Here is a 510,277-nt window from a genome sequence, read left to right as displayed (position 1 = left end):
CACAGGAAAATCTGTTTATAACTTTTGACTCCCCCAGAACCTAATTACTAAAAGCCTACTGTTGACTGGAAGGTTTACCAATAACATAAACAGTTAACACATATCTCGCACTTGTGTTCTGTACTACTCATACAATAAAGTAAGCTAGAGAAAAGAAAATGTTAGAATCATAAGGAAAATACATTTCAAGTACTATACTGTATTGTTACCATAAGTTTATGTTCTGTGTAAGATGAAATTGTCTGTCAGAACCTGTATCAGTATTGTCTTACATGATTCAAAAAACTGTAGATGTGATACATATTACTAACACTAGATGAAAAATGAAAAGATAATGTGGAAAAGAAATTAATGTTTCTTTATAGGAATAATGATTTCATGTGTTGATAACAAGCAGCAATATGATTGCGTTATGGTAACCTAATGTGATCAGTACAGTTATTTCACAGTGGCTTGGTGTAATCAATATGATTGTTGCAAGATAGCCTAACATTACAGAAATGAATGAACTGTTATAAAATTTTTATGGCATATTGCATTAGAGTCATATTCATAATACAGTATTAGAAACATTAACATTTGATGTATCTCGGCAACACAGTCCATTTGTGAGTTTTTTCAAATTGTTGCAAATCTCCAAAAAATATTTGTAATATATTTTGAAGAATATCCACTAATACGTGGATCCACACAGTTCAAACCTGTGTTGTTCAAGAGTCACCTGTGTATGCCACATTTTCTTTATCCATTCATCTGTTGATGGACTATTGGGTTGTTTCCACATCTTGACTGTCATGAATAGTGAGTGCTGCAGTGAACATGGGAGGGCTAATATTTCCTCAAAACCTTGATTTCAGTTCTTTTGGATAGATACCCAGGAGTGGGATTGCTGGATCACATGGTAGTTGGATTTTTAATTTTTGAAGGAACCTCCATTCTCCATAGCAGCTGCACCATTTTGCATTCTCACTGTCAGAGCACAGGGGTTCTAATTTCTCCACATTTTCAACACATTTTGTCTTGTTTTTGATAATACCATTCTGACAGGTATAAGGTGATATCGTGTGTGTGTGTGTATGTTTGCATTTCCCTGATGATTAGTGGAGTTGAGCATGTTTTCTTACACCTGTGGGTCATGCATATGTCTTCTGTGGAGAAATGTCTATTCTTTGCCTTTCAACTGGTTTGTTAGTTTTTTCTGATATTGTAGGCGTTCCTTATATATTTTGGAGACTACCCTTTATCAGGTACATGGTTTGCAAATATTTTCTCTCATTTAGTAGGTTGTCTTTTCATTCTGTTTCTCTTCTGACTCTAGGACTCCATCTTTGGGCCTTGGATTTTAATTTTAACACACTTAACCTTGAATGATCTCATCTTTGCCCAAGTCTTTATCTGATTCCTCTGTGCTGATTATATGCAACTTCTTCCACTCCTGCTCCAATGTCAGCTCTGAGTTATAAACCATGTACCCAATTCCATAAATGGTAATGGCATAAATTTCTTAAACTCCAATACTGAATGCTACCTTCCTCCTGTATTTTCTAGTTCATTTGGTGCCACCCACCAGAAACTGGAGATTCATTGTAAGTTCCTCTACTTAGGCTCTACATCCAGTCGGTCACAAAGTTCTGTTAATTTTTCTTTAAACTTTCATTACAGATGGGGAACACAGCAGTAGACTCTCGTGCCTCCTGTGGCATGCCTGTTTGTGCCAATCCAGTCTGCACAGCCTCCTCGAGTGACTTAAAGATCTGAGTGTCACCCTTCTTAAGATGATCTAATGGCACCTTAGAAAAATTTGCCTTCATTTTAAATCCCAAGGCCCCAGCATGCTGTGTACACCACTTCATCTTTTGGCTGTTTCCTGACTATCCTCCTTTTTTTGTTGTTTTTTGTTTTTCCCCAGTTTTACTGAAAAATAATTGACACGCATCACTCTGTAAGTGTAAGGTGTACCGCATGATGGTTTGATTTGCATATATTGTGAAATGATCCCTAAGTAGGTTTAGTTAATATCCACCTTCTCATATAGATACAATAAACAAATTTTCCTTGTGCTGAAAACTCAGGATCTACTCTCTCAACAACTTTCATACGTATCACACAACAGTGTTAAGTCTAGTCATCATGTTGTACATTACATCCCTAATACATGTGACTGGAAATTTGTACCTTTTCTCACTTCTCCCTCCCCACACCATCCACCTCTAGTAACCACAAGTTGGGTCTCTTTTTCTCTGAGTTTGCTGTTTGGTTTACACGTATAAGTGGACTCCACATATTAAGTGACATTGTACAGTATTTGGGTTTTCTCTACTTCTCTCACTTAGCAAAATGCCTTCAAGGTCCATCCATGCCACGAATGGTAGGATTTCCTGTTACTGTTTTTTTTGTTTTGTTTTTATGAATGAATAATATTCCACACATATCACATCATTCTTATCCATTCTTCCATTGGTGAACACTTAGGTTTCCATGTTTTAGTTATTGTAAATAATGCTGCTATGAATATGGGAGTGCAGATGCCTTTTTGAGTTAGTGTTTATTTTTGGATATATCCCCCCAGCAGTGAAATTGCTAGATGACAAGTAGTTCTATTGTTAATTTTTTGAGGAGCCTCCATAATGTTTTCCATAGTGGCTGCACCAATTTACATTCCCACCAAGAGTGCACCAGGGTTCCCTTTCTCCACGTCCATCCTCTTGTCTCTTTGGTCAAGGCCATTCTAACAAGCATGAGGTGATATCGCAGTGGTTTTAATTTGCATTTCCTTAGTGACTGGCGATGAGTATCTTCATGTACCTGTTGGTCATTTGTATATCTTCTTTGGAAAAATGTTCAGGTCCTTTGTCCATTTTTTAATTGGATTATTTGGATTCTTTTGCTGTTGAGGTGTGTGAGTTCTTTATATAGTTTGGATATTAACCCTTTATCAGATATATAGTTTGCAAATCTTTTTCCCACTTTGTAGATGGTCTTTTCAGTTGGCTGATGATTTCTTTTGCTGTGCAGAAGCTTTTTAGTTTGATGCAGTCCCACCTGTTTATTTTTGCTTTTGTTGCTTATGCTTTAGGCGTGCCTGCCTGTTCTTAATGGGCACCCTAAGCAGGTGCTATGCCAAACTATTTGGAATTAGTGGAATATTCCTTGCTCATTCATTTGTTGAATGAATATTTATTGAACGCTTATGTGGTAAGCACTGTACTAGGGCTTTCGTATTCAGTGATCGGGGGAGAACATGGTTGTGGTCGACTACAGTCTTGTGGGAGAGCTAAACAGTAAGCATGTAAATAAGCAAATATGCAGTTAAAACTAGTGTTAAAGTGCCATGATGAACAGAGAGGTACCTACTTAGATGTGGAGAAGAGGGCTTTTCAGACTTGGGAAATCAGAAGCAGAGTTGTTATTCAGGGATGCTGGCACATTCTGTTACTCTCCTTGGATAAGGATAGGGCCTCACAAGAAGTCTGGCTCAAGAACAGGAGAGACCAATTTGTGATGGAATTAGGTTAAAGAAAAGTGCTTAGATTGCTCCTGTCTGTTCTTTGGAATGGCAGTAGAAGCCCCCAGTTTGGAAAGAGCAGTGGCAAGGCAACAATCAAAGCTGTCAGACCTGATGAGACACTGCCCTGTGGTCTTTGAGACTCACAGGCACATAACTCCTGAGGGTTCTGGCGTTTAAGGGAAGCTCCTCTAAAATAAACTATATCTGCCACTGCCCTGTGGTGATCACCTTACTTTTGATAAAAGTTTATCTTAATTGAATCGGAAATTTAATGTAACCTGCTGGGTCTTTGGATGGGTCTCTGCCCATCAGTTCTTAACCCACTTGAAATGCTGCAGCTACTGTCAAAATGAGATTGATGTGAAAACCCCACCACCACGATTGTACTTTGGATGGCATTTTCAGAAACCCAAGAAGTGAGCAGTGACTTGACTCTTCCCAGGTGGAGACCTGATGGTATGTGGCATGAGACATGTGGGTGGTTGAGGGACTCATTAAGAGCAAACCATACAGGAAAATTCACCCACTGATCAGTACTTCAGATTGCCTGGCCCAGTGAACAGCTTAAGGAAACCGAGATAACAGCAAGGCAGCCCAGCGCATAGCACAATTCCAAGCTTCTCGTGATCGAGGCTGTAGGAATACTTAAGGTCCCCCCGCCAAAAGTTGATCAGTCAGTGGGATCAGAGAGGTCCCAGGGACACCCCCTCTTACTGCCATGCAGTGGCATTCCAAGCAGAAATTGAATAACTACCATTTTAGGTGTGGAGGAGAGAATGAAGCTGAGAAATGTGGTAACTTTTCATGTCTTGTGGGGAGAAATGTGCCGTGGGGTACAGAAGGAAATTGCAAGGAGGGGAAAAGAAATCAGATTCCTTTAGTAATTACATTGACCTGTGTGAATCAGTCTTGCTGTTGTTACAGGTAAGATTGGAAAGATCTGTCCTAAGCTCTGTAAGTTGTGCATGTTAAAAGAGCGAGCCAAAAAAAAAAAAAAAAAAAGTTGATATTAAAACAAGGAATAAAAACTAATATTATGCCTGAAAAATAACAGCTTCTAAGTAGAAAACTAAAAATTCTTTAAAAAAATTTTTTTTAATGTTTATTTTTGAGAGAGAGAGAGAGAGTGCACAAGCAAGGGAGGGGCAGAGAGAGAGAGGGGAACAGAGGATCCAAAGTGGCTGAGCTCTGACAACAGTGAGCTGGATCCGGGGCTTGAACTCATTAACCATGAGATTAGGACCTGAGCTGAAGTCAGACGCTTAACTGACTGAGCCATCCATGAGTCCCTGAAAATTAAATATTCTTAATTCAAATGACTGTAAGATGATTCCATTTAAGTGTTAAATCTGATTTCAGTCTAGTTCTATGTAGAACTTATGGCAGGGATGGGGACCTTTACTCCTTACCAAACATTCTGTTTACTCTTCGAATTTCCGTTCCCCGGCCCCACCCCTGCAGCTGCATTGGGCATGTGACTAGTTCTGACTGTGAGATGTGAAAAAGAAGCGAGGTGGGGAAAGCCCACGCGCAATTCTCCCAGCCCTTCCCCTGCCCAGGCAACTGAGGCCAGGTGTTCTGATAGTTTAGTTAAAAGATGGCAGAAACTGCAAGCCTGAGTCCCTAAAAGTGATAATATCAAACGGAATTCCTTGCCTTCAGGGGACGTGTAATGAGAGTGAGAAATGAACTGTAATGTTAAGCCACTGATACTTTGAGATTGCTTTTTATCCATAACATAGACAAGTTAGATAGAAAAGGATGGTAATAAACTAGAAGTGTTGGGGTTGGAAAGCAAGGTGCATATTTTGCGTTTTATGGAAACTTTGCTTGAGTCCAGGGCTTTTAATCTGAGGAAGAGATGAATAAAACATTGTTGTAATGCAGTCCAGAGATTCTACTTTAACTTAGATTTTAGTTAACATACTGTGCAACATTTGTTTCAGAAATAGAATTCAGTGATTCATCACTACAACACCCAGTGCTCATCACAGCAAGTGCCCTCTTTAGTACCCATCACCCATCTACCCCATCACCCACCCACCTCCCTCTGTCAACCCTCAGTTTGTTCTCTGTCATTAAGAGTCTCTTGTGGTTTGCTTCCCTCTCCCCTTTCCCCCCGCCCAATTCTACTACTTTCTACCAAACTTTTATATTGATCTATTCAAACTGAGTGAATTCTACAATTAAGTTTTTATCTGTCACCTAGATTTAAAATGCAGCGCTGGACTTCTTTCTACAGAGAGATAGAAATTTTAAAAGATATATTAAGTGTGGCTATATACAGACTATTACAGATATGGAAGAATGTTATGGACCCTGTGGAGCAAAGAGGAAATCATTTGTCTTGGAGGAGGACAAATTATTGGTGTTCATTGGTAAGAATGTGTAAAGTTTGGGTAAAGGAAAAACGAGTAACTGGTGAAGGGAACAAACCAAAGCACTGGAGGAAATGGAACTAGAGGGGCCATGGCACCTCTTAGAGGTTAGGAGAGAGGAGCAGGTGCAGAGAGAGCCCTTGTGACCAGGGAGGCTCACTGAGCCTTGGGAGACCATCATCCCGGAGCACCCAGCCAAGCCATGCTGCCATTTCTAGCCTTGGAAGCAGCTTACAGTGCCTGTCTAGGCACTGACAGTGGGCTGAAAGAGCCATGACAGCAGGAAGTAAAATGAGATGTGGGGGGATAATGCAATCCCCTGCTGCCAAGTGAGGAGAAATGGAATCAGGTTTGGATGTGTTACTTCTCAGAATAATGAGCTTCCAGATGGAGTTGTCAGCTGCTCCCTGAGAGGAGACCAAATTCTCATAACCTTCTCACCCCTTCTCACCCCAAATGGCCAGTGGCCATTTGTGGAGGTGACAGTAGAATGGATTTGGCCTGTCCCATTATCCATAACAGCCCCAATGCAGTTAGTTCACCTGGAACATGGAAATCCCTCAGGGTCACAAAGTATACCAGTTAAGAAATATTGTGGCTAGTATGCACAGATTGGATAAAAGAATGGCCTTTATAGGATAGAAATTCAGGCTCATGTAGTTCAGGACTGGTTGGGCAACTCAGGGAGCCACATGCTATCTGTTTCTCTACTCCACCATGCATGGGTCTTATTCTCAATGTTATCTGAAGTCCAAGATAGCTGCTGGAACTCCAGTTATCACATTCACATTCCAGGAGAGCAATAGCCCCCCTGACTCAGCTTCCGTTAAGCAGGCTCTCCTGAAGTTGGCATTCCACTCTCACCTCCTTTGCCAAAATTTGTCCACATGCACGCACTTAGTTGCAAGGAAGTCTAAATATTTCAGCTGGGTATATTGCTGCTCTGTATAAATGGGAGTTCAGCCACCCACACACAACCTAGTATAGGCATTAAAAATAAATCCATTGCCCTTTTCTGCTGACATCCAAGCAGGAAGCTGAATGCCTGGTAAATGTGTTTGGTTTGGGGAACAATCACTCAGTGCGTTTCTGGGTCCATGTAGCACAGGACACAGTGTCTTTACATTTCACCTGTGGTGCTCAAGTAATAATTCTAGAATGCAACATTGGAAGAATGGACATGGCACCATTTTGTCCATGTAAGGCTTCATGTTTCTGTATTGAGTTTTCTATGACCTGTACTTTCTCTAATAGAAACTTCAAGGATACCACTACTCCAGCCAGGATTGGGTGCAGGGTATGGTATGTATGGAAGAATGGATGATAAACATAACAATGCAATATTATTATCAAAATGTGCCAGTGTCTTTTATGAATTGGTACTTGTAGGACCCAGACATCATTTTTGTAAGCTATATGAGTCAAAAGAAATTATTCCCACTGAATTTTTTTATGTTACTAAAGTATCTTGAGCAATTCTTAATATTAATTTGCTTGTGTTTGGGATATTCACTTCCACACTCACAACTTTGTGGATGTTTCTGTCCTTGGCAACCTCCAAACTGGAGCTGTACAGAGAGGGAGATTCTAGGAAATGTTGTTCTTTGTCTGATGCAGTAGACCTGCCATATGGCCCCATTCCAATTGTCTGCATCCTTTCTAGTCAGTTAACTCGTGTTAACACAAGAGACCCTGGCAATTCAATCCATGTTGTAATTCAGCCATGCTTAGGTTAGACTTGGGTGTGCTTTTCAGAAATCTTAGCCTTCCCTAGGGGACCTGGGTGGCTCATTTTGTTAAGTGTCTGACTCTCGATATCGGCTCAAGTCATGATCTCACAGTTCATGATATCGAGCACCACATCTGCTCTATCAGCGCAAGAGCCTTCTTGGGATTCATTCTCTCTCTCTCTCTCTCTCTCTCTCTCTCTCTCTCTCTCTCTCTCTCTCTCTCAAATAAGTAAGCATTAAAAAAGTAGAAGAAGAAAAGAAAAAGAAACCTTAGCCTTCCCTGTGGTTAGGGTTTTGTTTTGAGCAGCCATAGAAATGTTCAGATTCCTTGTGTGGACTTTGAGCTGGGAATTTAAAGCCTTAAGATTCTTATTCTCTTTCTTCCCAAGTTCTCCAGCACACTTAGAAACAAACCAATAGCTTTATTATAGTCTTTATTTTTACTAATGTCATCTGTGGCAGCAAGTGCTTGGTCATCTAGAGCCTTGCCTTTTCTAGGTATCTATCTGAATTCGTGTATCTACAAATGATAATTTGAGTAAACTGTTTTGCCAGAGCATGCCACAGACTGTCAGTGTCCCTGTTACCACTGGAAATAGAGTCATTAATATCCTTAAATCTAATTAGACCAGACAACCAAATTCAGAAAGCCCAGAATCAATTGAGAGAATTCAGTTTTAAGATTCCATTCTTTGGGGCACCTGGGTGACTCAGTCGGTTAAGCAACTGACTGGCTCAGGTCATGATCTCAGTTTGTGAGTCGAGCCTGGCGTCAGGCTCTGTGCTGACAGCTCGGAGCCTGGAGCCTGCTTCAGATTCTGTGTCTCCCTTTCTCTCTGCCCCTCCCCTGCTCACACCCTGTCTCTCTCTCTCAAAAGTAAATAAACATTTAAAAAAATTTTAAAAACAAGATTCTATTCCTCTGGAAGCACCCCACTTCCAGTACCAGATTCTGTTATCAGTCAGGGATCAATTCGAGAAGCAGAACCACTGGGAGGTATGGGTATATGTAGGCATAAATGAAACTATCAAGGGAGGGGCGCCTGGGTGGCGCAGTCGGTTAAGCGGCCGACTTCAGCCAGGTCACGATCTCACGGTCCGTGAGTTCGAGCCCCGCGTCAGGCTCCGGGCTGACGGCTCGGAGCCTGGAGCCTGTTTCCGATTCTGTGTCTCCCTCTCTCTCTGCCCCTCCCCCGTTCATGCTCTGTCTCTCTCTGTCCCAAAAATTAAAAAAAAAAAAAAAAAGAAAGAAACTATCAAGGGATTTGGCCTCTTGTACCTTGGGGAAGCCAGTTAAACAGGCTCTTTAAAGCTGTTGTCTCAGCACCTGCAGCTAAAACCTGAGGTTCACGGGTAGGCCATGGTTATAAAATGTTATAAAGTGTGGAAAGCAAGGACAAGTGGGAACTCAGAAGCACAAGCTGGACCCGTGAAGGTGGGCTGGAAGCTGTGACAGCTCTGTCAGCCTCTAGTGGTATGGGTGTCCTGCAGGAGAAGCTTGTGCCATTTGTCACAAAGCTGACATCCAACCATGACCCAGAGCTTGGTTCAGGGAAGGTGAACAGTGCAGCCCACTGCTTTCCCATACCCGCAAGTTGAGCCCACTAGTAGGTGGCAATGTGTACAAGCCACATAATGCCTACTGCTTCAAGTCTACCCTCCAAATCTCCCGTAAGTCTCTTATGGCCACCTTAACTGGAAATGTACAGGGAGGTGAATTCTGGGAAATGTAGTTCAGCCTAGCAAAATTGGACATATTCCAAAGCCACCACATTGCTAATATTTGTATACTAGGATTAGATATCACAAAAGATTTCTGGAACCAGATCAGCAAAACTGCTGAAATAGACCACTCTCTAGAGAGAATGGAAAGAACTTATTCTGAATCCTTCCTTGCAATGGTATTTACCATCAAGTGCTTCCCCAAACTGCTAACACTGGCATTATGAATTTGCAAGTCGTGCTGCCTTCAATTAAAGCTAATCCAATTCTGGGGGGAAGGAATAGTATTCTGGTGTGCGGTACAGTTTGTCTTAGTGACTCTCCTGTTAAATAGTCCTTGCCCTAATGGTCCTGGAATCTGCAGGGAAAGAAGATATTCAGCTTTTAATGGTCTAGTAACTGGCCCCTATCTTGGGTTTCCCAGAAACCAAATCTAAAAGACTTGTAAACTAGAAAAACTGCAGATAGGTAGGTCAGGGATATATAAAGGTGTATGCGCACACACACACACACACACACACACACACGCACATATACATGCATAAACCACATCCACATAATTGGTTTTGTTGTTAGGACACATTTCACAGGTCACAACTTAGGTTTAGAGAACTGTTAATATTTTCCTGTAACTGAACCTAATTTTTCCTTGAGTGTTCGATCTGCTTGATAAGCAGAAGAGCAAAGTACTCTCTTTCAGGTAAATGTGGTCAGTGGAGGCAGGTGAAGGTGCAAACCCGAGGTTCTATCCCTCCTTCTCTCTGCAGAGGCATCCAAGTTCTCACCTGCATCTTGGCACAGAGGGTGGGGAAGGGTGGGACTGTGGTCCTGGCACATCTCCTGCATGGGCTTCGGTTTGTGCAGCCTGGGGCGCATTGTCTGGAACCACAGTCCTGAGGCCCCTGCAGCCCTCTTTCAGCCTTTCAGGAAGCTTGAGGATGGGGAGGGAGGCTCAGGGGGCCACCTCCTACTGCTGCCTGTTACATCTGCTCTGCTGCCATGTCCTGTGATACCAGGGACATCTGGGGGGCTGGCGGTCCCCCAGGCTGTACCCTGAAAAGAGGGCCCAGGCCTCTTATCTCTCAGACTCTCTCTGGGGTTTCTATTGTCCCTTGCCCATAGTATTGCAAAACAAGCCACAGATGGTTGGCAGAAAAGCCAACAGACATTTATTTTCTCGCAGTTTTGGAGGATAGAAGCTCATGATCAAGGTGCCCACAAATTCACTTTCTGGCTAGAGCTCTCTTGGTGACTTGGAGACTTCTGCCTTCTATTTGTGTCCTCACATGACCTTTTCTTGGGCGCCCGTGCATCGATAGAGCAAGCTGTCCGGAATCTCCCTCTTTTTGCAAAGACACCAGCCCTGTTGGATTAGGGCCCCACTCTAATGACCTCATCTAACCTTAAGTACCTCCTTAAAGGCCCTGTATCCAAAAACAGTCACATTGGAGTTAGGGCTTCAACATGTGAATTTGGGGAGGGGGGCACAATTCAGTCCGCAACACCCCATTCTTGGCTCTAATGGGATGCAGGGTGTCTCCTGGGAGACAAATGTTTTGTCCTAGAACATTTTATCTCTTTTTGAAGACATTTGAATGTATAAACTCTGCTTTAATCCCTTTGGGTTCTTAGCATTTTGGCACTCAAACCTCTATTCCTTTCTCAAAAGCCTGACTCCTTTCTAGATATCTGGGAATATTTCCTATCTTAACTTTGGAGAAGGTTACACAGAAGTTGACATATTTAAAAATTAACCAAACTGTAAAGTTCAGATTTGTGTACTTCACTATCGGTAGGTTACTACTCAATTTTATTTTATTTTTTTAAAGAAGCCCAACTCTTATTAGCAAAACATTTGCTTTCATGATGACTCTGTGGGTTTCAGGAACCTACATAACCTAGATTTTAAGTCCAACATTAAGCACGGGCCCTCTCTTGTTGTATTCCTCTCAGGACAATCCTTCCTGAGACTGAAGTTGGGTTTGGATATGTCTGACTGAAAGGGGAGAAGGTCACCTTGTGACTTGCAGAAGGATGGGAAGGGCGGGAGGGGGGGCGTCAGTTCATATCTACATAGCAGTAGCAGTGTCTTTGGTTGGATCCACCAAGAAAAAAAACTCAAATAGCACGACGGAAGAACTAGCAGCCTGAGAAGGTAGGGGTGAAATACAGCTTTTGGTACTGTTACACATATATATTTTAAGCATATTAATATTTATATTTTAAATATATACTTATATTTCTATTTTACCATGGCCATCTATTGCATAAAAATAACATCTGCACCATTAAATAATACTTCAAAAGATCTGCTAAAAATGACATGGAAGATGTCCATGACATATTGTGAATTCAAAAGAGAAAATTCAATAACAGTGGGTGTAGTAAGAGTATCACGTTGCTTGCTCGCACACACACAGCTGGAAAGAATCACTCCAAAATGTAAGCCTGGGGACTAAGAATTGGGCTTTATCCCTTTTGTTTCTACACATCTTTTCCGTTTGAAATTTTTGCAGCTAGCCTGTGTTACTTTTGTAATGACAACTTCTTCCTGACCAAAATATTTTGCTGGTGGGAGTAATTCTGGGTTTGACCTTTTTCTATTAAATATGTGAAATTTCATGAAGAATTTTAAGCTACATTTTAGTGGCTGATTCAGACCCTTTACACTGAGGGGAACTCCAGTTGGGAAGTAACGCATGGGAGGTGATACCAAAAAGCTAAAGCATGCATTCACAGAGAACATGCCTTGTGGTCACTCAGGTTGCAACTGGAGCCAAACTGGGAATTCAGTTCAGATTTCCCTTCTTTAAGGAAGTCTGTAGGGTCCTTCCCCCTGACCCCACCCATTTTCAAGAAATTTGAAGCAGTAGAAGTTTTAGACCGGATTATTTTAAAGACTTGGCTAGGGTGTAAAGATAATGAGAGGAAAGGGACAGCAGTGGTAACTCTGATAAAATACCATTTCACAGAAATATTTTTATACCAGATATACGCTGTGGTGGCAGACACAGGCATTTAAAAGGAAAAGTAATAAAATCTTTGTAGGATGTCAAGCAGATTTTTCAAAGGAAAGATATTATCTATCCTGATGCCTTGCCTCAGAATTATTGACACTGAGGCTGTTTCTTAACATTTCATGGTGTTTTATTTTTTCATTATTCTTTCTCATTGCTATCAATCTATATTTGTGCATTTGGAGGCCTGGTCTTTCTATACTGCACTAATAGGTTTCTGATATCTTTTATTGTTTTGGTGATGTGACATTGGGCTAGAGATTTATATGCTGCAACCAAGGTGATGCTTCTTTCCATCTTCAGGGAGAGCACAGAGGACAGAGAAGGGCAGCCACATGCTATTACCAGCTGCATCTGCACAGGGTGGTTCTGGGGGGACACAAAAGGACAATGTGCAATTCGTTTTACCAACACGCATTCTTGAGTACAGTGCTATCAGAAAGAAGAATGATCTGGTATCTTCTGTTCTTTTGTAATTTAATATAATTTTTGTAGCTTGTTAAAAAGACCAATAATAACATCTCTAGCTCCATCTAAATTTGAGGAGGAAATTAGCATACCCCCCCAAAAAAGAGCTATAAACTATTTTTTAGCTTAGATGAAGTTGCGAGACAGTTTTACAGAGCTTCCAAGCACAGAAGAAAAGGTTTTCCTTGATGGAAAGACGACAGTCCTAATCTTCTATGAATATCAACTGCATATCATCTCCTGACTTCTCCTGACTTCAAATACCATTTTCATTAAAAAAATGTTTTTTAATGTTTATTTATTTTTGAGAGAGAGAGAGAGCATGCAAGCAGTGGGGGAGAAGAGAGAGAGGAAGACCTAGAATCTGAAGCAGGCTTCAGGCTCCGAGCTGTCTGCACAGAGCCTGACATGGGGCTTGAACCCACAAATCATAAGTGAGATCATGACCTGAACCAAAGTCTGACGCTTAACCGACTGAGCCACCCAGAAGCCCCTCATTTCTTTTTCTTAACTAATTGCTCTGGCTAGAACGTCCACTACTTTATTAAATAGAAGTGGTGAAAGTTAATGTGCTTGCCTTGTGCCTGCTCTTAGAGAAAAAGATTTTAGTCTTTCATTATTGAGTATGATGTTTGCTGTGGGTTTTTCATATATGGCTTTTATTAATTGAGGTATTTTCCTTCTATTCTTAGTTTGTTGAGTATTTTAGTCATGAGAGGGTGTTGAATTTTGTTAAATGCTTTTACTGCATCAATTGAGATGATCGTGTGGTTTTTGTTCTTTGTTCTGCTAATATGATGTATTACATCGATTGATTTTCTTATGTTGAACCATCCTTACATTCCAAGAAAGAAAATCCTATTTTTCATGGTATATAATCCTTTTAATATGTTGCTGAATTCTGTTTGCTATTTTGTATTTTGTTGAGGATTTTCATAACATTTTCATCAATGTTCATAAGGGATATTGGTCTTTAGGGTTTTTTGGAGTGTGTTTTCTGGCTTCAGTGCAGGATAATGCTTACTTCATAGAATGAATTAGGAAGTTGTTCCCTTCTGTTTAATTTTTTGTAAAAGTTAGAGAAAGACTGAAGTTAGTTCTTCTTTAATGTTTGGTAAAATTCACCAGTGAAGCCATTAAATCCAGGGTTTGTTTTTGTTTGTTTGTTTGTTTGTTTCGTGTGTTTTTTTCTAATTAGGAGATTCGTAATTACTGATTCTATCTCCATACTAGTTACACATCTATTTCTATTAAGATTTTCTATCTCCTCGGATTTAGTCTGACAGGTTTTGTCATTTCACCTAGGTTAAACAATTTGACGACATACAATTGTTCATAGTACTCTCTTATAATCCCTTTTATTTTTTAGAATTGGCATTAATGTCCCCACTTTCTTTTCTTACTTTAGTGATTTGAGTCTTCTTTTCTTAGTCCATCTAGCTAAAGGTTTGTCAATTTTGTTGATCTTTTAGAAGAACCAATGTGCAGTTTCACTGATTTTCTCAGTTGTTTTTATTCTCAACTTTGTTTATCTCTGCTCGAATCTTTATTATTTCCTTCTTTCTTCTGGTAGCTTTTGGTTTAATTTTCTTTGTCTATTACCTGAATACATTTGCTCATTTGAGATCTTTCTTCTTTTTTAATGCAAGCATTCAGAGCAATAAATTTCCCCCTTGGCACTGCTTTCATTGTGTCCCATTAGTTGTGACATGTTATGTTATGTTTTCATTTATTTCTATTTACTTTCTAAATTCTCTTGTGATGTATTCTTTGATCTATTGGTTGTTTAAAATGTGTTGTTTAAATGCCACAATTTGTGAACTTTCCAATTTCCTTCCTGTAATTGATTTCTAACTTTATCCCACTGTGATCAGACAAGATACTATGTATATTATCTGTCTTTTTAAATCCATTGAGACTTAATTTGTGACACAACAAATGATCTATCCTGGAAAATGTCTGATGTGCCCTTGAGATGAATATGTATTCTGTTGTTCTTGTTGGATAGAGTGTTCTGCATATGTCTGTTAGACCTAGTTGTTTTACTGTGTTAAGTCCTCTGTTTTCTTATTTCATGTCTGGTTGTTCTATCCATTGAGAATGGAATATTGAAGTTTACAACAATTATTTTAGAACTGTGTATTTTTCCTTCAAATATTAATTTTTGTTTCACCTATTTTGATGGTCTGTCATTAAGTCTGTAATTGTTTATAATTGTTTTATCTTCTTGCTGTATTGAAGCTTTAATCAATGTATAATGTCCTTTGTCTCTTGTAAGCTTTTAAAATTTAAAGTCTATGCTGTCTGATATTAGTATAGCCACCCCTGCTGTCTTTTAATTATTACTTACTTGGAATATCTTTTTCCGTTCTTTCACCTACAACTTATTTGTATTTTTGGATCTAAAGTATCTCTTGTAGGGGCACCTGGGTGGCTCAGTCAGTTAAGCATCTGACTTTGCCTCAGGTCATGATTTGATTGTGAGTTTGAGTCCCACATCAGGTGAGCTCAAGCTCTGCTTTGGGTGAGCACAAGCCCCACTTCGGGTAAACACGAGCCCTGCTTCAGGTGAACCCCACTTCTCTTTCTCTGTCTCTCTGTCTCTCTGTCTCTGTCTCTGTCTCTCTCTCTCTCTCTCTGACTCTTGTAGGATTCTCTCTCCTCTCTCTGCCCTTTGCTCACTTGCACCTTCTCTCTCTCACTCAAGAAAAAATTAAAATAAAGTATATCTTGTAGACAGCCTATATTTAGATCATTCTGCCAATCTGTGTCTTTTGATTGGAGCATTTAACCCATTTATATTTAAAATATTTTTTTAAGTTTATTTATTTATTGAGAGAGAGAGAGAGAGAGAGCAGGGGAGGGACAGAGAGAGAAGGAGAGAGAGAGTCCTAAACAGGCTCCATGCTCTCAGCACAGAGTCTGATGCAGGGTTCAATCTCATGACTGCAAGATCACAACCTGAGTTGAAATCAAGAGTCCAATGCTCAACTGACTAAGCCACCCAGGCACCCCTAAATTAATTCTTGTGAAGAAGGTACTTACTTCTGTCATCGTGTCATTTGTTTTCTATATGTCATATAGGTTTTCATTGCTCATTTTCTGCATGACTGTCTTCTTTCATGTTTATTGATTTTTTAGTAGTAGAATGTTTTAATTTCCTTCTCGTGTGTGTGTGTGTGTGTGTGTGTGTGTGTGTGTGTGTGTGTTCTGTAGCTTTTTTTGTGGTCAACATTTCTTCCAAGGAATATCTGGTGGTAATGAATTCCCTCAGCTTGGTTTATCTAGGAATGTCTTCATTTCTCCCTCACTTTTGAAGGATAGTTTTACAAGACTATTTACAAGGATAGTATTACAAGACTTTGTTGACTTGTTGACTTTTTTTTTTCTTTTTAGTGCCTTATATATATCAGTCCACTGTCTTCTGGCATCCAAAGTTTCTGATAAAAAAATCTACTGAAAATCTTATTAAGGGGGCCCTTTGTATGTGACAATTTTCTTCTCTCTTGCCACTTTCAAATTTGTTTTTTGCCTTCCAATGCTTTAATTAAATGTGTCTTGTGCATCTCTTTGAGTTCATCTTACTTGGAGTTTGTTGTGCTTCATGGATGTTTATATTCATGTCTTTCATCCAATTTAGGAAATTTTTGACAATTATTTCTTCAAATATTCCCACTGCCCTTTTCTCTCTCTTCTTCTGAGACTCCTGTAATGTGTGTGCTGTCCCACTTGATGGCATCCCACAAGTCCTTTAGGCTGTAGTCATTTTTCATCAATTTTTTCTTTCTGTTACTCAGACCCAATAATTTTAATTTTCCAATCTTCAAATTCACTGATTGTTTCTTCTGCCTGCTCAAATATGCCTTTGAATCCTTCTAGTGAGTTCTCATTTCAGTAACTGTGCTTTTCAGCTCCAGAATTTTTTTTTGTTTATTTTCTAGGCTTTCTATTTCTTCATTGATTATTTCCATTTTGTCCATATGTCATTTCCTTGATTTTCTCCACAACTTCCTCTAGTTTATTGGCTTCTTTAGGATAATTTTTTTAAGTTTATTTTTTTAAGTAATATCTACCCCAATGTGGGGCTTGAACCCACAACCCTGAGATCAAGAATTCCACACTTTTCTGACTGAACCAACCAGATGCTCCTAAGATAATTGTTTTAAAGTCTTTGTATAGTAGATCTGCCATCAGCTCTTTCTAAGGGACAGTTTTTTCTGTTTATTTGTGTGTTTGTTTGTTTGTTTGTTTGTTTTGGCCATACTTTCTATATGCCTTGTCATTTTTTGTTGAACACTTGGACATTTGAGTCTAGTAATGATAATTCTGGATATCAGATTTTCCCCCTTTCCCCAGGGTTTTAATTTTCTTTCCATTATTTTCCTTTCCTCTTCCCCCTCTTCCTCCTCTTTCTTTTTTTCTCTCACTTTCTCCTTCCTCTTCTTCCTCCTCCTCCCCTTCTTCTTCTTCTTCTTCTTCTCCTCCTCCCCCTCTTCCCCCCTCCTCCTCCTTCTCTTCCTCCTTCTTCTTCCTCTTTGTTTATTATTATCAGCTCTCTATATATCAAGGACAAGACTGAAGTGTAAATTAGTGTCTTTTCAGGTCTTTTCTGAGCCTGCATTTTCTCTTGGCACATAGTGACTTTCCAACTCCCCCCAAATATGAAGCTGCTTCTGATTGTCCTAGTCTTTAATGTCTGGCTCCCAAAAGTGAGAAAAGAATAAAACTGAAGCAGGGAAAATCCACTGGCCTATTAAATCACCTGAGTTTCACTTACAACAATAATGTTGTTGAGTGTGCATCAGAAAAAGCAATCATAGGGGCACCTGGGTGGCTCAGTCGATTAAGCATCTAACTTTGGTTCAGGTCATGATTTCATCGTTTGTGAGTTCAAGCCCCTCATAGGGCTCTCTGAGCACTCATAAATCAGAGCACAGATCATTGATATTTGGATTTTTTTTCACCACCTTGGTTCCCACACACTCTGCAAGTTGCTCCTGGAACATGTGCATGGCTGCCTGCTACATGTCGGGGCATGAGTAGCTGTTATTGTGCTAAGAGCTGAAATTGACTGAAATTAAACACAATTTACCATTCAAGTCTTCCAGTGGAAGTTTCAAGCCTTCAATACAATCTAGAGTTCCAGAACAGTTACATCAGACATGTTTTACCAGTGCAATTGCTGTCTGCATAGGGAGAAAGATTCCTGGTGCTTCCTACTCCACCATCTTTCCAGAATCCTTTTCCCCTTCACTTAAAAAATGTTTATTTAGAGAGAGAGAGAGAGAGAGCACGCAAAGGAGGGGCAGAGAGAGAGGGAGAGAATCCCAAGCAGGCTGCTTGCTATCAGTGCAGAGCCTGATGCAGGGCTCAATCTGATGAATTGTGAGATCATGACCCAAGCCAAAATCAAGAATTGGACACTTAACCTACTGAGCCACCCAGGAACCCCTCCCCTTCACTTTTGAAGGATAGTTTAACAGGTCACAGAATTCTAATAGGTAGATTTTTTTCTCTCAATACTTTAAATATTTCATTCCACCCTCTTCATGTTTGTGTGCTTTCTAAGGCGACATCATATGTAATTCTTATACTTGCTTCTTTATAAGTAAGGTGTTTTCCCTCCTCTGGGTTCTTTAAGGATTTTCTTTTTCTTTTTAAAGTTTATTTATTTATTTTGAAAGAGAGAGAGAGAGAGAAGAAGAAGAGAGAGAGAAAGAGAGTGAGTGGGGGGGGGCAGAGAGAGAGGAAGAGAGAGAATCCCAAGCAGGCTCTGCACTGACAGTGTGCAGCCGGATGTGGGGCTTGATCCCACAAACTGTGAGATCATGACCTGAGCCATAATCAAGAGTAGGACACTTAACTGACTGAGCCAACCAGGTGCCCCAGGGATCTTCTCTTTATCTTTGATTTTCTCTAGTTTAAAAATGATATGCCTAGGTATAGTGGGGGGTTTTGTTCTTTTTTTTTATTTGTTTGGGCATTTGTCATACTTGGTGTTTTCTGAGATTCCTGGATCTATAGTTTGGTATCTAACATTAATTTGGGGGAAATTATTGCTTAAATTGTATTTTTCTGGTCCATTCTCTATTTTTTTCCTTCTGGTATTCCCATTATGCCTATGTTACACCTTTTCTAGTCATCCCACAGTTATTGGAAATTCTGTTCTGTTTTGTTGGGCTTTTTTTTTCCAGTCATTTTTTCTCTTTGCTTTTCAGTTTGGGAGGTTTCTATTGACATATTCATGAGCTTGGAGATTCTTCCCTCAGCAGTTTCTAGTCTACTAATGAGCTCATGAAAAGAATTCTTCATTTTGCTTACAGTGTTGTTGGTCTTTAGTTTCTTTTGGGGTTTTTCTTAGAATTTTCAACACTACTTATATTGCCCATCTGTTCTTGGATGCATTCTACTTTTTCCATTAGGGCCCTTATTATATTAATTAGAGTTGGGTTTTTTTTATTATTATTATTTTAGAGAGTGTGGAAGAAGGGGCAGAGGGAGAGTGAGAGTGAGAGAATCTTAAGAATGGAGCCCAACACAGGACTCCATCCTACGATCCTTCATGACCTGAGCCAAAATCAAGAGCCAGACGCTCAACCAACCGGGCTACTCAGGCACCCCTAGAGTTGTTTTAAATTCCTAGTCTGATAATTCAAATATACTTGCCATATCTGCTTCTAATGCTTTCTTTGTCTCTTCAAATTGTTGTTTTAAATAATTTATTAAAAAGTTAGCTAACATACAGTGTATACAGTGTAGTCCTGGCTTTGGGAGTAGATTCCCATGATTCATCACTTTATATACAGCACCCAGTGCTCATCCCAACAAGTGCCCTCCTCAGTGCTTATTACACCTTTTCCCTGCCTCCCCACCCCCATCAACCCTCTTTGTTCTCTGCATTTAAGAGTCTCTTATGATTTGCCTCTCTCTGTTTGTAACTTATTTTTCCTTCCCTTCCGCTATAGTCTTCTGTTAGGTTTCTCAAATTCCACATATGAGTGAAAACATAGGATATCTGTATTTTTCTGACTGACTTATTTCATTTAGCCTAATACCCTCCAGTTCCATCCACATTGTTGCAAATGGCAACATTTCATCCTTTTTCATCACTGAGTAGTATTCCACATCTTCTTTATCCAGTCATCAGTCAATAGACCTTTGGGCTCTTTCCATAATTTGATTATTGTTGATAATGCTGCTATAAACTTCAAATTGTGTTTTTTGCCATCAATATGTCTTCTAATTTTTTCTTTATAGTAATATATGTGTACCAAGTAAAAATAACTGCTACCAGTAGGTCTTTAGTAATGTGGTGGTAAGGTGTGGGGAGAGGGAAAGCATTCTGTAGACTTATAATTGTTTCTCAGTCTTTTTTTTTTTAATGTTTAGTTTTGAAGGAGAAAGAGAGCATGAGTGGGGAGGGGCAGGGAGAGACGGAGACACAAAATCAGAAGCAGGCTCCAGGCTCTGAGCTGTTAGCACAGAGCCTGACGTGGGGCTCGAACTCACGAGATCATGCATGACTTGAGCCGACATGTGATGCTTAACAGACTGAGCCACGCAGGCGCCCCTGTGTCTCAGTCTTTAAATGGACTTATGTCCCTGGACTGATCTTCCCAAGTACTTCTTATTCCTCCACCTCCACCTCTACCACTTTACCCTGGGTGGCTACAGTGGACTGAAATTGGATATTTCCTTTCTCCCAGGTAGTTTAAGCTCTGATAAAACCCCAGCAGCTTTGGCTCTGGCAAATAGTTTCTCCTGAGAACAGATTTTGTTAAGAAGAATGGAGTGCTCTGGTGAATTAAAAAATGATTACTTTTCCCTTCCCTCTGTTAGAAACAAGAAGATACTGGTAGAACTTCTGGAGGTAAAGCTAACAAAAGGCCCCTCCCTATGACTCCCCCTGAAGTGTTTAACTCTCAGACTAGCCCACAGTGAGCCTCCAGCAGGTTTTCAGTTATAATTGAGGTTTTCCTACCTTGGCATTTGTTCCGCCAGGGGTTTCTGCACTTGGGATTCTGTTTTGTTAACTTGTGATTCTCTTTATCTGCCTATTTTTGAGAGTAGAGGTTTGCAGTGTGACCCTACTTCTACGATGGATCTAAGAAGAGTTACTTTTTCAGTTTGTTCAACTTTTTACTTATTAGAACACAGTGACAACTTTCAAGCTCCTTACATGCTGGGCCAGAAATCATAAGTCCCTCTTGCTTTTTCCTCTTGAATATTTTGTTAATTTTAGTGTCAATGATAAAATTGAGGAGGGAAAAACAAAGTTTTAAATGTTCCTTTACCTAAGTCCTTGACTGCTCCATGCCAATCTTATTTTTCCAGATTCCTTTAAAGAGATTGAACTACAGCTACTGCTAATGAAAGGTCATTGTCAGCTGAGAACTCTCGACTAAAAGGAGGCTTTCCAAAATTGGAGACAACTTAAGTGTGCATCAAAAGGGGCTTGGATTAAATAAACTGTTATATACGAATAATGGAATACTATATATTGACAAGGGACAGTGTTCATGACATATTGCTTAGTTATGAAGAATAACAAATTGTTCCAAAATTCATATGATATAATTCAATTTTTGTATAAACAAATAAGAAGCACACACATTCACTCATACTGAGAAACATAGAAGTCATTTTATATATTCCTGTTAAAGGTTTTCAAGAACAGACCTCAAAATGTTAGCAATGGTTTCCTGTATTGAGAGGAACTCATCAGAAGGGTGAGGTGAGGAAAGGTGGGAACATTGCTAATAAATATATACACTTCTGATAGTGTATCCATGTTATTATTCAATTTTGTTTGACTTAAATGGAACCAGAGATAATCCTTTGCATTAAGTAGGATTCCTGGACCTTATAAATCTGCTATAAAATAAATAACTGAGAAACTCAGTGACAAACACAAATTCCAGGGAAAGAATCTTCTAATTATAATGACCTAAGAATAGACTCATGCAGTCTTATTTCACGGAGTACATTTGTGTATTTGAGAACAAACCATTTCATATTTAGTTCACAACTGGACACATTTTTCCTCATCCTAAAACCAAATATCTGTGTAATTTGTACTCTCTCTTACCAGGTTCCGGGGGTGACACGATATTAACTTCTTTCTAAGCAGTTAAGCAAATAAATTGTAAAACCAAAATACTTTATATTTTAAAAGTTATAAAAATCTCTAAACTTTCTTGTTTTTTTTTTTTTTAATGTTAATTCATTTTTGAGAGACAGAGGGAGAAAGCAAGAAAGCATGAATGGGGGAGGGGCAGAGAGAGAAGGACAGAGGATCCATAGCAGACTCTGTGCTGACAGTAGAGAGCTTGATGTGGGGCTCCAAGTCATGAACCCTGAGATTATGACCTGAGCTGAAGTCAGACGTTTCACCAACTGAGCCACCCAGGCTCCCAGAACTTTCTTGTTTTAAAACACTGATGTGGTGCCTGGGTGGCTTAGTCAGTTAAGTGTGTGACTTGGGCTCAGGTCATGATCTCACGGCTCATGAGTTTGAGCCCCATATCAGGCTCTCTGGTGTCAGCACAGAGCCTGCTTTGGATCCTCTGAACCTGCCCACCCCCCGTGCCCCTCCCCCACTCATGCTTGCTCTTTTTTCTCTCTCTCTCAAAAAAAAATAAACGTTAAAAACATTGTTAAAAAATAAAACACTGAGAACCCAGAAATGGACCCACAAACGTATGGCCAACTAATCTTTGACAAAGTAGCAAAGAATATCCAATGGAATAAAGACAGTCTCTTCAGTAAGTGGTGCTGGGAAAACTGGACAGCGACATGCAGAAGAATGAACCTGGACCACTTTCTTACACCATACACAAAAATAAACTCAAAATGGATGAAAGACCTAAATGTAAGACAGGAAGCCATCAAAATCCTTGAGGAGAAAGCAGGCAAAAACCTCTTTGATCTTGGCCGCAGCAACTTCTTACTCAACACGTCTCTGGAGGCAAGGGAAACAAGCAAAAATGAACTACTGGGACCTCATCAAAATAAAAAGCCTCTGCACAGTGAAGGAAACAATCAGCAAAACTAAAAGGCAACCGACACAATGATATTTGCAAATGACATATCAGATAAATGGTTAGTATCCAAAATCTATAAAGAACTTAAAACTCAACATCCAAAAAACAAATAATCCAGTGAATAAATGGGCAAAAGACATGAATAGACACTTCTCCAAAGAAGATATCCAGATAGATGGCCAAGTGACACATGAAAAAATGCTCAACATCCCTCATCATCAGGGAAATACAAATCAAAACCACAATGAGATACCACCTTACACCTGTCAGAATGGCTAACATTATAAACAACTCAGGCAACAACAGATGCTGGCGAGGATGCAGAGAAAGAGGATCTCTTTTGCATTGTTGGTGGAAATGCAAGCTGGTGCAGCCACTCTGGAAAACAGCATGGAGCTTCCTCAAAAAACTAAAAATAGAACTACCCTACAACCCAGTAATTGCACTACTAGGCATTTATCCACAGGATGCAGGTGTGCTGTTTTGAAGGGACACATACACCCCCATGTTTATAGCAGCTCTATCAACAATAGCCAAAGTATGGAAAGAGCCCAAATGTTCATCGATGGATGAATGGATAAAGAAGATGTGGTGTATATATACATCCATATATATGTATATATACATACACACAATGGAATATTACTCGGAATCAAAAAGAATGAAATCTTGCCATTTGCAATTACGTGGACGGAACTGGAGAGTATTATGCTAAGTGAAATTAGTCAGTCAGAGAAAGACAAAAATCATATGACTTCACTCATAGGAGGACTTTAAGAGAAAAAACAGATGAACATAAGGGAAGGGAAACAAAAATAATATAAAAACAGGGAGGGGGACAAAACAGAAGAGATTCATAAATATGGAGAACAAACTGAGGGTTATGGAAGGGGTTGTGGGAGGGGGGATGGGCTAAATGGGTAAGGGGCACTAAAGGAATCTACTCCTGAAATCATTGTTGCACTATATGCTAACTAATTTGGATGCAAATTTAAAAAAATAAAAAAATAAAATTAAATAAATAAATAAAAACAAAGGGAAACAAAAAAAATTAAATACAAATCAAAATAAAATACTGACATGAAGAGGTAAAGAAGGGTATTCAGAGATTATCCTCATGGTACCCCTGATGCAAATCGGGAACCTATTATCTCTGGTCCTATATTAAGCCATCAGTTTACATCTTATTTCAATACTTCTGGGGAGCAACTTTAAAGTTCCTTCAGGAACTTTAAATACATCCAGGAATAGCCTACTGGGATAACCTGGCCAAATATGTCCAGATGGATCTGCAGAGCCTCTGAGGTAATGAGTACTGGGGGTTGAATAGTGTCCACCCAAAATCATGTTCTTGCCAGAACCTTAATTAGACGTAGGGTCACTGGGGGTGTTATTAGTTAAGTGAGAGGAAGTCATACTGGAATAGGTGGGCCCTTAATCCAGTATGACTGGTGTCCTTATAAAAAAGAGGAGAAAAGACAGAGACACAGACACACAGGGTAAGGGCCATGTGATGACAGAGACAGAGATTGGAATGATGACGCTATACACTGAGGAACACCAAGGACTGCAGGCCACAACCACAGACTGGAAAAGGCAGGGGAAGAGCCTTCTCTAGAGCCTTAAGAGAGAGCATGACCTCACTCACACCTTCATTTTGAACTTCTGCCCCCAGAGCTATGAGGGAATACATTTCAGTTATTTTAAGTCCTCTAGTTTGCGGTAATGTGTTTCAGCAGCTCTAGAAAACAAATGTGTAATGTCTGTTTTTTAATTGTAAAAGTATTAATAGAACTATATAAGGCACCTTTTAATTTTAGCAGAATTTCATATAGAAATGATACAGTAGCATTTTATAAGGACATTATTTTTGAAAATAATTGTATTTTTTTAACTTATAAAAATTTTGAATACAGAGAAAATAGAATTATATAAATATATGCCCATCAACTAGATTTAAGAATAATGTTTCCTGGGGCACCTCGGTGACTCAGTTGATTGAGTGTCCTACTCGATTTTGGGTCAGGTCATGATCCCAGGGTCCCAGGGTCGTGGGATTGAGTCCCTCACCAGACTCCATGCTGGGTGTGGAGCCTGCTTAAGATTCTCTTTTTCTCCCTCTGCGCCTTTCCTCTGCTTGCACGTGCTCTCTCTCTCCAAAAAAAAAAAAAAAAAAAAAAAAAAAAAAAAATTAAATGTTTTAAAAATAAAAAAAATATTTTTCCCATATTTGCTGTGTCTGTTGTTTGTAAAGTATTGTGAAATAAATTACATAAATCATGCATGTCCTTTTAAATGCTTTATTATACAATTCTGAAAAAATGCAGAAAACATCCTACATAACCACACACGATTATAATATCTAACAAGATTAAGAATTCCTTAATGCTATCTAACATCCCATCCATATTAAAATTTCTTCAACTTTAGTGGAGGCACCTAGGTGGCTTAGTCTGTTAAGTGTCAGACTTCGGCTCAGGTCAGGTCATGATCTCAACATTTCGTGAGTTCAAGCTCTGCATTGGGCTCTCCACTGACAGTGCAGAGCCTGCTTGGGATTCTTGCTCTCTTGTCTCTCCCTGTCCCCTCCCCAACTCATGCTTTTAGTCTCTCCCTCAAATAAACAAACTTAAAAATTAAAAAAAAAAATTAAAAATTTAAATTTCTTCTATTTTGTCCCCAAAGTATCTTTTATAACTGATTTGTTTAATCTAGGATCCAATCAAGGACCACACATTGCATTTGGCTGTTATATCTCTAGGTGTTTTTCCTAGGTAAGGCCCCCTTACCTTTTTTGTTTGTTAATGTTGTTGACTTGTTGGAGAGACTGAACAACGAATGTTGAATGGACTGAATTGTGTCTCCCCCAAAGTCATATGTTGAATCCCTAGTTATATCTGGAGGTAGGTAGGGGCTTTAGGGGCTAATTAAGGTAAAATGAAGTCATGAATGTGGGGCCCTGATTTGATAGGACTGGTGTTCTTATAAGAAGAGGAAGAAGCATGAAACCTCTCTCTTTCTCTCCCCTCACACACACACACACACACACACAGGAAAGGCCATATGAGGGCACAGCAAGAAGGTACCTGTCTTTGAGTCAGGAAGAGAGGCCTCACCAGAAATCTACACTGCTGGCACTTTGACCTTGGACCTCCAGCCTCCAAAGCTGGGAGAAAATAAATGTCTGTTAAGGCCCTCAGTCTGTGGTATCTTGTTATGGCACCCGAACTAATACAACTATTGTCCTGTAAAATATCCCACCTTTTAGATTCATCTATTTCCTCATGGTGGTGTTTAACTTACTCCTCTATCGCCTATGTTTCCCATATATTAGATTTCATATTAGATCTAAAAGGTTACTTAAATTCAGGTTAAATACTTTTGACAAGTCTTCATGAGTGATGATGTATACTTCATATTGCATTCTAATTACTACACACGATACCTGTTTTTTCCACAGTTGATGATGCTAAATTGTTCATTTCAGGTGTATGAGCTGATCTCCCAATTGAAAAAATGTCCATATGGCTTTTGACTTTTAACATTTATGTATTTTTGAGAGAGAGAGAGAGCACAAGGGTGGGGTGGGGCAGAGAGAGAGGAAGACATAGAATCCAAAGCAGGCTCCAGGCTTAAGGCTATCAGCTCAGGCCTGACGTGGGACTCGAACTCACGGATTGCTAGATCATGACCTGAGCCAAAGTCATATGCTTAACCGACTGAGCCACCCAGGCGCCCCAATATGGCTTTTAACTTTTGATTGAATTATTTCAGATATTCATAAAGTTGTTTTCAGAGTCCCAGATTGCTCTAAATGCTTTCCGTTAATGAGCTGAGGTAAAGCAGGAGAATTTACAAAGTATACCAAAATGAACTGTCATGTAGGAGACACAGCTCAGTATTCAGGTTCATAAAACTTGTGATATAACAAAGATATCACTTCTTAATTTCTTTTTCTTCTTCTTTTTTTAATTAAGTTTATTTACTTATTTTGAGAGAGAGAGAGAAACAGAGCACATAAGCTGGGGAGGGGCAGAGAGAGAGGGAGAGAGAAAGAATCCCAAGCAGGCGCTGCACTTCCAGCGCAGAGCCCAACATGGGGCTTGAACTCACAAATCGTGAAATCATGACCTGAGCTGAAGTCAAGAGCCAGATGTTTAACTGGGTCAAAAGATATCGTTTTTTAAAAATCATTGTGCCTTTTGTCTTTCATCTTTCAGATTATAAATCTATTGGTTAGGATGTTTTTGACTGTGAGCAACAAACTTGACACAGACTTGCTTAAATAATAAGAGAACTATATCTCACAGAGGGGTCCAGAAGTAGGGCAGGATCCAAGTTAATTATAACCGTGTCTTAATACATGGCGCCCTACTTGCCCCAGTGTTCTCCGTTGATGGGGGGGTGGGGTTGGAGGGAGGGAAGAGTGGGTGATGGGCATTGAGGAGGGAACCTGTTGGGATGGGCACTGGGTGTTGTATGGAAACCAATTTGAAATTAAATTTCATATTAAAAAAAAAAAAAAGGAATGAGAGAACCAGATTGCAGAGCCACAGATTAGAGGTTGGTTAATTCTAGATTTATATTTATTTTCAAAATCTAGGAAATACAAAGGGCAGTAGAATACATTTCTAGAAATTAAATAAGACAAAACTTAAGAGTGAAGACTGAACACATGCTATTGAATTTACCTGCTATGATCCATCATGAACTTTTACTTCCCAATTTTTAATGTATCTTCTGTGGCATCATGAGAAATCCTAGAAGACTAATAAAGGCATCAAGAAACTAAGCAAAAAAAAAAAAATACCTGGGGCCCTAGATTGGTCCTGTGTCCCTGTCCGCAGCTTTGACTCACCCTGAGGCCAAGGCCCGCTGAGGTTACCAGGTGGCCAATGCTGCATGTGTCCTCATCCAGGAGAGGCAGAAATCCCAGGAACGGATCTAGAATGCCTCTTAGTGGGGCCCTGCTATCTTTGCCGATTCAGCATCTTACCACTTCTCTCTGGTATGACTCCTTTATCTTCCTCATGCACACTCAGTGCATGCATTTTGGTGGGGTTGATTGCCACCACTTCCTATCACTCAAGTGGACTTCCTGGCCTATCCCAGATGTGGTCACTGGTGCAGGATATGGCCTGAATTCCCAGGTTGAGCAAGCCCCTTGGAGAAGAGAAGCATGTGCCCTGGTCCTAAGACTGGAGGGTGTAAGCCTGGAGTTGCTGGGACGTTCCCCAGAGAGGATCTGACCAAGAGTGAGTCCAACACAGCAGGGTTAAGAAATGGACAGGCACCAAGCCCAGGTGACAGTGTGTTTGAAGCAACAGACTCTGCTTCTCTCTACTATTACTAAGTTTTAAAAAATGCTCCTTTTATGCTCTTTACGCCATTTTGAGGCTTTGTCATTCACAAGCAAAAAGTCACATTTATACTACACTCTACCTTATTGTACTATACAATACTACACTACACACACACACACACACACACGTTCTAAAATGAAGATACAGGAAACTACATGCAATGTCGTTCTTGAATTTTGAGTCAACCATTCTTAACAAATCTCCTTGTTCTATGTATTCATTCCCAAGTTAAAGAATCCCTCTGTGTGGATTTGACATGTGGTCTCTATTTTCCTGTGGTTCTGGAACACAAGGTGGGTGAGCAAAACTAGGCAATTGTTCCTCTTACAGAGCTCCATCTTGGACTTGTTTTAGTCTGGGAATACCACATGTCCCTAGCAGTGGGCCAAATACATTTTTTTTTTAAGTGAAACTCAGGGCAGAATTATGGGGCTTCACTTTTTTAAAATGTAAGCTATTACATGGTTGGCTAACCATTTTCAAATATTTGTCTTAATTCGCAATTGATGGTCAATTCCATTAGGCTCTTGTTCTTCCAAACACCTATACGTGAGTATGGGCTCTGGTTCTCTGTTCTGTCAGACCCCACTGTGACTGGGAGCACCCCACTGGAAGGAAGCATTTGGAAGATTTCAGACAGTGAGACAAATCTCTTATGGCTGGAGGCCCAAATCCAGTGCTCTGAGGGTAAAGGGGAAGAAAAACCCAAAGCCCAATCAGGGAAGCACTCGCTGACACAGTGCAGCTGTACAGTTCACCTTCCACCCATGAAGTGTGAGGCCATTCTCATGAGGCCTTTCCCTGAGCTCCCAAGGTCAAGGTTTCATGTTTTACCCCAAAGACCTGTCTCCAACTTCTCTTGCAAAAACCAATAACTCTATGTAAAACCATAGTCTATATCTTGCATTTTCCTGAGAGCTAGAAGGTGAAGAAGTTAAGAGGTTCCAGGAAAAAAGGATGACAGATCAGACATGGAAATAGGGGCCTCCGAGGACAGCTCTGTCTCTTCATGATTTCACTGGACATGGCCTTGTTTGCAGGTTTTATCCAAAGTCTCAAAGATTCCATGCATCATTTGCAACAGCCCTGAGTTTGTCTGTACTTAGAGTATTGAGCTGACCACTGTACTCCTCTTTGACATTTGACACCATTTGTCCCAGGGGCTTCCAAATGATCGTTTTTAACCATTTTTTTTAAAAGCTCATCAATTGGTGCTTTAATTATTTTCAGCCTGTGTGTTTAAATTCACAGCAGTTTCAAGAGGGTACTGTTAATAAAACCTATGGTGTGGCTGGGTTTTTCTCATGCAAACCCCACATCTCCCGGAGCAGGCTGCTGACCTTGCCAAGACACGGACCACCTTTTGTGGTCTCGCCTCTTCATCCTTTGCGTGCACAGTCACTGAAAACAATTCCTGGAAGAAATGTCCTCAAAGATGTTGACATTTACTGCCTCTTGAAAAAAGGCTTCTCAAGTTCTGAACTGTAATGACAGCATTCAGAGTTTCTTTTTTTTTTAATTTTGTTAATGTTTATTTATTATTCTTGAGAGAGACAGAGCATGAGTCGGGAAGGGGCAGAGACACACACACAGAATCCAAAGCAGGCTCCAAGCTCCAAGCTCTAAGCTGTCAGCACAGAGCCCGACAGGGGGCTTGAACCCATGAACAGGGAGATCATGACCTTAGCAGAAGTCAAATGCTCAACCGACTGAGCCACCCCGGTACCCCCAGAGTTTTTTATTATGGCACTGGGTATGGCTGTGCAAGGTGAACTGAATTCAGTGAGACTTGTTTGCAGCCAAGACAGGGACTTGACTGAATGAGACTCTAATTACTTAACAACCAAGCAGGCCATACGTTAGCTGGAATTTTAGAAGCAAGCAACCAAAAATCCTTTACAGAATACTTTCAGAGAGTAATCCTAGAAAATATAAGTGGCTTGGAAATACCATGTCTTGTGTCAAATCAGTTTAAGCAATTGCACAAAGACTGAAAACTGGTGTTTGGCAGACAGAATGACAAAATCAGCACTTGTTTTTCCTTGTTTTCATCCTCGGGGAGTAAGGAAGGAGGTCTGGTCCATCAACTCAGAAGTTGTATACAAATGTCTCCACTTACATGGTTTATCCTTCATTTATTCACCAACAGGAATTTTTCTAAGGACCTATTATATATATAGAAAGCAGTTGAGTTAAATCCTAAGGATGATTCCTGCCCCCCAAGAGTGGATAATCTACACAGGGAGATAATCTGTACACACGGTTCAGTAATCATTAAGTAGCAATTCAAGGAAGCACTTGATTAGGGGCATGAATGTCAGGGACAGACAATAAACACCAGGAAGTTCAAAGGTCAATGGGCTAAGCATGTGTGCTGCAGCGGTCCCAAACACTTTAGGGAGTGGACCACCATTTTTTATAGACCACATCCATACACATTCCAAGACTCAAGAGACAATCCAAACAAATGCTTGGAGTTGGGAGGGCAGTGGGAGACAGTGAGGACCCAAGCCTGAGTTTTTATAGATGGCCCAGGACCAAATGAGGTGGGAGAGTAGGCTGGGAACAGACAGAAAGGCTTGGGTGACACACTGAAGGAAGCATTAGATATTTCTGAGACAGGAACATAAAAAAATGATCTGGCAATGGTGACTGTTTCCCAGACGAATGTACTTTTTTTCATAGCACTTAACCACCTTTCAACATGTTACGCAGGGTACATTTTTCCTATGCTTCTTACTTATGGCCGATCTAGAATGTTAGTTTCCCAAGGGGGCCTAGAACAGTGCCTGGCACATAGTGGGTGCTCAATAAATATTTACTGAGTAATTACTATTTTCAAATTTGTCTCAAGACCAAAAATGTTCAAAATGTCAAATACTGAAAAGTGAGATATTAAAAAGTAAGAATGAATTTCTCTCTATGAAACTCAACTGTCTGACTTAAAAAAAAAAAAAAAAAAAAGCCGTGACAGAGAAAACAGTGGTTTGGTTGGGAAAATGCTGGTCACAGCAATGTTGGGAGGAATCATTTTACACTGGAAGGGAAGTGGGAAACCATGCTGTGGGTGGGAAGGAGTAGGAGTTGGAAGAGATCACAGTGTTGGCTTCTATTCAGAAGCCACTAATTATCTTCCTCCAAATAAATATTCAGTGAATTGTCACTCAGCATGTTGAATTTAGTTGGGAAAACTGATCATTCAGCACTGTATAAAAAAGCCTTAAAACATGCCTAAATGCTAGGGGCACTTGGGTGGCTCAGTTAATTAAGTGCCTAACTATTCATCTCAGCTCAGACCATGATCTCACGGTTGCTGCCCCACATCGGGCTCTGCACTGATAGCACGGACGGAGCCTGCTTGGGATTCTCTCTCTCTCCTTCTCTCTCTGCCCCTCACCTGTGCTCTCTGTCTCTGTCTCTCTTAAAGAAATTTTTTAAAATGCTTAAATGCTAAATTCCGAGAAACATATGACCTACCAAAACTGAAGAAAGAAGAAATAGAAAATTTGAACAGACCAATTGCCAACAATGAAATTTAATCAGAAAAACAAAACAAAACAAAAAAAACTCCCAACATGGAGCACCTGGGTGGCTCAGATGGTTGAGTGTCTGACTCTTGGTTTCAGCTCAGGTCATGATTTCACACTTTGTGCAATTGAGCCCTGCAACCAACCCTGTGCTATCAGCACAGAGCCCACTTGGAATTCTCTCTCTCCCTTTCTCTCCGAAACCCGCCCCCACCCAATAAATAAATAAATAAATAAATAAACATTAAAAAAAAAACCAAAACTCCCAACAAACAAAAGTCCAGAACCAGTAGTCTTCTCAGGAAAATTCTGTCAAATATTTAAAGAAGAGTTAACCTATTCCAAAAAATAGAAGAGGAAAGAAAACTTGCAAATTAATTCTATGAGGCCAGCATTACTCTGTACCAAAACCAGATAAAGACACCACAAAAAAGGAGAGCTACAGGCCAATATCTCTGATAAACACAGATGCAAAAATCCTCAACAAAACACTAACAAACAGAATCCAACAATATATTAAAAAATCATTCACCATGATCCAGTGGGATTTATCCCTGGGATGCAAGTGTAGTGCAATATTCACAAATCAGTCGACATGATACATCACATCAACAAGAAAAAAAAATTAAAACCACATGATCATTTCAATAGATGCAGAAAAAACATTTGACAAAGTACAACATCCATTCATGATAAAAAAAAAAATCCTCAACAAAGTAGGTTTAGAGGGGACATAACTCAACACAATAAAAGCCATATATGAAAAACCCACAGTGAACATCACACTCAGTGGGGAAAAACTCAGAGCTTTTCCCCTAAGGTCAAGAACAAGGCAAGGATGTCCACTCTCATTACTTTTATTCAACATAGTTCTGGAAGTCCCAGCCACAGCAGTCAGACAACAAAAAGAAACAAAACGCATCCACATTGGTAAAGAAGAAGTAAAACTTCCACTATATGCAGATGACAAGATATTATATAAAGAAAACCCTAAAAATTCCACCAAAAAAACTACTAGAATTGATACATGAATTCAGTAAAGTGGCAGGATATAAAATCAACATACAGAAATCTGTTGCATTTTTCTCTTTCTCTTTTAATGTTTATTTATCTTTGAGAGAGAGACACAGAGTGTGAACAGGGGAGGGGCAGAGAGGGAGGGAGACACAGAATGTGAAGCAGGCTCCAGGCTCTGAGCTGTCAGCAGAGCCCAACATGGAGCTCGAACTCGTGAACGGTTGAGATCATGACCTGAGCTGAAATCATACGTTTAACTGACTGAGCCACCCAGGTGTTCCAAATCTGTTGCATTTCTATACACTAATAGTGGAGCAGCAGAAAAGGAATTAAGAAAACAATCCCATTCACAATTGCACAACAAATAATAAAATACCTAGGAATAAACCTAACCAAAGAGGTAAAAGACTGTACTCTGAACATTATAAAACACTGATGAAGGAAATTGAGGAAGACACAAATAAATGGAAAGACATTCCATGCTTATGGATTGGAAGAATAAATATTGTTAAAATGTCTATACTCCCCAAAGCAATCTACTGATTTAATACAGCCCTATCAAAATACCAACAGCATTTTTCACAGAATTGGAACAAACAATCCTAAAATGTGTATGGAATCCCAAAAGATCCCAAATAGTCAAAACAATCTTGGAAACAAACAAACAAACAAACAAACCTCAAAGTTGGAGTTCTCACAATTCCAGACTTCAAGTTATACTAGAAAGTTATTGTGATCAAACAGTATGGTACTGGCACAAAAATAGACACAAAGATCAATGAACCAGAATAGAAAACCCAGAAATAAACCCATGATTATATGGTCAATTAATCTTTGACAGGGTGCCTGAGTGACTCAGTTGGTTGAGCGTCCAACTTTGGCTCAGGTCATAATCTCATGGTTTGTGAGCTTGAGCCATCAGGTTTGCTGGCTCACTGCTATCAGCACAGAGCCTGCTTTGGATCCTCTGTGCCCCTCTCTCTCTGCCCCTCTCCTGCTCATGCTGTCTCCCCCCTCTCAAAAATAAGTAAACATTTAAAAAGCTTTTGACAAAGGAGGAAAGAATATACAATGGGAAAAAGACAATCTCTTCAACAAATGGTGTTGGAAAAACTGGTCAGCTACATGCAAAAGGATGAAACTGGACCATTTCTTTCACCATACACAAAAATAAATTCAAAATGGATTAAAGACCTAAATGTGAAACCTGAAGCCATAAAAATCCTAGAAGAGGCAGTACACAGGCAGTAATTTTTCTGACATCAGCTATAACAACATTTATATGTCTCCTGAGACAAGAGAAATAAAAACAAAACTAAACTATTGGGACTACATCAAAGTTAAAATTTTCTGTACAACAAAAGAAACAGTCATAAAAACTAAAAAACAACCTACCAAATGGGAGAAGAGATTTGCAAATGACATATCCTTAATAAAGGGTGACTACCCAAAATATATAAAGAACTGATACAAGTCAACACCTCCAAAACAAATAATCCAATTTAAAAAATGAGAAGAAGACATGTTGAACAGACATTTCTCCAAAGAAGGCATCCAGATGGCTAACAGACACGTGGAAAGATGCTCAACATCATTCATCATCAGGGAAATGCAAATCAAAACTACAATTAGATATCACTTCATACCTGTCAGAATGGCTAAAATCAAAACCACAAGAAACAACAGGTGTTAACAAGGATGTGGAGAAATAGGAATCCTTGTGCACTGTTGGTGGGAATGCAAACTGTGCAGCTACTGTGGAAAACAACATGGAGGTTTCTCAAAAAGTTAGAAACAGAACTACCCTCCCACCTAGTAATTGCACTACTGGGCATTTAACAAAAAATACAAAAATACTAATTCAAAGTGATATATGCATACTTATGTTTATAGCAGCATTATATGCAATAGTCAGATTATGGAAGAAGCCCCAACTATCCATCAATAGATGAATGGATAAAGAAGATGTGGTATATATATATATATATATATATATATATATATATATATATATGATAGAATGTTATTCATTCCTAAAAAGGAATGAAATCTTGCCATTTGCAATGACATGGATGGAGCTAGAGAGTATTATGCTAAGCTAAATAAGTCAGAGAAAGAAAAATACCATATGATTTTAGTTTTATTTGGAATTTAAGAAACAAAACAAATGAGCAGAGGGAAAGAGAGAGAGAGAGAGAGAGAAACCAAGAAACAGACTCTTAGCTATAGAGAACAAACTGATGGTTACCAAAAGGAAGGGAGGGGGTTGGGTGAAATAGGTGATGGGGATTAAGGACTTTGTCATGATGAGCACTGGGTGATGTGTGGAAGTGTTGAATCATTATATTGTACACCTGAAACTAACATAACACTGTATGTTAAAATACATGACTGAAATTAAAACAAAAACTTTAAAAAAAAGAAAATAAAACATGACTGAATACTAAGCGTTAAGTGTATCATCTTAAGTGTGTGCACACACATGCTCACATGAAAGCATACATGACTTTATTTATTTATTTATTTATTTATTTATTTAGAGAGTGAGTAGGAGAGGAGCAGAGGAGAATCTTAAGCAGGCTTCACACTCAGCACAGAGCCCAATGTGAGGCTTGATCTCACAACAATCCTGGGATCAAGACATGGGCCAAAATCAAGAGTCAGATGCTCAACCAACTGAGCCACTCAGGTGCCAAGACATCACTTATTTTAACTTAAAAAAATGTTTATTTTTGAGAGAGAGAGAGAGAGAGAGAGAGAGAGAGAGAGAGACAGCGTTGAGCGGGGAAGGAGCAGAGAGAAAGGGAGACACAGAATCTGAAACAGCTCCAGGCTCTGAGCTGTCAGCACAGAGCCTGATGCAGGGCTCAAACTCTGGAACTGTGAGATCATGACCTGAGCTGAAGTTGGACACTCAACGAACTGAGCCAGCCAGGTGCCTAGATATGACTTATTTTAAATAAGAACAATCTGCCTACACACAGATGCAGTCTGCTCATTGCCATCCATGGGATGTACATTTGTTTTTCCAGTCCTGGAAATGGAAGTCATGAATGTGAACCATGTTTCCTTCCTTGGCAGGTCCCTTTGCCACCCTGGTATGAATTTGTAAGAAAGCTGCCTCCACTCATTCCCTTATCATCACTGGGTACTGAGCCCACCTCTCTCCACCAACTTCTCTCCCCTTTCCCTGGTGCCACAGTATATTTAAATGCCTCAAATGTGACCAGTAATGTTACTAGCTACCCAACATAATTTTAAATGGAAAATTATGTTGTACCCCTCAAATGTATAGCACTGTTTAAGTTTTAGAAATAACTAATGTGATAAGAGATTGACCAACAATGATACTGTACAGGTTCAGAATGTCACTTCAAAATATTGGCATATGGTATATGTAACTTTGGCAAATGGATTATTTTGAAATAAACAAACTTAAGAAACAGCTGGTGCACAAAGGATACTCTGATCCTCCTTTGCCCCCCTGAAAGCAGAAGATAAATCTTTTTTGTGAAAGATAATCTTCCTGTACCAGGAGGGTAGAATCCCTCCTTATCACCAGAGACAGAGAGTTTAAGGCAAAGAAGACTGTATACAGAGAACTTGTGACATCGTCATCATATTAATACTCCTAGCCCAAACCCTTTTGGATTGTCAATTCTTCACAAATTTATTGTTTCTTTGTCTTAAAGGTATACAAGGTGGTGCTCTTGTATGCACATATGTTCATACAGAATTTAAATTGTTTATTTTTGTCTTGTTAATCCATATTTTATTATTGGGAGGAGCATTCCTCAGCCAAGAACCTAGAAGGGCAGAGGGAAAATTGTTTTTCCTCTCCTACACTACTTTGTAAGTTGAAAATTCCACACGATGGGTCAAGTTATCCTCTTCAAGTATGAAGTCACCAGCCCCCTGTGTCTGTTAGTGCCTGGGGTCCTCTGTCCACCCTTCTCTGTCCTGTCTCCCTCCCGTAGGACCACTCTGACAGGACCACATCTGCAGGCTCCATTGCCCACTCCTTTCCAGGGGTTTAGCCTTTGGGGATCCCCAAAAAGAGTTTGCAGGACAGACTGGTGAGGTGAGACAAAGAGACAATTCTTCTAGAGATGATGGTGGCTCTCAGCAGGTGATGGTGAAGATGGTGAAACATGGTCAGTTGTAGATATGGTGAAAGGGGAGCCTACAGGGATTGCTGACAGATTGTGCATTTGTGAAATGCAACAGACAGGAAGGGTCCCTGGGATTTTTGCCTGAGCAACTGAAGGAAGTGAAAAACCTTAGTGGGGGTAGGAAAGAATGATAAGGAATTGACTTGACCAGGACAGCAGCAGTTTGGTTTTAAACATAGTGAAGTCCAGATATCTCCTACATGCCCATGAATTTGGCATGCTAAGTAGGCAGTTAGATGTTTACATCTTGAGTTCAGGGGAGAAGCTGAGCTGGAAATATAAATTTAAGAACCAGCAGCATGATGGAATTTTAAGCCATGGTACTGAAGATATTAAATATTGAAGTTTAAAAAAATCTCTATCATTTCAAATATATATTGATAAACATCAGCTGTTCTAAACCCTATTCACAATGCAAATTATCTGACATGATTTATTCATAAGTAAAGACACGCACAAAGCATGTTCTAGTTACTGTACCTCTGGCTTTATACTCTCTTCTTGGAGTCATTTTACCAAAGATAGTAAGTAAATTTATGATTACATCACAACCTGTTTCCTGGGCAACCTCATTAACTCCAGATTTTTCTCCTAAATTATTATCACTTTAATTGAAATTGGCCTGTTTTGTTCCCATGAAATATCAATTCCTTTAGACTAAATTTGGAAAATGTTGCCTTCTTCTGAATATGAGGACACTATAGTCTGGCTCAAAAGCAAGTATGGAAAGCACAAGTAACTCCTGCCATTTAGTGGCAATATTGAAAGGAGAATATCAAGTTGATTTCAGCAACCTGCTACCTTTAAGAACCTGGTTCCTTTGTGGGTAGTGGTTGGACTTGTGTGTCTGCTGTTGAGGGCGCCCCCTATGGCTCAGGCACTAAAGTTCTCCAAAGCAAAGTATTCTGGGATGTAACATTTCTTCCCTTTACTTCAAAAAACAGTATATTAACCCTAGAAAGTTTAAGTTTTGTGGGTAAACAAATAGAAAAATATGAAACATCAGCCTTAAATAACTGCTGCTAACATTTTGGTTAATAGCTACCCCAACTTTTTGCCATAGTGTACATATTTTTCCTCCCCCTAAATTGAGATTATATGATAAGGAGTGTTTTATAATCCATTTGATTTAACCATATGGTTAAGTGAACATTTTTTTCAAGTCATTATTCTTCCATAACATGTTTTTGTGGTTAAAGAAATATATATGGATGCATCAAAATTCAAGGTAAATGAGGGGCACCTGGGTGGTTCAGTGGGTTAAGCAGCCGCCTTCGGCTCAGGTCATGATTTTGCAGTTGATGGGTTTGAGTCCTGTATTGGGCTCTGTGCTGACAGCTCAGAGCCTGCTTCAGATTCTCTGTCTCCATCTCTCTCTCTCTCTGCCTCTCCCTGCTTACACTTTGTCTCTCTCTCTGCCTCTCAAAAACTGAATAAAAATGTTAAACGAAATTTTAAAAATTCAAGATAAATGAGGGTCTGGGTAGCTCAGTCTGTTAAGTGTTTGACTTCAGCCCAGTTCATGATCTCATGGTTAGTGGGTTGGAGCCCCATGTTGGGTTCTGTGCTAACAGCTCAGAGCTTGGAGCCTGTTTTGGATTCTGTGTCTCCTTCTCTCTCTGCCCCTCCCTCACTCATGCTCTGTCTCTCTCTCTCAAAAATAAACATTGAATTTTTTTTAATTTCAAGGTAAATGATAAAATAGACACTCATTTCATACATACATCATTTCCAACAGATTTCCATTGATTTCTACATGTTGGTCACTGTGAATTATTGTCTAAGACCATTTTTAAGGATGTTATAAATGTCCCAACTTTACGTTTAACAAATCTCCAATTTCATTTATTTTTAAGTTTTCATTGTTCCAAAGACATCTTGTTTATAACACGTCTGTAGATAAATTACATATGGATTTCACAAAATGCTTCAGTCTTGGGCCACCTATTTCAGAAGGATGAATCAGTGTTTTAGAGAGGGTAGTGGCTGACACACAGCTCCAAAGCCAGGTTCCTCAGGCTTTCATTCTGAGCTCCACTGGCTGTTAATTCACTGTTATGTATTACAGTTTTAAGAAATAGGCTTGCCTATTTTATTTTTGTACACAGCAGATTAGATGTGCAAGGGTCAGGGAGGGGTGAAAGAATCATGGTAGGGGACACAGTATGAGTGGCTGAGGCAGGGAGTGTTAATTACACACAAAATGACAGTAGAAGGACACTCCCATCATTCTTTTTTTCTTTCCATCAAACATTTATTAATCATATGATATGTACCAGCACTAGGAAGATACGCCTAGCTGGCTAGGAGAGAAAAACGAATCAAGGTTCACAGAGACAATTGCACAGGGATTAAAAATATAACATAGTCAACAATAACAACACTTAGGTTCACTATCCTCTATTTAGAAAGCTGGGTGAACCATAGAATACTCATTGGAAACGTTTCCTTCCAATGGTTAAACATGAAAAGTGTTGGCATTTGAAGGAGAGTCCATTACTTGGAGAGTTCTCATAACTAGGACACCTCATTGCCTAACCACCATTTTCAGGGTATTTTAGTTAAAATGCAAATCAACAAAGGCTATCAGAACAAAACCACCACAGCATCAGCACAATAGACCGAATATACTCACAGGTTTTATCTGGTTCTCTTGAGAAGTGCTGTGGAATTAAAAATATGAATATTATTTACATAAAGTATTACTGAAATACATACACAGAATTTATCATTTTGGAATAAACCATTTTCAGATATCTAAATGAAGAGACTATTCAATTATTCTAATCTATTTAGGATTTTGAATGGAATTACTTACTGTCACATTAAGTTTCATCTTCACCTATTTTTTTTTATTGTATCTGACTTATCTTCTTCTCAGAGGGGAAAAAAAAAGACAACTACAGTTCTACAAACAGCAAGGATTTTTTTCCCTCATAAATTTACCCAGTAGAAGTATCCTCAAAAAACCACATAATTTCAAGGTCCAAGGAAGCAAAAACAAACCAACAAGATAGTTGAAGGGAGAAAATAAGATTTAAATTTTTTATTTAAGTTAGAAACTAGTCAGTAGAAATAACATACTTTTAAATCGATGTACCATTCTGCATTGTTTAAATGACATCCAAGATGCTTAGGTTTTTGTAAATCGAAAGGAGGTATAATTTACATGTCAAAGGAGAAAACAGTCTAACGGTTCCCTCTACTGGATGTTTTAATAGAAAGCTAGACCTACTGAATTCCTGCATAATGGGAATACACAGGAAGTCTGAGAGGATACAGGACAAACCTACATGGTGGTCTTTCTGGAGAGGAGGGGGCTTGACAGGAAGATTGAACTGAGGAAGCATTTTCCTTCCATCTGTATTCTTTATATTTTTTATAGTGAGAGTGTATTCATCACTTATATAATTAGAGAATTGTTTTTAAAAGATACAAAATTCTGTATACAATACAATCTCAATTTAAAAACGTATTTTATTTTGAGAGAGGGAGAAAGAGCAGAGGGGGAGGGGGCAGAGAGAGGGAGAGAGAGAGAGAGAGAGAGAGAGAGAGAGAGAGAATATCTCAAGCAGACTCCACGTCCAGTGCAGAACCCGACATGGGGCTTGATCTCACACCCTGGGATCATGACCAGAGCCGAAATCAAGAGTTAGATGCTCATCACTTCTCAGCCTTTTGGCTAATATCAAGTGAAGAGTCAGATGCTCAATTGACTGAGCTACCCAGGCGCCCTCCCATTTTAAAATTTCATACATTTATGTATATACATATATGGGTAGAATTACATCAGAAGGTCAACAGCTTTTCATTTTGGCTATAAGGATTATAGATGATACCTATTTTATTCTTTATGCTCTTGTATTTTCTAAAAGTTAGGAAAATATTCTATTTATCAGTAGGAAGTTTTAAAAGCTGGTAAATATTAAGTACATAAAAATGTCTTCTTTCAATGAAAAAGATCTTGTTTCAACAATTTTTGCCAAGTTATTCAATCTCTGCTTTTAGGTAAGAGTTTATTCCCTAAGAATAAATACATATTGCAAGAGATGGAAATTTAGTACTCAAAATCTACCAAGTTGTAAGACTGAAATAAGTCATGAAATCATATGCAGGTAGTTCCCAACTTGTTTGTGGATTGTGTGTTTCTACCATGTGGTTGTTTAGAACTCAAAAAAACACTTCACCATAGATAGTGCTGTAAATATAGTCTCAAGTTGAACCACAAAAGTCTATTTTACCCAAAGTATTGCTAACCTAGTGTGTTACTTGCAATAAAAGTAGTAACCAATATTGCAATAAAGCATAGTAACCAAGATGTCCTTAATAGTGGTATAACCCAAATGAGAGCTGGGGCCCTTGGTCCATAAGCTGATTTAAACTTCCTCCAACTCCAGTACTGTGGTGTGGGGAAGCCCAAGCCTCTAGATTTCTGTGAATTCAAAGAGACTTATTTTCTTATGGTGTAAAGATAAAAAAAAATGTACTCATATTAATGCAATGTGGATATGACTCAAGATTCTGTAGGGGAGAGGAGGAGGGAGCTTATATTGCTCAATTTAAAGATCCATTTTATTTATTTATGTATTTATGTATTTATTTATTTATTTATTTATTTTTACATTTATTCATTTTTGAGAGACAGAGAGAAACAGAGCACAAGCAGAGGAGAGGCAGAGACAGAGAGGGAGACAGTCCGAAGCAGACTCCAGGCTCCGAGCTAGAGCCCGACGCGAGGCTTGAACTCACAAACCACAAGATCATGACCTGAGCCGAAGTCAGATGCTCAATCGAATGAGCCACCCAGGCACCCCTTAAAGATCCATTTTAGATTAAAAACTTTAGTGCATCAAAGGACTCTATCAAGAAAGTAAAAAAGACAACCCATAGAATAGGAGAAAATACTTGCAAATCAAATATCTGATAAAAGTCTATTACCCAGAATTTTAAAGTTTACTAATATAAAGATAAATACCTGAATTAAAAAATGGGCATAGGATCTGAATAGACATTTCTCCAAAGATATACTAATGGCTAATAAGCACATGCATAGATGCTCAACATTATTGGTCATTAACGAAGTGCAAATGAACCACAATGACGTACCAATTCACATCCACCAGGGTGGCCATGGAAAGGATGTGAAGAAAGTGGAACCCTCATACCTTGCTGGAGATCACGTAAAACGGTGCAGCCACTATGGAAAACAGTTTGACAGTTTTTCAAAAAAGTTCAAAGAGTTACCCTCCGACCCTGTGATGGAGCAATCCCAATCCTAAGGTGTATATCTGTGATGGTTAATTTTATGTGTCAATTTCACTGGGCCATGAGGTGCCCAGATACTAGCTTCAACAGTATTTTTGGTGTGTCTGCGAAGGAGTATCTGGATGAAATTTATATTCAAATTGGTAGTCTGAATAAAGCAAATCGCCCTTCCCAATGTGGATGGGCCTCCATCCAGTCAGTTGAAGGCCTGAATAGAAGAGAAAAACTTAGTAAGGGAGACTTCACTCTGCCAGACTGTCTTTGAGCTGGAACATCAATCTTCATCTATCTTCTCCTGCCTTCAGACCTGACTATCTTGGGCTTCTTAGAGACTCTCTATGTGAGTCAATTGCCAATTCCTTATAGTATATCAGATATACATATATACTTATGTATGTATCAGATTAATACATATATATTTACATATCAAACTAATACATATATATTTACATATGTATTCTGTTTTTCTAGAGAAATCAGACAAATACAGTATGTAAAACAAATGAAAGCATATGTCCATGTAAGATTTTGTACACAGATGTTCATAGCAGCATTATTTGTAATTGTCAAAAAGTAGAACAACTTGAATGTCCATCAACTAATGAATGGATAAAGAAATCATGGTATAATCCATATATAGAATATTATTTGGCAGTAAAAAGGAATGATGTACTAATATGTGCTAAAACATGGATGAACCTTGAAGACATTATGCTAAGTGAAAGAAACCAGACACAAAAGGCCACATATTCTATGAATCCATTTATATGAAATGTTCAGAAGAGGCAAATCCATGGAAACAGAGAGTAGATTAGTTGTTGCCAGGGGTTGGGGAAGGGGAGAGATCTTTTCTAACTGCTAAAAAAAATTCATTAACATGAGTAAGGAGATTCTTTGGGGGATAAAAAAAAAAGGTCGTGAAATTGAGGGCTGAACAACTCTTTAAATATACTGAAAGAATGGCTAACATTAACCACTCAGGCAGCAACAGATGTTGGCGAGGATGCGGAGAAAGAGTATCACTTTTGTACTGCTGGTGGGAATGCAAACTGGTGCATCCACTCTGGAAAACAGTATGGAGGTTCCTCAAAAACCTAAAAATAGAACTACCCCACAACCCAGCAATTGCACTACTAGGTATTTATCCAAGGGATACAGGTATGCTGTTTCGAAGGGGCACATGCACCCCAATGTTTATAGCAGCACTATCACAACAGCCAAAGTATGAAAAGAGCCCAAATGTCCATCGATGGATGAATGGATAAAGAAGATGTGATTTATATATACAATGGAATACTACATGGCAATGAGAAAGAATGAAATCATGCCATTTGCAGCAACATGGATGGAACTAGAGTGTATTATGCGAAGCGAAATTAGTGAGAGAAAGACAAATATCATATGACTTCACTCCTATGAGGACTTTAAGATACAAAAGAGTTGAACATAAGGGAAGGGAAGCAAAAATAATATAAAAACAGGAGGGGGACAAAACATAAAAGACTCTTAAGTATGGAGAACAAACAGAGGGTTACTGGAGGGGTTGTGGGAGGGAGGATGGGCCAAATGGGTAAGGGGCATTAAGGAATCTACTCCTGAAATCATTGTTGCACTAAATGCTAACTAACTTGGATGTAAATTTAAAAAATAAACTAAATTAAAAAAAAATTATGCCAGGACAAAAAATAAATAAAAATTAAAAATGTTCTCTAATAAAAGAAATTTGAAAATTTGAAAAAAATAAGTCAATAAATATACTGAAAAACACTGAATTATATATTTTAAATGGTAATTTTATGACATGTAAATTATAAAATTAAAGAGACAGACTAGATAGTTTAGAGCCCCTGATGATCCCTTTCTCTTTCGGGGGTGGGGGGTGGGTAGGAGGAAATTGATGGAGGAATTGATGGTGCAATAAAAGGCCAAATAGATGATCTATTTGATGAATAAGCTATTTTGGTTAGTGTTTTTATTCCTAAGTCTTATTCCTGAGATTGCTCTGGTTTTTAAGAAATTTCTAAAACCTTTCTTGTGTAATTAAATAGAATATACTGAATGTAATGAGATTTTGTTTGTAAGAATGCAGTCCTCTCCTAGGAGAGAGCCATCTGTGCAATCTTCAGTTCTCTTCACAGGGAAACTGAGCAAATGTGGAAGGTCTGGACCTTGAGCCATTCCTATACAAACTCCAGGACAGATCCTGGGAGTTTTTGTTTAACTAAATCTCTGATAGCTGTTTCTTTTGTCTTTCTCCTAAAATTGAAGTGTAGATATTCTGGTTATTTGAATCCAGGTTTAGAAAACTGAAGTTTCATGTGATAGTGATATCTAAGAAACTGTGTCCTCTTTAACCTAATCCTTGTGTCTATTGGACAGCTAGGTGCTTTTATTCTCTAGGTTATACACTCAGGACAACTGAAATTAGTGTATATTTTTATTTTTATTATTTTTTCAAGGTTTATCTATTTTTGAGCGAGAGAGAGAGAGAGAGATGGAGTGTGAGAGGAGGAGGGGCAGAGAGAGAGGGAGACACAGAAACTGAAGCAGGCTCCAGGCTCTGAGCTGTCAGCACAGAGCCTGATGCGGGGCTTGAAGTCACAAACTATGAGATCATGAGCTGAACTGAAGTCGGACGCTTAACTGACTGAGCCACCCAGGAGCCCCAAAATGAATGTATTTTTAGTAAGCCTGGACCAAGGACGTAAATTTAGTTCTCCTTACTTTGCTTCTGTCACGTCTGTTTTGGTGTGTGCACAGGACTTCTCTCTTGAGGTGGAGAGGCTCAGAATGGATTTTTCCTCTGTTGTGTTTCCATTGTGTGCATCTGGCACCAGTGGCCTGGCACAGGTGGAATTTCATCATGGCCAGAAAGCATCGCCTACCGCGCTTTCCAGGCAAGCAGGGCAAATCCCTCCGGCACTGGGGCTGTCACTACATGACCAGCAGTGACCCCAGAATAGAAGTGGGGTGGGGGGTATTGCTGGGGCCCCAATTCATTTCTAATAGCATCATCTCCACACATCTACTCTTTACTTTCAAAATCTTGGGAGCATCAGTAGCATCAGTACCAAATCTAGACGTTTCAGAAGTATTTGGATTGTTTGACAACGAAAGGTCTGTGTCAAGTGAAGCTACAATTTGGAACTGGAAAACCAAAGACTACTAAAGTTTGTTAGCACAGCCACACAGCGGCCAGGGGAGAGAAGAGTTAATGAATGTACCTGTGTCCAAGGTACTAAGCCTGGAAAAAAAGGTCTAATTCAGATATTTCTGTTGTACCCACTGTCTCAGCCTGATCTCTGCTGCAGTACCACAAAGCTTTTCATCTGTCCCTCCCAAAATCCTCTCCTCATCCTTCACCACCAGGTTCTTGTTTCTCCTTTAACATACAGAGCAATTTAGCTGCTTTGGTTTCTAATCCGATTACTACAGTATTGAAAGAGAACACATGTGTGATGACAATGAGTCCCCAATACACCCAGTACATTCTGCTTAGTGTGAATTTTCACTGAGCTCTCCCAGATAAAAAATCCTGCATATACAATTGTTTATTCACTCAACAAACATTGGCTGAGTGGCCACTAGGTGTTAGGCGCTGGCACACAAAGATAAAGCACAGAGTGGAGAGTAGGTGGTGAGAGACTCAGGCCACTGACACTACCCGCTGCCCGGATGTCTGTTTCCTGCCTCACTGCCTTTGTGTGAGCTCTTCTCTCTGGGGGTGTGGCCTCCCCTTCCCTCTGTCTGTAGGATTAACTTCCACTCAACTTGGACATCACTTCCTCAGCGCAGCCCAACCAGGCTGTTTTCAGGTCATCTCCTCCCTGTTTCTATAATATATGCATATTTTTACCTTTACACCTGCCACAGGGAACTGAAAATAACTCCCCAAAAAGGGGAGGAGGGGAGAAAGCTCAATGTCCACCACATTATTTTCAGTATAGTTTCAGGATTTTATTTCTCCTGATTTACCTTCTGAAAAGGAATAAAGATGAATTTTGGCATAAGCACAGAGAATTGCCCTAGGAGCTGAAGGCCCCATGGGCCTGCCAGTATCCTGCCTCCCTGGTCACCATTTGTACACTTGTCACTACACAGCTGATGGCCTGTGAGGTGGCACCTGGGCCAAAGGCCTGGGAGAGGCTTCCAGGCTTGTGCCGGACTGGACAGGAGGGCCCTGGTCACCGTTGCTTCTCTTGGGGAGCCAGCATGTGGGTCACCGGAATTGGAGGCGTGTGAAGCAGAAACAGGGCCCACAGCAAGGCAGGTAGTCAGCTGGAGGAGCGGAGGCCAGCGGGCTGAGCTCTGCCAGGCTGAGTTTGCATGCAGTGGGCTCTCCACGGTGAACACCAGAGGGTTGCTTCAGGCTGTCACTGGGTCTAAGGGGACAGTGCAGATCTCAGCTTGCGGTCCCCATCTAAATATCTCTCTGATACAGGTGAGAAGAAAGATAAGAAAATTAATACACTAGAAATGGAAAACCTTAGGTTAAAAAGAAGCATTTTTGGGGCGCCTGGGTGGCTCAGTCGGTTAACCGCCCGACTTCGGCTCAGGTCATGATCTCACAGTTTGTGAGTTCGAGCCCCGCATCGGGCTCTGTGCTGACAGCTCAGAGCCTGGAGCCTGCTTCTGATTCTGTGTCTCATTCTCTCTCTGCTCTTCCCCCACTTGTGCTCTGTCTCTCAAAAATAAAATAAAAATGTAAAAAAAAAAATTATTAAAAAAAAAGAAGCATTTTTAATTAGAGTTGCAAAGCTTCTGTGGCTCTCCACCTTTTTTTGGGGGGGGTTAGTCTTAATATTTTATTTTAAAAAGTTGGGTGTGTATGTACACTTGTTATACTCTGTAATTGTGGCAAAAAACACATAACACAAATTTACCTTGTTAACAATATCTAAGTAGACAGTATAGGCTTGTTACCTATATGACCATTGTTGTACAGCAGATCTTTAAACTTTTTCATCTGGCAGGACTGCAACTCTATACCGAGTGAACAACTCCTTGATTTTCCCTTTCCCCAGGCCCTGGAAACCCCCATTCTGCTTTCTGTTTGTATGAGTTTGGTTACTTTAGATACCTCATATAAGTGGAATCATGCAGTATTTGTCTTCGTGTGATTAGCTTATTTCACTTAGCATCATGTGCTCAAGATTCATCCATGTTGTAGTGTATGATGGAAGTCCCTTCTTTTTAAAGGTTGAGTAATATTCCATTGTATGTGTAGACCACATTTTCTTCATCCATTCTTCCATCCATGGACATTTAGGTTGCTTCCACATCTTGGATATTGTGACTATTGCTGCAGTGAACATGCGTAAGCAAATATCTCTTCGAGATCCTGTTTTCAACTTTTTTTTAGATATGTACCCAGAAGTGAAATTAATGAATCATATAGTAATTCTATTTTTAATATTTTTAGGAACTTCCATACTGTTTTCCATAGTGGCTGCACCATTTAGAATCCCACCAATAGTGCACACCCTCACCAAAACATGTTATTTTCTGGTGTGTAGGATTTTTTTTTTTTTTAATGTGGCCATCCTAATGGATGTGAGGTAATATCTCATTGTGTTTTTGATATGCATTTCCCTGATATTTAGAGACATTGAGTATCTTTTCATAAACTTGTTAGCTATTTGTATATCTTCTTTGGAAACATGCCTATTGAAGTCCTTTGGTCACAAACCTTGATCTCACAATGACCTGAGCTGAAATCAAGAGTCACTTAACTGAGCCACACAGGCACCTCTGTTGCACAGTAGTTTTTAAGCTTGATATAGTCACATTTGTCTATTTTTGCTTTTGCTGCTTGTGTTTTTGAGTCATATCCAAGAAATCATTTCCCATTACAATGTCATAAACGTTTTCCCCAACGTTTTTTTTTTCTAAGAATGTTATAGTTTCAGGTCTTAGGTTTAGTTCTTTCATCCATTTTAAGTTAATTTTTGCATATGGTACTAGGTAAGGGTCCATCCTTGTCCTTTTGCATGTGGATAGCCAGTTTTTCCAACACCATTTGTTGGAGAGACTATTGTTTCCCCAGTATGTAGTCCTGGCACCCTCACTGACAAGGTCATAAATGTGTGTCTTTATTTCTGGGCTCTTTGTGACAGTACCATTCTGTTTTGATTATCGTAGCTTTGTAAGATGGTTTGAAATCATGAAGTGTGAGATTGCCTACTTTGTTCTTCTTTCTCAAGATTGTTTTGGTTATTTGAGGTCCCTTGAGATCCAATATAAATTTTGGGATTTTTCCCCCCAAGAAATCCACTGGGATTTTTATACAGATTTCACTGAATCTGAAGATTGGTTTGGATATTATGGACATTTTGATAGTTGAGTGTCTGACTCTTGATCTCAGCTCAGGTATTGATCTCAAGGTTGTGAGTTCAAGACCTATGTTGGGCTGCATGCTGGGCATGGAACCTACTTTAAAAAAAGTTTATTAGGGGCACCTGGGTGGCTCAGTTGATTAAAGCCCAACTCAGTTCAGCTTGGGTCATCATCTCATGGTTTGTGAGTTTGAGCCCCACATTACGCTCTGTGCTGACAGTGCAGAGCTTGTTTGGGATTCTCTTCCTCCCCCATTCCCACACTCTCTTTCTAACAACAACAACAACAAAAGTTTATTAGTAAGTATTTTATTCTTTTTGATACTATTGTAAATAGGATTGTTTTCCTAATTTCCTTTTCAGATTGTTCATTGTTAGTGTATAGAAGTGCAGCTGATTTTTGAGAGTTGGTTTTATAATCTGCAAATTTGCTGAATTCATTGAACAGTTTTTGTGTGTAATCTTTTGGGTTTTCTACATGTAAAATCATGTCATCTGCTAACAAATATCTTTACTTCCCTCTTTACAATTGGATATCTTTTCCTTTCTTTCCCTTGGATTGATGCTCAACCCACTGAGCCACCCGGGCCCCCCTAATGTTACATTTATTTTGTTATGTTGAATTGTTCTTGCATTCCAGGGATAAATCTTACTTGTTCGTGGTGTATAGTCCTTTTTAAAGTGCTGTTGATTTGTTTTACTAGCATTCTGTTGAAGAGTTTTGCATTGATATTCATCAGGAATATTGATCTGCATTTTGTTGGATCTTTGGTTTTGGTAGCCAAGTAAATGTTGGACTCATAAAATGTGTTAGAAAGTTTTCCCTCCTCTTCAATTTTTGGGTGGGGTTTGAGAAGGATTGGTGTTAATTCTTTAAATATTTGGTAAAATACTCTAATGAAGCCATCTGGTCCTGGACTTTTCTTTGTTGGGTAGGGGGGGAGGTGGTTTGAGTGAATTGGTAATTGATTATTGATTAGTAACTGATCATTAATTAAACCTTACTAGTTATAGGTCTGTTTGGATTTCTCTTTCTTCATGATTGAGTCTTACTAGATTGTTTCTAGGAATTTATCCATTTCTTTTAGGTTATCCAATCTGTTGGCATATAATTGTTCATAGTAGTCTTTTATAACATATTTTCTGTGGCATCAGTTGTAATTTCTCTTTCATCTCTGATTTTAGTTGAGTCTTCTCTTTTTTTCTTTGTCTAGCTAAAGGTCTGTAATTTTGTTGGTCTTTTCAAAAAACCCAATTCTTTAAGCAGCTAGCTAGCTGAGTAGGTAGAGCATGTGACGCTTTATCTCAGGGTCATGAGTTTGAACCCCATGTTGGGTGCAGAGTTTACTTTAAAAAAGTAACCAATTCAGGGCACCTGGGTGGCTCAGTCAGTTAAGTGTCTGACTTCAGCTCCGGTCACGATCTCATAGTTTGTGAGTTCGAGCCGAGTCAGGCTTTACGCTGACAGCTCAGAGCCTAGAGCCTGCTTCGGATTCTGTGTCCCTTCTCTCTCTGCCTCTCCCCCATTCATGCTCTCTCTCTCAAAAATAAACAGTAAATAAGTTTTAAAAAGTGACCAATTCTTAGTTTCACTGATTTTTTTTCCTATTTTTTCTACTTTACTTATTTCTTCTCTAATATATATATATATATATTTTTTTTTTTTTTTTTTTTTTTTTTTTGCTAACTTTGGATTTAAATTGTTCTTCTTTTCCTAGTTCCTTAATGTATGAAGTTAGGTTGTTGATTTGAAAAGTTTCTTCTATTTTAATGTATTTACTGCTATAAACCTCTCTTAGTACTGCTTTTGCTGCATCCCATAAGTTTTCGGTATGTTGTGCTTTCATTTTCATTTGTCTTAAGATATTTTCTAGCTTCACTTGTGAGTTATTCTTTGACCCATTGGTTGTTCAAGAGGGTGTTAATTTCCACTTATTTATAAATTTTCTGGTTTTCCTACAGTTACTGATTTCTAGTTTCATTCCGTATTAGTCAGAAAAAATACTTAATATGATTTCAATATTCTTAAATTTGTTGACTTTTTGTGGCCTAACATGTGCTCTGTCCTGGAGAATGTTCTATGTTGGCTTGAGAAGAATGTGTATTCTGCTGCTGTTGGGTGGAGTGTTCAGTCTTTTCGGTCCAACTGGTCTATAGTGTGTTCCTGTTTCCTTAGTTATCTTCTATCTGGTTGTCTGGTTGTTCTATTCATTATTGAAAGTGAAGGTTTGAAATCACCTATTGTTGGGGCCCCTTGGTGGCTCAGTCAGTTAAGCATCTGACTGTTGGTTTTGGCTCAGGTCATGATCTCACAGTTCGTGAATTCGAGCCCTGTCTTCTTTGCTGCCAGCGCAGAGCCTGTTTGGGATTCTCTTTCTGCACCTCCCTGCTCATATGCTCTCTCAAAATAAATGAACATTAAAAAAAAAAAAAAAGAAATCGCCTATTGTATCCTTGTTTATTTCTCTCTTCAATTCTGTCAATGCTTCGTATATTTGGATGCTTTAACGTTAGGTGCATATATAATTGTATCTTCCTGGTGTATCAACCCTTTTATCTTAGTCTTTATCTCTAGTGACAGTTTTGACTTAAAGTCTATTTCGTCTGGTATTAGTATAGCCACGCTACTCTCTTTTGGTTACCCTTTGCACTGAACACCTTTTTCCATCTTTGTATTTTTAGCCTACATGTGTCTCTACATCTAAGGTGTCTTATAGACAGCACGTAAATGCATGTTGGGGTTTTTGCTTTTTCTATCCATTCAGCCAGTCTAACTGAAAGGATAGAAACAAAACAAAAGCTGGGGACTTAAATCTGTTTAATTACTAATAGGAGAGGACTTAGTTTAGGCTGCTATACAACACCATAAACTAAGTGGCTTGTAAACAATATTTATTTCTCATACATAGTTCTAGAAAGTGGGAACTCCAAGATCATGGCATTGGCAGATTTGGTGTCTGGTGAGATTCAGCTTCCTCATTGTGCCTTCTCACTGTGTCTTCACATGGTGTAAGGGGCTAGCTAGTTTTCTGCGGTCTCTTTTATAAGGGCACTAATCCCATTCATGAGGGCTCTACTCTATCACCTAAGTACCCCCCAAAGGCCACCTATTTAATGACCCGCATTTGGCCATTAGAATTTCAACATATGAATTTTGGGGGACACAAACATTTGGAAGATCCATAGCACTTACTATTGCCATTTTGGTTTTTCTTCTTGTCCCTCTTTTCCTCTTAACTTTGTGTTTCATTTGTTTTTGTGTTGACATGCTTTGATTCCTCCCGCCCCTCCCTGTTTTCTTTTGTGTATCTTCTATGGGTGTTCTTGTAAGAGTAGTCCAGCCAGTCTTAAGGGTTAACTTGCTTCAAGTTAACACACTCCTTACTTGCTAGCCTAAGGCCCTTGATCTGTAACAGAACTAATTTACTTTGAGATTTGCAGACCACTGGCCTTGGGGAGTGAAGAACAAGTATGTTTCCAGGCCACAGAGGCCAGCAAGTCTATTTGAAGCCATCTCAGCTTTCTAATTAGCCTACCATTTTTTTTTAAATTTTTTTTTTAACATTTATTTTTTTGAGACAGAGAGAGACAGAGCATGAACAGGGGAGGGGCAGAGAGAGGGAGACACAGAATCTGAAACAAGCTCCAGGCTCTGAGCTGTCAGCACAGAGCCCGACACGGGGCTCGAACTCATACGAGATCATGACCTGAGCCGAAGTCGGCCACCCAACCGACTGAGCCACCCAGGCGCCCCCCATTTTTTTTTTTAGACAGATGTTTTTCTTTTAGGTCACACAAATGATTTTACTGACTTCCCTTTGTGTATCTGTAGACTTTGCCCTCCTTTGCAAAAAGAACAGAGCACTCTCACACATCACAAAACAACATCCCCTCGCACAACCCCCTTGCACTGAGATGTTTGTAGTTGGCACTGAGTCTGCATACAATCAAGACATGTTGCAGGATGCTGAGGTCTCTGCTGATTAACTACCCTAAACCCCTTTTAATCTCCCTGGGCCAGGCAGAAACTCCAGAGTTGGCTTTTGAATAAGAGTCCACCTTCTCCCCAGGTTGCCAGCCTCCTGAATAAAGCTCAAATCCTTTCTAATAAAAACTCCTCTGTTGGGTGATCTTTCAGGCAACAGGCAGCTGAAATTGGGTTTGGTAACATTTTCTTTGTGGTTACTGCAGGACTTACATAAGACATTTTACAGTTGTAACAATCCATTTTATGCGGGTAACCTAACCTTAATCATATACAAAAACTGTATTCTTTTACATCTTTCCACCCCCTTTTTGATTCACGTTATATCTTTATATATTTATCTATTAATATAGTTTTAGATATAGTAATTTTTTTAAATTTGTTATTTTTTTAATGTTTATTTTTGAGAGAGACAAAGACAGAATGCGAGTGGGTTAGGGGCAGAGAGGGAGACACAGAATCCAAAGCAGGCTCCAGGCTCTAAGCTGTCAGCACAGAGCCCGACGTGGGGCTCGAACTCACAAACCATGGAGATTGTGACCTGAGCTAAAGTTGGACACTCAACCAACTGAGCCACCCAGGCACCCCTTTTAAAAATTTTTTTTAACATTTAGACAGAAAGAGACAGAGTGCAAGCAGGGGAGGGGCAGAGAAGAGAGAGGGAGACACAGAATCCAAAGCAAGCTCCAGGCTCCGAGCTGTCAACACAGAGCCCAACGCAGGGCTCGAACTCACAAACCATGGAGGTTGTGACCTGAGCCAAAGTTGGACACTCAGCTGAGCCACCCAGGTGCCCCTATAGTAATTTTTAATGTTTTTGTCTTCTAAAGTCTATACCAGAGCTAAAAGTACTTTACAGACCACCATCACAGCAATATAGGATTCTGTATTTGGCCATTTACTTTTACCAGTTTTATATTTCTGTATGTTTTCATGTTGCTAACATCTCTCAGCCACTCCCTTCTGGTGTCTAAGTTTTCTGCTGAGATACCCACTCATTATCTTGTGGGGGCTCGCATGTGATGAGTCATTTTTCTCCTGCAACTTTCAAGACTCTTTTGTCTTTGACTTTTGACAGTTTTATTTTTCCCTATAAAGTGTCTTGGGAGTGGGGCTATTTAGGTTCATTCTATCTGGAGTTCTTTGAGCTTTTCAAATGTGGATGTCCATTTCCTTCCTCAGATCAGGGCAGTTTTCAGTCTTTACTTCTTCTTTTTGTCCCTTTCTCTTTTCTTATTTTGGAACTCTCATAATGCATATATTTGTCCATTTTATGCTATTTTATAGGTCCCTTAGGCTTGCTCCACTTTTGTTTTTATTCTTCTGATCTGATAATTTCAATGGTCAGAATTGCTGATTCTTTTCTCTGATCAAATCTGCTGTTGAACTCCCGTGAAAAATTTTTTAGAACTCCATATGGTTGTTTTCAGTTTCTCTTTGATATTCTTTTTGTTCACGCATTGTTGTCTTGATTTCAATTAGTTGTCTGTGCTCTTTTGTAGATCATTGTGCTTCCTTAAGACAATTAATTTCAATTCTTTGTCATGTAATTAATAGATTCCTATTTTCTTGGTATTGGTTCCTGGAGATTTGATTTTAGCCCAGTGAGGACTAATTTTGGATTCCTCTGACTTCTAGAATTACCAGATAATAAATTGTACTGTTTTAAGCCACTAGGTTTGTGGTAATTTATTATAGCAGAAATGGGAAACTAATACAGAAGTCTGAGTTAATAAAAAACAAAAGAGGGGCCCCTAGGTGGCTCAGTTGGTTAAGTGTCCAGCTCCAGATTTTGGCTTAGGTCGAGATCTCATGGGTTCATGAGTTCAAGCCCCACATCAGGTTCTGTGCTGGCAGGAGAGCCTGCTTGGGATTCTCTTTCTCCTTCTCTCTCTGCCCCTCCCTATTCATGCTTGCTTGCTTTCTCGCTCTCAAAATAAACTTAAAAAAATAAAAGGACACATTTCAAATAAAGTTACTTAGGAAATACTTTATTGTACAAAATTTACATTTGTTGTAAATACTGAAATGCATGGCAAAACAACTTTTTATTAATCCATTTTTTTTTTGAGATTTTCTGTGAAAAGATTTATTTCCTAATACATTCTCAGATAATATTTGTTTAACAGCTGTGTTGGTAATAAGTACCTTGAGACATAAGTTATAAAACTGAAAACAGATCAAAAAAGCGCAGGAGGAAGACCACTGCCAAAGAGTAATCTCCATGAACTTGGCATTTTCCACTGCAAGGCAGATGCTGTGGGGTCATCACACTGTAAATGAAAAAAAAAAAAAAGTTTAATCCTTCAACTTTACCACCAAATCCCCTTTTCACATTTAAGTAGCATAAGACCCCTTCTCTACTTTCTTTTGTTTCTGCTCTTTTTGACTTTGACACTTTTAGTTGTGTTTCACTGTAAGTAAAAACAAAGGAATAAATTTCCATGTCTCTATATTAACTGAAGATAGATTTCCTTAAGTTCCAAATCATAAAGATATGCCAGAAAGGCTATGGGTGAAGTCCACCCAGTAAAATCAAATTTGAAGGGAACTGAGGTAAAAAAATAAAAAAAAAATCAGTGCTGTGTGATTTGTATCAATTTGTTCCTAGCAAAAGCATGAATTAAAAAACAGTACCTATCATATAAAGCAGCCTTATGGTGCTTCTATTATGCCTAAAGGCTAACTGATATCCCTGGGCGTAATGCTCTTATAACAGAGAAAAGTATTTTAATTATAATATGTATTTAATAGTTACAGTATTGCTTACATAAATATCTTTTGCTTTCCTGAAAAAAAAAAAATCCTGAATTTGAAAGAAATTTGTTTATTCTTGTAAAAATATGTCTGGTATGATTAATGCAATGTGACCAATTAATACCATGAAGTACTTAAAAGTTTTCCTTTTTTGGAAAAGCAGCTTTAATGAAACAACTGTAGATAACTGGTTGGTTAAATGCTCTCTTATCTTTTCAAAAGCTGAGCTAAACTAAATTTTACATAAAGATGTATCAAATTTTCACTTATTTGGCCTACTTATATAGAATATAAAATACAAGTTTACAAATACATAACTGGAGAAATCAGAGGCTTAAATGTAGTAAAACTTACACATGGTTTGATTATCTGAAGCCATTCATTAAGATATTCAACAAGACCTAGAGCATCTGGGATATTGTCTCCTTCTGACACAAATTTCAGCAGAACCACCATTGGAATTTCTTTAGAACAGCTATAATAAATACAGAGAAAAATTAAGTATTCTTCTACTGATATAAGACCCGGATTCCAGTGTGTCTGTTTTTATAGCTAAGACGATCTGCCAGGTTTTAGGCAAGGAGAAGACGCCACCTAATAAGATCACTTATTTATCCCCCTTGCCCCAGATGTATGGTATTTGTGGGGATAGAACTAGAAGCCATGTAATTAATGCCCACCATGGGCATATGTAAATTTGTGTATCACACAGGGCTGCATGAAAAAATATCCCCACTGAAAAATGTTCTGATCTACTCTCCAGATCTGCTGTAGAAGACAGTGATTTTCAGAAGCACCATAGCAAAGAGACTGAAAGAAAATAATACCCTTGTTATTAATAATCTAAAGCAGTGAAGGAAAAGTGTGGAACAGAATAAAGGGAAAAAAACTTATTGCTATTTCTTACAGATTCTATCTACTGTGTGATTTATAATGTGCTAAGGACTGTCTGCATATTTTATAATTCAATCCCTCAGCAATCCTTGAGGAAGTTATAATTATCTCCATTTTATAAATGAATCAGTTTGGAATAATGGGAACACAGACAGAATGCCTGGATTCAAATTCTAGCTCTGCTACTTACCAGACATGTCAGGCAAGTTACTTATTCAGAGCTTCAGTGTGTCTCATATGTAAAAGAGGGAACACAGCAGAACTTACCTCACAGGTTGTTGGGACATGTAAAGGAGGCAGTAGAGGAAAGTGGTTAACACAATGCTCAATACATAGTCAATACTATGTATGTGTTAGCCAGTATGATGAAGTAACTGAAGTTTAAAGGGCTTGAAGCATATTTAACACGCTCAATGTTCTGTATCTGGGAAGTGGCAGACGTGGGACTTGAACCTGAGTCTTTCTGACTCCAAAACAATCTCCTATTTGTTATAAATGTCTCAAGCTAGTAATGAGATGGAGGTAAATCAATGCAAAAAGCTTCCTGTTTGCCAACAAAAGCAAAAATATTTTCTAATACACTAAAATCAAAAACTATGAGAAAAATACGATGCTAAAACTTGAGAGCACATGACTGACAGAGAGGTTCAGAAATAAAGTGAGTTGAGTTCCTAAGCAGGGGATATCAGATGTGGAGAAGACTCTGATAGGGAGGTTCAGAAGTCTCAGATGTACTAGGAGAGGCTAACATAGCATCTCAGTCTCTAAATATTAGAAATTGGAAGTTGTTAGCAAATTACATCATCTCCGTATGTAGTTCTCAAATATCACAGAGGCTCTCAAGCTTTGTATGGAAGCACTGTGAGCTGTGATGACTCAGAAGATTCCAGATCCTACACATTCCTTAGAAATGGATCCTGCCTAGAGGAGGCTAGCTAGCCTCCCTGGCTGTGCCTTTATTTTCAAAGCTCGACCTTAAAAAATGAAGAAGTATGGTCTTGAATTTACAGTGCCTCCACTACTAGTTTGAAACACAAAGAGTAACATAATAGTTTTAATACCATCCTCTGGACTTCTCTAAAAATGAAAAGTGAAGAATGACTAATTTTATTACTTTGTGACATTAAAAACCTAGACACATCCATTATTAAATTATAAATGCACTTCTATTCCCATTAAATATATGGGATTTCAGGTCAGCCACACCACTGCCACCCCTTATTATTAGAGTAACTAATATTATTTTTTCCAGAGATCAGAATATATATTTGTTCTCATAATGGGAAGGCAAAATATATATGTTACAAAAAATTTAGCAAATATTCATGATGTGCACTGAGGAAGAAAAAAAGGATTCAAAATTATATAAGCTCTATGATGAGTTTTTTTTCAATTTCAAAAATTCTTTATTGCAGTGAATGTATAATTACACTGAACATTGAACAAGGGTTTGATTATAAGAGAATAAAAGATGTGTGTTAGAAAATTAAAAGAAAATTGATTTTGTGAGAAACATTTTTAAACAGGATGAACTCTAAAGTTATAAAGGTAGACATGGTATATCTTGCAGATATGTACATTTAATTCAGATATATTTTTAAAGGAGTTGGGAAGAGAACAAATGAAAAATTAGTAATGGTAGTTACTTCTGATACGTTATATACACACACACACATATATATGTATATATACGTGTATATATATATACATATATATGGGGGGGTGGGGAGAGACAGGGAGAGAAAGAGCATGTGCGCATGCAAGGGGGGAGGGGCGGGGGGGTGTGGAGAAAGAGAGAGAAAGAGAGAAAGAAAGAGAGAAAGAGAGAGAGAAAGAGAATCTTAAGCAGGCTCCATGCCCAGCACGAAGACTGATGCAGGGTTCAATCTCATCACAACTGTGAGATTATGACCTGAGCCTGAAATCAAGAGTTGGACACTTAACCAACTGAGCCACCCAGGCACCCCAGAACTGAGTATTATAAATATTGTTTCTTTGGACTATTCTATATTTTCCAAATGTTCTATGATGACTTGTCTAACTTTTATAATATTTTGCTATCGTTGCTAACTGTGTGGGCAAGTTTACAACTACCCAGAAGTTATTCTTTGGTCTCACAGAATTTTACCCTACACATGTGTGGCTTAGACTTCAAAGACTCAGAGAGACCCCTACAGCTCTTCTGAATAGTCCTTCTATGGTTCTCTGCCTTGTACTTTCCGAGTGTCCTAGCATTCCCCAATGCTGATATCTGTCTCCTCAACTCAGCAAGACTGGTCTGCTCAGGTTCCCTCCCCCTCCCTGTGTTGTAGTCCAGAAAATATCTCCAAGCAGAAAGTTGGGGGCAATTGTAGGACTTTATTTGCCTTCTCTCAGGGATCACAACTATGTGCTGCCTGGTGTCCAAGTCTGAAAAACAGTTGTTTCATTAATTCTGTCCAATTTCCAGTTGCTTATGGCAAGATGGCAAGTCTGAGATCATTACTCTAACACTGAGTAGAGCAAAAGGAGGAGGCTAATTTGTAAAGAACTAAGCAGTCAGGGTGAAGGCGCAGAGAGCTGTGGGAATACAAAGAGAGTAGTAAATTCCTTGTGCAGAAGGGAGAAGCATGTAAGGACACAGAGAAGTGCTGTACGAGGTGACTCTTAGAAACTGGGTTGGTTTTTGCAAGGGAGACAATAGGAGAAAGTACATGGGACAAGGCAAGGAAGAATGAGACAGCTTTTAGGAAACTGTGACTGCTAGTAGTTTAGCTGGAGTCCAGGGCACCAAGGAATGAGCCAGGCAAGGAGATCCTGCAGGGCCTTATATGACACATTAAGAAATATGAACCAGATTCTGCACAAAGCAAGTAAAACTGCTGATGGATTTAAAAAAAAAAAAAAATTTAATGTTTATTTTTGAGACAGAGAAAGAGCATGAAATGGGGGAGGGTCAGAGAGAGGGAGACACAGAACCTGAAGCAGGCTCCAGGCTCCGAACTGTCAGCACAGAGCCCAACACGAGGCCTGAACTCACAAACTGTGAGATTATGACCTGAGCTGAAGTCAGATGCTTAACCGACTAAACCACCCAGGCGCCCCACTGCTGATGGATTTTACTCTGGGAATGTTGTGATCAGTTCTGAATTTAATTTTATTTTTCAATTTTTTTTTAATGTTTATTTTTGAGAGAGAGACAGAGTGTGAACCCGGGGGGGTCAGAGAGAGAGGGAGATACAGAATCTGAAGCAGTCTCCAGGCTCTGAGCTGTCAGCACAGAGCCTGACGCAAGGCTCGAACTCACGAACTGTGTTATCATCACCTGAGCCAAAGCTGGAGACTTAACTGACTGAACCACCCAGGTGCCCCAGTTCTGAATTTCAGAAGGTTGATTTTACCAATACTGAAGATGGATTAAACAGAGTCATAATGAAGGAGGCGGGGGAATCAATCAAGAGATCTTGATGGCAGCAGCTACAGACTAAACTCACACCCCTCCAAAACTCATATGCTGAAGCCCTAACCCCCAATGCAATTCTATCTGGAGATGGGACCTGCACAGGTAATTGAGAGTAAACCAAGTCATAAGGGTAGGGCCCTAATCTGACAGCACTGTGGCTCTGTAAGGAGAGAAGGAATCAGAGGTCTCTGCTATCTGAAGATACAGCCAGAAGGCAGCCATTTGCAAGCTAGGAAGAGGGCCTTCACCAGAACTCAACCATGCTGGCTCCCCAATCTCAGACTTCTAGCCTTTAGAACTGTGAGCAAATTAATTTTTGTGGTTTAAGCCACCCTGCTGATTTTATTTTGCTATGACACCCCAATCAGACTAACAGCAGTCTAGGCTACAAATGATATGGCCTGAATGAAGCAAAAGAAGGACTGAAAGCTGGTGGTTTGCAGGGCAGGCCAGAGAATGATTACGTAGCCATGGCTTCCAGGCTGTGGTAAAAGAATAGTTGAAGTGATATTTTATATGATGAGCAATAAGCTAGACAGGAAAAGAAGTAAAAACACGAATGGGTGACAGACTGGAAAAAAAGAAAAGTGAAAAGAAATGAGCAGGTTTTAAGGGAAAAAGAGAAAGCTGGAATGGTACACAAGTATGGCCAGAGATGGACAAAACAAGGTGTATTAGGAAAACAAGCTGAAATGCCTGTATCTTTTCTGACAGAAGTCTTAGGTATTTCAGAAAGAAGCAGGGGCATAAATAATTACAAATAACAAGAATAGGTTCAACTTTTAGACAAAGAATAAAGCTCACTATGATCCTGGACCATGAGTGCTAGCTCTAGAGTGAAGTGGTTAAAAGTGCAGAATTTGGGGCCGGATGCCTACGTTTGAATCTTGGCTCTGCCACATGTTACTCATATGGCTTTTAGCAGTTATTTAACCTTGCAGCCCTTCAATTTTTTTGTTTATAACATGTAGTTAATAGCACATATCTATAAGGTCAGTAGGAGAATTAAATAATTTAATACATGTAAGGTGCACAGAAAGTACCACGCACATAATTTGCTAACACCATGACTACTACTTACGTTACTATTATGACTTCTTCAGGTCATATAGAAATCACAATGCAGATTTCAGAGCAAGCAAACCAGTCATTCTACTTTGCAAGGCTAGGATTATACTCTTGAAATTTATTATGTTAAGTAAGGAGGCAGATTTTTGGTGGACTTTCAGCAATGGTAACGGGGACATAATTTTTTTCTAAGGTTAGCTCTGCCCACTTCTCTAAAGCCACCACTGACAGCACAAGTGGTGCTCCTTATTCATGTCTCCTCATGGGAGAGCAGAGAGTAGACTAGCAGTAGAAGCCACCTTCTAAACACCGTTGGCTCTGTTTTCCATGAACCCACCAGGCACATCAACTCCTAGCAAGGAGGAAAAGTCAGAGGGAGTTGAAGCATACAGCAAGGCCTACTGGTTAGCCCTAAATTTAGCCTTAGGTCATATGAAACAGGAAGCTAAGGGATAAGGCAAGCAAAAATGGGGATAGTGTAAGTGTCTACAAATCTGATGGCAGACTGGGCCATCATATAAGTCATAAAAGTCAATTTACAAAAAGGGGCTTAAAGAAAAAAAGATCTCTTTCTAGTTTCCTCCTTTACTTTTCACTTGCCTGCTAACTGTTAGTGATTCTCAAAGATCAATCAAGAGTGACTGCAGAGAATTTAAAAGAAAAATGCACAAAAATAACTATAAATCTGTTATTGGGCATATAATATATAAAGATGTAATTTGTGACAATATTATAATGGGTTGGGGGGAGATAGTGTGACCAGTAGTAGTTTTTACATGCAACTGAAGTTAGTATCAACTCAGACTGTTATAACTTAAGAATGTTACATGCACTCACCATGGAAACCATAAAGCAAGTATCTCTAGAATATACACAAAAGGAAATGTGAAGAGAATCAAAAGATGTCCCTATAAAAAAAGGTGGCAGTAAAGCAGTAAATGAAGAACAAAAAAGGTATAAGACATACAGAAAACAAATAGCAGAATAACAAGTCCTTCATTAGTAATTACTTTTAATGCAAATGGTTTAACTTTCTAATCAAACGACACAGACTAGCAGAATGGATTAAAAAAATGATCTATTTACCGTCTATAAGAGACTCACTTTGAATATAAGGACACACATAGTTTGAAAATGAAAAGATGGAAAAAGATATTCCACACAAATAGTAACCAAAAGAGAGCAGGGTGGCTGTAAAAATATCAGACAAGGGGCGCCTGGGTGGCGCAGTCGGTTAAGCGTCCGACTTCAGCCAGGTCACGATCTCGCGGTCCGTGAGTTCGAGCCCCGCGTCAGGCTCTGGGCTGATGGCTCGGAGCCTGGAGCCTGTTTCCGATTCTGTGTCTCCCTCTCTCTCTCTGCCCCTCCCCCGTTCATGCTCTGTCTCTCTCTGTCCCAAAAATAAAAAAAATTAAAAAAAAAAAAAAATCAGACAAAATATCAAAAACTGTTATAAGAGATGAAGAAAGCCATTATGTATTGAATAAAAGGGCCAATTCACCAAGAAGATGTGATAAATACAAAGATATACTCACAAAACAAGAGCCCCCAAATATATAAGCAGACATAGAATTGAAGGGAGAATTAGACACAGGGCTACAATAACAGTTGGGAGACTTCAACACCCCACACTCAATAATGGAACAAACGGACTGATTCATAATGAAATAGAGGGACTTACACAACACCATACACACATTAAACCTAACAGATGTATACAGAACATCCCACTCAACACAAGCAGAATACACATTTTTCTTGGGTGCACATGAAACATTCTCCAGGACAGACCTTTGGTAGGGCACAAAATAAGACTTGATAAATTAAAAAGATGAAAATCATACAAAGTGTCTTTTTCAATCATAGTAGAATGACACTAGGACTCAACAACAGAAGGAAAACCAGAAAATTCACAAATATATGGAAATTAATACAGTCAAAGAAGAAATCACATGGGAAATCAGAAAAATACAGGAGAAAGAAAATGAAAACAACGTGCTGAATTTAAGAGTTGCAGCTAAAGTAGAGTATGAGGAAAAGTTTCAGCTGTAAACGCATATATTTAAAAAGAAGAAATTTCTCAGATTGATGACCTAAGTTTACATCTTAGGAACTATAATAAGAAAGGGAAACTAAACCTGGAGTTACCAGAAGAAAGGGAATAATGAAGATTAGACTGGAGATAAATAGAAAACAGAAAAACAATAGAGAAAATCAATAAAACCAAAAGTAGTTATTTGAAAAGATCAACAAAATTGACTAAGAATAAAAGAAAACTCAAATTACTAAAATGAGAAATGAAAGTGAGGATATTAGTATGGGCTTTGCAGAAATAAGTAGGAGTTATTATTTAATGAGTACAGATTCTCTGTTTAGAACGATGACAAAGTTCTGAAAGTGGATAGATGGTGATGGATATACAACACCGTAAATGCATTAATGCCACTTAATTGTACACTTAAAAATGGTTAAATTTAATGTTACATATATTTTACCACACTTAAATTATGTGATGTGTAAATATACAAACATATTCTCAAAGTTCTGATAAGTAATCCAACACACTCTCCCACTTATCTTACTTTCATTATTTTTAAGTAGGCTCCACACCCAATGTGAGCCTTGAACTGGTAACCCCAGAGATCAAAGAATCACACATTCTACGGCCTGAGCCAGCCCTTCCTACTTTCATTTTTAAATAAGGTGGGGGAACAAATGAACAAACAGACAAACTCACCCTTCATCATAGAGTGTTTTTGTGATACCTCCTCCAGGAATACGGATACAAAACTCAGAATCATCTATTTCAGGAATGCATGGGCTTTTTTCCATTTCTTCCCAGTTCAGGCTCTTTATTTTATTTTGAACAGTTTTTTGCAAGAAAGGTGTAAGCAGGTATCTGAAGGGAGTACTAGAAGCAATAATATAATTCAGTTTTTAAAAACATAACAACTTTGAGGGGCGCCTGGGTGGCTCAGTCGGTTGAGCGCCGACTTCGGCTCAGGTCACGATCTCGCGGTCCGTGAGTTCGAGCCCCGCATCGGGCCCCTGTGCTGACAGCTCAGAGCCCGGAGCCTGTTTCGGATTCTGTGTCTCCCTCTCTCTGACCCTCCCCCATTCATGCTCTGTCTCTCTCTGTCTCAAAAATAAATAAACGTTAAAAAAAAAAATTAAAAAAAAAAAAAAAAAAAACATAACAACTTTGAACATTAAGGCAAGTATCAGTTCTTTTAGCAAATACTATTTGTTCCATGTGTATTTTGTTGCAAAAGCAAAGCACAAGTTTCAGCAGTCTACAGAAGAATAGCATATAAAAATATTGCTCTGGCTTGCTATTTACACACTTAGAAGAGAGCATAAGGACCCAGGCCAACTTAAACTAAGGCAAGGTCAGCATGAAGATAATCAATTTCCCACAAGCTATGCTCCCTTCTGGCCAAGAGGACTTTTGTGAGATTCCTAGAATTGTATGTTTATTGTGAGATTCCTAGAAATTAGCTCCAGTTTTGAAAGGTTAGTCTTGGCTAATGCTTTTCATCATGATTTTATAGGTGCGGAAATGATAATGAAATAGTTTATATTTCTATCTCTTGGATACTTTGCCTTATATTTAGGAATTCAGTGTGACATACCTGATTTATACTTAGAGGCAACTGGATTTCTGCAATGACTGAATAACTAGAAATACGAATCCAATTTTCCAAAAATCATCCAATGAATCTCTCCTCTTTCTCTTTATCAGCTCAGCTCTGTAATGTCACCACACACCATACCAAACAACCGAAGCACAGTTCCAGAACAATCTATATCTTTACACCAAAGCCTTCCTTCTGCCTCAACCATAACACTACTAACCATACTCCCTCCTATCTCCTGACTTTATCATCTTTCTAAATTCCAGAGAGGGGAGATAAAAATATACATAACTTTTAAAACTTATTTTAGCTTTTTAATAGAGACACCATCATAATATTGCATAAATCAAAACAAAACTTTTCAAAGGCAAAAACATACCTGCGAAGCTGTAGGTCATTACGGTGATATGAATGACTGCTTGAAAGAACAATAACTTTGGCACAGTTACTACTTTTCACCCAGGAAAGCAGTTTTTCACAGAATGGCTTTGATTTATACTTCGTATACCGTTGAAAGAATAAAAAGAAAGTCTAAAAGTTAGATCTTAGCATATAATAAGAGTATTATATAAAATATTTTATTAGCTTTATGTGATAATTCATGTATTAAAATTATAATTATTTTTACTTCCACTTTCTGTCCTTAAACTGAAGGTGAGAGACGAAGAGCAATGAATTGCTTATTGTAGCTTTACAATTAAGAAATAAATCACAAGAAATCTAGTTTCAAAAAAATTCTATGCTGATGGACAAAGGAAAATTTCCCAGTTCTCTACTTAATCTATCGTTACTTAAAAACTATCACATGGTCATCTATAAAAACTATCACATGGTCATCTATGAGATCTTCTTGCTAGAAATTTCTGACCTGAATCTGATCAGGAAATGATTAGGTGAATCTAGGATGCTGAACATCTGGCATGAATCCTCGAAGAGTGAATACTATGAAGAGCAGAAAGAGGAGGCCACTTCTACGTCAAAGGCTAACAACTAAAAAGATGTTATAGCCAAATGTAACATGTGAACCTTGATTGAAGGTTCCAAAACTGAAGAATATTTTGGGGACAATTGGGGAAATTTGAATATGTCTTATGATACTACTGAATAATTCATTAAGAGCTGATTTTCTTAGGTGTGATAATGCTGCTGTGGTTGTGAAGGAGAATGTCATGAAGGAGAGATACATGCTGAACTATTTATGGGTAAAATATCATAACATCACCAGCCTACTTTTGGATTATTTGGCAGAAGGAAACTGCATGCACATGCAGAGAGAGAGAATCAAGCAGGTATGGCAAGATATTAACAGTTGGTTAATCTGGGAAGTGGGTTATACAATTTTGGGGGGAAAATTACTTTATGGAAATTCTTCTCACAGACCGCTATTAAATAATTATTCAATAAAATTTAAAATGCAGATAAGAAATAGCTAGCTCTTCAACTAGGGAGATGGTACAGCCTGATTAAATTAAAAAACTGTGTTTCAGTTTTCTGAAATCTCATTTTACAAATGAGGATAATGTTAATACCTGCTTTGTCACACTGTCGAGATGCTTATGTAGAGTAATATATATATATAAAGTACTCACAGCCATATTGGTGTGAAGAATCAATGCTCAATAAATGTTAGCTATTTTGAAATCACTATTCCCGTCTACCAAAAATTTCATTTAGACATGTTTGTCTTTCTTAATTCTTGAACTTACACTGGTAATAGGAAGAGAACAGAAAAAGCCACATAGCATAACGGAAAAATATTAGCAACTCTCACTGCAAAACTTTGGGTATGGTATTGTTAACTAAAGAAAGTAAAGAGTGAATCTAATATGAATATTAAAATAATCATAGCACTATTCACAGTTGTCTCAAACTAGAAAAAAATCTAACATTCCATTAACAGTACAATGGATAAATTATGGTTTATTTATACAACAGAATCCCACATAGAGGTGAGAATGAACAAACTACCTCTCCTTCGAACTACATGGATGGACCTCACTAACAGAATGTTGAATAAAGGAAGCTAGACATAAAGTACATGCCATGAGATTCCATTTACATAATAATATAACTAAGATGGAGTATGTGGGAGAGGCAACAGAAAGCTGATAATTTTCTGACCTTCTTAACAGATGGTACCTTAATCGGACTCAACCAACATTTACTAAGAGCTCCTCTACATGCTACATACTTTTCTAGAAGCTGGGGATATGAGAGTGAGTGATACACTGTCACTTCTCTCAGAATACTTACTTTATATTAGAGGTAGATAATAAACAAATATATGATACTCTAAGTAGTGATGAATTGTGAAGAAAACCACCCCAGGATAAGACAATAGGGTAGTCAGGGGAGGCCTTTCTGATGAGGTAGCATTTAAGCAAGGACTGAAGGAAGTAAACCATTTAGGTATCTAGAAGAAAAGTATTCCAGGCAGAGAAAATAATGTAAAGACTCTGAGATGGGAGTGAGCTTAATCTGTCTGAACAACACAGGGAGACCAGTGTGGCTAAAGCAGGGTTAATGAAAGAGGGAAACCAGTAATGAGCAAACAGGAATGGCTCTAAGTTCGATTAAGTAAAGCAGCTGTCCAAGAGAACTCTCTGTGATAATGGAAGTGCTCTTTATGGCAGCTGCTTGCCACACATGGCTATGGAGAACTTCAAATGTGGCTAGTGTGAAGGAGGAACTGAATTTTTAATTTTATTTTAGTTTATGAATCAAAATTTAAATAGCTACATGTGGATAGTGGCTACCATACCAGCACAGAGGTAGAGCCTAATAAGTCACAGTAAGGGCTGGGAATTCACTGGGATGAAAACAGGAAGCCACCAGAGGGTCTGAAAAGAGAAGTGATGGATTTGATTTAGGTTTAAAGGATAACTGGTGGTGCTATCTGCAGACAATTAGGTATTTATGGATGTGGGCAGAGCAAGAATAGAATTAGGGGTAGGAGAGAAGGCAGTGATTTGGACAAGAGTGGTAGTGGTGGAAGAGGAAAGAAGTTAGATTCAGAATTTATTTTGACATGTACATAATTTATATGTAGATGTCACTGGTTGAAATGTAATACAAATGGACTAAATCCAAAATATTCATTTGTTTAAATGTTTTCACCCATGTTACCTAAATTGAGAATATATAAGATCCAAACAGTATGCCTCATTTCCTTTCAATATAATCAATCAGTAAATGATGGTAACACCTATTCTAAGATTGGTTCTCTATAGAATCAGACTTTTCTTAACTGTACATACAGTAAAAAGAGCAGAACTGAGTTTTGAATCTTAATTCTTAATACTTAGTATTTTCTCATTATATTTCACTTCAGTCAACTTAAAAAGACAAATATACTAACCTTAATAAAAATGGATCTTAACTGAAGAGCCACTAGCTTCTTTGAAGGCAATGAATATACTACAAAGACAAAAAGAAAATGAAATCATGAGAGTTAAAATGATGGAGTTATACAAGTGAAATTACTAACATAAAAACTAAAATTGAATTGTAAGAACTTTTATACCTAATATTTTCAATAATTAAATATAAAACATATGAACTATATTATTCAGTTAAAATAGAACATTTTAGAAGTACCTTAAAATGCACCTGTGGGCTTTATTCTATATAACAGATTCATTTCTGAAAGGTTAACTGTTAAGAAAATATAAAATTATATTTCTTCTGACTGTGATTGTAGAATCAGGGAAGAATTCCCCGGAAACTTCTGGTGTTATGACACATCAAATAATTCTTAAGAATGTTTTTATTTAAGGGGTGCCTGGGTGGCTCAGTTGGTTGAGTGTCTTACTTTGGCTCAGGTCACGATCTCACAGTTTGTGTTCGAGCCCCACATCGGGCTCTCTGCTGTCAGCCTGTCAGTGCAGAGCCTGCTTCGGATCCTCTATCCTTCTCTCTCTCTCTGCCCCCCCCCCCCCCCCGCACAATCTCTCAAAAAAATAAATAAAACATAAAAAAAAAAAAAAGAATGTTCTTAGCTAAAAACAAACAAACATAAAACAAAAAGGGGCACTTGGGTGGCTTAGTTGGTTGAGTATCCAACTCTTGATTTTGGCTCTGGTCATGATCCCAGGGTTGTAAGATCGAACCCCATGTCAGGCTCTGTGATGAGTGGGAGCCTGCTTAGGATTCTCTCTCTCCCTCTGCCCCTATCCCTCACACATGCTTTTTTTTTTTTAATGTTTATTTATTTTTGAGAAAAAGAAAGAGAGAGAGACAGATTGAGAACAGGGGAAAGGCAAAGAGAAAGGGAGACAAAGAATCTGAAGCAGGCTCCAGGCTCTCAGCTATGAGCAGAGCCTGACACAGGGCTCAAACTCACGGACCGTAAGACCACGACCTGAGCCTAAGTCGGACGCTTAACCGACTGAGCCACCCAGGCGCCCCTGCTCTCTCTCTCTCTTTAAAAAAAAAAAAGTTATTCTCCCCTCTTCTCTCTGGAGAAGAGCAACACTCATTGGGATTTAGAGAAGGAATAAAATGCAAGAGAATGTTAGCTATATAATAAAATCCCTGGAATAGGTACATTTGTGTTCTTTAGAAGTTTTTGAAAGATAACATGCAAGATAATATGTAAAATTGAGTCAAGGTGTGTGCTCTTCTTCAAGGAAAAGGATCCATAACCTTCACTCACATTCTACAAGGGGGCCTACTGTACCGACGCTTAACATGTCCCTGCCCAACCTCACCTCTGAGAATGAGAACCAAGGACAAAATATGGCGTATCTTAGAGGCATGATTAGGCCACTGTGCTAAAGAGTAAAATTTTAGCTACTGTAAAATAATTTACAAATAACCCAGACTCCAGTAAATCCTTTGGCAGATCATGTCTCTCCAGCTATAGCTCTTTTGGGGAGTGTCTCCTTGGACCGGGGTAGTGACTAGGGGCTATGCTGCAGCAGCAAGCCTAATGACCTCCAGGTATTTTCAGGACAAAGGAGGTAAGAGCAGAAATTTAGGAATTAGGGAAAAGAGCACAAATTTAGGGGAAAGGGACTAAAACATGGGCCACTTAGGCCTGTAATCTATCTCTGATGTGCACATTTAGTGCAATTCAACAGACTTAATGGGAAGAGGATACATCTGTAGGGAGTGAGCAAAATGTTATACCACCTCCTACAATATTAGCACTCATATTCATCATCAGTGTATCAGGAAAATCTTTTTTAAGATCCTGCTTCCCATTACTTTTCTCTTCTGAGGTGATACAATACAAAAGCAACATCACGTTTCATGTTTTCTGGTATAAAATATGTAGCTTTTATCTAATCAAGGCTTTAGATCTACGAAGTTACAGAAAATACAGACACTAGGGGACCAAGATAAATGACACTACAAGGAAGTTATAAGACATATGCAGAAGATAGGACATTCAATAGGACAATGGATCTAGTTGTTTCCTCAATAAATTAGTTTCATGAAGGGATAAAAAAAAAAAGAGACTGCTCTACAGTAAAAAATTTCGGAGGCATAACAATCAGAAGTACTATGGTGGGTCTTAGTTTATTTTTTTATTATTATTTTTAATGTTTATTTATTTTTGAAAGAGAGAAAGAGAGTGTGTGAGTGGGGGGCAGTAGGGAGACACAGAATTCAAAACAGGCTCCAGGCTCTGTGCTTAACCAACAGAGCCACCCAGGTGCCCCTAGTGGGTCTTGGTTTAGACAAACTAACTTTGAAGGACATTTTGGGGTAAACTGGAACAGTCTGAATATGGATAGGGTATAGTTAAGATATTAAGAAATTACTAATTTTGTTAAATGTGATAGTATTTTAGCTATAAAGAAAAGTTCTTTAAAAAGACAAATACTTACATATTTAGAGGTGGAATGTCATGATATCTATAATTTATTTCAAAATACCTCATCTTAAAAATAGATAAAGTAGATTAAAGGACATAGCCAATTGACTTGTTGTGAGTTTGTGTCAGAGAAAAGCCAGTGGGTCTTCCACTAGTGTGAAGGTCCATCAGGGTGGTGTGGTGCTTAAGAAACAGGTCTCAGGGGCCAGAGCCTTGATTAGAAACTCAGGTACACCAATTATTAGTCATGTGACCTTAACTTCTTTGTACAATGGTTTCCTCATCTATAAGACTACCTATAGAGTAGTTGTGAGGATTAAATGGATTAATACATGTAAATGCACACAGTGCTCAGCTCATATAAAATGATAGTTGTTATCATTAGTGGAAGTATATCAATTCTAGTTCTACTATTTCTAGTACTTTATCCTTTAAGGCAATAGCTGAATTCAGTCTTATGGTAAACAGAACACTGAGAAGCCAAGAGAGCACCCTGTCATCAAATGAAGCAAGTGGGTGCTCCCGTGCCTCATGATCAATAGCTTTCCCCCACTCACTCAGAGCAGTTCTGTATTATAAACACAGTGGTCACAGCAATGTCAACTGTGTTCCCCAATTAAAACAAACATGACAGTGCAATGAGGAATTATGGAGATTTATGGCATGGTAAAAGCCTATGCCTACTAGTAGTATTAGGCAACTCAATTCTCTGAGCCTTATCAATATTATATTATTATGGATTCTATAATAACATGAGAGGATAACTATCAGGCCTACGTAAGGTAGCACATGTTAAACATACAGGACTGAGCTCGGTGGAATTCTCTTTACCCCTTTCTCTAGTATTAGTGGTGCTTATACTTGCCAGAAAGATCAGAAATTAAAACTGAGGATAAAAGAAGGACAAAAAACCTTTATGTTAAAAAAAAAAGGAAATCTCAAATTCTAGTAAAAAATATAAGTACAGTCATCTTAGGAGCTGCCATTTAGAAAAGACTAAGAACTAAAACCGTGATGTACAATAGGACAATAGGACAATATGACCAGGTCATAAATACTGCACAAAACTGGCACTAAATAAATATATGCTATAAAACAATATCCATTGAATCTATTTCTGATTTAAAACAATTCTTCCTTGTAAGAGAATAAAACATGGAAAACCTTACATACCTTCAGCATTTATACTGAGTTCTGTTGAATTTTCTTCTGCAGTTGCATATGGATTGTTTCCAACCATTGGCACAAGACAATCAGTATAGAAGTAACCAATCTTACACATATTCAGTGTAGAAATAATCAAATCTATTGCAAGCTGGCCAACATTTCCAACAGACACTGCTGGCTGAAATAAAAAATGTTCATTAAGAAATCAAAATTAGCAGCACTTTTAAAAGCTTAGACAGAAGACAATAATCACAGGACTACATCTGAATGGTTATGCTCAGGTGCATCAGAACCAAACATGGACTCTGCATTAGCTTCAACAAGGTGTCAGCAGGGGCTTCCTCTACTTTGGAGACTATTGGTTTAACACCTTATTGAAAACCGACTATGTGCCAATCATTGCTCTAAGCACTAGGAATGCAGGAAGACAAACGGATAAAAATTCCTGCCTCGTGGAACTCTCATTCTAGTAAGGGAGTAGTTAAATATAATAAAATAATGAAATACAGGCGTACTTTATTTTATGGCACTTGAATGTCTGTGGCAACCCAGCCTCAAGCAGGTCTTTCGGCACCATTTTTCCAACAGCATTTGTTCACTTTGTGTTTGTCACATTTTGGTAATTCTCTCAATATTTCAAACTTTTTCATTATTATTATATTTGTTATCATTTGATCTATGGTGATTATGACTCACCAAAAGCTCAGATGATGGCCAGCATTCTTTAGCAATAACATATTTTAAAATTAAGGTATGTACGTTGTCTTTTTAGACATAATGCAAACTTAATACATTATAATATAAACATAATTTTCACATCCACTGGGAAACCAAAAAATTCATCTGACTGGCTTTATTGTGATATTCACTTTATTGCTGTGATCTGAAACCAAACCCACAATATCTTTGAGATATGCCTATATACAGAGGTAAGTGCTATGGAGAAAAATTAAGTGAGAGCGTATATGTGTTTGGTTGCAATTTTAAACAGGTGATCAAGGAAAGACTTTAGGTGACCATTCAACTATAGACCTGGGAGACTTAAGGAAGACAGCCATACGAAGACCAGGGAAAAAAAAAACTTCACGCAGTGGGAAAGCAAGTATAAAGGCTTCTTGGGTCATCTTTCCCTTTGCTTTGTTAGTGCATAAAGGTTAGAGTCAGCTTCTTTTTACGTTGAACACACACACATATTTACCCCCATGACTTCAAACAGTACAACTGCCAAACCTCTACCTATCGCCCAGAACATTTATCTCAACTCCAGAGACTAATGGATATCTCCCCATGATTCTCTCATAGGCAATGCACATTCAACATGTACAAAACTAAACTGTTGCCCAAACTTGTCCTCATGTTTTGTATTTCAAAAGACAAACAATTACTCAATTACCTAAACTAAAAAACTTCTTCCTTTTCTCCTACCAACTACTTATAATACATGGCTAATTTTTATTGATTCTACTTATCTCTTTAATATAGCCCTTCCTTTGCATTCTTCTAGCAGTTGCTTCCCCCATCTCCATTTCCTCTTATTTTTCTGGGTCCCTCAGAGTGGTCTCCCACTTCTCATTGCTCTCATCTACTAATCTCCTGGTTATCTTCTGTAATTCCCTTACCCTTCCCAAGGATTCTGCTATTTAGTTTAGACCCTTTCTCTCCTGTATCATCTACACTTTCCTCACTATAGTATTCTTCTCATCAGTATGTGTATATATACATATATATGCATATATATATATATATATATATATATATATATACACACTATAATCTTTCCTTCTAAAATACCCTCCCTTGATCCTACATACTCCCCTAGCTACCACCTCACTTCTTGGTGTCTCTCCATAACCAAAATTCCCAACAGCTGTCCACTAAAGCACAAGCATTCAGGCACTTTATCTCTGAATTAATGAACAAATACATACATATATTCTCTATCTCTTCTTCCACTTATTCAGCCCACTCCAATATGGCTTCCCTCCCTTTGCCACTTTACTGATTACGGTCAAGGTTACCGCCAATAATCTCTTAGACATTACTTCCCCCACGAATCTTTTTTTTTTCTTCTGCCAGATATCTCCTGGAAGGATGCTTTTCTCTTTTGTGATTAACAAATATTTTTCAGGGGCGCCTGGGTGGCGCAGTCGGTTAAGCGTCCGACTTCAGCCAGGTCACGATCTCGCGGTCCGTGAGTTCGAGCCCCGCATCAGGCTCTGGGCCGATGGCTCGGAGCCTGGAGCCTGTTTCCAATTCTGTGTCTCCCTCTCTCTCTGCCCCTCCCCCGTTCATGCTCTGTCTCTCTCTGTCCCAAAAATAAATAAAAAATGTTGAAAAAAAAAAAAAAAAAAAAAAAAAAAAAAACCAAATATTTTTCAGAGAGATACTATGAAATACTGCAAAATTTCCTTCAACAGTACATCATCACACACAAATTTTAGCATTCACTGATATTTCTTGCATGCGTTAAGGTGAGAATTGCCCAAAAGTGATTATCATCATTTAAAAAATTAAGATATAACTGACATATAACAGTGTATCAGTTTCAGGTATAAACATATATCAGCTGATATATATATATATATATATATATATATATGTGTGTGTGTGTGTGTATATATATATATATATATATAGACATATTGTGAAATGATTACCACAATGTTTACTTAACATCAATTAGTTACAAATTTTTCTTGTAATGAGAACTTTTTAAAAGAATGTTTTAATGTTTTATTTATTTTTAAGACAGAGAGAGACACACACAGAATCCAAAGCAGGCTCCAGGCTCTGAGCTGTCAGCACAGAGCCAGATGTGGGGCTTGAACTCAAACTGTGAGATCATGACCTAAGCCGAAGTCAGAGTTAACTGAGCTGCCCAGGCACCCCTTGTAATGAGAACTTTTAAGATCTACTCTCTTAGCAAATTTCAAATATACACTACAGTACTATTAATTACAGTCACCATGCTGTACATTACATCCCCAGGACTTATTTATAACTGTAGAGTTGTACCTTTTGACTACCTTCATCTATTTCATCCAAGCAGCTCTCATTCTCATCTGCCTCTAGCAACCACCAACCTGTTCTCTTTATCTATAAAGTTGGGTTTTTTTTCCAGATTCCACATATGAAGCTTTTTTTTTTTAAACGGGTCCCTGTGTCCCTCCCCCTCCCAACAAATCCTAGGGTTCTTCTGTGCCCTTTACAAAGTGCTATCCTAGCATTTATTGCCCTTATTGATTTACGTGTGTTTCCAACTAAACTGGACACTCCTTGAGGACAAGGACCTAGTCTTATTCTAATAGACTGTTTATTGAAACAGTGACTGAATATGGGCAATTTTAGGAGCAATAAAACCGTGTGTTAGGTACTGGCAAGGTTCCATTTTCTGTAGTTATCTGGTTAATGACAAAGCCCTGCCAGCTTAAGAAAGCCTCTGTTACTAGCTGGAAAAAAAGATTTTCTAGGATACAACGAAAAGAAGATGGCCCGCACAACCTATGTACAACGTTACCAATAATAATCAGACACATTACGTTTTACAGTTAAGACTACAAACTCTAGTCTCAGAAACGTTTGGTGATAGCGCCAACAAAGATTCTTTCTGCAGCCCGGACTCCAGCGACAACCTCCCCGTTTTAAGCAAGCACCGTCTTCTGTCCCAGGGCGAGTGAACGACCTCGAGGCGCCTCCGCAGACGCCTCCCGACAAACAGCACCCCAAGCCAAGCAGGCAGAGCTCGAGAAAGCGGGGACTCACCATTAGGAAGGTGAAGCCAGCGAGGTCGGGGACAGAATCTCCGCAGGGAACAAACATGGTCGCACCGAAATGGAAGGACTGGGCGAGCACTGACCTAGAGGAAACGCAGGCGACGCGAGCGCGAAACCGCGAGCGCCGCGCGGCGTCCGCGCGCTGGAGTCCCCAGAGCCCCTAGCGACGGGGGGCGGGGCGGGGCGGGGCCGTCGAGTCGCTCGGCGTGGGGTCCTGAAGGGCCCGTCCAGCTACCTGCCGGTCCGCAGTGCGGAAGGGGCCCGCGAGTGGGGAAGAGATGGGGGTCGGCGGCGCCTGCAGAGACCCCGGCAGGGCAGGGCGGTGGGGAGCGCTGAGGTTGCTGGGTGGCGACCCCGAGGGAGGGGAGCGGCAGGTGGAGGTGGTCAGGCAGGGCTGGGGGCAGCCCGAGGCTTGGTAGTCCGCGCCGTTTGAAAGCAACAGTTGAGAGCCGCAGCCGCCGCCTCGGCTCCCTCCCAGCCCGGCCTGACGCGGCGTCGCGCCCCCCGGGAGCTGCGCGAGGCCGGCGGTCACGCCGGCTCTGCTCAGCCGCGTCTGGCACTCCGGGGCTGGCCGGGGAGCGCCCGAGGCGGGGAGAAGCGCGGTGAGGCGCTGGCCCCAGCATGTCGCTGCCTCCGGAGAAAGCCTCGGAGCTGAAGCAGCTCATCCACCAGCAGCTGAGCAAGGTGAGGGCCGCGGGCGCCGGGCGAGACCGGGCCTCTCCGCCCGCCTTTGGTCCTCAGCGCCCGACCTGGCATCCCGAGGCCCGACCGACGGCGGCGCCTGTTTGCCGGGGACACGAGCGCAGGCTCTGGGGCGCAGAGCACGGCTGGGCCGTCTCCGGGTGTCCAGCCGGGGCCGCTCTCTAGCCTCGCCGAAAGACAACAATGCCGGCAAGTGCTAGTGAGTTTGAGGTGACGGAACGTGGGAGAGTGATAGCACAGCTGTGAGAACGAAGCATTCATCCCGCGGTTTCTGGAGATCAGATCGAGTACAAGTTGTGTTTGGAGCAGGTGTATATTCAGAGGTCTGGAATTGGAATTACTTTAAGGGTGAAACTTGTTTCTTTCAAGTTGAACCAAATTAGCAATTCTTAAAGAAGTCATGAAAGGGAAGTTACTGAAGGACTTGCAACGAAAAGCGTTTGTGATGTTTCGAAGCTCAAGGAGAACATTGTTGAGCTGCTCAACTGAATGCAGTAATCTGAAATAATAAAAGCTACGGTTTATTGTACACTTGCCAGGCTTTCTGCTCAGTGTTCAGCATTTTTTGGCTAAGCCTCACAATATGGTCTTGGCAGGGCATTATTTTTTTCCAGATTCATAAAGGGTGAGTAAGTTAACTCAGGGTCACGTCTAATAAGCAGACTTTGAGCTTCTCCAGGTTTGTATTCTTTTTATTATACAACAATTCTCTTTCAAAAGGTCTGCTTTGGTTGAGTGTTATTTGTGGGGAACTGATAACAAAGGTAGCAGATAACCAGCAGAAATTATTCCTAGAATTTGTACTAAAAAAAAAAAAATCATCCTAAATTTTTTTTTTGGTTTTCTTCCTTTTAAAAATCTTAACCTTTATTCTTATTGAATTCTGGTAACAATTTTACATTTACTATTATCTTGAGAAGCCTTCCTGAATTTTATCTATCTACTCTCCCATCATTTTTTTTTTTCCTTTGGGTGTTTTAGAAAGAAATTAGCTGATTGGCAATGTTTGATGACTTTGTAATGTAAATGGTAATTCAAGTTTTCTACGTAGATGGATGTCCATGGGAGAATAAGAGAAATCCTTGCTGAGACAATACGGGAAGAATTGGCACCTGATCAACAACAGTTATCAACTGAAGATTTGATCAAAGCCCTTAGACGTCGGGGAATCATTGATGATGTGATGAAAGAACTTAATTTTGTTACTGTGAGTAATCTTTTAGGGAAAAGATTTTGAGAGTATGTTCTCATGCTTAATGCCACTTATAGGGTCCATATTTGGGGCCTCTTTTTAGGAAAACCACTTTAAAATGAGACAATTTGGGAGTGGCTGGCTGGCTCAGTCGGTAGAGCATGCAACTCTTGTGGTTTGGAGTCTCACATTGGGTATAGAGATTTCTTAAAAAGTAAAATCTTTAAATAAACTTTAAAACATTAAATAAATGAAATAAAATGTTAAAAAAATGAATAAGATCATTTTACCTAATACTATCTTTACTTCAAATATAAGCTAACTCTACCCTTGAAAAGTAGCAAGTAGGATTATGTATCAGTGAGATTGGAGTTACATACCATATTGCTCTCTCTACAGAATTTTCTGTTGTTATTCTCTAGTTCTGTAACTTTAAGTATACATATTTTAGTTAAATTAGGTCACCATAACCTAGTTCTTTTTCACTAGTATTGTTCTATAACGTTTTTGATTAGGCATATTTTTTTAATACATTCTTTTGGAACTCCATTGTGATTAACAAATTATCGATTTCTTTAAAAAAATGATTGCATAAGAACCTTCAAATCTCTTCATACAAATAGGTCAGTAATGGGATGATAGTCTCTCAGTGCACAAATTAGTAAGTAGGCCTTTTGAAAATGAGGCAATAATGAGAAACTGTGACCTCAATATCTGGGTATTATAATGTAAAAATTGGATAGACTGCATAATACATCAGGGAATAATTTTTTAATACAGCCTCTTTTTTTGGTTTTTGAGGTTTATTAACCCATTTGTTTAAAAATTGACCCAGTAACAGCTTCTGCTATGTGAATGTCATTTCCTTGTTAAAATTAGTTCATGGTGGAATCATAAGGCAAATGTTAGGTTTAGAAAAAGTTTACCCTTGTTTAAGAATTTGTTTTTAGCATTCTGTGGACATTGGTTGAAGGCTGTTTAATTACTTATCAAACTTTAGGAGTGACCAGTAACACCACCTTTTTTGCAGACTTTTCATTATTTTAATTATGTGATTATTTAATTAGGCTGGGAAAAGTTTCCTTGAGGGGGCTTTATACTATTTACTTAGTTCCATTGTTGCCATTCCCTTGCTTAGTTATATTTTTTGTTTTCTAATTTGTTTTCATTTTTTTCTGCCTTTCTAGGACAGTGTTGATCAAGAACTCCCTTCCTCTCCAAAACAACCTGTTTGTTTCACTGATAGACAATCAACCTTGTTAAAAAAAAGTATGTGTATTTCTTTTTAACATTGATTTCATTTTGGATAGTACTACATATTGATGTGCTGTAGTGTTTGGTATTTGATAGAAAACATTTTTTCTTTCTGGAATGAAATACTAATATTTTTATGATTAATCATCCAAAAAAACTTAGATTCTGTTTTGCATGAAGTGTGTATTATGTCAGTAGAGATTTAACATGTAGCAGAGTGGAAGCAAAAACAGGATCACCTGTTGCTCATGTTTTAATGTATTTTATAAACACTGTACAGTCTTTTAATGGTAATTACTTAACAAGTATACTTGCTGAGCTGATATTTGTCTGAGTTTGTGGAGGTGAAGGAGTGTTGGATAAGCAACTAAAAAGTAGATTTCTTAAGCATTGGCTCTGACTCCTTTCTAGCTGGGAGAGAGTAGCCAGCATATAAACTCAGATAAAAATATTTTATTATGTATCTATTCTTCCCTGGTTGCAAATGGTCCTGGTATACAGTAAATGTGTTACTTTTTTTTATTTAGTCTTTGATTTTATTTCTGTCAAGTTATTATTTCCTATTGTCTTGATCACATTCCTTAAGTTATTTGGCAGTTTCCTCATATATATTGCTACACTTTACAGCTAATATTGATCCAACACGGAGGTATCTTTACCTTCAGGTTTTGGGTGGAAAAGCTTTCTTGGAACATCTACAAGAACCTGAGCCTTTACCGGGACAAGTTTGTTCAACCTTTACTTTATGTTTACATTTTCGAAACCAACGTTTTCGTTCTAAACCTGTTCCATGTGCCTGTGAACCAGATTTTCATGATGGCTTTTTACTTGAAGTACACAGAGAAAGCTTGGGTAAGAAGCAATAATAACTTGTCATTTAATTGAGTAAATCTTTGTTAGGTTTTATTGCAGAACAACCATAAGACTTTTGCTGTAATGAGAGATTTAAAATGAGTAAATCTCCCTAGGTGTTTTTTTCTCCCCTTTTTTTTATAAAATCTACTTCCACCTGCCTTCTTACTTTATTTTCTACTTAGTTTTCCTTGAAGATTATTTTTTTACTGCTTTAATGGTTGCTTCTTTTGTAATAAACACTTAAATGCCTATTCGGTGCATTATACAATACTAGGCAAGTGCTGAGGATATATTGGAGGATGAGTCATGATTCTACTCATTTATAAAAGATGGCTAGATTTATGATGTTACATAACTTTCAAAAATAAAAAAAGTTTAGATGGGAATCTATAATTCTCATAATTTTAAAGTTGTGATAGTTGATTCTTATAATTATTTTACATAGCTTCTGTAAATGTATTTTATGTTTTGGTTAGCAAACTTAGCAAAGTTACAGAATTATACCTTTAGAATTTTAGATTACCTAAGATGGTTAATACACTACGAAAAAAATTTTTTTCCCCTCGTGAAAAATGTTGCCTTAATTAGGCTGTTAATGGCTTCACGTGCTGGCTCCAAGGTGCCAATCTTTCAGTTTTGTGTAGATAATACAGTGATTATTTCTGGAGGTTTAGGGATAAAGGTAGTTTAGGGGTTAATGTTGACATATTTGAAGGCTTTTTATTATGGTAGATTTTAGTTAAGTGCTTTTTATTTTTTTTTAAGTTTATCTTATTTATTTTTGAGAGAGAGAGTGTGTGTGTGCACACAGGAGTGGGGCAGAGAGAAAGGCAGACAGAATCCCAAGCAGGCTCTGTGCTGTGAATGCAGAGCTTGATGTGGGCCGCAAATTCATGAACTGAGAGATCATGACCCAAACTGATATCAAGAGTTGGACGCTCAACTAACTGAGCCACCCAGGCGTCCCTAGTTAAGTACTTTTAAAGAACAGACTTATCTCTTAGGGATGAAAAACCCTGATATGCATTGAGTAACTAGATGACTCATCACAATTATTCTAGTTTTCTCAAAAGTTAGTGACAAATTTGGGATAGTACTTTTTTTATAATTTGTTGCATACTTTCTGAGGCATTACTGAATTATTTCATTTGGTTATATGTAAGCTTATTATTAGTATTCTTTGCAATAGAACTGTTCTACGTTGACCATAATGGAATATGTAATGTGGTGCATTTGTTTGGTTTATGTTGCCAGGTGATGGAACTAGAATGGCTGATTCAACAACAATGTTATCAATAAGCGATCCAGTTCATATGGTGCTAATCAAAACAGACATATTTGGTGAGACTACTTTAGTAGCATCCTATTTTCTTGAATGGCGATCAGTTTTGGGCTCAGAAAATGGAGTGACCAGTCTTACTGTGGAACTTATGGGTGTAGGTATGATAACTAATCACTGTTACCTTTTTGTAACCAGTTTGTTTGTAAATACATTTTATGTTTTCTGAATGCCTTTATAACCCAAGAAGGAAACATGTAAAAATTTCATTAGAATTACAGTTGGACTCCAGTATTATAGTCTTAGGAAATGTCTTGAAGTGTGCTATGACTATAGAACTTCACAGTCAATCTGACCTTGTCTTAAGGAAAAAAATTTTTATGGGAAATGAATAGAGAAATTTTGATAGCTTTTTTCTCCTCTCCATATCGATCTGATAATATGTAAGGCTGTAAAGAAAATTAAGATTTTTCACACACATGCATGTATGCATACGCAAAAATCTTATAGTTCAGCACACTCCAATGTTCAGTGCATCCCCATTAGTACTAGTGTCTTCCTACAGCAGTAATTCAGATGTGGAGTTGATATTCTTCCATCCGATTACATGTGGGAATGTGGGACTCAAAGAGGTGTTAACTTGCTCATTGACAGGATCAGTGAGTGAATAGTACTCTTTGAGGACAGAGGTGGTACCTGTCTTACCATTGTCTCCTTGGACTCTTTCATACTTCTTGATGTGTAATACATACTGTATTTGCTAATAACAGTGAAAAACAAAATGAAACTGCCAGTATTTTATGCATAACCTGTAAGGGAATTAGTTTGGTATTGAAACTAAGTCACAGAATCAAACCTGGCTTGTGGACAGTATAGCTTTAGTACTTTAGATTTTGGTAAGTCAGACCCAGAATGTGTTTTTCCTTAAATAGAAAGTAGGGGAAAAAAAATTATGTGGGATATTTATTTTCAAAAGAGATACCCATTATTTGTCTTCAAATATAGGCCTAACATGATTATCATAATAATGACCAAGAAACAAGTGATTCACCAGTGAAATAGTAAATAGTTCTGGTATAAAGTGTATTTGTTTTCTGATTCCTTAAATCCAAGCAAGGATTGAAAATTTGTACTCACATGTGATGTGAAAAATGGGAAGAAATAAATGGGAATTACTTTGGATGACAAAGAGTATAAATATTTTCTGAGAGAGATTTTAACAGTTGTTTTGACTTTGTTTTTAATGTAAATGTGGTTGACATACATTTAATGAGATTAAAAATTAAGAATCCCAAATCAATTAGATCCCAAAAGTCCCTTAAAATGTGATTAGGAAGGTCAGAAAATAGGTAATCTTATAATTAGATAAAGGCCTTTGTGAAAAATAAAAACTAATTTGATCTGGCTTAAATAATATGAATATTAAAGGTGATGTTGAATATTACCTATTTCATGTAAGTGGAAACACAAAATTCTTAAAATTATTTTGGTTGGACTTTGGTTGACTAAGTATACATAGTCTTGAAACCTCTGAAGTTCTAAATATTTATATTTATAGGCACAGAATCAAAAGTTTCTGTGGGAATTTTAAATATAAAACTTGAGATGTACCCACCACTCAATCAAACATTATCTCAAGAAGTAGTGAACACACAGGTAAATAATTCTGAATTTCTTTTCTTTGTGTATTTGTTTTCGTAGTTGTATATTTACCTGTTGATCCTAGACAGTGCTTTCTTAGAAAATTATCATTTATTAGTTTTAAGCAAGAGAATGACAATATGATTATTAAAAAAATTTTGTCTTGGGAGAAAAAAGATCACTGACTAATATATGTAGACCAGATTGTAGAGAGGATATGCAGAAACAGGGAAGTCAGGGGCTTCTGGGTGGCTCAGTTGAGTGCCAACTCTTGGTTTTGGCTCAGGTCATCTCATACTTGAGATGGAGCCCCGCGTCGGGCTCTACACTGACTTGGAATTCTCTCTCCTTCTCTCTCTACCCCTCCCAGCTGTACACACACGTGTGTGTATGTGCACATGCACATGCTCTCTCTCAAAGAAAAATTAAACTGGGAAGTCAGGGGCTCTTACAAATGATGACGATGATGGTGGTTTAGATTAGGGTAGTGGTAGAGATGGGGAGCAGTATGTAGAATTGTTACAGTATTTAATTAAGGAGAAGAAATAGAAATTGAAAAAATATATTTTTTAAATTTCAAGCTTGCTTTGGAACGTCAGAAAACTGCAGAGAAAGAACGATTATTTCTTGTATATGCTAAGCAGTGGTGGAGAGAATATTTGCAGATTCGACCCTCACACAACTCCCGGCTGGTTAAGATTTTTGCACAGGTTTGTAAATTGCACTGGGAAAGGTTCACATCTGTATTTGAGATTTACTGTTGTATATGTAAATTTCATATATATGTAAATTTCATGTATGTAAATTTCATATATGTTATAAAGTTGAATTTGTAAAATGTATTTATTCCAGACAAATGGAAGTTTATTTGTAAAAATAGAATGCTGATTTTGTGATACTCTCTTTTACTAAGTAGGTGAATAACATAATCTTTGTTTTAATTTGGTTTTCATTTTCAATTCCTTTTTAAAACCTTTTTTAATGTATTTGATTTAAAACAGATGAAAACCCATTTTGTTTAACTTGGAGTGTGTCCCTGACTGATACTTAGTACTAAATGATTAACTACTAGGATACTTTGTGGTATTAGTTTTCATGTGCAGAATTGGGGCTTTGGGCATATATGCTTAGACATATATGTTGTTAGGGTATTTTTTTAAAGACAGTGTTACATGTAATAATTCTATTTAGCCAATACATCTGAGCCAGTGACTAGTCATATTTAACTGCATCATTTCAATTATATATCTCTGCCTCTTTTTTCTTGTATCCCATGCCCATTTTCTCTCATTAACAAATCAGCATAAAATTTATGATCAGATCCTTAATTTGTGTAATTCTGAGGAACCATTCAAATGTTTTATATGTATTCAGTGTTTTATAGATGCTTTTATATGAGTATAGTATGGTGTTATTTTGAGTAACATATCTCAAATCCTGTGCATTTGTCTAGCTTTACCCTGGGATGGGCTAAGAGTGGTTCAATTTCTAGATGAGGAGCTTAGGAATGGGAGAGCCTAGTTGATGAGAGTGGTGGAAATGAGGGAAAAGGTTTCTCACTTTCTGATCGCATTGTCTGTACATTGTTTGGGCAGGTGAGGTGGCAGTGACGTCAGGATGGGGTGGAGAGAAACCAGTCAAAATATAACTGGCTCTTTACTGTCTATTTAGTCCGAGGTGAGATTCATTGCCGTGTGGAATCTGGGACCAGAAGAAGACTGGGTGGGTGAGGAAGTGGATCAAAGAAATGACAAATGAAAGAGGAGGAGGAAGAGGTTGAGATATGCAGTTAAGCAAATCAGGGAATGGGGATTTTCATGCAGAAAATATTACTTAAACAAGTTCTCATCTCTTAAAATTCATTGTAAGAATATTTGAACCACGTAGGTCATTAGTTTCATGGTAACCATATGAGACTGTCAATTTGTCAGGCATTGCCACTTTTGTAAAAATAAGCAGTATAAGGGATAAAGGAGTGAAGAATCTTTCCTAAGATCAAACAGCAACTCAGTCTTGGAGACTTTATTAAGTTGCACTTTTGCCTAGTGCTTTTTTAGTTTGATGGGACCACCTCTCTCTATATAGAGAGAGTAAATAAACTGTTTATCTTACTGCTATTCCCCAGAAGTGTTTTTTGCTGCTGCTTTCTATATTTGATTAGATAGGAAATTAAGGAGCACCAGTTATTTAAGGCAGTCAATCCAATCACAAAAACTATAGTTTTAAACAAAAGAATATTATTATATAATATAATTAAATTATATTTATATATAACATAATATATAATATTAAATTATGCATGGTCTGAAAATGAATTTCCATTGCTTTCAGACACAAGAAGAAATAGTTTATAACAGTACTATCCTTCTGGAGTGATGGAAATGTTCTCTGCTGTCCAGTATGGTAGCCATTGTGCTATTGAGCATGCAGAATGTGGTCGATGCAATAAAGAACTGAATTTTTTTTTTTTTTTTTTTTTTTTTTTTTTTTTTAATGTTTTTGTTTATTTTTGAGACAGAGAGAGACAGAGCATGAACGGGGGAGGGTCAGAGAGAGGGAGACAGAGAATCCGAAACAGGCTCCAGGCTCTGAGCTCAGAGCCCGACGTGGGGCTCGAACTCACAGACCGCGAGATCACGACCTGAGCCAAAGTCGGACGCCTAACCGACTGAACCACCCAGGCGCCCCAAGAACTGAATTTTAAATCTTACTTAATTTTAATTAAAATTTAAATAGCCACATAGGGTTGGTGGCATTCTTAGTGGAAATTCTTAATTCTTAGTGGACAGTGCAGGTTTAGAAGCTGAAATATTGAAATTTTCAAGACATTTAGTTTATGGGGACATTTATAGGAAATATTGCTGTAATGAAACATAGGATATATTTGTATTCTAAGCTGCTACTATTGATGATTGATTTAGGGCAAATGCATCCACTTTTTAGGTGCTCATGCCTTCCCTATTAGTGGAGTTGTAAGAATAGGACTAAATGGCTTACTCAGTTAATTACCTTTATCCTAACCAAACATCTATGGAATCCTCAGAGTCATTACATTTAATAATCATTGTACTTTTTCTCCCTCCCTTGCTTGTTTTGCTACAGTACAATAGTAATTCACTTAATCATAGCTTTTAAATTTTCTAGTGCAAGAAATTTTTAAAAAGTTATAGAAGTTGATCTTTGAGGCCATTAAATTTTAGGAAAATGTTATAAATCACTTGAGGATTGAGATTATCTTTTTAATGTTGAGATTGTGATTTCAGGACTTAATATTCTCATACTACACTAGATTAACAATAATACTGAGTTAATGAGTTAACGTAAAAGAAATCCAAGTAGTTTTCTACTTGTCTCTAAAATTAGAATCATGATTTTCTGTTTTAAAAATGAGTACCTTGTGGGGTGCCTGGGTGGCTCATTTAGTTGAGAGTCAGACTCTTAGTTTTGGCTCAGGTCATGATCTCAGGGTTTGTGGGATTGAGTCCCATGTGGGGCTCTGTGCTGACAGTACAGAGCCTGCTTAGGATTCTCTGTCTCTCTGTCTCCACTCTCTGTGCCCCCCCCCACCCCCACGTGCACGCTTGTTCTCTCTCTCAAAATAAATAAACATTAAAAAAAAATGAGTACCTTGAAATACCCTATGCTTAAATCTCCTTCCTTTTCCTGTCTCTCTTCCTTATTTTCCTTATCTGTCTTTGGTTCTTCATTCTATTTGAGGTTTTGTTTTGTTTCAACTGATCCCTTCATTCTGTCTCTTTCTGATTCCTAAGATAGCATGGGGGAGATGGAGACTTAGAGACTACCATGGATGTGTTTGAGCCAGGCGGTACAGTGGGGTGGGAGAGGACAGGGAAAAAAATCAGTGCCTTTTAGAGTTGAGGACCATACTTGTGAGTGAAATCATAACATTTTGCTCTGCATCATATAAGAATTCATGGACTTTCTCATTATAATTAAATGAAAATGATAGGATTTTTTTTTTATTGCTAAAGTATGAGATTATATTGGAGAAGTGATGTTTTTGTGGTGTAGAAAAGACATCTATAGTTCTGATAATTCAAACAGATGATGTTTCTGTTGGCTGAGTTAGGTCTTATTTCTGAGGAGCCTTGCCATAATAGAGAGTGTTGTCTTTGAATTTTGAATAGAAAGTAGACCTTTGACTTTGTCATCTCAGTAATCAAGAAGTAAGGGAAATGTGGGCTTTTATAATATTAACTCTAAAAGCATAGTGGTAGACAGTCATCAGAGACTTTTGTATGCACTCTAGCTCTTTAGCTCAACTCCTAGGATATATTCTGTATTTGAAATGTAAGATGTTTTTCTAAAACGATTTTCAAAACTCTGCTTTGTTGACTTGGTTAACAAATCATTGTTTCCTGTGGATCTCCAAGTGTAATGGAAACAAACAAAATGAGCTATGATAATTTGTTGTTGTGTCAGTAAATCAGAAAAGCTATTGTTTGAATACATAGTATTAAATCCTGTATGATAATATGAAAGGATAGTTTGGCTTAGAGCCCCTCTCCATCCCCTGCCCACTTGCCTATTCTGTTTTCAGAGGAGTTCTTTTTTTTTTTCTTTTTTTTTAGTTTTATTGAAGGATACTTGACGCATATAATTGTATATATTTAAAGTGCATGACATAATGACTTGATATACATATATGTTGTGGAATTACTACCAAAATTAAGATAATGAACATATCCATCACCTCACATAGTTAACTCTTCTTTTGTGCAGTGAGGATGCATAAGGTCTATTCTCAGCAACGTTCAAGTTTACTGTATTAACTACTCATCATGCTGTACATTAGATCGTCAGAACTTACTCTTCTTGTAACTAAAAATTTGTACCCTTTAGCCTACATCTCCCCTACCCCTCCCTCTTCCCAACCATTCTATTCTCTATTTCTTGAAATGAACCTTTGATTTGTTTTGTTTTGTTTTAAGGTTCTACATGTAAGTGACAATCACCATACAAGATTTGTCTTTCTCTGTTTGGCTTATTTCATTTGGCATAATACTCTTCAGATATGTCCATGTTGTCATAAATGGCAGGATCTCCTTTTTTATAGCTGAATGATACTCTGTTGTATATGTAATATCACATTTTCTTTACTAATTCATCCATTAAAGGAAATTTCAGTTGTTTCCATACCTTGGATATTGTGAGTGATGCTGCAATGAACATGGATGTGCAGATATCTCTTTGAGATACTGATTTCAGTTGCTTCAGATATATATCCATTAGTGAGATTGCTGAATCACGAGAGTTCAAGTTCTTATTGTCACAAGCTTTGGAGTCAGACAGCTTAGGGTTTAAATCCCAGCTCTATTCCATAACACCTGTAGCTTCAGTTTCTTCATTTATAAAATGAAAACAGTAAGAGATGTTAAGAGGACTAAAAGAAAAATTACATGCACAGCATTCAATAAGTGGTGGTATCCAGAATTCTTTTATCCCACATTAATATGTTCTAAGAAAGTGTTAAAATTGGGGATGATTAATCTGTCATTACAGTGTTTTCCTCTCTTCCCCCAGGATGAAAATGGGATAAATAGACCAGTCTGTTCCTATATTAAACCACTTCGAGCTGGGAGGCTTTTGGATACTCCAAGGCAAGCAGCAAGATTTGTTAATGTCCTTGGTTATGAAAGAGCCCCGGTTATTGGAGGAGGAGGTAAACAGGAACAGTGGTGCACTCTGCTGGCCTTTCTCTGTAGAAACAAGGTATCCTACATATGTAATAGAATTGAAAACCAGTACATCTTCGTTATGTGAATTTATTGCATTTGAAAATAATTAACTTAGAAAAATGGATATATTGTCCGTTTGAACTAGTCAGAATCTTTTGTTTTCAATACATAAAGAAAAACCTTGGCATCTTTATTTTCTTGTATAGCTTCTTATTTAGTGTAATATGATTTTTGTGAGGTAGAGACAAGTAGTATAGTGTCAGAAATTAAGATATAGAGGTAAATTAAACAGTGAATTAGAGATGGCGCTGGGACCAGAACAGCGGTCTTTCTAGTACTATTCATGTGTTAAAATCTACTTAGATGATACATTTTTTTAAAAGAGAAAATGGCAGTACAAAGTGAATATGGAAAAAAGTCTTGGATTGCATGGTATTGTGTTTAGTTTCAAATATAAGTATATATTTAAGAATTTGTGGGGGCGCCTGGGTGGCGCAGTCGGTTAAGCGTCCGACTTCAGCCAGGTCACGATCTCACGGTCCGTGAGTTCGAGCCCCGCGTCAGGCTCTGGGCTGATGGCTCAGAGCCTGGAGCCTGTTTCCGATTCTGTGTCTCCCTCTCTCTCTGCCCCTCCCCCGTTCATGCTCTGTCTCTCTCTGTCCCAAAAATAAATAAACGTTGAAAAAAAAAAAAATTAAAAAAAAAAAAAAAGAATTTGTGTAGGGGTTTCTGTGTGGCTTAGTCAGTTGAGCGTCTGAGTTCATCTCAGGTCATGATCTCGCAGTTCATGGGTTCAAATCTGACGTTGGGCTCTGTTCTGACAGCATGGAGCCTGGAGCTTGCTTCTGATTCTGTGTCTTCCTCTCTCTCTGCCCCTCCCCCACTCATGCTGTGTGTGTCTCTCTCTTTCTCAAAAGTAAACATTACAATTTTTTTTTTAAAAAGACACATTGTTGATTTTTATTTTAAAAAATTATGTAAGTTTGTTGATGTTAAATGAATTGATTTCAGTAAACTAATTTTATAGATTGTGTGTGATATTTCCTAATCTGTGTTCTAAAAATTTTGATAATATAAAAATAAGAGCATCTTTAGCATTCCAGTTCTACCAAAACAGAAGAAAAGAAATTTCTTTATTGTTTTGAAATAATTTTGTTTAGTTTGAGGTTGTATAAATAGTATGAGTATTCATTCACAAGGCAAAGCTTATCCAGTAGAACCTATTTAGAATAGAGATTGATTTGTCAGAAGAATTTTACCTTAAAAACAATTGAAAACTTAAACATTATAAAAAAATTTATTTTGATTTATTCTCAAGCTGTGGTTTCCAAAAGTTGTGTTTATGGATTTTAGCTTTTTAACTTCAAATATAGTAGGAATGGTACATATTTAAAATTATTATGTAAAAAATGCTTTTGCAAAGTAAATAATCATCCCTTTGATTCACTATTATGTTCACCTTAGTTTGTTTAAAGAGAAAGAATATCTTAAAATTAGAATCTTGAAAATTATTGAAAAAGTTATTCTTGCACAAATAGCATTACAAGAGTAAAGGTGCAATTTCACATATAATTCTATTGCCGGTTTTTCATTTCTTCTTGTATTTTTATATTTTTCTCCTGTGTATTTATCATTCTTTCTATAATTATAATTGAGATATAAATAAAATTTTGTGCCCTACTTTATAATTTAACATTATGCTATGAACATTTTTCCATGTGTTGCTATAATTTTTATGATCTCCATTTTAAAATGGTTGTTCGTATAAGGTTTTCTTTAGTTGACATACAAAATCTACTTAACTATTTTGCCATTGTAGGAATTGTTTCTCTTGGCTACAGTAGGCTTGCTTCCAATTTTTTGATGTTCTTGTGAGTAAATTTTTCATTGAATACCTTTGGGAGTATTATTTTTCCTTTGAAATTTTTAAACTATAAAATCTCAGTATAGAAATTGGGTGTAAAAGGTTGGATATTATATTTTTCAAAAGTCAATTAATGATTTTAAAATGCTATTGGTTTTAGTATAGTTAATTAAAAAAACAGCAGTGCACGGGCACCTGGGTGGCTCAGTTGGTTGAGCCGCTGACTTCGGCTCAGGTCATGATCTCACAGCTTGTGAGTTCAAGCCCCACGTTAGGCTCTGTGCTGACACTCGGAGCCTGGAGCCTGCTTTGGATTCTGTGTCTCCCTCTCTCTCTCTCTCTCTGCCCCTCCCCCACTCACACTCTGTCTCTCTCTCTCTCTGTCTCTCTCTCTCTCTCTCTCTCTCTTTTTCAAAAAATAAATAAACATTAAAAAAAAATCAGTGCAGAGCCACTAATACAAAATTTGGGGGGAAAGAAATCATCCCCCATGCTAACCCTGAACTTGTTATTTTTGCTTTTGTATATTAATTACCCACAGTCCTACACTTAAATACATATCTTAATATAATTGCATCCTTACTGTTTAATATTTTGATTTTTTTATAGAATATAAGATATATTCTATTTTTGTGGTTTTCATAACATTTTTAAGATTTGAAAGTAATAAAACATTGTCAAAGAAAATTTAGAAAATAGAAGGGAAAATTATATATAATCTACCATAATTATTGCCACTGTTGGCATTTTGTTCTCTCATTTTTCCTAGTATTTATTGCCTTAAGATGATTACATATGGATACTGTAACTCATTGTTTTGAGTATTTTCCCATGTATTTACATTTCTCAGTGTATCATTTGTCATCTTGTCTGTTCATGTCCTTTAGCTAATCATCTTTAAAATCTTGCTGCATTTCTATCTATGTTTTATGAGTTTTTATAAACTTTTGATATGAATGCTCTCTTTTTAAAAAAAAATTTTTTTTTAGTGTTTATTTATTTTAGAGAGACAGAGGGCGAGCAGGGGAGGGACAAAGAGAGAGGGAGACACAGAATCCAAAGTGGGCTTCAGGCTCTGAACTGTCAGCACAGAGCCCAATGTGGGGCTCAGACTTCTGAACCATGAACCATGAACCATGAGATCATGACCTGAGCTGAAGTCAGACGCTTAACCTGCTGAGCCACCCAGGCAGGCACCCTGAAAGCCCTCTCTTAAAGTATACATGTTATGACTATCAGGTTTGTGAGCACTGACTGTGTAAAATAATTTAGGATCTTCTAAAATTAGTGTATTTTGTCCCCCCCACCATTGTTTCAGCTTAACACTAGACTTATGATTAAAAGTGAAAAAATTAATATTCCCTTTTATTATAATTTCGTATTTGAATATTTGATGAGGAAACAATGTGAAGGAATAAATACTTAAATTCATTTCATTTTCTAGGGTGACTGTGAAGATCATGCTAATCTTCTGTGCAGTCTTCTTCTTGGATATGGATTAGAAGCCTTTGTGTGTGTTGGGACTAAGGCAAAAGGAATACCTCATGCATGGGTTATGACCTGTGGAACTGATGGAACTGTCACTTTTTGGGAGAGTTTAACGGGACACAGGTTTGTCAACTCAGCTTACAAGGATATTAAAATGAAGATGCATATGTTTTAAATTATAAGTTCTTTGTTGATATTGGTGGTACCCAAAGGCCTATACCGATAATTTTTATTATTGGATCCTTTTTGATGACTATGTAAAAAATTACTATAGTTAAAAAGCTGTTAAATTTGAAGAAAATTCATATACCTAGAATATTCTTTACCAACATGATTTTGGTAAAAAAAAAAAAAAAAAAAAATTACATTTTACTTTCAATTGTGTAATTGGGATACTCTTTTTCTGATGTTTTTCCCCAAGCCTAAAAATAAGCTCAGGTTGTAAATCATGATTTCTTTTGAAAATTTGATGTCACCAACTCCACATTGGTAAATCCACTGTACACTTTTTTTTTAGTTTTTCTGTCATCATATTTTTTAGAGTTCAGTGCTTCCTCCTTGCTAGGATCATTTCTTTCCTTAACTTCCCCATAGCACTTTCAGTTTTCATTATTCCTGTCTGGCTATTCTCAATTTTCCTTTATCTTGTCTTTAAATGTTGGAGTTCTTAAAGGCTCAGCCCTGGGCCATCTTCTTCTTTTTCTGAATTTTTCCCTGGTTGATAATCATTTTGGTTAGTTATGCCTAATAATATGTAGCTAAATTATTTTAATTGTATTATCTGAGATGAATGTTTTTGATCTTAATGATTATACATAGAATATATTCTCATGTTAAAGTAGAGTTGATTAAAAAAAATTTTTTTAATGTTTATTATTTATTTTTGAGAGAGAGAGACAGAGCAGGAGTGGGGAAGGGGCAGAGAGAGAGGGACACACAGAATCTGAAGCAAGCTCCAGGCTCTGAGCTGTCAGCACAGAGCCTGATGCGAGGCTGGAACTTACGAACCGTGAAATCATGACCTGAGCCAAAGTCAAATGCTTAGCCAACTGAGCCACCAAGTGCCCCCCGAGTGGAGTTGATTTTTATATCATACTGTGTGCCATACAATTACTGTAGATAGAGTAAATGTAGAAATATAAGAAGGAAAAACAAATATTAAACTCTAGTCTTGGGAAATAGTTATGGCCTTAAGTGTTCAAATAATTTTCTTTCTCAATAAGATGCTGCCTTCTTAATTTTTAAGTTCTTATTATATAAAATTATGATTTACTTCTTTTAGGTATATCCACAAACCTGTCAATCCTGATGAATCTCCAGTTGCTGAACAGCCCAAGCCATTGTACCCATATCGAACAATTGGTTGTGTTTTCAATCATCAGATGTTCCTGGGAAATTGTCAGCCCTCTGACTCAGTAGAAATATGTGTGTTTGATTTGAATGATGAATCCAAATGGAAACCCATGAGTGAAGAAGCAATCAAATCTGTGTGTGCCCCAGGAGCTACAACATCCCTTCCTCCCTTTCCCCCTCTATGTGCATCTACAATTGATGCTTCAGTAACAAGTAATGAAATAGAAATGCAGCTAAGGCTACTAGTGTCAGAACACAGAAAGGTAATTAATACTGAACTTAGTAGTTTCATGCATTTTTTGTCAGTTGTTTATGTATTTAACAATTTTGGGAGGGGTGCAGATGGGATAGTACAGTCACTTTTATACCTGAACAAAGCAAATTTACAAAGCAAAGGGCAGCAGAGTTCCTGCCCTTAAGAAGCTTATAGTTTTGAGAGTCAAGAGAGTTAAGTTCTGAGACTCAGAAATTTCCAAACATACCAATACTTGTACTGTTTTTTCTTTTTAAGTTTATTTTGAGAGAGATGGAATCCCAAGCAGGCTCCATGCTGTCAGTGCACAGCCCTGATGCTGGACTTTATCTCAGGAACCGTGAGACCGAGAGTTCTTGACCTGAGCTGAAATCAAGTCACTTAACCGACTGAGCCACCTAGCACTCCACCAATACTTTTAAATTTTATTATTTCCTTCTAGAAATAAAGAGTGGTGAACTAGTTCAGATTTTGTTAAATACTACTGTTTTTATTTCTTTTTTGTGAAGTACTTATTCGTATTATTCTCTATTGAAAATATTGGGTTATAATTTTTTATATTCATTTTTTGCAGGTTAGTTTTGTTTGTTTTTTTTCTTCCTATTACACTAACTTAGGTAGATGTAAAATTACATCCTTCTAGCTTTAATTTGCATTTTCCTGATTACTTATGAGGTCAAACCTCTTTATTAGCCATTTTGATTTCTTTTGTAAAGTACATTAAAGAAGACATAAAAAACATTAATCATAAAAGATTAGTGTATTTTAAGAATTTTTGTTCATTAAAATAAACCAGTCAGAGGCTGAAAAGAGCAGTACTGGAATGGGAAAAGTTATTTGCAACACATATAACCGATAAAGGACTAGAATCTCAGAAAATTTATTTCTAATTCACCTTTTGATGAATCCTGTTTTCTGTGTTTCTTGAGGCCATCAAAGACAAACTGATAGATATGTGTTCTGGGCTCCAGTTACTATTAGCTTTGGCCTCTAAAATCTGCCATACTTACTTGCTAATTCATCAAAGCATTTAAAAGTATTTTGGAAAATATTTAGTCTGGCATTTGTAGTTCTCAGCAATAGGTTGCTCAAGGATCTAGTTCACTATACTGCTGGGAATGAGAGCCCCTCATTACTGCCCCTTTCCCTCCATCACTCATACTGCCTTTTAATTTTCTTAGGTTTTGTTTACAAACAAAACCAGTATTTTATTACATTATAAGAATTTGAATAGAGAAAGAAAACGGGTGCCTGAGTGGCTTGGTTGGTTAAGCGTCTGACTCTTGAACTCAGCTCAGGTCACGATCTCACAGTTCACCACCCACCTCAGGCTCTGTACTGACAGTGCAGAGCCTGCTTGGGATTCTGTCTGTTCCTCTCTCAGTCCCTTCCCTGCTTGCATGGTCTCTGTCTCAAAATAAGTAAGCTTAAAAAAATTATTCTTTGTTATTATTTTCTTTAAGTTTATTTGATTTATTTTGAGAGAGAGCGCATGCACGTGAGCAGGGGAGAGGCAGAGAGAGGTAAAGAGAGAATCCCAAGCAGTCTCTGCACAGACAGCCCTGACCCAGGGCTCGATCCCACAACTTTGGGATCACGACCTGAGCCAAAACCAAGAATCAGACACTTAGCCAACTGAGCCATCCAGGCACCCCCTCCAAAAAGTTTAAAAAATTAAAAAACAAAAAACAAAACTGAGCTAGATACCAGTGTTGATCACTAAGTTAGTAGTGCCTGTAAATCAGCAAGTGAGATTTGCTTTTGCTGCTGGAAATAGATGGATGATACTGGACCTTTGAAGTCACTTGGAACGAGTAAAAACCTTGAATGCAAAATCAAGAAATGCTAGAGATTTATTATATCAAAATATTTAGAATTTTGAGAAGTTTTTTATGTTTATAACAGTGTTTTTAAAATGTCATGTGTCTGAATATCTGTAGTTTCTCTGATGTATATAAATGAAATCATAATTGCCTTCAACATTCCATAGAAACATGTTTTAAACTCCCTGAGGGCCTATAGCATGTCTTTTTCATCTTTTTATCTCTTTACAGTATAAAAGTTAGTGTTTTTTTTAAGAGTTAATGCTCAATAAATACTTGAATTTATACGTGCAATTCATTTGTTGATTTTTCTCCCCTACTACAGTTAAATTTATGTTGGAGCTCTCAAATTAAGCAGATTCAATCGTATTATTTAAAGTCAAATAAAATGTGATCTCAAAATTCAGTGATACCATGTTTTTCATAGTAGGACTATTCCACATGGTCTTTTCTAGTGGATATTAAGGAAGTATAGGATTTTGGAGCCTTTACTAAGACTATTGTATTGAAAATTTTTTGTTGGGGGTACCTGGGGAGCTCAGTCAGTTAAGCGTATCTGACTCTTGATTTCACCTCAGGTCATGATCTCGTGGTTGTGAGATTGAGCCCCTTGTCAGGCTCTGCGCTGACAGCATGGATCCTGCTTGAGATTCTCTCTCTGCCCTCTCTCTCTGTCTCTCTCTCTCTGTCTCTCTCTCTCTCTCTCTCTCAAAATAAATAAATAAACTTAAAAAAAAAGAAAAAACATTTTTTTCCTCTAAGAAGTAAAACCAGATGCCTATAGTTCCTTTTATTTTTTATTTGCATGTGTCTTTATAATAGTTACTAGAAAGTTTAAAAAATTATGACAGGTTTTAAGAATTTTCTCTTGGCATATGTTAAAATAGTCAACAATTAACAATTGGTTTCTAAAATAGTGTATTTCACCTTTTCTTTTTTTCTTTTGTCTTTTGATTGCTATAGGATCTTGGTCTCACCACTGTTTGGGAAGACCAGCTTTCCTATCTCTTATCACCAGCTTTGGCTTCTTATGAATTTGAGCGTACAACAAGTATATCTGCAGGCAATGAAGAATTTCAAGATGCCATAAGGAGGGCTGTACCTGATGGTCACACATTTAAAGGGTTCCCAATACATTTTGTATATAGAAATGCAAGGCGTGCATTTGCCACATGTCTTCGGTGAATGAATTTTCGAATTCATAAATGTTATTATTGGCTTAGCAGTTTCAGCAATCTGTTAGTCTGGTTTTTTAGGAATGATTTTAGAATCACATAATGAAATTCTATAATGATTTATTTTCCTTGCCACAGATTGTGAGTCTGAAATGTAGCTCTAGGTAGTTGGATAATTTTCCCATTGATTTTGGTGCAATATTAGTTGAAGATTTCTGATCTTTTCTAGTGTAATTTTTTAAATTTATACACTGTGAGGAAATGTTCTATAATTCGGATAGCTTAACCAAAATTACAGGGCTGTTGGTAGCAGAGACAGGATTTTTAAAAATTATTTTAAATGCTGACTTACTTGGAAAAAAGTAAAACCTATGTTCACTTCTTAATTGAATAAATCTTCTTTCTTCTGTAGGTCTCCTTTCTGTGAAGAAATAATCTGTTGCCGTGGAGACCAGGTGCGACTGGCAGTTCGTGTCCGAGTGTTTACTTACCCTGAATCTGCATGTGCTGTTTGGATCATGTTTGCTTGTAAATATCGCTCAGTATTATAGGACTAACATTTCTGTGAGAATATACCTGTGTTTTATTGGAATTTTACACATTGTACATTGCTAGCTGTTTAGAGGTTCATTATTTTAAAAATCACATTCTGGCTTGGATGTCATATTTTACTATTGTATATACCTGACTGAAAATGTTTGAAAAAAATCATGTGTGTATTTAAAAATTAAGAATGAAAAACTTGTATAAATCTGAGTGGAATTTAGTATAAATTAAGTGTTTATTTTATTTTAATAAATGCTACTTTGTTTACAGGTATTCAGTAGTTTAAATATGAATATAAAATTTACCCAGTTTTCTTTGCATTAACAGGCAGTCAGAGAGATACTTATTTGTCTGAGGGTTTGAGCCATAGTAAAGTCAATATGGAACATTATTTTTCATAGCTTAAATGGGATTATTTTATATAAATAGAAATTAACCTCACAACAGATTTATTTATTAGGTGAAAATACATCTTGATGAATTATCACTTTAGTGGTTTACCCATGGCTATAGGGATGGGATATTTATGACTTTCCAGGGATTTATGGGAGGACTTTGATGCAAGAGCAGGAAAAACTAATACCCGAAAACATAAATATTAATAATAAAAAAAACTCACAGAAAAGTACATGAATAATTTATAAGTATTTGATTGAATCATCATAAAAATGAATTGAGTATTTTAGAAAAAATTTATCATACTCTTTTTTTATGATACTGATAAAGTATTTTCTATAATTAATTTTTTTTAATTTATTTTTTTAAGAGACAGAGTGCAAATAGGGGAGGGGCAGAGAGAGGGAGGGCAGAGAACAAGCAGGCTCCAGGCTCTGAGTTGTTAGCACAGAGCCCGACGCAGGGCTCAAACTCATGATCTCTGAGATCATGACCTGAGCCAAAGTTGGACACTTAACCAACTGAGCCACCCAGGTGCCCTTGTTTTCTATAATTAATATCTGCAGTCTGTTGCTGATTTTCTGTAGTCAAAGGATCCATTATTAGCCTCTTCATGGATTCCATCTTATGAACCCACATTTGTTTTTCTTTCTTCCCTTTTTTCATTGTGATAAAAACATCAGTGTATATGTAACTACTCTAAATGGGAGAATCATTATGTGAGGCCACTGAAAATTAAGCATATGTAAGGGACTTCCTTCTGATACTTGTTTTAAAATCGAGCAAGCCTTTTTTTATATATAAATTTTTTTTAATGTTTATTTATTTTTGAGAGATAGAGACAGTGCAAGCAGGGGAGTGGCAGAGAGAGAGGGAGACACAGAATCCAAAGCAGGCTCTAGGCTCTGAGCTGTCAGCACAGAGCCCAACGTGGGGCTTGAACTCATCAACTGCAAGATCATGATCTGAACCGAAGTTAGATGCTTAACTGAGCCACCCAGGTGCCCCTAAAATTGAGCAAGGTTTTAAGAGAGCAACAGTGAACATTAAAAAAGCTATAGCAGTTTCACTTTTTGTAATAAACTGCATGATGTGGTAGCTATGACTGTCCATTCAGCACCTCTGTGCACAGTTCTTGATTCAGTTGCTTTATCCATTGGTCTTCTTAAGAAAGCACCTGTGCAAGTTTTTCTTTTCATCACTTTACCTCACCATTGCAAATAAAATGATTTAATGTTTTTTAAAAAAATTAAAATCTAGAGATAGCCTAAAATTTACCTTTTATTTTTATATATGGTATTTATGATTTAGCTTGCTTAAAAAGTCTGAAAATATCCCTCTTCTCAATTTTCTTTGAAAACAATAATCAGATATTTCTTGTGAGACTGACATGACTTTAGAGAATTAGAAAAATAAGAATTAAGACTTTTTTATTCTGTTGTCAAAATTACTCATAAAGCTATCAATAGAGAAAATCGCTTGTAATTTTCACCTTTTGGAACAAACTATTTATGAGGCACATACTAAGAGGCAGACTATGTTAGGATGAAGGCTATATTATCATTGAGGCTGGGCTTCCTGCCTTACTGTACCAGAGTAACACATGTATCCATAATGCACCTTTGGTATAAATTCTGAAATAAATTTCCTTTTTATGCACTTTAATAGAGGCTGGCATTAATAATTTTCTGTAAAGGTGGTTTATTTCAAAAGATTATTTCAGTGCATTTATCACTAGAATTCTACTCTTATTACTAACAATTTTTCTTTTTAAAAATTAAATATATCTTGTCTATTTAGCTGTCATAAAGGTTGTTTTCCTATTAAAAATGTAACATTTTTTATATAATGTCTTTAATATGTTCTTTTAGACAATATGTACGCTAGTACAGTTCCCTATACATATATGCGTGTGTGTGTGTATAATACATAGGTGTATTTATTTAGTAGAAGATTATCAGAAACCTAGAAAGTTCATTACTCTATCATGAACCTGTTGAATAAAAGTTATTAAATTTAGTTCCAACCAAGTGAACACTCCAAGTGCTGTTAAATTTTTTTCTTGTATTGAGGTATACATTTTTTGATATCTGCAAAAACACATTGACAACCTGGCAGTTCTGGAAAGTACACGTATTTGAAACCCAGTTTTCTGCTTTTTAACAAAGACAAGGTTTGAACCAAAAAAAGTAGCCTTTATATTTGAAAAGACTGTTGCTATTAAAGTACTATTCTATACCATATAGCTGACCATCAGAATACATTAGTTACAAACCATCGATTGTTTAAACTAACCCATTTATATTTCTGATTTCATGCTGTACTAAACAGGAACATAGTTAAGGTTAGACTACAGTTCAGATAATAATTTCATACTTTCTATTTAATGGAGATAAGTACAGGAATTAGATGATCTGGTTTTTTAACATGCTTTTTTTTTTTTTTTAATATTTATTTTTTGAGGGACACAGAGTGTGAGTGGGGGAGGGGCAGAGAGAGAGAGAGAGGGAGCCACAGAATCTGAAGCAGGCTCCAGGCTCCGAGCTGTCAGCACAGAGCCTGATGCAGGGCTCGAACTCACAAGCAGTGAGATCATGGCCTGAGCTGAAGTCAGACACTTAACTGACTGAGCCACCCAGGCGCCCCTTTTTTAACGTGCTCTTAACTTTTAAGCCAATGAAAAAGTAGCATTGTTTTCAAGCTGTTGGCAGTTGAAAAATAATTTGAGATTAGCCAAAGCCTTTATAAAATATTAAAAACAAAATAGTCAAACATATAAACTGGAAGCCATCTAATTTTGAAGAACCTATTGTTTATTGTTTATAGCATATTCTATATTGTTTATAGCATATTCTACATTTAAAACACAAGTTCACTTACAGTCATCAATGAATTTAAGTGTGGGTATTAAATGTTTAATATTTTCTTCTGAGATTTGGTTGGCATAGTCCTTGTAATTACATTGGACCTTTATTTGGTTTGTGAATTCACTACATGACACCAGTGTTGAAATAGTCATGGATACTAGAAGGGAAGGTAGAGGAGGTTATTAGCTGGTTGTTAGTTCACATATACTCTCAGGAAAGATTTCTTTCTCTGATTCTATGGAATTTAGACTTGTACTAATACTCCAAAAACAGATGTTTCCTAGTGTTTTTGAAGGTAGCTATTTTTTTTTTTTTTTTGGTTTTGCGTCTATACAGTTTTAACTACCATTATACTTATGCTATTTTTACATGTGATTTAATATTTCACGGTTTTGAATTAACAGGATTTTGGACTTGAACAGAATCTTAGGTCTTCTAGTCCACTTAATTTATATAGTAATGAAATGGAGATCTAGAGAAGTGAAGTTCCCTGTCTAAAGATAATATTTCTAATAGATCAGTTCTAGAGCCAAGTTCTGACTTTGAGTTTGCTTCTTTTTGCTATATCTCTGTACAATGTGAGTTTTTTTTTTTCCTCTGGGGATGGCATTTCTGGATATGACCAAGTAACCCACATAGTATGGAAAATTTTCATTTTAGTGGTTCTACCCAAGACAGGGACATGGAAGGCACCAGTCTTTATGATATTTACCACATAACCTATAAAAAATTGCGGTGATATTTGGGGTATCAGGTCAATGACAGATGAGGCCAGAATTACCCTTCAGGGGGTCTGGCCTAGGGAAGCTGAAGCCCTTAGAGGGGCAGTGAGCTGCTTGAGATTCCTTGTGGTGTAGAATTCAACTATTTGTATACTTAAGAGATTCAGTAAACTGACATATAAGAGTAGTGCCCACTAACATGCATCTAGAAAATATTTCAGTCCTGTTCAGTCTGTTTTAATTCTGAAATCCATTTATTTACAAATTAGTTGTTTAACTGGCTACTTGTTACTGAACTTTTACAAAATCTTTTCCTTGTACAAAGTGTCCAGTGAGGGAACGGGAGCAATGGTAGTACAAAACTGTAAGATGATTGTCAGAAGTTAAACCTATTTGATTTGAACATAAGCAAACAGATTTTATCACTAATTTTTAACAGCTTTATTAATATAATTTGCCTACTATACAATTAACCATTTTAAAGTATGTAATTCAAAAAAAGTATATAGTTCAGGGTTTGCATACAGTCAGAGAGATGTGCAACCATCATCAATCAATTTTAGAACATTTTACCACCTCAAAAAGAAACACTGTACCCTTTAACTATTACTCTATCTCCCCTCTTTGCCTCCTAGCCGTAAACAACCAGTAATCTACTTTCTATGTAGATTTCCCTATTCTGGATTTTCTTATGAATGGAATCATATATGGTCTTTTGTGACTGGCTTCTTTCACTTAGCATAATGTATAAGATTTATCCATGTTGTAGCATGTATCATTATGTCATTCCTTTTTTGGGCAAATTTTCCCTTGCGTAGTTACATCATATTTGTGTATCTATTTGTCAATCAATAGACATTTTGGTTGTTTCCATCTTTTGGCTAAATAATGCTGCTATAAACATTCATGTCCAGGGTTTTGTGTGGTCATGTGTCTTCATTTCTTTTGAGTATATATATACCTATGAGAGGAATTGCTGGGTTAATATAATAATTAACATTTTAGTGAAATGCCAAATAGATTTCCAAAGCAACTGCACCACTTTCCAATCCCACCAGCAGTGGATGAAGGTTCTGATTTCTTCACATTCTTGCCAACACCTTGTTATTACCTGACTTTCTGATTCTAGTCATCCTAGGGTGTGTGAAGTGGTATCTCCCTGTGGTTTTTATTTACATTTCCCTGATCTCTAATGATGCTGAGCATTTTTTTTTTCACGTGTTTGTTGGCCATTTGTATATCTTCCCTGAAGAAATGTCTATTTAGATCCATTGCCCATTTTTAAGTAGGGTTGTCTTTTTATTATTGAGTTGTAAGAGTCTTTTATATATTTTAAATACAAGTCTCCTATCAGATAGTATGATTTGTCTATGTTTTCTTCCATTCTATGGGTTGTCTTCTTGATTGTATCTTTGAAGTACTAAAGTTATTAATTTGACAAAGGCCAATTTATCTGTTTTGTTGTTGTTGCTCTTGCTTTTATTGTCATATCTAAGAATCCATTGCCAAATCTAAGATGATGAAGATTTACCCGTTTTCTTCTAAGAGTTTTATGGTGTTAGCTCTTAGGTCTTTGATCCCTTTTCAGTGAAGTTTTGTGTATGTTGTCAGGTAACATTCTTCATTCTTTTGCATATAAATATTGAGGTATTTCATCACCATTTGTTGAAAAGACTATTGTATCCCCATTGAATGATCTTGACAACCTTGTTAGTTGACAAAAGATGTAGGAATAGAGAGTCATGATTCTCTATTGTTATTGTGCCACTCTTTTTATTGTTCCTCTAACACATTTTGATCATCTATCATGGCTTTGTTGTAAGTTTTGAAATTGGGAAGTATGAGGGGTGCCTGGCTGGCTCAGTTGGTGGAGCATGTGACTCTTGATCTTGGGGTTGTGACTTCAAGCCCCATGTTGGGTGTAGCGCTTAATTCAAAAGAAAATGAGTGCATGGGTGGCTTAGTCGGTTAAGCGTCCGACTTCGGCTCAGGGCATGATCTGACGGTTCATGTGTTTGAGCCCTGTGTCGAGCTCTGTGTTGACAGCTCAGAGCCTGGATCCTGCTTCAGATTCTGTGTCTCCCTCTCTCTCTCTTGCCCCTCTCCCACTCACAGTCTGTCTCTCTCAAAAATAAAAACATAAAAAAAATTCTTTTTTAAAGAAAATGAATTTGGAAAGTGTGAGAGTCCTCCACTTTGTTCTTTTTCAAGATTGTTTTGGCTATTCTGAGTCCTTTGCAATTCCATATGAATTTTGGAATCAGCTTGTCAGTTTCTATAAAACAACCAGAAGTTTGTTTGTTTCAGGAGTAGAATTCAGTGATTCATCCATCACTTACATACAACACCCAATGCTTATCATAAGTGCCCTCCTTAGTGCTCATCACTCATCTAGCCCATCTCCCTACCTCCCTCCCTCTGTCAACCCCTTAGTTTGTTCTGTCATTAAGTCTTTTGTGGCTTGTTTCCCTCTCTTCTCTTCCCACCCTCTTCCCATATGTTAATTTGTTTTGATTCTTAAATTCCACATATGAATGAAATCATGGTATTTGTCTTTCTCTGATTGACTTATTTCACTTAGCATAATATATTCTAGCTCCATCTACATCATTGAAAATGGCAAGATCAGACACCAGAATTATAAGAGGGATTGCCTTGAATTTGTGGATCGCTTTGGGCAGTATTGGTATTTTTTTCTCCCTAAAAGCCCCAACATGGGACTTTAACTCACAATCCTGAGATCAAGAGTTGCATGTTTTACGAAGTGAGCCAGCCAGGTGCCCCTTGAGGAGTATAGCCATCTTAACAATGTTAAGTCTTTTGATTTATGAGCATGGCTTGTTTTCCCATTTATTTTAAATCTTTAATTTTTCTCAACAATGTTTTGTAGTTTTCAGAGTATAAGTTTTGTACTTTTGTTAAATTTATTCCCATTTTATCTTTTTGATGGCTATTGTAAATGTTTTCTTAGTTTCATGTTTGATTGTTCATTGCAAGTGATTAAAAATATAATTGATTTTTGTAGATTCATCTTGTATCATGCAAGCTTGCTGACCTCATTTAGTAATTCCAGTAGTTTTTTAGTGGATTCCCTAGGATTTTCTTTATACACGATTATGACACCTGCAAATAGAAGTAGTTTTACTTCTACATTTCCAACCTAGATGACATTTATTCATTGATTCGTTCATTCATTCATTTACCTAATTGCTCTGGCTAGTACTTCCAACACAGTGTTGAAGAGACGTGATGAGAGGAGATATTCTTGTCTCGTTCATGATGTTAGGGAGAAATAACTCACCATTAACTATGATGTTATTAACTTTTCATAGATACCCTTCATCAGGTTGAGGAAGTTCCCATCTAACTCCTAGTTGTTTTTATTTTTATTATGAAAGGGTGTTGGATTTTTGTCAGATGCTCTTTCTACATCTAATGAGATGATCATGTGATTTTTGTTTCTTATTTATTGGTATAATGTAGTACATGACTTGATTTTCAAATGTTAAACCAACTTTGAAATTCTAGGATAAATTGTACTTGGTCATGGTGTATAATTCTTTTTAAATGCTGCTATGTGTTCAGTTTGCTAGTATTTTGATGAGGATTTTTTTGATCTGTATTCATAAGAGATACTGGTTTGTAATTTACTTTTCTTGTAATATCTTTTGTCTGATTTTGATATCAGGATAATCCTGGTCTCATAAAATGAATTGGGAAGTGTTCCTCACTTCTGTTTTTTGGAAGAGTTTGTGCAAAGTTGATTCAGTTTTCACTTTAATTGGTAGAATTCAGAAACCATCTGGTCCTGGGCTTTGTGAGTAGTTTTTTGATTGCAAACTCAATTGCTTCACTTGTTATAGGTCTATCCAGATTGTCTGTTTCTTCTTGAGGCAGTTTTGATAGTTTGTGTGTCTTTATAGGAACTTATCCATTTCATCTAAGTTATCTAATTTTGGTGTACAGTTCATGGTATTTCTTCATAATCCTTTTTATATTTATAAGGCTAGTGGTGATGATTCTCTTTCATTTCTTTAAAAAAAAATTTTTTTTAATGTTTATTTATTTTTGAGAGAGACAGAGACAGAGCTTGAGCAGGGGAGGGGCAGAGAGAGAGGGAGACCCAGAATCCGAAGCAGGCTCCAGGCTCCGAGCTGTCAGCACAGAGTCTGATGCGAGGCTTGAACCTATGGACAGTGAGATCATGACCTGAGCTGAAGTCGGATGCCCAACCTACTGAGACACCCAGGCGGCCCCCTCTTTCATTTCTGATCCTACTAATGGGAGTCTTCTCTCTTTTTTTTCCCAATTTTGTTGATCATAACAAAGAACTAGGGTTTGGTGTCACTGATTTTTCTTTGTTGTTTTTCTATTCCTTTTTCATTCATTTCTACCCTGATCTTTATTATTTCTGTCCTTCTTGCTTTAGGTTTAGTTGTACTTCTTTTTCTGGTATCTTAATGTAGAAGGTTAGGTTATTGATTTGAGATCTTTCTTCTTAATATAGTCATTTACAGCTATAAATTTTCCTGTAAGCACTCCTTCATATGCATCTCATTAATTTTGGTATGTTTTTTTTTTTTTCCATTTTCATCCATATCAAAGTATTTTCTGATATCTCTTTCGATTTCTTCTTTGACCCATTGGCTGTTTAGGAGTGTGTTAATTTCCATATGTTTGTGAGTTAACCAATTTTTTTCTCCTGCTATTGATTTCTAATTTCATTCTATTGTGGCCAGGGGACATACTTTGTATTATTTCTATCCTCTTACATTTATTGAGGTTTGTTTTGTGGCTTAACATATTTATCCTGGAGAAAGTTCACATGTGCATTAAGAAAAAAAGTATATTCTGTTGCTGGGTGGAGTGTTCTAGAGATGTCTGTTAGGTCTGGTTGTTTATAGTGTTCAAATATATCCTTGTTTATGTATCCATTAATGGTTTATTCTAGTTGTTCAGTCATTAATGAAAGAAGAGTACTGAAATCTTCAAACTATTTTTTTTTTAATTTATTTATTTTGAGAGAGAGGGAGAGAGAGAATCCCAAGCAGGCTCAGCACTAACAGTTTGATGTGGCGCTCAAACTCACAAACCATGAGATCATGACTTGTGGTGAAATTAAGAGTTGGATGCTTAACCAACTGAGCCACCCAAGTGTCCCTAAAGTCCTCCAACTATTGCTGCTGAGTTGTTTATTTCTCCCTACATTCCTTTCAGGTTTTGTTTGATATATTTTGGTGCTTTGATATATATGATTGTAATTGTCATGTGCATATGTCCTTTTTAAAATGTCCCTTTTTGTCTCTAATGATATTTTTGTTTTAAAGTCTACTTTTTCTGATATTAGTATAACTTTCTTGTGGTTGCTGTTTACATGATTATATCTTCTTCTATCCTTTAACTTTTAATCAATTCATATCTTGCAGTTTAAAGTATATCCCTTGTATATGGTGTATAGTCAAATCTTATTTTTTCCCCCAATCTGACAGTCTCTGCCTTTTGTCTAGATTGTTAAATCCATTCACATTTAATGTTCTTATTGGTATAGCTGGGTTTAATGTCTGCCATTTAACTTTTTGTTTTGTGTTTCATGCCTTTTTTATTCCTTTATTTCCCCTTTACTGCTTGCTTTTGCATTAAGTGAATATTTTCTAATGCAGCATTTAAATGTCTTTAACCGTTTTGTCATTATATTTTTATTTATTTTTTGATAGTTGCTCTAGGGTTTCTCATATACATCTTAACTTATGAGAATCAACTTTAGTTTTATACTACCTTAATTCCAGTGATATATGGAATTTTTTAAACTAAAGTTATAAATAATGTTTTGAATGAAACTTGATTAATTTTTTCTGGAAATATATTACTAAAACTAGTGTCTTTGGATTAGTTCAAAGATGTTAGGTTGGAATCTTCAGTTCTTAATAAACCTGATAGTAAGAATCGGTTAAATAGCTTATACATTACCAGTAGCAGTTGTTTTAAATATAGTAGAAGAAATTAATTCAAAGGTTACTTCTTTGCAAATTTCCATGGCAATATTAGGTTCTTTTTCAAAGACATTTTCAGAATTACCCGAAGTCTTTTTGAAATATGTCTTTATATAGTATATTTTTTCTTAAATATATGTAAAAGAGGTTCTTGTCATTTGGTCAATCACTGAAAAATGCTACTTTTTGTGTCATAAACTGCACAGGTAAACTTAATGGCAAGGTTACTTACGGCTTTGCATTAGATAATCTCTTGTGATCTTTTAATAGACTTCTATATGTTACTTCATAAACTCTTAGTTATTTTACACATTTTTAGGTGCTTTGAAAGAGTTTTAAGTATTAATGTATTAATTTACTTTACAAGACAAATTCAAGGGGTTAACGCTACACCATTGGGCTTTTAATGATGTCATGTTCATTTTCGCATAATGATAAGCTTTCCTCTGTGGGAGAGAAATAAGTGGAGGTATATAGATAGGTGGCTGAGAATGTGAAATATCCCTGGATATGCTTGTAGAAATGTTGTATAAACGAATGTCCTCTATCTTATGTGTTAGGTCAGAATAAAAGTTGTGAACAGTTGGCCTAAATTATCTTGGTGCTTGCTCTAGTGCTCTGTTTTAGCTGAGGAAAGTTGGCCCAATATTTATAATCCTACAACATAAAAATTGCTTCTGCTACAAAGAAAAAAATGAATACTATATAATTTAGTTAAAACTGAAAATGTCAAATGGCATTATGACAGTATTGCACTTGAAAAATGATAATTACTTAGCAAAGTGTTAGGAAGTTTGTTTAAAATATTGTCATAGTTTTAGGTTGAGATCTAGGAGTCATGTCTTTATGAATTTTAATGTCAATGATGTTTTTCTAACATCTCTTAGAAAGGATTATGATTACTAGACAAAAAGTAGGAACCAGGTTTATACTTCCAGTTCTCATGAGGAATGAACATGCATAGCAAATAAGAGAAAGAAAGACATTGTACTTCATTAATGGCTATTAAGAAAGGATCAAGAGGACACAAGAGTTCAGGTTAAGAAAATAGTTTGGGGAAAAACCTGAGGGAAAAGCACTGCTAAAATATAAGGAGTCCTGCCCTACCTATACCTGTCCACAAAAATTACCAAAGCAAGACTTAATTCATTGCTTATTTAATTGAATTAAAGGTAAGCCATATTTTGTGCTAGTTACATATTAAGCTTGGAAGAGAAATGAGCCTTTCACAGAGTCATATAGAATATGCTAGGGCCAAGAGCAGCTCCAGACTTCTACCTGCACACTAGGGAAAAAAGACAATCTTTTGAACAATAAGAAAGGGACTTTTTTTTTTTTTGTATAAAGTTCAGCAAAAATTAAATATAGAGGTTTGAAAAAATATTTTAGCTTTACCTCTTCAGTATGACTTCATTTTCACAATGAAAAAAACAACAACAGAGTATGACTTCAGTCTGAAAATGGATTCTCTTTAACTTAACCTAAAACTCTGGTTTCTTAAAAGTTTTATTGAGAACTCTACTATTTTCAAGCAAGTGTTGTCGAACATCAAAATTTTGCTATCAAATAAAGATATTTTTGTGCCTTGTGTTCTTTTCAATTTTCCATTGGAATTGAGAAATAAGCTACTGCTTATCCTAACTTGAAATCTGATGAGAGGTAAGGTAATATGGGTAAAAAACAGGATCTAAAAACCTTATGTTAAAGGAAGTATATTTGAAGTATATTTACTTTTGGCAACTGTCAGTAATTTGCGGGTAAGTCACTTAACCTCTGCAGACTCAAATTTTTATAAGTAAAATAATGGGTTGTGCTAAGATTTAGATCTATGAGGTCTTTTCCAAATCAAATCTTCTTTACTAATTGAAGCTAATGATTCCACTTAACTATCAGAATCAGAAGACCATCTTTCCTTGTTGGTTTAAAAGTAATTGTTTCAAAGGAGAATCACATTAATAAGGTGAAACATGACTATTGTTTGACCGAGTATTTCCCCAAATCCTTCATGAACATACTGATATGCTACTGTTGAGATATTTTACCTCATTCCTCTACTTCTCCTCAGTTTTTATCAGTGGGTATGTAACTTGATCTCATCAAAGTAGGATAGGTAAATTTATGAATAAATTAGATGCTATGGAATGAATATGTTGTGGCAAACAACTGGTTTAGAATACAACTTAGGAAAAGGGTATTCATGGGAATTTTCTAAATGTTTCTCAATGAACATTTATCTTTGGCATTGGGGAAAAAAGTTAATTCTTTTACAAGTACAGACCAGAAGAAACCAATTTTGTTGTATTCTTATCTGGTCTATATACTTTTGGTTCTCTGTATAAGGTCACATGCTAGTTTTCATGACTAATTTTAAAGATTTTGGGTTGATATTCAGTTTAATTACCAAAATTACAAGACGCACATTTCAAACTGCACTTAGGATTGTTGATGGAATTAGCCTCCTTAGAGGAGTGATAATCTGCTATTCTCTGATGGGGATGGAGTCATTATAGATCACCTTGAAGATAATTACTATCGGGAGATGACCGCTATGGTGAAACTTAATGCCAGGACAAATGGAGGGAGATGGGGTATCACATTATTCTTTGAAAGTGTTTGAAATAGCAAAAGTTTAGTTGATCATAGTGGGATGTACAAATTCAAAACATCTGCTTTTTATTTACTACTCATGCTTGGTGGAGTGAGGAATGAAGTGTGAGGACTTTTTTCTTGCTCTGTGCCAATGTAGAGAGGCAATGTAAGTAGCAGAAAGAGCTGAGCTGGTCAGGAGGCCTGGATTCCAGTCCCATCTCTTTCATTTACTAGTCCTATATTTTATCTTCTGTGAGATAGGGATAATAATATCTGACCTTCAAGTTGTGTAACTGAAGAAAGCACTTTGAAAGTATAAAATGTTCACTTTTAAGATTATAAAGTAGTATAATTGTGGGCAATGAAAATTTAGGTTATAAACACTGAAAAAAATATGCTGTTCTATTTTTTCCTTTTTGGTGCACTTTTCCAGGTGAATGTGCCTCTTAGGAGCAGTTGTCTGGGAGTGACTGGATTAAGCTTGGGCTGCACAGGCAGATTGTGCTCCCTGAAAGACTCATAGCAGCTCACCCAGCATGTCCAGAGTGTGAAGCATGAAGTACATTTATCCTGCAAAAATGATAAGTAAATATAAGATTAAAAATTTCAAGAATTCCATTTTTAGTAAATGCAGCAACAAAATCAATGAAAACTAAAATCATATTCAGAGTAATACATGCCACTATTTTTCACAGATCTCATAGCACTTTGAAAGAGACATTTATGTGTTGATTTGAATTGTTCAGACATTTTAACTACATAGAGCAATTTTTTTAAAGTGGTGAAGCCAAGAATAAAAAAAATAAAATCAGTGACAGAAATTGGAACAAAATATACTCTACAAGAAGGTACCTGAATCTTTGAATTTGAATTGAAAATGAGAAAATGGGAAGGTGCCAAATCATTCCACAGTACTGCCTCAGCCCTGAGAATATATGGACCTCTGATAGTCTTTGAGTTGTCAGCTGTCACCTTCTCAGAATGTGATGATGGACGTGGGGCTTATCAAAATTTCAAAGGGTTCTGAAAATCATATAAAAAGTAGAAGTATACTGTCTTTGTATAAAAATGTGTCAAGTGTTCAGGTTATATAATGAAGAGATTTATAATAGAAGATGGCTAAGATTTTGGAGATTTATCCTTTTTTCCTGCATACATCAAACAACATTTCTACTTGTCATCTTGCCTCAACTTAATTCCATATAAACTCACAAAGGCCAGAAAGTTACTTGAAATACAGTATATCAGTCATGATTTTGTATCTGGAAAAAGAAAACACACACACAACACCTATTTTATGTAATCTTCCTGTGACCAAAATGTATTTGTATGCTTAAAAATTATCACTTAGGAAAGGATAAAAAATCCTGTTGTGGAGTCATTTTAAAGAACACATCTTTTAATATTAACATTTGAGGTAAAATTTGGATTTTTCTCTCACTTCCAGTCCCTTCTTCCCTTCACTGTTAACCTTTACTTGGAGATTTATTTATTGCCCTATGCCAGGAGTAGCAAGTGACTGGCTCATGGATTCATCAATTCATTAATTCACTTAAATTGTCTCTTGTGGGGGGAGTAAAGATAAGAACAAAAATGTAATTGATCTTGGTTGGCTGTAGCTATCAGAGTGAAACAGGACAGCAATATCTTATACAGCCAGGAGATGGTGGTGGTGTCCATAAAAGTAGACCATTTAGTTTTCTGCATTGTCGGGACTGTTTTAAAGCCCTCTATTTTCAAAATTCACACAGGATCTAAACATTTTAAATGTCAAATTTGGGGAATGTTCTCCCATTTTTAAATCAAGGGGTTTTGTTTCCACATCTATATAAGGAATTAGAGCTTTCTTCTCAGGGCATTGGCACACATAGCACATTTTTGCAAATGGAATTATGAACCTATGATTAAGTGATGTTACTTAAGGGGGGTTTTGTTATCTGTTGTAGTGAAATTATAATAAGGTGACTAGGGTGAAGCTTTTTTCTCCCCTCTCTTTTATTTTTTTTTTATTTTTTTTATTTTTTAAATTTTTTTTTTTTCAACATTTTTTATTTATTTTTGGGACAGAGAGAGACAGAGCATGAACGGGGGAGGGGCAGAGAGAGAGGGAGACACAGAATCGGAAACAGGCTCCAGGCTCCGAGCCATCAGCCCAGAGCCTGACGCGGGGCTCGAACTCACGGACCGCGAGATCGTGACCTGGCTGAAGTCGGACGCTTAACCGACTGCGCCACCCAGGCGCCCCTCTCCCCTCTCTTTTAATTCCTTACTCTTTTTTAAAATATCCTTTTGATTTTCTCTCTTCTCCCCACTACTACTCTGTGTGGTATCTTAAGCATAAATAATAGACCTCTGCAATTTCTACTGCAAGATGCAGTTGTTAAGAGTGTGAGATCTAATATCACAAACTGCCTTAAAAGTTTTATTGGTAGTTAGTATACATTTCTTACTTGGTTGATGCTTTCAACTCTGTCAAGTTCTGACACAGGACTAGCCTCAGAGTGGAATGTTACCAAGTAAACTCATTTACCAATGAGTGATTGTTTTATCTAAGACTTATGTTTTATTTCATAACTTAATGAATTCAGCAAGGCCCTCAGGAGTACAGTATTTCTTTCAATTCTATGGCTAATTGCCCTCAGTTCAATTTTGCCACTGTGATATCAATTCCACATCGTCTGAATCTACTGGGTTAATTGCACTATGATGGGTGTGATCATTGGAGACTTAGTGAGGAGTTTTAGAAATGTTACAAAATGAATCCGGAAGGATGCCGAAATTAATGTCTACAAATTATTTACAAAATGTTTATATCCCAGGCCCTGATCTACGCGCTTGGGGGAAGTCAGTGAGCAAAACCCATAAAAGGCCTCCATCCTCATGGGACTTAACAATGAACATGGGAGGACCTAGTCAATAAACAATACATCTAAATAAATTATACGGTATATTGATGGCGACAGCTACTCCAGAAAGGGCAAGGGCGGGTCCGGGACATGACGAAGGGGCGAGGCCGGGCGCAGTACGAAGTCGGCTGGTCAAGAGAAACCGCGTGCAGGCTTGAAGGAGGCGCGGGATCAGCGCCCTGCGGGAGGGGTCCTGCGGTGGATGGGGGCAGGCGGGGCGGCCTGGGAGCCGGTGCCGCAGCAGTTCAACAGACCTTTATTAGGAATTCGCTCCAGTCTGGGTTCGAGTTCCTAATTAGACTTCCGGCGAGCCAATTTCAGGGGGATCCAGCGCCAGCGGCCTCTCCGCTTGGCGGGGCTGGCTGCGGTCGGAATGATCAGCGCGGCGGCGGAGCGCGCGCCGGAGCTCCCAGTCGTGCGGACCCCTAGAGGGGCGGCTCCGCAGCCCGGGCACTGAGCGCGCGACGGGCGCGGGGCGGGGCCGGCGGACGCCATCGCGTCGCTACGGGCTGCCGGCGGCGGCGGCGGCCTGGTCAGGACGGCCGCGGCGTCCTCGCCGCGCTCCGCTCGCCCACGGCCGCCGGGCCCTAGCCCCGTTCCCTGCCTGGTCCCCCGCGGCGGCGCGCGCGGCCAGGTTGGGCGGGGCGGTTCCGGGGATGAGGAGGCGGCGGCGCGCCGAGACGATGCTCCGGACCTGAAGAGACGCCGGCACAAGGCGCGGCGGCCAAGCGCAGCGCCGACCCGCGGGATGGCTCAGCCGGCGGGCCCGGCGGGCGGCGGGGAGCCCCGGGCGGAGCCGGCGGGTGGCGAGGGGCCGCCGGACCCCGAGGCGGCGGGCGGCCCGCCAGACGCGCTGAGCTTGGAGGAGATACTGAGGCTCTACAACCAGCCCATCAACGAGGAGCAGGCGTGGGCCGTGTGCTACCAGTGCTGCGGCTCCCTGCGTGCCGCGGACGCCGGCCGCCGCCAGCCCCGCCACCGCGTGCGCTCAGCCGCGCAGATCCGTGTCTGGAGGGACGGCGCCGTCACCCTGGCGCCCGGCGATGCGGGAGAGCCGCCCCCCGCTGCGGGTGAGGCCGCCGACCTGCGCCCCCGCGGAGAATCCCCGCCGCTACCCTCTTTCCCTCGCAGTCCCCGGCCTGGTCCTTCCGCCCCGCGACCCCCCCTTCCCCCCTCCCCCCCCCGCAACGAGAGGACCCCTCCTGGGCCCCTCTTTTCCCTCGCAGTCCCTGGGCCCTGCCCCCTCTCCGCGACCCTTACCTCCCACAGGAGGATCCCCGCTGTGCCCCCCCCCCCTTTTCCCTCGCAGTTCCTGGGCCCGGCTCTTCCGCCCCGCGACCCCCCACCTCCCAAGGGAGACCGGGAGGAGCCGGGCCTGGGGCCGGCGGGGGAGGGTGGTGCTGGCGCTGTGGTGGAGCGGCGCCCCACGTAGGTCAGAGCAGGGGGTGGGGGGCGGGTAGCGGCACAAAGAGGGGCTGTGAAGAGGGTGTCTGGGCGGGCCTGCGCCGCCCTCCTCACTCCGGCTGGGCCATCCGACCTGCCCAGGGTGCTGGTAATTGTACACACTGTCATAGGACAGCTGCCCGCGTCTTGTTTGGGAAATGGAATGGGTTGGGTCCTTTTCGTGATAAGCTATGTATACATACTTACATGCCAGGGCTATTTACTGGGGTTGCATTTATGATGTGATAGGTGCTATGAAAGGTTCACGTGAGATCTCACCAAGGATACTTAATTCTGCTGTCAGGAAAATTACACCTTTCAGAATGAATAGTCAGCTAATAGTATTTTTTTAATTTGGCAACAAATTCCTTTGGCTAGGAAATATAAAAAGCCCCGAGGAGAATTTTGTTATATTGGGAGAGATGGAAGGAGATTAAATAATGATTTCTATCTAGCTCCTGAAAATTATAAAACAACTGCTATTTACCTGCGTATTAGAATTTCTTGTGATGAAAAAACAGGTTTGTCGAGTCAAACGTTGACAGGATTTCAGATAAACAGAAAATGGATTTTGGTTAGGTCATTGTCTGGTGTAAATTCTTCAAGATTATCACCTACACGTTAATATGTAGCTAGGGCTTACTCAGATTTGGTGATGGTGATGAAGGGATTGATAATAGGTTTTTCATGTCAGTTTTAATGTAATTCAGTCTTTTGAGAGGCAAGTATGTTAAGAACATAGAGAAATAATCTGCCCTCACTTTTAGAAAGTTGATGAAAGTATCAAAATGCTAACGGTGAAAGATGTAATTCATAAGTAGTTAGTAAAATGACATTTAATGCAAATCCTTATTTAAAATAAAAAACGTTCAAGGTTACAGATAACAATTCTTTCAATTACACCAGAACATTAATACATTAATTTGTGTGTGTGTGTGTGTGTGTGTGTGTGTGTGTGTGGTAAACACATTTTAGAACTTTTATTTATTTAAATTGAGTCTTTATAATTCTTTAGAAATTATTTTATTTCAAATAGTTTTTAGTTTATTTGATGTATTGTTTTTAAGTTTTGACTTAACATTAGTGGAAAATACTCGGGATTATAATTTATTTACAGTGTATTAATATATTAAAAGATAAATTTATTATAAAATACAGCAAAGCCATGCCTTGGAATCTGGCATTTCTAAGGAAAATAATGTTGGGTGTGACCCCGTTTTATTTTATTATTATTTTTTTAATGTTTATTTATTTTTGAGAGAGAGCGCAAGCAGGGAAGGGGCAGAGAGAGAGGGAGACAGAATCTGAAGCAGGCTCCAGGCTCTGAGCTGTCACCACAGAGCCTGACAAGGAGCTCGAACCCATAAGCCACTAGATCATGACCTTTGAGCTGGAGTCAGACATCACACCCTTAACTGAGCCACCCAGGTGCCCTGCAACCCCCTTTTAGAAGTAGCATTTGGTACTGGTGTCTTCTGGAAGGAGCAAACAGCAGTTTACATTATCTTTCTCTTGAACTTGATCCCAGAAGAGTGTGGTTTATGTTATGTTTATGGACCTACAGTAGTTTACTTGTCAAAGACAAGGGTGTATTCTGGTGGTAGTTAAAATGAATTATCGTTATTATTTTGCATCATTCCTATGAGTGATAACATCTTGACCTCAATGTAATACTCTTTTCACGGAGAGAATAGTAGTTTCCCTGCAGTAGCGGCAATGGATTTATAAACATTTTGTGTTGTTCCTTAGTTCTTTTTTTTTTTTTTAATTTTTAAAGTTTATTTTGAGAGAGAGAGAGGGAATGAGGTGGGGAGGGACATGGAGAGAGAGAGAGAGAGAGAGAGAGAGAGAGAGAGAGAGAGAGAGAGAATCCCAAGCAGGCTCCAAGCCATCAGCGCAGAACCTGATGCAGGGCTTGAACCCACAAACAGCAAATCATGACTTGAACTGAGATCAGTCAATAGTCAGATGCTTAACTGCACTACACAGGCACCCCATCTTCTTCCTTAGTTCTGCTCATGATTTCTGCTACCAGTTGTGGAGAGAGCCCAACCAAAGTTGTTGATACAATCTTGAGCATTTTAGGGTTGACTGATTAAAAATCTTTAGGAAGTTCATACCAAAATGTTGTTTATATTAATTTATTTACTCCTAGGATTTAAGAGTAGTTGCATGGCTACAGAAGGTACAACTGAGCACTTAATCTTAATTCTTAAAAATTAATGATAACTTATACTGTGCACATGTATAAATTGTTTTTAAGGAAAAATGGTAATCATGACACTTCAATCCTAAGAAGTACTTTTTCATTGTAGGGCATTTACCATGTATGTTGTTGGCAATCAACAGCATTTATATTTTCATACATTTACCCATTGATTTATTTCCAAATGGAGGTTTAGGGAAATTAAGGGACTTGCTTAAATTCATACTGGTAACTTTGAATAAAATCCAGGTCTTTCAACCTCTAGGCTTAGAAACAGATTTGGTTTGAATTTGGGTCATGATTCCTCCCCTTCCTAGCTGAGTAACCTTGAGTAACTTCCTTAACCTCCCTTAATTAATGAGTTAAAGACACTCAAGTTCTGCATATATAGTCACCCTGAGTCCAGCCTTGTCATCTGTAAAATGAGAATAGATGACTTTTTCACGAGAGAGTGTTTAAGTGAGATGACGCGTGTAAAATGACAACAGCAAGGCTTAGTATGTAGCAGATACTCAGTAAGTTTTAGTTTCCTTTTTCCCCTAATTCTGTGTCCTTTCACACCACCATGGTGCCTCTGGTCCTGCAATTCTGCATTTTTACTCAGAATTGGGACAAATGTTTGGGTCAGGGTTTCTCAGTCTCAGCACCATTGACATTTTTGGATGAATAGTTCGGTATGGGGCTTCCCTGTGCCTGTACAGCAGCATCCGTGATCTCTACCCACTGGATGTCACTAACTACCCATCCCCTCCCCCAAGTCATAACAATGAAAAATGTCTCTGGACATGTCTAAATGTCCCCTGGGAGGGCAAAGTGATCTGTTGAGAACTATTGGTCTAGCAGATGATGAGTGGTACACAGGGTTGTGTTCAGAGTGGAGAATCGGATCCTCGCGGTTATCCTCCAGTGAGTGAGTCTTTCAGCTGGCCACTGTTCCCTCTGCTGTTGAATGAATGAACAAGTGGTATTGGTTCCCTATCAGTAGTATTGCTCCTCTTAATCCCATAGATGCGTGGGATGCATGTTGCTCACATGCTTTCTGAACTTGTTTTGGGGTTGAATATAGTAGTAATTGATTTTAGTTCTTGTTTACTTTTAACAGTGTTGATACATCCAGAATGTTCACAATCAGTTTGAATTAAATTAGAAATACTTTATAAAAGAAATAGGAAAATGATGAAAGATGTGGGAGACACGGAAATGAGACCAATACGGAAAAAAAAAAAAGGAATAGGCAATTTTATTTAGCATTCAGATATAATCTAGTGCCATATACTAACATGGCCATGAAAGCAGTGTGATAAAGGACTGAAGGAGATAAATTAAAGAAGAAGAAAATATTAGTTCTTTATAAAGGATGTCTTAAGCGTGAAAATGATTAAATCATGAATTAGTATATTTTATGAAGTTATTTCTGTGATGATAGAAGGAAACTTGCTTAGAATCAAGAGGGCTTATGATTCTTCTTAGGTGGATAACTTAACATTTTTATTTTACCCAATGTTTATGTACTTGTAGCCATAGTAAGACCTTATTGTCTGGTAACAGTTTGATGAAGTTTTTGCTTTCACACCTCTGTCAAATGAGTTAAAGACACTTAGGGTCTACATATAGAGCCTGCTCTTTGTCACCAGTGTACCTAACTGGCATTTCGAATACATTTTACTATACACATTATTTAGTAAGAGTCATTGATGGAATTTAGGTTATATTCCAGATCTTTGAAAGATTGAAACTTTTTTTTTTCCTGGGATGCCACAAAGAATTATTAATAACAGCAGTATTAGAGCTTAGATCCATTGCATGGTCTCTCAGCAGCCTCTTAGTCCTTAAATACTCATCTGACAAAAAAAAAAAAACATTTCAGATTTTGGTTTCAAAATCTTTGATGTATCTATAATGGTAGATGTATAAAGAACATTTAAAATGACCACATCTTGATTTAAAATAATCTTAGATTGGTAATAGGTTTTCCTTTGAGGAACAATGAAAACCTGCGTGCATACTAATAACGGCATCCCTTGGTATAGGAAACATTCAGGCTTTGTTTGGACTTTGAAAAGAGGACATGATCCGTCAACTTCTCAGCAAGTTTCATGCTAATTTGGTGGGAGAATTGGTCTTGGAATAATATACTATTTGATTTTAAAGAGAGACCGAATAGTTGTGGAGAAGGTTAAAATAGTGAAAACATATTTTAAAAGATTAATTCTTGTTCATTCTTGGTATAATTCTTGAGTGTTCACATCCTGATCATTAAATGGAAGGAACTTTTGAGATTTATGTGCATGTGTCCAGGGTAGAGTTTGGGGGTGAATGATGGTATTAGGGGTTGGTGAAATGTCTTATCAGGCACAGTAATAGGTAAGGATTATTCCATTTGAACAGTATGTCCAAATATGTTGGGTAATTAAATTTTAAAAACATGAATTGAGTTCCTGCTATTGTGTAAGCAGTGAGCGATATAAAAATAAATTGTTTTAGACATTGAAGAAGAGAAGATAAAACATAAACACAGTGGAAAGTTTACCACGAAGCTAGTGCAGCTTCAACCCTGAGCCCACTTATTTACACAAGCCTCTTCTAGGCCCCTGGGTGGGGCTTCAGTGATATGTTCAGGTAGTCATTTACAAAATTAAGATATTTTAGCCATAATCAGTAACATTGCTGTCACTTTGACTCCAGTTTACCCTCCAACATACTTCTAGTTGTGTTGCATTATGTGAGAGTAGCCACGGACATTTTTGGCAGAAATTGTGCAATAGTGCGTTTGTGGTTTGTATCTGTGTTTCTGCCTTCTGCAGAGGAAAACAGTGGAAAGAGTTTGGTTATATACAGATATGGGTACTTAAGTAAGTTAGGGTTCTTTTGGAAAGCCATTAGCCTCACCAAGAATTATGACTCATCTTTAGAAGAAAACAACCATTGATCTACCAAGGACTATATGTTGGTGAGAGATGACGAGTCACGCTCTGCCTGTTTTATTTCTAAGGTCAGAATCACTTTCCCACATCACAAATTCTGTAAAATGGCAACAGTTCCCATCCTGCTTTCATGATAGTGTCTGTCATCTGAGCCATATTATGTTTCCCGCTTGCTTCCTGTTGGCTAAGTAGAAAAAAGAGAAACAATCTTCTAGATATTTGTTTAAAACTCTGAGGAAAACATTGCCTATTACCAAAAATAGTGGGTTTTTTATAAACATTTTTTAAAATGTTTATTTATTTTTGAGAGAGAGAGAGGGGCAGAGAGAGAAGGAGACACAGAATCTGAAGCAGGCTCTAGGCTCTGAGCTGTCAGCACTGAGCCCGACGCGGGGCTTGAACTTGTAAACTGCAAGATCATGACCCGAGCCGAAGTCGGAGGCTTAACCGACTGAGCCACCCAGGTGTCCCAATAAGCTTTTTATTTTGAGATAATTTTAGATACACAGAAAAGTTTGAAAGATAGCACAGAGAATTCCTGTGTACTTCTTACCCAGTTCTCTTAATGTTACCATCTTCTACTGTGCTGTTTGTCAAAACTAAGAAGCCAGCGCTGGCACATTGCTTTAATTAAACTCCATACTTCACTTGGATTTCCCTAGTTTTTCTGTTAATGGCCTTTTTCCTGTATAATATGGAATACTGTATTATTCTATAATACAGTATGGAATACTTCTGGTCTGTTGTGGTTTCTTAGACTTTCCTGGTTTCCCCTGAGTTGACAGTCTTGAGGAGTACTGGTCAGGGGTTTTGCAGGCTATCCTTCCATTTACGTTTGCCTAATGTTTTCCTGACTAGACTGGGGTTATGTGTTTGGGCAAAGAATTATTACCACATAGGGAAAGGGGCTCTTCTCATCACGTAGGATGGAGGCATACGATATTGACACGACACCACTGGGGATATGCACTTACTTGCTGGGTTTCTCCACTAAAGAGTTACCTTTTCTACAATCTGTTCTTTGGAAAGGAGTCACTAAGTCTAGCCTGCATTCGAGAAGGGGGCCTCTTCCTGGAGGGGTGAATTAATATTGTTATTACTACTTAATTTTATATTACTTAATTTTAATATAATTTTATATTTTGTTACTACTTAATATTATTTGGACTTCTTCTGTAAGGAAGATTTGTCCCTTTCCCCCCCATTTATGTATTTATATCATTCTGGAATCATGTATATTTTATACTTCGTTATTCATTACCATGTTATTTTGTTGCTCAGATTGTTCCAGCTGTAGCCATTGGAAGCTCCTTCATGTTGGCTCCTGTGTCCCTTTGACATGCAGCCATCCTTTTGTGTTTTTGAGCACATCTTTACTTTCTGGTGCTACAAGATACTTTAAGGTTTATGATGTGTATGTATTTTGTCCTGGCCCTACAATCAGACATACCTCTAAGGAGCTCAGCACGGGGTATGATTGCTGATGCTGATGTTGTTTTGTTTTAATTTTTTTTTTTTTTAATGTTTTTATTTATTTTTGAGACAGAGAGAGACAGAGCATGAACGGGGGAGGGGCAGAGAGAGAGGGAGACACAGAATTGGAAACAGGCTCCAGGCTCCGAGCCATCAGCCCAGAGCCCGACGCGGGGCTCGAACTCACGGACCGCGAGATCGTGACCTGGCTGAAGTCGGACGCTTAACCGACTGCGCCACCCAGGCGCCCCTGTTTTGTTTTAAATATAGAAGAATTCAAATAGCATAAGGCATAGTTCTTTTTGGTGTTCAAACTTTGTTAGATTTGTGAGGTATCTCTTTCTGGTATCTCGCTTTTACTGGCATGCCTACCACATCTTTTCCGCAGTTATGTAATGAATACCATAGAGCCAAGTTGAATACAGAGGTTGAGAGAGAGCAGTCTGTACACGCTGTTTACCCGAAGGGAGAGATACCTGGGGACTAAAGCCAGGGGAGCCTGATTGGGATATCAACTTGGATATACTGGAGCTGAGGGGAGGTCAGTGAAATGTGGCCTGGGGTCCAGTATGGAGTGACTGGAGTATGTGGGTGGTCAAGAACTGGTTTGGGACAAATCTTGTCATCATTGGCCTTCCTGTTATAAGTAGTTATGGATACTCAGGGCTAGCTGTCCCTGAGGCTGCAGTAGAACCATGCAGAATGTTGGTGATTGATCACATTTGAAATAGTTGTCAATTTTGTAAACATGCATTTGCATTACTGCTCTGGAGTATAGGGTGTGGATAAAATATATTCTTGTGATATGCTCATAAAATATCTTAACCAAACATGCATTATTGAATTTTTATTAAAATGTCATATAAACTACTTGCTGTATTATTCTCCGGACAGTGCAGAGATCTTAGAACATCCTAACTTCGTTGATCTCTTTTTGTTGTTTTATGATTGTTGACATGTATTTTAGTTTATCATAGATTTAAAATATGACATCATTTTTGTGCAATTTAATATTCATTTAGATTTTTTCACGTATTTGCCATTCCCATGCTCTGTAGTTCTTCCTGCATTACTATACTTTCTTCTGGGATCATTTCCCTTCTGTTTGAAGAATTCCTTTAGTATTTACTTTAGTGCAAGTCTGTTACTATTAAATTCACTCAGTTTTTGCTATTTGTAAATATCTCTATTTTGTCTTTATTTTAAAAGCGAATTTTCATTAAGGTATAACTCACAGAAAAGTGCATAAATTATAAATGATGAATTTTCACAATGTGAATACACTGTGTAATCAGAATACAGGTCAAGGAATAGGACGTTATTAACATCCCAGCAGACCTGTCTGTATACCCTTTGAGTCAGCAACCACCCCAAGAGTCACCACTGTCATGAATTATAACACCATAAGTTTTGCATATATTTGAACCTATGTGTACAGAATCAACTAGTATTATACAGCCTAATGCGTGAGTTTTTTTCTCTGAGCTTTCTGAGATTGATTTATATTGTTGCATATAGTTGTAGTTCATTCACATTTTAGTATCATACCCCCTTGTATTAATATACTATAATTTATCCATGGTTGTTTGATTTTTTGGATCCTACATTTGGATATTGAGCTATTGGAAATTATGGAAAATGCTGTTGTGAACATTATTAAGCAGATCTTTGGGTGAACGAATATAGCATTTGTGTTGAGTATATACCTAAAGGTAGAATTGCTAGTTCATAGTAGTTGGGTATTTTCAGTGTTAATAGGTACTGCCAAAAGTTTTTTTCCAAAATGATTGCATCTTACAAACATTTTGTTTTTTAATTTTATTAAAAGATTGTTTTAATGTTCTTATTTATTTTTGAGAGAGAGAGAGAGAGAGAAAGAGAGAGCACAAGTAGGGTAGGGGCAGAGAGAGAGGGGGACAGAGGATCTGAAGCGGGCTCTGTGCTGACTTCAGAGAACCCGATGCGGGGCTTGAGCTCATGAATTGTGAGATCATGACCTGAGAGCCAAAGTTGGACACTTAATCGACCAAGCCGCCCACGTGCACCTTTAATTTTAATTTTTTATTTAAAAAATGTTTAATGTTTACTTATTTTTGAGAAAGAGAGACAGAACACAAATGGGAGAGGGTCAGATAGAGGGAGACACAGAATCTGAAGCAGGCTCCAGGCTCTGAGCTGTCAGCACAGAGCCCAACACGGGGCTCGAACCCATGAACCATGAGATCATGACCTGAGCAACCAAAGTTGGATGCTTAACTGACTGAGCCACCCAGGCATCCCTAATTTTAATTTTTTAAAAAGTTCTTGTTTTAATTCCAGTTAGTTAACATACAGTGTTATATTAGTTTCAGGTGTACAATATAGTGATTCAGCAATTCCATATATTACCCAGTGCTCATCACAAGTGTACTCCTTAATTCCTATCACCTATTTAATGCATACCCCCAAGCACCTGCCCTCTGGAACTATCCATTTGTTCTCTGTAATTAAGTTTGTTTCTTTGTTTATGTGTCTCTGTTTCTCTCTCTTTTTTCCCCACTTTCCTCATTTGCTTTGTTTCTTAAGTTCCACACATGAGTAAAGTCATATGGTATTTGTTTTTCTCTGATTGGCTTATTTCACTTAGCATAATACTCTCTCTCCATCCATGTCATTGCAGATGGCAAGATTTCATTCTTTTTTATGGCTGAATAATATTTCGTTGGTTGTTTGTAACACTTTTTCCTTATTCATCAATTGATGGGACACTGGGCTGCTTCCATATCTTGTCTATCATAAATAATGCTGCTATAAACATAGGGGGTACGTGTATCCTTTTCAATTAGTGTTTTTGTAGTAGTAGGGTAGTTCTATATGTACCTTTTTGAGGTGTTTTCCATAGTGGCTGTACCAGTTTGCATTCCCACCAACAGTGCACAATTGTCCCTTTTTCTCTACATCTTCACCAACACTTGTTGTTTCTTGTGTTGTTGGTTTTAACCATTTTCTATGAGGTGACACCTCATTGTAGTTTTGATTTACATTTCCCTGATGCCACTCCCAAATTTTAAGAATTAAAACCAATCTGGGACATTAGTATGAATTTCATCAGGATTTGATGAGTGTCATGTATACGGAAAGGCTATATCACTAATAATAGCAGGATTTGCTGGTCCATATGTAACTTCTGAAAACTGACTCTCAGATCTTTTTATGCTACTTGGGCTAATGTATTTTTAAAAATTTGGGTCTGTTGTCTTTTTTCCTCATATTTCCCATTCATGGCCCAGTCTAATTGGAAGCCAAGTTTCTACCCAGTATACTTCTCTCATATCTTATATTTTTCAGAGATAAAGATATATAGAGAGATAGGTGATGAATAGTGGTAGAATGCCACTGTCAGTCACCACAGGTTGTCTGGTTCTGGGCTTGGCCATATCTTCCTGAATTTTAGCGATAATATCATGTTAGAAGAATCGCCCATCCCACGATTTCATTTATTCATTTCACCAGTGTTTGAGTGCCTTCTAAGTGTACTGTACCAGGTTTAAAGATACAAAGAAGAATGAAGTGCACCCATACCTTCAAGAAGATCACAGGTGCATAAACTAACACTTAGAGTACAGTTACAGTAATTCTAAAGTGATAGAGACATGTACAGAAAACTGTGTGAGCTTAAGGGAGAGGGTGACTGTGCTGGTGTGATGTAAGGCAGACTTCATAGAGGAGACCAGTTTTCTGGAGGCCTTGAAGGATGAGCAGTGGGATAAAGGGAGGACACTTAGGCAGAAGCAACAGCAAGTACAAGGTTTAGAAATGTGGAAGAACTATTCAAAGAACAGTAGTACGTAAATTGTAGAATGGCATTTGTGCTGACACCCACTTCCCCATACCAAAAGCAGACACTGTTTAATCAGTCATTGCATTTTTGCTGCTAAATTTATAAGCAGCTTCAGAGTTCTCAGCTTTGCTTCAGGCAGCCACTACCACTTATTTGGAGTTGGCACGTGAAGTTGAACCTGTTTGTCTTCCTTGCAGTGGGCGTCCACTGTGCCTGGAGCATGGGATGTGTGGGGGTGTGGTGGAGAATGAGACAGACTAGAAAGGTATGTTGGCTGGGATCAGGTTATGAAGGACGTTTTTGTGCTGCACTGTTGAGTTTGTATGTTAGCCTGTATAGGCAATAGAGAGCCATATAAGGATTTTAAGCAGGAAAATGATGTAAGCAGATTACTCTTTTTGGATAGGTAACGATGGGAGTTTTGTAGAAGATGGATTGAATTGGCTAAAAACAAGGGCAGAGACACCAGCAGGCATTTCATACTATCATTAGATCTTAGTAACCTTTAAGTTGCCTAACCAGTTGGGAGTATTTATGGTATGATGGAGGTCTGAACAAGGGCAGACCTCGGGGAGAAAGAGTCTGATTGAGAGCAATCTAGGAAATAGTACAGGATGTGGCCCTTTAGTATTTTTTGTTTTTGTTTTTGTTTTTTTTAAGTTTATTTATTTTTGAGAGAGTGTACAAGCAGGGGAGGGCCAGAGAGAGAGGGAGACCAAGAATCCCAAGCAGACTCCATGCAGTCAACGCAGAGCCCCATGTGGGACTCACCAACTGAGAGATCATGACCTGAGCCCAAATCAAGAGTGGGAGGCTTAACCAACTGAGCTACCCAGGCATCCCGGCAGGCCCTTTAGTGTTTGATGTGGGGGTGAGAAAGAGGAAGGAATCTTGGAATGCTCTCAGACTTCCCACCTGGGTACTTGGCTGCTGGGAAGGCAGGAGAGGCAGCATAGGGTGGGAAGATAATGACTTGTTAGAAACTAAATTGGCCTGGAAAAAATATTTTTCCTGTGGAGTCATATTTATTCCTACGAAGTTCCTCTGCAGATCAACTCTTTAATGTTGCATGGTAACACGGAAGATACAGGAGTAGGCAGTAGAAGGTGTGGTTTTAATTCGCAGCTCTGAAGCTTATATCATAACATGTTTGGGTAAGTGAACATGGGTGGTAGTTATGGCAGTATAACTACAGGAGCTTGCGTTTGCGAATAGAAGTACTTGAGATACCTCATTGACAAGGTTTCTGTTGGCTAGTATGGTCTCATACATGATGCCAGGGTGGGAGAGGAGATTCTAAGTGGAATGCACTTATGAAATGCTTATGAAATGCATGAAAACCAGAATTCTTCAGTTGACAGGAAATACAGGAATGTTTGGAACTGGCACTTGGTAGTAGTCCTTTTTTTATAATTTAGCTTGGGGAGGTTCCCCTCCAAGTCTTCTTTATTCTTGAATAAGGTGATAGTATGCTGTGATCTCAGTGGATTTCTTCCGAAGCCTCATGAAATTTAAGCAATTAACTTTTTTTTTAAAACATGCTTTATTTTTTTAAAAGTTTATTTTGAGAGAGAGAGAGAGGGCACGCACTTGAGTTGGGGATGGGCAGAGGGAAAGGGAGAGAGGAAGAGAATTCCAAGCAGGTCCCACCTTGTCAGTGAACCATGAGATCATGACCTGACCTGAGATCGAGAGTCGGACACTTAACCAACTGAGTGAGCCACTCACGCACCCCTAATGCTTGAATTAATATCGGCAGGGAAAATTTTAATCCAAATCCACACTGTTTACAAAAAGAAACACAACTTCCATCATCCCGTCCTCTAACACAGGAGTGTCAGGAATGTGGCTTCTGTATTGTCACTCCTGTCTGTTCCCATGGCAAACCTTGCTAATGGCTATGGACACCTTCCACCCTGTACTTGCCCTCACAACTCTTCTGAAGATGGTAAGACTGTCATTACCATCCAGTTTGAATTGGCACAAAAGATTAAACCTTTTTGCTATATAAATTTTGTATATGTAAAATACACAAAGATAATACTTGAGTTTTGGTGGAAACATGCTGAAATTATTTTTTAGTGGAAAATACTTGACCTTTAATGATTTTTGTTCAATGAGATGAAATAAAGTTTAGTTAATTAAGGTTGCTGAATAGAAAGAAAAATCACACTCTAATAATTAAAACATTTTTAAAACTTTCTTTTTAGAACAAGATCAATTTTGGTCACTCTAGAACAGGTTGGGAGGGTGTGGGGTCTGGACCAAACTTACTCCTAGATTGGAGGGTGGCCATGATGATGGTGAGGCCTACCTTCATGGATGGACGACAATCAGGGGTGTTCGTTCCACCAGCCAGGCCCCACGAAATCCATTTGCAGGACTTGCTCATCTCATGAGCAAGCAGAGCCAGAAAAGGTAGACAGTGATACAGATAAGAGCCAGTAAGTGGCCTATGCTGAGAAAGTCTGGTAGTTGGTTTTAGTCACTGATGTGAGGTCCAAGGGCTAGACTATAATCCCTAGGAAAGTGACTGGCAATAATAAGCCAAGGTTTTTTGTTTTTGTTTTTGTTTTGTTTTTTTAAAGATAAGGGGTTTTATTATGGGATCTAGGATACAAAGTAAAGAGTGGGCCTCAAAAATAAAGCAGAAGCCCATATTTCAGAGTTAAGATAAAGTTGAGATTTATGGCAAAGATGACTGACATGAAAGGTCACAGAGCCTGGCTTAGGGCAGAGTCTACAGATAGGAGTTAGAAGTTCTCAAGAAAGGAGAGTCAGGTTCTGGAAGGGCCTGTCACATAGACGCTGTCTGTGAATGAAGAGATGGGTGACATTTTTTCCATAAGTGGTATTAAGATCAGCGGTTTTATTCCTGACCAGGATCAAAGTCAGTTATCTCTAAGAGCAACATCGTGTTACAGAAGCAAACATGTGATGCCTTTATGCTTCTACACTTCTTTAAAATAGTAAGATTATGCTTTAAGTTCTACAAAGTGTGATTAAATGTATTGTTCATATTGATTAGTCAAGGGATTCTTTGTCCTATTAAGAGGACATAAGGCTCACATTAACAGCTCACATTAACAGCATATTTTTTTCTCTATCTGCGTTTATTAGTCATGATCAGTGAACAAATAAACCAAAGTGATACTTAGAAAGTTTGTTTTTAGTATTCTCCACTAGTGTGGACTCTGTGCTTCACCTTTAGGCATCCATTGCTTCCCAGGCTCTCCCTTACTGAGCCAGGGGAGACTGTAGGACGACTAGTGTAGACGACTAACTGGTCACAGTTCCTTGACCTTCAATGAATCATTTATCTCTAGAGCTTGAGCCTCCTCAGCTGTAAAAATGAAGGTTTTACACTGGCATTTACAATGTGTTTCAACTACATAAAGCGAATGCTTTGGATTAATTTTAAGTATTAATGAGATATTTCATTAACAATAATTTATTTTCTTAGAGTTTAAAAGAGCATTGCAGGGGTTGGTTTGAATGGCATGTATTTCTAGAAATGTTCCAGGTAGTTTGGATGGATGCCTTTGGCTTTAATGCATTTCTGGCAGAGGTGTTCAGAGTAGTTCCACTGGTCATAGCATTTCCCTTGAGGTTGATGTCTTATAAAAGTAGAATATCTAAGTGAAGTTTTCAACCAGAGATGTTCAGTGTAGGGGGATGAAAAATTATAGTAACTAGAATCATTCATAGAGTGCTGCCAGTCTTGGAAGGAGCACTTGAGAGGCAAGATAAGACTGCCAAGGGCATGCACTGGCAGTAAAAGGCAACCGCTTATGCTACCCTGAGGAGACAGGGAGGAGAGAGTTGGTGAGAGGGCGAGGACTGAACTCCTTCCTGTAAGTCACATTTCAGAAAAGTTTAATACATTTATGAAAGCTCAGCTGCGTTCTCTTTGGGCCAACACAGTGTGTAGACACACGGGAGACCCCTCGAACTTACAGGCCAAGGCACAGGAGAGGGCCCGTTAAATTATACCTAGGGATCTGAGGGACCCAGTGGTCTGTTGACTTACAGTTTTTTGGGTTTGGAAGACAAGAGTCTTTCAGCTTATTTCCTCCTTGGAGAGAAGGTCAAAGACTTAAATGGCTCATATTAAGCTCATATTAAGTGTTTACTATGAGACCTTCAGTCGGCTAAGCAGTTTAGTTGGATTATTACTTTTGATCTTGACAACAACTCCAGGAGATAGGTACTCGTCTTAGCCTCTGCCTTCTAAATGGGAGACTAAAGTATAGAGGCCTTAAACTTAGCCAGCAGCCCACCTGGGATTCAAGCCCCAAGAGTCTGGCCTGGAGCCCTTGCTCTTAACCACTGTACTCCATTACCTTGTGCTCAGTGGGCGAGTTCTGACTCTGGAACATTCTGCATGGGATTCTCCTGTACACAGGGTAGCTTGGGATCGGGTTTGAGATGGTGAGAGCATGTAATATTGCTTTGACTTTTTCATGGTCTGTGTATTCATTTCCTGTAAGAAGTCATCGCTAATTTCGTAGCTTAAAACAACACAAAATTAGCTTACAGTTCTGGAGGTCAGAAGTCTGAAAATGGTCTTGTGTGCTAAAATCAAGGTATTTTCAGGGCTATATTTCTTCTGGAGGCTGCAACGGAGAATCTGGTCCTTGCCTCTTCCAACTTCTAAAGACTTTCCATATTCCTTTGCCTGTGTCCCCCTTCCTGCATTCATTCACATGGCTTCAGTCTTTGCTTCTGTCATCACAGCTCCTTCTTGGACTCTCCTGTCTCTCATAAAGCTCTTTGTTACATTGGTCCTGCCTGGATGGTCCAGCATAATCTCGCCATCTCTAGAGCCTTAACTTAGTCATAGCTTCAGAATCACCTTGCCATGTAAAGTAGTAAGTTCTGGGGACTTTACAGTATTTTTATTCATGGGTTGATTATAGAGATTGCCATTTTAGGCTTTCTTATTTTCAGGTTTTTTTTTTTTTTTTAATGTTTATTTATTTTTGAAAGAGAGAGAGAGGGAGACAGAGCGTGACCGGGGGAGGGTCAGAGAGAGAGGGAGACACAGAATCTGAAGCAGGCTCCAGGCTCTGAGCTGTCAGCACAGAGCTTGACATGGGGCTTGAACCCACAGACCGTGAGATCATGACCTGAGCCGAAATCAGATGCTTAACCAACTGAGCCACCCAGGCGCCCCCAGTTTTGAGTAATACCTAATGACAATTCACTCCCCACCACCTCCTCCTGAGCCATTGCTGAGCTCCAGCTATTGTTGACCATTTGAGTGTCATCATCCTGGACACCACCACATAAGGAATTGGGGGGAAGCTATGTGTTAGGAACCTCTGCGGAGAGGTATGGAGTGAAAGGTAGTAGCTTTTAAAGATCTATACAAGAAGTATAAAAATGAGTTGAATTTTATAGTATTTTTTCATGTGATTTAGCTACTTTTTTATTTCAAAATCGATAACCTCTTTTACATGGTTGTAATCCTAGTAAGCATTTTGCTCTGTTTTTCTTAGGACTCTATTTTAATGTATTTACATTTCTCATCTTTCCACAGGGTTAATAGTAGTAAGCTTAGCTACCAGTTGCTGAGCTCCTGCAGTAGGCATTGTGCAGAGCCCCTCAAAACATTTTTTTTCCATTTAATTTTCATGTAAGCCCGTGAGGTAGATACTATTCCTTTTTTTTTTTTTTTTTTTAATAGATGAGAAGGTGGAAAACCCTAGAAATATTTTACTTTAAAGTTACATCACAGGGGCACCTGGGTAGCTCAGTTGGTTAAGCATCCAACTCTTGATTTTGGGTCAGGTCATGAACTCAAGGTTTATGGGTCTGAGCCCTGTGTCAGGCTCTACGTTGACAGTGTGAAGCCTGCTTGGGCTTCTTTTTGTCTCCTTCTCTCTCTGTCCTTCCCCCATGCATTCCCTCTCTCTCTTTCAAAAATAAATACACAAACATTTTAAAATTACATCACACTATTAGTAAGTATGGAAGTGAGATTTGAACCTAGGACTGTCCAAGTGTAAAGGCTTGCTCTTGTTATTCTGCCACACTGCCTTCCCAAGGCAGCTAAGAGAAAGGGTAATTATCAACAGGTGTGAAGAAGAAAAGGCTGTAGCACAGGGCTTTTGTGGTAGTGGAACATCAGATTTTATTTCATTCTTCCTGACAGCCAGGCCAAGAAGAGGAGCTTGATGAACACACAATCTTTGTTTGGTTAGCAAGTATACCAATTTTTTCCCATATCTAAATTCTAAATTCCTGTTAATCTTTCAGTAGCTATACTAGTGAGATTGTATGGCATAGTGGATAATGATTTGATCATTTAACAAATAAAAGATCCTTTATATGACTGTTTCTTGTGTCAAGTGTATAGATCTTTTTTCACTATAAATGTTACTTGGCAAAAAATTTTTGTTGGGGGACATAGGTATAAGCTAATGATTGTACAGTTTCAGTGTCATAACTTTTTTTTTTTTTAATTTTTTTTTTCAACGTTTTTTATTTATTTTTGGGACAGAGAGAGACATAGCATGAACGGGGGAGGGGCAGAGAGAGAGGGAGACACAGAATCGGAAACAGGCTCCAGGCTCCGAGCCATCAGCCCAGAGCCTGACGCGGGGCTCGAACTCACAGACCACGAGGTCGTGACCTGGCTGAAGTCGGACGCTTAACCGACTGCGCCACCCAGGCGCCCCATCAGTGTCATAACTTTTGACACTGAAACATCTGGTCGTGGATTCTGAGCCTTTAACGGCCATGATGTTTAAAAAACTCAGGTGTGGTTAGGCTGTAGGGATTATTTTATTATTAAATTTTGGTCTAACTGTTCAAAGTTGTACTTTTTCTCTAGTTTTCATATAAAAATTGTCCCAAAAGTGTACCTAATATACTTGTCTCTTACAGAGTATGAGTTCTGGTTTTTTTTTTATTTTTATTTATTGAAGTAATTTCTACACCCAACATGGGGCTGAAACTCATGACTCCGAGATCAAAAGTTGCATGCTCTTCTGACTGAACCAGCCAGGTGCCCTCAGGGTATTTGAGTCTTGAACTTAAGCTTGATGTTGATTGGTTTTTTTTTTTTTTTTTTCAACATTTTTTATTTATTTTTGGGACAGAGAGAGACAGAGCATGAACGGGGGAGGGGCAGAGAGAGAGGGAGACACAGAATCGGAAACAGGCTCCAGGCTCCGAGCCATCAGCCCAGAGCCTGACGCGGGGCTCGAACTCACGGACCGCGAGATCGTGACCTGGCTGAAGTCGGACACTTAACCGACTGCGCCACCCAGGCGCCCCCGATGTTGATTGGTTTGAATCAAGTCTTTGAGAATGCTGTTCCTGAAAATATGGCTTGTCCAGGGTATCATTCTTCCCTTCTCACCCTGCTCCATTCCCAGTACAATCCATTAGCAAATCCTGTTAATTCTGCTTCTAAATTATATCTTAATTCTCTGCTTCCTGGTCACTGCCACCACCTGGGCTCATTGCTTTCCCCCAACTCCACCCCTGTTTGCCACCCCCCCTCCTTCATGCTTTCACCTTGACCCTCCACAGAGCAGGACCAACCGGGAAACCCACCTTGAATCAGCTCATGCCCTTGCTTAATCTCCTCCAGTAGCTTCCCATTGTCCTTAAAATCAAATCTAAACTCCTTACACTGTCCCGAAAGGCCTGTGTGATCTACTGTCTACCGCTGCCTGTCTTTCTAAATGCATTTTATGCTCCCCGCCCCCCCCCCCCCCCGCCCCCCGCCAAACACTTCCAGGGCTGTACCACAGGCTGGCTCTTGGATCTAGAACAGGTTTTTCTGTCAACCCTGTAGTTAGACGCTACCCAACATCATGATCTCTATTTAAATATCTTGTCTGACCACTGTAAATTGGATCATTTCTGTTATTTTCTCTCTCTCCCTTTTCTGTCCTTAATAGCATTTATTACCAGTTGTAGTTATTTTGTTTGTTTCTTTGGGTCTGTGTTCACTGAACGTAAGCCCTATCCCTTCCTCATGCATTCCCTCTCTTTCAAAAAGGGAGCAAGGACTATGTGTGGCTTGTTTGCTGCTATATCATCAGTATTTTAGTACTTAGTAGGTGTTAGCAAATATTTATTCAATGAATGAGGGGGCAGAGGCAAGCTGACAGGAGGACAGTGTTTATCTATTGATACTGATGCTCGGTTTCAGCATGAAAAAAAGAACATACTTTCACAGATGGACCCAAACATTGCCCACATTTGGTCCCATGGGAAAATTTGGAGAATAATTCTGAGAGCTGTTTATTTATCATAAAGATTATAGGGGCCCTGTGTCTTTTTGGTGGGCATTGTGTGCCTTCTTCTTATTCAGCTAATTTGAATCATATTCATAACGTGGCTGTGTGACAGACAATTCAGCTGCACACTGAGGTTTCTACTAGCTTACAAGTATTATTCATCTACATGAACATCTTGAATTTTTTCTGAAACTGTACCTTAATTTCCACCGTGTAGTTGTGTGGTTCATCAAATTTTGTGATTCCACTGAGGTGAGGACATTTCAGAGAGTGTGCTATGTTAGGCCTAAATCTGAACAGCCAAGACTATGAGTGGTCTTTTTTTTTTTTTCTAATGTTTAGTTATTTATTTTGATAGGGTATGCATGTGTGTGGGGGCAGGGGACAGGCAGAGAGAGAGAGAGGAAGAGAAAGAATCCCAAGCAGGCTCCAAGCTGTCAGCACAGGGCCCGATGCTGGGCTTGATCTCCCAAACCATGAAATAGTGACCTGAGCTGAAATTAAGAGTAGGATGCTTAACCAACTGAGCCACCCAGGCGTGGTCTTCTAAGACCAGAGTGGTCTTCTAAGGTTTGTTCACCAAAATGCTCTTTCTGGTAACATTGAGTAGACTTGTTGAATGGAAGCGTCTGATTACTAACATTTAGGATTTAAAATGTTTGCATTGTATTAGTTGAGGATTTCTTTATGACAGGCATTTTACATTAGGGCTCGTTTGTTTCTTAAAGCCATTTTATGTCAGTTTATAGGAAGATTGATTTTTCCATTTCCTAGGACATGAAGGAACTTGTCTAGTAAATCTTAAGAGCAGATCGGATATTTCAGAATCAGTTAAAAAGAAGGACCTAAAAAAATTCAGCCTTGATTCTTCCAGCATTATTAAAATGCTCATTCCTTTTGGGAAACAGTGAGCTGAAGTTTTGGCTTGCTATGCATATCATCCCTCTTCTTAGAGTATAAGTACGATGATAATGTTGGAATATTTTGAAACTTAATGTTTAAGTATCATTTCAGATATTTCCTTTTATTTTACATCATCAGATAGTTAATCTAGCCTTTTAATTAACCTAATAATAATAAAGTTGTTAGAACTTTAATTGTTGAAAGAAAGAATTCACTGCATTTAATAATCTGAAACCTTGGTTAGGCCTACCATCAGCTTAGTTTACTGTACTTGTAGAAAGTGAAGTTATATGATTCTAGGTTTTAGAGGGATTCCTTAGGTTTAGTTTTGGAAAACAGGTGGTTGACCTTTGACAGAGGACTCAAAAGTTGTCAAATGAAAATTTCTTAGTTGCTACTCTAGCAGTTTCCAACTGTTAAATTGAGGAATACATTTTCCCATTTCCCCAGATACAGTATTATAATTGGTAGGTAGCTGGGATAGCAGCTCTGCAATCCCCTATCCTAACCCCAGTGGCCACTGCAAGTGGGAATGGAGGACAGGTCATGACAAAGTTCAGGAGCCTTAGAGTCTACTCTTAGCTCTGTCATTTTGTGCAAGTCATTTGACTCCTCAGGCTCAGATTACTCATTGGTAAAATGAATGGATTGGGCAAGATCATTTCCAAGGTTCCTTTTAGCTCTGCTGTCATGTAATTAGGATTTTTCTGATTCCTGGGTCAGAGTCTGGACAGGGATTTGGATGGCAGAATAGTGTAGGTGGTCAAGCATTTCGTAGTTAACCACATTTCTGTAGTTGCATGATTTAGTTACTGGGTCATATTGAATAAACAGAAGTGGTTGTGCACTCTCACAAAAATAGGAAATAATTTTCAGTTTTATAATAGAGGTCATTGAAAAAAATCTTATTTCATAGGACTCACAAGTCCTTTTGACATCACTCTGTCATTCTGTGAGTACTTCATTACTTTCTGGTGCAAAAAGATGTTCCAGCTTATCTTGTAATTTCTCTGTCCCATCTGTGGAGTCAGCCAATCCCAAGTCCTGGTTCCTTTGAGGGAGAATGGGCTAGGTGTGCTCTTGCAAAATGGGGTGCTATTGCTTCTCCCTCTTTTGGAAGAGAAGCTAAGGAGTATGTTTTTTTTGAAGTTAGATAATACCTCTAATGCCAGTTTACCACCACAGGCTCTTCCTCTCCTTCCCACACGTTAGGATTGTATGCTCCCTCTCCCTCAGTTCATAATTCCCAGCAGTATCACTGTATTTATTTGCTCAGTGCTACAACACATACAAAATAGTTTCAAAAATTTTTACCAACTATACTACCAACAACAAACCTTCTACGTAAAATTGTAGATTTCTTTGCAATTCTCTTTACCTTAAGAATCTGTCATACTGAAGATGTACTTCCATGTACTTTCAAAGAGTTTGTTCTCTGTTATAGTTGTCTTAACACTGTATTTCCCCCTCCTTCCCTCCCCTCCCCTCCCCTCCCCTCCCCCCCTCCCTTCCCCTCCCCCCCTCCCCTCCCCTCCCCTCCCCTATTCCTTCTATGGAATAGACACTCTAAATGTTTGTTGAGAGGTAGTCTGTGCCTTTCTTTGAGCTGCTCCTGTTCACAATACTTTGCTAGGTTAAGTTAATCACCCTTTCTGTAGGAGTCAAGGATAATTAATCTACCAAAAGCACCGATGTTCTGAGCAGTCATATACACATACATAAAACTGTATAATATATGTAAAATTCTATATTATACAGTTTCATGTAACAATATATGAATATATAAATAAGTTATGTATTTATCAAACCATAGTATATAAAACCTTTATATATATATGTATATTTTTTCAATATATGAAGTTTATTGTCAAATTGGTAAAACCTTTATATATTAAACCCATTTGATCTGTATGTTCATGTAATCTTTATTTATTGCTCGTAAATCATTTTTAATTCACAGAACCTGTGGTCACTTATCTTCTGGTCTCAATTTCAGCCAATATTTCACATTAGGATTATTAGGTCATCAGAAATTGTGGGTTTCAGTTTTTTCATTTTAAGAGTCAGGAGGCACATAAAAAACATTATGTTGTGTGTGTGTTTGTGTGTGTGTGTGTGTGTGTGTGTGATATCATAAACTCTAAGGTGTATAAATTCTCATTAAGCATTGAAGAAAAAACACAGACTGAAGGAACAACCACTGTGGGTTAGGGCTAGGTGTGGGGGTCATAGCCTGGAGAGAGGAAGCAGTTAGGGGGAAGGATAATGTTATTGGAGGAAAGGAGGTAGAGATTAATGTATGTTTGAAGTGAGGACAATGAAATTTAAGATGTGTGGACTGGGGAAATTACATTTTTTAGTACCCAATATAAATGTGTAACCTGTTCTTTTTGTTAAAACTACTTAATAAGTGATCTTTAAGATAGGTGTTTTTTATTGAAAAAGTATGTTTTATTCATCCGAATTGAAATAAATATACAATTTTACATGTTTCTTGGTGTTCAGTCTCAGTGATGAAGAGAAAATGTTGCTGCAGCCAAATATTGTTCAATTCTAGTTATTGATTAGGTGATCCTCTATTGGAAAAATTACTAAGTTAATTATGTGGTTTTGTCTAATCATTAATCAAAGAAAAACAACCATCATGTATTAAAGAAACTATTAGTTTAAGACATTTATGCTTTTATTGAAATGATCACTGTACCTGTAAACTGGAATATATGTTTGGAAAGAAGAGTCTTTAAAGATTTTTTGAAGGTATTTTAGAGGATTTTAAAAGGTACCTTTTAAATACCTTTAATGTATTTTAAGATATCTTTAAAATAAATTAAGATTTTGATAAAAATATTTTTATTTTACTTTCATTAACTTGTATATATGCATATTAAATATGTGTGTGTGTTTTAGATCTTATTATAATTGAATATATTCTTCCCATCTTTCTATTATTTTGTTTTGGTCCTATTTAAACAAATCCCTAAGCAGGACTTTCTACAATGTTTGGTCATTCTAGCATCTTTTATTTGCATAGCTTTTCATAGATATAATGAAGCCATGCCAGAGTAACTGAGATATTTTTATCAGTATGAAAAAGCTAAAATCCTTTGAAAGTAACTTTTTGTATTTTTATTACAGGTAAATTGGGATACTCACATTGTACAGAGACAGAGGTAAGAGAAATGCTCAAAAATTTGTTAGTAAAGCAGGTTTGCAGTTCTTTAGACTAACTTAAGTATTGAACTATCATTATGGATTTTTGGCCTTCTGACAAGGATATGTTGACAGCAGGTGTATATCTTTTACATTTAAGAAGAGTAAAATGTGGAGAAAAATCAGTTATATTGTTTATTTATATATTTTTAAAAGATTTTATTTTTAAGTAATCTCCACACTCAATGTGGGGCTAAAACTCACAACCCCAAGATCAAGAGTTGCATGCTCCACTGACTAAGCCAGCCAGGCGCCCCCTCCTTGCCCATATTTTTAAAAGTCTAGGGTGTGTTAAAAAGATTAGCTTAATCATGGTTTTAAAATTTTCCCATGTTATTATTTGCAAAATTGAGATACTAAGATTCAGAGCCCTTAATAAGAAATAGTTTAAGTTCACTTTTTTTCATAGTCCAATCTGATGTGTCATAATCATTTAAATGTGTTGGAATCCTCTGGACCTGTCTTGGTGTAGGAAAAAAACAGGGGCTTGGAAACAGTATTCTAGTAAGATTAATAATGAATTAAATGCTTTGTTATTTGTATAAACAGATTTAGTACTTTTTAATAATTTAGTTCAAAATTCTGACTGTGACTTTTAAGGAATTTCCATGTGATTCCCTGTGTTCCTTGCAGGAATTTCAAGGGTAACACTGAAATATAAGGGTAGCATCCATGAAGTATGTATATGTGGTGTTCTTTTTAGGAACTGTACATCTTTACATTAGGAATCTTGGGTATTTATTAATGGCAATGACTAAATAAAGGATTTAGGAAGTTATTTTTTTTAATTTGATAACCTGTCTACTGTTCTAGGTTTTAGTAAATTTCAACTGTTATTTTAAGTAAAATGCAAGCTTTCTAAGGGATTGTATTGTATAATAAAGAAGCAAAAATAATTTTTTTTTTGCATTCAGAAGTTACTATTTTTTAAAATGTTTATTTTGAGAGAAAGTGTGAGCGGAGGAGGGGCAGAGAAAGAGGGAGAGACAGAATCCCAAGCAGGCTCTGTGCCATGAGTAGAGAGCCCAATTCGGGGCTCAAACTCACCAACTGTGAGATCATGACCTGAGCTTAAATCAAGAGTCAGATGCTTAACTGACTGACTCAGATGCCCGTATGGTTTATTTTTGTGTCTTCAGCTTTGGGAGTAGAGATCATTTTTTTCCAAATCAGCTCAAAAAATAGGCAAGAATGTAATAAAAAAAATTTTTATTGTGAGAATTTTTGAGTAATATGAAGAAGTGGGGCTTGATTGGAGTCAGAAGATAAAATTTCTCTCTGTGGTTTCTGGTGTGCGTCTTTCTAGGTATGTAATTTTGAGCAGTAATTTTTTTCTCCCAGAACTTTGGCTATCTTATCTGTAAAATGTTAATCATAATTCCTATTAACTTCATGGGTTGTGAAATTTTAAAGAGCAAATATATGTGAAAATGTTATATAAACCCTGAAGACACTATATATGTCAAGATGTCAAAGTCTCATTCTGTCTTATTATGTTGTATTGCCATAAAATCTGAATGGTTGTAGCATTTTGTTTAGTACTCGTTTTGTATAGGAACATCACTCATTTTATCTCCGTTGTCTCCTAATTAGTAGCACTTATTCTTTGACCTACACCTTGGGTAACCAGAAACACTGGAATCTAAACAGAACTCTCATTCAGGATTTTTAATAATCATTTAAAGAGGGAAAAATCACAAGAAAATAAGATCAATCTGATTAATTTAGTTTACAAAATAGACTTGGGGTATTTTCTAGGGGTAACAGTGGTTGCTTCCTCTGGCAAAGAGACTGGAATTGTGGGTGGGGATTTATCTATATTGTTTGAATTTTTTTTTTTTTTAATTTTTTTTTTTTCAATGTTTTATTTATTTTTGGGACAGAGAGAGACAGAGCATGAACGGGGGAGGGGCAGAGAGAGAGGGAGACACAGAATCGGAAACAGGCTCCAGGCTCCGAGCCATCAGCCCAGAGCCTGACGCGGGGCTCGAACTCAGGGACCGCGAGATCGTGACCTGGCTGAAGTCGGACGCTCAACCGACTGCGCCACCCAGGCGCCCCGAGTTTGAATTTTTTAAAATGAGAATGTCTTAACGTATTACTTTATTTATTAAAATAATAAAATGAAGGAACAGTAGAGGCAATGGGAACTGTTTCAAGAAGTTTGGTGGCTTGAAAGAAAGAGGGTACAGCTTAAGTAGGAAGTTTTGTTTTTTAGGAATGATGGTATTTGGGGAGGTGGGGGGTCGTGGTAAGGAAGCAGGAGGGAATAGGCTGGAATCCAAGTTAGAGAGTGGATATATGCTGTAACTAGATGTAGGACTACATTTGGCTTGACTAGACTGATGGTTCTCCAAGTGTGGTGGGAGGACTTGGGGGTGGGGGTGTGTGTTCCTGACACCCTTTCAAGATCCAGCTATTTTTGAAGTAATACTAAGACATTACCAGCCCTTTTATTTACTTTGATTCTCTCGAGGATACAGTGGTATTTTCCTTGGCCACCTATGACATACCACACCTCAGAAGCAGAGGCAAGATCTAGCCAGCTTTTATTAAGCATGACCTTCAATAGTTTTATAAAAATGTAAAACAGTATCTCATTATTTTTTTTTGAAAATAGAGTTTTTCCCCCATAAAAATGTTACTTATATTAACATATTTAATATTTTTCAGTGATTTAAGTGATTAAAAAATTTCTCAGTTTTAATTTCTGATACAGGAGATATTGGTAGATTATGGCTCACATACACAAAAGCTCCTTGGATTCCTCAGTAGTTTTTAGAGTGTAAAAGGGTCACAGTCTGAGAGCTGCCGGGCTCTGCGGTGTGGTTATAGTGGGTATTTTTTCCTGAGAAACAGAATTGAAGGCTGAGAGCAGTAAAACCACAGTCTTGAGGAAGACCATGGGAAATTGAGGGAATCCTTGATAATAAGGATTTAAGCCAGTCTTTTCTGTCCGTGAGATGACAGGGTCATTTCTGAGAATGAGGTTATCCTGGATCAGAACGGTGATTGCTAGAGCCTCTTTTGCCCTTTCATTGGTCTTCTGTTGAGAGGAAATGCTCATCACGCTCTGGCATTAAGTGCAGACCAAAGTAAGGGCTGCTAACAAGTTGTAGGCGAGTGGAACTGTGAAGGGCCCTGGATAAGGTGGAGTAGCACGTTGCTTGCTCCACATTGCAGTGCAGGTTCACACCCCAGGAGCCCATATGTTGGGTGTTTGTGCTTGGGCCCAGCTCTGGCTCTACCCTTTCCCTTCACTTCTCGGCCTCAAGATTCCTCATCTGAGAGATGGGTGAATACAGAGTTTAGCATAAAGCCTGGCTTAATGAATGTAGCTTGGGAGGTGTATAGTTTCCTGGGACAGAGAAAGTCATCTTCCTGAGCAAGGCTCATGGACTACTAGGACCCTCAGGTGACTGCTAGGGAAAGCAGAATCCCTTTACATCATCAGGACATATAACTCGAAGTGTTCAATTATATTATTTTAATAGGTTTTGTAGTATATGGAAATCATATTATGAATTGTTTTCTAGTTTTACTTACAATTCTCCTTTTAATACTTTTCCTGTATTCAGAAAAACCAAACAAAAGTATGAGTTTAGAGAAAGCAAGGAGGCCATAAGTAGGCGTTCAGTCAACTTTCATGTGATCTTGTACCTCAGTATAGCTTAATGTTTCTAAAAGACCAAGTATTGTACCTTATTTCTCACTGTTTGGAAAATTTCTTGAGTGTACTTGATTATACTAGTGTTTTCCAGTATTTGAACTCATTAAGGGAAATCTTTCATATAGTTTGTTTTATTTTTTTTAACGTTTTATTTATTTTTGAGAGAGAGAGAGTGTGTGCATGAGTGGGGGAGGGGGCAGAGAGAAGGGGACAAGGGATCTGAAACAGGCTCTGTACTGACAGCAGAGAGCCCAATGTGAGGCTCAAACTTACAAACCATGAGATCATGATCTGAGCTGAAGTCAGACACTTAACCAACTGAGCCACCCAAATGCCTTCATATAGTTTGTTTTAAAAGACATTGCAAAGTTTTTTACTTTAATAGGCAATTTAATTTTTTCCTGTATCTCTTTTCCATTTTTTGAAGGTATAATTTGCATACAGTAAAACTTACCCTTTTCAGTTATAGTTCTTTGAGTTTTGAGAAACATTAAGTTGTGCTAACCAACTCCATGATCAAGTTCTGTCATTCCCCAAACTCCTCCAGTGGCTCTTGGTGGTCATTCCCTCACCTCCCCCACTCCCTGCCTCTGTCAACCACTGATCTGTATTTTGTCCTTTCATTTTGAGAAGGGCATATAATTTCAACAGTACATTACCCCTGCTTCTCCCTCTCTAGAAGTGCTCACAGCTCAGCCTGGTCATTTATAAACTCTTGATGACTGACCTGTTCCTGTGGGTACTAAGAGGCAGTTATGTTCCACAGTTTGAGGGAGCTTTTACCCATTTTACAAGTTTTTCCTACTGCCATTATTTAAATAATTTTGTGGGTTGTACTTTTATATTTGAAGAAAATTGCTAAGCACTTAATGCTAAAACATAAAGGATTTGAATTTTTCAAGTATTTTAATTGAGGCATTTTTATTGTTGTTTTCAGCTTTCCAAACTTTATCACATCCCTGTTTGCTATTAACCACCACTAACTATGAAGCACTGAGGCCCTTTCCCTTTAGCAGGGAAGAAGGTTAAATGAATAACTAGAACAATCCTCTTGTTCCCTTGGTAGATTAGCTGCTTTAAGTGGAATAGGTTAAAACATTATATAAAGTTTTGCCAGTACTTTAATCTTGATAAAGCTAGTTTATAAAAATCGTAGTGTAGCAGGAAAATGTAATCTTTACTGTGGGAAACTATAAAAGATTCATGTTCACATGTTAGGAATAGAGTTGATGTATACTGTACATAAATACTTATTCTGTCTCATTCCCACATTGAATCTTAAAAAAAAAATACTTTAGAGCTAACTGTATGCTAAGTACTGCTGTAGACATTAATTTTATCCTCTTAACTAACTTAAAAACAAATTTTAGAAATGAGAGCTGAGGTACAAAGAGGTTAAGTAACTTGCCCAAGGCCGTAGAGCCAGTGTGTTGCAGAACCACTTCCCTTCGCCTTAAATTTGTTTGTCTTTATCCAGCCTTTATTTATCTGCAGTGTAAGGCATCTACATAATGCTGGCAATTAGTTTAGTGCCCCATTCGGGACAGTGAAATGGCTGTGTCTCCTTATTCTGTATGTGTCTTTTACCTGTGACTACAATTCCTGGTGTTGTGTAGCCAGGGACTGTGTTCCTGCCCCACGTAAACTGGGACTGTGTTCTTGCTCGATGTAAACTGGGCAAAGGAATGGTTGCAGTCCCTGAACCTTCAATCCTGTTGGTTAGACGAACATAGAGTTCTGTAGTGTAGTAATTTGTGAAGTAGTCTGATTCTAACTTACTCAGAATGACTCAAGAATTGTTCTCTATATTTGAACCTCCTGGGAAATCAGACTAACTAGAATTAGTCTGCTTTGTGGGGGAGCCCAAATATATCAGAGTTAGTGCCTTGGACTTACTCCATTTTGATTACATACAGTTTTTGACACAAACAGGATTATATGAAAATTTTTTATGTTTCCTGAGCAGCCTAAAATAAACTGCCAAAGGTAGTATGTGGGAGTTTGCTGCTTTAACACAGAGTATAACATTTAAAAGTTGCCCATTTTGTTGGGGCGCCTGGGTGGCTCAGTCGGTTAAGCGTCCAACTTCAGCTCAGGTCACGATCTCGCAGTCCGTGGGTTCGAGCCCCGCATTGGGCTCTGTGCTGACAGCTCAGAGCCTGGAGCCTGTTTCTGATTCTGTGTCTCCCTCTCTCTGACCCTCCCTCGTTCATGCTCTGTCTCTCTCTGTCTCAAAAATAAATAAACGTTAAAAAAAAAATTTTTTAAAAAAATAAAAGTTGCCCATTTTGTGTTTAGCTAAATCAGCCCACTGCCCTTTGATTTCATCTCTGGTTCATGCAGACCCATGGTGACCGTGGGATGAGTAATACCTCTTTTAATTGACATTTGATAGCCCTTAGTTAACTTCAAAAGTAACTTAAAAATGTCAGTTGAAGAAGTATGTTCAGTTAACCCTTGAGCAACTTTGACTCCCCAAAAAGTTAACTACTAATAACCTTACCAACAGATCCTTTTTACGTTGTATGCTCTTATTACAATAAAGTAAGTTACATAAAATGTTATTAAGAAAATCATAAGGAGGAGAAATACATTTACAGTATTGTACTGTATTTAACTGAAAAATCACAGTATAAGTGGACCCATGCAGTTCAAACCCATGTTATTCAAGGATCAGCTGTAATATTTTTATGAAAATATTTGCATTTGTGCATAACTACAGCTGCATAATGAGCTTGTTTAAATGATTGTGAGGTTAGTATTTGATACCAAACTAATTAAATCTTAAAGCAGAAACAAAAAGACAATTACTGTCAGATCTGTTCTTTCAGTGGATTTTAAACCTTACTTTAAGGTTTTATAAATGGAATTGCATGACAAGAAGTTAAAATAATGATATATGTTCTATAAAAGGATTGGAAGAATAAGCTCCATTAACTGCAGGTAACAATAGCATTTTCTCCTTGGTCAGTAGACCAAAAGAAATGGGAAGGCTGCTCACACTCTACTTGCTGTGCTTTTGGATTAAAAACCCCAAACATGCCTGAATTTACATGGCCTTTTGGCTGACTTCAACTTAAATGGTTTGGAAATTGGCTTGTGTGTCTGCAGAGTAAATTGTGTCTACCTTTGAGTTGTTGCTTCTGAGTATGAATATTAGTAGAGGTTAGTAGTGAGGTTTAATGGTGTGATAAATAGATAATCTCATTTGGATTACATGTGTCATCAGATAGAGGCTGGCATATTATGTTAGTTACTTGTTATATTTGAAATTCATTTCACCCACCTTCCTTGCCTTTCTTGCTTCCTGCCTCTCTTTCCCCTCTACCCTCCCTCTTCTCATAACATTTATTACCAAAATGTCTTTCTGTGTTGTAGTCATAGATATCTTAAATACGTGGTTTGCCATAGGATACAAAATTTATACAGGTAGTATTCCTTTGTATAGTTTTTACTATATTTGAAGACCAATAACAATTATATATGTATGTCTGGCAGAGGATTTCAGAATAGCTCAGATTATCGAGAGTAAACATAGTATTCTTGACTGAGTAGAAAGTTTACACTATAGGAATCTGAAGCACCTGTAAGTACTTTGATAATAGAGTAGAAGGTTTTCATTATAATTTGCCTTATCAGGGAGCCATATCAATCTGCCTTAATGAAAAGTTTAAATTTTTAATAAAATAAAACAGTATTTGTCAGCACAGAGACTACAATGCTGATAGATCAAGGTGGGAAGGGGCTAGATTTTTTTATTGCTTTTTTTTTTCTTTTATTTAATGTTTGCTTTTTTGAGAGAGAGAGAGAGAGAGAGAGAGTAAAAGAGTGAGAGAGAGAATATGAATGAGCAGGGGAGGGGCAGAGAGAGAAGGAGACAGAGTCCAAAGCAGGCTCTAGGCTCTGAGCTGTTAGCACAGAGCCTGATGCAGGGCTCGAACCCATGAACTGCGAGATCATGACCTAAGCCAAAGTCAGATGCTCAACTGACTGAGCCACACAGGCTCCCCTTTATTGCCTTTTTCAAAGTACCTTTATTCTTTGTAGAAATGTTATATATTCACTTTAAAAATTAGAACATTGCAGAAAGATATGAAGACGAAAGTAACAAACACTTCATACCCTACCATCTACTGGTAATGGCTGTTTATTCTTTTAGACATCTTCCCATATTTATATAACAAAGTTGACTTAATCATTGAGCATCTATTGTGTACTGCTTTCAGAGATACATGTATCTTTGCATAAAAGACAAACTTGGCTTTAAGGAGTTAGCCAGACAGAGGGAAAGTTTTAGATATGTGGGTAGAACTTTCCACGCGGAAGGGAATCACAGTGAGAACTCTTAAGAGATCAAACTGTTTTTAAAACTGACAGAACACCAGGCTGTCTGAAGCATAGAGAATGTTAGGGAGAGTTGTAGGAAATGTAGGGAAGACAATGTGGTGTTGGGTCTTATAGACCATATTTGAAGATTAGACATAGGTTCAGTTTCAAGAGAAGAAACATTTTTGTCTGAAATTTTCTTCTAATTTTTAGGGTTATTCTTTTGATGTGTATTCTTTATTTGCTGTTTGCTTATATTTTTTGCATATTTATATATTCATATTTCATCGGTTTATGTATCATTTCATTAAATTGTTACTGTAATCACATAAGAGCTGTTGCATACATGGGTTTGGGAACAAACCTTGCAGACAAAATTTAAGCATAAGCATGTTTAAGGTAAACATATGGCTCACCTGGTAGGGGGCAAAAATGCACTGATGACCTAAAGAGTAGCTTGTCCATTCATGGCTAGTAGTAGTCATGGAGCCCAGTCAGTGTAATCTAGAATGACTGGGGAATGTGAGATGGATAGTCAGAGAGAGGCTGACTAGTAGAGCTTCCATTGTTCAAGATGGTGTCTCTTGACATCATCCCTCCATTTGGTAGAGATTTTTACTGTATTTGGCAGATACTGTAAAACACAGTGTAAAGGGGTGCCTGGGTGGCTCAGTCGGTTAAACTTCCGACTTCAGCTCAGGTCATGATCTCGCGGTCTGTGGGTTCGAGCCCCGCGTCGGGCTCTGTGCTGACAGCTCAGAGCCTGAGGCCTGTTTCAGATTCTGTGTCTCCCTCTTTCTCTGACCCTCCCCTGTTCATGCTCTCTCTGTCTCAAAAATAAATAAAAATGTTAGAAAAAAACCAGTGTAAAAAAACCCATTATCAGTAAAATTAGGCACTTTACTTGGTGTTGTGACAGTTCCCTAATGTCTTTTGATGATGGGCTTTATCAAGTGAGAGCTTTATCAAGATATCATTCACAGATATAAGTCACCCGTTTATAGTGTGTATTCATTGGTTTTTGGTATATTCACGGAGGTATGCAACCATCACAACACTCACTTTTAAAACATTTGTGTCACCTCTGAAAATCCAGTACCTTTAGCTATCATCCACCATTCCCTAGTACCCTTACACTACCCCAAACAACCACTAATTTACTTCCCATCTCTATGGATTTGCCTATTCTGGATATTCCATATAAGTGAATTATATGATATGTGGTCTTTTGTGCCTGAATTTCACTTAGCACAATGTTTTCAAGATTTATCTGTGTTATAGCATGTATCAGTACTTCATTCCTTTTTACTGCTAAATATTCAACTATATGGATATGCCATATTTTGTTTACCCATTCATTAGTGGATGGACATTTGAATCACTTCCACCTTTTGGCCATTATGAATAATGCTCCTATAAAGGTTCCTGTGTAAGGTTTTGTGTGGATGTAAGTTTTTATTTCTCTTGGTTGTATACCTACGGGTAGAATTGTTGGGTCAACTGGTAGCTCCATGTTTTAAACCTTTGAGGAATTGCCAAACTGTTTACCAAAGTAGCTCCATCATTTGACATTCCTACCAGCAGTATCTGAGGGTTTGGGTTTCTCCACATCCTCACTGGTACCTGTTGTTATCTGCCTTTTTGATTCTAGCCATCCTGGTAGGTGTAAAATGGCATCTGTTTTGGTTCTGATTTGCGTGTTTCCCTGATGATTAATGATGTTGAGCATGTTTTCATGGTTATTGGCTATTTGTACATTTTTCTGTTCATCTTTGCCTTTTTAAATTGGGCTCTTTATTGTTGAGTTGTGGTAGTTCTTATATATTCTACATACAAGTCCCTTATCAGATACATGATTTACAAATATTTTCCCCCATTCTTTGGGCTTTCTTTTCATTTCTTGATGGTATACTTTTAAGCACAAAAGTTTTTAATTTTGATGCAGTTTTAATGTGTCTGTTTTTTCTTTTGTTGCTTGTTGTTTTGGTATCTTAGGAGTCTGTTGCCAAAAGCAAGATCATGAGCATTTACCTCTATGTTTTCTTCTAAGAGTTTCATAGTTTTGCCTCTTATACTTTGATGGTCTTTGATCCATTTTCCAATTGTTTTTTTAATATGAAGTGAATAAGGGACCAACATCATTCTTTTACGTGTCGATATGCAGTTGTCCTGACACCATTTCTTGAAGAGACTATTCTTTTCCTCATTGAATAGTCTTGGCACCCTTGTCAAAAATCAGTTGACCATAGATCTGTGGGTTTATTTCTGGATTCTCAGTTCTATATTGTCCTGCCAGCACCATGCTGTCTTAATCGATTTCCACTTCTTGGTAGTAAGATTTGAGATCCAGAAGTGTGAGTCCCCCAGACTTGTTCTTTTTCAAGATTATTTTGATTCTTCTGGGTGCCTTGCATTTTTATATGAGCTTTAGAATCAGCTTGTAAATTCTACAAGGAAGCTAGCTGGGATTCTCATATGGATAGTGTTGTATCTTTAGATGGCTTTGGGTAGTACTGCCTCTTAATGGTGCTAAACCTTCCAATCCATGAATACAGGGTGTCTTCCCATTTATTTAGATGTTCTTCAGTTTTTTTCAATGATATTTTGTAGTTTTCAGAGCATAAGTTTTACGTTTACACTGTTAAATATATTCATAAGTATTTTATTCTTTTTGATGCTAATATAAATGGAATTGTTATCTTAATTCCATTTTTGGATTGTTCATTGCAAGTATTTAGAAGTAAAGTAGAGGGGTGCCTGGGTGGCTCAGTCAGTTGAGCATCTGGCTTTTGGTTTCAGCTCAGGTCATGATCTCATGGTTCACAAGTTTGAGCCCCGTATTGGAGCTCTGTGCTGACAAAGTGGAGCCTGCTTGGGATTCTCTCTCTCTTTCCCCCTCTCTCTCTCTGTTCCTCCCCTGTCCTCCCTCCCTCTCTCTCTCTCAATATAAATGAATAAACTTTAAAAATAAAAGTACAGGGGCGCCTGGGTGGCGCAGTCGGTTAAGCATCCGACTTCAGCCAGGTCACGATCTCGCGGTCCGGTCCGTGAGTTCGAGCCCCGCGTCAGGCTCTGGGCTGATGGCTCGGAGCCTGGAGCCTGTTTCCGATTCTGTGTCTCCCTCTCTCTCTGCCCCTCCCCCGTTCATGCTCTGTCTCTCTCTGTCCCCAAAAAAAAAAAAAAAAGTACAGTTGATTTTTGTATAATGAGCTTGTGTCTACAACCTTGCTGAACTCATTCATTTGTTTTAGTAGTTTTTTAGTATATGCCCTTGGATTTTCTATGTGTAAGATCATGTCATCTTGTGACTAGAGATCGCTTTTTTTCTTCATTTCTAATTTGGATACCTTTCACTTCATCTTTTTTGCTCTTTCCTTTTTAAAAATTGTTTTTATGGAACTCAGTGTTGGAGGGTATTTAAAAATTTATTTCAAATCAATTTTATGAGAGAATACTTAAATGTTTGAATGTTAAATCAGAGACTTTTGGGACAATATTTATATAATTTATATTTCAAGTAGATATGTAAATTTTATGTGTGTTGAAACAGACTTCAGTTTGGTCCATTGTAACTGAAATTGGGCCTGCGTTTGGTTTCCCCTGAGGATCATTTTATATGTAGAATATCAACTTTATTGCAAGAGTACTTTCTAGAATATAAAGTTAAAAGGCATAGATAGCTTTCAAACTAGGAGTTGTGACTGACTTGACTTGTTGAATGCTCATGTTTTTAATCATAGAGGTTTTATCTGACATGACTGCTTATTTTTCTTCAACAGAAAAGTTCTTTGACAGTTTTGCAGATTGTGGCTGTTGCACTTGTGGGTAATTAATAAGCCCCTTGCTCTTTCATTTGAATTTATTATCTGGGGGGAAATTCTCATGGATAAATAGAGATCTTAGGTAAATGAAAAGAGTTGTGAAAGGGAGGAGGAATTATGGGTACAAATAGTAAAACTTGACTTAATTCGGACATCATATGTCAAGCACTTACCATTTACAGACTCCGTGCTAAGCGTAGGGAATGCAGTGCTGTCCTCAAGAATTGATATGTTGCTAGAGTACTGCTTTTATAAAATATTTTTTTAAAAAGAATTGTTGATTTATTAGTAATCTTAACAAAAAGTAGCACATGATACAACATAACAGAATAAGAGATCAGAACGTGAGCTTGTTTGATCAAGCCATAGTTTCACTCGCTTCTTGCCAGTTTCACTCGCTTCTTCCCATAGTTTTTGAATTCAAACATTTGCCCACTAACTACAACAGAGTAGCAAAGAAACACAGTTGTAGCAATCAGAAGTATTTAAAACGTATCTCTCAAAGGATATTGTAGTGGATTTATCTTATAGGTTACAACACCACAAAATTATCAAAATTTCCTTAAATTTCTTTTTTTTTTTTTTTTTCCAGGGGGCCTGGGTGGCTCAGTCAGTGAAGTGTCCAACTCTTGATTTTGGTTCAGGTCATGATCTCACTATACATGAGATCAAGCCCCATGTCGTGCTCTGCACTGACAGTGTTGAGCCTCCTTGGGATTCTCTCTCTGCCCTTTCCCACTTGCATGCATGTGCTCTCTCCCTCTTAAAATAAATAAACATTAAAAAATTTTTTTGTTTTAATTTCCTCATCCCATGTAGCTACTTTGGAACTCTCCTCTTACTCCTACCCTCAAACAAAGCCACCCAACCCACCCCACTTTTCCTGGAGTTCTGTCATTTTCTCTTCTCTCTGCCTTTTGTTCTTTCCACATCAGCTAATACCAAGATTCTCCACTCCAAATGAAGAGTCCAGAATCACAGAGGGGATGTCCTTTTCCTTGCCCCATTCCTGTCTTCTTTTCCTTGACATTGATCTTGTGTCTTCTTGCTAGTCTCCATTCTATACTGTGGACAGCTTAGAATCTGGGCTGGCAAAAGTAAAACTCTCCTTGGGTAGTGAGTGGGTATGGGACAGAAGCTGGTAGTGGGTGAGAGTAGATGATTGAGAATAGGATAATGTGTCTCCTTTCATTATATCTTATAAGTAATTGAAGTCATATTAGAAAGATCATGATGTACAGCCTCTTCATTTTGCATTGGTGATCATGTTGATTATATGAATGTGAATCTCAATTCTTTTTTTTTTTTTTTTTTTTTTTTGATGTGAGATGAGCTCCTTCCTTTTACTTCCATGGCTGCCTCCGTTTTTCACTGTCTATCCCAGGAAGAAGAGATAGGAGAAAAAGATACCTTTTTGAGTAGGGCATAAAACGAAAGACTCTGGGCACTGGCTCTAATTTGGCATATGTTTTGGACACAAATATTCCCTTTTTACTCTAGAGGCAATAATACCAATTTCCTTAAACTGTTATTTATATACATTTTGGTTTATTAAACTTGGAATTTTATTTTTTCCTTATGCATAGGTAATAAAAGTAGGTGATAATACCAAGCTAATAAAAAAAGAGCAAGATTAAAAAAAAAAAAAAAAGAGCAAGATAATCATTTATATGATTTGATGCTTTTCTTACTATTTTCAAATATACTGATCTATTACTGCTCTGTAGCTTACACAAGAAAGAAATTGAAGGGATACCTGAGTGGCTGAGTTGGTTGAGCATCCGACCTTGATTTTGGCTCAGGTCGTGATTCCAGGGTCATTGGGCTGTGCACTAAGTGTGAAGCCTACTTAAGATTTTCTGTCTCTTACTTTGTCCCTCTCCCCTGCTCACACAATCTCTCTCTAAAATTAAAAGAAAAGTGGGGCACCTGGGTGGCTCAGTCGGTTAAGCGTCCGACTTCAGCTCAGGTCACGATCTCGCGGTCCGTGAGTTCGAGCCCTGCATCGGGCTCTGGGCTGACGGCTCAGAGCCTGGAGCCTGCTTCTGATTCTGTGTCTCCCTCTCTCTCTGCCCCTCCCCCGTTCATCCTCTGTCTCTCTCTGTCTCAAAAATAAATAAATGTTAAAAAAAAATTTTTTTAAATTAAAAGAAAAGTTAAAGAATGAAATGGAATAATTAAAAACAGATCAACAATCTGTATTTGTGACATGGGCTTGGGATTTCATGGTTTGGGCCAGTATGTATGGCCTTGAATAAGCACTACCAGGTAGCATTAGAGGAGAGGCCATCTTACCAGACTTGACTTGACTTTGGGCAGGGAAGGGATGGGAGGAGAACAGAATGCTTAGGGAGAAGGAGCTGGCAAAAGAATTGAAGGAGATTGCGAAACTTTAAAATATCTACTCAAAGAGCTAGTTATGTTTCCTGTTTTAAATTTCTTTGTTCTGGAAGGGAGACAGGTCTGGTTAAGAATGGGAGATGGAGGGGAAAAAAAAAAAAAAGAATGGGAGATGGAGAGAGTTCTGTAACCCATGACAAGCTGTAAAATGTTGCTAAGGAGATTCCTTTGGGAAGGAGCAGTATTTAAATGATCTGTTACTGAACTCTGACTTCTTAAGCAGGAGATGAAAGGAAGAGGGTACTTTATTTCACTCCGTTAACATTTTAGGAAGCAAACAAAGCAAGATTACTTAAACATATATCATTTGGTGTGCATATGTTAACATTATGGGTGTAAATACTTTATTGAAGTATAGGGCACTGAGAAAAGGCACGAATCATTAAGTTACAGCTTGCTGAACTTTTACAGATTGTGGTAAAGTTGTATTTTTTTTAAGTTTATTTATTTTGAGAGAATGAGAGAGAATGCCCACTCAGGAAGGGCAGAGAGAGAGGGAGAGACAGAATCCCAAGCTGAGAGCACAGAGCCCAACACAGAGCTTGAACTCATGAACTGTGAGATCATGACCTGAGCCGAAATCAAGAGTCAGACACTTAACCAACTGAACCACCCAAGTGCCCTGATAATGTTGTGTTTTAATGCCACTTAAGTGTATTTTATTATTATATATATGTCTTTGAAAAATGTCATCTTAAAAATTTCAATTTCATGTGCAGATCAAAATAGTAATTTCAAAGCATTACAGAAATTTTGTTTAGTTTCTGCTTTTATTTATTTATTTTTTTTTAATTTTTTTTTTCAACGTTTTTTATTTATTTTTGGGACAGAGAGAGACAGAGCATGAACGGGGGAGGGGCAGAGAGAGAGGGAGACACAGAATCGGAAACAGGCTCCAGGCTCCGAGCCATCAGCCCAGAGCCTGACGCGGGGCTCGAACTCACGGACCGCGAGATCGTGACCTGGCTGAAGTCGGACGCTTAACCGACTGCGCCACCCAGGCGCCCCTAGTTTCTGCTTTTAATTGCATGTAGTATCCCCCCATCTTCTTTCCCAGCCTCCTGTTATTAAAACAAAAACCAAGGAAAGAAATTCTTTCAGGGAGAAAGGAATTAATTTTGACAATATATTTTATTTAAACTAGTATATCTAAAACATTATATCAACATGTGATCAGTGTATAAATTATTGGGGCGCCTGGGTCGCTCTGTTGGTTGAGCATCAGACTTTTGATTTCGGCTCAGGTCATGATCCTGGGATCATGGTCATGGGATCCAGCCCTGTGATGGGCTCTGTGCTGACAGCATGGAGCCTGCTTAGGATTCTCTCCCTCTGTCTGTCTCTGCCCCTCCCCTGCACTCTATCTCTCTCAAAATAAATAAACTTAAAAAAAATGAAAATTCTTAATGAACTTTTTTATTTTAGTTCATGCTGAAGTCTTTCTGGTGTGTATTTTACTTCACTTCTCTGTTTGGGCTAGTCACTCTTGAAGTGCTCCCAGTCACACTTAAGTAAAAGGAGTAGGGAGAAGAAGGAAAAGACATGTTTGAAAAATGAGAAACTTGAAGGGATCAAAGAAGTGTTGGTCTTGAATTATCTTTAACAAAAATCCAGGAGGCTTAGTGGGGAGTAAGGACATCATGGTGAGGGTCTTAGCTAGCTGACAGTAAAGAATAGATGTATATTCTCAAGTATACTGCATAGATTCTAGGAAGGCAAGGAACAGAAAGATTTATCATTATAATGATGGACCTTGGAATTTAACCTTCTTAAGGAGAAGTTGGAATATGAGGGTAATGGTGAGGGAGAGTAGAAAGAACATAGGATCAATGGATTGTAGGTCCTGGTGGGGTTGAAAGAGTATTAGAGTCAGATACTAGAAGGATTGAGCCAGAAAGCTAGGGGAGGTTGTCAAAGAGAGGGACCCTTGAAATTGAAGTGATGGAAACGTTTCGGTTACTGCTGGTGAGGGAGTGTGGGATATTACTGTGATAGGGAGCGCCTAAGGTCAGGTGGAGGAAACATTACAGGAGTGGAGTTCACAGAAGTGAGAGGCTCTGGTGTCGGGAGGGTCATTTAACATCACCCAAGAATTAAGAGAAGAGACTGACAGGAAACTGGAAGCTAAAATCGAGCTATGATGGGATAACTGGAGGCTTTATAAATGACAGCAACAGGGAGGGAGAGTAGGTATATGTATATGGACTGGTGATATAAGCGGCAAACCTGGAGAGCTTTGAGGAGGAGGGAGGGAGAGAGGGAGAATGTGTGAGGAAACATCTGGGGGAAGCAAGAACATCTTCCCCAATTTCAGTCCCAGGGTTGAGAATTATCAAAGAAAGAACAGCCAGGACCAATGTTGCCCTCTGGGGAGACTTAGATTTAGGTGAGAGCAAGAAGGTGAAGGGATCATTCAGAGAAGATGAAGATACAGGGGACCATATTTGGAGGGCACAATGGAATGGATTCAGGAGGTACCAAATGCTCCAATATTTATTAAAAAATACGCACAGGACAAATACAGTAAACTGTTAACAGTGACTGTCCCTGGGATTTATGTTCTTTTACATTGCTTGTATTTTCTAGGATTTATAATGAGTATGTTTTGCTTTTGTAATATGAAAACAATAAAAGAGACATCATGGGCGTATTTGTCGGGGGGTGGGGGGTGGAGGGTGCAGTGAGGTGAAAAACTCTAAAACGGGAAACACACATTTTGCTTTGTTACTGGTCACGAGTGACTCTGTAGCAGTCTGTTCCATTCGGCCATCCAGACCCAAGTCCAGTCTCATGACTGAGCTAGATGAGGGGTGGGGGAGTCAGAGCTGTGCTCATTGCCTTAGGGCCTGGCCACAATTCAAGAACCACAGGTAGCTGATTCTCATAACATTTAGTCTCTTTAGGGATCTCAGTTTTCAGCTAGGAGAGAAAAGTGAAATCAGGTTGAGCTGGGAAACATCTATTGAAGGTGACTTGAAAGAAATATAGGATGTAAGGGCAAGTTAGCTGTTACAGCCTGTTCTAAAAAGATGAACTGCTATTGCTTTTAAAGCCTTTCCATGAATATTGTTGAATTAGCACAATCCATTTTCAAGAAACAGGACCTTGTGATTGTCACAAGTTACTCAGGCAATTAGAAACTCGGAAATTTACTCTTGTGGAAGCCACTTCATGAGTCACAGTTACAGTATGGTAGTGGAGCTGTCAGATCCAGTGCTGTTCTTATATCAGGTGACTGCTAAGATAATTGAAATAGTTTCTGAAATTTGTTTACCTTGAGCTAAGTAAAAAGCAAGTTGCATGTCCTAACAAAATCATGTTTTATTCCATTCAGCAGGTGTGAGGGGTAAGTCAGCCTTTTAATTATGTATATAGTACTAATAAAAGGGAACATTAGATTGTTAATTATAAAAATCAGGTAATTAAAGGGAGAAAATAATTTTCTTGTTTTAGTAAGGCGAGCAGCCCTGGAAACAAGCTAGACCAGGAGAGTAGCCCTGAGCTAGGTAGGCATATAAATGCCCCTTTCTTTTCCCCTACCCCCTCCCTAAACATAAAATTTATCATCTTAACCATTTTCAAGTGTACAGCTCAGTAGTGTTAAATACTACTATTCATGTTGTTGTACAGCAGATCTCTAGAATCTTTTCATCTTGCAAAACTGAGCTCTATTCCCGTTAAACAACTCCCCACCCACCCTCCCCCAGCTCCTGGCATCCACCATTCTGTTTTCTGTCTCTGTGAATTTGACTACTCTAGGTCCCCCATATAAGTGGGATCCTATTTATCTTTTTGTGACTGGCTTGTTCCACTTAGCATAATGACCTTCAGACTAATTTACAGTGTGTGTCAGAATTTCCTTCCTTGTTAAGGTTGAATAATATTACACTGCGCGTGTATACTATATTTTGTTTATCCATTCATGTGTTAGTAGTCACAATGAGTTACTTCCCCCCTTTGGCTCTTGTGCATAGTACTGCTATGAACATGGGTGTGCAGCTATGGGAGACTTGAGCAGTGACGTGATCTGCTCTGGCTTTGTTCAGAAAATACTTTACTCTGGCTCAGCCCTTTCCCCGCTGATAGGTGAGCAGAGACTTAGTTTCTACTGTGTTCCTAAATGCTCACAAACTGTTTGACAGTCAAACATTTGAAGAAGTAACTGACGGAACTAAACATACTATCCTGCAGACTCTGGAGGCTGTCATGTGGTTTACAATGTGTTACCTCACACGTGTACTGCGCAGTGGTCCTTTACTGTATAGGGGTCTATGATGAAAAACAAAAACAGAAAAAGAAAATCTGATGAAGAGTATGGAATATTCCCTAAAAGAAAACACGCAAATATAGTAACATGTTTACCTACAATGTCAATGGGTTTTTGAACTCCCGATGCCCATGGAAAGACTTTATGCATAACTAGGGCATTGATGTTCTTCTATTCCTGGCTTATACTGGTGGCTTGGAGCGCTTATCCTACAGTGATGTTTGAGATATCATAGATTCAGTCGCTGAGCAGTGCCCTTACTACAAATTGTAGGCTACATGGTACTTGCCGTTTTCATCAGCCTTATTTCATGGCAGGACAGATTTCCCCCAGCCTTACCTGATTCTGTGTCTCCAGCTGTGCACAAGTCCCTAACTCCTGGCTGCTTCTGGATACAGAAATCAGGAGACCATAGATGCAGACCTTTATTGTTTTCTGTTCTGTTCCAGGTCCATGGAAATGCTCAGCTTCTTTTGAGCATGGCTGTATCTCAAAAATACTTTAAAATTTTCCATTTACTTGGAGTGTATTTGTGGAATGACAGTCTCAAAGAGTGAAGTCACAGTAAAACATGACTGAGAAGTTACCCTTTACTAACTATTCACTAAGAATGAATTGATAGGGATTATATGAATTGATAGGAGTTAGGGTGGGATATGGGGTATCTTAATAGAAACAGTTTTGTACCTAGTATGCAAAATTCTAGAGAGAGAAGTAAAAAAATAAAAATTTAACATCAAGCATTTGGGATCATTGCTTGGAAAAGATTTCTCTGCCAAAAGGCTCAAGAAAGCCTTTTCAGGGATATGTATCAAGAGTTATGAAACAGAATGAAACTAAACGTCTAATCTGTTTTTCACTGCTGTTTCCTTCCTAACCAGAGAAAGGAAGGGATTATTATCTCATCTTTGATGTTGCTGTCTGTATCATTTAGGATGTTTTCAACTGCAAGCAGCAAAAAGTAGCTCAACTTTTCTTGTCTATATGTATGTATATCCGTGTGTGTGTTTATAGAAACATACGTACACGTTGCTCAAGGGTCTGGAGGCAGCAGGGCCACCCACCCCTGTAGCATCAAGCACACCTAGCTATCCAGATCTTGGTTTCTAAATAGCCTTCCCCAGTACAAGTAGCCATGTTCCTTGGAGAAATGGCTGATTCTAGGACTGGGGCAGGAAGTACAGGATAAGCCCAGGGCATCTTGGTAGGCCAGGAACCAAGGAAGTACACAGAACATTGAGTACACATTCTCATTCATACAGTGGGCAACTATTTGCCAGTAAAAAGGAACAAAGTACTTAACACATGCCACAACATGGATGAGCCTTAAAAACATGCTACGTGAACAAGATCCAGACCGCAAAGACCACATTTTATGTGATTTTATCTGCAGGAAATGTCCAGAAAAGGAAATCTATAGAAACAGAAAATAGATGGGTGGATTCTTGGAGCTGGGAGTTGGAAGGGGAATGACTGCAAATGGACATGAAGTTTGTTTTTGGAGTGGTAACAAAATCAGCATTTGAAAGTTTGTGGTGATGTTTGTGCAGTTTTGTAAATTTACAAAAAAAAAAAATGACTAAATTGTACACTTTAATTAGGTGAATTTTATGGTAAGTAAATTATACCTCAATATGTTAAAAAAAAAAAAAAACACACAGGATTTGTCACAAGGACTCAGGAGTTAGTTTGAAGAAGCTACCACTGGCCAAATCTAGGAATACTTGAACATAAGAATAAATATTGACAATGGATTAATTCTGTACAGAATAAAATAATTCATGAGTTTAAAAAATGGAGATGGGAAAATTCTTCTTTATACTAGATTGCTAACTAATAAATGTGGAAGAAATGATGGGTAGAAGGCATCGTTTTCTAAATATCATAGTAATAATTCGTTTAGGCAAAAATCATCAGTGGTTATTAAGACTAGCTGATGAAAATTTGATGAGGACTATGATGTTGACATAGTTTCAGAGGAGCTCCCCAGAACTTACATATTGATTTCAAAGGGAAAAATAATACACTGGACTAATCTGGCAGAACCTTCTTAAGTTTAGCCACTTAAAACAGTCACACATTGATTATATCACAGTTTCTGTGAGTCAGAAGTTTGGGCATAGCTTTGCTGGTCCTCTGCTCAGGGTCCAGTAAGACTTTAATCCAGGTGTCAGTGAGGACCGGGTTACCTGGAGGCTCCACTTGGCAGAAGGCCTACTTCCTACTCATGTGCTTGTTGGCCTCATTTAGGTCCTTGCCATTGTAGGACTGACAGCCTAATTTTCCTGCTGGCTGTTGGCTAGAGGATGCCCTCAATTCCTTGAGGCTGTCTGCGGTTCCTTGCCATGTGGGTTCCCCAGCATGGCCACTGACATCCTCATAGTCAGCAAGGGAGAGGAAGCTCCAGCAGGGCAGAATCTACATCTTAGGTAACATAACCCCATACTTGTAAAACACCCTGTCACCTTTACTGTATTCTGGTGGTTAGAAGCAAGTCACAGGTTCTGTCCCCACTCAGGGAGGGGTCACACAAGGCATGAACATCAGGAGGGGGCAATCACAGGGGCACCTTAGAATCTGTCTGCTATGATGATCAAAGTTAACATCACTAGTATTAGGACAAACCAACATCATGTGCCTCCTATTGCACTGAAAGGGACACAGTATCACTTCTGATACAATTCAGAAGGAATTCACAATTCAGGACTCAGAAGGAATATGCAGATATTCCTGCCAAGTATGTAGAACCCAGGGAACCATGAAGCAGTCCAAAAACCTGGCCTGTACTCTTCAAAAGTGTCAGTGTCATGGAAGACAAAGGCCAAGGAACTTACTAGATTAAAGGAGACTAAAGAGATACGACAACACATGCAGTGAGTGACCCTGGGTTAGGAAAAATAGCCACAAAGGACATATTTTGGGGACAGTTTGTGAAATTTGACTATAGACTGTGGATTAGATTGATCAATGTTAAATTTTCTGATTTTGATAATTGTACTATGGTCACCTAAGCCATGTCCTTATTTAAAAAAAAAAAACACTAATATTTGGAGAAGAGATGAGCGTGATGTATGTAATTTTCTCTCAGGTGGTTTCCAAAGATAGTGTGTGTGTGTGTGTGTGTGTGTGTGTGTGTGTGTGTGTGTGTGTCACAGAGAGAGAGAGAGAGAGAGAGAGAGAGAGAGCGAGCGCACAAGAGAGCGCTAGCATGCGAGGGGGGGATGTAAAACAAATGAGGTGGAATGTTAATTATATTGAAATGAAAAGTTCCAGAAAATTTAAGCTGACTTAAATTTTAAGGATGTTTATTGACTCCAAAGCTAGAAGTCCAGAGGGGTGGGCTTTTTAGGATGGGCTTTATGTAGCAGCTCAGCAATCTTATGAAATGCCTAGGTTCTGTCTGTCTTTCTGCTCAACAGCCCACAGTGTGAGCTTCATCCTAATGCTGGTTCCTCCTGAGGTTGTAGGTGCTTGCCTATAACGATCAGGGCGGCATGCTTTCTCATTGAGCCCATAAATACCCTTGCTATTTAAGTCACTTTAAACTTTTTAGAAGGTTTCATTTTGACATACTTTTAAACATAAAGTCTCAAGAACAGTTTAAAGAAGTCCTGTATATCCTTTACTCAGATTTATCCATTCAAGACCATCACTTCCAGAAGTCTTCAAGCAAATCTTTTTTTTGTCTCTAATTGACTCAAATACTATAACTTGCCTGTTTTTGGACCAATCCCTGATAATGGATATGGAATTATGGTGTATACTATTCCAGTGATGTGTGTTTGTGTAAAATATATTACATGTCCTTTTCACTTAATTCCTTATGAATATTTTGTATGACATTAAATATTTGACAATCTAGTAAATTATATGGCATTGTATTGTAAGGCTGTATAGTTGGCCCTACAGTCCTATGGAGTAAAAGGTTAGGATTTCAGATTTTTTAAATATTACAAGTAACTCTTGGGTAAACAGAAAAAATCTTTTTTTTTTTTTACATTTTTTTTTTTTTAATGTTTTATTCTTGAGAGAGAGAGAGAAAGAGCATGAGCGAGGGAGGGGCAGAGGGAGAGAGGGACACAGAATCTGAAGCAGGCTCCAGGCTCTGAACTGTCAGCAGAAAATTGTCTACCCAAAAGATTGTGCCAATTTATGGTCATACCAGTGACAGGAAAGAATGTTCATTTTCCTGAACATTCGGTGATAATTGAGTGTTAACATTAAAAACTATTTTTCTAAATGGATAGGCAAGAGATGACATCTCATTTAAAAAAAATACACTGATCTGTTAATGCAGTTGAACCTTTTTTTTAAAGTTTATTTATTTGAGAGAGGGAGGAGGGTGGTAGAGAGAGAGAGAGAATCCCAAGTAGGCTCCGTGGTAAGCATAGAGCCTAATTTGGGGCTTGAATCCACAAACCATGAGATCATGACCTGAGCTGAAATCAAGAGTCAGATGCTTAACCAGTTGAGGCACCCAGGCACCCTAGGCAATTGAACCTTTTAACAATGACAAAAACCATATTTTTGGTTATTTATATTTTTTGTGTGAGTTGTCTATTACTATCCTTTTCTTGTTTTTCTGTTGTGATATTCCTCTTCATATTGGTTAAGAGTCCATTATTTAATATGTCTCATCTCTTTGTTCTGTTGAGTATATTAGCGATGTTTGTAATCAGTTCCTTGGCCTTTTTACATTATATGTGGTATTTTTGGCCCTACAGAATTTTAAAAAATGGATTCTTCTTTGCTTTTAAACATGAGAGAAATTGTTCCCGTAATATTAGCAGATAAATTTTCACATTTTCACCTAGTACTTTAAAAAAATAGGTATAGGGGCGCCTGGGGGCTCAGTCAGTTGAGCATCTGACTTCAGCTCAGGTCATGATCTCGCGGTTCATGAGTTCGAGCCCTGCGTTGGGCTCTGTGCTGACAGCTCAGAGCCTGGAACCTGCTTCAGATTCTGTGTCCCCCTCTCTCTCTGTCCCACCCCTGCTTGTGCTCTGTCTCTCTCTGTCTTTCACAAATGAATAAATATAAAAACATTTTTTTAAATAGTTATATTGTAGTCTTTACCTGAAAATTTGGAGATGGTTTAATGTGAAGGATGTTATTTTATTGTTTTCTTTTAAAAAAAAATTTTTTTTTAACGTTTATTCATTTTTGAAAGAGAGTGCAAATGGGAGAGGGCTAGAGAGACAGGGAGACACAGAATCCGAAGCAGGCTCTAGGCTCCAAGCTGTCAGCACAGAGCCTGACATGGGGCTCAAACTCACAGACCACGAGATCATGATCTGAGCCCAAGTTGGCCGCTCAACCGACTGAGCCACCCAGGGGCCCCTATTTTATTGTTCTCTAAGACATTAATGATTCTTCTACTTTTCTTCACTGATTTGAAATGGAAAGTTTATTTACTCTATCTTTGTATATACCAAGGTTAATTTATGGGCTTATTTTTGTTACTACCCTGTTGATCATAAAGTAGTAACCTTACTTTGGTGGCATCTATTTACATATAAATTATGATAATTTAAAACTATTTTTTCACTAAAACGGATTTTAATTGATTACATTATAATTAATTGCATTTAAAAAGCTTATTCTATTTAAACTTTTGTTAAATTGCTAGTTAATTTGCTTGATGGAGTTTTGTTATTTGAGGTAAAAAAAAAAAACCACGTAAAAAGTGATTTATGTTACAGATATGTCAGGACAAATACAGCCTGGAATCAAGTGGTGAAAGAAGTGCACTTTTTCCTCTGTGTGGTCATTAAAATATAATGTGTATTTTATATGCTCTCTAAAGGATATCTTAATAGAATTCACAGTACTGCTTTTATTAAAGAACCCAAAATTTGAGCAGTGTTCTTGAAGGAATTATTGCTTCCAACATAATTTGAAAGGAATTTTAGATTTGAGGTATCTTCTAATCATTGTACAATTCTAATTTAAAAAATAACTGTGGGGGCGCCTGGGTGGCGCAGTCGGTTGGGCGTCCGACTTCAGCCAGGTCACGATCTCGCGGTCCGTGAGTTCGAGCCCCGCGTCGGGCTCTGGGCTGATGGCTCGGAGCCTGGAGCCTGTTTCCGATTCTGTGTCTCCCTCTCTCTCTGCCCCTCCCCCGTTCATGCTCTGTCTCTCTCTGTCCCAAAAATAAATAAAAAATGTTGAAAAAAAAAAAAATTAAAAAAAAAAAAAAAAAAAAATAACTGTGTATTTTTAGGGATACACAATTATACCAAATGAATATAAGAAAAATATGTTAGGAGTAAATAATATAGATAATTCTTTGTTTTCTTATTTTATACTGTATATTTCATAATTTTTAAATGTCAAAGATAATATACCCTTTAGTTTGGTGATTCAAGCTAGTCTCTTGTGTAAAAATCCAAAGTATGTGAAATCTCTGCTGCCTCTGCACACGCGCCGCGGGCCAGCGCTGTCCTGGCTAGCTCCTCACCCACGACTCCCCTCAAGTGTTATTCAGGCTTGTCTGGATACGAGTGAATGGCACTGAGCTGGGGGCAGAGAAGGGGCCTACACATTGAGCTATGCGGTCATGTGGTCATCTGTGCCATTTGAGTCCACTCTTCTCTTCTTCCTCCAGCCTGCATATTTAATTATGCCCACTAGAAAGTAGAGCAAAGAAATAAAGCGGCTGTTTTGGGCAACTGGACAGATCTTAAAAAAAAAAAAATAGTGGAGACCATATCTGCTCTGCTTTTTGAATACCTCTAGTGCAAGAGAAGCCAGCTGTTCAGGTTGTTACTATTTAATTCTCAGCAAATTATTATTATGCAGAGTTTCTTTTCTTCTTTCCAAACACTCCTTTGGCAGTTGAACTATTTTGGAGGCCCTGGGATGAAACCATTCATTTGGCAAATGTTCAGAAGTGCCAGGCTCAGAGATATGGAGACAATAATACAGTTTGCCCTTAGTTTTTGGCACCGGGTTAGCATAAGAAAGCTGTTCTGACTCCTACCTGTTTGTCTGAGTCTTCAAGGTCTATCCACAGGGCTACAGCAGTCCCCAGGTCACCGCTCTCCCACTATAGACTCCTTGTGTCTGTGGGTGACAGCTGGCCCACTGGTATTTCAGACCTGTCAGCTTTAGCCCTCTTTCATGCTTGCTCTGGTACACAGGCCCAGACAGGGGCATGGCTATAGTGGGTGGGCTCTCTTTCAACTTGGGAGTTGTAAATAAGCCAGTGGTTGAGAGTAACTCTGTGTGTGTGTGTGTGTGTGTGTGTGTGTGTGTGTGTGTGTGTGTGTGAGACAGACTAGAGAAAAGTTGCAAAAGTGAAATGGTGAATAGAGGTTTTGAGGTAGGAGATGAACAAAATGGGAAACTTTGGTTTTGTAGGGAAGCAAAGAAAGAAAGGAAGGTAAGCATTTCTTAAGAGCTGTTATTGGCCAGAATAAAGTAATGGGGTGGTGAGGATTGGGGCAGACTTTTGAGTGGGTTGCTCATTCTTACAGGTGGAGGGGAAATAGGAAGAGTGTTAACAAGGCAGTGCATTATTGGTGCAACTGTACTATTAGGTTCTCATATCTACATTCATCTTCTTAAGGAACGTGTAATGTATTGTTATAAAGTAAATGACAACAGTCCTATCTCCCAAGTGTTTATTTTGTGAGTTACTTGACACAGTTATTTTAATTATTAAGGTTAACCATGTGTGAACTAAACAGTGTTTTGATGTTAGGTCCAGTGCCACAGTAATTACAGTATATGGATTTTATGTGAGTCATGGATTTCTCTTTCTCATGAAATTTCACAGTGAATATCTGACATGGGTAATAACTCAAATGACAGTTGCTTATATGATTTACACTGTCTGGATGTTTCCTATTCTTTCAACTCTGTAGGAAAAATACTTTTTCCTAAGTTTATGTTAATAAAGGTTTAAATACTCAGAGTAGCCAGGCTGATATTTTATATTTAATGTTCCACTGTATTTAATAGTAAACTGGAAGTAGTACAGTGAAAGAGAAAAATGAAATCTCTGTGAAATGAAAAAGTCAAAATAAATGTAGGAGTTAAACCAACTGTTTTAGGGGTTGGTGATGAGTTTTAAAGAAGAAAGCAGACTCTAGCTTTCTTTCCTGGTTTTTATTTTGCCCTTCATTTATGTTTCCTTTCTCTACAAGATTGCTAATCGAGGGCTTCCTCTTTTCTAGTTATTTGGCTTTCCTTGAGAGCTCCCTGTTTGTGTACAAACCCGACTGTGTGTCTGCCCTTGACAAGTCAGCGTGCTAAAGTACAGGAGAGGACTATCTGATAACACATCATGGCAGGTCATTGTGTAGTTGCAGCACTTGGCTCCTTGTGGAGCAGGTTTAGTACATCAGCCCTGCATTGTGAGCCCAGTTTGTATAATTGGTGTAGTGTCTCCTCCAACCCCTCCCCACTTTTTTTCCTTGTGGCAGATAGGTCAAAGTGATGTGGGATAAATGTGACTCACTGGAGTACATACGGCAGATATTAAAGAGCAGCTTCTGTAATGCCTGCAATGGTACTCTTGTCACACATATCTGACATTTGCGCACAAGCCTCTGTCCTCAGTACTTCCATGGTGCTTTCTCATATTTCTATTGGCATTTCCCGCACTCGTACTTTCTGCTTGCATATCTGTTTACTCCTCTTGATTGTGAGCTTTTTCAGAGCAAGGACTATGTCTTATTTATCTTTGCGTCCATATTTCAGTGCCTGGTGCAAAGCAGGTATTCAGTAAAGGTTAGTCAGATAATTGATGAAAAAACACAGACATAAGGGGTGCCTAGGTTGGTAAGTCGGTTAAGCGTCTGTCTTCAGCTCAGGTCATGATCTCACAGCTAGTGAGTTCGAGCCCCGCGTGTCTGTGCTCACAGCTGAGGACCTGGAGCCTGCTTTGGATTCTGTCTCCCTCTCTCTGCCCCTCCCCCGCTCACACTCTGTCTGTCTGTCTCTCTCTCTCAAAAATAAATAAACATTAAAAAAACACCACAGAGAGAACTCTAGATGTTTACCCTTTGCCAGACCCTGTGATGAATGAGTCACATGGATAGTTTTCTTTTAATAAAACTTGGCCTTATGGAAAAGGTTCTCATCTACTTTGGGTTATTTATACCAACTTTCACAATAAAGAGATTAAGTTAGGAAATCAAGATAAACAAAAAAGGAAGGAAGATCCCCTGCAAACTCCTTTCCCTAGCAATAATAGCTGTTGGCATTTTATTTTTACTTTATGGACATGTGTGTTTTCCTTAAGAGTTATATTACATGTCAACATACTGGCTTGTAAATATATACTATATATATATATGGTTTTGGTTGTACAACATACTGGTATGACAATTCTGTACAATGGTCAATGCTCACCGTGATAAGTATAGTCACCATACAATGTTATTATAATATTATTGACCATATTCCTTATGCTGTGCTTTTCATCTCTGTGACTTACAATTTTGTAAGTAGAAGTTTGTACCTCTTAATCCCCTTTATCTATTTCACCCATCCTCCCACCTCTCTCCCCTCTGGCAACCACCAGTTTATTCTTTGTATTTAAGAGTCTTTTGTTTGTTTGTTTTGTTCATTTGTTTTTTTAGACTTCACATATAAGTGAAATCATATGGTATTTGTCTTTACTTGATTTATTTCGCTTAGCATAATACCCTCTGGATCCATCCATGTTGTCCCAAATGGCAAGATTTCATTCTTTTTTTTTAATGGTTGAGTAATATTACATTATACACACACCCCCCCATACATACATACATACATATGCATAAACATATATATATATACACACACCACATCTTTATCCATTCATCTATTTTTTTTTGTTTTTGTTTTTGTTTTTTACATATTTGTTTATTTTTGAGAGAGAGAGAGAGCGAGCAGGGGAGGGGCAAAGAGAGAAACAGTCCCAAGTAGTCTCTGCACTGTCAGCACAGAGCCTGACATGGAGCTTGATCTCACAAATCATGACATCATGACCTGAGCTGACATCAAGAGTTGGACACTTAACTGACTGAGCCACCCACGTGCCCCCCTATCCGTTTATCTCTTGATAGACACTGGGGGGTTTGTAACCTAATTTTATCACCTAATTTTATCACCTAATTAACTCAGTGCAATAATGATGCTCAATAGATATTGTTTTAATGAACATTTTCCATGTCACCAAATATTTAAGCATCATTTTTTATGGTTTCATAGTATTTTTATTGTATGGATATACTATAATTTAACTGATCCTTCATTGCTCAGTATTTAAGCTATATATTGATTCATTTAATAGAGTACATTTGATCATACTTCTCTGGCATCATCTGTTTTCCCCTCCTATTCTTTATTATTGATTCACTGTTAAGGCTTTGAAAACTTCATCATCTCTTTAAGTTCCACACATTTGCCATTGCATTCCTTCTGCTTATAACATACTTCCCTCTTTGTCTAGCTAATACACACTTTTTCAGACCTAAGTTTAGCCATTCCTTCTTCTTGGATGTTTTCCAAGACTGGATTAGTTGCCCCTCCAGTGTGCTTCATAGGTAGTAGTTTGTCCTTATTCCTAGAAGCACTCAGTCTTCTGTGTTTTAATTGCATGCTTTCTTAAGTGTGCATCTCTCAGTAGACTATAAACTCCTTCAGGAAAGAAACTATGTCTTATTTCCCGTTGTGTTTTCCAGCTCTAAGTGTAGTGCTGGTGTATAACAGGAACTTAGTAAATATTTTTTTGAATGAATGAATGCATGAAGCATCTCCCACTTTCCAGTGTGTATCATTAAGTGGTGATCTTTAACAATCTCATGTTTTTTATTTATTAGATAAGCATAATAAATAATCTTTTATTTGTAAGGTGCTTTATAGTATGCAAAATACTTTCAAAGCTATTATTTCATATTGTTGAATCACTATATTGTACACCTGAAACTAATACAGCACTGTTTGTTAACTATACTGGAATAAAAAGAAAAAAGAAAGAAAAAAACTATTATTTCATATTGTTAAACTTTGACTAATTTTTAGTATTTTGCATTATCAAATGAATTGATCTTTTATTTACTATATTAGTCTATTGATAGTTAAGTGATAATAATTCTCATTATGTGGTCTTAACTTTTCTAAGTAGATAATTTGCTTTCTAAGCAGATTTTAGTTAAAAGATGATATTTTCTGTTTATATTTTAAGCCCGTTTTAAGTAATAATTACTAACGCTTTTTTTTTTTTTTTACTCTCCTTCCCAGTCCCTAGTCATTAACTCTTACGAGAGTTTTGTAATTATCGTTTAAATTGATTTAAAACTATACATGAAGCTAATGTCTTTCTTTTTTTGTTTTTTGGGTTTTTTTTGTTGTTTGTTTTGTTTTGTTTTTGGTAGCTGATGACTCATAGTAATCGGGCTTTGATCAGGTAAAGAGAAGAGTAACCATTCCACAAATCCTTAGATAGGAATCAGAGAACCTAATAGTGACAGAAAAATAAGATAGTGGAAATGAAATCTCCACAGCTGTCTGTATAGTCATTAAGTGACAATTCCTTTTTTTTTTTTTTTTTTTCCTTTTCCTTTTTTGTTGGTCTTGATAACGCCTTACGGCAGCGATTCCCTCTTGGACACACTTCGGGGTGAGAGTAGGTGTGGTAGAATCTCCTGAGGCGCTTTTTCAGCTGCTTAGCCCTCTCCCTGCATCAGCAGTTATCTCCACCTGTGGTGAGAGTGGATGAGGACCAGGTGTGTGAGGGTAGAGACAGGCTGGGGACCACTGTTTTGTAGGAAGACCAGCTGGAACTTCTCCATCAGAAAAAGCCATGGCAGTAGAGTGGAAGGGAGGCTGGGTTTGGAGACCAGTATTGTGGTCTGCTATGGATGAGTTGTGTGGATTTAAGCAGGTGGTTTAACCTCTCTTTGCCTTCATCTTCCTTTCTGTACAACAGAACGATTGGATCAGATGATCTTTAAACTCACTTTCAGAATGAAAGAAATGATCGGATTTTTCTGATGACCAGACATCAAAAAGAATGTTGTTCCTGAAAGAAGACATACGTGAATGAGAAATGGGATTATTCATTTTTCTAAAATGTTATGTTAGTTTAACAGATTGTTCCTATCATACATTTAAAGAGCCCTTCAAGTGTATCTTCAGTAAGTAACTTCAAATTGCTGGCAGTTCTTCATTATCTTAGAAAAAGGAAATCCTGGTGAATTCTTTTCTCTACTGAAGCTCTTGAATCTAGGACAGTGATCTCATCTGTCCTCATTGTTTTAAATATCATCTCTGTGCTGACGACTTACAGCTTGATATCTGTAACCTGTACTGCTCCCCTGAAGTTGCCTGCCAATTTACTGGTCCTCTGAGATACGTAATGGGCATCTCAAACTGAATCTGCCTAAAACTGAATTCCTGATGCACCCCGCCCCACAAACTGCTATTCTTAAAGTCTTCCATGTCTAACCAAGACAGAAACCTCGGAGCCCTCTTTGATTTCTAATACTTAACCATCAGTCTGTTAGCAAAGATGGGTTTGCTAACAGAGAGTTAGCAAATGTGAGTTCACATTTGCTAATCAAACTATAATTAGGAACTGGCCAGTCCTCACCAGCACTCCTTCCTGCTGCTCTTACTTCACCAGAGTCTGTGCTCAGTCAAGAGACAGAGCGTTCATGTTTAGCCATAAGTCATGTCATTGTTACCCCTCTATTCACAACCTTCAGTGGCTACCATCTCCCTCAGAGTAAAGTCAGAGTCCTTATAATAGTCAGCAAAGTCCTGTGTGATCTGGTGCTCCAGTACTTCTCATTTCATGCTGTCTCTCTTACTCACTTTTCTTCAGACACTTTGGCCACCTTACTGTTGACAGAACATTCCAGGCACACTCCTTCCTTAGGGCCTTTGCACTGGCTGTCCCACCTGCTTCAAACACTGTCCCCAGATATTTACACACCTGCCCTCTCACCTCCTTCCAGTTACTCCTATGAAACTATCTGATGTAAGTATCTACTTTGACTGATTTAAAATTGCACACTGCTGCCACTGCTACCCCCAGCACTTCACACTTTATTTTCCTCCATGGTACATAGCACCTTCTGATATATTGTAATTTATTTATTAATCTTGTTTATTGTCTGTCTCCCTCTTCTAGGACAGGGGCTTTTGTGGTAGACAGGGACTTTTGTCTGTTTGGTTCACTGCTGTATCACTGTTACGTATGTTTATAGATATTATTTTGGCTAAGATATTATTTTGGCTATTTTTCCAGTGAATTTATATTTAGGTGGAAGAAATCATGAGAGTTACAAAACCCATTTCACAAACTACAAACAATAACTTACGCATATCAGAGGTCCTTCACTCAAGAAAGGGTGCCCCGCTACCCTGTTTGGCCAAGGAAACTGCAGTGCTCCTGCCTGCCCCTGCCTGCCTGTGTTGAGAATGGCTTCCTCAGGAGTCCTCACGTCTTTCTTTTCTCATTGCTGCTTTTCATAGCTAGCTCAAGACCTCTATGTTGCTGGTGCGCCCTTCTCCCCTCTTGGGGCTCAAAGGGTTATAGGGTGAGCGTGGGACTCAAAACCACTTTTGTACTGTATTTACAATGTAAATAGTCTATTGTGGCCTACAATTGGAACATTTTATAGCTTTTTTACGAAAAAAATCATTTCCAGTTGTCAGACCACCCTGAAAGGGAACTTCAGAATGTAACCTGTTCAGAAATTAGGAGATAACTTTTAGAATGGCATTTCAGTTGCTATGTAGGAAAGATGTTACTGAAAGAGGCAAGATTAAAATATCCTCATAGCCCAGCTAGTCCTGAGAGTGTATTTATTATGTATTTAAACCTTTAAAAAGTATAAATCTGTGTTATTTATCAACATGTATTCGCTTTATGAAGACAAATTGTATATGGACAGTGGGAAGGTACTTATTTTGATAAATTAATATCATTGTTGCATTATATTACTCTCTGTAATTTAATGCTTAAAAACTTGTTCTCTGCTTCCCTGTTTTGACATAGATAAAAATGAGCATTGAGATGGTGGCTGTGACTGGATTAGAACCAGAAGGAACTGGCAGTTGGCTAGTGGCTGTCCTTGGCCTGACTCTTCTCAGGTTGTGCTTTTCTGCTTGTTTTTTCAGTTTAGCACAGAAGCTTTTTACTTCAGAAATAATGGGGTGTGGACCATGCAGAATGAGCTAGTTTTACATAAGAGCAACTTTGCTAGCAACAGGGTGGGAGGGGAGGAGCCGAGGGGAATATTTTATGTGTACTGGCAGTTTGGGTGCCTTTTGCGCTGTGCCTTTGTGTGTGTTTGGAGGAAGGTTGTAGATAGAGGGTGCCTGCCTTCTTTACTGGAAACCCCAGAGGGTTAAGCTGCTTTTGGACCTCTTCCCTTGGCCTGCCATCCTAGTGGTGTGGTCTGTGGTCACAAGTGTCCCTGCTTCCAAACTTTCTGTTTCCGGCTTTCCCTCTGTTGCCTTTGACTCAGTGTGAATAGAGCTGTTCATTTGGTTATGCCCATAGGCTTTGAGGCAGACCAGAGTTTGAGCTCTGTCTCCCTTGCTAATTAATCTTTAATCATTTTACTTAATCTCAGTTTCTTCTTCTTTAGAATGGAGACAGGGTAATATGCATAATGTCTATTTAATAGTACTGTGACAAGGGGTGCCTGGGTGGCTCAGTTAGTTGGGCATCCAACTCTTGATTTCAGCTCAGGTCATGGTACCTGGGTTGTGGGATTGAGCCCCGCATCAGGCTCTGTGCTGAGTGTGGAGCCTGCTTAGAATTCATTCTCTCTCTCTCTGTCTCTCTCTCCTCCCCCCAAACCCCAATTCGTGCTTACTCTCACACTCTCAAATTAAAAAAATAGTACTGTGATGAGAATTAAGTAGATAATGTGTGAAGATATTTATTGGCACAAGCCCTGCCCACATAAGTAAGCTCAACAGATCTTAGCTATTACTGTAAAAATCTACTTTAAGCTGTATTTTCCTTTATTCAGTCTTTTTAAAAAAATATTTATTTATTTATTTATTTATTAGAGAGAGGGAGAGACAGAGTCCTAGCAGGGGAGGGGGCAGAGAGAGAAGGAGACACAATGGGAAGCAGGCTCCAGGCTCTAAGCTGTCAGCACAGAGTCTAACACAGGGCTTGAACCCACGAATCGTGAGATCATGACTTGAGCTGAAGTCGCTGCTTAACTGACTGAGCCACCCAAGTGCCTCTTTTTATTCAGTCTTTCAACAGGAATATGAATAACATGTGAATAAGTATCCATGCTCTCTGCTGGGTTTTGGGAATACAACAGTGACCAAAATAGGTGTGGTCCAGACCACACTGAGTCCAGGGGAAAGGTGTTTGTGCCTTGGAACTTGTCAAGTATTAAAAGAAAACTTTGACCCAGTCTAAGGTGGGAAAAGAAATTTAAATTGAAACCGGGATTAAGTATTAAATTGAGAGCTTAGTAAAGGAACTCTGAAGTTTAAAAAAAAGAAAAAGAATACTCAGGAAAATCAGTGTAGTTTTCCAGAGTTTTGAATAGAAGTGCTTTCACAAGCTGACAGATTTGCCTATAAAGACAATTAGTAGGTCAGCACTAGACAAGTAAGAAAGGGAGTAGAAAGAAATAAGGTCTGTGAAGTAGATTGGAGCAAGTCCACAGAGGTTAAAAAAAAAGTGAAACAAGGAGAGCAATTGTGAACTGGAAAGTGATGTCGGTAATTTTCCAGTACAGAAGCCATAACCTTCTGGGGGCAGAGTCACGATTTAACTACTGGTTTTGAAAGAAACAGGATTTGGTTTAGAAATAAAAGTCCCCACTGTTAAACATGTGATGATCATATTCACGTTTTGGTAGCCTATTTGTTTTAATATCAGTAAATAATGTAAAAGTATGCTGTTAACCGTAAGTAGTACATTTCTTACGTTGTAGTAAGATTTACTGTAGTGAACAGGTTGTGTATGTGCAAATATTTACCTGGAAAAATCTTTTTTTTTAGGTTTGTTTATGTATGTATGTATGTATGTATGTAAGTAAGTAATCTCTACACCCAATGTGGGGCTTGAACTCATGACACCGAGATCAAATGCCACACGCTCCTCTGACTGAGCCAGCCAGGCACCCCTACCTGGCAAAAATCTTAATGCAAAAAATTTTAATCTAATCTTCTATTTTCTCTGTTAAAATTAGGCAATTTTAGAAACAAATATCCATCAAGTAATGAATAAATGAATAAAATGTGGTACATTCCCACTATGTAACATTATTTGGCAATAAGAAGAAATTATGTACTGATATATGCTGTAGCATAGATGCAGCATGTAATAAGGCTTGCTAAGTGATAGAAGCCAGTCACAAAAGATCACATCTTGTATGATTCCATTTATTTGAAACATCCAGAATAGGTAAATCTATAGAGACAGAAAGTAGATTAATGGTTGTCTACAAGAGGGAGAAAGGATAGGATTGGGGAAAAATGGAGAGAGACTGCAGATGGGTATGGGGTTTCTTTTGGGGTGATGAAAATGTTCTACAGCTGTGGTCATGGTTGCATAACACCCTGGGCATACTAAAACCCACCAAATTGTATACTTTAAGCGGGTGAATTATATGGTATGTGATTAGATCTTAAGAAAGCTGTTAATTTTTTTAAATTAAGCAATTTAAAGAATTCCTGACTTCAGTAAGCATAAGAGGTAGAATAGATCATTTACACTGAGCTGGATTCTCCCTAAGTCAGTAGACTCCAATCTAGTGCATGTTAGAGCAGCACTTCTCAAATGCAAAGTGTATAGGGTCACTTAAGGATTTGTTACCATGTGCAGTCCCAGATCCTTCCCTATAAATTCCCAGTCAGCATCAGGCCTGGGAATAGCTTGGGACTTTGACTTTTAACCGGCATCACAGTGAAGCAGCTGTTCTTTGAATCAGATGTTGAGAACTGCTCTGATAGAGGGTTCTATTAGAATAATTTCCTGGGCCTGTTGATCCAATTTTATTATTTTTTTTAATGTTTATTTATTTTTGAGAGAGAAGAAAGACAGCGTGCGAGCAGGAGAGAAGGGCAGAAGAGAGGGAGACACAGAATCTGAAGTAGGCTCTAGCCTCTGAGCTGTCAGTATAGAGCCTGAAGCGAGGTTTGAACCCACGAGCTGTGAGATCATGACCCGAGCTGAAGTTGGATGCCCAACCAACTGAGCCACCCAGGAACCCCGATCCAACTTTATTTTTATTCAGTTGGCCTTGGCTGCCTTATCAGCACTAAAATTTAGAATTTGAAATTATAGGGTGTCTTGCTCGCTCAGTCGGTTGAGCATCTGACTCTTGATTTTGGCTCAGGTCATAATCCCAGGATTGTGGGATCGAGCTCCATGTCAAGCTCCATGCTGAGCGTGGATTCTGCTTAAGATTCTCTCTCTCTACTTCTGCCCCTCTGCCCTGCTCACACTCATTCTCTCACTTAAAAACAACAACAACAACAACAACAACAACAACAACAACAACAAAAACAATGTTGGAACCACTGTAGCATTGCCTCATTATAGACTGGGTACCTGAAGCCAGAGAGATTAAGTTTTTTCTTGAGAGCTCAAAGCTACTAAGTGGGAGAATTGGAATCAAGATTTAGGTCTGCTTGTGCCATTCCGTACGCTTCCCACTTTGTCACATCATCTCTTGGAATCTTATTTTATACGTGATAATCTTTACCACTCCATGACTGCCACAGGCTTAGGTGGTACTTTCTTTTTAGTGGCTCTGCCTGTTCATGTGACTTTCAGGCTGTGTGATTTGGAGCAAATTACTTAACCTCTCTGTGCTTCAGTTTCTTTATCAGAAGCAAGTAGGGTAAGAAAAATACCTAATGATAGAATTATCATGAGAATTTAATGATACCCATACATGTGAAATGCTTGATATGGTCACTGACAAATAATTCATGCTCAGTAAATGTTAGCTGTCATTTCTAATAAATTTTAATGTACAACTGGAAGTAATGTGATGTCTCTGCATAGGGGAAAGGCAATATCATATTGGGTTAAAGAAGTAGTCTTTGAAGTCTGTTTCCTGAATTCACATCCTGGCTCCACTAATCATATGATGTGTAATCTTGGAAAGGTTGCCTCACATATGTCTGTGCCTCATCTATAAAATGGGGACAATAATTGTACCTTGTTCATAAGGTTCTTGTGAACCTTATGGGCAAAGGCATGAATGTGGAGATGAGTCTAACCAAATTATTTGTGGGAATAACAGTTTATACTTTAGGGCTTAATGTTTTTGTTTTTGTTTTCACATTTATTTATTTTTGAGAGACAGAGAGAGACAGTGTGAACAGGGGAGGGGCAGAGAGAGAGGAAGACACGGAATCCGAAGCAGGATCCAGGCTCTGAGCTGTCAGCACAGAGCCCATGTGGGGCTCGAACCCATGAACCATGAGATCATGACCTGAGCTGAAGTCGGACGCTTAACCAACTGAGCCACCCAGGTGCCCCTAGGACTTAATGTTTTAAGATTATGGTGGCAAAATAACTGAGCTGTGAAGAAGGATTTTTATGTTTTTGGTAATTTAAGTGCTTTATTAAATTTCTAGTCTTTCCTGTATTTTTAAATGTGTAGAAGAGATGAATAACTTTCAGCAAAGGAACCAGTTGTTTGAATTATTTCCCTATGACAATTGAATTGCTGCCATCACTCAAAGCCAACTGTCTGATGGGACCCTAGCTGTTCATTTCTCTGCTGTTCCTCTCTTGAAGTTTCTTGGTTAGTTTCTCTAACTTTTCTTTTTCTAATGAAAAATTATGCATATTCTTTGCAGGGTGAAATGTTTTACTATTCCAGTGTGTCATATGCAGGCATGTGTGTGTGTATATGTATGTTTTCCATTTGGCTTGTTCATCATATTCATCATAATTTTATTTTTTATCTGTTTAATAAGTTTCTGAAGGAGATTTAAAAAATTTCCTATTGTGACTAAGGATTTATCATTTTCACTTTGTCTTAATTACAAAGTGAAATCTAAAATTAAAATATTTGAGGTTATGTTTTGAAGTGGTATTGTTTGGTGGCAGGCAAGTTCATAATTATTTTTTTGAAATGTCCCTTTTTACCATTTTAAATACTGCTTTCCTTAAATTCTCTTTTCTTTGGATATTAATTTACTTCTTTCTGGCTTTTTTCTGACGTGCGTTTTCCGGCATGTATATTTCCATTCCTTTTGTTTTAGGTGTTGTTTTAGGTGTGTTTATGGTGAACAGTATGTTGCTAGATTATCTCTCTTTTTTAAATCTCATTTAAGAGTTTGTCTTCTAATAGACATGCATTTCCTGTTTACATTTATTATAATTTCTGGTATATTTGGAGACATTTCTTTTTTTGTGTGTTATCTATATGTCATATTTTGTTTTAGGTCCCACCCCTCTTTTTCTTGCCTTTTTGAAAAAATCATGTATGGCAATATTATCATGCATTCCTTTTTTTCCTAACTTTCTTTATTTATTTATTGAGAGAGAGAGAGAGAGAGAGAGAGAGAACGAGAACGAACATGAGCAAGGGAAGGGCAGAGAAAAGGGAGAGAGAGAATCCCAAGCAGGCTCTGCGTTGTCGGTGGAGAGCCCAGTGCGGGGCTGGATCACACAAACTGTGAGATGATGACTTGAGCCAAAATCAAGAACTGGACGCTCAGCTGACTGAGCCACCCAGCTGCCCCTCATCATGCATTTCTACATGGAAACATTCAACTGGAAAAGTAAAGCTGCTGTCCCTTTTTTAGGAGCTGCACTCTCCAGTTGCAGTCCCCACCTGGATATTCATTCTCTCTCTCTGATTCTTGTACTAAGTTCCATGAGGGCAGGGTCCAGCATGCCTGTTTACCTCACCACTGCACCCCTAGATGTGGTACCTGGTACATAGGTGTTCAGTGAAGATTTGATGAATGAATCAATGAATGGATAGGTGATCCTAATAATTACCTACGTAGCTTTCAAATACACTGATACCTGGGACATACTTCAGAGATTTTGATTTGATAGGTTTGATTTGGAGCCTGGATACATATATTAAGAAACAGACAAACAGTCCCCCAGATAATATGATTATCAGCTAGATTTGCAATAATTTGGACTGAGACTTTTCCTCTTTGAGACAGCTTTTCTACTTCAAGACAATTTGTGACTCTTGATACAGTTAACTGTGAAGAGAAAAATTGATCATTGGATAATCTGTTGATCTGCTTCATTGAGGTGGGCCACAATTTCCCTAAAACAAGGAAATAAACCAAGTTAAGCTGGAGGATAGCTGGTCATCACCATTTGAGTAACACCAAAGAGCAGTGGTAAAATTTTCCTTTTTCTTAAATAGTTCTTTAAGCTTTCCTACATCCTTTTCATGTGCTCTATAGGAAATCATTTGGCTGAACATGCCTCTGTGCCCTTACATCAATAAAATCAATCATTGGAAACATATAGCCAAAGGGGACTAATGCATAGATTGAGTGGTTGGACTGGAGATCTTAGGCTTTTTCCTATTTGTAAGATACTGATTCTCTTAGTCAACATTTATCATGATTTATGGTGTATAAAGTTGACTGGGACACAAAGGACCCAATTTTGATTTTGGTTTGTTGTATTGTATTCATGATGCTGTTTTATTTGAGTTGATTCATCTGTGGAGTTAGGATATTCATTTACCTTCAAGGAGCAAACTTCATGGGAATGTGAACCTTTTGGGGTTGCAGACAACTATTAATGAAACCTATGATTGAAAAAGTAGTTCATCAAGTTCCTTCTCTGTATTTGAAACTAAGCATTTAGAGCATTAGTCTCTCATAATGAATTTTGATTCACTATATAGAGTTAAGGAAAAATATCAGTGGGGATGGTATTTTCCGATTTAATCAGGATAGAGTAAAAAAAAAGCATGGCTGTTTAATTTTTTATTTTCACCTTTTAATCTTGGTTGTTTATCTTCAGTGCTTTGGTTTTCCTGTTTTCAAAATGGAAATTATACTTTGTGCAGTATGGAAACTTAATTAATGGTTGCTAATCAAGTGCATTAAGCAACTTAGATAAAAGTTACTGTAGTTCAAAGTACTATATTAATAATATTTTAAATAAGTAGTTTGACAACTTTCTGTGGAAATGACTAACATAGGATCATCAACTTAAATGTCATGATTATTTTGTGCTTTTTGATGACATGGGACATCTTCCTCATTCTCAGGGATTCCTGGTCACACTTGTGGGTTATTCTCAAATCCTTTTCTTTCATTACTTAGCTGGGAAACTCAGTGAAGTGTTAGTAGTTCAGCAGGCATTTACAGATTACCTGCCATGTTCAAGGTGTTGCTAGGCACAGGAGAGAGACCTAATGAAACAAACTTTATCTTTCAGGATAAATGGAAGAATTATCTGGAAATAAGAAAAGTGAAGTTTTTTCCCTCAGAAAAGTCTCCATTTTCTTTATTCTGTGTCTTTTCCAGACTATTTATTTTTAAGTAACCTCTGCACCCAACATGGGGCTTGAACTCACAACCCTGAGATCAAAAGTGGCATGCTCCACCAACTGAGCCAGCCAGGTGCCCCTGGATCTATCTTGATAATAGCAATTATAGCATCTTACATTTATATAGTACTTTCACATAAACTATATCAGCTGATGCTTATAATAGGACTTGGTCCCTTTGTTGTGCAACATACATGAAACAGTTAAAATTTTTAAGTGTTCAACAGTGTCTTTTAGGCACTCCCAAATACCACGTTTAACTGAGTATAAATAGAAGATGTGTGTGTGTGTGTGTGTGTGTGTGTGTGTGTGTGTGTGTGTGTGTGTGTATGTATATAGTTAAGTTGCGCAGTGGTCTGCATAGAAGGAATGACATCAGCAAAGACACAGAGGCATTAACACTGTAAAATAGTTAGATCATGTCTGGGACACAGAATGGTGGGGGATGAAGCTAGAGTGGCACGCAGAGCCCAGGTCATAAGGGGCCTTGTGTGCACCGAGGAGTTTGCAGTTCTTCCTGTGGCTCACCATGTCTCAGATTTTAGTGTGCCTCAGAACACATATAAAGTACACTAGCATATTCCTGTCAGTTTATTCAGATCTGACTAAATCCCCGATCATACAGTGTTGCTGCTTTTCAAGACAAAGATTTGCATATAATATTCTTTAGTGTGTGTGTGTGTGTGTGTATTAAATGTTTGTTTATTTTGAGAGAAACAGAGGGTACAAGCAGGGGAGGGGCAAAGGGAGAGAGAGAGAGAGAGAGAGAGAGAGTGAGAGAAAGAAAGAGAGAGCCCTAGGCAGGCTCCACACTCTCAGTGCAGAGCTTGATGCCAGGCTCCATCCCACGAACTGTGAGATCATGACCTGAGACGAAACTAAGAGCTGGATGCTTAACTGAGCCACCAATATGTATATTTGTTATAGCTTTATTAAGATACAATTCACATAGCATATAGTTTGTCTATTTAAAGTGGTTTTAATTTATTCACAGAGTTGTGCAGTCATCACCACAATCAATTTTAGAATATTTTCTTCACTCTAGAAAGAATTTTTATACTCATTAGCAGTTATACCTCATTTCCTTCAATGTCTCTGCCCTTGGTGACAAGTAATATACTCCTCTATAAGATTTGCCAGTTCTGGACATTTCATAGAGATAGAACTATATAGTATATTCCTACTGTGGCTGGTGGTATAATGCTTTCAAGGTTCATTTATGGAGCATGTATCAGTACAAAATTTCTTTTAATGGCTGAATAAGCTACTGTATGGCTATATCACGTTTTGTTTTCCCATTCATCAGTTGATGCTCATTTAGGCCATTAACTCTATTTTATAATCTTGTTTTTAGTAAAATTAGTTATGTAAATTGCTTAGGAAATTACCCTGTTATAAGGAAAAATGTTTTTCTAATTTTTTAAAGCTTATTTATTTATTTTGAGAGAGACAGAGACCGTGCAAGCAGGAGAGGGGCAGAGAGAGAGAATCACAGGCAGTCTCCATGCTGCCAGCACAGAGCGACACACAGGGCTTGAACTCACAAAACTGTAAATGAGATATGACCCGAACTGAAACCAAGAGTTGGATGCTCAACTGATTGAGTCACGCAAGAGCCCATGTTCTAATTTTTAATTGAAAAAATAAAGACTTGATTTGTTTTGTAGACCTTCACTTCCAATTTAATATAAGTGAAGCAATCAATATATGCTATCAGGAAATAAGCATAAATAAGCCTTATTCTATTATAATCAGGATGCTTTTATTAATATGAATATCATTATTACAGATTTCACTTGCATACCCTTGTTTTTTTTATGTTTGTTTTTGAGAGAGATAGAGCATGAGCAGGGGAGGAGCAGAGAGAAAGGGAGACACAGAATGGGAAGCAGGCTCCAGGCTCTGAGCTGTCAGTACAGAACCTCCTGACATGGGGCTTGAACTCACAAACCACAAGATCATGACCAGAGCTGAGGTCAGACACTTAACCAACTGAGCCACCCAGGTGAACCCCTCCCTTTTTCTTTTTTGCATCCCCTTGTTTTTTATTTGGTAATTGACAAATATTTGTAGCATCTCACATGTGGTATAGTTGTGGATTGACGCTGTCCTCATTGCTTTTTGTCCAGTTTTAATTAAAAATGAGGCTGTGCATGAAATGAAATTACAGCTCACAGTCATTACACTAATTTGTGATAGATACCTGTCCCTTCCATAACCGTAGCAGTCACTGTGGTCTGCCACTTAGGCCTAGGGGCTTGGCTGGGATCATGGGAACACCCTGTCAAACCAGGTGTAATTTTCTCTCCAACTGAAGAAAGCATTTCTATATGTGCCAGGAGTTGTGGGAAAATTCTTTAATGTAGTGTACTTCGTTTTTAAAAGACATAGTGAAGGGTTTTAGTAAGAGAGGAACATGATAAATTTGGGGTTTTAAATGGACCAGTGTTTCTTGATGGCTGGGAAACTGTTTCAAACCTTTCTCTTCGTGCCTCCAACACCCTATTCTCCTTTCTCCCGCCTCACTCTCAGTTGCAGCTGTACTTTTTTTACTCAAGAAACGCAACCTGAAGAGAACTTTCACATTCTCCCACTACCCAATCTGCTTCCCTGCATCTGTACCAAACATCTATTCAAGGATATTATTTCAGAAATAAGCAGAAAGAGACATTTCTATCCGTTACCACCGCCTCCATGTCCTCTTCTCATGTTTCCACCAAGACTTACTCCATCAAAGCTTCTCTTGTCAAGGTCATGAGTCAAAGAGGAAGAAAATTAGAGGAGTGTGGAATCAGAAGAAGATTAAAAAAAAGATATGGTCAGCTGTGTCAAATGCTGGTGACAGGCGGATTCAAAGCCTTGATGATTCAAGCAAACTACAGGCGCACTCAACACTCTAAACAGAGTGGTAGTGTGAAGCAGAGCTGTGTGTGGTTCTAACAGAGAAATGCTTCCAGTAGAAACGTAGATAAATCAGTCCCTTTATTTCTTTTTGGAAACCCGAGTAACCCCTGCAGATATGAGGAATCAGGCCTTTCTGAATATTGCTGAGTCATAGCACTTCCTAAGAAACTGAGCAGCCCCAATCAGACATTTTATTGTGATAAAATACACATAGCGTAAAATTTTAACCATGTTAAGTGTACAGTTCAGTTGCACTATCTTCACAATGTTTTGTAGCCATCACCACTGTTTCTCAAACTTTTTCCTCATCTCACATGGAAACTCTGTACTCATTAAGCAATGGCTCCCATTCCACCTTCTCCAACACCCTGCTGACCTCTAATCTACTTTCTGTTTTTAGGAATTTACCTATTACAGGTATTCCATATAAGTGGAATTACCATATTTGTATTTGTGTGTTGGGTTTATTTTATTAGCATGTTTTTAGGGTTTATCCATGTTGCAGCATATAGCAGAATATCATTCCTTTTTAAGTCTGAACAGTATTTCATTGTATGTATAGGCCCAGTCATTTAAAAATAAGCTTTATTCAGTATGTGTATGTGTGTGCATGCGTGTGTGTGTGTGTGTGTGTGTGTGTGTGTGTAAAGCTTTTCCTTCTTAGTGGTGGAAATTTCCTGTCTTGTTCTTAGCTGTTCAGATTTGATTGTCCTTGTCTTTTTGTATGTATGCATGTATGGTTTTTTCCTCTCCTAAACGTCCTTAAGATCTGAGTTTTTTGTTGTTTAAGTTGGGAACCAGTTCCCAAATTGAATGTCCCAACAAAACAGGGCAGGCAAGTTCCCTTTATTATGTTTAGGGTTTTCAGAGATAGCTCTTGTTGTAATTTGTCTTTACTCCTCTTAAAGTGCAATTTACTCAAAAACCTACTTACAGAAAAAAAGTCAAGTTAACCTCTGTAGTTCTTCAACCATGGCATTTCCATAAGCAAAACTTCATATATTTATAACCTATGTATTTTCTTTTAGTATTCAAATTCTTCAATTTTCTAATTCTTGTAGCTGTTGGGATTGGAAAGCACTTTAATTGGTTTTTCTTTAAATTTACTCTTGAAGAGTCTTAGATCTGTGGAGAATAAGTGACCCACCCAAGGTCACACATTGCATAATGAGCAGATTCCATCTCATGACTGCTGGTCCACTATTCTCTTCACAGTGTAAATACTGTATTCAGTTCTTTTTAAAAACCACCTTTGTGGTGTAACCTAAATATAACAAAAGCAGATATTTTAAGTGTTTAGTTCAATGGCTTTTAACAAATTTGTACACTCACATAAGTTCCACCCGAATCATTTCATCACCCTAGAGAGTTCCCTCTGTAGTCAGTTCCCCCTGAGCTCCAACTTCATGTAAAAGTAATCATACAGAATGTACTTCTGTGTTCACAGTTTTGCTCCGCAGAATGTTTTTGAGATTCATCTGTGTTGCTGTGAGAAGTAGTGTGCTCCTTTTTATTACTGGTTAGTAGTTCACTGGGTAGATCTGTTGCAGTGTATATCCATTCATCTGTTGCTTGACAGTTGGGTGGTTTCCAGTTTTTGGCTATTGCAAGTAAAGGTGTTGCGAGTATTTATGTATGAAGCCTTTTTTGGATGTATATTTTCATTTCTTTTGGGTAAATAACTAGCAGTAGAATTGATGGGTCACATGGTAAAAGTATATTTAACTTTTATGAGAAACTGCCAAACTGTACTTACAGTATGGTTGTATCATTTCACATTCATACCAGCAATGTATGAGAGCTCTAGTTGTACATCCTCACCAGTACTTATTATTGTCAGTTTTTTAAATTTTAGCCATTCTAGAGGATGTAAAATATCTGGTCATTTTGATGTGCATTTCCCTAATGACACAGAGCCTTATTCACGTGCTTTCGGCCATTTGTATATCTTCTTTTGTGAAATTTATGTTCAGATCTTTTGTCCATTATTTATTGGATTCTTTATCTTAGTATTGAGTTTTAAAATTTTAAATGTATTCTAGATTGAAATCTTTTGTCATATATATATGTCATATATATACATACACACACACGTATATATTATAGATACTTTTACCCAGTGTGTGACTTGCCCTTTCATTTTTTTATCATTGTCTTTTAAATAGCAAAGTTTTTAATTTTGATGAAATCTAATTTATTTTTTCTTCTTGTGATTAGTGTTTTTTATGTCCTGTATAACAAATATTTGCCTCTTTCACTGACAGCGTGAAAATGTATATAGAAAATATTTAAAATCTGTGAGAAGCTACCAGTGTTGTGTAGATTTTTTCCTATGTTTTTTTTGCTAGAAGTGTAATAGATTTAACTTTTATACTTATATTTACATTTAAAAATAATTTTTATGTATGTTGTAGAGATCTAGGCGTATTACTTTTTTCTGTAGTCATCTGGTGGTTCCAGCACCATTTGTTGAAATATCCTTCCTCCATTGAACTACTTTGGCACTTTTGTTTAAAATCAATTGCTCATATAGGGTAGGATTAATTAAGGACACTTTGTACCACGTGTCTACCTTTATACCAGTACTAGACAGTCTTTTTAAAAAAAATTTTTTTTAACGTTTATTTATTTTTAAGAGACAGAGGCAGAGAATAAGTGGGGGAGGAGCAGAGAGAGAAGGAAACACAGAATCCAAAGCAGGCTCCAGGCTCTGCACTGTCAGCACAGAGCCCAATGCGGGGGCTCGAACCCACGAACTGTAAGATCATGACCTGAGCCGAACCAGCCAACCAATCCACCCAGGCGCCCCCTAGACAGTCTTGATTACTGCATCTTTATTGTAAGTCTTGAAATCAGGTAGTGTCAGTCATCCAACTGTGCTGTTCTTTTCCAAAATTCGTGTTGCTATCCCATATACATTTTTAAATTAGGTTGTCAGTTTCTCTGAAAGTTCTGCTGGGTTTTTGATTGGGATTGCATTGACCAATTTGGAGAGAACTGATATTCTAACAATATTTAGTCCTTCAGTCTATGAACTTCGTGTATTTTGTCACTTACCCAGATCTTTAATTTCTTTCAGCAATGTATTATAGTTTTCAATGTTGGGATCTTCCAACTTTTTGTAAGTTGTGCCTTTCAGGGAGTTTGTCTGTTCATCTGAAGCAATAAATTTTTTTCTAAGCATTGCTTTAGTTGTGTCCCACAGATTTAGGTATATATTTTCATTATCATAAAATATTCTTGAGGGGCGCCTGGGTGGCGCAGTCGGTTAAGCGTCCGACTTCAGCCAGGTCACGATCTCACGGTCCGTGAGTTCGAGCCCCGCGTCAGGCTCTGGGCTGATGGCTCAGAGCCTGGAGCCTGTTTCCGATTCTGTGTCTCCTTCTCTCTCTCTCCCTCCCCCGTTCATGCTCTGTCTCTCTGTCCCAAAAATAAATAAACGTTGAAAAAAATAAAAAAAAAAAAAAAAAAAAAAATATTCTTGAATTTCCCTTGAGATTTCTTCTCTGACCTAAGGGTTATTTAGAAGTATATTTAGTTTTCATCTACATTTGAAAAGTATGATTATTCTGCTGTTTTTGGTGCAGTTAATAGTCACCTGTACTATGCTAAAAGTCAGTTAAACAGCAAGAAAGTTGACGAGGGCAGAAATGATCAATTCTGGAGTGAATAGGAATACTTCGTACAGGAGGTAACACTGAGCTGGGATTTGAAGGATAGGTAGGATTTGTCAGAGAGAAATGCCATTGGCAGAGTGGCGTGGATAAAGAAAGGCACAGCAATATGAAAATGATTGAAATAATATGCACAGTGTGGAGCTGTGCATGGAAAAGTTCACTGGGCTTAGAAGGTAAAAGACTTAGAATGGCATGTTAAAGAATTTATTATATATCCACATTAAAAGTGCTCAGGAAATAATAGTGAATAATTCTGATATGTGTGCAAATGGACTTTTTTGCCATGTAATAAAAGCAAAGAAGAAAAAGCATGTCTGAATTTTAGGGAAATATATATTTTTTGGAGGTCAGATTTGCCCAAGGAAGGTCATATAATAATTATTCTGTCACTGTCAATAACTCTGATCTCTTCATTATTTTCAGCTTTCCCCCTTCTACTTCCTTTTCATCACCATTGAAACATACTTAAGGCTCTGTAGTCTTGAAGGGTAATAAAATAAATAAATAAAATCTTACCTCTGCGCTGCTTCATGTCTGGCTGCTGTCACATTTCCCTTTGTCTTCATAAAAATTTCTTTTTTTCTTTAAATTTTATTTATTTAAGCAATTTCTGCACCCAGTGTGGGGCTCGAGCTCATGACCCCAAGATCAAGAGTCACATGCTCCTCCAGGTAAGCCAGCCAGGCACCCCTATTTTCATAACAATTTCTGATCATACTATGTACACATACTACTGTTTACTTACCCAGAGTGCCCTTGCTAAAGCTACCAGTAATCTCTGCTTCACTAAATCCAAGGTATGTGTCCTAGACCTTTCCTCACCCACGTCCAATACATATGACTGTGTCTTCCTTCTTAAAGTTCTAGATTTTTGTGATATCATCATTTGATTTATTCATCCTTCTGTCCCTTCCCCATTACTAGTGCTCCTTTACAGTCTTATATCTTGATTTCACATTCTCTGACCATTCATTAAGTGTTTGATTCTTCTTCCCTTGTGTGTTTTCACTCCTTCAGCTCTCTCATATATTCTCATGACTCTGTTGACCAATGATTTGCCAAGGAATCCCAGTTTATGACCCCAGTTCATGACTCTCTTCTGCAGCCCACATAGCTGCAGATCTAACATCTGTGATTATGTTTCCCACAGGTATCTGAACTTACCATCTCTCTCTCTGAATCTCTTTTTCCTCCAATTTTCTATATCAGTAAATGGTACCACTTTCTCTACTAGTCCAAGCTAAAAACCCTAAGGATCACTTTGATTCCTTTTCTCTACATTTAATGCATTGCCAAGTCCTCTCTCCTATCCATTTACCTGTGAAGTTGTTTCAGATCCTCAGCATTTTCTGTCTAAACACTATTATCACCCTGGCCCAAGAAACCATCATTCCTGAGTTGGCCACTACTGCAGTAGCCTCCTAAGTGGTCTTCCCATATCTACTCTGGCCCATTTTTCATCCATTTTCCAACATTGTATTTTTAAGTACACTCTCTCTCTTTTTTAGTTAATAGAATATTTCTTTCAGAGCAGTTTTAGGTTTATAGAAAAATTGGTTGGCAAGTATAGAGTTCCTACATACCCCTTTCTTCCTCCAGGGAGGGGGGAGAGAGAGAGAGAGAAAGAGGGAGGGAGGGAGAGAGAGAGAGAGAGAGAGAGAGATAGAGAGAGAGAGAGAGAGAGAGAGAGAATGAATGAGAATGAGCAGGGGAGGGGCAGAAAGTGAGGGAGACATAGGATCCAAAATGGGTTCTGCGTTGACTGCAGAAAGTCCATTGTGGGGCTTGAACTCATGAACCATGAGCTCTTGACTTGAACTGAAGTTGGATGCCCAACTGACTGAGTCACTCAGGTGCCCTCCCCAGTTATTTAGAACTCACGTTAGTGTGGTACGTTTGTTACAATTGATGAGCCAATATTGATACCTTATTATTATTATTATTATTATTATTATTATTATTATTTTAACAACTGAATTGCATAGTTTACATTAGGGTTCACTCTTTGTGTTGTACATTCTGTGGATTTTGACAAATATGTATGACATGTATCCACATTACTGTATCATGTAGAATAGTTTCACTGCTTCAAAAATCCCCCGTGCTTCACCTTTTCATCTCCTTTCTAGCTCCCCAAATCCTGGCAACCTTTGTACTTTCTCCATATTTTGTCTTTTCTAGAATGTCCTGTGGTATTTATCTTTTTCAGATTGGCTTCTTTTACTTAACAATATACTTTTAAGGTTCCTCCATATCTTTTCATAGTTTGATAGCTAATTTCTTTTTATTATCTCTGAATAATATCCCATTGTATGGATGTATCACAGTCTGTTACCCATTCATCTACTGAAGAACATCCTGGTTGTTTTCAAGTTTTGTCAGTTACGAATAAAGTCACTGTAAACATTTGTGTGCAGATTTTCATGTGGACATAAGTTTTCAACTTATTTGGATAAATACCAAGGAGCACAATTGCTTGATTTTTATGGTAAGAGTATATCCTCAGTTGTGTGAGAAATTACCAGATGTCTTCCACAGTGGCTGGATCATTTTGCATTCCCACCAAACAATTAATGAGAATTCCTGTTGCTCCACATCTTCACCAGTGTTTGATGATGTCAGTGTTTTGGATTTTACCAATTCTAATAGGTGCATAGTGGGATCTCATTGTTTTAACTTGGAGTTCCCTAGTCCATTTAATGTTGAATGTCTTTTCATATGTTATTTGCCATCCACATATCTTCTTTGGTGAGTTGTCTGTTCCAATCACTTGCTCCTTGTGTAATAGAATTCATTTTTTTTCTTTCTTTCTTTTTTTAATTATTGAAGTAATCTCTACACCCAACATGGGGCTCAAACTCATGACCAAGAGTAGCATGCTCTTCCAGCTGAGTCAGCCAGGTGCCCCATGGGTTCATTTTCTTACTGATTTTTAGAGTTCTTTGTGTATTTTAGATACCAGTCCTTTATCAGTATGTGTTCAGCAAACATTTTCTCCAGTCTTGGGGCTTGTTTCATTCTCTGAACAGTGCCTTTCATGGAGCAGAACTTTAATTATATTGAAGTTCATGTTATCATTTTTTTTCTTTCATGATTGTGCTTTTGGCATTGTATTTAAAAAATTGCCAAGCCCAAGGTCACCTAGATTTTCTCCATGTTGTCTTTTAGTTTTATAATTTTGCATTTTCCTTTCAGGTTTATGATCTCTTTTGAGTTAATTTTTGGGAAAGTTACAAGGTCTGTGTCTAGCTTTGTATTTTTGCATGTAGATATCCTGTAGTTCAGTACCATTTGTAATAAAGACTGTCATCTCTCCATTGAACTGCCTTTGTTCCTTTGTCAAAGTTTAGTTGTGTATATTTTTGTGAGTCTCTCTCTAGGCTTTATTCTGTTTAGTTCATCTATTTGTCTATTATTTTTCCAGTACCACATTGTCTTGATTACTGTGGCATGATATCTTTTATTTTTTTATTTTTAGAGAGAGAGAATGTGTGCATGAGGGGGTAGAATGGTGGGGCGGGGGGTGGGGAGGAGAGAGAGAGAGAGAGAGGGCACGAGAACCCAAGCAGGCTCCACAGTCAGCGCAAAGCCCAATGCAGACCTCTATCCCACTACCCTGGGACCGTCACCTGAGCCAAAATCAAGAGTCTGACATTCAAATGACTGAGCCACCCAGGTGCCCTGGCATGATATCTTTTAAAAATGAAATATGATCAGGGGCACCTGGGTGACCCCATCAGTTGAGCATCCGACTTCAGCTCAGCTCATGATCTCTCAGTTTGTGAGTTCAAGTCTCACTCTGTACTGACAGCTTGGAGACTAGAGCCTGCTTCAGATTGTGTCTCCCTCTCTCTCTGCCTTTTCCCCACTTGTGCTCTCTTTCAAAAATAAACATTAAAAAAAATTTTTTTAGGGGTGCCTGGGTGGCTCAGTCGGTTGAGTGTCCCACTTCAGGTCAGGTCATGATCTCATGGTTTATGAGTTTGAACCCTCGTCAGGCTCTGTGCTAACAGCTCGGAGCCTGGAGCCTGCTTCAGAATCTGTGACTCCCCCTCTCTCTCTGTCCCCTCCCCAGCTCATGCTCTGTCTCTGTCTCTCAAAAAATAAATAAACTTTAAAAAAAATTAAAATAAAATTTTATAATAAAACAAAATGAAATATGATCAGATCATCCCACTCCCAAAACATGTCAGTTGCCTGCCATTGATTTTACGTGATGAAGGTTCAGGTCCTTCAGATAGCTCATATGAGGCCTTATGTTCTGTGCAAAGGACCCACTCTCCACTTCTCTAGCCTCTTCCTAGCCCTTCCTCTTGTTATTAGGATTTTTGTTTTCAATCACTCCTTTTTCTTCTTGACCTCCAGGCCTTCATACTCACTGTTTCTCTCTGGAATTCTACTCTAATTCCCTCTTCTCTGGTTAGCTCTAGTTGGTTTTCATGTCTCTATTTAAGATTTATTTCCTGAAGGAGGGTTTCCTGAATTTCCAAACTAGATTAGGGCTCCCTGTTATATACTCTCATAACACTTTTTCTTCTTTATTATAATGTTTAGCACAATTACATGACTTATTTATTATCTGTTTTCTCTAAGACAGAACTTCTGTGAAAGCCAGAGAGCTCACAGAGTTGTTTCATCATTGCTCTATCTCCATTGCTATATATACTGCTCTTGGTAAATACCTGTTGACTGAATGAATGAGTGAAGGGAAGGGAACTGTGTACACTGGACATTAGCTAGATTGATTAATGGAAAAATATACTTTCTTTGGATAGATTTTACTAGTTGTGAGTTACCACCATATTTAGAGATTGTAGCAGGAAATTTTATTAAATCTTTTATATTTTTGTGAGCAAGGTGGAAGAGTGTCAGATCAGTATTATAGGGTTACATTGTAGTTAGAGTCAGCATGGAAAAAATGCCTCTGGTGTTCTGAAGGGCTTCTTAGATGCAACTATCTTATTTAACATTTAAATCAGTTTTATGAAGATTCAGAAGGCATACCCAAATTGGCAGATTTTAATTTAGAAATGATAGTAAATGAATTAGATGGTAGACTCTTAGATTTTATAAAAAATTTTTTTTCAACGTTTTTTATTTATTTTTGGGACAGAGAGAGACAGAGCATGAACGGGGGAGGGGCAGAGAGAGAGGGAGACACAGAATCGGAAACAGGCTCCAGGCTCCGAGCCATCAGCCCAGAGCCCGACGCGGGGCTCGAACTCACGGACCGCGAGATCGTGACCTGGCTGAAGTCAGACGCTTAACCGACTGCGCCACCCAGGCGCCCCGGCAGACTCTAGATTTTAAATGATGTTCCTAAGAAAAGCAAAAATTTTTTTAAATTTTTAAATGTTTATTTATTTTGAGAGAGAGAGTGCGCGCGCACACACACACACACACACACACACACACACACAAGCGAGTGGGGGAGGGGCAGAGAGAGAGGGAGGCCCAGAATCCAAAGCAGGCTCCAGGCTCTGAGTTGTCAGCACAGAGCCCAACATGGGGCTCAAACTCATGAACTGTGAGATCATGACCTGAGGCAAAGTCAGACACTTAACTGACTGAGCCACCCAAGTGCCCCAAAACAAAAACAAAAAATTTTATTTATCAAAATACAAAGATAAAATAGATTAGAGATAATGTAAAACCCTTTACCAGGATTACATAACATCTTTACAAACACTAGGTACAATTATGTTTCAGTTGTTTTATTAATAGAAAAAGTTGGTTAACTATTATGTTGTCTGAATTACTTGTCACTGTGGTTGAATGTAAACCTAAAGTGTCAGCAATTTAATGAGTTTAACAAATCTGAATATAAAACTAGGTATATTTATAGAACTATTTGATGTAGAACAAGGAAGATGCCCATTTGTTGTTTCTTTGATGATTGTACTACACATGGAATGGAATTTAGTACTGAATAACATATTTTGGACAAGTATTGGCAGACTAGGAGATGTTCAGATGTGCACCTTGGTTATAGTAAAATTCTGGCTATGGAATTTTATAAGTGACAATGTCAGGTTGGAGTCCTGGCTCTGTTACTTGTTAATCGACAGTAAACAGTTTATTGACCCTCTTTTAAGTTCAATTTTCTCATCTTTAAAATGGAGATAATGTCTCCTTCACAGGATTGTGATAAATAAAGGAAAACATGTTCTAATAAAATGTTACACAAATATAAGGACATCTCATTCATCTCATTGGCAAAGGGACCTGAAGAGTTGAAGAAACTGTTTTTAATTTTTAGGCTGGAGAATAGGGGATTTTGGCAATGAGGCACAATGGTGAAGGCAATAGCAACTACTGTTTGTTTGATGTCACTAAAGTGCTAGGCACCTTGCTTGACAACCTTGATATAAGTTGTCCCCATTTTATCAGATTTGGCATTAAAGACTTCTGTGCTATTATAACTCTCATGTGTTTAACCAAGATTTTAAAGCACATACTCTGTGTAAAGCAAAGTGCTAGGCATTGTAGCAAATAACAGGAAGAATCATACTTGATCCCTGTCCTAAATAACAGGAAGAATCATACTTGATCCCTGTCCTAAAGGAGTTTCTTTCTTTCTTTTTTTTTTTTTTTTTAAGATTTATTTGTTTTTGAGAGAGAGTGCAAGTGGGGAACGGGCAGAGAGAGAGGGGAACAAAAGATGGGAAGCGAGCTCTGTGCTGACAGCAGCGACCTTGATACAGGGCTCAAACTCACGAGCTGTGAGATCATGGCTTGAGCCGAGGTTGGACACTCGACTGACTTGGCCACCCAGGTGCCCTGAAGTTTATATTTTAGTAAAGGAAACAAATATGGACTCAAATATTTTTAGGAAATGCAAGTCAAGTTGAAGAGGGGCCAGATGAAGTGAGTTAGCATGGTAAGAGGAAGACTGTATGTGGGCTCAATGGGCTTACGCCAACCTGCGTGCTTTCCATGAAACATTGATGTTAGTGGGTATGCTGTTGTTCTATAGTGAGGCTACTCTCAGTGATGGCATGGCTGGGTCTGGAGTCCAGAGAACACTCAGTTCCATTCATGTGTCTCTTTACCCCTGAGCTGTAGGGTTTTATAGCCAGCTATCACTAGCTGAGAGGTAATTAGTCATAATGTTGTAGCAGCCTTAAATTTTAGAATATGTGGTTTTATTTGATGCCTTCTTTCCTTCACCCTTTATCAGTTGATTAGGCTTAAAAACCACAGATTTCAATTGTGCTTCAATTGTTCCATTTAACTTTAAGGTTTTATGCTGTAATTCCCTGCTCATTTTAGAGTCTCTAGAAGCCTCTGGGGTTGGGGTGTGATGCCAATGTGACAGGACATTAAGGATGATTTTCCAGCTGCCTGGAGACTGGTCATTCAAAGGAATGACATTGTTGTTTCCCTTGGGTTTCTTAACATTTCCAAAGGTTTTGGCAAAGGAACTTCTAAAATTAGTACAAGTAAGTATATATGTAGGCAAGCTAGTATGTCTAGGTACAGTTATGCTTTGATTATTGTTCTTGTGGTCACCCTTATTCCATAGCTGCAGACTATCTGAAGAACTGGGTATATATTTTAGCAAAAGGTTAAAAGTTACCTCAGTCCAGAAGTAGTAGTGAGTCATCTGGTGTACATGTCAGACTACTCATGCCCAGCCATATATGCTATGTTTCCAAGAGATTGGGTTAAATATAGAATTACTTTGTGGTTCAGATTTAAATCAGGAAAGATGAATAGATTTAGGACGTTTAAACCAGGTTAGACATAATTTATCCTTTAGCTAGAAAGTTTCAGAGGCTATTCAGGGTTGGATCACCACTGTAGTGGTCTGTTGAAATGAGAGAGATTAAAGTGACAGGTATTTTTGCCTATGTCCATAAATTCCATATCCAACTTTCAACCATACAGATATGAGTTGAAGGAATTTATATTTTGGTTTATTCACTCATTAACTGTTAAGTCTTTGCTGTTTATTAAATAATGTAAAGACCTAAAGATGAATCATAGAGGACTTTACCTTCAAGGAGGTTAATCTTTTTGGGGAATTAAGATATGTACATAATTAACTATTATCCAAGTTAAAAAGTGAAATGTACTGCATAAAGGTACAAGTCAATGTCATGGTGATTTTGAAGGGAAAAATGATTGTTTTCATCAAGGAAGAACAGTGGATAGAGACTGTGATGTGATATAACAGCTGATAGTTGTTAATCAGGGTTAGCAAGTCATTATGGAAGGGATTCCTTTGAGCAGGGAGATGGAAAAATGAATAGAATTTGGACATACAAAAGTACAGGAGAAAGTCCATGTAGAAGGTAGGAACAATACTGAAAAATGTCATAGAGACAAAGTATAAAAAGCATATAAAGGAAAGAATAAGAAATCAGTACAGTTGGACAATAGTTTACATGAGTGATAATAAAAAAAAACTACATTGAAGAGATGAATTATAGTAAGATGAGAAACTGTGTTTGTTATTTAAAGCCTACTCTTTGGGGCGCCTGGGTGTCTCAGTCGGTTAGACGTCCGACTTCAGCCCAGGTCACGATCTTGCGGTCCGTGAGTTCAAGCCCCGCGTCGGGCTCTGGGCTGACGGCTCAGAGCCTGGAGCCTGCTTCTGATTCTGTGTCTCCCTCTCTCTCTGCCTCTCCCCTGTTCATGCTCTGTCTCTCTCTGTCTCAAAAATAAATAAACGTTAAAAAAAAAAAAATTAAAAAAAAAAAATAAAGCCTACTCTTCACCCTGGGAATGTCTGCCTAGAAGACACACCTTTTACCATGACTGTGGTAAATAAAATTGCTCGTTTTGAGTAGGACCCAGAACAAGAGAAGGCTCTGAAACAAGTCCTGTTGCTGTGCAAACTGCTCTGTCACTTGGGCCATATGGTCCAGCAAATCCAATGGTGCTTGAATTGGCAAGTAGATAGATGCTGTTTGGAGCTTTTGGCAAGCTCCAGTAGGTAAATGGCCGTGTAGATCCTTAGGATTTTGGAGTAAAGCCCTGTTATTCTTTGTGCATAACTATTCTCCACTTGAGAAACAGCTCTTGGTCTGCTACCAGGCCATACTACAGACTGAACACTTAACCATGGGCCACCAAGTTACTATGTGACCTGAGTTTCCCGTCATGAACTGGGTATTATCTGACCCTTCAAGCCATGAGGAGTGTGTATAGCAGCACTCCATCATCATTTGGAATGGTGTATATGTGATGGGGCACAAGTAGGCCCTGAAAGCACTGCCTGAATGTACTTCTGCTACACTCCCTTGTCTTCCTAGCCTATACCTGTCTGCCTTCTGGGGAGTTCTATAATCAGTTGACAGAAGAAAAGAAGACTGGCGCCTGGTTTACAGATGGTTCTGCATAATATGCAGGTGCCACCTGGAAGTGGACAGCTGTAGCAATATATGTCCTTTCAGGGATATCCCTGAAGGATAGTGTCGAAGGGAAATCCTCCCAGTGGGCAGAACTTTGAACAGTATACTTGGTTGTGTACTTTTTTTTTTTTAATTTTTTTTTAACGTTTTATTTATTTTTGAGACAGGGAGAGACAGAGCATGAACAGGGGAGGGTCAGAGAGAGGGAGACACAGAATCTGAAACAGGCTCCAAGCTCTGAGCTGTCAGCACAGAGCCCGACGCGGGGCTCAAACTCACGGACCACGAGATCATGACCGGAGCCGAAGTCAGCTGCTTAACCGTCTGGGCCACCCAGGCGCCCCAAGTTGTGTACTTTTACTTGGAAGGGACATGATTGGAATATTGGTGACAAGGAAATCTGGGGAAGAGATATGTGGTTAGATTCTCTGGACAAAAAATGGGAAGATATTTGTGTCCCATGTGAATGCTTACCGAAGAGTGCCCTCAGCAGAGAAGGATATTAATATTCAAATCGATGGGATGACCTTTTCTGTGGATACCAGTCAGCCTCTTTTCCCAGCCACTCTGTCATCTTGCAGTGGTCTTGTGAACATGGCTAGGGATGGGGATTATGCCATCAACATGGATTTCCACTCACCAAGGTTCACCTAGCTATAGCCACTGCCTAGGGCCCAATCTAACAGCAAGGAGAGATCAATACTAAATTCCCAATATGGCTCTGTTACCCTGGGCAAGAGCTGTTACCCAGCTCCCTGGTGGCAGGTTGATTACATTGGATCTCTTCCATCATAGAAGGGGCAGCATTTTGTTCTTACTGGAAGAGTAACTTACTCTTTTTTTTTTTTTTTTTAGAGAGTGTACAACAGAGAGCTTTTATTGAATAGTAATAAAACAGGAACCTTATGTTTACCCTAATTTCTTTTTTTTTTTAATATGAAATTTATTGTCAAATTGGTTTCCATACAACACCCAGTGCTCATCCCAACAGGTGCCCTCCTCAATGCCCATCACCCACTTTGCCCTCCCTCCCACCCCCCATCAACCCTCAGTTATTCTCAGTTGTCAAGAGTCTCTTATGGTTTGGCTCCCTCCCTCTAATTTTTTTTCCTTCCCCTCCCCCATGGTCTTCTGTTAAGTTTCTGTTAAGTTTCACATAAGAGTGAAAACGTATGGTATCTGTCTTTCTCTGTATGACTTATTTCACTTAGCATCACACTCTCCAGTTCCATCCACGTTGCTACAAAAGGCCGGATTTCAGTCTTTCTCATTGCCACGTAGTACTCCATTGTGTATATAAACCACAATTTCTTTACCGATTCATCAGTTGATGGACATTTAGGCTCTTTCCATAATTTGGCTATTGTTGAGAGTGCTGCTATAAACATTGGGGTACAAGTGCCCCTATGCATCAGCACTCCTGTATCCCTTGGGTAAATTCCTAGCAGTGCTATTGCTGGGTCATAAAGTAGATCTATTTTTAATTTTTTGAGGAACCTCCACACTGTTTTCCAGAGTGGCTGCGCCAGTTTGCATTCCCACCAACAGTGCAAGAGGGTTCCCGTTTCTCCACATCCTCTCCAGCATCTATAGTCTCCTGATTTGTTCATTTTAGTCAAGGAGTGACTTACTCCTGATGTAGATTTGCCTTCCCTAGGCATACAGTGCTTCTGCCAAAACTATCATCCTTGGATCTACAGAATGCCTTACTCACCATCATGGTAATTCACACAGCATTACTTCTGATCAAGGAATGAAATAGGAAATTAGGTGTAGCAGTGGGCCTGCTCACAGAATCCACTGGTCTTACTATGTTTCCCACTATCCTGAAGCAGTGGACTTGATAGAATAGCAGAATGTACTTTAAGGAGACTTAAAGAGATGTATATGTGTGCCAGATTCACAAGAGGTACACTTGTGATGGTTAATTTTATGTGTCTTCTTTTATTATTAATTTTCTTATTTGAGGGTAGTTGATACACAATGTTATATTCGTTTCAGGTGTACAACAGTAGTGATTGGACAGGTATATACATTATGCTGTGCTCACCACAACACTGTTACAATATCAATGACTATATTCCTTATGCTGTACCTTTTATGTGACTTATTCATTCCTTAATTAGAAGCCTTTATGTCCCATTCCCCTTCACCTATTTTGCCCACCCCCAGCTCCCTCCCCTCTGGCAGCCACGAATTTGTTCTTTGTATGTACAGGTCTGATTCTGCTTTTTGTGTGTTTATTCATTTGTTTTGTTTTGTTTTGTTTTTAGATTGCACATATAAGTGAAATCATACAGCATTTGTCTTTCTCAGTCTGATTTATTTCACATAGCATAATAACCCTCTAGGTCCATCCATGTAGTTGCAGTGGCAAGATTGCATCCTTTTTTATGGCTTTGTAATATTCTGTTATATATATATATATATATATATATATATATATATATATATATATATATATATATGTATGTGTGTGTATGCATGTGTATATACATACCACATCTTCTTTATCCATTTGTCAGTGGTTGCTTCCATATCTTGGCTATTGTAAATAACTCTGCAATAAACATAAGGATACATATATCTTTTCAAATAAGTGTTTTTGTTTTCTTTGGGAAAATATGCAGTAGTGGAATGACTAGATTGTGTAATAATTCTATTTTTAATTTTTTGATGAACTCTCATACTGTTTTCTATAGTGGGTATACTAATTTACATTCTACCAATTGTGTGTATGAGGGTTCCTTTTTCTCCATATCCTTGCCAACACTTGTTATTGTCTTTTTTATTTTAGTCATTTTTTATTTTAGTCATTCTGACAGGTGTGATGGTATCTCATTGTGGGTTTGATTTGAATTTCCCTGATGATTAGTGATATTGAGCATATTTTCATGTTTCTATTGGTCATCTCTGTGTCTTCTTTGGGAAAATGTCTATTTAGGTCGTCTGTTCATTTTTTGATTGGATTGGGGTTTTTGTTGTTGTTGCTGTTGTTTTGATGTTGAGTTGTATAAGCTCTTTACATGTTTTGGATATTAACCCCTTACTGGATATGTCATTTGCAAGTATCTTCTCCTATTTAGTGGGTTGTCTTTTTGTTTCGTTGATTGTTTCCTTTAGGCTGCAAAATCTTTATTTTGATGTGGTCCTGATTATTTTTGCTTTTGTTTCCCTTCAACTTTGAAAACAGGGAGTAGAGTTCCAAGTCACACGATACAAATGGATGAAAATATTCTGTATTTTCAGTGGGAAATAGTAAAAAGAAAAAAAAAAGTATTGGTTCAAAATTAGAAGTTGAGAAATTAAGCCTTATATACATTTTGAAACTTGTGTTGAGAAAATATTATTTCAGTTGATAAGGTAGATTTCAAATTTCGTAGAGATTTTTTTGAGTGAATGCCTCAATGCTTTTAAGGGCTGGAGAGTATATGATGACGATGACTCTGTTGTGCTTAACTTATCTTTAAAACTTCTGACTTTTCCTTTTCTTTGATACCACATAAATAAATTAAAAAAAAAAAAAAAACAGCATTGTGGTGCGCCTGGGTGGCTCAGTCAGTTGGGCGACTGACTTCAGCTCAGGTCATGATCTCACGGTTTGTGAGTTCGAGCCCCGTGTTGGGCTCTGTGCTGACGGCTCAGAGCCTGGGGCCTGCTTCAGATTCTGTGTCTCCCTCACTCTCTGCCCCTCCCCCACTCATGCTCTGTCTCTCTCTGTCTCAGAAATAAGCATTTAAAAAAATATATTTAAAAAAAACGGCATTGTATAGATTTTTCACCTCTTTGGCTAGATTTATCCCTAGGTATTTTATGGTTTTTTGGTGCAATTGTAATTGGGATCGATTCCTTGATTTCTCTGTCTGTTGCTTCATTATTGGTGTATATGAGTGCAACCGATTTCTGTGCATTGATTTTATATCCTGCAACTTTGTTGAACTCATGGATCAGTTCTAGCTGTTTTTTGGTGGAATCTTTTGGATTTTCCATATAGAGTATCGTGTCATCTGCGAAGAGTGAAAGTTTGACCTCCTCCTTGCTGATTTGGATGCCTTTTATTTCTTTGTGTTGTCTGATTGCTGAGGCTAAGACTTCCAATGCTATGTTGAATAACAGTGGTGAGAGTGGACACCCCTGTCTTGTTCCTAACCTTAGGGGGAAAGCTCTCAGTTTTTCCCCATTGAGGATATCAGGGGTAGGTCTTTCATATAGGGCTTTTATGATCTTGAGGTATGATCTTTCCATCCCCTACTTTCTTGAGGGTTTTTATCAAGAAAGGATGCTATGTTTTGTCAAATGCTGTCTCTGCATCTATGGAGAGGGTCATGTAGTCTTGTCCTTTGTTTTATTGATGTGATATGTCACATTTATTGTTTTGCAGTTATTGAACCAGCCCTGCATCCCAGGTATAAATCCCACTTGCTTGTGGTGAATAAGTTTTTAATGTATTGTTGGATCCAGTTGGCTAGTATCTTGTTGTTTTGCATCCATGTTCATCAGGGAAATTGGTCTGTAGTTCTCCTTTTTAGTGGAGTCTCTGCCTGGTTTTGGAATCTAGGTAATGCTGGCTTCATGGAAACAGTTTGGAGGTTTTCCTTCCATTTCTATTTTTTGGAAGAGCTTCAAGAGAATAGGTGTTAACTCTTCTTTAAATGTTTGGTAGAATTCCCCTGGGAAGCCATCTGGCCCTGGACTCTTGTTTTTTGGGAGATTTTTGATTACTAATTTGATTTCTTTACTGGTTATGGGTCTGTTCAAATTTCCTATTTCTTCCTGTTTCAGTTTTGGTAGTTTATATGTTTTTAGGAATTTGTCCATTTCTTCCAGATTGCCCATTTTATTGGCATATAATTGCTCATAATATTCTCTTATTATTGTTTGTATTTCTGCTGTGTTGGTTGTGGTCTCTCCTCTTTCATTCTTGATGTTATTTGGGTTCTTTCCTTTTTCTTTTTAATCAAACTGGCCTAGGGGTTTATCAATTTTGTTAATTCTTTCAGAAAACCAGCTCCTGGTTCCATTGGTCTGTTCTGTTTGTTTGGTTTCAATAGCATTGATTTCTGCTCTAATCTTTATTATTTCCTGTCTTCTGCTGGCTTTGGGTTTTACTTACTGTTCTTTTTCCAGCTCTTTAAAGTGTAAGGTTGGGTTGTGTATCTGTGACCTTTCTTCCTTCTTTAGGAAGGCCTGGATTGCTATATTACTTCCCTCTTATGACTGCCTTTGCTGGGTGCCAAAGGTTTTGGATAGAGAAGAATTGTTTATATGTGATCTTTCTAAGCAGAAAAGAAAGGCTCTATTGAGGAATAACATAGAATTCCCTATATTAACACAAGTCTGGAGCATTTATCAGGGTTATATTAGGCAGTGATACATACCCAGTGTTCCTAAATTCGTATTTATATTTTCAGAGGTAATATTGGTGGAGGTGACAGGATAGGGAGGATTATCTATGCATTACACTGAAATCAGAGTTTGAAAAAGTCTCTCACTTATTTGTATCATATGAGAGATGTGTGTTTTCAATAATTAAATGTAACTCACTGGGCAGTGTTTATATGGTTATGAGTCGATTTGTTTGTTTAAACTTAAGTTAGCTGCTACTAATAATTGAGTTTGCAGTCTCTCACATTCCTGGGGTGTCTGTGAAATAGACATTGATAAACACCAGTGTAAAAGTTCTGAAAGAATATGTGCTTTGATAGCTCTGTCTGTTCTCAGAAATACCTTTTGGAAATGTGGATAATCCACCTGGTTAGTATTTTATATGAATGGATAATACAGATTTTAGTTTATAGTATAAATCTAAGAAAACAAAAAGAGTTCATGTATTGTATATACTGGATTGAAGAAGTCACACAAAAATTTCCATCTGGGATTTTTTTTTTTTAATGCGTAGGTGAGGCTTACCTGTCTCCTCAAATCTAATTTATTACCTGTTTCTGCAATGGAATAGATTATACTTAGCTTAAGTGCCATACTAAATATTTTATGCCTTACAGTTAGTTCTATAAAGCTATTTAGTCCATCTTCATTAATCACCTTTCTTTAATGTCCCTAGGTTATTGAATCTTTGGGAATTGTTATTTATAAAGCACTGGACTATGGTTTGAAGGAGAATGAAGAAAGGGAGTTAAGCCCACCCCTAGAGCAGCTCATTGATCACATGGCCAACACGGTCGAAGCTGATGGCAGCAATGATGAGGGCTATGAGGCTGCGGATGAAGGCCTGGAAGATGAAGAAGATGAAAAGAGAAAAGTCTCAGCCATCCGGTCATATAGAGATGTCATGAAGGTAAAGAGGCAGTTTACATAGTACTTGTTTTTAAGAGTTATTTCATTTTAGATTCTTAACTGTAGAGCACAAATTGATGGTTTACCAGAGGGGAGGTGGACAGGGGGATGGGTGAAACAGGTGATGGAGATTAAGGAGTGCACGTGTTGTGATGACAACAGGTGTATAAGTGTTGGATCACTGTATTATACACCTGAAACTAACATTAACAACGTGTATTAACTAACTGGAATTTAAATGAAAACTTTGTTTAAAAAAGCATTTGGGGAAAAAATAAGTTATAAACTATAAAAATTAAATGGGAATTCAGCATTTGATCATAGTTTGTAGATCTTTAGCTATAAGTGAAATGAATAAGGAACTAAAATACTCCTGGTTTTGTGATTTGTTCATAGCTTCAACATGGCCTTTTGTGATTAAATGATAACTCTCAAAAAACCACTTTTAGATATTATATGCTCCTAATATTACATATTATACACCAGCTTAACTGCACATTATGTCTTTTTTTTTCCCAATATATGAAATTTATTGTCAAATTGGTTTCCATACAACACCCAGTGCTCATCCCAAAAGGTGCCCTCCTCAATACCCATCCCCCACCCTCCCCTCCCTCCCACCCCCCATCAACCCTCGGTTTGTTCTCAGTTTTTAAGAGTCTCTTATGCTTTGGCTCTTTCCCACTCTAACCTCTCTTTTTTTTTTTCTTCCCCTCCCCCATGGGTTCCTGTTAAGTTTCTCAGGATCCACATAGGAGTGAACACATATGGTATCTGTCTTTCTCTGTATGGCTTATTTCACTTAGCATCACACTCTCCAGTTCCATCCACGTTGCTACAAAAGGCCAGATTTCATTCTTTCTCATTGCCATGTAGTACTCCATTGTGTACAGAAACCACAATTTCTTTATCGATTCATCAGTTGATGGATGTTTAGGCTCTTTCCATAATTTGGCTATTGTTGAGAGTGCTGCTATAAACATTGGGGTACAAGTGCCCCTATGCATCAGTACTCCTGTATCCCTTGGGTAAATTCCTAGCAGTGCTATTGCTGGGTCATAGGGTAGGTCTATTTTTAATTTTCTGAGGAACCTCCACACTGCTTTCCAGAGCGGCTGCACCAATTTGCATTCCCACCAGCAGAACTGCACATTATGTCTTGAGTTGACTTCTGCATTTTCTTTTATGGACTAAATAACAACTGTGATCTAATTTATATGAAGATTCTGAATCTGAAGTATCACAGCTGATTGTGTAACTTTGTTTTCTTGACCTACTCAGTGCTATGTATATGTAATGAAACAAGTTCTGTAGCTTGAATTGAAAATTTCTTCTTAGTTAAATTTTTGTGTGTACTTGAAGAACATAATTTCTATAATGCTAAATGTACAGAGATTAAAATTAAGATTTGTCAGTGTAGTCTTAAAAGAGAATTCTGTTTAGAGCTATTTGTATATGGTGTTTACTAGATTTTGTAAGCAATACTGGTTATATATCACTTATTTTACAACTTTTTAAAAAACATCCCAGAGAAAAGAATAGAGAGAAACTGTGAAGATAGTAGTTTCCAGGTGTACTGAAGCATACCCTGCTTCTTGTTCCTTCTTAGATGATAAATCTCCCAGAAACTCTGGAATAGGGCTCTACATTTATGATACTTATGAAATTCAGATATTCTTTAGCTCTTTTATTTTGTTTCTTTTTTTTAAGTTTATTTATTTTTTTAGAGATAGACATGAGCAGGGAACGGGGTGGGCGGGGGGGGGGGAGAGAACGAGAGAGAGAGAGAGAGAGAGAGAGAGAGAGAGATATCATCCCAAGCAGGCTCCATGCTGTCAGTATAGAGCCAGACATGGTGCTCAAATTTACAAACTGAGATCATGATCTGAGCCAAAATCCACAGTTAGATGCATTACCAACCGAGCCACCCCTGTGCCTCTAGCTCTTTTAATACTTGCAATACTTCTCCTTTTAAATCAACAGTGTCTGTAGGTGAAATCCTCATAATGTGTAGAAATTAAAATTTCACACAGTTTATTCATTTTGTATTTTCTAGGGGTCAAGGTATATTTTATTTTTTTAAGTTTTATTTATTTATATCTGAGCCCATATCAAGAGTTGGATGCTCAACCAACTGAGCCACCCAGGCACCCCTTCAAGTATATTTTAAAATATATATACACTTAAAGGCCAGATAAAACTTTCTGCAGCCCACAGATGACCTGCTTGTTCCATTGCAGACCAGTGATAATGATTAAAAATGAAGAGTAAAAGGTTTTCCATTAAGACATAAACCTATTTATGCCTCTGAAATTGAGTCTGCAGTTTTTTGGTGGGGGCTATGTAGGGGGCAGTGAACAGGGAATGGTGAATGAGGAAGAGAACACTCACTTAACCAGCTACAGCAATTAAGTTAACCCTGGCACCAGTAGAATGATAGATGTCATAGCCAGATTGCTCTCATACTGCAGATTTGGAAGATGAGGGCTAGGGATTTATTGGATTGTTATAATTATTATTCAAGACATTGAATATTTTAACTTATACAATAAAAATTCTCAGACATTCAGCAATTTGAACTGAACTTGTTTTATTTTTTTAATTTGGGCTATTGCATCTGGATTCCTGCCTATCTTACTGCTACCTTAATATGAAAAATAAATAGTTAAAAGGGTGCTTATGTATCACAAAAATCCATTATTCATGGCCACATAGTGATACATAGAGTTTGTAGTTTAATTAATGAGTTGAAATCTTCGGTTAGTAAACTAACTTCTTGTTTATTTTGTTGGAAGAGAAGATGTAACTGAAGGAATATAACTACTTTCTCCTTATTGGAAGTGGAAATATGAAACTAAGTTTGAATAATATAAATAATAGAATATTTAGGAACTTGGAGACAGCTTTTTTTTAATTCTTAGTGAGCAAGACCTCTTTAATGTGTAATGTTTCCCCTGAATAGGTATTTGTTCTTATTCTACTAATATTTTGTTATATTTTCATATATTTGTTGTTCTCTGAGCCTTATGATAACACTGTGAGGTAGATTGAGAAGACATTTTTATACCCATTTTACACATGGAAGAACTAAGGCTCAGAGAGGTATATGACTTCTCCAGCTTCATAGAACTGAGTAAGTAAGAAGGGTACATGGTGATTATATTCAGAGCTTATACTCTGGTAGGCCTCGTTTTACCATTTTCATACCAACTGTTGTTGCCCTGGATTATTGAATCCTATGATCCTTATTTTTTTTTTTTAATTTTTAAATATTTATTTATTTATTTATTTATTTATTTATTTATTTATTTATTTTTGAGAGAGACAGAGAGAGTGAGCAGGGGAGGGGCAGAGAGAGAGCGAGAGGGAATCCCAAGCAGGCTCTGCACTGTCAGCACGGAGCTGATGCTGGGCTGAACCCACAAACCATGAGATCATGACCTGATCCAAAACCAAGAGCTTAATTTAACTGACTGAGCCACCCAGGTGTCCTGTATTCTTTTTTTTTTTTTTAATATTTATTTATTTTGAAAGAGAGAATGTGAGTGGGAGGAGGGGCAGAGAGAGGAGAGAGAGAACATAATTAATATAAAGTATCTAGTATAGTTCTTGTCATGAATAACAATTTAATAGCATTTACTATATGCCAGGCATTTTCCTAGGTGCTAGGCACATAGCAATACGCAACATACAAATGGTCCCTACCTTTATGGCTCTTAATTTTAATGTAGAAAAATAGAATATAAACAAGTAAAGCATAAACACACACATGTAATTTTTTCTGACTCATTGCAGTCACAGATTTATGTCAGAGATAGAACATGTTCTTCCCTTAAATTAAGAATATAACACCTAAAGCATTTTCCTTTCAGTTGAAGTATTTCTTGAGAAATATATGAATATATATATGTGTTTATATATATATATGTTTATATATATATGTATATATATATATATATATATATATATATATATATATATGTATAACCTGTAACCAAGTACTTAACACCTTCAAAAAGCATTAACAAAAGATCATTCTAAAAAATTGTTTTCTTATCTGTAAGGGGCATCTGGGTGGCTCAGTCAGTTAAGTGTCTAACTTTTGATCTCAGCTCAGGTCTTGATCTTAGCATTGTGGGTTCAAGCCCTGCATTGGGGTCCACACTGGGTGTGAAGCATACTTTAAAAAAAATTATTTTTGTATCTGTAAATACATTCTGAAAAATATTCACCCAATTAACATTAATCAAAAAGAAGAGATTGTAGACATGAAGAAAAATTGGAGATTGATGGAGCACAAAGTGTGCAGGAAAGGAGATTGAAGAGTCAGGGTTAGAGATGATGGAAGAGTAAGACTTAAGACAGTGGATAGAAAGAATGAGTAAAAAAAAAGTGGTGTGGAATCTAGGAAAAGTGTCTGAGAAATGACTGAAATTAATAGAATAGTACATGAACAAAGTTCTTCATTTGAAATGAATGTAAAATTCTCAGTTTATTCATATATTCATTTACCTTTTGAAGTGTAAAGTAAGCGTTTAGTGTGCCTTCTTTGTGATGAGTGCTCTATCAGCACTTAGGTTGCTGAGATTAAATAGGGTTAAGTGAACCCCTGTGAAATAAGTATTATAGACCAGGTGCGTAGGACCATACTAGCTCATACACTACCTTTGGGCAAATTAGCAATAGGCGTTCCTTCTTCAAGATACTTGGCTTCCATCTGTAAGAAAATTGTCATAATAAATAGGAATTTGCAATGTCTGTGATGTGGAGGATGTCCTTCTAGATATAGTACCCTCGTGAACAGTCTGAACATACAGAAGTGGTGGTTCAACACGTGTACCTGAAATGCTCAGGGAGCACAGAAAGAGGCACTGAACTCAGCCTGGGGGATTCTGATTCTCTTATACAATCCAGTCTCCCTAATAATCAGGGAATGCATATAAAGCCATGCCATTTGTAACTCTTTTGCAAGCAAGAAGTTACTTTTGTTGATATTTGAAATTATGGTAAATTATTTCATGTAGTAATTGATAGCTACAGTGTAAATTTTCATAGCCCTTATATAAAATAACTTGACAGTATATTTAAAAGTCTTCACTGTGTATGATAGCAAAAGGCTAGGAACATCCCAGATGTTCATTAATAGGGGAATGGTTGAATTAACTATGGGTATAGCTAGTTAGTGAAGTATTATATAACTATCTGAAAGGATTGAGGAAATCTCTCTCCAGGGTATATTGTTTAGGTGAAAAAACAAGGTGGGGCACCTGGGTGGTTCAGTTGGTTAAGTGTCTGACTTTGGCTGAGGTTATGATCTCACAGCCTCATGGGTTCGAGCCCTGCATCCAGCTCTGTGCTGACAGCTCAGAGCCTGGAGCCTGCTTCGGATCCTGTTTCTCCCTCTCTCTCTGCCCCTCCCCATCTCACGCTCTGTGTCTCTCCTTCAAAAATAAACAAACATTAAAAAAAAAATTTAAGAATATGTATAAAGGTATTTGTTTATATTGTTTTAAAAAAGAGGAAAGATAAATCAAACCTAAAGAAATTAGCTATAGATAAAGGAACAGAGCAGAAACAAGGACAGGCATTAAAGCGAAGCATCTCTGAGTATACTTAATTCTGTAGATTTGATTTAGAAATCATATAAATGTTTTACTAAATTATAAAACAAAGTTAAATATGGAAATATAATTCCCCCTGCATTCAAGGCAAATTGAACATAACTGTTCTCACACTGGAGACATAACTACATAGGAAGACCTACAAAGCTATAACCACATAGTAGCAGTGAGCACAGCTACCACCAGGTTGTGGTCTCTAAATATCACTCCCCATTAAAAGAATTCCAGGATTCCTTAGAGAAATGGCTAATTCGAGATCTGGGAAGGAAACGTATAAAATAGCCTGGAGCATCTTGTTATACCAGAACGCAAACAGACTATCCAAGATTACTGAATTATATAAAAAGGACTCGAAAGCCAACTCAAAGAAGTTCTGATTGGTCAAAGATGGAAAAATTTGATCATCGATAAGAACAATAGCTGTGATGAATTAAAAATCACATCAAATATTCTGAATTCCATGAACACATAAGTGAAAATAAAACCCTCATCGGTCACCTTTAGAGGCTGTTAGGGAATCAACTTATTTCAAAAATTGGCAAATAAGCAAATTCATCCTGCCTTTTCCCCATGAAGAGGTTACCTTAGGTAACCAATTAGTTCTGTATAAGTTTCTTTTTATAAAAGTCCCAGCTAATATGTGAAAACAGAATAATAGGGATTGCAAAATGGTAATAATCTAATAAAGAAGAATAATGATAATAGCAATAATCATTGTGGCATCACAAGAGACCAGTAGACTTAGTTCACAGCACCACTTGGGAGGTACTCTTGCCAAGCAAGCAAACAAAAAACCCATCGATCTTCAATCTGATCAAGCCTCTAGATCTAACTACCAATTTGTAGGAAATCCAGGGGATATAGAAACATTTTAAAACCACCATAAAGATACAATCATCAAAATCCAGATTATGGGAAACTCTATAGGGCAAATCATGTAATTTCTTTGATAAATACATAGAAGATAAATGGAGAGGGAGAGAGGAAAAACTTACATTAAATCAAACTTGATACATAGCACCCAGTTGCAATATATGGACCTTATATGGGTTCTAATGAAAATGAATAAATTGTAAAAATGTGTGTGACTATTTGAGATAATCAAGAAAATTTTACCTTATGCTATATTTGATTTTAGAAATTACTCATATTTTAAATATGATAATAGTATTGTGTTTATTTTTTTAAAGAACTCTTATCTTTAGAGATATATGCTGAAATATTTATGTATGAAACTCAGATATATGGGATTTGCTATAAAATAATTCTAGAGGGTGGAGCTGAGCAGGTAAGGAAGTAGATAAAATAGGATTGACCATGAATTGATCATTGTTAACGTTGGATGATGTGTACATGCTGATTCATATACTATTCACCTAGTTTTGTTTTGACATTTTTTCTTATAAAAAATTAAAATACGTAAAAATATCCAGAATAATCCTTTGTGATAGCAATACTACTGTTAGAAATTTTTCAAAGAGGTAAGTTTTTTTCAATTAGATATGATTGACATATAACGTTAGTTTTAGATGTACAACTTAATGATTTGATATATGCATATATTGTGAAGTGATTATAATAAGCCTAGTTAACATCCATCACCACACATAGTTACACATTTTTTCCCCCTATGATGAGAACTTTTAAAATGTACTCTCTCAGCAACTTGCAAATATACAATGCAGTATTATTAACTGTGGTCACCATGCTGTACATTACATCCTCAGGACTTATTTTATAACTGTAAGTTTGTGCCTTTTGACTTCCTTCACCCATTTTGCCCACCCCTCTCCCTCTACCTTTGCCAACTACCCATCTCTTCTCTGTACAAAGAGGTTATTCTTTTTAAGTTTTTATTTAAATTCTATTTAGTTATATAGTGTAATATTAGTTTCAAGTGTACAATATAGTGAATGATTCAACACTTCCATACATCACCTGGTACTCATTACAACAGGTGCACTCCTTAATCCCCATCACCTATTTTCCATCCCCCACCCACCTCCCCTCTGGTAACCATGTTTGTTCTCTATAGTTAAGAGTCTGTTCAAAGAGATAATTTTTAAAAGGTGAAAATGTTACATGGATACATTGAAGATATGTTTTTGTTTTTGTTTTGAGAAAGAGAGAACGAGCAAGGGAGGGAGCAGAGGGAGAAAGAATTTTTTTAATGCATTTTTTTCAGTTTTTATTTATTTATTTTTTGAGAGAGAGAGGAAAAGCAGGGGTGGGCAGAGAGAGAGAGAGAGAGAGAGAGAGAGAGAGAGAGAGAGAATCTCAAGCAGGCTCCACACCGTCAACACAGAGTCTGACGTGCGGCTCAAACTCACGAACTGTGAAATCATGACCGGAACTGAAATCAAGAGTTGGATGCTTAACTAACTGAAACAGCTAGGCACCCTGAGAGAGACAGAGACAGAGACAGAGACAGAGAGACAGAGAGAGAACATTTTAAGCAAGCTCCATGCTCAGTGTGGAGCCTGACGTGGGGCTCAATCCCTGATCCTGGAATCATGACCTGAGCTGAAATCAAGAGTCAGACTCCCACTAACTGAACTATCCTGACACCCCTTGAAGATGTGTTTTGTAGCATTATTTATTTATACTATTCTATAATGAAATAAAGGGCTCATAAAGAAATGATGTATCAACTACATGGAATATTAGATAATCTCTAAAATTATAATTCTGTGAGTTGTTTAGCAATATGGAAAATTTCTGTATTAATAAATGGAAAAGAGACCACAAAGTTCTGCATATACTGGTATATGGGTAAAGAATAAAGGAAAATTTGGTAATTTGAAATAGTGTATTAGTGGTGGTGTGATTCAGAGTGCACCATTTAGCATCAGAAATTCTGTTCCTCTTATTTTTTACCATTTATATAATAAAAAATTGTAAAATTCTAGTATATTAAGTATATTATTGGCCTTGAATAGTCTTACAGGTTATGCTTTCAGTGTTAATTTATAATTTAAAACAAAATGCAGCATGTTTCTGCAAATAAAAAGTTTATACATAATAACCCCTGCTTATAAAAAGTTAGCAGGTTTTTGGTTTGCCATGTAATGTCAGATTTTGCAAACTGTTTTGAAAACTCCTCAGGGGAGAAAAGAATGGTACTGTAGAATGTGATTTAAAATAGAAACAAGCTTTATGTATTTAATTTTATTATGCCAGACTAGATTAACCTGGTGCAGAATTTGTCTTCATTTTCAAAATGCACATGTATTATAAATAGCCTATACAGGATAAATGTATTATTTTCATCTATGTATGAATGTGGCCTTGATTTAATGGAACATATGCAAGGGAGGGCAAGATGTTTGTTTGAGCTTGTCATTACTGAATTAGGATTTCTGTGAATATAGGTTAGTTGAGTGAATAAGATTCATAAGTCAAACTAGAGAGACTCCAAAGAAATTGCAGTTCTCTGTATTTCAGAATGTTGTGTTCTCTAAGTTTTGAAATTTGCTGGGAACATACTAATTTGTTGTTACTGATTTAGGCAAAAATTTAGTAATTTATACTAACTATATGATTCTAAATTTAAAGAAGATAGTCTTTGTACTTTTTGTTTTGTTATTAATTTCTTATAAATACGTGATTATACTCACTAGGCAAAACATTTTAGTTATATTAAGATAATATTCTACTTAGGTTTTGCAAATAAAATTCTGAACTTTGTGAACTGAACATTTTTAAAAACATTTGAATTTCGGGGCGCTTGGGTGGCGCAGTCGGTTAAGCGTCCGACTTCAGCCAGGTCACGATCTCGCGGTCCGTGAGTTCGAGCCCCGCGTCGGGCTCTGGGCTGATGGCTCGGAGCCTGGAGCCTGTTTCCGATTCTGTGTCTCCCTCTCTCTCTGCCCCTCCCCCGTTCATGCTGTCTCTCTCTGTCCCAAAAATAAAGAGTCAAACTTTATTAAAAAAAAAAAAAAAAAAAAAAAAAACACTTGAATTTCAATAATCAAGAATAAATTGTGAGAAAATATTGGAGTTCGATGTTATCAACAGAGGACTATTATATGATAAATTCTAAAGATCTCAGAAGATACCATTTTGGTTATGCCATTTTCTTTTCTGGGATAATAGAATTTACACACATCGCAATTATGTGTTTCTAAACAAAGGGTGACTTGGATTGCTAAATGCTTTGGAATTTGGAGTTTAAGCAAAAACTATTCTCAATTGTGCCAAGGTTTTAAGAAAAACTTGATGGTATGTATAGTATTTTGACACCAATTAGGGTAAGAAACATCAGTAGATAATATATAAAATTTTTGAGTTACTGGCATACATCTTTGATGTGATACCAAATAAATTTTTTTCTTGTAGTTGGTGCATTGCTTCAAAAATACAGATATTAACTTATTTGACAAAAAAATGAAAATGTTTCAAAATGTTAGACAGTATTTATAAGGGGGCACCTGGGTGGCTCAGTAGGTTAACCGTCTGACTTTGGCTCAGGTCATGATATTACGGTTCGTGGGTTTGAGCCCTGCCTCAGGCTCTGTGCTGACAGCTCAGAGCCTGGAGCCTGCTTCAGATTCTGTGTCTCGCTCTGCCTCTCCCCTGCTCACACGCTGTCTGTCTCTCTCTCAAAAATAAATAAACATTAAAAAATTTTTTTTAAAAAGAAAGTATTTGTAGGTTGTCTTTTTTTTTTTTTTTTTTTTTAAATCACATCTACCTAGTCAAGGTTTTCAGGTATTTTCAAGTTTTGTTGAAAACATGTAACAGGGTCCTATATGTTTAATGAAAACTTCAGAAAATTTATTTGGAGTCTAGCAATAGTATTAATGATTCTATATAGGGAATCCAGATAATGGAGTTCTCAGATTGACTTTGAATTTTAATTTTATTTTAAATCACATATTTTAAATCATTCTTGAAACTCAGGGTTCCAAGAGTCAGGATTGAAACCTTGACTAGAAAACTAGAAAAGAGCCAGCTAGAAATTTTGAACCAAAAAATAAAATAACTGAAATAAAACTTGAGTGAATGGGTTTAATAGACTAGACAGTGCTGAAGAGAGAAAGAATGAAATGAAATATTGTCGGTAGAAAATACTCAGAATGAAGCACAAAGACACAAAAAGAATAAAGAATATAGAATAGAGGGTCAGTTACAAAGGCAGTACATCTAATTAAAGTTCTAAAAGGAGAGCAAGTAAAAGGGAGGATGGAAGAAATATTTGAATACTAAAAATTAATACATACTAAGGTAACAACATAATTAATAATTATTAATTAATTAATTAATAATTAATACAAATTAGGAATTTTCCAAAACCATGGAAAACACTATGCCACAGATTCAAGAAACTCCACAAATCAAGAGAAAAAAAAATGAAAATAACATTGTTTCCTTATAGTTAAACTGCTAAAACTTACAAACAAAATCTTAGAGGGAAAATGAGACTGCACCTTTACTTACTTCTCAATAAAAAAAGTGGAAACCAGAAGACGATTTGAATGATTCTTTAAAGCTCTAGAATAGAACCTAAATACCTTTCAAGAATAAAGGTAAAATAGATCTCTTTCTGACAAACACACACCAGGAGTGGCCTAGAGTAGGAGTTGGGGAGTCATCAGCCTTTAGGTGGCATTTAAAGCTGATCTTAAAAATTTGTTCATAGAACAAAGGCAGGTAGGTTAAGTAAGACATAACATAGTCCAGTCCTCTCCATTTAGAAATAAACTGAAACCCAGCAATGTCAAATAAACTGTCCAAGGTCATATAATATCATGTTGATAGAACCTACTCTTTTTCTCATTATGTTCCTCTATCCCCATATTGTCTCTTTTTTTGTAACTGTAAAAGATGGTTTTGTTGCATGCCTGCTGTGTACCATGTTGTATGCTAAAACACTTTAAAAACATGATTTTCTTGGGGCGCCTGGGTGGCTCAGTTGGTTAAGCGGCCGACTTCAGCTCAGGTCATGATCTCGCGGTCCATGAGGGCTGTGAGTTCGAGCCCCGCGTCGGGCTCTGTGCTGACAGCTCAGAGCCTGGAGCCTGTTTCAGATTCTGTGTCTCCATCTCTCTGACCCTCCCCTGTTCATGCTCTGTCTCTCTGTGTCTCAAAAATAAATAAATGTTAAAAAAAAAAAAAAAAGAGTCTGACTCTTGGTTTCTGCTCAGGTTGTGATCTCGCAGTTTTGCAAGTTCAAGCCCCGTGTCAGGCTCTGTGCCGACAGTGTGGAGCCTGCTTGGGATTCTCTCTCTCCTTCTCTCTCTCTCTCTCTTTCTCTCTCTCTCTGACCCTCCCCAACTCGCACTGTCTCTGTCAAAATAAATAAACTTTAAAAAATACGATTTTCTATAATACAAAAGTAATCTACATTCATTTAGAGTGCATAAGAACTTTTGGAGGTTGACTACATGGGTTCGATTCCACTTCTCTTGCCTACCTGTGTGATTTGAGTAAATTGCTTAGTTGTTCTAAATCTCAGTTTCCATATCCATAAATTGGCTTCTTGTGAGGATTAAATGAAATGCATTTAGGAACAAAGAACCAAATAAAAATCAAGCAGTTCATGGGCAGTGAAATAACCACTTGGATTATTTCTCCTCTGTGGGATTATTTCTCCTCTGTGTCAATGGTGACTTTGTGGAATTTTGTTGGTTTTTGTTAAGTTTTTAACACATATTTTTTAAAGTTTATTTGTTTTGAGAGAGAGGGAAAGCATGTGTGGGGGAAGGGCAGAGAGCAAGACAGAGAGAGAGAATCCCAAGCAGGCGTTGTGCTGTCAGTGTTGAGTTCTACACGGGGCTTGATCCCACAGACTGTGAGATCAAGACCTGAGTCGAAATTGAGCCCAGACACTTAACTGACTGAGCCACCTAGGTGGCCTTAATACATATTTTAAATTGTGGTAAAATACACATAACATACAATTTATCTTTTAAATTATTTTATTTTATTATAGGTTTTTAAAAATTTATTTATTTATTTTGAGAGAGAGGAGGGGAGGAGCAGAGAGAGAGAGAAAGAATCTCAAGCAGGCTCTGTGCTGTCAGCACAGAGCCTGACGTGGGGCTCAAACACAGAAACCATGAGATCATGACCTGAGCTGAAATTAAAGGTCGGATGCTTAACTGACTGAGCCACCCAGGCGCCCCTAAATTATTTTAAAGTGTACAGTTTAATGGCATTAAGTGTGTTCACAGTATTGTCCAACCATCACCATTATCTAGTTCTAGAGATTTTTTATCACCTCACATGGAAAACCCTACTCATCACTTCTTATCCCTCATCTTTCAGCCCCTGGCAACCACTAATCAGCTTTCTGACTTTGTGGATTTGTGTATGCTGGGAATTACATATAAATGGAATCATACAATATGTGACCTTTTGTTGTCTGGCTTCTTTCACTTAGCATAATGTTTTTAAGGTTCATCCATGTTGTAGTGTGTATCAGTACTTTATTCCTTTCTATGAATGAGTAAGATTCCACTATTTATACTACCTTTGTTTTTCCATGTATCAGTTCAGAACATTTGAATTTTTTCCACCTTTGGCTACTATGAAGAGTTGCTGGTATAAACATTGGTATACAAGTTTTCGTTTGAAAATTTGCTTTTTATTCTTTTTGATTTATAGTTGACTCTTGAACCAGTGCAGAGGTTAGAGACATCGACACCCTGCACAACTGAAAATTCACATATAATTTTTGATTCCCCAAAAATTTAACTAAGCAAACCAACTGTTGACCAGAAGCCTTATAGATAACATGAATAGTCAATTAACACATATTTTGTATGTTTTTTTTTGTTTTTTGTTTTTTAAATTTTTTTTTTAATGTTTATTTATTTTTGAGACAGAGACAGAGCATGAATGGGGGAGGGGCAGAGAGAGAGGGAGACACAGAATCGGAAGCAGGCTCCAGGCTCTGAGCCATCAGCCCAGAGCCTGACGCGGGGCTCGAACTCACGAACCGTGAGATCATGACCTGCCTGAGCTGAAGTCGGGCGCTCAACCGACTGAGCCACCCAGGCGCCCCAACACATATTTTGTATGTTAAATGTATTATATACTGTATTCTTACAATAAAGTAAGGTAGAGAATGTTATTAAGAAAATCATGAGAAATTACATTTTATACTAAATGTATTTATATTTTAAAAATCTTCATGTAAATGCACCTGAACAGTTCAAACCCATGTTGTTCAAGGTCAACTGTATACTGAGGGGTTGGATTGCTGATCACATGGTACCTTTTTGATGAACCACCAAACTGTTTTCCACTGTGGCTGTACCTTTTACATTTCTACCAGCAATACATAAAGGTTCCAATTTCATCACATTCTCATCAACAATTATTTTCCATTTTTGGTTTGTTTGCTTTTATAGCTATCCTACTGGGTCTGAGTGGTATCTCATTGTGGTTTTGATTTACATTTCCCTAATAACTAATGATGTTGAGCATCCTTTTCTGTGCTTTTTGGTCAGGTGTATATTTTCTTTGGAAAAATGTCTGTTCAAGTCAGTTTTTACATTGGGTTGTCTTTTTCATTGTGTTTAAGAGTTCTTTATATATTTTGCAGAGCAAATATGTGATTTGCAAATATTTTCTTCTGTGCTGTGGGTCTCTTGAAAGTGTTCTTTGATGTACAAAATCTTTTAACTTTGATAAAGTCTAATTTATCCATATTGTTGTTGCTTATGCCTTTGGTGTCATATCTAAAAAATCATTACCAAATCTATGAACGTGAAGGTTTATCCCTTCCTGTGTTGTCTTCTAAGAGTTTTATATTTTGGGGCTGCCTGGGTGGCTCAGTCAGTTAAGCATCTGACTTCAGCTCAGGTCGTGATCTCACAGTTCATGAGTTCGAGCCCTGCATTGGGCTCTGTGGTGACACCTCAGAGCCTGGAGCCTGCTTCAGATTCTGTGTCTCCCTCTCTCTCTGCCCCTCCCTAGCTTGCACTCTGTCTGTCTGTCTCTCTGTCTCTCTCAAAAATAAATAAACATTAAGAGTTTTACATTTATTTATTTTTGAGAGACAGAAAGAGATAGAGCACAAGTGGGGGAGGGGCAGAGAGAGAAGGAGACACAGAATCCTAAGCAGGCTCCAGGCTCTGAGCTGTCAGCACAGAGCTCGACATGGGGCTCAAACCCACAAACCACGAGATCGTGACCTGAGCCGAAGTCGGATGCTCAACCGACTGACCCACCCAGGCGCCCCAAAACATTAAGAGTTTTATATTTTGGGCTGTTAAATTTAAGTGTCTGATCCACTTTGAGTTAATTTTTATAAATGGTATAAGATAGGAGTACAACTTCATTTTTTTATTTTTTAATTTTTTTTGTTGTTTTGTTTTTGTGTTTTTGCATGTGACTATCCAGTTTTCTCAGCATCATTTGTTGAACAGACTGTTCTTTCCTAATTTAATGGTCTGGGCACTTTTGTCAAAAATTAATCAACCAAAGATATATGGGTTTATTTCTGGACTCTTAATTGTATTCCACTGATCTATAGGTCTTTCCCTATATACCACACTGATTTGATTACAGTAATTTTGTAGTTTTGAAATAAGAAGTATGAGCCTTTCAATTTTGTTGTTTTGAAGATTGTCTTTGCTATTTGGGGCCCCTTGCAATTCCATATGAATTTTAGGATCAGCTTTTCTGTTTCTTCAAAAAAAGCCATGAGGATTTAGTTAGGGATTGCATTCAGTCTCTAGATCACTTTGTGTAATTACTGCCATCTTAACAATATTGTCTTCAAACCCATGAAATGTAGGATGTCTTTCCATGTATTTGAGTCTTTCAGCAATATTTTTAGTTTTCAGTGTGTAAGTCTTGTACATCCTTAGTTAAATTTATTCCTTAGCATTTGTTAATACTTTTATAAATGGAATTGCTTTCTTAACTTCATTTTCTTTTTTTTAACATTTAGATGAGTACTTTGTCCATTTTTCTATTTTTAATATAATTTGTTGTCAGGTCAGGTAACATATGTTGTATACAGTGTGCTCTTGGTTTTGGGAGTAGATTCCTGTGATTATCGCTTACATACAACACCCAGTGCTCATCCCAAGTGCCCTCCTCAATGCCCATCACCCATTTTCCTCTCTCCCCCACATTCCCTCCCCCATCAACTCTCAACTACCCTATGACTCAGCAACAACACTACTAGGAATTTATCCAAAAGATACAGGAGTGCTGATTCATAGGGGCACTTGTACCCCAATGTTTATAACAGTGCTTTCAATAATAGCCAAATCATGGAAAGAGCCCAAATGTCCATCAATTGATAAATGGATAAAGAAGATGTGCTTTATATGTACAATGGAATACTGCTTAGCAATGAGAAAGAATGAAATCCTGCCATTTGCAACAATGTGGATGGAACTAGAGGGTATTATGCTAAGTGAAATAAGTCAGTCAGAGAAAGATATCATGTTTTCACCCATAGGTGGATCTTGAGAAACTTAACAGAACCATGGGAGAAGGGAAGTGGAAAAATAGTTTCAAACAGAGAGGGAGGGAAACCATTCATTTTTTGCTTGCTCATTGATATAGACATACACCTTTGTATGTGTGTGTGTTGATTGTGTATCCCACAACTTTGCTGAAATTGCTCATTAGCTCCAATAGTTATTTGTGAATTCCTTTGGATCATATATATATATGATTATATATCATATATATATATGGTTATGTTATGTGCATTAAAAAACATTTTTAGACCTAGTTATTACTTTTATACCGGTGTTTTTTCAAGTTGCTGGTCACAGCCTATTAGTGGAGCATGAAATCGATTTAGTGTAAGTTTTGTTTTGTGAAATTTTCGTGTATAAAACATAGATGTATGCATGTATTTGAGTCCTTGTATAAAATATATTTCTTACTGGGAATTATAGTCAAAAATATTATGCCGTATTTCACACCATGTAATTAGAATGTAAAATTATGGGATTGGTTAGATGAACATGAAACTCTTAGCAGTTGCTTTTCATTACCTTGGATATGAAATTGTATATTGGAAGCTGTCTTCTGTGTATAAAAGTAAGTATGCAGAAAAATCCTCTGTTCATTGGTAGCTCTGTGAAAAACAAGCTTGTGAGTTTTTTTAAAGTTTTAATTTAAATTCCCGTTAGTTAACGTGCACTGCGACATTAGTTTCAGGTGTACAGCGTAGTGATTGAACACTTCCATATATCACCTGCTGCTCATCAGAGGTACACTCCTTAATCCCCATCACGTATTTCATCCACCCTTCCCCCTACCTTCCCTCTGGTAACCATCAGTTTGTTCTGTAGTTAAGAGTCTGTTTCATGGTTTATCTCCCCCTGCCTTTGCTCATCTGTTTGTTTTTAAATTCCACATATGAGTGAAATCTTATGGTATTTGTCTTTGACTGACTTATTTCGTTTAGCATAATACTCTCTAGAACCATCCATGTTGTTACAAATGGCAAGATTTCATTCTTTTTTATGACTAATATTCCATTGTATAGCTTGTGAGATTTTTGTTTTTTGTGCTTTCTGATAAATCAATTCTTAGCCTCCTTTTGGGTACTGTGGGGAAAATTTCTTACTGAAACCCAAGGTATTTTTCTTGAGAAGAATATACTTTATTAAAGATAGTAATCTAATAAATGACATGTGATACTTATTACAAATGAAAATAACAGAAGGCACATTATGAAGGATAGTATAATCTACAAAGACATCTTTTATTCTCCAATGGATAGAAATTATTAAAATACAATAAAATGTATGTTTTCAGTAATTGTATTAATGTCAAATTTACTGAATATAGTAAAGAATTAAGGGAGAACCTACATCTTTTTAAAGAAAATGAAGTCCCTTAAAACATAACTATAGTACATGGTTACAAAATTATTACTTTACAAAAAAAGCAAAATTATTCCCATGCACTAGACCCTTGATAGGATATCTTTCCAATCTAATATATTAAATGGCGTTTGAGTTTTCTAAATTGTTGTGCATCTTTTACCCACTGGTAGTTTTGGGGGGATTATGGACTATGTACGGTAAAAGACATCGAGACTGGAGATACGACCAGCAGACTTATTCTGCCCTCTGCTCTCTTTGCTGCACTCTCCATTTACTGATGGAGCATCTTCCCTGTGGTCCACATGTCATCCAACAGTCTTTTTATTGCATTACACAATTCAGCATGTATTGGGATGAGCCTGGGCTTCAGAAACCCATAAAACTATGTTTAATTCTTCTCCGTCATGTCAACTTCTGACTGTGGACAAGTCACTTGAGTCCTCTTAGCTTTAGTTTCCTTTGCTGTAAAATGGAGATAATTCCGGGCTACACTGAAAAGACTAAATGATATTATGCTGTGTACATGACATGTCAAATATAGTGCCTGGCATGGTAAAAAGTAAATGACAGCTATTAAAATACCTGCATTATGATTAACAAACACTTAGTAAATGGTAGTTCCCTTTCTACTTCCAACCAAAACTTTTATATATGTCCTATCATTTTCAAATAGAAGCTAACTAATTTTACTAAGCTCATCTGTACTATTGGCCGTTTGTTAGTGGACCACTTTTTCCATATAATTTTACTGATGATTTTGTGATGCATTAGGCTTTGGATGATGGGGATTGCCTTACTGTCTGATATAAAAATAGGAATATACTGGGTATGTCTGTCTTTTAGGTACCAAAAACCCAAAATAATAAATGAGCCCTATTGTTTTATTTTCTTCTTCTGTAGTTATGTGCTGCTCATCTGCCAACTGAATCAGAGGCACCAAATCATTATCAGGCAGTATGTCGTGCACTGTTTGCAGAAACAATGGAGCTGCATACATTTCTGACTAAAATTAAGAGTGCAAAGGAGGTGAGTACTACTGCTTTCATATTTATTGGTATTGTGGAAAATTAACTTGAATTTTCAACACTGTCCGTCATATTATTTAAAATATTTCTTACCATCCTTATGATGGTAATATGATGTTTATTCCTAGGTATTTTATTATTTTTGGTGCAATTGTAAGTGGGGTTATTTTCTTAATTTCTCTTTCTGATGCTTATTAGTGTATAGAAATGCAGTGGATTTCTGTGCATTGATTTTATATTCCGTGACCTTACTGAATTCATTTTCAGTTCTGGTAGTTTTGGGATGTAATCTTTAGGGTTTTCTAGAAATAGTATCATGCTATGTGCAAATAGTGAGTTTTACTTCTTCCTTGCTCATTTGGATGCCTTTTATTTCTTTTTCTTGTCAGATTGCTGTGGCTAGGACTTACAGTACTATGTTGAATAAAAGTGGTGAAACTGGACATCCTTGTGTTGTTCCTGATCTTAGGGGAAGAGCTATCAGTTTTTCAGTATTGAGTATGATATTATCTGTGGGTTTTTCATATATGGCCTTTATTATGTTGAGGTGTATTCCCTCTGAATGTACTTTGTTGAGGATTTTTATCATGAAAGGATGTTGTGCTTTGTCAGATGCTTTTTATGCATCTATTAAAATGATCATATGGTTTTTTATCGTTTTTCTTACTGATGTGATTTATTATGTTGATTGATTTGTGAATATTGAACTACTTTTTTGCATCCCAGGAATAAATCCCACTTCATCGTGGTGAATGACTTTTTAAATGTAATGTTGGATTCAGTTTGCTAGTATTTGTTAAGGAGTTTTGCATCTATGTTCATCAGAGATACTGGCCTGTGGTTCTTTTGTTTTGTGCTGTCTTTATCTGGTTTTGGTATCAGGGTAATGCTGACCTCATAGAATGAATCTGGAAGTTTTCTTTTATTTTTTGGAATAGTTTGAGAAGAATAGGTATTAATTCCTCTTTACATGTTTGGTAGAATTTACTTATGAAGCTCTCTGGTCCTGGATTTTTGTTTGTTGGGAGTTTTTTGATAACTTATTCAATTTCATTGGTGATAATTCATCTGTTCACAGATGTCTTCCTAATTCAGTTTTGGAAAATTGTATATTTCTAGGAATCTATCCATTTCTTCTAGGTTGTCCAATTTGTTGGCATATAAGTTTTGATAATATTCTCTTATCCTTTGTATTTCTGTGGTGTCAAGTTGTTATTTCTTCTCTTTCATATCTGATTTTGTTTAAAATTAAATCTGTTCTAGGGGCACCTGGGTGGCTCAGTTGGTTGAACGTCCAACTTCAGCTCAGGTCATGATCTCACAGTTCGTGGGTTCGAGCCCCACATCAGGCTCTGTGCTGACAGCTCAGAGCCTAGAGCCTGCCTTGGGTTCTCTGTCTCCCTCTCTCTCTACCCGCCCCCCCACACACACACACTCATGCTCTGTCTCTGTCTCAAAAACATGAATAAACCTTAAAAAAATTTTTTTAAATAAAATTAAATCTGTTCTTCCTTTTTAAAAGAATCTGTGTTTTTAAATGCAAGTGTATGAATCCATTTTATTAAGCAAAGATTTTCTTTTTTTTTTTTTTTAATTATTTCTTTTAAATTTATTTATTTTGAGAAAGAGAGAGAGAGCACAAGTGGGAGAGGGTCAGAGAGAAGTAGAGACAGACCCCAAGCAGGCTCTGCAACATCAGTGCAGAGCCCGATGCGGGACTCGAACTCAAACTGTGAGACCATGACCTGAGCCAAGATCAAGAGTTAGATGCTTAACCAACTGCTCCACCCAGGTGTCCCTAAGCAAAGATTTTCATAAAGCTTCCTTACAAATGAGAAATGTTCAATCAGTTTCCCATATGACTTGCTTTTCACTATCTTTCTGCCACTCTTTTTCCATTTTAAAAGATGCGGTACCTGTTTCAGGAAGGGATAAGGACTCAGGAAGTAGGCTACATATTTGATAATTGAACTATTTTATAGTGGATTTGGATAAATATCTAATGGAGGTAGTTGGAATTAATATTCATATAATTTATGACCTCATTTTAGCTATTTTCTTACATTATTATTCATCACTGTGACTTAAAATGTTATGTGTAGAGTCCAAATGAACCATTTTAATTTATTTACGAGCTGAATCACCATAGTGTACATCACACAGATGGTTGTGAAGATTCATGAGCTCTATATAAAGCAGTGCAGCATCTGGCACACAGTAAGAGCTCAGTACATGATAGGTGGTGGGTATCATTTCTTTTATGACTAAAGTGCAGAGTTTATGTGAAGCACTAGTTTAAAACTTATGATGACACACAGTTTGGGGAGGGATACAAATGGCATATGTAAGAGTGGAAGGAAAATTTTAACCTATACTAGACTTATAAGACTAATTAGTTCTGGTAATAAGTGACAGATGTGTCATCCTTAATAAACCACCTTAAATAAATCCATTGTTTATGTCTGAATAAGAGCTCTAAGCATTCCTCTTCTGTCCTAGCCAGGATACTGCTTACAGTCTGTCTTTTTGTTATAGGCCAGTGAAAAACTGTTTATTTTTTTAGGATTTTATAGAGTTAGACCAAGAAGAAAGTCTTCAGTGGGGTGGAAAAGGTGGAAAAATAACTATGTGTTATTTGAAGAATAATTAAAAATGCATCATGGACTAGCTTTTCCTCCTGGATAGAACCAGAGGATGTAAGATCCGTTTAAAAGTTTCAGAGTAAACATCCGAAAGTACATTCTCAATTAAGGTTTATTACGTAGTAGAAAAGATTACTTTTTAAGCTTGTAATTATCTTCCCCAGTTTGTTAAGTTTGAGATTACCTTCTCCAGAGAACAAGTATTACTTTTAGGGTGTAAGTATAGTCCTGTGGGGTTAGCGTAAATTAAATGTACTGTTGAAGTTCTTCCAATGCACACATTCTCAGGAACCGTTTCTGAGCTTAAAGAAATGTATTAATAAGTTTTTCTTATTCTTATATTATTTTTTCTACTCCATTACAATGTGAGCTAAAAAAAAAAGATATTTTTTGCTCTTCATTAGAACTTTGCTTTGTCAAACACACTCCAAGAAATTTAAACATTATCAAAATTTATTTAAATAAAAATCTCACAAGCAGAGTAAAATACAAGTGGTTAGTCGCTGTGTGGCAGTGCCCACAGAGACCAGCCAGACCAAGGCTGGGGACCCTGGAGTTCCAGCCCCACCTCACCATGTCACCGTCTGGCACCACCCCAGATTTAGGTCTTTGTAAATATCAGTTCTAGCCTGTTTTCTCATCTCTTACTCTGTTTCCCCTCTTTGTTGATCTCTCTTACCCCTTTCCATTTTTCTCTGGAAACTGCTCCATTTTTAGAGAGAACTCCTCAGTGCCCTCAGGCTCTTCTCAGGCTTGCTCATCTGAGGGTAGTCCTTTCTGATACTTCCCCCTTTCGGAAAGCTGTTCTTTCCTGCATAACTTCGTATATCTGTGCCTTGTGAGTTAGTAATACTCCGTCTCTGCTCTGCTGTTTCCAAACAACTGCTGTTCTTAACTTGCACAGAAAGCTCATGCCATCTACTTCTGTTCTTCTTTTCTTTTTTTTTTTTAAGTTTATTTATTTATTTTGAAGGAGAAAGAGAGAATGTGTGAGCAGGAGAGGAACAGAGAGAGAGAAGGAGAATCCTAAGCAGGCTCCGCGCTGACTGTATGGAGCCCATTGCAGGGCTCAAACTCACGCTCCCCAAGATCACGACCTGAGCCGAAGTTAAGAGTCCAGTGCTCAACTGACTGAGCCACGCAGATACCCCAGGTTCTGTTATTCTTAAACCCATTGTCACTGTCATCTGCCACCATCTTGTGTGAGTTCTTTGATAAAAAGAAACTCTAGCTCTGTGTCCTTGACTTTCCCTCTACTTCACTGCTCTGCTTACCTGAACACACTTCTGGCCTCAGAACCACCTATAATCATTCCACCTTTGAAATCACGGACTCTTATCCCCCTTTTACTAACTGTAACTTCTGCTTTTCGAGCTCTTTCCCTCATTGCCACCTGAGCTCATCTTCCAATCTCTCAACTCCCCCATTTTTCTTCCAGTTTATTAGCCCTTCCTGGATGTATGTCCTTTCCTGCGTGAACTAGGTTCAGTCACTTTAACAGGAGTTCAGGTCACATGTCCAAACCAGATTGTTGCACTAACCTCCCACCAGTCCCCTCGTCACTGTGAATCCTCTTCGTCAAGTTCATCTTTCACATTGCGAATGATTTTTGTAGATTACAGATCTGACCTGAGGAGTCCAGTCACACAGGTATGTGATCTTTCAGGCCTGACCCTAGGCTGGTTTTCCCTGGCAAATCCCAATAGGGGAAGGTGCCCTCCCACACATGACTTGGTGCATAGCCAGGGTTCTGCACACTGGTTTTCTGGAGGGAGTGGCAAGAACAGTGAGCATCCCCACTGGGTCAACCATGTTCGTTCACACATCTGCATCCCTAGCCCAGGCACCTTCACCAGGGCCTTGGCTGACATGCTTTCCTCCACTCTGGCTCATAACTTTCCATTTCTGCCCTTCCTTCTTTACCTCCCACCAGCCCCTGGTCCATAAAATGGCCGGAGCCTTTTGTCCAGTACTCCTCAGCAGTGAGGGGATTTTTCCCCACTTGCCTGAATGTCACCTAACTTTTGCCCAGTGTCATTCTGTGGGGGGAAATATGGAACAAGAGGAGCAAAACATCCTTTTTGGCCTCTTGTTTGCACTGTTGCATCTAGTGAATTAAGGCTTGATTGGTACTTTCAGTTCAGTTCATTCTACCTGACCTTAAGACCCCTGGTAGCTCAAAAGAACCATGTTGCTTCCCTGATTAATATGGTTCCCCATCAACTATAGAGTAAAACTAAAACTTTTCTATTGCACACAGGGCCCTTCATGGTGTTTCCCCTCCTTATGTTTTTATTGTCCTTTTTAACAGTATCCAATCAAAATTACTTATAGTTTCTGAATATGTCATGCTATTGTAGGTCTGTGTCCTTTGCACATTCTGTTCTTTCTGCCTGGAATTCTCTTCTTCCATTGTCTGCCTGGTGAACTCCTATTTATCTATCTAAACCCTGCTTCCATATTGCCCTCTTTGTGAAATATTCATGACCTCCCTCCAGCCCAACAGAGTTTTATGCCCTCCACTATCTCTGTATCTTATTCATCTTTCAGTCACGCACTTCTCATACTCTATAGTAGTTATTTGCTTACGTCTTTGTGGTTTTTTTCTCCACAGCTGGACCAGATCCTTCTTGAGATAAATGACTATGTTTTAAATCATCTTTATGCCAATGACTTTTAATGTAGTATATGCACATAGGAAACAGTCCAGAAATACTTGTTGAACTGAAACAATTTATACATTATATCTGTGTTTTCTAGAACTTCAGAGGTTTTCAACTTGTTGAAAGAAGTCAGTTTTGAAAGCATTTGTGATGATTAGAAACCTTCCGGCCAAAGTATTTCTAGTAAAAGGAGAACTTTTATGGGAATATAGATGAGGTCTTAGAGTGCTCTTGCTGTTCTTTAAATTTATACATAAAATTTCATTTAATAATGAATCTTTTTTTCAACTTTTTTTTTTTTTTTTTTTTTTTTTTTGGGACAGAGAGAGACAGAGCATGCACGGGGGAGGGGCAGAGAGAGAGGGAGACACAGAATCGGAAACAGGCTCCAGGCTCCGAGCCATCAGCCCAGAGCCCGACGCGGGGGCTCGAACTCACGGACCGCGAGATTGTGACCTGGCTGAAGTCGGACGCTTAACCGACTGCGCCACCCAGGCGCCCCTAATAATGAATCTTGATAGGACAAGCTATAGAATATGTGGAAATCCTGAACTTAAGAACATTCTGTACCATTTAATTACAGATTTTATGTTATATAAATTGCTTGTCAACACTGAGGTTTTAGAAGTAAAGTCTTAACATGGTCCAAGTGGATTTGTTTTTCCTCTGCAATGTGTGCTGCTTTCTTGAAATTATGAATATTTTCATATATGTTCATGTATGTTCATGTATAGTCATTTTAACCTTTTCTCAAGAGTACTAAATTCACACTACTAATAAAATAGTCTGCTAATTTGAATATTTTTTCTAAAGATCTTAAAGTACTTTATACAGACAGGCATACCTCATTGTATTTCAGAGATACTGTGTTTTTTTGTTTTTTGTTGTGTTGTTTTTCTTTTAACAAATTAGATGTTTGTGGCAACCCAGTGTAGAGCAAGTCTATCCGTGATATTTTCCCAACAGTATTTGCTCACTTCATGTCTCTATGTCACATTTTGGTAATTATTGCAATATTTCAGACTTTTTCATTCCTGTCATGTTTGTTAATGGTAATCTATGATCAATGGTCTTTAATGCTATTATTGTAATTGTGGGTACTACAAACTGTGCCCATATAAGGCAGCAAACTTAATTGATAAATGTCTGTTCTGACTACTCCACTGACTGCCTGTTTCCCCATCTCTCTCCCTCTCCTTGGGTATCCCTATTCCCTGAGACACAAAAATGTTGAAATTAGGCCTATTAATAACTGTATAGGGGCCTTTAAGCCATACAGAGAAAGACAGATACCATATGTGTTCACTCCTATGTGGATCCTGAGAAACTTAACAGGAACCCATGGGGGAGGGGAAGAAAAAAAAAAGAGAGGTTAGAGTGGGAAAGAGCCAAAGCATAAGAGACTCTTAAAAACTGAGAACAAACCGAGGGCTGATGGAGGGTGGGAGGGAGGGGAGGGTGGGGGATGGGTATTGAGGAGGGCACCTTTTGGGATGAGCACTGGGTGTTGTATGGAAACCAATTTGACAATAAATTTCATATATTTAAAAAAAAATTGTTCAAGTGAAGGGAAGAGTTGCACGTCTCTCACTTTAAATCAAAAGCTAGAAATCATTAAACTCAGTGAGGAAAGTCTGTCGAAAGCCAAGATGGGCTAAAAGCTGGGCCTTTTGTGCCAAACAGTTAGCCATGCTGTGAATGCAAAAGGAAAGTTCTTAAAGGAAATCAAAAATACTGCTCCAGTGAGTACATGAACAATAAGAAAGCAAAACAGCCTTATTGCTGATATGGATAAAGTTTGAGTGGTCTCGATAGATCAACACGGTCATAACATCCCCTTAGGCCAAAGCCCCATCCGGAGACCCTAAATCTTTCCAGTTCTTTGAAGCTGAGAGAGGTGAGGAAGATGCAGAAGAAAAGTTTGAAACAAGCAGAGGTTAGTTCATGAAGTTTAAGGAAAGAAGCTGTCTTCATAATGTAAAAGTACAAGTTGAAGTAAGTGTTGATATAATAGCTGTAGCAGGTTATCCAGAAGGTCTAACTAAGGTAATTCTCATCTATTAGAAGAAGATGCCAGATAGCTAGAGAGGAGAAGTCAGTGCCTGGCTTCAGAGCTTCAAAGGACAGCTGACTCTTTTGTTTGTGGCTATGCAGCTGGTGACTTTAAATTGAAGCTGGTGCCCATTGACCATTCTGAAAATGCTAGGGCTCTTAAGAATTATGCTGACTCTACTTTGATGTGTTCTATAAATGGAATAACAAAGCCTAGATGACATCACGTCTGTTTACAACATGGTTGATGAAATATTTTAAGTCCATTGTTGAGACCTAGAAAAAAAGAAAGAGATTCCTTTCAAAATATTACTGTTGACTGACAATGCACCTGGCCACCCAAGAGCTCTGATGATATCCAGTGAGATTAGTGTTGTTTTCGTGCCTGCTAACACAACATCTATTCTGCAGCTCATGGATCAAGGAGCAATTTCAGCTTACAAGTTTTGTTATTTGAGAAATACATTTTGTAAGGCTATAGCTGCAATAGATAATGATGCCTCTGATGGATCTGGACATCAGTTGAAAACCTTCTGGGGGTGTCTGGGTGGCTCAGTCATTTGAGCATCCGACTTTGGCTCAGGTCATGATCTGATAGTATATGGGTTTGAGCCCTGTGTCAGGCTCTGTTCTGATAGCTAAGAGCCTAGAGCCTGCTTTGGATTCTGTGTCTCCCTCTCTCTCTGCATCTCCCCCACTCATGCTCTGTCTCTCTCACTCTGAAAAATAAACATGTAAAAAAATTAAAACATTCTGGAAAGTATTCACCATTCTAGATGACATTAAAAACATTTGTGATTTATGGGAAGAGGTAAAAATATTGACATTAACAGGAAATGGGATGAAGTGGATTCCAACCCTTATGGATGGATGACTTTAAGGTGTTCAGGACTTCAGTGGAGGAAGTAACTACAGATGTTACTCTGTAACAAGAGAGAACTAGAATTGGAAGTGGAGCCTGAAAATGTGACTGAATTGCTATAATCCCACAATAAAACTTTAATGGGGGAGGAGGTGCTTCTTATGGATGAGCAAAGAAAGTGGTTTTTGAAAAACTTTTATTTCCATATAGTTGGCACACAGTGGTCCATTAGTTTCAGGTGTACAACATAGTGATTCAACTATACATTATGCTTGCTTACCACAAGTGTAGTTACCACCTGTCAGCATACAACACTATTAAAATATCAGAAAGTAGTTTTTTTTGGAGATGGAATCTACTCCTGGTGAAGATGTTGTGAATATTGTTGAAATGACAAAAAGAATTTAGACTTTGATATAACTTAGTTGATAAAGCAGTGGCTGGGTTTGAGACAACTGACTCCAATTTGGGAGGAAGTTCTGTGGGTAAAATTCTATCAAACAGCATCACATACTGCAGAGAAATTCTGAAAGGAAGAGTCAGTTGATGCAGCAAACTTCATTATTGTTTCATATTAGAGACACTGCCACAGCCACCCCAACCTTCAGCAGCCACCACCCTGATCAGTCAGCAGCCATCAACATTGAGGGCAGGATCCTCCACCAGCAAAAAGATTACAACTTGCTGAAAGTTCAGATGATGGTTAGCATTTTTTTAGCAATAAAAATATTTTTTTATTTTTTTAAATGTTTGTTTATTTTTAAAAGAGAGAGACAGAGCATGAGTGGGGGAGGGGCAGAGAGAGAGGGAGACACAGAACCCAAAGGCAGGCTTCAGGCTCTGAGCTGTCAGCACAGAGCCCGACGCAGGGCTCAACCTCACAGACCGTGAGATCATGACCTGAGCTGAAGTTGGACTCTTCACCGATGGAGCCACCTAGGCACACCAGCAATAAAATATTTTTAAATTATATACATTGTTTTTATAGACCTACTACTATTGCACATTTAATAGACTGAAATATAGTGTAAACGTAGCTTTTATATATACTGTGAAAACAAAAATATTCACGTGACACATTATTGTGGTACTTGCTTTATTGTGGTGGCCTGGAACCAAACCCGCAATATCTATAAGGTATGCTTATACATTTAAGAATCAGACAATATTGGGGCGCCTGGGTGGCGCAGTCGGTTAACCGTCCGACTTCAGCCAGGTCACGATCTCGCGGTCCGTGAGTTCGAGCCCCGCGTCAGGCTCTGGGCTGATGGCTCGGAGCCTGGAGCCTGTTTCCGATTCTGTGTCTCCCTCTCTCTCTGCCCCTCCCCCGTTCATGCTCTGTCTCTCTCTGTCCCAAAAATAAATTTAAAAAAAAAAAAAAAAAAAAAAACGTTGAAAAAAAAAAAAAAGAATCAGACAATATTTCAGGGGTGCCTGGGTGGCTCACTTGGTTAAGTGTTTGACTTCGGCTCAGGTCAGGATCTCCCAGTTCATGGGTTTGAGCCCCGCATCAGGCTCTGTGCTGACAGCTCAAAGCCTGGAACCTGCTTTGGATTCTGTGTCTCCCTCTCTCTCTGCCCCTCCCTGACCCTCTTCTGTCTCTCTCTCTCAAAAATGAATAAACATTAAAAAATATCAGAATGTGTAAAGAATCAGATAATATTTCTTCTGTACCTGTGAGTTAGTATGTATCAAGTGGAATTTTCAAAGTGATGACCTCTGATTTAATAAGTTGATTATCTGATCATCAGTGATGTTTCACATTACATTTTATCTGTGTGTGTGGGCACGCACGTGTGTGTAAAATTAGGGTAAATTCGTAGTATCAAAACATTGGGAAAAAAATATTTGAGCTTAGTTGCTGATAATGTTCCTGATTTCACAGACCAAAACTACTTCATGTTAAATTTCTTATATGCTCAACTGACAATTTATTAAAATATAAGTAAAACCCCTAACCTGTTCCCAAGTGTTAACTAGTTGTTCTATGACATAATTATGCTCATTAGACCTGGCTTACTTTAGAAAGCTCAGAGCTTTGTAGTTCATCATCTATATAGAATACAAACTCACTTTTATTCTAATCTTTTTATGATGTGATGATTTCCTTCTTAATGAATGAGATCCATTAAGGTTATTCTCTGAATGACAGAGAAGTTTTGGATAGACCTGCTGTTACTGTGTCTCAAAAGCAATTTGATATTCTTGAAAGTAGGCACATATTACTGTGTCTCATAAGCAATTTGATATCCTTGTATGTAATTATAGATGAAGGGACAGGCTAAACAATCCATTTAGTGCATCAGGTTGTATGAAAGAAGAGACAGCCCAGGTCCTATTGCCAGTAACCCACCACCACCCAAACTCTACCAGCAAGTGTGGCCAGTGAGCATGTGTGCTGGAGAGTGGAGAATTTAGCTTGGCAGTTTCAAATGTAAATTTTTTGTTGTAGAAAAGGAAGTTATATTAATGGTAGTGTCCTTTATTCCATTGCTGTCTAGGTAGTGTTTGATCATCAGTCCCTGTGTTGTTATTGTTAAATGAAATTATTTATCGGTTCCTCAAACTGTGATCCCTACTGCTTTCCTGTATTATTCCTACAGCTATAAAATGGCCTCTGTCGCTTACTCCATTTAATCCTAATGAACAGTCCTGTGACTCTTACTTTGCAAATAGACAAACTAAGGCTTACAGAGATTGGGGGCTAACACAGAAGCTGTCAGCACTTCTGACACCAGCGTTTCCATCTTCATCCCCGTAAAGATGCTCAAAGGTTTCCTCTAAGAATAGTCACATACGATAGACTATATTGGAACAAAGTTGAAGAGAGTTCCTAAAATGGAGATGTATGCTTTGATATAGGCTTCTGAGCAGGATTGGAAAGAAGTTTATGGGAGCCAGAGAGAATAAAATTTGGAGCTGGGGAGAAGAGGGTAAATGAGAGAACATTGTGTGTGTGTGTGTGTGTGTGTGTGTGTGTGTGTGTGTGTGTGTCTGTCTGTCTCACACACGCACACAAATGGGATGGAAGGAAGGAAGGTATCATGTTAAGTTTAGGTATGAAATAATATGGAGGTGTGAAATGGGAAGAGACAGAAGTGTGTTAGAAATGTCAAAGACTGAGATAAAATCATTTTAAGATTAGAAGTCAGTTGATTTTATTCCAGTATGTTCCTAGCATGCTCTAACCATCATTGCCTCCTTGTTGAGAGTGTGTAGTGTGCTTGCCCCCAACCCCAAATCTACAGTAAATATGTTGCTTCACAATAGAATATTTACTATATTTCTTTAATTACTATATTTACTATAGTGTAAAAAGAAAAACCTGAGGTATCAGAGAAGTATAGTGTATAAAAGCAATCTTTCTTTTGAAAGAAGAATCCTTTTTTCAAGCAAATAAGTCATTTTAAAATTTATATTTATAATATATTAACACTAGTCATTTTTATTTTTATTTTTTAACTTTAGAGTGAGAGGGAGAGTGCGTAAGTGGGGGAGAGGGGCAGAAGGAGAGAGAGAGAGAGAGAGAGAGAGAGAGAGAGAGAGAGAGAGAGAGAGAGAGAGAATGTGCAGCAGGCTCTGTGCTCAGCACAGAGCCCAATCCCACGACCCTGGGATCATGACCTGAGCAGAAATCAAGAGATGCTCAGCTGATTGAGCCACCCAAGCACCCTGATGCCGATCATTTTTAAAAGCCCCTTTGTTGTTGGTGAATCATTTTCTTTCACTCATTATTCATGGGACATCAGTTATATAGCTTTTGCTAGATTTGTGTTCATTTATCTTTAGAAAGGGAGGAGAGGGCAATTAGGTATGCTAAGGCCCCTGTAATTGTTAACTTCGCTGCAGAAAGTACAATTCATTAGGCTAAATCTTTGTTTTATTCATTCTCATTTTTTTAAGTCTTGTTGTATAGGCAAAATGTATACTGATAAACATTTTAAGTGCATGCCCAGTAAAATTTGCTATGAAGTTATTATATACTATTTTACATCATATTTTAAACTTGAAATGGATTTTATAGGAAAGCAATTCACTGTTGAAGATTTTAGAGGAAAGCTCAATATTATAAATATTGAGCTATAACACTCAACATTACTATTAATTGATGTCAGTATCCACTAAAAATTCTGTATTTTAAAATCTAATGATAAAGAAATCCCTATAAAGAAGAAATTCCTAATGCAGTAATATTAGGCATAAATTAATGAACAGTAAAAATAATTGAGATTTATGAACATTATATGTTCACATTATCATAAGAAGGCATGTAAAATAGATTTTAAAGTCAGTGTCTGTTTTCTAGGAGATTGTGTACTCAGAGTGATGAAAATTTTCTCTCCCCTTGCACTTTCTTGCATCATACACATAAACAATCCTAGAACTAAGGTGGAATATTCCAAACATTTTGATCTCTAAGGGATAAGATGTCTCATATAGTTAAGCCATCTTGGATTTCTTCAGAAGCAGCCTCTACAGGTGTGGATTGTCACTTCTGATTATCTGATTATAATGATCTTTGATCTCTTCTCAAGTGTGGTGCTTAATTAGTTTTTTATTGACATCTTAAACTCATAAATTCTATCTTCATTCACTGTTTTAATTATGGTTTTCCATTTGCGTCTTTCAGGCCTGCGCTTCATGGACATCTCCTTAGACTGCCCCTAAACACTCGTGTGTGTGTGCATACATAAATAGATATAGGTATATATTTATATCTCACACTCAGTCTTTTACTTTAAAATCAGTTGCCCTGTTTATTTCCTTCCTCACAGTTATCACAGTTGTCTTGATGACTTCTTTTCTTACTCATTGGTATCTACCACAAGAAAATAATCTCATGAAGGGCAAAGACCTTTTCTCTCTGATACACTGCTATATCCCAGTGTAATAGGGCCTCTAAATATTTGATCAGTGTTGAATGAATTAGAGAATCTGTGGTTCAGCTACTGTAGATCTTACCATCTATCTTGAATCTTGGTCCCTGACACTCTTGACTTGTCTCCAGAATGTACAGCCTCCTTCATGTTCTCACTGCCTTGTGCCTTCTTCATGCAGTGGTCTGACATCTCTTGCCTGGGCCATGGGAAAGCCTTCTGATGTAATTTCCCTTTTCATCTACAGTCTACCATCCAGTGTTATGTCGCTGTGTGGAGATCTTGTTGGCTACTTGGTACTTGTAGGTGGAAAGTTTAGACTCCTTGGCATGACATAGGGCACTATTCAGAATCAGGCTTCAGTCTTAACCTCTCCAGGCTCTTCATTCACTGTATGCAACCTCCCCTGTAGTCTCTGAGCATCCAGGGACTCTGTACCTACCTGAAGTTCCTGTTCCCCCTCTTCTCTCACCTAGAAAATGCTTATGGGACGCCTGGGTGGCTCAGTTGGTTAAGCATCTGACTTCGGCTCGGGTCATTATCTCTTGGTTTGTGGGTTCAAGCCCCGCATTGGGCTCTGTGCTGACAGCTCAGAGCCTACAGCTTGCTTCGGATTCTGTGTCTCCATCTCTCTGACCCCTCCTCTGCTTGTGCGCGCTCTCTCTCTCTCTCTCTCTCTCTCAAAAATAAATAAACATTAAAAATTTTTTTAAATTGCAAAAAAAAAAAAAAAAAAGAGTTACCATATGATCCAGTAATTCCATTATTGGGTATTTAATGAAAACACTAATTCAAAAAGATATGTGCACCCAAGTTTATTATTTATAGTAGTCAAGGTACAGAGTATTACACAGCCATAAGAAAAAATGAGATCTTGCCATTTGGGACAACATGGATGGACATAGAAGGCATTATGTTAAATGAAATAATTCAGACTGAGAAAGACAAATACGGTATGATTCCACTCATAAGTGGAAACTTAAAAAAAAAGACAAATGAGTAAATAAAAAACAGAATCAGACCTATAAATACAGAAAACAAACTGGTGGTTGCCAGAAGAGAGGGAGGTGAGAGGTTGGACAAAATTGTTGAAGGGGTGTGGGAGACAACGAGCTTCCAGTTATGGAATGAATAAGTCATGGGAATAAAAAGCACAACACAAGGAATACAGTCAATGATATTGTAATAGTGATATAGTAGGACAGATGGTAGCTATATTTGTGATGAGCATAGCGGAATATATAAACTTGTCAAATCGCTACATTGTGCACCTAAAACTAGTAGAACATTGTGTGGCAACTATATTCAAATGAAAGTAAAAATTTTTAGAAAAATAAAAATACAAGTAGCATTATGCTAGTGTCTTGATTTTCTGAATGTTTTAATGATCCTTAGTTACATGTGACTTTATTTTAAACCTCATCATTCAAATTCTTTTGAATAGTTAAGTCTTACCCTAAATTTAATGATGGAAGGATGATCTCTAGATGCTTAGATTAGAACCAGTTTACCTTTATCTGCTAATATTTGACCAGATATTGGAATTATGGGGTAAGAAGATGAACTGGAAATAAGCATGAATAAGCATGAATCTCAGTATGAATCTTCACAATATTAACATGAGTGTTTTTATACTGTACAATCATAACTACTGCTGTGACACTTCATTAAGTATTGTTACTATTAGTGCTATAAGAAATCAAAGTTTCATGATGAAATCTTTGAACTGTTTATCTTAGATAAGATTATTACCAGTAGAATATTATGTGTGTGTGTATATGTGTGTGTGTATAAATGTGTGTATATAAAGTATCTTTTGTTGCTAGGGGAAAAGCGATGTTTTTGGAATTGACTAAGCTGTTATTATTTTTTGTCTTTTTAAAAAGTCAAATAGCGGGGCGCCTGGGTGGCGCAGTCGGTTAAGCATCCGACTTCAACCAGGTCACGATCTCACGGTCCGTGAGTTCGAGCCCCGCGTCAGGCTCTGGGCCGATGGCTCGGAGCCTGGAGCCTGTTTCCGATTCTGTGTCTCCCTCTCTGTCTGCCCCTCCCCCGTTCATGCTCTGTCTCTCTCTGTCCCAAAAATAAATAAAAAAACATTGAAAAAAAAAAATTTAAAAAAAAAAAAAAAAAAAAAAAAAAAAAAAAAAAAAAAAAGTCAAATAGCCACATTTAATTACCTACAGTTTATTGGAAAAAATCAAATGTAGGTATTTAGCATCCACCATCTCTTATCAGCCCATAACCAAATCCACCTGTGTTACATAATACCATTGCCAGTGACCACATTCAATCATACTAAGGCATCTGCATGTGATATGACTTCTGACATACTCTGCTTGACTACACTTACAAAGATAAAGTCACAAGACCTCTATCTCATTAACATATTAAGATGTATTTTAGGGGTCCCTTGGTCGCTCAGTCAGTTGAGCATCCGACTTGACCTCAGTTCAGGTCTTGATCTCAGGGTTGTGAGTTCAAACCCTGCTTCCGGCTCTGCGCTGGGCATGAAGCCTACTTAAAAAAAATAAGTTAAAAAAAAAAAGTGTATTTTAGTCAGCTTTCTCATATTCCCTGCCTATCATTCTCCTCATGCCTGCTCACAACACTTCCAATAATAAAACTGGCATTTAGGTTAGCTGGAAATTTCTCCCTACAGCTAAAATGGATTTATATTCTGCCAAGACATGAGCATATCATTTTTTGAAAGAAAGAACTGCCACCAGATGTCTGTTTGTAAGATTGCCATTTGTTCATTTTAATTAGATCATCCATCATTTGTAACTTTTCATGGCCCTTGTCAATGTCTGTCTTTTTTCTATTGATTTATTATTTTGTGAATGTTAGTAAACGTGCAGAGCATTTACCTCATCAGAAGTAATTAAATTACTCTTTCTGCCCTGGGCATCTTGCTTGTATCACTATTCTCCCTGCTAAAATAATTGCAGAAGAATCTTTATTTAAGATATCATGTAAGGGTACCTGGGTGGCTCAGTCGTTAAGCATCTGACTTTGGCTCAGGTCATGATCTCATGGTTTGTGAGTTCAAGTCCCACATCAGGTGTGCTCTAGCCCCACTTCCAGTGAACATGAGCCCTGAGCTCCTCTTCAGGTAAAACATGAGCCCTGCTTTGGGTGAGCCTCAATTCTGTCTCTCTCTTTCTCTCTTCTCTGCCCCTCCTGGGATTATCCCTCTCTCTGCTCTTCACTCTTGCAGCATTTCTCTCTCGCGCTGTCTCTAAATAAATAAATAATAAATAAATAAATAAATAAATAGCATGTAAGAAGTCTCCTACTTGCAGGTTCTGTAACTTCTCCAATTTAATTAAATTTATTTTAACAAAATTCATATGATTCGAACATTCAAATTATATATACTAAGCTATACCCTTATGCTGGCTGCTGTCCCACAGACAACAAATGCTATTAATTTGTTTTTTGTTCTTATGGAGACATTTTATCCATAACTAACAAAAACATCATGTTTTTTTCTTCCTTTTTTATGCTGTTCTGAACTTTCCTTTTTTCATTTAATAATATATCTTGGAGATAATTTCATATCAGTCCATAGTGTTTACATCTAGTATGAGTTTGTAATATTTTCTTGTGTGGATATACTGTGATTGATTTAATCAGGTTCTTTGTTAGAAAGATTACTTCTAATCTTTTGATGTTTCATACAATGCTACAGTGGATAGTTTTAAAGCTACTTTTCATGGGTGTAATCATATATGTAGGATAAATTCCTAAAATTTGAATTACTGGTTCAAATGGCATGTGCATTTACAATTTTCATAAAATATGAAATTGTCTTCAATAGAGGTTTACCAATGATCTTATCCTTTGCATTGTGTAAGAGTGTGTCTTTTCCTACGCAATGTGTTTTTTAAGTGATAGGTGAAATTTTGTATTCCTTAGTTTTAGTTTACATTCTCCTTACTATGAATGAATGAGATTGGGCAACTTTTCATATGCTTAAGAGCATACTTGTATTTACCAATTGCCTATTCATATCCTTTGCCCATTTTTCTAATGTAGTATTGGTCTTTACTTACCCATTTGTATGTCTTAAGAAAATACTTGTGATATAGATTGCAAATATTGCCCATGATATTTTAATGATCATTTTATGATTATCACTGCCTTTCTTTATGTGTGAAGACTTGATGAGTCTATAGGGGTGAAGAGTGGATAAATATGAAAACTGGAAGGGTGGTTGTATTAGGGAGATACTGTGAGTCCAGCTACTTGAGGCAGAGACATTCATTAAACCCTCAGAGAGAGAGAGAGAGAGAGAGTGTGTGTGTACACAAAAGTATTGGAAGAATTTAGAATGAATTTCCTTCATTGTGATGACTTCATCTATAGTTTTTTGTAATTTCTTTAATGAACCATATAAATTCAAATTAAATTTTACAGAAATTATCAACTTCTAGTTTAGTATCTTAACATTTTACAATTTTTAATTAAGTAAAATGCTGACTTTCTTTCATCTTTGTTGTAGTTACCTTTTCCGAATCGTATCCCTTGAGGAGAAGACTATATTACATCTTTAACAAAGTGTTATAAAACTTGATGAAAATATAAATCATATTCTTTTGTAATTATCCACTAACTCTTTAATGTACATGGGAGACTTCCAGTTATCAGATGAACTGCTATAATTCCATGGGAGTTTTTTGTACCCTAATTTTTGGAACACTAATTTTGGGCTGGTAAATATGATAAAATCCCTTTTCTTGCTTTTCTCTATGGTAAAAATATCTCAGCTAGGACAGCATGGCTGTTAATCTCTTTGGCTGATATATGTGTTCTTTTTATTATAGGCGACATTTATATAAGTGATTTTGTCACTCGGGAAATATAATTAATAGTAATTTCTTTGAAAGCATATTAGCATATATTGAGTAAAAAAAAGGTTTAAGGAGTTACTAAAACATATTCATTTTTACACATTGAAAAGTTTCTAACTGAAACATGTACTCAGTATATAGAGGAATATCAATAAATGATAAATGGCGTTAAGTGGTTAACAGTATGCAGGAAAATGATCATCATTGAAATGCTGTTATTAAAGTATTCTTTTAATACATGAATATATCTGTAACGGTGGTTTAATCTAAAAAGAGGCATTTATATGTGAGCTGGTGTTGAACCTATACAAATGAATTAAAATTATTCTGTGAGCATTTGATATCTTGTGATTCACAGAGTAGATTTTATTTGTTTGTTTTTTAAGGTGCCAGGAACTGAAAGTGTTGGCTTGGAGCAGTGCTAATTGCTAGCTTGAGAATGGTTATGTCAGACATGCAGAGAGTTAATTGCCATGCGGGTACTCAATTATAACTTTCTCACCATATTCCAAGCTCAGGTTGGCATCTGTTATTACATTTGTGCATACAAAATAATTTATTCAGAAGCCAGAATATAATTGACAGAAGCTTGTCACTAACACTAGAAAAATATGTAATTTACTTTCAAATAACTCATTTGTTTTTGCTAACTAGAAACCTGAGATTTCTAGTTGCACATTGCTTTAGGCCTGTTCAGTTACAGTATTCACAGATTCTCAGCTACTGTATTTGACTTATTTGTGAGTCAGGATTTTGATTTCATGAAGAGGCCAGAGAGAGGTCTCATTTGGTAAAAGAATAAAATGTTATTGTGATGGAATAAAAAGTATTCACAGTGAAATCTCACAGATATTTGTTGGTTTTTAATAACTAGTACTTACTAAATGCTTAACATGAGCCAGGCACCATGCTGTATTCTTTCGGTATTATTTTATGTAATATTAACAAAATCTAGAAAGTAGTTTTTTGTCTGCATTTTACAGATGGGAAAACAAACTGAGGATTAGAGCAGTTAGGTGACCCGTATAAAGACACACAGCTAGGAAGTGTCTGAACTACAGTTTATGGTAGAAATTCAGAAAAATTAAAAAACATGAAATTCTTGGACTATTAATTTAAACTGTCTTTAGTATTATAAAGAGCAGATCGTTTTTCTTAGTAGCAGGGAGTTAGGGATTTTATCACGGCACAAGTAAAGGCGGAGATGTGTAAAGGTGTAAAACAGTAAGACCATCTGGATGGGATGTGTTGGAGAACAGTATAATTTAAGGTTGGGTGGAAAAGGGACCATGTGCTTCTCATATGACTCCACCAGACTACCCCTAAGACATAGAAGCATGAACTCGTACTTCTAGACTAAAGGAACATATTAAATCATAACTCTTTCAGTTGCAAGTAACAGAAATCCATTCCAATTAGCATGAGTGAAGTAGGGGAATATTTATTTACTGGCTCACATAAATGGAAAGTCTAAGGGTACAGCTAACTTTAGGTGCAGCTGGATCCAGTGTCTCAAACTCTATAATCAGGGCTGGCTTTCTCTCTCTCACTCCCCGGGATGGGCTTTTACTAAAAAGCAGGTAAGATGACAGTCTGTAGCTTGAACCTCACATTTCCTCAGTTTAGTAACTCCAGCAGAAAGTCTTTCTCTTAATTAGAGCAAAAATATCTTGGAGGAAAGTTCAGAAACATATGCCTGCTCAAGAACTAGTTGCTGTGGCTGCACTGGCTGGTGGAGGCTGTGTCCTCACCCTTGTGAGTAGGTGATAAGGTGTGCCGGCCATGGGATTAGCCCTACTCAAACTATAGGGGCTGAATTCCCCAAATGAAAGAAGGAAGGGGGGAGATGTATCTAGACAAAAGCAACAGATACCCACTGAGAGATGTATTGTTCAGTGCAAGTCAAAGTGTCTTTGAAATCATACATTTTACCTTTAAAATCCATGTAAACTTTATTTTATATGTCTACATCTAATTGTAATATTTTATTTTTTTATTATGTTTCTTTATTTTTGAGAGGCAGAGAGAGACAGAGCATGAGTGGGGGAGGGGCAGAGAGAGAGAGGGAGACACAGAATCCAAAGCAGGCTCCAGGCTCTGGGCTGTCAGTTCAGAGCCTGATGCGGGGCCTGAACTCACGAACCGTAAGATCACGACCCAAGCCAAAGTTGGATGTTCAACTGACTGAGCCACCCAGGCGTCCCTAATTGTAATATTTTTTAAATGTTCCATGTGTGGATTGAGTTCCCCCATGAAAAGGATTCTGAGGGGTAAAATTTGAATTCGGGAGGTTTTATTGGGAACTGCTTTGGGGAACACCTGTGAGCAGTGAAGGAAAAGTTGAACTATGATGCACGTGCAGCAGGTTGCAGCTGATCCCACAGGGAGCTCAGAAGTTGGGATGGCCTTTCAGAGATGTCCCAAGAGAGGCAAGGGGGCCTGACCTGTGTACCTCCACACAGACCAGTGATTGGGTGTGGGCTACCCCAGAGATGGGGCATACCCATGACAAGGCAGCTCCTTGCTCTGAGCCCTGAGTGCAGCTCCTAGGGCAGGATTAGGTTATGGAGCAGACAAAACCTCCAGCAGCAGTGGAAGAGTACTTCATTCCTGAAGTGGGTGCAGGGTGTGGACCTAGGCAACTTACCACAGCATGATAATCCATCACATCTGTGAGTAAAATTTGCTCCAGGAAAATGTGTCCTGTTTATCTGTCATTGTAAATGCTCCCTGGCATATCACTATACTGTTTGACCAGAGGTCCCTGGAAATATGGGTACCCCAGTTTGAAGGTGACAGCAGAAACACTGGGAACCCATCATAGGGGAGTAAAAAGGTAAACCAAATGAGGAAGATACCGAGGCAGAAAGAACAGTTGAAAGACTTGCCATCATCAGCTTTGGTAGTAGCAGTGGGAATCTAGAAAAAAAGATAATATATCTTCATCTTGCCAAAGACCACCCATCTTCTCCTGTACCTGTACTGTTTATCTTGCCTTCTCTTGTTTGGAGCCTAGAAGGACCTAGAGACCATCAGAAATTTTAAAAAACAACATAGGCTTGCAAAAATGAGTTTCTCCATCATGTTTTCAGCTTTTTTCATTATCTTTTGGCTTATAGATCATTGGGTAAACAATATAGTGCTTGCTGTGGGATCAGCCTGTAGGTGACAAAGATCCCATATTGCACTCTTGGTTATGGATGGGGAAAGTGTGTTGTTAGGGTGTTGGCCCATGTGTACATATTTGATCTTCTTAGGCACTAAGGTTTCAAGCCAATTTATTTTGATGTTGACTGAATCTTGTTGACGTGTTTAGTATTATAATTACTTCAGTGTGCATTTTTTTCTTTTTATTTACTCTGATTATTATTTATTTTAATCTGTTGACTGAATGAGACACTTAAATGTAATGTGAGCTTGGATTACGTGTTTATTTCCCTGAACTGGAAAGCACATGTTTCCGTGTGGCATAGATAAGAGTTTTCTTCCCCACCCCTTCAGTAGATTCTGAATTTAGAGAAGAAAATTCAGATTTTCCTCTGAATAATTTTCCCTTTCATAGGGCTTCTTATTAAAGTTGACTTGATAAGAGCTGTTGAGGAGATTGAAGGGCTTGGTTGAAAGATCTTAATTCACGTATTCAATAAATACTTGCTAAGCACCTACCAAGAGCAAGGCATGCTTCTAGAGATTTCAGGAGCCCAGCAGTGAACAAAATACACAAAAATAATTCCTTATGAAACTTAAAATCTAGTAATGAAAGGCAGACAGTAAACACATTGAGTAAATCATATAGACTATTAGAAGGCAGGATGATTTTTGGAAAAAGACATAGACTAGGGGAATTGCTAGTGCAGGGAGTGGAGCTTGGGGTTTGTATAGGATTGCATAGGATGGTCAAGGTAGGCCCCATTGAGAAGGTGACATTTGAGCAAAAATGAGATATGTATGGGAATTAGCTATGTGGAGATGGGGGGTAAAGCATTGTGGAGAGAGGAACAGCCAGTACAAATGCCCCAAGGCTGGAGTTGGAAGAAATAGGAAGAGATGAGGTACTTATTCTAAGCTTTTGGTATTTGGGTAAGGGAGGGAAGAGCACTGCTGCTGAGAGAGTCCCAAGGTGCCCAAAGGCATTTCACCTCCCTAAGTCTCTTTCTTTTCTTTTACGCTTTTAATTATAAAAAGCTAGAAAGAACACTATTCTAGTCAATAGAATAATATATATCTTAAGGCATTAATTCTTTTTGGGATAGAGCTTGGATTACAGTCCTCAGAGGAACAAAATAAATGTGCCTCTCCTTTTGATCTCTTCCCTGTCCAGCTCTGATTTCAAGATGTCACTACTTGATGAAGATTGTGGACTTGGGTTGAAAACCATGGCTTTAAATCATGAGAGATTTTTAAAAAGACAGCTAATTATCTGTAGCAAAAAAAAGGGGGGGGGTATTTTAAATATCAGAAAAATTGCATGTACCAGGACATCTGTTGTGTCATTAAACACAGAAAATGGAGGGTCCTAATTTAGTAATGATTATTACTCAGATTTTGACACAATGTTACACTAGATATTAAGTACCCAATTATCTGCAAAGCCGTAGTCTTCTTTTTCCTTGTGTGTTAGCAGTTCATAAATACTAATTTTAGCAAAAGTAATGTAGAACTTTATCCAGCTTTTTTCTAAGGCTTATCTAAGTCATTGGGAAGCAGCATCAGGACACTTAGATTCCCAACAGGGCCATTCTTCTCATTATCTGGTGTCCCTTCCACACATCTTATCTCCTGTCTGAGACCCTGATGCCTCTTCTACCTACTTCACTCTCTGTCCTGCCTGTGGGGAGACCCCAGCCATGTCACTTAGCTTTTGTGAGCCTCAGTTGTGAGCCCAGCCATAACAGGGGTTGTGCTTGGGGTTAAGTGATGGTTGCCTGAAGCCTTAGCACTTGTTAGCTGATATTATTATTTCCCCATACCCTGTTGCAGCCAAGAAGTACTTCCCTCATCCCCCAAATGTCTTTCCTAGCAAGAGAATACGTTATTTATACCACATTTTCTTCAAGTGTTCAGAGTTATTTTATTCTTTTTATATTAATACTCCTATACATTATTAAGTACAAAAAAAGCAGGTGATGTTATTCTCATTTTGCAGATGGTCAATCTGAGATGTTGAGAAGCAAAAAATAAATGGTTTAGAAATGTTTTCTATTAAGCATTTTCATATAAAATAAACTAGGTTTCATAAGGTACATTTAAACTCAGTCCACAAGCATTCAGGCAAATAAACTCAACAAATTGTAAAATATACAAGAATTGATTTGTTGTAAGTAGGAATGGTATAACACAGATTAGTAATTAATAGCCGAGTAGATGTTTTAGTTATCATGATTTTCTTAAAATTGCAAATGTTGGATTCATGCAGTTTCAAAGGGTGGGGCATTGTGTGTCAACAGCATTCAAATAAATTAAAAATTGAAAAGTGTACAAACTTGCAGTTTTAAGATGAATAAGTCCTGGAGATCTAATATACAGCATGTTGACTGTAGTTAACAATATTGCCTTACATGCTTGAAAGTTTCAAGAGTAGATCTGAAGTGTTCTCACCACGTACACAAAAAAGTAATTATAGGAGGCGGTGGAGGTGGTAACTACCCTTATTGCAGTAATCGTTTTTGTAATATATACATTACCAAATAATAAATAAAAAGCATTTTATATATTGAAATTTACTCATGAAATTATTTGACAAATATATATTGAGTATAAAAAGTGCCAATGCTACATATATTAGCCCCTGAGAATGGAATTTTGCCTCATGAAACCTAGAGGGAAGGTACAAACAAATGTAAAACTACAGTGTAAAAAGGGCTACAGAGGAAAGGTGGATGGTGCTATATGCCACTGTATAGTAGGAAGATTTGACTTAATTGAGGGGAAGGGAAGGCTTTCCTGAAGAATTGATGATTCTGTTGAGCCTGATATCTGAAAGAAGAGCAGAAGTAGAGAATAAATGAGACCAGGCATGGGGGTGAGGAGAGGAGAACATCCGGGGCCAGACCACATCAGAAGTCAGCAAAAATTAGATAGTGTTTGGATTAAGGGATCTGCAGTGGAGATAAAAAGAAGAGGGCTTAGGTTATATGGAGGAAATAATATCTGTGAGATTTAATGGTGTATTGAATAAGGGCATTGGGGGAAAAGGCAATGTCAATACATTTTAGTGGTGTGAGTTAATATTGTGACAAAGGTTTAGCTGCAAGGCCTAGAAGGAAATTAGAAGGAACAATCTCAGTCCATCTCTCTGTAGTACTGTATCTATTGTAGTTTACCATTGACTGAAATGTATAGGGGAGTAGATTCTGTACTATCTGCTTCAATAATGCTTCTATATAGACTTTATCTGAAGATATCTGTTAGAAATTTTCATTTGAGAAGGTAGCATAATGAAATTTTTATACCTAAATGTTTTCTTTTTATTTTAATTGATAGAATCTTAAGAAGATTCAAGAAATGGAAAAGAGTGATGAATCTAACACAGACCTGGAAGACCTGAAAAATGCTGACTGGGTAAGGTAGTTGGATATGCACTGTTCTGCTTAGTGTTGAAGACAGAGTGTGATGATTTCTAAAATGCTTGTTACTAAGGACTGTAATACGAATTGATATATGAATTTGAATGTGCTTAGTCTTACATTTGAGGAAATATCTTCCCCATTTTACAAAACTAACTGATTTTATTAGAACTACCCCAATGTCCCTTCTGATAAAATTGATGTTTTAAAATACTGACCTTCCTGATTATATTAATGCCTTAGCATACTCTTGTAAGTCAGAGTTTAAGCTCTGTTTCAGGATAAGGTGTGAAACTACAGTGTAGTGCATTCATTTATCCGATGAATAGTTACTGTATTAGGGTTGTGAGATGCAGAATTATTCATTCCTGTATTATTACAGGATCTCTGCCTGCATAAAACAGAAGACAGATTTCTAGCACAGATGATTACAGTGTATTTATGCAATACACTTTGAGTAGCCACTGTTTTTCTGGCATGGTACTAGACCCTAGTAAAACCAAGAGTCCCTGCCCTCATATATGACTTAGAGTTGGGTAGGCATGACAGCCTTGGGGCTGAGTCATTGTCATGAAATTAGACTGAGGTATGTTCAGGCATCAGTGGGAAGGCACATTTTAGGATTCTGAATTTTCAGGTTAAGGATATTGGTTAAAAAATGATACCATTAAATGAGGGACTAGGAATATTTGGGGGATATGAACAAATTGCTTTTGACCATATTAGACTTTGTTTGCCATATTCTTTTTTAACAGCTTTATTAAAGTATAATCAGCATGCAATAAGTTACACATATTACACATATTTAAAAGGCATAATTTGATAAGTTTTGACATACACACACATACATACATACCCATGAAACCATCATCATAATCAAAATAGTGAGCCCATCTATTAACCCCCATAGTTTCCTCATGCCCCTTTGTAATCCTGCTTCCTTTCTCCTCATGATCTGGGAGGAACTCATGGGAAAGCAATCCATGATCTGCTTTCTCTCACTATAGATTAGTTTGCATTTTCTAAAATTTTGCAAAAATGTAATCATATAGTATGTACTGTTTTTTGCTTGGCTTCTTCCATTCAGCATAATTCTTTTGAGATTTCATCCATGTTGTTGCCTCTATCAATAGTTTGTTGTTGTTTTTTTCATTTTTTTAATGTTTATTTATTTTTGAGAGAGAGACAGACAGACCATGAGTGAGGGAGGGGTAGAGAGAGAGGGAGACACAGAATCTGAAGCAGGCTTTAGGCTCCGTGCTGTCAGCACAGAGCCCGATGCAGGGCTCGAACTCACGAACCACGAGATCATGACTTGAGCCTAAGTCGGACGCTTAACCGACTGAGCCACCCAGGTGCCCCGATAGTTTGTTGTTTTTATTACTAGTAGTATTCCAATCCATTGTATGGATCCACATGTATTGATGTATGGATATAAATATTCATAATTTATTGATAACGTCACTGAGATATTTGGAATGATATTAATCTAGAACATTTAAGATTAAGGTTAAAAAATAAGTAGCCTGTAATGTCTTGTAAATGGGTATTATCATTTTAGAATAGTATTGTTTATTAAGTTTCCTTTGTGTAGAATACTCTAATAGCCTTATTTCAGGTGTATTTTATCTTGGCTAATAAATTTTAAAATTTGTTTTCTTAGACGTGGAAGCCAGATAAATAACTCCAGGTGGTCAGAATTTAGCAAACAGCTAGTTTAAACTTGAACTAAAAACTTAATTTATTGCCGTAGGGCAGCCTCATTTAAAAACTGGTAGGATCACTGACGAGAGATGCGCTAACTCTAAAGGGAGTTCCATTTGCCTAGATCACCAGCTGCTCTCTTATAAGACCATTAAAATGAATTATTTAGAAAGATTAGAATGAAATGAAAGAATGAAGGAGAATTAGAGTATCTTTGATGGTAGCATCTCAGGATCTCTCTGATGGAATATGTAAATGACTGAATCTCTGGGAGTACATACAGTGACAGTCGTACATTATTTTACTGTGACTTTTATCTCTTAATTAAATTAAATTTCTGAAAATGTTTGCCAAACAATAATATATAAAGAACTGGCTATATAAAAAGTCTGTTTGAATCCTTTCATAAATTATAGCAAAATCTTCTAGTATGAGTAATCATCCCCTAATTTATCTAAGTACTCAAAATTTCACATATGTCAAGTTTTCTTAAAGCCCTGGGCAGTCAAGAGAAGAGATAGCATTTTAAAAGATGAGATGATATTTGAACTGGATCTTAAAGGAATGCGTATAAGAAAAACAGAGAAATTGGGACAAGAACATTCTCAAAAGAGATATCTGAATATTTTAGGGATATTGTATTAGATCTGTTTAAAATAGGAATATTTTAGAAGGTGTTCTAATGGATATACCACAATATTAAGTACCTCAAATCTTATTTGGAATAAGAAATGGTATACATTTTTTAAAAAATCATAAATTCCATTTTTGAGAAATTTAATCCGTTATTTTGTACAGATAATTCTTATGAAATATATCACATGGTTTTTAGTAAATATGTTTAAGTAATAAATATGAACTACTTATTAATTTTAACAAACCACAGTGTTTCAGTTAAATATCATATTGATTTACTTTTCACTGAAGTAGAGACTATGACACCTTAGCTTATAGGTAGGAAAATAAAAGGATTAACTTATAATAATAATATACATATTTAGTATGTCTTATATTATTGTAAGTACTTCATTTATATCTCATTTTCTTGAAGGGCTATAAAATCAATTTACCATTATTTGTTTACCATTATTTGTTGATAAGAAGGCCAATATTATGTAATTTGTGCAAAGATAGTAATAACATAAAAATTATGGCCATTTTCCACATAATATATGACCATCTCAGCAAGTTATGAAGTACCATTATCTTTTATTGGTGAGGAAGCCCAGGGGTCAGAGAGGTGAAACAACTTGCTGGATGTCAGATAGCTAATAGGTGATTGTATCATTTAGCTGTGGTCACAGTAATGCCACCTAACCAGCCACTACAGAATCACAGTTGCATAAAGTAGTACATTTATTTAGCTCATGAGCGTACAGATCAGTTATGTGTGTCTCATTCTTCTCCTGGACAATCATGCTAGTCCAGGCATAATGTTCTCATGGCAATAGAAGCACAAACCCATTATGCATTTGCTTTTGCAGACTTTGGTTACATCACATCCACTACTATTCCTTCCAGTGGCCAAGCAAATCATAAAGCCAAAACCAATGTTAGAGTGTGGGAAATATACTCTTCAGTGAGCAAAATCACATAACAGAGTGTAGACACAGGAGGCGTGAAGAACTGAGGCCATTAATACAGCCTTTTACAGTGAATGAGTTAGGGTTTATACCCAGGTGCCTCAGAACTTAGAGCTCGTGATTCTCTACTGGCTTTTTAAGTACTTAGTATTATAAAATCTAGTTTTAAAAATCAGTTTTGTTTGGTCTACTCAATGTTTTGCAAGCCAAGCTCTTCATTTTTTCTGTATGACTGTAGCTACTTAGAGGGAACTAGTAAATTTATTCATGGACATCTCTCTACCCTTGATTCTTTTAGGCTCGATTCTGGGTACAGGTGATGAGGGATTTGCGGAATGGAGTAAAACTTAAGAAGGTCCAAGAGCGGCAGTACAACCCTTTGCCCATTGAATATCAGCTCACCCCGTATGAGATGCTAATGGATGACATTCGATCTAAAAGATACACTTTGCGAAAAGTAATGGTAAGTAACAAAGAAAACCATTAAAAAACTCAAATGGTTATTCTTTAGTAATCTTATTTGTTGAAAATGTTCTCACTGTTTTTTTTTTTAATTTTTTTTTTTTAACGTTTATTTATTTTTGATACGGAGACAGAGTGCAAGCAGGGGAAGGGCAGAGACAGAGGGAGACAGAATCTGAAGCAGGCTTCAGGCTCCGAGCTGGCAGCACAGAGCCTGATGCAGGGCTCAAACTCATGAACCATGAGATCATGACCTGAGCTGAAGTCGAACGCTTAATTGTCTGAGCCACCCAGGCGCCCCTGTTCTCAGTATTTTAAAAATCATTTCTTCCCATAGAAGTAATACATAATTATTACAGAAAATTTGAAAAATACAGTAAGCTCAAAGAATAAAAGTTGCAAATGTGTGATTTCACAGCCCCGAGAGGTGTTTTGCAACATGCTTGTATTATAACCTTCTTTTTTCTATCCATTTTATTTAGACAAAATGGATTAATATTGAATACTTTGTTTTGTAACCAGTTATTTTCACTTAACATACATAGTATGAACATTTTTCCATGTCATTATGTATTCAACATTATCACATCTAAATGACTACCTCCCTTCTAGCTTTATGACTATATCAGAGTTTATTAAGTCGATCAACTTGTATTAAGTTGTGGCAGCCTATGTTGTGTATCCTTGCATATATAAATGCTTTTGAATAGCAATAGTGAAATCTTTGAGTTAGGTTCTTAGAATTGGAATCCTGACAGTACTACCTCTGAAATATGTCCTGAATATGACTGCCACTGTCTCTCAATCACACATTACAGTGACCTCTAGCCTTCCTATTTTCACTCTTGCCCCTCTTAGTCAATTTTTCCCAAAAACAGCCAGAGTAAGCCCCTTCAGGTAAAAATATGATGATACCATTTTCCTGCTCAGAACTTTCCATGGTTCTCCATCACACTTGGAACAAACTCCACATCCTTACCTTGGCCTGCAAAGCTCTACAGAGTCTGGTACAGCTTACCTTTCAGACATCACCTCCTACCACCTTTCCTGGTTGATTTCTCCTCCTTAGCCATGCTGGTCTCTGCTGTCAGGTGCTCCTGCAGCAGAACCTTTGCTGCCCCTTTTCCTGGCACTCTCTTTTCCCACACATCTATGTAGCTTTCCTTAGCACATTTTAGGTCTCTGCTCAAATGTCCCCTGATTAGAGAAGTGTTTGCCCCCCTACCCACATGTGTCAGTAGCTCACAGTGTCATGTATTTTCAGATTCGCTATTTCTCTTACCACAGGAACTTAGTTCTTTCGATGTTATATCCCCTAACTGGAGCATGTGCCTGACACACAGCCAGGTGCTAAATACTGTGCCCAACAAATAGTTGTGGAATGAATTAATGAATTGTAGATAGGAGATGAATTAATGAATTATATCCCCATTTTTTAGAAAATTTAATCAGAGTTATTTTATGTGGAAGATTCTTACGAAGCACATCACTTAGTTTTAAAATAGATTTAAGTAAGGGCACCTGGCTGGCTCAGTCGGAAGAGCATGCAACTTTTTTTTTTAATTTATTTATTACTTATTTTGAGAATGAGGGGGAGGGCAAAGAGAGGAAAGAGAATCCCAAACAAGTTCTGCACTGCCATTGTGGAGCACAATGCGGAGCTTGAACCCACGAACCCATGAGATCATGACCTGAGCCAAAGTCAAGACTCAGACGCTCAGCTGCGTGAGCCAACCAGGCGCCCCCAAGAGCATGCGACTCTTGATCTCTGGGTTCAAGCCCCACATTGGGTGTAGAGATTACATAGATAGATAAATAGATAGATAGATAGATAGATAGATAGATAGATAGATAGATGATAGATAAATAGATAAACTCTAAAAAAAACATTTAGGTAGCTGTTTGAGCTCTTTGTTAATTTTAATAAGCTGCAATATTGCAGCTATATTATGTTGATTTACTTCTTAGTAAATCTGATCTCTTTTAGGAATGAGGCAACTGAAGTTTAAAGGTGCTCTTCAGACAACTAGTTATAAGGCAAAGCCTATCTTCATCCCCATTCTGTCAGAACCTGTGCTGTGTGCTACACACTTGTGTGGCCAAATTGCCCTTTAGTTATATCATGATGATTACTATTTACAACACAGTAGTTTTGCCCATTTCTTCATATCCTTGACTAAAGTGGGTATCATTTGGGGTTGACAAATTTGACTGGGAGAAAATACTTTTATTTTTAAAATCTATATTTCTCTGAGGGTGCCTGTGTGGCTCAGTCCTTTAAGCATCCGACTTCAGCTCAAGTCATGATTTCATGGTTCGTGAGCTCGAGGCCAATGTCGGGCTTTGTGCTCAGAGCCTGGAGCCTGCTACGGATTCTGTTTATCTGTCTCTCTCTGCCCCTCCCTCGCTTGTACTCTGTCTTTCTCACAAAAATAAATGAACATAAAAAAATTTTTTTAAATCTATATTTCTTTGGTTACAAGTACATTTAAACATTTTAAAATATATACCAGTTGTATATTTCTTAATTTTATTTTAATTTAACAATTATGTACTAGGCACTTCTCATGTTCCAGGCACTATTCTAGACTCTGGAAAAAGGATGTAATATAGTCCTTGTTCTCAGGAAGTTTAAAGTATGGTGGGAGCCACAGGTAATTAGGCAATACAATACAGTGTGATAAGCTCAATGTAAGAGGCTATATGCCAAAAAAAAAATGTACAAAGACCAAGAAGTGATAGGATTTGACATAAGAAAACTACAAAAATTCTCCATAATTGGAGTATAGAATGGAATGTATAATCGTGAGGGCTAAAGTTGGCAAGGAGGGTGGGGAACAGCTGACATACTGGAGTTCTCAGGGACAGGGCAGAGGGTAAGAGGAGAGATCAGCTTTGGGACAGATCCCAGGGAGCCTCAGCATGTAAGAGACTAGAACAGAGGAAGGTGGTAAACAGATTGAAAAGGTGTAGCTAGAGAAGAAACATAGGAAAAATGGGGTCACAGCTGCAAAAGGGAGGTAGCATTTTAGGAGGCAGAATGCTGCTGGCAGGTCAGACCATTTAAGCATTGAGAAATATTTAACAAATTTAGCAACATGGACATGATTTGTAACCTTTATTAAGTAAAGAAATAGAAAGAAACCAGATTGTAGGTTGGAAATGAGGAAGCAGAAACAGTCTGAGTGTGCCTTTTTAAAGAAGTTTTTAAAAAGAGATCTAAGGGTAGCTAGCATCTGGAAGGCACATTGGGGCTAAAGAAAGTTTTGTTTGGTAATAATGCTTGGGAAAGGCTGTAGGTTGTAGGGAAGGGGAAAGTAGAGCATTAGAAGCTAGGGGTGGAGTTTGTCGGGTTGCAGGGTCTGAAAGAAGGTGGGGAGAGTCAGAGGAGGAGTCTGCTTTGTTTCCTTCCTTGTGTGTGGGACCTCCCATCTCCCCATCCCCAACCCTGTCTTGGGGACAACCACTGCACTCTCTTCTTTGCCTTCTGTCATGCCCTAAACACAAACATTCCTCAAGATTTGGCTCCTATAGAGTTTTTTCATGGTCCACATTTTCTCCCTTAAAACTTAAAATTTTCATTATCACCTATACTTCAGTATCTGTGTGACTGCAGTTCTCAACTGTCTTAAATAGCCTCTGCTGCCTTGAGTACTTTATATATTTAACACTTTCTCGGGCACCTCTTCCAGGATTTCTTAAACCAAGTATATCCAAGACTGGTCTCAATATTCTGTGTCCCCACATTTGCCCTTCTTTTCGTGTTCATGTAAGATCATCATTCTTCAGCTCACCTGGGCTAACATCTTTTACTATCAGTTTGAGATCTTTTCTTTGTTGCTGTCTTTTAAAAAGACTTTTACGTACAGAGAAAGACAGATACCATATGTTTTCACTCTTATGTGGATCCTGAGAAACTTAACAGAAGACCATGGGGGAGGGGAAGGAAGAAAAAGTTAGAGAGGGAGGGAGCCAAACCATAAGAGACTTTTAAAAACAGAATAAACTGAGGGTTGATGGGGAGTGGGAGAGAGGGGAGGGTGGGTGATGGGCATTGAGGAGGGCACCTGTTGGGATGAGCACTGGGTGTTGTATGGAAACCAATTTGACAGTAAATTTCATATTAGAAAATAATAATAAAATGACTTTTAGTCAGTCAAATGCTTTACAATAACAAATTATTTACTTCACATTTTTTAGGAAAATAGACTTTTCCTGAATATAAAAGTAATTATCACAATTTTTAAAACTTCATCAGTGCAAATACAAAAAAATTATAAACTGGAAATCTCTGCAGTCGTAAAATGCAGAGATGACCACTGTTAATACCTTTTTCTATAAATTTACACACTTTTTTCTCTCCTTACATCCAGTTAATTGTTAGAATTCTTAATTGTAAGAATTAGAATTCTTAATTCTTTCTATAGTGTCTTTTGCATCACCTTCCTGCCTCTGTTCCAGTCCCCTCCGACCCTCCAGTACTTGATACTGCTACTGGATTAACCTTTCTAAGGCCTAGCTTTGGTAGTATTATTCTATTTCTTGTCAACTTTTTGTGTCCTTCCACTGTCACGTCATAACCCTAAACTCCACGTGCGTGTGTGTGTGTGTGTGTCTGTGAAATTTTGTCACATTTGTAGATTTATGTAACTACCATCACCAGATGCAGAACTATTCCAACACCACAGGACTCCTGTGTGGAGTCCTTAAGTTTGTTGCTTCAGTTACGTTATATAAATGGAACAGTACAGAGTATAACCTTTTGAGATTGGCGTTTTTTACTCAGCACTCATTCCTTGAGATCTGTCCCAGTTGTCATGCCTATCAATCATTCACTCTTTTTTATTGCTGAGTGATATCCCATCATATGAACATAACATAGTTTGCTTAACCATTCACCTATTAAAAGGTATATGGGTTGTGTCCGATTCGGAGATATTAAGAATAAAGCTGCTATCATCAGTTGTGTACAAGTTTTTATATAGGCACAAGTTTCCATTTTTCTGGGATAAATGTCCATGGTGTAACTGTTTGGGTCATATTGTAAGGGCATATTTAGTTCTATGAAAAATAGTCAAACAGTTTTCCAGAATGGGTGTATTTCCATACATTTTACAAAGATTTAATTTTATCTAAAATTTAATTAATTAAAGTTTTATTTAGGGTTTTATGCCATGTACTGGTGATTTAAAGATGAATGTATGGTTCCATTCTCACAGTATGGTTAGAGACACCAATATACAATAAGTGAAAGGTTGAGGGTAAGATATAGAAGAGACAGCCAGCTCTTTCTGAACATGTTAAGGGAGGCTCCAAGGAAAGGTTATTCTGGGCTTGGAATTGGAAGAATGAATAATATTTGACCAAATAGACATTGATGTTACCCTAACGGGACAGCTGAGTTTTCAAAAGGTCGTGGAATCACACAAGTAGACATGATAGGACACTGGAAAATATGTTTGGGTCCAGGTGATGAGCAAAAAGCAGCTGTGTTGTTCCTGAAGAGAAGCCTGGGTTCTTCGCTAATGCTGTAAAACTGAGAAAGGTACATCTGCCCATCTCTGACAATGTTGTGCACATTCTCCTTGAAGGGTTATGTGTGACTGCTGGGTGTGCTCCTTCCATAGCCAGCTGCACCTGCAGGAGTCTGACTCATCACAGCCGAGCACTTGCACTGCTATGAAAACACAGCAGAACTTATAGCTTAGCAGACAAATCAAATGCCATAAAATACACTGCAGAAAGCATCTCAGGGACATCACTGCCTCATGAAGATAGAGTTCCAATTTATGGGCAGCAACAAGGAGCATTCTGTGAGATGAAATGGTTGGAACAGGTACGGTAGGCTTTAGAAGGATAAGAGGCCATCAGTAAGTGTCTTCAGTATTTAACAGATTATAATTAAACCCAGTTGCAATACACCATGCTTTCGCATACATTTTCCACAAAACACATTTGTCTTTTTTCTATGTACATGGTCATTGTAGAAAAAATTTTTAGGAGACATAAATAAAAGCAAAAATTTCCTGAAAATCTTCCATCTGTACCATTCAGCATCTTGAAGAACCTCTCCTTCCAAACTCTTCTATATTCATGGATGGATGATTATTTATACAAAGAGAATCATGTACTGTTTTTTAGCCCTTTTCAGTCTGTAATTCCTGTGAGGAATGAATGTCCGATAGTCTCTCTTTTTTAAATGACTTCACAGTATTTTCTAGTGTATGTGCACTGTGAATTATTTACCCAAGCCTCTATTAATAGACATTTAGATTGTTTCCAGTTTTCGTTGTTTTAATTAGTACTATGATGAATATCCTCAAACATCTCATCTAATTATCTCCTTGGTTTAAATTTCTGTTGGTGAGATGGATAAATCAAGGATTGTGCACATTTAAAATTTTAATACATTTTGCCAAACTTATACCAGTTTACACTTTTACAAACAATGCAAGATAATTTTTGTTGCTAATATTGGGCAATGCTGTCTTTTTCAAAAATTTCTACTTATTTGAACTATATCCTCTCTGAGTGGGAGTACTCAACATTAATCCCAGGTGATTTTCAAAATCTCTTATCCTGAAGGAATTATTTAGAAATTCATATTATTGATTAAAATAAGTAAATGTTGATACTGCTTAATAAATTATTAACATTTCTATTCGATCTATAACTAATGTCTTACCTGTCACCCACTATATAACTAAATCAATCTATTTTTATCAGAGAAAATAATTGTGCTAAATAGTAGTTAAACTTGTCTGATACTAAGAATTACATAGGATAGATTTCTCTTGTAGGTGTTGATTTCACAGGTTTCAGCTGGGTTATAATATGTTTTAAGACATATAACATTGGGTAAGGCTCAAGATCATGTATTTGGGAAATAATGGGATGTAGTAGACATAACTGTGCATCCAGGTTTGGAAGGTATTATTCTTTTGTGGTAAATGAAAGGCTTTTAAAGAGTCTGGTTGTTTGTTTTTGCTTTTGTTTTTTTTTCTCCTCTCTTTCACTCACTCATTCATTCATTTAAGGTATTTAAAGTGGATATATAGCTCAGTGGCATTTAGTACATCCACAGTTTTGTGCATCCTCCACCTCTGTCTTGTTCGAAAATAATTTCATCACCTCAGAGGAAACCCTGTACCCATGAAGCAGTTACTCCTAATCTCCCCTGCCCTGATTATGGATATTTCATGTATTCTGGATATTTCTGGATATTTCATATAAATGGAATCAAATAATATGTGACCTTTTGTGTCTGGCTTCTTTCATTTAGAATAATGCTTTCTAGTGCTCGCTTCGGCAGCACATATACTAAAATTAGAATAATGCTTTCTAGGTTCATCCACATTGTAGCATGTAAGAGTACTTTATTCTTTTTTATGGTAGAATAACATTCCATTGTGTGCATATACCATATTTTGTTTATCCATTCATCATGTGATGGACATTTGGGTTCTTTCCACCTTTTCACTATTGTGAATAGTGCTGCTGTGATCAGTCATGTACAAGTTTTGTTTGAATACTTGTTTTCAGTCCTTTTGGGTAAATGCCTAAGAGTGAAATGGCTGGATCATGATAATTCTAAGTTTAACTTACTGTGGAACCACCAAACTGCTTTCTGTACCACTTGCATCATTTTATGTTCCCACCAGCAGTGTATGAGAGTTTCAGTTTCTCCACATTCTTGCCAACATTTGTTACTGTCCATTTTTGTTTTTAATTATGCCTACCATAGTAAGTATGAGGTGAAATCTCACTGTGATTTTGATTTGCATTTCCCTAATGACTAATGATGTTTTATGTTTTCGTGTGCTTGTGGGCCTTTTGTATATCTTCTTTGAAGAAAAGTCAACGCAAATCCTGTGCCTAATTTTTAATTGTGTTGTTTGTATTTTTGTTGAATGATAAAAATTCTTTATATACTCTGGATACTAGACTCTTGACAGACATGATTTGCAAATATTTTCTCCCATTCTGTAGATTGTCTTTTTACTCTCTTAATAGTGTATTTTGAAGCAGAAAAGGTTTTAATTTTGCCAAAATTCAATTTATCTATTCTTTCTCTCCTATTGCTCAGGCTTTTGGTGTCATTTCTAAAAATATATTGTCAAATCTAAGGGTATAAAGATTTACCCCTGTTTTCTTCTAAGACTTTTATACTTTCAGCTCTTATATGTAGGTCTTCAATCTATTTTAAGTTAATTTTTTGCATATAGTGTGAAGTAAAGGTCAGACATCATTCTTTTGCATTTTGATACCCATTTGTCTTAGCATCATTTGTTGAGACTTTTCTTACCTCCATTTAATGGTCTTGGGACTTTTGTCATAAATCAGTTGAATGTATGAGTTTATTTCTGAACTCTGAATTCTGTTTCATTGATATATTATGACTGTCCTATGTTTATCCCACACTGTGGGATGATTACAATACATATAGTTAATTATTATAGCTCTGTGATAAGCTTGGAAATCTGAAAGTGAGTCCTTCAACTTTGTTTTTCTTTTTCAAGATTGTTTTGGTAATTCAGAATTCTTTGAGATTCCATGTGAATTTTAAAATAGGCTTTTCTATTTCTGCAAAAAAATACATTGAGAATTTGATAAGAGATTATATCGAATCTCTAGATCACTTTTGGTTATATTGTCATCTTAACAATATTAAGTCTTCCAGTCCATAAACATGGAATGTCTTTCCATTTATTTAGGTCTTCTTTTATTTCTTTCAGCAGTGTTTGATGGTTTTCAGGATATAAGCCTTACACCTCATTGGTTAAATTTGTTCCTAAATATTTTATTATTTTCAATGTCATTGTGAATGGGATTGTTCTCTTAATTTTTTCTGGATCATTCATTGCTAATGTATATGCATTATACATACATATACATATTATATGTACATACACAACTGATTTTTATATGTTTCTCTTATATTCTGCAATTTTGCCAAGTTTATTAACACTGATAATTTTTAAATGGATTTTTTAGGATATTTTATTTTATATACATGATCATGTAATCTGTGAAGAGAGATACTTTCACTCGTTCCTTACCCCTCTGGATGCCTTTTAATTATCCTGGCTAGAAACATCAGTGTTGAATGGAATTAGCAAAAGCAGGCATCCATATCTTCTTTCTGATGTTAAGGGGAAGGTATTCAGTTTTTCGTCATTGAGTATAATATTAGCTATGGATTTTCACAAATGACTTAAAAAAATTTTTTTAAATGTTTACTTAAAAATTTTTTTTTAATGTTATGAGAGACAGAGACAGATCATGAGTGGGGGAGGGGCAGAGAGAGAGAGACGGGGAGACACAGAATCTGAAACAGGCTACAGGCTTTGAGCTATCACCACAGAGCCTGATACAGGGCTCGAAATCTGGAACAGCAAGATCATAACCTGAGCTGAAGTCAGACACTCAGCCACCTGAGCCACCCAGGCTCCCCTTCACAAATGATTTTTATCATGCTGAGGAAGTTTCCTTCCATTCCAAGTTTGTTGAGTATTTTTATCATGTGTTGTTGGTATTAGGCTAAATCATTTTTCTGTATTAATTAAGACAATCACGTGGGTTCTTTTGATTCATTCCATTAACGTGGGTGGTGTATTACCTGGTGTATTTTTATGCATTGAACCATCCTTGCATTTATGGGACAAATCCCAGTTGGTCATGATGTACAATACTTTTAGTATGCTGCTAGAGTCAGCTTATTATTTGGTTGGGAGTTTTGCGTCCGTATTCAGAAGGGATTTAATACATAGTATTCTTGTGATGCCCATGTCTGGCTTGGTATCAGGGTAGTGTTGGCCTCAGAATAAGTAAGGAAGTGTTACCTCCTTTTCTAATGTTTGGAACAATTTGAGAGGGATTGGGGTTAATTCTTTTTTAAATGTTTGAGTAGACTTCACCAGTGGAGTCTTCTGGTCGTGGGCCCTTCTTTGTTGGGAGATTGATTCCTTACTCAATCTCTTTACCTGTTAGAAGTCTGTTCAGATTTTCTTTCTCTTTCTCTCTTCCTCCCTCCCTCACATTCTTCCTTTTTAATCAGTTTTGTTAGTTTGTGTCTTTGTAGATATTTGTCCATCTCATCTAGATTATCTTATTTGTTTTTTTTTTTTTAATTTTTTTTTTTTCAACGTTTTTTATTTATTTTTGGATAGAGAGAGACAGAGCATGAACGGGGGAGGGGCAGAGAGAGAGGGAGACACAGAATCGGAAACAGGCTCCAGGCTCCGAGCCATCAGCCCAGAGCCTGACGCGGGGCTCGAACTCACGGACCGCGAGATCGTGACCTGGCTGAAGTCGGACGCTTAACCGACTGCGCCACCCAGGCGCCCCTATCTTATTTGTTAATGTAAAATTATCATACTATTCTTTTGTAATGCTTTGTATTTCTGTAACATCTGTAGTAATGTCCCTACTTTGATTCCATTTCTAATATTTGTATTTTGAATCCTGTCTCTTTTTTTATTGGTCAGTCTGTTGATTAATTTTGTTGATCTTTGAATGAATGAAACAACTTTTGGCTTTGTTAATTTTGTCTATTTTTCTTTCTTGATTTATTTATTCTCTAATCTTTATCATTTCTTTCCTTATGCAAGCTTGTTTGTTTCTTAGACCCTTAAGATGTAAAGTCAGGTTATTGATTTGAATTCTTTCTTCTTCCTTCTTTCTTAATATAGGTCTTTACAACTATGAATTTCCCTCTGAGCACTGCATTTCATAAATTTTTGTATATTGTGTTTTCATTTTCATTAATTTCAAGGTATTTTATTATTCTACTGATAATTTCTTCTTTGACTCATAATTTCTCCTGGTTGTTAGCAGTGTGTTTTTAAAATTTCACATATTTGTGAATGTTTTCAGCTTTCCTTCTGCCAGTGGTTTCTTTCCTTTGTGATTAGAAAAGATGCTTTTATGATTTCAGTCTTTTTAAATGTGTTGAGAGTTGTTTTGAGGTCTAACATGGAGAATGTTCTTTGTGCATTTAAGAAAAAGCAGACTGTTGGGTAGAATGTTCTATATTATTAGTTGGTTTGTTTAATTGGAGTATAGTGTTGTTCAGGTTCTTTCTTTCCTTACTGACCTTTCTAGTTCTACCCATTATTGAAGTCTCCAACTATTATTATAGAACTATTTCTATTTTTAATTCATATATTTAGGTGCGTTTATATTTATATTTTCTTGATTTATTGGCCCTTTTATCAATATATGATGTCTCTCTTTGTCTTTTGTGACAGTTTTTGTCTGAAAGTCTATTTTGTCTGATATTAATAAAACCACCCAATCTCTCCTTTGATTACTATTTGCATGGAATATCTTTTTTCATGCTTTCACTTTCAACTTATACATGTCTTTGGATCTTATTTGAGTCTTGTAGACAGCACAAAATTAGATCATGTTTTCTTTGTCCACTCTGTTGATTTCTTCAGTTGGAGAATTGATTCCTTTTATACTGCAGATAATTAGTGATAAGGAAGAAATTATTTGTCTTTTGACATTTATTTTCTTTATATTTTAAATCTCATTTGTCCTATAATTTCTTCATTGCCACCTTCTTTTGTGATTATTTTTTTCCTATATACCATTTTGATTCTCTTCTCATTTTTTTCTATATTTTTTCTTTTTTTCTTGGTAGTTCCCTAGAGATTATAATTGATATCTTACCTTTATAGCAATCAAGTTTGAGGTAATACCAGCTTAGTTTTAATAATGTATAAAAACCCTTCTCCTTTATAGCTTATCCCCCCCCATGTTGTTATTGTCATAAATTATGTCTAATTTATACATTTTGTGTCTATTGACATAGATTTATGATTGTTGTTTTATATTTGTCTTTAAATTTTTTTTAATGTTTATTTATTTTTGAGAGAGAGAGAGAGACACACAGAGTGTGAGCAGGGCAGGGTCAGAAAGAGAGGGAGACACAGAATCCAAAGCAGGCTCCAGGCTCTGAGCTGTCAGCACAGAGCCCAACACAGGGCTCAAACCCACAAACTGTGAGATCATGACCTGAGCCAAAGTCAGATGCTTAACCAACTGAACCACTCAAGTGCCCCATTTTCTTTATCCATTCATCTGTCAGTGGACACTTAGGTTGTTTCCATGTCTTGGTATTATAAACAATGCTGCAGTGAACACGGAGTATAGCTACCTTTTCAAGTTAGTGTTTCATTTCCTTCAGATAAATACCCAGAAATGGAATTTCTAGATCATATGATATTTCTATTTTTAATTTTTTTGAGGAACCTCCACACTGTTTTCCGTAGTGTCTGCACCAATTTATATTCCCACCAACAGTACATAAGTGTTCCCTTTTCTCCACATTTTTACCAACAGTTATGTCTTATCTTTTTGATAATAGCCATTCTGACAAATATGAGGTGATAATATAGATTTACCATTTTTTAGTATTATATAAAAAGCTGTATTAATTTCCTCAGTGTAAATTCTAGCCATGGAATTATTGGATCAGTGAATATACACATCTTTAAGGCCTTTGGTGAATAATGTCAACTTGTCTAAAACCCTCGTAAACCTCTTTGTGATTAGAAATTTGGAGATATATTTGAAATCCTAATGATGAAATTGTAGCTTCTCATGTTTCTGAGGAAAACTATCTTACCCTTTCTTTCAAGTATGTGTGTTAGAGGTGCAGGGAGTATGTGGCAGGCCACATGTTTTATGAAACTCTAGTAATACTATGTAACTGTTAATAAATAACATAAACTGGATTTCTGCCGCTTTAAATAAATATTGATACACAAATATAATTGATTTATAAGAATATTTTGCATTTCCAAAACACTGCTGAAGATGAGGCTGTAGTGGGTGACAACAGAAACAATTTTTAGTACGATTTAGTATAATTTTTTAAGTTTATTTACTGCATTTATTTTGAAAGAGAGGGAATGCAAACGCACATGGTGGGAGGAAGGGCAGAGAGAAGGGGAGACAGAGAATTCCAAGCAGGCTCCGCACACTGTCAGCACAGAGCCCAATATGGGGGTCAACCGCACAAACGATGAGATCATGACCTGAGCTGAAATCAAGAGTCAACACCTAACTGGCTGAGCGACCTAGGTGCTGCTAGTCTTTCTTACTGATTTCTAACTGCTCTTTATATATAGGGGGATTTGCATCAGTGTTGAAGATACTTGTTTTTCTTTTTTTTATTTTATTTTAATGTTTATTTTTTTTAGAGAGAGAGAGAGAGAGACAGAGCACAAGCAAGGGAGTGCAAGAGAGGGAGGGAGACACAGAATCTGAAGCAGGCTCCAGGCTGTGAGCTGTCAGCACAGACCCCTGTGTGGGGCTCAAACCCATAAATCACGAGATCATGACCTGAGCTGAGGTCAGATGCTTAACTGACTGAGCCACCCAGGCACCCCAATACTTTTTTACAATGTTTTTCTTTAATAAAAGGAAATGTTTTTGAAATTTGGTTAGGCAAACATACCTGCTAAAAGGCCAATATCCAAAACATATGAGGAACTCATACAACTCAATAGCAATAAAATAAATAATATAAATAAATAAAAAAATTTTAAGTGCAAAGGACCTAAATAAACATTTTTCTGAAGAAGATATATAAATTGCTAACAGGTTTATGAAAAGTTACTTAAAATCACTAGTCATCGGGGAAATGAAAGTCAAAACCATGGTGATATGTCACTTCATTCATACCTGTTAGGATAGCTGTTATTAAAAAAGCAAAACATACCAAGTGTTGGTGAGGATATGGAGAAAAGGGAACTTTGTGCACTGGTGGTAGAATGTAAATTGGTAAAGCCATATGGAAAAAAGTATGGCAGTTCCTGAAAGAATTAAAAATAGAACTACCACATGGCACAAAACAGACACTCAGATCAGTGGAACAGAATAGAGAACCCAGAAATGGACCCATAAACATATGGCCAACTAATCTTTGACAAAGCAGGGAAGAATATCCAGTGGAATAAAGACTGTCTCTTCAGCAAGTGGTGCTGGGAAAATTGGACAGCAACATGCAGAAGAATGAACCTGGACCACTTTCTTATACCATACACAAAAATAAACTCAAAATGGACGAAAGACCTAAATGTAAGACAGGAAGCCATCAAAATCTTCGAGTAGAAAGCAGGCAAAAATCTCTTTGACCTTGGCCGCAGCAACTTCTTACTCAACACGTCTCCAGAGGCAAGGGAAACAAAAGCAAAAATGAACTATTGGGACCTCATCAAAATTAAAAGCTTCTGCACAACGAAGGAAACAATCAGCAAACCTAAAAGGCAACCAACAGAATGGGAGACGATATTTGCAAATGACATCAGATAAAGGGTTAGTATCCAAAATCTATAAAGAACTTATCAAACTCAACACCCAAAAAAACAAATAATCCAGTGAAGAAATGGGCAAAAGACATGAATAGACACTTCTCCAAAGAAGACATCCAGATGGCATTTAGATGGCAACCGACACATGAAAAAATGTTCATCACTCATCATCAGGGAAATATGAATTAAAAACCACAATGAGATACCACCTCATACTAGTCAGAATGGCTAACACTAACAACTCAGGCAACAACAGGTGTTGGCTAGGATGCAGAGGAAGAGAGGATCTCTTTTGCACCGCTGGTGGGAATGCAAACTCTTGCAGCCACTCTAGAAAGCAGTGTGGAGCTTCCTCAAAAAATTAAAAATAGAACTGCCCTATGACTCAGCAATTGCACTACTAGGTATTTATCCAAGATATAAATACCAAGGTATTTAGTCAGAATGGCTAACACTAACAACTCAGGCAACAACAGGTGTTGGCTAGGATGCAGAGAAAGAGAGGATCTCTTTTGCACTGCTGGTGGGAATGCAAACTCTTGCAGCCACTCTAGAAAGCAGTGTGGAGCTTCCTCAAAAAATTAAAAATAGAACTACCCTATGACTCAGCAATTGCACTACTAGGTATGCTGTTTCGAAGGGACACATGCATGCCAATGTTTATAGCAGCACTGTCAACAATAGCCAAAGTATGGAAAGAGCCCAAATGTCCATTGATGGATGAACGGATAAAGAAGATGTGGTACATATATACAATGGAGTAGTACTCGGCAATCAAAAAGAATGATATCTTGCCATTTGCAACTACGTGGATGGAGGTATGCCAAGTGAAATTAGTCAGAGAAAGACAAATATCATATCAAAGACATCAGGCTCTGTGCTGACTTCACTCATATAAGGACTTTAAGATACAGAATAAATGAACAAAGGGAAGGGAAGCAAAAGTAATATAAAAGCAGGGAGGGGGACAAAACAGACTCTCAAATATAGAGAACAGACAGAGGGTTACTGGAGGGGTTGTGGGAGAGCGGGGATGGGCTAAATGGATAAGGGGCATTAAGGAATCTACTGAAATCATTGTTGCACTATATGCTAACTAACTTGGATGTAAATTAAATAAACAAACAAACAAATATAGTACAAAAAAAATAGAACTACCACATCACCAGCAATCTCACTTCTGCATATATTTCCAAAGGAAATCAAATCAGGATCTCAAGATATCTGCACTCCCATGTTTATTGCAGCATTATTCATAATAGCCAAGTTATGGAAACAGCCTAAATGTCTGTCAACAGATGAATGGATAGTGTATACATATACAATGGAATAGTAATTCAGTTGCAATACAGAAGGAAATCCTGCCATTTGCAAAAAAATTGATGACCTTGGAGGACATTATGCTAGGTGAAATAACCTGGGCACAGAAAGACAAATACTGTATATGATCTCATTTGTATGGTGAAGCTGAGAGTAGAACAGTAGGTTGCCAGGGCTCAGTGATGGGGGAACTGGAGAGATGTTGGTTAAATGTTGGTCATAGGTCATATGTTTCAGTCATTAGATGAGTAAGTTCTGGGGACTCAGCACGGTGGCTATCATTACTAATACTCTATTGTGTGCTGAAATATGCTGAGACTACACATCTTACATGTTCTCATCACACAGAAAATCAGTAACTATGGGAGGTGGTGGATGTGTTAATTAGCTTGGTTGTGGTCATCAGTCACAATGTATACACACATATCAGATAATCACACTGTTTACTTTAGATATGTATAATTTTTACTTGTCCGTTCAACCTCCAAGCTGAGGGGAAAAAGCAGTTTGGTTGGGAGTCCAAAATTAATCCATAAACTATAGATTGGCTTTGTACATTTTTAGTTGGAATCTTACGTCATTGTTAGTGGTTCTGTTTTGCTTAAGACAGAAATAGAAAATAATGTTTTTTCAAAGACCAAGTTATTTAAGCTTTTTGTTTGTTGAGGGCTCTGTGAGCTTCGTAATGACAGGTAGTTTTATGTGTTTTTTATGATAATTATCAGTGATGCCTCTGTTTGCCATTCAATGTATCTGGGTATAAATGATACATTTTTTGAACTTGTAGATTGTGGGTAGGAAGTGAAGAGAAATGGATAGATGTTTCTACTTCATGGTAGCCATTGTTTTCCTTTCCGTGTCTTTCTCTGTCTGGTTGAATCTGTGCAAATTGCTTAAGTAAGTATATACTGAGTCCCTATGCGAGGAGCTGGGCAGATGGAGGTTCAAGTATGATTAAGTTCATGTGGGGAGCTTTCAAGTTTTCATTCTAAAAGACTAAAATTTGGGGTGCCAATGTGGCTAACTTAAACATCCAACTTCAGCTCAGGTCATGATCTCACAGTCTGCAAGTTTGAGCCCTGTGTGGGCTCTAGGCTGACAGCTTGGAGCCTGGAGCCTGCTTCAGATTCTGTGTTTCCCTCTCTCTGCCCCTTCCCTGCTCATACTCTGTCTGTCTCTCTCAAAAATAAAATAAAAATAAACATTAAAAAAATAAATAAAAGACTAAAAGTGTGAATAGTTCCTTATTTTATAGAAATGTACCTGGTAAATGAGAGTAGAAATTCAACTACTCATACTTAATCTTCAAAAACTCGATATTAAAATTTTTTATTCTAATGAGTAGATGCCAGTTTCTAATTTCTTTAAGAAATATTTTTGGGGTTTTTTTGTTGTTTTTTTTTTTGAATTTTTTTTAATGTTTTATTTATTTTTGAGAGAGAGACAGAGCATGAGCGGGGGAGGGTCAGAGAGAGAGGGAGACACAGAATCCGAAGCAGGCTCCAGGCTCTGAGCCGTCAGCACAGAGCCCGACGCGGGGCTCGAACTTACAGACCGCGAGATCATGACCTGAGCCGAAGTCGGACGCTCAACCGACTGAGCCACCCAGGTGCCCCATTAAGAAATATCTTTGTACAGGCACCTGGGTGGCTTAGTCATTTAAGCATCTGACTTCGGCTCAGGTCATGATCTCACGGTTGTGGGTTCTAGCCATATCAGGCTCTGTGCTGACAACTCAGAACCCGAAGCCTGCTTCATACTGTCTCCTTCGCTTTCTGCCCCTCCCCCACTTGTGCTCTGCCTCTCTCTCTAAAAAATAAAAAAAAAATTTTTTTTTTGTAAAGAGCAAACAGAGTTTTCAGACCTGGTCCATCTTACATGAGGCACTGTGCTGAGATGTTTTTAATTTAATCCTCAGGTATAGGGGCGCCTAGGGGGCTCAGTCAGGTAAGTACCCAACTCTTGATTTTAGCTCAGGTCATGATCTCACAGTTTGTGAGTTTGAGCCCCAAGTCGGGCTCTGTGCTGACAGCTCAGAGCCTGGAGCCTGCCTCAGATTCTGTGTTTCCCTCTCTCTCTGCCCCTCCCCCACTCTCACTCGTTCGCTCGCTCTCAAAAAGTAATATTAAGCATTTTTTTTAATAAAAATAATTTTAAAAATATTTAATCCTTAGGTTTAAACTATACAACCATACCACAGTAATCCACTGTTTTCAGTACATTTGTAGTGATGTTGGGAATTGGTGGCTTAGCCATATTGGATATTATCCAGAATATTAAGTTATAGAAGTGTAAAACATCTCAGTTGGCTTTTTTCAGAATGTTTGAGTAAAATGCTTTAATTCTAACAAATAGCTTCAAATAACTCACCTTTTAAAAATGAAGATGTAGAGGGATGGCTGGGTAGCTCAGTTGGTTAAGCATCTAACTTAGACTCAGGTCATGATCTCACACTCCTGGGTTCAAGCCCCATGTTGGGCTCTGTGCTGACAACTGAGAGCCTGGAGCCTTGCTTCAGATTCTGTCTCTCCCTCTCTCTCTGCCCCTCCCCCACTCGCACTCTGTCTCTCTCTCTCTTAAAAATAAATAAAAATAATTAAAAAAAATTTTAATGAAGATATAGAAACAACACCTTTTATTTAGAAGTTCTTTGTTTAAGGCATCGTGGCTCAAAAATGAGATCAAGTTGTAGAAGTGTCTTATTTACTTGTGGCTCTACTATTTGTGTTCATCCAGGAATCATTTATCATTGCAGCTCAGACAACTTGTTTCAGTATGTGTTCTGTATGTGTAGGGGTATAATTTCACTGAGCCAGCTGCAGAATGGTATTAGCACAAAGTTGCTTTTTCTCCTCATGGTAAGGATTTTCACTGACTCACATCCATAAAGTTCTGCGATCTACCTCATGAGCACTGACACACACTTTGTAATTGGGATCCAGGATACAGTTTCTGACTAGTGAGGAAACTGTGCACTTTTTTAGGGAATGGAATTCACAACCCTGGCCTTATTTAAACCATTCCCTAAGCCCTGCTGTTGTGATGGAAAGTATACATTAAAGTAAAAGCATATGAAAAATGGCTAGAAAGATATGTATTACCCTGTTCAGGAGTATAATTGAAAGTTAATAGGAAAGTCTCATTAGGTTGTTCTATACAATAAGGATTTAAAAAAATGTCTTATGTAACATGAAATCCATAGATGGGGGTTGTGCCACATTAGGCCTCTAGCTCTGCTGCTACAGGACATGCCCTCCTTGAACCAAGTACTAGCAGTCTCAAGCTTGACTTGGTTCAAGCAGCTTTTACTCCTAAATCTTTCCATGGGCCATCCTGGCCTCATTCAGGACTAGGAGGTATGGCCCAGGGAAGGAGAGAGTGGATGCTATGTGGGCCACAACAGGCTTGTCATCCTCCCTGAACTCAGGTAGAAGGGTTGCATTTGGGGATCCAACCATGCTTGGGAGTGGCAGTTCAGGTCCTTTTTTTAAAAAATATATTTAACATTATTTTTCAGTGGACACAAAATAACAACATTGACCAAAAAAAAAAAAAAATCACAACTCATAATATACAGCTGCAGTGAGGAAAAACCAACTAATTAATGACTTGTGAGCAATTAAAATAGTATTTATAAAGTTGGTGAGTACACAAGAAAACTGTCCATGCCTAAAATGTTGTAGTCTTACAAAAATACTTGAAAAAGGTCTGACCAAATTTTACAGTAATTCTAAAATTTAAGTGACATTTCCAGTAACAAGTTGTGAAGCATCAAAATGAAAAAACGAACCATTGATGCAAGAGGAATAACGAAATTATCTTTTTCTTCTCTCGAACAAAATTGATATTATAAAGTTGTTAGAATATTATGGTGTAATCAAACAGTAGGTCTCCAAAGTAGAGGGGAAAAGTGTTACAGAGATTTTTCAAGCAGTGCATTAGTAAAAAGCATGCTAACTTTTTGGATTATTGAGAAGTTTAAGGTGTTTCTCATTTTTTAAATTTATAATTTGTTAACATACCTTTTTCATCCATCTTTCATGAGGAGCATGACAGAAAAATGCCTAGCGTATTCTATTTTTTTCATATAAGACTGGGAAAAAATATGACAAAATGGTCACAACTGTACCTTTTGGGTGGTCATAATGTGAGTTTAGATCATTTTTTGTAGGTTTATTAAATTGCTTTAAAAAATTATTTTGTAACACATTGAAATAAAAAAAAAGTGAAAATTAGGGGTACCTGAGTGGCTCAGTTGGCTAAGCATCCAGCTTCTGCTCAGGTCAAGATCTAACAGTCCATGAGTTCAAGTCCCACATCAGGCTCTCTGCTGTCAGGGCAGAGCCCTCTTCAGACACCGCCCCCCCCACCCCCCACCCCCCGCTCCTCCCTGGCTTGCACTCACTTGCTCGCTCTCTCTCTCTCTCTCTCTCTCTCTCTCTCTCTCTCAAAAATAAACATTTAAAAAAGAAAAAGGACATTAGAGCAGGAGTCTGAAACAGGTGAGGGGTCTACCAGAACTCTTATACTTACTAATTGTGTGAATGTAGCAGATGCCCTCCTTGACGTGAGTTTTATCTACAGAATGTGAATCAGGTCACCAGTCTCTTTTCTGTTACCTAGGTTTGTACAAGGATGAAAATAAGACGTAAAAGGCTTTATAGTTTATAAAATAGTTAATAACCATAGTATTATTTATTCCATTCACATTTATAATTTTAGAAACTTTTTGTTGGAAGGGATGAATCTAATATATATTTTCCCAAAGTGGTAGAACCAATGATTCATTTTATGAACTTTTATTTTCGTCAATTCTACATAGTTATTTTTGCTCTAGATCACTCAGCCATTTACTCTGCATTTTATTGATTTGAAATGCATCCTTGGTAGAGCCAGAATACACTTCAGTGATATTATGACATATGTTGAGATAACCGCTGTACCCAGAAATTTATAATGATAATCCCATAGTCACATGAATCTTATACTTTATGTCTCCTTTCAGGTGAATGGTGATATTCCCCCTCGGTTAAAAAAAAGTGCTCATGAAATCATCCTGGACTTCATCAGATCAAGACCCCCTTTAAATCCGGTATGTAATCTGAGGCATTCCCCTTGGCTGGAACAAGGTAGCAACATGCTCTTGTCTAGAATGTGATCTCTGGAACTCAGCTCTCAAAGTAGTTTTTACACCAAACTTTTATTCTCAAAATGGTGAAGCCTAACTGTAAGTTACATTCTTCAGTCACAGAAAAATACTTAACAATTATGCAGTACAAGGTTGTCTTAGGATATTTTAACTCAAAATGACCTGAGTCATGGTGCAGTTTAGTAGCTACATGTCCCTGAGCAAATTAATCAGCCTCCGTGAGCCCTTATTACAGCCCTTACAGTAGAAAGAAGGTAATAATAATCTAAGAAGGTTGTGATGACTTACTCAAAATGTTACTTTTAGGGGCACGTGGGTGGCTCGGTCGGTTAAGCATCCAACTCTTCATTTTGGCTCAGTTCATAATCTTACAGTTCATGAGATCGAGCCCTGAGTTGGAGCCTGCTTGGGATTCTCTCTCCCTCCCTCCCTCTCTGTCCCTCCCCAGCTTGCACTCGTGCATGCCCCCCCTCAAAAATAAATAAATGAACATTTAAGAATGTTACTTTTAAAAACAATAATAGTAATAGATAAAGTATAGTTTACATTTCAGTTGATTGCCTATCATGGTAGCATATTGTGAACATAATTATAACTTCAGCAAAACTGACTCCTTAAAATTGATTGAGCACATGTGATAAATTACTGTGAAATCCAATAATCTCCCTATTGCTTAAAATAGTCTTATCAGGCAATGTTTCAATCAGTGAAATACTATCTATACTGTAGGAATGGACTTCATTAAAAATTGTTTAAGAACAACTATTCAAGTCTGTAGCCATTACTTTTTTTCTTCCAAGGTCTCAGCCAGAAAACTGAAACCCACTCCACCACGGCCACGGAGCCTCCATGAAAGAATATTAGAAGAAATCAAAGCAGAAAGAAAGCTGCGGCCTGTCTCCCCAGAGGAAATTAGACGGAGCAGATTAGGTGAGTCAGCTGCTTACTACACTGCTGGTCCAGCCTCATCCACTTGAAGCAATGTCTTTATACAACCAGCCCAGTGAAAAATAGTGGTATAGTGCAAAGTAAAAGTAGTGTTTGTTCCTCTTTCCTTTTCTCTCTCTCTCTCTCTCACACACACACACTCACACTCACACACCTTCACACTTACTTGAAGTTTATACTTGAAATTCACGGAAGAGGAGATTCTCTCCCCATATGATACTGAACTACATACATGAGGGCATCATAGCTTAGTGGGAGTTGCTCTGCCATTCTCTAGACTGTGTTTTTAGGAGAGTCCCTTTACCTCTCTGAGTGTTGATTTCTTCATTGGCAGAAGGGGGATAAAAATTCCTCTACATTTTCATTATGGCTTTTATGTAAGAATTAAATAGGGTTGTGGTCAAAATACTTCATAAATTATAATACACATACAAAGTTATTATGTTTTAGAAATATAAGTGATACATAGTTTTATTGCACATTACTGTTGTCTTATTATTGGTTTAAAGATACAGTATTATGTAATGCAAGCATCAATTATTATCTTACATCACTTATTCCCAAAGTTCCTTTATATTTACTATATTTAATATTGTTTAATGTGTACTGTAAACACATTAATTTTGATTTATAGCAAGACCATATTATAAAATGTTTGTAAACACTTTTGTTCATATAACTTTCCTTCTGTTTGTAAGATTAAAGATCCCCAAAGAATTCAGAGAAATTTCCTTTAGGAAAATAGATTATAATGGCATCTGAACAGGAAAGGAACCACACTCTCCTAGTTTTCTCCTCTGATCGGTTTTTCCTGACTCTTTCAGACTTTGCTTGGTCCTTCAGATTTCTGTCCTGGGCTCACTTCTCCCTGAGCAACCACACCCTTTTTTCCATGGTTTTTATTCCAGCTATTTCAGCTCCTGTCTGCCCACTGATCCCTCTAAGTTCACATCCATTCATCCAGCTCTCTGCTAGCTGGGGCCTGCAGCAGAATGAGTGAAATCATCTGTTTTCTCCTCAAACCTCCTCCATTTCAGTGTGCCCAAGGCAGAACCTCAGCATCATCTCTGACTCCTACTTAACAGCCAAGTCCTGTTGATGTTTCTTATTCTGGATCTTTGTAACCTCCCCCTTTTTTAGCCCAACACTATCCTAACTCAGCCCGTCATCTTCGAAGATTCTTATCTAGTTTATCACATCAGCTTTGACTATCCTCTCTGCTTCCAGCCTCGAACTCTTCAGTCACTCCATGTTGTTATATCCTTTCATTAAACTCTTGGCTCTTCTGTTACCTTGTGACCTCCTTGCCAGCAGGACACATTTCTTTCTTGTTCATTGTTGTAGAAGGGCTCCCATAGGTGTTGAAATAATTGAATGTACCTTCCAGTTACAAAGCTACAGAGTGAGTATGGATTGTATCAATTTATTGCTAATTTTTATGGCAGCAAGTATTATCTCTTACAAATAATGTTTAAAGCATGCTAAGTGACAAATCCATATGAGCATTTGTATAATAACTAAAGCATATAAGCCATGTGTACCAAGAGTCCTGAGAGTCCTCAGATGGGCCTGAGGAGAGTCTGTGAATCCCCTGAAATATAAAAAATGTGTGCTTAGTTCACAAAGTGTATGTATGTGCATTTTTCTGGACAGAGGGTCCATGGCTTTCCTAAGATTCCTAAAGAGTCCACTGCTTCAAAAGAGTAAGAACCACTGTGGAAGAATAAGGAAGTGATATAATATGATGTTAGCTTAAGACTGGAGTTTTTAAAAATTACTATACCTTGAAAAAGAATAGTGGGGGTAATAGAAAGATTTCAGCAAAACTGTGAGGCAAAACAAATATATTACCATGATAAAAGTAAGCTTTGTGATTTATAGGAGTACAGAGTAATTAGGCTGAGGGGTTGTAAACTTCAGTGGAAGTGCAATAGAAAAGAGAGGCGCAAGATAGGCGTAATGTGCATGAACAATGCATATGATATCTGACATATAGTTACTTCGCTTTTCTAATATTTTTTTGAACCTTTATTTTCTATTAAACAACCATGTCATCTCCTGGGGAACAGAGATGAAAAAGGCATAGTGTTTGCCCACAAATGCTTACAGAAGAATGACTCTGGAGTGTTGTGCATATTCATGTTGCAAGACCATTAACAGCAGCCAATCACAAGGCATTAGTGAGGCCAGAGAGATTAGGGAGACTAGGGAGAGACTAGAAGTCCTCGTAAGTGTCACGGGGACACTCTCATTGCCCGGAAGGGTCATCATATATATTCTTTGTCTACATATATATTCTTCTATTTCATTTTAAACAAATTAGATGCTCAATAACAGAAAACCTACTTTAGAATAAATATCAATTTTATGTTGTGAGAATATCTTATTATTTTTTATTTTAACCTTATGCATTGGGTGTTTCACAACAACCAGAATTGAGCTGTTATAGAAAGTGATTATTCGTTTTGTGAGAGTCTCATTTCTATGATTCTGCATTCAAACTGATCTTGAATTTTATTTGAAAGCAAGGGATTTAGGCTCATTTTTTCTGTAGATCTACATTGGTTCTTACTATACAATTTTGCTTTGGGGAGTTTGGTTTGGTAAGGATGGCAGAATGAACTTGAAGAGCAGTTTCCCTAAATATTTTTATAACCTTTCCCCTCCACGTAATTGCAAGCAGAATCCTACTATAGAAATTGGGGAAATGTGTAAATGTTATAGAAGAAACGTTACCCATAATTTCAACAGCCAGAGGCATCCACTGTGAATCTACTTGTGCATTATGAAATGGAGACAAGAAAGTATTCTGCTCTCTTCATTTAACAGTGTATGTGACATGAACATCTTCCCATGTCATTAAATACAACTCCTAAGGACCTTATATCTTGATATATGGCTATATTGTGTTTTATTTACCTATTTCCCTATTGTTTGACAGACTCTCCATTTTTTCCCCTGTCAGGTCTGAAAATACTGTTCTTGTGCATCAGTCTTTGTTCATGTCTGATCATTTTCTTTTTTCTAACATCTCATACTGTATTGAGACTTTGGGTTTTAAATATAAATTGTTCCTTTAAAAGCATCTTTTCCCTGGGGCTCCTGGGTGGCTCAGTCAGTTGAGCATCTAACTTCAGCTTAGGTCATGATCTCACGGTTTGTGGGTTGAGCCCCGCATTGGGATCTCTGCTGTCAGCACAGAGCCTGCTTCAGATCCTCATTCTTCCTCTCTCTACCCCTCCCCCACTTGTGCACAATTCTCTCTCTCCCAAAAATAAACAAACATTAAAAAATTTTTTAAACATCTTTTCCCTAAACTCCTTAATTGTTATTATGCTTGATTTCTCTCCTCTTTGTAATACATAGAACTTGGAATAGATCCAAACTTCATCTTCCAAGAAATAATAGCATCCTTTTCTTATGCAATAGTCAGTCTTATTTCAAAAGATAGGTTCCTATACCAGAGAAGAGTAGAATGAGAAGATATTAGAGAAGGGTGATGAGTGCTCTGAGACCATGTTGTATTTTATTTGCTATGCATAATTAGGGAAATATAGAATCAATAGTATTTTAATTCAGAAATGCAGGGTTTTTTTAGATAGGTGGGCTTTTTTTTTTTTTATTCAAGTATAATTAACATACAGTGTTATTTTAGTTTCAGGTGTACAATGTAATGATTCAACAATTCTATACATTTCTCAGTGCTCTTCAGGATAAATGTACTCTTAGTCCCCTTCACCTATTTCACCCATTCCCGCAACTACATGCCCTCTGGTAACCACCAACATCTTTTTTTTGTTTGTGTCTTTTTCCTTTGTTCATTTGTTTTGTTTCTTAAATTCAGAGTATGAGTGAAACCATAGGGTATTTGTCTTTCTCTGACTTCTTTCACTTAGAATCATATCCTTTTGATTCATCCATGCTGTTGGAAATGGCAAGATTTCATTCTTTTTTATGGTTAAACAATGTTCCATTGTATATACCACATCTTCTTTATCCATTCATCAGTTGATGTACACTTGAGCTGCTTCCATATCTTGGCTATTATAAATAATGCTGCAATAAACATAGAGGTGTCTGTGTCTTTTCAAATTGGTGTTTTCATTTTCTTTGGATAAATACCCGGTAGTGGAATTACTGGATCATAAGGTGATTCTATTTCTGGTTTTTTGAGGAACATCCATACTGTTTTCCACAGTAGTTGACATTCCCACCAACACTACACTAGGGTTGCATTCTCTCCACATCCTTGCCAACACTTGCTGTTTCTTGTGTTTTTGTTTTTAGCCATTCTGACAGGTGTGAGATGATATCTCATCGTGGTTTTGATGTGCATTTCCCTGATGATGAGTGATGTTGAACTTTTTTTCATGTATCTGTTGGCCATCTGGATGTCTTTGCAGAAATATTCATGTCCTCTGCCCATTTTTAATTGCGTTTTTTTTTTTTGGTGTTGAATTATATAAGTTCTTTATATATTTTGGATATTAACCCTTATCAGTCATATCATTTGCAAATATCTTCTCCCATTCAGTAGGCTGCCTTTTAGTTTTGTTGATGGTTTCCTTCTCTGTGCAAAAGCTTTTTATTTTGATGTAGTACCAAGAGTTTAATTTTGCTTGTTTCCCTTGCCTGAAGAGACCTATCTAGAAAAGTGTTTCTACAAGAAATATAGGGTTTTTTGAATGGTGAGTGGAAGATTATTCTCCTCAACATAAAATTCCTAACTACTTTTCTCTGAGATAACTAAAATACAGTAAAATGCTTGTTTAAAAATTACATCCTAATTTATATATTAGGATGAGATACTTAAGATATTTCCTCATCATCAGACAATAAGTATGATTGTCAAAAAGAGTTGCATTATTTGCCCCATTGAAGATACACATCTCCTTTGTTGACATAAGTGCTTTTTAAAACCATCTACATATGATTCTGACATCTTACCTAGTTGCGTTTGGGATGTCACTCAATGCTTTACCTTCACATCATTTGTAAAAAATACTGTATTGAGATTTTGGATTGTAAATATAAATTATTCCTTTAAAAACATCTACCAAAAAAAAAATTGAGAGATACTTTCTATTAAATTTAGATGTTGGAACTCTACAGGCATTCCACTTTGGAAAACACTAACGGGGAGACATTCTGCCCATTATGCCTATGGATCCATCCCCGCTATAGATCTGAGCTGCTGTCCTACCTGACCCTAGGTTATAGAATCAATGATACTGCTAAGAATTTGGGGCTGCAGTGAAAATAGTTAATTTTCACTGTCATGAATACCTAAATCAATCAAGTCTTTGTAGTAAGCTTAAAAAAAAAAAAGTTGACTGAGGCATAATTTATCTACCATAAAATTCACCTGTATTATGTATACAATTCAGTGGGCTTTAGCATATGTAATACAAAATTTAAGACAAATTATTTCAACAGGAAATAAATAAGTTTATTCTTAAGAAATTGGGGCACCTGGCTGGCTTGGTCAGTGTAATGGCAGCTCTTGATCTCAGAGTCATGAGTTCAAGCCCCACTTTGGATGTAGAGATTACTTAAAAATAAAAAATCTTTTTAAAAAATGAAATTATATTTATTGAGGCTTTACTACATGCAAAGCACTGTTTACTATGTGCGAGAACCTTTTTTTGGTAGGGTCATTTAACCTTTCTAACAATCTAATAAGATAACCATTCTTCCCATTTTATAGATTAAGTAACTGAAGCACAGAGAGGTTAAGTAACTTTCCCAGAATCACACTGCTAGCAAGTGGCAGAGCTGAGATTCAAACTCAGACATTCTGGCTCCTGAGGCTTCTCTTTAACTGCTATGTTATACTGCCTGCAATGGGCAGTATAGTGATACAGTGTGATGATAGTTCCTAAAGGAGATTTTTCATAAAATATTTCACCTTTGGCAGAGATTTTGGCCAGATTTTCGTCCTGAAATAAATTACGTAAGAATGCATTTATTCTTTAAAAATTTTGTACCCTAAAATCATATTTAAGCCAAAATCCTATACTAAGTTTATTTAAAATGTTTGTATCTTTATCATGTTTTCATTTTTAACGTGTTCTTTAAAAAGTTATTTTTTTCTTTTATTGTTACTCCATTTCAAGTCTTAGTGATATATATAATTGAAACTAAGACTCATGGTTTTACTGTATTTCAGATTTTTATTCTCTGCCTTCAAGTCTGAAATATGCCATTACAGGTCTTCTTGAATCCTCCCCCCCCTTTTTTGTCTTCTCTGTGTATTCCTAACAGCTGAATTATTTTCTTTTTATTGTTTGTTTTCTTTTTTCAGCAATGCGGCCACTTAGCATGTCTTACAGTTTTGACTTGTCAGGTAAAAAACAAAACAAAACAAAACAAAACACTTTCACACCTGACGTGGGTTTTGTGGTTTCTGTGAAATACATTTCATTCATCTGCTTGTCCATACATGTCAAAGAAGAAAATTGAAAGGCTTCTTCTAAGCTGTGGTCAGTAAGATAAAAAATTCTGCTTATTTGAAAACAACATACTTAAAAAAATTAAAACTATAATAATAAATCTGTTGCCTACCAAGGGATTATAGAAGAACAATTACACAATCCTTGTGGTTATGAAATCTGGCTGACCATCCTTAGGGTTATTGTCTTTCACCCATACTCTTCTGAAGCAATGATGTCAAAATCTAAAACAGAACTTTGCCTTAAGAGAATAGAAAAGATTTTCAAGAAATGAAGTTTTGACACTAACTACTCTCTAAAGCACATTCAGTTATGTAAGTAATTAGACTCAAAGCTGTCAGCTATTTCAGAAGACCACTGATAGGCAAGAACTGTCCTTTGCGTCCCTGTGCTCCCTGTGGATAGAGCCTAATCATGAATCACTCTGAGTGCTGATTGAGAGCATAAAAATGCAGATGTGTTTAATGGCTTTGGTTGTAAAATACAGTTGACCCTGAACAACATGAGTTTGAACCGCTCAGGTCCACTTGTGGGAAGATTTTTTTATGCAAGAGGTGACAGCAGAAGATACAGGGATTTATTTACGGGTGCCTCCCACCCCTACACCCCCTCCCCCCCTGCTTCATATGACCAAATGGACTGAGACAATGAGCAGAGCTGCAGGGTGGTCAGGGTCTGCACCCAGAGCTGGGGGTCAGAATGCCGAGTTGAAGCAAGGAGATGTACCCAGAGGGCGGGATGGTGCTCCTCCACCTACCCATCACCCCTGGCCCCTGGGGCTCAGGCTATGCTGGCCGGCCGCTGCAAAGCCTGGGGCCACCCCCTCCCTTCCCACTCATGACTGGCCACAGCTGCCAATGGCCGTCAGTTGGTGGGGCACTTATAGGCAGATGGGACAGCTCTACTGTACCCCCAGGCCACTGTGGCTGCCCACCCGCCAGGTGGCTGCCTCTGCTAAGGCTGCGGAATATGTCTTCATGGGACCAGGCTCACTGCCACCTCCAGCCTGGCTTGACCTGCCTATACACAGATTTTCTTCAGCAAATATGCATATAGTACTGTAAATGCATTTTCTCATCCTTATGATTTTCTTAATATTTTCTTTTCTCTAAAAAAATTAGTTTCTTTTCTCTAGCTTTAAGAATACTCTGTGTGTGTGTGTGTGTGTGTGTTACATATAACATATAAAATATGTTAATTGACTGTTTATATTATCAGTAAAGTTTCCAGTCAACAGTACACTTAATTAGCAGTTAAGTTTTGGTGCAGGGGGATCAAAAGTTATTTGCAGATTTTCAACTGGGGTGGAGCTCTGCACCCCTAATCCCTGCCTTGTTCAAGAGTCAACTGTATAATTAATGTATTCTGGGTTTGTAGTACAAGTTTAGTTCCCTGCTGTTAAATAGACGGGGATTAAGAGTGAAACAAGTAACCATTAATGACTAAATTTGATGCCTTAAAACCAGCCCCTTTTTAAGTTGGGTTTTTAAAAATATACGTGAGTGACTATTCAAAGCCAACTTAATCCCAATAAAATATTTTGCAAGTTAGAATTTTTCATTTTGGATGCTGCTGTTTTGAGTATAAAATGAGATAGTGGCATTAATGTTTTCTTCCAGAGTTTTCTTAGATTTGCTCTAGAATTGTTGGCATACCTTATATACAAATTCATATTTAAAGAGCCAGAGAGTTCTAGTATCATATTCTGCTTATTAGTATTTACGGAGTATCTTCCAACTGCTAAGCTAGTTCCCAGCTGTTTTTTAAATTTCTAATTATATTTGTAGGTCTCAGGCATCACTATAATTTATGCTTTTAAAAAAACTCAGATAAATATTTTATAATCTTCATTTACTACTTTTGACTGACCACTGAAGAACTTTTTCTATTTTCTTTATTCATTTGAAAATTTGTATTTTATCAACCATTTGCAGAATGCAGAGTAAATGTTGTAAAAGAGAAAAAGAAAAACCTTGTAAAAATTTTGATCTGGAAAATAAACTCAGAAATGTTTTGGTACATAACTTGTTATTGATAATCTCCAAAAGTTAGCAGTATATATTATAGAGACTATGTCTCTTTTTCTGGAGATGTTTCTGATGTTTTCTGGAGATGTTGGACTCTGAGGGAATGGCTGGCTACCTAAACATATTTACTATTAGCTAACATAAATTAGGCTGATCTGGAAAGTATGCATGCCCACACACATATAATATATATTGTTATAGGTAATATGGTGGCTTCTGATTTGGGAAGAAAGCTCTTAACCTCTATAATGTAAAAGAGTAGCAAAAAATTTTATTTGCTTTCAACTGCTTATCATTTTGCCGCTTTAGTGTGCTTCATGATTTCTACATGCTTCATTCTCGATTTCTTATGCTAGCTACTTTTATGTTTGCATTGTTGCATTTTGACTAATCAATTAAGATGTCCCTAGTTAACAAATGGAAAAAGATCGATCCATTCTCTTATCCTAAATGCAAAGATTGGACTATAATTCTTCTCTAAGTTGGAAAATTAACACACTAAGGAGTAAATATTTAAGTATGCAGTATAGATAATGCCCCTGAACTTAAGTATAAAATAAGACATAATGAAGTATGTTCTGCTTATGTATGTCTTAGAAATATTAATACTTAGTGGAAAATCATAACAATCCATTCAACATTAATTAAGGTAAGTGTAATTTATTTTTGCAATGCAAACATGTATAATCTGTATCACAGTCCTATTTCCTCCCACTAAATAAGTCAGCAGTTGGGTGTATCTGACACACATGAATTTATTACATAAAGTATTTAATATCGTGGTTATGCATTTTAGATTCTAAACATGAGGTATGTGACTTCTAAAGCCATAATCAAACTACTTACAAGTTTCTCTTAAAAATATGTTCAACTGGGTCTTTTACAAATATGTAGTAGTATGAGATAAAATCACACACAGTATTTGTCTTCTATGTGGAGATCATCTTGAAACTTGTTACATATTTTTTTTATCAATCCCATTTATCTCAAAGCTTTGAATTCAATACAGGTGTTTATTTCAGTAGGTTGGTGAATGAGCTCAAATATAGTTATCAATCTCATGGTAGTGTTTAGGCAAGTAGAGAACTATTGAGGTAATTTCTCAAGTGTCCTGCATTGAGAATGAAATGAACTCATGGCAGCCACTGTCACTTAGCAGTATTCCCTAAACTTCAGATCAGATGCCACCCTCACTATTTTTGCCAGGCTTTAAGTACCACCAGTATTATTTAAATTGCTTTAATCTATCATCAATGACTTATTAAAAATTCTTAAGCAAAAACACCCATAAAGCCACGTATTCGATTTATTTTTCCTGAAGCATTAACATAAATACATAACCATTAAAACTTTCAGTGTTCCTCCATGCACTACTAGTGGTCTCACCCTTGGGGAAGCTCCCACTTGAAGGACTGGAAATGTGAGACCCACCTCGGAAAGCTGAATATTTCTCTTCTCACGGTACCTGCAGTGGGGGCGCCTCAGTTGGAATCTGAGCAGCTAGGAGGGGACAAAGATGTGTGCGTTTTAACTCTATACTTTCTATTGAAAGCCTCACTACTATAACAACTTGAGAAATTCTATAGGTAGTGTATAAAATAAGATACACTATAGAATAAGATCTTTTAAAATATGTTCAAGACCATATTTGAACACTACCTTTTTTCTTAAAGAATAGGATTTATCAGTTAGCCTGATCATTTCCTCTTTTGCTTTCTGGAAAACTTTAAAATTTTTTTTTTTTAACATTTATTTATTTATTTATTTTTGAGACAGAGAGAGACAGAGCATGAATGGGGGAGGGTCAGAGAGAGGGAGACACAGAATCTGAAACAGGCTCCGGGCTCTGAGCTGTCAGCACAGGGGCCCGATGCAGGGCTCGAACTCACGGACCGCGAGATCGTGACCTGAGCCGAAGTCGGCGCTCAACCGACTGAGCCACCCAGGCGCCCCTGGAAAACTTTTAATTATACTCTTAAGTGTGGCAGCCTACTGCTCTCTACAACTCCATAGGAAAGATTTATTTAAAGATTTCAACCTTTAAATGTGTATAAAGACTTGCTGCTTTTGCCCTTTTGTCCCCTTCACTGCAGCTCCTTACCTAGTTATGTTTTTGCTCCAGCTGCCTAACATCTGGAAAGATAACACGAAGATGAACACATGTGTTGTCAAGTTTTCCATTAAGAATTTAATGTAAAATAAACAATTGACAGATCTGTCTTCCTTTTCTTCCTTTCCTCCCTCCTTCCTTGCTTACTCATACCCTTTCTTCTCATTCACAAGGACATGTGCTCTGACCTTCTTCATCTCTAAAAGTAAGCAGAAATTGTAAATATTAAACTAGATACATATTATTGATAATAATTTATGACTTGTAAATACTGTCAAGGAAGGCTGTACTAGAACACACTTATTCACTGAATGTTTCCTGGAAATCCACCACTTATACTTAAAGCATATAAATATTGTATGTTGGGAGGGAAACTACTATATTTTATAATAACTGCAGTTGCAGTGCTTTCCCTTTTAAAGGAGCTTTAATCATTCGTGTCTTCTTCACTTTCATGCTTAGTGTACCCTTACCTTCAACCACAGGAGTTTCACAGACTGTCCATGTGCAGAGATCAGTTTCATGTTGTTTGTCTGTAAAATAGATGTGCAGTGACTGCTTTTTTTCATTTTTAAATGCTTTAATTTAATAGTTATTAAACTCAGTCTGTGTTTAACACTTCATTTGAAATACTAAAGAAAATTAGTTCCACTTGCATTAGTCCCACAGGATACCAGGAGAAAAAGGCAGCCTTGAGAATTAATAATACTAACAAGGAATCAACTGTACGACTGGTCAGAAGGTCAGAGCACATGTCCTTGTGACTGAGAAGAAAAGGTATGAGTAAGCAAGGAAGGAGGGAGGAAAGGAAGAAAAGGAAGACAGATCTGTCCATCAATTGTTTATTTTACATTAAATTCTTAATGGAAAACTTGACAACACAATAGCTGTGTGACTGGCTAAGTCACTCTGAGCCTTAACTTTCCTGCTAATGGAGATAAAAATCAGTGTTAATAATTCCCAACATTTACTGTGTGTTACCATTATTACAAACAGTAGTATTTTATATGCAATTGTTAATCTTCAAAATGAGCTCATGTCTGTTGTTAGTTAGGCCCATTTTACAGATGATGAAACAAGAGGTTAAGTAACTTGCTCACAGACAACTAGCAGCAGAATTAGACTTTGAACCTAAATCATCTGCATCTTATTATATACTCTGTACTCTGTATTCTGTATTTTGTACTCTGTACTCTATATTCTGTACTCTGTATACTGTATAACCTGTCCTCTATACTATGCACTCAGTACTCTTATTCTGTACTTGTACTCTATGCTTTGTACTCTCTAGGCTGTACTCGGTAATATATATTCTGTACTCTGCTCTATACTATATACTTAACTATATATACTATATTCTCTGTATATATTCTATAGTCTCTCTGTTCTGTAGTGTGTACTCTGTGCTCTATACTCTATATGCTCTGTGCTCTATACTATATGCTCTATATACTCTATGCTCTTTACTCTCTATACTATATATACTCTGCTATATATACTCTATACTATATACTCTATATACTCTATGCCCTGTATTCTATACTATATATTTCTGTGCCCTGTACTCTATACTGTATACTCTATATACTCTGTGCCCTATACTCTACACTATATTCTCTCTATATTCTGTGCCCTCTACTCCATACTGTATATTCTATGTGCTCTATGCTCTGTACTCTTTATATTCTGTAGTCTGTACTCTGTATTCTATATAATATATACTCTGTACTCTATGTACTCTCTGTACTACTCTAGACTCTTCTCTGTACTACATACTATACTTGCTGTACTCTCCTCTGTACTAAATACTCTATATACTGTGGCCTTTAATATTTTATTGTCACATGTGGCATCCACACTTGGTACTTACATTAGATGATTTTTGACTTGGACATAAAAGCAAGCCGTTTATTTATATTATGTTTTCAATCCAAAGAACATGTATACTTTTGTACTATATAAGAAACTGTAACTTGTACTGATTGCACTTGCCTGCCATGGTTTGGATAGATTTTTTGCATGGCTTTTTTTCTTTTCTAATGGATGCTGTCCTATGATGCTTCTAAGCCTGTTCATGGGTATGTAACAGATGTCTTCTTTGCCTGTAAGCTTCCATCCTTAGGTATTTCTAATGTTTGTTTTTCTCTGTATACTTCCATACATAGCTATGCACTATGAAAAATTGAGTGAATGATATGTATATTCAAAATAAAGCCTATTTCACTTTTAAAAAATGTACTCTAAACCCTGTACTGTATACTATATACTCTATGCTCTGTAGTCTCTATACTCTGTAGTCTATACTGTGTACTGCATACTCTATATACACCCTGCTCTGTACTCTCTATACTACTCTGTGCTCCATAGTCTGTACTTTATACTATATACCCCATGCTCTGTACTCTGTACTATATATTCTATGCTCTGTACTCTGTATACTGTATACTCTGTGCTGCCGCATGTCTTTAATCTGTTGTATCATCTTCCCACCCAGATCCGAGCTCTAAATAATCTAAATCATAAATCAGCTTTATCAGAAGGAATGTATCCTAGATTCTTTGTGATCATGTTTATATGAATACAGATTATTCACTATTCTGATTTTTAAATTAAACCATTTTCAAATATTTGAGCCATATGGCTGCTTTGGCTTTGTGTATGCCACCACTGTGGTCCATCTATCACTAGCTTTTTGGAGACTATGAAGTAAAACTAACATTTCTTGAGGATACAGAAGTTACAGTCAGTTATCTATAGGATTCCTTCTGGCTCTAAATTCTAATGTATAAATGTGAATATAATTATTCATTTAAAGGTTTTCTTTAATTGAATCTGACAGATAATATCTAACAAAAATGTTTTATATACGCAAGCATTATTGTATCAAGCCTCTGTGTTGTATTTGTGTGACATGGAAATGCCATGTCACCTAATGTGTGCTACCAAGTGCAGGCAGGTACTTAGAAAAGTGCATTCAGCCTACTAATTACCTTTCTCAGCTTGAGAAAAGAAAGGTAAGCTTTTGCCTTTCTTTCAGCAGATGTAACTACTCCTGAATCTCCAAAGAACGTTGTGGAATCATCAATGGTGAATGGAGGTTTAACATCACAAACAAAAGAAAATGGGTTGCGCGCTGCACAGCAGGTGCCTGCACAGCGGAAGAAGCTCCTCAAAGCCCCAACTCTGGCTGAACTGGACAGCTCAGACTCTGAGGTGAGTCCCATTAGGTCCTGGCTCTCAAATCTTGATTCCATGTTCAGAATGCCAGCCCTCTCTGACCTAGTTTACTAATCACATTGCCTTAGTTGTTGATTGATCTCTTCCTATTTTTCAATCAATAAAGTTGGGACTGAAATTCATTTGTTTGGCAGGAAGTGAAACGGTAGATTACTTACTGTTTTTCGGTAAAGACCAGTATAGTGGCCATAGTTTATAGAATAAGTTCTGAAATATTCACATGGTCTTAGATTATAGTGCTATTAAAATAAGAAGAAAAAAAGATGCACACATAGTATCTTCATTACGTTTCCCTTCATTCTGGGAAGGAAAAAAGAAAAATATATTTCCATGAATTCTTCTCTTTCTTTCTCTCTCTCTCTCTCTCTAACACACACACACACACACACACACACACACCTACCCATAGTGAAGCTCGTTCTTTCTGTAATAATACCAATAGACAGGTCTGCAAAAGAAAACTCTGCTAAGGTTATCCAGATTTCATCTTTCTCCTGATGCCTTTTGGAGGAAGATCTCATGTCCTCCCTGTTTTCCAGAAAAAAATCAGGATGCTGGTGCTTCCCAATTCTCTCTCAAGCCTTTGTCTGCAGCATCAATGTTGTGTATCTCCACTGTATAAAATGAAATTACATGCTTGCCTCCCTCTTCCCTCAGGCCCTGCCAGACAAACAACACACACACACAGCCAGCTTCTCATCTTCTGTTTGCTGTTGTGGTTGCTGGCTCCATCCACTCCATGTTCATCCAATTTAGAATTAAGGAATTATTCTTTAATTGCCCAGACCTGTCTCTGAGACAGTTCTGGCAGCCTTCAGTGACAGTGCCACCCTTGGAGCAAAGCAGCAGTAAAGGAGCAGCAGGAATTCTAGAAGTGACGTTGTTCCAACCAGCACATATGATTAAGAGCCTACTGGTCAGGATGTAGAACTAGAAAAGGCCTAGTTTAGTGAGTGACTAGTAACTGCATCGGACAATACAAGCAAGCAAGTTTTAGAAAGCAGGCCTGGCAATAGAAAAGACTGGTGTTTCAAAGAATAGAGACCATCAGGATCCCCCAGCCAGGTACAAAGTGCTTAGTTGGGGGAATGGGCACCACAGGGCAAGCTGAGCCGGATTCTACACCCACATCCTCTTGCTTAAATCCGACCTCCAAGTCCCCTGGCCTCTTCTGGGCATCTTTGTGATTCCTCTGGGCTGGGAACTAATCTTAATGAAGATTAGTTTTTAAATAGTGAGAGATTGGGTCCAGCTGCCTGTGGTCAGCAAGCAGGGGCAGAGGACCATCAACAGCTTTTGAGAAAAAATCCTAAAAGGACTTGAAGCATGCCATTGCCCCCACCACTTCTCTCTCTCCTGCTGACTGACTTACAGTCACCTGACTGCCCCAGAACAGGTTCTTGGTTCTTCCCAGTAGAAGCAAGTGGAATCAGTAAAGAGTGGTATAGAAGGGGTGGACATGCTCAGTTCTGTAAAACTGGACTCTAAAAATGTTTCTAGGGGGCTCCAGGGTGGCTCAGTTGGTTGAGCATCTGACTTCAGTTCAGGTCATGATCTCACAGTTCGTGATTTCGAGCCCCGCATCGGGCTCTGTGCTGACAGCTCAGAGCCTGGAGCCTGCTTCAGATTCTGTGTCTCCCTCTTTGCCCCTTCCCCGCTCATGCTCTGTCTCTCAAAAATGAATAAGTGTTAAGAAAAAAAATGCTTCTGGGGATGGTGGGCTAACATATGTGAGGCTTGCGGATGGTTTCTGCTATTTAAATCTAGGTAGCACCCACTTCATAATTTTCTGGGAGTACTGTGTATATGGCCCCTTTTTTCTTTTCCTAAGAGATACTCTTGGCATTTATTTCCTTTTGACCCTCCATAAGCAGAAGGAGGTCGTTCTAGTTGCTTGCTAGCTTTTCTGGAGATTTGTGTGACCTTTACACCATGTCTGGGGTTGAAACTTTGGTTACACTGCTTGATTTGTTCTTCATGGTATGTACCAAGAGTGTGGAAATCACTGTTCAAACCTTCTTTGTTTGAACTGTGTGGTTTATACAGCCTTTTTTTCATCTCATGTTCTTTGACCAGATCCTTTGTATTGTAGCTTGTTTGAAACCACAGCTTTCAACATTAGGTTTTAGGTGAGGCCATTTTTTATGAATGGCTAATTCTTAAAATCACCTTAACTAAGTAGGTCAGAGAGAATTTTCACTACTTGTCACACATAATCATAGGTTAATATTTTAACCTAATTTTCTTTCTTCTACCATTTAAAACTATTTAGCAGTTTTCTATAGATATTATGGAAATAAGTTGTCTTTTAGTTCATGTATATCCTGTCACATAGTAGATAATAAGTTTTTCATGAATAAATATTGTACTTAATCTTGGTATTATTATTAAAAACAAATTAAGGATGTCTCTTCTCACAGGTTATAGGAATTTAAATTTTGTTTTGCACAATGTAGATATTTTTCTAGATTCATATGAAATATTTATTTTCATCTTTATTCAACAAATATTAATATTTATTCATTACTTAGTAACAGTGGGTTTGTTACAACAACGAATGAGACACATAGCTTCTACCTGCATGCAGATCCCAATCTATTACTTTTATAAATGTATTAAATATTTCCCTAATAATAATGTTAACCACTATTTACTGTGTGCCTGGTAATGTGTTAAGCATTTTGAGTTTTGAGTGCATTATCTTATCTGATCCAATAACACAGTGTAAAGATGGTTAAATACCAGGTGTTAAAACCAAGATGAGAAACTAGCTTCGTGTCCCATCACACTAATGAGGGATACAAACCCAGACTTGTCTTATGTTAGATCCCTTCTAGTTTGTCTTCTGCTTGCCTTGAACCTTTGGCATTTTAATTTGGTGCCTCACATTAAAATAAATCTCTAATAGTAAAATGTGATTAGCATGAGAGCACTAATGTCTAAGAATCTCTCTGTTTCTCTGCCCACACCTTTCTCAGGAGGAAACTCTGCACAGATCAGCCAGTAGCAGCAGTGTGTCTCCCTCTTTCCTTGAAGATCCCTCAGTAGAGGCTGTGTCCACGAGGAAGCGTGAGTATTTGTGATGAAAAGAGCTAGTGTCAGATACCTTCAAAACACACTGGACCTAGAATAGGGAATCCCAGAGTGCCTTGTGATCATTTAAGATAGAAAGAATTAACCCTGTAATTTCACTAGTCAGGAGCAGAAATATTGTTATAGTCCTAGAGTGACTTGTTAAGATAGGGCTTAACTGATGACTGGGCCTCAGGTTCTTATAACAGATCAGTCACCTTTGGGTTGTAAGGAGTAAGTCGTGTGTGTGTGTGTGTGTGTGTGTGTGTGTGTGTGTGTGTGTGTGTTTAGATTAATTACCTCCTTGTCTGAATTTAAGCTCAGAGCCCTAAGTAATCACACTTATTATCATTCCCACCCCCACACACATACACACATATCTATACCCCCTTACATATATAGATAGTAAAAATGCCTTTGTAGCTCTTCATAGGTTCTGAACACAGAATCTGAAGTTAAGTGATTTCTAAATGTTTTTAATAATATTTTTCATGTACAAGATCATTATGAAAGATTAAAAATTACACATTTAGGGAGAGGATTCTGGGAAGATGTTGGAACAAGAAGCACCAAGAATCTGTCTCCCACCTAGACAACAATTGCACTGGCAGAATCTGTCTGATGTAACTACTTTGGAACTCTGAAGTCTGTTGAAGACTTGCAACTTCCAGGGGAAGATTTAGATGAAAACTTGTGGTAATTTCAGTCACTTTCAGCTCTTAGTACAGTAGCAGCTACTCATGCCCCACCCCCAGCCACAAGGCAGTTTAGTGTTCCTGAAGCAGCTTACACACAGTTTACAGGAACTAGGGTGGGCAAAAAGGACCCTGTCCTCCAAATATTGGGAATCTTTCCTTTGATTGCTGATTGTCCCATCTGATTCCAAAGGTGTAGACAAAGAGGCCTGTAGTCATTGTTGTTTCTTGTTGCCCACTCCCTGCATGCTAAAGTGTCTTCCAGGGAATTTAAAGGGCTGGCTCCTTCCCCCCACCCCCTTCATTTTTAGCTTTTTCCCTTTCTGGAGCCAGACATTAAAGACTAAGATATTCAGAAACAACTACATATATAGGAAAAATTATAAAGTTACTATGCATGCCCAGAGAATGGCTTATGAAAGACCTGAGATCTTAAGTTTATATCTCAGGCTGATCCTCAGCACAGAGAGAGCCTACAACAGTCAAGAAAACAGTGAACAAAAACAATAACAAAAAACAGTAGCACCTGGGAAAGGGGCAGAATATGATTTCCAGAGTTACCACATTATTAGATTCAAATGTCCAGTGTTTAACAAAACAAAACAAAATCACAAGGCATACAAAAAAACATGAAGGTATGGCCCATTCAGAGTAAAGAAACAGTCAACGGAAACTGCCCCAGAAAAAGAGGGTGATATGCCCATCAAAGACTTTAAAATAAACTGTTTTAAAATGCTCAAAGAACTAAAAGAAGATATGGAGAAAGTCAGGAACACAATGTGTGAACAATATGGAAAGATAATAAAGAGCCAGAAAACCTAAAATGAAACCAAAAAAATTCTGGAGCTGAAAATTCCATTAACTGAAAAGAAAAATTCACTAGAAGATTAAAGGACAGATTTGAGCAAGCAGAAAAAATAATCTACAAATTCAGGCCAGGGCAATAGAAAACATCATGCCTGAGGAATAGAAAGACAAAAGACCAAAGACAAGCAAACAGAGACAGAGAGATCTGTCGGACACCATCAACCAGACCAACAAATGGATGGTGGGAGTCCCCGAAGGAGAGGAGAGAGAGGGACAGAAAAAATAATTGCAGAAATAATTTCTGAGACTTCCCAAATTTGATGAAAGACATGAATATAAACATCCAAGAAGCTTCACTAAAATGAACTCAAAGAGACCCACAGCAGGACACATTATAACCTAACTTTCATAAGCCAAAGACAGAGCAACAAGAGAGAAGTGAGTCACTAGAGACAAGGGATCCTCAACGAAATTTTCAGCATATTTCTCATCAGAAACTTTGGAGTCCTGAAGACAGTGGACCAATAACAGCTTTTTCACCCACTGTCACCCACTGTCTGAAAGTTTCCTTTACACCACTTCACTTTTTTTGAAAGATCAACATTAATATTTGTTTTAGCTAACTGAGAGAAATCCAAAGAGGATTTTCACTTCTACAAGATGTTTCAGTTGCTTCTTTGGTTTTTGCCATTTCAGCTTACAAAAGGTTTCATAGGAATGCTCTCCTTCCAGATAGTTGGGGAACTCTGTATATTGAGTGCTTAAAGAAAAAAAAAGTCAACCAGCAATCTTCTATCCAGCAAAACTATAGTTCAAAGTGAGAGAGAAATAAAGATATTCCCAGATAAACAAAAGCTGAGGGAGTCCATAACCACTAGACCCTCCCTACATCAAAGGCTCAGAGGTCTTACAGGCTGAAATAGAAGGACACTAGGTAATAATTCGAAGCCATAGGAGAAATAAAGGTCTTGGTCAAATACATAGGCAATTATAAAAGCTAGTATTATTGTAACACTGGTTTATAACTGCACTTTTTGTTTTCTATGTAATTTGAGAGACTAATGCATTTAAAAAGAATTATTAGTCTCTATTTGGGGGAAGGCAGTGTATACAAATGTAATTTTGTGACATCAACAACCAAGAGGGATGGAGGACAGAGCTGTATGGGAGCAGAGTTTTGTGTGGTATAGAAATTAAGCTGCTATACATCCAAATCAGAATGTTATAATTTTAGATTGTTAAATGTAGTTTCCATGGTAACCACAAAGAAAATAGCTACAGAATATATACAAAAGAAAATGGGAAAGGAATTTAAACGTTTCGTTATAAAAAAAAACAATTTCGCATGAAAAACAAGAATGAAGGAAATGAGCTGTAAGGCATATAGAAAACAAATGACAGAAGTCCATCCTGATCAGCAATTAGTTTAAATGTAAATGAATTAAACTCTCTAATCAAAAGCTAGAGATTGGCAGAATGGATAAAAACACATGATTCAACTATATGCAGACTAGAAAAGACTCCCTTGAGAGTCTTGAGAGTCAAAGGCATAAACAGATTGAAAGTGACATTATAGAAAAGATATTCCACGCAAATGGTAACTAAAAGGAAGCTGGAGTAACTATACTGACATTAGACAATATAGACTTTAAATTTAAAAAAAGTTACAAGAGACAAGGAAGGAGACTGTGTAGTAATAAAAGGCTCAATGCAGTAAGAAGAAAGAACAGTTATTAACATTTATGCACCTAATGACAGGCCATCAAAATATATAAAGTAAAAACTGACAGAAATGAAAGAGAAATAGACAGTTCTCAATAATAGTTGGAGACTCCTCTCACAATAATGGATAGAATAACCAGACACAAGATAGGGAAATAGAGGACTTGAGCAGCCCAATAAACCAACTAGATCTGAAAGACATATACAGAATACTCCACCCAACAACAAACACACATTCTTCTTCAGGGCACATGGAACGTTTTCAAGAATAGACCATATGTGAAACTACAAGTGAAGTCTCAATAGATTTTAAAAGATAGGTATCATATACAAAGGATCTTCTCTGGCCATAATGGGATAAAGTTAGAAATCAGTAACAGAAAGAAAACTGAAAAATTCACAAAATTATAGAAATTAAACAATACACTTTTTGAAAATCAGTGGGACAAAGAAGAGGTCACCAGAGAGATTAGAAAATACTTACAAATGAAAATAAAAATACAACATATAGGACACAGTAAAAACACTGCTAAGGTGAAACTTATTGTGATAAACACATTTCAATGATTAGTTGGTGGTTTTAAAAAGAAAGGAAAGAACGAATGAATGAGTGAACCAACAACCTAACTTTACAACTTAAGGAACTAGAAAAAGAAGAACAAACTAAACACAAAGTTAGCAGAAGAAAGAAAATAAAAAGATTAGAGCAGAGATAAATGAAATAGAAAATAGAAAAACAATGGAGAAAATCCGTGAAACCAAAAATTGATTCTTCAAAAATATCAACACAGTTGACAAACCATTAACAAGATGGCCTAAGAAAAAAGATTCAAAATACTAACATGAGAAATGAAAAGAGGAACCATTACTTCTGATTCTACAGAAATAAAAAGAGTTATGAGAGAGTATCATGAACACTTACCATCAAATTGTTTGGTCTTGGGGCGCCTGGGTGGCTCAGTCGGTTAAGCGGCCGACTTCGGCTCAGGTCATGATCTTGCGGTCAGTGAGTTCAAGCCCTGCGTCGGGCTCTGTGCTGACAGCTCAGAGCCTGGAGCCTGTTTCAGATTCTGTGTCTCCCTCTCTCTGACCCTCCCCCATTCATGCTCTGTCTCTCTCTGTCTCAAAAATAAATAAAGGTTAAAAAAAAATTTTTTTTAATTGTATAGTCTTGATGAAATGGACAAATACCTAGAAATGCCAAATCTAGCAAGACTAAATCAGAAAGAAACAGAAAATCATTCAGATTACTAGTAAGGATAGTGAGTTAGCAATCAGAAACTCTCCCAACAAAGAAGAGGCTGGAATTTGATGCATTAAAAAACAAAACAAAAACCCAAAACTACCAATTCTTCTCAAACATTTCCAAAAAATTGAAGAGAAGGGAACGTTTCCTAAAAGTCATTCTGTGAGACCACATTACCCTGATACTGAAGCCAAACAAAGACACTATAAGGACAGAAAGCTATAAGTACCCTTTACAAATACTGACTTTTTTTTTAAAGATCTTTTACTAACAAATGGGTGCCTGGATGGTTCAGTCGGTTGAGGGTCTGACTTTAGCTCAGGTCATGATCTCGCAGTCCATGATTTCAAGCCCCATGTCAGGCTCTGTGCTGATGGCTCAGAGCTTGAAGCCTGCTTCAATTCTGTGTGTGTGTGTCTGTCTCTCTCTCTCTCTGCCCCTCTCCCACTCACACTCTGTCTCCCTCTCTCTCTCAAAAATAAATAATTCCCTGGGGAATTCTACCAGATATTTAAAGCAGAGTTAATACCTATCCTTCTCAAGCTCTTCCAAAAAATAGAAATGGAAGGAAAACTTCTGGACTCATTCTCTGAAACCAGCATTACCTTGATTCCCAAACCAGACAGAGACCCCACAAAAAAGGAGAACTATAGGCCAGTATCCCTGATGAACATGGATGCAAAAATTCCCAACAAGATACTAGCAAATCAAATTCAACAGCATGTAAAAAGAATTATTCACCATGATCAAGTGGGATTCATTCCTGGGCTGCAGGCCTGGTTGAATATTTGCAAATCAATCAGTGTGATACATCACATTAATAATAGAAAGGATAAGAACCAGATGATCCTGTCAACAGATGCAGAGAAAGCATATGTCACAATACAACATCCTTTCTTAATAAAAACCCTCAAGAAAGTAGGGATAGAAAAACATACTTAAACATCATAAAAGCCATATATAAAAAGCCCACAGCTAATATTATCCTTAATGGGGAAAAACTGAGAGCTTTCCTGAGATCAGGAACATGACAGGGATGTCCATTCTCACCGCTGTTGTTTAACATAGTGTTGGAAGTCATAGCATCAGCAGTCAGACAACAAAAGGAAATCAAAGGCATCAAAATTGGCAAAGGAGTCGAACTTTCACTTTCCACAGTCGACATACTCTGCATGGAAAACCCATAAGACTCCACCAAAAGACTCCTAGAACTGATACATGAATTTAGCAAAGTTTCAGGGTACAAAATCAATGTACAGAAATTGGTTGCATTTTTATACACCAGTAATGGAGCAACAGAAAGAGAAATAAAGAAACTGATTCCATTTACAATTGCACCAAGAACCATAAAATACCTAGGAATAAACCTAACCAAAGATGTAAAAGATCTGTATGCTGAAAACTATGGAAAGCTTATGAGGGAAACTGAAGAAGACACAAAAAAATGGAAAAACATCACATGCTCATGGATTGGAAGAATAAATATTGTTAAAATGTCAATACTACCCAAAGCAATCTACACATTCAATGCAATCCCAGTGAAAATTGCACCGGCATTCTTCTCAAAACTAGAACAAACAATCCTAAAATTTGTATGGAACTAGAAAAGACCCCAAATGACCAAAGTGATATTGAAGAAGAAAACCAAAGCGGGAGGCATCACAATCCCAGACTTTAGCCTCTACTACAAAGCTGTAATCAACACAGTAGCACAAAAACAGACACATAGACCAATGGAATAGAATAGAGACCCCAAAATTGGACCCACAAATGTATGGCCAACTAATCTTTGACAAAGCAAGAAAAAGTGTCCAATGGAAAAGACAGTCTCTTTAGCAAATGGTGCTGGGAGAACTGGACAGGAACATGCAGAAGAATGAATCTAGACCACTTTCTTACACGATACACAAAAATAAACTCAAAATGGTGAAAGACCTGAATGTGAGACAGGAAACCATCAAAACCCTAGAGGAGAAAGCAGGCTCTTTGACCTCAGCCACAGCAATTTCTTACTCAACACATCTCCAAAGGCAAAGGAATTAAAAGTAAAAATGAACTATTGGGACCTCATCAAGATAAAAGGCTTCTGCACTGCAAAGGAAACAACAAAACTAAAGGCAGCCAATGGAATGGGAAAAGATATTTGCAAATGACCTATCAGATAAAGGGCTGGTATCCAAAATCTATAAAGAACTTACCAAACTCCACACCCAAAAAACAAATAATCCAGTGAAGAAATGGGCAGAAGACATGAATAGACACTTTTCCAAAGAAAACATCCAGATGGGCAGCAGACACACGAAACGATGCTCATCATGAAACGTCACTCATCATCAGGGAAATACAAATCAAAGCCACACTGAGATACCACCTCACACCGGTCAGAGTGGCTAAAATGAACAAATCAGGAAACTATAGATGCTGGCGAGGATATGGAGAAATGGGAACCCTCTTGCACTGTTGGTGGGAATGCAGACTGGTACAGCCACTTTGGAAAACAGTGTGTAAGTTCCTCAAAAATTAAAAATAGAACTACTCTATGACCCAGCAATAGCACTACTAGGAGTGCTAATGCATAGGGGCACATGTACCCCAATGTTTATAGCGGCACTTTCAACAATAGCCAAATTATGGAAAGAGCCTAAATGTCCATCAACTGATGAATGGATAAAGAAGATGTGGTTTAGGGGCGCCTGGGTGGCGCAGTCGGTTAAGCGTCCGACTTCAGCCAGGTCACGATCTCGCGGTCCGCGAGTTTGAGCCCCGCGTCGGGCTCTGGGCTGATGGCTCGGAGCCTGGAGCCTGTTTCAGATTCTATGTCTCCCTCTCTCTCTGCCCCTCCCCCGTTCACGCTCTGTCTCTCTCTGTCCCAAAAATAAATTAAAAACGTTGAAAAAAAAAATTAAAAAAAAAAAAAGAAAAAAAAAAGATGTGGTTTATATATACAATGGAATACTACTTGGCAATGAGAAAGAATGAAATCATGCCCTTTGCAGCAACGTGGATGGAACTGCAAGGTAACTGAGTGAAATAGGTTAGTCAGAGAAGGACAGATATCATGTGTTTTCACTCATGTGTGGATCTTGAGAAACTTAACAGAAGTCTGTGGGGGAAGGGAAGGGGAAAAAATAATTATAAACAGAGAGGGAGAGAGGCAAACCACAAGAGACTCTTAAATACAGAGAACTAACTGAGGGTGGATGTGGGGGGAGAGGGGAAAATGGGTGATGGGCATTGAGGAGGGCACTTGCTGGGATGAGCATTGTGTGTTGTATGTAAGCCAATTTGACAATAAATTGTATATTTTTTAAATTTTTAAAAAATAAATAAAATAAATAAATAAAAATACTAACAAACAGAATTCAGCATTGTAGTAAAAGGATTACATACCCTGACCAAGCAGGATTTATTCCTGACTGCAAGGATGGTTCAACATATACAAATTGAGTAACGTAATATGCCACATTAACAGGAAAACAACCACAGGATTATTTCAATCAATGCAGAAAAAGCATTTGACAAAATTGAACACCCTTTCATGGTAAAAACACTTTACACGAACTAGGAATAGAAAGAAACTACCTTGAGGCACCTGGATGGCTGTCGGTTGAGCATCCAACTCTTGATTTTGGTTCAGGTCACAATCCTAGGGTTGTGGGATTGAGCCCTGTGTTGGACTCCATGCTGAATGTGGAGCCTTCTTGGGATTCTCTCTCTCTCTCTCTCTCTCTCTCTCTCTCTCTCTCTCTCTGTCTCTGTCTCTCTGTGCCCTCTGCCCTTCTCCCCTGCTTGCTCTCTGTCTTTCTAAACTTAAAATAAAAATTTTTTAATTGAAAAAAAGGAAACTACCTTAATGTAATAAAAGCCATATATGAAAAATTCACTTTAAACATCATACTCAGTGGTGAAAGACTGAAAAAATTTCCTCTAATAAATAGAAACAAGGCAAGGATCCCTGCTTTCATCACTTCTGTTCAACATAGTCCTGGAAGTGTTAGTGAGCACAGTTTGGCTAGGAAATAAAGGAAAGGAAATAAGGAAAAAAAGGAAATAAAGGGTAGCCAGACAGGAAAAAAAGCAAACTTACCTCTTTGCAGGTGATATGATCTCACATGTAAAAAAAACTCTAAAAGATTCCAAACACAAAAATATTGTTAGAATAAATAATTCAGTAAAGTAGCAAAATATAAAGTCAGCACACAAAAATCAGTTGCATTTCAGGGCACCTGGGTGGCTCAGTTCCTGATCTCACGGTTCATGAGTTTGAGCCCTGTGTTGGGCTCTCTGCTAACAGCTCAGAGCCTAGAGTCTCCTTCAGATTCTGTGTCTCCCTCACTCTCTGCCCCTCCCCTGATCACACTGTCTCTCTGTCTCAAAAATAAGTAAACATTTTAAAAAATCAGTTCCATTTCTATACATAAGCAATAAATAATCTGAAAAGGAAATGACAAAAGCAATTGCATTTATAAAAGAATATCAAAAAGAATAAAATACTTAGGAATCAAACAAGGAAGTGAAAGACTTGCTCACTAAAAACATTGCTGAAAGAAATTAAAGAAGACATAAATAAATGGAAACATATCCTGTGTTCATGGATTGGAAGACTTAATATTCTTAAAATGTTTATACGGACCAAAGTTATCTACAGATTTAGTGCAATCTCTATCAAAATGCCAATGACATTTTTGCAGAAATAGAAGACCACCCATTCTAATATTCATATGGAATCTCAGAGGACCCAAATAGCCAAAACAACTTTGAAAAAGAACTCATACTTCCTGATTTCAAAACTTACTACAAACTAGACCCTGGGAAGATGGCAGCGTAGGAGGACGCTGGGCTCACTGCGCATCCTGCTGATCACTAAGATTCCACCTACACCTGCCTAAATAACCCAGAAAACCGCCAGAAGACTAGCAGAATGGAGTCTCCAGAGCCAAACACAGACAAGAGGCCCACGGAAGAGGGCAGGAAGGGCGGCGAGGTGGTGTGTGCTACACAGACTGGCAGGAGGGAGCCGGGTTGGAGGGGCGGCCCACCGGCCAAGCAGAGCCCCCGAGTCTGACTGGCAAAAGCAGAGGGGCCGGACGGAGTATGTTCGGACAGCAAGCGGGACTTGACATCTGGAACGTTATAAGCTAACAGCTCTGCTCAGAGAACAGGAGGGCTGGAGGACAACGGGAGGGAGAGTTGTTGAGCCCTGGACGAGAGAGCTCAGGTTGGCGGGGAACAAAAGCGCTCGCCAGTGCCATCTCCCTGGCCCCTCCCCCAGCCAAAATCCCAAAGGGAACCAGTTCCCGACAGGGAACTTGCTTGCACCATGCAAACACTGAATGGTGTGCTTCTGCGGATCCATCCCTCCGGCGGGTCTGACTCCCTCCCGGTGCTGCAGGGCCCCTCCCCGAGGCGGATCTCCGAAGGAAAAGTGAGCTGAGCCTGCCCCTCCCGCCCCTGTGCACCTTGCCGATCCACCCCAGCTAATACACCAGATCCCCAGCACCACAAGTCTGGCAGTGTGCAAGTAGCCCAGACGGGCCACACCACCCCACAGTGAATCCTGCCCCTAGGAGAGGGGAAGTGAAGGCACACACCAGTCTGACTGGCCCCAGCAGTGGGCTGGGGCAGACATCAGGTCTGACTGCGGCCCCACCCACCAACGCAAGTTATTCAAGACAGCACAGGGGAAGTGCCCCGCAGTCCCGCACCACTCCAGGTAATATCCAAAATGACGAAACGGAAGAATTCCCCTCAAAAAAACGTCCAGGAAATAACAACAGCTAACAAACTGATCAAAACGATTTAAACAATATAACAGAAAGTGAATTTGGAATAATAGTCATAAAATTAATCGCTGGGCTTGAAAGCAGTATAAAGGATAGCAGAGAATCTATTGCTACAGAGATCAAGGACCTAAGGAACAGCCAGGAGGAGCTAAAAAATGCTATCAATGAGCTGCAAAATAAAATGGAGACAACCACGGCTCGGATTGAAGAGGCAGAGGAGAGAATAGGTGAACTAGAAGATAAAATTATGGAAAAAGAAGAAGCTGAGAAAAAGAGAGATAAAAAAATCCAGGAGTATGAGGGGAAAATTAGAGAACTAAGTGATCCACTAAAGAGAAATAATATACGCGTAATTGGTATTCCAGAGGAGGAAGAGAGAGGGAAAGGTGCTGAAGGTGTACTTGAAGAAATAATAGCTGAGAATTTCCCTGATCTGGGGAAGGAAAAAGGCATTGAAATCCAAGAGGCACAGAGAACTCCCTTCAGACGTAACTTGAATCAATCTTCTGCACGACATATCATAGTGAAACTGGCAAAATACAAGGATAAAGAGAAAATTCTGAAAGCAGCTAGAGATAAACGTGTTCTACCATATAAAGGGAGACCTATAAGACTCGTGACCGATCTCTCTAATGAAACTTGGCAGGCCAGAAAGGAATGGCCGGAGATCTTCAATGTGATGAACAGAAAAAAAATATACAGCCGAGAATCCTTTATCCAGCAAGTCTGTCGTTTAGAATAGAAGGAGAGATAAAGGTCTTCCCAAACAAACAAAAACTGAAGGAATTTGTCACCACTAAACCAGCCCTACAAGAGATCCTAAGGGGGATCCCATGAGACAAAGTACCAGAGACATCGCTACAAGCATGAAACCTACGGACATCACAATGACTCTAAACCCATATCATTCTATAATAACACTGAATGTAAATGGACTAAATGCGCCAACCAAAAGACATAGGGTATCAGAATGGATAAAAAATAAGACCCATCTATTTGCTGTCTACAAGAGACTCATTTTAGACCTGAGGACACCTTCAGATTGACAGTGAGGGGATGGAGAACTATTTATCATGCCACTGGAAGTCAAAAGAAAGTGGAGTAGCCATACTTACATCAGACAAATGAGATTTTAAATTAAAGTCTGTAACAAGAGATGAAGAAGGGCATTATATAATAATCGCAGGGTCTATCCATCAGGAAGAGCTAACAATTATAAATGTCTATGCACCAAATTCAGGAGCCCCCAAATATATTAAACAATTACTCACAAACATAAGCAACCTTATTGATAAGAATGTGGTAATTGCAGGGGACTTTAACACCCCACTTACAGAAATGGATAGATCATCTAGACACACAGTCAATAAAGAAACAAGGACCCTGAATGATACATTGGATCAGATGGACTTGACAGATATATTTAGAACTCTGCATCCCAAAGCAACAGAATATACTTTCTTCTCAAGTGCACATGGAACATTCTCCAAGATAGATCACATAATGGGTCATAAAACAGCCCTTCGTAAGTATACAAGAATTGAAATCATACCATGCATACTTTCAGACCACAATGTAAAGAACACCCTACTAAAGAATGAGTGGGTCAACCAGGCAATTAGAGAAGAAATTAAAAAATATATGGAAACAAACGAAAATGAAAATACAATAATCCAAACGCTTTGGGATGCTGCGAAGGCAGTCCTGAGAGGAAAATACATTGCAATCCAGGCCTATCTCAAGAAACAAGAAAAATCCCAAATACAAAATCTAACAGCACACCTAAAGGAAATAGAAGCAGAACAGCAAAGACAGCCTAAACCCAGCAGAAGAAGAGAAATAATAAAGATCAGAGCAGAAATAAACAATATAGAATCTAAAAAAACTGTAGAGCAGATCAGCGAAACCAAGAGTTGGTTTTTTGAAAAAATAAACAAAATTGATAAACCTCTAGCCAAGCTTCTCAAAAAGAAAAGGGAGATGACCCAAATAGATAAAATCATGAATGAAAATGGAATTATTACAGCCAATCCCTCAGAGATACAAGCAATTATCAGGGAATACTATGAAAAATTATATGCCAACAAACTGGACAACCTGGAAGAAATGGACAAATTCCTAAACACCCACATGCTTCCAAAACTCAATCAGGAGGAAATAGAAAGCTTGAACAGACCCATAACCAGTGAAGAAATTGAATCAGTCATCAAAAATCTCCCAACAAATAAGAGTCCAGGACCAGATGGCTTCCCAGGGGAGTTCTACCAGATGTTTAAAGCAGAGGTAATACCTATCCTTCTCAAGCTATTCCAAAAAATAGAAAGGGAAGGAAAACTTCCAGACTCATTCTATGAAGCCAGTATTACTTTGATTCCTAAACCAGACAGAGACCCAGTAAAAAAAGAGAACTACAGGCCAATATCCCTGATGAATATGGATGCAAAAATTCTCAATAAGATACTAGCAAATCGAATTCAACAGCATATAAAAAGAATTATTCACCATGATCAGGTGGGATTCATTCCTGGGATGCAGGGCTGGTTCAACATTTGCAAATCAATCAATGTGATACATCACATTAATAAAAGAAAAGATAACCATATGATCCTGTCAGTTAATGCAGAAAAGGTCTTTGACAAAATTCAGCAAGGCTTTGTTAATAAAAACCCTTCAGAAAGTCGGGATAGAAGGAACATACTTAAACATCATAAAAGCTGTTTATGAAAAGCCCACAGCTAACCTCATCCTCAACGGGGAAAAATTCAGACCTTTTTCCCTGAGATCAGGAACACGACAGGGATGTCCACTGTCACCACTGTTGTTTAACATAGTGTTGGAAATTCTAGCATCAGCAAACAGACAACAAAAGGAAATCAAAGGCATCAAAATTGGCAAAGATGAAGTTAAGCTTTCACTTTTTGTAGATGACATGATATTATACATGGAAAATCCAATAGACTCCACCAAAAGTCTGCTAGAACTGATACATGAATTCAGCAAAGTTGCAGGATACAAAATCAATGTACAGAAATCAGTTCCATTCTTATAACTAGTAATGAAGCAACAGAAAGACAAATAAAGAAACTGATCCCATTCACAGTTGCACCAAGAAGCATAAAATACCTAGGAATAAACCTAACCAAAGATGTAAAAGATCTGTATGCTGAAAACTATAGAAAGCTTATGAAGGAAATTGAAGAAGATATAAAGAAATGGAAAAACATTCCATGCTCATGGATTGGAAGAATAAATATTGTCAAAATGTCAATACTACCCAAAGCTATCTACACATTCAGTGCAATCCCAATCAAAATTGCACCAGCATTCTTCTCGAAACTAGAACAAGCAATCCTAAAATTCATATGGAACCACAAAAGGCCCCGAATAGCCAAAGTAATTTTGAAGAAGACCAAAGCAGGAGGCATCACAATCCCAGACTTTAGCCTCTACTACAAAGCTGTCATCATCAAGACAGCATGGTATTGGCACAAAAACAGACACATAGACCAATGGAATAGAATAGAAACCCCAGAACTAGACCCACAAACGTATGGCCAACTAATCTTTGACAAAGCAGGAAAGGTCATCCAATGGAAAAAAGACAGTCTCTTTAACAAATGGTGCTGGGGGAACTGGACAGCCACATGCAGAAGATTGAAACTAGACCACTTTCTCACACCATCACAAAAACAAACTCAAAATGGATAAAGGACCTGAATGTGAGACAGGAAACCATCAAAACCCTAGAGGAGAAAGCAGGAGAAGACCTCTCTGACCTCAGCCGTAGCAATTTCTTACTTGACACATCCCCAAAGGCAAGGGAATTAAAAGCAAAAATGAATTACTGGGACCTTATGAAGATAAAAAGCTTCTGCACAGCAAAGGAAACAACCAACAAAACTAAAAGGCAACCAACGGAATGGGAAAAGATATTTGCAAATGACATATCGGACAAAGGGCTAGTACCCAAAATCTATAAAGAGCTCACCAAACTCCACACTCGAAAAACAAATAACCCAGTGAAGAAATGGGCAGAAAACATGAATAGACACTTCTCTAAAGAAGACATCCGGATGGCCAACAGGCACATGAAAAGATGCTCAACGTCACTCCTCATGAGGGAAATACAAATCAAAACCACACTCAGATATCACCTCACATCAGTCAGAGTGGCCAAAATGAACAAATCAGGAGACTATAGATGCTGGAGAGGATGTGGAGAAACGGGAACCCTCTTGCACTGTTGGTGGGAATGCAAATTGGTGCAGCCACTCTGGAAAACAGTGTGGAGGTTCCTCAAAAAATTAAAAATAGACCTACCCTATGACCCAGCAGTAGCACTGCTAGGAATTTACCCAAGGGATACAGGAGTACTGATGCATAAGGGCACTTGTACCCCAATGTTTATAGCAGCACTCTCAACAATAGCCAAATTATGGAAAGAGCCTAAATGTCCATCAACTGATGAATCGATAAAGAAATTGTGGTTTATATACACAATGGAGTACTACATGGCAATGAGAAAGAATGAAATCTGGCCTTTTGTAGCAACGTGGATGGAACTGGAGAGTGTGATGCTAAGTGAAATAAGCCATACAGAGAAAGACAGATACCATATGGTTTCACTCTTATGTGGATCCTGAGAAACTTAACAGAAACCCGTGGGAGAGGGGAAGGAAAAAAAAAAAAAAAGAGGTTAGAGTGGGAGAGAGCCAAAGCATAGGAGACTGTTAAAAACTGAGAACAAACTGAGGGTTGATGGGGGGTGGGAGGGAGGGGAGGGTGGGTGATGGGTATTGAGGAGGGCACCTTTTGGGATGAGCGCTGGGTGTTGTATGGAAACCAATTTGACAATAAATTTCATATATTGAAGAAAAAAAAACTTACTACAAACTATAGTAATCAACGCAATGAGGTATTAGCATAAAGACAGACATATAAATCAACAAAATAGAATAGAGAGCCCAGAATAAAGCCTCACCTATATGGTCAAAAGATTTTTGACAAGTGTGCCAAGACAATTCAATGGGAAGTCTTTCAGCAAATGGTCCTGGGAGAACTGTATATCCACATGCAAAAAGGAAGTTATACCCTCACCTAACACCATATACAAAAATTAACTCAAAATGGATTAAGAACCTAAATGTAAGACCTAAAATAATAAAACTCTTAGAAGAAAACATAGGACAAAAACTTCATGACATTGGATTTGGCAATGGTTTCTTGGCTATGACCCCAAGGATAGACAAAAAATTGTCTATTTGTAAAAATAGAGAAACTGGAATTTATGAAAATTAAAAAACTTTTATGCATAAAAAGACATTATCAATGAAATAAAAGGGGAGCATGCAGGATAGGAGAAAATATTTGCAGATCATATCTCTAATAAAGGATTAATATTCAGAATATATAGAGAAAGTCTTGAAACTCAACAACAGAAAAGAGAACCTAATTAAAAAATAGGCAAAGGACTCAAATGGACATTTCTCCGAAGAAGATACACTAATGACCAACAAGTGCATGAAAAGATTCTCAGCATCACTAATCATTAGGGAAATACAAATCAAAACTATAGTGAAATGCCACCTCCCACCCATTAAAATGGCTGCTATCAAAACAAAAACCAGAAGACAAGTGTTGGCAAGAATGTAGAGAAATTGGAACCATGTGCACTGTTGGGAATGTGAAATGGTACAGGTGTTGTGGAAAACAGTATGGTGACTCCTCAGAAACTTAAAAATAGAATTACATATGATCCAGCAATTCTGCTTCTGACTATATAAGCAAAAGAATCGAAACAGAAAAAAAAAAAATTGAAAGCAGAATCTCAAAGAGATATTTGTACATCCATATTCATAGCAGTATTCACAATAGCTAAAATGTGAAAGCAACCCCATTGTCCGTCAGTGGATGAATGGCTAGGCAAAATGTGGAATATCCACACAATGAAATATTACTCAGACTTAAAATTAAGGAAAATTCTGGGGCACCTGGGTGGCTCAGTCAGTTAAATGTCCGACTTCAGCTCAGGTCATGATCTCGCGGTTTGTGAGTTTGAGCCCTGCATTGGACTCTGTGCTGACAGCTCAGAACTTGGAGCCTGCTTCAAATTGTGTGTCTCCCTCTCTCTCTCAGCCCCTCCCCCACTCAGATGCTTGCTTGCTCGCTCTCTCTCAAAAATAAATAAAACATTTTTAAAAATGGGGGAAATTCTGCAATAGGCTACAATACTGACAAACTTTTAGGACGTTTTGCTAAGGGAAAAAAGGAATTCCAAAAAAGGCAAATACTGTATAATTCCATTTATATGAGATTTTTAGAGCGGTCAAAATCATAGAGATAGAAAGTAGGATGGTAGTTGTGAGGGGCTGTAGGTAGTGGAGAATAGGAAGTTGTAGAGTTTCAGTTTACAAGATGAAGAGTTATGGTCTTAACCGTCACAAGATGGAAGAGAACGGTTGCACAACAGTGTGAATATTTAATACCACTGAACTGTGCAGTTAAAAATAGTTAAGACACACTAAATATAATTTATGTATGTTTTACTGCAATTTAAAAAAACAACTTACTGATTTCCTGTACATGTGGAGTTTTTAGTGATTAAAATTCTTTAATGAGTATTTTGATTTACTTAGATTGTATCAAGAATAGTAGGAGCTGACCTTGGTCATTATCTATACTTGGTGTTTGTCCAGGCCCATTAAATATTATAGAGATTCAATTAAATCACATAATGGATTTCTGTATCTTTCTTGATTATGGAAATCGTGTTATTTTTATTTAGAGATTTCTGTTGGTGGGGTAGTCCAAATAGATGGATCACATTTAACTTGGTGTTGACTTTCACTTTCCTCACCTGCTACATTGAATGAAGCAGGCTTACTTTTCAGAGAGAGTAGGAGGAAGTATTAAATAAAACTTTAAGCAATATAATTTATTTCTAATGTTCTCCTTATGTTTTCAGAATGTAAATCCAGAACCATTCAAACCATAAAATATTCTCCTTTTGTAAACTTTTTTTTTTAGAAAATTTTATTTTTTAAGTAATCTTTACACCCAACATGGGGCCCGAGCTCACAACCCCGAGATCAAGAGTTGTGTGCTCTACATACCAAGGCACCCCTCAAACCTTCTCCTTTTAAACTCTGTCCCAAAATATTACTAGATGAAGGAGAGCAGTGGCACAATATTATCAAAACTGGAATTTATTTTTTCAAGTTTAAATAGAGCTTGATTTAAATCTAAGGACAGAATGTCTTGATAAATATTTTAAAAGGAAGAGTTTTTATATTTTATCTTTAAAAAGAAGAATATAAAATGTCAGTACACTTGAGAATTTTGGTATGATGTGGTAGCCTTTTTTGGACACACAGAGAATACATGTTTTTACGTATTTTACATGCCTGAGACTGTAAAATTTTGTTGTATATAATGTGAAGGCATTTGTATGTACAAATCTGAGACTATAATTGTGCTTTTATGATATATTTGAATGAATATTAAAAATACAAATATTTTTCTTTTTTCTTTCTATATCTGTAGGAAAGTTCATCTTGCAAAGATTTTTCTATAACAGTCCTCATAGTATCCCCATAAGAACTTCTAATCTTACTAAAACCCTCTAACAAATATTTCATCTTTGAATGCAATGTTTGTGTCAAATGACAAAGGGTGTTCTGTCAGAAATTGAAAATCTAAGACTTGTTACTTGTAAGAAAGTTTATTTCAGTTTGGTTAATTTCATTTCTTTAGAGCCTCCGAAATTCTTGCCCATATCATCAACACCCCAGCCAGAGAGACGGCAGCCACCCCAGAGACGACATTCCATTGAAAAGGAAACACCCACTAATGTAAGACAGTTTTTGCCACCCTCCAAGCAGAGCTCCCGATCTCTTGTAAGTAACTGGAAAACTGCGTAGTAACTTAAGGATCAGTTAGAGACCTGGAATAATTAGCTTTCTTAAGACAACGATTAGGAGAAAAAAATCTTCCAAATTTTAAAAATGATCTTTAAATAGCTTTATTTGTTTTAATATCTAAAGAAAACCAATTCTGACAGTAACCTAAATGAAATTTGACCATTCCTTGTTCATTTAAAGTAGTTTTTTTTCCCCAGAAGAGTTATCAATGGTTGAAAGCATGTATTATTAGTAAAGAAATGCCTTCTTCTTTTCAAAGGGAATTAGTCCACTTAAAAATTGTTAAAATTCATCAAAAAGTTAGCAAAGTCTGACTAAAGTACACTATTTTATTGAGGCAGAAGTATAAGGGGAGAATTTTGATCCATTACAAGCCATTGTACATTGTTTTCAAGTATGTTTTATGATCTTGGAACCAAAGCTGCTATTTGCACTGGATGATGATTTTGCTATTTTCCTGAGACTTCTAGGTTGGTGTAGTGGCTTTGATTCCCAGGACAATGGAAGTAATACGTAGGGCACTGCCAGAAAGAAGTAACAGACCCTCTAACTAAAAGAGGTCTGCAAAGATTTTTTTGTAGTCCACTTGACTTAAGAAATATTTGCAGGTGAGATGAAGGCTTCAATCAGTAATTCTACCAGCAACCTAATATCTAATGTTTTCTCAGAAATTCATGAATAAAAAACACTGGAATATGCCTTGTCTATATTTCAGTCCATATTTTTAGGCTGTCTTGAATTATCAAGGGTTCAAATAAAGCAATAACTGATTTCCCTCCCTCAAAGTAGAAGAAGATAGTATGGTTCTTATGAAGATACCAAGTTTGAACAGAGCTTTCAAGCACTGAAATTTGATCAGTCATCTCTGTTCCTAAAAAGTTCAATTAAGGAACTAATGATTGTGTGTCAGTTCTTGATAGAATTTCTCTAACTCCTAAATAATCACTGAAACATTGATTAAGTATAGCCTCACCAGTAGTTTATCAGCAGAAAAACAGAACTCTTAACCAGACAGGTTGAAACTTTAAAGTCCAAAGACTTTTGTTTATGTGAACAACTTAAATGTATATAAGAGATCGCGAGTCCAATAATCAAGAGGTTCTTCTCTTCAGCCAACTTTTCTCTTAGAAGCCAGTTTATCATTCAGCTGTGTACCTGGCCTTGTGATCATATGACGCCATTGTTGGTGTTAAATTTTAAAATTATCACTGTGGAAGAACTATCAGATCAGTTAAAAGGAATTTCAGCTAGTAAGAGAAATTTTGAATGGAATAGAAGAAATACCATAGAATTAATAGAAGAAAGACCATCAGCCCAAATCAAGGACCCAGAAGTGTATTTCCTGACAAAGGGGGACTCTTAGTGTGTGGTAGGTCAGGCTGTGAGTTGTTTTTTATGGACAAGGAGAGCAACAAAATTTATCTGCAGTCACAGAGAAGAGTCTCAGTGAAAGGCAGTGGGAAAGCACTTCGGTCAGCACTGGATGGCTCAGGTTCTATAGGGAACCACAGCTCACGGGAAGGGCCTCTGGGTGCCAGCTGAGACAAAGTAACCTCCAGTCAGAGTAGTGACTGGTCTCATTAATAGCTTATCTTGAGAAATCCATAATCACACTTGTCTTGTGGTAGTGCTGTCTAGCTTGGTAAGTACTTTAAAAGTATGACCATTAATTTAAACTTTAGCTATATTAAAACAAGGAATCCTTTTGTATTTATAATCCTTACACTGAAAATGGCAGAAATGTCTTTGTTGGTATTCATTTTTGTTTTTATTGTATCTCCGTCTGTTTTCTTAGGATGTTTAAAATGTAATTTTTTTTTCATCACTTGGTCAAATGATTGAGGACGATGGCCCATCTAAGTAAAAGGAGACTTGTCTTTCAGTACCTTCCCCAGTGTGCTGCATGCTCCCCACTGCCCCCAGAGGTGGTTGCCTCTGTCCTGCCTCCTGGTGAGCCCTGTTCAGGGGGCCACTAAGTTAGAAACATCTTAAGTCTCTGGTTTGTGAATTCTGAGATTCCCTAGGAATGACTTCATGGTATGATTACTAATTTGCACATATGGAAGCAGACGTTGGTGTGGACACACACATGTGGAATCTACTGTTAACATCCTCCGTGGTGTTTTTGTTTTGTTTTGTTTTTCTTTCATGCTCTGTAACCACTATTTTTAGGTCACTCATGTTCAGCATTATTTTCTCCTTTTCTTTCCCCCTGCCATTTTCTTTTTCCCTTATCTGTTGTTCAGGTTCCTAGGATAACCAGTGTATGGCCAAGGACGCCTTTCCGACCACTTTTTTCTACCATACAAACAGCTTCTCTGCTCAGCTCTCATCCTTTTGAAGCAGCCATGTTTGGGGTAGCAGGGGCTATGTATTATCTATGTGAGAGAGCTTTTACCAGCAGGTGGAAATCCTCGAAGGTTGGCCTCTTTCTGCTGGTTCTGGGGATTATTTTACTCTATCTCTTTGACAGTGATACCTCAGCTACTGCACTCTGAACAATTAACAGCTTAGATGGGCACTTTGCTTCTGATCGTTGATTCCAGTCTTTTGTAGGATGCATAGATTACACCATGATCTCAGTTGAGAGGAAAATGACCTTGAAAGGACAACAAACTCAAAATGCAGCATCGGATTAGAGGGACCTGTGAGTGACCCAGTTATACGGCAGGAAGAATGCCGTCTCCTCTCCATGTGCAGGGGCACTCAGATAGCCTGTGGGTGCTTGCCTCCCAGGGTCTTCCCGCCATCGGATCGGCATTTGCTCCCTCATTCAGCTGGCAGAGCAACCGCCTGCCAGGCCATATAGCCACAGGGGACTCCCCCACAACCCATGGAACCATGTCATTTCTTGTTTCCCACACACCCCGCCATGAGCTGAGAGGGGCTGTGCACCTGTAGCCCATGCCTGCCCTGGGCTCCAAGAACCTTCTTCCCCACACCATTCGTACAGCTGCATTGTGTTTGTCAGAGTGTGGCATGGTGTTTAGGACAACCCACTTCTCCTAGAAGTTTTAAGTTTTCCTTTTATTGATGCGGTTATTTTAAATTTTTTTTTTTAATTTTTTTTTTCAACGTTTTTTATTTATTTTTGGGACAGAGAGAGACAGAGCATGAATGGGGGAGGGGCAGAGAGAGAGGGAGACACAGAATCGGAAACAGGCTCCAGGCTCTGAGCCATCAGCCCAGAGCCTGACGCAGGGCTCGAACTCACGGACCGTGAGATCGTGACCTGGCTGAAGTCGGACGCTTAACCGACTGCGCCACCCAGGCGCCCCTTAAATATTTTAAATAAGGATGCATTTTATTATTGTTTTTTAGGTTTTCATACAGAATTATTTTTTAAAGAAAATCCAATACTTTCCAAACTCCAGTGAAATAAAAAGCCCTCAAACTAGGCCCAAGCTTCCCCTGCCCCCCAGAGTAGCATGTGCTGCTGACTAGTGTTCGCAGCTGCCTGGTCTGTTCTGCTTCGTATAGGGTCCTGGCTCTGTGAGGTCCTTTATTTACTAAACATATCCTTGACAAATGAACCAGCAGCTGGTTTCTTTGTTATTCTTTATTACTCATTTTGGTTTGGAAAAGAGACTCTGAATGTAAATGAAATACAACAAATTCCTTTCTCTTCTTATTTGTCATGAAATAGAGGCTAGATCTCTATTCTTTTTCCCATTTTAGATCTTGGCCCTTTGGGCAGTACATGGTCAGGTGCACGGATGGCATTTTAATTCCTGTCACTCTTACTGCTGCTATTACTGGAGATCTGCTGACATTTTTATACATTTTTTTAATTTGTTTTATTTTTTTTTTTTTTTAATTCACATCCAAATTAGTTAGCATATAGTGCAACAATGATTTCAGGAGTAGATTCTTTAGTGCCCCGTACCCATTTAGCCCATCCCCCTTCCCACAACCTCTCCCATAACCCTCAGTTTGTTCTCCATATTTATGAGTCTCTTCTGTTTTGTCCCCCTCCCTGTTTTTATATTATTTTTGTTTGACATTTTTATTTTTATTTTCAATACTCCCCAGACAGAGATATCTGTATACTAAGTCTACATATTACTGTGGGCAAACAGTTCACTTTGACTTTTAAAATTGAACCTGAAAAAAGAGAAGAGTAATTGAACTTAATAGGTGCTATTTTAATTTAAATCTGCCTTTGATTTATTAAAAAACTCAAAACAGCAATGGTCATTTTGGATAATTTTCAAATATCTGCTACTTACAAAGTTTTTGCTAATTAAGAATACTATATAAAATATAACTATTCCCATTCTTTCTGTGGCTCAGTAACCAGAGTATACATTATGTTCTCTAATTTCTGTGCTCCCTAACTCTGACCCTTCTGGATGGTAAATGTAACCAGAATATTCAACACAAACTCAGCCATTTTAGTGACATACATCAAAAGTAAGTTCTAAAGGCTCATCTCCCCCTATAGCATATTGTAATCTTTATTAAAACTCTTTCAGATTTAGCTTCCCTTTCCTAAATTTAGGAGTGAGATTGAGGCACAGAGAAGCAAGAGGATTTTAGAGTCCCATGTCTGGCTGTGACAATGAGCTCTGGGCATGTGGAGGAATGACCGAGGGCTCTCACTCACTGTTAAAGCCCCAAATGCTCCTCACATTTTGGAGCTTTAATATCTCCGCAAGATCTGTTAAAGTTAAGGCTTAATTTGGCATTGGGGATGTTTAATTTTTTTGCCAATTGAAAAAAAATAATGAAAACTATTCTAGTAACTGTTTATTATTTTCTTTCATGTTGCATTAAAGTTTTGTTGTCCTTGGGAAAGCACCAGAATTAAAACATTAGCATTTGACCTGATGGAAATTATTTTACTAAACAGTAATCTGCCTGAAAGTTAGAGAAAGAACAAGAACACCCACAAAATACAGTTTCTTATTATGTCTTACGAAGTACTGGATTTGCATATGGTTCAAAGCAGTAAGTTGAAAGTATGCTTGACTAAGCCCTTTTGTGATTTAAGACTGGGAAGAGGGAAGTAGAGCCTGTCAGGTCTATTATGTGTGTTAGGATCTCCCTGCAAATAAAAAGGATTCCCATCTACCGGAAATGTTTACCATCCCAGGCATCCCAGTTGTTAAGTTAATTAAATTGGCACTATTTGCCATCTTCCCATAGCAGCAAATCTCAGGTATTGATTCTCTGATTAGTTACTAGATTCATACATTATTTTGTTCCACCTCAGCAATTTTGTCACATGGTTAACTATCAGAAAATGCACAAAAATCATACTCAGCAAATGAATAAAAAAGACCATAGGAAACTTCTTATGAAATATGTTAAAAGCTGAGAAAAGCCATCATTCAGACATGTGCAGCCGACAATACCTATCTCCTGCAGAATTGTAGTGGCCTAACCTTCACACAGGCAGTGCATTGTTCCTACTTGACACTAAGCTGTTTTCTCAGGGTGGAAGAAAACTGAGTGGATATTGGACACCAATTTAATCCTGTTATGTTTGAAAACTTTTCCCATCGAAAGAGAAAATTATGTGATTGTGATTTTTTAAAAAATATTTTAGACTAGCAAATGATACAGTCTTCCTGAACAGACTACCTTCCCACTCTCTGGATACAGCTTAGTATCCTCTTAAACATTCCTCTTAAAAATTCAATTGCAGGATTTTTTTCCAAAACATTGTTAAGCAAATTTAAAGTTAGCCTGACCAGACATGATTTTGTATTGATTGTTAGTAAGAAGCAGTTCTTCAAACTACTTTTTTTTTAGTAAATGCTAATGTTTATCAAGTTTGCAACCTAGATTTGTTTTTGTTTTTTCTGATTGAAAGACAGAACTGAATGTTAAAACTCCATAAACTGACTGCATTCAGAGTCATGTGCTTTCTCATTTGGCTTGTTGGATTCCAGAATGCCTGTGAGCAATGCTATTGTGTGTGTGTGGGAGCGAATTATAATGTGTTTGCACTGAGAACATTAAGTCTCAGTGTCCCTACACCACAATGGCCCCTGTGAAGCCTGGCAGGGTGAGAATGCACAAGACCGTTCTGTCTTTCTATTAGATCCACCAATCAAACACGGGGCCGGATGGGGAGCAGATGGGGGTGAGGCTCTTTATTCAGTGGGATCAGTTACATCAACATCTTCCTCAGCTGTTTTTAGGGAAGCCATTACCATAAGACAGCCGGCATAAATATTTATTGTGAAATTCTTAAGATTTTCTCCACATCTTTCCAGTGCTGATTGTACATTCAGCAGTTGTTTAAAAGTAATAACAGAAATCTAGAGAACAGTGGTGCAGCCTGTAGAGGTTGCTTTTTGGCTGGAAACTGCACCAGTAGTTACATGTTACAGTTCTGCTCATACCATTAGGATTTTTCTCAATGTGCTGATGTAACTTACCACTAAATAATGCTTCTCAGTATAAATTACTAACCACCTCCTTTTGGCTATTCTGGGTACCACAAACCAGTTTTCTAAATAGTACCAATGTTGTAGATTTGTTATTTAAGTATTAGCATATAGTATGCAAATAACAGGAAGCAATGTCTTTGCAGAATTGTAGGAGAAAACAGATGTCAATTTGTTTTAGAACAAGAAAATGTTCTTTCAAGATTTCATTACACAGATACATAGCTCTGCTTAATGAAATAGAAACTTGAGGCAAAATATGTACTCAAATGTGAGGAACTTTCCTTTCCTGGAAATTTCTATAGGTTATAATGTTTGACATGGTCCCCAGAAGTTTTCTGCCATCTGTTGTCTTAGTGTAATTAGAAATTATGTGGTCCCCAGAGTGAGCCAGCTCTGTTCCAGTGTTCATTGGGAAACCTCTTTTCTTCTCTGGAGCTACTAACCAGGTGTCTGATCTGAAGGGAAACTGTGCAGTGCCAGAAAAGTGGGGTGGGAGTTTCTTATTCATGTGGAATTTTGAATTTCAGGAGGAATTCTGCTATCCAGTGGAATGCCTAGCTCTTACTGTGGAGGAAGTGATGCATATTCGTCAGGTCCTGGTGAAGGCAGAGCTGGAAAAATACCAACAGTATAAAGATGTCTACACCGCCCTGAAAAAAGGAAAGGTAGAGCTGTTTAAAGTTGGTTGATAAGTAGGGTTAGAGGAATGGTGAGTCCCAGGCCTGGTCTCCTGAGGGAGTGGTCTGCTGGCAGCCAGATGGCACAGGACTTTTAGGGGATTTCAGGAGGTAAGAGGCTTACTCTGTACTACACAGTTCCTATTCTGCTTTGCTTACAAAAGAGAGTATTTTTGTTTCTCTCTGAGAAATCAAAAACTTTGGAAAACTTAAAACAACCATAATAAATAGTGGCATGCCTTCATAAAACCATGTCTGCATTTAGTTGTTATACTTTTAAATGATTTATAAAGAAAATACATCTGAAAAATGGAAGAGACTGTTTCAGAACCTTCTTCAGATTGATTCCATGATGATGAGCCTCTGAGAGCTATAGCCTTTTATTACCTTTTAAAAGTGGAATTATAAGTAAATAGCCAAATTATAATTCTTACAGAGCCAAACTTGAAAACAGGGTTTCTGAATTCTCTTTTTCCTTCTGTCTGCTAAAGGTCCCTAATATGTAAAAGTATATTTAGACATGTAAATTAGGAAATTAACTGTTGGCAATGCTCTTCTCTCCCTTTAAATTTGTATTTTTAGCTCTGCTTTTGTTGCCGAACCAGGAGATTTTCCTTCTTCACCTGGTCTTATACCTGTCAGTTCTGTAAGAGGTAAGGTTTTTTGTAATTGATGTAAATAAATACTACTTACTTTCACTGTTTAGTCATTTTTCCACACAGGAACAGTATTAGAAATTACCCCAGTTTGTTATCACATCGTATTGTGCTTGTGGGTTAGTAATACTGATTTCTTCAAAGAGTAGAGCAAACAGTTACTTAGTGTTATAGCTGGAAAATGTTTCTCCGCATGTACTTCTTTTACATAACTAAGGTGATCCTAATAATCATATGTCTTGTTTAAACACAAAAAGTAGATGTGATTGTCACGTGATCCTTCCCTAGATAGACAAGTAAGAAAATCCCAGACAGATGAGAGTTGATCCTTTTCCAGGAAACAGTGTAGGAGTTCAGTTTCACAGATTGTCTCCTTGGCCATCCACGGTTGTATCAGTCCGTTACATTCTGGTGGAAGAACCAGAGAGTTTTTGCAGTTTGTTATAGAAATTCACAACCGCACAGCCATTGACTTCTCTGACTCTCCGGTCTCATCACATCAATGCTGAGTAACACTTCTGATTTTGTGTACAGGCCCGTGTGTTCACAGTGTTGCAAAAAGGTAAGCTAAGCTTGGCAAAATTATAACTTGTGTTAATTTTAAGGAGTCCACCTCTTTAACAGTACTGCTCACTCTGGTTTCATTTGGGATAATAGATGCGGCTGCCCTCTAAACCATACTCCACTCTTCCCATCTTTTCATTGGGACCTTCTACCTTGCAAAGAGGGGAAAGTTGCATGAGGCCAGATAAACCCCCCACTGGCCACCATCGGCCACTCCGGAGCATTGCCAGGTGAGTAAGACACCTGAGACTTTACTCTGTAAAGGAAGAACGTTCCTTTTGAGAACCAGTGACAAAGTAGGGTTTGGGCTCAGGGTGCTTTAGGTTGGGTGGTTGGTTTTTAATATAGTCTTGACTTGCGCACAAATCTTCAAAATTTCCCAAAGGTAACTTGTCAAGGGATAATAGCTAGCTACTTGAAGCGTACTTGAATGTCATCATTTTTTTTCTATTTTAGAGATAATTACTTTTGTGTGTTCTCTAAAAGTCATCTTTAAAACTGACCTTGTTTTCAGTGCAGTTGAAAACCTGCACCTGAAGTTGTCTTTCTTTCCTCCTTAGTTTTGAAAGCAAATCTGTTTAGATCTTGGTTTCCAATGGTCTGCAAGAACTTTGGTTTATCTTCCTATTGTAAATAAGGCAGAAATAAAGCTTTATGCCAAGAGCTTTATGGCAATTAAAAAAAAAACCTGAATATCAGTCCCTTTGTGTTTAATGCAGGGTAAGGTTAGTGTTGGTCCTTGAGAAAGGATGGAGATCAGGCCAGCTCGGCTCACGTACTCACACACTCACAGGCCAAAAAGGTTGGGGTTTTATGCACCAGCTGCCCCCCATCAGGGAGGGGCACTGGTGCTGAGCGCTGGGCAGCCCCACTCCTGCACACCACAGATGTGGGCGGCAAGGCAAGGAAGCTGTGAGCCCAGCAGGTAACTTGTGCCCGGCACTGCTGCCCCTGTGCTGCCCACTCTGCCCTGAGACACTGCTGCTCTGTGGCGGCCTCCAACTGTGGATCATCACCTGTGAGCTCAAGGCAACGGGACACGTTGTTGTTCCTTTCTGTACATACTCCACACCTAGGTTCCTGTTTGGTTTAACTAAAGTAGTAAACGAGTAGATGATGCCTAGTTATTTCAGAAAATTGCCCAGAACAATTACTGTGATGAGGTCTGGTGAACTCCAGCTCTCTGGAATCCAAATAATTAGTCATCCAAATGTAGAGAATTAGAGAATTATTAGGGGAGGGGAAGCTGTATTTGAGAAACGCAAAAATGTTGAGAAAGCTGGTCCCTAGATAACTTTTCAGGGTAAGACATATTTACCTCAGCTTACTGTAATCTGCCCCACCATCTACAGTTAACTAATGTTCATCAACCCTGACACAGGGCCACTGGAGAAAGAACTTGAAGTTCCTTCTGAATCACCCAGAGGACGTTAGCAACATGTACTTTGTTTCATTTTCGTTGTTAAAGTCCACTAGACGTCATGTATGTTAATCAGGTGAATACTCTGAATGTCTTTTTTTTCCAAAAATTCTAGAAGGGACACTAAGAGTTTTCAGTATTATTATTTCTTAATAAAGCATGTTTCCTGGTTTCTTTTTTTAAAAAAATATTTTGAATTTTATCCCCAATTAGAAATTCTTCCTTTGGAAGGACATGAGGTGACTCACCCATTCGGTAAAATGTTTTGGCAGCAAATTTACCTTTTTTGCACCTAGTTGCTCAGTATTACAAGAGAACTGTGAGTAATGATACTGGATTCAGAACATTTTGTTTTGTTCCAGGTTCTCCTCAAAATCTAAGTCTGTGGACAAATCAGATGAAGAACTACAGTTTCCCAAAGAGTTGATGGAGGACTGGAGTACTATGGAGGTGTGCGTAGACTGCAAAAAGTTCATTTCGGAAATCATCAGTTCGAGCCGGCGCAGCCTGGTGTTGGCCAACAAAAGAGCACGATTAAAAAGGAAAACACAGTCTTTCTATATGTCCTCACCAGGCCCCTCGGAATATTGCCCTTCAGAGAGGACTATCAATGAAATCTGAGCCTGTGCCTTTCGGTTGCTTTGTGTTCAGAGTCGGCACTAGCACGGGAGAAACACTGAGCTGCACTGTCTCCTTGCCGCGGTCTTAGTTAATAGGCTTGAATTCGCATTAGATCAGGTTTTTGCTGCATCACGTTGTTCCACAGACTGAATGCTGTGTTCATATCGATTGATGGTATGTGACAGGTCAGCCGATTGCTCCTTTGCACTGAGAGATAACAATAGTTTGAAACTTGCTTGTGTGTGTGTGTGTGTGTGTGTGTGTGTGTGTGTGTGTATTTGGAGGCCAGAAACTTTTTCCTTAGTTCAGTTCCTTACTGTTCCTCAGATAATTTCCTGACTAAGGCAAAAAGCTTCTCACGTGGGAAATCAGCCTCACAAAGGCATCGATGTTAGCACAGTCCTAAGCAGTAAGTCATATTGGCATTTCCACCTGACAGTGTTCCTATCTAATGTACATAGTGACCAGGCCCCGCCACACACCAGGTACCTGGAGTCGGGGCCAGGCTGCTCATCATCTCATGGCACAAAACCTGGAAGGATTTGTTCATACTGTCAAACTGACTTTAAATTATTGTTGCTCTGAGATAAAGACTCCGAGGGACTTCACGCCTGCATTCTAGTGCAAAACATCTGGATAAGCCGTACACCCAAGTGGGTGACCGTTTTCCTCCAAGCTGCTGTGTTTGCCCCAGTGCAATGGATCAGTGTCTCCTGAGTGGGTGACAGGTTTTCATTCCCTTTCTTGAATGTATTATGGTTACTTGTAGTTTTGCAACAGAGGTCTAAGAATTAAAGTTTTGTGGGAGTTTCAGGAGAAAGGAACGCCAAAAGTCTGTCAAGAAGTTGAGTGTGTTTTGGGTAACTATGGGGAGGGTTGTGACCGCACAGGGTGCCAGCTATTGCCGCGCCACGGGGACTGAGCTGGAGCTCTTCTGTTTTCAGCTACATTTTTCATAACTTTATAGTCTTAGCCATCACGACTAAATTAAGCCACAATTTGGTATCTAAGGTCTCAAACTGAAATTAATTTATTTTTATAAATGAATTTTAAGGGAAAAAACATTGTCTAGTTCTTTTAAAATTACAAGAAAATTAACCCACCAATAGGCTTTTTGGATGCTTTTTGCACAAGTTTTCCTTGTAAATGACTGGAGTGAGTAGGGTGGGTTTTTGATGAAGTAGGTTGGAGGATGGCATTATATACCTGAAATTTCTCTGCTTGTTTGTCCCATTCCAGGAGCTGTACTTTATTATTTTAGTATGCTTAGAAATGACCAAATTGCCATTGATGTTTGGAAAATCAGTGAATGCACATACGCAATAATTTCCTGAAAGCTATAGGACACGCCTGTAGTCAGCACTGCAACAGCACCATTACATAAGAGGCATGGCAGTCACATTTCATACCACAGCAGAGTAGAGTAACATTTCTATATTAGATTAACAGTAATACCTCAGAACTGCTCTGGTAGTAGTTTTTAATGGATTGAAATTTACAATTTAGTAAATGGCTTAAAATTACTTATACTTAACGAAATAAACTTTACCAATTGACTAAAATAATGCATGTTAACAGTTCGTCTGTGTTTGCATGTGAAAGTGGGCCACCAGAGAACCCTTGAGTTTGCAAGTGTTTAAATTATTTTAAAGACTCTTGTGTAAGAGATTTAAACATTATATTGGGCAAATCTAATTTATAACATTTTCCAAGGGACTATTTGGACTCTGTACCCCAGAAGGTTTGGTGGAAGCCATGCCCTTTGAGGGCCCCAGGCTTGGACCTCTAAATGACTACCAGGAAAAGGAACGGTATGTGTATACATATACAGACATGACCTACGATAGTGTGCTTTTTAAAATAATGACTAGTTTACTGCTGTTACTAAAACATAAGAAACTAAGCCCCCCAAATGAGAATTTCGTTCACATTCACAAGGCAGATATCTAGCCTCTCTCAATGTTTGGCTTCACCTCTTCAGGTTTATGATACTGTATGGGCTGATTTAGGCATGATCACTCTTACCAGGGCATTAGAATGTAAATCCTTCAGCAGCATTAACGAGGTTTGTCAAATGGATGGTATGTCTACCTGAGAGAGTTTGCAGAAAGTAGTGTAAGAAGAGGGCATGTGGCACAGTTAAACTTGCAGATGTTGAATTAACATCACTTTTTGTTGCCAAAACAATTTCTTACATTTACCCTTTCCTTACCCATGACATGTACCCATCACCTCGACTAAATTAGGTAATCTGCCGAGGGTGATTCACCAGCAGCTTGTGGAGCATGGTTGCACCATCCTTAGCCTAGTCTGACATTAGGACTGCCTCCCTCTTCTTAACTACTAAAATAACATACCATTACAGTGTTCCTTTTTTTTCCTGGTTTCCGGCCACTGGGCATTTATACCTGATCCAGCAACAACAAATTATTGGCTAGCTGGTCTCAAAAGGAGCCTGGTGTGTCTGAGAGCTCGCACGCACACTGAAGCAGCCCTTGGCGCATCCTCCAGCACCGTCCTTTTGTCCCAGACCTCACGAGCTTGCCCTGCTGGGAGGTGGTTCCTTCCCCACGGCCTAACTTTCTACCCATGTCAGAGTGGTTAAGAATGCTTGTAAATAGTGTAATATATTTATTAATATTTGAAAGGCATTCATTCAGTGGACAATGGGAATTAACTCTCCCAGGGCAAGTAAAAATTAAGTCAAATAATTGATATGTACATTGACTTAACAGTCTTACTAGATTTCAAGTCTTAAGCCTTTCAAATTAAACCAGAAGGTTGTTATGTAGGAGTTTTAAAAATGATCTTACTTTTGAGGAAACTGTGTGATTAGCACCGTGAACTCATACCATGAATTTTTTAAGGCTTTTATTTTTCTAACTGTATTAATAAATATAGGACTGGATTTTAGGTGCCACAGAGGAGACATGGGCGTTTTAAATTATGTTGCTATTTGCTAAAGCAAAATGGCAGAAAATTTTGTTCATGCAAAACTGTACACTGACTGGACTTTGACCTGGCTTCCTGTGTGTATAAAAGTCAAGGTATTGCTGGCATTCAGGGTGACATATCGGTACTAAACATTTTCCATTCAAGTCTTTTATTTTAAATAAGTTTAGGGAAAAATAAAATGGCTTTCCATCATAACTTCTGTGTTGAGTTCCTGTTGTAAAATGGTGATGTCTTTCGGTAACTAGCTGTCAGAAGTCACCTAGGTTAGAAAGGGAAGACACCTGTATCATCCACAAGTTATGATCGGTTTGAGACATACAATCTGACAAGGACCACACTAGAAAAATTTTTTTAAAAATTGAGCCACTGCCATAACTCTGCTGTGAAACCAAGAAGCTGTGACTTCTTTTTAACCCTCAACAGTACAAGAAATTAAAATTCTGTAAATAGTGTATAACGTTTTGTCATAGAAGTCACATACATGGAGACAAATTATGTATAGAAAGATAAAGCTCTTCTGTATTTTTTCTAAATAGAATTCCCCAAGGGATACATTCCTAAAATGTCCTGTGATAAGAAAATTTCCTGTTGTAGTATGTAAATTGCTTGAGGAGAAAATTAGGAAGATTAAACCCACAATGAACTTAGGGAAGTTATATTTTTATTAACTAAAGAGAGAGCATCATTTAAGATATTTACATATCTCAAATATTACCTGATACTGAGTTTGATACTCATTTACACACACTATCCTTTTATTTGTCAGGCATATTTTAGGATCTTCCACTGAAGCTTCTCTGTGAGGTATGTGTAACAAAACACTTGTGTGGGTCCAGCTCTCTCTCCAGTGTTCACAAACTTTCTCAGTCCAAGTCAGATTCCTAGTGTTGTACCTCCTGGACCCCAGAGATACAGAAAACTTGGATACCACAAAGAGGAAAGCTTTGTGTAACCCTTAATAACTGTATCTGTCTTTTCCCTTCTCAGCTCCAGTGAAGGAAGATAGTTGTAAAGCATCATAGTCTAGCATTTTGTAATGAGAACTATTTTTAGGAAAGGGCTTGATTGCACATATGATGTGTTTAAAGACTCCAGTTCTTGTCCCTCTGCAGAATGTGCAGGTACACACACACACACACACACACACACACAGATTCATTATAATGTTCATATAGGGTATGCTCCTTCTTCCCCCATGTTAGCCAAAGGCCCATGTCTAGAAACTTCCTTTTGTCCACCCAAAAAGTTTAGGAGCTAAGAACCTACTTAATATAAAACTCTGCCTACACTAATTAAATGTTCAGATGCATGGCATGGCAGACTGGATTTGCATTATTATTCTGGCTCATTCCACTAAAATGTCTATGATGTATAATTTATGTATTTAATTTTTTTTAAGTTTATTTTGAGGGCACACAACATGTGTGTGCACATGGGGGAGGGGCACAGAGAGAAGGAGAGAGAGAATCCCAGGCAGGCTCTGTGCTGTCATCCCAGAGCCCAACTCGGGGCCCAATCTCACAACTGTTAGATCATGACCTGAGCAGAAATCAAGAGTCAGGCGCTTAGTTGAGCCACCCAGGCACCCCAATGTATAATTTACGTATGTAGAATAGATGTTAACTGTGGCAAAAAAAAAAATCTGCAATTCTCTTTCTACTGTTGGATTTTGATGCTGGCAGCAAAACCCAAGCCACTTCAGCATTATTGAAGCAATGTAAATAAAAGAGCTTCAGAACTGACAAGACATGGCTCTTGAAAAGTGGGGCATCAAAAGTTCCTTTTATTTTTTATTATTTTTTTTTAATTTATTTATTTATTTTTGGGACAGAGAGAGACAGAGCATGAACAGGGGAGGGGCAGAGAGAGAGGGAGACACAGACTCGGAAACAGGCTCCAGGCTCCGAGCCGTCAGCCCAGAGCCTGACGCGGGGCTCGAACTCACGGACCGCGAGATCGTGACCTGGCTGAAGTCGGACGCTTAACCGACTGCGCCACCCAGGCGCCCCAAAAGTTCCTTTTAAAGATCCTCTGGATGTTTAAACTTATGCCATGTTCGACACAACTCTGTGCTCAGATTTCTTTTGCTGCCCAGAGGCCCTGGCCCCATGGGTCCTGCACTGGGAGCATTCTCACAAGCTGCACTAAGGAATCTCATTGTCTATGGACTGAAATAAGGTGGGGAACTCCCTCACCTTGGGTGTGGCTGGCAAGGAGGGACCACCTTGAGCAAGCTTGCTCACTTCAAGTTTGCCCTCCCATATATTCTTTGCTTTGGCGTTCCCTTGCGTCTGTCAGTCCCTTCCCCTAGGGTGACACAGCAGAGGACATCACATCCCAGTTCCTCCCAGGAGCAGCAGTATTCAGACTAGTGGAAATGCCAAAGATGAATTGAGAATTTCTGTAGAGCCAAACTGAATATCAAGTTCCTAAGCAAACATGGTGTAAAAGCTGTAGGGAAGCATGTGGGAGAAATGGAAGGAACAGCAAGGCTCCACACAGGTATATCTGAACAACGTAGCCACTGCTGTGTAGGGCCAACGGCGTAAACAAAACCCAGAATAACTTCTACTTTTAAAAGGAAGAAATTTTGATCTTAGACATCCCAAAGAGAGAAGGAAGCCTAAGAAGATTCCAGCTTACCCACCAAGGAAAGGGAACATGATGAGAGAAAAAGCCTCGAGTCTTCCTAGCACAGTATCAAGGTCATTTCAGAAGTCAGATTCACAGAATATAAATTTGGACTGGCACTGCGGGCATAACACAGGCATCCTGCCTCCATGTGACTCCCAGGACAGCCTAAAATATTCCTCCAGGTGTAGCCAATGGTAGACACACTTCCTTCTCAGTAAGAACAGGACCTTACTCTGTTCCAAAATGGGATTTGCTAGGGAAAGGATTTTTCAGGATGAGCTTTCGTCCCGATAATGGAAAAAAACTAGTCTGTAGTCAGCAAAGCAGGTTCTTTCAGCGGTACCTGGTTTCAAGTATTTGAAATGACTCTAACTTCACTGTGCTCCGGCCTGACAGCAGAACAGCCATCTGACATGGTGAAAGTTCCTTAACATTTCTGGATTTTATTTTCTTACAATTTAAAGCAAGGGTGTTAGATGAGGTGATCTCTAAGGTCAGTTTTATCCAGGAGAGGCACTCAACACACTGGATCAAACAACCAGTACCACATAGGTATCAACCAGTAAACAGCGGAGGGCCTGAGCCAACCGTAACAAGAAATTGAGAAAAGCCTTTGTGCATCCAAGCCAGCCCTTTCACTAAAGTGAAGGCTGAAATGATACTTTCCAAGCAATATTTCTGTGTTTATGACAAACCTGATGATACAATATTACAGGTTTATGACAAACCTGTGATATAATACACAAATGCAAGAAAAAGCACAAAGTATGCTGCATTTATTTGAAACTTGGAGAGGCAAAGACAAAAAAAATCAACTTTACCAATTACTATAAAGAATCTGAGTCCTTGTGTGTGTCAGTTGTAACTCAATCTAAAAAAATTCCTCAGTAGATCTCCCAAAATGTAGAAGAAAAATTTCGGAAAGACAAGTTGATATATATTTTAAACACACACACACAAAAACAGCGTTTTACATCTAACAACATCTGGTTACTGAAGGTTCATCTCCCAACCCTATGCAACAGGAAGACCTTGTCAGACCTGGCAAGTCTTTGTTCCCACAATGTGGTGTGTTTTCCTGTCAGAGATGTAAAGAGAACCAGGCAGCTATATGGGCAGCTAACTACATATAACAGACCATCTTCATTTCTTTAAGAGGCAGCAAACAGACAACTCTTGTTATCCAGCTTGGTCAAAGAGCCAGTTACCACAACTACAGGGAGTCCCCCAATATATATACTTCCCAGTGTAGTAATGGGATCCCCAGCCAAGAAGCTTGTCTCTTTGGCCCTCTCAGTGCTGTAGACCCCATCCCTGCCGGGCTCTCTTCTCCACCAAATTTGAACTCTACTGACTTTCAGAGCTCGAAGTGATCCAAGAAGGCATTCGATCCTCACTCACTCCAGCCAATGGCAAGCTCTTGGCTCTGTTTAAACATGTTCAGGATCAGGGAGACACTTATTTCTGTAAAGTTCTATCTTTGAACAGCTCTAATAGTTGGGAAGTTCAGCCATGTAATTTAGTCCTATTGTTTACCCCTTGGTTCTGTCTTGTGTGGCTCTACAGAATGTGCCTACTCTCCCAAGTGGCTGCCTTAAATAGCCTAATTTTCCTGTCTCCCTGCTACAGTTCCTACTACTCCCTCCTCTCTTCTGCATTTTTTTCTCCATTGCACTTAGCACCTAACACCCTACTAAACTGTTCCCTGAAGACAAGGATCTCTGTCAGATTTCTTCACTGCCATATCCCCAGTTTCTGGAAAAATGCCTGGCATGTAACAGATGCTGAATAAATATTTGCGGAGTGGATTTACTAACGAATTAGCAGGTTCAGTATGGAAATGAGAAAAAGAAATACAAAGGTGGAACCATCAACATGTCTTCAAAATAATCAATGCAGTTTTAATCTGTGCTCTTTAACAGACAACTGCCACGTATAGCCCCTTTGTCTTTCCTCAAAGTCAACAAATCACTGCAGCCCTAAAGTAACTAATTAGAATAGAGAAGCTTGAGGCGGTAGCTCACACCATTAACATGGTTGACTTGGAGCTTCAGAAACCCTACTTGCCAATCTGGGTTTTCTACCTGACTCCTACATGGCACTCACTACACATTCCTCTCTGGGCTCTCTTCTAGAGCTCCTGGGTGGAGCCACCATGCACAGCCCTGCCTCCCTGACCCAGCTTTTTCCCACTAACAGGTGGATGTACAGATGTATAGAGACCCTAGAGACCTATAATTGAAGCTACTACTTAAATGCAAGGGGTATATTTATCAGTACTGAGTTTGTACTCATTAACTTTTTTACCACTTGCCTCTTTTACATTATGGGAGTTAACTGTTACTAGTAATCATTTTGATAAAAGTGTATGTGCCAACTGGACTGAAATTTTAAAAATATTAAACTATAGTTGCCCCTTGAACAATATGGGTTTGAACTGTGTGGAGCCTCTTAACGTGGATTTTTTTTTTCTTCTTCATAAATACAGTAAAGTACTGTATTTTTTCTTGATTTTAATATTTTCTTTAGCTTACTATATTGTGAGAATACAGTATAGAATATATGTATATATATACATATATATGTTTAATATGTGTTAATTGACTGTTGATCAATAGTAGACGATTAGTAGTTAAGTTTGGGGGGAGTCAAAAGTTATATGGGGATTTTTGACTGGGGGGCGTTAGTGACTCTAACTCCTGCATTGTTCAAGGGTGAACTGTATTTCAAATTTCTCGTATTGAAACAATTTGGTCAATAAAAGAGAATAAGGAAAGCCATGAAGATAAGCATTATGATATTAGATATTCTGTGCTATGTTACTATTAACACATAATTTAAAAAACATTTTGCTGATTTTCAGTAGCTTCCAGTTATTCAGCACATACCCTATATCAGATACTGTGCTAAACACCCTCAGCCACATTATCTCCCTGAATACTCAACTGTGAAGTGGGTACCATAAATACCTTCTCTCACAGATGAGAAACAGGAATAACAAGGTTGTCATATGCCTGAGGTCAAACCACTAGCCCAGCATCCAGCCTGAGGTCTAACTCCTAAGCTGTGCTTATAGCCCTGCTACATTTCCAGCATTTCTTATTAGCTGCTAGGATTCTAACTTCAGTCCTCACATCACCAAACCACTTATGAATGCCGGAACTGTGTGTGCAAAGCAGAACATCTGATCTAGGCTCCTGAGGAACTGTAAACTGGTCAAATATGTGAACAGTTTAAAAAAGTGATCCAAGGCAGCATAAATGTCTAGGAATATATAGTAAGCTGTAAGCTGGTATTAGTCAAGGACACATTCATGGAAGCTGATTTTATTATCTTAAAAATTTTTTATTTTTGAGAGACACAAAGGGTGAGTGGGGGAGGGGGCAGAGAGAGAGGGAGACACAGAATCTGAAGCAGGCTCCAGGCTCTGAGATGTCAGCACAGAGCCCAACGCGGGGCTCAAACTCACAGATTGTGAGATCGTGACCTGAGCTGAAGTCAGACGCTTAACCAACTGACAACCACCCAGGAGTCCTGAAAGCTGATTTTAAAGTGGGTTCAGCGGGGAGAGAGGATCTAATATTGTCCACAGTGCAACCTGATGCCCACCTGCATCAGAGTCATCTGGGCCAATGCCTAGGCCTTGGGTTGGACTTTTTCCAAAAAGGAATGAGACACCTCTGTAGCTCTTTAAATGAAGGAAAATTATGATGAGATTATTTTGGAATAATCTGACAAGAAGTGAAACTAAAGGAAAGGGGGACGAGTTAGAAAGTGATTGTACAAATTTAATATAAAGTGAAGATTAGCTTCCTGTTGCTACATAACAAATTAACCCCAAGACACTGTGGCTTGAAACAGAAAACGTTTATTATCTCACAAGTTTCCGTGGTCAGAAAATCAGGAGCAGCTTTAGCTGGGTGATTCTGGCCGGGCATCTCAGAGGTTGCAGTCAAGACATCAGCTGGGCCTGTAGTTAGCTCATGGCTTCCCTGGGGCTAGAAGATCTGCTTCCAAGATGGCTCCCTCTCACAGCTCCTAACCACATGGACCTCCCTGTTGGGCTCCTCCAGCATCTCATGACATGGCAGCTGGCTTGCCCCAGAGCAGGTGATGCACGAACAAGCAAGGTACAAGTCACAGTGTCTCTTATGACCTGGCCTGGGAAGTCACAGAGCATCGTGGAGTATTCTGCAGTATCCCACTGGTCACACACTACTCAGTGTGGGAAGAGACCACCCATAGACATGACCACTAGGAGGCAGCCTCCTTGGGGGCTGTCTTGGAAGCTGGCCACACCGCATGATAAGACCTAAAGCAGACTTCGACAGGGAAATGAGAAGACACAGAATTGATCTGAGACCTTTTAAAGGAATGTTTGGTTTGCATATGGCTACAGAAAGGACCAGAGAAATGTCTTAAATAACTCAGGTTTTGTACTTGGCAAATGGAAGCAGCACTACTTAGAAATGAGGGAGCAGAAAGTTTGATGAAAGGGAACAAATTTAGTTTGATTTATGTTGATTAAGAGATGCAGTGGAATCTCTAAGAAAGGGGTTGGCTTTAAGCGCCAGATAGTAAGTCTTAGGTCTGGTGGGCTTCATATGGTCTCTGCTGCATACTCTTCTATGTGTGTGTGTGTGGGGGGGGTTTATTTGCAACTCTTTAAAAATGCAAAAACCATGCTTAGCTCATAGACTATAGTCTGCCAACCCTGCCCTAAGCAGACTGTCCTATAATAGGTGAAGAGAAGCCTAGACAATGATGAGCAGTGAAGGACAGAAATCTAAATCAGTCCTTAGTTGTACTCATTAATGTCTTACCACTTGCCTCATGGACAGTTACTTCTTTACGAGTGAAGATAAAAGTTAAAACATGCCCTCACTTCAAAAAGTGTTCCATCAGCGAAGCCCAGTGTTCCCAATTCTAGCCTTGCCCAGTGGCGCCCCCCCCCTCCAGGGGACTCTGGCCCAACGGCAGGCCAGCGCCAGTGGTACCAGCACTGTGGACCAAGGTGCCACGAGGCTGCACTGAGGCGCTTCACGTCTGCTCCCTGGTTCGATCCTGGAGCTGGGTTCAGTGTCTGCGTTTTATGAGGAGGAAACTGAAGCGGTATGAAGCAGTCACACGCTGCCCAGATTTACTCCTACATACCTATAATCCAACAGCTGGCTCACAAAGGGTAGTCTCCTCGGCCACCAAAGTCACCCAAATAAATAACCCTACTTCCTCTTTGGATACTGAAGTTGTAACAGAACCTATGAACACCTGTTCTGAATATATTGGGCATTCACTAAGGCTCAACCATAAGGAGAGATCTGCTAGGGAAGACTATTCAGGGGGGGGAGGGAAATGAAGCTTCTAACAGAGACACCCAGCAATTAACTCCTATATCAAAGCATGCCTAACCCTTAATGTGAGGACAGAAATGCTGGAGGCAAATAGTCATCTACTCTTTAGAAGCCAAAAAGCCACTGGTGCAAATCAGATACAGTTTTAACAGTTGGTTCTAATGCCACATAGGTGGAACAGTCTTCAAAGAATATTCAGTACCACCAATTTTCCTACAAAAAGGGAAACCTATTTCCAGAGAGCTCCTGGCTCTGCTTCTAGAAAGCTTGTATGGAAGTAGCTACCTAACCAGAAGACAGGTACCAATACACAGACCACAGGATCGCCTAGAGCACTCGCAGAGCTCTGGGAAGCCCAGCTTCCAACAGGAAGCTTCTTGTTTAGCTGTAGTGCCTTCTAGTTTAGGTGAAGAGTTGACACAGTAACTGGTGTATTCAACTTTTATTCCTACCAAACTCAAAAGGCCACACTAACAGGGAGGTAACACTGAAAACTAAGGAAAGGCGGCAGGATTCTGGATTTATTTCTGTGCTTTGGACAATAAAATAAAGCATTAGGCAAGTAATAGGACATTACCAAAATAGTTTCTCCTGATAATTCATTTCTTTTCTAAAAAAAAACTAAACTGATTGGTTTGGTTAAAACGAAAAAAGTACCCTATTTCTTGTTCACAAACTAAAATGAAATGGGGATGCTTTGTTATTCGCTGTATACATATAATTAAAAACCCATCTCCTAAATTAAATCTAGGGTCTGTCTTCAAGACAGACTGATCTTCAAGATCAGTCAGTAAATTAAGTGTGCATGCAGAACAGCTATCACATTTGTGGAATGGCCCCAAACTTGAGCGGGGGCAGGCACAGAGGCCCCACACACAGCTTGCGTTGAAAGGACGGTGTTCCACCGCCTGGAGCACTGACGCTGGATCCGAGAGCCACAGCCAGACTTGGAATATCCATGGTCTGTGATTACAACCGACTCAGGACAAAAACCCAGAGAAACTTCTATTTGAATGATGGGAGAAAGCCATTCCCTTTTACACTCTGATACCTTGGCTTCTGGGGAAGGTATATCAGAAATTTAACCTGTTTAGTAAACAAAACTTTCCATCAAATAATAATAATAAAGATAAAAGTAAAGGTAAGCTAGGGGCACCTGGCTGGCTCAGTCAGTAGAACATGCAACCCTTGATCTCAGCGCGGGAGTTCAAGTCCCACCCTGGGGGTGGGGGCGTGGGGTGGGGGGGGGTGGGGGTGGGGCATGGAGCCTACTTAAAAAAATAAAGAAAGAAGGTAAAGGTAAGCCGTAGACCAAGATCTGGCAAATTCACTCTCTTTCCAGAGTAGCCATGCACTGATCACACATGCTCGCTCCAACAGACCAAGTGTGGAGGGAATTCGCAGCCCCACTGCCTGGGGCGGAGCGCGGGGTTTGGGGGTGGGGGTGAACGTCTGCCACCTGCTGCTGCACCTGCGTCTCCGGGTCCTGGGCTCCGCTGGTGCTTCACGCTCTGGCGCAGGCGGGGGCTGCCAGGCCCTCCAGCTCCGTGTTAAGTCGGCCAATCACCCACTCCAAGGCCTCGCGACCCTGCCGAGAGAACAGCACTGAGGAACCCCCCCCCCCCCCCCCCCCCCCCCCCCGCCCAGGGATGTGCCCACCTCTAAACTGGTGAGATGAAGACGGTGGCTGTTCAGGTCCCATCACGCTTATCTTCTCACACTTCTGCCAGAGGGCATCTCAGGAAATGAGGCCCCTCCAGGTGCTGGGGGTACCTACTGAACATCAATGCAACAGCAGTGATCACAGGTATTCATTGTGATGCAATACTCTGTAATTAAAGTTGAGAACATGTTCTCAAACTAAAAATCAAGGTTTAATTTCACCTGGCTTTGCCACCCAGCTTCCATGACATTTTATCATACAGAATTTGGTTTTGTGCTTATAGTGAATTCCAAATAGAAAGCATTGCACAGATCAATATTGAATGCATTCCCAGACCAAAACGAAAGTTACAAAACCAAACTATTTTATACTAAACAAATTTTGAAAATAATCACTACCACTTTCTTAATGACTATCTTAAAATTTTTTTATTTATAATAGAAAGCCTAGGAGAATAAAAAAAAAAACCCAACACATGAATAGGCTTATTTTTATCACACTTCAATCCACCAAAAATTTGAAGTGGCTGGGTAACTGATGTTTACATGTACTTGCCCTAAAAATGCCATCTTCCTCTGAAACTACACTGGGCATCCCTGCACATTGTAGGGGAATCAAGATAATCTACATTTTCTGATTCTCATCCCTGCTTCCAAATGTGGTTTCCCAACTCACAAATTTCCGTGTTCCCTTTTAAAAGGACTCTATACATGACAGTTTTTACACCATTACCTCTACAAGGTTATACAGTTACACTAGGTGGAACAGAGTTACCTACAAGTGGAACAAGAGGCTGTCACTAGAGAAAGGGTTCAGTGTCTAGGCTGATACATGGGACAGAGTGCAGTTTTGCAGCAGAGTGACAGATGTTCTGCCCTGCACCCACTGGCTTTGCAAATCCAGGGTTTATCTGCAAGGAACCTGCAAATCCTTGAGGAATTAAGACGTCAGTGCTATACAGCTAAACTTCAAGAGGGAACTTTTTAAGACAATGTTGCTTAAAAATAGAAAAAAGGCACAAAACAGTATACACAGTATGGTTCCTTCTGTGTTTAATAAAAAAGGAAAACAAACCCATATATCCTTGGCATTTGCTTAAAACATTTCTGGAAACCTTTGTAAAAATCAGGAGTTAACTGGCAGAGCCCAGGAACTCTTCCTCTAAAGGGGAGGCTTTCACTCTTCAACAGAGACTCGTGTGTGTGTGTGTGTGTGTGTGTGTGTGTGTGTGTGTTTTAACTATAAACATGGATTGCTTTTATGTGTTTTTTGAGGGAATACTTTTTTATAAAAGCGAGCAAAACTCTGATTTCAAGATGGTGGGGAAAAAAAACCTTTGGCCCTTTGTCTGCTGAAATGTCCATAAAACTATCAGGAATAAAACGGAAACAAAACTTCAGAACCCACGGAGTCAGCGCCCTCACTGCCCATAAGAAGTTGGAAGGCAGAGGCATGGGCTGTGATGCGGTAGAGGGGGTCCAACACAAGCCATTCAGAGCCCAAGGGTTGTCCAGAGAGAGGGGACACACAGGGGACAGCAAGGGACAGGCTGAAAACCATTTAACAGCCTGACTCTTAGACCCCTGGGTTCCACCCCAAAAAATAAAGGTTGAGGAGTCTTGTTGGGAGAAACTGAACCACTTCAGAGAGAAGGGAAGGGGGGGGCGGTGGAAAAGGCCACAGGACACCCTCAATGACCTGCAGTGAGCCCAACAGCCAGCAAGCCTCACTCCTCACCCCCACTTCAGCTTGTGTCGGGTACGTCAGCATGAAAGACACCCGAGGAAGCCTCCCATGCAAAGGGAGACAGAGGAGACACCAAGATGCAGAAGAAAGCTTCACTTAGTGTTTACCTGCAGAGAGAGGAGGGAGGACACTACATCTATGAAGCAAGAACAGGATCCCATAAGAAAAAGGAAAGGGAAATTAAAACTACAATTTGCCAAAATAAAAACTCATGAAATTCTTGGAAGATAAAGTCCAGGAAACCTCCCAAAAGGTAGAACAAAGATGAGAGAAAACAGAACAAAATTATGAGATCAATCCAATATGACCAAGAGGACTTCCAGAAAAGCAGAAGAGAGAATGGTGGGGAAATCGTCAAAGAAATCATTACCAGAACCAAAGGGACCACAAAGTTCCCAACACAATGAATTGTTTGTTTCTTTCTTTTTGATGTCTTGCTGACATACAAAAGCTTTATGTATGCATGTGTACTTGTAGGTGTGTGTTTACAGCTATATATTTTCCTCTTTTTTATTGAAATGAAATTCACATAAGTTAACCATTTTCAAGCATACAATTCAGTGGTATTTAGTACATTCACACGGTTGTGCAACCACCACCTCTGTCTAGTTCCAAAGCATTTTCATCACCCCAAAAGGAAATCTCAAATGCATAAAGCAGATTCTTCCCCATTTATACCTCCCCTCTCCCCTTGGCAACAACCAATCTACTTTCAGTCTGTATGGATTATCCATGATAGATACTGCATACAAATGGAATCATATAGTATGTGGCCTTTTGCATTTGACTTCTTTTATTTAGCACAATGTTCTAGAGATTCATCCGTATTGTAGTGTGGATCAGTACTTCATTCCTTTTTATAGCTGAATAATATTCCAGCATATGTATGGACCACATTTTATGTAACCATTTATCGGTTGAAGGACATTTGAGTTTCTACTTTTTGACTATTGTGAGTAGTGCTACTGTGAACATTCATGTATAAATATGTACTTGTTTTCAATACTTTGGGGTATACAACTAGGGGTGGAGTGGCTGTACCATTTTACATTTGCAACACTATGAACAAAGCTTCCAATTTCTCCACATCTTTGCTATGCTTATTTTCCATTTAGTTTATTACAGCCATCCTAGTGGTTTTGAGTGGTTTCTGTGGGTTTGATTTGCATTTCCCTAATGAATAATGATGTTGAACATTTTTTCTTGTGCTCATTGGCCATTTGTATATCTTCTTAGGAGAAATGTCTATTCATATTATTTGCCCATTTTTAAATTGAGTTGTCTTTTTGTTGTTGGGTTGTAGAGTTTTTTATACATTCTGGATAACAGATCCTTTTTGGATATGTGATTTGCAATTTTTTTCTTTCATTATGTAGCTTGTCTTTCCACTTTCTTGATAGTGTCTTTTGATGCACAAAACTTTAATTTTGATGAAGTCAAATTTATCTACTTTTTCTTTTGTTGTTCATGCTTTTGTAGTCATATCTAAGAATCCATTGCCAAATCCAAGATCATGAATATATACCCTTATGTTTTCTTCTAAGAGTTGTATAGTTTTTGTTCTTTTTTTTTTTAAGTTCGTTTATTTATTTGGGGGAGGGGGTGGTGGCAGAGAGAGAGAATCCCAAGCAGGCTCGGTGCTGTCAGCACAGAGCTGGACACAGGACTCCATCTCATGAACCATGAGATCATGACCTGAGCTAAAATCAAGAATAGGATGTTTAACCTACTGAGCCGCCCAGGCACCATAGTTTTTATTATTTGTAGGTTTTTGATCCATTTTGAGTTAGTCTTTGGATATGGTGTGAAGTAATGGTCCAATTTCATTCTCTTATATGTAGATATCCAGTTATCCCAGAACCATTTGTTGAAGAGACTATTCTTTCCTCATTGAATTGTTTTGGCACCCTTGTTGAATATCAATTGGCCATAGATAGATACATGGGTTTACTTCTAGACTCTCAATTTAATTCCACTGACCTATTTGTCTATCTTTATGCTGGTCCCAAATTGCTTTCATTACTGTAGCTTTGTAAAAAGTTTTGAAATTGGTGGGGCACCTGGGTAGCTCAGTCAGTTAAGCGTCTGACTTAAGCTCTGGTCATGATCTCGCAGTTCATGGGCTCAAGCCCCATGTCAGGCTCTGTGCTGACAGCTCAGGGCCTGGAGCCTGCTTCAGATTCTGTGTCTCTGTCTCCCTATGCCCCTTCCCTGCTCATGCTCTCTCCCTCTCTCTCTCTCTTGTGCGTGCACACTCTCAAAAATAAAACAAAAAAAAAGTTTTGAAATTGGGAAGTGTGAGTCCTCCAAATTTGTTCTATTTCAGTATTGTTTTGGCTATGCAGGATCCCTCGCAATTCCGTATGAATCTGAGGATGGGCTTTTCCATTTCTGAAAAAAAAAGCTATAGAAATTTTTATATAAGAACTGTCTTGATTTTTCAGAATGTTTTGGGTAGTACTACCATCTTAACAATTATTAGTCTTCCCATCCATGAACAAGGGATGTCTTTCCATTCATTTATGGGTTTTTTTTCATTTCTTTCTGCAATGTTTTGTAATTTTCATGTACAGTCCTTCACCTTGTTTTATTTCCATGTATTTTATTCTTTTGGATGCCACTGTAAATTCCATAGTTTCCTTAATTTTCTTATGAGGTTGCTCATTGCTATTGTAAAGAAACACAATTGATTTTTATGTGATCTTGTACCCTGTAATTTAGCTAAACACCCTTTATTAGCTTTCTGGTGGCTTAAGGTTTTCTACATATAGGATCTGCCATCTATGACTATGGATAGTTTTATTTCTTCCTTTCTACTTTGGATGCCTAACACTTCTTTTTCTTATCTAACTGCTCTGGCTAGAACTTCTAGTACAATGTTCAACATCAGTGACAACAGTGGACATCTTTGTCGTGTTCTTGATCTTAGGGGGAGATTGCAGTCTTTCATCATTGAATAGGATGTTGGCTGTGGGTTTTTCATAAATGCCCTTTATCATGGAGAGGAAGTTCTTTTCTATTCCTATACCTAAACTATTTCTAGAATTATTTCTATTCCCAGAATAGTGTTTTCATCATGAAAGGGTGTTTTTTCAAATGCTTTTTCTGCATCAACTGAGATAATCATGTGGGACTTTTTCCATTAGTTCTATTAATGAGGTATATAGCATTGATTTTTGTATTTGAACCACCCTCCTGCTTCTGGGATACATCCCAGTTAGTCATGGTGTGTATCCTTTTAATATGCTGTTAGATCCAGCTTGCTAGTATTTTGTTGAAGAATTTTGCATCAGTATTTATAAAGGATATTAGTCTAGATTTATTCTCTGGGGGTCTTTACCTAACTTTGGTATCAAAGTAATATTGGGTCTCACAGAATGAGTTAGAAAGTATTCTCTCCTCTTTTTTGGAAGGGTTTGCAAAGGATTTGCATTCATTCTTTAATGTTTGGTAGAATTCACCAGTAAAACCATCTGGCCCTGGTCTTTTCTCTGTTGGCAGATTATTTTTGGTTTGGTTTTGCTTTGTTTTTTTCCTTCATTCATGAGTTTACTTATTTTTTCTTGATAAGTCTGGCTAAAGGTTTATCAGTTTTACTTATCTTTCCAAAGAACCAACTCCTGGTTTCATTGATCTGTTCTATTGTATTTTTAGTCTCTGCTTCATTTATTTCTGCTTTAATCTTTATTATTTCCTTCCTTCTACTGAATTTGGGCTTTGTTCTTTTTCTCACTCCTTTAGCTGTAAGGTTAGGTTGTTTATTTGAGCTTTTTCTTGTTTCTTGAGGTAGACCTGTATTGCTATACAATTCCTTCTTAGAACAGCTTTGCTGCATCCCTAAGATTTTGGACCACTGTGTTTTCATTTTCATTGGTCTCCATGTATTTTTTTAATTTTCTCTTTGATTTCTTGGTTGACCCATTCATTGTTTAGTAGAATGTTATTTATTCTTCATGTATTTGTGTTCTTTCAAATTTTTTGTGATTGATTTCTAGTTTCATACCATTATGGCTGGAAAAGATGCATGATATTTTTTAATGTATTGAATTTTTAAATTTATTGAGATTCATTTTGTGGCCTAACAGGTCATCTATTCTGGAGAATATTCCATGTATACTTGAAAAGAATGTGTATTCTGCTGTTTTCAGATGGAATGTTCTGAATACATCTGTTAGCTCCATCTTATCTAATGTGTCATTCAAAGCCACTCTTTCCTACTTGATTTTCTTCTCTCTAGGTAATATATCCATTGATGTAAGTGGGGTGTCAAAGTCCCTTACTATGACTATATAACTGTCAATTTCTTCCTCTATGTCTGTTAATAGTTGCCTTATGTATTTAGGTGCTCCTATGTTGGATGTATATTTACAATTGTTATATCCTCTTGTTGGATTGTTCCCTTTATCATTATGTAATGTTCTTCTTTGTCATTACAGTCTTTCTCTTAAAGTCTATTTTATCCAATGTAAGTATTGCTACTCCAGCCTTTTCACTTCCATTTGCATGGTAAATGTTTTTCTGTCCCTTCACTTTCAATTTGCAGGTGTCTTTAAGTCTGAAGTAAGTCTTTTATCGGCAGCATATATATGGGTCTTGCTTTTTTATCCATTCACTCACACTATGTCTTGATTGGAGCGTTAGACCATTACACTTAAATTTTGCTTGTTGCCATTTTGTTTTCCAGTTGTTTTTGTAGTTCTTCCCTGTTCCTTTCTTCTTTTGCTCTCTTCCCTTGTGGTTTGAAGACTTTCTTTAATGTTATGCCTTGGATTCCTTTCTCTATTTTTTTGTATATCTATTATAGGTTTTTGATTTATGTTTACCATTAGGCTCATCTATAACATCTTACACGTACAGTAGTGTATGTTATTAAGTTGATTGTTGCTTAAGTTCTAAAAGCACTAGATTTTTACTCCTCCACCCCCATTTTATGTACATGATGTCATATTTTATATCCTTTTATTTTGTGAATCTCTTGACTGATTTTTGTAGATATTCTTGATTTTACTGCTTTTGTGCTTTAAACTCCATACTGGTTTTATAAGTGTTTAATCTACTATTTTTATTATATGTTTGCACTTACCTGTGAAATTTTTTCCTTTCATAATTTTCTTACTCCTGATTATGACTTCTGTTTTTTCAGTCAAAGAATTCCCTTTAACATTTCTTATAAGTCTGCTTTAGTGGTGAACACTTTTAACTTTTGTCTGGGAAACCTTTATTACTAATTCTATTCTGAATGATAACCTTGTTGGGTATAGTATTTTTGGTTGTAGGGTTTTTCTTGTCAATACTTTGAATATATCATGCCACTATTCTGGCCTGAAAAGTTTCTGCTGAAAAATCAGCTGATAGCCTTCTGGGGTTTCCTGTGTATGTAACTGTTTTCTTACTGCTCTTAAAAATTCTCTATCACTATTTTATGCTATTTTAATTATTATGTGTCTTGGTGTGGACCTCCTTGGCTTGGGTTGACTTTGTTGGGGGACTCACTGCACCTCCTGGATCTGGATGTCTGTCTCCTTCCCCAGATTAGGGAAGTTTTCAGGTATTATTTCTTCAAATAAATTTTCTGTTCCCCTCCCTCTCTCTCCTCCTTCTGGGATCCTTTTATGAATGTTATTACAGTTATGTCATTGAGTTCCCTTAACCTATTCTCATTTTTTACTATCCTTTTTCCTTTTTGCTATTCAGTTTGGTTGCTTTCCATTACCCTGTCTTCAGATCACTGACTCATTCTTCTGCCTCCTCTAATCTACCATTTCTCTCTAGTGTATTTGTTATTTCAGTTATAAGTTCTTCATCTCTGGCTGGTTCTTTTTTTTTTTCTTCATATTTTCAATCTCTTTGTTGAAGGTCTCACTGAGATCCTCTACTCTTTTTCTCAAGTCCAGTGGGTATCTTTATGACCATTACTTTGAATTCTTTATCAGGAATATTGCTTTGCTCCATTTCATTTAGCTCTTGTGCTGTGATTTTGTCCTGTTCTTGCATTTGGGACATACTCCTGTCTTCTCATTTTGTCTAACTCTCTGTGTTTGTTTCTATGGGTTAGGAAAGTCTGCCACATCTCCTGATCTTGAAAGTAGTGGCCTTATGAAGAAGAGGTCCCACAGTGCCCTGCAGTATAATGCTTCCTGTTCACCAGAACCAGGCAGTTCAGGGAAGTCTCCTATGTGGGCCACGTGTGTCCTACTGTTATGCCTGGGATGCATTTGTCTTCAGATCAGTCATCCGTAATGACTCTCTTTGTCTGCTGGGGGCTCACTGGGCAGGGTTTGATCCCTGCATTGTTAGAATGTACCAGTCTGGAGCCAATGCAGGCTTCTTCTTGGGCAGTGTCAGCAGTCAGACCAGATGCCTACCTTTAGCCCATCTACCTAGGTTGCAGTTACACCAAACTTCAGGGCTTCCTTCCTATGCTGCCCCCTAAGAAGCTTTGGTTGGAAGGTTTTTAATTACTGATTCAATGTCTTTGTCATAGGTCTATTGAGATTCTATTTCTCCTTAAATTAGTTCTGGGAATTTGTGTGTTTTTAGTAGTTTCTCCATCACATATAGATGATCTAATTTGTTGGTATACAACTGTTCACAGTATTCTCTTATATCCTTTTATTTCTGTAAGATGTGTAGTAATGCCTCACTTTCTTTTCTGATATTTTTATTCTGAATCCTTTTTATTCTTGGTCAGTCTAACTAAAGTCTTGTCAACTTTGTTGATCTTTTCAACTAAACAACTTTTGATTTCAATGATTCTATTTTTCTATTCTCTAGTTTAGTTTTCTATTCTGAGTTTAGTTTGTCCTTCATTTTCTAGTTCCTTCAAGTCACGTTAATGATTTGAGATCTTTCAAACATAGGCGTTTGCAGCTATGAATTTCCCTTTGATCACTGCTCTCATAGCATATGTTGTATTTTCATTTCCATTCATCTCAAAATGTTATAATTTCATTTGTAATTTATTTGATTCACTAGTTGTTAGCATATACTTTAAAAATTCAACATATTTCTGAATTTTCCATTTACCTTATACTGTTGATTATTTTTTTTTAATGTTTATTTTTGTGAGAGAGAGAGAGAGAGAGAGAGAGAGAGAGAGAGAGAGAAAGAAACAGAGAGAGAGAAAGACACAGAATCCAAAGCAGGCTCCAGGCTCTGAGCTGTCAGCACAGAGGCTGATGCGGGGCTCAAACTCACAAACCATGAGATCATGACCTGAGCCTAAGTCGGATGCTTAACCAACTGAGCCACCCGGGTGCCCCTATTGTTGATTTCTAATTTCACTTCATTGGGATCACAAAAGATATTTTGTGATTTCAGTCTTCTTAAATTTATTGAGACTTGGTGTTTGGCCTAACACAAGGTTTATCCTGGAGAATAATCCATGTGTTCTTGAGAAAAATGTATACTCTGCTGTTGAGTGAAGTGTGCTATGGATATGTTAGGTCAAGTTGGTTTATAGTGTTATTCTAGTCCTCCGTTTCCTTATTGATCTTCTGTCTAGGTGTCTTGCCCATTATTAAAAGTGGGTTATTGAAGTGTCCAGCTATAATTGTAGAACTATTTCTCCTTTTAGTTCAGCTAATGTTTCCTTCATATATCTGGGGGCTCTGTAGCTTGGTGTGTAAATGGCTATAATGTTTATCTTCTTGATGAATTGACCCTCTCATTGATATATAATGTCCTTATTTGTCTCTTATAACATTTTTTTGACCAAAAGTAGATAGTGTCTGATATGAGCATGGCCACTCCAGCTCTCTTGGTTCTTATTTACATGGAATATCTTGTTCCATCTTTCACATTGAACCCATTTGTGTCTTTGGATCTGAAGTGAGTCTCTTGTAGACGGCATATATAGTAGGATCATGTTTTTTCATCTATTCTGCCAATCTCTGTCCTTTAACTGGTGAATTTAATCTATTTACTTTTAAAGTAATTACTGTTAAAGAAGCACTAACTTTTTACAGTTCGTTGTTTTTTGGTTTGTTTGTTTTTTTTACACTGTTAGTTGTTTTCTATTGAGTTCCAAAACTTTCTGTTCCTGAATTATTTCCATCTTCATCTGTTGTGTTGGGTTTTTTTTTTTTTTTTTCTAGTGTACCATTTTCATTCCCCTTTTATTTTCTGGATATTTTTTAGTTATTTTCTTATTAGTTACCCTGGTGATTATAATTAACATCTTAAACTCAGAAAAATATAATTTGAATCAATACCAATTTAGCTCTAATAATGTATTAGTTAGGGTTTCCAGAGAACCAGAACCAATAGAATGTAAATATAGACAGAGATTTATTTTAAGCAATTAGCGGTCATAATTATGGAGGCTGGCAAGTCCAAAATCTGCAGGGTAGATTAATCAGGATTCATTAAATGCTCCCCTGGTTGAAGTATTCTATTAGAATCCACAGTTCTACAAACGTTGATTCTGTTATTTTTTGCCAGCTTATTGATTGTTTCAGTGGAGGGACAGATTCTTGGAGCACCCACCTCTACCATTTTCCATGATGTTACTATTTATATATTTTTTTAGTTTTAATTTTGAAATTATTATAGATTCACAGGAAGCTGCAAGGATAATACAGGAATGTCCCATGTACCCTTGACCCTCTTCCCCCTAATAATATCATGCATAATTACAATATCAAAACCAGGAATTTAACATGCACAGTGCAGCACAATGAATTTTAAAAGATCACTTCAAATGGGGCACCTGGGTGGCTTAGTCAGTTAAGCGTCCGACTTTGGCTCAGGTCATGATCTCACAGTTTGTGAGTTCGAGCCCTGCATCGGGCTCTGTGTTGACAGTTCAGATTCGGAGCCTCCTTCAGATCCTGTGTCTCCCTCTCTCTCTGCCCCTCTCCCACTCGTGCTCTCTCTCTCTCTCTCTCTCAAAAATAAAATAAACATAATAATAATAATAATATTAAAAGATCACTTCAAATAAGGCTTAACCTCATGAAATTTCAGAACATCAAGGATAAAAAGACCCTAAAAGCTTCCAGGGAGAGAAATAATTCGTATACAGAAGTTGATAATCTGAGTGGAAAAAAATAGAATGCCTTCAAAATTCTGAGTGAAAATATTTTTTTAAAGAACTGTATGTCAAGCTATGCTGTGAACAAAGTATGAGAACAGAAAAGACATTTTCAGATGTACCAACTCTTAGAAACCACAAAGAGATGTCCTTCCCCATCCTGTAACAGTAAAGAGAAAGAGGAAGGCAGGGAAGCAGGGAAACAAGGGCTCCAGGAGAGAAGGCCAAGGAAATGCCCAGGAATGCCCAGAAAAGGGGATGACAGCCACGTGGCTGTTTGGTCAGAGAGCGAGGCCTGGCTTCCAGAATGGATGGCACCATGGAAACTGGGTATGGGTGTGCTGCCCAAAAAGACTGACCTGTGGAAAATGACGTTATGACGTACTGCTAACAGTGGGTAAGAGTATGGAAGGACTTAGCCAGAGACTTTTAAAAAATAAAATTAAACAGATGAAAAGAATTATTATCCCCTAGGCGGGGGGAAATTGCATAAGAAGGAAAATGCAATTATGGCTTAGTAATAAACAATAGTTAGGCATTTGTATTTTCAAAATTATGGAAACTCTGTGCTTTCAACCATAAACGATATAGCTATTTTGGGGGAAAGGGAGAGAGAAGGAAGATATAAGAGAGAGAAAATAATAATCTACCAAAGAGGTAAATAATTCCTAGATAGCGTCTAAATTTGGCAAATCAAGAAATAACAGGGTATGTTTATTTATTTAGAAATCTAGCAGCAAAAGCTAAAAGCTGCCAAAAGAGTTGAGCGTTCCCTCAGCAGGACAGAAAAATGCTTTGCCGAAGGGGTGAGGGGGGTTTGTTTTTACTGTAAATCTTTTAATTCTGTGTTGCCATAAGCTTTATGCATAAAACACTCTGATACAAATATAAATGAATGTCATTGCCTTTTGGATTAGAAGTACTGTTAGCAAACAAAAAACACGACCTAAAAAACAGAAGAACACAGTGCTACTCACTGTTTACGGAGGAGGCCTTCTCTCAAGTTTTTAGAATTTGAAGCATACTGAAAGATTTTACATTTGACTTTTGAAAACAGGAAAGTTAAAATTCCCACCTGGAAGTACCCTAAAGCTAACAGGACAGCTTACGCTCATAAGCACTTTTACTACTTCGTCACAGCCACTCTGTGTGAGCATCCCCACAGACAGGTCTGAACAATGACAAGTAACACAGGCCTTCAGCCCCTGGGGCCTCTGGTCCCAGAGCGCAGGACAAGCCAGCTGCAGCATGGGACACAGTGCTTGGCTCCCCTGACCAATTCCAACCGTGAGACAGGAGAACGCACGGTACTGTCCCCACACACGCAGCTGTGGGGATGGACGCCCCTACTCCAGCGTGGGCAGATCTGCACTAATGGTGAGAAGGACGCACCACAGCAGCATCTGAAGTGACAGACAGCGCCCAGATATGTGTGAAGAGGCTGGCAGTGCAGACAGGTGATCAAGGGGCATGGGTGGGATATGGGGAGTCACCAGGAAAAGAGTGGTTTAGTAAGATCCCAAGAGTCAGCAGAAAATTGCCGGGAGCTGCTACCTAGGGGAGAACAGACAAGGCACAAGAGCAGTCTGACAACACTGGCCCAGGGGCGGTGGGGCCGTGGGCAGCGGCAGGGTGACAGCTTTGCAGCCCTTGCCCTTCTCCTGCTATAGGGGTCTTCTCTTCTGTGGGTCTCATTCTGCAACAGACAGGCCTCCTGTCTTGAGATGTCGCAGCCGAAGAGCCCGGTGGAGGCTGTGACCAGGCAAGTGGCAGATTCCAGAAGTTTCCACACCTCTCCCAGACTGGGCGAACCATATTCAAGGCTCGCTTAGTTCTTCCTTTTTTCTTCCTTGCCTTCTTCCTTCCTTTTTTTTCTTTTGTTCTTTCTTTCTTCTTTGATTTTTTGGGTGAGGCATCTGATCAAAGATTGAGGCAATTTAGCTCTAGTTTATGAGGAAACAGAATGTGACAGAGTCCACAACTCAGAGTGACACATCACACACACCACACTGCCCACACACACTATGCTCACCAGGCGGGCAGGCTCTCTATGCGTGGCCACCTTAGTGGTGCATCCATGGAAGAAGAGAGACCCAGCGGCAGATCACAACCTTGGGTTCAAGGTGAAGGGCTCTGGCAAACTTAGGCTCCAGTAGGAAGCTTTTAAAGGAGGCTGAACCACACAATCCCCTTTTGCTGACACACACATGCTGCAGACACACAGACAGACCAACCGTGGGAAGCGGGGCCCAGAGCAGCACAGTATGGAAAGTCAATAGGGTGAGGGGTTTCAAGGCAGGAGTATAAGGATTCCCTAAACAGAGGGAAGCAGGAAACCCTGACTTTCCTACGAAGTATGAAGATGACTGCCGACCAATTAAGTGTCAAATCCCTTCCTGACGGTCCAGTCACTGGTGGCCTAGGAAATCAAGGAATGTTTGTGAAGCTCAAGAAGATGCTAGAAATGGCTTCTGCCACTAAAAGAAAAAAGCCAGCGGCAGTCACGTGGCTGGGTGCTGGCTGGCAGCAGGAGAGGAGCAGGATTCCCCCCTGAGCCCGCAGCGCTGACACAAAGGCACACAGCATTCTTTATAAGAACATGTACAAATATTCAGACCCTGCCCAAAATGAAAAAATTCTCCCGTTTGATCGGCCTTTGACACCATCTGGAACTACTAGTGAAAGCCTCCTTCTGATAATGCGCTAATGACAGGAAATGTTTAGGCAAGCAGGTCCTGAGAATGGCTTGGGAAAATCTGAACAGCCTCTATCTGAGACCAGATAACAAATGATCAAGTCTTCCTGGGAAATAAATCCTGCCATGAAACAAGATAATTTAGGAAGAGGATGAACTAATGACTGCTTCCGTTACAGAAGACACTAAGGAGCGCTGGGCTGGAGACACATGCAGCTGCACCTGTAAACACCCCCCACTGCACACCATGCACACGGTTAGCAAGATGCTAGGTTCTTTACCGGGTTAAAGAATACCATAGTTACCACTGTTCATCACAAGGTGCAGGTGCAGACCCCGTTAGCTCACAGCGTGCTCAGAATTTTCAATTATCCACTCAATAGCAGCCCACCCCTGGAGCAACAAAGAAAGAGTTCAACACGGTGTAAGAAATCCTGCTTCTCGAACTGCAGACGGCCAGCCACAACCTGGATTTTAAATGGCACAAGGAAAGCGCTGCGGCTTTAAAGGAGACACAGTAACCATTTGTGAATAACCTTTCACCGTAAGCAGACAGTTTTTCAAGCTCAGAAATAAGGTGGTAGGTGTTCTGCCTGAAATTCTCGCACAGGCTCAGGCTGCACCAACAGGGGCACCTACCATCTACGCTATCACCTCCTGAGTGCAGGACGAGGGGGCAGCCTCACCGCCTTCTCAATGACTCATCCCACCCAAATCCCAGGACGACCTGCTCCCCTTCTCCTGTCTCCTGTCCCGGCATCTTCCTAGCTGCTGGGATGCGCTGAAGTGGTAACACAGCTGGAGCGGGGGTAGGGGGGGAGTGATTCAACACAGCAGTCCCTAACATAAAGTGAAATAAAATCATTTGGCCTCACTGAGTTTCCCCTGACTTTTCTCATAAGAGGTCTCAAGTGGCTTTGGACTCACCAAGTAGTCCCTTCCTCCTATAATTTATTTTCTTCAGCAAACATTTAGGGCGCCTGCCCTAGGCCAGACACTGGCCACACAAAGGTAAGTAAGGTTCTGTCTCCTCCCAAGAGGGCTTGCAGTGAGGACACGAGGCATGCGGCTCTGGGCACTGCATACCCCCTTCCCTGCCCTCCCCTGAACTGAGCTGAGCTAATGCCAACATTTCTCAAATCGGGATTTTTCTTAAAAACAGGGAAGACTTGCTCTTCTATCAGTGCCTAGGCTAAATGCGAGCCAGAAGTGAGTGGCTTTCCAGTTAAATTATGCCAAGCACGGTAGGCATCCCACAGATCCCCAAAATGAAGAATTGCTTCTGACCAAAACAAACCAGGAGAGAGCAGGGGAAGGGAGGACAGCCAGGAAGACGTCAGCCAGTGAGGTAAGCTAAATAGCAAAGGCCCTGCTCTGGCGAGTGACATTACCTTGAATTCGAGTGACATTACCTTGAACTCGTATAACGGCTTCCACACATCCAAGCTCTTTCCATCAGCTGTGCTGGAGAGGAGGGGCAACCTGGACTCCGTGAGCAGTGTCCGGCTCACTAAGGCAGCCCTCCAGCTAGGGACCTGGGGAGGACGGCCTCCTGCGATCCAACCTTTCTCCTGCCACCTCCACAAAGCTTATTCCCAAATCCTGCCAGGGGGGAGGCGCAAAGACGGCAGCTGACTCCAGGGAACTTCGCAGAGGAGAGGTTCAGCCAAAGCCGCTAGGTGCCTATTCAGTAGGCTGTACTACGACAATTCCCGAATAACCTGCCTGAAGATGTTAATGTGTGGGGTTTGTTCTGTTCACTGAGCCTGTGCTACTTTGGCTCTTGGAAGCGGTGGTTGCTTCCGCTGAGTTTACGTTCCAGATTCACCGGGCACTTCCCCTCAGGCCTGGGCCAGCCCTCCCTGCGGCCAGGTTTGAATGTCACAGTGGAAAATGCTGTGACATCCATCATGAGCTCAGCTAGTAATGGAGGGCCGCAGCACTCAGTAGGATTTCCGGACCTATATCTTTCACCCCCTAAATCTGGCACTTAACACCTGGGGTGCACACAGGGCCCAGGACTGAGATCCATACCTTCTTTGCATTGGATGATATTGTGTTGGCCATCAGACTTTCCAGGTAGCTGCCAAGGCTGATCCCCTTCACGGTGATGATGGCTTCTTGTGTGAGCACAGTCCTACAGAAAAGCAGGAAGTAAAGGGGCTGGGCAGCCTGAGGAAGGGGAGGCTCCAGCCCACCCTGACCTTAGAATTCAACGTGTCAATCCCAGGACACGATGGCTTACATTTCAGGGTCCTCTGGATGGGCTGTGTATACCAGCCTCTCGTTCACTGACACCAAGTTTGTGAGTGTGATCTTGAAGCAAACAAAAAATGGTTTTAGGTTTTATTTCTCTTGCATTTCTTCCCAAACCATCTGCTCATACTCTTCCATCCTCAAATCACCACTTACTGAAGCCAGAACAGAAGAAACACGAAGTCCCAGGGAAACCCAGCCCTGGCCGCTCCTTCTGGCAGCCTTTGCATGTCCTCCACACCCAAACCTAAGTCTGGCCTGGCCTCAAGGCACTTTCAAACTGCCAACCCATCAACAGTCCTACAAAAGCATTCAGGGTTACCATCCAGGTAAATGAGCACAAAGTTGCTGATAAGCTTTTGTACAGAATACGATTTTATAAAATAAACCGTGTTTTTAGCTTCTGCATTTTCCCCAAATTTTTTGAATGTGCAGTAGGCCGATATAAATTTTTCTGAGAGGAGTGAAGGGAAAAAGGTGCTTATAAAATTAGTGCTGAAGGGGCACCTGGATGGCTCAGTCAGTTAAGCATCCAACTTTGGGTCAGGTCATGATCTCGTAGTCTGTGGGTTCAAGCCCTGTATCAGGCTCTGTGCTGATAGCTCAGAGCCTGGAGCCTGCTTTGGATTCTGTGCCTTCCCCTCTCTCTGCCCCTCCCCCACTCATGCTCTATCTCTCTCTCTCAAAAAGAAATAAACAAAACAAAAAAGAAATAAAAAACTTAGTGCTAAAAATCATGTGTGCTGTTGGAAGTCAGGATAGTGGTTATCTTGGGGGTGGGGTGGGGGTGCCCCCCAGAAAGAAGCATAAAGGGGGATCCTGGGGTCTGGTCACATTCTGTTCCTGATCTGCCTGGTTACAAAGGTGTGTTCACTTTGTGACAATTCATTACAGACATTTTTCTATGCGCTTATTATACCGAAATAAAAAGATAAATAAAATACTGCTAAATAAAATTAGCCTTTCTATTAAAAATAAAAGATCACGGGGCGCCTGGGTGGCGCAGTCGGTTAAGCGTCCGACTTCAGCCAGGTCACGATCTCACGGTCCGTGAGTTCGAGCCCCGCGTCGGGCTCTGGGCTGATGGCTCGGAGCCTGGAGCCTGTTTCCGATTCTGTGTCTCCCTCTCTCTCTGCCCCTCCCCCGTTCATGCTCTGTCTCTGTCTGTCCCAAAAATAAATAAAAAACATTAAAAAAAAAAAAATTTTTTTTAAAATAAAATAAAATAAAAATAAAAGATCACTGGGGCGCCTGGGTGGCGCAGTCGGTTGAGCATCCGACTTCAGCCAGGTCACGATCTCACGATCTTGCGGTCCGTGAGTTCGAGCCCCGCGTCAGGCTCTGGGCCGATGGCTCGGAGCCTGGAGCCTGTTTCCGATTCTGTGTCTCCCTCTCTCTCTGCCCCTCCCCCGTTCATGCTCTGTCTCTCTCTGTCCCAAAAATAAATAAAAAACGTTGAAAAAAAAAATTAAAAAAAAAAAAAAGAAAAGATCACTTAGACCAAAGGTGGGCTGGAAATAAAATTAAATGAAGATATTACCCACCATCACCAGGAAATACCAAGCACCTTTCTCATCTTAGGCCATTGCTTACATTGGTGGAACAAAGTTCCATTTTCTTTTCTACTGGATCCACAACGGAATGTTCTTTGATGTATGTCAAAGTCCTACTGGTTCCCAAAATCTAAAAAACAAAGCAAAACTAGCATAGTAATGTGTCAAAAATTTCATTTTGTAGCATCAACCACAAAATGCCATCTCATTTACTAATTAATTCCTTTATCTATTCAACAAACAACCCAAGGGGGTACGCAGCCACGGACGGCCCGCCCAGCTCCTTCGGTGGGTCTCTGTACCAGCAGTGGAGGCAGACATTGAACAAATGAATGGATTCAGATAGAGTTGAGCGTATGACAGTAATAAATGCCCTGACGAAGAAAAGAACAGTGAGAGGCGGGGAGCATGGGGAAGGCCCCTCTGCCAGGTGGCAAAGCCAGGGAAGGAGGGCACCACGCAGAGTTCTGGGTTTAGCAGGTCAGCTGCAGTCACCTCCCAGGGCCAGACCTGTGCGCTGAGCTCCTGGCACAGTGACAGGCCAACATGGCAGGAGAGGGAGAATGTGGGCCCACTGGCGTGCTGGGTCCACGCCAGGGCTTAGACTCTGTGCTGAGAGGAGGACGGGGGTCCATATGGGCAGGAGAAAGCCATGCTCAGATTTACATTGCCCATGACCTCCCTGATGGCTCTGTGGAAGAGACCTGTCAGGACCGAATGTGTCCCCAAAGTTCATATGTTGACGCCCTGACCCCCAACACCTCAGAATGTGACTGTATTTGGAAACAGGGTCTTTTGAAAGGTAATTAATTAAGTTTAAAAGGGGGTCATCAGGGTGGGCCCTAACCCAGCCCGAGCAGTATCCTTATAAGGAGAGATAAGAACACACAGAGGGAGACGCCAGAGCTGCGTGAGGGCAAGGGACCACCACCTGCAGAGGAAGCAGGGCAGCTGTCTGCCAGCCAAGGACAGAGGCTGGGACAGACCCTTCCCTCACGGTCCTCAGGGGAACCAAGCCTGCCCCTGCCTTGATCTCGGACCTCCAGCTTCCAGAGCTGTGAGGAAACAACCATCTGTCGGAGCCCCCAGTCTGCGTATCCAGTTAGGACACAGGACCGTGGAGTGACGCAGGAGTCTATGGGGGTAGGGCCAGGGCTGAGGGTGGGGGAGCCACGCCACACGTCAGGAGACCTCAGGACCCACAGAGATAGAAAATTAAATGAAGTTTACAGAGAAACAAACCACCTCTCGGGTTTCTCTGAAGTCCTGAGCGGGTGTTCTCAGGGAAGGCTGTCACCTTCTGCAGATGGGCACCAGCCGGGCACGTGCAGATGCAGCAGAAACAACGAGGGTGCAACTTGGGTGACTGTGGGTATGGCCCGGGCAGGGCGATGCGAGCACAGGGAGCCAACGGGGGTGAAGCCCGAGCAGGGCTGTGGGCGCAGCAGGGGCGATGCGGGTGCGGTGGGGATGACGCAGGTATAGCCTGGGGGTAGCCTGGGCATGCGGGTGAGCGGGCTAACGTGGGCGCAGCCGGGTGATGCCAGTGTGGCCGGCATGTGCGGGTTGGTGTGGCGGGGCGGTACGGGCGCGGCGGGGTACGCAGTTGCAGCCTCACCGCTTTCACGAAGCCGGGCAGCCCCCACTCGGTGCTGAGGAGCCGGTGGCTGTGAAGCCGGCCCCGGCCATCCACACTGCGCTCCAGCACGTCAACTCCCACGACACAGGGGTTCATTGGATTCGGGTACTTCCTCATGGCAGCTTTGATGACGGTGTCCCATGGGTGGCTGGTGGGAAAAATACAACCACCCAGCATAAGCAAGCAATCCCTACATTTGTAAAGTGTGCCACAGAGGCACGGGGGGGGGGGGGGGGGGGGAGGGGGGAGCGGGGGGGGGGGGGCAGAGCTGCTGTGGCCCGCAGAGTGAAATGAAAATCAGTGTTAATGTTCTCGTTAAAAGCTTTTTTTCTTTTGGCTTTAATTAAAGGTATATGCAAACAAATCTGTCTGAGGCATCCGGCCCCACACCCAAATCCTGGATCTTGTGATCCTTCTGGGCTGACCAGGGGCAACCGGAAGGCTTTGCCTGGGAGGACTCGCAGGACACTGGGGACACAGAGGTCTCAGGCTGCTGGCAGCCGTGTTCAGTGCGTCTGCATTCTTGGCCCAGGTGCTGCCCTCACAGGCCACCCCGACATTGGGGCCTTGGCCGAACGAACCACTTCCCACCCCCACTCCGCACCTTCCTGTCCTCCACTTCCTCCACCGCTCCACCCCTGAACAACACTGGTTTCAACTGCGTGGGTCCCCTTACATGTGGATTTTTTTCAATAAATACAGAAAAGTACTATAAATGTGTTTTCTCTTCCTTATGATTTTCTTCATACCATTTTTTCTCTCACTTATTGCAAGAATACAGTATATAATACATAAAATACGTGTTAAGCAACTCTTCATGTTGTCAGTAAGGCTTCCAGTCCATAGTAGGCAGTAAGTTAATTTCTGGGGGAAGCAAAAGTTGTACATAATTTTTAATCTACAGGTTCAGTACCACCCCTATTAAAATGACAATAACATTTTTCACAGAACTAGAACAAATAATACTAAAATTTGTATGGAACCCCAAAAGACCCTGAATAGCCAAAGCAGTCTTCAGAAAGAAGAACAAAGCTGGAGTTGTCACAATCCCAGATTTCAAGGTAAGCTACAAAGTTGTGGTAATCAAAACAGTATGGTACTGGCACAAAAACAGACACACAGATCAAAAGAACAGAACAGAGCGCCAGAAATAGACCAACACTTACATGGCCAATTAATCTACCTAAAAGGTGACAAGAATATACAATCGGGAAAAGACAGTCTCTTCAGTAAATGATGCTAGGAAAATTGAACAGCTACATTCAAAAGAATGAAACTGGAAGGACACCTGGGTGGTTCAGTCGGTTAAACTTCTGACTCTTAATTTCGGCTCAGGTCATGATCTCATGGTTCCTGAGATTGAGCCCTGCGTCAGGCTCTGTGCTAACAGTGCGGAGCCTGCTTGGGATTCTCTCTCTCCTCTCTCTCTGCCCCTCCCCCTGCTCGTGCATGTGCTGCTCTCTGTCTCTCAAAATAAATAAATAAACTTAAAAAAAAAATGAAACTGGACCACTTTCTTACACCATATACAAAAATAAATTCAAAGTGGATAAAAGTCCTAAATGTGGGACGTAAAACTATAAAACTCCTAGAGAAAAACATAGGTAGTAAGTTCTTTGACAATAATTTCCTAGCTATGTTTCCTAAGGCAGAGAAACAAAAGCAAAGATAAATTTATTGGGACTACACCTCCCCCCAAATAAATTTTTTTTGCACAGTGCAGGAAACCATCAACTGAACAAAAAGTCAACCCAGTGAAAGAGAGAAGATATTTGCAAATGGTATATCTGATAAGGGGTTAAAATCCAAAATATATAAAGAATTTATTCAACTCAATACAAAAAAAACCAAATGATCTAATTAAAAATGGGCAGAGGACCTGAGTAGACATTTTTCCAAATAAGACATATAGTTGGCCAACATACACACAAAAAGATGCTCCAGATCACTAATCATCAGGAAAATGAAAATCAAAACCACAAGGAGCTATCACCTTATGTCTATAAAAATGGCTAAAATAAAAAAGACAAGAAGCTGGTGAGAATATGGAGAGAAAAACAGAACCCTCATGGTAGGAATGCAAATTGGCAGGCCATTGTGGAAAACAGTGTGAAGTTCTTCAAAAAATTAAAACTAGGATTACCATACAATCCAGTCATTCCACTACTGAGTATTTACCCAAAGAAAATGAAAATACTAATTCAAGAAGATATTTGCATCCCTATGTTTATTGTAGCATAATTTATAATAGCCAAGATATTGAAACAACCCAAGTGTCTACTGATAAAATGAATGCATAAAGAAGATGTGGTATACATGTACAATGGAATATTACTTAGCCATGAAAAAGGAGCCATCGTGGATCTAGATGGTATTATGCTAAATGAAGGAAGTCAGACAAAGAAAAATATCATAGAGTTTCACTTATATGTGGAATCTAAAAGACAAAACAAAGGAATAAATAATGCAGAAACAGATGCATAAATATAGAGACCAAACTGGTGGTTGTCAGAGGGGAGGGGGCTATGGGGGATGGGCAGCATGGGTGAAGGGGACTAAGAGATACAGGCTTCCAGTTGCAGAATGAATTAAGTCATGGGGATAAAAGGTACAGCACAGGGGGACCTGGGTGGGTCAGTCAGTTAAACGTCCAACTCTTGATCTCAGCTCAGGTCATGATTTCATGGTTTGTGAGTTCAAGTCCTACATTGAACTCTGCATTGACAGCATAGAGCCTACTTGGGATTTTGTCTCTCCTTCTTTCTGCCCCTCACCTGCTTGTGTCCTCTCTCTCAAAATAAATCAGTAAACTTGAAAGAAAGAAGAGAAGAGAAAAGAAAGGAAGAAAGGTACAGCATAGGGAATGTAGTCAATGGTACTGTAATAGCATTCGGTAGCTACATCTGTAGTGAACCTAGCAGGACATATAGAGATGTTGAATCACTATGTGGTACACCTGAAACTAACATAACATTGTGTGTTAACTATACTTCAATTAAGAAAAAAAAAAAAAAGATATTTAGGAAGTAGTAGTACTTTGTAACAAATTGTGAGAGAAAGAAAAGTGACCATACATTCCAGTTTGCCCAGGACAGTTCCAGTTTTTGCCTTTTGTCTTACAGCACATACTAAGAGTGTCCCCTTTTACTTTCAAAGACATCCTAATTTGGATGATAAATTATGTGTTAATCCTGGAAATAAGGAAAGAGGAGGATTCGAGAATGAGCCCCAAGTTTTGGGCTCGAACAATTGTGTGGATAGTTGGGCCATTTACTGAAAGAGTTGTTGTTGTTTTTTTTAAGTTATATACAATTTCCAGCCATGCAGGGAGTCAGCACCCCCTAAGCACCCGCATTATTCAAGGGTCAACTGTACTTTATTCCAACTTCTAAGTGGGATGTGATGTGAGGTGGCCAACCTATTTTTTCTGATTATAAAAAATAAGTGTCCAAAATACTGAAAAATAAAACTATGAAAATAAAACCATCCACAATTCCACTACCCAAAGATGACCACAGCGTGTGCAGGAGTCCCCGAGGGCGTCCTTCTCCTACAGGATGCTACCTCTCCTTCTCTTGCCCTGAGCCTTTGAGGTGGGGGTGGATATCTTTGTCCTTATTTTGTTTCCTGCTGTCAGGTCGCAAGCCACGTCCACAGCTGCCCCACTGCTGGGACAATGCTTGTTCAGTGCTAGTTGAGGCTCGAAACTCCTATGGTGGTCCACAGGATGTCAGGCACCACCTTCAAGTATTCAGAGTGGACCCTTCCCCTGAGCGCTTACTCCCCTAATTCTTCCTTCCTCCAATGTGTGTGCCCCCAGAGGGCATCCGAGCCCCCTGCCCCCGAGCCCCCCTGGGTATGTCAACAACACCATCGTTCTTCAGACACACCCAGACAAGTTTAAACAGCACGTGTAGACACAGCCCAGACTCAAAACTAAGACACACACACACACACACGCACGCACGCATGCACGCATGCACGCACGCACCTTAAAAAGATTAAACTGGCATCAGGCTCAAACCATAGTCAGATTTATCATATCATCTGCTTTTTATATTTAACTAATGATGAACATCTTCCTAGATCATGAACCTATTTTCAGAAATGCGATTATAAACAGCTGCACAATAGGTTACCCTGCAGACATTTATATTCAACCAGTTCCCTATGGTGGGTTATTTTTTTTTAAGTTTATTTATTTATTTTGAGAGAGAGAGACAGAGAGAGCCAGCAGGGGAGGGGGGGAGAGAGAGGGAGAGAATCCCAAGCAGGCTCCACACCGTCAGCACAGAGCCCGACATGGAACTCGAACTCACAAACCACAAGTTCATGACCTGAGCCAAAACCAAGAGTCAGACGCTCAACCAATGGAGCCACCCAGGTGCCCCCTGTGGTGGGTTATTTAGTTTACTCAGCAAAATACAGACAGTAGTGAGCACTGGTTACACTCATCTTTCATTCATCTAATTCTTCCTTAAGATAAATTCCTGTAAATGGATTTACTAAACCAAGTATCAAATATTATGACAAAATTGAATGTTTTTGGTCCATATTTGACATCCTTTTAAAATATCAGTTACTGACCATTAATTTACTTTATCCCCATAAAAGTCTGTCCCAGCTCTGAAAGTTTGCAGCAGGGCCCAGACTAGAACTGGGTCTTCCAGCCCCCTACCCTATGTTCTTTCCATTGAGTTCCATGACCTCTAAATTGGCAGGAACTGGTCTAAAATTCCCTCTCTTAAACAAAGAAATGCTTTTTCAGACTGTGGAATCATGTCACCGAGTTAATGCATCTACTAGCTGTAACATAAAGGGATGAAAAAGCAGAGATGTGGCTGCACCGATCACTCTGTAGGACCCAGACAGCCGAGCCTCCCTCTCTGAGGAAGAAAGGTCAGGGGCATGGTCATCCAAGATCTAGGGAAGGAGGGAGAATCCGGCACACATGAAAGCTGCAAGGGACCTAGTTACACGGGGCCCTTCTCAACGAAATACTCTGTGGGCGCTGCCGGCTAAGGTCCTAAGAGGTGTTCCCCTACAGGGGCGCCTGGGTGGCTCAGTCGGTTAAGCGTCCGACTTCAACTCAGGTCACGATCTCGCGGTCCGTGAGTTCGAGCCCCGCGTCGGGCTCTGGGCTGATGGCTCAGAGCCTGGAGCCTGCTTCGGATTCTGTGTCTCCCTCTCTCTCTGCCACCCCCCCGCCGCCCCGTTCATGCTCTGTCTCTGTCTCAAAAATAAACGTTAAAAAAAAAAAATTAAAAAAAAAAAAAAAAAAAAAAAAAAAAAAAAAAAAGAGGTGTTCCCCTACAAATCCCTGCTTTAAGCAGAATAGGCTTTGCCTCTTAAAATTACTTAAAACTATCAAAAAGTTGAAGAAATATTGGTATTAAGCAAATCTTACACAATAATCTTTCTTTTATATAGAAACCTTATATCTTTCTCACTGATTTACACTAAATACAAGCCACTTATGACACTCACATAATAAATAATCCTACTGATTATAGGAGAATGACCACATTGGTTAACAGAGACATCAACAGATGCAGGAAATAACATTTTTAAAAATAACAAGTGTTAAGTACAGCAAGTCAGTATCACACACTTCCTGGTTGAAGGCAATAGCCTGACACTTGTTTGGCAAAAATGGCGAAGTCTGGCCATATGGAGTGTTGGGGAGGACAGGAGAAAGGGGGGAGTTGGAGCTGCCAGTGACACACTGGCCCAGGCCCTGAGAGACGCTGAGCAGGCAGGTGCCCTGGTGTCAGGGCTCAGGCACAGGGTCTGGGTTAGGCAGGACAGGAATCGGCTGGAATTCATCCTCCGGGGTGCGTGGTCCTGGCTATGGCTTCAGGTCACTCCTGGTGACCTTCAGGTCACACCTGGCTATCTTCAGGTGATCGGGGTGCAGTGGGAACCTGGTCCCAGGGTGGGAGGCCCCCACCACAGAGTGGCTGCCTCAGAGCACAGTGCCACCACTGAAGGGCCGGGCAGCACTCTTGCAGTGCCTGGAAGGTGGCAGCACTAGGCCCACCTGGCACACTGGGGAGCAGAAAGGAGTAACAGAGACATCTGTCTACGCACAGCCAGGGTGGCAGAAAGATGAGTGGGATGAGATTATAGGATGCCTGGGGTGTGCCTGAAATAACCGGCAGTGGGGGGTTTGGGGGGGTGGGGAGCAGTGGGTGGGGACACGTGAAGCCAAGCCTGGCTGCAACAGGGTGACTGTCAATGTGGGAGATGGCAGTGGGCACTCACTATTCTCAGCTCTCTGTTTTTGCATACTTTTAAAATTTCCATAATAACAAGCTTTTAAAAATACATATATAACTTGCCATAACCAAGGCGACGCGTCCCTGCACCCACCCAAAGCAACTCTAGGCCCAGAGCAGCGGTTCTCAGAGAGTGGTCCACACCCAGGAGGCTCCCGGGCCCTTTGGGGAGTTCTGCCAGGCCCAAAGTGTCTCAATGCTACTAAGACATGATTGGCCTTTTTCATCATACTGCCATTTACCCTGATGCTGCAAAAGTAACAGAGAGTAAAGCTTGCTGGCCTCCCACCGTGAATTAAGGCCCTGAACCCAAACCTGGGGTCAGCGCCCACTGCTATACATGCACTCAGGAAAACAATGCCAGTGTCTTCTTAAGAATACCCATTATGGGGCGCTTGGGTGGCTCAGTCAGTTGAGCGTCTGACTTCGGCTCAGGTCATGATCTCGTGGTCTCTGAGTTCAAGCCCCGTGTTGGGCTCTGTGCTGACAGCTCAGAGCCTGGAGCCTGCTTTGGATTCTGTGTCTCGTTCTCTCTCTGCCCTTCCCCCACTAATGTTCTCTCTCTCTCTCTCTCTCTCTCTCTGTCAAAAATAAGTAAACATTAAAAAAATTCAAAAAAAAAAGAATATCCATTATGAAATAGTAAGACTATTAATTTTACATTTAGACCCTTAAGTCCCCCCTCTACTGATATTCTGAGCGAGAGAACACGATGCAGGCAGGACACGCTCCAGCTGCACGTGCGGGTGCATGGTGGCTGGGGAAGTGCGGGGCAGCTGTTGGGTGGGGGGGCCCTCGTGGCTGCTTCTTTCCGGCCCACCACTCCAAGTAAAACAACAGATGGATGACCTCTGGTTATTCAGACGTAGGCACTTGGCAGACATTTTCTCAAAAATTAATAAAGTGAACCTATCACTTCAACAACTGATTGTATTTGCTGTCAAAGAAAATTTGAGCTTCTGAGTGCAGAATGGAATTTTAGAAAACTTGTATCCTCTACCATGAGCCTGATGACTGTCCCATACTGTAAACCTGACGAACCCATATATGCCAAGTGACTGGTGTATAATGTCATAAAATCATACAGGACTGAAAGACCCGGGCCGATTACTCTGGTAATTATGGCTTTGGAGTTGACACTGCAACAAACTTCAGAAACTACCATTTGTCTCGTTGTAGCAGCAAATAGCCCCAATTACTTTAAAAGACTATTAAAATATTGCTGCCTTTTCCAAATGGGTTTTATTCATATACTGAGTGAGGCTGGGTTTTATTCGTATATTTGAACCAAAATAACAGACTGCAAAACACTGAATACAGAAGCAGACATGAGTATCAAGCTATCTTCTATTAAGCCAGAAATTAACAACAACAAAAATATCAAACAGTGTCAATCTTCTTACAACTTCTTGTGCTTTTGGAAAATATAGGTTATTTAATACAAATGTTATTTACATTAATACAGTGGGTCTATTGTTATTAATTTTAATAAATTGATAGATACTTTTAAGTTTATTGGTTTTAATTTCTAATACGGTAAATATCGATAGATGTAACACAGATTAAAACTGTTTTGGGTATCTCACATTTTCTAAGAGTGTAAAGAGGTCCTGAGGCTGAAAAGTTTGAGAATCACTAACCCAATGGGCCCTTGATTAAATGGATCAGAAATATGCACAGGGGTGGATGATATGGAATGATATGGTGGAATAAAGGGGGAATGTCATGTTCTTTCAATAAGAAACAGGATAAACTGTGACATATTCATACAATGGAATATCATGCAGCTATGAGACACACACACCTCCTTAACACACTGTTGTGAAGAAAGAGAAATGGTCAAAAGACCTGTACCAGGTGATCTTGATTCCTATTTTAAAACAACAAACGGCATCACATGGATATCACGTGAACACACACACACAAACGTAGTCAAATGGACCTTTGCAACATAGACCTTCAGAAGGATACCCACCAAATTCATAATTTTGTCTGCCTGTGGGGAGAGAGAAAGGGAAGAGCACTGGAAGGCACTCAACTTTTGTCTGTAATGTTCAATTTCTCTCATTTAAAAGAAAAGGAGGGGGCAGGGAGCAGAGGACCAGCACTTAGCCCACAGCTTGGGGGCTCACTGAATTCTTTTGGTGGATTGCCAGCTGCCCTCATTTGCAAAGGCACCTGGTTTGCCAGAGATTCCTCAGCCCCTCACTGAGCACCTACTCTGTGCCAGGCACTGGCAGAGTGCCAAGGACACAAAATGAATGAGGTAAAAGAATGAAGGACTGATACAGGCTACTACACCAATGAAGCTCAAAAAAATACGTGCCAGACATAAAAGAAGCCAGACACAAATGACTACGTACTGTATGATGAGATTTATACGAAATGTCTAGAAAAGGCAAATCTATAGAAACAGAGTGGTGGTTGCCTGGGGCTGGGGATGAGAGTGGCGGGGGACTGTGAATGGGCATGAGGGGTCTTTGTAGGATGATGGAAATGTTCTAAAGCTGGACTACAGTGATGGTTGCGTAACTCTGCAAATGCATTAAGAATCACTGAACTTTAGGGGCGCCTGGGTGGCTCAGTCGGTTAAGCGGCCGACTTCAGCTCAGGTCATGATCTCGCTCGCGGTCCATGAGTTCAAGTCCCGCGTCAGGCTCTGTGCTGACAGCTCAGAGCCTGGAGCCTGTTTCAGATTCTGTGTCTCCCTCTCTCTGACCCTCCCCCATTCATGCTCTGTCTCTCTCTGTCTCAAAAATAAATAAACGTTGGGGCGCCTGGGTGGCGCAGTCGGTTAAGCGTCCGACTTCAGCCAGGTCACGATCTCGCGGTCCGTGAGTTCGAGCCCCGCGTCGGGCTCTGAGCTGATGGCTCAGAGCCTGGAGCCTGTTTCCGATTCTGTGTCTCCCTCTCTCTCTGCCCCTCCCCCGTTCATGCTCTGTCTCTCTCTGTCCCAAAAATAAATAAAAAACGTTGAAAAAAAAAATTAAAAAAAAATAAATAAATAAATAAATAAACGTTAAAAAAATTTTTTTTCTAAAAAAAAAAAAAGAATCACCGAACTTTAAATGGGTGTTTATCAATAGTGACTTTCCACAGCTGACCATTCACTTCTGCCTGTCAACCAACATTTCATGAACTTCTAGGATAATCTTCTCAGGTGGCATACAGTTTGCAATGACTTAACTTATCCCCTCTGCATCTGGATGGTGTCAGTTATGTCCCAACCTTGGAAGGACTGAGAAGAGAATCTCTGGAGTCTCTCTCAAGGGGTTTCCTCTGGATCTCTCAAGGAACCCCAGTCGAGAAAGGCTGCAGGCTGTACAAAAATCAACACTATAACTAGATCCCATAAAGTCTCAAGATCTCATTAAAAATAACTTCAGAGGTTTTAAACCACTTGATAAATTTTTATTTTACATAATAATTTATATAAAAAGGTCAAAGAATGACAATACCATTTCATGCAATATTTTCTTTTTCAGAAATGAAATGCTTCTCTTAAGTGGGGTCAAGGAATCTTTAAAATCCTTGTTCCTTTAAAAAATATTAAAAGATGGCTTCATAGTGTCACAGATCAAGCGACTTATTTGGAGATATCATTTAGGTCACGAAAGTACTCTGAAACAGTTCGCAGTTTTCCATGCCGGCTTTGGAGGCCTTCCATGCCCACAAGCGCATGCAGGCTGAAAGACCCCCACAAGCCTTCTCCACATTTGGCTTCCTCCCGAGCTCACTTAGCGTCGGTGTTCAATTGCCCTACACAATCTCAGCAAAGGACCAGGCCAGCTCTCCAGGCCTCTGTTCTCCCCGGGTCGCCGCGCGCCCTGCCCAAAGAGCGCATTGTGCAGGCGGAGATATGGCCTGCTCCCGGGTGGTCTGCGGAGTGCGCACCATCACTTTGCCGGGTCCTCTCCCGGCCACGTCCACTCGGGCCTCCCTGCACACCGGTGCGCCCTGCCGCGGAAAGCACTGCCCCGCTCCCCACCGTTCGGCCCCCGACGGCTAGCTGAGAACCGTCCCCGCGGCTCGGCCCTCCGCCAGCCCCCAAAGGAAAGGCCGCCCCCCGTCCCCTGGATTTAGCAATCCCACCACGGGCCTCCGTCAGTCAGGCGGCCCCTCTATCGAACAGACTGCACCACTCGGCGGGATCTCTACCTAACGTCGTCCTAGCTGGGACAAGGCCTGCTCCTCTTTTTAGGATGCCGGGGCCGCGGTCTGGGAACCGCCAGCGCGGGGCCGGGCGGGCTCTGCGAGGGCTGGGTCTGGGGTCTAGCCTTCCTCGACCGCCCCCAGAGGTTTGGGGGAAGGAGCAGGTGCCGGTCCGGACCCCACCGTGGCCCGCAGCCCGACCTCACCCGAACACGTGCTCCGAGCTCCAGATCTTCATCGCCGCCGGCCGCCGGCCGCCGGCCGCAAGGCGCGGGTTCCCGACTCGGACTCCGCGCGCCCGACTCAGCGCGCCCGGCTCCTCCCTCGCGGCGCGTGGGGGCGGGGCGGGGGCGGGGCGCTCGCGCGGTGGGCGGGACCGGGACCCGCGCTCTCCTGCACCTCCCGCTTGCCTGTCATTTGGCCACGAGGGTTGTGGTGGCTAAAAATAGGGATGAGGGACTCAGCTGTCCCCGCGGATGGGGCATCTGCGCTGCGGCAAGGAGATGCGCGGAGAGCACTAGCTGCAAATGCAGGGATGGAGGTGAGGGACTAATTCTCATCGTTCAGGTTGTCCAAATTCTCCCACAGCTCTTTCCAGTTGGGCTGTTTTCTACTGTTGGGAAGTATAAAGAAAAACAAAATCTCCTGTCAGCCCCCCAGAAACTCTCCACGGAATAGAAGAGAAAGAAACAGTTTTACTACTGAGTAAACATTAAGCCAGAATGTAATGCGTGTCACAGGCGATAAAGAGATTGCAAACACAGCAAGAAATCTCACCCTTTTATATAGCCAGGCAGGTGCAACACCTTCCACCCGTGTTCTCAAGTGAGACGATTTGACAGCACCATTTGTCACGCAGAGTTCATCCTAAATTTACCTGGCAATTAGAGTGGCTGTTTTGTTTGCTAATTGTCTTTATCCAAAGGAGCAATAAAATTCTCATGTCGTCACCATAGAAGGTAGGTTTGAAGCCAGGTGCTCCTGAAAATTAAGCTAACATTTCAAAGAGATGGCTCCCAGGACTTTGACAAAAAATATTTCTGGGTTGTAAAACTGGCCAAAGGCCCACTTAGCTTTTGAAAACATTTACACACATCTCAAAAGGACAAAGAATTTACAAGTTTTCTAGAGTAAATGCTCTTTAAGAAGGGAAAGGAGTGGTTCTTTTCCTTTTGCACCGGGGAAAATCGATTTTGTTTCTTTTTAGATTTGTATTTACCCTGCATGACCACAAACAAAGTTCAAGTGCAAAGAAGCAGATGCTTGTTTTGTGAAGAAGGTGACCTGTGCAGAATGAGATGTAGCATGAGGGCAGGGACCTCGTCCGGTTCACTACTGAATCCCAGGACTTAGTACAGCACCTGGCATTGAGTGGGCATCCAGGGCCTTGTTTGTGCGATGAGCCAGTGAAGTGGAAAGAGAACACAGAAACAACCAGAAACAACCTAACTAGGTTAGGATCCTGGCTCCACCATCTACTTATGCTGGCCTTTACTACCTATGGCTTTAACCTTACAGTAACCTTCCAAAGTTGGTGCTACTGTACCTGTTTCATAGATGAGCAAACTGGGGTTTAAGGAAATGTAAAAGCTCTCTCAGTGTTCACACACTAAGGGATGGAGCTGAAAACTGGCACTAGCCATTCACAGACTGCGACCTTGGCATCCTGAAAAGAAGAGCCAACTCTGTCCTTTCTAGGGGCAGTTAGGTAGAGAACTCACAGAGCAATGCAGCCTATCTGATACAGGGGCCACCTGACTGATGAGGCCCATGATGGAACTGCTGAAGCAGGGGGCTGGGGGGCAGCCTTTCCTTTGGGGGCTGGCGGAGGGCTGAGCTGCTGACAGACCTCAGCTACCCATACAGGGCTGGACAGTGGGGTTTGCACGACTCCCCCTCACACCTGTGCTACAGTGGCTCACAATTATGATCAGACCTGTTGTCAAACATTTCCTACATGCTCAGCACTAGGAAGCTAGGTGCTGTTATTTTGATTTTTAAAAAGCATCATCATTTAAAATCAGCATCTTCCACAAATGTGTACTCAGAATGAGACTCGAAGAATGGGGCTGTTGGGTGAGTTAGAACACACCGTAGGTGAGACAGCTCCTGTAAGTACCTCCAGGTCTGAGAGGGATGACTGCTGAGTTTTGCATCTCACCGAGTGGGGAAACTAAGACCCTAACGAGGTAGCGCCTTGGTACAGTGACACGCTATTTAGTGGTGGAGTTGGGCGACCAAGAAAGGGAGAGAAATGAGACCACCTTTGATCCCTGGGTGATTGCTGCTCAGTCTCACTGTCACCTGCCCTTGCTCCACCTTCAAATCCATCTTACACAGGGCCGTGGGTTCTCAGGCAGCCATGCCTGGCCTGTGCATCCGGGTGTCATCCGGCCTGTGCAGCACCCTCCCTGCAATTACGTCACAGCCCGTGCACACCTCCCTCTGACGCTCACCACAATGGCTTATGATCATCCGTGGTTTTCTGCCTCCCCACCAGGCTAAAAACCTTTTGTGATCAGGAACTGGATTATCATTATTCTTGGTATGTCCAGAGTCAGAAGCATAGTAGGTACACAATCAATGAAGAATTCTTGAAGAATAAACAAAAGTCCCATCCCTGCTTGAAGTCCTATCCTGATACCTCCATTTGGGGCAGCGTCCACACTTGCATTCGCTCCGTTACACTGAGTCGGCTCCGGGAACAGGGGTGGCTGCTGTCACCTGGAATGGAAACCCTAGGTCCCACCTCAGCCCCACCATGCAGTGGGAGGCCGGTGGGGGGACAGGCGTTTGTGGTTTAACAAGTTCCGCCCCGGGACTCTGATGCGGACGGACGGCAACTGTCTCAGATCTGCCTGTCCACCAGCTGGATTAGGCAAGGAGCTTCCTTGTCATCACCGGACCCTCGCTCATACTATTTCTTCTAGCCAGAACATGCTCCTCCATGCTTGTCCTAGAGAAGAGCACTATATGCAAAAATCCAGAAGCATCTGGGGGAGAGGCAACCACATGCTTTTCATCTTCCTATTCCCAGCTCCTGGAACGTAGGGGCTCAACAAATTCATTCCACTGGGCGAATGGGAGGGATCTGCATCAACTGCCTTTTTTTTTTTTTTTTTTAATGTTTATTTATTTTTGAAAGAGAGAGAGAGAGAGAGGCAGAGTGTGAGCAGGGGAGAGGCAGAGAGAAGAGGGAGACAAAGAATCCGGAACAGGCTCTAGGCTCTGAGCTGACAGCACAGAGCCAGATGCAGGGCTTGAACTCACAAACTGAACCGTGAGATCATGACCTGAGGGGAAGTCAGATGCTTAACCGACTGAACCACCCAGGTGCCCCTCCAACTGCCTTCTGAGACTATAAGGGGCCACAGCATGAGAGGTAGAACGGTGGTCCCAACCTAGGCTGTGTGCTGGAGTAATCTGAGGAGCTTTGAAAAGTATCAGTGCCTGGAACCCACCCTACATTATTTCATTGGACTATCTTGTGGCCTAAGCTGCACGAACTTGAAAAGCTCCCTCACCCCTTCCCCCGCCCTGGCCACCTGATGATTCTAATGGGCAACTGAGGTGGAAAGGGCAGAAGCAGAGGGGATGAAGGCAAGTCCAGAGGCCCAGTCTAGCAGCTGCTGCGCCAGCACAGGGGAGAAATGGGTGCTTGGCCGGTGTAGTGGGGATAAGACTTGGAAACAGCTGAAGGACCTTATAATCAACTGGGCTTAGGGGAGAGGAAAGGAAGGACTGGCCACCCTCTTTCCTTCTCATCCCTCATTCCTGTCATTTACTGAGGAGTTGGCAGTTTGGCTCATGGGGTCTCTCTCTCTCCACTCCCCACTGCCCCCCCCCCCCTTCACCATCCATTGCCTTAATTCTTGCCAGTGTCAACATCTTTGTGGAGGATCCATCCAGAAGCCCAGGAGTCTGATTCCTGGACCTCCCTAACTTTAGATACCTCAGTCCTCACTTGACTTCAGTCATCCACCCCCACCAAGCCTGCTGCCTGGATCTTGCTTATATTTTGAATTTCAGCGCAAACATCTCAAGCTCCAACATATTACTACAGGGGACTCTCTGCTTCCCTAACAGGACAATGACTGTGTTTAGCTGGCACCTCTGTCACATCAGAGAGTGCTCAGGGAAGGTAGACCCCACCCCACTTGTTTCGGGGCTGGGCTGAGGTCTAAGGGTCAGAGGATGGGCTCGGGAGCCAGTTTGTGATGCATTGCTGGCCAGTGAGCATGTGGGAGCCTGCTACAAGGTTGTGGGGAGAAAGTTCCTCACTCAGGAGCAAATCATCAGAAACCACCACTTCCACTGCTTAACTCCTGGGGCTGGTGTGACGACTCCTTGTTACCAGCAGGAAGAGGAAATCAGCACCACTGATAGAAGTTTATTGGGAAAAGGGCAGTATCCAACCCTTCTCAGCCAGCCTGGGGCTCACAGCTATGCCATAATAAATGTTCTCATTGTTTTTCATTGTCTCATGTCATTTGAATTCACATTTTAGCCTAAAGCCACTTCCTGTCCCTTAGGCACCTGCTCCACTAGTCTTCCCTTCTGTAGCTTCCATTTCTTCCACACACAGGCCATTTCACTCCACATTATAATTATAAATTGGCCAACTTTTGACTTAAAAACAAACCACAACCCCTCCCCCCCCCCAATCTCTCCCTTGACTCTGCACCTGTCTGTGGGTCCTTACAGGAGCCCAGGACCTGAGCTCTTTCACTCACCTTTCCCCCCTGCTCGTCCCAAACAAACCAGGTGAGTTAATTTTTCCTTGCTTGGGGTGCAGAAGACAGAGGAGCGATCCCTAATCACCCTCCAGTTAAATAGGCAAAGATGTGTTATTTTTAATTAAACGTTAGATGCAACCATGTTCTTGTGCCACAGGAACAGTCGAAGAAGTCAGAGGCTAGCTTATGGGGTGCTGAGCAGACCCACCACTCCCCTGGGCAGTTCCTGGACACTTAGTGGGAGGTGCCACGCGCCCTGTGAAGCAGCCAAGACAGATGCTGGCGGGTAAGGCGGGTGTGCTCACAGCCAGGTGACACATGAGTCTGATTCAGTGCCACCCAACAGCTTCTTTGTTGTTGTTTGAGTTTTATGGTTTCTGTACAACTGGAAAGGTGCCAGGGAACAGAGCAACATTAAGCCAAGCACAGGATATGGTTGTTTCTCCAATAGTTATCAGGCAAAGATGGGATGATGGGATGATGGCTGTTGACTGAACCTCTCACGGCAGCACACATCTGGGTTGGTTGTTGTCATGGCCGCTGTGGGAACCGAGGAAAGTGTCCCAAGGAATGGAGCATTTAGGAGCAAAAGTCACCCTTCACTTTTATCTTTGGCTGAAATGCCTCTTCCACATTTTCTTTGGCTCGAAGACCAAGGTCACCATGATTACAGAAGTGCTGAGGGAAAGGATGAAGTACACACACTGCCCTAGAAGTTTATGGTGGTAAATGCCAAAGCTTCATGAACGTGAAGCATTTGAAACCTGACCTCCGGCTACTACATTCCCCTATAAGTATTATGAAATTGTTCTCCCCACTTCTCATCTCAATCTTGGAGTCCACATTTGCTCTTCCCCCTTGGTTGCTGCTTATTTATTCCACATGCTGTGATGGGCTCCTGAGACTCTTCTCATTAGGGTCCCCAGACACCATAATGTTTTCCAATCCAGTGGGCATTATTCAGCCCCACTCCTTGCAGACCTCTCTGGTGCACTTGAACTACTGAGCACTCTCTCCCTGAAACTCTGCTACCTTGGCTTTGCTCCAATGACATCTCATTGTTGCGTCATATTCCTTCCAGGTCTCCTTTGCAGATTCTTCTCCCCACTCTTCCTTCATTCTTCTGCTCTTCTCATGCTACACCTTCCGCCTGAGTGAACTCACCGAGTTTTGTGGGTTCTACTAACTCCCAAACCTATATCTTGATCTCATTTTTACCCCAGGCTTCACACCCATCTATGTGGTTACCCACAGGATATTCCCTGGGTCCGTACCTCAAACTCGCTGTGGCCCAAGCATCTTCCACCCTAAGCAAATTCCTTTCCAGAATTCACTCTCCAGGTTCATGGTATCACCCGGGTGCCCCAAGCTAGAGTTAATCCCTTAGCCTCTACACCCAACCAATCTTATCAAGTCCTTCAGAATTCACCTCTTGGGGCACCTGGGTGGCTCACTTGATTAAGCATTCGACTTCGGCTCAGGTCATGATCTCACAGAGCTGTTCAAGCCCTACATTGGGCTCTGTGCTGACAGCTCAGAGCCTGGAGCCTGCTTCAGATTCTGTGTCTCCGTCTCTCTCTCTCTCTCTCTCTCTCTCTCTGCCCCTCCCCTGCTTGCGCTCTCTCTCTCTCTCTCTCTCTCTCTCAAAAATAAACATTTAAAAAAGTTTTAGAATTCATCTCTTACAGATTGCTTTAATCCATTCATTCTTCTATAAACTTTAAAAGCCAATGTGATTTAATATTCATAGTCGAAGGCATAGGTTTGTGGATGAACAAACCTGGGTGCCAGCCGTGTCTCCCTTTTCACAAACATCCATGTCAAGATCTATGAAATGGGGATACCAGCAGTAGCTCCCCTATAGGACTTGGGAGAATTAAATGAGAATATAGGGAAAGTCCGTTAGCACAGTGACTGGTGGGCAGGAACAACAAGTGTCAGCCGCTCTCATTGTTAGGATTGGATTACCACCTGCTACTGCTGACTTAGCCCAGCCCTCCACCACCCCCCTTCTGGATTACTCTAGCGGCCTGGAACTGGTCTCACTGCCACTCAGCCAGCCCCTCAGAATGGCGCCATCCCCATGCCCAACCGTCACTCCTGTGTTGTCAGCCTATGTCTCGCCCACTCCAAAGCTATGTTTGACCGCCCCTGGGCCCTCCTCACTCCTGGGCCATCCTGTGATTGCCTGTACATGCCTCCACCATGACTCTCAGTGCGCTGTTCTATGATGACTGTCCTTGTTTGTGTTTCTGCCTCTCCCACTAGATTGATGCTTATTAAGGAGGCAGATTGCTGGTCTCCACCTCTTACCTTTTTTTTTTTAATGTTTATTTATGTTTTGAGAAAGAAAGAGAGCACAGGAGAGGGGCAGAGAGAGGGGGAGACAGAGGATCCAAAGTGGGCTCTGAGCTGTCAGCACAGATGCGGGGCTCGAACTCACAAACCAGGAGATCATGATCTGAGCCCAAGGCAGACGCTTAACCAACTGAGCAACCCAGGTGCCCCATCCACCTCCTACCTTTTAAATTGGCATCTCTGGAGGGGGGAGACCCAGAAACAGGCATTTTTTAATGAACAGCTTCGGCAAGTATAAGGCTCCTGAAGTGTGGAAAGGAGTCGTCCACATGACTGTGTGATCTTCAAGGATGGGGACTGAGCTTTACTCATTTTTGTGTAGCCAAGATATGTCCCAGGACCTGGCAAACAGTAAGCACTTGATAATTGCTTGTTCAGTGAGTCAAGGCTGATTCCAAGGCAGTCATGAACCAGGGAGTGGTCTGGCCGCAGGGTGGGTGGAACTCCACCTGCAGTAACTATCCAGGGAAGTTCCTGGAAGCCCTATGGCTTCTTTATGAGAGGCTTTCAACTGATAATCCTACTTTTCATTGTATCAGTTAGGATTCTATATATTGCTATCTTGTGTCAAAATTTCATTTTTACAGGAGTCTGATGCTAAAAATAAATTAGTTTGAAAACTGCTGTAGTAGAATAGTTTTTTTTTTAATGTTTGTTTAGTTTTGAGACAGAGAGAGACAGTGTGAGAGGGGGAGGGGCAGAGGGAGAGGGAGACACAGAATCTGAAGCAGGCTCCAGGCTCTGAGCTGTCATCACAGAGCCCAACTCGGGGCTCAAATTCACAAACCATGAGATCATGACCTGAGCTGAAGTCAGACGCTTAACAGACTGAACCACCCAGGTGCCCCAATAGTTTTTTAATTTAGAGGGAAAATCAATCTCCCAGCAGGTAAGAAGTTTTGAAGAACTTCTGGAGCTATTTCTTTCCCATTTGCCTCGGATATTGCTTCAAAATCCCAGGATTATAACAAAGATTAGGCTCTGATAGGTTTTTAAGTTTTTATTTCAATTCCAGTTAGTTAACATACAATGTTGTATTAGTTTCAGGCATACACTATAGTGGTCCCACAGTTCCATACATCACCCAGTACTCATTAGGCTCTGATACTTAACTGATCCTTAAATACAGTGATAGTAAAGACTGGATTTACAGAGATTTCACGCAGTCATGCTGTCTGAATAAGATGGCAAAAGGCCTAAAATCCTACATTTAGAATATTACTGGAATCCAAAGACATGTTCTCTAACAAAATTCAAAAACAACTTCAACACAGCCAAGATATTCTAGCATATTACTAAAATAGAGTATATCTTTGTGAACTTTTACTTCCTATGGTATATGTTTCTGTTTCTTTTTTTACAATTTTTGTACAATTCTTTTTGTACAATTTCTTTTTTTTTAATTTTTAAACATTTTTATTCATATTTTGAGAGACAGAGCACAAGCAGGGCAGAGAGAGACACACACACACACACACACACAGAATCCAAAGCAGGTTCCAGGCTGTGAGCTGTCAGCACAGAACCTGATGTGCAGCTCGATCCCATGAACCACGAGATCATGACCTGAGCTAAAGTTGGCCACTTAACCAACTGAGCCACCCAGGCGCCCCTCAACTCCTACATACAATTTCTGAAGTAAGTCCCTCCAACACATAGCTTAAATTTTGTTCCTTATTTCTGCTTCTGAACACTTTATCCTATATAGCTCACATGGTTTTTCATTAGAAACCTAAGACACAATTTCCTTCCCAGCTTGCAAACTCCTTCTCATTTTGCCTGCTGGCATTGCAAAAGATGGCTTATGACTAGAGGGGCTGGAATCCAAAACAATCATCAGTTTTCTCACAAGAAGATATGACTGGGAACAATCTAGGAACTTTAGATTTGCTACAGTATTGTGGCCAATACTTTTAGAAAAATATTTGATCATTATCAAGTAAAGTAGTGATGAGGAATATTCTAAATGTTCTGCTATTGTCATTTATGAAACTTGTGTCAATGTCATGATTCCTTCTATTATTCATTATCATGTAGGAGATGCTAATATTTTGTCACTAGGTTCCTTTAGCAAGTTTCTTGAAGTGCACAAAGCGCAGTTGTCTTAGAGATTGATAGACCTCCCCTGCCACCTAGTGGGGAATATGCAGCACAGCTCTTGTATGAACTGTTGAGGTCCTATTCCCCAACACTTGTGAATAATTTTTTTAAAAGTGTTTACCAAGCCATTTCTCTGCTAGGAAATCATCCTCTGAATAGATACTGGCATTTGGATATGGATATGGATATAGATACATCAATAAGAATGTTCATTGTAGCATCTGAAATACAAATAACTTGGGAACAGTCTAACCCCTACTTAAAACCTGTTACACTTTTACCATAGGATACAATGGAGCTAATTAAAGAATGGGGTGGAACTATATGTTATTAACATACAAAAATATATGTTAAAAAAGCAAGGTGAATAAGGTATAATTTTATTCACGTAAAATATGTTTTATATGCTTGTAAATACATATAAAATACATAGACAGATACACACAGAAAAAAAGAGTTAGCTTTAAACAGCGAGAATAAGAGATTGAGAGACTTTTACCCTCAACCTTGTAACTTTATACTGATGGAAAAAAATTTGTCCTGAACTTTTTATAATTACAAGTTTTGTTTGTTCTTAATTATAAAACTAATATGTATTTATTGCATAATATCTGGAAAATAGAAATAAGCATTATTTTTAAAAAATTACTTGTAACCTCAGCACACAGAGAAAAACCTCCTTTAACATTCTTTAAGTTTCCTTATATTTTATTTGAAAACTTTATGGTTCAAAAATGGGAAACAGTATGAAAAAGCACGCACTAAGAAGTCTCAGGGGATGCCTGGCTGATTTAGTCGGTAGAGTGTCTGAGTCTTGACCTCAGGGTCATGATTTCAAGCCCCTTGTTGAGCATAGAGCCTACTTTAAAAAAACGTCTAGGGGCGCCTGGGTGGCGCAGTCGGTTAAGCGTCCGACTTCAGCCAGGTCACGATCTCGCGGTCCGTGAGTTCGAGCCCCGCGTCAGGCTCTGGGCTGATGGCTCGGAGCCTGGAGCCTGTTTCCGATTCTGTGTCTCCCTCTCTCTCTGCCCCTCCCCCGTTCATGCTCTGTCTCTGTCTGTCCCAAAAATAAATAAAAAACATTAAAAAAAATAAATAAATAAATAAATAAATAAAAAAACGTCTCAGAATATCCATGCCATCCTGCCATCTATAAGAGAGCACTTTAGTTTCTTAGATTTGTATTCTATCAACCAGCCCTCAGCCCTTGGCAATCACTAATCCACCTTTACATCTCTATGGATTTGCCATTTCAGACATTCTACCTAAATAGATTCATACAATCTGTGGTTTTTGTAACTGGATTTTTTTCACTAAACATAATGTTTTCAAGATTCATCCATGTTGAAGCATGTATTAGTATTTTGTTCCTTTTTATGGCTGAATAATAATTGTAAGGATATGCCACAGCTGATTATCCATTCATCAGTTGATGGACATTTAGGTTGTTTTCACATTTTGTCTCTTATAAATCATGCTACTGTGAACAATTGTGTATAAGTTTCTGTGTGGACATATGTTTTCATTTCTCTTGAGTATGTAGCTAAGAGTGGACATGCTGGGTTATATGGTAATTAATTGCATGTTTAACCTTTTGAGGAAGTGCCAGGCAATTTCCAAAGCAGTTGCACCCTTTCCCTATCCCACCAGTATGAGGGTTCTAATTTCTCCAACCCCTCATCAACACTCACTGTCTCTTTATTCCAACCATCCCACATTGTGAATCGGAAATTCACTGCGGTTCTGATTTGTCTTTCCCTGATGGCTAATGATGAGCATCTTTTACTGTACTCTTTGGCCATTTGTATGTGTGCTTTGGAGGAAGGTCTATTTAACTCTTTTGCCCATCAAAAAGCTTTAATGAGACGTAATTCATGTAACATACAATTAATCTATTTAAAATGTATAAGTTGGGATACCTTGGTGGCTCAGTCAGTTAAACATCCGACTCTTGACCTCAGCTCAGGTCTTGATCTCGGGATCACGGGTTCAAGCCCCACACTGGGGTCCACGCTGGGCATGGAGCTTACTGAAAATAAAATAAAGTAAAATTAAATTAAAAAGCATATAAATCAATGGTTTCAGTTTGTTTGCAGGGTGGTAGCCAACCATCACCATAACCAATTTTAGGACATTTTCATCACCCCAAAATGAAACACATACCCTTTAGCCATCGCCCCCTAATCTCTCTCTCTTCCCCCAGCAGCCTTAGGCAACCACTAACCTACTTTCATTTTTATAGATTTGCCTGTTCTGAACATTTCATATACATCGGTTCATAACTATGTGGTCTTTTGTGTCTGGCTTCTTTCACTTAGTGTAATGTTTTCAGAGTTCATCCATGTTGGGGCATGTATCAGAATTTTGTTACTTTTTATGGCTGAATAGTATTCCATCATTTTGTTTACCCATCCATCTATTGATGGGCACTTGGTTTATTTCCACTTTTGGCTATTGTGATAATGCTGCAATAAACATTGCGGTACAGGTATGTTTACATTCCTGTTTCAATTCTTTCGGGTATATACCTCGGAAGGGAACTATGGCACTGTGTGGTAGTTCAGTGTTTAGCTTTTTGAGCAAATGCCATACTTCTCCACAACAGCTGCACCAATTAACATTCCCACCAGCAATAAATGAGGGTTCTAACTTCTCCACATTCTCACTTAAAAAAAACATTATAGCCATTTTAGTAGGAGTGAAATAATATTTCATTGTGCTTTTAATTTTTTTAAAGTTTATTCATTTGTTTTTGAGAGAGAGAGAGAGTGAGAGAGCGAGTGAGCAGGGGAGGGGCAGAGACAGAGGAAGAGAGAATTCTAAGCAGGCTTTATGCTGTCAACGAGCAACCTAACACGGGTCTCAATGTCACTAACCGTGAAATCATGACTTGAGCTGAAATCTAGACGCAGATGCTTAACCAACTGAGCCAAACAAACGCCTTCCATTGTGATTTTAATTTGCATTTTCCTAAGGACTAATGATGTTGAGCATCTTTTCATGTGCTTATTGGCCATCTGTATATCTTCATTTGAGGAGTATCTATCCAAATCCTTTGCCATTTTTAAAAAAATGTTTATTGGGGCGCCTGAGTGGCTCAGTTGATTAAGCCCAACTTCAGCTCAGGTCATGATCCCATGGTCCATGAGTTCGAGCCCTGCGTCGGGCTCTGTGCTGATCGCTCAGAGCCTGGAGCCTAGAGCCTGCTCCAGATTCTGTCTCCCTCTCTCTCTGCCCCTCCCCTGCTCGTGGTCTCTCTCTCTGTCTCTTTCTCTCAAAAATAAATAAAACATTAAAAAAATATATTTATGTTTGAAAGAGAGCTAGGGAGAGACAGGCAGAGAGATCATGAGTTGGGGAGGGGCAGAGAGAGAAAGAATCCTAATAGGCTCCATGCTGTCAATGTGCAGCTGGCCGTGAGGCCTTATGTCATGAACCGTGAGGTCATGACCTGAGCTGAAATCAAGAGTCAGAGCCTTAACCAACTGAGCCACCCAGGCGCCCCGGGTTAATTTTTCTTTAAATGTTTTGTAGAATTCACCAGCAAAGCCACCTGATTCTGGTCTTTTGTTGTTGCAAGGTTTTTTGATTTCTGGTTCAATCCCTTAACTTGCATAGGTTTGTTCACATTTTCTGTTTTTTCTCTTGAATCAATATTGGTAATTTTTGTTTCTAGATATTTTTCCTAGGTTATCTATTTTATTGGCATACAATTGCTCATACTATTATATCCTTTTTACCTGTAAATTTGATAGTAATGACTCATTTTCATCTCTGATTTTAGATATTTGTGTCTCTTTTTTTTAATCAGTCTAGCTAAAGTTTCATCACTTCTATTGATCTTTTCAAAGAACCAACCCTTTGCTTCATTGATTTTCTTTGCCGTTTTTTTATTCTATATTTTATTTATCTCTGTTCTAATCTTTATTATTCTTCCAACCTTGGGTTTAGTTTGATCATCTTTTTCAAGCTCCTTGGGGTATAAAGTTATGTTATTGATCTGATGTTTTTCTTCTTTTTAAAATATAGGCATTTGCAGCCTAATGAAAATGCAGCATACCAAAACTTGGAATGTAATGAAGACATTGCTCAGAGAGAATTATGTAGCTATAAATTCCATATAAATATATCATCCTCCTGTCTGCTAGCCTCTATAGTTTCTGATGATAAATTGGCTATTTATCTTATTGCTCATCTCTTATATGTGATGAGTTGTTTCTCTCTTGCTGCTTTCAAGATTATTTCTTTGTCTTTGTCTTCCATGGTTTGATTATAATATATCTCGGTGTCAGTCTCGTAGAGAGTTTGGTGAGCTTCTTGGATTTGTAGATTCATGACTTTCACCATATTTGGAAGTTTGGGGCTATTATTTCTTCAAATATCCTTTCTGTCCTTTTCTCTTTTCTCCCTCTGTGACTCCCATAATGCATAATTTTATCCACTTATGGTATCCCACAGGTCCATTAGGCACTATTCATTTTTCTCCATTCTTTTTTCCTTTTGGCTTTTCAAATTGCAGAATTTCAATTTTTCTGTCTTCAAGTTCACAGGTTTCTCCCTGCTCGAATGTGATATTGAAGTGCCCTAGTGAAAATTTCATTTCAGTTATCGTATGTTTTGGCTCCAGAATTTCTCTATGGTTCCTGTTTATAATTTGTCTCTTTACTAATATACCCTATTTGTTCATACGTTGTTTTCTTAATTTTTGTTTAGTTCTTCGTATATGTTTTCCTTTAGCTCTTTGAGTGTACTCAAGGCAGTTGGTTTAAAGTCTTTGTCTAGTAAGGCCAATATCTGGGCTAACTAAGGAAAGGTTTCTGTCAGTGGTTTCTCTTAGGTGATTTGCTAATATTTTCTCCTGGATGTGCCTTGTCTTCTCATTCTTGTAACGATCCATTCATTCTTTCAAAGATATGAAGTTCTCAATTTTGATGAAGACCGATTAAAAAAATTTTTTTTAATGTTTATTTATTTTTTTTGAGAGAGAGAGACAGACAGACAGACAGAGACAGAGCATGAGTAGGGGAGGGGCATAAAGAGAGGGAGACACAGAATCCAAAGCAGGCTCCAGGCTCTGAGCTGTCATCACAGAGCCCGATGCAGGGCTCGAACTCATGGACAGTGAGATCACAACCTGAGCCAAACCTCAGTTGGATGCCCAACCTACTGAGCTACCCAGGCACCCCTTGATGAAGACCAATTTATCAAATTTTCTTTTACAGGCCATATTTTTGGTGTTGTACCCAAGAAATCTTTGCCTAACCCAATATTACAAAGATTTGAAAATATATTTTCTGCTGGAAGTTTTAAAATTTGAGGCTTTAGATCTATGATCCATTTTGAGTCAAGGTTTGATTACGTTGTGAGTTATTATTCAAATTCCATTCATTTTGCATGTGGATATCCCAAATTTCCAGGACCTTTATTGAAAAGTCTGTTCTTTTTCCACTAACTTACCATTATGACTTTATTGAAAATCAGCTTACCATTTATGTGTGGGTCTATTTCTGAACTCTATTTCATATCTGTTTGTCTATATTGACATCAATACATTGCCATCTTGATTACTCTGCCTTTAATATAAATCTTGAAGTTAGGTAGTATTAGTCCTCCAACTTTGTTCTCTTACAAAGTCATTCTATTTTAGGCCTTTTGCACTTCTAATTAATTTCAGAATCAGCTTGTCAATTTCTAATCCTGCTAGGAATTTCTAATTCTGCATGGATTTGATTGGGTATGCATTGAATATATACATTAATTTGGGGGAGAATTGACATCTTAACAATATTGAGTTTCCCAATCTATGAATGGTATATATTGCCATTTTTTTAGGTCTTTAATGTTTCTTAGCAGTATTTCTAGTTTTCAGGATTCAGGTTTTAGTCAACTCGGACTGCCATAACAAAACACCACAGACTGTGGTGGCTTAATTGGATGTATTTTCTCAATGTTCTGGAGGCTGGGAAGTCTAAGATCAAGGATCTGGAAGATTTAATTCGTGATAAGAATTCTCTTCTAGGTTTGCAAATGACCACCTTTTTGCTGTGTCTTCATATAGTGGAGAGAGAGTACTATGGTATCTCTTTCTCTTCTTATAAAGGCACCAGCCCTTTTAGATTAGGGGATCACCCTTATGACCTAATATAACTTTTATTATCATCTCACAGGCCCTGTCCTCAAATAAGCCACACTGGAATTTGGACTTTCAAACAGGTGTTGGGGGAACACAATTGAGTCCATACTAAAGTCTTTTACATATCTTGCTAGATTTATACCTATTTCACATGTTTTTATGATATTGTCAGTGGAATTGTCTCTGTTTTTTGTTTAAAAAAAATTTTTTTTTAACATTTATTTATTTTTGAGACAGAGAGAGAGACAGAGCATGAACAGGGGAGGGTCAGAGAAAGAGGGACACACAGAATCGGAAACAGGCTCCAGGCTCTGAGCTGTCAGCACAGAGCCCGATGCGGGGCTCGAACCCACAGACTGAGATCATGACCTGAGCCGAAGTCGGATGCCCAACCGACTGAGCCACCCAGGCGCCCCAGAATTATCTTTGAATTTCAAGTGTTTGTTTGCTGGTAGTGTATAGAAGTACCATTGATTTTTGCAGGTTGATATTACATCCTGCACCCTTGCTAACCTCAGTTATTCTAGTAGATTCTGTGAAGATTTTCTACATCGAAGATCATGTTGGCACATATAAAGATAGTTTTTTGCCTTCCTTTCCAATTTAATGGAAAGAAATCTGCCTTACTTCCTTTTTTATCCCTCAGTGCACTGGCTAAAGCTGCTGTACAACATTGAACACAAGTGTTAGGAACGGATATCCTTTTTTGCCCCTAATCTTAGGGGGAAAAACATTCAGTTTTTCTCTATTAATTATGATGATAGCTGTAAATTTTTCATAGTTTTTTTTTTAAATCAGTGTAGGAGTTTCCTTCTGCTTTGAATATGCTGAGAGGTTTGTTTTGTTTGTTTTTATTATTTACTTATATCATTTTTAAAATTTCTATTTAAATTCTAGTTAGTTAACATACAGTACAATATTGGTTCCAGGAGTACAATTCAGTGATTCATCATTTACATACAACACCCAGTGTTCATCATAACAAGTGCCATCCTTAATATCCATCACTTATCTAGCCCATCCCCCACCCACATCCCTCCATCAACCCTCAGTTTGTTCTCTATCATTAAGTCTTTTATGGTTTGTTTCCCTATCTCTCTCTTTATATGTTTTTTCCCTTTCCCATATGTTCATGTGTCTTGTTTCTTAAATTTCACATATGAGTGAAATCATATGGTATTTGTCTTTCTCTGACTTATTTTGCTTAGCATAATATACTCTAGCTTCATCCATGTCATTGTAAAATGCAAGATTTCATTCTTTTTGATGACTGAGTATTATGCCATTGTGTGTGTATATATATATATATATATATATATATATATATACACACCACCTCTTTACCCATTTATCAGTCAATGGACACTTGGGCTCTTTCTGTAGTTTGGCTATTGTTGATAATGCTGCTATAAACATTAGGGTGCATGTACCCCTTTGAATCTGTATTTTTGTATCCCTGTGAATACCTAGTAGTGCAATTGCTGGACCATAGGATAATTCTATTTTTAACTTTTTGAGGAACCTCCATACCATTTTCCAGAGTGGCTGTACCAGTTTGCATTCCCACAGTGCAAGAGGGTTCCCCTTTCTCTGCATCCTCCTCATCTGTTGTTTCTTGTGTTGTTAATTTTAGCCCTTCTGACAGGTGTGAGGTGGTATCTCATCCTGGTTTTGATTTGTATTTCCCTGATGATGAGTGATGTTGAGCATCTTTTTGTGTGTCTGTCAGCCATCTGGATGTCTTCTTTGGAAAAATGTCTGTTCATGTCTTCTGCTCATTTCTTCACTAGATTATTTGTTTTTTGAAGTTGGGTTTGATAATTTCTTTATAGATTTTGGATATTAACCCCTTATCAGATATGTCATTTGCAAATATCTTCTCCCATTCTGTAGGCTGCCTTTTAGTTTTGTTGATTGTTTCCTTTGCTGTGCAGAAGCTTTTTATCTTGATGAAATCCCAATAGTTCATTTTGCTTTTGTTTCTCTTGCCTCTGGCAATGTGTCTAGTAAGAAGTTGCTGCGGCCAAGGTCAAAGAGGTTGCTGCCTATTTTCTCCTGTAGGATTTTGATGGTTTTCTGTCTTCATATTCAGATCTTTCACCCATTTTGAGTTCATTTTTGTGTATGGTGTAAGAAAATGGTCCCGTTTCATTCTTCTGCATGCTGCTGTCCAGTTTTCCTAACACCATTTGTTGAAGAGACTGTCTTTTTTCCACTGAATATTCTTTCCTGCTTTGTTGAAATGAGTTGATCATATAGTTGTGGGTCCATTTCTGAGTCTTCTATTCTGTTAGTTGGCCATACATTTGTGGGCCCAATTCTGGGTTCTCTGTTCTATTCTATGTGTCTATGTCTATTCTATTCAGTCTATGTGTCTGTTTTTGGAACAGTACCATACTGTCTTGATGACTACAGTTTTGTAATATAGCTTGAAGTCTGGAATCGTGATGCCTCCAGCTTTGCTTTTCTTTTTCAATATTACTTGGGCTATTTGGGGTCTTTTGTGGTTCCATACAAATTTTAGGATTGTTTGTTCTAGCTCTGTGAAGAAAGCTGGTGCTATTTTGATAGGGATCACATTGAACGTGTAGATTGCTTTTAACAATATTTGTTCTTCCAGTCCATGAGCATGAAATGTTTTTCCATTTCTTTGTGTCCTCTTCAATTTCTTTCATAAGTGTTCTATAGTTTTCAGAGTATAGATCTTTTACCTCTTTGGTTAGGTTTATTCCTAGGTATCATAATGGTTTTTGGTGCAATTGTAAATGGAATCGATTCCTTGATTTCTTTTTCTGCTTCTGTTCATTATTGGTGTATAGAAATGCAACAGATTTCTGTACGTTGATTTTATATCCTGTGACTTTGCTGAATTTAAGTCTTAGTTCTAGCAATTTTTTGGTGGAGCCTTTCAGGTTTTCTGCATAGAGCATCATGTCCTCTGCAAATAGTGAAAGTTTGACTTCTTCTTTGCTGATTTGGATGCCTTTTCCTTCTTTGTGTTGTCTGATTGCTGAGACTAAGACTCCCAATACTATGTTAAATAGTAATGGTGAGAGTGGACATCCTTTTCTTGTTCTTGACTCTGGAGGAAAAGATCTTAGTTTTTCCCTATTGAAGGTGCTTTTAGCTGTGGGTGTTTCATATGTGGCCTTTATGATGTTGAGGTACGTTCCATCTATACATACTTTTTGAGGGTTTTTATCAAGAATGGGGATGCCTGGGTGGCTCAGTTGGTTGAGTGTCCGACTTCAGCTCAAGTCATGATCTCACTGTTTGTGAGTTCAAGCCCTACGATGGGGTCTGTGCTGACGGCTCAGAACCTGGAGCCTGCTTTAGATTCTGTGTCTCCTCTCTCTGCCCCTCCCCTTGCTTGCGCTCTGTCTTTCTCTCTCTCTTTTTCTCTCAAAAGTGAATTAATATTTAAACAACAACAACAAAAAGCATGGATGCTATATTTTGTCAAATGCTTTTTCTGCATCAATTGAGAGGATCATATGGTTCTTATCCTTTCTTTTATTAATGTGGTGTATCATGTTGATTGATTTGTGATGTTAGTCTTTAATCGGGAATAGATGTTGGGCTTTGTCAAATATTTTTGTTCTGCATCTATTGGGATTTTTTTTTGAAATTTTTTTGTAAATTTTTTTGATGTTTATTTTGGAGAGAGAGAGCGAGAGACAGAGGGAGCAAGGGAGGAGCAGAGAGAGAGAAAGACACAGAATCCAAAGCAGACTCCAGACTCTGAACTGTCAGCACAGAGCCTGACGCAGGGTTGGAACCCACAAACTGTGATATCATGACCTGAGCTGAAGCTGGACACTCAACCAACTGAGCCACCCAGGTGCCCCTATCATTCTTATATATTAGTCTTCACTACGGTGAATTACACTGATGATATTTGAATGTTAAAACAAACTTTCATTCCTAGGATAAACCCCACTTGGTCATAATGTATTATGATTTTTCTATATTGTTTGACTCAATTTTTTAATATTTGGGTAGGAATTTTTGCATCTATGTTCATTAAGGATATTAGTATGTAGTTTTCTTTTCCTTTCAGTAATGTCTTCCTTTCAGTAATTTTGAAATCAGGGTAATGTTGGCTTCATAGAAAGAATTGAGAAGCATTTCCTCATTTCCTGAATTTTCTGTAGAACTGGTATTATTTCCTCCTTAAATGTCTGGTAGAATTCCCCAATCAAGCTATCTAAGCATGGACTATTCTTTGTGGAAGGTTTTTAACTAAAAAATCACTTCTTTCAATAAATATATGGCTTGTTAGGTTATCTGAAAAGTGAGCTTTGGTAACTTGTATCTTGTAAAGAATTTGTCCAGTTCATCTAATTTGTCAAGTTTATTGGCCTAAAGTTGTTCATAATACCAATTATTATCATTTTAATATATGCAGAATCTGAAGTGATGTCAACTCTCTCCTTCTTGATATTGGTAATGTGTCTTTTTTTCCCCCCCTGGTCAGTCAGGCTATTGATTTTCTCAAAGAAAGAGCTTTTACTTTCATTCATTAATTCTCTCCATGCTCTCCCACCCTATTTTCAATTTCATTGATTTTCACTCTGTTCTTGTCCTTTCTGTTTTCTTCTCGGGTCTTATTTCCTCTCCTTTGTCTTGTTTCCTAAGGTAGAAGCTAAAATCATTGATCTGAGAATTTTTTCTTTTCTAATACAAGTTTAGGGCAATAAAAATTCATCCAACTCCTGCTTTAGCTTTGTCCCACAGGTTTTGATGTACTTTAATTTTTATTCAGTTTTTAAAACTTTGTATCTTCCCTTTCCGTTTCTTCTGTGACCTATGGATTATTAAAGTATGCTATTAAGTTTCCAAGTATTTTGATGATCTTTTTCCAGATATATTTCCTGATATTGATTCCCAACTTAATTCCATTGTGGTCAGAGAACACACTTTGTATAGTTTGATTCCTCTTTTTTTTTTTTTTTTTGGCTCAGAATAAGTTTTAACTTAAATGCTCCATGTGCAATTCACAATAATGTGTATTCTGCCGTTGATGGGGGTTGTTTTCTATAAATGCCAAATAGGTTAAATTGGTTGATCATGTTGTTCAAATCTTCAGTATACTTGCTGATTTTCTAATTTTCTGTCAATTATTGAAAGAAGGATTTGAAAGCGCCAAATATAACTGTTAAGTTGTGGTTCTGTCAGTCTGTGCTCCACACATCCTAAAGCTCTCTAGATGAGTGCAACGATGTTAGGATTATTATGTCCTCTTGATGAATTCACCTCTTTATCATGAAAAATTATACTTTTTCTAAGTCCTTGGTAAAACTGCTTGCTCTGAAATTGTCTTATACTTCTTTGCTTTGAAATCTACCTTGTCTATTCAGTTTTCTTTCGATTAGTGTGAGCATGGTATATCTTTTTCTATTTTTGTATTTTCCATCTATTTGTCTTTTTATTTAGAGTGGGATTTTGGGGGTTTCTGGTGGCTCAGTTCGTTAAGTGTCCGACTCTTGGTTTTGGCTCAGGTCATGATCTCATGGTTTGTGAGTTCGAGTACCACATCTGGCTCTGAGCTGATGGTGTGGAGCCTGCTTGGGATTTTCTCTCTGTCCCTCTCTCTCTGCCCCTCCCCTGCTCGTGCTCTCTCTCTCTCAAAATAAATAAATAAATAATCAACAAAAAAATTACTTTTAAACAAAGTTAAAAAAAAATAAAGTGCATTCCTGTATGCAGATATGGTTGCATTTTTTTTCTTTTTGCCATTCTGACAATCTCTGCCTTTAAATTAAGTTGTACAATTTAAATTAGGTTGTACAATTTACATTTAATGTGATTATTGATATGATTCATTTAATTTTTTAATGTTTTTTAAAATTTATTCTTGAGAGAGAGAGCACGAATGGGGTGTGGGACAGGGAAAGAAGGGGACAGAGGATCTGAAGTGGGCTCTGTGCTGGCAGCAGCAAGCCCAATATGGGGCTCGAACTCACAAACTGCAAGATCATGACCTGAGCTGAAGTCAGATGCTCAACTAACTGAGCCTCCCAGGTACCCCTTATTTTATTGTTTTTAAGTTTGTTTATTTATTTATTTTGAGAAAGAGAAAGAGCATGCAAGCAGGGGAGGGACAGAGAGAGTAGGTGAGAAAGAGAATCCTAAGCAAGCTCTACACTATAAACCCAAAGCCTGACATGGGACTTGAACTCAAGAACCTTGAGGTCATGACCCTAGCAGAAACCAAGAGTTGGAAGTTCAACCAACTGAGCTACCCCGGTGCCCCAATATGATTGATTTTAAATCTATCATCTTGCAATTTGCTTTCTCTTTGTTTCATCTGTTCTTTGTTTTCTTTCTCCCCCTCCCCCCCTACCCTTTATTTTGGATTGAGTATTCTTTTATTATTTTTTTAAAAAATTTTTGATGTTTATTTGTTTTTGAGAGAGAAAGAGAGAGACAAAGTGCAAGTGGGGGAGGGGCAGAGAGAGATGGAGACACAGAATCTGAAGCAGGCTCCAGGCTCTGAGCTGTAAGCACAGAGCCCAATGCGGAGCTTGGGCTCACCAACTGTGAGATCATGACCTGAGCCAAAGTTGGATGCTTAACCAACTGAGCCACCCAGGTACCCTGAGATTTTAAAAAATAATAGAAAAGATCAATGAAACGAAAACTTGGTTCTTTGAAAAGATAAACAAAATTGGTAATACTCTAGCCAGACTCATCAAGGAAACAAAGAGGACCCAAATAAATAAAATCAGAAATGAAAGAGGTGAAATTGTAAAGGACACCACAGAAATATGAAGAATTACAAGAGACTACTATGAAAATTATATGCCAAATTGGACAAATCAAATTGGACAATCAAGAAAAAATGGTAAATTCTTACAAACACTAAATCTCCCAAGTCTAAATCATGAAGAAATAAAAAATCTGAATAGACCAATTACAAGTAATGATTTTGAAGCAGTAATTTAAAAACTCCTGAAAAACAAGTCCAGGACCAAACAGCTTCACAGATGAATTCTGTGAAACGTTAAGAGTTAGCAGGGGGCGCCTGAGTGGCTCAGTCAGTTAAGTGTCCAACTCCTCCAAGGTCATGATCTCACAGTTCGTGAGTTTGAGCCCCGCGTCGGGCTCTGTGCTGACAGCTCAGAACCTGGAGCCTGCTTCGGATTCTGTGTCTCCCTCTGTCTGCCTCTCCCTTGCTCACACTCTGTCTCTTGCATTGTCTGAAAAATAAATAAACATTAAAAAAAAAGAGTTAGTAGTTATTCTTCTCAAATTACTCCAAAAAATCAAAGAGGAAGCAAAGCTTCTAAACTCATTTTATGATGCCAGCATTACCCTGATACCAAAATACTAAGCCACTATGCAAAAAAAGAGAACTATAGCCCAATATCCTTGAAGAACATGGATGCAAAAATCCTCAACAAGATATTAGCAAACTGAATTCAATAATACATTAAAAGGAGCATACACTCCTTTTAATCAAGGAGGGATTTATTCCAGGGATATAAGGATGGTTCAACATCTACAAATCAATCAATATGATACATCACATTAAGAAGATGAAGGATAAAAGTCATATGATTATCTCAATAGATGCAGAAAAAGAGCATTTGGCAAAATTAAACATCCATATGATAAATTCAGTATACAAGAAATGTACCTCAATATAACGGGTATGGAAGAACAAAAATGGGTATAGAAGAAATGTATCCCAATGTAATAAAGACCATATATGACAAACATACAGCTAACATCATACTCAATGGTGAAAAACTAAAAGCTTTTTCTCTAAGATCAGGAACAAGACAAGGATGCCGGCTCTCACCACTTTTATTCAACATAGTATTGGAAGTCTTAGCCATTATACTGGGAAATAAAAAGAAATAGAAGGCATTGAAATTAGAAGGGAAGAAGTAAAACTATCATTATTTGCAGATGATATGATACTATACATAGAAAACCCTAAAGATTCCACCAAAAAAATATTAGAACTAATAAATGAGTTCAGTAAAGTCTCAGGATACAAAAATAACATACAGAAATTGGTTGCATTTGTATGTACTAAAAATGAGCTATCAGAGAAATTGAGAAAACAATCACATTTAAATTTGCACCAAAAAGAGTAAAATACCTAGGAATAAATTTAATCAAGGAAGTGAAACACTCGTACTTTGAAAACTATAATACATTGATGAAAGAAATTGACAACACAAACAAATGGAAAGATATTCCATGCTCATGGATTGGAAAGATTAACATTGCTGAGGTGTCCATACTACTGAAGAGGTGGGGGGGGGGGGGATTGATGAAACAGGTGATGGGGATTAAGGTGTATACTTGTCATGATGAGCACTGTGTAATGTATGGAATTGTTTAATCACTATATTGTACACCTGAAATTAACATAACACTGCATGTTAGCTATACTGAAAGTAACATTAAAAAAAAGAAAAAAAATGTCCATACTACCCAAAGTAATGTACAGATTCAGTGTAATCACCATCAAAATGCCAATAGCATTTGAACAAAGAACAAAGCATCCTAAAATTAGTATGGAACCACAAAGACCTCCAAATAGCCAAAACAATCTTGAGAAAGAAGAACAAAGCTGGAGGTATCATACTCCCTGATTTCAAACTATATTACAAAGCTATAAAATCAAAACAGTTTGGTACTGGCACAAAAACAGATATAGACCAGTGGAATAGAACAGAGAGCTCAGAAACAGAACAAAACAAAATAATATGCATATATGGTCAATTAATCCATGACAAAGGAGGCAAGAATATACAATGGGGAAAAGACAGTCTCTTCAATAAATGGTGCTGGGAAAACTGGACAGCCACATGGAAAAGGATGAAACTGGATTACTATTTTGCACTTTATACAAAAATAAAATCGAAATGGATTAAAGAGTTGAATGTAAGACCTGAGACCATAAAATTCCTAGAAGAAACCATAGGCTGTAAGCTCTTTGACATCAGTCTTAGCAATAACTTTTTAGACCTGTCCCTTCAGGAAGGAGGGCAACAAATCTAAAATAAATGGGATTACATTAAACTAAAAAATGTTTGCACAGAGAAGGAAACCATCAACAAAATGAAAAGGTAATATGCTAAATGAGAGAATAGATTTGCAAGTCATACATCTGATTAGGGGTTAATATCCAAAAGATAATAAGGAACTTATCTAACTTAATGTTTAAAAACCCCAAATAACCTGATTAAAAAATGAGCAGAAGACTTGAATAGACATTTCTTCAAAGAAGGCATACAGATGGCCAACAGGCACATGAAAATATGTTCAAAATCTCTAATCATCAGGGAAATGAAAACCAAAACCACAATAAGATATCAACTCACACTTGTCATATTGGCTATTATAAAAAAAATAATAATATGTGTTAGTGAGGATGTGCAGAAAAAGGAACCTTCATACACTGTTGGTGGGAATGTAAATTGGCTCAGCCACTGTGGAAAACAGTGTGGAGTTCCTCAAAAATTAAAAATAGAACTACCATATGATCCAGCAATTCCACTTCTAGGTATTATCCAAAGAAAGCGAAACACCAATTGGAAGAGATATACATACCCCTATATTCATTGCAGCATTATTTATAGTAGCTAAACATGGAAGCAGCTTAAGCATCATAGATGAATGGATAAAGATGTGGTATATTACTCATCCATAAAAAAGAATGAAAATTTGCCATTTGTAATAACATGGACGGACTTAGAGGGTATTATGCCAAATGAAATAAGTCAGACAGAGAAAGACAAGTACCGTATGATCTCACTTATATGTGGAATAAAAAAAGAAAACAAACAAAACAGAAATGGACTCATAGATTCAGGAAACCACCTGTTGGTTACCAGATGGGGAAGGATTGAGTGGTGGATGAAATAGGTGAAGGGGATTAAGAAGTACAAACTTCCAGTTATAAAATAAATAAGTTATGGGGATGTAATGTACCACTTAGAGCATATAGTCAATAATATTGTAAGGACTTTGTATAGTGACAGATGGTATTTAGACTAATGGGGATCACTTCATAATATATAAAAATATCAAGTCACTATGTACATCTGAAACTAATAGGATACTGTATGTCAATTATACTTTGATAAAAAACATTTTTAATAACGATATGAATTTACCATTTTTTAAAAAAAAGTAGGCCTCATGCTCAGAGTGGAGCTTGAATTCATGACCCTGAGATCAAAAGTCAGATGCTTAACCCACAGAGCCACCCAGGTGCCCCCAACTTACCACTGTTTTAAACAGTCCCTTATAGATGAATGTTTATTTCCAATAATTGTGACTACAAACAATGCTGTAATGATTAACCTTGTGCTCACAGCATTTTGCATGTGTGCAAGCTCGTCATTAGGGTACATTTTCATAAATGGAATATCCAGGTTAAAGAATACACGCATTTAACATTTAGGCAGACATTGCCAAATTCCCTTCTATAGGCTTTCACCATTCCGTGTGCTCACCAGTTATTTCTGAGAATGCCTAGCCAGCAGAGTGAGTTGTCAATATTTTGGATTTTGCCACTGTGACAGGTGAGAGATTTTGTTACCATTTTAATGTCTGTTCTTCCAGATCTTTCCCAACTGTATATGTGCATATACGACATTTCTGATGCCACCTTTGTACCCCTCCTCAGCCTCATCTCCTGCCTTTCCTGTTCCTCCCCATCCATAACATTAGCTATCATTTATATCATACATACTACTGGTAGAGCTAATAGGAAACAGAGGGACATGTAAAACTTGGCTCCAAAGTCCTCTCTCTACTTCACAGTCATGGTGTGCGAAACAGTGTGCAGTTCCACTGAGTTCATTTGAGAATCATTTTTTTTTGAAACGGTTCCTGATGGGCCCAAGCTTGACGTCCCAACACTTTTATTATTGCATTTAGCTCACTGGTTTGTGATTATTTGGGCTGCTCTCCTAGTGTTGGGAATGTGTGTTTTGGCATTTTCAGAGCCTTGGACGTTGCCGCCACTGACTGATTAGGCGCTCAATAAAATATTTCACGAGTGACTTAGCGTGTGTAAATGCCCAAAATGTCGAGAATGGCCTCGCACCTTGACAGGTAAAGGTCCATTTGTCTGGGGCCCCAGCAGCCTGGGCTGCTGCCTCCCGACAGCCCCCGGCTGGTCCCGCCCCCCAGCCTGCGCCCCGCCTCCAGCCCCTCCCTCCACCCGCCCTGCAGGCTCTTCTCCTTTCCCTTGGGCCTCGCCTCCAGCTCCACCCTCGCGCCCCGCCCGCCACCCCAAGCTTCTCCCCTTAGACCACGCCTCTACACCCGCACCCCTCCCTCCTCCCTTAAGCCCCGCCTCTAGCCCTGCCTTCCTCCCTTCTTCCTTCTGCCCTACCCACTGGCTTCCACTCGCTCTCCACGCTCCTCCTGTTTAGGCCCCGCCTCTAGCCCAGGTGGAGAGAGGACGCTGCGGAGCCGTAGGAGCAGCTCTGGACCGGAGTGCCCGCCCTACGGCTGACGTTAGCACGCCGGGAGGGGCGGGGTCTGGAGAAGACGCGCGCGTCGAGAGTGTGGGCTCGCCTGTGAGCCGTGGGCCCGTAGCGTCGTTCACGAACTCTCTGCTCCGAGCTGTCTCCCGCGGCCCGAGGCCAGCCGTCGCCGCCTGCCCTACGCCGGCCGCCCAGCCGCGCCTGCGCAGCGCCCCCGGCCCGAGCGGGCGGCGCTGGCGGCCATGGCGCACCGCTGCCTGCGGCTGTGGGGCCGGGGCGGCTGCTGGCCCCGCGGCCTGCCACTGCTGCTCGTGCCTGGCGGCCGCATGGGCCCCACCGAGCGGTCCTGCCTCCGCACGGTGAGTCCCGGAGGCCCAGCGCCCTCCGCCTCCGGCCCGGCTCGGCCCTCGGGCCCGCTTCCGGCCCTGGAGAGCAGGGCGTCAAGGTCACCGGCCCCTGGGCGCGCTCGCGGGCGTCAGGGGCGGCTTCCTCGCGTGAATGAGGCCGCGTGCGCTGCGTGTTCCATGCCAGGACGCCCTGCGTTTCAGATCATTTATCTCGTGGGTCACATCAGCGTGTCAGACCCTTGGTAGAGAATTGGATTTTTGAAAACGGGTAGAATCAGATATTTGTGCGTCAGGGAGCTTCAAAATAATCATCTGGGAGGGTCCTCTGACTTGATTCAGGGCCGAACCATATTACAGGTAAAGCAACTGAGACCAACAAACGTTAAGGAATTTGTTATATCTCCAGCACGGGTTGCCTTACTTTGAGCTGCTTTCATGGTATTGGAAAAATAGAAAGCAGGTGCTGTGCATGTGTTTTAAGGGTCGGCAGCCTGAGCGTGATTTAATGATAGCACAGGTTTTGGAGGTAAGCTACTCAACCTCTGAACCCCCATTTCCCCATCTGTTGAATGGGACTATTGCTGGCATTCTGGGTCTGCCCCATAGTAGATAATACATACTAACGATGATTATTAATAACGTCACCTCTTCAGAGTAGAGGATGTTTTTAGTTGCATAAGAAGCCCTGTCCTCAGTGGGAGGCTATTTCTCTCTTGGTGGTAACAGGGCTCCACACGTATGGGCTATGGTAATACCGTTTTCTGGAGTGAGGATAGTGTGTTGTCACAGGACCGTGGCTGTAATCTGTCAAGTAAAGGTTCATGTGATGGGTAGGCGATATCAGCTATTTCAGTGACAGTTTCTTGCTGTCTGCCAGTTTTTTAGAGACCAGCCTTGCATTGGTTCCTTGGAGCATGGGGCAAAAGAGCATGGTGGTTAAGGCCCTGGAGACAGTCACAGGAACCTGCCACTTACTAGCCAGATGCCCTTGAGGAACCACTTTCAGCCTCTCCACTTAAAAGGGCATATTAATAGTACCTGCATTCATGATTTTTACTCTTCGAAGCTTTGTTGCCTGTCTTGGGTATCTTAATTTGTTTCTTACTCCCTACTGCCCTGCACTAGGCCTCATGTTTCCTGCATTACATCCATTTTGCCATAGTATCTTGCCGTCTCCTTTTGTCCCTAGTAAATACTGGACTCAGACCTGTAATGAGCAGGTAGGGATCTGCCTTGTGAGTTTGCAGTTTTTATGTCAGGAATCTTGTCTGGGCCCTTTCTCTTTTGAGTGGCACCGTTGTCCTGTGAGTCTTCCACGCTGAGGTATAAAGAAGTCCCCTGTTCTGATAGCAATAGCTGATTGATTGGGGAATCTGTGACACATTCCCTGGGGACATTAGGGCATTCTTGTGCTACCTGCAAGGGAGTCTGAAAGGACTTTGTCCTTTAGGTTTGTGCTGCTGTTAAAGGTCAGAGACAAGAACGATTCTCACAGTTTTCTTGGGGAAGACTTTGATGTGAGATGTCCGTTCTCAGGTTTTATGCTCAGAGAAATAAGACTGATGATAAAGCAGCTAAAAATTGCTCCTAATGTCAAACATAAAAGATAATCCTCTAAAATGAGGTGCTCTGAACTTAAATCTTGTGAGTTGATATTTTTTTTATATTATCCTTTGAATGGGCTTGGATTAGATAAGCAGAGAAAAGTTTCATTGATGGTGCCTGTAGAGAAAATAACTTCAGCATTAAAAGTAGTTATAGGATTATTGCTAGAGGTATTCCAGGTCAGCACGATTTGAAGATAGAGCCTGAAGGTGGTTTACTGGCCAATAAGTATTTATGGAGTACATACCTTGTGTCCAATTCTGTACTTTATGGTGACATAAAGACCTACTTGATAAGGTGATGATGAGCACTTACTCTCAAAAAGCTTTCAGAGTAATTGGAAATGATCATTTGAATCTAGGTATCATCATACGATTTTAACAGTGCTTTTTACATGCATTATTACATTTGATCCTCATGGTAGCATCCCTGGGAACTAGTCGTTTTCTCCCATTATAGATGCGTAACTGAAGTTCCTACCAGATGTGTTAAAGATCATCAGTCAAAAAATTCAGATTTCCAGCTTTAACAGAATTAAAAATTGTGACACCGTCTGCCTGGTGATTATGGTTCCTTCAAATTCCAGACCTAGATGTCACTACTTGTAATATCCTTAGGTGTAATCACTTCCTCTTCTGTGCTACCTACCTCTGTTGTATATACTTAGAGGTTTTGTATTGTTACATGTATTATACCATCCTGTGATAGATTTGTCCCCACACTCTCCCTTACACTTCTGAGCTTCCCGGAGGTAAGGATTGCTTCTGACCTCCAACCTGCCCCACTGGGGACTCCCCACCACTTAGCAGTGCGTGGCCTAGAGTAGATGGCCCAGTGAATCAGTGTGACTTGCTGCCTTGTCCATCTTGGCTAACAAATCATTTTAATCTATACCCTTAATGGATTTGGTATTGAAAACTTTATTCGTTTATGATACGTTATTATTATTAGTGGTTGTTTCATAGGCCAAGTGTTCCCAGAGGTCGGGGAGGGCTAACAACAGAAGCTCCAAATTCTGTCAGACCGGCATTGCTGTCAACCAAGATCATTGTCAGTGTTTCTGTCTTATTTTGCTGTGTAGAATTGTATATTAATTTGAAGTAAAATCAGCTCATTCTTTAATTATTGACATTTTGTTATTCACATCCGATAGAATTAATCGTTTTAAAGTGTACAACTTAGTGGTCTTCAGTATATTCACATGGTTATACAACCATCGCTACTAATTCCAGAACATTTCATCATCCCAAAGCCTGTAACCAATTAGAGCCACTCTCCATTTTTCCCCAACCATTCATTCATCCAGCCCTCAGCAACTGCTAATCTACAGCTTCTGTAGATTGCCTATCCTGGACACTTCATATGAGTGGAATCATATACTATGTGGCCATTTGTGTCCAGTCTCTTTAACTAATTAACATAATGTTTTCAAGGTTTATCCATGTGGTAGCATGTATCAGTGCTTTATTCCTTTTTATGGCTGAATGATATTTCGTTTTTTTAGTGTGTCACATGTATCTGTTCATTGTCATTTGGGTTTCTACTTTTTGGCTCTAGTGGATAATGCTGCTGTGAACGTTCATTTACAAGGTTTTGTGTGGACATATGTTTTCCATTTTCTTGGGTAGGAGTGGACTAACTGGATCATCTGGTAACTTTGCATTTAACGTTTTGAGAATGCTGAACTTTTCCAGAGGGGCTGTACCGCTCCGCATTCCCAGCAATAGTGCACGAGGGCTCTGCTCTCCACATTGTCCACATTCTCACCAACTCTTCTTACTGTCTTTTTGATCATAGTCACCCTAGTGGATGTGAAGTGGTTTTCCAATGTTGTGTTTTCCTCATCAGACCATAGAGGCAGCAATGCTGGTGGATGCTAATACAGATGAACTTCATTTTAAACATTTTCATCTGTATTTATAAGTTCATCCTCCCAAAAACTGGTGATGAAGTTTCACTTTGCAAAGGGATAGGATTACTTGAAGTTTTTCATTGCCAGATTTGGATGTATCCCCTCAATGAACCTTGCTTTTAATTGTGTGCCTAAAAATTTAATAGGGAGCTTGTTCAGTATGTTTATGTTATACTTTCACTTACCTAGACCTTACTTTAAAAAGTAACTTTTTAGCAACATATGTTATTAAGGCAGAGATGTATCTGTAATGGGACTTGTATCACCAGCGTTCTCACCAGGATGACAGTATATCGAATAACTTTAGCAAATGTTAACTAGAGTAAGGATTATCAGTGATGTGGGACTGTAACTTCCTTCTCCTGGAACTAGGAGGTATTTAGTATTATATTTACAAGCCACACTGTTCTGTAATTTCAGGTGAATGTCTTGCAGTTTTATAGACCCTGCCCACGGGACAGCATGAAGGAGCAGATTTCTGTGTCAGTTTGTCTTTTGAGTGCTACAAATTAAACAATGCCAAAGTGAATGTGTTGGCAGAGAGTAGTAATGGGGCCACAATTCTAACTTAGGCATGATTTTGAAGTATTCTTGTCTTCTGGATCATAATTAATGTCTCTTGGTTTGGTTACTGGAATAGAGTGGCAGAGTCCCAGGCAACCCTAGTCCTCTCTTTAAATGGGGGTGATGGCTGTGCTAGTCTGTAACCACCCATTGAAGGGAGAAACATTTAATTCACTTTGTGATATTAGGAAAGGAAGTTCTTCTAAACTTTTTTATTTTGATATAACCTTTATGCTTTTATTTATATGTTATGCTGCAGCTTTGTCGATATGCTACAACCCAAGCAACAACCAGCAGAAATTCTCTCTTGACAGATGTAATTGCTGCTTATCAAAGATTCTGTTCTCGACCTCCAAAAGGTAAGCACACTTAGGTGGGATCATAATGTTCTGCATTCTTGTTAAAGATGTGCTGGCAGCAGGTGTTTACTAAATAGATGCATAGTTGTTATTTCGGGTTAACTCTGAACTTCCGTCTCCTCCAGTAATCCCACCCCTACTTCCTTTTGTCTGATTGCAGTGATGAAAATGTATCCCCTTTGATTATAACACTTTTGTAGGTAATGAAATTGGCTTGCAAATCAGACTTTTTTCTTTAACACCTCTGTTTTTTGAACTGTATTATTTAGACCTTGACTTACTCCTACACAAGAAATGTTGCACTTATAGTTTATACTTTTTAATGATGTATCAGCTTTAAAAATGAACACGCATAGATAAAACCTAATGAGTTTTAGTTTGAGGGTGTGTATTTTCTTTTCTTTTCTAACAGGATTTGAAAAATACTTTCCTAATGGAAAAAATGGGAAAAAAGCTAGTGAAACTAAAGAAGTTGTGGGAGAAAAAAAAGGTACCTTTTAAAAAGACTGTGTTTGAACTTACTGTTTTCTAGTATATGATGTTGGTGATAATTTTTACCGAACAAAGCACATGTTCTCTTAAGGCAGTTCTGAAGTGAGAGGTTACAAGTACGTACAAAATTCTATAGACCCTGTGTTTCATTTCACCTTAATTTTCTGTTCATATTTTCTTGTCATTTTTTAAATCGAATTAATTTAAGGTTACCTTAGAGATATTGAGTGGTCAGTATCTGTTATATCATGCTTGGTAAATATATTTGACACGTAACCTAAATCATTGAGAAAAATCTTAGAAATCTAATACATGCAATTTATCTGATACATATTTTGGTGTGGTTCAGTGTTTTTGGTGGCTGGGGGGGACTATGTAGGCCCTGAGACTCCTGTCCCCATTTTCCACATGTGATAGCATTTAGCACAATGCCTGGCACATTTCAGCTGGCATCTTTGTTTTTAGGGAAAAATGTAATTCAGCCCTTGTTTTTAAATGAACTTGGATCTAGTTGGAGAAACAAATAGATACTCAAAAAATGCAAGGAGTGAAAGCGAGGCCAAGAGAAGGGAGAAGCGCAAGTGTGGTCTGATTGGAGCTTTGGTGACATGGGCAATTTGTGCAGTGTTTCCCAGGGGTGTGGTGGGCAGTCTTTTTATCTTGGTTGGGGGCAGAGTAATGATAGTAGGTCCGTTTTTAAACTACAACCAGTTGGGTACCTTTTGTATAGGTGCTCCTTTGTCCCGGAATAGTAGGGGATGTTGTCAAACAACTTCAGAAACGCACTTGACTCTGTTTCCTAGTGCTGTGCCTCATTACAGGTAGGGTTTTCTCTCTCAGGCCCTGCCTCACTTAGGACTGGTGCAGAAACTCCTTGTATGCATCATGGGGGGTGAATATGTCAGCCTCCCATCCTACACAATGGAGGGGTCGCTTTGTGGTAGGTGAAGGTGTTAGAGTAGTTTTTGTGATTCTTTGAGAGGATGTGGGGGTGGGGAGAAAGGTGTTAGCTTCCCAGGGCTGCTGTAACAGGCTACCACACCTGGGTGTGGTACAACACAAACGAATGCCTCACAGTTCTGGAGGCTGGAGGCCCAAAGTCTGAGTGTCAGCAGGGTTGACTTCTTCTGAGGGCCATGAGGGAAGGATCTGTTCTAGACCTTTCTCCTTGGTTTATAGATGACTGTCTTCTTCCTGTGTCTTTTGGCACCGCCTTCTCTCTGTGCAGGTCTGTGTCCAAATTTACTCTTTCTATAAGAATGCCAGTTATATTGTATTAGGACTCACCCATAGGACCTCATTTTAAACTTAAACTATTTTTTTTTGTGAAGACCCTATTTCCAAATAAGATCACAATTGGCTAGGACTCCTGACATGTGAATTGGGGAGGCAGGGGGCACAGTTCAACCCTTAACAGTGACTAATTTCAGATTCTGAGAAACTAATTTCATGTGGGTAAGGTGGGTTTTTTCTTTTTTAGTCAGTTAATCAAAATCACGCCTTGCCTACAGAAGAAAGAAACACTGTTAACAGTGTTCACTTCATGGGAGTGGGAAATGGGAGCAACTACCTTGTGCCTTCAACTGGGAACTCAGGAATTCATTTACCTGCATTCCAGTCACAGCTCTGTCACTCCTCAGTGTCACTTAACACTGCCTCCAGTTACTTACCAAGTTCCTTAAGCTACACCTTTTCATCTGTAAAACGGGTATAGTCGTATACTTACCTGGTTGTTGGTATATTGTGCAAGTATCGCGGATAACGTGTAGAAAGCACTGGCAAGCCTCCTTGAATGCTCTTAGTCTCTTTTCTTCTTCATGGCAGAATGATCGGTTGCCATAAGCTATTTTGCAGGAAGTCTTTTTTTTTTTTTAGATTTGTATAATGTTTTGATTTTTTTCAGAGACTGGAACTTCACTCTCATTTTTGATACTAAGGAAGGTGGTGTTATTCACATTTTATTGTTCCTACTTGGCAGGAGCATAAAGAAAGAAATTAAGTAAAATCTTAAGGTGTCAAGGTCATTTGAAAAAGTGTGGATTCCAGTCCTAGATATACTTGTGATTCCTCAGTCAAGGTCAAAACTTGTTCTAAAACCACAATAGCAACAAAATTGATGCTTTGGTTTCCCGGGAATATAGCTATTCTGTGCCCAGTGACTTTTATGCTTGGTTTAAATCTAGTTGAGGTACAGGATTGGATTGCCTTACAAGGACCTGGTGTAACTATCAAATAATGAAGCTAACCCTTAGTGTGTGCCCGTTGAAACTTTGCCTCCTTATCTTATAGTAACATCAAAGACATGTATGTTAGTTACAACAGAGTGAAAATAGTATTTCCTTCAAACTCATCCAAACTTTGAGTACAACAACGAATGTGGTCGGGACACCATGACAAAACAGGCTGATTCCAGAATTGCTGGTTGATGAGAAGCTGTGATAAGGGATGCTAAAGGGTTTCTTATTTCTGATTCCCAGAAGGAAACAGCCTACATTTATTTCTAAGCATAGAACACAACAACGAGGTCACAGCTGTTAATAGTTGGCTCTAGATACTTCTTAATGAAAAAAGATTAACAAGTTATTGCGAGAACTTTTGCAGTAAGTCTTTTGTTAAGCTGCATTAATGAAAACTTTGTGGACAGATGTAAAATGCTGCTGTGCTGCGGTATGTGCTCTCTGTTTATGAACAGAATCAAAGCCAGCTGGTACCCCGCGCCCTTCCGGAGGAGGAGTTGGTGGCAGTGGAAAACGAGGTGGCAAGAAAGATGATTCTCACTGGTGGTCCAGATTCCAGAAGGTTTGATTCCAGGCTGTGTGTTAATTTGGAGGATCTGGAGCGGCCCCAGGAGAGGTTGGGAGGGATTTGTGTCCAATATAGCATAGATCCTATTGTGACCTTTCATTCTTCACAGAGACTGTCTCCTTCTTTTTCCAGGGTGATTTTCCATGGGATGACAAGGAATTCCGGATGTACTTTCTCTGGACTGCTCTGTTTTGGGGTGGAGTCATGTTTTATTTCCTGTTCAAGAGCTCTGGGAGAGAAATCACTTGGAAGGACTTTGTCAATAACTATCTTTCCAAAGGAGTAGTAAGTATTTTATTGGATTGGTGGTTTATAGTGGTTCAAAAGGTGAAATTCAGTAGATTGGGCCAACAAAGTAACAGTCAACTAAGTTAGCCAGCTTGTCCATTGTAAAGTTACTGTTTTCATCTTGATTTTTTTTTTAATGCTGTAAAGTATTGCAATGAAGAACAACCTATTTGTTTTGGCCCAGCTGTCCCCACATTTACCACAAAATCCTTTTCTTTCACTTATACTAGAACCTAGCTTTCACCTTGCTCCGGCTGTCCTCTGTCTCCTTTCATTTTCTTGTGTGTCCTCAGTCCCGCCTTCCCCCTGCTAGAATGTGCCAGCCTCTCCTGGCACCTTTATGACTCCACGGCTCTTAATCTCCCATGAGCTTGGACTTGGGTGCCTAAGTGACTCCGAGTGTTGAAAGTGAGAGCGGATGGGCTCTAAGTGGGGGCCCAGGCAGGGCTGCTGGGAGCCTTTGTCACTACCAGTTGGGCTTTACCCAGTGAGACTACTCCAGCATCTTTGAGATGCTGTGGCCTGTGAGATGCATTATTTTATCCATTCCTAAGAAAAATTTAGTAAGCTGCCAGTGAAACTAGAAAATACCAGTTGTCAAACATATCCTAATTTCTCAGATGTTAAAATATGAAAAATGTCCGCCTTAGAATGGATGAAGTGATAGTGAGAAACCAGGTTAGGCCTGCTGTGTCACTGTGGGGAGATTACTTAACCTCTTGGAATTGGGCTTTTCAATGAAATTGATAAAATAAAGGTAAGATAGTAATACTTACTGGTAGCATAGAAAATCAAAAGTTATTTTTAAAGATTGTTCAATAAGGTGAGGATGGAAGTGATTACTTACTCACACTTTTGAGGTTGATGTTTCTCATGGAAGCCAGGATATTTATGTATAATACCCAGATGTTTTAGGGAGCCTGCCTTCTAAGAAGTAACTCCTGTCTGGTTGTGGAGGGGGCTACGGCTATCCTTCAAAGTGTGGTGACAGGGCCTCAGGGAAGATTCTCCATAGAGGCATCTCCTTTTGGCCTAGTGGTTCTTTGGAATCTGTCTACTGTTGTTCCAGCAGTTTTATGGGGGGTAGAGTACTTTAGTCCTTTCCAGATGACGTGCTTTGGGAACAGGTAGTTTCCTGTTCCACCTCCTCCTGGAATTACCCAGGGCTCCCTCACAAACTGCCTGCCATTGCAGATTTAATGGCAGCAGAAAGCAAGCTTCTTCCAAAGGGCTCATGCTCCAGATCAACCTAGAACTTAGGGTTAAAGAACTTAGAAGGTCTTTAAAAGTGTTCTTAAGAATCCTATGTAGTTAGGATGTTACAGAAAAAAGCAAGTTTATATTATTTTATACCCATAGAATGGCGAAAATTAAAGTCTTCTGTTAGGAAGTGAGGATGTAGACCAATATGTGAGGATATAGAATATTTTGCTGTGCAGTGTGAATTGGAGAACCACTTTGGAGAGCAGTTTCATGTATAGTAAATGAATAGTAAATAATAGTATAGTAAATGTACTATTAATAGTATAGTATAGAATAGTAAAGTATGTGTACCCTGCAACCCAGCCTTACTGGATCTGTCTATAGGTACATGTTCAGAGAAACCTTTAAAGATGTGCCCAAGAAGTTATCTGCAGGAATGTTCATGACAGCATTGCTTATGATAGTGAACGTTTTGAAACAGCCTAAATGTCTATCAGGAGAATGGATAAATAACTTGGGGTGTGCTCCCAAAGTGGAGTACCCCGCAGATCTGACCTGTCAGCAGGGATGAACCTCAAAAATACAACAGGAAGGGAAAAAGAGTCGTAGAAGAATATACACCAAGCAGGACCATTTTTAAAGTCTAAAAGCAGGTGACAGTGAGTGTATGTTCAGGGTTACATCTGTGTGGCACAGGCACCAGGACAGGCTTTGGGACAGTCAGCACCTAATGTGGGGAGTGTCCACTTCTGGGAAGAGGGGGTGACTGGTGGCTTCAACAGCATTTGTGATGTTTTATTTTTCAAGCCAGAAGGGGAAACAACGGGGCCTCCTTATGTTGTTCATCATTGTTCTTTGTACATCTAAAATACCATGTGCAATTTTAATGGGCTTAAAAGAATATCTGTCTTCTCTGTAAATTTATGTTTGAATATTAACTTTTTAAAATTCCAGGTAGACAGACTGGAAGTCGTCAACAAGCGTTTTGTTCGAGTGACTTTTATACCAGGAAAAACTCCTGTTGATGGGGTAAATGATTTTTATTAATTGATGTGGATTAGCTGTAAATTCACTTTTCAGATTTAGAGTCAGAAAGCAAGCATTCCCTCACATTGCAGTAGCTCTGTGCACCAGCTATGCCAGATTCGGGCAGCACAGCACTCACAGGCCTCTCTAACGCACGCAGGGGAGAATGTGCATGCCGTACGTAGTTGCCTTATGAAGTTGGTCAGTTTTTTGGGGTTGGATTTGGTAATTGTTCTGCTGTACATTTAGGAAATGGTGAAATCCCAGTTTTTAGTATTCTAGTATCATCTATGAATTTTTCAAGACTGAGAGAACAGTTGTTTTGGTTAGGGAAAAACTGTTAAATCTGAATTGCGTATGTCTTGAGACAGCTTTTTTCAAATCAGTTTAAGAAGCATTCTGATCATCTCTCTCCCAAGTGTTTTGTGATATTTTATTCTTTTAATTTCCATTTCGTTTCTCATTTCAAAAAAAAAATATGTATATCCTTTAAAAAATTTTTTTTTTAATTTTTTTTGATGTTTATTCTTGAGAGAGAGAGAGACAGAGCACGAGCTGGGGAGGGGCAAGAGACACAGAATCTGAAGCAGGCTCCGGGCTCTGAGCTGTCAGCACAGAGCCCAACAGGGCTCAAACTCACGCACCTCGAGATCATGACCTGAGCCAAAGTTGGACACCTAACCTACTGAGTCACCCAGGTGCTCCTAATTTGTAAATCCTGTCCAGCCAGTTTGAACTCTATTCCAGATATCCTAGACTGGGTTGAGGGGATTGTGGGGGAGGACAGCAGTGGGGCAGATGAGGTTCCCAGGTGATTCCAAGGTGATTCCCAGCCCTCCCATCCCCCCATGGGGGCCCATCTCTAGTCCCTTGGTGTCCTGCTGTCTTACTGCCCTCCCCCAGGGTCAGACCTCCTTTACCATGTTGCATCCCTCCTTCCAGATGATTTTGTGTAACCATTTCCTGGTCACCTTGCCTGGGTGGGGCAACATGTAAAGAAAACTAGAACTGATGGTGACCATCTCTGTCTGAAACATGTCGACAAAAAGAGGAATGTCTCTAAAGTTGTGCGGGTTTGGTATTTCAGTCACTTTTAGGAGTAAGTTATTTTAATTGTCTTCATTTCTACCCCACTTCCCATTCTTTTTGCCTTATGATGAAATGTTCGTTAATAACCATGCTCCTTTTTTTTTTTTTCTCAGAACTGTTCCTCAGAGTTTTAGTGCTGGGAATTAAATTGGCACTCCCTTTCAAGAGGACAGTTTGGCAGTGTGTATATCAGCAGTTTTGAAAGTATGCACACACTCAGTAGTTTTGCTTCTAGGACTGTATTCTAGGGAAATACTTAAGGATGCACGTAAAGATGTGTATGCAAGATGTCCTCCAAAACATTGTTTATAGAGCAGAAAATTGGAAATCAGTAAATGCCCACATTAGGCACCTGGTTAATAATAAGGGCTCCTCATTTCTCTTGCTTTAATCTCGCCGCTGGAGCAGTGGCTCAGCAGGACAGTCCTCTTCCCTAGAGGGCAATTTTTACATCTAGTGCTGGCATGCACAAACGTTTATGTATTGAAATTTGTACCATTTTATTATAAATTACTTTCCTTTTATTTATCCTTTATATTATGGTTAAGGTTTTATATCAATTTCAAAATTGTGCATGTATTTCAAGATAGTAAAGGGGCTATTATGAAATCTTGAAGGAATGGATTATGAAATCTTGAAGTAATGGCATCAAAGTTGCTACTCGTGTTTGTTTCTGGATGTTGAGGTTACAGATGCTTTTTATTTTATTTATGTTTATATTACTGTAGTTTTCCCCAGAGAACATGTAATACCTACTATAATAAAAACTTTATTTTGAGGGGCGCCTGGGTGGCGCAGTCGGTTAAGCGTCCGACTTCAGCCAGGTCACGATCTCGCGGTCTGTGAGTTCGAGCCCCGCGTCAGGCTCTGGGCTGATGGCTCGGAGCCTGGAGCCTGTTTCCGATTCTGTGTCTCCCTCTCTCTCTGCCCCTCCCCCATTCATGCTCTGTCTCTCTCTGTCCCAAAAATAAATAAAAAACGTTGAAAAAAAAATTAAAAAAAAAAAAAAAACAAAAAAAAAAACTTTATTTTGAGTTTTCAGAAATGGGTAGATGATTTTCGGTGTCCTGCTACTTACAGAGTAGCAGTGTTACTTATAGTGTTAGCTGTAGAAGCACAGGCTTTGGAGTTTGACAGACTAGGCTTCAGATCAGCTCTACTCTTTACTGGCTATATGGCCAACTCCCCTAAGCCTGGGTTTCTTTATCACTAAGATGGGAAGGGCAATAATAATGCTTTAAGTCTTAGTGCTGAAATGAGATCTTGAATGTCATTGGGGGTTTTCAAACTTCACTGTGTGTAAGAATCACTTGGAAAGCTGAGACCCACCCCCGGTGGGTCTTCTCTAGATCTTGTCCCTAAATCTCATGCTGCTGGTCCTCTTTATCTGCCCCATTTGTCTGATGTTGAGTCATGCACAGTGTCCAGTTGAGAGTAGGTGTTAAGTAAGGGAATGCTTAGTCACATGTGGCTAACCTATTATTGACTTGTTTTGGGCTTGTGATAGCAGGAATTTTGTAAGTTTGTCAGTGAACAACTTACCAAGAACTGTTATATAATACTATTAAAGAAACTTAAGAAAAAATATATCTGTTATAAAACTCTCCATCTTTTGTTTTTATTTTTTTTTTAAATTTTTTTTCAACGTTTTTTATTTATTTTTGGGACAGAGAGAGACAGAGCATGAACGGGGGAGGGGCAGAGAGAGAGGGAGACACAGAATCAGAAACAGGCTCCAGGCTCCGAGCCATCAGCCCAGAGCCTGACGCGGGGCTCGAACTCACGGACCGCGAGATCGTGACCTGGCTGAAGTCGGACGCTTAACCGACTGCGCCACCCAGGCGCCCCTCCATCTTTTGTTTTTAGATATTTGGAGAGAAATACCAGAGTGCTGTTCTGCACTCAGTAGCACTGGTTGGTGGGAGGACTTTGGGATGACATGTTACTCTCTTCTGTGCACACTTTTGAATTGAGTTTTTATGACATAGATTTATTGTTTTGATTAAAACTTTTTTTAAGTGATTACAGGTTAGAGGAGGAACAGAGTCTTTTTGTGCTAGAAAATGCTGCTAATACTTGCATAGGGCTTGGAACAGGTTCTAACATATTAGTAAAACTCCATAAATGTGAGCTGTTATAAGTACGTGTGTGGTTGTAGAAGAGAGGCAGTGTGACATGCTGGTTAGGAGCACTGGCTCGGGAGCCAGACTCCTCGGGTGCAGATCCAGCCTCTTACTAGATTTGTAACCATGGGCAAGTGAAGTCACCCCTGTAGTTTTCTCATCTGTAAAATGGGGACAGTAAGAGTCAGGGCTGATACTCAGCCAGTAAACAACTAGCACAATGGGGAATACTTTGGGGTGGGGGGGTAAGTAGCCATTGCCTCAAATCCTTCATTGGTTCCTCCCCAGGGCCTCGGTAACTCACCTGACCAAGTGAATAGAAGAGTAACAGCTGGCACAGCGAAGGACGCTTCTGTTCTCATTGGGTGGTGGGGTGCCTTCCTCACGTTCAGATTTTGAGTATCACTTCTGGTGATAGTACCTGCTTCTTAGGGTGGTTCTGAAGATTGAATGAGTTAGTGTATATACAGGGCTAAGAGCCATGCCTGACCCTTAGTAAGTGCTCAGGAAACTTTGGCTGTTAGTACTGCATCACATTAGTTTTCAGTTTGGAAATAGCTGAGAAATACGTGGGAAATGAAGAAGCAGAAAAGGACACATATTTATGAAAAGGACTTTTAATAGATTTTTCATTTGAGTGTATAATTGTAGAACCACTAAGGAATATTGCTTAAGAAATGCTTATTTGCAAGGATTGCCAGGTGCTCTCACTGAGTGAAACATAATCATTGCATCATTAAAACCAGTCCTTTATTATTGTGGGTTTTTTTTCACTTTCTAAATTTTCAGTATTTCTGAAAAATTCATTAAAAGTTGAACCTTCTGGTAAATTAAACTTTGTTTCCCCTTCATTCTTAGGATATTTTGTTTTGTGTTTTTATAGCAATACGTCTGGTTTAATATTGGCAGTGTGGACACCTTTGAGCGGAATCTGGAAACTTTACAGCAGGAATTGGGCATAGAAGGGGAGAATCGGGTTCCTGTCGTCTACATTGCTGAAAGTGACGGGTAAGACTGTTCACTGTGCTCTGTGTGGAACACCAGATGGCAGGTGACATACGACATTCTCAAGTCTGTCTCAGTTGGGCCAGACTTCTTTTAAGTCATTGGTAATTTACTGGTTTTTGTTCATGACTGCTTTTCTACACATTTATATTTATCTTTGATTAAGCAATAGTTTGGGGGTATTAACGTCCTTTAGTAGGATTTTAGCATAAAGAGCCCCTTTGTTAAAGAATGGCATTGCCACCTTTTAACTGTCATTTACATTTATTTTTCAGAGTTTTCCAGGAATTTTAAGCAACTCTTTTTTCTCTTGTCAGAGATTGCTTGTTCCCTTAGGGGTTATTTATCTTTAATAAGACCAGTTAGAAGTCTGAGGCCTCCAAGAAGGGCCCATTGATTTCAAGAGTCACTTGTCTTTGAGTTTCTATAGGAAATCTATGGCCTTTGAGTACTCATCCATGTATAACACCCAGATAGATTTCCTGGCAGTTACTCCATTCGCATTGAGGTGTACCTTGCTACGGAGTTAGCAGTTCAAGAGTGAAAGTACAAGTAAATCTTAATTTTTCTGAATAAAAGAGCAGAAAAACGGATTGCTAGGGGCGCCTGGGTGTTTCAGTTGGTTAAGTGACCGACTTTGGCTCAGGTCATGATCTCACGGTGTGTGGGTTTTGAGCCCTGCGTCGGGCTCTTGTGCTGAACACTTACTCGGAGCCTAGAGCCTGCTTCAGATTCTATGTTTCCTTTTCTCTACCCTTCCTCCACTTGTGCTCTGTCTCACTCTCTCAAAAATAAATTTTAAAAAATTAGGCAAAAAAGAAAAATGGATTGCTAGTGTGCTAATTGAGCTGGTAGTATTATTCTGTTTTAGAGACTTTCTTGCATCTTAGTTGTGTCAGCGTACAATTTACCTGTTTTTAGATCCAGATAGCTATCAAGATTGTTTCACATGTGCCATATCCCTTGGGCCCTGGGGCTGTCATACAATCATTTAACTGTATAGCTGCTGCTGAAACATTACAGAAAGTTTGGTTGCACCATTCCTTAAACATCTATGGTCAGTGTGTATCTTTTTTCCCCCTCCAGAAATAAACCAAAGGTAAATTTTTCTATGTTCTTACTGCCTGCTGTGGGGGCCTTTAAAAAATTGTAAAAGATGAAAACTTAAAAAGTAGATCCTGGTTTTTTGGTTTTTTTTAGAGCTAAACCGTGTACAAGGTTATGATCCTAATTTCTTAGGATAATTTCAGCTAACTTGCATTATATTAACCAATATGAGTATATATCTGAGGATATACTCATATATATGAGTGTGCATCTCCAGGCTTTAAGTCCTATCTGAGCAGCGCCTTCCAGAGCATGAGCTTGGAGGACAAAAGATTGCTCCCCTGGGAGTCAGTCTGCTAAGTCTGCACAAGCTGCACGGAGTGGCCTGTGCAGCGCTCACCAACAGATTGCTGTCACCATTGTGTACAGGGCTTTTGAAACTGATCTGCCGTTAACTGAGCGAGGATTTGATATTTAGAAGACATCTCTTTAGAATAAGTCGACGCATTCCAATTAAGAGAACTGCAATTTCTGCCCAGGCTAACGCCAGGTCATGTTAAAACTTCTAAGTAATTCAAAAGAAGTTTCTTTGAAAGGCAGATATAATGATAGTAAATTACAGCTAGGTCTGTATCGTGCATAAATGGAGATTACTGGGATAGAAATAAAATCTCAGTAGACAGCATATGTGTTAACAGTTTTTTCTTTGGTCTCGTCTTCTGCAATTCTACATCAGTGATATTGAGACACTGAGATTGTCTTTGTGCCTCAAATAAAACATTTGGAATATTCAGGTTTTACAAAAATAGAAAACATTTACAATTATATCCTAAGCAGTTACCAAAAAGTGTATCTTGCAAACATTTAAAAAGCCAAAGAGTAACCGTCTTAAAAACATGTCAGTGTTGTGTGTGGTTTCTTTTATTTAGCTCGTTTCTCCTGAGCATGTTGCCCACGGTGCTTATCATCGCTTTCTTACTGTACACCATACGGAGAGGGCCCGCCGGCATTGGCCGGACAGGCCGGGGGATGGGTGGACTCTTCAGTGTTGGAGAAACCACTGCCAAAGTCTTGAAGGATGAGATAGATGTGAAGTTCAAAGATGTGGCTGGCTGTGAGGAGGCCAAGCTAGAGATAATGGAATTTGTGAATTTCTTGAAAAACCCAAAGCAGTATCAAGACCTAGGAGCAAAAATCCCAAAGGTAAAAAGTGAACGTTCAGATTATTTTCAACGTATTAACCCAAAAATTGTTTGAAATTTTTATCTCTGAAGTTATACTTTTATGAAGTTTGATTACTTGTGACAAAGTAGCTGTTTTTCTCCTTCTGTCTTATTAGTCTCTGCTTTACTCCAGGGTTTTTTCAGGTCAGTTGTTCCGTGGGAATGTGTCTGCTTGTATGTGGTGTGTATATTCCTGAAAAGATTTGTGTTCTCTCCCCTTGGAAGCCTTCCCTGATTCGCCTTGCTTCTCCCTCCAGTCTGATTCGGATACCCCGTCTCTCAGCAACTGTGCACATGAGCGCGTTGCCTCCTGCTGTCACCCGCTTGTCCCTCCCTTAGCAGGTTTGAACAGACCATTTGCCTGGGCCTGGCACTCAGATTCGTGGCACAGGATTTGGTGGAGAAGAGATAGCACTGATTCTAGCCTCCTCCTCCCAGGAGTCCCCATGCCTGCTGCTGGTGACAGGCTGGCCTTACTGATCCTTATACTCCCAGGGCCAGGTTTGGTCATTAAGTAAATGAATCCAAGATGTTTAATTATTTAAAAAAATCCACTAATAAAGTTTACTTTAAAGGAATCCTTTGTAAAGGAAATCGTTTCCTTGATTTTCATATCATGCCTGTGTGGATGAAAAGTCATATTTGATAATTTTATAATTTTCTGACTTATGTAGTATCTGTGCACATCATGCCTAAACATCTATACAACTTGAATAATTAGACTGAGCAAACACATTTTCGCTTTTTAACTGCATTCATAGTTGGTCATTAGATTTTTACTTCATTTGTGAAATTTTAAAGGGAAGAAAATAAGCAAAATGTAATTTGGGAGTGTGGTGTTTGTGTCTCTTTGAATTATTTAAGTAAACCTCAGTTGGCTTATTTATTTTTTATACTTACCTGTTAAATTTTTAAAAATTTATTTATTTATTTTGAGATAGAGAGAGAGAATCCCATCAGCACAGAGCCCAGCATGGGGCTCCAGCCCATGAACCATGAGATCATGACCTGAGCCAAAACCAAGAGTCAGAAGCTTAACTGACTGAGCCACCCAGATGCCCCAACCTCAGTTGGTTTATTAATAGATATTCAGCTTAAGTCTAAAGATCTGATCTGAAAAGCAGTGCTAAGAATCTTAAAGCGAAGTATGTAAGATTTTACATTCTTACTACATTTTTTAAAACAAGGTAGTCTCTAATCCTTTTCTTCCTCTTCTTACTGTTATAAAAATGTTTTGCCATCGTTGTTTAAGGAATGTTTGTTATCTAATCAGAGTTTATAGACAGATTTATATCTTAGAATTGTTTGTGGATATGCAATTTACTTTTCTGAAATTCTAGCTAAATATACTTTTCCTTTTTTATATCTGAAGGGTGCCATTCTCACTGGTCCTCCAGGCACTGGGAAAACACTGCTAGCTAAGGCCACAGCTGGAGAAGCCAACGTCCCTTTCATCACTGTTAGTGGATCTGAGTTTTTGGAGATGTTTGTTGGTGTGGGTCCAGCTAGAGTAAGTCTTTCATTCTCTTATGATGGCGCACCTTCCTCTGTCTCCCCCTGATTTTTCCCCCCAAATACGGAGCTGGTAAAGATGGCCCTGGACCAGACTGGTGCAGGCTGTTTATGGGTTGTCCTTTTGTTGTTGAGTTGCAAGAGTTCTTTATATATTCTGGATATTAGGTCCTAATCACATACATTATTTGCAAATAATTTCTCCCTTTCTGTGGGTTGTCTTTTCCCTTTCTTGGTAGTGAAGCACAAAAGTGTTTAATTTTGATGAAGTCTAATTTATCCATTTTTTTTTTTTGCTGTTGCTTGGGCTTTGGTATCATTTTCTAAGACTGTCACCATCCAAGGTCATAAATACTCCTGTGTTTTCTTCTAAGAGTTTTAAAAGTTGTAGCTCTTACGTTTAGGTCTGTGATCTGTCTCAAGTTAATATGATGTGAGGTGTAAGGGTCCATCTTGGTTCACTCTTCTACATGTGTATATCTGGGTTTCCCAGCACCATTTGTTAAAAAGATGATTTTTCCATTGAATGGTGTTGGCACCCATTTGTCTCTCTCTATACCAGTACCACAGTCTTGATTACTGTTCCTTTGTAGTAAGTTTTGAAATCAGGAAGTGTGAGTATGGGTTAGTTTTTAAAGAAACACTTAAATTTTTACTCTTGTGTATTTTATCAGTGTCTAAATATTGACTTTTTTTTTTTTTTAACACTGTAGAAGCGCAAAGTGCTACCACAGTTGCTTTTCCAAACACCAAGATGCAACTTATAATCAGTAACTAAGTGTTGTGCCACCGACTGGCAGCATTTTTTTTTGTCAGTGGGAAGTGTATTAATGATAAGTCTTACTATTGATGGCATCGTAATTTAAATGAGCTATGATAGGTAAAGTAGGTGGATTCATAGGAGGGCTGTCAGACGGCTAGGGGAGCCTGGGGGACTTGAGTGTTTATGATGATGGATCATGGAATCTGGTACGGGTAGGAGTGGTGGGGGTGGCTGAAGACAGGAGAGGAGCTGTGGGTGGTGGGGGTAAGTGGTGGGCCTAATGGGCTAGAGATCCAGGAGAAGCCGGCTATGAGAGAAGCTTGAGTACATGAGCAAGCCAGACCTGTGGGAGGGGGCAGAGTAGACCACGGGAAGCTGGTTGTGTAGGGAAACCTTGGCATTGCTGGCCATGGCAAAATAGAGCAGAAGGTGATTGAAAGAGGTGGGTCAGGGGACGGCCAACCAGGAATCACTAAAAAAATAGTGCCCAGTGGAGGGGGTGGGGGTAGGCTGGAAGAATGGGAAATCGGGCCCAGGAAGTACTACAACCAGGAGGGCAGGGTGTCTGCCACATGGTGGGAATCTCTGAGCAGGGGTTTTCCAACAGAATTGTTTTGGCAGTAGTCATGTTGCGTGAGGTGCACTTCAACTCCTACTGGCTCGGATGGAAAGACAAAACCCCTTCCAGTTGAGAGCTTTGCAGGGACAGACAAGGAGGTGAAGGAGGTGTGAGAGGGTGGGGTCTGTTGATCACTGATCTGGAGTTCAGAGGGAGAGGCCTTGGAGGGACATGAGTTATCCTAGGGGATGTGTTCAGAGCAATATAGGAATGAAAGCTAGGAAGTCTAGGCAGGAAAGGACGATGGGGAAACTTGGACTTCTGGTGAATGAAGTGAAAAGGGATGTGAGGCATAGGAAATTGTTTCTGGATCTCTTAAAAGGGGCAGGTGATAGGCTGAGACCCTGGGGATGGCCACTCCTTCATCATAAGCATAAGCACATGCTTATTATCAGGACAGAATGTAGGTGCATGGGCCTCACACCTGCTCCTGTAGTGGCAGGGCACTGTATTATGCTCTGGGGTGATCACTGTGTGGTCTTGTGTAGTTCACGGCCTTTGCGGTGTGTATACATGTTACCTAGATCTGTTAGTAAGTGTCTGCTTATTAACAGCTTGCCTCGGGCCAGAGTAGTTTGAACTTTTACACTGAATATAAAGTTTACACCTCTACAGTATTCTCTTTTGGTAGGGTAAAAATGTGTAGTATTAATTTGTTGCTATAAAAATAGCAGATATTGTTAGCACTTGTGATATATACAGTAAGTTATGATATTATAGAAATAATATTTACTCACCTTAAAGCAGTTACCCACCACCTTACTCATCATTTGCCACCTCTTTGCTTCTTATAACTCTTTTTAAATGTGTAGTGCACAGTATCTAACACAAAAAGATCATCTTCCTCTTGGATGGAAGCATGATGTTTATTTTTTATTAGGAGGAAAATAATTTTCAGTTGTTAAGTGACTCTAGTGTTTATATTTTTATCCAGGTCCGAGACTTATTTGCCCTTGCTCGGAAGAATGCCCCTTGCATTCTCTTCATTGATGAAATAGATGCCGTGGGAAGGAAGAGAGGAAGAGGCAACTTTGGGGGGCAGAGTGAACAGGAGAATACACTCAATCAGCTGCTTGTGGAGATGGATGGTGAATATTCAAGTCTTTTGTATTTTAAACTACATTTTCTAATTGTTTTCCATATAGCTAAAGTGAGAATCCTTATGTCGATATTGAGTTCAAATTTTAAAAAAGTATTCTCTAAAACAAACAGCCCTTTTTAAAGGCTCTTCTGTACCAGTATGGATAATGCCAAAATATTCTTACTTGGCAGCCTGCCATAACAATATTGGTATTAAGATGGTGTTTGCATCTGGATGTGAATAAGAGAAAAATTGGTGAAATGATTGCAAAAGAATTGTGGTCTCATTCTTAAAATCATCTATGATTCTGAAGCATCAGGAAAACCCATGCATATAACTAAGTGTGTGAATTTGGCAGATTTCAAATACTAAGAGAGTAGCAGTCTTTCCACATTAGTCAGCTTTTTCTTTTATTAGGAAAGCCATTTTGTGGGATGTGAGAATACTTTGTGCTGTAAGATACACGGATGCTGTTGTGTGCTCAGAAAGGGAAGCGCAGTGCTCAGTACTAAGCTGGTTTACGAGACTGAGCTGGGCATCGGGCAGGCATCCTTGGCAATACTGCGGGTTCAGTTCCAGACAACTGCTATGAAGTGACTATCGCAATAAGCGAGTCAGATGAATGTTTTGGTTTCCCAGTGCATATAAAAGTTATGTTTATATTATGTTGAGTCTTTTTAGGTATGCAGTATGTGTCTTAAAAAATTGTACATATTTTTTTGGTACATATTTTAATTGAATGCTCAGAGTGCCTGCGTGGCTCAGTTCGTTCAGCATCCAACTCTTGATTTCAGCTCAGGTCATGGTCTCCTGGTTCTTGAGTTTGAGCCCCACATCGGACTCTGCGCTAATTACACAGAGCCCACTTGGGATTCTCTGTCTTCCTCTGTCTCTGCCCCTTCCCTCCCCTCAAAAATAAATAAATAAAGATTTTAAAATCTTTTTTAGCTTCTATTGCTGAAAAATGCTAACCATCATCTGAACTTTCAGTGAGTTGTAATCTTTTTGCTGGTGAAGGGGTCCTGCCTCAGTGTTGACAGTTGCTGACTGATCAGGGTGGTGGCTGCTGAAGGCTGGGATGGTTTGTGGCAGTTTCTTAAAAGAAAACAGCAACAAAGTTTGCCGCATTGACTGACTTTCCCTTTCATGAACAGTTTCTCTGTAGCATGCGATGCTGTTTGATAGCATTGTTTACCCACAGTAAACTCCTTTCAGTTTGGAATCAGTCCTCTCAAACCCTGCCCCCGCTTTATCAACTAAGTTTTTGTTACAGTCTAAATAGTTTACTGTAATTTCAACAATTTTCACGCAACTTTACCAGGATTAGAGTCCGTCTCAAGAAACTACTTTCTTTGCTCATCCATAAGAAGCAACTCTTCAGACGTTCCAAGCTTTCTCATGAGATTGCAGTAATTCAGTCACATCTTTAGGCTCCACTTGTAATTCTGGTTCTCTTGCTATTTCTCCCACATCTGCAGTCACTGCCTCCACTGAAGTCCTGAACTCATCCATGAGGGGGCAAATCAGCTTCTTCCAAACTCCTGGCAATGTTGATATCTTGACCTCTTCCATGAATCACAAATGTTGTTAGTGGCATCCAGAATGGGGAATTCTTTTGATTATCTCTGGCAGCTATAGCCCTACGAAATGTATTTCATAAATCATAAGACTTAAAAGTCAGACTCACTCCTTGATCCATGGGCTGCAGAATGGATGTTGTGTTAGCAGGCATGAGACAACATGAGTCTCCTCCATCTCCATCAGAGCTCTTGGGTGACCAGGGCATTGTCAGAAGTAATATTTTCTGAGCAGCTGTCTCAACAGTGGGCTTAAAATATTCAGTAAACCATGTTATAAACAGATGTGCTCTCATCAGGCTTTGTTCCATTTCTAGAGCATAGGCAGAGTAGGTTTAGCATAATTCTTTAGGGCCTGAGGATTTTCAGAATGGCAAATGAGCACTGGCTTCAGTTTAAAGTCACCAGCTGCATAGCCACAAACAAGAGAGTCAGCCTGTGCTTTGAAGCTTTGAAGCCAGGCACTGATATCTCCCCTCTAGCTATGAAAGTCCTAGATGGCATCTTCTTCCAATCCAAGACTGTTTATCTGCATCGAAAATCTTTTACTTGGTGTAGCCTCTTTCATTAATTACCTTAGCTAGACCTGGGTAACTTGATGCAGCTTCTGCATCAGCACCTGGTGCTGCACCTTGCCCTATTTTGCTATGGAGACAGCTTCTTTAACCTCGCGAGCCACCCTCTGGCAGCTTCAGACTTGTTTTCTGCAGTTTCCTCACCTCTCTCAGCCTTCATAGATATGAAGAGAGTGAGGGCTTGGCTCTGGATTAGGTTTTGGCTTAAGAGAATGTTTTGGCTGGTTTGATGTTCTATCCAGACAGTTAAAACTTTATCCATGTCAGCAGGAAGTCTGTTTGCTTTCTTATCATCATGTGTCCACTGGAATAGCATTTTAATTTCTTTCAAGAACCTTTGGTTTGTATTTACTCCTTGGCTATTTGGCACAGGAGGCCTGGCTTTCCAGTCTATCTCAGCTTTCAACATGCCTTCCTCACTGAGCTTAATCATTTCTAGCTTTTGATTTAAAGTGAGAGACTTGAGACTCTTCCTTTCACTCGAACACTTAGAGGTCTCTGTAGGGCTAATTGGCTTAATTTCAATTTTGTTGTGTCTCAGGGAATAGGGATGCCCAAGGAGAGGGGGAGAGGGAACAGTTCATTGCTGGAGCAGTCAGAACACACACGTAGTATTTATCAGTTAAATTCATTTATATGGGTGCAGTGTGTGGTGCCCTAAAGCTATTAAAATAGTAACATTAAAGATTACTGATCACAGGTCACCACAACAAATACAATAACAAAAAAGTTTGAGATATTGCAAGAATTACCAAAATGTAATAGAGACAGAGTGAGAAAATGCTCTTGGAAAAATGGCACTGATAGACTTGCTCAGCATAAGGTTGCCACAGACCTTCAATTTATACAAAACACAGTATCTGTGAAGTGCAGTAAAGCAGAGTGCAGTAAAACGAGGTCTGCCTATATCCGATTAAGGTAGAGCTCTTCCCTCACTCTGTGGTGGTCCAGTCCATGTATGGCCATATTTGTGGGCTATCAGCACCAAAGCTCTTTCAGGGCCGGGGTCCTGAGGGTGAAGGCTCCTGTAGCCAAGGCATTGACATTGGAGAAGAGACCAACAGAACCAAGCAGAGTCTGGCAAAGGGGCTGGAGTTGGAGGTTGATACCTGTCTTCAAATATTCAATGGGTTGTCTTGTGGCCCAGGGAGGTTAGACACATTCTTCGCAAATTTAATCACCTCAATTTTAAAATGTTTAAAAAAATGAACAACATATTCTGAAGTTACAGTTCTATAAATTACAATCTTGCATGTGGTGTGTGTGTGTGTATGTGTTTTATTTTGACAGAATGCGCACTTGAAAAAGTGCAAGTGGGGGAGGGACAGCGAGAAAGGGAGAGAGAGAGGATCCAAGTAGACTTTGCAAGGTCCGCACAGAGCCTGATGTGGGGCTTGACCTCAAAAACCATGAGATCATGACCTGACCTGAATCCAAGAGTCAGGTGCTTAACCTGCTGAGCCACCCAGGCACCCCTTTGGCATTTGTGTTTATAGAAATGATGCTTAAAGCTTTAAGTCTGGCATTTTTTTTTTTTTATGTCCCTAGGTTTTAACACAACAACAAACGTCGTCATTTTGGCGGGCACCAATCGACCAGATATTCTAGACCCGGCACTGATGAGGCCAGGGCGTTTCGATAGGCAGATATTTATTGGTGAGATGACCTTCATCAGGTTCAGTCCAGTTCTTATGAGGAGAGATATAACTATTTCACTTTGATTTTTTTTTTCCTTAAAAATAATTTCTCAAGGACCACCGGACATAAAAGGAAGAGCCTCTATTTTCAAAGTTCACCTCAGACCATTGAAGCTGGACAGTGCCCTGGAAAAGGAGAAGCTGGCAAGAAAACTTGCCTCCTTAACTCCAGGGTTTTCAGGTGAGTGGAACAGAACCTGATGTCCTGTGTCAGAAGTCCTTTACCAGCTCCCAGTGCACTTTTACCTCTCACCTTGGGGCCTCTTCAGTGGGAGACTTCAAACATATACAGACATTGAGAAAATACTATAATGAACCCCTCTGCACCCATCACCTAGCTTCAGGAACAGTTCTCAGTGCGTGTTAAACCTTATTTCGTATGTACCCCACCCTCTTCCTGCTGCCTCTGGATTATTTGTATGTGGGTGTTTTTATTTTTATTTATTTATTTTTTTAACAACTCTACTGACATAAAATTCACATACCATAAAGTTCATCTGTGAATTGTAAAGTGTATGATTCAGTGGTTTTTAAAAAGTGTATTTACAGGGTTGCACTGTAACTGCTGTAGCCTAATTTTAGGTCATTTTTATCACCCCAGAAGAATCCATTAGCAGCTACTCCCTCCATCCCCAGCCCTAGGCAACCCCTCACCTACTTTCCATTTTTATAGATCTTCTTATTCTGGACATTTCATGTAAAAAGAATTACACCACATAGGATCCTTTCTCCCTGGCTGCTTCCACTTAAGTGTAGTGTCTTCAGAGTTGAGCCATGTGGCAGCAGGTGTCAAGACTTTATTCCTTTCCCTGGCTGGATAATATTCCAATGTGTGGATGGACCACATCTTCTTTATTTGGGTTGTTTCCATCTTTTTGCTATTGTGAATGATGCTGCTGTGAACATCCATGTACAGATTTTTATGTGGACATACGTTTGATTTCTCTGGCTATATACCTAGGAGTAGAGTGGCTGAATCACTTTTTAAGGAACTATCAATCTGTTTTCCAAGGTGGCTTCACCATTTTACATTCTCACCAGCAATGTAAGAGGGTTCCAGTTTTTCCACATTCTTGCCAACACTGGTTGTTGTCTATTTGATTGCAGCCACCTTAGTGGCATCTCGTGGTTTTGATTTGTGTCTCTAATGACCAGTGATGTTGAGTATCTTTGCATGTGTTTATTCCAAGAGTTTTAAAATGTAAATGTGAGCCTTTCTCACTTCTTCCAAACTCAAATTTCTTTTCTTCCAAACTCCTTTCTCCTATCTTTCTTCCAAACTCAAAATGAAATAAAAATGAACATTTGGAAAGTCTTAGAGGATTATATGTAAGTATATGGTTAGAAGAATATATTCATCTTAAATGTCCCAGGGTTCTAACTTTTTATTTGTTTTGTATCTTTGGACTTTGGAATTTATAACGTTTTAATGTTTGTTTATTGAGCTTATTTGTTTATAGCTTATTTGACTTACCATATAGTTTATCTGAAAAGTTAATATGAAGAGACTTGGGGCACCAAGAGACTTGGGGCTCAGTCAGTTGAGCATCTAACTTTGGCTCAGGTCATGATCTTACAGTTTGTGAGTTTCAGCTCCGCATTGGGCTTGCTGCTGTCATTGTAGAGCCCGCTTTGGATCTTCTGTCCACCCCCTTCCTCTGCCGCTTCCCCACTTGTGCTCACTCTCTCTCAAAAATAAATCGTTAAAAAAAAAAAAAATTTAAAGAGACTTATCGGGGCACCTGTGTGGCTCAGTTTGTTAAGCACCCGATTTCAGCTCAGGTTATGATCTCACAGGGGTTCGTAAGTTCGAGCCCCACGTTAGGCTTTCTGCTGTCAGTGCGGAGCCCACTTTGAATCCTCTGTCTGCCCCTCCTCTGTTTTCTCTCTCTCTCTCTCTCAAAAAGAAAGAAACCTTAAAAAAAAATAATAAAGAGACTTATGGATCTAGAAAGCATTTGACAAGCTTCACGTATTTAACTTTGGGTATTTAACTGCACCGTTATTTTTAGTGCTTATGTTTTTCATTGTATTTCAGCATATTGCCTAACGTCCGTATTAGTCACTCTCCCAACAGAGTTGATAGAACTAAGTTAGTTAATGGGCATTTTTAAAAAAATTTTTTTTAACGCTTATTTATTTTTGAGACAGAGAGAGACAGAGCATGAACGGGGGAGGGTCAGAGAGAGAGGGAGACACAGAATCCGAAGCAGGCTCCAGGCTCTGAGCTGTCAGCACAGAGCCCAACGCAGGGCTCGAACCCACGGACCGTGAGATCATGACCTGAGACGAAGTCGGACGCCCAACCGACTGAGCCACCCAGGCGCCCCAATTAATGGACATTTTTAAAGACTGTCTTAGTTTGTAGTTACATGAGCCATATTGCCTATAAAGGTAAATGGCTGCATGTAATTATCTATTTACTATTACTGATACTTGCATCTCAGTTCAAAGGGCCAGGATTGTACCAGGCTATTACTGACTGCTAGAACAGCTTAGGGTCATCATGAATCAAACTGAATTATATTACATTAAGCCCTTATTTAGTCTACTGCTGGTTGATAAACTGACTGGATATGATCATCCATAATGTGTGACCAATCAGTTCAAGTATATTTGGTGGTAAGCTGTTCTGTATTCATTTTGTAGGAGCTGATGTTGCTAATGTCTGTAATGAAGCGGCTCTGATTGCTGCAAGACACCTTTCGGATTCCATAAATCAGAAACACTTTGAACAAGCAATTGAGCGAGTGATTGGTGGTAAGTAAACTGAATATAACTCAAATCAAAAGGCCAATAAAATCAGTTTGAGAATATAGGTTTCTCTGTTTTGGCAAGATCTAGAAGCAAAGAAAAGTCTATCCACCCCACCCTGGGGCTCACCATGCACCTGTTGTGTCTCTCGGTACTGTGAACTTCCCCTTCCCCCACCCACCCCATGGTCTGGTGGAGATGGGTGCTGTTGGTTTGGGTGAGTTTGAGACAGCAGCCCAAACTAGTCCTCACTTGTATTGGCAGCAAGCAGCAAGGGGTCTTCCCCTGAATTATACTGATGTAGTGTTTTGAGAATGTTTTGAAAAACAACCTTCCTGTTCCCAAATATTTTATTGCATAAATGTGCTCTGTGCTAGGTATAGGTGATGGATAAACAGCTGTAGCAGCTGTTTAACCAGGAAATGCTCACCCCACAAGCACAGTAGGGGATGTACATGTTTTCCATGCCTTCTAGGGAGCTTATAGTTTATTATTTTTTTTTTTTTTCAATGTTTTTTATTTATTTTTGGGACAGAGAGAGACAGAGCATGAACGGGGAGGGGCAGAGAGAGAGGGAGACACAGAATCGGAAACAGGCTCCAGGCTCCGAGCCATCAGCCCAGAGCCTGACGCGGGGCTCGAACTCACAGACCGCGAGATCGTGACCTGGCTGAAGTCGGACGCTTAACCGACTGCGCCACCCAGGCGCCCCGGGAGCTTATAGTTTAATATGCATAAAAAGATAATTCCAGAGGGGCAAAGAAGGGAAGGGCACTATGGTCAGGCACAGCTCTATAGAAGAGGGGGGATTTAAACAGGTTTCAGTAGCGGGTGGGGGGGTAGGTATGGCATCAGAGTGGCAGGAACAGAGAAGGTAGTTTAGAGGTAGGGTTACAGCCTGTGTTTTGGGGAGGGAAAGCAAACCAGTCAGACTCCAGTTCTTTGGGAGGTAAGGCAAAGCTGAAAATATTTAAATCTAGATTTTAGAAAGCCTTAAATGTTGAGTTCAGGGGCTTTTGAAACTGTTGTCCTGTGGCTAGTATTAAACTAATGGATTTTTCCTGAGCTATTGAGTAGGCTTTAAGAAAAAGAATCTGACATTGAAGAAGAGAGTGGCGTCTGAAGGCAGAGAACATCGTAGTCATCAATGTGGGGTAGTGTACTTTAGCACAGGTAGTCCCGGCGATAATAGGCAAAAAAAAAAAAAAAAAAAGACAGCCTTACAGGCCATAGGAAAAATGGGGTGCTTCGAGAGGCAGCTGGTTTGGCAGAAGATGGAATGTGCAGAATTTGAGACAAGCCGGGCTGTCCATGTGGAACTCTGCAGCACCACGGTGCCACAAGCTGTGGTTCCTGTGGTGTGGAGGTGGGTGAGAGAGCTTGGGGGGTAGGGGACGCACAGTAAACACTGCCTGTATTCGGTAGCGGAGGCGAGGAAAGTGAGCCAGCGAGGTCAGCAGAGCTTGTATGCCACAGGCCCAGGAGGTGCATCAGCGAGTAAGGCAAGGAATAGATGCCATTAGAGGAGATCCAGGAGGTTGGAAGAGATGGGAGACAAGGGCAAAGACACATTTACAAAGGACTTAAAGGCAGGGTCCAGTGATATGGGACATTGAGGAGCATGACCTCGGATTTGGCAACAAGACTCTTCTTGGTGTCTTGTAACGTGACAGTTTCAACTGAGTGGATAATACAAAGCCAGATTAATGGAGATTCCCGTGAGGATCTAGAGGCTAGTATAGCAGTGTGTTTAACCTGGGTTAGATGCTAACTAACTAACCAACCAACCATTGAATGAATGGACTACTTATTCTAGAAATTTGTTAATTGAAAAGAAAAAAAAATCTAAGTTGATAGAGTTGTGAGTGGAATTAAAACATTTCACTGTAGAGGCAGGTGAAAGCTGCATGTCTGTGCCTTTTAGGTGGGGGAACAGTCAGTGCTCAGTGTGAAAGAGATCAGGGCGGCAAGTCTAGGAGGGGCCCTTGCTCTGAGGTGGACGGACACTTGCCTGTTCACAGCTCAGCCACTGTAAACTGGCCATGAGCAATTGTTCTGCAGTAAGCATACTGGGAAAATGAAAAATTCCAGGGGTAAACTTGGTGAGGTGTGGGATTCATATTTTCTCATACAAGCAAGAACTGCTTATCTCTGGAAGACAGCAGGCTTACCTTCTGTAAATCTCCACCCTTCCAGCTCTGTGGTATGTACTTGTCTTGGGTTGTGTTATTGGGAACAAAGCACTCTCTCTTTTTTTTAATCTTTCGGACTCCTTAGTACGTTATCATTTGAGAAGTTCTCTCAGATGCTTTACCTTGAACACAACCAAACTTTCGTCATGGTGTAATGATTTGTATGAGTACAAGCTATGTAGTTAGTGTCTATAGTACAGAGATGCAAATGAGTTTAGCATCCACCTTGATCCAGGCCAGAGAGGAATTGTACTTGGATTAGGGGTCCCCTGGCTGTGTAGTCAACACGTAGGCCCAGCACAAGGGGTCTCCTGGGTCTGTTTTCTCAGGTCTGCCCTGCTGCTCATTCTTGGAATCCCTAGGGTCAGTTGATTAGTGTGTTGGCTGCTGCAGCATTGGTCTAGCTGACTTGCTGAGTAGGTGTTTCCAGATCTTCATCTGGCTCCCTTTTTCCTCTCCCGTTTGCCTTCTGTCAGGAGCAGACAGCAGGCAGTCTCATCTTTGTTTACCCTGCACTTCATAATTCCAAGTACCTGGACTAAGCAGGGGTCATTCCATGAATGGGCATGGAATTTGTTTTCTGTGCTTTCTATGAATTTTATGGTTTTTGACCTACATGCTGAATTTTATCTTGCATTTCTGTTTCCCAAAACAAAATAGATGACTCAAAAGTGTGGGAGAGTTCAGAAAAAAGTAGTCCTGGGGGTAGTGAATGCATTTTGCAGGAGTTGGCTGTATTTTGAAGTTGGTCCTTTGCTCTTAGTCTGACCGTGGTTGGGAATTTCTGGATTGTCGCAGACAGCTTAGTCTCTAAATCATATTAGAGACTGTGTAGATTGAAGTATGTAGATCAAAAAACCATCTTTTTATGACAGTGCCACTGAGTCAGTGTTTTTGGTTTTTTGTTATTATTTTGTCAGGCTTAGAGAAAAAAACCCAGGTTCTGCAGCCCGAGGAGAAGAAGACCGTGGCGTACCATGAGGCAGGTCACGCGGTTGCCGGGTGGTATCTGGAACACGCAGACCCACTCTTAAAGGTAAAACAGTTCGTGTCAGACAGATTGTGTGAGCAATTACTTGAGGAGAAAGTTGCACTCCCACAAAGATAAATATATGAAGAAATTTGGCCAAGATGTCTGGTAATGACAGTGGGATGAAGAGGTTAGCAAACCTTTCTGCAAATGAGTTATAAAGTTTGGAAAGAAGACTGCTATTTAAGGGGACTGAAAAGTGTCCAAAGCAGATCAAAGCTGGAGGAGAGTTTACTTTTGAAAAGCAGTAGTTATAGTGGGTTAGAATTGGGAGTTAGTGACTTTCTTGCCTGAGGATTTTTCCGTGGCCACAGTGATGGAAAAGGCTGGCTTTACCGTATTGAGGCGGCAGAGGAGAGAGTTCAGGATTTGAAGACTATTGGAAATTTAACAGGAAAATCCTGAAAGCAAGAAAGTTACAGAGGAATGAGACCTAGGTCTGAGTTGAAACTGCCCAACTCCCTGGCTGACCACTAAACAATGCCTGCACAGGGAGACCCCAGAGAGCCTGGTAAAAAAGAAAGAAAACAAAGAGAAATCTCCTGAAAGATGGGTGTACCAAGTGAGATTGTTAAATTTTTGCTTTTTCAACCGAGTGGGGTCCCCAAACCGGTACAGCATGAACCACAGGAAGCAGCAGTCTGACTTGCGATGTCAGGGGACTACTGGAAATGGAGGGGGATCCCCTGAAGCAAGGTGACCACAGAGGAGATAAAGTGTGCATAAAACATCCTAGATAGGAGCCCCTGACTGGCTCAGTCCGTAAAGCATACCACTCTTGATCTTGGAGTCATGAGTTCAAGCCCCATGTTGGGGGTAGAGTTTACTTAAAAAAAATGACAACTGGGGCACCTGGGTGGCTCAGTCGGTTAAGTGTCCGACTTGGGCTCAGGTCATGATTTCATGGTTCATGAGTTCGAGCCCCGCATCAGGCTCTGTGCTGACAGCTCGGAGCCTGGAGCCTGCTTTGGATTCTGTGTCTCCCTCTCTCTCTGCCCCTCCCTCACTCACACTTTGCCTCTTTCTCTCAAAAAATAAACAACAATAATAAACCATCCTAGATAACCTGCAGAGAAGCCATTAGAACCTAAAAGTGAAGTTAGTAAGGTTATAGAATGCAGGATCAGTATACAAAGATCAATTGTATTTCTGTATTTTAGCAGTGAACAATTGGAAAATGAAATTTTAAAAATTCAATTTCATTTACAACAGCATCCAGAAACATGAAATATTTAAGGATACATCTATTGAAGTATTTGTAGGATCTGTACATTCAATTAAATAAGACCTAAATAAAAACAGAAATACACTGTGTTCATGAAATACCATGATCACCGTTCTCCCCAAACTCATGTATAGTTTCAGCTCACATCTCTGCCGTAAATATAGCAGACTTTTTTTTAATAGAAATTGATAAGCAGATCTAAAATTTATATGGAAATGTATATCAACTAGAATAAGCCAAAACAAGTTTGAAGGGGTTACATTCCCAATTTTAAGACTTTGAATAAAGCTACAGTAATGAAGACTAATATTACGGAAGGGACTAAACAGTTCACTGGGATGGAATAGATCCATCCCACATAAATAATTGATTTGTTGATTAAATAATCACACATAACTAATTAAATAATTGATTTTCAACAGAAGTGCCAAAGTAATTTAAGGTGAGGAGGATTGTCACACTGGTTCTGGCAACTCTGTTCATGTGGGGGAAAAAGCTAATGTTGACCCTTACATCATATGTAAAAAATTAATTTGAAATAGATTGTAAAAACTAAAACAATAAACTTTTAGAGGAAAACATAGGTCAAAAATCTTTGTGACCTTAGGCAGAACTGTCTTAGTATACAAAAAGCATGAACCACAGAAGAAAAGTTATGTGGGATATCATCAAAATTGAGAATTTTTATCTTTGAAAGGCACTGTTAAGAAAATGAAAGACAAGTCATGTACTTACAGTACATATATGACAAAGGACTTGTATTTAGAATATGTAAAAAACTCTTAAAATTCTGTGAGAAAATGAGCAACCCAGTGAAATGATGGGGAAAAGATCTGAGCCTATATTTCACAAAAGAAGGTATACATATCGACATTAAGCACATGCAGATACTCCATTAGTCATCAGGAAAGTGCAAATTAAACCACAATGAAATACCACCATATAACTGTCAGAATGGTTAAAGTTACAAAGTCAGTCCTGAGTGTTGGTTGGTTAAGATGTCAGTCTAGCTGGAGTCCTTATCCACTGCTGATGGGAATGTGAAGTGATACATCCCTTTTGAAAAACAATTTGGCAGTTTCTTATAAGGGTAAACAAATTCTTCCATACAACCAAATGATCTCACTCCTATATATAATCACCCAAGAGAAATAAAAACATGTCCACACAAAGACTTTTACTGCTTTATTCATAATAGCAATAAACTGGAGACAACCCTGATGTCCCTCAAGAATGAAATGGATGTTTGGTATGTTTGTACAATGGAATGCTACCCAGCAGTAAAAATGAATGAACTATTAATACACAGCAGTGTGGGTGAATCTCAGAAACAGTAAAAGAAACCAGACACAATAAAGTACATACTGTATGATTCCATTTATATACAATTCCAGAAATGGTGACTGATCCATAGGGACTGGAAGCATATCTCCGGCTGCCTGGGGCTGGAGGGGAAGCGTGGGGTAAGACTGACCAGAAGGAATACAAAGGAACTTGGCGGGATGGAGAAAGGATTTGTATCTTTGTTGTGGTAGGAAGTTAGGTTTGTCAAAACTCATTGGACTGTACACTTAAAATGGGTACATTTTACTGAATATAAACTATCCCCAGTAAAGTTGATTTTTTAAAATTTTAAGGAGTTTACGCAGTGGCAAAAAGCACTTAGAGGAGAAAATGAAGCCTGCTGAGCATCTAGGTCTGCCTTCCCCTTTGTCAGGTAAAGGAGGTTGTGGCTGGGGCTCACTCAAGTTGAATGGCGCCTAGGCCATATTTGAGCTGTCAGAAGGAGTCATCACTCACCAGTTGTCCTTTTGTCAAGACTGAATAATTTCAGATGAGTCTTACAGAAAGACAAGAAATACTGTCTAGAACTCTAAGGTGAAGTTATCCTAAGAAAATATCCTCCCTGAGTGGTCACTTCTGCTAGATCCCCTCCTGCCAAGGCTGACGGAAATTCCCAGCTGTCATGCTTATTTTTCATCAGTGACCTTATCTACGTATAGATAAACATTGTGGTCAACATTTGGTGGTAGAATCCTCAACATTTTTGGTTTTGTTTTTTGTGTTTTTCTGAGTTGTCAGCATTTTGTATATTTTCTACTTGCCAGGTCTCCATCATCCCACGGGGCAAAGGACTAGGTTATGCTCAGTATTTACCCAAAGAGCAATACTTATACACCAAAGAGCAGCTCTTGGACAGGATGTGCATGACTCTGGGTGGCCGAGTGTCAGAGGAAATCTTCTTTGGAAGAATTACAACTGGTGCTCAAGATGATTTGCGAAAAGTAACTCAGAGTGCATATGCTCAAGTAAGTGTATGAAATGGAGTGTTTCTTTTTTGCTTTCTCACATTTGCACGAGAAATGGATGTTTGTGGTTGGCTCTGAAACAATACTGTTGTGTTTGGCTGAGGCTTTTCAGGCAGGAATTAATTCTTAAATCCATTTTAAAGCAATCAAAACTTTTTCATAAGAAACTTTTTTTGTTTTTGTTTTTTGGTAGCACAGTATTTAAAGTTTACAGATTTCTCCCACTATCTGAAAGTAGAGCATTCCTATGAAACCTTTTGGAAGCTGAAATGGCTCAAAGCAAAGAAGCACTTACTATTAATTTATATGGAGCATTTTCTGAATGTTCCCACACCCAAAAAATAACCGCTGGGAGGCTATTAGAGCTCAGGACATGTCTTGCTAAGGGAGCCTGGCTGTGCCACTCCCTGTTTGCAGCACACCTAAGGTGTAACAGCTTGCTGCAAAACAAATGCTGAATGCTCTTTTCACTTCTTTTCATAAAAGTGAAAGAAAGTCCTCTTCCAATTTCTTTGGGTTGGTGAAAGCAGGTACTGCCGTGGGGTCTTTTGTGAAAGCAAGTGGCACAACGCGAACTTTGGAAAGGCAGGAGGTATCTATGGTACTAAGAGTCTGCGAAGTACGTATGCGTAGTTTAAAGTTCCATTTATAAGCCTGTGTGTCCCATGGCACAACACTGCCTGTACCCTGGGCTGTCCCTAAGAGCGTCCCTTCTCAGTCCCCTCCCTTCCTGCGGGACCATCCACTCTCCTGGCTTCTTATCATCCTACCCAAATTTTCTTTATCCCTGTGTGTACATCCCCAAAGTTTTGCTGTCTTGGAACTTGATATAAATGACTTTCTTTGGGAACTCCTGTTACCCATGTGTCAGCCCTTCTTCTGGTCTGTCACTTTCTCAGGTCTTTTTTAATGACGGTTTTGTGTTTTGTTGTTTTTTTTTTTTTAACAGTTGTCCTCTTTACCTTCTGTTTCTCAGGACATTATTGTGGTTGTTTGCTCTTGCGTTCTTTGTACCTTAATGTTCATTTTTAAAATAGTGTTTTCTTTCATATGTAACTTTTTTCTATGTTTTAGCACCTCATCTAAGTGTTTTTGATTCTGATTTATATTACTTTTTCATGTTTTATGTTATTTTCCTGATTTCTTTCACGCTTTCTTAAGTGGTAGGTTACAGTTTTCATCTTTTTATGGGTGTCTTCCCATCCTACTGTCGTTATGTATGGAGATGTTATTCTCCTTTTTTCTTGTGACAACTTCTTAGACATTTTTCTGTTGCCCATTTTATATGAAATTTGCTTTCTTGACCTCTTAAGAGGGAGAAGCTAGCTTTTCTAGTTTTATAGCTTTAGAATTCCCTTTTCTGTTGTTTCATGAAGGTTTTAAGAACAGGGCATCCTGCTTTCTGAGTTCTCTTGGCTCTGTTCCTGCTCCCTACTTTCATCTTGGCTTTCTCTTTTCTAGTGCATTTGGATTTTACTTCCAGAAACTTCTTAACATGGGGCTTTTTAGTTTTGGGGGGTCCAGACTGGACCCCAGGGCTTCAGGGAACAGGAAAAAGCAAACTCCCTTCCAGGATCGCTTGTTCTCAGGTTGGCACACTTCCCTTTACAGGAAGAGCCTGGAGGGCTTGGGTTTTATCCTCTTGGGTCTGTCAGAGGCTGGCTTCTCTTGCAGTATCTTGCAGGTCTCGTAGATGTTGTCTGTGGGCTTCTTGTCTTGTGTCTCTCGTTGAAGACTTGAAAATACTATCCATCACTACCACTGTCTACACAGAACACCCTTGTCCACTCAGCCAATCCAGGGATGCCCTGTAGATTTTGCCAGGTTAAAGAGTAGTGAAGTGAAATGTGCGGAGTTAATGCCATTGTAAAGACTTACTGCCATTTTATAAATCAGCCTGTCCACAAACTGGACGCCCACCACTAATCACGTATTCTTTTTCAGATTGTTCAGTTTGGCATGAACGAAAAGGTCGGGCAAATCTCCTTTGACCTCCCACGTCAGGGTGATATGGTTTTAGAGAAACCTTATAGTGAAGCTACCGCAAGACTGATAGATGATGAAGTGCGAATACTTATTAACGATGCTTATAAAAGGACAGTGGCTCTTCTCACGGAAAAGAAAGCTGATGTGGAGAAGGTAGGTGCTAATTGTATGAATAATTCGCTACACGATTTTGAAGGAAAAAAAGATTAAAGTGATGGCTTGACTATTTGGGTTGGTTTATAGACATTAGCGTTTCCTGGAACTGGCTAACTCTTGGTTCCTTTCTTTATTCTAACTTTGCTTCTGCTCTGTCTCTGTGAGGAGGTGGGAATGCAGTAGTGAGCAAAAGTAGAACACAGTCCCAGCCCCTGTGGCTTTTAGGAACATGAGTGCAGGATTAATCACGACTGTTCATAACCACAAAATACACAACTGAATCAGCCCTTCTCCCTACCGTGTGTCTTACCCTTACTCCTCAGAAAGGAACTCAGCAGACAGATGGGAATTTACCACTGATTTTCACCCCTGGAATAAACAGGTAGTGACGAAAGGGCAAACAAAAGTAGGAGTCGGCACATGCAGATTACCTTTGGCTTAATTATGAGCTTTGTGAATAAACGTGCTTTGTATTTTCTGTTGTACGTCATATAGATGGCACCTACCAAAGGGAGGGATTCTTCCCAAATTCAGTGGATTTCTCGCATCCAGTAAACCCTTAATTATTCAGAATCCATGCAACCAAAGTTAAAATTTTTCGTTCTTTGAACTTTTCACACTCCTGAAGCACAAATGAGAAAGCCTTTTATGAGGGGTTGACACAGGTAAAAGAGCATTCCAGCATTGCTATTCCATCAGTAGGTCTTCACAGAGAGTCCTCCTGTGAACCTGCCCCATACTAGCCAATCCAGAAGCACCTGTGATGTCTTTTTACAAAAGTGCTCAGTGCAGGTGGAGAGAGCTGGCACCCTGGGACACTGGAAGGCATAGCCAGGAGCTCTGAGAAAGGACGATAAGAGTGGTCAGCAAAGGCTTCTTGTAGAAGATAGGACAAGATTTTACCTAGAAGTCAAGCTACAGTGAACCAGGAGAGGAGGGGAGCAGAGAGAAGAACACGGCCGCATGGAGGCCTGATGAGCAGGAAGTGTGTGTGGAGCAGGGCAGGATTGAGCAGATATTTGGGGGGAGGGGGCTGCAGTTGCCCAGGTTCTCATAAACTAGCTAGAAAGTTTAGAAACAGTTTTAGAAATAAGAGTGACCTTCAAAATGATCTCATCCAGCCCCTTTGTTTTATACTAGGGAGTCCTTAAAGAGTCTTGAGTGGAAGTGATGAAGGTCATCATTTGAAGGAGAGTATGGCAGCAGTGTGCCAGTCCAGGGTGGTGGGAGAGACCAGCTCAGAGGCTGCTGTGGGTCTCTTCTATATTCCTGGCATGGTACTGGGAGTAGCAGCAGAAGTAAGGCACAGACAGATCTGAAAAACTGAGATTTATTGGTCAAATGTACAGAATGAACAAGAAGAAAGCCCTTGAGATGACTTCTAGTGGCAAACACAGAGGACAGGGTCAGTCTTGACACCCAAGAGACGCAGGCAATGGGCATTTGCAGATGAGACCTGGATAGGAGGTCCAGGCTGGAGATGGGATCTCTTGGTGGTGCCCTCAATAGGCAGTTGTGGGAAAGAAGGACCTGAGCTGTGAAAGACAGTGGAGGAGCTTACTGAAGACCACTGGCTGCAGGACACTGTGTACAGGGATTCGAGGGGAGGATCCCAACACGCACGCCGTAGATCCAGGGAGTTTCAGTGGATCCAGTTATCCTTTTGCGTGTATAATGCACGTACTGACAGTGGTAACAAAGACTTGTTTGGGAAGGGGAAATTCATTCAACAGAGTGAGGATCTCGAAACACTGCAGAGTTCTGAAGTACCTTCCGGCCAGTTTGAGAAAATTAGATCTGCTATGAGTGATGTTTGAGCCAGCCAGGAGAAAGGGAGCCATCAAGAGGAGAGGTGGCTGGAGTCTTTGCTGCTCAGACTAGTGCCCTCCACATTCTGGGCCTCACTGTACTCCTTTGATAGGATAATCTGTAGGCGCTGAGCTTTAGGAGAGTAAGAGTAACCAGCTAGCATTCACTCATCGTCTCATGTGCACCAGGTACGGGCTAAGGTGCATGAACTTCTGTCTAAAATCCTCATTGTCATCGCATTTTACAGAAGAAACTAGTACATGGAGATGTTAAGTAACATTATTTCAACTTAAGTGGGTTACCCACAACTGTGTAAATAGGCAAATTGAGAAATAATGGTGATCTAAGAAGAAAACTTCATTATGTTTTTTAAGAGTTTTTAGCTCTTAGAAACAAAAATGTATACAGATAAAACGACAGCTGGGATTTTCTTCAGAATAATTTGGGGAGTAGATGAAACAAAAATGGCCCTAAATTGATTAACCGTTGATAGTGGCTCCATGGGGATACGTTATCCATTTACAACTTTTGTGCATATTTGCAATATTCCATAATAAAGTTTTTGAAAATTGAAAAAACAATAAAATTGCTTTATCTTTTAACACATAGTATCTTTTAAACACATAGCATTTAGGGGCGCCTGGGTGGCGCAGTCGGTTAAGCATCCAACTTCCGCTCAGGTCATGATCTCGCGGTCCGTGAGTTCGAGCCCCGCGTCAGGCTCTGGGCTGATGGCTCGGAGCCTGGGGCCTGTTTCGGATTCTGTGTCTCCCTCTCTCTCTGCCCCTCCCCCGTTCATGCTCTGTCTCTGTCCCAAAAATAAATAAAAAACGTTGAAAAAAAAAAATTTAAACACATAGCATTTAGTGTAAGGTACGGAGAAGTTAAATTTCTAAATAGGGAGTTACCTCAGGAACTAAATATATTCTATAGGTCAGTTTATATTTTAACCCGTTTCACTGTCTTTGTAATGGTCAGATGCTCTAATAGAACCACTCTGCCCTGCTCCCCTGATACCATCCTCGCTCCCCCGCATACACATCGCTGCTCAGGTGGCTCTTTCTTGGTGGCCTGTTACAAGGGGTACTGTCAAGTTTGTAGTTCGAGCGTACAAATGACTAGAACTTCAAGGTACATGTTTTTATATAAACCTTCCTGGCTTCCTTTTGTAGCTCTACTCTTGTCTTTATTTTTTCTGACTAACTTTAAAATTTCCTGCTTACCTATTTCTGCCCTTTCCTCCAACTCGCCCTCCCAGCCACTAGTGTATCCTTCCAGAACTTCTTTACGTATACATATAAGCACAGAAAAAGATAAATATCTTTCTCCTTTTAAAAGCAATGTAGCATACCATACAAAGGTGTGCATCTACCTTTTCTCCCTGAATATGTCTTCCCATGATGTATGTAGAACAGAGAGATTTTTCCTTATAGGTACATAATTGTTCATTGTGTGAATGTATCACAATGTATTTAGCTGCTCCCTTACTGGTGAGCAATTGTTTTTCCAATATTTTGTATATTTTACTCTAAAATCATGGGACCTTATGTATCTCTTTTTCAGTGGTCTTAAATCCTATTTTGGAATGGGGCTAGCTATAAATAAAAATGATTAGCTTTGAAAAGACTTATACTGAGTAATTGTGTTTAACGGGAATTGTTTGTATTTCAGGTTGCCCTTCTATTATTAGAAAAAGAAGTATTAGATAAGAATGACATGGTTGAACTTTTGGGCCCCAGACCGTTTGCAGAAAAATCTACCTATGAAGAATTTGTGGAAGGTACTGGAAGCTTGGATGAGGACACTTCGCTTCCAGAGGGCCTTAAAGACTGGAACAAAGAACGGGAAAAGGAGAAAGAGGAGCCCCGGGATGAGAAAATCGCCAACCAGATCCGAGGAGGGAGGCCATTTTAGCTTGTTGTCTTATGGTCGATTCTGGCTTTCTCAGAGAAATAAGGACACTGTTAGGCTGATCAGAACCATCTGCTGACCCGGTTGAAATGGTGGGAAGAGGCGTCCTTAGTCCTCAGCCTCTGAAGTCATAGCCAGGGTGGCAGGGTGACTTTCTGAAGGCCCAGAATGTGTCTGCGAGCCTGTCAGGCCCTCAACAGTGGCTGGGAGCGTGGAGACGGCACCCTGGCGCTGCTCCCTCCCCCCTTGGGTGGTGCCAGCCGCTGTGTTGGGGATCTACCATTGTGGAGGCTTGCCAGTGTGGGAGAGGGTGTATTTTTCTCTTGCCGTCACCCATTCTTCATTCCTGTTTCCCTTCAGTTTCCCTCTGTGGATGAGCTGTGAAATTACATTGGAGTCCTGATAAGAATATTTTAATTTGACTTAATACTTTAAAGATTGAATGCAGATCACACGTTGCTGTTTTAATGGAATGGTTTTCTACAGAGAGCTGTAACATATCTACAAATATGAATGTATTATGTAAATATGGCTTCTTTACATCAAAAATAAAGCGTACTGTACTTTTTTTCTTCGGAACTCAACAAAGGGTCACTGTTTTGTGCTCGAGATGTTTTCTTTTAGAAAACATAATGGAAAGGAATTAAGTGTTCTAACTTTGGAGAGAGAAATCCTCCAGAACCTCAGTCCTGGTTCTTTTTTTTTTTTATTTACTTTTGGGACAGAGAGAGACAGAGCATGAACGGGGGAGGGGCAGAGAGAGAGGGAGACACAGAATCGGAAACAGGCTCCAGGCTCCGAGCCATCAGCCCAGAGCCTGACGCGGGGCTCGAACTCACAGACCGCGAGATCGTGACCTGGCTGAAGTCGGACGCTTAACCGACTGCGCCACCCAGGCGCCCCTCAGTCCTGGTTCTTAACCAGCTCCCACAAGAGGCCTGGCAACTTCTAGATTTGTACATTCTGAAATGATGAACTCTGGATATAAAGTACATTCATATCAAGTCAGTGCGAGAATCTTGTGACATTGGCATCGGTTTACATTCTCACCAGGCTGGTCATGACCAGACATTGCTCACACCACCTGGGTCTGGAAGTCAGTGTGTGACCATAGCAGGCCTGGCAGACTGTCCCAAGCCATCACATGGATTTGTTATTTCAGCTTGCCTTGTGTATTCTTGATGCAGTTAAGTATGACGACTTCTTAGACTTAAGACATAGATGGCATTCCCGGAGCAGCACTGGACCAACAGTGTGGGAAGTGTGACGGCAGGCTGCTCTGTCCCAGGACCTCTCTTTCAGGTGGCCCAGAGATGCCGAGCTCCAGCTCGCCGGACCACAGAAGCAGCTGTGTGGGTGCCAGTCACTCAGTATTACAGGAGCCTGGGAGCCCTCCTCAGCTCATACTTGAGTCCCTCAGTGCTCACTGCTCTGCCTGGTGACCTGCAGATGTAACACATTTACTGCCTCCCTCCCTCAGGATGCTTGTGGTAGGTAGTTCAGTGACGAAGGCTGTATGATTCACTTGGCCGTCGGGGTGTTGAGTGTGCTGTTCTCCACACAACGAGGAGTCTATGCTTCCTCGTACCACTGCAAGGAGAGGTGCCAGCACGCGTGGAGCTCCAGTAGGCCTTGGCCGTGAGGCCCCCTGAGTGGAATAGGGTGGGTTGTGCCAAACATGAGTCAGGTTTGGTTCAGGAAGAAAAGGGACAAAGCTGTGCATGAGATGGTTGGTCAAATGGTAACCCGCATCTGCATGTCTAATGCGAAAGCTGCACTCAAACTTGGGGAGTCTGAGAAGGCAGCTGGCATGGCCTGGAGTAGCTAGCACGGCCACCTGTGGGTTTCCTGGTCTGCACAAGGAGGCCCACAGCACTGTGGTGAGCATTGCCCGTGTTGGGTCCTACGTGGAGCCTGACCCACAAAGTAGTTCAGATTTCTGCAAAAGTGAGGTCTGTCTTCACTGCAGTTCCAAATCCTGCTGCTGTGTTTAATGCTTACTTTTCTGTCTGCCCACGGCTAGGGCTTAGCCCAGAATAAATAGTTACTGGGTGTAAGCCATGGCATCACAGAGCTCAGGCCTTCTGTCGCGGGGGAGCTAGGTTACACTGTGGGGTCACCTCAGATGGAAATGGCTCCAAATAACAGTTCTTTCTCGCTCCTTGTCTGACAAGGACAAGAGGGCTGTGCTCCGCGGTGACTGAGGCCCAGACTGATGGAGGAATCCGGCAGAGGCAAGCACTAGCCTCTAGAGGGTCAAGCACTAGCATTTAGACACTTCCACCTGGAGTGAGATGCCACTCACATTCTTTTGGCTAAAGCAAAGTCACATGTTCACAGCTAACTTCAAAGGGGCCGAAAGAAAGAAACCAGAGACAAAGGTGAACAGCGATGTCTGCTAATTAGTAGGACTAGCCTGGTCATGTCCTGTGGAGTCTGGCTTTACAAGACCTCTTACAGAAGTTGTGTCAGGTTTTAGAAACTGTAAGGTGGTGATCTGTTATACAGAAAACAGCCCTCAGTCTCTGCCCTGGCCCTGAGTGCTCCTGGAAGGAAGCACACAGCTCTCAAAGCTGGCCCTGCCTGGTGCCCCCTCACCCACCAAGAGCTCGCACATCCCCCTGGCTTTGGCTGGAAGCTGGCAGGTCATTTTCTGTAGCTCCTCTGGCAAATCTTAGCCCAGCTATTAGGGAAGGTTGGGACTGACCAGGACATGACGCAGGGAGGTGAAAGATTCTGTGGGAGGTCTAAGTGCTGGTTGCGAATGGGGATGATGGGTTTTTATTTGTGTGTGTGCTGCTTTTATGCTGCCACCCTTAAAAAGCCTGCAGTTCAAGGAAAGTCTTTCCTCTGAGTTCATTCACTTAGTGGCAGAGGCACTTCACCCCAGGAAGAGACAGGGTACCCAAGTAACCCTTATAACAACACAAAGTAACAAATCTACTGGAAACAGAGGCTGGAAGAGGCAAAGAAACAATTTTAGTGTTTTATTACGAATAGGTTGTTTTAAAGTTCCATACTGCATTCTCAATATAAGGCAACACTGCACAGCTTTAGGTTTCATCACAGAGGATGAAAAACAGGGTTTCTGGCTTCCTTGTTAATTCTCAGCATGGTCGAACACTAAACAGAAGGCGAGGTCAAGTCATTTAGCCCTTCATCGATGGCCCGTTCATTGTTTCAAGTCTTCCAGTAGAAAATCTGTCGTCTGATCTCTTGATTGGGTAGGACTGCCAATTCTCTGCTATTCTGATGTACTTTCTTCATTCCAGAGGGCTGATAGTGCAATTCTGTAGCACTGGTGAGGGGCCTGTACCCACACAGAGCAGAGCACCGTGTGGCGGCCGTTAGGGTCACGATGCTCTGGAGTTAAAGGAAGAACATCTGAACTATGGTATCCGAGACAGGGAGGCGCCTCTATTCATTGATCTCCTCCTCATCGTCTTCAAAAGCTTCCTCGCCATCATTGGCCGTGGCTTCTTGATACTGCTGGTACTCGGACACTAGGTCGTTCATGTTGCTCTCCGCTTCTGTGAACTCCATCTCATCCATGCCCTCTCCCGTGAACCAGTGCAGGAAAGCCTTGCGCCGGAACATGGCGGAAAACTGCTCCGAGATGCGCTTGAACAGCTCCTGGATGGCCGTGCTGTTGCCGATGAAGGTGGAGGCCATCTTGAGGCCGCGCGGCGGGATGTCGCACACGGCCACCTTGACGTTGTTGGGGATCCACTCGACGAAGTAGCTGCTGTTCTTGTTCTGGATGGCCAGCATCTGCTCGTCCACCTCCTTCATGGACATGGGGCCCCGGAAGACGGTGGCCACGGTCAGGTAGCGGCCGTGGCGCGGGTCGCACGCCGCCATCATGTTCTTGGCGTCGAACATCTGCTGCGTCAGTTCGGGCACGGTGAGCGCGCGGTACTGCTGGCTGCCGCGGGCCGTGAGCGGCGCGAAGCCGGGCATGAAGAAGTGCAGGCGCGGGAAGGGCACCATGTTCACGGCCAGCTTGCGCAGGTCGGCGTTGAGCTGGCCAGGGAAGCGCAGGGACGTGGTGACGCCGCTCATGGTGGCCGACACCAGGTGGTTGAGGTCGCCGTAGGTGGGCGTGGTCAGCTTGAGCGTGCGGAAGCAGATGTCGTAGAGGGCCTCGTTGTCGATGCAGTACGTCTCGTCCGTGTTCTCCACCAGCTGGTGCACCGACAGGGTGGCGTTGTAGGGTTCCACCACCGTGTCCGACACCTTGGGCGAGGGCATGACGCTGAAGGTGTTCATGATCCTGTCGGGGTACTCCTCGCGGATCTTGCTGATGAGCAGCGTGCCCATGCCGGAGCCCGTGCCTCCGCCCAGCGAGTGCGTGAGCTGGAAGCCCTGCAGGCAGTCGCAGTGCTCGCACTCCTTCCTCACCACGTCGAGCACCGAATCCACCAGCTCGGCCCCTTCCGTGTAGTGCCCCTTCGCCCAGTTGTTGCCCGCGCCCGTTTGTCCTGGGACAAAGCACAAGAGAGTGGCACACAAATTCAGTAGGGCTGCACGGGGGATGGGGGGTGGGGGGTCGGGGTGGTGATGCTGTTGTTCACACTTTTAAGACGGTCGGGGGGAAAAAACACCTCTTTCAGCCCCAAACCCAATTCCGTGGAAAGCAGCGCTGGAAACAACCTGCGTTGGTTCATTCTCTTCTGTTTCTGGCGGATACCAAAAGGCTTTACCACCAGGGCTTACCACAGGTGGAGACCATTTTACTTAAAGTCACTTTCCTTAGTCCAATGTACTTGGATCGAGTTGGGAAAATGGAAATATTCCAATACAACTTTGCCAATACGGTTTCTCAATTAAATGTTTTATATATATTTTCACTGGAAAGAATTTTTAGGTTGGAGTTTAGCTTATTCGGGTTATAAAAAATACGAGCCATATACTCTGGCAAGGGCAGTCCTAATTATCAGAGCAATGATCCAAACTGGACTCACTTTCTGAAAAAAAAAAAAAAATTATAAGACTTCTTCAATCTAAATCAATACGTTAATACTCACTTCAAGAATTATTAGAAAAACCACTGAGAACTAAATTCTAGGGCACACTGTAGGGTAAATTATGAAAAGTAGTCAAGTCAGTGCTTGGTGCTGACCTCCTCAGGCTCATGATGAATGTGGTCCCTTTCCCCCACCTCCATGCCTGGATTTACTCCTCTGATGGATGGTGAGAGATAATATTATCAATTTTATTTAAAAAAAAATTTTTTTTAGAGAGAACACGCAAAGTGGGGAGGGGCGGAGGGAGAGGGAAAGAGAGAATCCCAAGCAACGTTCACACCCAGCACGAGCCCCATATGGGGCTCGATCCCACGACTGTGCAGTCATGACCTGGGCAGAAATCAAGAGTCAGTCGCTTAACTGACTGAGCTACCGAGGCACCCCTAGAACTATTTAATAATAAACTATAGAAACAAGGCACTGCTGTTTCTCATTATTTTAACTGGTAACAAGGCAATGTAATATATAGCTAAAATTAAAAGTTATTTAAGAAGCAAGGAAGATTATTAAAAAGCGTTTTGTGTATTTAGTAAGCAGGTGTATTCAAATCTAGTTTTGAAAAGGATCATGTATAAAAAATTAAAAAACAAATTTGTTAGCATCCCTATCAAACTTTCCCTATGTGCCGAATTTCTGAAAAGGACCAGGATGTGCCATGGGAGCTGGCAGGTGATTGGATTGTGTCAAGTGGACACAGAAAATGAGAGGAAGAAGAGATACCGAGGCCTGTTTGTCCTTCCGCTCAGAGCTAAGCCAGCGCAGGAATCACACCGTATGGACCTCTGCCCACTTATTCCAAAGATGTTCACTTGATTTTTGTCTCTACCCAGCTGGTGGCAACAATCCACCACCACCGTCCGGAGACCAGCTTCTGTGCTCCGGGTGGGCAGGTCCATACCTGACGCCAGAGACACCAGTGGGGAGCTGAGCCGGGCAGCAGTGACACCACGTAGGCTGCCTCCCGGGAGCAGCCCAGTGCTGCGTCAGGTGAGACAAGCAGGCACTTTGGAGGCACTCACGCACTGTGGGGCGAGGGCCCTCTCACTGAGGTCTGCTGCCAGCCTCCCTGGATTCTGCAGTGTACTGTGGGCGTGGCCTTACACAAGGGCCTACTTTTGGAGGAATGAGTCTTATCGCAAATTTCCTTGAGGTTTCCACAGCTTCTATCAGTGCTAAACACTGTGGGTGTTAAGTGGACGTCTGTAAAACAAGAAAAACAACCCAAATCCTGTGATTCTTCAGTAAGTTTAAAATGTGTTGACTACCAGTGACTTGTATCACATACAGAGGGACACCCACCTTAAATATCTAAAGAAGGCCTACAGATCAGTAAGGAAAAACTTTTAGGAAGATGGGCAAAGGACAGAAACAGTTCACAGGGAAGGAAATTCAAATAACTTAAATATCTGATGTATTCCTCACAAGGGGAATGCACATGAAAACAAGGAGATTCAGTTTCTTCCCTGTGAAGCTGAAAGCGATCAAAAAGCTTGCTGATACTGTTGGCCAGAGTTGGGGGAAGGCCCCTCCACACTGCCAGACTGTGGAGAGGCATAACAGGGACTACCCTCTATGGAGAACAGTTTAGCATATGTATCAGAATTAGTCCCCTTAGACTCAGCAATTTTATTTCTACAAATTTGCCTGGATAGATCCACCCACACACGTGGAAAATGGCATGCAGACAAGTACTCGCCAAGGAGCAGTTTGCAATAGTAAAGAAAAAAGGAAACAACTGAAATACCTTTTAACAGAGGACTTAAATCAATAATGGTATCTATGTGACAGAATACAATCAGCCATCAGCCCTAGTCCTGCGTATATTGCTAAGGAGGAAAAAAAGAACCCCGAAGTACCAAATGGTGTATGCAGTTGGCTGTCATTGTATGCGTGTAACAGGTATGTATCTGCTGCTATAGGCACAGAGTGACTGCACAAATCCTGGAGTGCTGCCTCTGGGAAGGATCCTGGGTGGGCACCAGCTCGGGGTCGGAATGAGACCACGTTTTCACTGTGCGCCCTTTTGCTCCCTTTGAGTCCTGGGCCAAGCAGATGTTTTACCTAGCTAGCAAAGTGAATATTTTAGACTTTATTAGAACATTTAAAGTTGCATTTAGGAAATAAATTGAAGAAATACACAGCAAACCAGTAACTGTGGTTGTCTCTGAAGGATGGGATAATAGGAGAGTGAACTTTCCACATTCATATTGCTTATAAAAATTTAACGAAACAAACATGTCTCTTATGATAATCAAGAGAAAATTGGGGTGCCTGGGTGGCTCAGTCGGTTGAGCGTCCGACTTCGGCTCAGGTCATGATCTCACGGTTTGTGAGTTCGAGCCCCGCGTCGGGCTCTGTGCTGACAGCTCAGAGCCTGGAGCCTGTTTCGGATTCTGTGTCTCCCTCTCTCTCTTCCCCTCCCCTGCTCATGCTCTGTCTCTCTCTGTCTCAAAAATAAAAAAATAAAAAAAAGAGAAAATTAAAATATGAAAATGTGCCTTTACGGGGAGTTTTAAAAACAGCAGTAAGTGGGGGGATTACTACATGACGACACCCATGCAGCAGAAAGGCACGGTGACAGCCACAGGGAGTGTCCCCGTTATGTTAATGAACTCCTCAAAAAGCTGCAAAATGGTATGAGTAGCATGATCCCATTTTCTGAAAACCAAATCAACTGCCTGTGTGTGTGTGTGCGCATGTGCACGTGTGTGTGCATGTGTATGTGGGAAAAGGTCAAGTGGGACACATCTGCACCGTGTACAGCACGAGTTAGCCCCGGGAATAAAATCTCAGGGTCACCGGCACTAGGGATGAGGGGGATCCAGTTTTACCCTACACCCCTGTGTATTTGAAAAAAAAAATTTTTTTTTAACATTTATTTATTTTTGAGACAGAGAGAGACAGAGCATGAGCAGGGGAGGGTCAGAGAGAGAGGGAGACACACAATCTGAAACGGGCTCCAGGCTCTGAGCTGTCACCACAGAGCCCGATGTGGGGCTCGAACTCATGGACCGTGAGATCATGACCTGAGCCGAAGTCGGACGCTTAACCGACTGAGCCACCCAGGCGCCCTGACCCCTGTGTATTTGAAGAGAAAACTGTGCAGTTTTAACTTTGTGTCGAAAACATGAAACACATTTCAATATTAAGTAGCAGTGTGTCGAGGAGGGCAGGACTGCCCATCAGAAGGAGGCGCAGGTGGCCCCTTGCTCATCTGTCTCGTTCCCACCTCATAAGGGAGATCAGCCACTCACTCCTGTTGCCTTTGCCCTGTCTGGCTGGTCAAAGGCACCATGATGACAGGCATGGCAGCACCATGTTCCATTTGCCACATGGGCACGGGGCAAGCCCCTCCATGCTTGCAGCTCATCCCAAGAGCACCGGCCGCCTCAGCCCTCCTGGTGGCCACTTCCTCGTCCAGGAAGCAACTGCATTCTCTCTTACAAACACAGATTATCTGTTTTCCTGCCCAGCTGGCTCAAAAATGGTCGTTGCCTTCCTGTGCCCCCACTAACTGCTGTCCACCTTTCCCCACCCAAGCTAGCAGGCAGCAGTCCGGCCAGACGCACCAGAGGAACCAGGAAGAACAAGGGCGGGGACTCATGCTCGTCCATGGAGCTCAGTCTAGGACTGGCGCACCTTCATGAAGGAAAGAACATGAGTGCAATTGTCAAATTGCTGGAGATGATTTCATTAAAACAGAGTAGAAACCAGCAATCGGCAGCAGGTAGGTGGCTGCAGGCAGACGGGCAATCATAGCAAGTCAAGCTCCCTGAACTTGACTCCTCGTCCAGCTCACACAGCTCACTTGGCTTCCTCAGTATTTACAGCATGATTAGCCACAAGGTTTTCTCTGCTCTTGACAAAAAAGAAACTAGTGACTTCTGAAAATATTTTGCCACTGTCTCGTAGCAACAGATGTTCCCAGTTAAATATTTGGGGGTCATGAGTTGAACATATTCTGTAATGAGATGTTGTGACATTAGTCAGTGGCTCGGGACTGTAGAACACAAGGCTACAGGCGGGTGGCAACAGGTCCCCGGGGCTTTCTGAGTCTACCCTCTGGTTTACCTCCTGCTCACACTGGGTGAGGGATCAAGTGCTCTCTGAAGCCCTCTAACCCCGAATCTGGAAGGGAAAGTTACATGTGCAGAAAGAGGCTTTCTGTTACTCCATTTTCTCCCACAAAACTCTCTCTCACTGTCCCTGGGCATGACCACTAATACGACCAGTGATTCATTAAGAAAAAGGGTTTGTTTTTGTCAAGTATATTCATGTGCAAAACTTAAATGCAGATAACTTTCACTTTCAAAGTTATATATTACTTCAAGTCTGTTTTTTTAAAACCACCCCAAAATAAATAGAAATTAAAAAAACAACAACACTTCATCTATACCTAGAAATGGAATGACACTGGTTTACTGTAATATGCCAGCTCTGAAAAAATGAGCTCTAAAGCTAATGGGGGATGAGCCATTTCCCAAAGACAATTCTACCTCTTTTATTAACTGGAGGGTGACTTAAAAACAACTATTTTGCCAAACAGCATAGTGTGTTTATACGTTGGGGACACTTCTCCATTCCTCATAACGAGTGTGCCATTTTAACAAAATAAGAACATTCATTTAAAAAACTCACAATTCTGAAGTAAAAATAGTGTCAGTTTTAAAAATTACTATAAAAGCTATTTCACAGCAGTACAATCTTAAAAATTTTTAAATATTCTGAATCAAAATTAAGGATGCATATTCTAACAAAGAAGCAAAGATATCAAACAATCCTAGAGACAATTTAAATGCAAAGTGTCATTTCTAACATTCTTGAAGGTTTGTAAGGACTGAATTAGATCATTAGCTGGTCATCGTAGGTCTGTGTTAATTTGTTCTTAATCTTTTTTGTCCCACTTACTGACAGCTAGAAAGACAAGACCAGACCTTCTTAGGCTGTCTCAGTCTTCAGTTCAAATACATTAGACCAAAGAAAACCTCCACGATCACTGAAGCTGCTGCCATCAGAAACCAACTTCCCACGACTTCAATAGTTTGAATCAGTTTCATAAAGACTCTAAAAGTTCAACAGGTCCTGGCTGCACGGGAGTGATGGCCAAAGGGAGGCCTGACCCTGACCGGACATCTGGGTTGGGTGGGGGGCAAGTGAGCCAGAGAAGGTGGTTGGTCTCCTGAGTCCTATCAGAAACCTCCAGAAAGTGCATAAACAAGAGCCATGCCTCATCCATGCCAACATTTTTCTCATGACAGACTTAAGGCATGTAAAAGCATATGAAACATAATAAATATCTACACCACCCATTTTAAGAAATAAAATATACCAATGTTACACAAAGCCCAATGTAACAAGTATAAGTTTGATATCTTAAATTTAAACAGTGTAAAACCGGATAATTTTTTTCTATTTTCCCTCAAGAAGCAATAAGGTGTGCGTGTGTGTGTGTGTGTGTGTGTTTCAGCTAACCGCCCCTCCCTATGGGAACAGGGTTTACTGAGTTGTATTTTAATATTGGGTTTTCAGGTTTCTTTATGTGTGAATCCTGTTTACGTGAGTGTAAGTTTCTCTTTTCTTAAACTGACAATCTATGCAATTTATACAGACTCTCCAAATTCAGAGATCTTTTTCCATTTCCTATAAAGCAGTTTCAATTATATTGCTCAGAGACCCTCAGTTGATACATTTCTCAGGCAAAAGCAGAGCAAAAATTGTGCCCTCAAACACTGCTAGTGGCATTAACCCATTTAAAGCAATATATATAATGGGCTTAAATACGTTCAAATAGGCTCTGACCCAATAACTTTACTTTTGAGGATCTATTCTGTGATCAGAGTTAGAAACACAGACCAATTTATGTGAACCAAGGTGCAAATCTCCAGATTCTATATTACTATATTCTTTTTTTTTTTTTTTTAATTCTACATCCAAGGCAGGCCTTGAACTTGCTACCCTGAGATCAAAAGTCACATGCTCCACTGACTGAGCCAGAATACTATATTCTTCCTTTCTTTAACATTTTATTTATTTTTGAGAGACAGAGAGAGTGTGTGAGCAGGGAAGGGGCAGAGAGAGAAGGAGCCAAAGAATCCAAAGCAGGTTCCAGGCTCTGAGCTGTCAGCACAGAGCCTGATGCAGGCCCGAATCCACGATCCGTGAGATCATGACCTGAGCTGAAGTCAGACACTCAACCGACTGAGCCACCCAAGCCCCTTACTTAGAGCAAGCCCCTTACTTACAGCCCCTTACTTAGATTCTTTCTTAGAGCAAAATTAGGTAAGAAGTGACTCCCTGATTATTGGCCATTATGAAATAATTACACATTATGTAACTATTAAAAATTATCGATTTTAAAATCATAAAATTTTATGATTTTTTTACTCTAGTTCTTGGTTTTTAATAATGTGGTTCTTTATTAGCTTTCGTTGAAAAAGGCAAAGTAAAAATTAAAAAAAAAACAAATACAAATAATGTAGAAAGAAGGGGGATCTCCTTTTTAGAAGAGTGGTATATTCCCTTTTATGATGACGACCACCGTGTCCTTTACTGGGCTTCCTGTTTTGAATTTAGTTGCCAGAAACCTATAGCTTAAATGAATTCTCAGCCGCAAGTGAATGAATTCTCACAGTTCACTCTGTGTTTTAAATGGCCACACTTTGGGGCACCTGGATGGCTCAGTTGGTTAAGCATCTGACTTTAGCTCAGGCCATGATCTCGTGGTATGTGAGTTCGAGCCCCACCTCGGGCTCTGTGCTGACAGCTCAGAGCCTGGAGCTGCTTCAGATTCTGTGTCTCCCTCTCTCTGCCCCTCCTCCACTCGCACTCTCTCTCAAAAATAAATAAATGGTAGAAAATAAATAACTGGTCACATTTTAAAGCTGTCTTTATGCGGTTTCATATCCTTCCTAGAAGCAGGAAAGCCATGTATTTTACATAAATAAAACTTTACCATATTTTTACATATTCAGACTCATAGACTCATGTATTTGCTTCTACTGTGCACAAGCTTCAGGAAGGGCACCTCCGAGGTCAGCAACAAGAGCCAGCCTCCTGGGAGAGAACTAAGTGGACAGAGGAGTGAGGGACAAGCTTTCCACTGTATATGCCTTCAGTTGTTTTGAATTTCCTACCATGTACTGCCCATCAAAAAAGTAGTACAGGTGACCCTTGAACTACACAGGCTTGAACTGCATGGGTCCACTTATGCACAGGTTCTTTTTGATACATAAGTACAGTACTGTAAAAGTATTTTCTCTTCCTTATGATTTTTTTTAAAAAAATTTTAACGTTTATTTTTGAGACAGAGAGAGACAGAGCATGAACGGAGGAGGGTCAGAGAGAGAGGGAGACACAGAATCTGAAACAGGCTCCAGGCTCTGAGCTGTCAGCACAGAGCCTGACACAGAGTTCGAACTCACAGACCGCGAGATCATGACCTGAGCGGAAGTCGGATGCTTAACCGACTAAGGCACCCAGGCGCCCCTCTTCCTTATGATTTTCTTAATAACGTTTTCTTTTCTCTAGCTTACTTTATTGTAAAAATACACTACAGAATACACACAACTTACAAAATATGTGTTAATCGACTGCTTATATAGTCGCTAAGACTTCCAGTCAACCATAGTTAAGTTTGGGGAGAGTCAAAAATTGTAAGTAAACTTTTGACGTGCAGGGGGTCAGCACCCCTTAACCTCTGCATTTTTCAAGGGTCAACTATATACTTTTCTTGATGAATTCTATTAATTTGTTTGGTAACACTTACTGAGACTGAGGCAGATTCAGCCAACTGTAATTCAGGTTTGAGAAACCTTAGCTATCCTCCTGAATATATTACATATTGCACATCTTCTTTACACACACACACACACACCTTGCCATTTGTAATGACGTGGTTGGAACTAGAATGTATCATGCTAAGCGAGGTAAGTCAATCAGAGAAAGACACCATATGATTTCACTCATATGTGGAATTTAAGAAAAAAACAGATGAACATATGGGAAGGGAGTAAGAGAAGAGAGGGAAACAAGCCACAAGAGACTCTTAACAATAGAGAATAAACTGTGGATTGATAGAGGGAGGGGTGGAGGATGGGCTAGATGGGTGATGGGTACTAAGGAGGCACTTGTGATGAGCACTGGGTATTGTAGGTAAGTGATGAATCACTGAATTCCACTCCTGGAACCAATATTGCACAGGATGTTAACTAAAATGTAAATAATAAAAAAAAAAAGACAACTTAGCTATCCTCTCAGATTCTTACCAGAAATTAATTGAAACTTTAAGGGAAGAAACCGAGCAGAATTCTCTGTGGAGGTGTAGTTCTGTGCAGGTGGCAGGCACAGGCTATTGCTTCCCTCAGATTCTTACAGAGGCCCAGATGCTTGGGGGCCCTTCATTCCACAGACTGTTAAACTGAAGGAGCCCAGAGAAGGGGACTGATGGCAGCAGAGGTGGCAGAGCCGAAATTAGCCGCCAAGTTTCCCTTGTCCCCATTCAGCGCTCTCTCTCTTTGGGTAATTTCACTCAAAGGGCTTACAAAGAGTCTACATCTGCTAAAAATCTAGACCCACTTACTAAGAGAAAGTGAAAGACGGCACTGATCTGTATTAAGCAAACAGGGGGGAGTCATCCTTATGCTCGAGTCATCTCGAGCATACAGAATATTGTTCTCCAAGCCAAGTCTATTTATCACAAGGCCCTGAGGGAGCAGTCCACTGAACTGACAGAGACTGACACCAGCTGGTGGTAAGGGCAAGGGGGTGGGAGTGGGCAAAGGGGTTCAGCTCTTCTAGAAACCAACATGCATCATCCATGGATGCATGAGCAAGCATTTCTGTAGGACAAATTCCTTGAACTGAAACTGTTGAATCAAAATTCTTGATTTGCTGAATCCATTAAGCTGTTCTCTGACAATGCTTGAAACTGTCATTTCCCCCAAACACCTTCACCAACACTACCTGTTAGATTTTAAACTATTAGCCAGTCTGTTGGGAGAAAAATATCTTGTTTTAATGACTCCTCCTCATTCTCAATTACTGGTAAATTTTGTCCCTAGGTATAACTTTTGTTATCCTAGTGTGAAGAGGGTATTTTCCCATTATATTTTACAGTTGATTATTGCCTTTAAGGAGATCAATTTGTCCCAGTTTGCCTGGAACTTCACCAGTTTCAACACTGGAAAGTGTAGTGTCCTGGGAAACCTCCCAGTCCCAGGCAAATCAGGACAGTTGGTCACTCATAGCAATAATGTCTGAGTCTTTTTATCTTGTATCTGGTTGCCTTACGGAGGTCTTATAAATGCTAATCACTGTTCATTGGACAGCCTATCTGGAAAATCCAAGAGGATCATTCCACCTTCAAATAACAATTTTGTCTTTTGCTTTAAATGGTTTGTATCTCTTTTCTTTCTCTGGTCTTTATGCACTGGCTAGAACCTTCAAAACATGGAATATAGAAGAGACAGTGGACATCTTTTTCTCATACCTGACTTTGCTGGGAATACTTTTAATGTTTCACCAGTGAGTATGACATAGTTATGTATTTTGGTAGATAATTCTTTTTTCTTTAATGTTTCTTTATTTTTGACAGAGAGCATGTGGGGAGGGGCAGAGAGACAGGGAGGAGGAGGAGCCAAAGCAGGCTCTACGCAGACAGTAGAGAGCTTAATGTGGGGCTCAAACCCACAAACCACAAAATCATGACCTGAGCTGAAGTCAGACGTTTAACTGACTGAGCCACCCAGGTGCCCCTTAGTAGGTAATTCTTAAATTCTTTCTATTTCCAGCTTGTGCAGAAGTGTTTTTGTCTTATACAAGTCAGGAACACATACTGAGTTTTATCAAATATTTTTGGGCACCTATTAAGGTGTTTCTCTTAATCTATTAGCTGACTTCTCAATGTTGAACCATCCTTGCATTCCTAGGATGTTGATCCTATGTATCAAGCACTTTGCATGAGAATACTCTAGATACATAGGGTTTAAATGACAAAGGATTATCTGTTACCCTCAGGGAAACTATCTCTATCCCTTCCAGAGAAGGGGTTGAAAAGTAGATCTTTGAATACATTTAATTTCTATACCATAGTAACTTTAAGCCACAGATCAGCCTTAGGAGTCTCTCATTTGCTTGTAAGACACTTTGCCTTTTACAGGCACTGAAATTGCGTTTGTTGATTGAGGTATATCGGTTGATAAGTAGTATTGTTCCCTCCAGGCATATTTCTTACTCTGTTACATTGGTAATTTTTGAGAAAAGAACATAAGTGAAGTGAATGTGTGGTATCTAACATTAAAATACAATTGTCAAGTGGAAGACTTTCACATCTACCACCATCCTGTAGCCTCTACCTTGGCTCTTAAGATAGAAATGGCTATGTATGGCCACATGTTTACACAGTGTCTTTCCATTTTCTCTCTTCGTTCCCCCAATTTGGTAGAGTATCTCTACTAAGTCCTGAGCACTGCTATCCAATAGAGCTTTCTACAGTGAAGGAACTGTTCCATATATCCAATATGGCAGCCACTGGCTATATGTAATTATTGAGCACTTGAAACATAGTTAGTACAATGGAGGAAGTGAACTGATTTTATTTAATTTTTTATTAACTTTAATTTAAATAGCCACATGTGGCTAGTGGCTACCACATTGGGCAGCAGGGTCCAGAAGAGTCTCTGCTTAGGGTCAATTATGGTCCACCTCTTGAAGAAGTTATTATCGGAAGCTTTCCCTGTCTCATTGGTTGTGTATGTTGTCAGGGTGACAGGGAAGTAGATGATACCCAAAGGATTCGTAAACTCTGTGAACGTTCATCTTGCTGAGTCACCTTTACAACAGGTGCAGAGTGATTCTGCTACAAAGGAGTGGAATAAAATCTTTCAAGATTCTGTCTCTTCTTGAATATTTTGAAAATTCCCCCTTTGATTATTTTGTCAAGTAACCTGGACTCTAAACACCATGGCTACAGGGTGATGGAGGCTGGTAGCACTTAACAGTACCATTTCACTTAATGTTATATAATTTTATTTAGGAGTGTGTAGAGGGACAGGTGCTTTCTCTTATCATGTTTTAGGTGGAAGAAGGAGGGAAGGATTTGCCCAATTCTGACAAAGCAAAATTCACATGGTGCCAGCCTTTAGAAAGAAAGCAAAATAATTGTCTATAGGAAATGGAAGAAAAATATAGGTCTAAAAACACTGAAGTTAAAAAATGAGTAACACACCAAAACAAATTATCACTGTCATATTATGATAGCAATTTATAAGTGGAAGAAAGAAGTTAATGTCTAAAAAATTTGTTAAATCAGTAACTATTGGCTGGGGCACATGGGTGGCTCAGTTGGTTAAGTGACCGAGTCTTGTTCTGCTCAGGTCATAATCTCATGGTTCATGGGTTGGAGCCCCATGTCGGGTTTTGCACTGACAGTGTGGAGCCTGCTTGGGATTCTCTCTTTCCCTCTCTCTCACTCTCTCTCTCTCTCTCTCTCTCTCTCTGCCTTTCCCCTGCCCCTCTCAAAATAAATAAATAAACTTAAAAATAAAAGAACTATCAATATAAGCATTTCATTTAGAGACACAGACATTACTTTCCTAAAGAAAATAGAGGAATTAAAAGGGGCACCCTATGATGACAGTAGGGACTGTTGATTTCCATTCTAAGCTTTTCTTTGCCACATGATGCTTTTAATCTTGCACATAAATTAGTTTGGTGTTAAAAAAAAAAAAGAAAAAAAAAAAAAAGAGAAGCAGAAGCAAGCAGGAAAGATGGAACCCACCGAAGATGAAGTTGTCAGGCCTGAAGAGCTGCCCAAAAGGCCCGGACCGCACACTGTCCATGGTGCCCGGCTCCAAGTCCACCAGGGCAGCCCTGGGCACGTATTTTTGAGCTGGAAGAGAACAAAGCCCACCCACAAGGGTTACTTTCTGGTTTCCAGAGTGATGGGCTTCCCTGTAGCAAGTCCCCCCAGCACAGCTGCCTGGGTGCTACAAAACAGGGTTTCTTTAGAGACAGACTCGGCTTTCTTCAAATCACAGAATCTTAGCACTGGGAAGGGCCTTGGACAACACATTCCCACCTTAAATTGTTCAGATGAGGGAACCGGCCCAAGCAAGGAAGTTCCGGGAATAAGCAGGATGAGAAATCCGGTCTCCTGACTTCCTGCCTTCTGTATTTTCCACTTCACCCTGACACCTCTTTCCTGCTGGGTGGTTTTACTTTTTTAGCTCCATGGAAATAAACTGTATCTGTTGCAGCAAACTGCTGTGTTGCTGTGACATTCTTTCCACTTTTCGGCACGTCCCTCATATGTACACACTAATGGATCCAAGCTATAGTCTGAGCACCTTGTTGCAGGTGCCAGCCCACAGGCTGTTTCTGGAAGACACTCTAATGAATGAGATTTGCTGTGCAGCCCTATTGTTAGCAAGCACATTTTCATGCCTCTTGGGCAGGAAATTGTCCCCTAGTGAGGATGGGGTTAATATGATTGCCCATAGGCTCTGCTCTACAACTCCAGTCCTATTAATGCACACACCCCACTGAAGCAAGGATATAAACAAAGTGGACCTAAGGGTTAACGGGAAATGCAATGTATCACTGGATTTTTTAGTGCTATCTGGAAATTTCATATTCTATGTCCTGCTGATCCAGACCTTTTCTTACAGCTGCTGAGTGAATAAAACCCAGTGCTTTATGTATACTGCTCTTCCCAGCTCTTGTGTGGACAAATAGCAAATGACTCCAAAAACCAGAGTAATTATTTCTGGGGCTATGTGTCACGTATATGGAAGTGCAGCATCTGTCATTTTCTGAGTGTTTTTTCAACATCTTCATTTTTTGTTGTTTTGGGAAGGGCACAATTCCACCTTTATAATAAAATTGTTACAGAAATAGTGCATACACGTAACCACAATATATATGTAGATCTCCAGGGCAAGGGTGAGATGATTCCCAACCCTGGATAAACGACAGCCTGCGGCTTTTACCCAACTTCAGCAACTACCCGGAACTTCAGCTTCCAGGGAGCATTAAGAGTTTTGGGAGGTTGGTAAAGGTGCAGAGGAGACATTTAACGGAGCGCTTTTCAAATTTTTAGCCAAGAATCTCCATTAAGAGATACATTTTAAACTGAAGAAAAAAGCAAAACAAAGTCGGACAAGACTCAGTAAGTGATTTCACAACACCAGCTAACGGGTTGTCTGGTTCAAGAGTTCAGCGCCGCATGATAGGCCAAATTCGGCTTTTTGAAATAAACTGACGGCGGATTTCCCGCCCCATGGGGAGTGAGGAAGGAACCGGGCATCCTGCTATATCCCGGGAAATTTTCCGAGAGCAAACTACCCTTGCGCGGAGGGCGGCATCCAGAGAGCCAGTCTGGGATCGGGCGGAGAAGACGCGAAATGGCCGGGGTCCTAGAGGAGGAAGGCCGAGTCAGGGAGACGGATGGCCAAGGTCCAAGAGGCGGGTGGCCGAGGGTCCGGGCAGAGATGGCTAGGATCCTGGGCGGGGGCCGGGGGGATGTTCAGGATCGGAGGAGCAAATGGCCGGGGGACGGCCGGGGTCCGGGCAGGGGACGGCCGAAGTCTGGGAGGGGACTGCCGGGGCCCGGGCGGGGACGGCCGAGGTCCGGGAAGGGGACGGCCGGGGTCTAGGCAGGGGACGGCCAGGGTCCGGGCGGGGACCACCGGGTCCGACGGGGAAGGGCGGGGCCCCGGCCGCGCCGCGCTACTCACAGGATGACTCATTGTAGTAGACGTTGATTCTCTCCAGTTGTAGCGCCGAGTCACCCACGTAGCCTCCGGCCGGGTCGATACCGTGTTCATCGCTGATCACTTCCCAAAACTTGGGAAGGGCGAGGCAGGGGGACAGACGGTCAGAACCTGGAGCCTAGGGCGCCCTCCCCCGCAGCTCACTCCAGGGCTGGCCGGGCGGGGCAGGGCGCGCGGGGCCCGGCTGCCGAATTCCAGGCGCGCCAGAGCCGCGGGCGGCCGCTCCCAGCTAGAGCGGGGATGGGGTGAGGGGCAGGGTGTCCCCGGCTGTGACGCCCCCTCCTCGGCCGCGCCACTCCTCGAGCACTTCCCGGGTGCCGCGCAGGGCAGGGTTGGACTCGAGGACCGAGGGGCACGGAGGGTGCGCACCGGAGCGCCGGCACCGGGGGGTCGAGCCCCGACACCCTAGGCCTGCCAGCTGCCCACCCGCAGGGAAGCCCAGTGCCCGGCCCACCTTGGTGCCAATCTGGTTCCCGCACTGGCCCGCCTGGATGTGCACGATCTCCCTCATGGCGGGCGCCGGCTCTGCGCTCGGGGCACTCGCTGTTCGGACCGCGGCGGAGACTGCGGGCCCGCGGCGCGCTCCCCGGGACTCGACCCTCCTCTCACTCTCCACCCCCCACCCGGGCCTCCCGGACCAATAGCTGAGGGCCTCGCCCTCCCCGGCCGCGCCCCCTCCGCCCCCGCGGTCCCCGCGCAACTCCGGCTCCCCAGCTCCTCGCGCGCCCCCACCCCCGGCCTCGCCCTCTGGGGCCGCGCCTCCTCCGGTCCTGGCGGGCCTGGCGCCTCCCTCCTCTCCGCCGGGCTCCCGCTCCTCGTCCCCCAGGCCTGCCTCCCCCTGCACCCCGCCGCCGGTGCCCCACCGAGGCTCGCCTCCCTCTGGGCCCTCTTCCTGGGGCCGCCTCGACGCCGCGCAGTCCTAGGAGAGAAAACAGAAAGGGGAGCCGAGGGACCCCTTGCTGGGGAAGCCTGGCCTGGCCGGGAAATGAGCCGGTCCCTGCGGCGCCCACCGAAGCGGGTTTGGGAACCGAGATAGGATGAGACGGTGGAGACTTTAAAAGTGGGGAGGCAGGCGGGAAGGACAGGGCTCCGGCCCCTCCGTGTCCCACTTTGCTGCCTCCCCCCCCCCCCCCCCCCCCCCGCTTGCCCTTCCCGAAGGGAGGCTGTTCCTGCTGAGCCGCAGAGGGCGGACGGGGTCCCACCCAGAGTCGCTCGGGAGGAGGGGGGCGGGTTCCAGGGCCGCGCGGACCTGGCGGGGCCGGCCCGGGGCGCTTTGCAGCTGCGGGTGCGCTAGGTCCCCGCCGGCTCCCCTCCCGCGCCGCGGGGTTAAACCCTGCCGGGAGAAGTGCTTTGGGGCATGAAGGTGGAGTTTTTCAGTGTGACTGTGACACTCGTCCCCCGCACCCCCTACACACACACATCTAACCGCGGGCTTTTGTTCTTATGTCCTCGATTTCCCGCCTCTCCGTCTGGAAATACAGATATCATTCCATTTCGACAACTCTGAATCATTTGTAGTGGGATTTAAAGTGAATACCTGGCTCCATCTGACAATGAATACACACGCGCGCGCGCGCACACACACACACACACACACACACATGCACACACACGCACCCCACACAGTCGTCTAGGAAGCCTCTCTACTGGGAATCAGCGATGAAAAGCTCTTTGGCCCCAGGAGAGCGTAGAGGGCCAGGTTCTACCCCTGCCGGCTCCGTAGCCTTCTCTATTCCTGGGTGCCATGGACTGCCTTCTGCTGTTGGGACGGAGGTGTGCCTTTGCGGATGTTCTTTGAGTAAACGCAGCTCTGGAGGAGTGAGGACGTTAGAAGGAATGTTTAATCATACAGGTCTCTCTTCTCCATCCTCAAGAGGCCACCAGAAGGCAGGCAGATTTCCAACCAAATGAACCAAGCCCTCTCTGGGGACTAGGAGACAACTCTCTATGCAAGGCATGGCTCCATATTTCTTTCATAACCTGGTGCAGCCCTGACCTGTCTTTGAACTCTGCTCCTCCTGCTTTCCAGTGTTTGCTGGACAGCCCCCGCCCTGGGCACCTGCTTCCTTCACACCCTCCAGCAGGTAACAGTCCCCACTTGTTAGGGGCTGCCATCCGGGTTCTCTAGGCTCTGGCCCCTAGCCTCCTTGCTCAGCTGCCTGGTTCTTCCCCTCCCCGCAGTATCTGCCCCACCCAGCCTGGGCCCCTCTGCTGCATGCTCACCACCTACACCCACACCTAGAACTCTCTCCAGTCCGTTCCTATGGACAGTTCCAGCTGGCAGGGCTCACTCACTCCTGTGCCCAGGCAGCAGATACTCAGCATATTCCCTTGGGGAATCAAGGTTACTTCTGGGCGTGAATTAGGCGCTTGGGGTGCTATCCTTCCTCTTCCAGGCGGTCTTGTGTGGTAGAAAGGAGTGACTACCGGCGTGAGTCAGGTTGACTTGGATTTCAATTCCGGTTCCGTTTCCAATTAGCTTTGTGTTCACTCAAATTCTCTGGGCTTCAGTTTATTCATGTGGAAAATGAAAGGATTATCCGAGGGACTCTGATTCTGTGGCACCTTCAGTTGGAATGTACATCCACCAGAGACTTTTGCATGAGTTTCCCTGTGTGAGCAGTTTAGGTAGGGAGACTCCGGAAGGCCTGGACTGGACCCCCTCCCAGGCCAAATGGAAATGCCACACAAAGAGGAAGCAACAATGCTCTTTTACCCGCACCAGCAGTTTCTTTTTAGATATATGAACACTTTGGGAAAGTCCTAATGTGGGTCTGTGCTTGGAAAGAGGTAGAGAACTTTAAACTTTTTTTTTTTTTTTTGAGTTTTACAAATGTTTCTTTTTTTTTTTCTTTTTTTTTTTATTTTTGGGACAGAGAGAGACATAGCATGAACGAGGGAGGGGCAGAGAGAGAGGGAGACACAGAATCGGAAACAGGCTCCAGGCTCCGAGCCACCAGCCCAGAGCCTGACGCGGGGCTCGAACTCACGGACCGCGAGATCATGACCTGGCTGAAGTCGGACGCTTAACCGACTGCGCCACCCAGGCGCCCCTACAAATGTTTCCAGTTTTAAGGATTAACTTCTTTAACCTTGGGGTCTCTGGCCCTGACCCTCTCCCTCACCCTCTGCAATGCCAGGAAAGCAAGTGAGGGGCTCACGGCCTTGCCCACACTCTGTCATCAAACGTTAAGCCTGAGATGAGCCGGCTGTCCTCTCCTGAGTAGTCAGCACCTATTTAGGCTGCTTGTTGTCATTGCCCAATTGAATTATTGACTCCAAGTAAACGCTCCCAGCCTGCAGCCTCCAGCCTCTAGCCCTAACTTTCAGTTTGCCCCCCCTCTCCCCTTCCACTTCCATCCCACACTGGGAAGAGTCTCCTGTGCTCCTGTGAACACCCCAGTCCCCCCAACCCCCACACAGCCATCCCTGGGCCACTCCTTCTTACACATCAATGTCCCTGTCAACCATGGGGGGTGGGAATCCTGGAAGCAGGTTGGGATGTTTGCAAAGGGCATCCTCCCATCCTGGGTGCTGAAGCAGTGGTCTGGGCCCTGAGTGGGCACCCAGGGGCCATGCAGGAAGAGGTGCAGCCCAAGGCCTGGACCCTCTTGTGTGTGGCAACATGTTAACAATAGGTGTTATTTTATTATTGTATTATCTTCTCAACTCTCCCACAGGTTGGTAAGCTTCTCAGATGCAGTGATGGTGGCCAGGAAAGAATGGTGAATGAAATAGTCTAGTGAACAGAGGACACAGACGTCTTGGCTACAGTCTCAGTTTCCATTGGTAAAAAGCTGCCTCCAAAGGTATGATAGGGAGCTGTTTTCCCTTCATGGGCACACAGAAGGGATGGATGAGTACAAAGTTCCATGTGGCTGAGAAAAAGGGCCTCTAAGAGAGGAAGCAGACCTCCAGGAAGGGCTGCCACAGGCTACAGTTCTTTGAAAACGGCACAGTCTCTTTAACCCATTCTAAGTCAAGTGTGATGAGAGAGAGAGAAGATGTGAATCCCCATTCATTCTAGAGCTCTGGGGTGCCCCCGCAATGTTGACTGGGCAGTTAGGGGCACAGGTCCTTTGGATCTAATCCAATCCCACCAACATAAACGTGTTCCGGGTGCCATGCTGGTTTGGGAGCCAGTAAGCTGCTAAAGCTGCTTGACAGCTCTAGGCAGATGGATAAGCCAAGGGCCAAAGAACTGAGAAGGCTGGGCCCAACTCTCACCTGCAGCCCCCTCCCCAACCCCCCTTTGAGTTTCTGTGAGTTCATCTGGACAATGGTGATCAGATAACGGGGCACACCCACCCACGCTCCCCCTCTGGCCGCTTTTGTGTTGGGTTGGGAACGAAGATAAAGATCCTGTTTTATATACCTTTGCTAGAGGAGACAGGTTTGGGATGTGTGATTAGAGGATATCTTTGTTTTTATGGAATCACTAATTCCCTGGAGTGTGACAGGAACAGCATGTAGTATGGGGCTGCCTGTTCTGTTCTACATGGGAAGTGGATCGGAAAGTTAACTGTGACTCTTAACCCTGCATCCTGGAAGTTCCAGGTTTACATAAAATCTGTTTCCTCACTAGCCAGGGAGAGAGTAAGACCAGATGATCTTAAAATTCCCTTGTAGCTCTCACTTCTTGTAACTGACCAATACCTGTCCTAACTTGAATCATTCAAGAGCCAGCTGATCAAAATGCGACCTCATTGTCCCATTTCATCTATTTCTAAGAAAGCAGTGAGCGTATATCCATGAAGCACACAATGAAGAATAGACATTCGTGCACAGAACTGAGTGTAGTAAATCAACTGTATAACAAACATGATGTGACATCTATCTGATGGGAGTGGAATTGTTGCCATGTTGTGTGACAATGAGGTAAAAATGGACAGCATGTCTTGCTGTAGTCAAATGGCTTTACCCAGGCCAACCTAACTTTGCTATTTTCCCAGTCATGGAATCAGCTCTAACACTGACCATTTTCCCTGCTACTGTGCACAATATAAGTCTTCAGTATGTTCTAGAAGGAAGGGCTCTGTGTGAGGTGACAGAACTCTGGGATCTGACCCTGGGATCTGGAAGCCTCAGCTACTTCCTCAGCAACATGAGTGGGGGGTGGAGTGACCAGATGCAAAGATCTTGAGTGCAAACATCTAGGGCTCCCCCAGGACCCCAAGGCCACACTCATGGGACCTCCCCGCTCACTCTCCGTCACCCTGGCCCCTTATCTTGCATACACACACACACTGCAGGGTGTGTGGGGTTAGGGGCTGAGGCCACAGCAATCAGCCCAGCACTGTGGAGGAGGGAAGAGAAGTGCTGGGAGGAGGCAGAGGCCCTCATGGGGAGCTGCCCAGGAGAAGGGGTTCTGGAATATCCCAGCCAGGTGACTTAGGCTGGAGGCAAGGGGAAGTAACGAAAGTTGCCTTCATCAAGGATTTTTTAAAAATTTTTTAAATTTATTTTTTAGAGAGAGAGAGAGAAACAAAGTGTGAGTGGGGAGGGGCAGAGAGAGAGGGAGACACAGAATCTGAAGCAGGCTTCAGGCTCCCAGCTATCAGCACTGAGCCCTATGCAGGGCTCCAACTCATGAGGGAGTGGTGAGATCATGACCTGAGCTGAAGTCAGATGATTAACTGACTGAGCCACCTAGGCGCCCCCATCTAGGGATTTTTATTTTTATTTTTTTAATTTTTTTTTCAATATATGAAATTTGTTGTCAAATTGGTTTCCATACAACACCCAGTGCTCATCCCAAAAGGTGCCCTCCTCAATACCCATCACCCACCCTCCCCTCCCTCCCACCCCCCATCAACCCTCAGTTTGTTCTCAGTTTTTAACAGTCTCCTATGCTTTGACTCTCTCCCACTCTAACCTCTTTTTTTTTTTTTCCTTCCCCTCCCCCACGGGTTTCTGTTAAGTTTCTCAGGATGCACATAAGAGTGAAACCATACGGTATCTGTCTTTCTCTGTATGGCTTATTTCACTTAGCATCACACTCTTCAGTTCCATCCACGTTGCTACATAGGGCCATATTTCGTTCTTTCTCATCGCCATGTAGTACTCCATTGTGTATATAAACCACAATTTCTTTATCGATTCATCAGTTGATGGACATTTAGGCTCTTTCCATAATTTGGCTATTGTTGAGAGTGCTGCTATAAACATTGGGGTACAAGTGCCCCTATGCATCACTACTCCTGTATCCCTTGGGTAAATTCCTAGCAGTGCTATTGCTGGGTCATAGGGTAGGTCTATTTTTAATTTTCTGAGGAACCTCCACACTGCTTTCCAGAGTGGTTGCACCAGTTTGCATTCCCACCAACAGTGCAAGAGGGTTCCCGTTTCTCCACATCCTCTCCAGCATCTATAGTCTCCTGATTTGTTCATTTTGGCCACTCTGACTGGCGTGAGGTGATATCTGAGTGTGGTTTTGATTTGTATTTCCCATCTAGGGATTTTTAAAACCAGCTGAAGCGCGGCAATTTTCAGGACTAGTCTTGGGCAATTTATATTTTTAAAAATAATCTTTATGTTATGTTTCCATTAAAAACTAGTAGATGAGTTTTGCAAGATGGAAATTCTGGAGAGTTGTCCCATGACATTGTGAATGTCCTGAATGCTGCTGAATTGTATGCTTAACAAGGGTGAAGGTGGTACATTGCATGTTAAGCACTTTCTTTAAACCACAATTTTAAAAAGGGGTGGGGTAGTAATAGACAAACTTGACAAAACTTGGAAAAGACTGAAAAGTGAACAAAAGACAAAATCCACCCCCAAACACCATTAATTAGTTAATTAATTAATTGACATTTTGACACATTTCCTGGCAGTCTTGTTTTTTTTTTTTTTTTTTTTTTTTAGTTAACATATAGTGTAATATTAGTTTCAGGAGTAGAACCCAGTGATTCATCACTTATATACAGCACCCAGTGCTCATCCCAACAAGTGCCCTCCTTAATGCCCATCACCCATTTAGCCCATCCCCTGCCCACCTCCCTTCCAGCAACCTTTCCTGGCAATGTTTTATTCTACAACTAGTTTTCTTAAACTTCATTAGGTTCACGTTGCCTGTGTGCTTTAAAACAATGAACTTTGTAAACGTAGCTTCTTCATGTTTGTATGTTGCCTCATAAAACCATCCTTACTAACTGCGCAACATCTTATAGGGTATTCTAATTATTATTCTAATTATTCTTCCAATTATTCCCTTCTGTTTGGCTATTTGGGTCGTTTCCTGTTTTCCACTACTCTCAATAATGCTTCAACAGACATCTTTGTGCATGCAATATTTTTGAATTTAGAATTGAAGATTTGTTCCTAAAAGTGCAATTGCTGGATCAAATGCTATGATTACAAGGCTTTAGATCCATGTTGTCAGTCCTCTATCCAGAAGAGAGGCCCAGAGAGTCTCCCTGCAGGGAAGAAGAGCTCATTGCAACCTGAGGGTGAGAATCTCTTAGTGGAGGAGGGAGATCCTCATGAGCCCCCAAACCTCCTCTCCCAGTCCCGGGATGCCTGGAATTCTTTGAGAGAGAGACAAAACCTGTGCTTTTTCCTTAAAGAAGAGATGCTTTAGAGGCGCACCTGGCAGAGACTTGAGGTCTGGTGTGTGTGAATGAAGGTGTGGGGCCCTGCCCCGTTTAGAGAGGTGGGATCCCTGGGAGTCCCGCCCCCTGAATGCCATTGAGGGTCTGTCTGGAGTCTGCCCTGGGGTGAAGGAAGCTTCCCTGACACAACTCTATAGACCCCACCAGGTCACTTTACTCTCCCCTTCCTCCTGGGACTTCATGTGCAAAGAGTTTTCTTTCCATTTCTATGTGACTTCTGCAGTGTCCTTTCCTTGGGAATGTTAGAGCACCCAACTCTCCGGCTAATAAAGTGAAGTGACTTGCACTAGTGCATCATGGATCTTGGAGATTGGTCAGAGGGTTTAATTTCAGCTCTGCCACATGGGGAAACGGGGGATATAATTCCAGTCTTACAGGATTGTTGGGCGCATTGTGTGTTTGGAATGAAAAGGTTCTTTTCATTTGACGTCTGCCATACAACAGGCACTCAGCATGTTTGGCTTAAAGTAGGTACCTTATAAACAATTAATCTCTCAGCCCTAGAGTTGCGGAAGACAACCTTGTTTTGTTGCAGTCATAGGGCTATAAAAAATTAAGTTTGGACTGAGTAAAATAGAAATTGATTTTTCAAAACATTTTTATAGTTTTTTAAAGTGTATTTTATTTATTTTGAGAGAGAGAAGGGGTGGGGGTTGCAGAGAGAAAGGGAGAGAGAGAATCCAAAGCAGGTTCCACACTGTCAGTGCAGAGCCTGATGTGGGGCTCAAATTCAGGTACTGCGAAATCATGAGTTGGACACTTAACAACCACTTAACAGCCACCCAGGTGCCCCTACAAATTGATTTAAGTGATTATGTGATTTGAAAGGATGTGTGTGTGTGTGTGTGTGTGAGAGAGAGAGAGAGAGAGAGAGAGAGAGAGAGAGAGAGAGAGAGAAATACTTAATTACTTTTTGTTTAAAATCAAACAAATATTTACCTAGTGATATAACAGTAAGTGTTGAATTCTATGTGTTAGTAAGGGGAAAGAGAGGGCAGGAAGAGGACAAACGGGAGGAGACAGACTGGCAGACAGACTTTCATGGGTAAAAGGAGAAGGAGAAACAGAGAAAACGGGCCACACATTTCCACTGATGTATCTACCAGTGGAAGCACCCACGCTTGTCTCTCCCTGGGCTCTCCCTCTGCCCTGCTGGACCTGCTCCCTGGCAGGGCCTGGGGTATCAAAGCTCCAAGGTCACAGCCATATCAGTCTATTGTCTGGTTCTGTCGTAGGATGCTATTTTGAGTGTTGATGATTCATTGATTTACTCACTCTTTTCTTCAACAAATGTCACATGCTTACTACATCCCAGATACTGTGCTATAGATTCTGACTGTAATTGTCATGAAGTATTAGTAACCTCTGCAGCAGACAAAGAAGAAACAATTATACTGATGTGACGTGCTGGGAACAAATAATAATGGCCATAATTCTTACTATTCAATGACTTGGCACAATTTGTTTCATGTTAATATGAAGGAAGAAAGTGATGGAAGTGAATGAATGAGTCTGCCCAGAAGTGTGAGAGGGCAGGTCTGGGGGAGACATCACTGAAAGGAGAATTGCAACAAGACTTATTTGTACAGGCAGATCAGACACCCCCTCCCCCCCACCAGAAAGCATAAGAATGATCGGCTAGATGCTCAGGACTCAAAGGGCCCATTCTAATGAGATGAGGGGTCTTCCAGAAAGGCTGGGAGTCCCCAGTAATGAAGACGACCACCATGGTGCAACCTAGCTTTGGGGCAAAGAGCTCCAAGTCCCAAGGAGTGGGATTTCCTGGGGACCTCCTGAGACCTCCGGCTTCTCCTCCTGAGGTTGACCCATAGTTTCTAGCATCTTGTTTGTAATGAATCCAATGAGCATTTGTATGCATGCCAGGATACATTTTTTGTGATAAAAATCTTATGGGCCTAAACTTGCGTCCGTTGATTCCTGGAAAAAGATTGAATTTATCCCCGCCCTGAGCCTTGACCTTTGGCTCAGCCACGGAATTTTGTCTCCCCGTGATTTGGACACTGCTGTGAGTCCCCCTAGCCTGAGCCTCTGAGCTTTCTCTCTGCAGCCCAAGCCTCCTGAGGAGCTGAGACTCTCCCCCTGCAGTGCCTGCTGCTTGTTTCTTGTTCCCTTCAGCGTCACCTCTGTTTGTTGGTCTGATTTATACCTGTGTCTTCTGCTTGGAAGCCCCGGCAATGTGCTCCAGCCACCTTTGGGACTTCTGCTTGTCACCTCTGTCAGAGGCCCTCGGCCATTTCCCTCACCTCCTCCTGGCATGTGTCAGCTTGCCTCTCCCTGCGCCAGGATGGGTCCGGATTGTTTGGACCTGTTCATCTTTTTTTCCCCAGCCCTTCCTCTCACTAACTCAGCTGTTACATAATGACATGGTGCCAGCAAAGATATTTAAACCTCGACTGCATTTTCACAACTAGAAGCACACACGGGAACGTTCGGGTTTTTGTTATTTACCCCTGTGGGATGGATTAACTTAATGTGCATCGTCCCCATCTCCAGGCTGGAATAATATGATGTGTTTTTCTTCTGGTCCCAGATTCCCGTTGGACATGACATCGCCACACAGGCATGTCATGAACTTCCAGTCTGCACCAGGGCCAGTATTGTGTGCTCATTGAATGTCCCCATGACCAGATTGTCCAGGTGTTCCACATTTAGCAGTCTTACCTCCTGGACCAGACTGTAAGTTCCCGAGATTAGAGACTAGACCTCCTATGTGGTGTCCGCAATACTCAGCATACTACTTAACATGCAAATGCAGCCAGTAAGTGATGGTAAATGAAGAAAATAAGAGTGTAAGAAAATTTCCAGTGCAGAGGACTTTCCTATTCTGAAGGGAGGACTCAGAATGTCATGACAGGAAATCGTGAAGAATTTAGTAATGCCCCCCCTAAACAAAGAGGTTTCCACCAGGGTTTTCTCAGAACCAAATACAAATTCAGATGGCATTTTATTCTTTTGAAGTTTATTTACTTTGAGAGAGAGAGAGAGAGAGAGAGATGGAGGGAGAGAGAGAGACAGAGAATCCCAAGCAGGCTCTGCACTGTCAGCACAGAGCCTGATGTGGGGCTTGAACCCAGAAACTGTGAGATCATGACCTGGGCCAAAATCAAGAGCCACCCAGGTGCCCCGAGATGGCATTTTAAAACCAGAGTCAGGGGGTGCCTGGGTGGGTCATCGGTTGAGTGTCCAACTTCAGCTCAGGTCATGATCTCACAGCCCTGCATGGGGCTCTGTGCTATCACTGCAGAACCTGCTTCAGATCCTCTGTCCCTCTCTCTCACTTTACTTCCCCTGCTCATGCACGCGCACACACGTGCACTCTCTCTGTCTCAAAAATAAACATTTAAAAAGAGTCATAACGGTTCACAGCTAATTCTGATCAGTGAGTTTTTGCCTGAGTTTTGTTGCTAGTCATCCCTGCCGCTCTGGTTAGGAGTTGAGTTTCCATCTAGGTGGTGGGCGTCTGGGTAGGTGGGGCAGTGGGGTCCAGCCCTCTGCCTTCCCACAAGCCCTGTGGTCACTGCTCCAGGGCTCTGGGATGGGGTGAGCCCTTCCACCTGATAGGCTTCCTGGGAGCACCCAAGGTGAGGTACGTGAAGATGCCTGCAAACCCTGAACTTCCGGACCAAAGCAATGGGCCGTTCTTATTGTTCCTTGTCTAGGGGAAGAGAAGGCTATTTGGAGAGTTCAGCTCAGTTCAAACGGGAGCCCACCAGCTCCCAGCTGCCTCAGCTGTTCTCAGGAATTTTGTGGCAGCCCGTCCCTCGATTCTCAGCTGGCCTGGCCTGGTGATTCAGAAAGCGTCACTCTCCACTCACCCTGACAGCTCGTCTCCTGGTTCTGTTCTATCCCTACCAAAGTGTATCTGTGACTAACTGTCAAGTATAGGCTATATGGCTCATTCACTTAATCGGGAGAGATCAAGCCATCTGATGCTGTGTCCCCGGTGCTCCAGGCAGGGAGCACCGTGTTTTATTCAATACATTTCATGTAAAAGGATTGTCCTTCCCCAGGCAGGTATTGTTCACTCTCTTACAGATGAGGAAACCAAATCTGAGAGAGGCCAAGTAACTTGTCCTGGCCTCGGGCTTCTTCTTAGACTCTAGCTGTTGCTTTTTCTTGTCTTCTTTTAAGTTCTACTATATTGTAGGGAGAACACTTCACGTGAGATCTACCCTCTTCACAAAGCATACACTGTATCATTTATTGACTGTAGATACAAGGTTGTACAGCAGATGTCTGGAACTGACTCATCTTGCTCAACTGACACTTTATGCCTGCTGATTAGTGACTCCCCATTGCCTAGATTCTAGCTTTTAAAAAAAATGTTTTATTTTATTTTTGAGAGAGAGAGAGAGAGAGAGAGAGGCAGAGAGAGGGAGACACAGAATCCAAAGCAGGCTCCAGGCTCTGAGCTGTCAGCACAGAGCTGGATGCAGGGCTCGAACTCATGAACTGTGAGATCATGGCCTGAGCTGAAGTCAGTGACATAACCAACCGAGCCACCTGGGTGCCCCTAGATCCTATTCTTAAAGAAGAAATGGGGCCCGGAATCAGTGGCTGTATTTACACTGGCATAATGCACCAGAACTGTTTCAGCTGCAGTAGAATTGATTGGAAACTGATGAAACAGAAAGGATTATTTTGTCCAGTGCTTATTCCAGGGATAGCGGGGGGTCACGAGGCTTGCCTTGTGGGGTGAGATTTTCTCTCTGGCCCTGCCCTTCCTGTGCATCCTCGCTGGACCAGAGCCTGCACTGACCCACCACATGGATGCACTGAGCAGCCGGCCTCTGCTCCGAAGTCCTGATGGAGGCCATGCCTTGTCCCCTGTCTCCTCTTGCTTCCACTCAACAGAGCAGCTGGAGAAGTGGCACCTCAAGGGCTCCCCGACTATTTTTATGTAGCCATCTGCCTTCTAGGCCAGGCCTGGCAGGCAGCAACAGGCCTGAGGAATGCCACAGCAGGTGGGTGACGCCCAGACAGCTGAGGATGCCCAGCCCTGCCCCTGACTGTTGTTGTAGGGACGCTGGAAATGTGGTGCAAGGATACCAAGAGAAAAAGAATGCCTTTTTCATGTCACAGCCTGGGGTGATGTGGGTGCTCTTGGTTCCCTTTCTGTTTCTAGAACAAGCTAAGGCCAGCTCCACCCTGCCATTGCCAGGGTCCAGGCAGCAGGGCTGGGCAGACGGCACAGTGTGGTGTGCAGGTGATTTGGCTACTGGCTGGCCTCGGGCCATCAGAGGAGAGGGCACAGCAAGAACGCTCCGCGGTGGGAAAGCCTTGGGCTTCAGTTGCACTAAGACCCCAGGGTGTCTCTGTGGCCCACCCTGACTGAAAGCTAAGCCTGGGACAGGTGGGGCTTCTCTCCAGAAACGTGGAGGGGCAGGGCCGTGGTCAGATCTGTGGTTAGAGGAAGGGCTTGCCTCACTCATAGCGCCCTAGGACAGAGGCAGCATTGAAAATCAATAAAAAACCCCTTTCCATTACAGAAAATTTGAAACATATGCAAATTAGACCTAGGATAACGAACCTAGCTTCGTGTGGAAGTATTTCTCTTTTTTTTTTTTTGTTAATTTTTTTTTAAACATTTATTTTTGAGACAGAGAGAGACAGAGCATGAGCAGGGGAGGGTCAGAGAGAGAGGGAGACACAGAATCCGAAACAGGCTCCAGGCTCTGAGCTGTCAGCCCAGAGCCCAAAGCGGGGCTCGAACTCACGGACCGCGAGATCATGATCTGAGCCGAAGTTGGACGCCCAACCGACTGAGCCACCCAGGCGCCCCAGTATTTCTCTTTTTTGTAGGTTTATTTATTTATTTTTTTGATAGAGAGCACACACACGTGAGTGGGGAGGGGCAGAGAGAGGGAAAGAGAGAATCCCAAACAGGCTTCGCGCTGTCAGCATGGAGCCTGATGTGGGGCTGAAACCCACAAACCGTGAGATCATGACCGGAGCCAAGATCAGGAGCCGGATGCTCAACTTGCTCAACCGACCGAGCCACCCAGCGGCCCAAATATGGAAGTATTTCTTAAACAAACAGGTGACAATACACCTCTTCCTGATTTAAAAGACAGAAAAGAAAAGAAAAGAAAAGAAAGAAAAGAAAAGAAAAGAAAGAAAAGGGTGTGTTTTGTCAGATTTATAGTAAAGGCTTAATTGGCCTTTTTCAGGGATAAGTGGGAAAATAAATGGGTCAGGTATTTTGAAGATAGTGTATTGAATTTCCGGTACGTCCTTCTTTCTCCTCAATGTAAAGGATGTTGCCTTCCCAAGCACCTATGGTGCCTGCTACCTGCCATGCCCCATGCCAAGCATCCACTGGCTCCTGGGATCCAGGAAGAAGTGGATCAAGGTGCCTGGAGCCCTGAACTGGCACTGGTGGGACTGTGAGAAAGGCCCCTAAATTCTAGATTCTAGGCTTCCTCATCTGCAGGGTAATCATGATGATGAGGGGCTGAATCGTATTACAAAAACCAAATACGACTATCTTCAAACTAGGGAAATATTTCATAATGCTAAAAACATTAAAAAATTTAAAGAAGTTATTTGGAACATGCCTGAACCAACAGGGGCAGAAACCTTCATGCGGGCCCTTCAAACCACCCTCCTTCTAGAAGAAGGGGTTGGAAAATTGAACTGAATTTTTGCCCTCCCTGTCTCTGGTTGCAAATGGCCAATGGCCATGAGATGCCGGGGGGCCCGGTTTGGAAGTGGAAATCTCCCTCTCGCTCTTCCCGCCACCCCGCAGGACCCCAGAAGACCCACCTTGGACCCAGTGGGCATGTTGAGGTGCAATGGAAGCAAAGCCCAGGCAGCCCTGACTCGAGCCATCCCGATGACATGAGCGTCTAATTCCCCGTGGGAGACCCTTTCCTGCTGGGGCTGTCTAGAATGACTGCTTTTCCTGCTTTGAGCCCCGCCTGACATGACTACTCAGAACAAAAGGGGGGACATGATCACGGCGCAGCCACAGGAGCAGAGAGGGCCGTGACCCAGCTGCCCCTGCGCTCTTCCTCTTGTTTCCATTTGGTTTGGTCTCTTGGATTTTTTAGGTGGCAGGGACCACAGATGCTTCTTGGACCGACCTGGGCCATGTGACACACGGACAGTTTTACCTTTGGCCGCTCCATGCAAACACTGTAGAGTTGGGTACCAGCTGTTCCTCAAAGAAGGGCGTATTTGTCTCACCTGAAGAACAGGAAGAATGCTCCTGCCACCGAAACGCAGGGTCCAGACAACCAAGACAAGCGCTGGACTCTGGCATCTGGGGGTTGCATTTACTGCTGCTGAAGCCCCAAAACACAGTGGCTTGAGCCATGGGCATTTCTTTTTCTTTTCTTGCTCCTGTGGCCACCCCTGGCTGGGCAGCTGTGCTCGGGGCTGTAGGTCATCCGCAGGTGGCTCCAGGCTGTAGGGCAGGGTCAGTCCTGCCAAAGGGGCAGTGGCTACTTGATCATGTTCTCATCTTGACGACTGGGAGAGGGGTCGGGGCCAAGCCAGCATGCCAAGTCTGCCATCCTGGGGCTCCCGTGCCCAGCAAGACCTTATGCACCAGGACAGAGGAAAAGAACCATCTCCCCAGGAGCTCATGGGAGCAGTCTTCTCTGAGAGCAGCAGGGAGGAAATTGTTTCTCAGGTCTGATCAATTGAGTTAATCCGAGTGTTTGTTTTTATAATTATTTTTCTCACTTGCGACCTGCCTTAGATATTTTTGTTCTTATTTTTGTCATTTTTCCCAACAGCCAGGAACTACGTCGATTCCTGCCATTATTTAATAGAACTTTACTGTTTGGGTTATATTTTTGCCCCGTTTTAGCATTTATTATCTTATTAAATTCTTATAACCATGCTCTGGGGAAGGCAAAATAGCATTATACCCATTTTACAGATGACGAAGTAAATTGTGGCACTATCAACTGCTCCAAAGTCACCACAGCTAGCAAAATAGTAGAATTGGAACTAGCACCTATATATTGTATGAGTCTTGAGGAAAACATCTATGTCTGGCAAACACAGGACAATATTAAAAAATGCCAAGAGCTAGTACCGTAATACTTTAATCAATCCATCAAAATACAAAATGGTTTCTTTTTATTCATAGTTAAACAAAACTATATATTATAACACTGCCAATCATGTGATATAATTTGTAGTATAATTTTTCAAATATTTTCGATAATTTCCAATCACTTTTTAAAAAAATTTTTTTAACATTTATTTATTTATTTATATTTATTTTTTTTAATATGAAATTTATTGTCAAATTGGTTTCCATACAGCACCCAGTGCTCATGTTTATTTATATTTGAGAGAGACAGAGACAGAGTGTGGGCAGGGGAGGGGTAGGGAGAGAGGGAGACACAGAATCTGAAGCAGACTCCAGGCTCCAAGCTGTCAACACAGAGCCCAATGTGACTCACGAACTGTGAGATCACGACCTGAGCTGAAGTCGGACACTTAACCGACTGAGCCACCCAGGTGCCCCAACTCCCGTGTATCTTGAAGCACTTCCCAGATATCATTTACTTCGTCTGTAAATATTACAGTTTGTAGCTCTAAAAGGTAGTGAGTTTTTTTTGGGAATGTAACCATTGTCACACCTAAAAATTAATTTTTAAATATGTTAGTTACTTTAACCATACAAGACAGATGACCCTTAGAACTTTGAGGTCTATTTTTAAGTTATTTATTTATTTATTAATTTAGAGCAGGGGAGGGGCAGAGCCCTATATGGGGCTTGAAATCACAAACCGTGAGATCATGACCTGAGCCAAGATCAAGAGTTGGAGGCTCAGGGGCACCTGGGTGGCTCAGACAATTAAAGTGTCTGACTTTGGCTCAGGTCATGATCTCACGGTTCCAGCCCCACAGAGGCATCGGCTTCTGCGCTGGCAGCTTAAAAAAGAAGAGTTGGAGACTTAACTGACAGAGTCACTCAGGCACCTCTGTTGTCTTTTTCTTTTTTAAAGTCATTTATTTATTTTGAGAGAGAGAGCATCCCAAGCAGGCTCCATGCTGCCAGCACAGAGCCTGATGGTGGAGGGAGGTGGGGGGAGGGGGCTGAGATCATGATCTGAGACAAAATCAAGAGTCCAATGCTCAACCAGCTGAGCCACCAGGCTCCCCTTGGGCACTTTCTATGTGAAGATGCTGTTTTAGGTGCTGGTAGACGGTGGGACAATATGGTAGGAAGGCAAGCTTTGCAGTGATCTGAGCAACGCAAAGTCCTCATACAGCAAGTCAGAGGTCCATTCCAAGATGCAGTTTAACTTCATCTACGTTAAATTAATGCTGTTGAGTTGAATTTAGTGTTTTCCCCCAGTTTCGTTTATGTTTGTTATGTAAGTTTGAAAAAAATATTTGTACAGAAGCAATCAGAATAAAGGGTTCCTATCTGATTTTGTGTTTGTTCATATTTAAATAAGTTTATAACGAAAAGAATAGACCTTTGGGCTTTCCCTTCCCTCCTACCTCCTACATGAACTCTTCAGCAGTTTCAAGTCTCTCCACTAACAACACAGGGGCACAGACGCACACGACAGGCACACACATACGTGTTAACAGCATGCGCACATGTACACAGTATGCACATGCCCACACAGCACTCGTGAGCACACATGCGCAAACATGCACACAGCATGCATTCACACCTGCATAAGCACACACACTCCAAAGACCGCGCTGAGGTTTCCAGGGTCCCAGGACCCGGGGGAGCCTGGCAGGGGATCTTCTCGCTGTCCCGGAGGTTTAGAAGTCGCCTGGGGAGGGATTCCAGAGAGATCCTTCCTGCACTGGCGGCTGAGACACCTCCCCCTCCCCCCTCCGCCCCTAGAAGTTCCTCCGGCTGCCGGCAGACAGCCCTCTCCCCCGCATGCTCTCTCCTCGCCCGCGCTGCTCTGCTCTGGCGCTTGCCCCAGACCCCTCCGCAGCAGTACACTCTGAGCCGGGACCCCCAAGTCACCAACCCCATCTGCCTTCGTCCTGTGCCTTTCGAAAGCTTGTACTGTTACCAGCTGGCCCCAGCCACCCTGGCAGAGAAGTCCGAGTTGATGGAAGGAGCCTGGGCCGCCGCCAGGAGCGCTCCCTTCTGGCTGGGGGGGTCCGTGCTGGGGGGCCGGAGAGCCGGCCCAGGCCGCGGGTGCAGGCTGGGTCCACGGAGATCAAAGACACCGCCTGGGGAAGCAGGGAAGATTTATTCTTTATAACTCCAGAGGGCAGAAGTAGAACCTGTGGGCGGAAGTTTTAGGGACCCAGATATTTGGCTAAAAACGAAAACAAAAAACTAACAAAACCCTCCACAACTAGAATGAGCTGCTTTGTGAGGGACATGAGCCCTCAGAGTGTTCATACCAAGGGTGAGGACAGAGCACGAGCGTCCTGGGTGCGGTGGGAGGGTCTCTGCACACACGCATGACACCGTGTCATCTGTGACTCATGTTGAGGCCACTGCTTGGCCCTCAGGAGCTGTCCTCCTAAGCCAAGTGCTCTCATCTGGGCACGATTCATCCCTTGGGGAGAGAGGCAATCTCTTCTAAAGCGAAGTGCCATTTGGAGTGGTAAATCACCCTTAGGTGACTTAAGTACAGGAACGGGTGGAAGCAACATCCTTTTAGGTTTCATGTTGTTTGTTTGAAGACTAACTCTACATCAGTGAGGCAGCTGTTGGCAGGCTTGAATGCCTTCCCACGTCTGTTGTCCCCTCATTGATTTCCTGTGGATCATGTCCAGGTAGACAAGGAGAGTGTGGGGCACAGCATTTGTGACCAAGGTAGTGATTTCAAGGATAGTTTTTCTACGTGTACAACCACCCCCCCTCCAGCCTCCCCCGGGAGGGAGTGCCCAGTCCGTAGTCTGGCCTTTGCTCTGCTAAGGAAGTACTAGAAGAAGAGGCTGGGTTCACTTAGAAAAGATGGAGTGCTTTTAGGAAGGGTCAGATCCTGGATCCTGGATCCTAGATCCTGGAGTCAGAAGACCTGGGGAGCTGAGACGTGCATGGACCTGTACTCCCCCTCCTGGTGGAGCCGGGAAGCCAGCACACCTTGCAGCTGTCCTTGCCTGGCACAGACCAGGAGCCTCAACACCACAGTTGTATGGGTGGGGGGCCCTCATGTCTGGCCGGGCCAGGGAGGACCTGTTTCTGAGCAGGAGAGGCCGGGGAGATTCAGTATGACCTTCACAGGCTGAGCTCCAAAGACCGCAGCCAGTGGGCACCTTGGGGGGAGGCCTGGGTGGGACACAACCCAGTATGGTGCCTTGACATATTACCCCCGAGAGCATCTGGCTCTCCTTGGGCGTGAGGTGGGGGGGGGGGGGGCGGACCACTCAGTGGAATAGAGGCTTGATGTAAGAAGCGGTGAATTGACAATCAGATATAAAAATCCACACTTCTGGAGCACCTGGGTGGCTCAGTCGGTTAAGCGTCTGACTTTTGATTTTGGCTCAGGTCATGATGTCATGGTTCATGGGTCCCGAGTCAGGCTCTGTGCTAACAGTGGGGAACCTGCTTGGAATCTCTCCCTATCTCTCTCTCGGGCCCTCCCTCTCTCTCTCAAAAATAAATAAACATTAAAAAAATAAAAAATAAATAAAAATCCACATGCATTTGAATGGTGTATATGGTTTATCTCCCCAGTTTGCCACCCCACAAAGTTGAGGGGAAAAAGGTCCCCTCCTTGTCCACTCATCTGTGGCCTGGGATTTAAACCTGCTCAAAGAGTTTGGGGACGGTTGTGCCGCTGGGTGGCTATCAGTGGCACATTTCGACCTTGACCCCTCTCTGAGATCGGGGAAGGAGCCCCCTTGGAGCTGTGCTTTTCTCGGGGAGGACCCCCAGGACAAGCCAGGTGTTTGCAATTGTTCATGTGAGGGTGGTTCCAGCTCCCTCGTAGGTACTGAGATAGTTGTAACAGGGAACTGGAGTCCTCACAGAGGAAGGAGAGGGATGTTCCCCCCAGTTTTCTTCACATACGATTTATTTATCACAGAGGAGTTGGGAGCCTGAGACAGGAGACTCCGCTGAGTGAGAACAGCACCCCTCAGACTTGGGGGCAGGTCACTGTCTGTGGGCCACGAGCACTCCAGGCGTGGCTTCCTGGAGAAAGGCCACATTCTCCTAGGTCTGGGCTCTGAAGGAGAGCAACCCCGTGTCCCCAGGTGGGCAAGGCATAGGGCCAGGCTGTGGCTCTCTCTGTGAGGAGGGGCAGCTCTGGAGAGTAGTCATGCACACCTTTCCTGCATAGGAAGAAATGCATATAGTTGTCATGCTGTGTGAGGAGGAAGAGAACTTTCCTTGGAGGAAGTGGATTCCGGTTTTAAGATCCTTGTCTGACAAAGCCTATAGCAGGGTCGCTGACTTGGGGTCCAGGGGCCAGCAGGCGACAGACACCTTCTCCAGGGCTGGGCAGAAGAGTAGAAACATGGTGAATCAGAAAGTGCCAGGCTGACGAGAGGCGCTCTGTTAACATTTTTTTTAAATTATTTTTTTAGGTTTATTTATTTATTTGAGAGAGAGAGAGAGAACAGAAGTGATGAACAATCAGCGGCGGGGGGGTGGGGGGTGCGGGGAGAGAGAATCCCAAGCAGACTCCACACCACCAGCACAGAGCCTGATGCGGGGCCCGAACCCACGAACCGTGAGATCATGACATGAGCCAAAGCCGGACCCCCAACTGACTGAACCACCCAGGCGCCCCTGTTAACATTTTTTTAAACCTGTGCCAAGAAAGACCTGTCTGGGAGTATGGACTTCCTGGCCCACCTCATTTAAAAATTTTTAAAACATTTTTTTGTATTTTTTTTAATGTTTATTTATTTTTGAAGGAGAGAGACAGACCATGAGCAGGGAAGGGGCAGAGAGAGAGGGAGACACAGAATCCAAAGCAGGCTCCAGCCTCTGAGCTGTCAGCACAGAGCCCGATGTGAGGCTCAAACTCACGAGCTGTGAGATCATGACCTGAGCGAAGTCAGACACTCGACTGATGGAGCCACCCAAGTGCCCCTGGCCCACCTCGTTTTAATCCTCATTTTACAGATAAAGAGTCTTATGACAGGGAAGTCTGTTCACAGCAGGATGATTCTAACTGGGGTCCATCTCTGGCAGTGAGGTAATGGCTTTGGGAATATTTCATGCTAATGCTCTCAGTCCATGCCAAGCCTGTCCTCTGTCCCCTGCTCATCTGGTTACCCAGTGGAGATGCCAGGATGTGTGGGGACGTGGAGCTGTGTGTGACTGAGACGGGGGGCACACGAATACACATTGGGGTACACACAGACATGGGAGGTCATGAACTCTGAGCTCATAGGGATGATTTCCTGTTTTATGAACTGTGCTTCTAGGTCAGTAAATTAAGGGTACATGGAAAGACCCTGAGCCCTTGAAAGGGACACAGGCCACTGGAGCAGATTCAGCTCTTGACTTAGCTTTTGGTGACATCCCAAACCCAGCAGCAGTGTCTCTGACCAGCAGCATAGCCGTTCCTGCTGACCATGGGGACCACACCTTTCTCCCAGCTAGCGGATGAAATGTGGGCTGTGCAAACACTAAGATTAGAACGGGAAAGTGTCAGTTTGGAGTGCGTGTTGCTTAATTCAAACCAGAGACCAGAGGGAGCTGCACCTGTTGGGACCCTGCCCAGACAGGAAGCAGGTTTTTATTCTGCTGGTTCTCTCCCATCAAAAGCCTCACGAAGGGCCCCAGAAGCCTTTGATGTTTGCAAAATCAGCTTTTGCCTCTCTTCACAGGCCTTGTGCATTGGAGCCTAGAGGCCCCGGGAGCCTTCCCCGAGAGCCCATCCCGGGCCATCCCCGGAAAGCACCACACAGGGTAAGAGGAGGAGAACCCCCAAACCCTAAGTAGTCCTTCTGAGTGAATCCCCCTTTTGATGGTGGGATGGCACTTCCGAGTCGTCCTTTTGCTTAATTCCCCTCCCTGCAAAACAGGCCAGGGTTTCCTGTGGAGCCGGTGAGGACAAGGGCACGCCGCCCGAGTGAGGGCGCCAGCTGAGTCAACAGGGTCAGGCACTTCAGTGAAAATTCCTTTTTTGGAAGCCAGGCGGTGGCTTTCCAGGACTGCAGAATCCTTGGGAAGTGACGCAAGCCCTCAGTCAGGGAGAGGCCCCGCGCTCTGCTCCTCCTCGCTCCTCCTCTGAAGGTGCTGGAAAGACTGGGCTGGATGAGCCAGTGAGATGTGAGCAGTTTGTGGGCCCTCTCCTTCCTCCTGGAGCATCTGTGCAGCCCCAGCCCCAACCCGCGGAGGGCAGGGCTTTCGGCAGAGACCTCCTTATATAGGAAACGCTCTATTGAGGAGGCTTCTAAGGACTGCACAGGCACTGCCTCTGAGCCTTCTCTGTGGAACTCTCTCTACAGCAGCAGCGTCCTATTCTAGAAGGCGACAGAAACGGCAGGGGGAAGGGGGGCTAAAATGGCTATATTGTCACAATGCTAGAGGCAGAGGCTGTGTTTTGAGGAATGCTGTGTGGCTCTTTTACTCTTGCCTCATCGGGCCAGGGAAAGCCTCTCTCAGCAGGCAGCTTGGACGGGTGAGCGCCCAGGACGGAGCAAAGCTGACCTCTGGGACTGCAGCAGGGGCTGTGGCCTGCGTGTGAAGGGAGGGAAGGCCGAGCGCCCCCCCCCCCCCCCCCCCCCCGCCACCCAGAAGGCCTGGGCAGTGGGCAGGAGCCCCACGGATGGTGTGGGGCCCTCTCCGCTGCAGTGACTTTTCACTGTGCCTGAACGGTCAGCCAGGAGAGGAGAGAGGCCTCCGCACTAACATTTCCTAAAAGGAAATCCACAAATCTGAGTAGGAGTACATTTGTCTCCCGGAGTCTTAGGAGACAAATCATGCTGCCCCTTATTCTAGTGGAAGCTCCCCCGTTTCCTTTGGTGGGGGCACACCGTCCTCACCCCATGTGTGTGGCTGGGGCTGATCCTTCCCTGTCTGCAGGACCAGGTCCGTGGCCCTGTGTGGCACACCCTCTCCCCAGGATGCAACCCCAGGACTTCCTGCTGTGGGCTGGCATCTCACTTTCATATGAGGGCTGGCCTGGAGATGATACCAACCCAGAGGAAAGCAGGACCAAGAGATGGAAAGACAGGGGAGCCTGAGGTCGCTCAGTTGGTTAAGTGTCCAGACCGGCCTCAGGTCATGATCTCACAGTTCATGGGTTCCAGCCCCACATTGGGCTCTGTGCTGACAGCTCAGAGCCTGAAGCCTGCTTTGGATTCTCTCTCTCTCTCTCTCTCTCTCTCTCTCTCTGTCCCTCCCCCACTCACTGCTCTGTGTCTTTCTCTCTCAAAAATTAAAATTAAAAAAAAAAAAGAGAGATGGAAAGACGGATCCCTGGCTACCTTACTTGGGGGCCTGCACTCCCCAGCGCCTGCAGCTAAAGCCACCCAGTGGCCTGGGTCAGCATCCTGCCACTCACAACCGTGGGTCCCAACTGACAACCTGGGTGACATTATGAACTGAAGACGTGGTCCACTAGTGCGGTTTTTAAGCAGTTTTGTGGGGGCTGTTTTGTTTTTTCATTTTTGTTTCTTTAAAAGGCTATAAGCACTGGCTGAAGCCCTCCAGAACTTTAGGTTCTGAAGCTTCTGGGTCCCTCTGGGCTCATTCAAGACCCACAGTAGAACACCCCCGCTCCCCACCCCCCCTCGGGAGTAACATCTGACAGCTCCTTAGCTTACTGGCATCGACTACTAACAGGGACTTAAACATGATCTGTTAGGGCATCCTGGCTGACTTCTGCTTATATGCAGGAGTGCTGTTTGTTGGGAACGTGGAAGAGACACAAGGAAGAATTACCTGTATTAAAAGTAGCTCTTGCGATCGATCGGTTTATTGCAGGAGGTGAGGAGCTGAGAGGCCTAACACAGGTTTGTGTGGCTCCGGGCCACCACACTAGCCTGCCCTTTGGTCCTTCCTGTCCCCACGGAGGCCCCTACGAATCTCCTCCCCTCAGGGCGTCCCCTCCTGCAGCTCCCATTTCGTGTGCCTCCACCCCTCCTCCTTCCCCTGCGTGCCACCCCCCAGTACAAGTGACAGGCCTTGTGCAAGTGCCCGTGGTTTAGAACAGAAGCATCTTCAAAATTCATCATCTGAGAGCGAATATTTGGGTCGAGAGCCGGCTGGGTCCCCTGCAGCGTGCATCCTTATCCACTTGTGAACCCGCGTCTGGAGTGTGACCGGGGAGGGCTCTGCTCGTCCATGTCACCCAGCACTTGGAGCATGTACGTGCCGATGTAGATGAGCAACTGTCCGGTCACCTGGGCGGCGTGGGACAGGACCCGCAGCAGGCTCCTGCAACAAAGGGGACGGGGCACAGGTCAGGCTTGGAGCTCTGGGCCAGCGAGGGGCAGACAGTGCGGGAATCCTTCACCTCCCCCCAAACATCCGCTCAGAGCAGGCACCGCTCACTGAAGGAGCCAACCCCCAGCCCGCCAGGGCCTGCTACAGTGCACATGCTGATGCACGAGGCCGAAGACCACCTTCCTTCTAGCCGCTTCCAAACGTGGCCTGTTGTTCAGGAACTAGGAAGCCCTGAGTAGGCTGACGGTGCTCTGGAGAGCACACAGTGAGTCCTGTCCTCTGGCAGCTTGCTTACTCTGGCCACCGTGGGTGTTGGGGCTTGTTACTAAAATCAGGCAAGTCAGGTGTGAAAGGAGAAGCTGAAGGAGACTGATCCTGTGACCCCGTTTGCTTAGGGTGGCCGGGACATCCCATCTCGGCCCTGTTGTGGCCTCTACGCCTCAGGGCTGAGGCTGGCATTCCTGTTATTTCAGACTAAAAAAGTGGCTTTGACTCAAATTCTTACTCTCTACCGAGTCCAGAGTTAAAGGATTTCATTCCAGTTTTAAAGACCTATCATGTCACAAGGCCTGGGGGTCAGTTGTGCTGGTCAGGAGAGCCCCCTGGCCCTGGGATCCCACAACAGGACCCTGGTGTGAGGCCTTTGATGTGGGGACTTTGGTGACTTCTGTGGCTGCTTGTGGTGCCATCAGATGTCAGATGGTAAGAATTAGTGACAAGAAGGCCGAATTTGCCTCTTAAAGATTTTGTTGAGGTGGGATTTTAGGTGAGGTTTACTTTCTTCATTATACTTTTCCAAGTTGTTAGAACTCTCCTGTCTCATTTTAGAAAACCAATCAATCAAGCTATTTTCTCCCATCTCAGCCAAAAGAGGAAGCTCCCCCGGGGGGTCAGGTGTTGAGATTTCAACACGGGCACAGTGACAATTGTCTATGAGTTGGCCATTAATGGTTCTGAGAGGGAAATGGAAGCCATTGAGAAGCCACTGCCTGAGCTCCCTCTGTGCCAGGGCCTGGGGCCCCATCAGAGGAGGCCAATCTCATTTCCAAAGCATTTCCTTCCAAAGCTGCTGTCAGCCGCTGCAACCTTTTTAGAGCTTCTGTCTCTCTCCCCTCCATCCATCCCTCCACAGGAAGTGGTTATTTAGAGGATCAATACGAATTTACTAGAGGACAGAAGTAGGTGTGTTTAGAGCCTATGCAATCAAAGCACTTAGGAGCAACCTTCTCTTTTAAAAGATGATGAAACAGTCTCAGAGACATTAAGCAACCTGTTGAAGGTCACACAGCTGGCTGCTCAGAGGCAAAGCTGGGTGGGACCATGGATGTCCCTCTCAGTCCAGGCCTCAGGGCAGGTGTCCAGCCTGGTTGCAACCACAGAGTATTCCTGGTGAACATACAGAATTTGTTCAGAAAGGTGCGGGTATGGATCGGGGATCTGTCTTGCACAGGCTCCCGGATCTGCCAGACTGGCCTCAGCCTGTGGGGCGACAGTGCCCTTGCCAGGGCATGTGGGTAGGTGGAAAAGGCACAGGCCCATGCCACCTTGCTGCTAGGTTCAAGTTAGCAGTAATACAGAAGATACCAAAGAGCATTCCTCCGGGGTTCGTGGCTACTCTGTGCAAACCGGGTCAGAATCGCCATGGCTCCGTTTTAGCTGCCATTGCTTAGAAAAAAGATTTTAAAGTGCACAGCCCTAGTTTTTAAAAGAAATTTGGTTCCTTTCCATATTTATTATCTAGTTTTTGATTCCACTTAGTATCTAATGGTCCCTGAAGAAAAAAATGTATATACACCTTGGCTCAAGACTCTCTGTTTTCTGACATAAGTCTGGGTATAAGAGGAAAAGTACCGTATGACATCGTGAATTAGTGAACGCCAGCAGCTACCAGGCAGGTCAGGGCCCCCGGGGGCCTGGGCTTGGCAGTGCAAAGCAGCAGGCTGGGGATGGCCCAGGCGCAGTTTCCAGAACCCAGTTGACCCCCATGTCTGTTACCTCAGCAGGGCTTTGACTCCCGTACACCGGATGTCGTAGGACACCGAATACATCTCATACATGGTGGCCTTCACGTTGAGGCAGCCAATGACATCCTTGGGATTCAGCTTGTACAAGTCGAAGGTGACTCTTGCTATTCCTGATTTCTTTGGCTGCTGGCGGGCTGGGACGTGGTTACCACCCTAGAACCACAGAGGGAGGAAGAGACTTGAGCATCTCCGGCTATGACGTGCAAATTGTGTAATTCTGGGTTTTTGCTAGTTTTGACTCTTGGTTTAAAATCTGCTGGTGACTGAGCTGCTAATTACCTAAGGCATGGTTTGAGCCCATCCATGTGTTCATACTGCTATCACGTCCAAACCCATTAGAAAGTATCCTTCCCTAAGCTACTTTCAGTTCAGTGACGTGGGATGAGTGCGGTGTGGCTCCGGGGCTGGACTGTAGGGGTTCAGGAGATGGTTGTGTTTGGTGGACACGGACAGTCTCAGGGCTGTAGCACCGTTGGCTTAAAGAGGAGCAGGGAGCACTATTTCCACTTTACAAGAGGCTGCCGGGAAGAAAGTTTCAGAATCAAGTGGCTGAAGAAAGGGGCAGGGTGAGAACTTCCCAGGGCTTCCTGTGTTTTCTAGTCACCACCCTGGATGGAAACAGACCTCCTGGGGACATGGGTTACAATCGCCCCTCTAGGTCCTCCTGAAACATCAGTAGAGCCTTTAGGTCAGGGGAGAAAGCCAGAGACCTCTGTCAATCCCCAGGTTTATAAAGAGCACGGTAGCGTCCTCCCCATAGAAAGCTTTGCAGAGAGCAAGAAGAGAAAGAAGCCATGCCAAGGTACAAATGCCAGCCCAGGGGCGACTCTCCCTACAGGCTTGCTTCACACACAGATCTTGTAGTATTCAAATTTACACAATCAGTACAGTTACTACATCTCCGGAACCTTTGGGGTTGGGGGCAGTTGAGGCTATAAATGTTAAATTCATCAATGCCAATAATCAACTATATGTGAAGTTAAAACATAAATTCCCCTAAAAGTGTCCAAATGCTTCTTGGTGGAGCCACCCTTCTCTCCTCCCGCACAGACAGGAGATATTGACGGTAAAACCCATTGTTTAACGCACAAGAGTTTCTGCTGCCCCTTTAGGGGGTGCTGTCCAGCAGTTAGGAAACATCATTTTTAAATGTTAAGATTACAGGGGTGCCTGGGTGGCTCAGTCGGTTGGGCATCCAACTCTTGATTTCAGCTCAGGTCATGATCCCAGGGCCATGGGATCGAGCCCCTGCATCAGGCTCTGCATTGAGTGTGGAACCTGCTTAAGATTCTCTCTCTCCCTTTGCCCCTCCCCTGCTCATGCACTGGCTCTCTCTCTAATAAAAAATAATAATAAAAGTAAAAATTAAGATTACAGAATAAAAAGGGGGAATTTTACCTGTAATCCTCCCACTGTTCTTTCTCACCACCTTGTACTCCTTTCTGACATATGGAAGCTTTTATCTTATTCCCCCTAAATGTTTTCCTTAAGTCTGGTCTTAAATCAAAACCCAGCCCTCACAAAGCTAATCTGCTGGTGACCTGGATTTCTCTAACTCGCTGGCTCAAGAAGAAGAAATGATTGCCCCCCTGCCTCACCCTGAAAGGGCTCCAGGGTGCTGCTTCCTCACAGGCCTCAGAGGCACTCAGACTGAAGATGCAGGGGGTCCTCTGGTGACTAGTTCTTGGCTGGATGTTCTCATCCGAGTCAAACAAAATTGGCCTCAAACTTAGTGGTTTGAAATAACAGAGACTTAGACCCTTACATTCTGGAGGTTGGCAGTTCACAACGAGCCACCAAGTATGGTTCCTTCCGGAGGCTGCCGGGAACACATGGCCCCCTCACCTTCTCCAGCTTCTGGAGGAGCCCTCATTCCTCAGCTTCTCACATCTCCCCTCCTCTTTCTCTGCTTCTGGCCTTCACTCTGACCCTCCTCTTCCTCTGTGAAGACCCCAGGATGATACCGGTCCCTGGGTTATCTGGGACCGTCTCCCTGGCTCAAGATCCCTAACTTAATCATAACTGCTAGGTCCATTTGCTAAGTAACTCCTCCCTGGACTCCAGGGATTAGGATGTGGACCTCTTTGGGGGGCTATTATACTGCCCAAAACATATTTCTCAAACAAAAAGTTGTCCAGCTCAAGATTGCCTTTTAAAAGATTTGTCTAATGGAGCCTGGGTGGCTCGGTTGGTTGAGCAACTTGACTCTCGATTTCAGCTCAGGTCATGATCTCACGGTCATGAGATTGAGCCCTGCATCAGGCTCCTCACTGAACACAGATCTTACTTAAGATTCAATCTCTTTCCTTCTGCCCTCCCCCCACTCTTGCTTGCTCTCTCTCAAAAAAAAAAAAAGCTAAAATTAAAGTAAATAAATAAATAAATAAATGATTTGTCTAATTCACCGCATGCTCTTCTAATCTACTGGCATGATCTCCTCACCTGCTTCAGACATACTATGTTTTAAATTTTATGTTTTTTATAATTGGTCTATAGTCTTTTTTCCAGTTGGAAAAATGATGAAATATTTGATACAGATATTAGTACACATACTGATCTGTATGTATCACGGGTAGATGATGGGTATACTCACCACTCCAGATAAAATGTTGGCAACCTGTTATCACCCATATGCCTCTCCCCAGTTATATTCTTCCACCTCCCTTCAAGAGGAGACCATCTAAGTTGTGAATCACTCCCTTACTTTTATTTTTAGCACACATGAGTCTCAAACATCATATTGCTAATTTTGTACATTTTCGGATTATCTATAATTGGTTAAATGTGGAGATTCCCAAAATGTACGTTGGAGACACCTGAGGTCCAGAGACCCTTTCAGGGGGCTGAGAGATCAAAACTATTTTCATAATAAACACCAAGGTGAAATTTACCTTTTTTGTTCTCCTTCTCTTATGAGCGGAGGAATTTTCTACTACCCAGCTGAGAAACCTACGTCACTCAATGAAATCAACATTTTCTAAAGAACCGATGCATGAGGTTATAAAATCATCCCTGGGAAAACGATCCAGCCAAAGCACAAGATAAACCAATGATTCCAATGAAACAGGAAACTTCACTGGTATGCCCTCAGATTCCACACTGCAGCAGCCTTTAGGAAAAGACCACTTAATGGATTTTGGTGTCATATCAAAGAAGAATATCCTCAGTGATCTGAAAAGACTATTAAAATGCTCTCCCTTTTCTAACTACATATCTGTGGGAGGTCCCATTTTCTTCCCAAAACAATGTATTACAACAGATTGAATATAGAAGCAGATATGAAAATGTAGCCATCTTCTACTATTTGGTTAGGCATTAAAAAGATTTGCAAAAATGTAAAAAGATGTCACTTATTAAATATTTTTGTTTTGGAAAATAGTTTTTTTAATAAAAATATATAATCTAAGTTAATCAGTACTGGGTTATTATTTTTAGTAATTTAATTTTCAACATTACATTTAAATTTAATTTTAAAATTAAAATTAATTTTAATTTAAAATATGTATTTACAATTTTCTCAGCTTTAATTTCAAATATAAGTAATATCTATATAGCTTATAGTTTCTTAAAAATTTTTTTTAAATGTTTATTTAGTTTTGAGAGAGAGAGAGAGAGGGAGAGAGAGAGAGAGGGAAACAGTGTGAGTGGGGGAGGGACAGAGAAAGAGGGACACACAGAATCTGAAGCAGGCTCCAGGCTCTGAGTTGTCAGCACAGAGCCCGATGTGGGGCTCAAACTCATGAGCCATGAGATCATGACCTGAGCCAAAGTCAGACTTAACCAACTGAGCCACCCAGGCACCCCTATAGCTTATAGTTTCTTAACTTTGGCACTTTGGCATTTGGGGCCAGATAACTCTTTGTCACAGGGGCCGTCCTGTGCCTTGTAGAATAGTTCATAGTATCCTGATCTCCACCCACTAGATGCCACCAGTACCCCTTTCATCCCAGTTGTGGCAACCAAAAATGTCTTCAGACAAGGGGTAAGATAGCTCCCAGCTGAGAACCTCTGATTGATGGATATCTATAGACTCCACTGAAATCCACATAAACAAAAGCTATTTGGGGTCCTCATTAATTTTTAGGAGTGTAAAGGGGTCCTGAGGTCAAAAAGTTTGAAGATTACTTGCTTAGTGGGTTATCCTGTGATGTTTTCACTCAACAGAGTTGATGAGATTTATTCATATAGATCCCTGTAGCTGTACTTCATGCATTTTCACATATTCCATTCAATGGATAGTCACCTGTGTATTTATTTACATGTATTTATGTAGAAGCACATGGCTGGGTGTCTGTGTGCTGACTGTACATCTAGGAGAGGGCTTGTCAGGTCATAGGTGGTGCTTCAATTCTATGGGATAAAGGTATACTGTTTTAAACAGCTGCTGGTGAGAGTGTAAGAGAGTTCATTGCTCCATATCTTAAAAAATGGAAAAAATGGAAAACCCTAATAATACCAAATTTAATTGTGTAAAAGAGTATCTTATTGTGGTTTTAACTTACGTTTTCCTAATCACCAGTGAGGTTGAAAATTTTTTACTATGTTTTACTGTCCATTCTTCAGATACCAGTTCATGTTTTTTTGCCCATTTTCCATTAGAGTGTCCATTGTTTCCATAATTGATTTCTGTGAGTTCCCCAAATTTATCAAATACTAATCTTTTGTTGGGTTATGTTGAAAACACCTTCTGCTCACTTGTGGCTTATTATTTTACATACTTTATTGTATCGTTTGATGAACAAAATTCTTAATGGAGTTGTAATCGTCATTTAAAAAATGGTTTATGCAGGGGTGCCTGGCTGGCTCAGTCAGCATGTGACCCTGGATCTCAGGGTCTTGAGTTCAAGCCCCATGTTGGGTGCGGAGCCTACTAAAAAGAAAAAAACAACAACAGCTAAAAAATGGTTTATGTACAGCCTTGTTTAAAACAACAGCAACAACAAAAACATTACACCCTAAGGATGTCAAACATATATTAGACCTTCTCAGTCATGTCTCCAGCTTCCTTTGTGTTTTCTACCTCTACCTTCTTGTGCTACGTGATGGGAACCTTCTTGAGACAGATCTTCCAGGTTTTTTCTTATTATCTTCAGTGATGCCTGTCTCTGTTTCATTGTTGTGTTTTTCGCTTCCAGAAATTCTATTTGGTTCTTTCAAGTCTACCTTGTCCTTTTGATTACCTCTCGTCCCTTCTTAGTTTTGATTACTCTTTGAACATTTTAAATACACTTATTTTATACTCTGTATCCAATGATTCCAACATCTGAGGTCTTTGGAGGCCTGACTTTATTATTTCTGCTTACTCTCACTTATAGTGCTTTAAGCCCTTACGTTTTGTGATTTGATTCATTCTGAACCTATTTCTCCTGCTGGTTATGTGGGGGCACGGTCAACCCTGGGTCACTGGGGCTGGAGGGAGGGACCAGGTGAGCAAAAACTCAATGAATAAACTCCTTCCACTGATGCCTCCCTTCCTGGGGCTCTGGAAACTAAAAGCTCTCTTGGGTATTTTTGGAATCAGCAGTCCCTAAAACCTCATGAGGGCAGCTGGTGGCCACAGATGCTTGGGAGAGACCTTTAAGATTCTTCTGCTTTATGTGGGCATCTAAAATCTGGCCCCTTACCTTGTGTCAGCCCAAGACTTTGTCTCCTGTCCTGCCAGCACCTGTCAAAACTGCAGCCCAAAGTCACTGAAGTCAGTGGATGGCCATGAGTGAGGTGCTCAGGGGTAAGACATCACTTCTCTAGACTCTGGCTCCCATAAAAGTTTTGGCCTCTGAAGATTTTCCTTTCTGGAAGGTCAGTTAGGCATATAAAATACGTATTAAAATTTTGCTTTACTTTTTTAGGTGTTTTATAGTGGGAAGGTTTTCCAAGATATGTATATAATCTGTAGTTTTCCCGGACATAGAAGTCTTTATTCCATCTCTTTACCTTTCTTCTTTTTTGGTTTGTTTTCTATTTTATTTTATTTTATTTTATTTATTTTTAATGTCTATTTATTTATTTTTGAGAGAGAGTGCAAGCAGGGAGGGAGAGAGAGAACCCCAAAGCAGGGTCCACACTGGCAGCGCAGAGCCCAATGTGGGGCTCAATCCCACGAACCAAGAGATCATGACCTGAGCTGCATGCTCTACTGACTGAGCCAGCCAGGCATCCCTCTGTTTACCTTTCTAAATCACTGTACATTCATACACACACACACACACACACACACACACACACACACGTACCTAATTTCACTGGCTGTGTTAGCTTGCTGGCTTCCTGAGGACAGAGACAGTGAATGGTCACCAGGTTAATCTGTGTGCTTTAAAAGGACCCATAGCTACTTACTGGCCTAAACCTGTTTCCCAGAACTGCTTGCTTTAAATCCTATAGCCCAGGTTCACTAAGATGCTAAGTTCCCTAGAAACACATTTAAGAATCCTGTTGAGGGTAGCAGATCCAATTATTAGGTGAATATGAAGTTCATATTCAGAAAGAGGACAAGTCAACACCAAAGTAGGGAATGCACTTTTGTGGGTAAAAAAGTCTGCCCGGTAGCTGTTTGGACAAGTGTTTTGGCTTACCGGTGTCCACCTCTGCCCTTTCTCCAAGATCATGAAATGTGTGTTGTCTCCTAAGGTCTGAAAGAACTCTTCCGTATCCACCACGGTTCCATCTTCCTCCAGCACCAAAGTGACCAGTCCGCTGGTGATAACTAAGGCATCCAGGGTCTAGATTGACAACACATCAGAGACATGGAATAAAGGAAGAGATTCCATTTTGACCACTCAAAGCCATTGACTAAGTTATAGATTCAGAAGTGATCTGATTTTGCTAAAACTTTAATGATAAAGATCTACCTTCATTGGCATCTCGGACTCAGTCTTGGCTTGGAAAAAGAAAAGATTTTTAATGGACCAATCTTCTTCAGAGATTTCAAGGACATGAGATAAATGAAGACACTGAATCAAATTTAGAGTTTCTATAATTACTCACTTATTTTGCCAAATAAAATGAAGAATGCAACAGAATGATATTTAAAGAGCCTTAGGCTCACATCACATATCTGACCCTCTCTTGCTTCAGGGTCTGCATGTTGGATGTTCATTTCTTTTTTCCACAGGTGTCTCTGTCTGGGTTATGCTTCCATAACCTGACTCCACAGACTCCAGAGAGTCTGTGATTCTTCCTTATTTGGTGATCTAGGACACTGTTTTAGATTAAGGACTATTTTTCTCTGGGCTTTATAACCAAAAACAGATTTCCAAAGGCTGCTGCTTCCCTGTATTCTCCCTTGTCAAAGAAGAAAGGCTGTATTATCAATTGATGACTGTTTTTAAGGCTTTTGTGTCTGTAGCTAAATCTTTTATGGTACAGAGATGTAATAATGTTCCCTTTCATTCTTTTCTTCTCCCCTCAGACTCTCCAAGGCCATGACAGTGGCATTTCTGTGTCTGCCCTGGCTTAGTATCTAAGCCCATAGCCCTGCATGCGGTCAGGGGCCCTCCTGTGAGGGATGGGAAAGCCCCGGGGTTCCTGGCACCTTGCTAAGAAGCTCCTTCAGACTGTTGGCCATCACCCCTCGCCGGCTGCTTCTGTCATGGTTGGAGACCCGGAAAGGGCGAGCTGAGTGCATGAGGGGGGTTAGCAGGACTTTCTTGGTCTGTGATCCCATAAATGTCAGGGGCCTGGAAATGGAGGAGAAAAGTAAAAAATATCTTTGACATTATCTTCAAAAAAGGAATCTTCAAAGAGGGGTTTGAAGTATACAAATTAAAACAGTTTTCATATTTGCATCTGAAAGAAAGAAAATTGGGGATCATTGAAAATCCTGATATCCAAGAAACAAATAACACAAACAATTAAAAACCACAGTCATCATTATGCCTATTTTACTAGAACATTCAAAGTCCTTGTAGTAAATATGTGAGAAAGAAGTGGTAAGAGCATCAAACTCAAAAAAGAAATAAGAATTCGATTTTGCAAACATGAGTTTTATAGCTGAAAAGTCTTTTTTTTTTTTTGCCTAACGTTTATTTTTGAGAGAGAGCGACAGAGCACAAGCAGGGGAGGGGCAGAGAGAGAGGGAGACACAGAATCTGAATCAGGCTCCAGGCTCTGAGCTGTCAGCACAGAGCCTGACTCGGGGCTCAAACTCACAAACTGTGAGATCATGACCTGAGCTGAAGTCGGATGTTTAACTGACTGAGCCACTCAGGCACCCCTATTGCTGAAAAGTCTTAAGAGGTTATGAATTAGCCAAGTAGTTAAATAATTAGGTACACACACAAAAGTTACATATTGTAAAACTAAGCCAGGAATCGAAAATCCATATAGTGGTCACTAGAGCAATAAACTAACATTTAGAAATTAACTTAGAAAAGATGAGGAACAACAGAACACTATAATAATTGTTGTTGGAATAATGAGAAGGAAAGGAACTTTGGGCCATATGTCACATGACACTTTGGAGTAAATTCCACATTTAACAAAGAATTAATTTAAAGTTTCACTATTAAAAAAACTAACACAGGGGCTCTTGGGTGGCTCAGTTGGTTGAGCATCCAACTTCGGCTCAGGTCATGATCTCACAGTTCACGAGTTTGAGCCCTGCGTCAGGCTCTGTGCTGACAGCTCAGAGCCTGGAGCCTGCTTCCAATTCTGTGTCTCCCTCTCTCTCTGCCCTTCCCTCATTTGCGCTCTGTCTCTGTCAAAAATAAACATAAAAAAATTATTAAAAAATAAACTGACACAGAGAGGGAAAATAACAAACAAAACCAAATCAAGACAATTTTCTGAGGGAAAAAACCTCCAACCTTTGGTTGTCAAATTATACATACACACATATTACATATACATATATGTATATGTACATGTATATATATGTATATTATATACATATGTATATTATATATGTATACATATAATATATACATATTCTATACATATAATACATATACAAATACATATAATATACATATAATATACATGTATATAATATGTATGTATGTAAATATTTATTATACATTTATGTATATATATAAAATGGGGGATAAATGAGAAGCTTACTGCTTTAGTAGTTATTTAACACTTTTTTAAGATTTCATTTTTTTAATCATTTTTTTAAATGTTTATTTATTTTTGAAAAAGACAGAGTGTGAGTGGGGGAGGGACAGAGAGAAAGGGAGACAGAATCTGGAGCAGCCTCCAAGCTCTGAGCAAGCTGTCAGCACAGAGCCTGACACGGGGCTCGAACCCACAAACTGTGAGATCATGACCTGAGCCGAAGTCGGACACGTAACTGACTGAGCCACCCAGGCGCCCCATGGAGCATATGAGGCTTTTGATGGCAATTAAAGAAATGCAAAACCACCTTTGACACACCAGTGCATGCTTTCAAACACACATGCAAGAAGTGATTTAAAAATAACTCCAATAAGGGGCAACAGATGTGCCTTGCTGGTGGCACTAGGAGCTGGTTCAGTCTCTTTGGAGAACAGTCTAGAAATGCTTAGTTTTCACCCAGGACGGTGGGCTTTTTAAATTTAGGGATATACCCGCAAAGAAATTATTGGAAAGAATATCAACATAAGTTATCAATAGTTCACGTGGCTCTCGCTTCATGTCAGGTGCTGTGAGAAGTGACACATGACCTCACTTAATCTCCCCCAGGCCCCGAGGGATGAGAGCCTACAGCTGCACTGGCCCCACACCTAAACAGTATCCTACCTACTGCAGGCACTCAAGTCGTTGTTGACGATCTGGACAAATACTTGTAGAGTGAGATTCAGAAGAATGAAACGAAGGGTCTTATTTTTAGGACAATCTTACAGAAGATACAAAGTGAGGACATCACTGATTTCTGACACATAAAATGGACCGTCTAGATTAACCCCATGAAGGCTAAAATTGTAGGGGCTTTTATACTATCACCTAGGATTTAGCACTTTATTTTATACATATCCAAACACACATACCTACACACATACAGTCACACACATCCACACATACATATTGCCATTTATTTATCTAAGCTTTATTTTCCCAACTAGATTGGAATTTCCTTCAGGGAAAAAGCTTCTTTGTTGTATCTCCCATAATGCCTAGATTAGTGCTAGGCAAATAGGTTTTCAATAGTATGTGTTCTAACTTGAAGTTCTACAAATGGACATAAGTGAAAATTCAATGATCTAGCAAGTAATTTTCTATATGAGAAACTGATAGTGTAGTAATGAACCGGCTCTCAAAAACCATCAGGTTAAGTTCATGCTCATGGCATGACCAGCCAGTTTCAGTGAGTATCTACATATTATCCTTGGCAAAAAAAAAAAAAAAAAAAGGGGGCATTCTAGGAATCAGACCCAGATTGTTAGCACAGGTTTGGTCTGAAGTGTATTCAGCTAGCATCATATTAGTGCTTCCTAACTGCTTGCATCCAAGCACTTGCTATGGCCAGCTTATGCTAACTTTTTATACATACTAACTAATTATCATCACAACTTTACAAGGAAAGTATTACCCCATTTCCCAGATGGGAAAACCGAGGCTCAGAGTGGTTTCTCAAGGTCACTCAGTTAACAAGGAAACGAAGTAGGACATAATTATCTCTGGACTTCTAACCTCAAGCAATAAACATCACTTAATCATCAGTCTGGGGCTGCTCTGGTTGAAAGGACCACAGTGGTCTCGGTGAACACCGACAGCTCCTTTCCCTTCTAGGCCGCCAGAGTCACTGCGTTATTTGTTCCTAGTGAGGCAACGGCAAGGGGACTGTGGCAGGTCACTGGCTTCTGATGCAGGCTCCCCATTAGATTGATCAGAGAGCCACCAGATGAATCCAAGCCTTGAACTGACACAGCGGTGGGGCTGGCACACAGCCTCTGAACTTTTGCCCTGATTACAAGGAGTTACACCAGGTTCCTCGGTTACACAACCTGACGGACAAGATGCCCACGTTCTGCTGAGCTGGTGCTACAGAGCCCCCTGCTCACAGTCCTGTCTCTGGTGATCTGGTAGATGGGGCAATGAGGATTTTACCTAAGATGCTTTACACTGAGAATTGGCTTTGTTGGCAACCTAATCATGGCACCTGAAACTTAAACTCGACGGTGAAGTCCGTATGAGGAGGAGAGAGAGACTAGTTCTATTCTATGCCAGACCCGTGCGCATTAGTGCATTACCTAATACCTTGACAAGACAGGCATGTCAGATGAATAAAAGTGAGGCTCGGGAAGTTAAGAAATGGATAAGGTCAGAGTTAGCCAGTGCTAGAACAGGGGTTTGAACCCAGCTCCCACTTTTGCGCCACAGTGCCTGCCCTACAAGGTGAAAGGCCTCCTATGGTGCAGAGGAACCCCGGACCCTCACCAGCATGAGCCTCTCTTCCCCCTGCAAAGCAAGAACTCCTTGCCGTTGTCCTCGAGCCCTTCTAGAATCTGTACTCACTGAGGCCAGGGTCTGTCTGTACATTTTTTACTTCCCCACAGCACCTAGCCTGCCATTGGCACGCGATCCATTCACTGAGTAAAAGACAGGCTAGGACAAAAATCTGAGAAATGGGTGGACAAAGTTCATGTGCTGGAATCTTAGGTCCAGGTGCTAGAGGCCAATGACACACCTTGTGGGCATGAACAGCTTTGACCTAGTTAGTTGTGGTCCTGTACCTCCTCATTGGATGCGAACGATCACGCCTCAGTAAGCACCACTGTTCCAGTTACGTACTACAGTTGATTATACAAAGTCCTTATTGTCTTTTAACTTCTGGACTAGATAAGTGCTGGCAGTCATTTCTGGTCCTCTCCCCACGCTGCCCTCAGGACAGCCATCCTCAATAAAAAAAGATATGCACCATATTGTTCTTCTTACCCATTATGTTTCCTTAACCGGGCACTGGGTCATTGTTGGAGAAAAGGCTTACAGAGCACACCTAAAAAAAAAAATCCTTGAAGACAAGAAAATTAAATCCTGCCATTCTAGGAAGAGGATGAGTGATCTGACGTGTCAAATTATACAAGATCCAGGTTATCTTATAGATAATATAAAAAGGAGTTAAATGACATTTTATGTACATGAAACCTATTTAACAACTATTATAGGAGTATTTATTTTTTTTTAGTATTTATTTATTTTTGAGAGACAGAGCATGACGGGGGAGGGACAGAGAGAGAGGAGACACAGAATCTGAAGCAGGCTCCAGGGTCCGAGCTGGCAGCACAGAGCCTGATGCGGGGCTTGAACTCACAAACTGCGAGCTCATGAGCTGAGCCGAGGTCAGACGCTTAAGGACTGAGCCACCCAGGCGCCCCCGGGAATATTTACTTTGCTCCAGCTAAAGGAGCAGCAAAGCAACTAGCTAGCTAAATGAAGAAAGCAAGGTATTGATCCAACCCACTCCTGGTCCTCTTAATAGGATATTTTATGTCACTGGCTATTAGTGCAAGATCTAAAATGTCTTGTTCTTCTCCCCTCAATATTTTAATATATCAAAGTTGAGACAGGAGCTCGGAGAAGCCTTAGACAGCACACACTGGTCACCCTCCCATCCTGGGAAAGTGCAGACAACCATATAAGCAGGAAGGAAATAGCTCACTAAAAGGAAAAGAAAAACCAGGAAACAGGTTGTTCAAGGAAACAGATTGTTTCGGGGAAACTGAGACAAAAAGAGTAGTCAGGCTTCACAGAATATTCTTAAAAACTGTGAAGAGGCATATCTCCCAGAAGTGAGGGAAACAGAGAAGCCTTTGTATTTTTCCCCAAGTGAACTGAGAAGTCTCGACTTAGCAAAGTGTAGCAAATAAAGCAACAGGCCACAGACTGACGGCAGAGGTGAACTTCACTCCAGTAAAAGGAAGCTAGCCTCCATGAGTCATAAACAAGCATGTTTTTATGCCACTGTATGGACCGATGTTTATTCCAGAAGTGGAATAAGAAGGAAAAGGGCAGGCCTGGGAACAAAGCCTCCCCCAGAGAGAAATAATTTGGGGTCAGCAGCGATGAGGTGGCTCCGTGAGGCCCTGTAAGGTACTGCCCCCGGGGAACATTCAGAGAGAAGGGCCCCTCATTTCCTTGTTAGGTAGAAAGGAGGAACCCACGTGAGAGAACGCGCACAAGCAGGTACGACAAGCCAACCGCCCACTACTACCAAAGCCTAGGGACAAGGAACACCTTAAGAAGGTTAGTGGTGATGTCAAATACAACAATGCAGAGAAACAGACGGGACGGAAAACAGACGGGACCCATCCGGCCTGGCTGGGTCTCAGTGAGTGGTCAGGAGGGTGCAGGGTCTAACCCACTGGCAGAAGCTGGAGAAGCTTCAGCCTCAGTGATGACTCCTCCTTCCCCAGCAGTGCGGGAGCCACGTTACGGGCTACACACATTGGGATGTCTGCCCCACAGCGACGGCGGCTGGCTCACATCTGTGCCTTGACCAGCCTAGAGAAATGCTTGATGTAGTAAGAGTATTTTCAGTATATGACCATGAAGTCTTTGAACACTTGGAAATGTTATTAAAATAACAGTTTAGACCCAGGAAGGAGTAAGCATCAGTAACCTGGGAGATTTACTTGTAGAAAATGCAGTTCCTCGCTTATAACAAAAAGACAGTGGTAAAATGTGTACTGAAATGCCAGCTATACAAAACCTAGAGTTCCTGGTTCAAGGAAAGGAAAGATGTACCAAATGGCAACAAAAACAGCAATTTTGCACACAGTATAATACATATCAGCTCTGTAACAACTTCAAGGTCGGCATGAACGTTAGCACGGACAGACGCAATGGCTGAGTGGCTTTGCCTATGACAACACACACTGGTATGGACATCCTTGACGTCTGGAGCTCTGCTGAGGGACCTCAGGCAGCTTTCGCCCTGACTAAGGCCTCGAGGGATCACAGATGATTAACAAACTAATGACTAGTTTAAGACTTTAGGATTGCTGACCTTAAAACACGATGTATATGTGGATGAAGTTTTTTCTTTGGCAAAATGCAATCCTCCACTAATAAAAGAGTTAAGGCCGGCTAGTTTAAATTAAGGAACACGGAGGAGGCAGAAGTCCAGCAAGACTGTAACTTACAAACATGGCCTTTACCCTGTCTGTGGCTCACGTGGGTCTTCAGCCTTGACGCGGTTCTAAAGAAGGGCAGGGAAGGACAGGGTTTTCCTTTCAACAAGTAATATGGATCCTTTTTCTTCCAGTTTCGTTTGGAAGCAGGTAGATTCTTGAAAGAACTGCACTGTGCGTCCCTGACAAATAGTCACTCACGTTTAGAGTTTGCCAAGCTCAGAAGGAGTGTGTCTTTGAGTAGACATTTCCTTACGTTTTGACCTGCCCACATTTCACAAGCAAGTCACTTTCATACACACTTGTCCCAGTGGAAACCTTACACAGATGCACTTTGGATTTTGGTATCCTGTTATAGGGATCAGGTGGAAGGGCAGGGTCAGCCTTAATTCTGAAGGCTCTGCCTCCTCCTTCTCCTCCAGGCAATACCAGCCAGGAATCAAGGGTGCCTTCTTAGCAGTCCTTAAATCAGCCTGCCACCTCCTCAGGGTTCACAGAAGTGGCTGAGTGGGTATATTTGCATATTTGAGGGGGAGAAGTGCGGAGGATTGATTCTAAACTGCTAATAATTGTTACCCCCTGGGAGTGGGATTGTGGGGGGCAGGGGGGGGGGGCGGAGAACAACAAGGAAACCCAGGGCTCACCTTCATGCTGACATGAGTTAGGAAAGATGCAGGAAACAAGTCTGTTTCCCACCTTCCCTGGTTCCTTACTACTTGACTTCATTGTTTTTGTTTTTTAAAGTGAAAGCCCAGTGCTGTTCAGACAGACCGCCTTTACATTTTGGAAGCTTTCTTTTTCTTTCTTTCTTTCTTTCTTTCTTTCTTTCTTTCTTTCTTTCTTTCTTTCTTTCTTTCTTTCTTTCTTTTTCTTTCTTTCTTTCTTTTTCTTTCTTTCTTTCTTTCTTTCTCTTTCTTTCTTTCTTTCTTTTTCTTTCTTTCTTTCTTTCTTTCTTTCTTTCTTTCTTTCTTTCCCTTTCTTTCTTTCTTTCTTTCTTTCTTTCTTTCTTTCTTTCTTTCTTTCATTTATTTTTGAGACAGAGAGAGACAGAGCATGAACGGGGGTGGGTCAGAGAGAGAGGGAGACAGAATCTGAAACAGGCTCCAGGCTCTGTCAGTACAGAGCCCCCAAACGGGGCTCAAACTCACAGACTGCGAGATCATGACCTGAGCCAAAGTCTGACGCTTATCTGACTGAGTCACCCAGGCGCCCCTGGAAGCTCTTTTTCTAACCTTGAGGGTTGCGCATGGCAAGTTCAGCTCCATAGATCGCACTAGTTTGTAAAGTGATTCTCCCTCCCCACCTTGCCCCTTCAACCCACCCTGTCCCTCTGCTCTTTGGTACAGATGGGATCACCTCCGAAACCTGCATTTTAAAGAACTCAAAGGGCTTCTCTATCCTTTTTGAAGTACTTTGAAGATCTTTAGAGAAGCACTATCCCTTCCATAAGTCTATACTTGAGAATTACTTCCATGCAATATTTGTAGGATTTTATCAGCAAGGACGGGTTTGGGTACGTCAAGATATGAGGATGAATGACAGCTGGGGGGGGGGGGGGGCGGGGAAGTGTTGCGGTGCCATCAACCCCCCAGCGGGTGGCGAGACCCGGGAAGGGAGCGAAGACTAAGAAGCCTCGGAAGGCACCTGGTCCCTCCCTGGGCAGCGTCGGCGCTCTCAGATGCGGCGAGGAGGGGTAGCGCTTCCCCCCATACATCCCGTTACAAGCCTGGGTGGGCTCATCAAGCAGGGGTCTGGGAGCGTTCAGAGCCCGAGGGGCGCTCTCTGCTCAGCCCACCCTCCCCTTGGAGCCCAGAGCCCGCAGCCCGCGCTCGCCCTTAGGGGTAAGCCTGGTCCATCCCAAAGCCGCCGAGCGTCCCCACCAGCAGCGCCCCAGCTCCGGTCGCGACCCCGAGGTCCCCCTGAAGCCCTGCGCGGGAGCACCGTGGAGGCGTTGCCCGGGTTTCCCAGGACCGGGCCCTCGGTTGCCCCGGCGGCTGCAGCAGCATCAAGAAATTCAGCCACTCCCGCACTCACCACTGTCACCTGTTCCGTCGATGCCCGCGCACCTCGGGAGCGCCACACCTGGCACTTGCGGCCAGCTGGAGGAGGGGGAGGAGAAGCGCGGCCGGCCGGCTCGGACTCTGCACCCCCGCGCAGCCGCTGGGCGTGTGGGCTGGGACTGGGGCCTCGGGGCGCTCGGGTTGCTAGGCGCAAGAGGTGCTGGGGGGTACCGGGCGCACGGGGGACGAGAGACGCAGGGAAATGAGGGACTCACTGGGGTGCCAGGCACAGGGGGATGCAGACCGTTCAGAGCGCAGGGGGGCGGGGGCTCAGGGGGATGGGTGGCGCAGGGCCGCGGGGCGCAGGCGTGGCCCAGAGCCTGGCTGGCGCTGCACTCGCCTGATGAGGGCTCCGGCGTAGTCCCGGGCGGTCTCCATCGCTAAGGTCCCCCTCCCAGGCTCGGCCTCCGCCGCCCGCGCCCTCCTCTTAAAGCGCCGCCACCAGCCCCGCCCCGGCCGGCCCGCCCCGCGCCGGGCGAGGACCTTGGCTAGGGGCTCACCTCTGCAGAAGGTCGTGGCTGCGCCTCCTGGGAGAGCGCCCGGGTCCGTGCCAGTTCCGGGCCCCTGGAGGGGAAGCGGTTCTCGCAGACCGCTGCAGAGGACGGTCCCCACGATTCTCGAGACCCGCCAGCTGCTCCGCGCGTCCCCTAACGGTCGTTGTTAGCCTGTTCGTCTTGCACATTCTGAGAGGTGAGGCAGCCTGGGCGGCGTGGCTGTGGCTGTGAAAAGGCAGATGTGTTGCTTTCAAACCCATGGGGGCCACGGGCGGAGGGGCGGGGGTGGCGGTGGAATGAGGTGCAGGATGAGTTACCCCCAGGGCCGCACTGGGTTGGGGGCCCGGGCTGCAGCCCCCGACCGACGTCCCGCTCCAAACTCAGCAAGCCGGCTGGCAAGGCGAGGAAGTGGCCGCAGACACCTGGACACAGCGCCCTTTAGATTCTCGGGAAGTGGGGCCGGGGAGTTGGCTCCCTTCCTGTTAGGTGCTCCGCGGCTGTTCTGATGGGCATTTGGGGGGCAGTAAGAAGGGTGTTTAGAATGCAGGAGTAAACGGACCGTTGGACTTGGTTAACAATCTTTTAGCTATAGGGAAGAGACTTTCTCAGAGTAAGGGAGGCAACAGAAAAACCAAGCCAGGGCTGAGGGAGATTTTGTCGGCCTCCTGCTTGTGCAGATAATCGTACCAGAAGATGCAAGTCGCCTTGTTTGGGACCTCAGAAGAGGGCAGGGGGGAGTGTCAGGAATTCCACGGAGCTCTACCTTCAAAATCAAAGTCTCACGAGCAGGTTAAGGAGTGAAACAGTCCCTCAATTCCAGCCCCTTCAAAGGTGGAAACTTTCTGGGATATAGGGTTCCTAGTACATACTGTCCTGCACATGGTCAAGTGACTGGTTCCAGAAATTGTTAGTAACTGCTGACTGCCCTGTTGTGAGTGGTAGCCTGACCTGTGCCTCCCATCACCTGACTCACCTTGGTTTTAACACATTGCCTAACACATGGCTCCTTCTGTCTGCATCCTTCAATTTAGCTCACAGAAACAAACACACATTTCTTCCCCTTTAGGGGCATGGGGATCAACATACCTCATTTGACTTGCCTGAAGGTGTGTTGAAGCCAAAAACAATTTCCTTCCAGAGTCCCGGACTCCACAGGGCCTTCTGGGAACTCTCCAGGCCCAGGCCACAGAGCTGTGTTTTCGGCTCAGTGCCACTGGGGCTGGACAGGGTCTTAAGACTGATCATTAGGGGCGCCTGGGTGGCTCAGTCGGTTAAGCGTCCGACTTCGGCTCAGGTCACGATCTCGCGGTCCGGGAGTTCGAGCCCTGCGTCGGGCTCTGTGCTCAGAGCCTGGAGCCTGTTTCAGATTCTGCATCTCCCTCTCTCTCTGACCTTCCCCTGTTCATGCTCTGTCTCTCTCTGTCTCAAAAATAAATAAAAACGTTAAGAAAAAAAAAATTAAAAAAAAAAAAAAGACCGATCATTAGTGGCTCCTTCCACGGATACTCTGCTGTGGCCTGAATGTTTTTGTCCCGCCCCCAAATTCATATATTGAAGTCCTAATACCCAATGTGATAGTATTAGAAGGTGGGACTTGGGGGGGGGTACTTCAGCTATGAGGGTGAAGCCCTCAGGAATGGGATTTGTGCCTTCTGAAAGAGGCTCCAGAGAGATCCCTAGGTCCTTCTACAGAGGGAGGACACAGCAGGAACCAGGAGGAGAGCTTTTGCCAGAACGCAGCCAGGCGGGCACCCTGAGCTCAGACTTGCAGCGTCCAGAACTGTGAGCAATACATTTCTGTTGTTTATAAGCCATCCATTCTGTGGTATGTTGTTATAGTGGCCCACGTGGGCTAAAACACACCCCTGGTCTGACAGATGAGAAAGGGGGTCCAGGCAAGTCAACTCAATTCACCTTTCTTTAAAGATAAATTAATTTATTTACTTTGAGAGACAGAAAGAGAGAGCTGGGGAGGGGCAGAGAGAGAGGGAGAGAGAATCCCAAGCAGGCTCCACACTGTCAGCGCAGAGCCCAACATGGGGCTTGGTCTCACAAACTGTGAGATAATGACCTGAGCCGAAACCAAGACTCAGATGCTTAACTGACTGAGCCACCCAGGTGCCCCTCAATTCACCTTTTAGAAAGCTTTTTATTTTGAAAACTTTCGAATATAAGGACATATAGACAGAACACTACAGGAGCACCCCAGCGCCTGGATGCAGCCACTGGTAACCTTTTGATACGTTTGCTTGTTATTTATCTGTATTATTATTGAACCCCTTCACATAACATTCTTCAGCTTGTGTCTCTGAAGAAGCAAGGACCTTCTCACACATACCACAGTGACATTAGCACTCCTAACAAAATAAAAATGATCTCTTAAGAGCACCTAATACTCAGTCTATAGTCAAGCTCCTGACCATCCCAGTTGAATGACACCTTATATTTAAGGCACTTTGCCGTGCCCAAGATACAAGTGTATTAGACCTGTTCTGGAACAGTGAAGGTCAAGGTCACAGATCTTGACACACCAATAACCAATCATATTTCTAGGGTCTAGAGAGGCATCTGGATCCAAAGGCACTTAGTGTGGACTTGTTAATATTTGATGAATGGATGAGGAACTATGTTAGTAGTAATGTGTGAATGCAAATTGCAAAGGGAAGAAACGGATGAATTCTTCCTGAAGGGTGTCCAGAAAGGAACACTGGAGCTGAGGCTTGAAGGGTGACACAGCAAGTGGGGCACGGGGGGCTATTGTGACTATTCTGCCTTACTTGGCATGTCTGGGCTTCTGGGTGGGTGGGTGGGTGGGTGGGGGGTTCTAGAAGAGAATGCTCAGGGCAGCCATGCTGGAGTGAATTTGCACAGCTCCGAACGCACAGTGGCCGTCGCCCTGAGTGGGGAACCAGCAGAGGTGACTGCGTGACCTGTTCAGACATAGATTTGAGAAGACCACTCTGGGGTGGCTCAGGAGCCAGACTGGGGCCAGGGGACATGTCAGTGATCCATGTGACATATGTCAGGGGTGAAAGCACTGACATTGGCTCTGGGGGTGGGGGCAGGGGCTGCCAGGGAACATTTCACAGGACCTGATGATGAACAAAAAGGAAAGCAGCTGGAGAGACTCCGATATTTTTAGATTGGATGACTGGAGAGGCAGTGATGCCCTTACTGGGAGGAGAAACACAGGAGGAGGAGCAAGGTTGTGGTGGAGATTGAGATTATGCTACAGCCCACAGGCCTGCGGACCATACTGGGCAGAGATGTGGGGTGGACCCACGGCCTGTGGGCCACATTCAGATGGAACTCAGGGAGAGGTCCTGGCTGGCAGCCAAGGCCGGCCGGCTACCATTGCTCCCAAGTGGGAACCTGAGCCATATGAGTGTGGGGGTGTGTAGAGAGGGAGAGGAGGGCAGAGGCATGTTGTGCTCATAAGCATGTGGCAGCCAAGCTCAGGAGCCGGCAGAGAAGAAAGTGAGTGACAGGTTGCAGGTGCCGGCTGGTGCCTTTCCAGCACATTTCCAGCCACCAGCTCTGACACAATTAAGCTCCTTTCTCATTCAACACCATTTAACGCATCTTTATTGAGCAACTACTATGTTCCAGTGCAACTAAGATCAGAAATCCCATGTTTTGTGCTGACTTCAACCACTGTTTGTCGAGAGTCCCTATAGAGTCTGTGTGCAGTTCTCCTCAGGGCGACTTCCAGAGTCTGACCTCCCTGGTTCCCTGCAGCTGCCTATGGGGGTCCCTGCAGCCTGGTCTTGCTTCTTCTCCAAGGTGGGGCATCCCCCTTCCTCTCAGAGTCCTGGCCGAGAGCCTGTTCTGGAGCACAGCTTCCTAGCCCGGCCTTACCTCATTCCAACGTGACCGCGGGCAGGTCACCTAACATCTCTCAGGCTGTAGATCCTCATCGGTAAAAAGGCGCAGGGCTCTCTCTCTCCTCAGGCTGGGAGAGAATTGAGTCCTGTAAGGGAAAGCCTGGCCCAGCCCAGTGCCCGGGCCAGAGTGCTCTATCAGTGTGGGTGACCAAGGCCACTGCGATGCAGGTGATGGACAGTTGGAGTTCAGCTCCCAGCCAAGGGTCAATAACTGATACAGAAGCTGCTTCTCATTTATCAGGATTATATTATGGAGAACATAGATGCTTAAAGCTCAGAGAAATTTGGGCAGGCATCTAACCCGATTTCTGTGTTTTTTTTTTTTTTAATAACAACGTGGATAAAACAATGAACACTGGGTCAGAAACCTGGCCTTGCAACCTTCAGATTCTGTGATTGTGGGCAAGTTTTCTCGGCATTTCTTTTCTTGTTATGAGCTTCACTTTCTTTATTTCTAATAATCCCTGACCATCTGTATTCCTTACCAACTCTCAGTGGGTTGCAATGTGGATTAAATGAGATAAACTTTTGAAATACATTGTCAGCTGTCAATCACTAAAAAGTGTTAAGGTCTTATTATGGCATTGATAAGGAAATTGAGCCCTGGGAAAGGGCTAACTCTAAGACTATTGACCACATAAGCAGGGCATCTTCTGAAGAACTTTCAGGAAGGCAAAGAATTTCGTTCAGTTTGCTCCACTATTTCTCATAGCCAAAGTGCCCAGTGTTCTCTTATTTCCATATTGCTTCCCAGTAAACTCACTGTTGGAAACACACACACACACACACACACACACACACACACACCATATATTTATTTATGCTAAGGTGTAAATGATTGCTATCCCACTCAGCAAACATTTACTGAGCATCACACGAGTTATTCCCCGCCCCCACCCCCAACCCATTCTCTGCTTTTCTTTGCCCAGCCTTGGGCTCCGGGATGCTGGCCCTTGGGATTGCACTAGCAGCGCCTTGCCCTTTGGCTTCTAATTGGTTTCATTAATGGAAAGCACTGGTGGCCTTTTTCTAAAATTAAAAACAATTGTATTGCATAATAATATGCATATGGTAAAGCGCACAGTTCTTTGTTTTACAACTCATAGAATTTGTATGTTTATAAGACGCTCAGATCAAGATCAAGAATATTTGCAACACGCCAGTAGGCTCCTCTTGCTCTTTCGTGGCAGTAACCCCCTCCTTGCCCCACCCCAGCAATAACATTATTTTGGCTTCTATCACCACAGATTAGTTTTGCCTGCTTTTGAATTTGAGATAGATTGAATCCTACAGGATCTTCTCTTTTATACTTGGCTTTATTTGCTCTGGATCGTGTCAGTGAAATTCATCCACGTTGTTGCGTAAATTAGCAGTTTGCTCATTTTTTATTACAACCAAGTAGAATTGCATTGTGTATTCCAGTTTCTGCCATTGGAACTGGGCTTTCGAAATGAGTAAGAAGCTACCTTCCCTTTAGGAGCTCACCCTGAGGGCACGGACGTGTCCACAGACAATTACAACACAGGGTGCCACAGGAGGAAGGAGGAGAGCATCCATTTTTTTCCCTCAAGGAAAGCAGGGAAGATTGTAGAGAGGGGAGCGGAGTCTTAACAGTATGGAGTTGTCTAGAAAAAAGCAAAGACCCATCCAAGGGGCATAAATAGCATATCTAAAGACATGGGCGCTCTACATAAAGTGGGTCATTTAGAAGGATGGAGGGCAGAGCAGAGGGATGTGTGGGGAGGGGACACATTTGATCAGAGGGAAGACTTTGTAAATCTCAGGAACACAGTTCGGATGGAAAGATGTCCTCTCTCAGGAACAGGCAGGAAAGTGTGATTTGGGGCTTGTACGTGAGGGCTGCCCAGGGTGTCTGTATTTCCACCAGTGCAGGTCTTGGGTTCTAGTGCCTTTGAAGCCAAGTCACAAACACAGAGAACTCTGCCTTATTCATGAGCCGGCTAACAAAGATTCAAGGTGAATTTTCACAAAACCAGGGAGCATTACTTGTGGGCAACTAAGCAGTCTTTTTTGCACACTTTAACGAGACCAGGAATCACAATTAGGAAAGATCAGACAGTTACATTTTTAGTGAGAAGGGCAGGGCTATGGATGGGGCGTCGGCCAATTCACACTTGAAAGTCCCAGGGGCTGCTGAGCCCCCTGGTATGGAAGGGGTGTCCAGAAAGCCAGAGCTTGGTCCTTCTTCAGTTCTCGGGAACACTGTGGGGTGTGCCCCAAGTCTGCCACTTGCTGGGAGTGAGACCCTGGACAAGCCGCTCAGCCCACCTGAGGCTTAGCTATGGTGACTCAGAACTGGCTGGCTGGGGATTCATCTGCCCTGAATGCCCGGTCTGAAGGCAGAGCCCTGGGTCTGAGTGAGGAGCCCTCAGTCTGGACAGCTGTTTCTGCAGCTAGATTAAAAGTGCTTTACATTCTGGAATGGGCATTAAGGTTTTCATGATTTCTTGTGTAGCAGGAAAACCTCAGTGTTGAGTTACTGCCTGCCTGTGACATCATGTCATCCCAAGGCAGTGATTCTCAACCTTTTGGGGTTCAAGATCCCTTAAATAGCTGATGAAAGCTATAGACCTTTTCTCCAGAAAGTCTCACGTAATCAACCTGCTTTGTGGGGTTCCATGTGCCACAGGCTATGAGGCCTGCTCAGCTGGGACAAATGGCTTAGCCCTGCAGCCCCAGGCTGGCCCTCGGTGAGCAGGCTGTGAACAACCTGGGGTCACCGGCCCCCGCTGCCTGCCGTCATGACACTCATGTTGGTTGTTCTCATTACTGGGTGTGGATGTTTCTTTTCCTTTCAAATATAGGAACAAAGGTGATGTTCTTTTCTGCTGATTTTGATTCAAATTTTTCTCTCTGAAGAAAGTGCCCAAAAAAGCCTGTGCTTTGGCTAATTCCAGGGTGAACAGTCCTTGCCTCTCCCAACTGGGCAGGAGGGCAGAGCAGAACTCTGCTTTTCGCAACAAGTTGTGCCAATATCAACAACGTGTCTATAGAAACCAGCACTAGACTCTTTTTTTTTTTTTTTTTTTTTGAAATTTTATTGGTGGGGGAGCGGGGGAGAGGGGCAGAGGGACAGAGAATCTTAAGCAGGGCTTGATCCCATGACCCTGGGATCATGACCTAAGCCTAAATAGAGTTGGACGTTCAATCGACTGAGCCACTCAGGTGCCCCAGCACCAGACTTTTTCTACAAAGTGTCCTGGTCTCTATAAAGGTTTTAATGAAATCTTAAGTCTATAAGTCATACGCAAATACCTTGTCATTAGGAGACATTTTCATGAAAACATTTTATTAAACCATTACCGATAGGGAAAAATCTCAGACCATTGTCACCAGCTCTGATCCTGTTCCTGCCTAGTTCCTCTGTCCCACATGAATCCTTCCACGCCTTTTTCTCAACATTTCCCTTCTTGCTGAATATTGAGCTGTTTTCATTTGTTCATGGGTAGAAACAGTGCTGTGCTAAGTAAACACTCTCATAAATGCATCCTGTGGGCATGGGTTTTTTTTTTTTTTCTGGGGTATACCACCAAGAAATGATAATGCTGGCTTTTAGGGTATGCACATTTTTTTTTTTTTTGAAGTAGGCTCTACACCCAACATGGAGCTTGAACTCATGACCCTGAGATCAAGAGTCACATGCTCTCCTGACTGAGCCAGCCAGGTGCCCCAGGGTAGGTACATTTAAAAATTCAAGTAGAGGGATGCCTGGGTGTCTCAGTCAGTTGAGTGGCCAACTGTTGATTTCGGCTCAGGTCATGATCTCACCGTTGGTTGTGAGATTGTCCCCTCAAGTGGGGCTTTGTTTGCGCTGGGTGTGAAGCCTGCTTGGGATTCTCTGTCTCTCTGCCTCTCCCCTGCTCATTGTCTCCCTGTCTCTCTCAAAAAAAAAAAAAAAGATTCAAGTAGATACTACTTTCGTATTCCTAACATGTATGCAGGTTTCTTGTCATCTCTGGGGGCCCTTTCCCCGTCCTTCCTGCGCTGATCAATAAGCTGGTTGCAAAGCCTCCCTGGACAGCCCTTCTTCCCATTTCTGTTAAACTGTCATCATTACAATAATAATTTAATAGCTGTCACTTTCCTTCAAAAGGTATTTAAAAGTGTACTCTTTATTAATGTTTACTTGTTTTTGAGAGAGCACCAGCAGAGGAGGGGCAGAGAGAGGGGGACAGAGGATCCGAAGCAGGCCCCAGGCTGACAGCACAGAGCTGGATGTGGGGCTCCAACCCCGGAACCGCGAGATCATGAGCTGAGCCAAAGTCTGACGCTCAACCGACTGAGCCACCCAGGGGTCCCCCAAACACCCCTTTTTAAAGCATGTATGAAAGGCTTTCAGAAACGGAAAAGCGAGTGGCTTGTGAGGAATATGCTTAAGAAAATGTTCAAGCTCACTAATGTTCAAAGGAGTATAAATTTAAAAAAGAAGCAGTTGCCACCTTCTGCCTCCTGTCCTTTAGCAAAGATTTTTTAAAAACCAGCCCTGGTGAGAGTGCAGGAGAATAGGAATTTATACTCTTCCTCCTGGTGGGTGTGTACATTGTTCCATCCTTCTGGAAAGTAATTGGAGAACATGTATCACAAACATGAGAAAAATGATCATCACCCTTATCTGTTCATTCTGCTTCAGGGAATGTATTCTGGCAAACGCCAGTCTCGTGGAGGGTGTTTCATCGTCTCCACTGGCCTATGAGCTCCCCGCGGCTCACACAGACCCACCGGGCCCACCAGGGAGGACCCAGGCAAGGGTGCAGCACCACGGGTCTCTCGGAACAGCACCCTCCCGGGCAGTGGCCCGTTCTCCCCGTGTGGCGGGCCTCGCCCTCTGCAGGCGCCAGCCCGGGGCCGTGCCTTGGCTGCCCTGGCGCCACCCCCACTCTGGGGGAGTGATCCTCCTTCCAGCCGGTCTGGTGAGGTGCCCCGATCGGAAAGCTGCCCTCGCCTCCTCCTTGGCATGGTTCAGTGTCTCAGGGGACGGATGGAGTCCAGAGCTCTGGCCTGGGAGGAGGCGACGCGCGTCAGCTTCCGCGGGTGCGTCCTGGGACTCGGGGAGGCCCTGCTGGGAGGAGAGCACCCGGGCTGTAGGGGCCCAGGGCTTCAGCCCACTTGTGGGTTGGTAATGTTCTTGGGAGAGACTCTCCCTTTGTAGGTGGGGTGGGCCAAGCCCGGCTGCAGCTCGGGGGCCAGAACAACAAGACGTTGTGTGAGCAGGACACAGTCTTGACACTTGAGGATTTATCCTTGGGCGATAAATAAAGCATGGGTTTCAAGCTCTTTCACTTTACGAATTAGCGCATTCATTAAACAAGGTATCTGGATTCAATGACCAAGCACTCAGAAAGGGGGGCGCTTTCATAAAAACGAAATTGTGACCAACCGACCAACCGACCAACCAACAAAATACCAAACAGACTCTTCTTACACACAGAGAACAAACTGGTGTTTGCCAGAGGGGGAGGGGGTGGGGGTGGGGAGGTGGGTGGAATAGGTGAGGGAGATTAAGATGTAGGAACCTCCAGCTATAAAACAAATAAATCACAGAGCTGAAAAGTAGAGCATAGGGAATAGAGGCCATAATACTGTAACCACGTTGTGTGGTGACACATGGTGACCACACTCACTGTGGTGAGTACTGGGTATGGAGTTGTCACATCACTATATTGTGTATGACTATATAATTGGGCCTCAGCTATTGACACTACAAGAATATGCTTGTTGTTAGCTACTGCAACAACAACGACAATAATAATATTAATAATAATAGGAATTGTGTTAAAGCAGAATCTTCTGAATCTTCTCTACTTCATTATTCCATAACACCTAGGATTGGCCTAGAGACGGGCAGTTCCTGCCTTTCCACTTTATAACGAAGCCCACTTGTGATGGTGGAATTTCACAGATCATGCCAGTGGATGATAATTGCTTAAAGGACAGAAAAAAACCCCCCATAAATCCACTGGGCTTATTTGTTGTGTACAGATTGCATTCACAACTGATACATAACATGCAATTATTTTTTTAATGGATGTACCCTAATTATTATTGTCTTCCTGAGCCCCTCCACTTTTTTTTCTATTAAATTGCAATTTCTGATAGCTATTTGGTATATGGATCTGATGAGTTGGTCAATAAATATTGCCAGAAGTAGAAGAGAAAAAAGAGAAGAAAAAAGCTTGCCACCTCATATTTGTGAGCTTAAAACTCCGCCATACCTTGTTTGTCTTTATCTACATAAGTGGGAAGAAGAGAATAAAATAGGGTCTATAAAAAGTTCCTAAGTGCTGCTTATGATGTCACAGGTGAATCCCTTACAATGAGCTGGAAACGATTTGTAATACCCAAATCATACTTTGTACCTGTGACACACACATGTGCACACACTCACACACACACACTCACAGGCCTCAGTCAGAATCTCAATGTTGACTTACGTGAAGCCTGTCTTTTTAAGTTGCTCAGAAAACTGCTAACAGCATTTGCACTAATGGACAGCACTGGGGGTAAGAGAGACAGAGAATGAGAGGGAATTTAATTTCTATTCTATAATCTTTTGTACCTCTAGAATTTTGTACCTTTTAACTTAGACCACACACATGTATTACCAATTCAGAATAGTAATCAGTGTTGTTTTTTAAAATTTAGCTCCAAATGCTCTTCGGTTGCTTCTGTAAACATACAGACCTAATTATGGAGAAATCCTAAAAGAAAACTAACACTGACTGAGGGGCCAAATCAAATTTTGCCAAGGGCAAAAGGAAGATCTTTTTTTTAAAAAGTGGAGCTGGAACAGCTAGATATTTATATAGAAAAAAATAAGGCTTGGCCCATATTTCACTCCACCTACAAATATTAATTCAAGATGGATCACAGATCACAATATAAGAGCCAGAACCATAAAGCTTCTAGAAGAAAACAATAGAAAACAATCTTTGCAACTTTAGGGTAGACAAATATTTCTTGGACATGACACAAAAAGCACTAACTACAAAACAAAAATTTGATATATTGAATTTCATTAAATTTTAAAATGTTCTGCTTATCAAACAATAATATTTTTTATTTTATTTTCATTTTTTTAAAGTTTATTTTTGAGAGACAGAAAGAGCAAGAGAGTGAGCACGAGTGAGGGGAGGGACAGAGAGAGAGGGAGCGAGAATCCCAAGCAGACCCTGAGCTGTTAGCAGGGAGCCCGACATGGGCCTCAAACACACAAACTGTGAGGTCATTGCCTGAGCCAAAACCAGGAGCTGGCCAGTTAACCAACTGAGCCACCCAGGTGTCCCTCAAACAATAAACTTAAGTTGAAAATTCAAGCTACAAACTGGGAGAAATATTTAGAAAAATATATCTGACAAAGGACTTTTAGTCAGAATGTTTAGAGAACTCCTATCAATTAACAATAAAAAGATGAACAATCCAAATAAAAAATGGACAAGAGACTTGAACAGTTACTTCACAAAAGATCTACAAATGGCTAGAACTGTGCTCAGTACTGGTCATTACTGGCCAAGTCAGTTTCAACATCTGAACATCAAAAAAGTTCACATCAACAGAATAAATTAGGAAAACCATACCTCACCATACCATAATGGAAAACCATTATCTCAGCAGATACAGAGAGAGCATTTGACAAAATTCAATAGCCATTTATGACACAAACTCTTAGCAAAATAAACATAGAAGGGAATTTCCTCAAGCTGATTAAGGGTGTCTACAAAACAAAACAACTACACTGGACTTCATGAAAATTTAAAACTTTCAGGCATCAAAGGGCACTAATAGGAAAGTGAAAAGAGAACCTACAGAATAGGAGAAAACATTTGTAAATCATATATCTGTTAGGGGTCTAATATCCAGAATATATAATTTTAACAACTCAACAATAAGAATAACTCAATTTAAAAAACAAGCAAAGAACATAAAGAGACATTTTTCCAAAGAAGATATACAAATGATATACAAACATGTTCAATATAATTAGACATTAGGAAAATGCAAATGAAAACCACCGTGAGATAAGACTTTACACCCAATAGGCTGGCAATTTAAAAACAACAACAACAACAACAACAACAACCAGAAAACAAGTGTTGTGAGTATGTGGAGAAATTGGAACCTTTGTGCTTTGTTGGTGGAAATGTAAAATGGTACAAGTGCTGTGAAAAACATTTTGGTGGTTCCTCAAAAAATGAAAAATAGAATTACCATATGATTCCAGCAACATGGAATATAAGCACAGAAGAATTCAAAGCAGGGACTCAGATATTTGTACATTCATGTTGATAGCAGAATTATTCACAATAGTCAAAAGACAGAAGCCACCCAAGTGTCCATCAAGAGATGATTGGAGAAGCAAAATGTGGTAAAGCCATACAATGGATATTATTCAGCCTTCAAAAGGAAAGAATTCTAACACATGTCACAACATGGATGAACCTTGAGAACATTATGCTAAGTGAAATAAGCCAGTCACAGAAGGACAAATACTATGTGATTTGACTTATATGAGGTGCAGAGAGTAGTCAAATTCATAGTGACAGAAAGTACAATAGATATAACCAGGGGTTAGGGAAAGGGAAGGAATGAGAAGTTATTTTGGCAGGGGCGGGGGGGGGGGATTTTTATTTTTTATTTTCCTTTTAAACTTTTTTTACATTTATTTATTTTTGAGAGACAGAGAAACAGAGCACATGTGGGGAGGGGCAGAGAGAGAAGGAGACAGAATCCAAAGCAGGCTCCAGGCACTGAGCTCTCAGCACAGAGTCCGATGCGGGGCTCAAACTCACAAACCATGAGATCATGACCTAAGCTGACGTTGGACGCTTAACTGAGCCACCCAGGTGCCCCAGTTTTTATTTTACTCTTTAATTAATTTTAAAATTTCAATCCCAATATAGTTAACATGCAGTGTTGTATTAATTTCAGGTGTACAATTTAGTGATTCAACAATTCTATACATTAGTCAGTGTTCATCATGATTAAGTGTGAGAAGTTAACATTTAATGGATACGGAGTTTTAGTTTGGGATGATGACAAAGTTCTGAAAATGCTTCGTGGTGATGAATGCACAAGTGGTGGGAATGTATTAATGCCTCTGAAGTGCATATTTAAAAATGGTTAAAATGTAGTGGAGCTTGGGTGACTTAGCCGGTTAAGCGTCTGACTCTTGATTTCAGCTCAGTTCATGATCTCATGGTTCATGAGTTCAAGCCCTGCATCAGGCTGTGCACTGACAGTTTGGAGCCCACTTGGGATTCTCTCTGTGCTCCTCCTGCTCTCTCTCTCTCTCTCTCCCTTTTTAAAAAAATTATTTATTTGTTTGTTTATTTATTTATTTATTTATTTATTTATTTATTTAAATTTACATCCAAATTAGTTAGCATATAGTGCAACAAGGATTTCAGGAGCAGATTCCTTAGTGCCCCTTCCCCATTTAGCCCATCCCTCCCACAACTCCTCCAGTAACCCTCAGTTTGTTCTCCATATTTGAGTCTCTTATGTTTTGTCTTCCTCCCTGTTTCTATATTATTTTTATTTCCCTTCCCTTATGTTCATCTGTTTTGTCTCTTAAAGTCCTCATATGAGTGAACTCATATGATTTTTGTCTTTCTCTAATTTCACTTAGCATAATACCCTCTAGTTCCATCCGCGTAGTTGGAAATGGCAAGATTTCATTCTTTTTGATTGCGAAGTAGTACCCCAACGTATATATATACCACATTTTCTTTATCCATTCATCCATCAATGGACATTTGGGCTCTTTCTGTACTTTGGCTACTGTTGCTAGTGCTGCTATAAACATGGGGGTGTATGTGTCCCTTCGAAACAGCACACCCGTATCCCATGGATAAATGCCTAGTAGTGCAATTGCTGGGTCGGAGGGCAGTTCTATTTTTAGTTTTTGGAGGAACCTCCATACTGTTTTCCATAGTGGTTGCACCAGTTTGCATTCCCATCTCTTTTTCTCCCTCTTAAAAAAATAAACTTAAGAAATGATTAAAATGGGTAAAAATTTACATTATATATATTTTACCATGATAAAAAATAGCAGAAACAACAAAAAATACTTGAGTAGAAATCTAACAAAATACATTCAAGACCCATATTCTGCAAACCACAAAACACAGATTAAAGAAATCAAGGAAGATATAGATAAATAGGGACAGACAACTTGTTTGTGGGTTCAATATTGTCCAGTATTGGTAAGATGCCAATTCTCCCCAAATGAGAGCTAGGGATTTAATGTGATCCCAATCAAAATGCTAGCAGGAATTTTTTTCTTTTAGAAATCAACAAGATGATTCTAAACTTCAGATGGAAAGTCAAAGGAGCCCAAAAAATTTTGAAAAAGAAGAACAAAATTGAAAGAGTCACTCTACCTGACTTTAAGACTTTCTATAAAGCTAGTCATCAAGACAGTATGGTATTGGTGAAAGAAGAGACATACCGATCAAATGGAACAGAATGGAGTTTAGAAACCTGAGTTTCTGAATGCTGAGTTCCAGGCATATGTGGTCAACTGATTTCTAACAAAGTGTAAAGTTAAGTCCGTAGTCTTTCAACAAATGATTCTGGAGCGTTGGATATCCATATGAAAAAACAACTTTGATTCACACCTTGAACCATATACAAAATTAACTCAAAATGGGTCATAAATGTACAATCTAAATGTACAACCTGAAACTATAACACTTCTAGAATATAAAATAGGAGAAAAGTACTCTGAGTTCGGGTTAGGCAGAGATTTCTTAGCTACCACATCAAAGTTATAAGCCATAAAAGAAAAAAAATGATAAATTGAACTGTATCAAAGTTCAGAACATTTTGTCTTCAAAAGGGATTGTTAGGAAAATGAAAAGTCAAGCTGTGGATTTGGAGAAAATATATGCAAATCACATATTGTGATAAAGGTCTTATATCCAGAATAAATAACTCTCAAACTCAATGATAAGAAAACAACCCAGTAGAAAATGGGGAACAGATTTGGAGAGATACTTCACTAAAGAAGATAATTCACACTAAGAGACGGTCGTTAGAGAAATACAAATTAGAACTATGATGAGATGCCACTTATTAAGATGTGTGCAATTTACAAATTAAAAACAAATCTGCCAGGAAGCATCTGGCCGGCTCAGTCAATATAGAGCATCGACTCTTCAACTTGGGATAGTGAGTTCAAGCCCATGTATGGTGTGGAGTTTACTTAAAAAAAAAAAAAGACAAAACAGGGGTGCTTGGGTGGCTCAGTCAGTTAAGGGTCTGCCTCTTGATCTCAGCTCAGGTCATGATCTCGGGGTTGTGAGTTCAAGCCCTGTGTTGGGCTCCTCACTGGCATGAAGTCTACTTAAAGAAAAAAACGAAAAACAAAAAACAAAACTTACAAAACAAGACAAACCCAACAAACCTGACAATGCCAAGTGCCGACAAAGATGCAGAGCCACTGGAACTCTCATGTTTTGCTAGTGGGAATGTAAAGTAGACAACAGCTCAGCAGTTTCTCATAAAGTTAAACATTCAACCATACAGCCCAGCAATCCCATTTCTTTTTTTTTTAAATTTTTTTTTTCAACGTTTTTTTATTTATTTTTGGGACAGAGAGAGACAGAGCATGAACGGGGGAGGGGCAGAGAGAGAGGGAGACACAGAATCGGAAACAGGCTCCAGGCTCCGAGCCATCAGCCCAGAGCCTGACGCGGGGCTCGAACTCACGGACCGCGAGATCGTGACCTGGCTGAAGTCGGACGCTTAACCGACTGCGCCACCCAGGCGCCCCCCCATTTCTAATTATTTGCCCAAGTGAAATAGAAACCTATATTCACGTAGAGACCTGTGCGTGAATCTTTAGAGCGGCTTTACTCATAATGGCCCCAAGCTGTAAGTAACCCCCAAAATGTGCCTCAACTGAGAATGGGTAAACACGCTGGTTTATTCATACAAGGGACTACTGCTTGGCGGTAAAAAGGAATGAATTCCTGCTGTGTGCAACAACATGGATGATCGTGAAATGCATTTTGCTAAGTGAAAGAAGCCAGATTCAAAAGACTGTGTATGAACTGTGTAATTCATTTATATGACATTTTGGAAAAGGCAGAGATATAGCAATAGTTCAGTGGTAACGAACCAGGAGCTGGGGTTGAGGGGAGAGTGACTACAAAGGGGGCACTGGTGAATTTGCAGACGGTGATGGGCTGGGTTGAAACTTGGTTGTGGTGGTAGTTACACAACTGTATGCATTGTGAAATTTTGCAGAGATGTACATTAAAAAGGATGAGTTTTACTGGCTGTAAATCATACTTCAATTAAAAAACAAAGACTGGTAGAGGCGCCTGGGTGACTCAGTCAGGCAAATGACTTCAGCTCAGGTCAAGATCTCCAGTTCATGATTTCAAGCCCCACGTTGGGCTCTGTGCTGACAGCTCAGAGCCTGGAGCCTGCTTCAGATTCTGTGTCTCCCTCTTTCTGCCCCTCCCCTGCTCACACTCTGTCTCTCTGTCAAAAATAAACATTAAAAAAAAACTTGTGGGGGCGCCTGGGTGGCTCAGCCGGTTAAGCCTCTGGCTCTTGGTTTCAGCTCAGGTCATGATTTCACAGTCTATGGGTCCGAGCCCCGCGTCAGGCTCTGTGCTGTCAGAGCGGAGCCTGCTTGGGATCCTCTCTCTCCCTCTCTCTCTCTCTCTTTCCCTCCCCTACTCACTCTCTCTTCCTCTCAAAATGAATAAATAAATCTAAAAAAAAAAAAAAAAAGCCTGGTCAGGGTGCAAAATGGTATCACCCTGGAATTCTCTTTAGCAGTTTTTTTTTTTTTAATAGTTAAACGTAACTGTATCCTATTACACAGTGATTTCACTATGCTTAGGTATTTTACCCTAGAGAAATAAAATATTTGTTCACATAAAGATTTATACAGGAATGTTTATAGCACCCTTATTCATAATAACCCCAAACTGGAAACAGCTCTAATGTCTATTAACAGAATTGGATAAACACATCTTGGTACATGTATACAATAGAATACTACTCTTCAATAAAAAGAAACCAAGTATCTACACAGCCACAGCGGTGACTCTTAAAAACAATTATGCTGAGTGAGAGGAGCCAGACAAAAAAGAGCACGTATTGCAGGATTCCATTTGTGTGAAGTCCAACAACAGATGAAGTGATCTGTGGGGAGAGAAATGAGAACGGCCGGGGGAGAGGGGAGGCACAGACTGGAACGGAGCAGTGGGAACTTTCTAGAGTTCCGCATAAACCTGGATCTGGATTAGGGTGTTCGTTACATGGGTATAGACATTTGTCAGAGCACAAACAGCACACTTACGCACTGTGCATTTCAGAGTATGTAATTACAACCTCAATACAAAATATGTATCTACTAACAGGTGTCGGCAAATGGTTGCCTGGAGGGGGTGCTGACAGGAAGGGGCGCAAGGAACTTTGTGGGTGATGGAAATATTCATATCTTGTTTGGAGTAATCAAAACTTATCGAACTGAACACATAAGAACGGTATAATTTATTGTATGTAAATGATACCTCGGTACAAAATAATGTAAACACATAAAATAAATAATGCTGCATAAAAAGGGGAATAGGAGTCAGCACAAGAGACATCATATTTTTAAAAATAATTTTAAAGCATTTTTAATTGTGGTAAAAAAAAAAAAGCGCACATACCGTAAAATTTGCCATCGTCACCATTTTCCAAGAGCGCAGTTCAGGAGCGGAAGTGTATTCACACTGTTGCGCAACAGATCTCTAGAACTTTGTCATCTCGCAAAACTGAATCTCCGCATCCATTAGATAGTAGCCCTCGGTTACCACTCCCCCAGCCCCTGGCAGTCACCATTCTATTTTACGTCCCTATGAAGTCGACTACTCTAGAGACCTCAGATAAGTGGAAGCATACCAGTATTTGTCTTTTTCTGACTGGTTTATTTCACTCCACGTAATGACCTCAAGGTTCGTTCATGCTGTAGCAGATGGCAGAATCTCCTTCCTTTCTAAGGCTGGATATATTCCATTGTGGGAATATATCACATTTCGTGTATCTATTCATCCACCAGTGGATGGCTTCTACCTGCTGGCTATTGTGAATGATGCTGCTGTGAACATGGGTGTAAACATGTGGCGTCAGGTTTTTGTTTTTGTTTTTAAATAAAAAACCAGGGTAGCACAGACTGTCTTACTGTAACTTTCCCCTTCCTTTTCTGCACTGACCTTGCTGCTGACCAGAAATTCATCAGAGGCCAGTGCAGTAACAGCCTATGACACCCATACCAAGCATTGAATCCTGACAGTGACCCCGTGGGAGCAAAAGCTCATGCTTTTCGCAAAGCCCAAAATTTGTCTTTGGAGGCAGTGCAGAAATCCAGTTGGAGGTTAATCCAAGCCAAAAGGCAGCAAAGGTCATCTTTCGTATGTGCCCAGGAAAAAGACCTTCCAGACTGCCAGGAGTGGTGGCTCTTTCTTACCCAACAACTCCTAGCCTCATTTGGCTCCTCTCACGACCCTCCATCTTCCCTGAGGTGTAGCAGGAAGCTTGCAGAGGAGGAGGTGTGTGCCTATTACCAGCTGGCAGTAGACCCTCCCCTCTCCCAGGCCCTGTGGGACCCAGAGAGGGTGTTGCCCACATGACTGGCTTTCTCGGCTGCTTGCTATCCTCTGTCTTGCCCTGTACCCATCAGCCTTCCCGCATTCTAGGCTCTGCATATTCTCTAGCCATAGCTGTCCGTAGGCGAACTGGTAATATCCCTGGGGAAGCACTGTTCATACACACATCTGTGAATTGGCAAGCTTGTATATTCTATAATGCTCTGGGCAAAACAAGATGGTGGCCAACGTATGTCGTCTTGCATGCCTTGCATGCAGGCCCAACACATGTACAGCTTCTCGTGTCCCCCAACAAGACCTTACAAATCCACCTGAGGGTGCAAAACAGGCTCCAGGTATACACACAGGCCGGGAAGCTAGGGATTTGGCTTCCGCTGGAAACACCATTTCCCCACTTCCTTACAACCATGATGGGGAATACACATCCGCTCCAGCCATGGCCCCAGAATGGCTGCTTCCTATCATAGCCCGAGAGTTAATCTCCTCCCAGCTGGCTCAGGAAGAAGATACTACATTCAGATACTCTGTACTTGTTATGTTCAAGCTTTGTAGAGCAGAGACTTTTGATAGAAACTGCTTCCCTACTTGCCTTTATAGTTTTCATCGATTCTAAAACAAGCCATGTATCTTGAATGTTGTACCTACTCATGCCTTCTGGGTATCAAGTATATTTGAACTATGTCATTACTAAGTTTACACCTTTTATACCTGTGTGGGACTTGCCACTATTTATACTCTACCACCATCCAGTTCAATTTAATCCTACAGGTGTTTACCCAGAGTCTGCTGTGTGCTCCACCCTTCTGCAGATAGGGACCCGCTCAGATAGCTTTAATGGTGCCTCATTGTCTATTAGACAAATCACACAGTCTGCAGCATGGCTCATACGGCCTGTGATTTTCTTCCAGTTTGGGGTGCCTGGCATTGGGTAAGTCTTTACCAGATGCTTGCTACTGATTATGATCATTTCTTTAGCCTCCCTGCCTGCTGCCCCCACTCCTATATCCCACCCTTGGGTCATACTGGCCATTGGCTGATGCTGAATTTACTACACACTGTCATGATGACTCAGCATTGTTGTTCCTGTGATTCCCTGACCCACCCCACCCCCCCCCCCGACGGAAGCTGTTTCTCTACGTCCATCTAAATCTTAACTCATCCTTCAAGATCTATCTCAGATGTAACCCATCCTGTAAAACCTTTTGATGTCCTTCCCCTCCGACATAATATACTTCTCCTCTCTGTTGTCCCCCAGCACCTTGTTATGCTTTTTACAACATCGATCATTTATAATCTTATATGCCTGTTTGTGTCCATCTTTACTTTAAATTGTAAACTTCTCGAGGATAGGAATCATGTCTTATTATGAGTAACCCCAGCACTCAGCTCAGAAACTAACTGTAGTAAGTGTAAAAATAATAACAAACATTTCACATGAGCCCTCAGTCTGGCCAGGAATGGATATATCTCATTTACTCCCCACTCTGTGAGCAGGTAATATTATTACCTATTTTACAGATAATGAAACTGAGGCACGGAGAGTATAAGAAGCCTAAGGTCTTACACAGCTAGTAAGTAGTGTTGTTGGGATATGTTAAATAAATGATTATTAGCATGTTGAATTGAGTTGAATCAAGACTTTTTTCTATTCTGGGAAGATGTCGAAAAAATAAAAGTCATGGTCCTTGTCCTTGAAATACTTAATTGGCAACACTCTTTGCCATCACAAGACTGTGCATGTCAATGTCCAGAAGCATAGCTTCAATTCCGTCTTAAATCTACCTAAAAATCATTAAACGGCTTTTCTAAAGTTATTATTGTAGCCTTGAAAAACAAAACAACCTCTTGTCAAAATCTTGATTAAACTCTGGATGAGCTAGTTCAATTATATCTTGTTTTCTTATTGGACTTAAATTTTACATCATATCTTTACTTTGGCCATGACCAAATGTATCTCAAAAATATGTTGACTTTTTTTTTGGTTATACACACGCTATGTCATATTACATAGAATGATGGCATTTACTCTCTCATGATTCCTAAATCCTGTGTCCACACAGTCGTGGATACGGGAGAGCACAGCGGCTAAGCATCCCTGCCCTCCAGGGGCGGACATCTCGAATCACACTCTACAGTTCAGGGTCAACTCCGAACGGAAATGGTTTTTGCAGGCCGCCAACATCTGAGAGCACGGGCACCGCGCAGTTCGCCACCGCGGACAGCAGGGGGCGCATATCCACCCAGAGCCGCGCGGCCAAGCCCTACAGGCCCCCAGGCCCAGGGGCGCAGAGAACCGCCTTGGGGGCACCCTGCTGATGTTCCACTTGAGATGTGGAGAACCAAAGAATTCACAACGTGGAAACACTTCTGGTCAGCAGCAACTGGAGGCTGAAACCCAAAACAAGGATGAAGGAGCGTTTCATCACCCTGACCCTTACTGGGATGGTTTTGATGAATCTGGTCCAGGTGCCAGATGTGCACGGCACTTGGCCAGCTGGGGGGCGGGGCGGGGGGGTTGAGAAGCGAGGTCGTCCCAAGGGATGGGAAGGGGACAGAGGACATGCCTGCGCTGAGTCAGACCATCCGGACCCAAGCAGTGGATAGGAGAGAGCACAGCATTGGCCCTGAGCCAAAGCTGATGGGGGACTGAACTGATACCACGGAACACGTCAGGCAAACCGACAGTGTACCGTAAGGCTAGTGACTGGTGGGACCTGCAGAAGAGAGGCCAGGTCACTCACCTGTGCAGGAGGTTGGACCAGGTCATTCCTATGCCTCCCCTACCCCTCCTGGGAGACTGTTAGGTTGAACAGGAGACGCTGTCAAAGTCCCCAATTACTTTATGCACATATGTGTCAGATCATCCTACTGAATGGAAGATAACCCTGTGACATGACTGATGAACGATGAAATTGCCTCATGGAATCATAGCATACCTACCACCTGCCTGAGAGGTCCCTTTCCTCACCCCAAAATTACAAGCAGCTCTCTGGTAGACATGCCAATATGTCCCAGTGACAAAGGTACTGAGTGTTTCCAGCACGAAGTGCTCACTGCTTTGCCTTGTGCCCAAGGCCCTCTGAACTGGCCCCAGTGTCTTTCTTTTCTTTCTTTCTTTCTTATTTATTTTTTTAATTTTTTAAATGTTTATTTTTGAGAGAAAGAGAGAGAGAGAGAGAGCAAGAATGGGGGAGGGGAAGAGAGAGAGGGAGACACAGAATCCAAAGCAGGCTCCAGGCTCTGAGCTGTCAGCACAGAGCCCGATGCGGGACTGGAAGTCACAGACTGTGAGATCATGACCTGAGCCAAAGTCAGACGCTCAACTGACAGAGCCACACAGGTGCCCCTGGTCCCAGTGTCTTTAACATCACCTTCCTGTCCCTCTCCTGGGTGACACCATGCCCCTGCCCAGCCAGCCAGCACTCAGAACTTTCCTTCATGGCACCCTCTCCACCTGGAATGCCCCACCCTGATTCTTGACCTAACCTCCACTCACCTCCTCAAACTCAGATTCAACATCACTTCCTCCGGGAAGCCCGCACTGATGCTCATGGGTGACAGTGGAGCCCTGTGCCAGCCCCTGTTGCCAGCCCTCTCCTGTGGACCCCCTCGGTGCCAGGCACTGGAGGGCAGGGGCTCCAAGGTTATGGAAACCTATGTTTGCTTTTTCTCCAGATCAAGACACAGCTTTTGTTGCATCTTTAAAATACCACAAATAAGCCTGAGGAATGGTCCAGCATCTTGCTGCTTCTGCAGCTGGACAACTTAAATCTTATCAGCCATCTGCTGAACTGTTTCTTTTTTGGAAACATAGATACCATCCCCAAATGTTCTGATACTTTATTTCTGACTGTTGTGGCTTGCTGAATCAGAGCAGTTGAATTCGATACAAGTTCAATGTCATTTCAAGAACTGACTCCTCTTGCTGGGCCTGAGATACTGAACAAGCGATGCCGGGCCTCATCCAAACCCCGCAGATATATTTTTTACCCAAGAAATCTCAGGTTTCAACAAGGGAACCATTCTTCCGAATAGCAGTGTTGATGGGGAAGTGAGCAAACACAGACCTTCTGTTTTACCGGAAGCCCAGGGTAACACTCTTGGTCATGTTCTGTACATGACTACAGACAGTGCAAACTGAGGCCAGTTCCTTTCTGTCTCCACACCACTTGCCAACCTGGAGCCTCTTCTTCCCAAGGAGATGGAGTTCTACACTGATGTGATCGAAGTCCCTCTGCAGGTTCCTCAGGGGCCCTTCACAGTAGCAGCGTGCCGCTTCGGAGTAATGTCGACATTTTCCGGAATGTCGACAGTCTAATTGCTGAGAATGGTCTTCACTCTTGCCCTAGATGAAGCAAAGCCGGAGGTAGATGTTAGGACGAGATACACGAATAGTCGCGGACAGGCACCTCTGACCTCCAAGAGCCCGGGGGAGCATGGCACACGAGGAAGCCGGGGTGCTCCCTCTGTATGAACTTGCGTGTTCTGAGTCATAGCACTCCCCGAGGCCAGAATCATGTCCCGCCTACCCCCCGCCCTCCCCGCCCCCCCCCCCCCGTCTGATTCCCTCCGCACCACCCCCCCCCCCCCCAACTCCAGGCTCGGGCTCTTTCGCTTGTCCACCCCAGCACGATGATGACGGTCCTGTCCCTCAGCTGCTTCCATGTCGCACCTGGATTTGAAGCTGCCGTTGGGATCATTGCAAGAACCCCCCTCCTTTCCTACACTGGGTCCTCAGCTTTCACATACTGTCATCCTTCTCTCTTCTGCTGCTTGTTTTGGATCAGTCATGGGGCGGCTGATGTGTGATGACCGAGCAACACCGGAGGGGCCAGGTCCAGGCTAACGCCGGGAAGCCGTGTGACTCAGTGTTCGAGGTGAGCCTCAGGCCGTACAGAACTACCCAAACATCCAGGCTTTTGCCTTCCTGTGTCCTTTACAGGAGGCCTTTATGAGGTGACTGAGCAGCACTCCACTCTGGGGACCCGCCAGCAGGAAGGGAAGCCTGAGTTGGGCTGCGGCACAGAGGGTCAAAGCGGCTGAGCGAGAAGACTTTGCCCTCGGCTTCTCTGTTCTGGCTTCTGCAAGTCGATCTGTGCTCTGGTCCGTCTGTTTGATGCAACCGCGTGTGCACACAATTTCATACACTTTTCCCGACCCTGGGAGCAGCACCATTTAACTTGTTTCACAGAGAGGCCCAGAGAGGTTCCACGAGTGGCTTGGGATCACCCAGCTCGTCAATGGCGCCCACAAGCACAGGTCCCTGCACTTCCCACCATCTACTTAGGAGCCCAGGGTGTTGGTTCAGAGGGCCTGGTGCTTCTGGAAATCATCCAAACTTTTAGGCCACTGATTTTGTCCTTTGCTTATGCTTTTAAGGGTCTGTTCTTTGTAGGGGCACCTGGGTGGCTCAGTCGGTTAAGTGTCCAACTCTTGATTTTGGCTCAGGTCATGATCTTGTGGTTCGAGAGATTGAGCCCCCTGGGGGCTTGAGATTCTCTGTCTCCCTCTCTCTCTGCCCCTCCCCTGCTCTCTCTCAAAATAAGTAAATAAAACGCTAAAAAAAAGTCTATTTATACCTTGTCTCCATAGAATAAAGCATGAGGATTAAAGTTTTTTGTATACTTTAATGTGGTTATTACTAAGGAAAGCTAGGGGAGGTATTTCCTGAGATTGCCTCAAGTGTCGGGTGCAGAATAATTATAGAACTGATCATAAATGATTTAATAAGTCAGGCAAAGCCTGTCTAAGCTATGGTGTAATCTGACTAAATATTTCTAGTTTTCTCCAATAGCTGAACCATTCCATTTGGCTGTGATGTGATCCTGTCACTCTTGAATATTTAATTGTAAAAAAAAAAAAAAAAAGTCACCTGGCATTTCACAGCTCTGGATGCTTTCACATAATGTCCTGTGCCACCTTCACAATAGCCCTGGGAGGGCGGTTGAACAGGGTCCACGTTACACATTTCACCAAGGATCAACAGGGGGGAAGTGACTTCAAGGTTAAACAGCTATTTTATCGTGAACTTGGAACCAAACACCACGTTTCCTGACTCCTGGTTTGGATAGGGACACTTAGGGATGTGTTAGGACAAATGTTTTCCCTTTTATTTCAGGCTAGATCATCAAAGAGTAGGTGAACATTATTTTGAAAGGAAGTCCAAATGATATTGTGAGCAGTCTGGTTGTCTCTGAAGATCACAAAGTGGGCAGCTTAGTTGGCTTCCGGGAGGTCATCTGGGCAGTGGCACCTGGGTGTCAGGTTCCATGATGGGTTGAGCTCTGCACCCCAGCCTGGCCTATGGCTTCAGGGTCTCGGGCACCTCCCTGTCCTCCGGGGGTCTCTCCGCTTCTCCTGAAGAGGCAGTGACGAAGCTTATGCCAAAAGCGTACCAAGGCCAGCTCCGGACCCCCAGCAATTGCAGAATGCAGAAACAAACGGGGAGAGACCTGGGGCGCCTGCAGACATTTATGTAGGCCGTATCCTCCAGGGTCTTGTGGTGCCCGTAGGGTGCTCTTAAAGGCTTTTCCTGTGGGGAGTGATTTCTCCAAAGAAACCTTCCAGTAGACACTTAACGACATCACATGATTAATGAGTGTTACCCCTCAAAATGCATGTTAAAGAACATGAGGAGTTTCTTGTGTGCATTTATACTCAGAAGAACTGTTTGGGTAGATCCTGAGAAAATAAAATCTTGCAAACAATTTGGTGAAACATGAGCATACATTTTAAACTTGCATTCAAAAAAGCTATACCATTAGAAAGTCCCATGCAACAAAATGATAAAATGGCAAACTGGGCTATTTCCAGAGATGAGAGAAAACCTAGTCTCTTCAAAGATGACTGTCCCTGTGCTTCAGGAACTGGTCCGTAGCTTGGCAAGCTCCGGGGACCCAGGCCCATGAGGACAGAGGACTCAGACCAGTTCTGGGTTTTCTCAAGGGTCGTCAGACATGGAGTAGGCTCCATATCTACAAAATGTGATTAAGCTACAGCGCTCACAAGGTGAACCTATGTAAACACACACAAACCCAGAGTGACTTAACACAAAATGTATTTACTATCCCAGCTGGATAACACACACCTCTTCTTTATTCCTGCTGGGAACTTTGGCCAGGTGTGGTATTTACTAGTTCACAGGCTGAGGGAGCAGAATCTGGAAAAAGCCCTGGAGAACGTTAATGCACAAGTGTTAGGGACCAACTGGGGCCTCGGCTTCCTTAAGTGGTCACTTTGCCCAAGGTCACATGGCTGGTTGGTATAGAGCCAGGATCTGAACACAGAACCAGTTCCAATCCCTGTCCAGTGTGCTACCCACACTTCTGTGCACTTCCCCTTGAATCTTTAAGCATTAAAAGTTTATGCTCAATAATCCACGTTGGTGTTTTCAGAGTCACCGATATATGCCTGAAAGATAATAATTTATGTTCAAAATGACATTAACCTTACCATAATATTTTTTTTTAATGTTTATTTATTTTTGAGACAGAGACAGGGCATGGACGGGGGAGGGCTAGAGAGAGAGGGAGACACAGAATCCGAAGCAGGCTCCAGGCTCCGAGCCGTCAGCACAGAGCCAGACACGGGGTTCGAACTCACGGGCCATGAGATTATGACCTAAGGTAAAGTTGGACACTTAACCAACCGAGCCACCCAGGCGCCCCACCATAATATTCTGGTATTGCTTTTCTTTAAGTTTCTTTTTTCCTTCCAATACGTGTGGGTTTCTAGGAAGGCTCCCTTATAGTTCATTTTTTAAAGTTTATTTAAAGAGATGGAGAGAGAGTGAAAGAGCATGTGCACACACTGGTTGGGGAGGGGCAGAAACAGGGATAGGTAGAGAATCCCAAGCAGGCTTTACACTGTCAGCACAGAGCCCAACATGGGGCTCGATCCTATGAACCGTGAAATCATGACCTGAGCTGAAACCAGGGGTTGGATGCTCAACTGACTAAACCACCCAGGCGTCCCCTTACGGTTCATTTTAAGGGTATCTTCATATCACAAGTAGGTTCCCTTGAGACAGTATAATAATGGCTAAAGGTTGCCTATGTGCACATGCAAATATAACATACAGATTAGGAGACTGATACTTAGGGAAAACACTTTTTTTAAATGATCATTGTCCGGGTACCAGACAATCCCTTCCAACACCACATATGTTGAACCCAGGTGATAAAATAGCAACGTGAGCACCAGAACTGTTCCCAGTGCACAGCAGTTTCCAGGAAGCTTGGAGAACCAAGAGGGTAGGTATGCGGTGCTTGCTTTTATTAACCACGGCCTTCACGTATATTTAGTATGGACATGATCACTGCAAGGATGGTGGGGCAGCTATCCTTAGAGCATGCCCCTAACATAATAATATCATTTACTTTTGCCCCTGGCGCTTTTGTATAAAGCAATGATCTCACATACATATCTGAGGCCTAAACCTGAAGTATAAACCTTACTCCGGGCTCCTCCTAAGGCAATGGAAAAACACTCCCACCCTTTGACAGCCCAAAAGCTTGCATCCTTGGTATTTCACATCCAAGTTATTAAGTGTCTGCTTAACTAGGTCTAGCACCTGAGGAGAGAAACCTGTCACCCACCATAGCAGGGGTGGTTCATGGCGTGAGGTACATTTTAGGGAGGGGACTCGCTAAAGCAATTTTAAAAAGTGACTGTCATCTCCTCTGGAAAACTTAGTAAATTAAGTTCCGAAACTATAGAACTTAGAAATTAAATTGACAAAGTGTCTCCTTTGCTTACATAACCATTTTTAGTAGGAATGGGAAAGCTCTCTTCTGGTCAGTTATTCTATCAATCTGAGCCCTGAAATCTCCAGGAGCCCCACCTGCCCGTCCCCCCATCAGGATCTACATGGCCTGCTCCCCTTAGCTGGAGAAGCTTGTCTCCATTTATGCCACTAATCTTCAAAATGTGTTAAAATGAATCTCATTCAGAAAATCTTGGCTAAGTGCTTACATATTTCAGCTGCCCGAAATGAACTTGAACACAGAAAGGACATCGTAATGATCTGAAAGATCTTGGTGTGGATGTGCTCTCTGGAGGAATGGCGTGCCTCTCCTGGGAGTCAGCAAGAGGCTGGACACTGGTCAGCAGGGCGTGCAGGAGACTCGAGACTCCCAGGGGGTGGAGAAGCTTCAAGTAGTCGCTAAGGCCCTTGACCCTGAAGTTCTATGGCTCTGCATGCCATGTGCTAACTTCCTGCAGGTATCAAAAGTGAGGGCCCCCATGCACATTAGACTCGTTGGCCCCAAAGGAGACCCCCATCCTCACACATCCAAGCCCCTCAACCGTGTACCTTTTGGGGGTGTGCCTGGTCACCCCATTCAGATCAGAAAAGGAAACTCCTTTTTGATAGTTTTAATTTGC

The 510,277-nt window shown here is 40.3% G+C and overlaps 7 protein-coding genes, 3 long non-coding RNA genes and 1 pseudogene across 36 annotated transcripts; 6 read left to right on the top strand and 5 right to left on the bottom strand.

Moving 5' to 3' along the window:
- Nucleotides 1-54,500: 54,500 nt before the first annotated feature.
- On the bottom strand, nucleotides 54,501-75,297 carry PSMG2 (proteasome assembly chaperone 2). Of its 2 annotated transcripts, none has more exons than XM_058692786.1 (7): nucleotides 75,077-75,297; nucleotides 71,321-71,492; nucleotides 67,685-67,743; nucleotides 64,706-64,824; nucleotides 63,429-63,602; nucleotides 55,642-55,762; nucleotides 54,501-54,803 (listed from the first exon to the last, which is right to left on the bottom strand). In XM_058692786.1, exons 1-7 carry the CDS (start codon nucleotides 75,131-75,133, stop codon nucleotides 54,711-54,713), a joined length of 795 nt encoding a protein of 264 aa, XP_058548769.1. In that variant the 5' UTR covers nucleotides 75,134-75,297; the 3' UTR covers nucleotides 54,501-54,710. The 2 variants fall into 2 exon arrangements, with proteins under 2 accessions (XP_058548769.1, XP_058548768.1); XM_058692785.1 differs by having other exon boundaries at nucleotides 54,501-54,810; nucleotides 55,643-55,762.
- Nucleotides 75,298-75,554: 257 nt separating this feature from the next.
- On the top strand, nucleotides 75,555-109,442 carry CEP76 (centrosomal protein 76). Of its 5 annotated transcripts, none has more exons than XM_058692782.1 (13): nucleotides 75,555-75,771; nucleotides 76,841-76,996; nucleotides 78,169-78,250; nucleotides 78,863-79,087; nucleotides 80,345-80,530; nucleotides 81,928-82,025; nucleotides 82,592-82,720; nucleotides 87,555-87,743; nucleotides 91,018-91,184; nucleotides 92,344-92,677; nucleotides 95,454-95,671; nucleotides 96,078-96,120; nucleotides 109,209-109,442. In XM_058692782.1, the coding sequence occupies exons 1-13, from the start codon at nucleotides 75,709-75,711 to the stop codon at nucleotides 109,296-109,298; spliced, it is 1,980 nt and encodes a 659-aa protein (XP_058548765.1). In that variant the 5' UTR covers nucleotides 75,555-75,708; the 3' UTR covers nucleotides 109,299-109,442. The 5 variants fall into 5 exon arrangements, with proteins under 5 accessions (XP_058548765.1, XP_058548764.1, XP_058548763.1 ...); XM_058692781.1 differs by having other exon boundaries at nucleotides 96,078-96,193; XM_058692780.1 differs by lacking the exon at nucleotides 109,209-109,442 and having other exon boundaries at nucleotides 96,078-98,272.
- Nucleotides 109,443-112,247: 2,805 nt separating this feature from the next.
- SPIRE1 (spire type actin nucleation factor 1) lies at nucleotides 112,248-315,141 on the top strand. Of its 6 annotated transcripts, XM_058692761.1 has the most exons (18): nucleotides 112,248-112,751; nucleotides 135,844-135,878; nucleotides 197,886-198,119; nucleotides 216,450-216,575; nucleotides 241,010-241,087; nucleotides 244,678-244,842; nucleotides 265,491-265,577; nucleotides 266,435-266,564; nucleotides 272,887-272,928; nucleotides 280,212-280,384; nucleotides 283,387-283,477; nucleotides 301,486-301,628; nucleotides 303,899-304,072; nucleotides 308,581-308,718; nucleotides 309,313-309,383; nucleotides 309,921-309,948; nucleotides 310,044-310,180; nucleotides 311,733-315,141. In XM_058692761.1, exons 1-18 carry the CDS (start codon nucleotides 112,430-112,432, stop codon nucleotides 311,989-311,991), a joined length of 2,433 nt encoding a protein of 810 aa, XP_058548744.1. In that variant the 5' UTR covers nucleotides 112,248-112,429; the 3' UTR covers nucleotides 311,992-315,141. The 6 variants fall into 6 exon arrangements, with proteins under 6 accessions (XP_058548744.1, XP_058548746.1, XP_058548745.1 ...); XM_058692763.1 differs by lacking the exon at nucleotides 272,887-272,928; XM_058692762.1 differs by lacking the exon at nucleotides 272,887-272,928 and having other exon boundaries at nucleotides 280,209-280,384.
- Nucleotides 308,581-354,290, bottom strand: PRELID3A (PRELI domain containing 3A). 12 transcript variants are annotated; one of them, XM_058692768.1, is made up of 8 exons: nucleotides 354,154-354,290; nucleotides 343,497-343,665; nucleotides 341,919-342,008; nucleotides 340,315-340,385; nucleotides 340,104-340,206; nucleotides 339,482-339,604; nucleotides 338,375-338,462; nucleotides 334,611-337,290 (listed from the first exon to the last, which is right to left on the bottom strand). In XM_058692768.1, exons 1-7 carry the CDS (start codon nucleotides 354,183-354,185, stop codon nucleotides 338,409-338,411), a joined length of 642 nt encoding a protein of 213 aa, XP_058548751.1. In that variant the 5' UTR covers nucleotides 354,186-354,290; the 3' UTR covers nucleotides 334,611-337,290; nucleotides 338,375-338,408. The 12 variants fall into 12 exon arrangements, with proteins under 12 accessions (XP_058548757.1, XP_058548756.1, XP_058548755.1 ...); XM_058692774.1 differs by lacking the exons at nucleotides 334,611-337,290; nucleotides 338,375-338,462; nucleotides 339,482-339,604 and adding exons at nucleotides 308,581-309,794; nucleotides 324,403-324,519 and having other exon boundaries at nucleotides 354,154-354,289; XM_058692773.1 differs by lacking the exons at nucleotides 334,611-337,290; nucleotides 338,375-338,462; nucleotides 339,482-339,604 and adding exons at nucleotides 315,093-315,205; nucleotides 324,403-324,519 and having other exon boundaries at nucleotides 354,154-354,289.
- Nucleotides 354,291-380,765: 26,475 nt separating this feature from the next.
- AFG3L2 (AFG3 like matrix AAA peptidase subunit 2) lies at nucleotides 380,766-421,608 on the top strand. The gene is made up of 17 exons (XM_058692760.1): nucleotides 380,766-381,095; nucleotides 385,424-385,523; nucleotides 385,936-386,013; nucleotides 388,708-388,814; nucleotides 388,953-389,105; nucleotides 391,266-391,340; nucleotides 395,433-395,557; nucleotides 397,531-397,804; nucleotides 399,197-399,334; nucleotides 401,653-401,806; nucleotides 405,500-405,607; nucleotides 405,704-405,829; nucleotides 408,298-408,408; nucleotides 411,515-411,630; nucleotides 414,958-415,158; nucleotides 417,103-417,297; nucleotides 420,781-421,608. The coding sequence occupies exons 1-17, from the start codon at nucleotides 380,979-380,981 to the stop codon at nucleotides 421,021-421,023; spliced, it is 2,421 nt and encodes an 806-aa protein (XP_058548743.1). The 5' UTR covers nucleotides 380,766-380,978; the 3' UTR covers nucleotides 421,024-421,608.
- Nucleotides 421,609-423,992: 2,384 nt separating this feature from the next.
- Nucleotides 423,993-440,432, bottom strand: TUBB6 (tubulin beta 6 class V). Of its 2 annotated transcripts, none has more exons than XM_058692758.1 (4): nucleotides 440,271-440,432; nucleotides 439,781-439,889; nucleotides 437,824-437,934; nucleotides 423,993-425,501 (listed from the first exon to the last, which is right to left on the bottom strand). In XM_058692758.1, the coding sequence occupies exons 1-4, from the start codon at nucleotides 440,325-440,327 to the stop codon at nucleotides 424,438-424,440; spliced, it is 1,341 nt and encodes a 446-aa protein (XP_058548741.1). In that variant the 5' UTR covers nucleotides 440,328-440,432; the 3' UTR covers nucleotides 423,993-424,437. The 2 variants fall into 2 exon arrangements, with proteins under 2 accessions (XP_058548741.1, XP_058548742.1); XM_058692759.1 differs by lacking the exon at nucleotides 440,271-440,432 and adding an exon at nucleotides 439,389-439,459 and having other exon boundaries at nucleotides 439,781-439,894.
- Nucleotides 425,495-431,075, top strand: LOC131490429 (uncharacterized). The gene is made up of 3 exons (XR_009251096.1): nucleotides 425,495-427,946; nucleotides 429,588-429,774; nucleotides 430,962-431,075. It is a non-coding gene; the product is annotated as an uncharacterized LOC131490429 (long non-coding RNA).
- A 1,187-nt stretch (nucleotides 440,433-441,619) lies between the features above and the next one.
- Nucleotides 441,620-462,794, top strand: LOC131490430 (uncharacterized). Of its 2 annotated transcripts, XR_009251098.1 has the most exons (4): nucleotides 441,620-441,900; nucleotides 443,497-443,625; nucleotides 461,188-461,269; nucleotides 462,389-462,794. It is a non-coding gene; the product is annotated as an uncharacterized LOC131490430 (long non-coding RNA). The 2 variants fall into 2 exon arrangements; XR_009251097.1 differs by lacking the exon at nucleotides 462,389-462,794 and having other exon boundaries at nucleotides 461,188-461,363.
- Nucleotides 462,795-463,254: 460 nt separating this feature from the next.
- On the bottom strand, nucleotides 463,255-482,354 carry CIDEA (cell death inducing DFFA like effector a). Of its 4 annotated transcripts, none has more exons than XM_058692754.1 (5): nucleotides 482,226-482,354; nucleotides 473,309-473,453; nucleotides 472,350-472,496; nucleotides 465,749-465,930; nucleotides 463,255-463,744 (listed from the first exon to the last, which is right to left on the bottom strand). In XM_058692754.1, exons 1-5 carry the CDS (start codon nucleotides 482,261-482,263, stop codon nucleotides 463,597-463,599), a joined length of 660 nt encoding a protein of 219 aa, XP_058548737.1. In that variant the 5' UTR covers nucleotides 482,264-482,354; the 3' UTR covers nucleotides 463,255-463,596. The 4 variants fall into 4 exon arrangements, with proteins under 4 accessions (XP_058548737.1, XP_058548738.1, XP_058548739.1 ...); XM_058692755.1 differs by having other exon boundaries at nucleotides 481,860-482,263; XM_058692756.1 differs by having other exon boundaries at nucleotides 482,101-482,263.
- On the top strand, nucleotides 482,339-491,568 carry LOC131490427 (uncharacterized). The gene is made up of 2 exons (XR_009251095.1): nucleotides 482,339-482,575; nucleotides 490,915-491,568. It is a non-coding gene; the product is annotated as an uncharacterized LOC131490427 (long non-coding RNA).
- Nucleotides 491,569-499,158: 7,590 nt separating this feature from the next.
- Nucleotides 499,159-505,412, bottom strand: LOC131490425 (large ribosomal subunit protein uL6-like; annotated as a pseudogene).
- Nucleotides 505,413-510,277: the final 4,865 nt, after the last annotated feature.

Source organism: Neofelis nebulosa, chromosome 11, assembly GCF_028018385.1.
Source record: "Neofelis nebulosa isolate mNeoNeb1 chromosome 11, mNeoNeb1.pri, whole genome shotgun sequence".
In the NCBI taxonomy this organism is placed as follows: Eukaryota; Metazoa; Chordata; class Mammalia; order Carnivora; family Felidae; genus Neofelis; species Neofelis nebulosa.
Note: the sequence above shows the minus strand (reverse complement) of the source record. Positions and strands in the feature narration are given on the sequence as shown.

Bases quoted from the DNA above. Each gene is read 5' to 3' on its own strand.
- TUBB6 (XM_058692758.1), bottom strand. From the start codon at position 440,327: ATGAGGGAGATCGTGCACATCCAGGCGGGCCAGTGCGGGAACCAGATT. The intron at 439,890-440,270 runs GTGGGCCGGGCA...GCCCTTCCCAAG, and splicing joins GGAACCAGATTGGCACCAAG to TTTTGGGAAGTGATCAGCGA. The intron at 425,502-437,823 runs GTGGGTTCCATC...GCTTTGTCCCAG, and splicing joins GCCTGACAACTTCATCTTCG to GACAAACGGGCGCGGGCAAC.
- CEP76 (XM_058692780.1), top strand. From the start codon at position 75,709: ATGTCGCTGCCTCCGGAGAAAGCCTCGGAGCTGAAGCAGCTCATCCAC. The intron at 82,026-82,591 runs GTAAATAATTCT...TTAAATTTCAAG, and splicing joins AAGAAGTAGTGAACACACAG to CTTGCTTTGGAACGTCAGAA. The intron at 82,721-87,554 runs GTTTGTAAATTG...CTCTTCCCCCAG, and splicing joins TGGTTAAGATTTTTGCACAG to GATGAAAATGGGATAAATAG.
- CIDEA (XM_058692754.1), bottom strand. From the start codon at position 482,263: ATGGAGACCGCCCGGGACTACGCCGGAGCCCTCATCAG. The intron at 465,931-472,349 runs GTAAGCCAAAAC...CTGTGGTTCTAG, and splicing joins AAGGGCAGAGGTGGACACCG to GGTGGTAACCACGTCCCAGC. The intron at 463,745-465,748 runs GTAACAGACATG...CCTTTGTTGCAG, and splicing joins GGAGTCAAAGCCCTGCTGAG to GAGCCTGCTGCGGGTCCTGT.
- AFG3L2 (XM_058692760.1), top strand. From the start codon at position 380,979: ATGGCGCACCGCTGCCTGCGGCTGTGGGGCCGGGGCGGCTGCTGGCCC. The intron at 405,608-405,703 runs GTGAGATGACCT...TAATTTCTCAAG, and splicing joins CGATAGGCAGATATTTATTG to GACCACCGGACATAAAAGGA. The intron at 417,298-420,780 runs GTAGGTGCTAAT...TTTGTATTTCAG, and splicing joins AGAAAGCTGATGTGGAGAAG to GTTGCCCTTCTATTATTAGA.
- PSMG2 (XM_058692785.1), bottom strand. From the start codon at position 75,133: ATGTTTGTTCCCTGCGGAGATTCTGTCCCCGACCTCGCTGGCTTCACC. The intron at 71,493-75,076 runs GTGAGTCCCCGC...TTTTTATTTCAG, and splicing joins CTGGCTTCACCTTCCTAATG to CCAGCAGTGTCTGTTGGAAA. The intron at 67,744-71,320 runs GTATGTAAGGTT...TTGTCTTTGTAG, and splicing joins ACTCAGTATAAATGCTGAAG to TATATTCATTGCCTTCAAAG.
- PRELID3A (XM_058692767.1), bottom strand. From the start codon at position 354,185: ATGAAGATCTGGAGCTCGGAGCACGTGTTCGG. The intron at 340,207-340,314 runs GTAAGCCATCGT...GCTTTTCTGTAG, and splicing joins CATCCAGAGGACCCTGAAAT to GACTGTGCTCACACAAGAAG. The intron at 337,291-339,481 runs GTAATGTCACTC...ATCTTTGATCAG, and splicing joins AGCCGTTATACGAGTTCAAG to ATGCCTCACCCAAAAAATCA.
- SPIRE1 (XM_058692761.1), top strand. From the start codon at position 112,430: ATGGCTCAGCCGGCGGGCCCGGCGGGCGGCGGGGAGCCCCGGGCGGAG. The intron at 112,752-135,843 runs GTGAGGCCGCCG...TTTTTATTACAG, and splicing joins AGAGCCGCCCCCCGCTGCGG to GTAAATTGGGATACTCACAT. The intron at 301,629-303,898 runs GTAAGTAACTGG...TCTGTTGTTCAG, and splicing joins AGCAGAGCTCCCGATCTCTT to GTTCCTAGGATAACCAGTGT.